The sequence below is a fragment of the Trachypithecus francoisi genome, unplaced genomic scaffold (genome assembly GCF_009764315.1).
Source record: "Trachypithecus francoisi isolate TF-2019V2 unplaced genomic scaffold, Tfra_2.0 Lachesis_group10, whole genome shotgun sequence".
Classification (NCBI taxonomy): Eukaryota; Metazoa; Chordata; class Mammalia; order Primates; family Cercopithecidae; genus Trachypithecus; species Trachypithecus francoisi.
Window position 1 is genome coordinate 43,117,114 of NW_022681455.1, and position 522,179 is coordinate 43,639,292.

Genomic DNA, 522,179 nt, shown 5'->3' on the forward strand with positions numbered 1-522,179 from the left:
CTTGAGTTCAGAGTTCAAGACCAGCCTGGCCAACATGGTGAAACCCTGTCTCTACTAAAAATACAAAAATTAGCCGGGTGTGGTGGCAGGTGCCTGTATCCCAGCTACTCGGGAGGCTGAGGCACAAGAATCACTTGAACCTGGGAGGTAGAGGTTGCAGTGAGCCGAGATCACACCATTGCACTCCAGCCTGGGCGATACAGCAAGACTCAGTCTCAAAAAAAAAAAAAAAAAAAAGAAAAAAAAAAGAAAGAAAAAAAAGAAAAAGAAAGTAGAATGGGAATGGTGGTTGCTAGGGTACAGACTTTCATTTTTGCAAGATGAATTCTAGAGATAGATGATGGTGATGGTTGCACAGCAGTATGAATGTCCACCAAAATGTATACTTACAAATGGTTAGGATGGCCAGGTACAGAAACATGCCCCTGTAGTCCCAGCTACTCTGTAGTCTGAGGCCGTGAGTTTGATAATCACATCAGTGAATAGACACTGCACTCCAGTCCAGGCAAAATAGCAAAATCCTGTCTCTTTTTTTTTTTTTTTTTCTTTTTGAGCCAGAGTCTCGCTCTTTCACCCGGACTGGAGTGCAATGGCACCATCTCGGCTCACTGCAACCTCTGCCTCACGGGTTCAAGTGATTCTCCTGCCTCAGCCTCCTGAGTAGCTGGGATTACAGGTGTGCACCACCATGCCTGGCTAATTTTTGTATTTTTTAGTAGAGACGGAGTTTCTCCATGTTGGTCAGGCTGGTCTCAAATTCCTGACCTTGTGATCCACCCACCTCAGCTTCCCAAAGTGCTGGGATTACAGGTATGAGCCACCGTGCCCAACCAGAAAAAAATAATTTTTTTTTTTTTTTTTTTTTGAGACGGAGTCTCACTCTGTCGCCCAGGCTGGAGTGCAGTGGCCGGATCTCAGCTCACTGCAAGCTCCGCCTCCCGGGTTTACGCCATTCTCCTGCCTCAGCCTCCCGAGTAGCTGGGACTACAGGCGCCCGCCACCTCGCCCGGCTAGTTTTTTGTATTTTTTAGTAGAGACGGGGTTTCACCGTGTTAGCCAGGATGGTCTTGATCTCCTGACCTAGTGATCCACCCGTCTCGGCCTCCCAAAGTGCTGGGATTAAAGGCTTGAGCCATCGCGCCTGGCCAAAAAAATATTTTTTTAATAGTTGAACAACAAACCACAAAATTACAGAGGACTTTAGCCAATAATTTTAAGGAAATAAATGTAAACCTGGGGGGGCTGGGTGTTGTGGCTCAAGTCTGATCCCAGCACTTTGGGAGGTCAAGGCAGGCAGATCATTTGAGCTCAGGAGTTCTAGACCAGCCTGGGCAACATGGTAAAATCCCATCTCTATAAAAAATACAAAAAATTAGCCAGGTGGTGGTGCACACCTGTGGTCTTAGCTACTGGAGAGGTTAATTTGGGGGTGAGGCAGGAGGATCACTTGAGCCAGGGAGGTGGAGGTTGCAGTGAGCCGTGATTGTACCACGGCACTCCAGTCTGGGTGACAGAGCAAGGCCCTGTAGCCGGGCGCAGTGATTCACCCCTGTAATCTCAGTACTTTAGGAGGCCAAGGCAAGCAGATCAAGAGGTCAAGAGATCGAGACCATCCTGGCCCATCTCTACTAAAAATACAAAAATTATCTGGGGGTGGTAGTGCACGACTGTAGTCCCAGCTACTCGGGAGGCTGAGGCAGGAAAATCGCTTGAACCCGGGAGGCAGAGGTTGCAGTGAGCCGAGACTGCACCACTGCACTCCAGCCTGGTGACAGAGCGAGACTCCATCTCAAAAAAAAAAAAAGTAAATTTGGAAAAACTTTTATGAACAAAGATGGCCATTGCCCCAAACTGGAAACCCCAATGTCTAACAATAGAGGAATGGCTGCTGTAACAGAATGTCTGAGAAAAAACAAAAAAGGAGACTGGGCACAGTGGCTAATGCCTGTCATGCCAGAACTTTGAAGGGTGGATCACTTGAGCTCCAGAGTTCGAGACCAGCCTGGCAATATGGCAAAACCCAGTCTCTACAAAAAATGCAAAAATTTAGCTGGGTGTGGTGGCACGTGCCAGTGGTCCCAGCTACTTGGGAGAGTGAGGCCAGAGGATTACTTGGGACTGGGAGGCGGAGATTGCATTGAGGTGAGATCATGCCACTGTACTCCGGCCTGGGTGATAGATCCAGACGGTCTCCAAAAACATCCAAAAGGCTGAGGTGGGAGGATTGCTTGAGCCCAGGAGTTCAACACTGTAAGTGAGCTATGACTGCCTCACTGCACTCCAGCCTGGTGACAGAGCAAGAGCCTGTCTCTTAAAAAAAAAAAAAAAAAAAAAGTTAAAATGGTATAATCAATGCCAGGCATGTGGCTCACACCCGTAATCCCAGAACTTTGGGAGGCCACAGCAGGAGAATCGCTTGAGCCCAGAAGTACGAAATGAACATAGGCAACAAAGCAAGACTCCATCTCTACAAAAAATAAAAATAAAAATAAATTGGCTGGGTGTGGTAGCGCATGCCTGTGGTTTTAGCTACTCAGGAGGCTAACGAAGGAGGATCACTTGAACCCAGAAGCTCAAGACTACAGTGAGCTATGATTGTACCGCTGCATTCTAGCCTGGGCAACAAAGAAAGAACCCCATCTCTAAAAAAAAATAAATAAATAAATAAAAAGGAGGGTTGTAACAACATGGCAAAAAGTTTACTGGGCATCTTTTTTATTTTTTTATTTTTTTGAGATGGAATCTCGCTCTGTCACCCAGGCTGGAGTGTAGTGGCGTGATCTTGGCTCACTGCAAGCTCTGCCTCCCGGGTTCACACCATTCTCCTGCCTCAGCCTCCCGAGTAGCTGGGACTACAGGTGCCCGCCACCACGCCCGGCTAATTTTGTTTGTATTTTTAGTAGAGACGGGGTTTCAACATGTTAGCCAGGATGGTCTCGATCTCCTGACCTCATGATCCACCCGCCTCGGCCTCCCAAAGTGCTGGGATTACAGGCGTGAGCCACCGCACCTGGCCCTGGGCATCTTTTTGCCTATAATAAAGCCAACCATCTAAAAACAGTTCAAGCCCTGGCTCTGGTACCTGTCAGCTGTGTGGCCCTGGGCGGGTCCCTCACTCTCTGTAAGCCTCAGTTGCCTCACCTGTGAAATGTATCTCACAGTGGTTGAGTGGATCAAGTGAAGGGCTGTATGTCAAGCCCCTGTCAAGCCACCTGGTACTCTGTGTCCTATGGATGGTAGCTGCCCTGAAGCAGGGCTTTGCAGACTGAAGTGCTCTCTCTTCAGAGGAAGTGCAGGTGTCCATCTCCTGGTGTGGGAGAGGCACCCTGTGCTCCCTGGCCCATGAGACAGGATTGGGTTTGGGGGGCCAGGGCAGGAGGAGGGGCCTGTCACCAGGGGAAACGGCTCATGGTGGAGCAGCTGAGGTGCAGCTGGGCCTGTGGCCTAGAAGGCAGTCTTGTGGGTGCCTCCTCCCCCAGCCACAACTCAGGTCTGCAGCTGGGTCCTGCCTCCTTCCGAGTGGGCCATGGCTGGGACATGGCTGCTATTTCTCCTGGCCCTTGGGTGTCCAACCCTACCCACAGGTGAGCCCCATCTTTGCATTCCTCTCTGTTCCTCCTCAGTCTGCCCAAGCCCATTCCCTCACTCTGGACCTCCCTGGGTATTGATGGGCTGCAGGGAGGCAGGACAAGAGCCATTTAGGGACCTCTGGGGAGGGTCTCACCCACTGTACTCTTCCTCCCAGCCACCTTGCTCTGGGGCTCCCACGTCTTCCTGCCCTGGAGCCCACAGTGTTGGTAGGGAGGCTGCACCTCTTAGAGGTATAGAGAAATGAGAACAAACTGGATGGGCATCCATAGAAGGTGGGGTTAGGGTAACCAGGGTGTGTGATGTGATATGCAATGATGGGATATGGGAAACAGTGTGAGGTCCTGTCCTGTCCTTCTTGCCCTCAGGGTGCCTGCCCTAGTTCAATAGGACTCAGGGTGTCCCAGGTTCACTCCCAGCTTGCCCTTATCAATGGGCTCAGGGTAGGTCCCAAGGCCTCTTCCCAGGGTATTTACCCCCACCCTCCCATGATCAAGGCTGGAGCCAAAGGACTCATGTCTTGAGGGGAAAATTCCAGCTTCATCTAGAAGCATGTGCATGTGTGCATGTGTGTGGTGAGGGAAGGTCCATGATTTTTGAGTCGGGGGGGTCTCCTTGATCTAAAGCTGGCCCCAAGTATCTCACAGGCACTCCTTCATTAGGGAGATAAACCACACCTATGTGGAACACAGGGTGCCCATGGCAGGAGGCCTGAGCTCGGGAAGGAAGTAACCAGGGTAAGCAGGAACAATCCTGGGAGGCTTCATGGAAGAAATGGAAGCAGAACTCAACTTGGGGAATGTCTCTATCTATGTAACTGAAAAGGCTCTGGAGGTTTTTTCTGGTTTTTGTTTTTGTTTTTTTTGAGACAGAGTCTCACACTGTTGCCCAGGCTGGAGTGCAATGGTGCGATCTTGGCTCACGGCAACCTCTGCCTCCTGGGTTCAAACGATTCTCCTGCCTCAGCCTCCTGAGTAGCTGGGATTACAGGTGCCCACCACCACACCCAGCTAATTTTTTGTATTTTTAGTAGAGATGGGGTTTCACTATGTTGGCCAGGCTGGTCTTGAACTCCTGACCTCATGATCTGCCCACCTTGGCCCCCCAAAGTTCTGGGATTATAGGCATGAGCCACCGTGCCCAGCCCATTATATTATTCTTATTATTATTTGCTTTTTTTTTTTTTTTTAAAGACAGAATTCACTCTGTTGCCCAGACTGGAGTGCAGTGGCACGATCTCAACTCACTGCATCCTCTGCCTCCCAGGTTCAAGCAGTTCTCCTGCCTCAACTTCCCAAGTAGCTGGGATTACAGCCACCCGCCACTCTGCCCAGCTAGTTTTTGTATTTTTAGTGGAGACAGGGGTTCACCATGTTGGCCAGGCTGGTCCCGAACTCCAGACTTCAAGTGATTCACCTGACTCAGCCTCCCAAAGTGCTGGGATTACAGGCATGAGCCACTAAGCCCAACCTAACCCCATAATATTGATGAGACCACTGGGACTCAGAAGAAATCTTCCTTCAACCTAAATAAATAAATAAATAATGAAAACAAAACAAAACAAACAAAAAGACTCAGAAAATTGGCTGGGCACAGTGGCTTACGCCTGTAATCCCAGCAATTTGGGAGGCCAAGGCGGGCAGATCACTTGAGGTCAGGAGTTTGAGACAAGCCTGGCTAACATGGTGAAACACCATCTCTACGAAAAATACAAAAATTAGCTGGGCATGGTGGCAGGTGCCTGTAATCCAGCTACTCAGGAGTCTGAGGCAGGAGAAATGCCTGAACCCAGGAGGAGGAGGTTGCACTGAGCCAAGATCCTGCCACTGCACTCCAGGCTAGGTGACAGAAATAGAATCAGACTCAAAAAAAGAAAGAAAGAGAAAGAGAGAGAGAGAGAGAGGAAAGAGAGAAAGAGAGAAAGAGAGAAAGGAAGGAAAAGACTGGGCACGGTGGCTCACGCCTGCAAGCCTAGCACTTTGGGAGACTGAGGCAGGTGGATCACGAGGTCAGGAGTTCAAGACCAGCCTGGCCAAGATGGTGAAACCCCGTCTCTACTAAAAATACAAAAATTAGCCAGGCGTGGTGGTAGGCACCTGTAATCCCAGCTACCCAGGAGAATCACTTGAACCCCAGCGGGCAGAGGTTGCAGTGAGCCGAGATCCTGCCACTGCACTCCAGCCTGGGCAACAGAGTGGGGCTCCATCTAAAAAAATAAAAATAAAAAATAAATACAAAAAAAGGCCAGGCGTGGTGGCTCATGCCTGTAATCCCAGCACTTTGGGAGGCCGAGGCGGGTGGATCACGAGGTCAGGAGATCGAGACCATCCTGGCTAACATGGTGAAAACCCTCTCTACTAAAAATACAAAAAATTGGCTGGGCTCAATGACTCATGCCTGTAATCCCAGCACTTTAGGAGGCTGAGGCGGGTGGATCGCCTAAGGTCAGGAGTTAAAGACCAGCCTGGCCAACATGGTGAAACTCCATCTCTACTAAAAATACAAACAATTAGCCGGGCACAGTGAGGGGCACCTGTAATCCCAGCTACTCAGGAGGCTGAGGCAGGAGAATCACTTGTATCCGGGAGCCAGAGGTTGCAGTGAGCCACATTTGCCACGCCATTGCATTCCAGTCTGGGCAACAAGAGTGAAATTCTGTCTCAAAAAAAAAAATACAAAAAATTAGCTGGGCATGGTGGCACATGCCTGTAGTCCCAGCTACTCAGAAGACTGAGACAGGAGAATCAGTTGAACCCAGAAGGGGAGGTTGCAGTGAGCCAAGATCATGCCATTGCACTCCAGCCCAGGCGACAGAGTGAGACTCCATCTCAAAAAATAATACTAATAATATAATAATAATAATAATAAAAGACTCAGAAAATTAAGTGAATGAGTCAGGAGTCACACTTAGCTCTGTCTGAAGCTATGTCCTAGATGGTCCACTATGTCACATGGCAAAATCTTAGTCACCCTTCAAGGTGAGATGGTTCATGGGATTTGGAGTCACAGAGATCTGAGTTCAAATCCTGACTGGACAACTTACCATTTATGTGTTAGTAGGATAATTTTTTGTTTGGTTTTGTTTTGTTTTTGAGACGGAGTCTCACTCAGTCGCCCAGGCTGGAGTGCAGTGGTGCGATCTCGGCTCACCGCAAGCTCTGCCTCCTGGGTTCATGCTGTTCTCCTGCCTCAGCCTTCCAAGTAGCTGGGACTACCGGTGCCCGCCACCATGCCCGGCTAATTTTTTGTATTTTTAGTAGAGACGGGGTTTCACTGTGTTAGCCAGGATGGTCTCGATCTCCTGACCTCATGAACCACTGGCCTATTTTTTTTTTTTTTTTTTGAGACGGAGTCTCGCTCTGTCACCCAGGCTGGAGTGCAGTGGCCAGATCTCAGCTCACTGCAAGCTCCACCTCCCGGGTTTACACCATTCTCCTGCCTCAGCCTCCCAAGTAGCTGGGACTATAGGCGCCCGCCACCTCGCCCGGCTAGTTTTTTGTATTTTTAGTAGAGATGGGGTTTCACCGTGTTAGCCAGGATGGTCTCGATCTCCTGACCTAGTGATCCGCCCGTCTCATCCTCCCAAAGTGCTGGGATTACAGGCTTGAGCCACCGCACCCGGCCTTTTTTTTTTTTTTTTAAATTTTTTGAGACAGAGCCTTGCTGTGTCGCCAGGCTGGAGTGCAGTGGCGTGATCTCGGCTCACTGCAACCTCTGCCTCCCGGGTTCAAGCAATTCTCCTGCCTCAGCCTCCTGCAACCTCTGCCTCCCAGGTTCAAGCAATTCTTCTGCCTCAGCCTCCTGAGTAGCTGGGATTACAGGCGCGTGCCACCACACCTGGCTAATTTTTTGTATTTTAGTAGAGACAGGGTTTCACCATGTTAGCCAGGATGGTCTCGATCTCCTGACCTTGTGATCCGCCTGCCTCAGCCTCCCAAAGTGCTGGGAATAAAGGTGTGAGCCACCACGACTACTCTAGGCTAACTATTTGGCTTCTAAGAAATCTTTCCTGAGGACCCTTTACCCCTACATCCTCACAAGATTCTCTGGCCTCCTTCCCTGCACTCTGGGACATTTCTTAAGTCTGGCTATACCTAATTCACAAAAAACTCCAGGCTGGGCAAAGTGGCTCATGCCTATAATCTCAGCACTTTGGGAGGCCCAGGCGTGAGGATCTCTTGTGCCCTGAAGTTCAAGACCAGCTAAGACAACATAGTGAAACCCTATTTCTACAAAAAATAAAAAATAAATTAGCCAGGTATGGTGGCACCTGCCTGTAGTCCCTGCTACTGGGAAGGCTGAGGTAGGAGGATCACCTCAATCCATGAGGTCAAAGCCTCAGTGAGCCATGATCATGCCATTACACTCCGGCCTAGGCGACAGGGTGACACGGTCTCAAAAAAAAAGAAAAAAAAATTGCAATGTTCAAAAATAACATTCTGGGCCAGGCGCGGTGGCTCATGTCTATAATCCCAGCACTTTGGGAGGCTGAGGTGGGAGGATCATTTGAGGTCAGTAGTTAGAGACCAGCCTGGTCAACATGGTGAAACCTTATCTCTACAAAAACTACAAAAGAAATCAGCCAGACCTGGTGGTGCACACCCATAATCCAAGTTACTTGGGAGGCTGAAGCAGGAGAATTTCTTGAACCCCAGAAGTGGAGACTGCAGTGAGCTGAGATTGTGATACTGCACTCCAGCCTGGGTAAGAGAGTGAGACTCCATCTCAAAAAAAAATAATAATAATAAATAAAATTCTGTTACATATTAAGTGAGCCATCTTTGCTGAAAAGAATAAGATTGCAGCCTGGGCCTAGTGACTCATGTCTGTAATCCCAGCACTTTGGGAGGCCGAGGCGGGAGGACAGCTTGAGCCTAGGAGTTTGAGACCAGCCCGGGCAACAAAGGGAGACCCACGTCTCTACAAGTATGGTAAAAATTAGCCGGGTGTTGTGGCACGTGCCTGTAGTCCCAGCTACTTGGGAGGCCAGGAGGCCGAGACTCCAGTGAACTATTACCACACCACTGCAGTCCAGCCTGGATGACAGAGCTAAACCCTGTCTCAAAATAATAATAATAATGATAATAAAAGATTGTAGGAAATAGGGATTATTTTGGAAAATATAGGAAAAATGTTTGTAGTACCCATATGACTTAGTTCTTAAGACTGTGAAATAATACACCTATACTTCAAATGGGTCAATTGTCTGGTATGTGGACTATATCCAAACAAAGCTTTTTTTTTTTTTTTTCACTCTGTCACCCAGGCTGGAGTGCAGTGACATGATCTCAGCTCACTGCAACTTTTGCCCGGGTTCAAGCAATTTTTGTGACTCAGTCTCCAGAGTAGCTGGGACTACAGGCGTATGCCACCACGCGCAGCTAATGTTTTTGTATTTTTAGTAGAGATGGGGTTTCACCATGTTGGCCAGGGTGTTCTCAAACTCCTGACCTAAGGTAATCCACCCGCCTCAGCCCCGCAAAGTGCTGGAATTACAAGTGTAAGCCACCACACCCAGCCTTTTTTTTTTTTTTTTTGAGACTGAATCTTGTGCTGTTGCCCAGGCTGGAGTGCAGCGGGATGATCTCAGCTCACTGCAACCTCCGCCTCCTGGGTTTAAGCAACTCTCCTGCCTCAGCCTCCCAAGTAGCTGGGACTACGGGTGCACACCACCACAACTGACTAATTTTTGTATTTTTGGTAGAGATGGGGTTCCACCATGTTGGCCAGGCTGGTCTCAAACTCCTAACCTTAGGTGATCGGCCTGCCTCAGCCTCCCAAAGTGCTAGGATTACAGGTGTGAGCCACCGCGCCCAGCCAACAAAGCTTTTTTTTTTTTTTTTTTTTTTTTGAGACAGAGTCTTGCTCTGTCGCCAGGCTGGAGTGCAGTGGTGTGATCTAGGCTCACTACAACTTCCCTGGTTCAAGCAATTCTGCCTCAGCCTCCCAAGTAGCTGAGATTACAGGCATGCGCCACACGCCCAGCTAATTTTGTATTTTTTTTTTTTTTTTTTTTTTTGAGGCGGAGTCTCGCTCTGTCGCCGGACTGGAGTGCAGTGGCCAGATCTCAGCTCACTGCAAGCTCCACCTCCCGGGTTTACGCCATTCTCCTGCCTCAGCCTCCCGAGTAGCTGGGACTACAGGCGCCCGCCACCTCGCCCAGCTAGTTTTTGTATTTTTAGTAGAGACGGGGTTTCACCGTGTTAGCCAGGATGGTCTCGATCTCCTGACCTCGTGATCCGCCCATCTCGGCCTCCCAAAGTGCTGGGATTACAGGCTTGAGCCACCGCGCCCGGCCTAATTTTGTATTTTTAGTAGAGATGGAGTTTCACCATGTTGGCCAGTATTGTCTCGATCTCCTGACCTTGTGATCTGCCTGCCTCGGCCTCCCAAAATGCTAGGATTACAGGCTTGAGCCACCGCGCCCGGCCAACAAAGCTTTTTTTTATTATTATTATTATTATTTTTTTTTTTTTTTTTTATTATTATTATTTTTTTTTTTTTTTTTTTTTTTTTTTTTTTTGAGGCGGAGTCTCGCTCTGTCGCCCGGACTGGAGTGCAGTGGCCAGATCTCAGCTCACTGCAAGCTCCGCCTCCCGGGTTTACGCCATTCTCCTGCCTCAGCCTCCCGAGTAGCTGGGACTACAGGCGCCCGCCACCTCGCCCGGCTAGTTTTTGTATTTTTAGTAGAGACGGGGTTTCACCGTGTTAGCCAGGATGGTCTCGATCTCCTGACCTCGTGATCCGCCCGTCTCGGCCTCCCAAAGTGCTGGGATTACAGGCTTGAGCCACCGCGCCCGGCCTATTATTATTATTTTTAAAAAGGCTGGGTGTGGTGCCTCATGCCTGTAATCCTAGCACTTTGGGAGGTCGAGGTGGGCGGATCACCTGAGGTCAGGAGTCCGAGACCAGCCTGACCAACATGGAGAAACCCAATCTCTACTAAAAACATAAAAATAAAAACTAGCTGGGGTGGTGGCGTGGGACCTTGGGAGGCTGAGGCAGAAGAATAGCTTGAACCCAGGAGGTGGAGGTTGCAGTGAGCTGAGATTGTGCCACTGCACTCCAGCCTGGGAGGCAGAGCGAGACTCCGTCTCAAAAAACAGACAAACAAACAAAAAAACTACAGGCTACAGAAAAAGGCTGAGAATAAAAGAAAAAACACCCATGCACACTCCACCTAGATTAACAAATGTTTAACATTTTTCCATGTTTAAATCAGACTTTTAAAAAAAGAAACAAAAAGTTACAGATATATTTGAGGCCCCTTCTAATCTCATTCCAGGTCCTGTTTCCTTCCCTTCCTCACCAGAGGCTGCCACAGCAGGGTATTACAAGTATTTGTTTGCACATTTACTGTCTTTCCCATGGAACTGAGTTCCTTGAGAGCAGGAACGATGACTTATCCAATGTTGTATCTCTAGTTCCTGGCACAGAAGGGGGCTCGGATATCATAGACAAGTGGATGGAAGGAGAGGCGGGTGAATGGATAGACAGATACATAGATGAAAGGTAGAAAGAATAGATGGAGGTGGCCGGGCGCAGTAGCTCACTCTTGTAATCCCAGCACTTTGGGAGGCTGAGGCAGGTAGATCACAAGGTCAGGAGATCGAGACCATCCTGGTTAACACAGTGAAACCCCGTCTCTACTAAAAAAAAAAAAAAAAAAAAATTAGCCAGGCGGGCGCAGTGGCGGGTGCCTATAGTCCCAGCTACTCGGGAGACTGAGGCAGGAGAATAGTGTAAACCTGGGATGCAGAGCTTGCAGTGAGCCGAGATCATGCCACTGCACTCTAGCCTGGGCAACAGAGCGAAACTCTGTCTCAAAAAAAAAAAAGAAAAAGAAGGAATACATGGAGGATAGATGGCTGATAGAAGAAAGGATGGATAAATAGGTGAGTGAATGAAAGGATGGGCAGATGGAGGGAAGGAAGGGTGGCTTGATGGGAAAATGCAAGGAGGGAGGAATGGATGAGTGGCTAGAAGGACAGGTAGATGGATGGTGGATGGATGGATAGACGGAAAGACAGAAATGTAGAACCCTAGCCTACAACACAATGCTGGCCTGGGAAGCCACAAGCTGGTCTAGCACCCACAGGTGCATGCTCTCTTGCAGGTGTGGGTGGCACACCCTTTCCTTCTCTGGCCCCACCAATCAGGCTCCTGGTGGATGGAAAACAGCAGATGGTGGTGGTCTGCCTGGTCCTTGATGTTGCACCCCCTGGCCTTGACAGCCCCATCTGGTTCTCAGCCGGCAACGGTAGTGCACTGGATGCCTTCACCTATGGCCCTTCGCCAGCAACGGATGGCACCTGGACCAGCTTGGCCCATCTCTCCCTGCCCTCTGAGGAGCTGGCATCCTGGGAGCCTTTGGTCTGCCACACTGGGCCCGGGGCTGAGGGCCACAGCAGGAGTACACAACCCCTGCAGCTGTCAGGTGGGGATGGAGCCTGGGCCCTTGCAGATGCTCCCTGTCCCCTTCCACACACCAGGGTATGGTTGGAGGGAGGGCAGGCTCCAGGCTGCAAAGGCATGAAGGGTGTCCAAGTGCAGAGCCTCCAGGTGAGGTGACACTTGGCTCAGGGGAGAGTGGCCTCAGGGCCATGAATTCTGGGATTTGCAACTGCAATATCTTTTTGAAATCCAGGCTCTGCAGCACGGCTTCCAAAGATAAAAATGCCTCCTTCCACCTAGAATTCATTATACACACATAGACATATCACCCTGTGTACATGACACCCTGTAAGGACCAAACTAATTAACAAATCACTACCAGTTATTGAGCATTGACTCTGTTCTAGGCAGTGTTCTATACACTTCACATTTATGAGACAGATCATATAATTCCCTCAATTTAACAGGCATGGGGAGGCTAAGTAACATGTCTAAAGCCAGTGATTTTTGTTTCCCCCTCCATTGTATTTTGAAACAGCAATTATTATCACTGACCAGATGACTTACTTCCTCTCTGGGGATTATCTCAGTTTTGTCATCTGCCAAATGGAAATGTTTGTTAACTAAGTACCCTGACTTCCAAAGAATGCCATGAAGACGGTCAGTTCCTTATCTGAGAGTGCCGGGCACCCCAGCCTCCCCAGGGCACAGAACAGGGAACAGTGCAAAGTGAGGGAGGTTTGGGCCCTCAGAGGACTTGCAGCAAATGGGCTCAGGGTTTCTGCTGCTGGCTCACTTGTCCATTTACCCCAATGCCTTGACACCCACGCTGTGCCAGGGCCTGGGCATAGCACTAGGGATGGCCTCCAAAGTGCATGGCCCATCCCCAAAGGCTCACTCCCTTCTCCTTGGACAACAGGAGAGGCTTCTACAGCCAGGACCTGCCCCTGGGAGCCTCTCAGGGGTGAGTACTCTGGGCAAGGGGTGGGGAATAAGAGGCTGGGACCAGGACCTTGGGCCTGGGGGGTGGGGCATTCAGCTCTGGCCTAATGGGTCTTACACAGGAGGTCAGTAGGTGTCCCATGTAGAGGCCGTCATGCTAGGTTGGGGCACTGGCTAGCATGGGCCTCAGTCTACCTAGGATAAGATGGGGGTGAATCCTTTGACCTTAGCCTAATTCCTGGACATTAGTTGAGAAGCACAGGTGACAGCTAATAGAGGGGTCTTTGGAGTCCTCCTTGGGCAGCCCAGGCAGGGGGTCTCAGCATTATAGGCCATGTAAATGGGAGGCTGTCTGGGGTGATGGAAAGAGCACTGGATGGACAGTCATGAAGTTGGGCTGTGGTCCAACTCTGCTTCCTGACCAAATAGAGAATTTGGAAGCTGGCACGGTGGCTCACGCCTGTAATCCCAGCACTTTGGGAGGCCGAGGTGGGTGGATCACAAGGTCAGGAGTTTGAGACCAGCCTGGCCAACATGGTGAAACCCTGTCTCTACTAAAAATACAAAAATTAGCCAAGCGTGGTAGCACACGCCTGTAGTCCCAGCTACTCGGGAGGGTGAGGTAGGAGAATCACTTGAACCCAAGAGGTGGAGGTTGCAGTGAGCTGAGATCGGGCCACTGCACTCCAGCCTGGGTGACAGAGTGAGACTCCATCTCAAAAAAAAAAAAAAGAATTTTGAGCTACTCTCTGCATCAGATGCTAAGTCCTGCCTGGCCCCCACCCTTACCCCCATGATTGTTAGGGAATAAAATAAAATGAAGGCCAGGAAGGTATTTATTATTACCAGTAAGAACGGAGGCTAGACACCGGGATGGACTTTCCCTGGAGGAGGGGGTCAAGGGGACGGGCAATGGCAAGGGCAGAGGACAAGGCCCTCTCCTCCGTGGACGTTCTCTCCTGGGGTGGGGGGCTGCGGGCTCCTGCGGGCTCCTGAGTGGTTCCTCCTCGCAGGAATGCCAGGCGGGGTGCTGTGGCTGGGGGTGCTGCGGCTGCTGCTCTTCAAGCTGCTGCTGTTTGACCTGCTCCTGACCTGCAGCCGCCTGCGCCACCCCGCGGGCCCACCGCCTTCCCCCGCAGCCGCCAGCCGCCTGCGAGCCCTCGGCTCCCACCGACTGTACCTGGCCACGGAGACTGGGGGACGAGAGGCCACCAGCTCACCCAGGCCCCAGCCTCGGGACCATGGCTGGAGTGACACCCCTCTGGGTCGGAAGCCTGGGAGCCCAGTCTGGGAGGAGGGGTCTTACCTCAGCAGATACCCCACCTGCCCAGCACAGGCCTGGTGCTCAAGATCTGACCTCAGGATTCCTTCCTCGAGTCTTGGAGTATTTTTTGCATGTGACCTGCCTCCTCCTCGGCAGGCTGGAGCTGCCTGAGGGCAGGGCTCTACCTCCCCCAGGCCACCCCTCCACCCCCCAGAATGGTGATCCACCCAGTTACCATTTAGGGGGTATTTAGGGAGCAGATGACTGAGAACATTAAAAAAGAACTTAAATGACATAGCAAATGAGAAATGTTTGAATTCATGTCTATCCTGGGAGGAGGGAATTTGGCAGTTAGAAGTAGGAGAAATCCAGGAAGGTTCCCTTGAGGAAGAGGGCTTCCTGAGAGAGAACTTGGGAACTACAGAGTGGGGCTGGTGGTTGGGAAGGCAGCTGTCCCATGGCTGTCTCCTCGCCCCACAGCAAGCAGGGAGGCCCCCTCTTCTTCTCACCCTGGCCCAACCTCTGTGTGAGATCAGGGCAGAGAGCCCAGGAAACCAGGAAGGTGGATGCTGGGTTGATGTGAACTCTTGTACAGACTCGACAGAGGTGAACAGGGCCAGGGTTTCCGGGGAACAGGATCGTTTTCAATGCCAAGAGTATGAGGTATTAATTCCAAACTTACAGTTTATTAATCAATTAAGAGTCATTATTCATTTGATAAATATTCTTTGAGCATCAACCCTAAGCCAGGTACTAAAGAGGCTTGGCTTTTTTGGTTTGGTTGTTTCCTAAAGAAGATTCTTACATTGATTGAGTATGAGGCTTCCACAGTAAAGCATAACATGTGTGTCCCCTGCTTGCCCAGTGCTGGCAGGAAATGCAGCCTTTCCCAAGGGTTGTCTGCTAGTAATCACTCCAAGAGACTCTGGGTGCTCTCATGTGAATCCACCTGTCCCTTGGGCCCCATAGGATAGTCTGCTGGATCAACCTTAGTCTTCCTTCCCCCAGGGAGGGGATGGGGAAATATGCCCCAGCACCCCAACACATGGTTTCAAGGACACCCTCAGGTTCCCTGAGCCTCTGTGCTCTCTCAGCTACTGTTCCATAAAAACTCTCACTGCCTCCTCCACTGCTCATCTCTCGCCAGCCTGAAAGGAGATTCTCCCACTTGCTTTGGGGATTCTTGGGTGGTGGTGGCTGGGGGTGGGAGGGTCACACAGCTTCTAGGGATGAATCTGTCCACCATCCCCACAAGGCATATTCCTTCCCTGACACACAGACTGAGAGAGGGGGTGGGCAGGGGCCAAGGAGGGGCCCAGCTATAACCTCAGACTTTCTCTGGCCACTATCCCTTCCCAGCTATCCAGCCAGATGCTGAGCCCAGGCCTCTCAATCTCCACTGTCAGGCTGGCTTAATCTTATTTCCCAGGAGGGCTTCTTAGCTGAGGTGAATCAAGGGCCATGACCAAGCTCTGAGCCTATCCAAGTTTGTATTGTATTTTAGTTTATTTTTTAAGACAGGGTCTAACTCTGTTCCTCAGGCTGGAGTGCAGTGGTGCAATCTCGACTCACTGCAATCTCTGCCTCCCGGATTCCAGCAATTCTCCCACCTCAGCCTCTCGAGTAGCTGGGACTACAGGCACGTGCTGCCATGCCTGGCTCATTTTTGTATTTTTTGGCAGAGACAGCGTTTCATCATGTTGGCCAGGCTGGTCTTGAACTTCTGACCTCAAGTGATCTGCCTGCCTCAGCCTTCTGAAGTGCTGGGATTACGAGTGTGAGCCACTGTGCCCAGCTTGAGCCTACCCAAGTCTTATCAAGCCTAGAAAACATGGAGGACCTCAGGATGGTGTCCTGATCTTGTACACTGCGGAATGCCACATGCCACAGCCTCCGCCTATCCAAAGTGCCTTGTTACCAACACAGTTGTTTTGGACAAGAAAAAGAGTTCAGAAAGTGACAAGGCCTGGGCCTCAGTGCTCTGAAGTCTTCATAAACTAGCATAAATATCCACCCTCTAGGAAGGAAACAAGAAGCTATCAGGGAACAGGGTTTTATGGCCAAGTTGCCAACAACTTCCCAGAGAAGCAACTTTGGTCTCTACAAGGACACTGAGTTCAGGGGCAGCCTGAAGAAGACCTCAAAACCAAGAGTGCTCCTCTTTATTTTTATTTATTTATTGTTTGTTTTGAGACGGAGTCTCGCTCTGTAGCCCAGGCTGGAGTGCAGTGGCACAATATTGGCTCACTGCAAGCTCCGCCTCTTGGGTTCACACCATTCTCCTGCCTCAGCCTCCTGAGTAGCTGGGACTACAGGCGCCCACCACCACGCCCGCCTAATTTTTGTATTTTGTTTAGTAGAGACGGGGTTTCACCGTGTTAGCCAGGATGGTCTTGATCTCACCTCATGATCCGCCCGCCTCGGCCTCCCAAGTGCTGGGATTATAGGCGTGAGCCACCGTGCCTGGCCTATTTTTATTTTTTGGGATGGAGTCTCGCTCTGTCACTGGACTGGAGTGCAGTGGCACGATCTCAGCTCACTGCAACCTCCGCCTCCAGGGTTCAAGCGATTCTCCCACCTCAGCTTCCCAAGTAACTGGGACTACAGGTGCCCACCAACACAGCTAATTTTTTTATATTTTTAGTAGAGAGGGGGTTTCATCATATAGGCCAGGCTGGTCTCCAATTCCTGACCTTGTGATCCACCTGCCTTGGCCTCCCTAAGTGCTGGGATTACAGGCATGAACCACCATGCCCGGCCTTTATTATTTTTGAGACAGTCTCACCCTGTCGCCCAGGCTGGAGTACAATGGCGTGATCGTGGCTCACTGCAACCTCCGCCTCCCAGGTTCAAGTAATTCTTTTGCCTCCGCCTCCTGAGTAGCTGGGATTATAGGCAGGCGCCACTACGCCCGGCTAATTTTTTGTATCTTTAGTAGGGAGGGGGTTTCAGCATCTTGGCCAGGGTGGTCTTGAACTCCTGACCTCATGATCCGCCTGCCTTGGCCTCCCAAAGTACTGGAATTATAGGCATGAGCCACCGAGCCCGGCCTCCTCTTTTTTATTTTGATTTATTTATTTATTTTTGTGATGGGGGTCTCGCTGTGTTGACCAGGCTGGTCTCGAACTCCAGGCCTCAAGCAGTTCTCCCATCTTGGCCTCCCAAAGTGCTGAGATTACAGACGTAAGCCACGGCACCTGGGCTTTTTTTTCTTCTTCTTTTTTGAGACAGGGTCTCACTCTGTTGCCCAGACTGGTCTCCAACTCCTGGGCTCAAGTGATCCTCCTGCCTGGGCCTTCCAAAGTGCTGGAATTACAGGCGTGAGCCATTAAGAGTTCCTCTTAATGACACAGCCGATGGGAGATTTACTGAGTATCTCCCTGTGCCAGGCACCCTGTTGTTGCTGAGGAAGCGGAAGGGAGAGACAATTGTTAATCGGCCAAATTCCTGCCTTCTGAGAGGGCAGAATCAAGAAATAAATAATAGGGCAGTAAAAGGGGCTGGGATTACATACAAAAAGAAAATTAATGCCATAACTTTTTACAGTCTGCTCGATAAGTTGTAATTCTATTAACCTATTTGAGCTTCCCAACAACAGGCAAGCTCACACAGCAGCTAGGAGAATCACTGTGTCATACAAATAGAAACAGGCTCAGAGAGGAAGTCATTTGTTCTAGATCTTGAAGGCTGGGGACAGTCTGAGTCGTCCTGCTCCCACGCTAAGCGCCTACAAGAGTGCCTTGCTATAACAACCACAACACCAATAATAATAACATTTAAAAACAGGTGTTCAGTAAGGACTTGCGGCATTAGGAACCCAGGAGGGAAGTGACGTTCGAGGAGGCGGAGAAAGCCGCGAAGCCGGCCTTCCCCACATCTTCCAGCACCTGTGCGCCTGAATGCGTCCCACTCAGGCCCAGACACAGGGTTCTTCTCCCCGGGTCCTGGTCCTGCATCCTCTCCCAGAGCCTCCGTCAGGGGGTGGGAAAGGACGTTGCCATAGGTCGCTGAGGGCACCATCTGCTCTCTTACTGGCCAAGGCCGTAAAAAGGTAGTCCTCCCATTCGTTAGGGGGCAAACCCCAGAAAGTCTATTGGCTGCGCCGTCCGCGAGCTTTGGTCTGCTTTGAAGGCCGGCTGCGGCTGCGAGAGGAGGGCGGGCGGGAGGCTCGCTGTTGTCGTGGTTACGCGGAGGCACGTGTGCAGCCCCGGAAGCGGCGCGGGGAAGCTGCTCCGCGCGCGCCGCGGGAGGAGGTGCCGCCGTGTCCGTTGGGGTCGGGCCCAGCTGGGCCATGGAGTTGTTGCCTGAGCCCGCGTCCCGCTGTCTTCTGCTTCTTCCCTTGCTGCTGCTGCTTCTGCTGCTGCCTGCCCCGGAGCTGGGCCCGAGCCAGGCCGGAGCTGAGGAGAACGACTGGGTTCGTCTGCCCAGCAAATGCGAAGGTGAGGAGGCGGGGCCCGTGGGGCGTATCCTGCCGGAGGGGCGGGCTCCAGAGGCGGCCCTTGCGGAGCAGCATCGGGGGCTGCAAGGTTCCGAGCTCTGCAGGGTCTCTTAGTTCGTTGAATATACTGTGCGCTGGAACGCCGCGGCGGACGAGAGGTCTGGTTCCGGTACCCCTGGAGTTCACACATTGGTAGAAACAAGCAATGATAATTCAGAGTAGGAGATGCCATGATAGGGGAGGTACAGAGCTTCCTTTTAGGGGCCGGGCGAGGAGCATCTGGTCTAGCCTGGAGTGGGGGAGGGGGTGGGCGAAGGCTGTGTGCAGAGGGGAGTCAGAGAAGGCTTCATACAGGAAGCACGAAGAGGCATTAGGAGTTAGCCAGGTGAAGAGAAGTGGAAAGAGAGGGGCTCACTCAGAGGAAACTACAGAGGCAGAGGCCTGCCGGCTGAGAAGCCAAGAACGAGTTTGAGGAACTGAAAAGCTCCAGATGACTCGTCTTGGGGGAAAAGAACCTAAGACTTTCCCGTTTGTGCCCTCACTGTAACCCAATCTGTGTAGTTGTCTGTTGCACCCACTAACAGCTCCTCGAAGGCAGAGACTTTGTCTTAGATACGCATTCACACAGTATCCGGTAGGCACTCAATAAATGTTTTGAGAATACAGAAGATTAAGTGGAGTACTGTGGGGGTGTGAGGAGGAGGATCTGGGTCTGAGGGGTCCTTTGGGGGAACAGTAGAGCCTATGGGGAACTTGAAAGAAGATTTTAGGAGTATGGAGAAAAGGTGAGTCCCAAGGACGTAGGCGTTGAGGAACTACAGAGAGAGAGGGAGCTACCAGCGAGCCAGCTATAAAGGACCTATTTCTTTTTCCTCCCCTGCGTCCATCAGTTTTCTCCGCAGACCCTACAGTCATGCCTGCCTTCCCATCCCCGTAACCCTAGGGCCGCCAGAAAGTTGGCTGTGAATCTCTCATCTGAATTGAAAGCCTACATCAGGCCAGATGTTCCCTAAACACTGGAAAGTGGGTTTGGGGTAAGTTTGGGACACATAATCCTTCCATTAGAGAGATTAAAAGGCGATGCTTTAGAGATAAGCTGACTTCACTGGTGGGGCACCGAGTATGAGTTCAAGCCTGTGCCTTCCCTCTTTCTTTTCTTTCTTTCTTTGTTCTTTTCTTTTCTTTTTTTTTTTCTTGTGAGACGGCGTATTGCTCTGTTTCCCAGGCTGGAATGCAGTGGTGTGATCTCGGCTCACTGCGACCTCTGCCTCCCAAGTTCAAACGATTTTCCTGTCTCAGCCTCCTGAGTAGCTGGGATTACAGGCGCATGCCACCATGCGCAGCTAATTTTTGTATTTTTAGTAGAGATGAGGTTTCACCATATTGGCTGGTCTCGAACTCCTGACCTCAAGTGATCAGCCCGCTTTGGGTTCCCAAAGTGCTGGGTTTACAGGCGTGAGCTTCTGCTTCTGGCCGCCCTTTCACTCTTCCTCTAGTCCTGATAACCTTTTTGTGTGTGTGGGGGGGGGGATGAGTTTCACTCTTGTTGCCCAGGCTGGTGTGCAATGGCGCGATCTTGGCTCACCAGATCCTCTGGTGATCCGCCCGCCTCAGCCTCCCAACGTTTTGGGATTACAGGCATTAGCCACCGCACCCGGCCTTTTTTGTTTTTTGTTTTTTGAGACGGAGTCTCGATCTGTCGCCCAGGCTGGAGTGCAGTGATGCGATCTGGACTCACTGCAACCTCCGCCTCCTGAGTTCACTCCATTCTCCTGCCGAGTAGCTGGGACTACAGGCATGTGCCACCACACCCACCTAATTTTTGTATTTTTAGTAGAGACAGGGTTTCACCAGGTTAGCCAGGATGGTCTCGATCTCCTGACCTCGTGATCCGCCCACCTCGGCTCCAAAGTGCTGGGATTACAGGTGTGAGCCACTGCGCCCGGCCTTTTTTTTTTTTGAGATGGAGTCTTGCTCTGTTGCCCAGTCTGGAGTGCAGTGGTGCGACCTTGGCTCACTGCAACCTCTGTCTCCGGGTTCAAGGATTCTTCTACCTCAGCCTCCCGAGTAGGTGGGACTACAGGTGTGTGCCACCACTCCTGGCTATTTTTGGTAGAGACGGATTTTCACCATGTTGGCCAGGCTGGTCTCGAATTCCTGACCTCGGGTGACCCGCCCACCTCAGCCTCCCAAAATGCTGGAATTACAGGCTTGAGCCACTGCGCCCAGCCCTGCTGATAGCTTTTCAGGGTTTCACTTCCTCTTTTCTTTGTTTTCTGTCTCCTTCTTCTTCTTCTTCCTCTTCCTCTTCTTCTTCTTCTTCTTCTTCCTCTTCCTCTTCTTCTTCTTCTTCCTCCTCTTCTTCTTCTTCTTCTTCTTCTTCTTATTATTATTATTATTATTTTTGAGACGGAGTCTTGCTCTGTTGCCCAGGCTGGAATTATTATTATTTTTGAGACGGAGTCTTGCTCTGTTGCCCAGGCTGGAGTGCAGTGGCGCAACCTAGGCTCGCTGCAACCTTTGCCTCGAGGATTCAAGCGATTCTCCTCCCTCAACCTCCTGAGTAGCTGGGATTACAGGCACCTGCCATCATGCCCGGTAATTTTTTTTTTTTTTTTTTTTTTTTTGAGACAGAGTCTCGCTCTGTGGCCCAGACTGGAGTGCAGTGAAAAGAGTCTCGCTCTGTTGCCCAGGCTGGAGTGCAGTGGTCGGCTCACTGCAGGCTCCGCCTCCTGAGTTCAGGCTATTCTCCTGCCTCAGCTGGGACTACAGTAGCTGGGACTACAGGCGCCCACCACCACGCCTGGCTAATTTTTTTGTATTTTTAGTAGAGATGGGGTTTCACCATGTTAGCCAGGATGGTCTCGATCTCCTGATCTTGTGATCTGCCCGTCTCAGCCTCCCAAAGTGCTGGGATTATAGGCGTGAGCCATCACACCCGGCCATTCCCGGATAATTTTTGTATTTTTGTAGAGATGGAGTTTCACCATGTTGGCCAGGTTGGTCTTGAACTCCTGACCTCAGGTGATCCTCCCGCCTCAACCTTCCAAAGTGCTGGGATTACAGGCATGAGCCACCACACTCGGCCTGTATTCTGTCTTATTCTGATAGCAAAGAGCCCATGCTGTCCCTCTTATTATTCTGATAACCTAAGAAGCTCACATTTATTCTCCTTAGGCAACGTTCACGGACTCACAGAAGCATAGAGATGCCCAAGATCATAGAGATCATTCTAGCCTAAACTCATTTAGTAACTGGTGAAGATTAATTGAAAAGGGATTTGCAGTTACAGAATGGCTTGGCAAACTCCAACCATTAGGTTCATCTTAATATTGTATTTGTTTGTATTTATTATTATTACACCTTTGTTATTAAATGCTGACTGTGTCTAGCCCACCAAGCCTGCCTCCTGGCTCAGTAGCCTGAGTAGAACAGGCCTCGGCACAGAGGAAGGAGAACCTGCCCGGAAAAAAAGAGTGGGTGGATGTCAGTGAGGGTCTGGGGTCTGTGCCATGAGTCTCCTCCGAGTCTGATTCTGGGTGGGATCCCCAGAGGAGGTCTTAAAGAGGTAATGTTTGGAAGAGCTGGAAAGCAAAGTTGTGTTTGATGGGTATAAGAGAGAAAGGATGTTCCAAACCTCCCCTTTCCCCACTCCTGGGGAGGGCGTGGGAGGAGGGACAAGTGGTGCCAGAAAAATGATGCGCCTGTGCAGAGTACGGGACAGAAGAGGGGAGGGAGCCCAGACGGTCCTGGATGGAGAGCTGGGGAGGTGGGACATCCCCAATTCATTGCAGACTTGAAGATCACCAGCTTATTACTTGGAATTTTTATGTGTTGCAAATTCTCCAAGCCATCGATGAATTTCACCAAGCAGGCCTCCGGGGGATGTATTTATTCTTGTGGTAAATTGGTATTCTACCAGACTGTGTTGTCAGTGTTAAAACTGCTGATGGCATTTAGCCTGCAGACTGGTATTCCATTCAGAGGCATCAGAAGACGGTCTCTATCAACAAGATTTATCAAGCATCCAACATATATCAAGTCACAGGCTAAGGAAATACAGAAAAAAATCTATACATAATGCACATTTTGGGGACCCTTGTGGTCTTTGTGGAGAGACACATGAAATGACCAAGGGTCCTTAGGGATGGATCCTGCAGAGGCCCAGAGTGAAATCTAGAGCAATTGGCATTAATGCAGAATGGCTTCCTGGGGGAGAGGCTTATAATGTGAGGTGGGCACGATGGGCAGAGAAGCCCTTAGAAGGGATTAAATATTTTCCTAGGGCTTCAGGCACTTCACACCCTTGGTGGTAGCACTGTAGCACTCCTTACACAGTGGTAGTTATTTGTCTACACCTTTATCTGTTCCATTAGACTGAGTATCTGGAAGGGAGGGGACCTTGTTTTCATCTCTGTATCCCCAGGCTGACACATAGGAGTTGCCTAATACCTGTTTGAGGAAGGGTAAGAGGAAATGAGAAAATAAATGTGCGGAGACAGTAGGAACAAGAGCTCTCTGGAGGTCATGGAGCAAATTAACTTGGTAGAAATAGAGAGCTGATGTTGGAACACATATGAAATCAAGTAATATAACAACTATAAAAGACGTTTTGGGGACAGTTAAGGAAATCTGAATATGAACTACTGGGTGACATTGGAATTGTTAATTTTCCAAGTGTCATAATTGTTCTTTGGTTATGTAGGAGAAGGTCCTTGCTTTCAGGAGATACATGATGATATATTTACGGCAAAAGGTCATGTTTGCCACTTACTCTCAAGATGGTGTAGCAAAAATAATGTATATATTGTTGAGATATTATATATTGGAGACAGAATGTGGCAAACTATTAACAACTGTTGAATACAAGTGGAAGGTATTCATTGTGTTCTTTCAGCTTTTCTGTATGTATGCAATTTTAGAAAGTAAAATGATAGGCCCTGGCGTGGTGGCTCATGCCTGTAATCCCAGCAGTTTGCAAGGCCGAGGTGGGTGGATCGCTTGAGGTCAGGAGTTCGAGACCAGCCTACCCAACAAGATGAAACCCTGTCTCTACTAAAAGTACAAAATTAGCCGGGCATGATGGTGCATGCCTGTAATCCCAGCTACTTGGGAGGCTGAGGCAGGAGAATCGCTTGAACCCAAGAGCTGAGATCTCACCATTGTACTCTAGCCTGGGCAACAAGAGCAAAACTCCATCTCGAAAAAAAAGGGATACGAAGAACAATTGCTTAAGGGCAGGATTTGCAGTAAGTACATGCTCTGACACAAGAAACAGTAGATAAAATAGAAATCCTAGAGGCATTCCTAGAACTGGGGTTAATCAGAAGTCAACATGGCATATTAGCATCCAAGATGGAGTTGCTTTAGCCTCCACAGGTTCTAACTCCTTCCCTGCCTTGAGTGTTGATTTTGGTCCTCCAGTCTAGGAAAGGATGCCCACCTGGATCTGTTTTGCTGGGAGCTGGCCTCCCATTAGACTCATGTGCACTCAGTGGGCTGTGCTACCTCCCTCCCCTAGTGTGTAAATATGTTGCTGTGGAGCTGAAGTCAGCCTTTGAGGAAACCGGCAAGACGAAGGAGGTGATTGGCACGGGCTATGGCATCCTGGACCAGAAGGCCTCTGGAGTCAAATACACCAAGTCGTAAGTGAATGGGGACTCACTGGCCTGGCCTGCATTGCTGCTAGAGGCTTCAGAGGCTTGGAGTTCCCTTCTCCTAACTAGGCAAACCCCCTACAGGGGCATCAGTTGTAACCAATACCTGAGTTTGCCCACTGGTTTTGTCCCCAACTAATTGGATGACCTGCAAAAATCTCTTAACTTCTTTATGCTTCAGCAGATTTCTCATCTCTAAAAGCAAGACTATTGGACTATATCATTGATTCTCAGACGCTTGGATTTCACAGACCATTTCAAGTTTTTTTTTGAGCCAGAGTTTCACTCTTGTTGCCCAGGCTGGAGTGCAATGTCATGATCTTGGCTCACCACAACCTCTGCCCCCCAGGTTCAACAGATTTTCCTGCCTCAGCCTCCCAAGTAGCTGGGATTACTGGCATGTGCCACCACACCCAGCTAATTTTCTGTATTTTTTTAGTAGAGATGGAGTTTCACCATGTTGGTCAGGCTGGTCTCAAACTCGATCTCAGATGATCCGCCTGCCTCGGCCTCCCAAAGTGCTGGGATTACAGGTGTGAGCCACCACACCCGGCCGCAGTGCAATTTTTTAAAAACGTTAGTAATGGGATTACCAACTTTTTTTTTTGCCAAGTATAAATATATTTTTTAAAGACCCAATTCTGGGCCGGGCACGGTGGCTCAAGCCTGTAATCCCAGCACTTTGGGAGGCCGAGGCGGGCGGATCACGAGGTCAGGAGATCGAGACCATCCTGGCTAACACGGTGAAAACCCGTCTCTACTAAAACATACAAAAAACTAGCCGGGCGAGGTGGCGGGCGCCTGTAGTCCCAGCTACTGGGGAGGCTGAGGCAGGAGAATGGCGTGAACCCAGGAGGCGGAGCTTGCAGTGAGCTGAGATCCGGCCACTGCACTCCAGCCTGGGCGACAGAGCGAGACTCTGTCTCAAAAAAAAAAAAAAAAAAAAAAAAACCAATTCTGTCAGCTGTGATCATCCCTTCAAAGAGAATATTTTACCATCAAAATTTAATATATTTTGCTTTATCAAAAGATCTAAATACTGAATCATTTAGCTTTATAAAAAATTCCTTCCCTTAGAGCTGTTAAAATTTTGTCTCTCTGGTCTGTATTCCAGCATTTCAGATCCCCCAGACCAGATAACCTATCTTCCTTCCAGTTCTGACTCACTTCCCGTTGGTGAGATGTGCAGGTGTTGGGGCACAGGGCTGGAGGGACAGACCACTAACCCACTGGGGCTAGGAGGGGAACTCAGTTCCTCTCGTCCTGCTATCTTGGCAGGGACTTGCGGTTAATTGAAGTCACTGAGACCATTTGCAAGAGGCTCCTGGATTATAGCCTGCACAAGGAGAGGACCGGCAGCAACCGATTTGCCAAGGTTGGATTTGGGATTGTCCTTCCTCTGCTCTGGGGCCAGGCTGCATGTATCTTAGTGTGTCTGCTGGTGTGAGTGTGATTTGAAGATCACCACCGGGAGCTTCCCTCCTTGCCTCTTCCCATTCTTTGATTACCATTTGCCCTCCTCCCCTCCTGAGTGGCCTGACTTTTCAGGCACATGCATGAGGGTCTAGGCCTGTCCATGAGGGTCCTGCTTCAATCTCAGACACAGGCAGAAATGCTCCACAGTTGCTGCCCTCATGGGAACCTAAAGACACTAGAGAGGGAGAACTTAGCAAGATCCAGGATGTGCAGAAAGGTGGAGGTTTAGGCGCGGTATCAGAGGACACCTGGGGTGAGTGACTGCCCAGTCCCATCTCGGGGCCCACACAGCACCTCCCACAACCCCACTGGGGTGCCTGTGTGACATCCCATGTACTCAGTATGTGCACGAGTGCTTCTCTCTCTGGAGAATGAGCTGCTTACAACAAGACCCATACTGCTTCCTCTCTACATCTTCAGTGCCTGGCACAGGGTAAGATAGTTGCCACCCACATTTTTCTTTTCTTTCTTTTCTTTTTTTTGAGACGGAGTCTGGCTGTCACCCAGGCTGGAGTACAGTGGCCGGATCTCAGCTCACTGCAAGCTCCGCCTCCCGGGTTCACGCCATTCTCCTGCCTCAGCCTCCCGAGTAGCTGGGACTACAGGCGCCGGCCACCACGCCCGGCTAGTTTTTGTATTTTTTAATAGAGACGGGGTTTCACCGTGTTAGCCAGGATGGTCTCGATCTCCTGACCTCGTGATCCGCCCGTCTCGGCCTCCCAAAGTGCTGGGATTACAGGCTTGAGCCACCGCGCCCGGCCAGCCACCCACATTTTTCTACCTAAGTTTCTTTCTAGCAAAGGATACCATTCATAAACTCCTGGGATACCTAAGGGTATAGTCTCAAGCAGCAGAAATTTGTATGAATTTTGCACTCTACTCAGTAATAAATCTGTGTTTGCTTTAATAAAAAGTGTTTTTAAGTATTATTTTTCATAGCCAAAAGTGAGAAACAATCTAACTCCACCAATAGGGGATTAAATACGTTGATCTGGCCGTTTGATGAACTAGTATGCGGCTGGAAACAAAGAATGGGGAGGCTCTTTAGGAACTGAATTAAATTGATCTTCAAGGTTTTTATGTGTTTTGGAGACAGTATTACTCTGTTGCCCAACCTGGAGTGCAGGATCTCAGCTCATTGCAGCCTCCACCTTCCAGATTCAAGCGATTCTCCCACCACAGCCTCCTGAGTAGTTGGGTACTACCCACCACCACGCCCAGCTAATTTTTGTATTTTTAGTAGAGACGGGATTTCACCATGCTGGCCGGGCAGGTCTCAAACTCTTGACCTCAGGTGATCAGCCCACCTTGGCCTCTCAAAGTGCTGGGATTACAGGCGTGAGCCACCATGCCCAGCCCTTCAAGGTATAAGTAAAAAGGGCAAGTGCAAAATAGTGTGTAGCTACACCACTGTTAGTGTAAAAAGGGGCTGGGGGGAGGATATATTTAGATGTTGGTATTTGTATGAGTTATCTCTGGGAAAATAGAGGAAATGGATAGTATGTTTTATTTTTGGATAAGACCTAGGTAGCTAACAGAGATAGTTTTCACAGAATAAAGGGTCTACCTGCCCTGGCTGTGCCTTTTTCCCATTGAGAAAAGACACAACCCAGGAAGAATGGAACAGCAGGTCTGGATCTGTGGGAGTGTGTCCAGCCATAGTGAGGGGAAAGAGCTAAGACAAACCTATTTCCTGGAAAAGCATGCATAAAGCCGAAAGGCCTGAGGGCAGCCACAGGTCTTTTTGAAAGGATGAGGTGTCCAGAGGCAGGTCAAGGGGTATATGTGCAGGGGTTGTGGGAAGCAGGCCTAAAAGAGGGGAGAGGAAGGTCAGGTCAAGGATGAGACCAGGTGCAATGGCTCACACCTGTAATCCCAGCACTTTGGGAGGCTGAGGCGAGTGGAACACTTGAGGCCAGGAGTTCGAGACCAACATGACAAAACCTCATCTCTACAAAAATTAGCTAGGCGTGGAGGCTGAGGCAGGAAAATCGCTTGAACCTGGGAGGCAGAGGTTGCAGTGAGCTGAGACACTCCAACCTGGGTGACAGAGTGAGACTCCTTCTCAAAAAAAAAAAAAAAAGGATGAGGATCCTTAGAGGGCATTGGGCATTGATCTTACAGCTGAGTTCGTAGGCACCACTGGGACAGGAGGGTAGAGGGGAAAGAAGGGAGCTCCACCTCCCATGTCTGGTCGCTTCTTCCAGGGCATGTCAGAGACCTTTGAGACATTACACAACCTGGTACACAAAGGGGTCAAGGTGGTGATGGACATCCCCTATGAGCTGTGGAACGAGACTTCTGCAGAGGTGGCTGACCTCAAGAAGCAGGTACAGGCCCTTCAGCCCTTGGAAGGGTTGCTGTGCCCAGTGAGGGGCCGGTGGGGATTGGGTCTGCTCTGAGGAAGGCCACCCAGGCCAGGGTGGCTTTGGTCAGGTCATTTCACCTCTCTGGCCTCAGTTTCCTTAGGTGAACCACTGCCACTGCCTACCTTGCAGTGGGTTGCGAGGCTTAGCTGAGCTCCTCTAGGAGTGAGTAAGGTGCTGGGGCTTTGCCAACATGAGGTGTTATGATTAACAGTGCGACGTGCTGGTGGAAGAGTTTGAGGAAGTGATCGAGGACTGGTACAGGAACCACCAGGAGGAAGACCTGACTGAATTCCTCTGCGCCAACCACGTGCTGAAGGGAAAAGACACCAGTGAGTTTGGGAAAGGAAGGGCAGGTTCGCTCTGGATGATTTGTTTGCTCTCCCTCAGGGGCGGTGGGTAGGAGGAGAAACAGAGGGCACCAGAGGGCATTGTAGGATCTCTGCCCTCGGAAGGCTTGCTTGGCAAGACATGGTGGAAGTAAGAGTCACTGAAACCAGGTGCAGAATGATGAGCAGACAAGTCAGATGCCCCCAGAGGGTCCTGGTGGCCACAGCGAGAGGCAGGGGGCAGGGATGCTGATGTCAAGCACAGTCCCAGTTGCTACTCCTACGGCTCCCTGCTCATTGCTCCTCACCCAGCACCCCAGCCCTGAGGCACTTCTGTTGAGGGTCTCTCTCCTCCACACCCTAGGTTGCCTGGCAGAGCAGTGGTCCGGCAAGAAGGGAGACACAGCTTCCCTGGGAGGGAAGAAGTCCAAGAAGAAGAGCAGCAGGGCCAAGGCAGCAGGCGGCAGGAGTAGCAGCAGCAAACAAAGGAAGGAGCTGGGTGGCCTTGAGGGAGACCTCAGCCCCGAGGAGGATGAGGGCATCCAGAAGGCATCCCCTCTAACACACAGCCCCCCTGATGAGCTCTGAGCCCACCCAGCATCCTCTGTGCTGAGACCTCTGATTTTGACGCTGAGGAGTCGGGGGCATGGTTCTGGCAGGCCAGGATGGCCCCGCAGGCTTCAGGCCCTCCTTGCCTTGGCTGTGCCGTCTTCTTCCAAGGAAAGACACAAGCCCCAGGAAGAACTCAAGCGCCGCCATGGGTAGCCTACGCCGGCCTTTCCTGTCCCCATATGTTTCTCTCCTGACCCGGGGTTCAGGCAGGCCTTGTGGTTTCAGGACTGCAAGGACTCCAGTATGAACTCAGGAGGGGCAGGTGTCAGAACCGGGCACCAGGACTGGAGCCCTTCTGGAGCCCAAGCTCACCTCACCTCAATCCTCCCCCACAGGGAACTGAGACAGCAGCCCCCCATGGCTACTGTCTGCTCATCCCTCCTGTGGACACCTTGCACTCTGCCTGGCCCTCCCCAGGGCCCAAAGAGTAAAAATGTTCTGATTCTGATTTCTGAGTCCTCTACAGCCCTCGGAGGTGCCCTGGAGCCTCGTGTTCTTTCCTGCCCCTTGACTTCCAGCCCGTCGGACTGAGGAGTGGGAGGCTAAACCCACCCACTCTCGGGAGCAGCAAGTGCGGGGAAGGCCCAGGGTTGTCTTGGGGTGAGGGAAGGCTTGGGCATAGGATGAGGCCCAGGGCAGTGCACTGACCTTACGCTGCTCCGTTGTGTCCTGGGCGCCTGGTTGCCCTTCTTCCCTCCCTCTGTCCTACTGCTGCTCTTCCCAAGGCCTCCCATTTGTTGTGTAAAGTGCAGTGTTTGCCCAGCCAGCTCCCGCCCCTGCTCCCACTTCCACCTGGCCCTGCCTGTTGGTTTTGAACCTTGTTCTCTGATGACCACACTTGATCACTCTGATGTTCCTAGCTGTCGTACCTGGAGTGCAATTGAGAGGACACCAGGCTCCCAACACTACCTGGTCACACCATGTTCCTCAGGGCTGGGGGAGGAGCAGGGATGCTGGCCTCTAGGGAGAAGGGTTGGGAAGCTCAGGCACCTCCCAGTTTGTCCTGAAGGCAGGGATCAGGGCAGTTGGTACAGTATTGATGACAATTGTATGTATTCACAGTGCTTTAACTTTTACCACACTCTTGTGAGGTGTGCTGTTAGCCTCATTGTGTAGAGGAGAAAACAGGCTAGAATCAAGTGATATGCTTAGAGTCAGGGTCCTGCTGTTAAGGAGTGGTATAGCTGGGATGTAGACACTGGTGTTCAGATTGAAAATCCATGGTACTTCCACTCGTCACACCTGTCAGGGCCTCTTGCCCCAACCCCTGGCACTGACAGTATGAGTCATATTGAACTGGTTTGGTTTCTTGGTCTTAACCTGTCACCACCACCAAGAGTTTTTTTTTGGACACGGAATCTCACTCTGTTGCCCAGGCTGGAGTGCAGTGGTGCGATCTTGGCTCACTTCAACGTCGGCCTCCTGGGTTCAAGCAATTTTTTGCCTTAGCCTTCCAAGTAGCTGGGATTACAGGCACCTGCCACCATGCCTGGCTAATTTTTTGTATTTTTAGTAGAGATGGGGTTTCACCATCTTGGCCAGGATAGTCTTGAACTCCTGACCTTGTGATCCACCCACCTCAGCTTCCCAAAGTGTTGGGATTACAGGCAGGAGCCACTGCACCTGGCCTAACCACCACCAAGATTCTTAAAAGGCAAATAGGAAGCAGCTGTGGCTTCTTGGAAGGAAAGAATGACAGCAAGTTGCTGTGCTCGCACCAGATGTCCTGTGAGCACCCACACTGCAACTCTACCTCACACTTCCAAGCCGGGCCCAGTGGGTAGGAGGGATACACTGCTGAAGCCTCCCTGCGTCCAGTGCAGCGGCTTTGGGGGCCAAACTAGGAGTGAGGGGACCCCTCATTGCCTGGTCTCAGCCTCTCCCCCTCCATCAGGTTAGGGCAGCCAAGGCCATAGAGTGGAGCAGAATGGAATCTGTCTCTCCTTTGGCTATTGAGGATGACGCCAGGTCCTGGGAAAATGATACTGTCGTGTTCCAGTTCGCACCTCTGTGTCTCCAGGACTGATGTTCCCCTTGATAAAGGGGCTGGTGAGCAGTGAGATTCCATTCCAGATGCAGGTCTTGTCCTGGACTTTGAGCCTAGAAGATGGCTGGGGGTGAGGTGGGGGGGCTGGCACCCAGGGCAGGGATCTGTTTGCTGCCCCCTGAACTGTCTAGGATTTGGTGGCCGGTCTCTGATTCCATTCTATCACTAACAGCACTTAGGGGCCTGGCTTGTATCCCTAGAGCTTCATTGATTGTTTTTTTGTTTTGTTTTGGGTCTTTTTTTTTTTTTGAGACGGAGTCTCGTTCTGTCGCCCAGGCTGGAATGCAGTGGCCGGATCTCAGCTCACTGCAAGCTCCGCCTCCTGGGTTCACGCCATTCTCCTGCCTCAGCCTCCGGAGTAGCTGGGACTACAGGCGCCCGCCACCTCGCCCGGCTAGTTTTTTGTATGTTTTAGTAGAGACGGGTTTTCACCATGTTAGCCAGGATGGTCTCGATCTCCTGACCTTGTGATCCGCCCGTCTCGGCCTCCCAAAGTGCTGGGATTACAGGCTTGAGCCACCGTGCCTGGCCGTTTTGGGTCTTTTTTTTTTTGAGACAGTCTCACTCTGTTGCTCATGCTGGAGTGCAGTGTCACAGTCTCGGCTCACTGCAACCTCCGCTTCTTGGGTTCAAGTGATTCTCTGCTTCAGCCTCCCAGATAGCTGGAATTACAGGCGCCCACCACCACACTCAGCTAATTTTTGTATTTTCAGGAGAGATGGGGTTTCGCCATGTTGGCCAGGCTGGTGTCTAACTCCTGACCTCAAGTGATCCACCCTCCTTGACCTCCCAAAGTGCTGGGATTACAGGCATGAACTACTATGCCTGGCCCTTCCCCCCACCTTTCTTTTTTGGAACAGGGTCTCCCTTTGTCGACAGGCTGGAGTGCAGTGGTGTGATCATGACTCACTGCAGCCTCAACCTCCCAGGCTCAAGTGATCCTCCTGAATAGTTGGGACCATAGGTATGCACCACTGTACCTGGCTAATTTTAAAATTTTTATTTTTTGTATACCAGGTGTGGAGGCTCACACCCATAATCCCAGCACTTTGGGAGATGAAGGCTGGAGCTGGAGGATCGCTTGAACCCAGGAGTTCAAGACTAACTGAGGCAACATAGTGAGACTTTGTCTAAAAAAGAAAAAATTATTTAAATACTTTTTTTTTTGTTTGCAACAGAGTCTCACTCTATCACTCAGGCTGGAGTGCACTGGCACAATCGTGGCTCACTGCAACTTCTCCCTCCCGGGTTCAGGTGATTCTCCTGCCTCAGCCTCCCAAGTAGCTGGGATTACAGGCACACACAACCATGCCTGGCTAATTTTTGTATTTTTTTTATTCTTTTTTTTTTTTTTTTTTTTTTTTTGAGACGGAGTCTCGCTCTGCCGCCCAGGCTGGAGTGCTGTGGCCAGATCTCAGCTCACTGCAAGCTCCGCCTCCCGGGTTCACGCCATTCTCCTGCCTCAGCCTCCCGAGTAGCTGGGACTATAGGCGCCCGCCACCGCGCCCGGCTAATTTTTTTGTATTTTTTAATAGAGACGGGGTTTCACCGTGTTAGCCAGGATGGTCTCGATCTTCTGACCTCGTGATCCGCCCGTCTCGGTCTCCCAAAGTGCTGGGATTACAGGCTTGAGCTACCGCGCCCGGCCAATTTTTGTATTTATTAAATAGAGACAGGCTTTCACCATAATGGCCAGGCTGATCTTGAACTCCTTACCTCAAATGATCCACCCACCTTGGCCTCCCAAAGTGCTAGGATTACAGGTATGAACCTCTGTACCCAGCCAATAATTTTTAAAATTTAATTTTTGGGCCTGGTGTGGTTCCAGCCTCTTATTCGGGAGGCTGAGGCAGGAGAATTGCTTGAATCCAGAAGGCGGAGGTTGCAGTGAGCTGAGATCGCACCATTGCACTCCAGCCTGGGCGACAGAGACTCCATTCCCCCCGACCAAAAAAAAAAAAAAAATGTTTAGCAACAGGATTTCCACATGTTGGCCAGGCTGGTCTTAAACTCCTGGACTCAAGCAATTCTCCCATTGTGCTTGTGATTGTAGACGTGAGCCACCGTGCCTGGCCTCGCTGATTTTTAAAGTAGAACAAGGTAAAGATCTAACCCCTGAGCCAGGTGCAGTGGCTCATGGCTGTAATCCCAGCACTTTGGGAGGCCAAGGTGGGCGCATCACCTGAGGTCAGGAGTTCGAGACCAGCCTGACCAATATCGAGAAATCCTGTCTCTACTAAAAATATAAAATTAGCTGGGCATGGTGGTACATGCCTGTGATACCAGCTACTTGGGTGGCTGAGGCAGGAGAATTGCTTGAACCCGGGAGGTGGAGGTTGCAGTGAGCCAAGATCACACCACTGCACTCCAGCCTGGGTAACAGAGGGACACTCCATCTCAAAACAAAACAAAACAAAACAAAACTCTTTACTGAGGTGTTGGCCCAGTGGCCCAATCCCTGACCCAGACTTGAGGGCAGGCAGTATTGTCACTGCTTTGCTCTTTGATCTGTGTTAACTGTATGATGAGTCACTTCCTTGCCTCCCAAAGGCCAGGCTTGTTGCACACTCACTAGCTCTTCACCCAGCCCACCCGGCAGCAGCTTATTCTGGCCCTGCCTAGAAAGGCAGAATGCAGGAAACCTGACTTTCCAGGGTTTTTTCTTTCTGCTGTTTTTCTTTTTTTTTTTTTTTTTTTTGGAGTCTGAGTCTGCTCTGTCGCCCAGGCTGGAGTGCAGTGGCACAATCTCGGCTTACTGCAAGCTCCACCTCCCAGGTTCACGCCGTTCTCCTGCCTCAGCCTCCAGAGTAGCTGGGACTACCAGTGCCTGCCACCACACCTGGATAATTTTTTGTTTTTTTTGTTTTGTTTTGTTTTGTTTTTTGTACAGATGGGGTTTCACCGTGTTAGCCAGGATGGTTTCGATCTCCTGACCTTGGGATCTGCCCGCCTCAGCCTCCCAAAGTGCTAGGATTACAGGCGTGAGCCACTATGCCCAGCTTTTTTTTTTTTTCTTCGAGACAGGGTCACCCTCTGTTGCCCAGGCTGGAACATTGTGGCATGATCATGACTCAATGCAACTTCAACCTCCCAGACTCAAGCGATCCTCCCACCTCAGCCTCCTGACTAGCTGGGACTACAGGTACAGAGGCGCATGCTGCCATGTGCAGCTAAGTTTTTCTGGGTCTTTTTCTTTATTTTTTTGAGATGGAGTCTCACTCTGTCACCCAGACTGGAGTGCAGTGGCGCAATCTTGGCTCACTGCAACCTTCACCTCCCAGGTTCAAGTAATTCTGTCTCAGCCTCCCGAGTAGCTGGGACTACAGGTGCGTGCCACCACGCCTGGCTAATTTTTGTTTATTTAGTAGACAGGGTTTCACCATATTGGTCAGGCTGGTCTCAAACTCCTGACCCCAGGTAATCCACCTGCCTTGGCCTCCCAAAGTGCTGAGATTACAGGCATGAGCCACCATGCCCAGACTATTTTTTCTGTTTTTTGTTTTGTTTTCTTTTTCTTTTTTGTAGAGATGGGGTTTTGCTATGTTGCCCAGGCTGGTCTCACACTCCTGGGCTCAAGCAGTCCTCCCACTTCGGCCTCCCAAGGTTTTGGAATTACAGGCATGTGGCTTTTCTCCCCACCACACAAGCCTTTTCGAACTTGGGTGTTGCCTCCCACTTTCCTATACCCCTTCCCATCCATGGCTTGTTTTTGTTTTGATTCAGAACAGGTAGAAATTAATTTACCTGATATCCAGAAATTCATACAGATGAATTTCTACCTGTTCTGAATCAAAACACAAGCCATGTGCAGTGCATGCCTGTAGTCCCAGCTACTTGGAAGGTGGCTTGAGAGGATCACTTGAGTCCAGGAGTTCCAGTCCAGCCTGAGCAACACAGAGCCTCATCTCTAGAAAGCGAATAAAACACCAAAACAACCAGGATTTCCCATTCACATTCCCCTTAAGTGTGGAGACTTACACTGATCACATCACTGCACTCCAGCCTGGGTAAAAGACTGAGACCCTGTCTCAAGAAACAAAACGAAACAAAAAACCTGCCTGTAATAAAGTGTGAAATTGTAAAAAGAACCTCCCTCTGTTTTGAAAAGTGTTCTATTTGTATAAATGTATAGGGCACAGGTATAATCAGGTAAGGGTACTGCCTGCGCTCAAGGTAACCTGATTTCAGTCCTCCTATCAGAAGCCTCATTAGAACACAATTCTGAACTCAACTCACCTGGACATGAGAGTCGCCTAGAACACTTGCTAAACATACAGATGTCTGGGCCTACCTCAGACTTGCTGGGTTGAGAACTGGGAGTCTGCATGCTTAGCAAACATCTCTCATGGTCCTTAAGAAAAGGCAGCTAGAACTCACTTCACCAAGATAAACCCAGGGTGTTGTCCTAAGAGGGGGAAGGACTTCAATGAATTTACATTGAGTCAAGGTCTTGTCCTCAGAAACATAAACAGCAGAATGGCTCCATTTCTGTTGGAGACTTCCATCAACTAGAACCACGAGGACTGATGGACAGACCACAAGGCCAGTTTTTTCCAGTTCAATGATTAAAAGAACCACAAATGACCGAACATGGCGGTTCACGCCTGTAATCCCAGCCCTTTGGGAGCCCAAGTCGGATGGATCATGAGATACAGGAGTTCGAGACCAGCCTGGCCAATATGGTAAAACCCTGTCTCTAAAGATACAAAAACTTAGCTGGGCATGGTGGCGCATGCCTGTAATCCCAACTACTCAGGAGACTGAGGCAGAAGAATGACTCGAACCTGGGAAGCAGAGGTTGCAGTGAACCGAGATCATGCTGTTGCACTCCAGCCTGGGCAACAGGCAAGACTCTGTCTGGAAAAAAAACAAAAAAAATAGGCTCAGATAGTAAAATCTCAGGAGTGCTGCAGCAGGGCTTCTGTATTCATTTGAAAGGGCAGGTCCTAGGAGGCAGGGTCCTCTCCTTACTTGGAGACTGCTAGGTGGAATTTCCATAGATCTTTATGCAAGTTAGGAAAAGGTGCTCTTCACAACTTTAACTTCCATCTGTCAGAAAATTGTTTTGCCAGGTGTAGGGGCTCACACCTGTAATCCCATCTCTTTGGGAGGTTGAGGCGGGTGGATCACCTGAGGTCAGGAGTTCGAGACCAACCTGGCCAACTTGGTGAAACCTCATCTTTACTAAACTACAAAAATTAGTCTGGTGTGGTGGCATGCGTCCGTAATCCCAGCTACTTGGGAGGCTGAGGCAGGGGAATTGCTTGGACCTCCTGCCACTGCATTCCAGCCTGGGTGACAGTGAGACTCCGTCTACAAAAAAAAAAAGAAAAAAAGAAAATTGTTTTAATTACCTTTGTTAGAATAAGACACTTGACTGAATGCGTGCCAGAAAATTATCTCATAAATCTGCAAACCCATGAGGTTTGTCCTGTGAATGGGAGCCCAACACTCCCCTCTAGTGTGGAGACTTACGCTGTCCAGATGTTGACTGCAGCCCTGCATCACTGTAGTTCCAAGTATGAACAAAATTCCCCTTATTTTTTGATCTTGAAAGAAAAGCGCATTTTTTATAACAGATATATGGGTCCACGCTAAGTCACCTGTTTCAGTGAGATGGACCCTACTGCCAGCTCTGGTAATAGCAACATGTATTAGCACCAGCTGCCCTAATTGGAAAAGACTGCCCCAAAAAGAAAAAAAAAAAAGACATTAAAAAGCCAGATTGGCCGAGCACGGTGGCTCATGCCTGTAATCCCAGCACTTTGGGAGGCTGAGGCGGGTGGATCAGAGTAAGAGTCTTACTTTATTGCGCAGGCTGGAGTGCAGTGGCGCGTTCTCGGCTCACTGCAAGCTCTGCCTCCCAGGTTTATGCCATTCTCCTGCCTCAGCCACCCAAGTAGCTGGGACTTCAGGCACATGCCACCACACCCGGCTAATTTTTTGTATTTTTAGTAGAGACGGGGTTTCACTGTGTTAGCCAGGATGGTCTCGATCTCCTGACCTCATGATCCGCCTGCCTCAGCCTCCCAAAGTGCTGGGATTACAGGCATGAGTCACCGCACCCGGCCTCTATAGCTTTAATGTAAGATTATACTATATAATACGCATACAAGGTACGTGTTACTTACTGGCCGGGTGTGGTAGCTCACCCCTGTAATCCCAGTACTTTGGGAGGCTAGGCGGGCAGATCACCTGAGGTCAGGAGTTCAAGACCAGCCTGGCCAACATGGTGAAACCCCATCTCTACTGAAAATACAAAAATTAGCCTATGTGGTGATGCACGCCTGTAATCCCAGCTACTTGGGATGCTGAGGCATGAGAATTGCTTGAACCTGGGAGGCAGAGGCTGCAGTAAGCCAAGATCACACCACTGCACTCCAGCCTGGGCAACAGAGTGAGACTTGGTCTGTCTCTCAAAAAAAAAGAGATGTATTATCAATTTTATGTTATAGGTAAGGGTTCTGGTCCGTGGTAGGTTCTTAGTAATCGAATTTTTGGGGAGTCAAAAGTTATACATCGGGGCCGGGCACAGTGGGTCATGCCTGTAATCCCAGCGTTTTGAAAGCCTGAGGCATGCAGATTTCTTGAACTCAGGAGTTTGAGACCAGCCTGGGCAACATGGCAAAACCCCATCTCTACAAAAAAATAGAAAAATTAGCCAGGCACGGTGGTGCATTCCCGTGGTCTCAGCTACTTGGGAGGTTGAGGTGGGAGGATCACTTGAGCACAGGAGGTGGAGGTTTCAGTCAGCTGAGATCATGCTGTTGCACCCCTAGCCTGGTTAGCACAGCAAGACCCGATCTCAAAAAAAAAAAAGTTACACATGGATTTCCAACTGTGTGGGGAGTTGGGGCCTCTAACCCCCAAGTTGTTCAAGGGTCACCTGGACTCACCAGCCCAGTCTTGGTGTTTTAGATGTGATGGTGTGTGCTACATAACCTGTTTCAATAAACAATGCTTAGCCTGTTATCAGGGCCTGAAATAGCATATCATTTTTATGTTGAATAATAATAGCTCAGTGAACCAATCTGTGTGTACTGAAGAGATCTTACTGGAGGTTAGCACTCCTTAAAACCGCCTTTTTTTTTTTTTTTTGAGATGGAGTCTCGCTCTGTCACTTAGGCTACAGTGTAGTGGCATGATCTCAGCTCTCTGCAACCTCCGCCTCCTGAGTAGCTGGGACCTATGGGCACACACCACTATGCCTGGCTAATTTTTGTACTTTTTATTAGAGATGGGATTTCACCATATCAACCAGGCTGGTCTCGAACTCCTGACCTCGTGATCCACCCGCCTCAGCCTCCCAAAGTGCTGGGATTGCAGGCATGAGCCACCGCACCTGGCTAAAACCACTTTTAACAGCCGGGTAGAGTAGCTCACGTCTGTAATCCCAATGGTTTGGGACCAGCCTGGGCAGCATAGTGAGACCTCATCTCTATAAAAATAATAATAAAAAAAATTAGCCACGTGTGATCCCAGCTACTCAGGAGGCTGAGGTGGAAGGATCACTTGAGCCTGGGAGGTCGAGGCTGCAGTGAGCACCTGTGATCACACCACTGCACTCGAGCCTGTTTTTTTTTTTTTGAGACGGAGTCTCGCTCTGTCGCCCAGGCTGGAGTGCAGTGGCGCACGGTCTCTGCTCACTGCAAGTTCTGCCTCCCGGGTTCATGCCATTCTCCTGCCTCAGCCTCCCAAGTAGCTGGGACTACAGGTGCCTGCCACCATGCCCAGCTAATTTTTTGTATTTTTTTAAGTAGAGACGGGGTTTCACCATGTTAGCCAGGATGGTCTCAATCTCCTGACCTCGTGATCCACCTGCCTCGGCCTACCAAAGTGCTGGGATTACAGGCGTGAGCCTGTTTTTTGAGACCCTGTTTCAAAAAACGAAACAAAACCCTTTTGTGTGTGTGTGTATGTGTGAAGGAGTCTTGCTCTGTCGCCCAGGCTGGAGTGCAGTGGTGCGATCTCAGCTCACTGCAAGCTCCACCTCCTGAGTTCACGCCATTCTCCTGCCTCAGCCTCCTGAGTAGCTGGGACTACAGGCACCCGCCATCACACCTGGCTAATTTTTTTGTATTTTTAGTAGAGACGGATTTCACCGTGTTAGGCAGGATGATCTCCATCTCCTAACCTCGTGATCCGCTCTCTGAAACCTCCGCCTCCCGAGTAGCTGGGACCTACAGGCACACACCACCATGCCTGGCTAATTTTTGTATTTTTTAGTAGAGATGGGGTTTCACCATATTGGCCAGGCTGGTCTCGAATGCCTGACCTCGTGATCCACCTGCCTCAGCCTCCCAAAGTGCTGGGATTACAGGTGTGAGCCGCTGCGCCCAGCCAAACTCTGCTTTTAATAAAGTGTGAAATGGTGAAAATAACCTCTTTTTTTTTTTAAGTTTTCTATTTGTATGAATGTATAGGGTACAAGTATCATTTTGTTACATGCATAGATTGTGTAGTGGTGAATTCAGGGCTTTTGGGGAGAACCTCTCTTCTTACATATCAGTAGAGTACTCACTGGTAACACTACACTTAATAGTAATGTCACCACCATGATTAGTGTTACGACCCACTGATATAGAGACTGTTTCACACTTAACTAACAGAACTTTCTTGAAAGTCTAGAAAAGGACCCGCTATGATAATTCTGCTAGGAAATCCAAGTGGGCGGGTGGGTCTGCTAGAGCCTCTCCTCAAGTGTGTCAGTGTTCAGTCTGGGGTAGCTCCAATCAGCAGAGAAGAGTTTTATGCAGTGGTTTGGACTAGAGTTTGGAATTTGGCAGTCATCATTGGAAAAATGAATTTCTACCTGTTCTGAATCAAAACAAAAACAAGCCATGTGCAGTGCACACCTGTAGTCCCAGCTACTTGGGAGGTGACTTGAGAGGATCACTTGAGCCCAGGAGTTCCAGTCCAACCTGAGTAACACAGTGAGACCCTCATCTCTAAAAAGCAAATAAAAATAACACCAAAACAGGCAGGGCACGGTGGCTCACGCCTGTAATCCCAGCACTTCGGGAGGCTGAGACGGGTGGATCACGAGGTCAGGAGATTGAGACCATCCTGGCTAACATGGTGAAACCCCGTCTCTACTAAAAATACAAAAAGTTAGCCGGGTGTGGTGGCAGGCGCCTGTAGTCCCAGCTACTCGGGAGGCTGAGGCAGGAGAATCACCTGAACCTGGGAGGTGGAGCTTGCAGGGAGCCGAGAACGCACCACTGCACTCCAGCCTGGGCAACAGAGTGAGACTCTGTCTTTAAAAAAAACACCAAAACAACCAGGATGTCTCCCATTTGCAGTTATTGTATCTACATAGTTCACAATTGCAGGATTTTAATGTGTCCTCAAGTAGGACTTGGAATTTGTCCAGTTATAGCCACATTCCCAAGATGAAGTCTTTTTGCAAACATGTCACACGTTTGCGAATGAAGAATTTAGTCTTTTCAGCCAATTCCAAATAATGTGTCCGTATTTTAAATGTTCTTATTTTCTTTTCTTTCTTTTTTTTTTTTTTTTGAGACGGAGTCTCACTCTGTCGCCCAGGGAAGTGCAGTGGCGTGATCTCAGCTCACTGCAACCTCCACCTCCCAGGTTCAAGTGATTCTCCTGCCTCAGCTTCCCGAGGAGCTGAGATTCCAGGTGTGTGCCACCACACCCGGCTAATTTTTGTATTTTTAGTACAGACAGGATTTCACCATGTTGACCAGGCTGGACCTATTCTTATTTTCAATGAAGTCAAACAGTAAATTGATTTATATTCTGTGATCTTTTCCGTGGCCCAGGGCCTCAGATTTGGGTCATCTACAATTTACAGAGAGATGGCCAGGCATGGTGGTCATGCCTGTAATCCCAGCACTTTGGGAAACTGAGGCAGGTGGATTGCTTGAGCCCAGGAGTTTGAGACCAGCCTGGATAACAAAGTGAGACTATGTCACTATAAAAATAAAATAAAATTTATGGAGACGAATTAAGTAAAATAAAAAGGAGTTTTAATATATTTTAGTGGTCAGGACATGGACACTTTATAGATGAAGGATTGTAATTATTTGGTACATTTTGGCAATAATTAAAGAAGATACAATGATATAATTAGATACAATATTCTACCTAGTGAAATATCAACGAATAATGTGTAAACAAGAGTTCAAACAGGCCAGGGGAGGTGGTTTATGCCTGTAATCCAGGCACTTTGGGAGGCTGCGGCAAGAGGATCGCTGAGCCCAGGAGTTTGAGACAGGCCTGGGCAACATAGTGAGACCCCATCTCTACCAAAAAAAAAAATAGCCAGGTATGGTGATGCACCCCCATAATGGCAGCTACTCGGGAGGCTGAGGTGGGAAGATTGCTTGAACCTGCAAGTTCAAGGCTGAAGTGAGCTGTGATCACACCATTGTGTTCCAGCCTAGGTGACAAAGCAAGACCTTGTTTAAAAGAAAAAAAATTAAATTCAAAAAAGAGTGACCCTATTACCTCCTTCAGCATTCCTTTCCCACACAAAACAAATGGAAAAGAAAGTAATAATAAAGGGAAAAATAATAAATTGACATAAGCCACTTAACGTTTCAAATATTGTATATATAGCCAATTCATTTGTAGACAGTGACAATTATTCCCATATCATCTTGGTTATTATTCCAATTTAATATCACTCTTCATTCTCCAGACTTTTTTTCTTTCTCTTTCTTTTCTTTTTTTTTTTTTTTTGAGACAGAGTCTCACTCTGTCATCCAGGCTGGAGTGCAATGGTATGATCTTGGCTCACTGCAACTTCTGTCTCCCAGGTTCAAAGAAGTTGGCTCACTGCAACTTCTGTCTCCCAGGTTCAAGCAGTTTTCCTGCCTCAGTCTCCTGAGTAGCTGGGATTACAGGTACATGCCATCACACTTGGCTAATTTTTGTTTTTTAGTAGAGATGGGGTTTCACCATGTTGGTCAGGCTGGTCTCGAACTCCTGACCTCATGATCTGCCCGCCTCGGCCTCCCAAAGTGCTGGGATTACAGGTGTGAGCCACCGCACCCCCCTTTTTTTTTTTTTTTTTTGAGACAGAGTCTCCCTCAGTCATCCAGGCTGGAGTGCAATGGCAAAATCTTGGTTCACTGCAACCTCTGCCTCCTGTGTTCAAGCAATTCTCCTGCCTCAGCTTCCCGAGTAGCAGGGATTACAGGCGCCTGCCGCCATGCCCAGCTAATTTTTGTCTTTTCAGTAGAGACAGGGTTTCCCCATGTTGGCCAGGCTGGTCTCCAACTCCTGACCTCAAATGATCCGCCTGCCTCGGCCCCCAAAAGTGCTGGGATTACAGGTGTGAGCCACCACACCAGACCAAGAATGCATTTTTTTTTTTTTTTTTTGAGGCGGAGTCTCGCTCTGTCACCCAGGCTGGAGTACTGTGGCCGGATCTCAGCTCACTGCAAGCTCCGCCTGCTGGGTTCACGCCATTCTCCTGCCTCAGCCTCCGGAGTAGCTGGGACTACAGGCGCCCGCCACCTCGCCCGGCTAGTTTTTTGTATTTTTTAGTAGAGACGGGGTTTCACCGGGTTAGCCAGGATGGTCTCGATCTCCTGACCTTGTGATCCGCCCGTCTCGGCCTCCCAAAGTGCTGGGATTACAGGCTTGAGCCACTGCGCCCGGCCAAGAATGCATTTTTAAGGCCAGGCGAGGTGGCTCAAACCTGTAATCCTAGCACTTTGGGAAGCCGAGGCAGGCAGATCATGAGGTCAGGAGTTGGAGACTAGCCTGGCCAACATGGTGAAACCCCATCTCTACTAAAAATACAAAAAAAATTAGCAGGGTGTGTTGGTGCGTGCCTGTAATCCCAGCTATTTAGGAGGCTGAGGCAGGAGAATCACTTGACGGAAACTCACTCTGTCGCCCAGGCTGCGGGGCAGTGGCTTGATCTTGGCTAACTGCAATCTCTGCTGCCTCAGTTCAAGCGATTCTCGTGCCTCACCCCTACAAGTAGCTGGGACTATAGGCGTATGCCACCATGCCCAGCTAATTTTTTTTGTATTTTTAGTAGAGATGGGGCTTTGCCATGTTGGCCAGGGTGATCTGGAACTCCTGATCTCAAGTGATCTGCACCCCTTGGCCTCCCAAAGTGCTGGGATTACAGGTATGAGCCACCACGCCCAGACAAGATAATTTAACATGAGATTAAAAAAAAAAAAGAAAAAAATCTAAGGGTAGTGGAATGAATTTTCCCCAGAATATTCTGTAAAATAAAGAGTGGGTTTACTTGTAATTCTCCAATTCAGGCTTTTAAAATTATTTTTTTAATTATTTATTTATTTATTATTATTATTTTTTGAGATGGAGTCTCACTCTGTCGCCCAGGCTGGAGTGCAGTGGCCGGATCTCAGCTCACTGCAAGCTCCGCCTCCTGGGTTTATGCCATTCTCCTGCCTCAGTCTCCCGAGTAGCTGGGACTACAGGCACCTGCCACCTCGCCCGGCTAGTTTTTTGTATTTTTTAGTAGAGACAAGGTTTCACCGTGTTAGCCAGGATGGTCTCGATCTCCTGACCTCGTGATCCGCCCGTCTTGGCCTCCCAAAGTGCTGAGATTACAGGCTTGAGCCACCGCGCCCGGCCTTTTTTTTTTTTTTTTTGAGACAAAGTCTCACTCTGTCACCTAGGCTGGAGTGCAGTGGCACAATCTCAGCTCACTGCACCCTCTGCTTCCCAGGTTCAAGCAATTCTCCCTGCCTTAGCCTTCTGAATAGCTAGGATTACAGGCACCTGCTACCACGCCCAGCTAATTTTTGTATATTTTAGTAGAGATGATGTTTTGCCATGTTGGCCAGGCTGGTCTCGAACTCCTGACCTCAGGTGATCCGTTGCCTTAGCCTCCCAAAATGCTGGGATTACAGGCATGAGCCACCATGCCCGGCCCCAATCCAGGCTTTCTAAACCTGTTGCCAAAAATGCATCTGTAGGATCAGAGTGAGCCCAAGGTTTCATTACTTCGGCATGGACAGCCCCATTCAAGGCAGTCTGTGTGCTAAAAATAAACAGTTAAGAATGATTACACGTCTTTGGGGTTCCTCCAGCTCTGAGATTCTATAGACAATAAAAGGTTAGTGGAGAGGAGGCTCCTTTGTTCTAAATTCCCTAATTCACTTTCTGAAGCCAGAACAAAGATGCGCAGGGTACGGAGAGGTTGGGTGACATCTACCTGAATCCACTTTCTGTCCAGAGTCTGATCTTTGGGAGAGAAATCTGGGAGGGGAAACCGTCTCCTCTGGTGAACATGCACTAACCAAACCAAACAATGAATTTATGATGTGATGGTGAGCCACAGAATAGCAAGGACACGGCCAGGTGTGATGGCTCACGCCAGTAATCCTAGCACTTTGGGAGGCCAAGGTGGGCAGATCACCTGAGGTCGGGAGTTTGAGACCAGCCTGACCAACATGGTGAAACCCCAAGGTGAAACCCTGGGCTCACTCTGTACAGATACAAAAAAATTAGCTGGTAAAAAGATTAAAAAAAAAAAAAAATTAGCTGGGCATGGTGGTGCATGCCTATAATCCCAGCTACTCGGGAGGCTGAGGCAGGAGAATCGCTTGAACCCGGGAGGTGGAGTTTGCAGTAAGCCAAGATTGTGCCATTGCACTCCAGCCTGGGTAACAAGAGCAAAACTCCATCTCAAAAAAAAAAAAAGACAAAAAAGAAAAAAGAATAGCAAGGACACCAAGTACCCCCATTCCCGGTCCTGGGCTGTGTCCATGTGTTAACGGTGGAAGGTGTCCAGGTTCTTGGCATCCTGAACAAACAATTGGACAAAATAAACAAATCAAGGAAGGAATGAAGGGTTTTATTGAAAATGAGCCTGGTGCGATGGCTCATGCCTGTGATCCCAGCACTTTGGGAGGCTGAGGCAGGCGAATCATGAGGTCAGGAGATCCAGACCATCCTGACTGATGCGGTGAATCGCCGTCTCTACTAAAAATACAAACAATTAGTTAGGCATGGTGGCAGGTGCCTGTAGATCCAGCTACTCTGGAGACTGAGGCAGGAGAATGGCGTGAACCTAGGAGATGGAGGTTGCAGTGAACCAGGATCGCGCCACTGCACTCCAGCCTGGCCACAGAGCGAGACTCCATCTCAAAAAAAAAAAAAAAGACAGTGAAAGTACACTCCACAGTATGGGAGCCAGCATGAGCAAAGGGGCTCAAAAGCCCTGTTACAGAATTTTTGTGAGTTTAAATACCCTCTACTTGGGGAACACCCTATGTAAATGAAGAGGATGAAGTAAGGTTACAATTACAAAGTTATTTTGTTTTTTGTTTTTTGTTTTTTTTTGAGACGGAGTCTCGCTCTGTCGCCCAGGCTGGAGTGCAGTGGCCGGATCTCAGCTCACTGCAAGCTCCGCCTCCTGGGTTCACGCCATTCTCCTGCCTCAGCCTCCCGAGTAGCTGGGACTACAGGCGCCCACCACCTCGCCCGGCTAATTGTTTTGTATTTTTAGTAGAGACGGGGTTTCACCGTGTTAGCCAGGATGGTCTCGATCTCCTGACCTCATGATCCGCCCGTCTCAGCCTCCCAAAGTGCTGGGATTACAGGCTTGAGCCACCGCGCCCGGCCCAATTACAAAGTTATTAACGATGTATGCCCTAGGGAGCGGATATTTCCTGTTACAGCTGAAGTGTGAATTGGCCTTATGTTCCCTGCCTCCAGACCCTATTTTCCTGCCTCATCTGCCCCCTGAGATGTGATCTCCATAAATCTTTATGGGAGGCAGAGGGACACATGGTCTTTTTTCTGTAACTGCTTCATGCTGGCTTTGGGGACGGTCCCTACCTATTGGGGATCATGGAACTCTCACCCTGCTCTGTCTAGTGGAGGCAGGGTAGCTTTTTGATGGCTAGGAGTGGTGTCTTCACCTGGAACTGGCTGGAACCTTTGTTGCATGATCAGCTGAAGCTTGATGGTCTCTAGGCAAGAGGAAATGAATTTGGTTAAAACATTTAATGGGAACTGCAGGGGGTGGATACCTATGCTGTTAGAAATATTTGTTATATCGACTAGGCGCAGTGGCTCATGCCTATAATCCCAGCACTTTGGGAGGCCGAGGCGGGCGGATCACGAGGTCAGGAGTTCAAGATCAGCCCGGCCAACATGGTGAAACCCTGTCTCTACTAAATACAAAAAAATTAGCGGGGTGTGGTGGTGCACACCTGTAATCCCAGCTACTCAGGAGGCTGAGGCAGAAGAATTGCTCCAACCTGGGAGGTGGAGGTTACAGTGAGCTGAGATTGCGCCACTACACTCCAGCCTAGGGTCGAGGGAGTGAGACTCGTCTCAGAAAAAAAAAAAAAAAAAAAAAAGAAAGAAATGTTTGTCATAGAGATTTGCAGGAGAGAAAAAACTAAACCGGGTCTGTTTTAGAATCTATGTGTTTCCTTAAAGTCCTAGCATGAGCGACTCCATTTTGGTTTGGTTTGTTGGGGCCTAGTGCATGAGCCTAGTCCAAAACAATGGCCTCCCATAATTTTGTTTAAAAAATCCCCCCTTTTTGGTTAGGCTGTCGTTTAGGTGAGAGTGTGACCAAAACTTGGGGCCTTAGCGCCACTCTCAGTTACCATCATTTTGGGTTTCCGATCTCAGCACATCAATTATAGGTTACGGTGTCCTCATGGTTGTACATTTTTTTAGCTTCTGTTATTCCAGTTGAAGAAAGACCATTTGACATTCTAGAGATGGCTGCATGCAAGCATTTAAAACCTTTGAGAGAATACAGCACACCAGGGAGACTATTATTCTGACTATTGGGAGGATGATGCCAAGAGTTTGGAGTATGCTTCTTACCCAGGTTCCCCATAAACCAAACCACCTAAAATCACATAGATCAAAGAATGAGCTAGATAAAGAGTTTACTCATGGCCAGGCATGGTGGCTCACGCCTGTAATCCCAGCAGTTTGGGAGGCCAAGGCAGGCAGATTACCTGAGGTTGGGAGTTCAAGATCAGCCTGACCAACATGGAGAATGTTGGTCTACTAAAAATGCAAAATTAGCCAGGCGTGGTGGTGCATGCGTGTAGTCCCAGCTACTTGGGAGGCTAAGGCAGGAGAATTGCTTGAACCCGGGAGGCAGAGGTTGCGGTGAGCCGAGATGGTGCCATTGCACTCCAGCCTGGAGAACAAGAGCGAAACTCCATCTAAAAAAAAAAAGTTGGCCGGGCGCGGTGGCTCAAGCCTGTAATCCCAGCACTTTGGGAGGCCGAGACGGGCGGATCACGAGGTCAGGAGATCGAGACCATCCTGGCTAACACTGTGAAACCCCGTCTCTACTAAAAAATAGAAAAAACTAGCTGGGCGAGGTGGCGGGCGCCTGTAGTCCCAGCTACTGGGAGGCTGAGGCAGGAGAATGGCGGTAAACCCGGGAGGCGGAGCTTGCAGTGAGCTGAGATCCGGCCACTGCACTCCAGCCCGGGTGACAGAGGGAGACTCCGTCTCAAAAAAAAAAAAAAAAAGTTTACTCACTTGACTAAGCAGTCTCTCTGTTAATTCCGTACCACTGAATTTCTATAATCTTCAGGTGATATATTTCTCCATAGGCCACAAGTGCCAGCAGCTACACAGATACTTCTCTGTTTAGCCAATTCTATCATAACTTTCACAAGAGAATTTAAAGTCTATTGTGTAACTTGTAGCCTTTACAGTAGAATTTGCTATAGAACCCATCATAAGGGATACTTTTTTTTTGATACCAAGTCTCGCTCTGTGGCACGGGCTGGAGTGTGCAGTGGCACAATCTTGGCTCACTGCAACCTCTGCCTCCAGGGTTCAAGCGACTCTCATGCCTCAGCCTCCCGAGTAACTGGGATTACAGGCGCGCCACCACACCCAGCTAATTTTTTTATTTTTTATTTATTTATTTTATTTTATTTTATTTTTTATTTTTTTTTTTGAGACGGAGTCTCGCTCTGCCGCCCAGGTTGGAGTGCAGTGGCCGGATCTCAGCTCACTGCAAGCTCCGCCTCCCAGGTTCACGCCATTCTCCTGTCTCAGCCTCCCGAGTAGCTGGGACTACAGGCTCCCGCCACCTCGCCTGGCTAGTTTTTGTATTTTTAGTAGAGACGGGGTTTCACTGTGTTAGCCAGGATGGTCTCGATCTCCTGACCTCGTGATCCGCCCGTCTTGGCCTCCCAAAGTGCTGGGATTACAGGCTTGAGCCACCGCGCCCGGCTTTTATTTATTTATTTTTTAGTAGAGATGGGGTTTCACCACGTTGGCCAGCTGGTCTCAACCTCCTGACCTCAGGTGATCCGCTTGCCTCGGCCTCCCAAAGTGCTGGGATTACAGGCATGAACCACCATGCCCATGCCCGGCCTCACTAAAGTTTTTTTACCTGAACTGGGCCTTCATTTTTTATCTATTAAAGTATAAGGTTATCCACCTATAAAGTTGTCTCCAAACTCCTTCACAAATAAAAGTACACCCCATTAGTGCACATAACAGATGCCTTTTCCACTTTTATTGTTCAGAGGCATAAGCAAGAAAAAATGTTGAAAGCTAAGAGTTTTATGACAGAAGTCTTAATCTGTGCATTTGGGAAAAGCTTTTCTTTTTTTTTTTTTTTTTGAGGCAGAGTCTCGCTCTGTCGCCCGGACTGGAGTGCAGTGGCCGGATCTCAGCTCACTGCAAGCTCCGCCTCCCGGGTTTACGCCATTCTCCTGCCTCAGTCTCCCGAGTAGCTGGGACTACAGGCGCCCGCCACCTCGCCTGGCTAGTTTTTGTATTTTTAGTAGAGACAGGGTTTCACTGTGTTAGCCAGGATGGTCTCGATCTCCTGACCTCGTGATCCGCCCGTCTCGGCCTCCCAAAGTGCTGGGATTACAGGCTTGAGCCACCACGCCCGGCCGGGAAAAGCTTTTCACATCAAAGATGCCATCGTCTGCCAGGCGCAGTGGCTTACACCTGTGATCCCAGCACTCTGGGAGGCTGAGGTGAGCGGATCACCTGAAATCCGGAGTTAGACACCAGCTTGGCCAACATGGTGAAACCCCGTCTCTACTAAAAATATAAAAATTAGTCAGGTGTGGTGGTGAGCACCTGTATACTTGGGAGGCTGAGGCAGGAGAATCGCTATTGTAAAAGGTAGAGGTTCCTCTTCAAAGACTTTCCTCCCCATCTAATGAGGAATAAATAGTAACTTCTCTTAGAAGCAAAATTTATTCAAAGACCTGTAGTAACATTCTTAAATATCTGCTAGCCGTAATAAAGAATCAATGTAGGCCGGGCACGGTGGCTCAAGCCTGTAATCCCAGCACTTTGGGAGGCCGAGACGGGCGGATCACGAGGTCCGGAGATCGAGACCATCCTGGCTAACATGGTGAAACCCCGTCTCTACTAAAAAATACAAAAAAACTAGCCGGGTGAGGTGGTGGGCGCCTGTAGTCCCAGTTACTCGGGAGGCTGAGGCAGGAGAATGGCAGAAACCCAGGAGGCGGAGCTTGCAGTGAGCTGAGATCTGGCCACTGCAGTCCAGCCTGGGAGACAGAGCTAGACTCCATCTCAAAAAAAAAAAAAAAAAAAAAAAGATTCAATGTACTTTATGTTGTTAGCTCCCACAATTCAGCCTAAATATTTACCCTGGCATGCTTATACTGGTACAAGCAAGCATTAGGTCATAGCCTGTTTCTCTTCCTTATATGAAGGTGTTTTTACCTTTCTCAGCATTCCACAAGTTACATCCTCCTTCCTTTGTTCTCCTCTGCCTTTGCCTCTTTAAAAAAAGTTCTAAGTTGCTAGCCAATCGGGACAAATACAGAATGTGAGGTCCCGTTCCAGCCAGTGGAAACCGGACACAGCAGTAAGGTGGACGCGTCAGGTATAAATGACCCTGTCTCCTTTGTTTGGTGTACTCTCATGGCAAAACTGCTGGCAAGGGTACCCTTTCTGCAGAAAGTAAAAATGGCCTTGCTGAGGGAATTAAATTTAAGTTCAAGTGCTATTTCTTTACAGCACTGGGAAACAAGCATTTATTTATTTATTTATTTTTTGAGACAGAGTCTCGCTCTGTTGCCCAGGCTGAAGTGCAGTGGTGTGATCCCGCTCACTGCAAGCTGCGCCTCCTGGGTTCGTGCCATTCTCCTGCCTCAGCCTCCCCAGTAGCTGTGATAACAGGCGCGCACCACCATGCCTGGCTAATTTTTTTTTTTTTTTTTTTTTTTTTTTTAGTAGAGACAGGGTTTGACCATGTTAGCCAGGATGGTCTCAATCTCCTGACCTCATGATCTGCCTGCCTCAGCCTCCCAAAGTGTTGGGATCACAGGCGTGAGCCATCCCGCCCGGCCAACTTTTTTTTTTTTTTTGAGACGGAGTTTCATTCTTGTTGCCCAGGCTGGAGTGCAATGGCACGATCTCGGTTCACCGCAACCTCTGCCTCTCGGGTTCAAGCGATTCTCTTGCCTCAGCCTCCTGAGTAGCTAGGATTACAGGTAGGCGCCACCACGCCCAGGTAATTTTTTGCATTTTTAGTAGAGACAGGGTTTCTTCATGTTGGTCAGGCTGGTCTGGAACTCCTGACTTCAGGTGATCTGCCTGCCTCGGCCTCCCAAAGTGCTGGGATTACAGGCATGAGTCACCACGCCCGGCCTCTGGGGAACAAGCATTTCTAACAACTTGAACCCAGGAGGCGGACGTTGCAGTGAGCCGAGATGGCACCACTCACTCCAGCCTGGGTGACAGAGGGAGACTTCATCTCAAAAAACAAAAACTAAACCGTATGTAAAACAAACATTGGTTTGGTCCAGAAAGATGGGACAACTGGAAGTGAGGAGGCTTGGGAGCTTTCAGATCACAGGTGGGAGACAAACAGTTGCATTCTTCTGAGTTTCTGATTAGTCTCTCCAAAGGGAGCAATCAGATATGCATTTATCTCAATGGAGGCAGGCAACTCCAAGCTCTCAACTTGAATTAACACTGACATTTTAAAATATCTAGCAAGGACAAACATAAAATTTAGACAAAACCTATGCTGACAAATCTGAAGGCCTTTTAATTTTTATTCCCCCAATAATTTTAAAGCTGGCTAGTTTAGTAAAGTTATACTTAAGTGAACTTGAAAATTATTTAGACATATTTACTTAATTTATGAGCCCGCTTTTTTTTTTTTTGAGACAGGAGTCTTGCTCTCTCACCCAGGCTGGCATGTAATGGCACGACCTCGGCTCACTGCAACATCTGCCTCCTGAGTTCAAGCGATTCTCCTGCCTCAGCCTTCCGGGTAGTTGGGATTACAGGTGCCCACCACTATGCCTGGCTAATTTTTGTATTCTTAGTAGAGACAGGGTTTCGCCACGTTGGTCAGGCTGGTCTCGAACTCCTGACCTCATGAGCCTTCCGCCTCGGCCTCCCAAAGTGCTGGGATTACAGGTGTGAGCCACCACGCCTGGCCGAGCCCTCTTTTACTTATAAGTCAATTTGGTAGACACAACATATAACAGTAAGTGTATATATAAGTAAATACATCTAGACACATATACACACACATAAACGAAGATCTGGAATGTTAGCCATGACATGGCAGTACAAGCTTGACAGTTTTACTTTGCCCTAATGGATAATCCAAGGGAAGGCTGTGAACCAAAATTTCAGGTAAAGCAGTCTTCATGGCAGTTTTATTTTTATTTATTTTATTTATTTATTTATTTGAGACGGAGTCTCGCTCTGTCGCCCAGGCTGGAGTGCAGTGGCGGGATCTCAGCTCACTGCAAGCTCCGCCTCCCAGGTTTACGCCATTCTCCTGCCTCAGCCTCCCGTGTAGCTGGGACTACAGGCACCCGCCACCGTGCCCGGCTAGTTTTTTGTATTTTTTAGTAGAGACGGGGTTTCACCGGGTTAGCCAGGATGGTCTCGATCTCCTGGCCTTGTGATCCGCCTGTCTTGGCCTCCCAAAGTGCTGGGATTACAGGCTTGAGCCACCATGCCCGGCCTTATTTATTTATTTATTGAGACAGAGTTTCTCTCTTGTTGCCCAGGGTGGAGTGCAATAGCGCAATCTTGGCTCATCGCAACCTCCACCTCCCAGGTTCAAGCGATTCTCCTGCCTCAGCCTCCCAAGTAGCTGGGATTACAGGCATGCATCACCACACCCAGCTAATTTTGTATTTTTAGTAGAGACAGGGTTTCCCCATGTTGGTCAGGCTGGTCTTGAACTCCTGACCTCAGGTGATCTGCCCGCCCCCAACCTCCCAGTGTTGGGATTACAGGCGTGAGCCACTGTGCCTGGCCAAAGCAGTTTGATTTTATTTTTATTATTATTTTTGAGACAGAGTCTTGCTGTGTCACCCAAGCTGGAGGGCAGTGACACATGATCTTGGCTCACTGCAACCTCTGCCACCCAGGTTCAAGCAATTCTCCTGATTCAGCCTCCCGAGTAGCTAGGATTACAGGCGCGTGCCATCATGCCTGGCTAATTTTTGTATTTTTAGTAGAGACAGGGTTTCAGCATCTTGGCCAGGCTGGTCTTGAACTCCTGACCTCGTGATCCACCTGTCTTGGCCTCCCAAAGTGCTGGACAGTTTGATTTTTAAAGGCTAAACCTCCCCAGGCTCCAAGGATCACTGGCGCCAAACAGTACCAAAGGAGAGCATCACCCGTTAACGAGGCTCCCTGCTTAGAACAGTAGCACAAAAGCCTGGATGCATGCAACATCATCCCACTTTCCCAGTAGACAATAAACTTTAGATTCTAAATGATCAGGGGGCCAAGCAGCATAGCAACTGTGACAGAAAATTCTAAGGAGGGTTTAACACTAGACCTCAAAACCCCTGCCAAGGGCATCCCCTTTGGCGAGTTTGAGGTCCCACGGAGCAGGACCAACAGAGCGTCCTCCTGGGAGGTCCAATATTAGAGTTCTAGGTGTCTCTGGTGTTACTTAGGTGGGCACTGGTGCCACTTTGCATGCGTTCCCTCCAGAGCCTGCTATGAACTTTATAAGAATAGCCATGAAGTGTAGTAAGAGCTGGATGCGGGTGGGCCTTTTTGTTCCTTAGCCAGTAGAGTATGTAAGGGAAGAATTTAGCATAAGAAAAGAAGGTTTAAATCCCCGAAACAAGTGTGAGTTTGCTCCGACCTGCACTGCAGGTAGGAATCAGGTACCAAGTGTTGAAATAATTAAAAAAAAAAAAAAAGTCCTTACCCCTTCAGGGCAGGGCGATTATTCCCATTTGTTCCTAGGCCTTCAGGCAATACCGGAGAGTGACCCCAGCCAATTGCCCTCAATTTCCAAGGTGCTACTAGGAAATAGCCGCTGTAAAACAGAAAAAGAGAGGAAAAAAATGAAAAAGACCCAGATTCCTTAAGCGAACTGGGCAGTGGCAATCAGGCTTCTCCACATGGAAACCCCCGTTTCACTGGCCATGGCCAGAAACCTGCAGTTGCAGGCTGGGCGCGGTGGCTCACACCTGTCATCCCAGCACTTTGGGAGGCTGAGGTGGGTGGATCGCGAGGTCAGGAGTTTGAGACCAGCCTGACCAGCATGGTGAAACCCGTCTCTACTAAAAATACAAAAATTTGCCGGGTGTGGTGGCACATGCCTATAATCCCAGCTACTCAGGAGACTGAGGCAGGAGAATCGCTTGAACCCGGGAGGCAGAGGTTGCAGTGGGCCGAGATCATGCCACTGCACTCCAGCCTGGGCAACAGAGTGAGATCTCATCTCAAAAAAAAAAAAAAAAAGCCGGGCACAGTGGCTCACACCTGTCATCCCTGCACTTTGGGAGGCTGAGGCGGGCAGATCACCAGGTCAGCAGTTCGAGACCGTCCTGACCAACATGGTGAAACCCCATCTCTACTAACAATACAAAAATTAGCCGGGCGTGATGGCATGCACCTGTAGTCCCAGCTACTCAGGAGGCTGAGGCAGGAGAATCGCTTGAATCCGGGAGGCAGAGGTTGCAGTGAGCGGAGATTGTGCCACAGCACTCCAGCCTGGTGACAGGGCGAGACTCCGTCTCAAAACAAAAAAAAAAAACAAAAAAAACCTGCAGTTGCTTCCATGTTTAGGCGCTGCCTACCAAAGGTCCCAAGTTGGAAAGGAAGGAGGGGAGAGAGAGAGAGAGAGAAAGTGTGAGAGTGCCCCTGTAATTGAGCAGAAAGGAAAGGGAGAAAAATGAATCCCAAACTTTTGGGCTTACCTCTTTCCCCTGGCTGGCTTGCCAAAATATGTTAATGATGGAGGGTGTCCAGGTTCTTGGCATCTTGAACAAACAATTGGACAAAATGCACAAACAAAGCAAGAAAAGAATGAAGGATTTCATTGAAAATGAAAGTACACTCCTAAGTAAGCGATTATGAGCATAAGGGCTCGAATGCCGTGTTACAGAGTTTTTGTGAGTTTAAATACCCTCCTCTTGGGGTACGCCCTATGTAAATGAAGAGGATGAAGTAAAGTCACAATTACAAAGTTATTAATGGTGGGCGTACACCGATGGAGAGGATATTTCCATTATAACTGAAGTGTGAATTGGCCTTATGTTCCCTGCCTCCAGACGCTATTTTCCTGCCTCATGTGAAAGCAGAGGGTTTTTTTTTTTTTTTTTTGAGATGGAGTCTTGCTCTGTCACCAGGCTGGAGTGCAGTGGTGCGCTCGGCTCACTGCACCCTCCGCCTTCCCGGGTTCAAGCGATTCTCTTGGCTCAGCCTCCTGAGTAGCTGGGACTACAGGCGCGTGCCACCATGGCCCGGCTAATTTTTTTGTATTTTTAGTAGAGATGGGGTTTCATCGTGTTAGCCAGGACGGTCTCGAACTGCTGACCTCAGGTGATCCACCCGCCTTGGCCTCCCAAAGCGCTGGGATTACAGGCGTGAGCCACCGCGCCCGGCCAGCAGAGGGTCTTAGAAGGGTTCTCAGTGATCCAGAAATTGGAAGCAAAGCCCAACTTACACCTTAGGAAGCTCAGGGAAAAGCTTGATGGTCACCTACACGACAGAGGCACATTGGCCTCCAGGTGGGCGGGGAGCATTCTTCCAGCCCCGGCTCCGCCCCGGGCTTGGGTGGACAGACCAGCTTTATCTCCAGAGACTTCCCCTGTCTTCCCTGCATCGGCTGGCTAGACCCACACTCTTCGGCTGCACATTCTTTGTTTAGATCTGCTGATGCCTTCCTTCACTGGGAACGGTCCAGTCCTGCCCGCCTGGCACTCAGCTCTGTGGATCTGAGGTTTTACTTCCTCTCTTTCCAACTGCGGGGGGTGGGGATGGAGTGGCAATCTCATTGCTCCCTCCTCTCCTGGCCCCTCTTGCCTTCTCCTGGAGACCCAGGTTAAGTGGGCAGAGGATTCCGAGGGTCCTCTCCTGCCGTGGGATTGCATAGAGTGCTGGGTCCGCAGGCTGGCTAAAAGGACCTAGCCCAGGATTGCGAGGCAGTGCCCTCCCCGCAGCTGTACAGCCTCCGGCGCCCGACGGGCAAAGCCCAGCAGGGGCGTGTCCGCGCGCTTACCTGCCATTGGCCAGGTGGGGCCGTCGGCCGCCTGAAGTGCCTGTGCTATAAGTGCGGAGCGGGTGACTGCGGAGCCAGGCGCGGCGCAGGATGGTGGACAGCGTATACCGGACCCGCTCCCTGGGGGTGGCAGCCGAAGGGCTCCCGGACCAGTACGCGGACGGGGAGGCGGCGCGCGTGTGGCAGCTGTACATCGGGAACACCCGCAGCCGCACCGCCGAGTACAAGGCATGGCTGCTCGGGCTGCTGCGACAGCACAGCTGCCAGCGGGTGCTCGACGTGGCCTGTGGCACTGGGTAAGCCCAGGAGGGGGCCAGGGGCGTTGCATGAGATCGGGGTCCGGCTCAGCCTGTACCGCGCCGACGCAGAACCACAGGACCAGGCACGTCGGGGCGGCCTTTGCCAGCCTGGAATGGGTGGGACACCAGGGCCAGGAGCAGGTAGCTGCCCGGCAGAACAGGCACTGCGAGTGCCCCCTGAGGCCAAGGGTCGGGGCAGGGGTGCTCAGGGAGAGGCCACGGAGAAGGGAGACTGAGTGTGAGTGAGGGTGTGGGCAGAAAAGTGAGCGTCCCTGAGGCTGTGGAGCCAGGGCCACGGACAGACTCCAAATATTCCTCCTGTGATGGCCTTGGGCAGTGTTAACAGTTAACATTGCTCAACATTTGTACCTGCCAAGCCAGTGCCAGGAGCTTTTGATACATCAGTTTTTTAAACCCTCACAAAGCCCCATGAGGTTAAGCAGTGATATTCTCTCATTTACTACTGGGGAAGTAAGGGCTCAGCAAAGTAAAAGTCCCTCATACACCATCCAGTGAAGAGGAGCTAACAGGCCTGGGTTGGTTAAGGTCTGTCCTGTGCTCTAAACCACCATGTTCTGCTGCCTCTTGTGCACACCTATTTTAACTTCGAGGAGCCTCAGCTTGTCTGTCTCTCAAATGGGAATAACACTATTTACCTCTCAGGATTGCTATGAGAATTACTGCGTATTTGTAGAGTGCCTAGCTCTGAAGAGGTGCCTTAAAAAAAAAAAAAAAAATTGCCTCGTGGTGATAGGAAATAGATTTGTGAGGTCAGTGGAGAGGGCCTGGGGAGAGGAGGCAGAGGAATAGACTCTGAGAAGTGGAGACAAAAGTGTCTGGCACAGGGTCTCCTGGCCCTCCCAGGCTCCCCTGACTGCCCCTCTCTGTCTCTCTCCACTGGCCCTGCCCAGGGTGGACTCCATTATGCTGGTGGAAGAGGGCTTCAGTGTGACAAGTGTGGATGCCAGTGACAAGATGCTGAAGTATGCGCTTAAGGAGCGCTGGAACCGGCGGCACGAGCCTGCCTTCGACAAGTGGGGTATGCAGGTCTAGCCAGGCCCCCCCAGCTCAGTCACCGGGAACATTGTTCGTTCTGCCTGGGGCTCCTTTAAGTGGGGGCGGGGGTGGAGTGTTGTGTTTTCCTCGGGGAGACAGCAAAATTACTGTAATTTATCTGAAAAGCAAGGCTTAAGCTCCAGAATGAGACACTGGGTGTGAAGAGCTGGTTTTAACTGTGTTTGTGGCATCTTGTCCCTCCCCCTCAAAGAAAAACTCATAAGCACAGAGCCCTCCTTCCAAACCAGGGTTCCTCCTCCCTTGATCCCTCTTCTCTCCTCCCCCTAACCGAACGGGTAGTTTGTGTGTCTTAAGAAGAAACCCAGGCAGGACTGCACTTGGTGGAGGTGGCTGCTACTGGTACCATGGTGCCTCCCTGATTCCTCTTTCCCTTCCTGGCCCCCAGTCATTGAAGAAGCCAACTGGATGACTCTAGACAAAGATGTGCCCCAGTCAGCAGAGGGTGGCTTTGATGCTGTCATCTGCCTTGGAAACAGTTTCGCTCACTTGCCAGACTGCAAAGGTGAGAGAGGGTGTGGCCTTGAGCATGGCCCCCACCTTGAGTTGTACCCCCTTCCACAGACCTCTGGGCACCTGCTCTCCTGCAAAGCAGACTCTCTGCCTCTCTCTGCTTTGGCTCTGGCACCCCTGGGGAGGGGAGAGATGGGAGGGAGACTGGTGCTGGGGGCCCTGAGCAGATGGAGCCTTTCTGCCCCTGCCTGGTGCTCAGGGGACCAGAGTGAGCACCGGCTGGCGCTGAAAAACATTGCGAGCATGGTGCGAGCAGGGGGCCTGCTGGTCATTGATCACCGCAACTACGACCACATCCTCAGCACAGGCTGTGCACCCCCAGGGAAGAATATCTACTATAAGGTGGGGCCCTCTGGGGGTGGGGGTAGGGTGGAGGGAGGGTCCAGTGGCCCCAAGGTAGGTTACAGAGGCTAATGCAGCCTGCCCCACCACCTACAGAGTGACTTGACCAAGGACATCACAACATCAGTGCTGATAGTGAACAACAAGGCCCACATGGTGACCCTGGACTATACAGTGCAGGTGCCGGGGGCTGGCCAGGATGGCTCTCCTGGCTTGAGGTACCACTTGGCTCAGTGGGGGTGAGGCGGTAGTTGGGGAAGCTGAGGTCACCAGTCCTCATGGTTGCTGGCGGCTCTGTTACAGTAAGTTCCGGCTCTCCTACTACCCACACTGTCTGGCATCCTTCACGGAGTTGCTCCAAGCAGCCTTCCGGGGCAAGTGCCAGCACAGCGTCCTGGGCGACTTCAAGCCTTACAAGCCAGGCCAAGCCTACGTTCCCTGCTACTTCATCCACGTGCTCAAGAGGACAGACTGAGTGTGACCTCAGCTCCCACAAGCCTCCGCCCAGGCACTGCTAGGCTCTGTCTGGAAGATGGGGACCAGCAGCCAGCCCCACACCAGGGCCAGCCTCTAGAGCAGACTACAGCTGGGGTGCAGGGATGTGGGTTCCGCAGATGGAAGGGTAAACAATATAGTCTGTGCTTTTTTCAGTTCCTGCATGTCTTGTGTTTATGTCAGAAGGATCAGACTCCCACGATGCCCACCCCCACCGGCCCTCCCCCAGGGCTTACTCCTCCCACAACCCTGCTCTTTCCCATTCCAACCTTTCATGCCACAACACCAGTAGGGGGAGGGACACGTTTTATTTTCAGCCACAGAACTAGCCCTCTCAGGGCCCAATCCCCAGAACCTAAGGCCCTGGCCCTCCTCCTGAGCAGATGGGCCTTCCTCTTAAAGCCGGCCTGGAAGAAGGGGCAAGTAGGCAGGAGATGTCTCTCGAGCTCTTGCTGCTGTCCCAATGCCACTTTGCACCCCGGGATCTCCTGGAGGGAGGTGGCCTCCAGGTGGGTTGGCAGTAGCCTGAGGAGGAGCCCTTCCCTCCCAGATCTCTCTGTGGGCTATTGAGGTACCTGCAGCCATGCTGAGCGGGATCCCAGACCCTGGGGGGCTCCTAGCAGGCAGCAAACTTGTGCTGGATGCCCTTGTACCGGAGCAGCTCCTGCTCACTGACTGATGGTTGTAGCCGGGCGGCAGCCTGCAGCAGGTCCTCCATGGTGAGCATCAGTGCTGAGCTCCCTGGCTCCAGCCCTGGAGATGACAAGGTGGGAGGTGAGGCCAGATTCCCCATCCCGGCTGGGGAACAGAGGCTGTGGTCTATGCCCAGGCAGGGGAGAGCCCTGGGATGGTGCCTTCCTGCTCAGGGTCTCCTAGATGTCAATGATCTTCCCTCTGAAATCCAGGACTAGGTTTGTCTCCCACTCGTTTTCTTTTCCTTAAACATTTTTTTTTTTTTTTTTTGAGATGAGGTCTCTCTCTGTTGCCCAGGCTGGCCTCAAACTCCTGGGCTCAAGCGACCCTCCCACCTCAGCTTCTCAAGTAGCTGGGACTCAGGTGCACCCAGCTCCCCACTGGCTTTCTGGTTGACCTCTCAGGCCGGCAAGTGGCTCACCTTCCTCCAGGTCATGAACCCTGCGTTTGAGGGCAGCTGTCATGGCATCAGAGCAGAGAGAGTACAGGTCTGCACCTGTCAGCTGGGGAGGGCAGCAATCTAGCACGTTTACCAGGCTCACAGATGGCTCTAGCTTGAATCTGTTGTGGGATATGGGAAGAAACAGAGTTGGCATCACCTCCTCCCTCAAAAGCCAGTGCTGACCAGCTCATTCTGCATGTTGCATGCATCCCCTAAGGATCCCAATGCACAAGCCCTTTGCAGTCTTCTTTTAACAGGGCATACTTGCGTGTGATGGCACTCAGAACGCGTAGCTGGGAGGCCCGGTCCTCGTTTGCTCCCACAAACACCAGCTTGTCAAATCTTTAGGGAGACAGGCAGGTGTAAGTTTCAGGGAGCCCAGCCATGAGGGGTGGAGGCACAGAATGAGGGTGGAGGTAAGCAGTACAAGGGGACCACCTGCCAGGCCGCAGAAGGGCAGGGTCCAGGAGATCTGGTCTGTTGGTGGCTCCAATCACAAACACATCCTGAGTGCTGTGCAGCCCATCCAGCTCGGCAAGGAGCTGAGACACCACCCTGGAGAGAAGGGAGCAAGGGCAAGAGTCCTTGGTGTCCCCCTTAGACTCTGCCCCTGCCTGTGGTACCTCTCCTTACAGGCAGTCTCATCAGGGCCCTCCACTCAGCTGTGCCCAGTGTACCCCTCCAGGTAGGCCCCCATTCTCCTCAGTGGCCCCTGCCCAATTTCGTGGTCCCTTTCAGCTTCCGTTATATTATCTCAGAACTGAAACAGCAGGAACTTCTATCTCTGGACTCTTGAAGACTGCTGTGAGCTTTCTTATATCCTTCCCACCCTGGATCCCCCAGCCTCCATTTCCACTCAGACCCCCACCTGTCCATCACTCCTCCAGAATCTCCACTTCGCCCCCGGCTTGGGGCCAAAGAGTCCAGTTCATCAAAGAAGATAATGCATGGAGCTGCAGCCCTGGCCCTGGCAAACACTGAAGAGAGATTGGGGCCCATAGGAGGGCGAAGCTCGACTTGCAGGGGGTTGAAGTTAGGTGAGAGCAGGGAGGGAAACTGGGGTCTGATAATATAGCACTGGCACCCCAGGTACTACACCCAGCTGGGCAAGAACCTGACTTGTGGAAAGGAGGACTAGGAATGACCATGAGTAGCCTGGCAGTGGGGGTGGCTTGGGGGCCATCAGGATTTGGGAAGCATGGGAAGCCCTGCCCCTCCCTGCTCACTCACCTTCCCGCACATTCTCCTCACTTTGGCCCACATACATGTTAATGAGCTCTGGCCCCTTCACGCTGAGTGAGAGGATGTAAGAAGGTGAGACCCGTCAGATGCACATACACACAACTGACCTCTCAGGCAGCCCCTCCTGCTCCCCAGCATGCTGTAGCCCCTGATCCACCCGCCAGCCCTTCCAGGCCCCCTGGCCACCTGAGGAAGGTAAGGCTGCACTCAGTGGCTACTGCCTTGGCCAGGAGGGTCTTGCCGGTGCCAGGGGGCCCATGGAGCAGAAGGCCTGAGCGTCTCAGGCCCAGGCTCAGTAGCTCAGGGTGCTCCAGGGGGAGCTGAATGGTCTCCAGGATCTCCTTCTTCACCTCCTGCAGCCCACCTACATCATGCCAGGACACTGAGGGGATCTAGGAGATGGAAAGTGTGTGGTTGGGATATGCTCTTGGAGGGGCTCCTGTCCCACCTCCAGGGACTTGGTCTCCACCTTGGGGGCTCCAACAGCCTGGGAGTGAGCTGTCTGTTGTAGCTCCAGTGCCTGCCCAAAGTCCTCAGCCAGGAGGGGAAAGCCAGCAGCACACAGCTCCCCCTCATCCTCCTCAGTCAAGCCACCTGCCAAACTGCAAAGAAGAACACAGGGAGGCCTCTTCCCCATTAACATCCCATTCCCTTCCTCACCACCCACCCATCTACATCCATTTCCTCTTTCCGCCTTTCCTGTGCCCAACTCCTCTTACCCTAAGTTCTTGATCCTGGTGCAGGCTGCCCGGCTGCTGTGGGTCAGAAGAGCATAGAGATCCCCTACCACAAAGCCCTAGGGAACCACAGGAAAGGACACATGAGCAGGGCACAGTAGGTAGGAACCTTCAGGGACCATCCCCCAGTTGGAGCAGAGGCCCTCTGTTGATGCCTTAGGTTTTTTTTTGAGATGGAGTTTTGCTCTTGTTGCTCAGGCTGGAGTGCAATGGCGAGATCTCGGCTCACCACAACCTCCACCTGGGTTCAAGTGATTCTCCCGTCTCAGTCTCCCGAGTAGCTGGGATTATAGGCATGTGCCACCACTCCTGGCTAATTTTGTAGTTTTAGTAGAGACAGGGTTTCTCCATGTTGGCCAGGCTGGTCTCGAACTCTCAACCTCAGGTGAGCTGCCCACCTCGGCCTCCCAAAGTGCTAGGATTACAGGCGTGAGCCACGGCGCCCAGCCTGGGTTTTCTACTCTCACTCACAAGGCAACAGGACTGAGTTCTTGTAACAAAAGCCAGGGATCTCCTAGGGAGGGCCAGTACTCTGCCTTGATACTCACTGCACACCGCCTTGCTAGCTGTGCCAAGTTCACCTCCTGGCCCAGGGGAAGGTGGGCAGTGAGGGCCCGCAGGATGCTGAGCCGCTGCCCCTCTGATAGAGCAGGCACCTCCAGCTCATGAGGAAATGCTGTCTGCACATCAGCAGGCAAGTCTTGGGCCCGGCTTGTGGTGGCCACAACCATGAGGGGAGGGCAACTGCAGACAGAGGAGTGGGCACTGAGGGTAAGAATGTGGTTGACAGCTCCTGTGGACTGCCTTGTCCCAAAGTCAGCACAGAAGGGCAGGGAAGTAAGGTGGGTGCTAGGATGGGGCAGGGAGATGAGCACCTACCCCAGTTCCTAGATGGGGGAACTGTGTTTCCCCATCACATTGAGGGCAAGGCTTTTTCTTTAACCAAGTGTTCCCCAATAAATGCTAGACCACAGACTCCTCCCTCTGGATCCCTCTAAGACACTGAGCTCAGGGCTGTATAGAGGGCAGCCAAATGGGTGGGAGATGACTGAGAAGTCACTGAGGGGTAAGAGAAGGGAGGAATGAAAGGCTGAAAAGTAGGAGGGCTGCTCCACCCATCCCCGTTTTTTTTCTTTTTTCTTTTTTTTAAGACTGAGTCTTGCTCTTGTCGCCCAGGCTGGAGTGCAATGGTGCGATTTTGGCTCACTGCAACCTCCGCCTCCTGGGCTCAAGCGATTCCCCTGCCTCAGTCTCCCAAGTAGTTTGGATTATAGGCGCCTGCCACCACGCCCTGCTAATTTTTGTATTTTTTGTGTGTGCGTGTGAAGGAGTCTCACTCTGTTGTCCAGGCTGAAGCGCAGTGGCGTGATCTCGGCTCACTGCAAGCTCCGCCTCCTGGGTTCATGCCATTCTCCTGCCTCAGCCTCCCAGTAGCTGGGACTATAGGTGCCTGCCACCACGCCTGGCTAATTTTTTTTTTTTGTATTTTTAGTAGAGATAGGGTTTCACCATGTTAGCCAGGTTGGTCTTGATCTCCTGACCTCGTGATCCGCCTGCCCTGGCCTCCCAAAGTGCTGGGATTACAGGCGTGAGCCACGGCACCCGACTTAATTTTTGTGTTTTTAGTAGAGACAGGGTTTCATCATGTTGGCCAGGTTGGTCTCGAACTTCTGACCTCAGGTGATCCACCCACCTTGGCCTCCCAAAGTGCTGGGATTATAGGCATGAGCCACCACGTCTGGCCGGCCTCCTCGTTTTGACAGGTCCAGCTCTGTATAAATACCTGTTGAGGGGGTCCTCATCAAGGAGGAGGTGACGCAGCGCAGCCACCACACGGGCATCCTCACCCAGCCCATCGCGGTCCCGGCCCAGAAGGTCCACGGCTGTGAGCAACAGCACTGCAGGCCGGCAGCGGCGGGCCCGGGAGAAGATGGCCTGCAGTTTTGTCTCCACAGCCCCACTACTGTCTGCGCAGAGGCTGGAGCAGGGCACCTGGGGAGGGGATCCCAATGGGTCTGCGAGCAAGGGGCAGGCATGACAAGGGCAGGAGAATAAGGGGAGGAGGAGTCGGAAGATGTTGGCCATCTTTTTCTCTGGAGGGCAGGGATGGGGAAGATACCCTGGCCAAGTCCTACCTCTTTTTTACCCTATCCTATTCCCTGGACTGTCCACCAATATCTTGCAACCCCCTCCTTCTTGAAAGTACTTCTCTGTAGCTGAGCATCATGGGACTATGCCTGACCCACTGGGCTGAAGTGTTAGGGTCTGTGAGTAGACAGAGGAGGGAGGGGAGAGGAAGCAGCAGAGAAGGAGAACATGAGCTAGGGAGGGGAAGTAGTTGGGATTCTACTCTCCAGAGACCCTCACCTTCAGTAAATGGAGCCCAAGTTGACTACAAGCAGCAGCAACTACTGTGGTCTTCCCACAGCCTGGGGGGCCCCGTAGAAGGACACTGCTAGTTCCTGTCAGCAGGGCACCCCTGCAACCAGAGAACAGACATTCATCTCCTTCATTTTGCCCAAACTTTAGAGTTCCCAGTAACACAGGGTCCCTTGAATCTATAAAGCAGATACCCTGTTTTTCTCTCGAGCCTCCCCTACCCCAGGCCAGGGCTGTCGCCATTAGTGAGGCTGCGTCTCCCATACCACCTATGGTGCTCTGGCTGGGGCATCCAGCATATCCAACAGCCAAAGACGAATTAATTCCCTTTGGCATTGCTGTGCTGCCAATAAAACCTCAACTGTTATGACTGGTCTGAATGGTACTGAGAGGCATTGTGGTGGCATTGGCAGCGGGGCGGGGGGGTCTGCGTCCACACCTGGGTCACTGGTATGGGGAGTTGTGTCCTTCAGGCATTGGCGGGGGGGGTCTACGTCCACGCCTGGGCCACTGGTATGGGGAGTTGTGTCCTTCAGGGCCAGGGCAGTAAAGTCCAGGATTGCTAGTGAGCTCCCCAAGGGGAAGGGCAGTTTCAGAAACAGATGCCCCTGCTGGAGATTCTTCCTCCACAGCCAGTCCTGGAGGACAGAGGTTATCCCAGGAAAGGAGCGTGGGAATTGGCTTACAGAAAGGACTGGGCTGGTGGCCTGGTCTGGACATACTGGTTTGAGGAAGGTCCTCCCAATCCCACTCTGTCCAGTTCATTAGGAACTACCCATTTGGCTGCTGCTCCTCCAGGGATGTTCTAGCCAGGCTTTTCTCACACCCTGGGGTGATGACCTCACTCACCCTGGCTGGAGGCGAGGCTTCAGGACAGCACAGAGTTCAGACACCAAGGCCTCCAAGCCTGGAGGAGACAAACTGCTCCGGAGAGTGGATTTCTCTGAAGGGAGCCATGGAACAGAGCTCAGGGTAGAACCCACCTGTGAAAGGCAGGAAAAAGCTTTCGTTTCTAAAAATTGTTTCTACCCCCTGTGCTGGTCTACACCCATCCCTGGGGCCTCACCATGTACAAGGAGGTATGGGTTGTGTCGGCCAAGTAGGCGCTGGCTGGCCCATCTGGAGCTTCCCCAGCTGTTTTCTTCACTTTAAAAAACATTTCCCGCCACCTGCAGGAAAAAGGCCCAATGAACCCCAGACACAGAGTCCAAAAACGTCCCCTCCTCAAGGACAAGGTTTCTCAATCACGGAGGACAAACAAGAGCACCACAAGTGCGTGTCCTGAGTCATAGTGGGGAAAAGGAATGCAGATGGACTTTCTCATCTTCCTGACAGACCATACACACGTTGAGGGCAAGAGCTATGCCTGTCCCTCTGCATCCCCCATGACAGCCATGAGAGCTCTGAGGGGGTGTGTTTCTCCAGGCATGTGGCCTACCCACCCACACCAATGGGAGAAGCTGCTGCTGCACTAAGCAGTGGATCATCTGATTATTTCCACTGGCTTCAGTCTCCCCCTCAAACATACAGCCACCCAGGCCCCAAAAACCCCAGGGGGAAGGGTCTCTTGGCTCTTATTCAATAATCCACAAAACCTCATTGCAGGTAGAGTCCTTAATAATGCCATCTGATGAATAACGGTTCTGTATTCTGGCTGCACATTAGAATTATCTGTGTAACTTTAAAAACTAAACATTTCTCACATATTATGTGATTCCATTCAGTAGAACAGCAGTTGCCATTGGCTAGGAGGGAAGCTATAGGGAATGACTGGTAATGGGTGCAGAGTTTCTTTTTAAGGTGTTGAAAATGTTCTGGAATTAAACAGTGATGTTTGTTGGTTTTACAACCTTATGAATTAAAAAACTGAATTATATACTTTATTTATTTTCTCTTTTTTGAGATGGAGTCTCGCTCTGTCGCCCAGGCTGGAGGGCAGTGGCCGGATCTCGGCTCACTGCAAGCTCTGCCTCCCGGGTTTGCGCCATTCTCCTGCCTCAGCCTCCCGAGTAGTTGGGACTACAGGTGTCCGCCACCTCGCCTGGCTAGTTTTTTGTATTTTTTTTTTTTTAGTAGAGACGGGGTTTCACTGTGTTAGCCAGGATGGTCTCGATCTCCTGACCTCGTGATCCACCCGTCTCGGGCTCCCAAAGTACTGGGATTACAGGCTTGAGCCACCGCGCCCGGCCTGAATTATGTACTTTAAAAGTATGGCATTACGGTGTGTGAATTTTATCTGTTTTTAAAATTAACCTTTCTCCTTCCTTTGTGAAGAAAAAAAGCACAGGCTCCAGCCTCACCCTGATTCTGCTCCAAGAGATCTGGGGTGGGGCTTAGGCACCTGTATTTTTTGAAAGCTTCCCCAGCAATTCTGATGCAAAACCAGGGCTGTGCAGTCGTTGGCGAGTATCATAGTGAGTTAGGGTTATTCAGCCTACTAACAGGGAAGAGGATGGGTAGCAGGAACAGCTACTAACCCAATTTTCCAGATAAAGAAATGATGAACTACTTCCCTCTTTAATCCTCGGGCAGCAAGGCAACGACAGAGCCAGGCTATACCTAGTCCTCTTTAAGATCCAATCAGGCTGCAAATTCCTCTGCTCACACTGCCCCACAGTCTCTAAGCTGCTCTCTCTAGCAGCAAAGGGGTGTGACAGTACAGCAAGGTAGAGGGGGAAGCATACCAGGTTAGTATTATGAAACTCTTCTAAGTACTATAGTAAACCTAGAACATCAGGAAGCCTGAATCTGCCTATAATTAATTATAAATAGATGACAGTGGGCCTCTAACCTAGGATCTCGATCAAGTTCAACAGCTGAGTCATAGTGTATATGACTCACCATGGAAGCCCTGCATAGGAATGAGATGGGGGACAGCACCGTGGCGTAGGGAAACACTACCTTCTTCAGTGGAGGGTGGTTGGACCACCTCAGTGAATAGAAAAGCTAGAGCTCTGGAACCTATGTGGACACTGCTAAGGAACACTGGGCTGTGCTCCAGCCAGCCAGATAGGTGATAGTGGAGCTGGCTCCCATGCAGCCTGGTTTGGGGAAGTGGAGCACCAGGAACAGGATGGAGAGGCTACACCACCAACAGTGGAATTCCTTTGCAGGGCTCACAGGAACTTCTGCAGGGCTTCCCTTCTCAAGCCCAGTGCAGCTTAAAATGCTCACCTGTATCTGTCCTTGGACCCATTGGGCCACTCACTCCAACCTTGCTTTCCTCGGGGGGGAAAGAACTATGTGCTCAGCACTCAGGAGGAAAGCAGGGTTCTACAGAGTTGAGACAATAGAGAACTGGATTGCCAGCCTGTCTCATGAGGTTCTAGTGCCTATTTTCCTTTGAAAGTACAAAGAGTGGGCATTCTGTAGTTTTCCTACTGAAAGCTAGCTCAAAGACGTTTGCTAAATTTAAGACAGGAGATAGAGGTGGGAAGTGACTGCTAAGTGCCAGCCTGGCATTTTCCACCAGACTCGTTGTGTACTTAATCTGGAAAACCTTGAAGAGGTAACCCCTAAATGGGGTTACACGGGGCACCACCACCCTGAGATTGGGGGTACTGAGCAGTGGCCAGAACCAAGCACTGGATATTGACCAGGGATGAATCAGGCACTCCAGACAAGGACTCTCTCTCCTGGCAGAGGACCCAGGCTGGCTATGCCACAGACCTTGGACATGAAGGCTGTTATGCATGGGTTACTGCATCTATCAGTTGTGCTCTCCTTCTAGTAAATTGCTACAGGAAATGAGTTCAGAATACAGGGAATGCTGGGATACAGGGCTATACATTTTCCTCCCTATGCATAAGGCTAAAGCAGTGTCTCAATTCTTTGCCTCAACATTTTACATGGAACCTCTGTGGTCAGAGTCAACAGGAGGAGAAAAGCTGGATTCCTTATTTTGGGTTCTTGGCTCGGTTATGCTCTATTTCTCATTATCTGTTGATAGGAAAGGGTAGCCCTCTCAAAAACAATAGAAATCCCTCTTTCCCGTTTTCAGAGATAGGATTGAGAAGTAGCTTGTGCACACTCCATAGTTAAGGCAGAAATCAGAGCCTGTATATCCTTATGTTGAGATATGGATGGTATGGCCCAAGTCTTGGTCCAAACAACACCAAGGCTGAGAATGGAAAGGAAGGAATCCCGTCTTGGTCTAGGCCATTAAACTCTTCTTTAAAAGAAAAAAAAAATAAATAAAAATTTAAAATTTTTACCTATTTATTTTTTGAGATGGTCTTGCTGTATTACCCAGGCTGGAGTTCAGTGACACGATCTGGGCTCACTGCAAACTCCGCCTCCCAGGTTCAAGTGATTCTCCTGCTTCAGCCTCCTGAGTAGCTGGGATTACAGATGTTCACCATCACACCCAGCTAATTTTTGTATTTTTAGTAGAGACAGGGTTTCACCATGTTGGCCAGGCTGGTCTTGAACTCCTGACCTCAAGTGATCTGCCCACCTCAGCATCCCAAAGTGTTTACAGGTGTGAGCCACCACGCCTGGCCTAAACTCTTCTTAGTGCTTTGCTTTACATAGGGCCACCAGTCAGTTTGAGGATAAACACCTCCCAAAGCCAGCAGTGAGGGTTCTTTTTGTTTGCTTGTTTTTTGAGACACTGTCTAGCTATATTGCCCAGCTTCCCGAGTAGCTGGGATTACAAGTATGCACCACCATGCCTGACCGGTTCTTAACCTTTCTTCAGTCATACACTTGTTTGGGAACTGAAGGACTGGTGAATTTTCTCTCCAAAAAAATGTACACAGGCTGGGGGTGAGTTGCTCACAACTGTAATCTCAGCACTTTGGGAGGCCAGGGCAGGCAGATCACTTGAGCTCAAGAGTGCGAGACCAGCCTGGGCAACGTGGCGAAACCCTATCTCTACTAAAAATACAAAAACCAATAGCTGGTCGTGATGACGCGAACCTGTAGTCCCAGCTACTATGGCAGGGGCAGTGCTGAGGTGGGAGGATCACTTGAGCCATGGAGGTAGAGGCTGCAGTGAGCTGTGTTTGTACCACTAAACTCCAGCCTGGGTGACAGAGCAAGATCCTGTTACACACACACACACATACACACAGTACATGACAACAAAATCCTCTTGGGCACAAATTACATATGATTTGCAGGGAAGGGATTGTAGAATCCATGCAACCAGGTTACAAATCCCAGCTATAGGACAGAAGGCAGCTGCATACCTGGGCAGTTTCTCTGGACTTCCTTCCAGGATCTCTACTTGCCCAATTGTTGGCACACACAGAACATCCCCTTCCTGGACTACCCTGCAACACAGCAGTGGCCCTGGTCAGGTCACAATGGGAGTAATGAGCATGTGTTCATTACCACATGCCCACCCCCAACATGCAGACTACTTCTTGAATCTACTGCCCACCCAGAGATCCCACGCAGTTCTCCAAGGAACAAGTCAGACTTAGGATGAGCTAGGGGAAATGTTGGAGAGACTAGAAAGGGGGATCAGAGACAGATGAGAGGCAGAGCAGGATCCTGGCTCTTTTGGAGCCCTCTTTGATCAAAAGTGTCTCTGTCTGGAATGTCCAAATTAACCTCATGGTTCAGAAATTAACCTCATGGTTCACATTTCTCTTCTGTGGTCTCCCTAATATACCAAGAGGCACCTACCACAATCTGTCTAAAATGTGGCTTCTTTTTTTTTTTGAGATGGAGTCTCACTCTGTTACCCAAGCTAGAGTGCAGTGGCGCAATCTCGCTCACTGCAAGCTCTGCCTCCTGGGTTCACGCCATTCTCCTGCCTCAGCCTCCTGAGTAGCTGGGACTACAGGGGCCCGCCACCATGCCCCGCTAATTTTAGTTTTGTATTTTTAGTAGAGACGGGGTTTCACCATGTTAGCTAGGATGGTCTCAGTCTCCTGACCTCATGATCTGACCGCCTTGGCCTCCCAAAGTGCCGGGATTACAGGCGTAAGCCACAGTGCCTGGCCACAAATGTGGCTTCTTTTAACCAGGGCCTCTGGGGTACCTGATTCTAAGGCATGGGATAGGAGGAATGTGATGAGGGTGAGATGCTATCCTCCTTAAAAAGTTAGGTAGCTAACCTGGGTATCTGAAAGTGCCGGTAAAGAACACCGTCATAATTTCCATTAGTGCTGTAGTGGGGAGAAGACACAATTTCGATGTGTAACTCTCTGGCAAATGGAGGCCCAGGCAGCAATGAGCAGCTTCCTTTGTCTTCAGGGGCGATGGCGCCTTCCAAGTACCTCTATTAGAGAAATAACCGCCACGTTATAACCTTCTCCTAAGGGGGCAGGCTCTAACCTGTCTCTTAGCAGTCAACATGTCTATTTCCATCCTGTCTTTCCCATAACCACAAGGCTTGTGGAAGGTGGCGCCAGAGGTAGCAGACCTGAAAACCTCTCCCTCTGATGGGTACCAGGAAGAGAATGTCACCTCCTATCCCCACTCTGGCTCCAAAAAATTTTCTCGGTAAAGATAACCTTTCTGTGACACCTTTAACTTGGCCCAGAGCCTGTGAAATGGTAAAGACATTTATTCCCACAAGACCTATGAGTGACACCAGGCACCCACTGGGATTAACATTAAGTGGTCATTAGTGGGGAACCTCTGAATTCAGGCTGTGGGAAAAGCTGAAAGGGTTGGTTCAGTGGTTGGTTGGTTCAATGAGCTCTACTCTTGAGTACTCCAGTAGTTTTTCCTCCATTCAGGAGGAAACCTACATCCACTCCCTTTCACATGTATCTTATATCTCTACCTGACATCCCATAGTATTAACTGGCTGCTCTAGTATTGCCCAGTAGAACTCTCTACAATGGAATGGTCTATATCTGCATGTGCTATTGAGCACTTGAAATGTGGCTAAAAAGATAAAACAAAACAAAACAAACAAACAAAAACAAAGAAATGCAGCTAAAGCAACTAAAAACCTGGATTTTAGTTTAGTTTTTTTTTTTTTTGAGACTTAGTCTTGCTTTGTTGCCCATGATGAAGTGTAGTGGCACTGTCTCGGCTCACTGCAACCTCTGCCTCCTGGGTTCAAATGATTCTCCTTGTGCCTCAGCCTCCTGAGTAGCTGGGACTATAGGCGTTTATGCCACCATGCCGGGCTAAATTTTGTGGGTTTTTTTTTTTTTGAAATGGAGTCTCGCTTGTCATCCAGGTTGGAGTGCAGTGGCATGATCTCGGCTCACTGCAACCTCCACCTCCCGGGTTCAAAGGATTCTCCTGCCTCAGCCTCCCGAGTAGCTGGGACTACAGGCATGTGCCACCACACTTGGTTAAATTTTTTTTTTTTATTTTTAGTAGAGACAGGGTTTCACTGTGTTAGCCAGGATGGTCTCGATCTCCTGACCTTGTGATCTACCTGCCTCGGCCTCCCAAAGTGCTGGGATTTAATTTTTGTATTTTTTTAAATAGAGATGGGGTTTTGCCATGTTGGCCTGGCTTACTTTATTTAGTTTTAGCTAATTTAAATTTAAAAAGCCACAAAGTGGCTGGTGGCTTCCATATTGGACAGCACCATCTAAACCATATATCTAGGTCCTTAATTGAACACTACTATATTTGTCCCCCTAAACTCAACTTTCATTTTTTCTTTTTTTGAGACAGAGTCTTGCTCTGTCACCCAGGCTGGAGTGCAGTGGTGTGATCTGGGTTCACTGCAACCTCCACCTCCCAGGTTCAAGCAATTCTCCTGTTTCAGCCTCCCCAGTAGTTGGGTTTACTGGTGTGCACCACCATACTGGGCTGATTTTTGTATTTTTAGTAGAGACAATGTTTCACCATGTTGGCCAGGCTGGTCTGGAACTCCTGACCTCAAGTGATCTGCCTTGGCTCAGCCTCCCAAAGTGCTAGGATAACAGGCATGAGCCACTGCACTTGGCCTTCTTTTTTTTCACACAACGAAGGTTTATTTTTTTGTCACTTTTATGTCTGTTATGGTGAACTGGTGCCTCTTTACTCAGTAACCTATGGAAATGGAACAACTATTATCTGTTCTACAGCTTTCTTCTTGAAGTAAAGGCAGAAACCAGAAACTTCCCTTGGATGTATTTAATAAAATATTAAAATTAAATACCAGGCACCAAAGATAATAAAGACTCCTTTCCTTCAAGGTATTTACAATATATAATTGGGGATTAGACAGATTATGTAATCATAACAAGATAGAATAAAATAAATGCCATAAAAAAGATAGAAAATGCTATAGGAGGAAGTGCTAAATTTGTGACTGCGAGATCATGAAAGGCTTTGTGACAAAGGTGTCATCTTTAGATGGCTCTTGAGGGAAAGGAGGGTAGGATTTTAACAGATGAGGCTAGAATAATAGGAAACAATTTGAAGTCAAGGATAAGCATGAGCAAAAGCACAGAGACATCATCTTCCATATCATAAAGCACAATACCCAATACATTGTAGCAATTCGATAAACTAATTAGATTGAGTAGATTAACATACACACCTGAAACCTCACTTTTTTTTTCTTTTGACACATAATTTTCGCTCTGTCGTCCAGGCTGGAGTGCAGTGGTGTGATCTGGGCTCACTGCAACCTCCACCTCCCAGGTTCAAACAATTCTCCTGCCTCAGCCTCCCAAGTAGCTGGGATTACAGGCATGCACCACCACACCCAAACCTGACCTTTCACTTGAATGAATGAAAGCCTTTCGTATGCCCCACTACATTATGGAGGCTTATGATATTTTGATTATAGAAAATGCATAAATAGGCCGGGTGCAGTGGCTCACACCTGTAATCCCAACACTTTGAGTGGATCACCTGAGGTCAGGAGTTCCAGACCAGCCTGACCAATACGGTGAAACCCCGTCTCTACTAAAACTTACAAAAATTAGCCAGCGTCGTGGCGCGAGCCAGTAGTCCCAGCTACTCGGGAGGCTGAGGCAGGAGAATCGCTTGAACCCGGGAGGCGGAGGTTGCAGTGAGCCGAGATCGCCGTCACTGCACTCCAGCCTGGGCGACAGAGCAAGACTCCATCTCAAAAAAAAAAAAGAAAGAAAAGAAAGAAAAAGAAAATAGATAAATGAGGCTAAGAAACATTATTATCATTATTATTATTATTTTTGAGACGGAGTTTCACTCTTACTGCCCAGGCTGGAGTGCAATGGCGCGATTTCGGCTCACCGCAACCTCCGCCTCCCGGGTTCAAGTGATTCTCCTGCCTCAGCCTCCTGAGTAGCTGGGATTAGACGCATGCGCCACCACGCCCGGCTAATTATATATTTTTTATAGAGACGGGGTTTCTCCATGTTGGTCAGGCTGGTTTCGAACTCCTGACATCAAGTGATCCGCTGGCCTCGGCCTTCCAAAGTGCTGGGATTACAAGCGTGAGCCACCGCGCCTAGCTAGAAACATTATGTTCAAAGTCCGGGATAATATGGAGCACGAGTCCTAAATGCTACGGCTCTAGTCTTCCAATTTACCTAAGACACAGAAGAGGGTATAAGGCAGAGGAAGCACTCTTGACCTCAGTCCTTTATCCTACCTGAATTCTGAGCTCTCCCACTTCCAGGGGGTCACAGCCAAGATTAAAAGCCAAAGTGGCAGGGACGAGCGCCAGTCCGTCAGCGAGGGGCTCTCCCAGCTGCCCAGAGCCGGGTCCCAGTCTATCAGAGAGGTCCCAGCGAGGTTCTAGGACCTGCACCCTGGCCAAATGCGGCCGTGAAGTGTTCGATGGCTCTCCGGCCCGGGCCACCCACACCCATTCGCCCTGGAAGAGGCCAAGGCCACGGAGACAGCTCCGGCTCACCCCTAGTGAATCTCCAGTCCCTCCCAGAACTCCCTGGAGTCGCCGGACTGTGCCAGAAACCGCAAAGGAGGACACCACGGGCGGGGGTGGGGGCCGACTGCTGTCCCCAGACTCTGGGCACAGTCTGGCCCGCCCGCGGAGCTCAGTCACAGCCAGCCGAGTCCCTGGGCCCAGCAGCCCTTGCAACGCCGGCCGCGTCTCCAGCACCCGCGGTCCGGGCACTGGGAGGGTCTCTCCACGCCTCACCAGCAGCGGCCCGACTCGAGGTCCGAGCCCAGGCCCCAGCGAGGTGCCAAGCAGTGCCCAGCCTAGCGCCGGGGGCCGCCGCACCGGCCGCGCCCGCACCCAGGCCCCGGAGCCCAGTGCCAGGAGCCGCAGCAGCGCGCGGCTAACAAGGAGCTGCGGGGGCCCGGGACCCTGCTCTTCGGTGCCCGCGCCCGGCCCCTCCAGGGCTGCCACCAGCAGCGCCGGCCCTGCCGGGCTCTCCCCTGCAGGCCTCAGGGCCAGCACTAGGCCCAGCCCCGCCGCCGGCCACGGGCCCCCGGGCGGCAGCAGCACTGCCAACGGGGGTGTCTCGGTCGGAAAGGGATCCAGGACCCGCAAGACAGCCAGCGCCATGGTGAAAGGAGACCAACGAGGAGGGTGAAGGAGCGCGGCTTCCGGACCCAGCGAGCTAGACCACTAGTGTGCGCGAGCGCCGCTTCCGCTTCCGTCAGGGGAGGCCGGAGGAAAAGGGGAGGGGTGTCGGGTGCCGCGGGCTTGTTCTGAGAGGGTAAGCTGCGCCCGGAGACGGATTGGTCTGCGTCGTGCCTCGATGGCAGTAACGTTCATCACTGCTGTTGCGTAGCGTTTACGCATGCGCCCTTTGAACCTGTGCTTAAGGAATTTATCTTTGCCTTCTACGGAAGTAATGTAACTATCTTAACTATCTTTCCCTGTAGCATGAACGTAACAGTTTATTGACTAATAAATGAACAGTCAGCATGCTCGGTATGACTGGGCCTAGTGCTGGGAGCTCTAGGTGAAATATTTCGGAAGGAGTCCGCCCCTCTGCGGAACTCCTGCAGCTTCCCCTGTGGAACTGTGAGCACTGAGGTTTGAGGGTTGCAGGAAAGATTGCAGGAGGGAGTAGCAGTATTAGAAAACTGTCTCACGCCTGCTTATAGGTGTATAGTGGCTGCTGAGTGAATTACTAGATGTGATTCATACAGCCCTGGAGTGCTTGGTGCCACCACACATGTTCCAGCACATCTGGCACAAAACCCATGTTCCAGGACTTCTTGCCCTGTTCATTGTTCTTTTTGTTTCACTTCCACCAAACTTGAAGACAAAGCAGCTTCCTTTCTTCACCTCCCAAATCCTTGCAGATTGGAAACCCATTCACTTTTTATCGTAGAGCGGGGCAGGCAGCAGAGCAGGCAGAAGGAAAGTTGAGCTTCTGTCAGCACGGCACCAACAGTCGACTTCCTGCCTGTTCTGTTATATAGATTCCATCCTTCTCTTCACCTACACTGTTCTGTACAAGACACTCAGCTAGTGGTAGGCCACATTTCCTTTTTTATGGAGATAGGGGCCTACTCTGTCACCCAGGTTGGAGTGCAGTGGCACGATCACTGTTCATTGCAGCCTTCACCGTCCCAGGCTCAAGTGATCTCCCACCTCAGCCTCCCCAGTAGCTGTAGCTGGGACCACAGGCACACGCCACCATGTCCAGTTAATTTTTTTTTTCTCTTTTTTCTTTTTTGAGACGGAGTTTTGGTCTTGTTGCCCAGGCCAGAGTGCAATGGCACGATCTCAGCTCACTGCAATCTCAGCTTCCCAGGTTCAAAGAATCTCCTGCCCCAGCCTCCCAAGTAGCTGAGATTACAGGTGTGTGCCACCACACACCTGTAATTTTGTATTTTGTGTGCCAGCTAATTTTGTATTTTCAGTAGAGATGGGGTTTCACCATGTTTGTCAGGCTGGTCTCGAACTCCTGGCTTCAAGTGAGCTACCTGCTTAGGTCTCCCAAAGTGTTGGGATTACAGGCATGAGCCACTGCGCCTGGACTAATTTTTAATTTTTTTTTGAGACAGTTTCTCTGTGTTGCCCAGTCTGGTCTCGAATTCCTGGTCTGAGGAGATCCTCAGGCCTCAGCCTCCCAAAGTGCTGGGATTACAGGCATAAGCCATCATGTCCAACTACATTTCCAATAATTAACAATTATTTTCACTTACAATAAACGAATTGGATGGTGGCAATTTCCATTTTCTAGAGCTTACATTCTCTTTCAGCTACTGCTCAGCTTTCTTTATCACTCCTTTCTTCTTGAGGCAGTCTTCTATTTTGTACATTATACATTCCTGAAAATTTGAAAGCCAAATATATGAAAGCTATTAGATTTGCATAAGGGGCTGGGTGAAGTGGCTCATGGCTGTAATCCCAGCACTTTGGGAGGCCAAGGTGGGTGGACTGCTTGAGGCCAGGAGTTTGAGACCAGCCTGTCCAACATGGTGAAACCTCATCTCCACTAAAAGTACAAAAATTAGCTGGGTGTGGTGGTGTGTGCCTGTAGTCCCAGCTACTTGGGAGGCTGAGGCAGGAGAATGGTGTGAACCCAGGAGGCGGAGCTTGCGGTGAGCTGAGATCACACCACTGCACTCCAGCCTGGGAGACAGAGTGAGACTCCGTCTCAAAAAAAAAATTTTTTTTTTAGAGTGCAGTGGCACGATCTTGGCTCACCACAACCTCTTGCCCCCGGGTTCACACTGTTCTCCTGCCTCAGCCTCCTGAGTAGCTGGGACTACAGGCGCCTGCCACCACGCCCGGCTAATTTTTTGTATTTTTAGTAAAGACAGGGTTTCATCGTGTTAGCCAGGATGGTCTCAATCTCCTGACCTTGTGATCTGCCCGCCTCAGCCTCCCAAAGTGGTGGGATTATAGGCATGAGCCACTGCGCCTGGTCAATATAACAAACATTTCTTTCTTTTTTTTTTTTTTTTTTTTTGAGACGGAGTCTGGCTCTGTCGCCCGGCTGGAGTGGGGTGGCCGGATCTCAGCTCACTGCAAGCTCCGCCTCCCAGGTTCACGCCATTCTCCTGCCTCAGCCTCCCGAGTAGCTGGGACTACAGGCGCCCGCCTGGTCGCCCGGCTAGTTTTTTGTATTCTTTAGTAGAGACGGGGTTTCACCGTATTAGCCAGGATGGTCTCGATCTCCTGACCTTGTGATCCGCCCGTCTCGGCCTCCCAAAGTGCTGGGATTACAGGCTTGAGACACCGCGCCCGGCCCTATAACAAACATTTCTAACAGCATAGGTATCCACCCCCTGCAGTTCCCATTAAATGTTTTAACCAAATTCATTTCCTCTTGCCTAGAGACCATCAAGCTTCAGCTGATCATGCAACAAAGGTTCCAGCCAGTTCCAGGTGAAGACACCACCCCTGGCCATCAAAAAGCTACCCTGCCTCCACTAGACAGAGCAGGGTGAGAGTTCCATGATCCCCAATAGGTAGGGACCGTCCCCAAAGCCAGCATGAAGCAGTTACAGAAAAAAGACCATGTGTCCCTCTGTCTCCCATAAAGATTTATGGAGATCACATCTCAGGGGGCAGATGAGGCAGGAAAATAGGGTCTGGAGGCAGGGAACATAAGGCCAGTTCACACTTAAGCTGTAACAGGAAATATCCTCTCCCTAGGGCATACATCATTAATAACTTTGTAATTGTAACTTTACTTCATCTTCTTCATTTACATAGGGCGTTCCCCAAGTAGAGGGTATTTAAACTCACAAAAATTCTGTAACAGGGCCTTTGAGCCCCTATGCTCATGCTCACTCCCATACTGTGGAGTGTACTTTCATTCTCTCTCTTTTTTTTTTTTTTGAGATGCATTCTTGCTCTGTCGCCCAGTCTGGAGTGCAGTGGCGTGATCTCGGCTCACCGCAACCTCCACTGCCTCCTGGGTTCATGCCATTCTCCTGCCTCAGCCTCCCGAGTAGCTGGGACTACAGATGCCTGTCACCGTGCCTGGCTAATTTTTTGTATTTTTAGTAGAGACAGGGTTTCACTGTGTTAGCCAGGATGGTCTCAATCTCCTGACCTCGTGATCCGCCCGCCTCGGCCTCCTGAAGTGCTGGGATTACAGGCATGAGCCACCGCGCCCAGCAGAAATGTACATGTTTTAAGGTCTGTCTTCCTTCCTTCCCTCCCTCCCTCCCTCCTTCCTTCTTTCCTTCCTTCCTTCCTTCCTTCCTTCCTTCCTTCCTTCCTTCTTTTCTTTTTCTTTCTCTCTCTCTCTCCTTCCTTCCTTTCTTCCTTCCTCCCTTCCTCCCTTCCTTCTTTCACTCAAGCAATCCTCCTGCCTCAGCCTCCCAAGTAGCTGGGACTGCAAGCTTGCACCACTGCTCCTGGCTCTGTCCTAAGGTATTTGTATCCCCAGAGAGACAAGAAAAAAAAATATATATATATGTATATATATGTATCTGTTTGTAAATATATCTATATTTATATATGTTTTGAGTCCACGGTGGAGTGCAGTGGTGCGATATCGGCTCACTGCAACCTCCGTCTCCCAGGTTCAAGAGAGTCTCCTGCCTCAGCCTCCCGAGTAGCTGGGATTACAGGCGCCTGCCACTACACCCGGCTAATTTTTCATATTTTTAGTGGAGACAGGGTTTCACCATGTTAGCCAGGATGGTCTCAATCTCCTGACCTCATGATCCACCCGCCTCAGCCTCCCAAAGTGCTGGGATTACAGGCGTGAGCCACCTTGCCCAGCCAAGAAAGTGTTTTTTAAATGTTTAATTATAGTTCCTGGAGGTACCTCCAGTCCTAAACATGAAATTGTTCAGCCTCACATCTACAAAATAGCATGCAAGAGGTTGGGCGTGGTGGCTCAAACCTGTAATGCTAGCACTTTGGCAGGCCGAGGTGGGCAGAACATAAGGTCAAGAGAATGAGACCATCCTGGCCAACATGGTGAAACCCCATCCCTACTGAAAATAGAAAAATTAGCTGGGTGTGGTGGCGTGTGCCTGTAGTCCCAGCTACTCAGGAGGCTGAGGCAGGAGAATTGCTTGGACTTGGGAGGCAGAGGTTGCAGTGAGCCGAGATTGCGCCACTGTACTCCAGCCTGGCAACAGAGCAAGACTCCATCTCAAAAAAATAAATAATATAAATAAATAAAATAGCATGCAGGAATGTACTAACCAGGAACCATGGCTTGTGTCTATAATCCCAGCTATTGGAAGGCTGAGGCAGAGGATCACTTGAACCCAAGAATTCGAGGCTATGATTGTGCCTCTGCACTTCAAGTGGGTGACAGAGCAAGACCTTGTCTCTTAAAACATATAACATTAAAAGAAAAATAAACTAAATAAAGAATGTTCTAGGTACCTAGATTCACATGGATGAAAGCTCCCATTTTGTAGTGCTACTATATGTGGCTTGGTCCCCTACCTCCCAGAGGAACCAAGGGCTGGATAGATGGTGCATGGGCCTAAAGAGGGTATGCCTGCTTTACACAGTAGCAGGCAAGCTCTAGGCCTCAGGACTATCATGCTCCTTGAGGCCTTGGAGATGGATAAAAACATCCGTTATCTTGCCTGGATCAGCACTCATACAGACACAAATACCTGTCCACAAATAAATGTCTTTTCCTCCCAAGCTTTTCTCCCAGCAGATAACAGCTGGCATGTAGTCCACTGTGTGTTACCCTGAAATCGTCATTAGTCACCGAAAGCCAAATACTATTTCTGTAAGACTGCCAGGATCCTGGCCGGGCGCGGTGGCTCAAGCCTGTAATCCCAGCACTTTGGGAGGCCGAGACGGGCGGATCACGAGGTCAGGAGATCGAGACCATCCTGGCTAACACTGTGAAACCCCCGTCTCTACTAAAAAAATACAAAAAATTAGCCGGGCGAGATGGCGGGCGCCTGTAGTCCCAGCTACTCGGGAGGCTGAGGCGAGAGAATGGCGTAAAGCCGGGAGGCGGAGCTTGCAGTGAGCTGAGATCCGGCCACTGCACTCCAGCCTGGGCGACAGAGCGAGACTCCGTCTCAAAAAAAAAAAAAAAAAAAAAGATTGCCAGGACCCTACATTTGCCATCTTCACTTCCTCACCTCTTGATGCTCACTCTTCCACTCACTAAAAACGTTCTTCTACTCTCTGAAAAAATCACCCATAATCTTCTAATTGCAGAATCAAGGTGATGCTGTTCCATCTTTCTCTGACATTACTGACCAATTGTCTTTTATTTCCTTTGCCATTATGACACCAGTTTTCCTCCTACAACTCTGACCACTTCCAGAAATCATCCTCAACTCCTCCCTTTCCGTTACCATCCCCCCCGCACAATCCAATGAATCACCATATCCTGTTGATTCTACACATTTTCGTGCTCCATCCTCTCTTCTCCATCCCCATGGCCACTGTCTTGTAACACTGCTCTCCTGGGTAAGGGACACAGGTTTTGTTTTTTTTTTTAGATGGAGTCTTGCTCTGTCGCCCAGGCTGGAATGCAATGGTGCAATCTCGGCTCACTGCAAAATCCACCTCCTGGGTTCAATCGATTATCCTACCCAGTCTCCCGAGTAGCTGGGATTACAGGCACCCATCATCATGCCCGGCTAATTTTTGTATTTTTGTAGAGACGGGGTTTTGCCATGTTGGCCAGGCTGGTCCTGAACTCCTGACCTCAGATGATCCGCCCACCTCAGTCTCCCAAAGTGCTGGGATTACAGGCACGAGCCACCGCGCATGGTCTTTTTTTTTTTTTTTAAGACTATTATATTTTGTTTTATATAGAATTTTAAAAATTTGTTTTTTGTACATGAATAAATTCTTTCGTGATTTATGAGATTTTGATGCAGCCAGCTCCCAAGCAGTGTACACTGTACCCAATGTATAGTATTTTTTTTTTTGAGATGGAGTTTTATTCTTGTCGTCCAGGCTGGAGTGCAACGGCATTATCTTGGCTCACTGCAACCTCTGCCTTCCAGATTCAAGTGATTCTCTTGCCTCAGCCTCCCAAGTAGCTGAGATTACAGGGATTTGCCACCACACCCAGCTAATTTGTATTTTTAGTAGAGATGGGGTTTCGCCATGTTGGTCAGGCTGGTCTTGAACTCCTGACCTCATGTGATCTGCCTGTCTCAGCCTCCCAAAGTTCTGGGATTACAGGCGTGAGCCATCGCACCTGGCCCCAGTGTGTAGTCTTTTATCCCTCATTCCCCTGCCATTTTTCCCTCTGAGTCCGCAAAGTCCATTGTATCATTTTTTTTTTTTTTTTGAGACGGCGTCTCGCTCTGTGCCCAGGCTGGAGTGCAGTGGAACGATCTCCACTCACTGCAAGCTCCACCTCCCAGGTTCACACCATTCTCCTGCCTCAGCCTCCCGTATAGCTGGGACAACAGGCGCCCACCACCACGCCCGGCTAATTTTTGTATTTTTAGTAGAGACGGGGTTTCACCGTGTTAGCCAGGGTGGTCTCGATCTCCTGACCTTGTGATCCGCCCGTCTTGGCCTCCCAAAGTGCTGGGATTACAGGCGTGAGCCACCGCGCCCGGCCCATTGTATCAGTCTTATGCCTTTGCATCACAGGTTTATTCTTCTCTTTTTTTTTGGAGATGGAGTCTCGTTCTGTCGCCAGGATGGAGTGCAGTGGCACGATCTCGGCTCACTGCAACCTCCACCCACCAGGTTCAAGCGATTCTCCTGCCTCAGCCTCCCGAGTAGCTGGGACTACAGGCGCGCACCACCATGCCAGCTAATTTTTGTATTTTTCTTAGAGACGAGGTTTCACCATGCTGGCTGGGATGGCCTCGATTTCTTGACCTCGTGATCTGCCCATCTTGGCCTCCCAACGTGCTGGGATTACAGGCGTGAGCCACCACACCCTGCCTAATTTTTGTATTTTTACTAGAAATGGGGTTTTACTACATTGGTCAGGCTGGTCTCAAACTCCTGACCTCGTGATCTGCCCACCTCGGCCTCCCAAAGTGCTGGGATTACAGGTGTGAGCCACCGCACTTGGCCACAGGCTTATTCTTTTTGTCGTCATTGTTGTTGTTTTGAGACAGTCTTCCTCTGTCGCCCAGGCTGGAGTGCAGTGGTATGATCTCGGCTCACTGCAACCTCTGTCTCCCGGGTTCAAGTGATTCTCCTGCTGCAGCCTCCCAAATAGCTGGGATTACAGGCGTGCACCACCACACCCAGCTAATTTTTGTATTTTTAATAGAGACAGAGTTTCACCATGTTGGCCAGGCTGGTCTCGAACCTCTGACCTCAGGTGATCCACCTGCCTCAGCCTCTCAAAGTGTTGGGATTACAGTACAGGCGTGAGACACCGTGCCTGCCTGGCTTACATTCTCTCTTAATTCTTTGTTTATACACGTCTGTGATCCACCAGACTGCGAACTCTTTGTAGGCATAAACTGAGTCTTATCCATTAGAACATTGACTTGAGCAGGGTGGCAAGTAAGGGATGGATTTCCTGGGACACAACAATGAAGTTGCTTTTCCACTGTGTTCCAACTGCTCAAATCTAGCTGTTCCCCAATCCCAGTACACTTGCAGTAGGAACGGGGACCCTCTTCCTAAAGTTACACCAAGCCAGGGATTCTCATCTCATTTCGACCAGGTCCTAGCCCTGCCAGGCTTCCCCTTTGCTCCTCTGCAACTCCTGTCTAGGGAGGCGGGTGTCTAGGAAGGTCCTTGGGAGCTCCCTCCATCAATTTTGCATCCGCAATTAGCATTACTTTACCCCAGTGAAGAAAGGTGCCCTCCGTATTAGGGCTTCCTTCCTCCAATTCCGACTATACAGGGTGGCATAGTGGGCAAAGTGTGAGAGCCCCTTTAGAAGGAAAGAGCAGGGCTCCAAGCGCCGCGAAGAATGGCCGAGGCCGACGCACAGCAGACGCTGGAGTGCAGCAGTCCTAGCCAAGCTTGGGTTTCCCTTATCCCCGCCTCTTTCGCTAAGCTCGACCCACTTTAGGGAGGGACCACCCACTTCAGCCAATTCTGGAAGCCGAACCCTGGCGGTTTGTACTATTTCTTTCCAATAAGAAAAAAAGGAAGCAGCTTGGCTCCAATGACCAATCCGAGGAGGCGGCGCCTGGTTGTCAGGCAGTTTTGTAGGAGTTCGGGCCAATTGGAGGCGCAGGCACTGCTCGACCCGGGCGCTGCGCGCAGGCGGTGGCGAAGAGACGCCGAGCGGGCCGAGTGCGGCCGAGCAAAGCCGGAGCCGGAGCGGGGCCGCAGGAGACGGGCCGGGTCCGGACGGGCCGAGATGCCCTATAAACTGAAAAAGGAGAAGGTGAGCGTGGCCCTTTTTACCGCACCACCGCCTTGGAGCCTGCGCGGAGCTCTGGGAGGGGCCGGAGCCAGGCCCGGGACAGCCCCAGACTGACCCTCCCGTCCGGCCCCCGCAGGACTCCTGGGGCCAGCCCTACGCCCCCGCGACTGGCAGCACCCCCAGCTTGTGCCGCAGCTAGGACAGCTCCCCCACCTTGCCCGGAGAGACTCCCCCCACATACACCTCCCTCCCTTCTTCCCTTCTCTTACCCCCGGCCCAGGGTAACCTCCTTCTTCCAGATCTGCCCCATTCCCAGGTCACTGTCCTGCTTTTTCTGTCCCCCCATCACCCTTGGCCCCGATCCCCCATCGGTTTGGGCAGCCCCTCATCTGAAACTGCACCTTCCTCCAGAATTGCCCCCTCCCCCCGCCCTGAGCAGCCCCTTTCCTCTTCCTACCCGCCTGGGACAGCCGCCCCACAGTCCCCTACGGCCCCTTCTCTTTCCATGCCAAGCCCCTGACCTAGAACAGCGCTGCTTTCTCTCTCCTCCACCCAAATCTGGCCTAGGCCCCTCCCTCTAGTTCTTCCTTCACACACAAACTTGTAAGCAGGACTGAGCCCTTCTGTTGATGGAACCTTACAACGACGGTGCTGGAAGGGACCTCTGAGCGCATGCAGTGCAATCCCTAATGGTACAGATGAGGAGACTGAGGCCCCGACAGGGCAAGGGACTTGTCCAAGGTCACACAGCCTTCTGGAGGCCCAGCTGCAATATCAGGTCTCCTGACTTAAAGGCCTCTTTTGTATCAAAGCCCTCCTAACTGGCTCCCAGGTGCATCCTAGACCAGTTACCTTTCCAAATCTGAGTAGGCTCCACACCCTTATTCCTAATCCTAGGATAACCTTTGCATTTTTCCTTTTTTTTTTTTTCTTTTTGCACTGGTGCTGAATTTCTGCCTTTCCTGAGCTACACCATCTTCAAATTGGGAATTTGCCCTCACTGTCAGATTATTGTTTCTTCTTAGCCTGCAGGCCAGCCACCCCTGAACACCCATGTTTTTGTCATGATGTCCTGACACAGGCCATTTCTTTCTTTCTTTCTTTTTTTCTTTTTTGAGATGGAATTTCACTTTTGTTGCCCAGGCTGGAGTGCAATGGTGCGATCTCGGCTCACCACAACCTCTGCCTCCCAGCTTCAAGGGATTCTCCTGCCTCAGCCTCCCAAGTAGCTGGAATTACAGGCATGCGCCACCACACCCCGCTAATTTTCTATTTTTAGTAGAGATGGGGCTTCTCCATGTTGGTCAGGCTGGTCTTGAACTCCTGACCTCAGTGGATCTGCCCGCCTTGGCCTGCCAAAGTGCTGGGATTACAGATGTGAACCCACAGGGCAGTTCTTAATGTTGCCTTCTTTCACCTTCTTCTACCTTGGTGCTGCCTTCCCCTGTTCCTCATCTGTGCCTTTTTCTACTCTCTTTTTCCTGCTGTTGCTGAGGTCTGACTCAGAGGTGTGGTTCCTTTGAGGTACAGACTCACACAAAGGATGCTAGGATACCAGTTCCAGCCTCCCCCAGCTTCTCCTCTCCTGGGGCTGGCCCTTTTTGGTGGGGGCTGGCTCTGGCCTGGTGTTCTGGCCACCTGCTTGATGACCCCAGAGGTATATTGCTTTCATTTGCCCTCTGATTGGCTGGGTTACTGGGCTGCCATCTCTGACCTTTTCTTTTTTTCTTTCTTTTTTTTTTTTTTTGAGACGGAGTCTTGCTCTGTCGCCCGGGCTGGAGTGCAGTGGCTGGATCTCAGCTCACTGCAAGCTCCGCCTCCTGGGTTCACACCATTCTCCTGCTTCAGCCTCTGGAGTAGCTGGGACTATAGGCGCCCGCCACCTTGCCCGGCTAGTTTTTTGTATTTTTAGTAGAGACGGGGTTTCACCATGTTAGCCAGGATGGTCTCGATCTCCTGACCTCGTGATCCGCCCGTCTCGGCCTCCCAAAGTGCTGAGATTACAGGCTTGAGCCACCGCACCCGGCCTGACCTTTTCAATCATACTTTTTCTCCTGGGGTTGTTCTGTATTTGCCAGGCAGCTCTGATTCTGGGTTGTCCCCTTAACCTTTCAGGGCCTGAGGTTCTAAGTACAGGGTTGGTGATGGTGTACTACATGGTGAGCCTCCTGGGGGTAGTGAGCTGGACAGGGTTGTGTGCCCCACCCAGGCCCTGTCCTTGGGGAGTGGGCGTGTGGAGGTGGTTTGGGTAGCTCAGTTGTAGACAATGCACACAGAAATCAAGCACACCAGGGGCTAAGGGAAATGGAATTCGGGGAAAGCTGGTGAGGTCCCCACCCATTTGTAATTTTTAATCTGTTGGACTAGATACTGTCCCATCCCCAGAAAGCAATAGCCTACTAGACTGTGAAGAAGAAGACGAATTCCCAATGAGACTTGCTAGGACCATGGGTGTAAGCGTTTGGTTGGGAAAGGGTGTTGGAAGGATTGGGGTGCATGGAGCCAGGCATAACTCTCACCTCCCTATAAGGTTTTTCTGCTCTTGATTTTCAGCTGCATTTGGCCTTCTTCAATGGTTGGCAGGCTCTGAGGGGGGTTGACAGTGTGACTGAGGTTTGCCTGGATGGCTGTGGGTGGAGGATCTTTAATGCTCTTCTGTGACCTGTCTCCTCTCTCCTGGCCATCTTTTACAGCTTCCTCTCTAAAGCCTTTCTGAGCCCTCAGTCAGGAGTGAACTCTCCTTTCTTTTCTGGATTTGCAGAGCACTTAGTAGGCCACGTACGGTCCTTTTGTGTTTGGCCTTGGATGGGAATTAATTGTGGACAAGCCTTTTCTTCCTCCTTGAGATAATAACTAAGTTTCATTTTGTTTGGCAACTCCTTTTGACACAGTCAGTAGGTGCTTAGTGGATAGGTGCTAAGATTATCTCTTGGAGGGATTCGCATCTCTTCCCTTCCTTCATGTTCTCCTCTGGGACTTACCTCTTTTATTTTCCTGAGTAGGGTGCCCCTGCCCCCTCTGACTTTTTTCTTGTTCATCATAATAGTAGTAACATTGACCAGCACTACGGTTTTCATGTGCCTTAACACTGTGCTGAGGGAAGAGGTTTCTAATATTGTCATCATCTAATAGATGAGGAAACTCTCTCTGAGATGAGGCTCGGAGAGGCTAGTTAACTTGTCTGTGATTATATAGCTAGTAAGAGTTGGGCCCAAAACACAGGGCTAGGTCCAAACATGTTCGTATTTTCTTTTTTTTTTGAGATGGAGTCTGGCTCTGTCACTCAGACTGGAGTGCAGTGGCGCGATCTCGGCTCACTGCAAACTCCGCCTCCCGGGTTCATGCCATTCTCCTGCCTCAGCCTCCTGAGTAGCTGGGACTGCAGGTGCCCGCCACCACGCCCGGCTAATTTTTTGTATTTTTAGTAGAGACAGGGTTTCACCATGTTGGTCAATATGGTCTTGATCTCCTGACCTCGTGATCTGCCTGCCTCGGCCTCCCAAAGTGCTGGGATTATAGGCGTGAGCCACCGCACCTGGCCTATTTTTTTTTTTTTTGAGACAGAGTCTCACTCTGTTTGTTGCCCAGGCTGGAGTGCAGTGGCGCGGTCTCGGCTCACTGCAGCCTCCGCCTCCTGGGTTCAAGCAATTCTCTGCCTCAGCCTCCCAAGCAGCTGAGATTACAGGCACCCGCCACCATGCCTGGCTAATTTTTTTTGTATTTTTAGTAGAGACGGGGTTTCGCCATCTTGGCCAGGGTGGTGTTGAACTCCTGACCTCGTGATCCACCCACCTCGGCCTCTCAAAGTGCTGGGATTACAGGCGTGAGCCACTGCGCCCGGCCCAAACATGTTCTTTTAACCTCTGTTCTACACAGCGCTTGATGGCTGAGCTGGGCTGAAGTATGTGTGCTGCACCTGTTCTGCAGGAGCCAGGGAGCAAGGGTGGTGGGCCTGGTTCCTCCACGCCCACTCACACCCACACACTAAGGCAGCTGGATCTCTCTTAGGCGCATTCTTTGAAAGATACGTCTGAGGCATCATGCTGAGTGCTGTAGGGTGAGTGGAGGGGTACACAAAAGAATAAGCAGCTTATAATCTAATAGAGAGATCAGAGATGTGTGAAGATGGGTCAGCTTTGTCCAAGGGGTTCATGTCTGGGGTGTGTGCAGACACCTCAATGTTATGTCCTGCCTGCACCCTGCCCCCAGCCTATTTCTCTCCACCCCATGCTCTCAGCCACTGTCAAGGGTCAGTGTGGCCAGCTGGGTTAGTATACAGCAGGAGCGTGCTCAGCCCAGAGAAGGAACCCCTTCCCCCTACTGCATCAAGCTGCTCTACACCACACCTTTCTTCCTCCCTGCCTCCAAGAAGCCTTCCCCCTACTCCAGCCCACACAGAGCTCTCTTCTCCCTGAAATCCTTTTGCCCCCATAGTCACAATAACTTGATTTAACACTTCTCACTGAAGGGGCTTGGCTGCTATTGAATTGCACAATCTCAGAGCTGGAAGTGATTTCCAAGATCCTCCTGTCCTCATTAAAGGCTTGAATTTCTTTTGCAACATGCCTTACAGGAGGTCACCCAGCCCCTGCTTGAATGTTCTCAGGGGTTGGGGAGCTTTTGGCTTCACTAGGTGGCCAGTTTTAGTGCCATTGCTCCATGATAAAATTCTTGTTTGGAACTTCAGCCCGACTTGCAACTTCAGCCCTTTGCTCTCATGCCTTTGGTCCATATGGACAAGTTGCATCCAAGGCAGCCCTTCATTTGTTTAAGATCCATCTTGCTTCTCCATCCCTCATGACTCCTCCCTTCCATTGTTAACTATCCCAGTTCCTGCAGCTGTTGGTCTTGGGATATGCCTTTGAATCCACTCCCAGTATGGGTCGCATTTCCCTCTAAGAAAAACTAGGATTTGTCATGGCCCCTCCCAAGCCTGATGCTCATGACTGAACCAGATCCTCCAGGATAGCCCTGTCAGTGCCAAGCAGTTTGCACAGGTCTGTTAACAGGATGGAAGGTCACGTGAGCTGCACATGGATGATTTGTGTTGAGCTTGCAGTCAGACCTAAATCCCCAAGTCTTCTTCACATTTTCCCCATCCTGTCCCTGTGCAGTTGCTTTTTTTGGCTCGAAGCATAGGAAGAGATGCTGGGCAGGCCAGGGCTCTGAGCCAGCTGCCAGGTTCCCAAAGGAGACTTCAGACTAGTGCTCACTCTTTGTAACAGTTCAGGTTTTACCCCCATCCCTGTCTCAGTGCTTGTCAACTGAGGTGCTCTTGGCATTTTGGGTGGGACAGTTCTGTACCTGTTAGCATTCCTGGACCTTACTGATTAAATGCCGAGTAGCACCCTGTTGTCTGTGTGCTATTTGTGACATCCAAAAATTGCCTCCCAGTCTTTCCAGGTGGCTGTGAGGGGAGAGTGGTAACTCCCTGCACTCCAGCATGAAAGCCTCCGGCACCCCTTTGACCATGTTAGCCAGAAGCCAGTGAGCAACTGTTCCCTGATGCTTTTTCCTTAAGCCTCCTCACTCTGGTTCTGACCTGAGCAAAGGCCCTCCCAGACCCAACCTCTGCACCAGCCTGATGAGGTGAAAGATGAAGGAGCATTCTCATGCTGAATTAGTGTGTGTTTGGGGTAACTTCCTAACCAGATTCTAAATTCTTGGAGGGGCTGAATCTCCTTCTGTGTAGATCCCTCCACCCACCCCAGCTTGGCACAAGTTAGGTTCTAACTGAACCTGGACAGAGGATATTTGCAACAAAGATCTAAGGGAGCCAGATAAGACTTTTCCCTTCCCCTGGCATCTGCTAACTCTACCTTCATCTTCTCCTTTCAGGAGCCCCCCAAGGTTGCCAAGTGCACAGCCAAGCCTAGCAGCTCGGGCAAGGATGGTGGAGGCGAGAACACTGAGGAGGTAATTAATGTAGGCGTAGCCTTACATGTAGGTGCCACCTGCAACTCCATGATGGCTAGTGGGGTAGGGGATCCCAGGGGGTGAGGCGGAAGGGAAGGCTTCCATATCCTGGGAGGAACCTGGACAGCCCATCCAGACTGCCCTCAGGCAGGATTTCCCTTTGGTTGGTATAGACCAAATACATTCTCTAGTTCTTCAGACTCCCCAGAGATTCCTATGAAAGTTGTTTCTCTGCTTACCAACTTGGAATGTTGAGAATTCCTTTTTCTTAGGGCAAAAAGCTAGAGGTTCTGGGATCCTGGGCAGAAGGGGGAAAGTCCACAGACACTTGATGGGGTAACAAGTGACTTCAGCATGACTCCGGGTGGGGCAGGAGATTGGGAGGGGCTGGTGTCCCTGAGTTGGGCCCAGCTGGGCCCACTGTCCTTGGTCCCAATTGAATGTGAGCATGACTAAAAGACAGTCCTGAGCAGAGGTCAGCGCAGCTTAGCAATCTCGGGCTATAAAGCAATAAACAGCAAGCCGAGAGAGCACTAGAAGAGGGAGAGACTTAAGGAAGTATACAGTATATCCATGAAAGTTTGCGAGCGTGCACAATGGGATGCTTTGGATGGTGAATGATTCTGTGAACATATACAGCGAGCATCCACCACATCCTACCTGGAAATTGGTGATTGGTGCTTTCTCTGCTTTCTCCCTCCTGCTCTAAACTGTTCAGAGGATGGAGGAGAACTGGAAACAGAGCTCTCTAGTTATGGACAGCTCTTACGGTTTTTTGGGAGAAGAGATTGATGAGCATATGTTTGGGGTTAACTATGCGTTTAGATGTTTCTTAGTACTTCTGCTGATAGGTCACCTCTAGAGAGGCACAAGCAGTTTTCACACCTCATTTTAGGCCTCATTTAAGTAATCAGAAGCAGAGTAGATTTTCCCCATTTTATAGACATGGAAGTTGAGGACCACAGAAGAGGAATTATTCTTTCTTCTCCACTTATGTAGTATTCTACTTTTTTTTTTTTTTTTGAGATGGAGTCTCTCTCTTGTTGCCCAGGCTGGAGTGCAATGGTACGATCTCAGCTCGCTGCAACCTCCACCTCCCAGGTTCAAGCAATTCTCCTGCCTCAGCCTCCTGAGTAGCTGGGATTACAGTCATGTGCCACAATGCCTGGCTAATTTTTTGTATTTTTAGTAGAGACAGGGTTTCACCATGTTGGCCAGGCTGGTCTTGACCTCCTGACCTCAGGTGATCCACCCGCCTCAGCCTCCCAAAGTGCTGGGATTACAGGTGTGGTCCATTGTGCCCAGCCCTTATGCAGTATTCTAAATGTCTCTTTAATAATCCTTATCACTCAGCTCTGTGACCATTTGTTCCCATCTGTGTCTCTCAGACTGTGAACTCCAAGGGAAGGAGCTACGTTATTCTGCATTGCTTCTTTCCTATCTCTGTGTACTTGTGCAATTGGTTCATAGTAAATGCTTCTGGGAAGACACACTCTGGGCTCAATATCCCTTTCAGGAATGATGACATTTGTGGGACCCACAGGGAAGGTGGTTGGAAGCTGGTAACTTGACATTGAGAGCAGCAAGAAACAGGATTGTCTAAGTCATGAAAATCCTGGGAGAAGAAGGAAAATGTAATGGGGAGTTCCCACCTTTTGCCTAACTAGCTCCTACTTCTTTAGTTCTTAGATGGGATGTTGTTTCCTTAAAGCAGCCTTTTTTGACCACCCACGCCTATCCCTTGCGAGGGCTCCTGTTAGTTACTCTTTTGGCCCTCAGTGCCTGGTAGCACCGGTAGCACCTAACCACGACTGTAATGAAGTAATTCCTTGTGAATTCATTGTTTTATTGGCTGTCTCTTGTGTTAGCTAGCACAGGAGCTCCATGAGGCTCTTATTCACTCCTGAAGGGCCTGACACAGCAGAAGCACCTAGCATTTGAATGCATTAGTGAGTGAATGAGTGAACCAGTGAATGAACAGATGCACCAATTTCAAATAAGAGCTGGAAAGGACCTTAGGGTCTAACATTATCAGTTCATAGATGGGAAAATGAAGCCTGAACAGGTTAAGGAGTATGCTGAGATCAGCTGCTATGATTTATTCACTGCCTTTTAAACAAATATGCCCAAGACAATGGGTCTATTTCAAGCAATCTAGGAAAGGAGGGTGTTGAGTTCACCTTGGGCTGTTTGATGAAATGCTGCTCAGGGTTCACAGATATGAGACGGCAGTAAGAATTATCCATGATTTTCTAGACATGTACTCATGTCTGGGATGGCAGGGGTATGCTGGAAAAGTTCGAGCTAGGATGTGAGGCTGTGGTCTTCAAAAGCTGTTTGGCACAGTCTTTCCCTTGCCCTTTTCTTGTCCGAAAGTTTGGGCTCTCCTAGCCAGTTTTGCTCTGTCAGGCATTTGCCAGAGCCTTTCTAATTGATCTAATAGTTATAGCAGCTAATGTTTATTTTATAGAGCAGTTACTTTGTGTTAGTTTTCTAGGGCAGCCATAATAAACTACTACAAATAAGCCAGGCACACTGGCTCACACCTGTAATCCTAATGCTTTGGGAAGCTGAGATGGGAGAATTGCTTGAGGGCAGGAGTTTGACACCAGCCTAGGCAACATACAGAGACCTTGTCTCTACAAAAAAATAAAAAATAAAAAATTAGCCGGGTATGGGGGTATGTGTACCTGTACTTCCAGCCACACAGGAGGCTGAGGTGGAGGATTGCTTGAGTCCAGGAGTTCAAGGCTGCAGTGGGCAATGATCGTACCACCCTGCACTCCAGCCTGGGTGACAGAATGAGACCCTGTCTCAAGGAAACAAAACAAAAATTACTACAAATTGGGTGGCTTAAAACAATAGAAATAGGCCAGGTCCAATGGCTCACACCTGTAATCCCAGCACTTTGGGAGGCTGAGGCAGGCGGATCACCTGAGGTCAGGAGTTCGAGAGCAGCCTGACCAACATAGTAAAACCCTGTCTCTACTAAAAATACAAAAATTGGACTGGGCATGGTGGCTTACGCCTGTAATCCCAGCACTTTAGGAGGCTGAGGCGGGTGGATCACCTGAGGTCAGGAGTTCGAGACCAGCCTGACCAACATAGTAATCCCAGCTACTCAGGAGGCTGAGGCAGGAGAATCGCTTGAACCCAGGAGCCAGAGGATGCAGTAAGCCGATGTTGCACCATTGCACTTCAGAGTGGGCAACAAGAGCAAAACTCCATCTCAAAAAAAAAAAAAAAATTAGCCGGTGTGATGGTGGCATACTTGTTATCCCAGCTACTGGGGAAGCTGAGACTGGAGAATTGCTTGAACCCAGGAGGTGGAGGCTGCAGTGAGTGGAGATCGTGCCATTGCACTCCAGCCTTGGCGACAAGAGTGAAACTCCGTCTCAAAAAACGAACAAACAAAAAAACAAATATATTCTCTCTCAGCTCTGGAGGCCAAAAGTTGTAAAATTAGTGTCGGCAGGGCCATGTCCTTCTGAGGTTCTAAGGAAGAGTCTGTTCCACATCCCTCTCCTAGATTCCGGTGGCTTTTGACCATCTGTGGCATTCCTCGTAGATGCATCACTTTAATCTCGCCTCTGTGTTCACACAGCATTCTCCTCCATGTGTCTCTGTCTCTGTCCAAATTTTCCTCTTGTAAGGACACCAGTCATATTGGACTTAGGTTTCACCCCAATCTAGTATGATCTCATTTTAACTTGATTACATCTGCAAAGACCCTGTTTCCAAGTGAGGTCACATTCACAGATTCTAGGTGGACATGAATTTGGTAGGGGAAGGGGGTAAGGGACAGAATACTGTGCAACACTATGTACCAGGCACCGTGCTAAGTACTTTGCATGCATTTTTTTTTTTTTTTTGAGACGGAGTCTTGCTCTGTTGCCCAGGCTGGAGTGCAGTGGCTGGATCTCAGCTCACTGCAAGTTCCGCCTCCCAGGTTCATGCCATTCTCCTGCCTCAGCCTCCCGAGCAGCTGGGATTACAGGCGCCCGCCACCATGCCCGGCTACTTTTTTTGCATTTTTTTTAGTAGAGACGGTGTTTCACCGTGTTAGCCAGGATGGTCTCGATCTCCTGACCTCGTGATCCGCCCGTCTCGGCCTCCCAAAGTGCTGGGATTACAGGCTTGAGCCACCGCGCCCGGCCGCATGCATTGTCTCATTTAACCTTCACAATACTCCCCTGAGATCCCTTTATTATTATTATTCCCATTTTACAGATGAAATTGAGGCTTAGAAATGTTAACTGGGCACAGTGGCTCATGCTTGTAATCCCAGCACTTTGGGAGGCCGAAGAGAATGGATCACCTGAGGTCAGGAGTTGGAGACTAGCCTGGCCAACATGGTGAAACGCTCTCTCTACTCAAAATACAAAAATTACCCAGGTGTGGTCCAGCTACTCAGGAGGCTGAGGCAGGAGAATTGCTTGAACCTGGGAGGTGGAGGTTGCAGTGAGCCGAGATTGTGCCACTGCACTCCAGCTTGGAGGAGAGAGCAAGACTGTGTCTCAAAAAAAAAAAAAGGAAATGTTAAGTAGCTTTTATTCAGCCAGTAAGGCAGTAAGGCAGAGCTGGAATTCAACCCAGGTCTGTGTGACTCTGGAGTCTCTTGTGGTCTTTAATGAAGTGATACTGCTAGCTCTAAGATTCTAGAAATAAATCCTAGAAGGGAAAGGAGCCTTGGGAGATCAGATGAGATACTGTTGACCTGCCTCTGCAGGTAAGGGTCTTTCCTGATCTGTCCTTGGATAAAAAAATTCAATGTCCTCATGCCTGTAATCCCAGCACTTTGGGAGGCTGAGGCGGGCGGATCACCTGAGGTTGGGAGTTCGAGACCAGCCTGGCCAACATGGTGAAACCCCATCTCTACTAATAATACAAAAATTAGCCAGGCGTGGTGGTGCACACCTGTAATTCCAGCCTGTAATCTCAGCTACTAGGGAGGCTGAGGCATGAGAATTGCTTGAACCCGGGAGATGGAGGTTGCAGTGAGCCAAGATCACGCCATTGCACTCCAGCCTGGGCAACAAGAGCAAAACTCCATCTCAAAAAAAAAAAAAAAAAAAAAAAAAAATTTAGTGTCATAGACTTCTGTATGTGCTGAGCCCTGTCCTGAGTCTGGAGGAGGGACAGAGGGAGGAATAAATTTTCCCCCACTTCAGCCTGTCCTCTCTGAGGCCAGAGTTGTTACTCGAAAAACCTTCTTGGTCTTATCAGTCCTCTACTTAAAAACCTGTTTTGGCATCTCACTGCTTACAAGTTAAAATCCAAACTCACTAGCATGGCACCCTCAACCCCTCTGAGCTGGTCCCACTCTTCTTCTAGCGTCAGTCCTGGCTTCGTGTCCCACCGAACTTCCCATATTTTTATTTATTTATTTATTTATTTTGGAGATAGGATCTCACTGTGTTCCCCAGGCTGGAGTACAGTGGTACAGTCATGGCTCACTGCAGCCTCAACCTCTTGGGCTCAAGGGATCTTTTCGCCTCAGCCCCCTGAGTAGCTGGGACTGCAGGCACGAGCCACTGTGCTCAGCTACATTTTGTATTTTTTGTAGAAATAGATTCTTACTGTGTTGCCAAGGCTGGTCTCGAACTCCTGGAGCGAAACAATCCTCCTGCCTTGGCCTCTGAAAGTGCTGGGATTACAGGTGTGAGCTACTATGCCCTGCCCAACTTCCTGTCTTCTGATATGACAACCCCTTTATGACTCAGGATGCTCGCAGCTGCAGTTCCACTGGCCTGGACTGCTTTATTTCTCCTGTGTCTTTTTTTGCCTCTTAAACTCATGTTTATTCTTTTCTTTTTTTTTGAGATGGAGTCTTACTCTGTTGCCTAGGCTGGAGTGCAGTGGCGTGATCTCGGCTCACTGCAACCCCCGCCTCCCAGGTTCAAGCGATTCTCCTGCCTCAGCCTCCCAAGTAGCTGGGACTACAGGCACACGCCACCATGCCCAACTAAGTTTTCTATTTTTTTTTTTTTTTTTTTTTTTTTAGTAGAGATGAAGTTTCACCATGTTGGCCAGGATAGTCTCGATCACTTGACCTCATGATCCGCCTGCCTCGGCCTCCCAAAGTGCTGGGATTACAGGCGTGAGCCACTGTACCTGGCCATTTAAACTCATGTTTATTTTTTATGAGCCAAAAAAGAAAAAAATAATAAAAACCAAATCAAAAGCCACCTCTTCAGGGATATCTTCCCTAATTCTTCCAGGCAGAGTTTGCAGCTCAAACTCTGTTCTCAGCCCTCTCTGTTCTTGCATTTTCTTTGTTCAGTTAGCTGCATTTGTGTCTGTCCTGCCTAGTGGACTGTGAGCTCTTTGATGGCAAGGGCCATGTCTTAGTCACCTTTAAAATTTTTTTTTATGGTATAGAATTTGCATATAAACGTTGAATCTTTAATGCTTAGCATGATGTTCAGTTAGTAATTGAAGGAAGGAAAGAATTAAGCAACACTAGATGGAGCTCTAGATGTCACCACTGGAGAGAAGGCCTCTGTGATTTTTGGGATTTTAAACTAAAATGATCTTCATTTATTAGGCCAGTTAATTTATTATGCAAAAGAAATATAACATTTAATCTTTGCAGTTTTTCTGTTAATTGTATGTTTCATCTTTCTCTTATATTAAATACTTTCTATAGTGCTTAAATTATATTTCTATCTCTTTATTTTTTATTTATTTATTTTTGAGACAGACTCTTGCTTTGTTGCCCAGGCTGGAGTGTCTCGGCTCACTGCAACCTCTGCCTCCCGGGTTCAAGTGATTTTCGTGTCTCAGCCTCCTGAGTAGCTGGGATTACAGGCGCCCACCACCATGCCTGGCTAAATTTTGTATTTTTATTTATTTTATTTTTGTTTATTTATTTTTTGAGACAGAGTTTCACTGTTGTTGCCCAGGCTGGAATGCAATGGCGTGACCTCAGCTCACTGCAACCTCCGCCTCCTGGGTTGAAGTGATTTTCCTCCCTCAGCCTCCTGAGTAGCTGGTATTACAGGCATGCACCACCACGTCTGGCTAATTTTGTATTTTCAGTAGAGATGGGGTTTCTCCATGTTGGTCAGACTCATCTTGAACTCCTGATCTCCGGTAATCTGCCCGTCTCAGCCTCCCAAAGTGCTGGGATTATAGGTGTGGGCCACCATGCCCAGCCGTTATTATTTTTATTTTTATTTTATTTTTTGAGATGGAGTTCTGCTCTTGTCGCTCAGGCTGGAGTACAATGGCGCGATCTCAGCTCACTGCAATATCCACCTCCCGGGTTCAAGCAATTCTCCTGCCTCAACCTCCCAAGTAGCTGAGGTTACAGGCGCCCACCACCATGCCCGACTAATTTTTATACTTTTAGTAGAGACAGGGTTTCACCATGTTGGCTAGGCTGGTCTCCAACTCTTGACCTCCGGTGATCTGCTCCCCTCAGCCTCCAAAACTGCTGGGATTATAAGGGTGAGCCACCATGCCCAGCCAACTTTTGTATTTTTAGTAGAGATGGGGTTTCGCCATATTGGCCAGGCTGGTCTTGAACTGGCCTCAAGTGATCTGCTGCCTTGGCCTCCCAAAGTGCTGGGATTACAGACATAAGCCACCATGCCGGGCCCCTATCTCTTTATTTATATTTGAATATTTGGGTTTAAATTTTTTTTTTTGAGATTTTTTTTTGGGGGGATTACAGACTTGAGCTACTGTGCCCAGCCTGGGTTTAAATTATTAATGGTAGCTGTGTTCGGAATAGGTTGGACCAGGATAGGTTCAGAGTAGGCACGTTGAGTTGGAATTTTCTGAGTATGAGTGTGGTGTGGAAATTCACAGCGCCACTTGATTGCTCTCCAGCAATCCTGTTGAGAGTTTGGAAGTGAAAGCAGTAGTACTTCAGGCAGAAGAGATGGCCTCTATGGAGTCCCAGAAGTGAGGGCCAGATATGGTGTCTCACACCTGTAATCCCAGCACTTTGGGAGGCTAAGGCAGGTGGATTGCTTGAGCTCCAGAGTTTGAGACCAGCCTAGGCAACGTGGTGAAACCCCCATCTCTACAAAAACTACAAAAAATAAGGCCAGGCACAGTGGCTCACGCCTGTAATCCCAGCACTTTGGGAGGCTGAGGCGGGCAGATCACTTGAGGTCAGGAGTTCAAGACCAGCCTGGCCAACATGGTGAAACCCTGTCTATACTGAAAATACAAAAATTAGCCAGGCCTGATGGTGCACGCCTGTAATTCCAGCTACTCAGGCGGCTCAGGCAGGTGAATTGTTTGAGCCTGGGAGGCGGAGGTTGCAGTGAGCAGAGGTCGCACCACTGCATTCCAGCCTGGGTGACAGAGCGAGACCCTGTCTCAAAATAAAATAATAAAATAAAATAAGATAAGATAAGATAAAATAAAATAATCCCACAAGTGAAACTGGGCAGGACAAAGTAGTGAGTAGAGGATAGATTGGCCAAGTTGCCTTTGGTCAGTGTCCACCCCTGCTTTGATGGCTGCAGAAGCTTCTCAGGGGACTCACTTGCCTTCTACCTCCAACCCAGGTGAATGGAGAAGTTAGAGGCTGGAGCTTTTAGGAGAAGTGGTTGAATGCCCATGAGTAGGTGACATATCCCCCACCTCCCTCTAACATGCATGTTTCCTAGTGAAGGGTGAATAGACAGCGGATACCTCATCAGGGCTTGGCAGCCAGGGGTTTTGCTGGCAGGAGCAGCTGTCTCTCAGATGCTTCTTGTGTCTGGATCTTGGGAGCCAATGGTCCTCATAAACCAGGGCAGCTCAGTGGGGTAGGGGGCAGGGCAGAGTAAGCCCACTCAGCTGCTCTCCAGCCACTCCAGCCACTCCAGCCTTCAATAATGTAATACTAGTGTAGAAAGACCTTAGATATCAGCTCATTGGGTGGGTTTCGTTTTGTTTGTTTTGTTTTGTTTTTTTCTGAGATGGAGTCTTATTCTGTTGCCCAGGCTGGACTGCAGTGGTGCGATCTCAGCTCACTGCAACCTCTGTCTTCCAGGTTCAAGTGATTCTCCCACCTCAGCCTCCTGAGTAGCTGGGATTACAGGCCCCCACCATCACGCCTGGCTAACTTTTTGTATTTTTAGTAGAGATAGGGTTTTGCCATGTTGGCCAGGCTGGTCTCCTGACCTCAGGTGATCTGTCCGCCTCAGCCTCCCAAAGAGCTGGGATTGCAGGCATGAGCCACCATGCCCGGCCATTGGTGGGGCATAAAACCCTCTGTTCTCTCTAACCTTTACCGGAATAATGGTTGGGAAACCACTGATCTAGTCCTGCCACCTCTTTTTTTTTTTGAGATGGAGTCTTGCTCTGTCGCCCAGGGTAGAGTGCAGTGGCGTGATCTCGGCTCACTGCAACCTCTGCCTCCCAGGTTCAAATGATTCTCCTGCCTCAGCCTCCTGAATAGCTGGGATTACAGGTGCCCACTACCACACCCAGCTAATTTTTGTATTTTTAGTAGAGATGGGGTTTCACCATGTTGGCCAGGCAGGTCTCGACCTCCTGACCTCGTGATCTAGCCACTTTGGCCTCCCAAAGTGCTGAGATTATAGGCGTGAGCCACCGCGTCTGGCCACCTCTTTTTTTTTTTTTTTTTTGAGATAGGGTCTTGCTGTGAATCCCAGGCTGCAGTGCAGTAGTATGATTTTGGCTCACTGCATCCTCTGCCTCCCGGGTTCAAGCAATTCTCCCATCTCAGTCTCCTGAGTAGCTAGGGCTACAGGCGTGCACCACCACACCCAGCTAATTGTTTTTTTGCATTTTTAGTAGAGTCAGAGTTTCACCATGTTGGTCAGGCTGGTCTTGAACTCCTGACCTCAAGTGATCCACCTGCCTTGGCCTCCCAAAGTGCTAGGATTACAGACATGAGCCACCGTGCCTGGCTATCTTCTTGTTAGCAGAAAAAATTGAGGCCTTCCTTTTCCCTTTCTGGGAAGAATGCCTCTCTCTGGCTGCCTCCTCAGTGTGAGGTTTGTGGAAGTGCAGGTTGTCTGCATCTTGCCTGGAAGGATGGAGTTTTGTCGTCAGGTTGGCACTGAGCCCCTCACCCTAGTATCACTGATGTTTCTCCCTCCAGACTCTGCTCCTAATGCTGTATAGCACCCTGTTCTAAGGATTCCTGAGTTGGGGCAGGAGAGGAAGAGCCTGTGGGGAGGAGCCTGGGCAGGAATTGAAAGCTTTGGCTCCTGGTCAACCAACCAACCAAACCTTCATTCAATTCCTATTAGGTGTCAGTGCTGGGGGCACCCACAGGTGTACAAATAGGGTCCTGGCTTTCAAAGGACTTGCCATCTAGTTAGGAGAATGACATATGAAGAGACTAAGAGGTGTCACTAGGGGGTGAGCAGTCACAGAGCCAATGGAACAGACAAGTGGTATCAAAAGGAGGGGGTGATACCCAAGGGCTGGAAAGATCTGAGAAGACTTTTTGGAAGAAGGTAGGACTTAAACGGAGTCTTGGAAGATGCAGTGATTTTCTTTTTTTTTTTGAGACGGAGTCTCGCTCTGTTGCCCAGGCTGGAGTGCAGTGGCCGGATCTCAGCTCACTGCAAGCTCTGCCTCCCGGGTTTATGCCATTCTCCCGCCTCAGCCTCCCGAGCAGCTGGGACTACAGGCGCCCGCCACCTCGCCCGGCTAGTTTTTTGTATTTTTTTAGTAGAGATGGGGTTTCACCGTGTTAGCCAGGATGGTCTCGATCTCCTGACCTCGTGATCCGCCCGTCTCGGCCTCCCAAAGTGCTGGGATTACAGGCTTGAGCCACCGCGCCCGGCCAATGCAGTGATTTTCTACGTCCCCCATTTTCTTTCTTTTTTCTTTTCTTTTTTTTTTTTGAGACAGAATTTCACTCTTGTTACCCAGGGTGGAGTGTAATGGCGCGATCTCGGCTCACCGCCAAGATCAAGCAATTCTCCTGCCTCAGCCTCCTGAGTAGCTGGGATTACAGGCATGCACCACCTCACCCGGCTAACTTTGTATTTTTAGTTGAGATGGGGTTTCTGCATGTTGGTCAGGCTGGTCTTGAACTCCCAACCTCAGGTGATCCGCCTGCTTTAGCCTCACAAAGTGCTGGGATTGCAAGCATGAGCCACTGTGCCCGGCCGGGGTTCCCATTTTTAAACAAGGATAATGGACTCAATGGAACATTTGAGTTGTGCTAGCATAGGAAGGAGATTCCAGGCTGCATTCCTAAAACCTGGGTATGGGAAATAATAGTAATAGTAGTGGTGGTAGTAGAAGGTACCTCTTATAAAATGCTTCTTTAGGGCCGGGCACGGTGGCTCACACCTGTAATCCCAGCACTTTGGGAGGCCGAGGAGGGCAGATCACGAGGTCAGGAGATCAAGATCAGCCTCACTAACATGGTGAAACTCTGTCTCTACTAAAAATATGAAAAAAAATTAGCCGGGCATGGTGGCGCGCGCCTGTAATCCCAGCTACTCCAGAGGCTGAGGCAGGAGAATTGCTTGAACCCGGGAGGCGGAGGTTGCAGTGAGCCGAGATTGTGCCACTGCACTCTGGCCTGGGCAACAGAGCCAGACTCTGTCTCAAAAAAAAAAAAAGCTTCTTTAGTGCCAGAAACTCTGTCCTTACTATAGTGCTATAAGGTAGGTACGGTTCATCTCTGTCCTTACTATAGTGCTATAAGGTAGGTATGGTTGTCATCCCATTTTATAGATGAGAAAACTGAGGCACAGGCTCTCTGGATATTACTCAGCTAATAAGTGGCAGAGTGAGGATTGAACCCAGGCAGGCAGTCTGGCCCAAGGTGTTATTGAGCACCAAGCTCCACAGATAACGGTTTGGTTGTTTTTTTTTTTTTTTTTGAGATGGAGTCTCACTCTGTCGCCCAGGCTGGAGTGCAGTGGCCGGATCTCAGCTCACTGCAAGCTCCACCTCCCGGGTTTACGCCATTCCCCTGCCTCAGCCTCCCGAGTAGCTGGGACTACAGGCGCCCGCCACCTCGCCCGGCTAGTTTTTTGTATTTTTAGTAGAGATGAGGTTTCACCATGTTAGCCAGGATGTTCTCGATCTCCTGACCTCGTGATCCGCCCGTCTCAGCCTCCCAAAGTGCTGGGATTACTTTTTTTTTTTTTTTTATTCAGAGCCTCACCTGTCACCCAGGCTGGGGTGCAATGGTGTGATCTCAACTCACTGCAACCTCTGCCTCCTGAGTTCAAGCGATTCTCCTGCCCCAGCCTCCCGAGTAGCTGAGATTACAGGCATGTGCCACCACACCCAGCTAATTTTTTGTATCTTTAGTAGAGACAGGGTTTCATCATGTTGGCCAGGCTGTTCTCAAACTCCTGACCTCGTATTCCGCCCGCCTCTGCCTCTTAAAGTGCTGGGATTACAGATGTGAGCCACCACACCTGGCCTAGTTGTTCTGAAGGCAGGGAAATGGAGGCCCGAAGCAGGGGAGAGTCTGGATACACACCAAGTGCTGGCCCCCAACCTGCTTTTCTCCTACTACCACTCTCTCCCACCCCAAGGTGTGACTCATCTGCCATATGTAGAAAGGGAGACCAAAGACTCCAGATGCCTTGCCATGTCCAACACATGGGACCCAGAGGCTGGACCCAGTGCTCCTCTCCTGTTCTCTCATCCCTAGATAGGTGACAAGTACATATCATTGTTTTTTTTTGTTTTTTTTGTTTTTATTTTTTTGAGACGGAGTCTCGCTCTATCTCCCGGGCTGGAGTGCAGTGCCGGATCTCAGGTCACTGCAAGCTCCACTCCGGGTTACGCCATTCTCCTGCCTCAGCCTCCAGAGTAGCTGGGACTACAGGCGCCCGCCACCTCCGCTAGTTTTTTGTATTTTTTTTTTTTTTTTTTTTTTTTTTGAGACGGAGTATCGCTGTGTCGCCCAGGCTGGAGTGCAGTGGCGCGATCTCGGCTCACTGCAAGCTCCGCCTCCGGGTTTCTGCATTCTCCCGCCTCAGCCTCCGAGTAGCTGGGAATACAGGCGCCCGCCACCGCGCCCGGCTAGTTTTTGTATTTTTAGTAGAGACGGGGTTTCACGTTAGCCAGGAGGGTCTCGATCTCCTGACCTCGTGATCCACCGCCTCGGCCTCCCAAAGGCTGGGATACAGGCTTGAGCCACCGCGCCCGGCCAGTTTTTGTATTTTTTAGTAGAGACGGGGTTTCACGTTTAGCCAGGATGGTCTCTATCTCCTGACCTCGTGATCCGCCCGTCTCGGCCTCCCAAAGTGCTGGGATTACAGGCTTGAGCCACCGCGCCCGGCCCATATCATTGTTTTTATAAAAAATTCAGAGGATGTTGGCCGGGCGCGGTGGCTCAAGCCTGTAATCCCAGCACTTTGGGAGGCCGAGACGGGTGGATCACGAGGTCAGGAGATCGAGACCATCCTGGGCTACACGGTGAAACCCCGTCTCTATTAAAAAATACAAAAAACTAGCCGGGCGAGATGGCGGGCGCCTGTAGTCCCAGCTACTCGGGAGGCTGAGGCAGGAGAATGGCATAAACCTGGGAGGTGGAGCTTGCAGTGAGCCGATATCGCACCACTGCACTTCAGCCTGGGCGACAGAGCGAGACTCCGTCTCAAAAAAAAAAAAAAAAAAAAAATTCAGAGGATGCAATTAATAACATTTCTGTCTTCCTCCCCTACCCCATCCCAGAGGATTTCAAGTTCTTCTATTAGGCCAAGAGGTCACCTTTCCCTTTCCCTATGGTGGGGGCGCCCAGCTGGACATGGCCTCTGCCTGGTCCTATGTAGTCTCTGGTTGGGGGCAAGGGCTGTCCTGTGGCTTAGCTTCTCTCCTCTCCCAACAGGGGGCTGCCTGGACAGTCCAGGAGTACCTGTGGGCAGACAGCCCTGCAAATACTTACGTTTAGAATTCTGAAAATGGAATTCATGGGGCTGTAACACCTGTGTCTGGGAGCTGTACCTTTAAAAAGGGATAGTTTTTAGGCTAGCCATGGTGGCTCACACCTGTAATCCCAACACTTTGGGAGGCCGAGGCAGGTGGATTAGTTGAGGTCAGGAGTTCAAGAATAGCCTGGCCAACGAGGAGAAACCCCATCTCTACAAAAAATACAAAAAGTAGTTGGCATGGTTGCGGGTGCCTATAATCCCAGCTACTCGGGAGACTAAGACAGGAGAATTACTTGAACCTTGGAGGTGCAGTTTGCAGTGAGCCAACATTGTGCCATTGCACTCCAGCCTGGATGACAGAGCGAGATTCTATCTCAAAAATAAATAAATACGGCCGGGCGCGGTGGCTCAAGCCTGTAATCCCAGCACTTTGGGAGGCCGAGACGGGCGGATCACGAGGTCAGGAGATCGAGACCATCCTGGCTAACACGGTGAAACCCCGTCTCTACTAAAAAAATACAAAATTAGCCGGGCGAGATGGCGGGCGCCTGTAGTCCCAGCTACTCGGGAGGCTGAGGCGAGAGAATGGCGTAAACCCGGGAGGCGGAGCTTGCAGTGAGCTGAGATCCGGCCACTGCACTCCAGCCTGGGCGACAGAGCGAGACTCCGTCTCAAAAAAAAAAAAAAAAAAAAAAAAAAAAAAAAAAAAATAAATAAATACATAAAATAAAAAGGATAGCTTTTAAAAATTAGCAGCATTTCTCCCATTATAAAAGCAGTATCATAGTACACAATGGAAGTAAGGCAGAAAAAAAGCAGTGTCAACTTGTAGAAAATTTAGAAATGCAGAAGTAATCTAATTCTACTACAGGAGATAGTCATTAACACAGTAGTGGACTTGGGCTTGTTCTTACCTTTTCTGAACCTCGTTTTTCGTTCTGTGCATGTGTTTTAATGTGAGTGAGCTCATTTTGCGTATCTAGTTTTGTACTGTATTTATTTTTTGATGTATTTATTTATTTATTTTTTGATACGGAGTCTCGCTGTCTCCCAGGCTGGAGTGCAGTGGCGCGATCTCGGCTCACTGCAAGCTCCGCCTCTGAGGTTCACGCCACTCTCCTGCCTCAGCCTCCCGAGTAGCTGGGACTACAGGCGTCCACCACCATGCCCGGCTAATTTTTTGTATTTTTAGTAGAGACAGGGTTTCACCATGTTAGCCAGGATGGTCTCGATCTCCTGACCTGGTGATCTGCCCGCCTCAGCCTCCCAAAGTGCTGGGATTACAGGCGTGAGCCACTGCACCTGGCCTATGTATTTATTTTTTGAAGACAGAGTCTCGCTCTGTCGCCCAGGCTGGAGCTGGAGTGCAGTGGTGTGAGCTTAGCTCACTGCAACGTCCGCCTCCTGGGTTCAAGCAATTCTCTTGCCTCAGGCTTCCAAGTAGCTGGGTCTACAGGCACCCACCGCCACGCCTACCTAATTTTTTGTACTTTAGGAGAGACGGGGTTTCACTGTGTTGCCCAGGCTGGTCTCAAACTCCTGAGGTCGGGCAATCCACCTGCCTTGGCCTCCCAAAGTGCTGGGATTACAGGCGTTAGCCACCACGCCCGGCTTTGTACTGTCATTATTATTATTATTATTTTTTTTTTTTGAGACGGAGTCTCGCTCTGCCGCCGAGGCTGGAGTGCAGTGGCCGTATCTCAGCTCACTGCAAGCTCCGCCTCCCGGGTTTACGCCATTCTCCTGCCTCAGCCTCCCGAGTAGCTGGGACTACAGGCGCCCGCCACCTCGCCCGGCTAGTTTTTTGTATTTTTTAGTAGAGACGAGGTTTCACGGTGTTAGCCAGGATGGTCTCGATCTCCTGACCTCATGATCCGCCCGTCTCGGCCTCCCAAAGTGCTGGGATTACAGGCTTGAGCCACCGCGCCCGGCCTGTACTGTCATTATTTAAGTTAGCATAGGAAGCAATTTTCTGTCATTATGTAGTTTTAGGCCTTTTGTTTTATTTCCAAATTTTATAAGTATGATAACACATTCATTGTTCAGAAAGTCAGATAGTACTACTATTGGGGTTGGAATGCAACTCTTAGCTCTTTCCTCATTAGATTCCTTTAGATTTTCACGTTACATTATTTTCCTACTTTAGATTCCTTTAGATTTTCTTTTTTTTTTTTTTTTTTTTGAGATGAAGTCTCGCTCTGTCGCCCAGGCTGGAGTGCAGTGCAGTGCAGTGGCCGGATCTCAGCTCACTGCAAGCTCCGCCTCCCGGGTTCATGCCATTCTCCTGCCTCAGCCTCCCGAGTAGCTGGGACTACAGGCGCCCACCACCTCGCCCGGCTAGCTTTTTGTATTTTTTTTTTAGTAGAGACGGGGTTTCACCGTGTTAGCCAGGATGGTCTTGATCTCCTGACCTCGTGATCCGCCCGTCTCGGCCTCCCAAAGTGCTGGAATTACAGGCTTGAGCCACTGTGCCCAGCCACTAGATTCTCACATTAGATTATTTTCCTACTTTTTTTTTGAGATTTAGATGTTATCTATTGACTTTCTACCATGGAAAATAAGTCCTCATCATTCTTATGCCTTTCTGCAGACATTTCCCTTCCTCCAAAAATACCACCATTTTGAGCAAATTACTATGAATATGAAAATATTTTTTACAATGAAACGATGTATTACATAGTTTTTTCTTTTCTTTCTTTTTTTTTTTTTTGGAGACAGAGTCTCACTCACTCTGTCACCCAGGCTGGAGTGAAATGGCGCAATCTTGGCTCACTGCAACCTCCACCCGCCAGGTTCAAGCAGTTCTCCTGTCTCAGCCTCCCGAGTAGCTGAGATTACAGGCACCCACCACCACACCCAGCTAATTTTGTATTTTTAGTAAGACATAGGTTTCACCTTGTTGGCCTGGCTGGTCTGGAACTCCTGACCTCAAGTGATACACCCACCTTGGCCACCCAAAGTGCTGGGATTATAGACGTAAGCTACTGCACCTGGCCATAGTTTTCATAAATACAATATTAACTCCTGATATTACATTTGTTCATTTTCTGTTATAAATGAGGTTGTTAAACGTATTTGTATACAAAGCTTTTTTTTTTTTGGCCTGGCTACCTCTGCCTCCTCCAAAGCTTTTTTTTTTTTTTAATTTATGATTTTTATTAAGCTAAATTTCTAATAGTAAAGTACTAAGACATGGGAATGAATTTCTTTCTTTTACCTGTTTAAATTTGAAAATTTTTATTTTTAGAGACAGGGTGTTGTTTTGTTGTTCAGGCTGGAGTGCAGTTGGTGCGATCATAGCTCACGGCAGACTTGAACTCCTGGGGGCAAAAGGGATCCTCCAGCCTTGAGTGGCTGGAAATGCAGGCATGTGCCACCACACCTGGTGCTGCAGCTGCAGCATTAAAAATTATCTTTAATTATTTTAAAGATAATTTTTTTATCTTTAAAAAAATTTTTTGTAGATATGGGGTCTTGCTATGTTGCTCAGGCTGGTTTCAAACTTCTGGCTTCAAGTGATCCTCCTGCCTTGGCTTCCCAAAGTGTTGGGATTACAGGCGTGAGCCACCATGCCTGGCCTTTCTTTTACTTTTTTTTTGAGACGAAGTCTCGCTCTTGTCCCCCAGCCTGGAGTGCAATGGCATGATCTCGGCTCACTACAACCTCCACCTCTCGGGTTCAAGTGATTCTTCTGCCTCAGCCTCCCGAGTAGCTGGGATTACAGGCGCCTGCCACCACGCCCGGCTAATTTTTTTGTATTTTTAGTAGAGATGGGGTTTCAACATGTTGGCCAGGCTGGTCTTGAACCCCTGACCTCAGGTGATCCACCCGCCTTGGCCTCCCAAGTGCTGGAATTACAGGCTTGAGCCACTGTGCCCAGCCACTAGATTCTCACATTAGATTATTTTCCTACTTTTTTTTTGAGATTTAGATGTTATCTATTGACTTTCTACCATGGAAAATAAGTCCTCATCATTCTTATGCCTTTCTGCAGACATTTCCCTTCCTCCAAAAATACCACCATTTTGAGCAAATTACTATGAATATGAAAATATTTTTTACAATGAAACGATGTATTACATAGTTTTTTCTTTTCTTTCTTTTTTTTTTTTTTGGAGACAGAGTCTCACTCACTCTGTCACCCAGGCTGGAGTGAAATGGCGCAATCTTGGCTCACTGCAACCTCCACCCGCCAGGTTCAAGCAGTTCTCCTGTCTCAGCCTCCCGAGTAGCTGAGATTACAGGCACCCACCACCACACCCAGCTAATTTTGTATTTTTAGTAAGACATAGGGTTTCACCTTGTTGGCCTGGCTGGTCTGGAACTCCTGACCTCAAGTGATACACCCACCTTGGCCACCCAAAGTGCTGGGATTATAGACGTAAGCTACTGCACCTGGCCCATAGTTTTCATAAATACAATATTAACTCCTGATATTACATTTGTTCATTTTCTGTTATAAATGAGGTTGTTAAACGTATTTGTATACAAAGCTTTTTTTTTTTTTGGCCTGGCTACCTCTGCCTCCTCCAAAGCTTTTTTTTTTTTTAATTTATGATTTTTATTAAGCTAAATTTCTAATAGTAAAGTACTAAGACATGGGAATGAATTTCTTTCTTTTACCTGTTTAAATTTGAAAATTTTTATTTTTAGAGACAGGGTGTTGTTTTGTTGTTCAGGCTGGAGTGCAGTTGGTGCGATCATAGCTCACGGCAGACTTGAACTCCTGGGGGCAAAAGGGATCCTCCAGCCTTGAGTGGCTGGAAATGCAGGCATGTGCCACCACACCTGGTGCTGCAGCTGCAGCATTAAAAATTATCTTTAATTATTTTAAAGATAATTTTTTTATCTTTAAAAAAATTTTTTGTAGATATGGGGTCTTGCTATGTTGCTCAGGCTGGTTTCAAACTTCTGGCTTCAAGTGATCCTCCTGCCTTGGCTTCCCAAAGTGTTGGGATTACAGGCGTGAGCCACCATGCCTGGCCTTTCTTTTACTTTTTTTTTGAGACGAAGTCTCGCTCTTGTCCCCCAGCCTGGAGTGCAATGGCATGATCTCGGCTCACTACAACCTCCACCTCTCGGGTTCAAGTGATTCTTCTGCCTCAGCCTCCCGAGTAGCTGGGATTACAGGCGCCTGCCACCACGCCCGGCTAATTTTTTTGTATTTTTAGTAGAGATGGGGTTTCAACATGTTGGCCAGGCTGGTCTTGAACCCCTGACCTCAGGTGATCCACCCGCCTTGGCCTCCCAAAGTGCTGGGATTACAGGTGTGAGCCACCACATCTGTGATTGAAGACTGTCACACATTCAGTAAAGGATCTTAAGTATACTGCTCAATAAATTTTAGGTATATATCTGCCATGCACCACCTTGCAGGTCCAGTCAAGATGCAGGATGTTTACATTACTCAGAAGGCTCCTCATGTCTCTTCTTATTCCTCATATGTCTTCTTAGCAATACCCACCCCGTTTCCCCTGGCAACATAATCACTTTTCTGACTTCTGTCACCATCAATCCATCAGTTAGCTTTACCTGTTCATGAACTGGAATGAACGTTTTGAAGGCTCTTGATGCACAGGCAGTGGGCATCTCTTTGGGAGATGTGACTTCTTGACTGCTCCCTGCCAGGGTTACAGCACAGTTATCTCTGTAACCCTGGCCTTAGCTCCTTCAGGGCAGGAGACAGCTGCTCACTGCCCAGGCCTGTGCAGGCATAAACAGACTGGGGGATGGCCAGGCCCAGGGTGGGAGGCATATCTTGGGAAGTGGATTTCAACAGGTGACTTGTTTGACCAGGCCCAGCCGCAGCCCCAGCCCCAGCCCCAGCCCCAAGCCCAGTCTCAGCCACCATCGTCCAACAAGCGTCCCAGCAATAGCACGCCGCCCCCCACGCAGCTCAGCAAAATCAAGTACTCAGGGGGGCCCCAGATTGTCAAGAAGGAGCGACGGCAAAGCTCCTCCCGCTTCAACCTCAGCAAGAATCGAGAGCTGCAGAAGCTTCCTGCCCTGAAAGGTACTCGGCAACTGGTCACAGGGGTTGTTGTACCAGGTCTAGGGGGCATTGGGAGTTGGTGGAATGGAAGTTTTGGGGTATTTGGGGGGGAAGAGTTCCAGAGAATGTGGGAAGGGGTTGCCAGGGAGCAGGCAGGATGGTGGCAGGGTGGGTTAAGGGAAAGCCCTTGAAGGCAAGCAGGGCATCACAGTGAAGAAATGCAGAGGAGAACCTGACTGCTGGGGCCCCCACAGATTCGCCAACCCAGGAACGGGAGGAGCTGTTTATCCAGAAGCTACGCCAGTGCTGTGTCCTCTTTGACTTCGTGTCAGACCCACTCAGTGACCTCAAATTCAAGGAGGTGAAGCGGGCAGGACTCAACGAGATGGTGGAGTACATCACCCATAGCCGTGATGTTGTCACTGAGGCCATTTACCCTGAGGCTGTCACCATGGTGGGCACAGGGAAAGGACACGGGGAACTGGCAGGGGCCCTGGAGAAGCCCAGGTGGAGCTCTAACTGACCCTACCCCTCAGTTTTCAGTGAATCTCTTCCGGACGCTGCCACCTTCATCGAATCCCACAGGGGCTGAGTTTGACCCAGAAGAAGATGAGCCCACGCTGGAAGCTGCTTGGCCACATCTCCAGGTACCAGGGCAAGGGGGGCAGGTTGGCCCTGGCTGCAGGGAGTGGGGCAGTTGGAGTCCTGCACGTCCTTGGGAACATCCCCTTAGTGGCGTGCCTTTTCCCCTATAGCTCGTGTATGAGTTCTTCTTACGTTTCCTTGAGTCTCCTGATTTCCAGCCAAACATAGCCAAGAAGTACATCGACCAGAAGTTTGTACTTGCTGTGAGTCCCTGAGTTCCTGTCCTTGCCCTCTCTTTCCATTCCATGCCCCACTCATCTGTCTCCCAGTGGCTCTTCCCCCTTATGCTGAATATATTGGGTTTCATCCATGTCTGGTATGAGGAGGCTATAAAGGGTTAAAAAACAAACAAACAAACAAACAAACCAAAAAACCCTACTCTGGCCTTAAGAAACTAACAGCGGCCGGGCGCGGTGGCTCAAGCCTGTAATCCCAGCACTTTGGGAGGCCGAGACGGGCGGATCACGAGGTCAGGAGATCAAGACCATCCTGGCTAACACAGTGAAACCCCGTCTCTACTAAAAAATACAAAAAAACTAGCCGGGCGAGGTGGCGGGCGCCTGTAGTCCCAGCTACTCGGGAGGCTGAGGCAGGAGAATGGCGTGAACCTGGGAGGCGGAGCTTGCAGTGAGCAGAGATCCGGCCACTGCACTCCAGCCTGGGCGGCAGAGCAAGACTCCGTCTCAAAAAAAAAAAAAAAAAAAAAGAAACTAACAGCATAATGGTAGGAAACAAAAGCAACAGAGTACCTCTCTCCAGTCAATACTGAGGCATCACTTTGGTAGTCTCAGTACAAATACAATAGAATCACTCTGCTTTCTAAGACTTGCTGGCCCCCATTCCAGGGCACCTCTGCACTTCCCCTGGCAGGACCTATGTCACCGGGGCCCCACCTTCCCTGGCTGCCGCCTCACTGGCTGCTTTCCCTCCCTCATGCCCCTAGCTCCTAGACCTATTTGACAGTGAGGATCCTCGAGAGCGGGACTTCCTCAAGACCATTTTGCACCGCATCTATGGCAAGTTTTTGGGGCTCCGGGCTTATATCCGTAGGCAAATCAACCACATCTTCTACAGGTGAGGCCAGGAGCCCAGGCTTAGGAGCAAAGCATTCTGCTACTGAGGTGGGGTGGGAGCAGGGAGGTGGGGGGACTGTGCAGAATGCTGGAGGGACATCAGGGGTTGTCAGGAGCCATTTTTCTTCCCTCAGGTTCATCTATGAGACAGAGCATCACAACGGGATTGCTGAGCTCCTGGAGATCCTGGGCAGGTGAGAGGCTGGTTGGGGGCACAGATGCCTGAAAAAGGTTGGGAGGATTGGTACACTGAACTTGGATCTGACCCTTTGGTCCTAACAAATGTCCCTTAATTCCTAGCATCATCAATGGCTTTGCCCTGCCCCTTAAAGAAGAGCACAAGATGTTCCTCATCCGTGTCCTGCTTCCCCTTCACAAGGTCAAGTCCCTGAGTGTCTACCACCCTCAGGTGAGCTGCCTTCCTCCTGATAATGTCCAACTCAGGCAGCAGAGAAAAGAGTGGGCAGGAAGGTGTTCTAGCTGGGATAGGGGAAGCACAGGGAGCAGGTGGGATAATTCCTTCCCTCCACCTCCCCTTCCCTTCTGGGATCTTGCTTCTATCACTGACTTCTCTGAGAACTTCTAGGACCTACACCTCACCTCCCTTCTACCTCACACTTTTGCAGCTGGCATACTGTGTGGTACAATTCCTGGAGAAGGAGAGCAGTCTGACTGAGCCGGTAATTCCCCTTCCGGGCCCCAAGGCCCACCTCTTACTGTCGTCAGCATCACTTGCCAGTCTGTACCTACTGGGGGTAGCATAAGGGGGTGCTCAGGAGGGCTGTGACCCGACTGGTAACATGGTTTCCTCTCTGAAGGGGAAGTGAAACCTATATACACCTAGGAAACAGATCTAAGGCAAAGAAACGGGCAGCTGGCTGAGATTACCCAAACTGTGCCCACCAGGCTGGGGGAGAGAGCAGGTGGGAAAACTTCCTGGAGACCTAGGCAGGTGCAAAGAATTTTCATCCCCATGCCCTCCTTGTCTCCTAGGTAATTGTGGGACTTCTCAAGTTTTGGCCTAAGACCCACAGCCCCAAGGAGGTGATGTTCTTGAATGAGCTGGAGGAGATTCTGGACGTCATTGAACCTTCTGAGTTCAGCAAAGTGATGGAACCCCTCTTCCGCCAGCTGGCCAAGTGTGTCTCTAGCCCCCATTTCCAGGTGAGACTCCAACCCAGCACATCCCAACCCCTGCCAGAAACTGAGGTCTTGAGTGAAACGGGCAGCACCCACCGAGTCCGCCTCTTTCCACCAGGTGGCAGAGCGTGCTCTCTATTACTGGAACAATGAATACATCATGAGCCTGATAAGTGACAATGCTGCCAGAGTCCTCCCCATCATGTTCCCTGCACTCTACAGGAACTCCAAGAGCCACTGGAACAAGTAAGGCGCTGGGGTGGGGCTGGGTGGTGGAGATCCAGTTTGGGAAACTTTGAGGGTATGGAAGAACTAAAGAGCCAGGGGTCTCACCTGGTCACCCAGCAAGTGGGGCTGATGTCCCCTACATATTGATAGGACCTTGAGGGGCTGACTGGAGCAAAAAAAAGCCTGTGCGCCAAGATCTCTGTGATACCAAACAGCAGGGCAGCGGCCTGTGTTATACCACTCCTTGGGGTCAGCTCTTATGCAGCTCCTATCACAGCTTTGGAGATGTAATTCTATGCAGTGAGAAGCTGATGTGACCCTCTTTGAGAGTATGTGTAAAGAATCCCAGGGTTTTAGGCCAGGCACGGTGGCTCACGCCTGTAATCCCAGCACTTTGGGAGGCTGGCGAGGTGGGTGGATCACGAGGTAAGGAGTTTGAGACCAGCCTGCCCAACATAGTGAAACTCCCATCTCTACTAAAAATATAAAAATTAGCTGGACGTAGTGGCAGATGCCTGTAGTCCCAGTTACTTGGGAAACTGAGGCAAGAGAATCACTTGAACCTGGGAGGTGGAGGTTGCAGTGAGCCAAGATCATGCCATTGCACTCCAGCCTGGGCAACAGAGTGAGATTCCATCTTAAAAAAAAAAAAATAAGAAACTCTCAGGGTTTTGAAAAGACTTTTCTGCTAAAAGCAAGCACACTGTGGTGCAGATGCAGTCCGTCATGCTGCATCTACATGCCCATCATGCTGCTGGGAGGCCATTAGTGTGGGTTAGAGAGTGGGAAAGGATGGGAGGTAGGCAGGGGTGAGGGAAGGATGGGGTGAAGAGCATGGGGTGAGGGAAGGATGGACACGTGGACCAATATTTGTGAAGACCATGAAATGCCAGTCTCAAACCAGGTGATGTGGCCAGAGCTCTCTTCTGATACTGCATAGAGGTTTGTAAACTGGATGTAGTAAAGGACAAAGCTCTTAGCAGAGATAACCCTGTGAGAGAACAAATTGAGTTCCTCGCACTAAGGGCAGGCTCTGGCCTCCTACTCATTTTTCTTCCTGGTGGTAGGACAATCCATGGACTGATCTACAATGCCCTGAAGCTGTTTATGGAAATGAATCAGAAGCTGTTTGATGACTGCACACAACAATACAAGGCAGAGAAGCAGAAGTGAGTATCTCTCTCCCCAGGAGACTTTCATCTTCTACCACCAGCTCACTGTGTTTCTCTCAAGCCCAAACCCAATCCTACTTTTGCTCCTCAGGGGCCGGTTCCGAATGAAGGAAAGGGAAGAGATGTGGCAAAAAATTGAGGAGCTGGCCCGGCTTAATCCCCAGGTGAGGTTTTCCTGCCACTGCTGTGAACTGAGGGGCCAGCCCATCTTGAGCTGGGGGAGTTTCTTAGGGGAGGAATATGGGGCACACAGGCCTCCAAGCCTCTGAAGTGGCTCTCACCACTTGTCCATGTCTCCTCTCACTCAGTATCCCATGTTCCGAGCTCCTCCACCACTGCCCCCTGTGTACTCGATGGAAACAGAGACCCCCACAGCTGAGGACATCCAGCTTCTGAAGAGGACTGTGGAGACTGAGGCTGTGCAGGTGGGAGGGCAATGTAGCGGGGTGGAGTAGAAATAATAGTTCTGGAAGGGAGAGGAGATGGAAACAGCAGAGCCAAAGAACAAGGGGAAGAAACAATAGAATTCACTGGGAATTGGTCACCGTTCCTCTCCTTGTCCCTATTCACACACAGATGCTAAAAGACATCAAGAAGGAGAAGGTGCTGCTGCGGAGGAAGTCAGAGCTGCCCCAGGACGTGTACACCATCAAGGCACTGGAGGCGCACAAGCGGGCGGAAGAGTTTCTAACTGCCAGCCAGGAGGCTCTCTGACCCCTCACATTCCTACCACAGGGCCACAGCCCACTCAGCCCCTGGACACTGCCCAGGCCCTCCACACTCTGCTCCCTACTGGCTGACTTGGGGGAAGGCAGCGCCTCTCTAGCTACTCCAGGGAGGGGGATGCGGGCACTTGAAGCAGGGACACCCACAGAGTGGTCCCTCTTCTCCCCAAAAGGTGTTCATGCCTCCCTGTGGCTAGTACAGGCTGAGCACTAAGATGCTTAGTGCTCAGACAACCTGGGGATGCCTGTCCCCTACCTGCTCCTCACCCACAGCTACCTGAGGCTGCTCTGAGAAGTACACACAGGAATACATATGCTCCTCTATTGTTCCCTTCATCCTCATTTGAACGCCAGGTGTCTCCCCTCCTCTCTCTCCCCTGCAGAGGCATGTAGGGAACAGCGGAGATTATTCTCACCAAAGTTATGTCAAGCCCCATTGGCCCCTGGAGTAGCTGGAGGGAAGCCAACTCCCTGCAGCACAAACAGGCCCCCCAGCCCCAGCCATGTGCTGGCAGATAGGGTTGTATTATTTTTTCTTACCCCATGCCTGACCAAGGGAGGTCAGAAGGAGAAAAGTATAGGCTGTGGACAATAACTGATGAATATAGGGCCCAGATGGACCAAGTGGGGCCAGGGAGGGATGAACAAACACCCTACCCCATGCCCTGTCTTTGGTGAGCAGCAGCCCTGGGGTCACAGACATGGAAGGGACCACCTGGGGCTGACTGCTTTTCTGTGCTGTTGGTTCCCAAAACTATAAAGAAGGAAGCAGGGAGCGGTGCCCCAAGCATGGCTCCTGCCAACACCTATTTATTTCCTTGTTTGTGCTATGCTAGGCAGGCCTTCTCTTGTCCCTTGTAGGTACCTTGGAGGGGCCAGGGGCTGAGGAGGGCTGGACCCAGGTTCCAGGGGCGCAGGCAGTGCGGATTCTGGCTGTGTACATAGGGTGCTTTATTCTCCACAGAGTGATACATGCTAAGGTGGGTTGGGCTTGGGCCGATGTCCCCATATGTACAGAACTGAATAAAGTGGGTCTCTGAGAAGTCTGATGTGCCTTGATGTGGAAAGGGAGATGGGGAAGATGGAAATGGACGTTACAACCAGGGATGTGTTCAGTCCTGTGCTGGTTCTGGCCTGGAATGTAGGAAGATAAGGCAGCTCTCACTGTGGTCACTTCCAAGCAGGGGATGCCTGCCGGGCTTGGAGGGCTTTCTGTACCACATCTTCCCACTGGGCATCCGATATCTCCCGAGCCCAGGCAGGAACCCCTGGCGCAGGCAGGCTTACTCCAGCCATCGTCCTTTTCACCAGCTCTACATGTTCTGAAATCAGAGCCAGAGGCCAGTAAGGTATAGAAATAATGGGACCAGCTCCCCTCCCCAATCCCTGAATCAACCCAGAGCCCTTGGGCTGGTAGGGTCACCAAATCCATCTTGTTACTTCAAGGCAAGCCTGCCCATCCCCAAAGCTAGCAGAAGAGCATTTCACTTGGACTCTGAAGTCTATAAAATCTTAGTTTACAAACTATCTTTTTAGGATAGGGTCTTCCTCTGAAACTTCCTTCTACTGACTCATGCCAGTTCATTTCCTTAGTAATTATTCCAGAATGAAAGAATGATCTTTTACCTGGGTCCATGGGAATAGAGCTGTGGTTGTTCAACGCTGTAGCTCCCTCCTCATCTTCATCTTCACTCTCTAATGGTGGGTCTGGCAAATGAAGCCCCAGAGCCTGCAGAGCCAGAGAAGACTGTTTGGGGCCAGGCTTTCAGGGAGCCCAGCTTCACCTGTTGAGGAACCGTCCCTCCTCCATCCTACCTGGATTCGATCCTGGATGTCAGCAACTACATCTCCATCCCCCACTGGTGCCAGTTCCACCTCCTCTTGTTCAGGATCTTGGTTCAGGGGCTGGTAGGAGTAGCCAGCTGGGCCCGATCCCGTTTCCTCCTGCTCTTCCTCAGGCTCCTCACTGCTCCAATCCCCAGTGCCTTCTGAAGGGCCCTGATGTGGTCCCAGTTCCTCAGTCTGATTGGGGAAGATACGCTCAGGGCCCATGGTGTCTCCCCCTAGAACTACTGTTGCCATCCGGGCAGGGGCTGCAAGAACAGGGAGGCGGTAGGACAAGGACTGGATGAAACCAGGCCCATGTTCATTCTCTCATCATGTCTTTGTGGTCTCCTGTGTGCAGAAGAACCAGCTCCTCCCCGAGGCTCCTGCATCCTCCACCCCTCCGCCCCGCTTCCAGCCTCTCGTTCCTCCCCCTAAGTCGGGGCTCTTATCTTGAACCAGGCCCCACCCGCCTTGCTCCGCCACTTCCTAATTAAACGCCCAACCGGAGGCCCTGCCACCTCCTAAAAGACACCCCTTCCAGAACCCCGGCTCCCCCGCCACGCCTCCCCCGCGACTTGGGAACTCTGGGTCATCAGAGTCCCCTAAACAAGGCGTACCCGCCCCCTTCTCCCCTCTCCTAGAGGTCCCCCTCTGTACCGCCTGACAGATGCCCTTCAGGACCCATGGGCTCCCCTCAAATGGCCCCAGCTACAGCGTCCCCCACCCGCCCCCATGCGAATCCCAGCGCCGGTGCTTCCGCGCGCCTCACCCGCTCAGAGCCCGTGGCCTCCACTTCCGGCGGGGCAGGACGTGCAGAAGTTCCTAGTCCTCCAGCCCCGCCCCATGCCCATGATTGACACTGGCGAGGACGAGGAGTGCGTCCCTTGCCCCGCCTCCGTCATGCCCAGCCCAGAAAACAAAGGACTGCATTTCCCAGTGGCCTCCTCGGTCTTGACACATATTTACACATGGGCAGAATCTCTCCTACGCCCCTGCCCACTCCTTAGCCCTCTCGTCCCTCAGGAAACGTGTGGACTACAAGTCCCGGAATGCCTCGGGGACTTAGCTACGACTGCACGTGCGCGCACAGCTGCCCGCCGGAAGAATCGAGCTTGGCTGTGTTTATCTCGTTGGGGACTAAGGCGTCGGTTGGCGCGCAACGGGTTCTAGGCTGCAGGCAGCGCGAGGACCCGCGGCCCCGCCCCGGCTCGGCCTGGCAGGTAGCCTGGGATGGGTGGAAGGGCAAGGAAGAATTAGGGGGCTGAGGACGCGCTCTCTAGAGCTGGAGTGGCGGGGGAGGGGCCTGAGAGTGATGAGGTGGGGGTGGGGAGGGAGCTGGGGGATGATGGGAAAGGAGAGTGTTAATGGGGAAAGCGGGTCTAGAGGAGGATGGCCAGGAGATGGGTAGGAGAGACCTGGTGTCTGGAGGAAGCAATGAAGGAAATGGGAAGGAAGACTGGGCTATGAAAACAGGGAAGCTAAGCATAGTGGAAGGGGAGGGGTGAGTGGCGTAGTGGGCTAGAGGAGGCCGGAATGTCTGGAAGAAGACAGGGATAGAGTCAAATGCAGGGAGGGATATCCGTGGTCCGGGCATGTTAATTTTTCTTTCCTTAGTGGAGGTGGGAAAATGGAGGGCTGTTGGGTGGAGCTTGGAATGGTAGGAGAAGGAAAAATGAGAAAACTGCAAAGCTCTCACGAGATCGAGAAGGGCGAGAAATGGGGAATAAAAAGTGCAAGAGACCAGGCAGGTAGATACATTAAGGGAATAGAAGAAGCTTGAAAATGCTTGGTGGTGATGGAGGATTGGGGAGACCCAGGGATAAGAGAAGCCCCTGAGAGCCTGGGGGCTTGTTCTCCTTGAATTTGAGTTTTTCTTATGGCAGAGAAACTAAAAATTTTTTCTCCACCTTTGGCTGGAATTACTTATCTCTTCTCCTGTGCATATTTTACTTTACCTTGACATATCTGAAGGGAAGAATAGAGGATATAAGGAAGGATGGAAGACTTCCATTCTTAAGCCCATCGACCTCCTAACAATTTCCACAAGCCCAGACCCAAGATATTTTGGAGAGCGGGAGTAATGAAGTGAGAGTAGCTTCCTGCTGGGGCTATTTCAGGATGGGCCCCATGGCTATTTAAAGCTTGGGGTGTGGAGTTGGGGGAGGTTGGGTGGGTGGGACTAGCAAGCCAGCTGAAAGCCATGTCTCTTTCCTGCAAGGGGCCTCCCTTATTAGAGCTGTTTTTGTGCCTGAGGTTTTGCCTGGCCCTTTCCTCTGCCAGGGCTTCTTAAACAGGGAGCAGATGATGATCCACCCAAACTCAGGAGATGCCTGCCAGCAAAAGCGTTGTCAGTTGCAAGGATTTGCCTGAAAAAAAACTCAGATGTACCCAGGTGTACCTGCCACTAGGTTCACTGGTTGTGTTTGAGAGACCATGACCAGCTGGGCGCTGTCGCTCATGCCTGTAATCCCAGCACTTTGGGAGACCAAGGCGGGCAGATCACCTGAAGTCAGGAGTTTGAGACCAGCCTGGCCAACATGATGAAACCCCGTCTCTACTAAAAATACAGAAATTAGCCGGGTGTGGTGGCAGTCGCCTGTAATCCCAGCTACTCAGGAGACTGAGGCAGGAGAATCCCTTGAACCCGGAAGGTGGAGGTTGCAGTGAGTCAAGATTGCGCCATTGCACTCCAGCCGAGGGACAAGAGTGATCCTTCTGTCTTAAAAAAAAAAGAGACCATAACCTCTCATGCTCAATCTTTCTCTTGTCCTGCCCAAGGGCATTTTTTGCCTCCCTTCCCCTTTTTCTTTTCTTTTCTTTTTTTTTTTTTGAGACAGAATCTCACTCTGTCGCCAGGCTGGAGTGCAGTGGTGCAATCTGGGCTCACTCCAACCTTCGCCTCCCAAGTTCAAGCAATTCTGCCTCAGCCTCCTGAGTAGCTGGGACTACAGGCGCACGCCACCATGCCCAACTAATTCTTGTATTTTTAGTGGAGCCAGGTTTCACTATGTTGGCCAGGATGGTCTCCATCTCTTGACCTCGTGATCCACCTGCCTCGGTCTCAAGGTGCTGGGATTACAGGCGTGAGCCACCGTGCCCAGCCCCTTCCACTTTCCATTGCACAGTCCCACCTCTATCCGCCTTTCAGGAACCCAAGTTGTGGAAGAACTTCTTCCCTCTTTTCTACTGGAAATGACTTGTTCTCTACCACAGTAGCAGGGATGGGAAAGTGGCAGGAGGAGAAAACCCCTCCCTCTATCCCCATCCCCCAAGCCTAAGCATACACATACCTTTCTGGCTTAAGTCCTGGCAGCATACCAGGCACAGCTGTCAAAGGAACTCCTTGTGCCTGTGGGGGTCCCTGGGTGACCCCAATGACAACAACTCAGCTTGACAAGAGCTCCCTGTGAGGGGCTAACCAACCACGGTAACATGGAGGTCCCTTCCTGGATCAGTCCTACCCTATCTTGGGTAGGGGGATTGTTCTACTCTAAAAGCCTGAAAGCTTTTCTGCTTTGAGGCACTCATGCTGCCAGCTTTCGATGGACTGTCTGAGGCTGCCTGGGCTATTAATAGCTGTGAGTATTTTGAGATCCCTTTCCCCACCTTAAAGAACACAGATTCTTAGAGAGGTGGCAGTAAGCAGAGCAGAGACAAGAGAATATACCATTTGGGAAGGGGCTTCAAGTTTGTGCCAAGCCAGGGACAGAGTGGAGCCTCCATGAGTAGGTGGTGACCATGATCAGCAGATTCTGAGCTGGCAATCAAGTGGGGGTGGCCCCACCCTTCACTGTTGGAGAACACTGGGCCAGGGCTAGCTCCCTGACCTCGGCAGCTCCCTTGGGGCAGGGCCAGCCACCTGAGCTGTGACTAGTGTCCCTGTGGAGGGGTAGTGTGGGAGGGCCACCAGGGTGACACTTGGAGGCAAAGGCTGGTTCTGGGCAGAGTCACAGTGAGCTGGGCAGAAGCCTTGCCTGAGGATCCTGTGGCCCCAATTTGTATGCAGGTAGCAGAGGCAGCAGGCCGTGCCGGGGGGGCATGTTGCTGTAACCAGTGGTCCAGGGGATGTTACGGTGGACAGTGCACCTGGAGGGCGGGCCCCGCAGGGTGAACCATGCTGCAGTGGCTGTTGGGCATCGGGTATACTCCTTCGGGGGTTACTGCTCTGGTGAAGACTATGAGACGCTGCGTCAGATAGATGTGCACATTTTCAATGCAGGTAAGCCAATGCTGGGGCTGTCCCTGAGTCCCCACATCAAGGTGGGAAACGGGCTGCTGATGAGGTTTGGCTGTGGTCTCTGGCACCAAGGGGATTGGGGAGGAACATCTGGTTTGGGAAAGGTGGACAGCTTGGAGGGAAGCTCCCAGGGCTGAGCAGAGCTGTGCCCACAGTGTCCTTGCGTTGGACAAAGCTGCCCCCGGTGAAGTCTGCCATCCGTGGGCAAGCTCCTGTCGTACCCTACATGCGCTATGGACACTCAACCGTCCTCATCGACGACACGGTCCTCCTTTGGGGCGGGCGGAATGACACCGAAGGGGCCTGCAATGTGCTGTATGCCTTTGACGTCAGTGAGTATGGATCTCAGAGAGGCTATGTCCTTCTAGATGTTGCCTCAGTTGCCTGAGAAAGGTTTGGGTTGGGGGTCTTGGGGAGTAGAGTACCCCAGAGCTCAGGAGGGAGTGTCATAGATGGTGCTTAGTTGAGCCATTTTCTCATCTCCTTCAGATACTCACAAGTGGTTCACACCCCGAGTGTCAGGGACAGTTCCTGGGGCCCGGGATGGACATTCCGCCTGTGTCCTAGGCAAGATCATGTACATTTTCGGGGGCTACGAGCAGCAGGTAGGTCTGGGAATAAACTAAGAGGTTTAGGGTGGGACTGAGAAGGAGGGTAAGGGCAATTTTGGATGGTGAAATGGGAGGCTTTGGCTTGTTTGCAGGTTTTGAGGGGAAGGATGGAGGGTCAGAGAGTGACTGTTGGCTCCCTCTTTTCTTCCTCCTTTTCTCTTCCTACTCAGGCGGACTGCTTTTCCAATGACATTCACAAGCTAGATACCAGCACCATGACATGGACTCTTATCTGTACAAAGGTCTGCTCTTTCTTTTTTCTCCCAAATCCCCACCCTCCGTTGAAGAAATGATAGGAAGCTCAGTCAGAGCAGATCCTCTTCCAGCCTTTGTTCTGACCCCTCCACCATCTCTCTGCCTCTGCCCAGGGCAACCCTGCACGCTGGAGGGACTTCCACTCAGCCACAATGCTGGGAAGTCACATGTATGTCTTTGGGGGCCGTGCCGACCGCTTTGGGCCATTCCATTCCAACAATGAGATTTACTGCAACCGCATTCGAGTCTTTGACACCAGAACTGAGGCTTGGCTGGACTGTCCCCCGACTCCAGTGCTGCCTGAGGGGCGCCGGAGCCACTCGGCCTGTGAGTATTTGTTACTTCCCTGTGGAGTTCCCTTCCTGCCCGCTTCACACTCTTGATGTTTTCTCTGTCCTTCCAGTTGGCTACAATGGGGAGCTGTACATCTTTGGTGGCTATAATGCAAGGCTGAACCGGCACTTCCATGACCTCTGGAAGTTTAATCCTGGTAAAGAGCACTGCGTTTAGGGCAGGAACAAGGAGCAATTGAGGTGGGAGGAAAATAAAAGAATCCTGAGGAGGTGAGGGATGGGGGTGGGGAAGATACCTGGACTAGGCAGGTATTGAACTTCCATATAAATTTCTCTTCAGTGTCCTTTACCTGGAAAAAGATTGAACCGAAGGGGAAGGGGCCATGTCCCCGCCGGCGCCAGTGCTGCTGTATTGTTGGTGACAAGATTGTCCTCTTTGGGGGTACCAGGTTAGAAAGAGAGAGGGAAGGGCTCAGGGAAGTGACCAATGGGAGAGTGGGAGGTATTTGAAAAGGGGGTCTCATGGGTTGTTTTTGTCCTACTTTCATCTCTCTTTTGATCCTGACAGTCCATCTCCTGAGGAAGGCCTGGGAGATGAATTTGACCTCATAGATCATTCTGACTTACACATTTTGGACTTTAGTAAGTATAGTTATTCCTGAATTGCTCCTGCCATCAAGGTACCTGTCTTTGGGTGGTGATATCCAGGACTGGACCCTTTCCTCACCTTTGACCATCTCTTTTCCATAACTTCTCCCTTAAAGGCCCTAGTCTGAAGACTCTGTGCAAACTGGCCGTGATTCAATATAACCTAGACCAGTCTTGTTTGCCTCATGACATCAGGTACAGTGAGTGGTTGGAAGGGAGGGATTGGGTGAGCGTGAGTGAGCAGCACAGGTGTGACCTGATTAGCTTGGTCTCAGAATGGAGGAGACAGACATTATTGTTCTGCTGGAGATGTAGTGTACTTGTGCGAAATGAGATGGAAGGAGGTGAATTGGCAGCCATCATGTAAAACTGTCAGCAGAATAAATTATATGGAAAAAAAAATCCAGCTCAGCAGCATCACTTTCTGAGACCTAAGCTTATAGAGTTATTTTTGTGAACATGCTGAGAAATGATTAAATCTTAGAACCTAGCTGCAAAGACAAGTTTAGGAGCCTCTGGATCACATTGGTTCCAGAAGATCTGGCTGCTTCCCTTTGAATTTCAGTCTTAGGTTCCAATTAACCACCAGATGTTACTTTATGTATAATTTTTCAGGTTCAAATTAACCACCAGATGTTACTTTGTATATAATTTTTCCTGTCTGGGTCATTCTGAGATAGTTCCTCTCTTAGTATCAGTTCAGTTTAACTCTTGCTGGCTGGGCATGTGCCTCACACCTGTAATCCCATCACTTTGGGAGGTTGAGGTGGGCGAATCACTTGAGGTCAGGAGGTCGAGACCAGCCTGGCCAACATGGTGAAGCCCTGTCTCTACTAAAAATACAAAAATTAGCTGGGTGTGGTGGCAGCCACCAGTAGTCCCAGCTACTTGGGAGGTTGAGGCAAGAGAATTGCTTGAACCTGGGAGGCGGGGGTTGCAGTGAGTCGAGATTGTGTCACTGCATCACTGCACTCCAGCCTGGGTGACAAAACGAGACTCTCAAAAAAAAAATAATAATAATATGGTCTAATGGGTGGGGAAGGCCTCAGGAAGGGTAGGAGTGCTGAGTCAGAGCCTTAAAAGGATGGGAGTTGAGAGCAAAAATGGTTATTTCTGGTGGGGGTGAGGCATTCCTGGTGAGGGTAAGGTGGAGGGGCTGTCTGGTTGGCTCTAAGCAAAGCAGGAAAGGCAGGTTGGGATGTTGACTGACATGTTTACACAGATCTCAGGTGCCTGGACACTAGAATATACATATATATATATAAACATAAACCGGAAATCCATATGAGCTTGGAGGGAGAGGAGTGGGTGGTGTTGGATTTGGTGGTGGGTGGGTTCTGATTGTTAAAACCTAATAGGGCTGTTAAATAAGAGGTGGCTGTGGGTGGTTGAGCTTTAGGAAGTTGGAGGGACTGGTGTGTTTATAGCTTGGTTCAAGCATCCCTGGGCTTGGGCTGAGGGCCCCCTCTTCTTTCTGTCTGTTGTTGTTGGCCTTCCAGGTGGGAGCTGAATGCCATGACCACCAACAGCAATATCAGTCGCCCCATCGTCTCCTCCCATGGGTAGGAGGAAGTTTCTGCCACCTCCCCTCCTGAGCCTGCTGTCATCTTCACTGCCCCTGCCCATCTGTCACCCACCTGCTCCTTTGACCCCTGGACTTGGTATACCTCCATGTGGAGTTGTTGGGCGAGAGGTGTTCTCTGTGCTGTGAATTCAGTGGGGAGCTGTAGCGGGGTGGGGGCCAGGTTCCTCCCCCCTTGGGCCGAGGGCCCCTTCCCCTTGGTGCTCTGTCCCCATCCACTTCCTTTCAGCTGCTCCTGGGCCTCAGCTCTGCCCAGGGCCAGCCAGGTTCTGTTGGGAAGGGAAGGGAATGGGGAGAAGGGAGAAGCAAGCAGTGTCTGAGCCTCAGGAGCTTCCCCCTCCCCCTTTGCCTATCCCATCCCCCTGCTTGAGCCTTGAGCCTTGACTGGGAGCTGAAAGGAGTTGCAGCTGTTGGCATGAGACCTCCTTCTCCCCGTCTTGGGGAGGCGGGGACCAGCAGATAATCCCATCCTTCCTTGAGCTGTCGCTGTACCCTGAAGCTCAGCCAGCTCAGATTTTATAAAAATTAATTAAAACCTCCAAACGTGTCGTGTTTTTGTGGAATACGGTGGAGAGGGCTGGAATTTGCAGTGGGGGCAGGGTGCTGAGGACAAGCACCCTGAGGTTCTGGCTTCTCAGCCAAGGGTATTAGGAAACCAAATACCACCAAGGCCTGGCCCAAGCTTCTCGGGCGTGGAACCCAGCGCCCTGCGACTCGGGCAGAAGGTTGCGACAATCTTTCCAGAGTGGGCTATCCTTTGGGCCGGCTCCCTGGCTGCCGGCCGCGCAGTCTATTTTCTGCCTATTCGTCACTGGGAACGCCGGAAGAGGCGGGGAAAGGGGGGGGGCGGAGGCTGCCGTGGACGGAAGCGGCGCCTTTTGTCTTCCGAGCGCTACTGCCAGCTGATGCCGGGAGCTAACCGTCGCGCCGGGGCCGGCGCCAGGGCCCGACGTCCCCGCGGGGCCCGGGACCGCGAGGAGGACAGCGGGGGCCTGGAGCCTGGGGTCGCGGCCTCCGACCTATTGAGGGGTGAGGGCACGGGGCGGGGCGGGCTTGGGAGGGGAAGGGGATTCCCGGGGCGGGGGGGGGGGGCCCGAGCCTGCAGAGACCGTGCCAGTAAGACTGCCAAGTTCTCTGAGAGGCCGACGCTACGCTAAGGGCGCCCCCGGTGCAGTGGAAAGTGGGGGTGAGAGGAATTGCTTCCGGGATTAGAACATCCTGAGAAGTTTCTTCACGGCAGGATGAGAGTTTTCGGCAATGGGGAACGTATGTGCAATAGTATGGAGGCAGGAAAAGGCATGGATGGCAGCTGAAGGCTTAGTAGGTCAGAATTCAGCAGATTCCGTAGACTTTGCTTTTTAAATTTTTTATATTTTTTACTTTTTTGCGACAAAGTCTTGCCCTGTCGCCCAGGCTGGAGTGTAGTTGCACCATGACGGCTCACTGCGGCCTCGAACTCCCGGGCCCAAGAGATCCTCCTACCTCAGCCTCCCGAGTAGCTGGGACTACAGGCGCGTCACTACGCCTGGATGGATAGTTTTATTTATTTATTTAATGTAGAGACAAGGTCTCACCATGTTACCAGGTGCCAGGGCTGGTCTCCAATTCCTGGGCTCAAGTGATCCACCCCCCTCAGCCTCCCAAGGATTACAGGCATGAACTACTGTGCCCAGCAAATGCTGCAGGCTTTTTGTTAAGGCACAGTTCTAGCTGCTGGAGATACAGTTGTGAATAAAGTAGTCAAACACTCCTGTCCTGGCCAGGTGTGGTGGACGAGCACACCTGTAATCCCAGCACGAGGGGAGACTGAAGCAGGAGGATCGCTTGAGCCCAGGAGTTCAAGACCAGCCTGGGCAACATCATGAGACCCCCTTTTCTACTAAAAATAAAAAAAAATTAGCCAGGGTGGTGGCCCACGTCTGTATTCCTAGCCACTGAGGCGGCTAAGGCATGAGAATAGTTTGAGCCCAGGAGGTCGAGGCTGCAGTGAGCAATGATAGGCCACTGCACTTCAGCCTGGGCAACAGAGCAAGACCTTTTTTCAAAGTAAATAAAATTTAAGTCCGGGCATGGCTCATGCCTGTAATCCCAGCACTGTGGGAGGCCGAGGTGGGTGGATCACAAGGTCAGAAGACCGAGACCATCTGGGCCAACATGGTGAAACCTGTCTCTATTAAAAATATAATAATCAGCTGGGCTTGGTGGTGCACCTTAGTCCCAGCTACTCAGGAGGCTGAGGCAGAAGAATCGCTTGCACCTGGGAGGTGGAGGTTGCAGTGAGCTGAGATAGCATCACTGCACTCCAGCCTGGTGACAGAGTGAGACTCCGGCTCAAAATGAATAACATTTGAGGCAGACAAGTAAATTATTACATTAAAAGGCAATAAAACACTGAATTGTAGACTTTAAAGAACTAGATTTTGTGGAATATGAATTATAGCTCAATTTTTTTTAAGGTGATAGAGGATATGGAGAAAAAAGCTGAGGAGAGGTTGCAATTTTTTTTTTCCAAGATAGAGTCTCGCTCTGTCGCCCAGGCTGGAGTGCAGTGACATGATATTGGCTCACTGTACCCTCCACCTCCCAGGTTCAAGCTCTTCTCCTGCCTCAGCCTCCCAAGTAGCTGGGATTATAGGCACCTGCCATCATGCCCGGCTAATTTTTGTATTTTTGTAGAGACGGGGTTTCACCATGTTGGCCAGGCTGGTCTTGAACTCCTGACCTCAGGTGATTGATCGGCCTTGGCCTCCCAGAGTGTGGGGATTACAAGCGTGAGCCACTGCACCTGGGCGAGGGGTTGCAGTTTTAAATAACTTAGAGAAGACCTCTTTGGGAAGGTGATTTGAATAAAGGCTTGAAGGAGCTGAGGGAGGAGCTGTACCTAGGTACAGCTTCTGGGGGAAGTATACCAAGCAGAGCAACATGTGCAGAGGAACTGAGGTGGGAACACACTGCTAGGAGACACGTTGAGAGGAGTGAGAAGGAGATGAGTAGATGAACTTAGAGACATGACAGGGGCCAGGTCACTTGGAGGCTTCCAGGCCATTATTAAGGTACATGGCTTTTACTGTGAGCAAAATGGAAGCCACTGGGGACTCTTGCCTATAGGAGTAACATGATTTGAAGTTTATGTGTGGGAGTGATAAGATCTGATTTTATTTTCAATGCCTCTCTCAGGCTGAATTGGGGCGCATAGCTTTGAGAGGAGTGAGACTGGGGGGTTGGGAGACTAGGAGGCTAGAGCACTGATTGAGGTGAGAGATGCTGAGCGTATGGACCAGGACACTGGCAATGGTAACTGAGCAAGGGAGGCAGAGGCTCTTCTGGAGAAACCTGTGAATGAGTAAAAGAGAGTGGAAAAAGAAGGGACTATGGTTGGTCCACCTTTGACCTTACATATACACCTTCCTTAGCAAGATGAGGCCGCAAGTTGCTGAAAAAGTTGGAGAGTTAGGTGTCAGTTTAACACTATTACAGCCTCTACTGCCTAGGACTTGTAATAATGATTGGTCTGATGTGGTATTAGAAAGGATTAGCTAGTCAAGGAATGGGGATGGGAAGATGTCTTTTCTGCAATGGGACATACTGAGCTGAGTTTTATGTCCCTCCCCACTTCCACAGGCACATCTAACATGTCATTTGAGGAACTGTTGGAATTGCAGAGCCAAGTGGGGACTAAGACGTACAAACAATTGGTAGCTGGAAACAGCCCTAAGAAACAAGGTTTTAGACCACCTATCCAAAATGCATGTGTTGCAGATAAGCACAGGTAAGCAAGGCTTGCCCTAGAAGTTGGAAGATAACTGGGACCTTGAATAGGTGTATGTTGTCTTGGGTGACAAGTGGAAAGCCTTTGACCAACACTGGAGTCCTTTTGACTTGGCCTTTAATTTCTCCATAGGCCTCTGGAAATGTCAGCCAAGATCCGAGTACCATTTTTACGTCAGGTTGTTCCCATCAGTAAAAAGGTAAGGAAGAAGGCCAGGCACGGTGGCTCATGCCTGTAATCCCAGCACTTTGGGAGGCCAAGGTGGGCAGATCACAAGGTCAGGAGTTCCAAGACCAGCATGACCAACATGGTAAAACCCCGTCTCTACTAAAAATACAAAAATTAGCTGGGCATAATGCTGTGCGCCTGTAGTCCCAGCTGCTTGGAAAGTTGAGGCACAAGAATCGCTTGAACCTGGGAGGTGGAGGTTGCAGTGAGCCAGGATCATGCCACTGCCCTAAACCCTGGGGGACAGAATGAGACTCTGTCTCAAAAAATAAAAATAAAAAAAAAGAGGCCGGGCGCGTTGGCTCACGCCTGTAATCCCAGCACGTTGGGAGGCTGAGGCGGGCAGATCACGAGGTCAGGAGATTGAGACCATCCTAGCTAACACAATGAAACCCTCGTCTCTACTAAAAATACAAAAAACCTAGCCGCGCGCGGTGGCTGGTGCCTGTAGTCGCCGCTACTCGGGAGGCCGAGGCAGGAGAATGGCGTGCACACAGGAGGCAGAGGTTGTAGTGAGCCGAGATCACGCCACTGCACTCCAGCCGGGGCGACAGCGTCTCAAAAAACAAAAAACAAAAAACAACAAAAAAAAGAAAGATGAGGAAGAGACAGGAAGCACTTTTTCTCAGTGAAAGGAGATTGAACAGTTGTGTATTATATTCTCTCTGTTCTCTCCAAAGGTAGCCCGGGACCCTCGCTTTGATGATCTGTCAGGGGAATATAATCCTGAGGTGTTTGACAAAACATATCAATTCTTGAATGACATCCGAGCGAAAGAGAAAGAGGTACACAGCTTGAGACTGGTTTCTGGGGAATTTTGTGGGGTGGAAAACGAGGGCACAGGTTAGACAGTTGGGCAGGGGGAGCGGCAAGTATAGTGGTGGGCAGATTTAACTTTCTCCAATTCAGTTCATATTCAAATCCTGGCTCATAAGTTTACTAGCTGTGTGACTATTGGCATGTTACTTAATCTCTCTATGCTTTAGTTTTCTAATCATAAAAAATAAAAGAATTACTGTCTCGGAGGCCAGGTGTGGTGGCTCAGCCTGTAAGTAATCCCAGCACTTGGGGAGACTGAGATGAGCAGATCATTTGAGGCCAGCAGTTCAAGACCAGCCTGGCCAACATGGTGAAACCCCGTCTCTAGTAAAAATACAAAAATTAGCCAAGTGTGGTGTTGCATGCCTATAGTCCCAGCTACTCCAGAGGCTGAGGCATGAGAATTGCTTGTGCCCTGGAGACAGAGGTTGCAATGAGGCAACCAACCTGGGTGACAGGGCAAGACTGTCTCCAAACAAACAAAGAAACAGACAAACAAATAGTTACTGTCTTGGTGTTATCAGGTTAATATATGTGAACTGGCCGGGTGCGGTGGCTCATGCCTGTAATCCCAGCACTTTGGGAGGCTGAGGCAGGCTTATCACGAGGTCAGGAGATTGAGACCATCCTGGCCAACATGGTAAAATTAGTCTCTACTAAAATACAAAAGGAGGAGATTGAGACTATCCTGGCCAACAAGGTGAAATTTAATCTCTACTAAAATACAAAAAAAAATTAGCTGGGCGTGGTGGCGTGTGCCTGTAGTCCCAGCTACTCAAGAGGCTGAGGCAGGGGAATTGCTTGTACCCAGGAGGCGGAGGTTGCAGTGAGCCGAGATCGAACCACTGCACTCCAGCCTGGTGACAAAGCAAGAGTCCGTCTCAAAAAAAAAAATATGTGGGGCCAGGTGCGGTGGCTCAAGCCTGTAATCCCAGCACTTTGGGAGGCCGAGACAGGCGGATCACGAGGTCAGGAGATCGAGACCATCCTGGCGAACACGGTGAAACCCCATCTCTACTAAAAAAATACAAGAAACTAGCCGGACGAGGTGGCGGGCGGCTGTAGTCCCAGCTACTCGGGAGGCTGAGGCAGGAGAATGGCATGAACCCGGGAGGCGGAGCTTGCAGTGAGCCGAGATCACGCCACTGCACTCCAGCCTGGGCGACAGAGCGAGACTCTGTCTCAAAAAAAAAAAAAAAAGTGTGTGTGTATACATATATTTATATATATACACACACATATATGTGAACTTCTTAGGATAGTGCTTTACCTAAAATTTCAGCTAACATTTGCAGAATGCTAACCATGATATTCATTTTCCAATGTGGAGCTTGTGAAAAAACAGTTGAAGAAGCACCATTCAGGAAAGGAGCATGAGAAACTGCAGCAACTGCTTCAGCGAATGGTGAGTGGGTAATAATTGTGGCGGGTAATGAAAGCAATTAAAGGTGGGGAGATATTCACAGTCCCTCCTATTCACCCATCTCATCTTTGCTCCTTAGGAGCAGCAAGAAATGGCACAGCAGGAACGAAAGCAACAGCAAGAGCTGCACCTGGCCCTGAAGCAAGAACGTCGGGCTCAGGCCCAGCAGGGCCATCGGCCATACTTCCTGAAGAAATGTGAGTTGTGCACAACTGTTGCTAACAGGGACGGGTGTGGGGCCCATGGTGGTAGAGTCCTGTGTTGGGGTGTCCCTGAGCCCCTTTAAGGAAGGCATGAAGGCTGGATCCCATGGTAACTTGGAGGAAAGTAGAAATAGTAGGGAGTTGTTGTTTGTAACTGGTCTTGTATCCCTAATTAGATCATGGCAGGGATTGTCACCTTGATCTCTTGGTCTACACTCCCCACTTCCCAACCCCCCCCCCACACACAGTGAATTTTCTCTCTCAGTCTACACTACACGCACACACACACACACACAGTTTTATCTTTTGGTCTACACACACACAATCAGTTTTATCTCTTGGTCTACACCACACACACACACAGAGTCAGTTTAATCTCTTGGTCTACACTACACACACACACACACACACACACACACGCTGGGCCAGGCACATAGGTATTCATAGTTGGTTGAATTGAGTAGGACTGAGATCATATAAATAGTCATCAGTTGGGCTGGGCACAGTGGCTCACATCTATAATCCCAGCACTTTGGGAGGCCAATGTGAGTGGGTCACGAGGTCAGGAGTTCGAGACCAGCCTGGGGGCCAACATGGTGAAACCCCAACTCTACTAAAGATACAAAAAAATTAGCTGGGCGTGGTGGTGCGCACCTATAATCCAGCTACTCAGGAGGCTGAGGCAGGAGAATCACTTGAGCCTGGGAGGCGGAGGTTGCAGAGCCTAGATTGCACCATTGTACTCCAGCCTGGGCAACAGGGCAAGACTCCGTCTCACAAAAAATTAATAAAAAAAAAAAAAAAAGTCGGCCGGGCGCAGTGACTCACGCCTGTAATCCCAGCACTTTGGGAGGCCAAGGTGGGCGGATCACACGGTCAGGAGATTGAGACCATCCTGGCTAACATGGTGAAACCCTGTCTTTACTAAAAAATACAAAAAATTAGCTGGGTGTGGTGGCGGGCGCCTGTAGTCCCAGCTACTCGGCAGGCTGAGGCAGGAGAATGGCGTGAACCCGGGAGGCGGAGCTTGCAGTGAGCCGAGATTGCACTACTGCACTCTAGTTTGGGCAACAGAGTGAGACTCTGTCTCAAAAAATAATAATAATAAATAATAAATAAAATAAAAGTCACCAGTTGGGCCAGGCGCAGTGCCTCACGCCTGTAATCCCAGCACTTTGGGAGGCTGAGGGTGGATCACGAGGTCAGGAGTTCAAGACCAGCCTGGCAAACATGGTGAAACCCTGTCTCTACTAAAAATACAAAAATTAGCTAGGTATGGTGCCGTGCATTTGTAATCCCAGCTACTCAGGAGGCTGAGGCAGGAGAATCGCTTGAACCTGGGAGGCGGAGGTTGCAGTGAGCTGAAATCGTGCCACAGCACTCTAGCCTGGGCAACAGAGCAAGACTCCGTCTCAAAAAAAAAAAAAAAAGTCACCTGTTGGCCAGGCACAGTGGCTCACGCCTGTAATCCCAGCACTTTGGGAGGCCAAGGAGGGTGGATCACCTAAGGTCAGGAGTTCAAGACCAGCCTGGCCAACATGGCGTAACTCCGTGTCTACTAAAAATGCAGAAAAATTAGCTGGATGTGGTGGTGCATGCCTGTAATCCCAGCTACTCCGGAGGCTGAGGCAGGAGAATCACTTGAACCCAGAAGACAGAGGTTGCAGTGAGCTGAGATTGTGTCACTGCACTCCAGCCTGGGTGACAGAGCAGGACTCCATCTCAAAAAAAAGATAAAGGGGCACCAGTGAGCTTTAAAGAACTCATGTATCCCAGCATAATGGCTTGGAGTTACTGACCTGGTTTGGGAAAGAATAGGGGCTTCCTTCTTTGCTCACCACCTTTCATTCTGCCTGTCATTTAGCTGAGCAGCGCCAGTTGGCACTAGCTGAGAAGTTCAAGGAGCTGAAACGCAGCAAGAAATTGGAGAACTTCTTGAGTCGAAAGAGGCGACGAAATGCAGGCAAGGACAGGAGACATCTCCCTTTGAGCAAAGAGTAAGAAGGAACTATCCTCTGCTCTGCCACTGTCCTAGGGACACATGAATCTGTGAGGACAGATTTGGCCACGGCTGGTTTCCATTCAAGGGCAAGGATCATAGCTGCCCTTGAATCTCATTGCCTCAGAGAAGACTAGAGGGCTCTTGGACTATCCCTAGGGCTACACAAGAATAATAGTTCAGCCTTCTGCCATGCCACACAGCCTCAGCTTGGATCTGGTTCATTGTGTCCTTGTGTTCTTTTCTCATCTTTGCCTTAAACCAGGGATTCTGATACCGAAGAAGAGGGGTCAATGAAGACCATGGAGTCTGTTCATGACTCCCAGGGCTGAGAAATTATGTAGGAGCCACTTCATAAACATTCTCTTTACTCATCTTTTTATTGTTTTTTTGTGGCCTTTTTGTGTGTGTTTTTTTTCCCCCCCGAAACAGAGTCTGCTCTGTCACCCAGGCTAGAGTGCAGTGGTGCAATCTTGGCTTACTGCAACCTCCACCTCCCAGGTTCAAGTGATGGTTGTGCCTCAGCCTCCCTGGTGGCGTGTGCCTGTCAATCCCAGCTACTCTGGAGGCTGAGGCAGGAGAATCACTTGAACCTGGGAGGCAGAGGTTGCAGTGAGCCGAGATCGCGCCACTACACTCCAGCCTGGGCAAAAAGAGTGAAACCACCCCCCCACCAAAAAAAAAAGTCTCAAGTAGATAGTGTCTCCAGGGACTTGGCAGAAGCAAATGTAATCCTTTCTTGAGGATTGTTCTTTAAACCCAGGCCTCAAGGAATTCTTTCAGTTAAAATTTCAAGGAATATGAGCTTACAGTTAAAGCACACAAGGAAAGAAACCACCATGAGCAAGAGTCATTAGGAACAAAGGGCAGCAGGATCAAACTGGCAAAAATTAAAATTGAGAACTATAAAATAAAAAATACAAAATGTCTTATGTTTAAAGAAAAAGTGTGACAAGTTAATGTCAAAAGGTACTAAACTGGTGTGATTAAAAAGTAAAACTTAAGGCTGGGTGCGGTGGCTCACGCCTGTAATCCCAGCACTTTGGGAGGCCACAGCGGGCAGATCACGAGGTCAGGAGATGGAGACCATCCTGGCTAACACGGTGAAACCCCGTCTCTACTAAAAACACAAAAAATTAGCTGGGCATGGTGGCGAGTGCCTGTAGTCCCAGCTACTCAGGAGGCTGAGGTGGGAGAATGGCGTGAACCTGGGAGGCGGAGCTTGCAGAGAGCCAAGATAGTGCCACTGCACTGCAGCCTGGGTGACAGAGCGAGATTCCGTCTCAAAAAAAAAAAAAAAAAGTAAAACTTAAAGCCTTTTAAAAATGAAAAGCAGGGCTGGGCACGGTGGCTCACGCCTGTAATCCCAGCACTTTGGGAGGCCGAGGCAGGTGGATCACCTGAGGTCGGGAGTCCTAGACCAGCCTGGCCAGCATGGTGAAACCTCATCTCTACTAAAAATACAAACAATTAGCCGGGTGTGGTGGTGCATGCCTGTAATCCCAGCTACTCGGGAGGCTGAGGCAGGAGAATTGCTTGAACCCAGGAGGTGGAGGTTGCGGTGAGCTGAGATCGCATCACTGCACTGCAGCCTGGGCAACAAGAGTGCAACTCCGCCTCAAAAAAAGAAAAAAAGAAGAAAAGTACACTACGGGAAGTTAGAAACTATATGGTTAAGCAGCAGATTAGACTTCTTCCTAAAGGGAGAATGAACTGGAAATAGGTCTGAAGTTACACAGAGGGAGCACTGACATACAGAGAAATGGAAACTAAGGAAAAGCGGTTAAAAAACATGGAAGAGGCTCGGCGCAGTTGCTGACACCTGTAATCCCAGCTTTTTGGGAGGCATAGGGAGGATCCCTTGAGGTCTGCATTTGGGGACCAGCCTGGGCAACATAAGGAGACTTTGTCTCTACAAAAAAAATTAAAAATCAGACATGTGACACACGCCTATAGTCCTAGCTCCTCTGGAGGCTGAGGCTGGAGGATTGCTTGAGCCCAGGAACGGGAGGTTGCAGTGACCTGTGGTGGCATCACTGCACTCCAGCCTGGGTGACAGAGCAAGATCCTGTCTATAAAACATAACAAAATGGAAGATAAAACAAATATGAGATTTGACACAATCAGAATTTCAAGAAAATTAAGAGGCTGGACATTTTCTAGAATTTTTTTGAGACAGGGTCTCCCTCTCGCCCAGGCTGGAGTGCAGTGGCACGATCTTGGCTCACTGCAACCTCCACCTCCCAGGTTCAAGCTATTCTTCTGCCTCAACTCCCTGAGCAGCTGGGATTTCAGGTGTATGCCACCACACCTGGCTAATTTTTGTATTTTTGTAGGGAAGGGGTTTCACCGTGTTGTTGGCCAGGCTGGTCTCAAACTCCTGACATCAAGTAATCCACCTGCCTAGGCATCCCAAAGTGATAGGTTTACAGGTGTGAGCCACTGCACCCGGCCAAGATTTTTGTTTGTTTGTTTTTAAGGCTAGATAAATCATAGGCTATGGAACATTTGAAAGTCTATCCAGCCTGGGCAACATGGTGAAACCCCATCTCTACAAAGAATACTCAGGCGGCTGAGGCAGGAGGATCACTTGAGCCTGGGAGGTCAAGGCTGCAGTGAGCCATGATTGTGCCACTGCACTCCAACCTGGGCGACAGAGTGAGACCCTTTCTTAAATAATGCCTATCTTAAAAGCTCTATGCCCCCAGTTAGGAGACTGAGGTGGGACAATCCCTTGAGGCTAGGAGTTCAAAGCTGTAGTATGCAGTGATTGTGCTTGTGAACAGCCACTGCACTGCAGCCTAGGTAACACAGTGAGATCCTGTATCTAAAAAAAGGCAGCTCTTGGGCCAGGCCTGGTGGCTCACACCTGTAATCCCAGCACTTTGGGAGGCCGAGGAGGGCGGATCACAAGGTCAGGAGATCAAGATCATCTTGGCTAACACGGTGAAACCCCATCTGTACTAAAAATACAAAAAATTAGCCAGGCATGGTGGCACACGCCTGTAGTCCCAGCTACTCAGGAGGCTGAGTTAGGAGAATTGCTTGAACCTGGGAGGTGGAGGCTGCAGTGAGCCGAGATCGCGCCACCGCACTCCAGTTTGGGCAGCAGAGTGAGACTCCATCTCAAAAAAAAAAAAAAAAAGGTAGCTCTAATGAAAAGGAATAGAAGTAGAATCGGAAGTTAGGACATCTATTGCTTAATGCTTCTGGGATGGGGAAGATGTAGTTCTGGTGATAGAAACGGAAGCTGCAGCATAATGGAAGATGGAGAATCTGCTCTCCTGGTGATTGTAACCCTAGGGATGTAGCTACTGGGACAGGGGGAAGTGAGGGACCCAGTGCTGCAGGGTCCCTGTTGTCACATATGTCAATCCTATTTTAAAGTCAAAGAATGGATTCTGGCTGATAAAGCCTATCAGAATCACGGTGTTGATGTGAAGGTGTCACACTGCCACCAAAATGTGTTCTCTGCTTTCTCTCTCGCTTCCCTCTGATTAGCTAAGTCTTGGTCATATGGCTTTACAGCACTGGGAATACCAGGATCTGGTCTTTTATAGGGTAGGAGGTGGGCCCTATCTTCTGTGTAGATTTGTCGTGGGGAGTTTCCCAAGCATGGGAAATGGGCTCAGATGATGTGGTTATAAAATGTGAATGTTCACTAAAAGGCAGTCAGTGTTGGCTACCCTAAGCCTTCAAACTGCTGCTTTTCCCCTTCAACAAGGACCAAGGGGAGATACTGGAAAGCTCTGAGCTTCAGCTGTTGGTTTTTGGTTTTCGTTTTTGGTAATAGTTTTATTGAGATATAGTTCACTTAACTACACAGTTTACCCATTTAAAGTATACAGTGTTTTTTAGTATATTTACAGAACCTATTACCACAATTTTGGAACATTTTTGACCCCCCCCCAAAAAAAAACCCGTATATCCTTTAGCAGTCATCCTCAATCTCCTCAGCCCTAGGCAACCACTCATCTACTTTCTGTCTTTATAAATTTGCCTATTTGGGACATTTCATATAAATGGAATCTGTATGTGGTCTTTGCTTGGTTTTGTTTTTGGGGAGGTAGGGGCTGACTACTTAGTCTTGACCAGCCAAGGTCCCAACCCAGCTGTAGAAATATGAGGAGTCACGGCTGTGAGGATGGCCTCACAATGGGCTCAGGGTAATCAACTTCTGTCCCCTGAGTTTATCTTAGAAATGAGGCCAACTGTCTGCCCTCTAGAATGGATGGCTCTGAGGGAGAGAAAGGTTCACTTCCTTCCTGATGCTGGTGACAGAAGGCTGGACTGTGCCTGAAGTCAAAGCTTCTCACCTGGATTTGGGCAAATCAAGGAGTCCCGAGTCTTGGGGTAGGGTGAGATGTGTGCTGAGGAGGGCAACACAGGAAGTGCACTGCAGATGGCGACATGCAGGGTTTCAAGACCAAAGCTGGTGTGTTCTTCCCTTAAGAATTGCTGTAGGCCGACTGTGGTGGCTCACGCCTGTAATCCCAGCACTTTGGGAGGCCGAGGTGGGTGGATCACCTGAGGTCGGGAGTTCGAAACCAGCCTGACCAACATGGAGAAACCCCGTCTCTACTAAAAATACAAAATTAGCTGGGCGTGGTGGCACATGCCTGTAATCCCAGCTACTTGGGAGGCTGAGGCAGGAGAATTGCTTGAACCCCAGAGGTAGAGGTTGTAGTGAGCCGAGGTCGTGCCATTGCACTCCAGCCTGGGCAACAAGAGTGAAACTCCATCTGGGGAAAAAAAAAAAAAAAAAAAAGGCCAGGTGCAGTTGCTCATGTCTGTAATGCCAGCACTTTGGGAGGCCAGGGTGGCTGGATCACCTGAGGTCAGGAGTTTGAGACCAGCCTGACCAATATGGTAAAACCCTGTCTCTACTAAAAATACAAAAATTAGCTGGGTGTGGTGGCAGGCGCCTGTAATCCCAGCTACTCGGGAGGCGGAGGCAGGAGAAAAGCTTGAACCTGGGAGGCAGAGGTTGCAGTGAGCCGAGGTCATGCCACTGCACTCCTCCAGCCTGGGCGACAGAGCAAGACGCTGTCAAAAAAAAAAAAAAAAAAAAAAAAGAATTGCTGGAGACTTTTTCCATTGCAGATGAGCAGGAAGGTACCCCATGGGAAACCGGCAAAGTGACTGAATAGGATGCCCAGGGGCTGATGAGGGCAGTAAGTTCAAGGCATAGCCTACAGCTCAGCCCAGGGAGGAGGCCTCCGGACAGTAGTAGAATGGGGCTATAGTGCAAGTAAGTCCTATCATCTGCCCCTACATGCACTGCATGCTGGCCTGACTACTGAACCCCACCACAGGAAGCTTCTTTGAGTTTCTGGTGGAGAAGGATAAGCTCATAAAAAGCAGGAAAGTCCAGAGAAGGGCAAAAAGCTCTGGCACTTGAGAGCGAGCTCAAGAATACTGGGCCTGGGCCAATAAAAGGCTATAATCTCTAGTACCAAGGTGAAGAGGCACTAAGTGACAAGCTGCAGCACCCGCAGTGTGCCTGGGCCCACTGTGGCCCAGCCTGCTGCTGCTGCCTGTCTGGACTCTGCCCCAAAGGGCAGCTGTTGCTCAGCAGGCTGGCCCCTGCTGTGAGAGCCAACACCATGAGAACAATACTGCAAAGCAAGCACTAGGGGGCCCCTCTGCCTTCTGTATTATGGCTTCATCCTGAGCAGCCTGACTCCCACAAGCCATGGCCTTTTTTCCCCCTAGGCTCCAGATCTCAGTCCTGGGGGCACTCAGTTCTGTCTGCCTTCTGTGCCCTCCTTTACCACCTGACTCTCATCCCCCTTCCTCCTCCTTCCATAGCTTTTTCTGTCACCTCTGGGCTACAAGCCTTGGGATGCCTGGGTCATCCCTCCTTTCCTCCTCCCCAGTAGTCCTGCCAAGACACAGAGCTGCACCTTTGGCACGGGATCCCCTGGCCTGACCTGAGCTGCCCTGCTTCAGCAGGGGTGGTGCCAATGGAGCCAATCATAGTAGCACAAGCAAACCTCCCCAGCAGTGGCAGGATAGAGGCTCACCTATGGGGGTAGTTAGGGGTGGGAGTTTTTGCCTTTTCTAAAATAGAGACAGGGTCTCTGTTGCCTAGGCAGGAGTGCAGTGGGTATTCACAGGCATAATCCCACTACTGATCAATCAGCATGGGAGTTTTGAGCTGCTCTCTCTGACCTGGGCCAGTTCACCCCTCCTTCTTTTTTTGGAGACAGAGTCTCGCTCTGTTGCCAGGCTGGAGTGCAGTGGAGCAATCTCAGCTCACTGCAACCTCTGCCTCCCGGGTTCAAGTGATTCTCCTGCCTCAGCCTCTCAAGTAGCTGGGCCTACAGGCGTGCGCCACCATGCCCAGCTAATTTTTGTATTTTTAGTAGAGATGGGGTTTCACCATGCTGGCCAGGATGGTCTCAATTTCTTGACCTCATGATCTGCCCATCTCAGCCTCCCAAAGTGCTGGGATTCCAGACGTGAGCCACCATGCCTGGCCGCCAGTTCACCCCTTCTTAGGCAACCTGGTCCCCTGCTCCTGGGAGTTCACCATATTGTTGCTGAACTTGGTGCAGATACCCGAATGGCAGAGCACACTGCAGCCCAGAACTCCTGGGCTCAAGCGATTCTTCTACCTCAGCCTCCCGAGTAGCTGGGACTAAAGGTGCATATAGCGCTGTGCCCGCAGGGGTAGGAGTTTTTCTTTCTTTCTTTCTTTCTTTTTCTTGTTCTTCCAAATCCCTCATTTTGAGAATCAAGGGGTAAGGAGTTTGATGACAGCGTGTGCATCTCTGCAGGGACACAGAAGGGGTGGAGGCAAAGGAGTGGAAGAAAGGGGCAAAACGGAGGAGCTTGTGAAAGTAAGAACTGTGCTAGAACTTTCTGAGCCTACACCATCAGATGGAATACGCACTCAGGTTGCTGGGTGCCTGCAGTGGCCACAGGGGTCACTGACCTCACCTTCATCATGTCAGTCTTAGGGAAGGCACCAAGGAACCACATTCACTGCTGGGAGTGGTAGCCAAAATAGGGACTCACTGGCAATGCCTTTATTCACCATGTCAAATGCTTCCATACCTGTTACTTGTCGGAGTCCTACAGTGACTGGGCTCGTTCCACAAACGAGGAGAACGAAGCCCTGCTCGATAATCTGCCTAAGTTACAAACCATCTGGTGAGTGGCCAAGTTGGGCTTGGATCTCCAGCCTGCCAGATGAAAGCACTTCTGACCACACACCCTCTGAGAAGGGGCTGAGTGCCATCATCCTGCCTGGTCCCCTCAATCTCTCTGCCTAGAGGGGGTGCTAAATCGCACCTGACTCCCTCTGCCTTTCTCCCAGTCTACCATCCTCACCCTAACAAGACCCTTGGCATACCATGCAATAGACTCAGTGCCAAAGGCTCCTTCCTCACCAGCCGGGAAAGCCCCCACCACCTCCCCACTCAAATCTCTAGCAGTTGCCAAACACACGTCATATAATCAAACTCTCGGGTTTTATTTCTGTAAAAGCTCCAGCTCTATCTTCCCCTGACCCCAAGTCCAGGGCTACCGGAAGGTAGAGAAGCTCTGGGTGGCAGTGCAGGAGGCATAGGGCACACCCCGGGAGCGAATCTGCAGGGTATGGAAGGTGAGGGGTGGGTTGGGGCCTGAGGAGCCTGGGTTCAGGGACTCGGTGTGAGGCTCCATGACAGTCACAGGAACTGCATAGGACAGCACCTGCGGCCGGTCATCATGGCGTCTCAGCGTGCCCTTGCCCAGGAGGTGCAGGATGCAGGAGAGGACGTCAGTGCTGCTGCAGGCAGACCCCCTACCAAGGCTGCTGACCAAACCCCTGGGAGGACATGGGCCCTTCTGCCAAGCCTCCAGCACCTGGTGTGGGGGAGGAAGGGAGAAGCGGTAGGTTAGAGGCAGCTGACCCCTCCTTGCTTGAGCTTCCACTCCAACCACAGGCTGCTAGGACAGGATGCCCCAAGGACACCAGGTGCATCCCGACTTCACTCCTCACACTCCTACAGGCTACATAGTGAACCACGTGCTTCACCACATGTGGACCTACCTTGTTCTGTAGACTGCTCCCCCAACCCCAGCAAAGATCCATCACCCACTGTGCCCACCCCTGCCTACCAGACAGACAAGCTGGTCAATGTGCAGCCCCTCATCCCCATGGGCCTTGAGGATTCGGACGATGAGGCAGTTCAGAAGATTCCGTCTCTTCTCCAAGTTCCGGCCCTCTTCACCCTCAGCTTGCAGGTACGTCTGAGGTGGGATGAGCCGCACAATGTCCCATCTTGACCTGGGTTCCTTGCTGCCATCTCGAATCTTGAGGACCCCTGAAATAAACACCAATCACTCACTCAGTGGAGAGCCCACGAGAAGCCTGGCCCTGCCTCAGAGCAGAGGCCCCTCTGGCCCTAAGTGCATACCTCCTGGTATATCCTTTTGCTCATGAAGGTCCAGGGGGCCTCTTGAAGAGGTGAGGGGCCCAATCGCCTCATTAAGCATGTCTGCGGAGAGCCCTGAGAGCGCCAGCAGACTCTCTACAGAGACCGCCTTCAGAGAACAGATGGGAGACATTCAGGGCCTCCCCAAGGAGTGGAGAGAAGAGGATGGAGGGAAGAAGCAGAGGGAGTCAAGGTTTCAGGAAGAGAGGCACGGGACAAAGTGGGAGACAGGAGAGAGGTGCAGCGGGGCTGGACCACCTTCAGGTCGTTGAGATACAGCAGTAGCCACATCTGCACGGTGGACACATGCAGGGTCTGGTTCCCAAACTGCAGCTCAGCCCAGCCCAGCCACGTCCACTGCAGTCGCCTCTGTGAGCCTCGCTCGAGGGCAGGGTGACTCTGACCTGGTGATGTATCAGGAAGGGGGAGGGAGACAAAGAGCAGGGGAAAGGAGGGAGTTAGTGTTGGAGGGAGGGTGCATGCTGGTCAAGCTCTGTTGATCTCTACAGGGCGTGTGACCCCAGCATTTATGGACACTGGGGCTCCTGGTCTGAGCTTCCAGATCTTGGCCTTCTCTGGGCCTGCCTCCATGGCGAGCCTCCGGTATCTGAGAGCTATCCTGTGCCTAGCCTGGTGCTAGGCAGGTTCTCATCAGTGCCTTCGAGGATTGCCCCATGTGTTTTTAGGGAGACAAAACCATGAAGGGAGGAAGGACTGGGGCTCTTATCAAGCTGGAATATTGTGACAGGAAACAATGTCTCCCCTATTAGGGGGCTCCCTGACCACAGGTCTGAGCCTCTTCCCCCTCCTGTGTTGCTGCCAGCTCAGGGATCAGCCCCCAGTGGGGAGTTTAGGATGACAGGTGACTGACCAGGAAGGAGCCAGACACTCCTTCCTGGTGGCCTCAGGTGCCTCCTGCCTCCATCCTCCCCGTCACCCACAAAGAGATTCCCAGGTCTTATTTTAAAACAGAAAAGACAATGATCTGGGGATCAGGTATCTAACAGCACCTGCCACCCTCAGCCACCAAGCTCCTGCCCTTTCTTCTCAAAACCACTGTCTTTCCCATGGCCTAGGGAATTCTTATCCCTAAAGACTATCTCTCCTTGAATCTATAAAAACAAAAATTAAAAATTTAAATTAAAAGACCAACTCTTTTTTTTTTCTTTTTGAGATGGAGTCTCACTGTCACCCAGGCTAGAGTGTAGTGGCATGATCTTGGCTCACTGCAACCTCCTCTTGTGGGTTGAAGTGATTCTCCTGCCTCAGCCTCCCGAGTAGCTGGGACTACAGGCATGCACCACCACACCCAGCTAATTTTTGTATTTTTAGCAGAGACGAGGTTTCACCATGTTGGCCAGGCTGGTCTCGAACTCCTGACCTCAAGTGATCCACCCACCTCGGCCTCCCAAAGTGTTAGGATTACAGGCGTGAGCCCTGTGCCCAGCTACAGATCATCTCTTTTCACATCAAGCCTCCCAACATCAGGGTCTGCCCCCAACCCCAGGTCCTTTCCTAGCAGCCTACCCTCTCCCCAGTCCCCAGTCCCCTCTGCCTGGCTACTCACTCTTGTTGTAGAAGTTGGAGTATCTGTTCAAAGTGCCCCTCAGGTAGGAGGGCAGGCAGGTTCTGGGGTTCAATGTGTGGCAGATTGAGGCAACAGGCCAGCAGTGTCGGGACAGGACAAGCACAGACACTTCTGGCATTGCCCCTTCATAGTAGAGGTCCTCATTCTCCTCCTCTTCCTCCTCTCCCTCTGTCACATCCACCGCTGCTGCTGCCCCAGCTCCCTCTTCCTTCTCGCTCTTGTACTCCTTGCCACTGGCCCCATGGCCTACCTGAAGGAGCACAGGGTTCCCAGATGCCATGGCCTCCTCTAGTCTGCTCCACGCCTGTCTTCCCCCTACCCTCTCATTTGCTCATCCCTTCCAAGGCACTCACCTCTATTTTCTTCTCTTTATCCTCCAGCTTTAGGAGTTCCTGATCCAGCCGCTGGAGCTGGTAGACGTGGAACTGGCGCTGCAGCTCCTTAGAGGTGCTCAGGCTCTGCAACATCTGCTGGGGGAGGCGGTTGGGGAAGCAGGGACCAATCTGCTCCAGCACGGCCCCCTCCAGCCAGCTCGAGACCACGCCCAGGAGACGGTCTGCCATGTAGTGCCTACAGTGCATGCAGCCGGGGCCAAGCTTCAGTGTGGGCACCAGTGTGGCCCAGCTTCCCACTCCAAGGCTCCAGCCTGGCTCTATCCCAGACTTCCAGGCCCACGAGCTGGCTCTTCCACCATCATCCTGCCTCCCGCCAGCTCCCGCTCCCTAGGTCCACACTCACTGGTAATAATGCTCAAAGGTAGTGGCTATCTCCAGGCCGGAGAAAATCAGGACAGCTTGCAGGCACTGCTGCAGCTGTGCCAGCCTCTCCATTTCCTGGGCTCCACCGATCCGGCTGCCCTGGATCTGCTGGTCAATGTGCCGGGCGAACTGCTCACTCACCTGAGCAATGGCAGAGCACAGGAAAGCCATGAATAAGCAAGCAGAGCAGGTGAGTGGGGAGGAGGGATGAGGGTCTGGAAAGTAGATATGAATGCTGGCAGCTTCCTAAGGTGGTTGATGCTTTCATACAACTATTATATACGATCATTAACCATTGTACAAATTAGCAATATTAACAATTATGGAAAGTGTCTTTTCATATTGTGTCTAAAAATTCAAACTAATAATAATCATTCAAAATGAGAAAATAAGGCCAGGCGCAGTTCACGCCTGTAATTCCAGCACTTTGGGAGGCCGAGACAGGCAGATGGCTTGAGCCCAGGAGTTGGAGACCAGCCTGGGCAACATGGCAAAACCTCGTTTCTACTAAAAATACAAAAAAAGTTAGCTGGGCATGGTGGCACATGCCTATGGTCCCAGCTACCCAGGAGGCTGAGAGGACCACCTGAGCCCAAGAGGTTGAAGCTGCAGTGAGCTGTGACTGCACCACTGCACCCCAGTCTGGGAGAGAGTAAGGCCCTGTCAAGAAAGAAGGAAAGAAAGAAAAGAAAGAGAGAGAGGGAGAGAAAAAAAAAGAAAGGAGAGAGAAAAAAAGAGGGAAGGGAAGGGAAAGGGAAGGGAAAAGAGTGGTGGCTCACGCCTGTAATCTCAGCACTTTGGGAGGCCAAGGTGGGTAGATCATGAGGTCAGGAGTTCGAGACCAGCCTGACCAACGTGGTGAAACTCTTGTCTCTATTAAAAATACAAAAATTGGCCAGGCTAATTTTTATGGTGGCCTGCACCTATAATCCCAGTTACTTGGGAGGCCGAGGCAGAAGAATTGCTTAAACCCGGGAAGCGGAGGTTGTGCTGAGCCGAGATTGAGCCTAGTTACTGATAAACTAGGACTGGAGGCTACACAAGGACACTCATGCTCCTGATGCTCTTTACCCTGCTTTCCAGGGTGCTTCTTGCATTTTAGTTCATCAATTGTGGTTTTTGTTTTGTTTTGTTTTTGAGATGAGTCTAGCTCTGTCACCCAAGCTGGAGTGCAGTGGTGTAATCTCAGCTCACTGCAACCGCCACCTCCTGGGTTCAAATGATTCTCCTGCCTCAGCCTCCCAAGGAGCTGGGACTACAGGCATGTGCCACCATGCCTGGCTAATTTTTGTAATTTTAGTAGAGATGGGGTTTGGCCATGTTGGCCAGGCTGGCCTCAAACTCCTGATCTCAGGTAATCTGCCTGCCTCAGCCTCCCAAAGTGCTGGGATTACAAGTGTAAGCTGCCACACCTGGCCACTATTTATTTTTTAAACTTTTTTTTTTTTTTGAGACCAAGTCTTGCTCTGTCACCCAAGCTGGAGTGCAGTGGCATGATCTTGGCTCACTGCAACCTCCGCCTCCCAGGTTCAAGCGATTCTCCTGTCTTGCCCTCCTGAGTAGCTGGGACTTCAGGCGTGTGCCACCACACCCAGCTGATTTTTTTAATTTTTAGTAGAGACGGGGTTTCACCATGTTAGCCAGGAGGGTCTTGATCTCCTGACCTCGGGATCCACCCACCTTGGCCTCCCAAAGTGCTGGGATTACAGGCATGAGCCACCACGCCCAGCCAATTTTTTAAACTTCTTATAACATGGCTATATATTAACATATGTTCATCATAGAATAGGAATGGAAGGGTGGGTCATTTGGAGGAGGCGAGGAAGGAAGAGTTTGTAGGAAGAGACCCAAGGATGAGGCAAGGGTGGAGGCTTACATGGGCAGCTTTGAGAAAAGGGAGCTTCAGCAAGGCTCCCGCACAGCCATTCTGCAGCGCCAGCAAGAAGGCTGCCCGCGGCCCAAACAGTTCAGAGCTCGAGTTCTGCAGAATATTAAATTGCTCACAGTAGCGTGGCACAAAGTCATCATCCCTCCAGGATGAGGTCAGAAAATTGTTCATCTGGAAGGAAGGGGCAGGAGCATGAAGACACAACCCAACATGCCACCATTATGGTGTCCCCTCTCTCCCCTAGGCCTGCTCCTGCCCACCTGCTTCTCCACCACGGCTTGCCAACAGCGCGTCAGGTTTCTCATGATGCTGCTTGGGAGGCCCCGGGTAGCCAAGGAGCTCCAGTCGTGGCTTCTGTTTCTGCCCTCTGTGGAGATCAAGAAAGTGGCAGAGGCAAGGAGTGGGCAGCCCCTCCACTCCAGTCGCTATCCAAGGGGGTGCCCTGAGGCCTTTCCTGACATGCTGCCACCCAAAGTGATGTTCATGGATGGGAGGTGACACAAACCTGGAAGATGAACAGGCTGAGCCCATAGGGAGGGGAAGGATGGGGATGGACAGAAGCCTGTGGTGTACACGTGGGGCCCAGGAAAATGCTCCTGACTAGAGCTCTCCACCTGAATCCCCACTACTCACTGGGCCGAGGAGTGGCCGCCACAGGAGGGGGTGCCTCACAGGGCTCGACATGCACCAGCAGGTGAGTGAGTCGGCGCACCCGTGAGAAGAAAGCTGGGCCGCGGTTCTGGGGGTTGAAGACAGCTTCCTGACACTCCAGGTACTGTTCCAGCAGCCAACCCAGGGGGCTAATGCCATCCTCATCTAGAGGGTGAGAAAAACAAACCAAGGCACAGCCATGTCTGCAGGGAAGTGGGAGAGGTTGGGCTGAACAGCAGTGTGGAGATAGAGCAATTGGACGAAATGATACAAGGGAGGAGCCAGGTAGGGTGGTTTATGCCTGTAATCCCAGCACTTTGGGAGGTTGAAATGAGAGGACTGCTTGAGGCCAGGAGTTTGAGCCCAGCCTGGTCAACATAGCAGGACCCCATCTTTAAAAATAATAAATAAACAGGCTGGGCGCAGTGGCTCACGCCTGTAATCCCAGCACTTTGGGAGGCCGACGTGGGCGGATCACAAGGTCAGGAGATCAAGACCATTCTGGCTAACATGGTGAAACCCCGTCTCTACTAAAAATACAAAAATAAGCCAGGTGTGGTGGCGGGTGCCTGTAGTCCCAGCTACTTGGGAGGCTGAGGCCGGAGAATGGCATGAACCTGGGAGGAGGAGTTTGCAGTGAGCCAAGATCACACCACTGCACTCCAGCCTGGGCGACAGAGTGAGACTCCGTCTCAAAAAACTAATAATAATAAAAAATAATAAACATTAAAAAAAATAGAAAAGGCCAGGCGCGGTGGCACATGCCTATAATCCCAGCACTTTGGGAGGCTGAGGTGGGCGGATCACCTGAGGTCAGGAGTTCAAGATCAGCCTGACAACATGGAGAAACTCCATCGCTACTAAAAAATATAAAATTAGTTAGGTGTGGGTCGGATGCGGTGGCTCACGCCTGTAATCCCAGCACTTTGTGAGACTGAGGCGGGTGGATCACCGGAGGTTGGGGGTTCAAGACCAGCCTGACCAACATGGAGAAACCCCATCTCTACTAAAAATACAAAATTAGCCGGGCGTGGTGGCCCATGCCTGTAATCCCAGCTACTCAGGAGGCTGACGAAGGAGAATTGCTTAACCCTGGAGGTGGAGGTTGCAGTGAACCGAGATTGCGCCATTGCACTCCAGCCTAGGCAATAAGAGCGAAACTCTGTCTCAAAAAAATAAAAACAAAATAAAAATAAAATAAGCCAGGCATGGTGGCACATGCCTGTAATCCCAGCTACTCAGGAGGCTGAGGCAAAAGAATTGCTTGAACCCCGGAGGCAGAGGTTACGGTGAGCTGAGATCGCGCCATTGTACTCCAGCCTGGGCAACAAGAGCGAAACTCCGTCTCAAAAAAAAAAAAAAGGCCGGGCGCGGTGGCTCAAGCCTGTAATCCCAGCACTTTGGGAGGCCGAGACGGGCGGATCACGAGGTCAGGAGATCGAGACCATCCTGGCTAACACGGTGAAACCCCGTCTCTACTAAAAAATACAAAAAAATTAGCCGGGCGAGGTGGCGAGCGCCTGTAGTCCCAGCTACTCGGGAGGCTGAGGCAGGAGAATGGCGTGAACCCGGGAGGCGGAGCTTGCAGTGAGCTGAGATCTGGCCACAGTACTCCAGCCTGGGCGGCAGAGCGAGACTCCGTCTCAAAAAAAAAAAAAAAAAAAAAAAAAAAAAAAAAAAAAAAAAAGATATGAAAAGAATGATACAAGGGAGTGGGTAACAAGGTACCTTCTGTACTTATGGTGTCAGCTGACACTTGAGAGACATAGGAAAGGGGGCAGCCCCTGGGCTATGAGAAGACGGCACTGGGATTACAAATGCAGGTGCCAAAAGGGCCAGAACATAATCCAGGTGGTTCTAGGGTAGAGCAAGAAGGAGCTAATTAGTGGAGCCAAGCCCTGAGATATTAATGGGTCCAGGTGTCAGGATGGTTACCAGGGGAGGTGATGTTCTGCACCACGGGGCTGACCAGGGCCTCCCAGCAGGTCTTGCCCAGAGCTTGGGCAGCCTCGTCGTCAGGGAGGAAGCGGTCAGCAAAATTCTGCTCCTGGCGCAGGGCCCCGTTCAATCTGGGGGTGAGAATGGAGGAGGAAGGTGTCAGAGGCTTGAGGTATGTGTTATCTCAGTGTCCACCCTGCCTAAGACTGCCAGTTAACCCCCAGCACCCAAACTGAAGGCCCTCCTGGTACTTCAAAACTGCCCTGTGCTAACTGGTATATCCTATTCCCAGCCCACTGAAGAAATTTCTTCTCTTTATCCTTTTACCCCTCCCATAGCTCAGAACACTCCAGCCCCCTCCCCATGCATATTAAACCTCCATTTCACAGCTTCCATGGACCCCTGCCTGCCAGCTATTTGCAATAGCCTTACCTTTCCCACAGACACAAGCATACACGCACACTCTCACACACCTAGAACTCAGGTGCAGGAGGCTCCTGCGGTCCTCTGCCATGTCCTGGCTCCAGGCCTGCGCCCGAACCATGTAGAAGAGGCGTGTGTGACGACAGAGTTGCTCCCGGAACACTGGCCAGAACGTAGGCTTGGGGCCTAGGATCTCTAACCCCCGAATACGCGTATCAATGCCACCCTGAAACACACACAGGACTATCTTCACTCGCCCCACACCCTCCTTGGGATGTGCTGGGGTCAGCTATGCCCTCGAGCCTCACACCTGGAGCTGCTTGAGACCCAGGCTGGTCCTCTGGCTCAAGATCTGCCCGTTTATGGGGCTCAGAGCCCCCTACCCAGGGCCACACCCCACATCCCTAGCCCCACCTGCTGGCAGCGCTTTATGCGGATCTGGATGATGGGCCAGAAGCGGGTCAGGTTCTCCAGGAGGATCACCCGGCTGGCAGAGGGCATCACATTCACCTGGCAGGGGGGCAGAGAAGGCTGTCACCTCCACACGTGCAGATGGGAGTGCTGAGCCAAGCTGGCTCTAGGCTCCAGTCCCCTCACTGTTTCCCTCCCTTCCCCAGCCCTGGGATGTGTAGGGTCCTGAAAAAGCTATCCTCATTGTCCACCCTCACTGTTTGGGGCCGGGTGGCACAAGCACAGGGATAAAGGACACTACTTTCTGTGGGGCTCAAGACAGGTGGGAGTAGAAAAAAGTAGGATAGGGCCAGATCGAAGCAAGAGGGAAGATCCTGTGAGGGGTGGGGTAATGGCTAATGGCCCTGGGGCCCTACCGAGTTGAGTTCCGTGTGAAGAGAGCTAGTGCTATCACCCCCACACACCACCACTCGGGCCGGCATGTAGCTTGAGTCCTCGCTAGCCACAAGCAGAGTCAGTTGCCTGGGAGTGGGGAGGAAAAACCATTTGGAACTTGCAGACAGGGCCCATGGCCAAGTCCAGGGGGGTGGTGCTTCCCCAAAAACAAACACAGGGGCGTCACAGGAAAGTGCAGGTGTGTGGCAAAGCACATGCGTGGGAGCGTTACCTGATGAGGACGCCCTGGTGCATGTGCAGGGTGATGTAGTGGGAGCCGGCACTGCCGTTGGACTCCCAGTAGGTCTTGGGGTTGTGGTCTGTCAGCTTGCTGGCCCGGTGCGGGTTGGAGGAGACCTCCACCTTCTCCCAGCACTTGTCCTCCTTCACTTCCACACTGGAGCCTGGGGGTAAGTGGGAATGGGTAGTGGTCACAGCCAGGTAGGGTGTAGAGGGGAAACAAATATAGGTGTGGGGAGATGGAGCAATAGGGCAACAGGCACGAACCCTGGCATAGGTATCTGAGGAACACATCAAAGAAAGGGATGTTGATGGATCGGTGGGTTCGTCTGTGGTCTTCAATCTGGCCCAGCACCATCTGCAGCCGGAACATCAGAGAGAAGGGGCACAGGGGCAGGAGGAACACGGAGAGACACACGGAAACACGGATGAAGGAAAGACCAAGCAGCAGTGGGACTTCCTCTACAGCACCAGCAGAGCAGGCCCAGATGGGGAAGAGGGGCAGGGAAACAAATGTCCCAGGGTCACTAGAGTCACCTGTTGTTCCCAGCCATGGGAACACAGCCCTTAGCCGCCACTGCTTGGGTTTCATATTCTGATGCTGCTCTGAGCCCACAAGCTCCCCTTCCTCCTGACCTGGATGCAGCCTCCCAGGATGTTGGTGATGAGTTTGCGGTAGAGGTGGGCATGCTTCTCACACTTGAACACCATGTCCCGCAGCTCCTGAGCCAGCTCCAGCTTTCCCAGGTGCTTTTCCAGGGCCTTGGAAATGGCGTCTCTTGCTCCCAGCTGATTCAGCACCACGGCATAGTCCCTGCTCACTGAGGTCAGGCGGTGCAGGAAGAAAATCAGTTCCTGGAGCACCTGGGTGGGTACATAAAGGAGGAGATGAATGACAGGGCGAGGGCTGCAAGGGCATCTGCAGTAGCAGGTACCCACTGTATACTGGGTGCTGGGAGTGCTACAGTGAGCAAGGCAGAGTGAGGAAGTGAAAAGACAGGGATGGGGAGACACAAGAGCCAGGTGGTTAGAGAACCGAAAACAAACCAAAATGGAAAAGGGCACAAGATGCCTTGCTACTCTAGGGTTCTAGGCTGCTGATTATATGGACAAAAACTGCAGAGAGCATCCCTGGGTTCTTTCATCCAGGCCCCACTGTCCCAAAAAACAGTTGTAGGGCTGTATTTTGAGATGTTCAGGCACAGACACCTGTATGGCTGGGAAGGGACTGACAGGGACTGGGTTTGTGCGTATACCCAATGAGCCTGCCTTAGAAAGTAAATTCTGCATAACAGCCAAAAATACAGCCACACTGCAAACACCTACTGTCACCATGACCCTAGTTCTCTGAGCCCTTCTGAAGCCTTCTGTGCCCAGGACTTCTCTGTAGCTCTTGCAGGGGACTCTGGTATGTAATAGGCCCTCTGCGTCCTTCATCCCCCTTTCTTCCACAGGACCAGCCAAAAATGGAGCTATTGACGCTCTTAATGTTCTATGTAATAATATCTCCATATCCTTTTGTGTAAAAAAGAGAGTGGCAAGATCACACATTTGGGTTTGCTTATATTTGCATACGGGAACATGGGAATGATACATAAATTAATACAAGTAATTACCAGTAAGGGGTGTGTGGGGGACACTGGGAGAACAGGGATTTGGGTGAGAGCAAGAATTCTCAGTGTATACCTTGTTAGAGCGTTTTGATTTGTGAACCATGTGAATGTATTACCTATTTAAAAAAAATAAAATTCAATTTTAAAAGCAAAACTCAAACTAAGAGCCCAAAGGCTCTATCACACCCTCCAGAGCCTTGCCCAGTGGGTGTGCCTTGCCAGTGGCTGCCTTTATCCTCTCCCCCAGCCTCTCCCCAGAGCAAGGCAGGGGTACCTCTCGATCAGTGTTTGGGGACCGCAGGCAGGCCATGCAGGCATCCACGGCCTCGTGCCAGGGGAGCAGCAGTGCCTCAGGGAAGTCTACCAGCTGCTTCAGGATTCTGGGGGCAGAGAAATGTGCAGCCAGCCTCATAGACCCCCTTTGCCCTCAGAGATCCCACCTGTCACCACGCTCTTACCTCAGCACAGTCAGGTGCAGGGCCCTGTTAGTGTCTCGAGTGTCCAGGCTCTGCATCAGTGCCAGGAAGGGCTGGGGCTGCCGCTGCAGCTGCAGCAGGAGTGGCTTGACCTTGTTCTCCTGCGTCCCCTCTGAGCTGAGGGCTTGCTCTAGATCCAGGAGGATTTTCCCAGCTGGACCATAATCCTCCACGAGATGCTGCAGGGGAGTGTTGGGACTCTGAGATGGGGGTTCTTTTGCTACAGGAAGAGGAGAGTCACAGGAATTGGCCATTGTTAGTAATGTGAAGGCTCAGAAATAGATTCATAACTCTCAATCTTTTCCTCTAATTTCTCCTAAAAATGTTTTAAATTTTTTAACCACCCCCCGCAAAAGTTAGGTTTGGGGATCTAATCTCTTAATGTGCTTGTAAGACAGTTTTATGACAAATTATATATATATATATATATATTTTTTTTGAGATGGAGTCTCGCTCTGTCGCCTGGGCTGCAGTGCAGTGGCCGGATCTCAGCTCACTGCAAGCTCCGCCTCCCGGGTTTACGCCATTCTCCTGCCTCAGCCTCCCGAGTAGCTGGGACTACAGGCGCCCGCCACCTCGCCTGGCTAGTTTTTTGTATTTTTTAGTAGAGAAGGGGTTTCACCGTGTTAGCCAGGATGGTCTCGATCTCCTGACCTCGTGATCCGCCCGTCTCGGCCTCCCAAAGTGCTGGGATTACAGGCTTGAGCCACCGCGCCCGGCCTATTTTTTTTTTTGAGATGGAGTCTCGCTCTGTCGCCCAGGCTGGAGTGCAGTGGTACCATCTCAGCTCACTGCAACCTCTGCCTCCTGGGTTCACACCATTCTCCTGCCTCAGCCTCCCAAGTAGCTGGGACTACAGGCGCCCACCACCACGCCCGGCTATTTTTTTTTTTTGTATTTTTAGTAGAGACGAGATTTCACCATGCTAGGCAGGATGGTCTCAATCTCCTGACCTTATGATCCGCCCACCTAGCCCTCCCAAAGAGCTGGGATTACAGGTGTGAGCCACCGCACCTGGCCTTTCTATTCTTAAAATAGCAAAGTAGCTTCATCTGCAAACAGGAGAGCACTTCCCTTTATTTCAAAGCATGCAGTATGTTTCTCTACAAGAAAAAAAGCTAAATGTGGAGGCTTTTATAAGTCTTCAAAATTATCTTGCAATTTTCTAACTTTACATCCTCCTTCATTCTTTGAGGGAACACAGTGCCCGCTTCTCCATTTGTTGCTTCTCTCTAAGTTGCAGATTCTAAGGTGGCATCACTTCCAGAAAGGATTGCATAAAAATCAGCACAGACATCTCTCCTGTGCTAATGCCCTGAAGGTGTGTCGGCTCAGCTGCCGTGTCTGGCACCCACCTTCCACTTTGGCTGCATCTTCTGAGTCCTTAACCTGGGCCTGAGCTTGCAGGAGGACATCTTGTTGGGCTTCTAGAAGGGATGGGTAGGCTGGGTGCCCTGCTAGGGCTTCAGGCCCATACTTCTTGTAGACACGGCAGTTGATCAGGTCCCTAAGGGCACTGTCATTGAGTCGCTGTGGCAGAGTCAGCAGCAAGTCCTGGGCCAATTCTATGGGCACGGCCAGTTCAGCTAGGATCTCATCATCCAGAATCTGCCATCAAGGAGAAGCTCTCATTGCAGACAGCCCTGCCGGCACAGAGGCCCCAGGGAGCACTTGGTAGGGGTGGGGCTCTCTCTGCACACATACCCTCCATCCTGATCTTCTCACGGCTGGCAGCTGGCTCCTCCCAAACAACTCCCACCTCTGAAAATTCCAGACCCCTCCTCTGCAGCCCCTTCCACTCTCTGACCTCCACTTTTCATCCTGAGCCTTTCAAATGCTCTATACAGTCCAGCCCTTGCAATAGAGTCCTCCAACCTCTGAGTGCCTCCAGGCTGGCTCTACCTCCCCATCTAGGTTCTCCTGGAGGATCTGGAGAACCTCCTGATGGTCAGGTCCATCCAGCTTCTTGATGAAGAAGAGGAGTTCCCACCACTCAGCCAGGGTCAGGTGTTCACACTCCTCAGTGTCCTCATCCTCAGGCAGCACATAAGGCACAGCATAGAGTTCCGTCATGGGCCTCCAGCGCCAGGCGGGCAGGGCTGTGGAAATGGGCCGAGGGGCACAGGGATGTCACTAGCAACTGAGCAGGACCACCGTTACTCTTCTCAGAGCTGACCCTTGCTTCCTCCCTGAGCTCACCTCTACCCAGGACTCTACTGGCCACCGCCCCTTGGTATTCATCAGCCTCAACCATGTCCTCAATGTCTTCCTCAAAGCCCAAGATCTCCAGCATGTGCCAGTGCACCCAATAGGTGCGGCCTGTTAACTCCCACAATACCTGGAGGATAGGGAAAGAAAGAGAGGGAAGGGGAAGGGAGGACTCACTAATGACTGGCTGTGGCCCAGTACTGAGGACTTATAGCCCTCAGGGTGACCACCTGGCCAGGTTTTAGAAAAACCTTCATATAACAAAACAGCAGCATATGAAGAATACACACACACACACACACACACACACACACACACACACACAAAGGATGCCCTCTCCTTTGGGGGATGGGCCTGTCTCTCCTCTCACCCTATCTTTCATGGCTTATGCCCCCACACTTCCTTCTGGCCTCTACCACTCCATCTCCCTGACCCTGACCTTTGGAGGAGTCTGGCTATATCAGTTTCTTCCTGAGTGTGAGTCTTCTTGACTTTACAGCCTCCTAAACCCAGATTTTTCCAGCTCTCAGAATGGTCCTCCTCTCAACTACTGACTCTTTTTCACCATCCCAATCTTATAGAAAGCTTTCTCTTTGGGTGGCCTGCTGGAGCCCCTCTGTATGGAAGTCCCAACTCTGCCCCACCCCAATAGACCCCTAACAGTGTCCCACCATCATATGCCACTCACCTGCACAGGAGGCACGCCGTTGTTGCTCTGCCGAAATTCACCCTCATCCCCAGCACTGATCTCCTCATAATCATCCAGCATCCGCACTCGCATCCCCGGCTGCAGTGTGTCCCGCACATACAAGGCATAGGTATTGCCACTTGCGAACTCAGAACGAGGGCGAAAACGTCTTGACCTCCTGAAGGAGGGCTGAGCCTGGGCAGTGGGGAGCCCTGGGCTCACATCTGCCAGCTGAGGCTGGAAGATGGAACCGGGGGACCGTGCTGAGCTCCTTGGTCTGTCTGTGGCCTGGTCCCAGCGCATGGCTTGCACCAGCTCCGAGATCAGGGTGCCCATGGCCATACTGAACTCCAGCTCCAGTTGACCCCTCTTCCCACTGAACTCCTCAGGAGCAGAGGTGTTCTGGGCTCCTGGCTCTGCAGCACTGTTGTTCAGCTGATCCAGGAGCGAGGTGACATGCAAATACCGCTTCACCAGGGAGAAGAGCACCCTTCCTGGGACCTGTGGGATACAACCTTTGGCCTACATCCACCTTGTCCCAGTTTAAGACCCTCTCTCCATACCATCCTCTGTAGATAGGTGCAAAGGCCTGGTCCCTAGATCTTGTTCACAAGCTCCCCCCACCTTACACCCCCAAAGGTTACCTGTGGTAGGTGAATGCCCTCGAAAGACATGGGATGTTCAGAGAGCGTGGCCTGTGCAAACAGTGCTAGCAGAGCACAGCGGCTGTCAAAATCCAGGTGTTTCTCAATGGCTTCTTGTTGGCTCAGTGACAGAAGGATTTGAGTCCGGGTCCCTGTAACCCACATCCCAATTGGTAACTTCTCCCTAATCTCACCCTTCCTAGAAATCTTAGACTCTCTATTCTTTCAATCCAATCCTTTTGCCACCACACAATGGGAAAGAACTGATTTGCTTCAAAAGCTAAAATTTGCTAACTTATACACATACATACACGTACATAAACACCATCTACAATAGTCTAAACTGTAAATTCTTCCTTTGCATAAAAAGCAACTAATTAATATGAGGTTATTGAAGATACTCTTTCCTCTTTTGGCAGATAACCCCAACCCTCACTCCCATTCCCACCTCCTTTTCTTCCAACTCTAAGAGAAGGACAACAGAATCATTTACGTACTGATGAGATCAGAGGCTCCTGCCATAGTGTCCTGTGAGTCCCTGAGCCGACCCAGCCCTTCTGCTTTCCCTTCCTCCCCACACTGCCCCTCACCAGCATCATGGGAGGACAGGGCTTGTATCATCTGGCCTGCGCTCCAGCGAATCTGATAATCGGGACTACTCAACATGTGCATGAGCAAGTCCAGGACCCTTGGGTCCTTGAATACCCCAGTGAGGGGCTCGATGCTGGCATAGGCGCTGAGCACGTGGACAGTGTGAAGTAGAGGAGCAGGAGGGATGGTGCCCACACACTCCTCCAGCTGCCGAAGGGCTCTCTGAATGAGGGACTTCACATCGGTTTCCATCTCCTCCAGCACAGATTTGTCCAGGGCCCCAACCTCCCCTGCAGACTCCTGGGAGGGCCCGATGACCTGGCCATCCTCGCCCAGCATCTTGTGGCAGTTGGCATAGATCTCATCCTTGGACATCCACAGCAGGATGTGCTCAGCCTTGCAGTCCACTTGGCCAGAGCCCCTGTCCCCCTCATCGCAACGCCGCAGGATGAGCCAACGGATCTGGTACTCAGGATGCCCATCATGGCCCACTCGCTGGCGGATCAGCTCATCAGGATAGGCATGCAAGCCAGGCCCCAGGGGCACCCTGAATTCCCTGTAGCGGAGTTCCCCCACCATCCTGGCACCTGGAGCACACAAGGAAAACAAAACAGACAAGCTAGAGTAAGGAGAAGTCAGAAAATCAAAGACATCCAGGAGGTGGGGAAGCAAATGGCAACAGCTGTCAGGCGGGATAGCCAGGCCCAGGAGTTGCATGCTGCATGCTGAGTTGGGGCAGGCCTAAGCAGAGAACACTGGGGTGTTTTGTTGTGAAAGAACACAAAATTTGGGGGCTAAAAGGAAGGTCCCCAAGACCCTGCGGCCTGCAGTGGGTTGGTTTGGAACAGTGGGCAGACTAGTGGGGGCAGGCAGGGCAGCCTTGGAGTTACAAGTGAATCCCAAGGCCTTGGAACAGGCAGCTACCCTGGGGGTATGTGAAGCCCAGAGGGGTATGTTTGGGAGGGAGATCGTGAGTGTGTGTGGAAAGGGGTGCTGTCTCTAAGGATTGGAGCATGGGAGTGTGAGACCCAAGTTAAGAGTCCCGAGATCGCAGAGTTAAGAGGCTTGAGAACTGGTGGTGGAGTGGAAGGGTAAGGCGCGATGGACTGGGAGGAGGCACTGGTGGGTTGGAGGTGCCTCTGACTGGAGCAACCGGAGCAACTGGAACAAAAGGGCTGGTGGGGGCGCCGCGAGACCCAGGGCAGGGTGCACAGACAAGGTAGGTGAGGGGCGCGAGGCTTGGGGGACCGAGGTTGGAGACCCGAGAAGCCAGGGGCGCGCGGTAAAGTGGGGGAGGGGGGATTAGGCCCCATAAACTAGAACCCCGAGGCACGGTAGGATGGGGAACCGAGGTTGGGTGCGCGCGAGGCTTGATGGGCAAGTGGGCAGGGGAGGAGGAGCAAGGGGCCGCGGCGGGGCTCTGGCCACCTCAGAAGTCCACCGGGGTCCTGGCGCGAGGCCTGTCCTTCACAGAGCAAGGGACGCGGCACAGATGCTGGCGGCGACTCGGGCCCCACCTGGGCCCCGCGAGGGGGTCGAGACGGAGAGACGGGAAGGGGCGTGCCTCTGCGGAACACAGCGGCACCCGCCTTGGTCGGCAGCCACTGGGGCAGGGTGGAGCCTGGTCCCTGCCAGCGGCTCCCCCAGCCAAAAGCCACGGCTCATTTCCGCCGGACCCAGCGGAAAGCTAGGGGCCCTGGGAAAGGGCCGGGGAGGAGCCGCGGGTGCCACCTTGGCGACGCAGCACCTCCTTCTCTGCACCGCCCTTTCCTCTTCCTTTTGTCCTCCCTCCTGCGGAAGTGCCCTCCCCGTTTCCCAGTCACAACTGGAAAAGGCCTTGGACGTCATTTATTTCCATCCCCGGCTCCATTACCTGTAAGGGCATTGTGGGGGGGACAGACCCAATGTCCTGTACTTTCTTTTCCTCCCACACTTTTTACTTCTTTTCCCCGCGTTCAGTCTGTACCATCCCCTCCCGCAAAAAACCAGTAACAGATTAAAACAGGAGGGGGAGGCATTTTATTAGAGTATAGGGATATTAGCTTTGGGCAGCAGCAGAAGGCAGCTTCAGGTAACTCTTCATAGGGGGTAATGGCCGAATCTTTCGGCCAGCCCAGCCCCCCTTGCGGTGCCATCGCCCACTGTTAGGCCTCTTGCCCAGCCAGCGGTTGCGACCTGCCTTGCCAATGACCCGTTTGTTATGATCAACGTTGGATACTCGGCCTACTGTTGCTACGCACGTTTCCAGCACCTGACAGAGAAAACAGATGGAGATTCTGTACAATGTGGGGGAAAGAGCTTGACAATGTTGACAGCAAAACCCTTGGGGGGCTTCTTAGACTCAAGGAGAGAAGAGAGAGGAGAAAGGAAAAGCACGAGATGGTTGAAGCTAAGTGAAGGTCCTACAATAGGAACTAGGTAGTTGAAAACAAAGAGCTGGGCGCAAGGACTCACGCCGGTAATCCCAGCACTTTGGGAGGCCGAGGCTGGAGGATCACTTGAGCTCAGAAGTTCGAGACCAGCCTGGGCAACATAATGAGACCCCCCATCTCTACAAAAATAAAAAATATTAGCCAGGACCAGGTGCAGTGGGTCACACCTGTAATTCCAGCACTTCGGGAGCCTAGGCAGGCAAGTCGCTTGAGCTCAGGAGTTTGAGACCAGCCTGGCCAACATGGTGATACCTTGCCTCTACAAAAATACGAAAATTAGCCTGGTAGAGTGGTGTGTGCCTGTAGTCCCAGGTACTTGGGGGGCTGAGGCAGAAATGCTTGAACCCAGGAGTTTGAGGCTGCAGTGAGCTGATTGTGCCACTGCACTCAAGCAATAGAGACCCTGTCTCCAAAAAAATTAGGGCCAGGTGCGGTGCCTCACTCCTGTAATCTCAGCACTTTGGGAGGCCAAGGCAGGCGGATTACGAGGTAAGGAGTTCGAGACCAGCCTGGCCAACGTGGTGAAACCCCGTCTCTACTAAAACACAAAAATTAGCCAGCTGTGGTGGTGCATGCCTGCAATCCCAGCTACTCAGGAGGCTGAGACAGGAGAACTGCTAGAACCTCGGAGGTGGAGGTTGCAGTAAGCCAAGATCGTGCCACTGCACTCCAGCCTGGGCGACAGAGCAAGACTCTGTCTCGAAAAAAAAAAAAATTAATTATGGTGCCAATCCGACAAAGCACACCTAAGTCATGTGGCAGAAAAGGACAGCCTCAGCTCAAGGCAGTTCCTTGCATCATAAAACACCTGGGACTTACCCCAGGCAGGAAAGTTATATTCCAAAAATTCCTCCTTTGCTGATCCCTCCCAGCCATACCCATACACACCTGCATCTGCCTCTTAGAGGGCAGCTGGATAATGGCTGTGCCATTCACCTTCCGCAGTAGCACACCACACGTCCCTGGGGAAAGAAGCCGATTTGCCACCCTCCACAAAACAGGGGTGCAGAGGGATTTACACAGGGGCCACACCCCACATGCTGCCCTTGCTTTGCTCTTTAGGAGCAGATACACAAAGAAGGATGCATGCTACATTTTAGGTCAAAACACATGCATATCTTCATCCTCATGTTTCTTGTTTTTTCCTTAATTTTCTCTGCCAGTACCAGATGTGGAACCATGGGTTCAGACTCTCCTTGCCTTTCCAAACTATAGTACCCAGGCAACTCCTTTCCCCATACCTGCAGCTCGGATATATTGGGCACCCCGGCCTGGCTCACTTTCCACGTTGTTGATGAGGGTCCCCACAGGCAGAGCCCCAAGAGGATGCGCATCCCCTTCCCGAGCAGCAACTAAAAGACAGGATTTCATTAGCTCTAGAACCTTTGCTGCCTCCAGCCCACACATTTGGTAGCCATCTCTCACCTGCCATTCTGCCTATGTGGTTAGAGTTCAAGACTGTATCTCCAGCCTGCATGTTTTCTGTGGCGATGATCCAGCGTTTCCGGCTGCCCCCAGCAACCAGAGCTATGTCTGCTGACCTGATCAGGGTGAGGGACAGGTAAGCAGACCATCCTAGGCAGCCCCATATCTCCTGAGAAGCTATGCAGTTATTCAGACCATTCCATCATCATCCCACATCCCAAACTTGCCTACAGGGATCATAGCGGACTTGGATAACCTTCTCCTCAAAGGGTCCTGACTTGGTCTCCTCAGGCCGGAAACGCAGAAAATCAATCATGCGATAACGTTGCTTGTGGCCCCCACCAATACCATGTACCCGGATTCGGCCTGTGGTTTAGGACAGTTGGGGGATATGATTCAGGTGAGAGTAGTTCAGTTTCCAGCACTGGGACCTGGCCCTTTCTCTGCCAGAGAGCACTGCTTACAGAGAATGATCAAAATTTGTACAGCACACTGGAGTAAGGAGGGTCAACACCAACATGAAGCTAAGTGAAAAAACATTATATGATGACTGAAATTGTATAAAACTTCCAGATAAAATATTTTCAAATTACTGAAATCAGTAAGTTTACTGAGAGTCATGTAAATCATACTCAAATAATTTCAACTGTTATTTTTTGTGCATGTGACAGGGTATCACTCTGTTGCCCAGGCTGGATTCTGACCTCAAGTGATCCTCCCGCCTTGGCCTTCTAAAGTGTTGGGATTAAAGGCAGGAGCAACCATACCCGGCCTGTTATAAATATACACATTTTTTGAGACGAGTCTTGCTCTGTCACCCAGGCTGGAATACAATGGCGTGATCTCGGCTCACTGCAACCTCCACCTCCTGGGTTCAAGTGATTCTCCTGCCTCAGCCTCCTGAGTAGCTGGGATTACAGGTGCCTGCCACTACACCTGGTTAATCTTTTTTTTTTCCAGTCAGAGTCTTGCTCTGCTGCCCAGGCTAGAGTGCAATGGCGCAATCCTGGCTCACTGCAGCCTCCACCTCCCAGACTCAAGTGATTCTCATGCCTCAGCCTCCTAAGTAGCTGGGATTACAGGACTGTACCACTACACCTGGCTAATTTTTATATTTTTAGTAGAGATGGGGTTTCACCATGTTGGTCGGGCTGGTCTTGAATTCCTGGCCTCAAGTGATCTGCCTGCCTTGGACTCTCAAAGTGTTGGGATTATAGGTGTGAGCCACTGCACCTGGCCAATTTTTATAGTTTTAGTAGAGACGGGGTTTTGCCATGTTGGCCAGCCTGGTCTCAAACTTGTGATCTCAGGTGATCTGTCCACCTCAGCCTCCCTAAGTGCTGGGATTACAGGCGTGAGCCACCTTACCCAGTCTGTTATAAATTTTTGAAGGGTGTGAAGGAAAATGTCATGGCACATCCTGTGTATGGCCCATTTTCTTCAATTACCCAAATTATCTTTAGAAGTACAGACCAATTACCTTTTGCTTTGTATTTTACTCTCTGGTTCCTGTGCACATACTACATGCAAAAGGAGCCAAATAAGTGCTTTTTAATTACATTCCTCTGCCTTACAAGGTACAAGTGTGTCAATATACAGATCTAGGGTCTTAACATGTTTTTCCCTTTGATTGCTTAAATCCCCTTGTCCTTGCTCCCACCTGTGTGGTCTCGGCCCCCAGACTTCCTCATCTTCACCGGTGCAATGGTGTACTTGGTACGACTCTTCCAGGACACAAAGTTGGCATTAAGGGCCACAGAAGTAAGGATTGGGCGGCAGGGGAACAACATCAAGGCAGAGGGCTGTTGGAGGAGGGCATTGTTCATCATCTGGGGATAAAAAGACAACTCTTTTATTTGAAAGCTAATTGAAGGCAAAGCATCAGAGAACCAAGTCAGAGGGCACTGATCAATTTTAGCTTGTAGCCCACTTCCTCCTGGATGTATCCCAAACCAGCTATCCAAAAACTCCACTCTTCACAGCTTGCCCAATAATGTTCTCCCCATGATCATCTCCTTCCAAATTTGGCCCAGAACTCTCCATCTCCAGGAATCTGTTTTTACCTAAACAATTCCCTTCTCCATAGCTGGTAACTTCCATACATCCATGTATCACCATCAGTGCCAATTCCTTTTGCCCTCTGCATTATGTTGCTGGGAATTATTCACATACGAATGGAGGGGAGGGGTCATTTCACTCTTGTTCCTTGCTGTATTCCCAGCATTTCAGAGTAGGTTGATTTGGATTTGAATTTTAAACATGCATCTGTCAAACTCTACCATAAGCAGCTTGAGAGCTCCATAGGAGCAAGACTTACTTCTCTTTTGCGTGACTCACCAGTCACCCACCCACTAGGACCTCAAGATACCTTCCTCTGAGACCACTGTTCTTTGTATCTTGCCCTGCATTCTCTAATATCAGCAGTAACTCATCCTTGTAGGTATCATATCATAATGGTTAAGAGCACTGGCTCTGAAAGACAGACTGCTTAGCTCTGATAGTTGTGTGTGTGACCTTGGACTCCTTATCATTTTCCTCATCTATAAAATGGGAATAGTAACTGCCTTATAGAGTATTTGAAAGGAGTTCATTTATTTGAAACGTCTATTACCTATACCTGGTTTATCATAGGCACTCGATAAACGTTAGTTATTACCGAAACCTGTACAACCAGTGATCTGTAAAGCACTTTCACCTTAAGTATCTCGTCTGAAGAATTTCGCCCTATGAGATAGCAACACTTGTGGAGGAAAAAGCTGAAGCTGAGTGTGCCTTATTCAAGGTCACGGACCTGCGTGACTCCTGACCAGCCTTGCAACCCCGGCCTCGCATCCCCGCAGACCCCATCTCCGGTAGCCCGAATGGAAGCAGCCTTCTTCCCGGGTAAGGTGGATTACCTGGGCGGCGGGGAACAGACTCGGGGCAGGGGCGGCGACGGTCGGGGGCGCCAGGCTCAGAGAGCGCAGAGCGCGGGTCAGTGCCCACAGGGCCATCCGGCTATCCAGGGCTCAGCACGCCACCCTTACTTTTAGCCAAGCTGCTCGGCGCTCCTAGATGACGTCGACTGTCCGGCGCCGTCGCTCCGCAAAACGTAAACGGAGGCGGGCAGAAAACTGGAGCCCAAGCAGGATACATACCTCCTTTCCTACCTGAACGCGGTGAGAGCCAATCCGCGAGCAGCTCTAATGTCCCGTGACTAGGAAACAGGCCCCGCCCCCAGACCCGTCAAAACAATTGCCTCGAGCGGCAGCCATCATGGATTTAAAGGGGCAGTACCGGCAAGAGCGGCAGCCAGACCGGCAGATTGCAGGTGAGTCTTTGAGGGTACCTCTGAGGCTGAAGGTTAAGGTCTCTGCCATCTCTTATTCTCGCACTCCCAAAAAGATAAACAAACCCCCTCCAACCAACCTTACAAAACTCCAGGCTCAAAAACTCCGCCCTTCGCGATTCTTCCCCGCCCCTCGGCGTCCAGACAGATAGCCGGCCTGCCCCGCCCCCTGCGCCACCAACTGTTTCAGTGACCTCGGGGTCGTTAGGCTTCCAGGTCCTCGCTGGAGCTGCGGACCTCGGTCGTCCATCCACACCTCTCCCCTACCGCCCCCGCCCATCTCACTCTCCTGGGCCCCAGGGCAGGTCGACAGCCCGAGGCACTCCTTTACTGCGTTTCCAGGCCCAGGAGACCCTCCTTGCGACCCGGCAGCCGTTCAGGAGACCTCCCATTCTTCCCTGCATCATCGGGCATTAGGGGGGCACCCTACGGTGATACCTCTCAGAGCCTTTTGTAGGTGACCGTGACAGAGACAAAGCCATTGAAGTGACTGGGTGTGGAGTGACCAAGTGTTCCTCCCTCCCCTTTCCCAGACACGCCTCTTGCTGTAGGTCTCTGATTAATTCTCTCTCTCTCATATTCCTGGGAGACAGTAGCTCCCCAGGCCTGCGATGAGGGAGGCTGGCTTGGGGAAGGAGAAGGGAATTGGGCGTCTTTAAAGACCTGTAGGCAGAGGGAGTGAGGGAGGGAGGCTGTTTGTCCTGGGTGGGGCTCTGTCCCAGGTCCTCTGGGTAGCTGTGAAGTGGTGAGAGAAGGGGTGGGAACGCTGGACTTCTGGACTTTGGGCAGGGCAGATCCTTCTGATTCTCTGGCTGCTGAACAGTTTCTTCCAGGCTCCGGCCTGAGTGCCACAGCCAGGGCCTCTGCTCTGTACACAGGTAAGAAGACTTCAAAGATGAGAAACAAGACCCTTCTGAGGAAGTGGGAACACAGTCTGGGTCCTGGGGGGTGGGAAGTATGGGTTGAAGGTAAGTGGGAAAAGATGTGGGACTGACCAGGTTTGGAGATGCTGGGCTTAGGTCTGCTGGTGATGCAGCCTGAAGACCTTGAGCTTTCTGGGACCCTCTAATGTGGATCCTGCAAGGAAGGCTCCTGTTTTCTTCTTTTCCCTTTCTTCCCTGATTTAACTTTGCATAGATTCCTTCTCTTTTTTCTAGATCCCTGCATTATTTTCTACATAACTCTCACTTTAGCCCTGTGCCCTTTGAAGCTCTCCCACAGATCCTCTGTGATCTCCATAGTGCTGTCTCTCATCCCTGGATAACTTTTCCTAACTCAGGCTCTAACTGCTTTTCTGTTCTCTTCCTAAGTCCTGAATCCTTATGCTAGTTCTAAGCACCTTTGCTCCTACTATAGTCTTTCTTTTTTTAAGTCAATTCATCTCCCTCTCACTTTGCCCACAACCTTAACTTTGAGTTTAGTGGTCTGGGCTCCCTGCCTGCTGGTCACTGTCTCTCCAACTAAGCCACAGGGTCACTCTTACTTTTGTCCCTTCACTTGGATTCCCACCACCCTCTGAGAAAGTTCTCAGCTTCTCTGTCTCATCTTTACGCCAGTCAAACTCTGTTGTTCCTCCCTAGACCGGGCAAGGTCCCCCAGGCCAGGATGTCAGGCCTGGTGTTGGGGCAGCGGGATGAGCCTGCAGGCCAGCGGCTCAGCCAAGAGGAGATCCTGGGGAGCACACGGCTGGTCAGCCAAGGGCTAGAGGCCCTGCACAGTGAACACCAGGCCGTGCTGCAAAGCCTGTCCCAGACCATTGAGTGTCTGCAGCAGGGAGGCCATGAGGAAGGGCTGGTGCATGAGAAGGCCCGGCAGCTTCGCCGTTCTATGGAAAACATTGAGCTCGGGCTAAGTGAGGCCCAGGTGAGAAGGCAAAGGTGGTGCCAAGTGGTCCAGGGTGGATGGAGGAGCAGGTACCTGATTGAAGGTTTGGGGTTGCTTGGGATCACCTCACTCTAGACGTTTGCATCCATTCATTAAATATGTATTAAGTCACTATTGTGTGCCAGAATGCTTTTGGTCACTGAAGAAATACATCATTGAACAAAATTGTAAAAATCTTTGCCATCTTGGAGCTTACCTTCTAGCTGGGGAAGACAGACAATACCTAAATAAATAATGATTCGGTATGCCAGAATGATAATTGCGAAGGATAAAAGGACCAAAATAAAGCAGGGAAGGAAACTAGGGACTGTGGAGAGAGGGTATAATTTTAGATAGGGTGGTCAAAAAAGGTCACCTTTTTTTGAAAAGGTGACATTTTGGCAAAGATGTGAAGGTGAGGGGAATGAGTCATGCCTATTAAACAGGGGAAGGGCATCCTAATCAGAGAGAGCAGCAAGTGCAGAGACTTTGAACGAAAGTCTGCCTGGTGAGGTCAGTGAACAGCAAGGGGCCAGTATGGCTGCAGTAGAGTGAATGAGGGGAGGGAGATGGATCAAGTGGAACTTGTAGGCCATCCCGAGGACTTTTATTTTACTTTTTTTTTTGAGATGGAGTCTTGCACTGTTGCCCAGGCTGGAATGTAGTGGCACCATCCTGGCTCACTGCAACCTCTGTCTGCCAGGTTCAAGTGATTCTCCTGCCTCAGCCTCCCGAGTAGCTGGGACTACAGGCGTGCACCACCACACCCAGCTAATTTTTGTATTTTTAGTAGAGATGGTGTTTCACCATGTTGGCCAGGCTGGTTTTGAACTCCTGACCTCATGATCCACCCGCCTTGGCCTCCCAAAATGCTGGGATTACAGGCGTGAGCCACTGTGCCTGACCCTGATTTTACTTTGAGTGAGATGGAAACTATTGGAATGTTTTTAGAAGAGGAGTGATGTGGTCTAACTTGGCATCATCTGGTTGCTGGGTTACGAATAGACAGTAGGAGAACAAGGGCAGCAACAAGGAGGCCAGTGAGGAAGTTATTGTAGTAATTTGGGTAGGAATTGATAGTGGCTTGGCCCAGGGTGATGGCAGTGGAGGTGATGGGAAATTGGATTCAGAGTGTTTTGAAGGTAGTGCCACTGCTACACCCCCACCTTCTGGCTTCTTTGTGCCCCTGCCAGTCTTGCTACGTCCCAGTAGGCTCCCCTTCCACCTGTTCCTGAATACTCCCACCCAGAATCTGGAGCTCAGGGGATGTGTCCATCTAGGTGATGCTGGCTCTAGCCAGCCACCTGAGCACAGTGGAGTCGGAGAAACAGAAGCTGCGGGCTCAGGTGCGGCGGTTATGCCAGGAGAACCAGTGGCTGCGGGATGAGCTGGCTGGCACCCAGCAGCGGCTACAGCGCAGTGAACAGGCTGTGGCTCAGCTGGAGGAGGAAAAGAAGCACCTGGAGTTCCTGGGGCAGCTGCGACAGTATGATGAAGATGGACACGCCACGGTGAGTGTACGCAGGCAAGACTGGCTAATGGGTGGGCAGCCAGGAGTTACCACAGACATGGGGGAAATTGCCCCATCATCCTCAGGGTCCATCAGCTCTACCCAAACTGCTCTCACCTGAAAGAATTCCTTTTTCAGCCCTGACACCAACTCCAGGTGACAGCAAGGGGAAAAACTATATTCAGCTAATTCAGTCAACATGTAATGAGATGCCTCCTATGTACTAGGCATTGTGCACTGCACTGGTGAGTGGGGCACACAGAGTTCCTGCTCTCACAATTACAAGCTTGTGAGGGAGATAGACAAGCACCTGGACAATTCCAATCCAGAATCCTGTGTGCTACAGTTAGGGAAAGCATAGCCCGGTTGAGCATGACCCTCCTAAAATTTGCTTTCAAAATGTGTGAATTTTTTTTTTTTTTTTTTTTTTTTTTTGAGATGGAGTTTCATACTCCAGCCTAGGCTGGAGTGCAATGGTGCAATCTTGGGTCACGGCAGCCACCGCCTCTCAGGTGCAAGCAATTCTCCTGCCTCAGCCTCCCGAGCAGCTGGAATTGCAGGCGCCTGCCACCACACCTGGCTAATTTTTGTATTTTTACTAGAGGTGGGGTTTCACCATGGTTTTGAACTCCTGACCTCAGGTTATCTGCCCGCCTGGGCCTCCCAAAGTGCTGGGATTACAGGTGTGAGCTACCATGCCCGACCCAAAATGTGTGATATTTAACCCTCATTCAACAGAGTGCAGTGATGCCATCTTAGCTCACTACAACCTCCGCCTCTGGCGTTCAAGCAATTCTCATGCCTTAGCCACCCAAGCAGCTGGGATTACAGGTGTCTGCCACCACACCCAGCTAGTTTTTGTATTTTTAGTAGAGATGGAGAGTTTTGCCATGTTGGCCAGGCTGGTCTCAAACTCCTAACCTCAAGTGATCTGCCTGCCTCAGCCTCCCAAAATGCTGGGATTACAGGTGTGACTGACTCACCATGCCTGGCTGAGAGTGTGTTTTCTTCAGATGTATCTGTAGGGAACAAGTCTTATCCATGAGAACACATATGTGACAAAATACAAAGCAGCAAGTGCTCAGTGCTGGATGAGTGGTTCAGTCAGTGTGGGAAGAATTTCACGGAGATATGTCTCAGAGCTGGAATGGTCTAAGAAGAATTCATAGAGGAAGCAGGGAGCCTGGGCAACATAGTGAGACCCCATCTCCACAAAAAATTAAAAAATTAGCCCTAGGCCGGGCACGGTGGCTCAAGCCTATAATCCCAGCACTTTGGGAGGCCGAGACGGGCGGATCACGAGGTCAGGAGATCGAGACCATCCTGGCTAAAACAGTGAAACCCCGTCTCTACTAAAAAAATGCAAAAAACTAGCCGGGCGAGGTGGCGGGCGCCTGTAGTCCCAACTACTTGGGAGGCTGAGGCAGGAGAATGGCGTGAACCCAGGAGGCGGAGCTTGCAGTGAGCTGAGATCCGGCCACTGCACTCCAGCCTGGGCGACAGAGCGAGACTCCATCTCAACAACAACAAAAAATAAATAAATAAAAAATTAGCCCGATGTGGTTGTGTGTACCTGTAGCCTCAGCTATTCGGGAGGCTGAGGTGGGAGGATCGCTTGAGCCCAGGAGGTAGAAGCTGCAGTGAGCTGTGATTGTACCACTGCATTCTAGCCTGGGTTATTGCCAGACCAGAGACTCTGTCTCAAAAAACTAACAAAAAAATTGAGGAAGCAGGATACAGGGATGGGTAGGATATAGGTTGGATTTCTCATGTCAGTGGGTTAGGATCCATCCCATTTGAGATGGATTTTGAAATTTCATGATGAGGAACAGGAAGGAGCTTTTTAGACTGGAGTGCAGGGTGTCATTGATAAGGCTTACAGCCTGGAAAAGCTGGTCTCTCTCAGGGAAAGTGAGCAGATGGATTGCACAGGACACATTGGTGAAGCTGGGTAGGAAGGTTGGTGTTTGGATGAGGCTGCAATTCCTGATGGGGAAAAGCAGATTTTCCTAGTGCAGAATAGGTTAGACGGTGAGGGAGGGTTATGCAGTAAGTCCAGAAATGAGCTGTGCAGATGATGGGCACCAGGCTGAGCTAGGCACTTTTTGGGTACATGTCAATAAGATCGGACATACTCCCTTCCCTCAGGAGAGACAGGACAGACATATAATCAACATAAACACACAGAGATCAGCATAGGGCCATAATTACAAGAGTTAAGGCGAGATTGAGGGTGGTTAGAAAGGAAACTTTTTTTTTCTTTTTTTTTTCTTTTGTTTTGAGACGGAGTTTCGCTCTTGTTGCCCAGGCTGGAGTGCAATGGCGCGATCTTGGCTCACCGCAACCTCTGCCTCCCAGGTTCAAGCGATTCTCCTGCCTCAGCCTCAGGAGTAGCTGGGATTACAGACATGCGCTACCACTCCCAGCTAATTTTGTATTTTTAGTACAGATGGGGTTTCTCCATGTTGGTCAGGATGGTCTTGAACTCCTGACCTCAGGTGATCCGCCCACCTCGGCCTTCCAAAGTGCTGGAATTACAGGCGTTAGCCACCACACCTGGCCAGGAAGGAAACTTTCTGTATGAGAAGGAGGGGGAAGTTTTGAGATTTTGTCCAAAGCATCTCTGGCTGTTACAAACAAGAGGCCTGGGCTTGGCTGGGCCACTTGCTAGCCTTTCCGGGGCAGAGACAGGAACAACAGTCTTCTCCTATGCCCCATCTGTCTGTGATTTCATGGCTTAGAGGGGTCACTGAGGAGGCTACTAGGTAGGGGTATCTTGGCCCTTAATGTTGCTTCTTCCCTTCCAGGAGGAGAAAGAAGGCGATGCCACCAAGGATTCCCTGGATGACCTCTTCCCTAATGAGGAGGAAGAGGACCCCAGCAATGGCTGTGAGTCTGCCTCTGGAATGGGATGGTGAAAAGGGGGCAGCAGGAGGCTGGCCCTAGCTGTGGCCCACCCTGTACATAGGACACTCACCATCTAGAAATAGGTTATCCACTTTTTCTGGAGACAGGGCAGGGGCTGGGCTAGTACTTCGATTTCCTCAGCCTCCCCATTGAACAAACATGTATTAAACACTGAGTATGTGCCAGGTACTGTGCTAGGCACTAGGAGTACTGAGATGGAAATGGCATAGGTCTCGCCAGTAAGGAGTTCACAGTCTAGTGGGAGAATAAACCTGAGATGGGGAGACCATGAGCCCCTCAAGGGAAAGAACCAGGTTTTTTTTTGTTTTGTTTTGAGACAGAGTCTCACTCTGTCTCCTAGGCTGGAGTGCAGTGGGCCAATCTCGGCTCTCTATAACCTCCGCCTCCTGGATTCAAGTGATTCTCCTGCCTCAGCCTCCCGAGTAGCTGAAACTATAGGCGTCCACCACCACGCCCGGCTAATTTTTGTATTTTTAGTAGAGACAGGGTTTCACCATATTGGCCAGGCTGGTCTCGAACTCCTGACCTCGTGATTCACCTGCCTTGGCCTCCCAAAGTGCTGGGATTACAGGCGTGAGCCACTGCACCTGGCCAGAGCCAGGTCTTTCTTACCTTTGTACTCCTGGGACATCCCTTGGTTCATATTTATTAAATAAATGTTTGTTGAATGAATGAATTACTGGGTGAATAACTGAGGTTGTGATGGGCACAGGTCAAGGGAGTGGATAAAAGAATAGTGCTTGAGGCAGGTCTAATATTGAGAGCCCATGTTGGGGCAGGCATAGGTATGGAACAAGACGTGCAATGGGGAGTGGAAGGGCAGACAGCAAAGGGGAGAGGAAGAGTCCTTTGTTTATTTTCTGTGATGGTTTAGTGTCCCGTGGTCAAGGTACTGCAGCAGCTCAGCAGGGTGGATATGAGATCCCAGCAAGGTTGCGGACGTTGCACAACCTGGTGATCCAGTACGCAGCCCAAGGTCGCTATGAGGTGGCTGTGCCACTCTGTAAGCAGGCACTGGAGGACCTGGAGCGCACATCAGGCCGTGGCCACCCTGATGTTGCCACCATGCTCAACATCCTTGCTTTGGTGTATCGGTGAGGACTTCCCTCCTCCAGTGCCCAGATCTTCCCCCACATTCCCACTTTGGTCCTCCTTTGGCTTTCATTTTTCGTCTTCACAGGGTAACTCTCCTCCCTGTTGGGCCTCCCAGATACACCCCACTCGGGTGCTTCTTAATGTGCCAGAACTCTCAGTTTTCCCATATCTAAGCATTTGCTCATTCTTTGGGATCACTATTCCTCTAATCTCTTTTAAGGAGTGCTCTCTCCCTCTCTTCCCCCTGCCCTCTCACTTCCTATAACTTGTGGCTTCCTCTTGCGATGGCAGTGCCCTGCATTCTGGTATGAGTATGTCAGTGAAGCCCCCTTATTGTCCACACCAGGCTTCCTGTCTCCTCATGGAGGTCCCCAGTCCTTAAATGTACTCAGTCCTCCCAAAGGGAAGGAGGGAAGAAGAAGGCTTGCAGACAGAGTTCAGGGTAACTCCTGTCACTTTTGTCTTGTTCCAGGGACCAGAATAAGTATAAGGAAGCTGCCCACCTGCTGAATGATGCCCTCAGCATCCGGGAGAGCACCCTGGGCCCCGACCATCCTGCTGTCAGTATTCCTTGCCCTCCCTGCCCCACACCCCACACCCCACACCCCGCACCCCACACCATTGCTGTTTTGGCCTCTCTTAGCTCATCCATCTGCTGCCCTCAGTCCACTCACTAAGGGTGCTGAGAAAGGAGGAGTAAGAAGTCCTTTCTTCCAGGCACTGTCCAGTGATCCTAGTGCTTAATTCTCTGAGACTCAGTGACTCCTTTTTATAATGAATATTTTGCTTGAACTTAATTCATAGATAAGTCATAGGTAAATCCACATATGATTTCTGCAAAAGTTAATATGCTACTTTAGTAAATACAAAAGAAAAACAAGAAAAGTAATTTATAAGAACAATATATACAATGTAATATAATAAGATAAAAATACAAAACAACAGTAACTGTATTGAGTACAACTTTGTTAAAAGAAATAGCAAAGTGGCCTGGGCGTGGTGGCTCACGCCAGTAATCCCAACACTTTGGGAGGCTGAGGCAGGTAGATCACAGGGTCAGGAGTTTGAGACCTGCCTGACCAACATGGTGAAACCCCATCTCTACTAAAAGTACAAAAATTAGTCGGGTGTGGTGCCACATGCCTGTAAGCACAGCTACTTGGGTGGCTGAGGCAGGGGAATCACCCAGGAGGTGAAGGTTGCAGTGAGCTGAGATCTCGCCATTGCACTCCAGCCTGGGCAACAGGGCGAGACCCCATCTCAAAAAAAAAAAAAAAAAATTGCAAAGTGGTCTCATATATAATGAATGATTCTGGATTTAGAAGACCAGTAAGCCATTCCATACGAGAAGTACTAGAAAAATGAGACAGCGGCTGGGTTCAGTGGCTCATGTCATGCATGTGATCCCAGCACTTTGGGAGGCCAAGGCGGGAGATCACTTGAGGCCAGGTGTGGGAGACTAACCTGGGCAACATAGCGAGACCCTGTCTCTACAAAAATTTAAAAATTTACTGGGCACAGTGGCGTGCACCTGTAGTCCCAGCTAGTTGGGAGTCTAGGGTGGAAGGATCGCTTGAGCTCAGGAGTTTGAGGTTACAGTGAGCTATGATCATGCCACTGCACTCCAGTCTGTATAGCAGAGTGAGCACCTGTCTCTTAAAAAAATGAAAATATAGGTGGACACTTTATTAAAGTACAGTATTATAAGAAATCACAAGGGTTGGGCACGGTGGCTCACGCCTGTAATCCCAGCACTTTGGGAGGCCAAGGTAGGCGAATCACGAGGTCAGGAGTTCAAGACCATCTTGACATGGTGAAACCCCGTCTCTACTAAAAATACAAAAATTAGCTGGGCGTGGTGGCGGGCGCTTGTAATCCCAGCTACTCAGGAGGCTGAGGCAGGAGAATCTCTTGAAACCAGAAGGCGGAGGTTGCAGTGAGGGGAGATCGAGATTGAGATCGTGCCACTGTACTCCAGCCTGGGCAACAAGAGTGAAACTCTGTCTCCAAAAAAAAAAAAAAAATGACCAGATTTATTTGTACATAAGAGAAAAAGACTGGGCACGGTGGCTCATGCCTGTAATTCCAGCACTTTGGGAGGCCAAGGCAGGTGGATCACCTGAGGTCAGGAGTTTCAGACCAGCCTGACCAACATGTTGAAACCCTGTGTCTACTAAAAAATATATATAAAATTGGCCGGGCATGGTGGCATATGCCTGTAATCCCAACTATTTGGAGGCTGAGGCAGGAGAATCATTTGAATCCAGGGGGTGGAGGTTGCAGTGAGCCAAGATCACACCATTGCACTCCAGCCTGGGCAACAGAGCAAGACTCCGTCTCAACAAAATAAAAAGTGGCCCAGTGCTGTGGCTCACTCCTGTAATTCCGGCACTTTGGGAGACCAAGGTGGTCAAATCATCTGAGGTCAGGAGTTTGAAACCAGCCTGACCAACAAGGTGAAACCCTTTCTCTACTAATAATACAAAAATTAGCCAGGTGTGGCGGCGTGCACCTGTAGTCCCAGCTACTCGGGAGGCTGAGACAGGAGAATTGCTTGAACCTAGGAGGCTGAGGTTGCAGTGAGCCAAGATCATACCACTGCACTTCAGCCTGGGTGATGGGGCGAGACTTTTTCTCAAAATAAATAAATAAATAAATAAGTACAAATAAATGAAAGAGAGAAACAACCTTAAGTAGGGATATCGGCCGGGCGCAGTGGCTCATGCCTATAATCCCAGCACTTTTTGGGAGGCCGAGTTGGGTGGATTACAAGGTCAGGAGATCGAGACCATCCTAGCTAACACGGTGAAACCCCGTCTCTACCAAAAATGCAAAAACTTAGCCAGGTGTGGCGGCTTGTGCCTGTAGTCCCAACTACTTGGGAGGCTGAGGCAGGAGAATAGTGTGAACCCGGGAGGCGGAGCTTGCAGTGAGCCGAGATTGCACCACTGCACCCCAGCCTGGGCGACAGAGCAAGGCTCTGTCTCCAAAAAAAAAAAAAAGAAAAAAAAAAGGTCAGGATATCACACCAAAGCAAATGATAGAGTTGTCAATGTACAGAAAATGAAAAATGAAAAATTTTTTTTTGTTTTGTTTTTTGAGACAGTCTCACGGTATCACCCAGCCTAGAGTGCGGTGGTACAATCTCGGTTCACTGCAACCTCTGCTTCCCAGGCTCAAGTGATCCTCCTGCCTTAGCCTCCCAAGTAGCTGGGATTACAGGTGCATGCTACCACACCAGGCTAATTTTTGTATTTTTAGTAAAGATGGGTTTTCACCATGTTGGCCAGGCTGCTCGTGAACTCCTGACCTCAAGTGATCCACCTACCTCGGCCTTCCAAAGTGCTGGGATTATAAGTGTGAGCCACAGCACTCAGCTGAAAAGTTATTTATTTTTTGTTGAGATGGAATTTCACTCTTGTTGCCAGGTTAGAGTGCAACATGGCACGATCTTGGCTTACTACAACCTCCACCTCCCGGGTTCAAGCAATTCTCCTGCTTCAGCCTCCCCAGTAGCTGGGATTACAGATATGTGCTACCATGTCTGGCTAATTTTGTATTTTTAGTAGAGACAAGGTTTCTCCATGTTGGTCAGGCTAGTCTCGAACTCTTGACCTCGGGTGATCTGCCCTCTTCGGCCTCCCAAAGTGCTGGGATTACAGGCATGAGCCACTGCGTCCAGCCAAAAAGTTATTTTTGAACATGATCTGTGTGAAAATAATTCCCTATGGTATGACATATGATAGGCAGGGATGATGTATCTCAGAAATCATCCTCCTATCTTGATATCCCATCAGATATCAATGTTTACATTTAGTGTTCGGATGTCTGGCAGGACATTCAAAAGTTGGCAGAGCTATCTTACACATGCAGAACATCTATAGCGTTCTTGTCTCCTCAAAGGTAATCATCATGGCAACCAAAAAAAAGAAAAAAAAACAACAAAAAAAACCACCTCCAGAAATTTCTTAAAATCCCCTAGAGGGCGATATTATCCCTTAGCCTCAGAGCCATCCTGTTCAGCAATTTCCCCTCCCTTCAGCCCCTGGCTCCAGGGTAGTAGAGTCTTTGTCTCTTAGAGTTGTGCAGTGATTGTGGGACCCTGCTGGGAGGTGGGGAACCTCAGATTCCCATATGTCATTTGCAACCCAAATGTCTGATGGGGACTGGCCTGTCTTCATAGGTGGCTGCCACACTCAACAATTTGGCTGTGCTCTATGGCAAAAGGGGCAAATACAAGGAGGCAGAGCCTCTGTGCCAGCGGGCACTGGAGATTCGAGAAAAGGTACCCATGCCCTCTCTCCCTTCTTCCCTTGTTGCTGTGACCCTTCTCTACATGGATCCTCTGGTCTAACACTCCTCCTTCACTTTTTTTTTCTCACCCCCATCTCTGCCTTGTTCTCTCTTCCTTCATTCCCATTCCTCTGCTTTCCACATGTGTGTGCCTACATGCAAGCAGACACGTGTGCTTGTGCACACACACGTAATCATAGCCATTTATCCACTCCTTTGTTCCCTTTCAGGTCCTGGGCACTAATCACCCAGATGTGGCAAAGCAGCTAAACAATCTGGCCCTCTTGTGCCAAAACCAGGGCAAGTATGAGGCGGTGGAACGCTACTACCAGCGAGCACTGGCCATCTACGAGGGGCAGCTGGGGCCAGACAACCCTAATGTAGCCCGGACCAAGAACAACCTGGTATGGGAGGAGGGGACAAAGTAGGTGGAATGAACGGGAAGTAGAGGCCACCTGGGTCCTAGAGTTAGGAAGCATCACAATCTGGCACACTGCTCTCATCAAGTTTGTGCCCATTTCTGGGGCTGCCTTTGCGGATGAATGATCTGCTTCGTTCCGGTTATAGAAGCTCCACAGCTTCTTGAGAGTGAGCTGGGAATACCCTTGACCCTGCACCTGGAGAAGGAGGTGTGAGAAAGATCTCTGGGGAAAGTCACAGAGACACCGAGAAGTGGAACTCCCTGAGCCTGGTGAAGACATTGTCTGGAAAAAAAAAAAAAAAAAAAAAAGACCTTGCCTCCCTCCATGTTTTGTTCCTGTATTTTTGCCTTTCTGTCTTCTAGGCTTCCTGTTACCTGAAACAGGGCAAATATGCTGAGGCTGAGACACTATACAAAGAGATCTTGACCCGTGCCCATGTGCAGGAGTTTGGGTCTGTGGATGGTGAGTGGTGAGGGCTTGGGGAAGGGGCTGTGGGAAAGAAAAGAAATGCAGACCAAAGGTCGGGGGTTAGGCCACAGTGGTTCCCAGGGGGAGCCAGACCCCTTCAGTCCAGCCTTTCAGCCTCTGGGTCCTGGCTCTCCAACACTGTCTAGCTCCGATCTCTAACCTCCCCACCCCGTGTATCACCCCCAGATGACCACAAGCCCATCTGGATGCATGCAGAGGAGCGGGAGGAAATGAGCAAAGTGAGTGGGGGGAAGGGGGGCCAGCCTGGGGAGCTCAAGGTTACCAGGGTCTCTGTCTTACTCCTTCCATTAGCCCAACTTGCACTTCCCGCCCCAGCACCAGCCCCAGATGCATGGTGTCCTCCGCAGCCCAGCCTGCACCCTAGCCCCATGCCACCATGCATCCCAGCATCTCTGTATTCTTATCTTTGGCTCTCCCTGCCCTTCTCTCTGGCCTCTCTGTCCTGCAGAGCCGGCACCATGAGGGTGGCACACCCTATGCTGAGTATGGAGGCTGGTACAAGGCCTGCAAAGTGAGCAGGTGAGCTGCCAGTGAAAAGCCAGCTTGGCCTCCGATGCCTTCCATCCAGGCTCCCAGCCTCCCAGCCCTTTTCCCTTCCTCCCGTAGACTTTCCCTCAGCTTTAGCTCTGTTCCTTCTCCTATTTTCTTATTTTTTTTCCTCTTGTCTTGCTTGGAAGACAAATGTTTTCTTTTCTGAACCCATTCTCTCTTCCTTCTCTGGTCTGTTTCTCACCACAGCCCCACAGTGAACACTACTCTGAGAAACCTGGGAGCTCTGTATAGGCGCCAGGGAAAGCTGGAGGCCGCTGAGACCCTGGAGGAATGTGCCCAGCGGTCCCGGAGACAGGTCAGAAGCCCAGAGGGGAAGGAGGTCCTTGAGGGAAGGGCCCCGGGGATGAGAGACTGCTGAGGTTTCTTGGGAGTCTCCTAAGAATAAGCGGAAAGGCTGATGAGGCCAGGAGGGAGAGGAAAGTGAGGCAGTGTTGTGATTGTGGTTGTTTTTAAGCATGTTCTTACCCCCTACCTGCACTTTGTGGTCAGGACTCTAATTTCAAGATTCACTAAATGGGGATATGAAGGAGAAACCCTGCCCTTTCATAAGGAGGGGCCTGGGTGGTGTGGGTGAAAGGAGTGAGGTGGGGGAGAGCCTAAGTCAAGAATTTCTCAGATTGTGGGTCTCAATAGTAGGTTGTGAAATCAATTCAGTGTGGGCCGTGGGGCTAAAAACATATCCGGATCTATATATAGCAATGCATTGCGAATAGAAAAGGTGAGTATTGTTCCAGTAGGTATATACTGAGACATCACAAGGAAAAATGTTTTCCTTGCAGTGGCTGATGGTGAAAAAAATTTGAAAGCCCCATCCTGAGGAGTTAAGGAGTAGGAAGTCCCAGGTCCTTCCTTTTCCTTCCAGGGCACTGACCCTATCAGCCAGACCAAGGTGGCAGAGCTGCTTGGGGAGAGTGATGGTAGAAGGACCTCCCAGGAGGGCCCTGGGGACAGTGTGAAATTCGAGGGAGGTGAAGATGCTTCTGTGGCTGTGGAATGGTCCGGGGTGAGTCTGATCATTGCCTTTTCATCTCTCCTGCCCACTCCTGCTGGTGGTGGTGAGAGGCTCTTGGCTATGCTGTCCCAGTCTAGGTAGTGTATCCCTTCAGGGGTATCTCTGGGAGCAAGCTTTTGACAGGACTTTTATTTCCAGTCACTGGGCCTTGGGAGTGGGGGATGTGTGCAGAATAAATGCTAGGACTAGACTCAGAAACCCATCTGTGTGGGATCCCTGTAGCTTTCATTGCTCACCCCTTTCTGCCAGGATGGCAGTGGGACCCTGCAGAGGAGTGGCTCTCTGGGCAAGATCCGAGATGTGCTCCGCAGAAGCAGTGAACTCCTGGTGAGGAAGCTCCAGGGGACTGAGCCTCGGCCCTCCAGGTACACATGGAAGTCAAGATATGGTAAAGTGGCTGGGTGCTGTGGCTCAAGCCTGTAATCCCAGCACTTTGGGAGGCCGAGGCGGGTGGATCACCGGAGGTCAGGAGTTCGAGACCAGCCTGGTCAACAAGGTGAAACCTCATCTCTCCTAAAAATACAAAAATTAGCCGGGCGTGATGGTGGGTACCTGTAATCTCAGCTACTTGGGAGGCTGAGGCAGAAGAATTGCTGGAACCTGGGAGGTGGAGGTTGCAGTGAGCTGAGATCGTGCCATTGTACTCCATCCCAGGCGACAAAAGTGAAACTCTGTCTCAAAAAAAAGAAAAGAAAAGAAAAAAAAGATATGGTAAAGCAGGCAAGTAAAGTAAGCCCTTGCCTCCAACTCCTCTTGGCCTCTGATCTCTGGAGAGGTATCTTGGAGAGAAACAGGGAGGAAGTCAATGGGACAGCCATGGAGAGAGAGGTTGGGTAGAATGGGTGCCCCAATGTGGGGGATGAAGGTAGCTGAGATACTGGTTCCTGATGCAGATAAGAGAAGTTGGGGGAGGGGATGGAGGGGAGGCAGTGATTTGATTTTGTGTGGCAGTGCTCAAGAGGCCCACAGCTTTAAGGCCACTCAAGAGGAAGAGAGGAGGCCTCAGTTCTTCCATTTTCCATTGTAGCAGCAACATGAAGCGAGCAGCCTCCTTGAACTATCTGAACCAACCTAGTGCAGCACCCCTCCAGGTGAGAGCAGTGCTTGTGAGCATATTGGTGGGTGATGAAAAAAGAACAGCCAGTGAGCAAGCCCAGTAGAGTAAGGGAAGAGGGGAGAGGAGTCATCTGGGATAATGATGAGCCAGGGGATTGCAGTTATTAAGGAATCAGGCAGATAGCTTGTGGTGAGTGATGACCACCAAGGGACAGTTTCAGGCCAGACATAGTAGCAAATAAGTTAATAAGGAGGGAAATAGGAATATTCTTTAAACTGGTACTTTGGAATTATGAATAATTTAAGAATTATTTGGAGATACTAATTTTTTCATCCTGCAGCTACCTTCATAGTAGATGAGAATGGAAAAAGAAAAGTATTAAATAATCCCCATCTGAGAAAACAGTAATGATATTTTAATGGCAAATGACTTCTTATATCAACACACTCAAAGTATACGCCAGTATTCATGTGGTTCTTCCAGGTAGCTTTTCCACCAGATTGTGGCCTTCTGGAAAACCCTAGCAGAGGCTAAACAAAGTCCCAGGTCCAGAGATAGACTGGTCCAGAGATAGATGTGATCCTAGGTCCAGAGATACACTGTGGCCATGGGATGGATGGACTCCAGGAGACAGTCTTTGGGAGGCTGAGGTCCCTGAGCTGATGGGGTAGTGTTGTCTGTTTCAGGTCTCCCGGGGCCTCAGTGCCAGCACCATGGACCTCTCTTCAAGCAGCTGACATTCAACCCGGTCCCCAGGTCTGCTGGGTCCCCCCACCTCCATAGCCCTCACAGCATTCCCCATTGCTCCTGGCTCTTCCCCACCCCTAGGTGGGACAGTGAAGGGGAGCAGTTTAACCAGAAGATTGCTGCTGCCCTTAGGGTTTCAGCTCCCTCCTCAGGAATCCCTCTTAGGAAGGACCCTCTCCGCACCCTGTGGTCCTCTAGAGTAGCTAGCTCTGAGGCCCCCAGGGTGGGTACAAAGCAGGTATGGCCCTCAGAGATGCAGCCTGCTGCTGGCTTTTCAGTCAGAGGGTTGGGGGCTGGCCAGCCAAGCCGCCTTGCCCTGGCCGCTCTTATTCCCTCCCTCTGCTGTCTCACTTCAGGTCCATGTATTTCACTTTTCTTAAATAAAAGAAATCAGGTAACGTTTCTGCGACTTGAGTCCTGATTGAAGAGGGTATGAAGCAGGGCTTGTGTTGGGGCCCTTCACAGAGGGTGAGGTGCAGTGATGGATGGGGCAGCTGGAGTGTTGATTCTTGGATCTCTCTTCTCTTCCTCCCCTTGTTTGTATCATCTCCAGCAGGGCCTGTAGGAAGGCATCTGGGGGATGGGGAAGAAGGAGGCCCACAACCCAAGGAGAAGGTGCTGTGGACTGGGTTGTCAGGGACATGTGGTGGCCATGTGGCAGGACCCTGGAGTCCTGGCGCCACTTCTCCTGGCTGTGAGGCCCTCTGTGGCTGCCATTCGTTCTCCCAGCTGCTTGGGGGAAGGGAGGACTAAGCAGGCCTGGGGGGCCTTCCGGAGCCAGAGGGGAGACAAGGCACTATCCATCCCCTCTCAGCATATCTTGGAGGCCTGAGCAGCAGCTGGGGCCCATCTTCTTCTAAAGCTTGACTCCTCCTGACCCGCCTCCTACACCCCTTGCTGCTTTCACAACAAAGAAAGAATGTGGGGGTGGTGGCGTGGGGGGTGGGGGGTGCCTGGAACAAGGGTTGTGCTGGGCCTCCCCACAGCTGGAGACTTGGCCATACCCTGACACAGCCCAGACTGCCTGGAGATGGACTTGGGATGAATTTGTCAGTTTAGCAGCCTTCAGCCTGGCTTTCAGAGCCCAGCGTGTTTCTACCTTTGGGTTCAGATTGGTCTAGAGCCAAACCAGACCCCAGTCATGCACCCTTCAGCCCCTCTCCGGGCTACACAGCATCTTCAGGTTACTCTGCTGGGGGACATTAAGGACACCGTGCTGTTCTGGGTCTGCCTGTAAGATTTTGGGTTGCTGAAAAGTGGGTGGGGCCCACCTCTTCCGCTACCCCCACCTGGAGAATTCTGGGGGAACTGTTGGCCACAGCCTCCAGGTATGCACAGAATGGACCATTCTCCCCAGGGTCCACGGCATCTCACAAGTCACTTAGGTTCTCCCGGATCCCTGCAGAGTCGGTGGTAGGTACAGCAAATACTCCCCTACCCCTCTCAGGTCCCCTGCGCTCTCCTGAGCCTTGCTCTCTCTGTTCTCCATCCCTCTCCAGACCCCTCCCCCTACTGAGCTCCTCCCCGCATCGGCGAGGAGGGGGCGTCGAGGGGGCGGGGCGTTGTGCGGGGGCCGGAGGGGAGGGGGCGTCGTGGGGCGGGGCTTGGCGGCGGCAGCGGCGGCGGCGCGCGAGGACTCCGAGGTACCGGGAGCGCGCGGCTCCGGCTCGGGACGCCTCGGGGTCGGGCTCCGGCTGCGGCTGCTGCTGCGGCGCCCGCGCTCCGGTGCGCTCCGTCTCCTGTGCCCGCCGCGGAGCGCAGTCTGCGCACCCGCTGTGCGCCCTCAGCTCCTTTTCCTGAGCCCGCCGCGATGGGAGCTACGCGGGGATCCCCGGCCAGACCCCGCCGGTTGCCTCTGCTCAGCGTCCTGCTGCTGCCGCTGCTGGGCGGTGAGTCCCCGAGAGCTGAGGGCACAGAGCTTGGGAAGCGCGGGAGTGCCCGTGGGCAAAAAGCTGCACCTGGGGAGGTGGGTTTGGGCGGCTCTGGAGTGGTGGAGAGGCTCGCTGGGGGTGCAGGCTCGCGGCGGAAGGGCGCAAGGAACCCGGGGGCCGGGAGGCTGACGAAGCCTCCAGGGACTCGGTCAGGTCCCCCTCCCACCCGCGCCGCGGGGACGCATTTCCAGCCTCACTGAGTTTTTGTGGTCTGAGCCGAGAGTTTGCTCGAGAACTGCCGAGAGTTGCCGGCTCTCGGGCCCAGATGGGGAGTTTCTTGTCGGGGGAGAAAAGACCACCCGCACCCCCCGTGGGGGTGCGATGGGGAAAAGGGAGTCCCCCACCCCACCCGGCAGGGTCAGCCCAGGTAAGAGTGGCCGGTTTGGGGCCCGATGCCGGACAGACCTGCGGCGCGCAAAGCGCGGAGCTTTGTTACCTACGCTGATCCGACGCTCCCGGCTTCCCTCCTCCAAGTTCCTGGGCAAAGCTGGGACCCCAGATGGCCCTGCGGGTGAGGGCGGAAGAAGGGAAGAATTAGGGGCCGCCCCATGGCCTCTAGTTACTGGTCTGGAACCCTGCGCCCTCTCCGTGCCAGGGCCGAATCCGGGGATCCGAGGGTCCCAGGCTGTTGCGGTGACTAATGTGTAAAGGCCGCTGCCAAAATCGGGCATGGCCTGGCTGCAAAGGTACGGACGGGGTTTGTTCTGCTCCTTCCTGGATTTCCATCCTGGCTGTCCTCACAGAGGAAAGGAAATCTTTCTAAGGCAGAAAAGCAAAAATAACTCATTCTGGCTTTTCTTGGGGGGCCTTAGTATTTTAACGAGGGTGTGGCCCTCATCACCAGGCAGACAGCACCGCCCCCCCCCTCAACTCCCGCAGCTTTTATTTCCTGGCTTGGTCACACCTAAGAGTCACCACTGAGGTGTCGAAGTGCCTTACAGGAAAGCATCAAGCCACCCGCACATCCCAAACAGCCCAGACTGGAAATAAAGCCCCCCAGCCTCCAAAACACTCTTTGGTGGTCCTCGAAGCAGCTTTCTCTTGGGGAGCTCTGTCCAGAAGACCTGTCCTAGGTGATCACTTCCCACGTCCTTTGAAGGTGGCAATGGGAAAGGCATGGGTAGGGAACTGCCTTTCTAATACCTTTCTGGCCTGCCAGCTGTGGAGGGGTTTTGGTGCTGGTGGAATCAACATCTTCCCTGCCCCTAGTTGTAAAACGAGAGGTGAATGTAACCCAGGAAAGAGAGTAAGCTCCAGGGATTTGGAGGAGGTGTTTGGAGTTGCCCCGTGTTTCTTGTGATGTGTTTGGTAGTTATTGCTCGTGGCAGAATCCACATCTGCTCCCAGAGGAAGTATGGAACTTTTTTGCACAGCCAGGATGGGGGCCCAGCCATCTGGGCGAGCAGCCCGAGCTCACAGGCCTCCTGGCTCTCCTGGTTGGGTTTTGGTGTGTGGGTCTGCCCAATGAGGCTGCCTTCACTGCTGCTGTTCAGAGTTCTGGAGTCAAGGGGAGTTTCTGGTGAAGATGGGGCTCTTGCTCAACAAATGCTAAATTCCTAAATTCCTTTCATGAGAAGATGACTCTGATGTTAATTGACTTAATCTGGTGACTAGTGTTTAGTGTGTGCGTGTGGAGCGGGGGGATCCTGTTGGGGGAAGTTAGGGCAGGCTGAGGGCTTAGGACAGGAGGTCTGTAGTCTCCTTAGGGGTGGGGGGATGTCTTGTGCTCTACAAAGGAACATTTTAATGAGAGCCTTAAATCAGTTCCACCAAATGTGCCTTGTTGTGGAACCTGTCCATGTGCTGTAAACAATTTCAGCAGAGGCCGAGGCGCCTGTTGTCTTCTAGTGAAATCCTGGGACTCAACCCACCCCCAGACGCATGACTTAAGGGGGCAACGATTTTTTTAATAGATCACAGTAGATTTTTCCATCTCATTGTTTAACTGTATAATTAACTGGAGTTGTAGTGAGATCCCACTGTTAATAAGGCTGGAGTAAGGAACCTAGGCTGGCTGGCTAGGTTTGTGGATTAGAGCATTTTAAAGTCTGGGTAATTATGCCATAAATGGCTGAGATACTTTCTTTTTTTTTTTTTTTTTTTTTGAGACAGAGTCTCGCTCTGTCGCCCAGGCTGGAGTGCAGTGGCCGGATCTCAGCTCACTGCAAGCTCCGCCTCCCAGGTTTACGCCATTCTCCTGCCTCAGCCTCCCGAATGGCTGGGACTACAGGTGCCCGCCACCTCACCCAGCTAGTTTTTTGTATTTTTTAGTAGTGACGGGGTTTCACCGTGTTCGCCAGGATGATCTCGATCTCCTGACCTCGTGATCCGCCCGTCTCAGCCTCCCAAAGTGCTGGGATTACAGGCTTGAGCCACCGCTCCCGGCCAGCTGCTGAGATACTTTCTGCACTTTAAGATGCTGTTGTAATAAATATGGAGGAGGAAGAGGAGGAGGAGGAGGAGGAGGAGGCTTGATGTTTGAAACTTGGGATTCTAAACCAACCTCTTGGACAGTCAGATGTGGTCACTTCCTCATCCTGGTTCCCCTCCCCCTCCCTGGTTTCTTTCCTCCAGGCTCTTGTTTCTTTGGGGAAATTGAGTCGTCATGTTCTGGGATAGGCTGTCTGCAGATTCCTCAAGGCTCTGCAGCCTGTAATTCAGGCCTAGGAGTTGCTTTTATTAGTGATGGCTTTTCTCAGCTGTTGGGAAGTATGGTGGCAGGGTGAGGGTGCTCCTCATGTCATTTGTCAAATGATATACTCAGACTCCTGGTGTTCAGAGCAGCATTGAGTGGTGGACGGAGCTCAAGCAATGGATATAAAGTATGGTCCTTCCTTGGCATCTGCAGGGAATTGGAAAAGGACTCCCTGAGAATGACAAAATCCAAGGGTGCGGCCAGGCGCGGTGGCTCACTCCTGTAATCCCAGCACTTTGGGAGGCCGAGGCAGGCGGATCATGAGGTCAGGAGATCAAGACCATCCTGGCTAACACGGTGAAACCCCTTCTCTACTAAAAATACAAAAAATTAGCCAGGCGAGGTGGCGGGCGCCTGTAGTCCCAGCTGCTTGGGAGGCTGAGGCAGGAGAATGGCGTGAACCCGGGAGGCGGAGCTTGCAGTGAGCAAAGATTGCACCACTGCACTCCAGCCTGGAGGACAGAATAAGACTCTGTCTCAAAAAAAAAAAAAAAAAAAAATTCTGTAAATTACGTGTAGTACCTAGTACAGTGGAAATGCTATGTAAATAACTGTTATATTTTTAATTTGTATTCTTTTTAATTTTTGTATTGTTTTTAATTTTTTTATCTTCCCCCAATGTTTTTGATCCTCTGTTGAGGGATGTGGAGCTCAGGGATAAGGAGTGTATCTGGCAAAGCAGCAACTCAGACTCATTGGCAGGCCCTGTGGCCCTGGACAAACCTCTTAGCTTCTCAACCTCTTCTATAAAGAGCTTCCTAGGCTGGGCGCGGTGGCTCAAGCCTGTAATCCCAGCACTTTGGGAGGCCGAGACAGGCGAATCACGAGGTCAGGATATCGAGACCATCCTGGCTAACCCGGTGAAACCCCGTCTCTACTAAAAAATACAAAAAAAAAAACTAGCCGGGCATGGTGGTGGGCGCCTGTAGTCCCAGCTACTCGGGAGGCTGAGGCAGGAGAATGGTGTGAACCCGGGAGGCGGAGCTTGCCGTGAGCTGAAATTCGGCCACTGCACTCCAGCCTGGGCGACAGAGCAAGACTCCGTCTCAAAAAAAAAAAAAAAAAAAGGGCTTCCTAGAGTTGTGCTGAGGATTAAATAGAATGAGGTAGTCCGGCTGCAGTGGCTCACGTCTGTAATCCCAGCACTTTGGGAGGCCAAGGTAGGCGGATAACCTGATGTCAGGAGTTCAAGACCAGCCTGGTCAACATGGTAAAACCCCATCTCTACTAAAAATACAAAAATTAGCTGGGTATGGTGGCACACACCTCTAATCCCATCTACTCAGGAGGCTGAGGCAGGAGAATGGTGTGAACCCGGGAGGCGGAAGTTGCAGTGAGCCAAGATTGTGCCACTGCACTCCAGCTTGGGCGACAGAGCTAGAGTCCACTCAAAAAAAAAAAAAAACAAAACAAAACAAAAAAACCATGTACACACCCCCCCCCCCCCCCCCCCACACACACCCCTTTCTTGGTTTTCCCTCTGTGGTGTGCTTCAAAGATTCTTTCAGCTTTATAGTCATTCCCAACAATGGACATTTTACCTACTGGAACCCTCCATGCCAGTCCAGCTGGACTATTTGCCATCTCCTAACACATATCTGATTTTCTCTGACCTTTCTTTCCTTCGGGCCAGTCCCTGGGTGTACATTGCCTTCTCCTGTCTCTCTGTTGCCCAGCCCCACTGCCTCTTCTTCCCTGAAGCTGTCCTATCTCTCCTGCCAGAAAGTAGACACCGGTAGAACTTCTGGACTGTCATTCTTGTGACACCATCCATATTTTTGCCCCTGTTGGGTTTTGTTTTAATTTACTGAAGGGCTCCCCCATAGAGTTTAGTACAGTACTTACTTATAACGGGTTTTTATGTAGGGTTTTTTTTTTGTTTTTTGTTTTTTGAGATGGAGTTTTCCTGTGTCTCCCAGGCTGTAGTGCATTGGCTCAATCTTGGTTCACTGCAGCCTCTACCTCCCGGGTTCAAGTGATTCTCCTACCTCAGCCTCTTGAGTACCTGGGATTACAGGCATGCGCCACTGCACCCAGCTAATTTTTGTATTTTTAGTAGAGACAGGGTTTCACTATGTTGGCCAAGCTGGTCTCAAACTCCTGACCTCAGGTGATCTGCCCACCTCGGCCTCCCAAAGTGCTGGGATTACAGGCGTGAGCCACTGCACCCAGCTGATATAACAGGTCCTCATGTAGGTTTATTTCAGGATTTTTTTTTTTTTTTTTTTTTTGAGACGGAGTCTCGCTCTGTCACCCAGGCTGGAGTGCAGTGGCCAGATCTCAGCTCACTGCAAGCTCCGCCTCCTGGGTTCACGCCATTCTCCTGCCTCAGCCTCCCGAGTAGCTGGGACTACAGGCACCGCCACCTCGCCCGGCTAGTTTTTTGTATTTTTAGTAGAGACGGGGTTTCACCGTGTTAGCCAGGGTGGTCTCGATCTCCTGACCTCGGGATCCACCCGTCTCGGCCTCTCAAAGTGCTGGGATTACAGGCTTGAGCCACCGCGCCCGGCCGTAGGTTTATTTCAAAAGTGAATGAACCATTTGGGTGCAGGGCAGAATGATCAAGGGTGGGGTTAAATAACCCCTTGCATCCTAGGCATTGGGAGTCTTTTGCACCCTCCCCAGCTTCTTTGGGTTGGGGTTGCCTGTTCCTCCTTGTGCCTTCTCTATGGTGACCAAATTAAGGATCAGATCTTCCTTACCTGATCCTGGGCTGACTGGTTTTGGTGGTGGCTTTTCTGAGTTTTGATGTGGTGGGGCTTCTAGCTTTCTGCGAGTTCTGTGCGTGGGCAAGCACCGCTACATATGAAGCTGATTGCAGCTTAAAAACTGGTGCTAAAGTTGCTTCCTCAGAGAACTGTGTAGGGGCCTAGAGTATCTATAACTGCGCTACTCAAAGTAACACCCAGGGCCACATGGCATCAGCATTCCTGAGAGCATGAATCAGAATCGCAATCTGCAGTTTTTTTTTGTTTTTTGTTTTTTGTTTTGAGGTGGACTCTCGTTCTCATTCTGTTGCCCAGGCTGGAATGCAGTGGCACGATCTTGGCTCCCTGCAACCTCTGCCTCCCGGGTTCAGATTCTCCTGCCTTAGCCTCCTGAGTAGCTGGGATTACAGGCACGCACCACCACGCCCAGCTAATTTTTTTTTTGTATTTTTAATGGAGACAGGGTTTCACCATGTTGGTCAGGCTGGTCTCGAACTCCTGACCTTGTGATCCGCCCACCTCGGCCTCCCAAAGTGCTGAGATTACTGGGATTATAGGCGTGAGCCACCATACCCTGCCGCAATCTGCATTTTAACAAGATCATCAGGTGACTCTGTACCCCAGAGTTCCAGAAGTCCTGGCCTAGGCTTCCTTCTTTATACAGAATCTCAAGGCACAGAGCTTTCCTGTTGCAACAGTATAAATTGGGAGCTGAGATCCTGCACAGTATTTGAAGATTTGCTTTAAATAACTTACTTCATGTGAACACTCCTTGGGGTGATGTGCACGCTTAAAAATTACCTCCTTTGGGTTTGACTTGAATTAGACTTTGTCAAGAAATTTCTCCATTAAATGTGTGACTCTAGAAAGTCTGCAATATTCAGCCTGATGTTTAGCTCCTCTCAAAACCTCAGCTTTTCCTAGAGGAAAATACGACTGATTTTATAACGAAAGTAAGTGGAGAAACTGGATTTGTTAGGCAGAAATTTGGTTGACAGACAACTTTTCAGGAACACATTTGGTTCATAAAGGGAGGCATGTCTCCGCTGGGCTTTGACAGTTGTAGTGTTGTTAGTCTTTGGAGCATTTCATATTCTGGAGTGAGGGGGTTTGTGTGAGTCTGTGTTTAAGCCAATGCAGCTTCTGTGAGACTCGTCTGGGACAGAGGTTGGCCGGTTCAGACTCTAATATTGGAGCCAAAAGCAGTTTGGGGCCAAGGATTCAGTCTTTGGTGTTTTCCTGATGGAAGAAAGGGTCATTAAACAGGGTTGGGTGTCCTTGGCCTGCGTCCCTCAACCTCCTGCTCTCCCTAACCTCAGTAGATGCCTCTCTGCTGCTGTGCCTGAGCACTACCCCTGGCCAGAGCCACATGGTGGGGTTACAGACTCAGGGCCACAGTTGCTGGTGCTGGCCCTCACCTTGCCCTGGAGCTGCCGCCTGCTCCTCTCCTCGATTCCTGCTCTGGCCCCCATCTGCCTGGCCCTTTTTCTGAGGGTGTGAAAGTACTGCCATTGTAGCTGGTTAGAGTCCTATGTTGGAATTCTCTGAGTTCACTACTGAGCCCCCTGGCGCTTTGGTGGAACTGGCCCGAGAGCTGCCACAGCTAATCAGCGGTTTGAGGAAGCCCTCTGTAGTATGTCACTTTTTCCATCCTCTTTTCTTCTCTGCATTTAGGCCATTTCCCTCCCAGTAATGTTACACAAACAGCAGTGGGGCAGGGAGGAAGCTTGGTTCGAAGGGCTGGCACGCACACAGGCGCCTTTCCCCTCTCCTTACTTGGTTTGACATTGCTAAACTCTCATTTGCTGTGTGCATTAACTGGGGTATGTGTTGAGTGAAGGCTCAGGTGACTAGAACGTCATCCACCAGGTGTCCTGCAGATCCCAAGCCCGTGTTAGAAGTGTAAGCCTTGATAAGTGGGATATGCACGCACAGGTTTGGGTGTGTGTGTAATTTCTGAAGACAAGGTCCCGAGTCATGGGGTAGGGATTGTAAGTCATATGTTAGGAAGGTATAGATACGTATTTCTCAAAGATATAGAGTGGAGAGTATAGTGAGAGGGCAGGTCACCAAAGTACTGAAGAAAATTTTAGTTTCCTGGGCCTTACTGCAGACCTGCCCATCAGAATTATTGAGGGAGAGGCCAGAAAATGCATTTTATTTATTTGTTAGATTATGTTGTTGTTTTTGAATAGCCAATCCAGTTACATAGGTCAGATTTCTAAAGGAAACTGCATTTTAATTTTTATTCATTTATTTTTGAGACAGGGTCTCACTCTGTCACCCAGGTTGGAGTGCAGTGGTGCAATCACAGCTCACTGCAGCCTTGTCCTGTTGGGCTCAAGTGATTCTCCCACCTCTGCCTCCCAAGTAGCTGGGATCACAGGTGCATGCCACCGTACCTGGCTAGTTTTTTACATTTATTTTTTATTTTTAGTAGAGACGAGGTCTTGCTGTGTTGCCCAGGCTGGTGTTGAACTCCTGGGCTCGAGCAATCCTCCTGCCTCTGCCTGCCAAGGTGTTGGGATTACAGGTGTAAGCCACCACGCCCAGCGTGGAAACTGCATTTATAGAGCTTCCTGGAGATTCTTACCTACGCTTAAGTGTGAGAACCATTGAGTAGCCACAAGGAGAATTTGTCAGTCTGAAGTGGAGGTGTGGTGTTGAGAAAAAGGGTGGTATTAATAGTGGGGGGCTTAGGAGGGAGTTCATTCAAAGTGCTTGAGTGTCTTCTATGGGTGAAGCTGTCTGAGGAGGCATGGGACAAAGGAGGAAGACAAGATGCAGAAACGTAAATCAGATGAAGTATGAGAGACACCATTTGGTAAAGTGCTAAGTAGAATAGAAGTCCATTCCAGAATGTGTGGGATGGTAAGTCTGAGATGTAGGAGCAAATGGGGGTGGGAGGGCTTTAGAGAGGAGAGAGGACCCGACCTTGCTGAACAGATGTAGTCAGTGATGGCCTCAGAATGATGTAAAGTCATCGGACCAGGATTCTGAAAACTTGGGTGGTTCTGTCCTACTATCACACAGCAGCCATAAGTGATGAAGTAAGAGAAGAGACATCTATAGACCCGTGACACCAGTTTTTCTGTATTCTGGTCCTGGATCCATTGCTGCATACCCACATGACCCTGAGCTGGTTAGTTAACCTTTCCGAGCCTCAGTTTCCTCATTAGCACAATGCAAGTGATGCTTTTGCCTGCTGGTCCCTGTGAAGCTGTGATATAATGCTCTTCAGCTGTGGAAATGGGTGACCCTGGGAAGCAGCGCCTCTGGCTAGCCCTGGTGGTTCTTCCCAGAGACTGTCCTGGCCAGCTGTTTCCTTTTGAGGGGTCAGCCTTTTTTCTTTTCTTTTCTTTTCTTTTTTTTTCCTCCCCTCCCCTCCCCTCCCCTCCCCTCCCCTCCCCTCCCCTCCCCTCCCCTCCCCTCCCCTCGCCTCCCCTCCCCTCCCCTCCCCTCGTCCTCTCTGTCACCCAGGCTGGAATGCAGTGGCATGATCTTGGCTCACTGCAACCTCTGCCTCCTGGGTTCACGCCATTCTCCTGCCTCAGCCTCCTCAGTAGCTGGGATTACAGGTGCCCGCCACCACACCCGGCTAATTTTTGTATTTTCAGTAGAGATGAAGTTTCACCATATTGGTCAGGCTGGTCTTGAATTTCTGACTTTGTGATCCGCCTGCCTTGCCCTCCCAAAGTGCTGGGATTACAGGCATAAGCCACTGTGCCCAGCCAGAGGTGTCAGCCTTTCTTTCCAGCCCTCTGACTCTAGAATGGTTTGCCGAAGGCTCGACAAAGTGCCTCTTGACTAGCAGCCTTAGACATGGTTTTCTCATTTGGGCCAGATGCAGTGTGGCTCATGCCTGTAATCCCAGCACTTTGGGAAGCTGAGGCATGCGAATCACCTAAGGTCAGGAGTTTTGGTCGAGACCATCCTGACCAAAATAGAGAAATCCCGTCTCTACTAAAAATACAAAATTTGCCAGGCATGCCCGTAATCCCAGCTACTTGGGAGGCCGAGGCAGGAGAATGACTCAAACCTGGGAGGCTGAGGTTGTGGTAAGCTGAGATTGCACCATTGCACTCCAGCCTAGGCAACAAGAGCGAAACTCTGTCTCAAAAAAAAAAAAAAAAAGAAAAAAAGAAGAAAAAAAAATACCCCTTTCTCCAGGTAGATGCAGTCCTGCACCAGGGTTCAGGCAGTATTTCAGTGTTGGTTCTTTGGTCAGACATCTTGAGCAGAGCACAACCTGTACAGTCAAAGGTGGCTGTTCCATTGGCATGAAGACCTTGCAATTAGTGGCTCTTTGTTTCCCAGCCGATGGACCAAGATGATTTTGATGCCTCTGTTCTAATGTCGTGTTTCAAGTGAGCCCTCTTCACTACTGTTCTGCCTCCGATGGTGGTGGGATGGTGCAATCCTGCCTGTAACATACGATAGGAGAAGCCCATGAGGGTGTGGCCCCATTACTGTACCCACTGCACATTGTGTATCTGTGGCTGCTGAAGTCTTGGCCTATTTCTGGGCCCCTTTCCCTGTGAGAGGATTTTGCTGTCTTGCCGATACAGGCTGCTAGCCTTACGTAATAATTGGTGTGGAAGGCTGGCTGAGTCCTTAGGAAGAGTGGGCTGCAGAGTTTATTTCACATTTTATTAAGGAGCTTTCAGTTTTCCTTTCTCCTGTTTCCTCTCTCCCTGGGGACACTAGGGTCTCCAGGTAAAGTTGTGTGGGCATTCCTGATTTAGAGGAATTCCTGCAAGAGAAGTGGTAGGACCTCAGTCCCAAAGGCGGGTCTTGGGTCTTGCTAAGCTCCAGCGCTGGGTGTCCTGGTGCTGTTCATACCTCTTGAACCTGAGGAGGCACCAGGAGGAGCACTAGGCTCAGTGTTAGAAGACATGGACTCTCCTTCCACATTTGCCTGCAACTGCTTGTGTGACCATGGGCAAGTCCTATCCTCCTCTCCAGGCTTCAACTTCAGAACAGAAGACCTTGGAGGGCCCTTGCTGAGGCTCACTCAGTGTGGCACCTCCAGCCCTATTTCTGCTACACCTTACAGGCTCTCTTTACCCTGGGTTTAGGGAGAGCACTTTAATCTAAGGGCTGCTTTTTATTCTGGAGGCTCTAGTGCGTGGGCACAGATGTGTTTAGACTTGACCAACTGGTGATGTGGGTATTAGGGTATAATTCTCTGGGTGCAAAGGGTGCTGTAAAGATTTAGGAGGGAGAGCATTTGACAGGGAAAGAAACTGAGGCACAAAAGCACAATCTGCCCAGCACTACAGAGCTGGTGAGGAACAGGGCTGAAGCCAGTGTGGTGGTTCACACCTGTAATCCTAGCACTTTGGGAGGCCAAGGCGGGAGGATTGCTTGAGCCCAGGAATTTCAGACTAGCCTGGGGAACGTAGTGAGACCCCATCTCTACGGAAAAGAAAATAAAAGAAAAATTAGACAGCAGTGGTGGCACATGCCTGTGATCCCAGCTACTTGGGAGGCTGAGGTGGGAGGATCACTTGAACCTGGGGGGTCAAGGCTCCAGTGAGCCAAGATTGCACCACTGCACTCCAGCCTGGGCAACAGAGAGAGACCCTTTCTCAAAAACCAGAGAGAGCTGAGACCAGAGTGCCAGTCCCTCCTGTGCCTTCACTTAGAGTCCTTGTATGTCCAGGTGTTACTGTGCTGCACACATGGCCAAGTGCAGTGGCTCACACCTGTAATCCCAGCACTTTGGGAGGCCAAGGCAGGTGGATCATGAGATCAGGAGTTCGAGATCAGCCTGACCAACGTGATGAAACCCCATCTCCACTAAAAACACAAAATTAGCCGGCTGTGGTGGTGCATGCCTGTAATCCTAGCTACTCGGGAGGCTGAGGCAGGAGAATGGCTTGAGCCTGGGAGGCAGAGGTTGCAGTGAACTGAGATCATGCTACTGCATTCCAACCTGGGTGAGAGTGAGATGCCATCTCAAAAAAATAAATAAATAAAAAGAGTTATGGTGAAACTATATATAGTCTAAAAGGCTAGGACACTGTGCCTAAATCCCAATGGCTTGAGCTTTTCTCATGAACCCATGAATTCTTAGCCTCCTCCTCCTGGTGGTGCTGGAAGGTCACAGGCAGTTGCAGGCCCTGGCTTGTAGGTGCATTCCAGACCATTGCTTCTTGCTGGGAGTTGTACGCTGAGCAGTGCTGTGGTGGAGACCACGTAGGAGGTCATAGAGTCATCCCCATAGTGGTTAATAGAGTTTGCCACCTCATACTACTTTTGTGTAGGTAGATGTGCCCACGCTTGGTGCTCCAGGCCCTGCCCCATGGTAGGGGCCTAATGATGTAGATTTCCCTTTAATTTCTGACTTTGGAGTCAAGTCTTTTAACCCTCAGGAGTGTTCAGGCGAGGTTGAGTCATGACCTTGACATTCTGAGAGATGCCACTTTTCTTGTGCCAGGTGTATCTCTCTTTGGCTGAACCGTTGACCGCTCTTGGTGATTCTGCTGAGTTTGTTCTTCTGCTTCTGAGGTTCTCAGATTCCAGTGTGGGAACCTACGTTCTATCACGAGAGGATGCAAAGGTGATATGATTCCATTGTAGCTCATCTGTTTACAAAGCTGGGCTGTTTGCCACCTAGAAGAAGAGGGAGAAGGCTCCGTCAGGCCAACAGATCCTTAGAGAGTGCTAGGATGGCATTTGAGATCCAAACCTAATTTTCAGCTACCTGAAAAACAAAACAAATCACAAAGAAAACATTGTCTTACAACCTCAGGGGGAAGAAAAAAGGAAATGCTATCGATCTCTTATAGTTCTAGCACAAAGAACAAAGCATTCTATCAGTTTAGTTCCTTTAGCAGATTAAACCAGTTGTTAAACTGACCAGTTAAAAAAATGCCCAGCAACACGCAGCTTTTCTGCCCATGATCTGAGCTCCTCCTCTACCCCAGGGATCCAGGCCTCTTACAGGAGGAGTACTGAGGGGAGGGGGCTAGGCTGGGTCCTGGAACAGCCCTGGAGACCTGCAGGAAGGGCTCTCTCTCTTTCTTGCCTATCCCCCCTCCCCTTTAGCAAAACTTCTTAGAACAAAAGGCTGTTATTTAGTAAACACCTGCACCCTGTTTTGATGAAGTGTCCTGAGCTGTGCGGTAGACTGGGAAGAACAAGGTGGGGACCTTGTCCTTTGTTTCTGCCTGTGTAAGAGGCTGGGGTGCTCTCAGCGGCTGTGCAGCCTCCTGTGCCTTTCCTTACCCTCTACGTTTGTCTGAAGGGCCTTTGAACATGGCTCGAGAGATCCTGCGGAAGCCACCAAGCCAACTTGCTTTGTCTCCAGACAGCAATTTTAGGCGAGTCTCTACTTGGGCCTTTCCAAGAGAGTCGCTTTTCCAGGCGCTGCACAGCTGCTGCTGGTGACCCAGAAAGGGGTAGGAGAGCATGGGCCCAGCCTAGCCTTGGTGCGGGTGGCACCCCTCTCTGCCCCTTCCCACTTCTCCTGGATCAAAGGAGCCTCCTCAGGGAGCAGGAAAATACCTCTCCCAATAGCCCCACCAGTGAGTAAACAGCTGGGGCCTCTTGCAGCTTTTGAAGCATGGTGCTTCAGGCCTGGAGGAATGCAGAACATTTCATTTTAGGGGTGGACTTAGGTTTCCACCGCTGTCGGTATTTGCAAATTTGAAACAAATGCCCTCATTTAGCAGCAGGCAGGCTGGGCAGTAAACTGGGGCTGTTTAAGGGCGTTTATGATGGTCACAGGTATTTGTGGAGAGAGGGACCCCAGCAGGTTTGGGAAAAGATAGAGGGTTTATGGTTAGGTGGGTTGTACAAAGACCCTAGCCAGGTCTCTGGTGGAGGTGGTTGTTAGGTGGACTTTGTCATAAAAAGCTTTGCCGCCTCCTGGTCCCCCAGGAAGTATCTCCTTCTGGCAGACAAAGGGGTTTGGGATGGTGTTTATCCTCAGGGTCTGATGCTCAAGGCCTTGTCCCTCCCGCTTGGTTGCCAAAGTATCAGATTTCCAATGAACCCTTCCTTCTCCTACTCCCAGGACTTGAAAGGCTCGTTAAATGTGCTTTATATATAACAAGTTGGCTGAGAGGTTCCCCCCTCACTTCCAGCCAGTTTTGCAAGGAAGGAGCTAGGGAAACCTGTTTTCTTTTTGTTGTTGTTTCTGAAAGTAGGATCTGTGAAGGTGCACTTGAAGAAAGACCCTGATTTTAGGGATCAGCCAAGTCAGGGTTATTTGCCTCTGATGGGTCAGCGTAACCAATAAGGATTTGTCTGAAGCCTGGCTGCGTCCTCTTTGCTCCTTGCTTCCCAGGGAAATTCAGAAATCTGTTCAGGAACTGACTTTGGCTCCACAACTTACTGGCTGAGAGACCTTAGTTTACTTCATTTCTCTGAGCCTCGGTTTCTTCCTGTTTTTTTTTTTTTTTTTTGGAGATGGAGTCTCACTCTGTCGCCCAAGCTGGAGTGAAGTGACGCGATCTTGGTTCACTGCAATCTCTGCCTCCCAGGTTCAAGCAACCCTCCTGGCTCATCTTCCCAAATAGCTAGAACTACAGACCCATGCCGCCATGCCTGGCTAATTTTTGTGTATTTTGTTTTAGTAGAAACGGGGTTTCACCATGTTGGCCAGGCTGATCTCGAACTTCCAACTTCAGGTGATCAGCCTGCCTCGGCCTCTCAAAGTGTTGGGATTACAGGCGTGAGCCACTGTGCCCAGCCGGTTTCCTCTTTTTTTCTTTTTTTTTGAGACGGAGTCTCGCTCGTTGCCCAGGCTGGAGTGCAGTGCAGTGGCGTGATCTCGGCTCACTGCAACCTCTGCCTCCCAGGTTCTCGCCATTCTCCTGCCTCAGACTCCCGAGTAGCTGGGACTACAGGCGCCCGCCACCATGCCCGGCTAATTTTTTATATTTTTATAGAGACGGGGTTTCACCGTGTTAGCCAGGATGGTCTCGATCTCCTGACCTCGTGATGTGCCCGCCTCAGCCTCCCAAAGTGCTGGGTTTACAGGCGTGAGCCACCGCGCCTGGCCCAGTTTCCTCTTTTGTAAGATAGGGATAATAATACCAGCCTCGTTAGAGTTCTTGCAAGAGTTGAGTGAGATGGTACTGCATTTCATTAACTCTTAGATGTTTTTTCTTTTCACATTTGCACATCTTTGAAATTGGGGGCCGGGCGCGGTGGCTCAAGCCTGTAATCCCAGCACTTTGGGAGGCCGAGACGGGCGGATCACGAGGTCAGGAGATCGAGACCATCCTGGCGAACACGGTGAAACCCCGTCTCTACTAAAAATACAAAAACTAGCCGGGCGAGGCGGCGGGCGCCTGTAGTCCCAGCTACTCGGAGGCTGAGGCAGGAGAATGGCGTAACCCGGGAGGCGGAGCTTGCAGTGAGCTGAGATCCGGCCACTGCACTCCAGTCCGGGCGACAGAGCGAGACTCCGCCTCAAAAAAAAAAAAAAAAAAAAAAAAAAAAAAAAAAAAAAAAAAAAAAAAAAAAGAATTGGGATGTAACTTATAATTAATTATAGTAGTCACCCCTGATCCGTGGTTTCATTTTCTGTGGTTTCAGCTACCCATGGTCAAAATATATTAAATGGAAAATTCCAGAAGTAAACAGCTTACAAGTTTTAAGTTTTATGCCATTTGGAGTAGCATGATAAAATCTCTCGATATCCCACTCCATCCCGCCCAGGACATGAATCATCCCTTTGTCCAGTTTATCGAATGTCAGGGTATCAGAGTGCTTGTGTTGAAGTAACTCTTTTTTAAATGTATTTTATTTTTGAGATAGAGTCCTGCTCTGTGGCCCAGGCTGGAGTGCAGTGGCGCGATCTCAGCTCACTCCAACCTCCACCTCTCGGGTTCAAGGGATTCTCCTGCCTCAGCCCCCTGAGTAGCGGATATTACAGGCACGTGTCACCACGCCCAGCTAATTTTTGTAGTTTTAGTAGTGATGGGGTTTCACCATGTTGGTCAGGCTGATCTTGAACTCCTGACCTCGTGATCCACCCACCTCGGCCTCCCAAAGTGCTGGGATTTAAGGCGTGAGCCACCGTGGCCAGCCTAATGTGCCTAATTTATTTATTAATCTTTGGAGATATGATCTTGCTCTGTTGCCCAGGCTGGAACGCAGTGGTGCAGTCATGGCTCACTGCAACCTCAAGACCTCCTGGGCTCAAGCGATCCTCCCACCTCAGCCTCCCAAGTAGCTGGGACTGCAGGTATGTGCCATCACGCCCGGCTAAATTTTTGTAGAGATAAGATCTTGCTCTGTTGCCCAGGCTGATCTTGAACTCCTAGACTCAAGCAATCCTTCTACTACCTCAGCCTCCCAAAGTGCTGGGATTACAGATGTCAAGTGCTTAATGTATAAATGAAATTTTACTGTAAGTATGTATATATAGGCAAAAAACATACCATTTGGGGGTTGTTACTATCTAAGGTTTCAGGCATCCACTGGGGGATCATAGAACATATCCCCCCAGGACTGGGGGGACTACTGTATATAACATTATGTCTTAGTTCAACTAGTACCACTTTGTCCTCTTGGTGCACATAAATAATGGAGCATCTTCTAAATTCAGTATATGTGAAGGACTTAGTCTGTGATCTTGCAAATGCTCAGTAAAAGATGACTATAACGGTGATGGTTATCTGTGGAGGTTATAACTGTGATGGTTATCTGTGGAGGTTATAACTGTGATGATTATCTGTGGTGGTTATAGCTGTGATGGTTATCTGTGATGGTTATAACTGTGATGCTTATCTGTGATGGTTATAACTGTAATTTACAGGCCTAGTGTTGCTTCCTATCTACCAGTAACTTTCAATAAAACCCATTTTCTTTTTAGTCTGGCATGTAAATTACAAATGATGCTTAAGGCATAAAGCATCATGCTAAGTATTGCGTGCATGTGTGTATGTTAGTGGCGGGTGGCTGGTGACTTTAAGTCTTCATAAGGCAAGAGATGTTTACAAGAGGAGGTAGGTATCCCTCAGAAGGCACACAGTCTGTCTATTATGGAAAGAATACAGTGACTCTCTGATGACAGGTTCTCCTTTTTTTTTTGAGGTGGAGTTTCATTCTTGTTGCCCAGGCTGGAGTGCAATGGCGCAATCTCGGCTTACTGCAACCTCCACCTCCCGGGTTCAAGCGATTCTCCTGCCTCAGTTTCTAGAGTAGCTGGGATTACAGGCGCCCACCACCACGCCTGGCTAATTCAGTCTCCAATTTGAAAGGCTGAGCTGGGAGACACTGGAGGTTTACTCCAGGAATGGATTGCTGGTAGGTGAATCAAGACAGAATCTGAAGAGAGTGATTAACAAGACAAGGGTACAGAGAAGACCAAAGAGAGGCACACAGTAAATGTCAGGAGCTCAGAGGATGGAGACCTGGCTTAGGCAGGCAGGAGACGGACAGGAGATGGTAGCGTTTTCTTCCCCAGCAGCACACTTGTGTGGGGCTGATTCTAACTTTGTGGAGACAACTGGTTGCCATCCATTCTACTTTGTGCTACCCAAGCATTACTGAATGCCACTGTCACTGGTAGAGGGTCATGACTGCAAGTGTCCAGGTTCTTGGTGTTTTGAACAAAGAATTGGACAAAACCCCCAGCAAAGCAAAGAAAGAATGAAGCAACAGAAGAACGAAAGCAGGGATGTATTGAAAATGAAAGTACACTCCACAGTGTGGGAGCAGACCCAAGGAGTGGCTTAAGGGCTGGGATGCAGAATCTTCCTGGACCCAAATACCCCCTAAAAATTTCCTACTGGCCACTTCATGCAAAGGTCATGCTCCTGTGCAAACATCTGATTGGTTGGAAAAAGCAACCAGTCAGTGGCTAGGGTGAAGTTACAAAGTTACACTTCTATGCAAAGGAAGACTGAGCCAGCATGTCAGTCTGATTGGTTGTGGACAGCAACCATTCAGAGGCTGGAGTGAAGTTACAAAGTTGCAAATGAGGACAGGATCTGCACTCAGTATGATTGGCTGCAGACAGCCAATTTCCTATCTGCCTGGCAGAAAGGTTGAAAGCGAATAGTAGCCTCTGTGTTACTTAGGCCTGCAAAGTCAGGGCTTTCATTTTAATTTAGTTGGAGGACATGAGTGTGAAACAGCCTTAGGTTCCCTTCCTGCAGACCCTATTCTCCTGCTTCACCACCTTTCCCCCTTCAGGCATGTTGTAGCTTCCCAAAGGCCAAGAAATTCTTTGTTTGGTTGAGTTCTAGTTCATTTGATGGTGGGGTGGATTGGTTATGGGGTTTATATGGTGGATGAAAAGAGAAAGATGTGTCCCTTTTGTATGAATATCAAAAGCAAAATTGTTTTTTTAAAACAGATTGCTGGCCAGGCCATGGTGGCTCATGCCTGTAGTCCCAGCACTTTGGGAGGCCAAGGCAGGCGGGATCACCTGAGGTTGGGAGTTCCAGACTAGTCTAACCAACATGGAGAAACCCAGTCTCTACTTAAAAAAAAAAAAAAAATTAGCCAGTTGTGGTGGTGGATGCCTGTAATCCCAGCTACTCGAGAGGCTAAGGCAGGAGAATCGCTTGAAACTGGGAGGCGGACGTTGCGGTGAGGCAAGATTGTGCCATTGCACTCCAGCCTGGGCAACAAGAATGAAACTCTGTCTTAAAAAAACAACAAAACAAAACAAAACCCAGTAGATTGCTGTGGAGATGTGTGTGTCAAGCCTTCTACCTGTTCACTTCTGTAGCCTTAAGCACTTTACCACATAGGGGTTTCGGAAAGCATTCTTCCTGCGTGGTCACTGAGGCCCAGGAAGGAAAGGGGTCCATTAATGGAAGGCAAGAACTTAAGAGTCCCAGGGGCTAGGAGACTCAGCCCCTCGATTAAGGAATGCTCTTTTCTGCTTCGGTTGGCTTTCTATGAGAGTGTTTTGAATAATAAGATATTATATAATAGATGGTGTGCCTTAACTGATGGGGAAGAATGGCATTGAAATGTTCTTCCTGATTGTTTTAAGAAAATTGCAGTGCTCTTTTTCCGAAAGATGGATGTACAGCTAAGGGCATTTTTGATGCAATATAACTTATTTTTGGAGGCCCTCTAAGATACAATGAGAAACTTTTTTCTGTTGGGGAGACTGATCTTGTCTTCTCTGTCCTGTGAGGGTTGAAAGGGGCCAAGTCAGCCCCTTTGTAAACCAAGTCAACAAATATTTCAAAGCCCTTTTTATGTCTAAGGCAGCTAGGCAGATATGTGTGGGCTCTCAATAGTCCTGAGTTTAGCCAGTTGCCTAGTTTGGGTCTAATGCCCTCTGATTCCATGTTTGCATCCACGACCAAGAAAGCCTAGAGAGAGCCTGCATGGACCTCTGTGGGTCTCCCGCCAGCAGCTGGTGAAGACGTGGCAGCTGAATTAACAGCTGCCTGTTCTGGGCCAGGGCTGCTATCTCAAGCCCCGGGGAGAGGTGTTGATCAGGCTGACAGGGCAAGAAATCCCCCTGAGCCTCAGGTTGGAAAGAAATTAGTTAAAAGTTGCTCTTAGACTCCTGAAAAATTGCTTTCAGTTTTTGCTGCCAAAAGAGAACTTCAAAAACAGGGTGTAAATTGGGTTCTTTACACTGTCTCTGTTTTTGTCACTTCCTTGCAGTTGGTGAAGGAGGGCTGGGATCCAAGCGAGCTTTGCGAGCTTTGCGGGTTCTCTTTCTGAGTTCCTCTGGAACCTGGCCTCAGGTGAAGGGGAGGTGGGGGTGGGTGGTGATCGGACAAGCCTTTGAGGTGCCTGGGACCAAGCCCCATTCCTTAGATCAAATAAATACCTTTTGTTTTTCCTGCTCACACTTTCCTCTGCCCTGGAGCCAGAGTCATAAAGAGGTGGAATTGTGAAGGTCTGCACCTGGTCGCTAGTGTGGTGGGTGGGATGGAGATCTTCCCTTGTGCTCTGCACTTCCTGCCTTTTGCTGCTGCTGCCCTGGGTGTGCAGGGGTCTGCCTGGGCTAGCCTAGGCACCTGCGGCTCTGCTGGGCCAGCCTGCCTGCCTGTCCGGTAGGGCCCTGCCTGAGCTGGGCTGTCAGCAAGCTGGTGAAACCGGCTGCACAAAGACGGATTTCGCTTCAGGCTAAGTGTTTTGTTGCTGAATCATTTGCATTCATTAAAAGTAGTGAGGGGTAAGTGATATTTAAGGCAACATGACCAGTTTGCTGGAGGCTTGGAGGCCACTGCCTTAGAACCTCATTAAGAATTCTTGGGACCTTGGAGAGCAAGGGAGCAGCTCATTCAAAGCTTGCTTAACTTTTGACTGCCTTGGGCATAGGCCAGCTACTAAAATATGAAAAATGTTTGCCCAGCAGCCCCCAGAGCTTGGCCAGACTGCCCTGGCCAAAGAAAACACACACTTACAATTCATTATTTAGCTCCTCCTGTGCGCTTGCTTGCATTTCTTCCTCTCCAGGGACCTTGCTGAGTTGGGGGCACCGGGTTGGGTAGGGGCAGGAAGGCCCCTGCATCTTTTAAGGGGAAGCTAAGCCTGAAGCCAGTACTGTCTATACTCCCTCACCCCATCCTGCCCCCACTTCCCTGGTTTATTTCAGCAGTGCCCTGCTGGTGGACTTCAGGTTTGTTTCGGAGGGTTTCCTATTTTAAACAATACCACCGCAAATATCCTTGTATCTGTCTTTGCCCTTGTGCTTGTATATCTGTAGGGCAAATTCCTGGAAGTGGAGTTGCTCTGTCAAAGGATATGAACGTGTCAAAATTACATACACGATTTTGTATTTGTTATTTTTGTGGAGAGGGAGATTATAGCTTTCATCAGATTCTTAACAGGTTTATGACCAAAAAAGTTTCTGAATCACTGTTCTGCAGTGGGCCTGTGAAATTCACACAGAATAATCTATAAAAATGGGTAAACATGGTTCAAATGTGGGGTATTGCTGGGATGATCAGATAATTTGTCATCCAAACATCCCCACCTCCATGATTACTAATTATGCCAAGATGGCCAGATAACCCAGGGTTGTTCAGGTAACTGGCAGTGTGGAAGCCCAGTGCCCACTGGAGATTTTTTTTTTAATGTTAGAATTAATGTTTTATTGTCACGCAAATGGCAACTGGGTTTATGTCTTCATATTTTATATTTTTGTAAATTAAAAAAATTACAAGTTTTTTTTTTTTTTTTTTTGAGGCGGAGTCTCGCTCTGTCGCCCGGACTGGAGTGCAGTGGCCGGATCTCAGCTCACTGCAAGCTCCGCCTCCCGGGTTTTAAATAGCCAATAGCTGGTTATGTTTTCAGAAAACATGAGTAGACTAATTCATTAATGGTGGCGTCAAGCTTTTCCTTATTGGCTCCAGAAAATTCACCCACCTTTTGTCCCTTCTTAAAAAACTGGAATGTTGGCATGCATTTGACTTCACACTCTGAAGCAACATCCTGACAGTCATCCACATCTACTTCAAGGAATACCACGTTGGAATACTTTTCAGAGAGGGAATGAAAGGCTTGATCATTTTGCAAGGCCCACACCATGTGGCTGAGAAGTCAACTACTACAAGTTTATCGCCTGCGGTGTTCAAGGCTTCCTGAAAAGCAGCCTTGCTCTCGATCTGCTTCACCATCTTTGCTGCTGGGGTCTGACGAACGGCTGTAAGGACCGATGGAAACGGATCCAAAGCACCAGACCGAGCTTCCCCACTGGAGATTTTATCCCTGATCTTTGAGACTGTGTCTGTTCTCTGTTCATCAGTTAGCGCTGATTATCTGCTGCTTTCTATTTTCTATTTTATCAGGTATGTTCTTTTTGTGGCCTGCAACTTGATGATAAGGTTGATCCAGTGGGTCAAAGTCTTGTCCTCAGTTTTCCCACACAGCCTAACCCTGCCTCAGCTGCCCAGTGGTAGCTCAAGACGTTTTTGGATTCCGGAGACCAGAATTCAGTTGAACTTTTCTGAACTCTGTTTCTTCATCTGTAGAATGGAAATGGTAATATCTGCCTCATGGGTTATGGTGAGGGTCTAGTGAGGTGTGTGTTGCAAGGTTTGCTGTCCTGGGAGGTGAACTTGAGAGACACTCAGCATGAGCCCCCAACTCCTCCTCAATATGGACTTGGGGGCCCTTAAGGCACTGCTTGCTGCCTAGATTTGTTTATTCCTCTTCTCCATTGATTAGTATGCCCTTCACTGCTCTCAAATGCATTCCCTCTCCTTTAGTCTCCTAGTTCTGGGCTTAGTTCACATCCTGTCATTTCTCTCTTGGAATGCTGCTGGAAAAAAGAAGCAAACTTTTTTTTTTTTTGAGACAGAGTCTCACTCTGTCACCTAAGCTGGAGTGTAGTGGTGCAATTTCAGCTCACTGCAACCTCCTTCTCCTGGGTTCAAGCAATTCTCCTGCCTCAGCCTCCCAAGTAGCTGGGTTTACAGGCGCCTACCACCACGCCTGGCTAATTTTTGCATTTTTAGTCGAGATGGGGTTTTGCCATGTTGTCCAGGCTGGTCTCGAACTCCTGACCTCAGGTGATCCAGCCGCCTCAGTCTCCCAAAGTGTTAGGATTACAGGAGTGAGCCACTGCATCCTGCCAAGTCAATATTTTTAAAAGTAGTAAACAGTATGCTACTAGAATTAAAAAGCAAGAAATAATCTTTGCAGATCATAAGAGGTGAAGAAACTAAATGAAATCATATTTACAACAAAGGAAGCAGCATTGTAGTACTAAAATGTGAAACAGATAAAAGCAAAGACAGATATATCAGTCATGATGATAAATTTCAGTGGAATAAGCCTCCAACTGAAATGGAGTTTAGATTGAATAAGAAAGTTTCATGTTCTTTACATGATACAAACCTATAATAATGGCAAAGTTTGTTTTATTTTTTCTAACTTTAGGCCAGTGGATTAATTTATTTTCATTTATTTCAGTCTCGTTTTTTAGGAAATAATTTAAGATTATTAATTTTCTTTTGAATATAACTTTGAAGTTAATAAATTTGAAATTAAAAATATAAAATAGATAAATCATTTAGGATCCAGTACTTAAAAAAAAAAGAAAAAAAAAAGACATGATTTTGGCATTTCTAATGTAGACAAATAAGAGGACAATAGGCAAAACAAAGAAAAAAAAGCTTTAATTTCATTCATAGCTTCACAACTATTTTTCCTTTTTTTTTTTTTTTTTTTTTTTGAGATAGTGTCTCACTCTGTCACCCAGGCTGGAGTGCAGTGGTGCAATCATGGCTCATTGCAGCCTCGACTTCCCAGACTCAAGCAGTCCTCCCACCTCAGCCCCCTGAGTAGCTGGGACTACAGGCACACACCACCATGCCTGGCTAATTAAAAAAAACTTTTTTATAGAGTCAGGGTATCGCTGTGTTGCCCAGGCTGGTCTCAAATTCCTGAACTCAAGCAGTCTGCGCAAAGTAATGGGATTACAGCCATGAGCCACTGCTTCTGGCCCACAGCTATTTCTTGAGTACATTCTAGGTACCCAGTAGGTACTAGGGATATAGATAGAGCGGGAAACGGGATGGACAATTCACTGTCCCCAGAGAGCTTACCATTTAACAGAGAGGGCTACCATTTAAGGAAGTGTTTACTAATAGTTAGAATTGTGATCATTGTGATAGGAAAATATTTTAATATTTGTCAGGGGTTACCATGTTTGGTGCTATGCTAATACATCTGTGCCAGGGGAATATAATGACTAAAATTTATTAAAGAATCTGGTTGGTTGGGCTGGGCGCAGTGGCTCATGCCTGTAATCCCAGCACTTTGGGAGGCGGAGGGGGGTGGATCACGAGGTCAGGAGATAGAGACGATCCTGACTAACATGATGAAACCCTGTTTCTACTAAAAATATAAAAAATTAGCTGGGCGTAGTGGCGACGCCTGTAGTCCCAGCTACTCGGGAGGCTGAGGCAGGAGAATGGCGTGAACCCGGGAGGCGGAGCTTGCAGTGAGCCCAGATCGCGCCCTTGTAATCCCAGCACTTTGGAAGGCCGAGGTGGGCAGATCACTTGAGTCCAGGAGTTCGAGACCAGCTTGTGAGCCTCCATCTCTCTTTTTTTTTTGAAATGGAGTTTCACTCTTGTTGTCCAGGCTGGAGTGCAGTGGCACGATTCTCCTGCCTCAGCCTCCCAGGTATCTGGGATTACAGGCATGTGCCACCACGCTTGGCTAGTTTTTTGTATTTTTAGTAGAGATTTAGGGATTACAGGTGTGAGTTACCACACCTGGCCTGAGACCCCGTCTCTTAGAAAAAAAAATCATGTCCGGGCGCGGTGACTCAGGCCTGTAATCCCAGCACTTTGGGAGGCTGAGGCAGGCGGATCACGAGGTCAGGAGATCAAGACCATCCTGGTTAACACGGTGAAACCTCGTCTCTACTAAAAATACGAAAAATTAGCCGGGCGTGGTGGCGGGCGCCTGTAGTCCCAGCTACTCGGGAGGCTGAGGCAGGAGAATGGCGTGAACCCGGGAGGCGGAGCTTGCAGTGAGCCAAGATCGTGCCACTTTGCACTCCGGCCTGGGCGACAGAGCGAGACTCCATCTCAAAAAAATTATTAGAGGATTTTTTAAAAGATGGTAGACATTACTACTTGTGACTGTTTTTCTTAGTCATATTTGAAAAAGTAGAAAATTGAATTATAATTTGATTTTTTTCAAAGACGTCTGTTAAATCTGTTTTGATTTTATATGCATTTTTGTTCTTTATAGTTTAATACTGATTTTTTGGGGAATACAGCTGAAGTTCCCAAATACTTTATAGGAGTTTATGAAATATCTTTTTTTTTTTTTTTTTTTTTGAGATGGAGTCTCGCTCTGTCGCCCAGGCTGGAGTGCAGTGGCAGGATCTCAGCTCACTGCAAGCTCCGCCTCCCGAGTTCACGCCATTCTCCTGCCTCAGCTTCCCAAGTAGCTAGGACTACAGGTGCCCGCCACCTCGCCCGGCTAGTTTATATTTTTTAGTAGAGACAGGGTTTCACCGTGTTAGCCAGGATGGTTTTGATCTTGTGACCTCGTGATCTGCCCGCCTCGGCCTCCCAAAGTGCTGGGATTACAGGCTTGAGCCACCGCGCCCGGCCTGAAATATCTTTAATTTGGCCGTGTCCAATTTATATACTTTCCAAAATACTGCAGATTATTATACAAGATCACGGGGGAAATCCAATATTCAGAGTACTCTACAAATTTGTGTGTATGTGTTTGTGTGGTTACCAGAGAACTACCAAAAACCAACTGCTTTTTAAATCCTGCTGCATAGTTCAAGTGTCTTGTCCTGACCAATCTAATGAGTTGATTAACTGGTCCTTAATACTTAACTAAATAAAAAACTAAGCAGATGTGAAAAAAAAAAAAAAAATAGAATGACTGGATAGACCAGTAACTCTTAAAAACGACTGAAAGCTAGTTGTATCAAATAGTTTTGAGGGGAAATTTTGAAAAATGTTGAAGAAGTAGAGCCTGTAAATGCTTTGTAGAGACTGTCACAGAGCCAAGGAACAGATGGACAACAGCCTGTGTGTGTCACAAAGTTGATATAGCCTTGTTCTCAAATGCTGACAGTGCAGAAAGGAAAACCACACTACTTAGAAACGTTGGTGTAAAAGTCTAATATAGAATACTCAAATTAAATCTAACACTATGATAAAGGATAATGTACCATAAAGAAGTAAAGGATGTATTCCCAAAAATGCATGGATGGCTTACCCTTTATAATTCATCAACATAAGATGTCAGAGGTGGCTGGGCATGGTGGTTAATGCCTGTAATCCCAGCACTTTGGGAGGCCGAGGTGGGCAGATCATCTGAGTTCAGGAGTTTGAGAACCAGCCCAGCCAACATGGTGAGACCCCTTTTGTACTAAAAAAAAATACAGAGCGCCACTCGACCCTCTGTGTCGTGGATTGATTGGTGTGCTTGCCTCCAACTCTGGAGGTGGGTGGTTCGAGCCATTCTGGGGAGCATCTCTTGGCCAATCCCAGCATTTTGGGAGGCTGAGGTGGGCGGATCACCTGAGGTCAAGAGTTTGAGACCAGCCTGACCAATATGGTGAAAGCCCGTCTCTACTGAAAATACAAAAATTAGCCGGGTGTGGTGGCAGGCGCCTGTAGTCCCAGCTACTTGGGAGGCTCAGACAGGAGAATTGCTTGAACCCAGGAGATGGAGGTTGCAGTGAGCCAAGACCGTGCCACCGCACTCCAGCCTGGGTGAAAGAGCAAGACTCTTGTCTCCAAAAAAAAAAAAAAATTAGCCGGTTGTGTTGGCGGGTCCCTGTAATTCCAGCTACTTGGGAGGCTGAGGTGGGAGAATTGCTTAAACCCAGGAAGTGGAGGTTGCGGTGACTTGAGATCCCACCACTGCATTCCAGCCTGGGCAACAGAGCAAGACTTTGTTCCTCCTACTACCAAAAAAAAAAAAAAAACTCAGAGGTGTCACACAATTCTCTCAAGAGAGGCAAAAATGACACTAGATACAAATTAACGTCCGTTTCTGATTAAAAAAAAAAAGCATAGCTGTCATTATACTTAAAAATGAAATGCAATGCTATTTGCATTAAAGAAGTCACTAAATGGCCAGGCGCGGTGGCTCAAGCCTGTAATCCCAGCACTTTGGGAGGCCGAGAGGGGCGGATCACGAGGCCAGGAGTTCGAGACCATCCTGGTGAACACGGTGAAACCCCGTCTCTATTAAAAAATACAAAAACTAGCCGGGCGAGGTGGCGGCGCCTATAGTCCCAGCTACTCGGGAGGCTGAGGCAGGAGAATGGCGGGAACCCAGGAGGCAGAGCTTGCAGTGAGCTGAGATCCAGCCACTGCACTCCAGCCTGGGCAACAGAGCAAGACTCCGTCTCAAAAAAAAAAAAAAAGAAGTCACTAAATTAAAATAATAAAGTCACTACTATTTATTATTCTTTTAGCTGAAATAATGCTATAAGAAAGAATATAGCCAGGTGGTGTGCACCCATAGTCCCAGCTAGTTGGGAGGCTGAGGTGGGAGGATTGCAGCCTGGACAACTGAGCAAGACCTGTCACTCACAGGAAAAAAAAGACTAAAACTCTAAATAAAGTTAATATTTTTGCAGAGGTACCTTTTTTACATGGGAAACCCGATTATCAACTGAAAAACTACTATAATCAGTGAGAGAACAGAGTCATTTGGGCAAATACAAAACCTACACAAAACCCAGAAGGTTTGCTACTTATCAGCAAGTAATCATTTAGAAAATACAACAGGAACATTTATCCATTCACAGAATCAATAAAAATAAAAACAAAAATGCTCAGGCATAAACCATTATAATGGAAATTGTATTGACAGCATCAGTAAATACCCTTCTGCCTTCTGAGTTTAAAACCAGTCGAAGGAGGTGAAAGGGAGGGAGAAAAGCAGACAGACAGACCAGGAATTGGATGAGCAAGCAACAAGGCTTTAATCTGAAGTGGATAAATGTCTTATTCATCCTTGAATTAGGCAGACTTACTCCCTTGTCATAGCAGTTCTGGAATATCAACAGGTGTGTGTGTGTGTTGTGTGTGTGTGTAGCTACCTATAAAAAATGTGTGCTTCCTGCAGGTGGAGCAGAACCCCTACTCCCAAGTGAAAGGAGGAAGGGTTGGGGTCAAATATGTCCAATCAGACATCCCCCTCCTTGGGGCTGATGGAAGGAGGTGGAGTGAGGCTGGGAGTGGTGCTTCAGTTATGTCCCCCTTTACCTGGACTGGGGAGGAGTTGTTCTTCCTTAAAACTTCCTTTGTTCTCTGAACTCACAGTGCCCAGTGCCTTTGAAGGCACTGGGCGCCTGGGGGCATGACTCTTCCCTCCAGGGAAGGGGCACAGCTGTCTGGCAGCTATTCCTGCTTCTACCTTCACTAACCACTTCACTATTCTGCTCCCACCTTCACTATTCCTTTGGTGAATCCTTCTAGGACACCTGGAGAACAGAGTAGATTTTCCCTAGAAGGCTCTCAAATAGATCAAAATAGGACAGTATTTAAATTAATTTTGAGGCAAGTCTGCACCCAGGGGTGAAAATTCTCACTCCCATCTGTTTTCTCAAATCATGTGCAAACACTTTTTCTTCTTCAGTGAAGTAGCGATTATGAACAGGAACTTTCACTGTCTTGTTCACTGCTGTGTTCTTAGTACTTAGAGCAGTGCCTGGTACATATAAGTCATTCAGTAATTTAATGACCATTCTGGAGGAGGGAGGGTGAGTGCCACATGTAATCCAGAAAATCAGATCTTATATTTCTGATCTTATTAATTACAAAATAATAATGTAACAGTAAATAAGGAAAATAAGGCAACAAAGTTGAACATAAAATGGACAATAAGAAATTTAGGACAATAAAATATCTCATGTGTTCCCCAAGTACCAATTTAAATTGAAATCTTGGTTGGGGGTGGGGAAGAAATTTAACCAGTTAAAAATGAAAAATTGCTTTATCTTCTTAAGGAGAAACAATGCTAATTAAAACAAAGTTTTTAATTATTATTTATTTATTTATGAGATGGAGTCTTGCTCTGTCACCCAGGCTGGAGTACAGTGGCATAAGCTGGGCCCACTGTAACCTCTGCCTCCCGGGAGGGAGTAATTCTCCTGCCTCAGCCTCCCAGGAAGCTGGGATTACAGGCACATGCCACCACGCCTGGCTAATTTTTGTGTTTTTAGCAGAGATGGGATTTCACCATGTTGGCCCAGGCCGGTCTTGAACTCCTGACCTGAAGTGATCCGCCTACCTCAGCCTCCCAAAGTGCTGGGATTACAGGTGTCAGCCTCCATGCCCAGCCACAAAGTATTATTTTATGTCTGTCAGGTTGACAAAGATATTAAGTATCAGTGTTGGTTAAGAAAGCATAAATTAGCACAACTTTTTTTTTTTTGAGACGGAGACTCGCTCTGTCACCCAGGCTGGAGTGCTGCAGTGGCGTGATCTCCGCTCACTGCAAGCTCCGCCTCCTGAGTTCACATCACTCTCCTGCCTCAGCCTCTCCAGTAGCTGAGATTACAGGCACTTGCTACCATGCCCAGCTAATTTTTGTATTTTTAGTAGAGATGGGCTTCACCGTGTTAGCCAGGATGGTCTCGATCTCCTGATCTCACGATCAGCCCGCCTCGGCCTCCCAAAGTGAACATTTTTTTTTAGACGGAGTCTCACTCTGTCGCCAAGGCTGAAGTGCAGTGGTGCAGTCTCGGCTCACTGCAACCTCCACCTCTCGGATTCAAGTGATTTTCCTGCCTTAGCCTCCCAAGTAGCTGGGATTATAGGCACCCACCACCACACCTGGCTAATTTTTGTATTTTTAGTAGAGAGGGGATTTCACCATATTGGCCAGGCTCGTCTTGAACTCCTGATCTCGTGATCTGCCCGTCATGGCCTCCCAAAGTGCTGGGATTACAGTTGTGAGCTACCACACCCAACCTGCACGACTTTTCTGAAGAACAATTTGTCGCTTGTCTTTTTTTTTTTTTTGAGACTCACTGTGTCGCCCAGGCTGGAGTGCAGTAGTTCGATCTCGGCTCCCTGCAACCTCCGCCTCCCAAGTTCAAGCGATTTTCCTGCCTTAGCCTCCCGAGTAGCTAGGAGTACAGGCGCCACCACGCCCAGCTAATTTTTTGTGTTTTTAGTAGAGGCGGGGTTTCACTGTGTTAGCCAGGATGGTCTTGATCTCCTGACCTCATGATCCACCCGCTTCAGCCTCCCAAAGTGCTGGGATTACAGGCATGAGCCACCGCGCCTGGCCCATTTTTTTTTTTTTTTTAAACTTATCTGGAGATAATGTCATTTGTCAAAAATTTGAAATTATATTCTCTTTGTTCCCATTCTCTTTGGAAGTCATCCTATAGAAACCCTCTCATTATCAATGTGCGTAGATGCCTGTACAGAGAATAAGAATATTCTTTGTAATGGTAAAAAAAAAAAAAAAAAAAAAAAAGGAAAACCATCTGAATGCCCATTACTAGGGTATTGGATAGATTATGGGTAATTGATACAGTGAAATAATACACAGTGGTTGAAGTGAATGAGGTAGAATTATATGAACAGACATGGAAAGACATCTGTGGTTAACTGTATAGCAAAAAAAAAAAAAAAAGCAACTTGCAGAATATCAGATATTAGAGGGTGAATTGTGCCCTCCCAAAATATATGTTGAAGTCCTAAGCCTCAGTACCTGTGAATATGACTTTATTTGGAATTAGGGTCTTTGTAGATATAACCAAGGTAAGATTAATTCATTAAGGTGAATGACGAATCCTATATGACTGCTGGCGCCCAGTGAAGAGAAGAGGCCTAGAGACAGAGGTACACTATAAGAAGACGGCTTGTGATGGCGAAGGCTGAGGTTGGAGTGATGCAGCTACAAGCCAAGGAGCACCAGGGATTGCTGCCAGCCACCAGGAGCAAGGACAGAAGCGTGTGCCCTCCAGAAGGAGCTGACCTCACCAACACTTTGATTTTGCACTTTGGCCTCCAGAGCTGTGAGAGGATAAATTTCTGTTATTTTAAGCCACCCAGTTGCGATAATTTGTTATGGCAGCCCTGGGAAACTAACAGAGCAGGTATGGCATTATCCCATAGCCATGACTTCTGTGACTGTGCCTGCCATTCTCTCCATGACAAAGAGCTTCTTCAGTCCATTTCCTACCCTAGCAACCACCTCCTTGGAAACAGGGACTCATTGTGGTTGTGATTTTTTTTGTTGGGGGACAGCCTGAGCAGGGTGGGTTTATATTTCACCTCCTTTGCCTCCTTGCCCCAAAGTGGTGTTCTAATGGCCTCTTGCTGTACTTCCTTCTCCTCCTCCTCTTAATTCTGAGCATCCTGAATTACTCAGAGTTTCCTGATCATGCCTGGTCTTTGTGCTTCTGACTTGCTCTATTTGCCAAGTCCCATTCCCTTTTTTGTTTGTTTGTATATTTGTTTTTTGAGGTAGGGTCTTGCTCGATTACCTAGGCTGGAGTGTCCTGGCACAATCACAGCTCACTGCAGCCTTGACCTCCTGGGCTCAAGGGATCCTCCTGCCTCAGCCTCCCAGGCGGCTGGGACTACAGGCTTGCACCACCATGCCTAGATAATGGAGTGTTACTGTGTTGCCCAGGCTGGTCTCGAACTCCTGGCCTCAAGTGATCTCTCTGCCTCAGCCTCCCAAAGTGCTGAGATTATAGCAGGCATGAGCCATCACACTCGCCCCTTTTCTTCATAAAACCTTATGTTGAAGACCCTTCCAAGATTCCTCCCTGACTTATATTTTATTTTTTTTTATTTTTATTTTTTGAGATGGAGTCTTGCTCTGTCACCCAGGCTGGAGTGCAGTGGTGTGATATCGACTCATGGCCACCTCGGCCTCCCAAGTAACTGGGATTACAGATGTGGCGCCCGGCTAATTTTTTGTATTTTTAGTGCAGATGGGATTTCACCATGTTGGCCAGGCTGGTGTTGAACTCCTGACCTCAAGTGATCTCCCCACCTTGGCCTCCCAAAGCGCTGGGATTACAGTTGTGAGCTACCACGCCCAGCCTCTTCCCTGAGTTTTTGTTTTTTGAGACAGAGTCGTGCTCTGTTGCCTAGTCTGGAGTGCAGTGGCATGATCTCAGCTCACTGCAACCTCCACCTCCTTTCCCAAGCGATTCTCCTGCCTCAGCCTGCTGAGTAGCTGGGACTATAGGTGTGCACCACCATGCCTGGCTAATTTACGTATTTTTAGTAGAGGTGGGTTTTCATTATGTGGGCCAGACTGGTCTCAAACTCCTGACCTCAAGGTGATCTGCTGTCCTCGACCTCCCAAAGCACTGGAATTACAGGTGTGAGCCACCTTGCCCGGCCTCCCTAACTTTTTAATCCCCTGACTTTGACTTGGATGCTTCTGTTTTGTGTCCTTTGCACCCACCCATCATCCTGTGTGATAATACATTATTGTAAAGCCTAGGGGTTAGATAGACTTTCTTCAGGCCAGAGGACCTGAGATTTGAAGCCTGCATTTGTTACTCATCAGCTATGTGATGTTTAGCAAATTGCTTTACCTTTCTTTGCCTCCATTTCCTCATCTGCATAATGGGGAGCATAGTACCTACCCCACCGGATGGGCATTAGCATTATGACAAGTTAATATGGTTAAGTGTTTGGAACAGTGATAGTAAGTGGTCAGTAAGTGATAGCTATTACTTTAATTATATGTTTACTTGCCTGACTCTCCCACTAAACTGAGACACTTAAAAGCAGTAATTGTGTGTTTCTCTCTCTGTCCCCAGTGTCTTATGAAGTATTTGGCACATGGTAGGCTCTAAGTAAATGATTGTTGAATTAATAATGATAATTAATATAATTGCCTACCAGGATCCCATATTGGGCTTTGACCCTCAGCTGGTTCCACATCATGTTGGGATAATGCTACCAAATTATGTGGCTCAGTAAAATCACCACAAATCAACCAGTATTTCCTGAGCACCTCTCATGGGCAAGGCACCTGCCATGGAGGAGACCAAGTGTGAGATCTGCACCTGTCCTCAGGAATCTTAGAATCTAGTGGTGAAGACACAGTTGTAAGCACATGAAATGTTAAATAGCAGTATTAGGGTTTTAACAGTTATTTACGGGAGTAATAGAAGATACAGAGAATGTGTGTTCACGATTATTATTTCAGTTGGTGGCACATTGTTATCTAACTTCTGTCTTGTTTTCCAATTTGTTCTAGAAAGCTGCTTGAATTTTTTTTTTTTTTTTTTTGAGACAGAGTCTCGCTCTTGTTGCCTAGGCTGGAGTGCAGTGGCACAATCTCGACTCACTGCAACCTTCACCTCCCAGGTTCAAGTGATTCTCCTGCCTCAGCCTCCTGAGTAGCTGGGACTACAGGTGCCTGCCACCATGCCAGACTAATTTTTGTATCTTTAGTAGAGACAGGGTTTCCCCACGATGGCCAGGCTGGTCACAAACTCCTGACCTCAGGTGATCCGCCTGCCTTGGGCTCCCAAAGTGCTAGGATTCTAGGCATGAACCACTGTGCCCAGACTTGTTAACTTTTCAATAATGGATTAGATGTAGAGGCTTCATCAAGTTCAGATTTGTTTTTTGTTTTTTTTTTCCCCTTCATGTGTATTTCCCTCAGTAGATACAATATCTGGTTGTCTCTTTGGAATGAGAAGCCATCACTAATCATTGCTAGATCTGTTATTTCATTAGGGAGTTGTAAAATGGTGGTATTCTGTTTATTAGCTGGAAACTTCTATAAACACAAATCTCCCCTCATTAATTGTTTGGTTACCCAGAGATATAGCTGTTCAAGAAAGGGAAGAATAAATGCTTGATTCTTTACCTGTTTTCGAAGTAATGAATTGGTTTTCGAACATTCTTCAAAGGTGGCCAGTGATAGACTTTGGGTGTTTTGTGTTAAGCATCATTGTGCACTTATGAATTTTAAACCTATTTGATGTGTTTTAGTCCATGTGGTTCTTACCCTTACAGATGCTTAAATGGTCCTATCATTGGCTGATGGGAGCCTCTTTAAGCTGAGCCTGAACCTTTTTATTTATTTTATTTTTTTAAAGACATAGGGTCTTGCTAGCCGGGCGAGGTGGCGGGCGCCTGTAGTCCCAGCTACTCGGGAGGCTGAGGCAGGAGAATGGCGTAAACCCGGGAGGCGGAGCTTGCAGTGAGCTGAGATCCGGCCACTGCACTCCAGTCTGGGCGACAGAGCGAGACTCCGTCTCAACAACAACAACAAAAAAAGACATAGGGTCTTGCTATGTTGCCCAAGCCGAACTTGAACTCCTGGGCTCAAGCAATCCTCCCACCTGAACCATTCAAGTAGCTGGGACTACAGGAGCATGGCACCATACCCAGCAGGCCTTGAATCTTTTTTTTTTCTCCTGGACCTTTTGATGAGACCTGCTAGTCTTTGCTTGTTTCCTTGTATGATAAGATGGAGTTCTAGGCTTCTCTTGTGCATTTCCTGTCCCAAAACTGGAATCAGCCAATTCTGTAAGGAGAAAGGACATAAATTTTTTAGAACATTAGTACAATATTACTAAACCATTTTCCAGAAGGGAATTATTATAATTTATATTCCCTCCAGCAAAGTAGAAGGACTATTTTCTCCATATGCTCACCAGCGTTGAGTGTTATTTTTAAAATCTTGGCCTTCATTTGATGGGTAGAAGAACTTGTTCTAATTTACATTTCTTAGATTACCAGTGCATTGGAGTATTTTCTTTTCGTTTCTTTTTTTTTTTTTTTTTTTGAGACAGAGTCTTGCTGTATCGCCCAGGCTGGAGTGCAGTGGCTTGATTTTGGCTCACTGCAACCTCCATCTCCTGGGTTCAAGTGATTCTCCTGCCTCAGTCTCCTGACTAGCTGGGATTACAGGCACGCACCACCATGCTCAGCTAATTTTCTGTTTCAGACCTGCTACCTCTGCTACCATGTGAATTTTCTTTTTGCAACAAGCCTATGAGGCCAGTACTGTTATTAGCATCTTTCATTTTATTTCTTTTGAGACGGATCTCGCTCTGTCACACAGGCTGGGATGCAGTGGCACGATCATTGCCCACTGCAGCCTCAATCTGATCTCCTGGTCTCAAGTGATACTCCCACCTCAGCCTCCTGAGTAGCTGGGACCACAGGTGCATACCACCATGCCCAGTTAATTCTTTTTTTTTTTTTTTTTTAACTTTTCAGTAGAGATGAGGTCTTACTGTGTTGCCCAGCCTGGTCTTGAACTTCTGAGCTCAAACAGTCCTCCCACCTTGGCCTCCCAAAGTGCTGGGATTGCAGGCGTGAGCCACTGTGCCTGGCCTATTAGCACCATTTTATAGATACAAAAATGAAAGCATGGAAAGGATAAACAGCTTGTCCAAGGTCATACTCTTGGTAAGTGACGGAGTGTATTTGAATATAGGTAGTCAGACTCCAGTCTCTGAACTTTTAACCTCATCTCCACCCTGCATCTACACTGTATGCCAGCGCCTTACAGTTCCAGAGGCATTTCATCCTTGTAGAGGCCCTGCAGGATAGAGAGCAGGTGTTGCTGCTAGCCAGATTGATTTATTGATTTATTTATTTATTTAGAGACGTAGTTTCCCTTTGTCACCCAGGCTGGAGTACAGTGGCGTGATCTCAGCTCACTGCAACCTCCGCCTCCCAGGTTCAAGTGATTCTCCTGCCTCAGCCTCCCAAGTGGCTGGGACTACTTGGGAGTGTCTCTTTGTCTGTGTCTCTGCATGTTGATCTCTTACCTCCTCCATCTGTCTGCCAGGGCCTGGGTCTCACACTGTCTATCTCTCTCTCTCTGTCACTCTCCCCTTCTCTCTCTTTGTCACTCTCCCCTTCTCTCTCTCAATTTCTTCTGTTCCCTTACCACCACACCTGGCTAATTTTTGTATTTTTAGTAGAGATGGGGTTTTACCATGTTGGCCAGGCTGTTCTCGAACTCCTGACCTCAGGTTATCTGCCCACCTCAGCCTCCCAAAGTGCTGGGATTACAGGTGTGAGCCACTGCACCCGGCCCCATTTTAGATTCGGGAAAACCAAGGCCTAGACAACAAGATGACTTGCTCAGAGCCAAGTCTAGGATGCAGGTCTTTCTGCCTTTGGTGGCTGGCATCAAAGTCAAATTCTTTGAGCCTTTTTTTTTTTTTTTTTTTTTTTTTAAGAATGGGGTCTCAGTCAGTGGCACAATCATAGCTCACTGTAATCTTGAATTCCTGGGCCTATGTGATCCTCTTGCCTCAGCCTCCCCGTAGCTGGGACTATAGGCATGTGCCACTACACATAGCTAGTTGTTTTTTTTTTTTTTTTTTTTTTTTTTTTTTTTTGAGACGGAGTTCGCTCTGTCGCCCAGGCTGGAGTGCAGTGGCCGGATCTCAGCTCACTGCAAGCTCCGCCTCCCGGGTTTACGCCATTCTCCTGCCTCAGCCTCCCGAGTAGCTGGGACTACAGCGCCCGCCACCTCGCCCGGCTAGTTTTCTGTATTTTTTTTAGTAGAACGGGGTTTCACCGTGTTAGCCAGGGTGGTCTTGATCTCCTGACCTCGTGATCCGCCCGTCTCGGCCTCCCAAAGTGCTGGGATTACAGGCTTGAGCCACCGCGCCGGCCTTTTTTTTTTTTTTAGAGGCAGGGTTTTGCTATGCTGCTTAGACTGGTCTTGAATTCCTGAGCTCCTCCCATCTCAGCCTCCCAAAGTGCTCTTTGATACTCTTCAGAACAGTATTGTCCCTAGACAGATACAAACAGGGTATTTTCCTGTGCTGGGTATGGTGGCTCACACCTGTAATCCCAGCACTTTGGGAGGCTGAGGCGAATGGATTCCTTGAGGCCAGGAGTTTGAGTTCGAGCCTAACCAACATGGTGAAACCCCATCTTTACTAAAAATACAAAAATTAGCCAGATGTGGTGGCGCTTGCCTGTAGTCCCAGCTACTGGGGAGCCTGAGGCAGGAGAATCACTTGAGCCCAGGAGGTGGAGGTTGCCGTGAGCCAAGATCACACCTCTGCGCTCCAGCCTGGGTGACAGAGTGGTACTCCAGCGCAAAAAAAAAAAAAGTGTTTTTCTTTTCCCTCTTCCCTCTGGGGTCTGGTGAACACAAGGGTTTTACCTAAGACTTTTCTGGGCACAGTTATTTCTTTCTGGCCCTAGGGAGGGCCAGAAGAAGGGCCCTCTTGGAGCTGGGTATGTGCCTGCCTTTGGGATCTCACAGTCAGAGAGGCCTGGCCCTTTCTGGAAGCTGAGTGCTTTGCCCTTGCTTAAGGAGCAGCAACTTAAGCTCCAAAAGCAGCAGGACTGCTGGGTCAGGGATTCTGGAAAAGTTGGATGGAAACTGCTCTGCTGTTGTCTCATTTCTGGCCTAATGGCTCAGACCATTTTAGATGTCAGGAAGTGTAACAGTACGGTGCATTTATTGATGAATAATGGATGAGCCCAGGGAAGGTACTGTACTCTTCCTGGTGAATTATTTACCAGGAGCCTCTAATTTGAGGGCTCTCCATTATAAAGGGTCTGAATCTGGTGTATATATAGAGCCTCCACCCCTCTCTTTCACTCCCTCCCACCTTCCACCAACAGACAAGCTGTAACCTTCAGGATCTAGTGTTACCCTGGGCAGCCCTGAGGCCTGTGGCCCGGGACTCAGTCTGGAGTCCCTGCGGCTGCTGGGGACTCCCTGGTGGGAGGGGGTGGGCAGGGCCCCTGCTACTGGAAACAGAAGAGACCTGCCAGGGGCAGCTGGGGTAAATGTGGGGCTGGGGCCTGCCCTGCAGGCATGGGGAGCGCTGTGCATGCACGCGTGCGTGTGTGTCACATGTGCTGCTATTTCTTGTCCCTTTGTCTCTGTCTCTCTATGATTCTATGTTACTTGATCTCTGTCTCTCAGTTTCTCTCTGTCTGTGTCTCTGCATGTTGATCTCTCACCACCTCCATCTGTCTGCCAGGGCCTGGGTCTCACATTGTCTGTCTGTCTGTGTCTCTCTCTCTCTCTCTCTGTCAGTCTCCCCTTCTCTGTCTCTCTCAATTTCTTCTGTTCCCTTATCTCATCTCCCTGTCTCCCTCTGTTTCTCCCTCTGTCTGTCTCCTGTCTGTCTCTGTGTGACTTTGGAGGTCCATAAGAGGCACCCCCTGGAATGGGGGCACAGCCAGTTCCTGACTTGAGTGAAGCCAGATCTCAGTGCCTTCCGGACCTTGACTGAAAGATCAAGGGAGTAAGCATGAAATAAACTTGAGGTTTTTTGTCATTTTTTTGGCTATTCAGTTCAGTGATTGCATCAGCCACCCCTAGGAGCCCTTTTCTCAGCCGTCCGTGTGTGCTTTATGCTTTATGTTTCCCCTTGAAGTGGGTTGTCCTTAAGCTTTTGGCATCTGGTGATGAGTTGCAAGATTTTTGGTGCTTTTAAAAATAACTTATTTGGGAGGCCTAGGCAGGCAGATTGCCTGAGGTCAGGAGTTCGAGACCAGCCTGACCAACATGGTGAAACCTTGTCTCGACTAAAAATACAAAAAAATTAGCAGGGCGTGGTGGCGCATGCCTGTAATCCCAGCTACTCAGGAGGCTGAGGCAGGAGAATCACTTGAACCTGGGAGGCGGAGGTTGCAGTGAGCCGAGATCTCGCCGTTGCACTCCAGCCTGGGCAACAAGAGCTAGACTTTGTCTCAGAACAAAACAAAACAAAAACACTTTACAAGGAGTTGCTTCTGTCCTTTATTCATCAGTTTGTATTTTTTTCATCTATTGTTACTGATTAGAAGATTAAAATATTTATTTTATGTCTTTAGCCAGAATACTTTTTCTAAACAGCTGATTTTTTAAAAAGTATGACTCTTTTTTGGTTATTTTCCTTAAAAATAAAGGACCAATCATTAGTAATGTAGTTAAGAGATTAAGATTAATGCATTAAAATATGCGTTAATATTTAAAATATAAACATATTAGGAAGTTTATATTTTAAGCAGTAAAATGGAGTTTGCAAGGAGTCTAGGAAGTATCTGGGAATATCTGATGGTTTGACCGTAACCGAGCAGGTGGCCTGTCCCCGTCCCCCGACACCCCCAGGGCTCACCTAATAACACTGGCTTGACTCCACTACCTGTGAGTAATATTTGAGCAACAACCTTGGTTGCAGCTGATGGCTCCTGCAAGATCTCTTCTCCTCATCTCTGGTGCATTGTTATCTCAACATTTTCCCAGCCACAGAGATGGCTGTGAGGAGAGCTTATGATGGGAGGAGCAGGTCTGCCTTCAGAAAGGGGCAGTGGGGGCCGGGTGTGGTGGCTCACACCTATAATCCCAGCACTTTGGGAGGCCGAGATGGGTGGATTGCTTGAGGTCAGAAGTTCAAGACCAGCCACAGCCAACATGGAAAAACCCTGTTTGTACCAAAAATACAAAAATTAGCTGGGCGCCGTTGGGGGTGTCAGCTACTTGGGAGGCTGAGGTGGGAGAATTGCTTGAGCCCAGGAGGCGGAGGTTGCAGTGAGCCAAGATTGTGCCACTGCACTCCAACCTGGCTGACAGAGAGATACTCCATCTCAAAAAAAAAAAAAAAAAAAAAAAAATGAAGGGGGCAGTGGGCCCTATGCAAAATCCCGCTCCCATGCCCCTCTCCCATGGACCTGGGTCCAGGAGTGTTCCCTTGCCCCTCCAAGCTCGTGGCTCTTCTAAGCACCCTCCAGCCCCCTCCCTCAGTCTGGAGCCTTCTCTTTGTGTCCCAGGTTGGGCCTAAAGTCTAGTCTTATAGGCCTGAGTGGAGCAACCCCCTTGTAAGAACCCCTCCCCAGAAAGAAGAGTTGGTTTCCAGAAACAGCTGTTACCCAGACAGGTGGAGACACTGTGTTCCCCAAAGGAAGGGTAGCAGGAGGGGTCTTTGAGAGAGGGTCTGTGGCTCTGCTCCCGGCCAGCTGGCCAGTCGTGAGAAGGGATGACCAGGCTGCCCAGGGGCATGTTCGCCTCCTGCACATGTGCTAACATTGCCTCATGTCCCCGCAGCCCGCTGCCACAGGCCCTGGGCGGCTCGTGCTTTCCACATCACAACATAGCAAAGTGATTTCCTCACATTCCCCACTCTTGTCTGCTCCGGGAAGTGGTTTGCAGAACGCTTCTAAATATAAAAGTATGAGACTGATTCTTTCTCTTATCCCTTTGAAACCAGCCGAGGTCCAGCCTCTAGTCACTTTTTGGGCTTGAGTGGAGAAGGAAGAAGGCCAGGAAAAGCTGGTTTTGTGTGTGTGTGTGTGTGTGCGTGCATATGTATACATGTGCATGTGACCAGGTTCTGAGGATACCCAGAGGAGTGGTGGAAACAGACGAGGGTGAGTAGATGATAGAGGCCAGGGCTGGGTGCTAGGGCATGCAGAGAAGAGGCTGTAGACTTCAACTATGTTTTTATTTGTTTGTAATTATGTATTTATTTATTTTTTGAGACTGAGCCTCGCTGTATCGCCCAGGCTGGAGTGCAGTGGTGCGACCTTGGCTCACTGCAACCTTCGCCTCCCGGGTTCAAGCGATTCTCCTGCCTCAGCCTCCTGAGTAGCTGGGATTATAGGTGCCCAACACTACACCTGGCTAATTTTTGTATTTTTAGTAGAGACGGGATTTCACCATGTTGTCCAGGCTGGTCTTAAACTCCTGAACTGAGGTGATCTGCCCACTTCAGCCTCCCAAAGTGCTGGGATTACTGTCAGGCGTGAGCCACTGCACCTGCCCTAGACTTCAACTGTGGACAGCTCTGTTCTGTCACCTGTTTAAAAGAGCATTCATTTGCATCTCCCCCAAAAAGCTCAATACGTAAATCTACTGGGGAGAAGAGCAGGATGTAGGAGAAGGCCACAGAGAAGGATCCTCAAAACATAGTGCTGAGTATGAACAATGAGTAGGGAGCAGGTGAGAGATCTTGCAGGACTGTTAACATGAGTAAGTTCCACCTGCCGGTGGAACACCAGTTGCATTTTACAAGAGCACATGCAAACAAAAGGACTCATGTGAAACACAATAGATTGGTTGTGGAGGGAATGCGGGTACCAGGGAATTAATGAGTGAAATGAGAAGCAGCCAGTGCGGCATCACAGAAAGAAGGCAGACTTGGGAGTCAGACAGACCCAGGGGCGGCTCCTGAGCCTGCCATTTACTGGGGCATCCTTGACTCCAGTTTCCTTGTCTTTAAAATGAGGCTGATGGTGTTGAGGGTTCTCTGGATCAGAAATGTGTCCTCTAGGCCAGACGCGGTGGTTCACGCCAGTCCCAGTCTTCACCAGGTGGGAGGCAGAGCACTTTGGGAGCCCAAGGCGGGCAGATCACCTGAGGTCAGGAGTTTGGGACCAGCCAACATGGTGAAACCCTGTCTCTACTAAAAATACAAAAAATTAGCCAGGCTTGGTGGCGGGCGCCTGTAATCCCAGCTACTGAGGCGGCTGAGGCAGGAGAGTTGCTTGAACCTGGGAGGCGGAGGTTGCAGTGAGCCAAGATCATGCCATTGCACTCCAGCCTGGGCAACAAGAGCAAAACTCCATAAAAAAAAAAAAAAAAAAAAGATAAGAAAAGAAAGAAATGTGTCCTCTATCAGTCAGAATCCTATGAATTAAAAAAAGAAGAAGAAAAAGCAGTGTGTCTGTACACAGGCTCTGGCAAGAAGCAGGCAGTCAGAGGAACCAGGGCAGCCAGAAGCAGGTGGTCAGATGGACCTTTTTTTTTTTTGAGGATGGAACTGTTTCTCTCTGTGATTCAGTACAGTAGTCACCAGCCACCTATGGCCCCTGAGCACTGGACGTGTGGCTAGTGTTACCGAGGAAATGAATTTTCAATTTTATTTTATTTAAATTAAATTTAGGCTGGGCACATTGGCTCATGCCTGTAATCCCAGTACTTTGGGAGGCCGAGGTGGGTGAATCACCTGAGGTCGGGAGTTCCAGACCAGTCTGGCCAACATGGTGAAACCCCGTCTCTACTAAAAATATAAAAATTAGCTGGGTGTGGTGGCGAGCACCTGTAATCCCAGCCACTTGGGGTTGAGGCAGGAGAATCGCTTGAACTCAGGAGGCAGAGGTTGCAGTGAGCTGAGATTGTGCCACTGTATAATCTGCCTGGGCGACAGAGTGAGACTGTCTTGAAAAAATAAATAAATAAATAAATAAATTTAAATAGCCTCATGTCACTAGGGCTATCATATTGGACAGAGCGGGTTTAAGGAATATTTTAACTTTCTCTCTCTCTCTCTCTCTCTCTCTCTCTCTCTCTATATATATATATATATATTTTTTTTTTTTTTTTTTGGAGACAGGGTCTTGCTCTGTCATCCAGGCTGCAGTGACGTGATCTTGGCTCACTGCAACCTCCACCTCCCGGGTTCCAGCCATCCTCTCACTTCCGCCTCCCAAGTAGCTGGGACGACAGGTGGGTGCCACCACATTTGGCTTATTTTTTGTAGAGATGGGGTTTCATCATGTTGCCCAGGCTGGTCTCGAACTCCTGGGCTCAAGCGATCCTTCTCTCTCGGCTTCCCAAAGTGTTGAGATTACAGGTATGAGCCACCACAACCAGGCTATTTTAACTTCTTAGAAGCCAGAGAAGATTTTCCTTACTGTATGGGATTGAGGCCACCTATCCCCAAGGGTAGGGTGGATGAGTCAGGGTTGGGTGCAGGCAGGGTGTAAAGGGCATCCTCCCCACCACCAGGAATTTGGGGTGAACTGCCATGGCCACTCTGGTCAGGTCTGCAGGCTGTGCTTCTCAGCCTGGATTATTGGTGTCCCAGGCAGGAGACAGAGATGGGTGAAAAAGGATCGTAAATTGGAATTTATCAGAGTTTTCTGAGCCTGTTTTGAAAATTAATAATTAAACTATGGCCACAGCCAGTCCAAGGTAGTGGTCCTGGCCTGTCTAGTTCACCCCCTGCCTCTGTGGGAAGGACCCTGGGAAGCTGGCTCCCAGGCTCCACCCTGGCACCGTTCTCCATGGTGGACTCTGAGGGATCCTGCACATTGGAACCCCTGGGAGTCAGAGACCTGGGAGCACTCTGGGTCTGAACCCCTCCAATGAATGGCTGTGGAGCCCACAGCAAATCTCTTCCATCTTCCCTGGGTGATCAGGGGCTGGACTCCTTGTCCTCTTGGATCACTGGGAGCACTGGCTGAGCACCACAGAGGTCTTCCTGAGGCTGAGCTCATGGCATATTTCCCCGTCTCCTGTTCCAGCAGCCCTGTTGCCTCCCCTGGGATGTATATTATTTCTGCAGGCTCCTCACTGGCATCTTCAGGAGACAGCTGGCTGCTGTCTGTCTCTCTCCTCTCGGGGCCAAGGATGGATTTGGGGCCAGATCCGTTCCCAGGCATGGAGGGTGCTGAGAACTTGTGGTTCCCCTTGGCAATTCTGTTCCAGGTCCTCCTCCCTGCATTCACCTTTGGAAGGGATCTCCTTAGTCCGAGGGCTTTTGAATCTTGGGTTTCACAGTTCCTTAGAATTTCTGGGGTTTTTAACTTTCTTGAAAAATAGGCAGACTTTTGTGCATCTATACTTAATGTGAATTTCATTTAAATACCATAGGGAGGGACTGTAGGCTGATAAAGCATTACTAAAATTGGTTTCAAGGCTACCATTTTCCAAGTGAGAAAACTGAGACTCAGAGAGTAAAATTAAGTTGGCCAAGATGGATAAATGTAGATGTAGGACAATATTTCAGGTCAGATGAACACTTGAGTGACTTCATTCCCCCACACATGCTCTCAGGGTATTTACTGCATGTCCCAGGCACCAGAGGGGCACAGATGTCTCACACTGGGCACAAATGTCTACCCTTCCCTCCAGCTTACTAGCTTGGGGGATAAAGCTCTCAGTCACAGCAGAGGCAAGAGTGTCAGGGTATCCCAGGCAATGAGATTTCAGTGCAAGTGTGTGGCCAAGGAAGGAGATGGCAAAGACAGGTCTCCTGGGGAGGCTGCGCAGGATTGAGCCGAGGAACAGGGCAGCTCATCAGAATGATGCTGAATCCCTGTTTGCAGCCCCCAGGTGCCTCAGATCCCACACACCTGCTGTTTGTTAGGTCACTCTTAATCCCTCCCAGGCCTGGTGCTGCGTTTACTAAGTGGGCTCTGAGGCTTGGCTGTGCGGATGGTGGGGGAGATTCTGGGGAATGGGCCCCCGTTTCTGTAACTACTTCTGCGATTCATTGCAGCCAGTCCAGCGTTAGGTCTTGGTGACTGTTCAGTTGCATGCTTTCATTTCTGTACTTTTACAGATAGGATTGCCTGGGAGGAAGTGGTGATTGGCCAGGGTCACCCTGATTAGTGACTGTATCAAACCAGAACCCAGGTTTCCCTAACATATGTTCCTTTCATCTCATCGCTCCACCTCACTCCAGCTGCGTTTTTCGTTCATTGCTACTTCCTAAGAGACTCCACAGCCATTTAAGGGTCACTAAGGGCAAGAGGCATGTACGGGGTACAACCTTCCACCCCCAGAAGAAAACAGGCAGGGGCCAGGGGCTGATGGTGACCCCTGGCTGGGGAGCACCTTACGCCATGTGCCACGTTTCTGGCCTTTTTTTTTTTTTTTTTTTTTTTTTGAGTATGTTGCTCAGTCCGAACTCCTGGCCTCAAGGGATCCTCTTGCCCCATCCTCCCAAGCTGCTGGGATTACAGGCGCTGTGCCTGACTCAGCTGGCTGGCATTTTTGTCTCTCCATGCTTGGATACCACCACATGATGCCGGACCCAAGGCCTTACTCCTGCCGTTAGAGGTTAATCTGCCCCCTCCAGGGCCTCCTGGGAGTGGGACAGGCAAGTCTGAGTTTCGGTTTTCATCCGAGATCTAAGAGCTGGCCTGCTAAATTGTTTCTGCCCCAGTCCTTGGTGATCCTGTTCTGTTTCTCTAATCTGGATGTGGGAACCTCTCCAGATACTGATATTAAGTCCCAGGATAGGAAAACTCAGCAGGGTCCTTGGCTGTGCTCCCTCTTGCCCTGCTTAGGGCAAGGGCCGGGATGGATTTTGGAGGGCTGCTGTTGGTGAACCTGGGGCCTTTTATAGACCCTGGGAAGACAGAAGTGAAGCAGAATTTTGTGCTCTGCAGCTTACTGGGTCTTGGAATCAGCTTGTCCATCTTCAGCGACCTCTGAACCCTTATGCTCTGGGCCCACCATCAGACAGTCTGGATTGCTTGCACTGAAACCGCATACAGTGTACTGGTAGTAGTCGGGGGAGACATTCTAAATCCTCAGAGTCACAAATACCCCGGCAACATTTTGTGTTTCTGCCAATGTGAGTGAAAGGGAGATGACTGAACTTACTGTTCATTCAAGTGACATTCCTGCAGTGATTGAGACTGTTCTTCAAAACATTACAAATGTGGCCAGGCGTGGTGGTGGCTCATACCTGTAATCCCAGCACTTTGGGAGGCTGAGGCAGGAGGATCACTTCAGCCCAGGAGTTCAGTACCAGCCTGGGCAACCTAGCGGGACCCCAATTCTGCAAAAGAAATTTGAAAATTAGCTGGGCATGGTGGCACATGCCTGTGGCCCCAGCTGCTCAGGAGCTGAGGTGGGAGAATTACTTGGGCCTGGGAGGTTGAGGCTGCAGTGAGCCGTGATTGCACCACTGCATTTCAGTGTGGGGTGACAGAGTGAGACCCTATTTCAAAAAGGAAAAAAATGGGCCACACACCTTTGGGGTGGCTCAAGAGCAGTCAAGGGTATCAGTCAGATCTTCAAGGTATGAGGTCTGTGGTACAGTGCACTGGGCCCTGGGGGAGGATTAGGTAAGCTATTCTGGGGTTGGGGAGGCATCCTGGGCCCTCTGGTTTGGCCTTCAGAGTTTCCAAGTGGTGGGGACGTGAGAGAAAGTTTGTCCTCTGTGGGTCAGGGAGCCCCGGGGCTGCTCCTCCCCTGGAACACTTATGCTTCTCAGGTTGAGGGCTGCTTCTCCTGGCCTGTGGCCTGGCACTGTCTCCCTACACTAGGAAGCTGGCAGACGTCTCCCTTGGGGGGTCTATGTATGCCCTACAGGAGCCACCCACCTTGGCCTGGACTCTAGGGGCCATCTGGCATTCAGGATATCCCCTACAGGGACGTGGGCTGTGGAGCCAGGGACTGAATCTTTTTTTTTTGAGATGCATCTTGCTCTATCACCCAGGCTGGAGTTCAGTGGCATGATCTCAGCTCATTGCAACCTCTGTCTCCCTGGTTCAAGCGATTCTCCTGCCTCAGCCTCCCAAGTAGCTGGGATTACAGGCATGCGCGACCATGCCCAGCTAATTTTTAGTAGAGATGAGGTTTCACCATGTTGGCCAGGCTGGTCTCGAACTCCTGACCTTGGGTGATCCACCTGCCTTGGCCTCCCAAAATGTTGGGATTACAGGCTAGAGCCACCGCACCCGGCCAAAGGACTGAGTCTTTAGTGTGGTGCTGGTGTGGAAGAGTCAGACACGTGTATGGCTAGTTGACTTTGGATGTGGGAGATCCTGCAATTACTCACAGAGTCATGCTCCACCATGCAAAATCCCCATGCCTCTGTGGAGCACACTCCTGGAGGACTTCTGGGCTGGTAGCATCAAGCTCCTTACTCAGCCAGAGTCTTTCTATCTCACCCTTGTCCTGAGACATGTGAAGGATGGCATTTTCTTTCACCGTGTTGGCCAAGCTCAAACTCCTGATCTCGTGACCCGCCCTCCTTGGCCTCCCAAAATGCTGGGATTGCAGGCGTGAGTCACCGTGCCCGGCCAGATGGCATTTTCTTTAATGAGAGAGAGAAGTTGATTGATAGAATCGAACAGTGATGTGTGGCAGATTCTGGAGCCTATATAGGTCCTGGGGGTGTTTTTCCTAAACCAGGAGTTCTAGCTCCTGAGAGATGGGTAGCTGAGTGGCCCAGATGGATCCTTGGATTGAAGCAGCCAAAATTACTTAAGAGTGGGAGTGCTTAGGAAAAACTTCCTGCTGCTCTCTGCTCTCTGTAACAATTGTGTTTACACATATGTATGTGTATACACACACACATATACACACATGGGCCGGCTGGGCCCGAGCCCAGAGAGCAACATGGAGGGTGGGCACTAGACCAGATGCTGGCGGGGGTGGGGGTGGAGGGCAGGCGCAGGAGACGCAGGCAAAGTGAGTGTCTGCATATAGATGGCTGTTAGGGAGCCAAGGAAATGGCTTGGAAAATGTCCTTATTGGGTGTTTGCAGCTCCGGCTTTGCTGGGGTCGGCGCCTGGTGTGGGCAGATGGCCCTGCCTGCCTGTCGTTGCTGAGGGCTTCTTGCCTGCTGAGCCCGGTGCGGCAGGCTCCTACCGGGGAAGCAGCACCCTCTGTGTTTTGTGCCGTGTGTGGGCTTTGCGAATGTGAACCTGTTAGCCCTCACTCAGGCGGGATGGTGGGGCCCACTCTCCCCATTTCACGGCAAAGAAGAAGCGTGCAGAGGCCACAGTAAGGTAGCGTCACTAGTGAGCAGTGGAGGCAGGGCTGTTTGTCAGCAGCAAAGCTGCACATGGAGCTGGCTGCCTCCGGGGTCACGTGGCCTGCATCTCCATGGGGGCTTGTGTGCAGTGGAGGGGGTTGCATGGCATAGCCTGGTGGCGAAAGAGGAGGTAGCCTTGGGAAGCCCAGGACCTTTCCCAGACCACAGTTCTGGGGGCATACTCGGGTCAAGGGGAGGGGACAGGAATGTGCTGGTGACTACATTACCTTGAGGCAAGTACCACCTCCATCCCGAAATGCCTGCCTTCTTCTCTGTCATTGCTATCCTCCATTTCTTGTTATTAGCAAAGCTTCTGACAAAGCAAAAGTAGAGTCCCTTGCGTCCCAGCTCCTTTCTTGGAGTCTGACCTTTCTGCCAGGGCTTCTTTGTCTGCTTACCCAAAACAAAACAGCAGACCAAAGCCGGGCACAGTGTGGCTCATGCCTGTAAGCCCAGCACTTTGGAGGCCGAGGTGGGAGGATCGCTTGAGCCTTGTAGGTCAAGGCTGCAGTCAGCCGTGATTGCACCACTGTACACCAGCCTGGGCAACAGAGTGAGACCCTATCTCAAAAATAGCCCAACAACAAACAGCAGACCAACGTCCCCTCCTGCAAGCTGGGCAGATGGCCAGGCTAGGCACACCACAGACTGTCTTCTGAGCAAACATGGGTGCCACAGTACTGGGCTAACCTGAATAAGGAGCCTTATGGTTGAGGTGCTTATAGCAGGGGCCAGGGGCTTCAAGCAGGCCTGGGAGCTGCATTTTCTGCCTTTTGAAACATCTGCCAGGCGGGGTGGCTCACACCTGTAATCCTAGCACTTTGGGAGCCGAGGTGGGCGGATCACCTGAGGTCGGGAGTTGGAGACCAGCCTGACCAACATGGAGAAACCCAGTCTCTACTAAAAATACAAAATTAGCTGGGCGTGGTGGCGCATGCCTGTAATCCCAGCTAGTCGGGAGGCTGAGGCAGGAGAATCGCTTGAACCCGGGAAGCAGAGGTTGCCATGAGCTGAGATCATGCCATTGTACTGCAGCCTGGGCAACAAGAATGAAAACTCTGTCCCCCTCCACCCCCCCCCCCAAAAAAAAAGAAAAGAAAAAAGAAACATCTAAAGTCTGTCCCAGCCAAGCACTAACCAGGACCTGCTGTGAGCTGACGTCAGGACAGAGGCCCCCTCGGGGCTGGCTTTGATGTTTCCCAGGCCCAGTCATTGGGGCGCAGGGGGCTCTGAGTGGCAGTCTGGGAATGCAGCATCTCTCACCACAGCTATGGAGCAGCCCAGTCCCAGCCCCAGGAGTGAGTGGGTGCTAGAGGCTGAGCTGGGGGTGGCCAAGGCTGAGCTGGGGTCTCTGAGTCACGCTGTCTCTTCTCCCAGCTTGGGTTTCTATGGTAGGTGGTCTGTGGTTCCTGCAAACCCAGGTCCCCTTCCCCTCTATCCCACCCACCACCTGCTTATTCCCTTTAGACTTCTCTGCTGTGGCAGCTCCTCCCCTGTCCAGGGTCTGGGAGTGGTCCTGGCACTTGGCAAATGGAGAGCTTTCTAATCTTCTTAGAAGTTGAGTCCTTGAACAGGAAGGGTGATCATAAGAATATTAACAGTAGCTGCCATTTACTGAAGGTGAACCCTTTGCAAGGCACTTCATGTGTTTCCAGGTTTACAACTCATGACAGCCTTGTGAGAGAGGCAGAGGAAGCTGAGACACAGTCTGTGTTACTTATCCAAGGTGTCAGATACACTGAATGTAACAGGTCAGGATCTGAGCCCAGCCTGTCTGATCCCAGCCCCTTAACTGCTACTGCATGTGGGTGAGACTCCTGGCTCCCCACCATGTCTGCAGGAACTGAGCGGGGAAGGTGGGGACTTGTCCACACTTCGAGGGCAGATGATCTCTCTTTGGTCTTTGACAAGCCTCCTGGAATTCTGAGTCAAAGGTCCTAGGATTTTGGGCAGGGCGCCGTGACTCACGTCTGTAATCCCAGCACTTTAGGAGGCCAAGGTGGGTGGATCACTTGCGGTCAGGAGTTCAAGACTAGCCTGGCCAACATGGTGAAACCCTGTCTCCACAAAAAATACAAAAATTAGCCAGGCGTGGTGACGCGTACCTGTAATCTCAGCTACTTGGGAGGCTAAGGCATGAAAATCGCTGAATCCAGGAGGTGGAGGTTGCAGTGAGCCAAAATTGCGCCACTGCACTCCAGCCTGGGTAGCAGAGAAAGTAAGACTCCGTCTCAAAAAAAAAAAAAAAAGTCCTAGGATTTTGGTGAGTCACATTTGCAGAGGCCCACTGGGGACTCAGTCTGATTCTGCTCATCTGCGTCATGAGAGGTGCTTCAGAAGTACTCTGTGCATCAGTTCTTGCCCCACACTTCCTTTGAGGTCACTTCAGTTCAGGCAGTGCTTGCTGGGTGCCTTTGTGTGCCTGGCATTGTCTGCAAGAGGTGTGTCCACTTCACTACCTTGCAGTGGGGAATGTGACTCCTCATTGTAGGATCAGATGCTTCCAGGGTTGTTTCTGAGTCTCTGGGCGGAGCTGGGAAGAGCACAGAGTTGGCTGCTGAGCTGCTTCCAGCTCCATGACTGGGTTTTGTGTCAGGAGATGCGGGCTGGCACCTATGAGCTCGTTGGGAGATGGACCGACACCAGGGGCAGCCCTTCATCTGGACCCAGGATGGGGGATCCTGGAATTGTCTTGACACTGACTTTATGAGAAGACTGATTCTCATCCCGTAAAGAACAGAACCCCATCTCCGGGGACTTGGATTAGTTTCCAGTGGTTTGGGAAGGGATGGAAAAGACCCCGTTAGTACCTTTCTGCACTTGCCCAGCCAGTTTGACTCAAGGCAGAGCCTGCTGCTTCGTGTAGCAGTTCCAGGTGGCCCGTTTCTTCTTCTGGGGGGTGGGATCGGGGAGTCCTCTTCTGTGTTCAAGGCCCAGTGGCTCCAGGCCTCTGCAAGGCACCCACGCGGGCTAAGAACAAAGCCCAGTGTGTTGCTCCTGCCGCCGCTGTAACCATGCCACCCACCTGCCTAGCTCTGCCCTCCGCCTCCCTAAACCCATCTGCCATGCAGTGTAGGCTTCTTCCTCTTTCCTTTGTTCCCACTGACTGCGGTTCCACCTTTGGTTGCAGGGACCTCGTGGCCAGAGCTGAACTATAATAGTACAGGAAGGGGAATGGCTTCAAGTGGAACTCTGGAACCACAGAGAAGCTGACCTTGGCCACAGATGGATTCTTAGGGATAAAGAACAAGACATGGGGCCGGGCGCGGTGGCTCACACCTGTAATCCCAGCACTTTGGGAGGCCAAGGCGGGCGGATCACGAGGTCAGGAGATTGAGACCGTCCTGGCTAACACGGTGAAACCCTGTCTCTACTAAAAATACAAAAAACTAGCCGGGCGTGGTGGCGGGTGCCTGTAGTCCCAGCTACTTGGGAGGCTGAGGCAGGAGAATGGCGTGAACCCGGGAGGCGAAGCTTGCAGTGAGCCAAGATCTCGCCACTGCACTCCCACCTGGCTGACAGAGCGAGACTCAGTCTCAAAAAAAAAAAGAACAGGACACAGGATAGCTTGTCTTTGGCAGCAGCCCAGGTTTCTAGAGAATACTGGCTTCTCCAGTGATGGGGTGGGTTTTTTCAAAGAAGCGTCTGGGGAACGTTGGGCTGCAGAGCATTTGTGGGTGAGATTCAAAGCATCCCGTCTGGCCATCTCTGATGTTGGCACCATCAAGGGGCGTGAATGAAGCCATCTTTCCAGGGTGCTGTTTGGGTCATGATTTAACTTTACTAAACCTCCTGATTCTGGATTAGGGGAAAGTGACCTGCAATGTCCCCTGGCTCCTCAGCCTGGCATCAAAACCTTCTGTGTTCTGACCCTGCAGGCCCAGGCTCTCTTTTGCTGGGAAGCCTCCCTGTGCAGCCAGCCCTCAGGGATCCCTTCTTCCTTCGTGCTCCAGAGTCACTACTGCCTGCCCACCCCATTCATTTGGCATTTATGTGACTGTAACTGTGTTCTGTGTGCCCCTCTAGTCTTGAGACCTTTTGAGGAGAGGCTACTGTGGCTCATGCCTGTAATCCTAGCACTTTGGGAAGCTGAGGTGGGCAGATCACCTGAGGTCAGGGGTTCAAGACCAGCCTGGCCAACATAGTGAAACCCTGTCTTTACTAAAAATACAAAAATTAGCCGGGTATGGTGGCTCATGCCTGTATTCCCAGCTACCCGGGAGACTGAGGCAGAAGAATCACTTGAACCCAGGAGGTGGAGGTTGCAGTGAGCTGAGATCGCCCTACCACATTCCAGCCTGGGTGACGAGTGAAAAAAGAAAAAGAAATCTCAAAAAGAAAAAGAAAAATTTTTCAGGGGACTCTTGCAATTGTGGCATCATGATCTTTCACACCTGGACTTATTAGATGCCTCCTGTGTACACAGCCCCTTTCCTCCTATGTACAGGGTGGCCTGTGTTAGGACAGAGGCTAGCTCCCCCTGACCCTGCCTCTCCTCTGTCCCCATCTACAGGTACCCAGGCAGCCATCGTCTTCATCAAGCAGCCGTCCTCCCAGGATGCACTGCAGGGGCGCCGGGCACTGCTTCGCTGTGAGGTCGAGGCTCCGGGCCTGGTACATGTGTACTGGCTGCTCGATGGGGCACCTGTCCAGGACACGGAACGGCGTTTCACCCAGGGCAGTAGCCTGAGCTTTGCAGCTGTGGACCGGCTGCAGGACTCTGGCACCTTCCAGTGTGTGGCTCGGGATGATGTCACTGGAGAAGAAGCCCGCAGTGCCAATGCCTCCTTCAACATCAAATGTGAGAGCCAGGGGGGCTGTGCCCAGTCTGCTTGTCAGACCCTCAACGACTGAAGCCTGGAGGACCCCTCCCTTCCTTCAGCTTCTCCCATTTCCAGTTAAATGGGGCAGGCAGAATGCATTTATCATCAGCCCTTTTTGCTCATGTGGATAAGAGGAAATTAAAAGTTACATTTTTCCAAAAATTTTTTCCTTCAAGTCTGGGGCCCATTTATCTGTTGCATGCTTGTGCAAATGGAAAGGGTGGCTGAGCCCTTGGCCAAGTGTCAGACTTGACCTGCCAGGGACCAGGCAGGCACTTAGTATCTGGTACCTGTAGCCCCAGCCTCAGCCTCCAGGGCTTCCTTGTGTCTGTTGGCACAGAGCCTCGAGGTTCCACGGCTTCCTGCTTGTCCTCCTTGCCCTCTGCCTTCCTGCCCTTGCCCTGCTCTGCCCCTCACTGCAACCATGGCCTCTGCTACAGGGATTGAGGCAGGTCCTGTGGTCCTGAAGCATCCAGCCTCAGAAGCTGAGATCCAGCCACAGACCCAGGTCACACTGCGTTGTCACATTGATGGGCACCCTCGGTAAGGAGTCAAGGAAGTGGGGATGGGAGAGGGTTATTCCGGACAGGGATGTCTCCCCAAATCCTGGACTCTATGCAGATGTTACCTCGCTCCATTCTGTGACCACTCCTTCCATCACCACAGTGTTCTTCACCCCGCCTCCCCCGAGATATTGCCCTACACCGGCCCCTGGTGACCTGAAGAGTGGGCACAATGTGTGTAGAGCTGAGAGATCTAATCTCAACTTGATGCTGTCCCTGAATCAGAATTACTGTGTGCCCTTATGCAAGTTCCTTCCCCTCCCCAGTGCCCATTTCTCCATGTATAAACTGAAAGGTCTAGCCCTGACTCTCTGATTCTGTATCCTCTCCACTGGCCAGTGAGTACCCCTGCCCCGCACTGCTGACTGTGTCTGCCCTGCAGGCCCACCTACCAGTGGTTCCGAGATGGGACTCCCCTTTCTGATGGTCAGAGCAACAACACAGTCAGCAGCAAGGAGCGGAACCTGATGCTCTGGCCAGCTGGTCCTGAGCATAGTGGGCTCTATTCCTGCTGTGCCCACAATGCTTTTGGCCAGGCCTGCAGCAGCCAGAACTTCACCTTGAGCATTGCTGGTGAGCCTAGGTTGGGGGCGGAAGGGATGAGGTAAGTACAGGAGGGCCTCACCACCCAGCCTGCCTGCTCCCCCGTCTTTCCCTCTCCAGATGAAAGCTTTGCCAGGGTGGTGCTGGCACCCCAGGACGTGATAGTAGCAAGGAATGAGGAGGCCATGTTCCATTGCCAGTTCTCAGCCCAGCCACCCCCGAGCCTGCAGTGGCTCTTTGAGGATGAGACTCCCATCACTAACCGCAGTCGGTAAGGCATCTGGCCGGGAGCATTCCAGTATCATGTACCACACACATGCGTTCTCCAGAAGGGGGTGCGGTTCGTATCACAGACATCACAGATTTGTACATGTATTATTTCAAATTTCCAACAGACACAGTTGAATGTTTTGCTTTTATAAGATGAGTCTAACACAGGGAAGAGTCTCTGGAAAGAGCTGTTTTCCAGTTTGCACAAAGGCCCTCTGAGCTAGTGGTGGTTCTACTTCTCTCTCCCCACTGCCCACATGGGTCGTCTGGGATGGAAGGGTAGAGACCCTAGGGATGAGAGAGACACAAGAGACCTGGTAGTCAGGTGGTCACAGTCTAGATAGCATGATCCAGTATGACAAAGACATCACACACACACACACACACTTTTTGGAGGAAGCAAACACCTCTAGAAGGTTCCAGCCCCACTGCAGGGACTTCTGTTCTTGCCTGGACCCTAGGAGAGCATAGAACACCTTTGTAGTATCAGACATGACCACGGTCCTTGGGGATGTGGCTTCCTAGGCTAGGGACTTGGATGCCACTTGGCTTCAGCCCTGAGGACATCATCAGTAGCCTGCCTGGTATGGCTGAGGGGTATCTGACTCTGGAGCTGGGTGCCCTATCAGCATGGCCCTACAGGATGGTGGCTCCCCTGTCTTGACAGTTGCACATGGTGGTTACTTTGTGTATTAGACCATTTTAATGCTGCTGATAAAGACATACCCAAGACTGGGCAATTTACAAAAGAAAGAGGTTTAATTGGACTTGCAGTTCCACATGGCTGGGCAAGCCTCACAATCTTGGCAGAAGGCAAGGAAGACCAAGTCATGTCTTACATGGATGGCAGCAGGCAAAGGAGAGAGAGCTTGTGCAGGGGAACGCCTCTTTTTAAAACCATCAGATCTCGTGAGACTTACTCACTATCATGAGAACAGCACGGGAAAGACTTACCCCCATGATTCAATTACCTCCCACTGGGTCCCTCCCACAACACGTGGGAATTATGGGAGCTACAATTTAAGATGAGATTTGAGTGGGGACACAGCCAAACCATATCACTCTGTCTCTCACCTGCATTGTCATTTGCCTCATCGCTTCCCGAGCTGATCTCTTGTAGTTGGAACACACACCTGCACGTACACCTGAGCAAGTGTATGCAGGCACACACACCAGTGTGGAGTGTCAACTTCCTTCTCTCTGCCCTGTTCCTGGTTGATTCCTTACTACATTTCCAACTTTTGCAGGAAAGGGGTTCTCTTGCATTCCTTTCTAGAAGTAGGCCTATTGGCCACTTTCTCCAAATTGCACTCTCCCCTCTGCAGCCCCCCACACCTTCGCAGAGCCACAGTATTTGCCAACGGGTCTCTGCTGCTGACCCAGGTCCGGCCACGCAATGCAGGAGTCTACCGCTGCATCGGCCAGGGGCAGAGGGGCCCACCTGTCATCCTGGAGGCCACACTTCATCTAGCAGGTGAGTCTCTGGGTCTGGGGTGCTGACGTGGGGACTGCCTTTAACATTTTTGGCACATAGAGATTTAGGCTCCTGTTTTTACTCAGCAGCTTGGAGGGCAGAGGAAGAAGCAGATGCTGGGGGTAGGAGGAGGATATGCAGAGGGCTTCAGGGGAGGGTTTGTGCTGGAAAAGGGCCTAGGCTTGCTGTGGGAGAACATCATGTACCCTGAGACCCACAGTAATCGGGCCATTCCTCCCACTTATATCCTTGCAGAGATTGAAGACATGCCTCTAATTGAGCCACGGGTGTTTACAGCGGGCAGCGAGGAGCGTGTTACCTGCCTTCCCCCCAAGGGTCTGCCAGAGCCCAGTGTGTGGTGGGAGCACGCAGGAGTCCGACTGCCCACCCATGGCAGGGTCTACCAGAAGGGCCACGAACTGGTGTTGGCCAGTATTGCTGAAAGTGATGCTGGTGTCTACACCTGCCACGCGGCCAACCTGGCTGGTCAGCGGAGACAGGATGTCAACATCACTGTGGCCAGTGAGCACCTTTGCTCTGAAGGTCAAGGAGAGGTGGAGGGGAACGCAGGTCTGGGTGTGACGGACAGAGGCTTCCCTGGTGCTCACCTGAGGCCCTCTCGGTTCTGGGCCCTGCAGGCTTGGAAATCAGTTCACCACTGGGAGTCGGAGTAGACAGTAGAGAGCCAGGCACAGGGGTTAGGGTGGGTGCTCCGGAGGAAATAGTGACAGTCCTCACAGAAAAATGGTCCTCTAGGTGCAGAGGAAAGAGCAATGGACTAGGAGTCTAGAGACCTGGGTCCCACTGTGCTCCCAACTCACAGAGTGATGATGGTAGCAAATCACCCACCTTACTGGGGTTCAGTCTCCTCATCCATAAAATGGAGCCAGTAATCTACCTACCCCGCAAGGTGATTGAAAAGGCCAAATGAAGTAGATGAAAATGATTTTTCTTTTTCTTTTTCTTTTTTGGGAGGTAATGTTGGACAAAATTATAGGTGATTTTAAATTTGTTTTAGTTTGTTATGCTTTCCAAATTTCTCTACTAAACATATTACTTATGGAAAAAAGGGGGAGAAAAGCAAGAAATATGAATGAAAGTACACATGATAAACCCTTTATGTCCGGCTGGGCGTGGTGGCTCATGCTTGTAATCCCAGCACTTTGGGAGGCCGAGGCAGGCGGATCACAAGGTCGGGAGTTTGAGACCAGCCTGACCAACATGGTGAAACCCCATGTCTACTAAAAATATAAAAATTAGCCAGGCGTAGTGGTGCGTGCCTGTAATCCCAGCTACTCAGGAGGCTGAGGGAGGAGAATCGCTTGGACCCAGAAGGCAGAGGTTGCAGTGAGCCAAGATCGCGCCACTGCACTCCAGCCTGGGCAACAGAGTGAGATTCCATCTCAGAACAAAACAAACAAAAAAAACCCTTATATCCTTGCTACAGGCATAGGGATTTGTTTACTTATTTATTTATGCCATGCGTTGTTCCAAACCTTTTGTGGTAGTTTAAAAGGATAACAAAATAAAAATTACAGTATTCACACAGAGACACACACACATACAAACTATTTTGCAATCTGCTTCTTCCACTTATCTTTATATTACTATTATCTTTCTGAGTGGGTAACTTTGCAAAAAGATTTGAATATGAAAGTGGCTTTGTAAATGTGAAGTTGTGATGCTAGTGTTCCCATTAGGATACTGAAATCTTAGAAGACATGCGCCCACACTCAGGCAGTGATTTGGGTGGGAATCACAGCACACATGTTAACAGGTGCTCAGGGCACTCACAGTGCAGGTGCAAAGGCAAGATGCACAGTCAAGCCTTCCTCCAGTTGAGGTCTGAGAATCACCTGCTTTCATTAGGGATACTTTTTTCTTTTTTTGTCTTTTCTTATTTGAGAGGGAGTCTCGCTCTGTCCCCCAGGCTGGAGTGTAGTGGTGTGATCTTGGCTCACTGCAACCTCCGCCTCCCAGGTTCAAGCGATTCTCATGCCTCAGCCTCCCAAGTAGCTGGGTTTAAAGGTGTGTGCCACCATACCCGACTAATTTTTGTATGTTTAGTAGAGGCAGTGTTTTACCCTGTTGGCCAGGCTGGTCTCAAACTCCTGACCTCAAGTGATCCACCTGCCTTGGCCTCCCAAAGTGCTGGAATTACAGGTGTGAGCTGCTGCGCCTGGCCTCATTAGGAATACTTTTTAAAACGCAGGCCAGGTGCAGTGGTTCACACCTATAATCCCAGGCTTTGGGAGGCTGAGATGGGAAGATCTCTTGAGCCCAGAAGTTTGAGACCAGGCTGGACAAGATAGTGAGACCTTGTGTCTACAGAAATTTAAAAACTTAGCTAGGTATGATGGTACACACCTATAGTCCCAACTATTTGGGAGGCTGAGGCTGGAGGATAAGCTCGGGAGCTGGAGATTCCAGTGAGCTCTGATCACAGTACTGTACTGGAGCCTGGATGACAGCAAGACTGTCTCCAAAAAAATGTCTAGGACATTGCTGGAGCCTTGAAAAAAAAGAAAAACATGCAGAATTCGGGGCCCCACTCCACAGCTCCCAACCCAGACTCTAGGGGTGGGACCCAGGCAGGTGTGTATTTAACAAGTGCTCTGGGTGATACTTCATGTGTGCTCAAGTTTGGGAACTACTGGCTTTAACCAGTCATTCCACAGATGCTAACTGAAGCTGACACTGACTGAGCCACGCCAGTGGCCCTTGCTATGTTCTGAGAAGGAGGCCTGTGGCATTTGAGAGTGTGTGATGCAAACAGGGCCAGATCAGGTGCTGGGTGTTAGAGGGTAGATCCCAGAGGATGGAGAACTCTGGGAATGCAGTCAGTCAATAGAGATTTGTCAAGCACCTTCCTTGTGCTAGATCTGTTCCCAGTACTGGATGCAACTGTGAACAAAGCAGGCAGAAGCCCCTCTCCTTGTGGAGTTCATATTCTAGTAGGGGTGACAAAGCCAGTAAGAAAAACTATCAAATGAACAAATATAATTTTAGGTGCCAGCAGAACAAGGGAGAAAAATAAAATAGGGCAAGTGATAGAGAAAGGGCAGGGCCAGAGGGAGTTTAGGGAAGACTTCTGTAAAAGGTGCATTTGAGCTGGTATTTAAATTAAGAAGGGAGCCAGCCATGTGATAGGCCCTGAGATGGAGATGGCCTTGTATGTTGGAGGAACAGTTGTCGCCTGTGTGGCTTGAGTTGAATAAACGATGGTGAGAGGGGTTGAAGTTGCCTGAGAGGTGGAAACTGGATTACCTAGGTCTTGTAAAAACCTAGTAAGTGTAATCCCAGCACTTTGGGAGGCCGAGACGGGCGGATCACGAGGTCAGGAGATCGAGACCATCCTGGCTAACACGGTGAAACCCCGTCTCTACTAAAAAATATACAAAAAATTAGCCGGGCGAGATGGCGGGCGCCTGTAGTCCCAGCTACTCGGGAGGCTGAGGCGAGAGAATGGCGTAAACCCGGGAGGCGGAGCTTGCAGTGAGCTGAGATCCGGCCACTGCACTCCAGCCTGGGCGACAGAGCGAGACTCCGTCTCAAAAAAAAAAAAAAAAAAAAACCTAGTAAGGACTTTGGCTTCGTCATCAGTTATCCATTGCTACATAGCAAACCACTTCAAACTGTGGTGGCACTTTGGGAGGCCAAGGCAGGTGGGTTACTTGAGGTCAGGAGTTTGAGACCAGCCTGGCCAACATGGTGAAACCCCCGTCTCTACTAAAAATACAAAAATGGTTGAGCGCAGTGGCTCACGCCTTGTATTCCCAGCACTTTGGGAGGCCAGGGCGGGTGGATCACAAGGTCAGGAATTTCAGACCAGCCTGAGCAACATGCTGAAACCCCATCTCTACTAAAAATACAAAAATTAGCCGGACGTGGTGGAGGCGGAGGTTGCAGTGAGCCGAGATCGCACCACTGTGCCCCAGTCTGGGTGACAGAGTGAGACTCTGTCTAAAAATAAAATAAGAAATAAAAAACCCCACAAAAATTAGCCAGGCATGGTGGCACATGCCTGTAATCCCAGCTACTTGGGAGACTGAGGCAGGAGAATCGCTTGAACCCAGGCGATGGAGGTTGCAGTGAGCCGAGATTGCACCACTGCACTCCAGCCTGGACGACAGAGCAAGACTCTGTCTCAAACAAAACCAAAACCGTAGTGACTTGAAACAACAAACAACAGCCATTGATATGCTTATGATTCTCTGGACAGGTTCAGGTGGGCCTGCTCGTCCACCTGGTGTGCTATCAGGTGTGCACATGTTTGTGGTGAGCTGGCTGGTCCCTGGTGGCCTCACTCACCTGTCTGGCAGTTGACCGGGGGTATTGACCAGGGTGCCTTAGTTCTCCTCACATGGCATCTCCCGTAGGCTAGCCCAGGCTTCCTCACCTGGTGACTGGGTTCCGAGAGGGCAAAAGTGGAAGCTGCAACACTACCACTGTGTTCTGTTGGACAAGGGGAGTCACAGGTCACCCAGGTTCCAGGGACTAGAAAAATATACTGTGACCTAGTGCAGTGGTTCACGCTGCAATCCCAGTACTTCAGGAGGTGAAAATGGAAGGGTTGCTTGAGCCTAGGAGTTTGAGACCAGCCTGGGCAACATGGCCAGACCCCTACTAAAAAAAAAAAAAAATTGGCTGGGCATGTGGTACGTGCCAGTGGTCCTAGCCACTTGGGAGACTGAGGTGAGGGTTGCTTGAACCTGGGAGGCTGAGGCCACAGTAAGCCATAATGGCATGACCGCACGCCAGCCTGGGTAACAGGTGAGACCCTGTCTCACACACACACAAATAAATGAACTCCACCTCTTGATGGGAAAGTGTCAACATCACATTGCAAAGAGATGAAAGGGATGAGAGAATTGTTTATAACTATCATTGCAAACAGCCTACCACACCACATTGGATGGGAAGACCTTGCAGGGTTTTGAGTGGAAGACTGATTTTTCAGAAGATCACTCTGGCTGTTTTGAGATTCGGATGTTAGGACCGAGAGTATAAACAAGGAGACCCATTAGTAGATGACTGTAATAGTCTAGGGGAGATAACTGAAAGGAGCTTGAACAGAGGCAGTAGCGGTGGGGGTGAGGTGGTCAAATTCAGGATATATTTAGGAGCCCCACTAGATAGGGTTTGTGTAGAATGAGTGTGATGGGGGTGGGGTATAGAGAGAAGACAAGGCTAGCTTTTTGGCTTTCTTAATTGACTGGATAGTTCTATTGACTGAGATAGGGAAAATGAGTGAGCAGGTTTTGGGGGAAGTCAGGTGCTCCCTTTAGCACACGTAAAGTTTGAGATGCCTGTTGGATATCCAGTTGGAAATGCCAGTAGGCAATTGGATTTACAGGAATCAGGATGTAATTTTGGGAACCAACCATTCATACTGTATTGAAGGTTGTGGACTGGATGAGTGAATGTGACTAAAACAGAACAGATTTCTGAGGACTGCACCTTGGCATTTTATGGTATAATAAGAAGAACAAGGGGCCGGGCGTGGTGGCTCACGCCTGTAATCCCAGCACTTTGGGAGGCCAAGATGGGTGGATCGCGAGGTCAGGAGACCGAGACCATCCTGGCTAACACGGTGAAACCCCGTCTATAAAAATACAAAAAATTAGCCGGGTGTGGTGGTAGGCTCCTGTAGTCCCAGTTACTCGGGAGGCTGAGGCAGCAGAATGGCGTGAACCCGGGAGGCGGAGTTTGCAGTGAGCCAAGATCGTGCCACTGCACTCCTGCCTGGGTGACAGAGCAAGACTGTCTCAAAAAAAAAAAAAAAAAAGATAGAACATGAGTTTTGGAGTCACACAGACGAGAGTTTTAAATTCTATCACTATTGGGTATTAGCACATCACCATTACTACTTCTTCTTCTTCTTCTTTTTTTTTAATTTGAGACAGAGTCTCACTCTTTTGCCCAGACTGGAGTGCAGTGGTGTGATCTCAGTTCACTATGTTGGCCAGTCTGGTTTTGAACTCCTGACCTCAAATGATCTGCCCCCCTTGGCCTCCCAAAGTGTTGGGATTACAGGCGTGAGCCACTGTACCCAGCCACTATTACTTCTTTGAATATCTGTTTTCTTAGCTGTAAAATGGGTGTTGGAATACATATCTTGGGTTTTTTTTTGTTTTTTTAGAGATGGGGGTCTCACTCTGTTGCCCAGGCTAGAGTGCAGTGTCTCATAGCAACCCTCCCGCCTCCGCCTCCCAAAGTGCTGGGATTATAGGTGTGAGCCACCGTTCCCTGCCTACCATGGGGATTTATAACTAAGATAATGTTAACTAAGTTAATTAATGTGACAATTAACTAAGATAATGTTCAAAAGATGTTGGTGGCCGGGCGTGGTGGCTCACGCCTATAATCTTAGCACTTTGGGAGGCCAAGGAGGGAGGACTGCTTGAGACCAGGAGTTTGAGACCAGCCTGGGCAGCATAGCAAGACCTCATCACTACAGAAAATACAAAAATTAGCCAAGTATTGTGGTGCATACCTGTGGTCCCAGCTATTTGGGAGGCTGAGGTGGGAAAATCACTTGAGCTTATGAGTTTGAGACTGTAGTGAGCCATAACTGTGTCACTGTACTCCAACCTGGGTGACAGAGTGAGAACCTGTCTTAAAAGAAAAAAACAAACAAAAAAAAGGTGCTGGCACCTGGGTCTTCCTTAAAGGGAAACTCCTGCCATCTGAGTAGCATGGGGCTTCTGAACTCAGGGCCTAGAATGGTAGTAGAATTTCTTGGAGTTGGGTCCTTTGGTTTTGGAGACCTGTGAAGCAGCCTTCACTGCTTCCTTCCTGTCCGTCTAGCTGTGCCCACCTGGCTGAAGAAGCCCCAAGACAGCCAGCTGGAGGAGGGCAAACCCGGCTACTTGCATTGCCTGACCCAGGCCACACCAAAACCCACAGTTGTCTGGTACAGAAACCAGATGCTCATCTCGGAGGTGAGAAAGAAGAATGTTACTATTGGATGGGCGGGGCCTTCCCTCCACCTGCCCTCTTCTGTGCTCACCTCCATAGCACTCTTTCCCTGGAGGTGGCCTCCAGGGAGAGGTGGATGTGGGTTCAGGCTCTGAGGCCTCTCACCTGTGCTGCAGGACTCACGGTTCGAGGTCTTCAAGAATGGGACCTTGCGCATCAACAACGTGGAGGTGTACGACGGGACATGGTACCGTTGTGTGAGCAGCACCCCAGCTGGCAGCATCGAGGCGCAAGCCCGTGTCCAAGTGCTGGGTGAGCCAGCATGTCTTGGGGGAGCACCCTTCCCGGCTAGGCAGGAGAGGAAAGGGGAGGGAGCAGCAGGCCTGGCCACAGCCTCTCCAGCAGCCCCAATTCCTCCTCTTTCCACCCACCCTCTGCTGAAACAGAAAAGCTCAAGTTCACACCACCACCCCAGCCGCAGCAGTGCATGGAGTTTGACAAGGAGGCCACGGTGCCTTGCTCAGCCACAGGCCGAGAGAAGCCCACTATTAAGTGGGAACGGGCAGGTGGGTACAGTGCCGGCATAGGGTGGGGACAGGCAGGGCAGTCCACTGATCAGATGCATACCTGAGGGCCAGCTGGGTGCCCCGCACTGTGCCCAGAAATGTGGAGATGAGACAAGCAATGCAGGGCTGATGTATAGTTGAGTTAGGAAGGAAAAAGCCAGATACAGAAGAGGTCAGATTACAGCCTTGGACAACATGGAAGATGACTCAAGGCAACAAGTGATTGGATTGGTCCAGACAATGCTATAAAGTCCTCCCTTCTCCCTTTCCAAAATCGTTTATCTTTTCCAACATAAAAGTTACATGGAGGCCGAGCACAGTGGCTCATGCCTGTAATCCCAACACTTTGGGAAGCCGAGGTGGGTGGCTCACTTGAGGCCAGGAATTTGAGGCCAGCCTCAAACTGGTCTCAAACATGGTGAAACCCCATCTCTACTAAAAATGCAGAAGTTAGCCAGGTGTGGTGGCACAAGCTTGCAATCCCAGCTACTCAGGAGGCTGAAGCAGGATAATCGCTTGAACCCAGGAGGCAGAGGCTGCAGTGGGCCGAGATCATGCCATTGCACTAGAGTCTGGGTGACAGAGTGAGACTCTGACTCAAAAAAGAAAAAAAAAGAAAAAAAAGTTACATGGGCTCCTTTAGAAAATACTGGGAGAGGCTGGGTGTGGTGGCTCACGCCTGTAATCCCAGCACTTTGGGAAGCTGAGGTGGGTGGATCATGAGGTCATGAGATCGAGACCATCCTGGCTAACACGGTGAAACCTCGTCTCTACTAAAAATACAAAAAATTGGCTGGATGCGGTGGCTCACGCCTGTAATCCCAGCATTTTGGGAGGCCGAGGTGGGCGGATCACGAGGTCAGGAGATCGAGACCATCCTGGCAAACACGGTGAAACCTCGTCTCTATTAAAAATACAAAAAATTAGCCGGGTGTGGTGGCGGGCGCCTGTAGTCCCAGCTACTCGGGAGGCTGAGGCAGGAGAATGGCGTGAACCCAGGAGGCGGAGCTTGCAGTGAGCCAAGATCACGCCACTGCACTCTAGCCTGGGCGACAGAGCGAGACTCTGTCTCAAAAAAAAAAAAAAAAAAAAACAAAAAATTAGCCAGGGGTGGTGGCACGTGCCTGTAGTCCCAGCTACTCGGGAGGCTGAGGCAGGAGAATTGTTTGAACCTAGGAGGTGGAGGTTGCAGTGAGCCGAGATTGTGCCACTGCACTCCAACCTGGGTGACAGAGCAAGACTCCGTCTCAAAAAAAAAACAAAATATTACTTGGTAGAAAAAATGCACAATCCTGCCATTTATCGTCTTTGGGTATATGTCTTCTTTTTCTGTGTGTATGTTTTTCTTTTTTTACCTAGCAGTTTTATTGTATATATAGTTTCAGTTATTAAATTTACATGATTGGCCAAGTGTGGTAGCTCACACCTGTAATCCTAGCACTTTGGGAGGCTGAGGTGGGAGGATTGCTTGAGCCCAGGAGTTCAAGACCAACCTGGGCAATATAGGGAGACCCTGTCTCTACAAATAATTAAAAAATTAGTCACGCATGGTGGTGCGTGCCTGTAGACATGCTTATTGTAGAAGTAGACAATACAGATAACTACGTAGTTTTTAAAAATATTTTTTAAAAGTATTTATTTTTATAACTGTAATTTTATACCCTTTTTTACTTACCATTGTCAAGCATTTCCCCACATCTTTATACACTCTTCATGAATATTTGTTTTGATGATCCTAATAATATTTCAATGATTGGATTCACTGTAATTTACTTAACTGTTCCTTAAACGTTGGAGATTTGGGTTGTTAACCACCCACCTACCCACCTCCTTTTTTTTCATTACTGCAATAAACATCTTTTTTTTCTTTTCTTTTTTTTTTTTTTTTGAGACGGAGTCTTGCTCTGTCGCCCAGGCTGGAATGCAGTGGCCGGATCTCAGCTCACTGCAAGCTCTGCCTCCCGGGTTTACGCCATTCTCCTGCCTCAGCCTCCCGAGTAGCTGGGACTACAGGCGCCCGCCACCTCCCCCGGCTAGTTTTTTTGTTTTTTTTTAGTAGAGACAGGGTTTCACCGTGTTAGCCAGGATAGTCTCGATCTCCTGACCTCGTGATCCGCCTGTCTCGGCCTCCCAAAGTGCTGGGATTACAGGCTTGAGCCACCGCGCCCAGCCTGCAATAAACATCTTTAAGCCAAAGTTTTTTTCTGGATTTAGGTTTATTTCCTTTGGGAAAGATTCCCAGAATTGGAATAATTACGCATGAAAGGGGGTATGAACATTTTTATAGCCCTTGATGTGAGTTGCCAAATTGTTTTTTAAAAGGTTGGACCAATTTTGACATTTCCACCTAGAGTGAGAGAGTAGAGTTGTAGATTTTGAGGAGGAAGTAGGCTCCCTCTGCTCAGGTCTGGGGGAACTTTCTGGGAGAGGTGAGGCTCAAAATGGATCTACAGCCTGGGATGGCAAAGAGTGGGAATGGGCTCTAGGAGGGAGAAATGACAGGCAGCGGGGTAGGAACAGAGCCAATCTGGGCCCAGAGTCTGGTTTGGCAGAAGTGAAATGTCACACAGGGCAATAGGAGGAAGAGGTGAGACTGAAGAATTGGAAGAGGGGTAAATAACGGGGGGCTTCTAACACCTGGCTGAGGAGTTTGGACTTTGCCTGTGGGTGGTCAGGAGCGATGGTGTGTTTTGGAGTCGAGGTGAGGGACTGAAGGCATTGTCAGCCATCTGTGTAACCCTGATCCTTTCCATAATTTCCCTTTGTTACTCCTGCAGATGGGAGCAGCCTCCCAGAGTGGGTGACAGACAACGCTGGGACCCTGCATTTTGCCCGGGTGACTCGAGATGACGCTGGCAACTACACTTGCATTGCCTCCAATGGGCCGCAGGGCCAGATTCGTGCCCATGTCCAGCTCACTGTGGCAGGTGCAACCGTGGCAGGGCCCTTGGGCTGGGAGGGCCCTTTGGGGTAGCACCATGTACCCTGCCAGCCCCTTGGCTCACCCCTCCCTGCCCCTCGCTGGTCTCTTTCCTTCCAGTTTTTATCACCTTCAAAGTAGAGCCAGAGCGCACGACTGTGTACCAGGGCCACACAGCCCTGCTGCAGTGTGAGGCCCAGGGGGACCCTAAGCCACTGATTCAGTGGAAGGGCAAGGACCGCATCCTGGACCCCACCAAGCTGGGACCCAGGTAGGGCCGCCTCCCTCCCATACCCGCCCCTCCTCTCCTGCAGTGCCCACTCCCTGCGAGCTGGCCAGCGCTGTGGCTTCTCCCCTGGCAGGATGCACATCTTCCAGAATGGCTCCCTGGTGATCCACGACGTGGCCCCTGAGGACTCAGGCCGCTACACCTGCATTGCAGGCAACAGCTGCAACATCAAGCACACGGAGGCCCCCCTCTATGTCGTGGGTATGGGCTGGGGAGGGGTGTCCTGCACAGGAAGTGGTGGACCCAGACATTTGTCACCTTGTACTCAGTCAGCCCCTGTGTACAGAACATGACACAGAAGCCATTTTTGTGGCAGAGGAGGGGATTCGGCTGTCTCACCATGCCACTGCACAGTCTTAGAGTCCTTGCTCAGAGCCGGGCTGTCGTTTATTTAACATCCCATGGTCGGTGGGTGTGTGTGTGTGTTGCAGGGGAGGGTGTTCTCTTCCTACAATGCTGCCTCCCAGGTTCCTGCAGCAGCCACACATATCTCTGGGTGGCTGGGGAGGAAGACCAGGTCAGAATGCAGTAGGACAAGGTTCTTTTCTCCAGGAGGCCCAGAGAGAATGATGGGTCCAGTGAAAGGCCCAGCACTTAACTCTGTGCCCCTGGGAGACTTATTTCTCCTCTGGGGACTTGTTTCTGCATCCACAGGTGAAGGTGGTTTAAATGAGAAGCTCTTAAACTTTCTTGGTTTGGCAGCAGTTATTTTTCTAGACAAAGTATAATGTGAAAGTTTAAATGGATGAAAATGAAGTGAGGAGGCCCCTTGGTGGGAGCCACTGGGGTGTGTGTGGCAGTGGGGGGATCCTGCATGGTCTCTCTCCCTTCATTCCCCCAATGCCTCTTGAGACCCCTCGGTGGGGGCCATTGAAAGGTCCCTAGACCAGCAGATCCCTTCTACAGATCTATCTGTTCATTGAAAAACCTGCTCTGTGCCAGGCAGTGCCTGGAATTCTAAACCTGAAGCTCCCAAATGTTGTTCTCTGGGGCCTGGCTCACATTATCAAGTCCCTTGGGAAGCTTCTTTTTTTTTTTGAGACGGAGTCTCGCTCTGTCGCCCAGGCTGAAGTGAAGTGCAGTGGCGTGATCTCAGCTCACTGCAAGCTCCGCCTCTCAGGTTCACGCCATTCTCCTGCCTCAGTCTCCCGAGTAGCTGGGACTACAGGCGCCCGCCACCACGCCCGGCTAATTTTTTGTATTTTTTAGTAGAGACGGGGTTTCACTGTGTTAGCCAGGATGGTCTCGATCTCCTGACCTCGTGATCCCCCTGCCTCGGCCTCCCAAAGTGCTGGGATTACAGGCTTGAGCCACCGCGCCCGGCCGGGAAGCTTCTTAACAAATAGCGTTGGGTTTGTGGTGGCTCCCTGACAGGCGTGCGTTATCTATGTCACCTGCCTTGACTTGCGATGCAGAACCAGCTTGGGAACCCCTGGCCTCATCTCCTTCAGAGTCTTCCTTTGACCTCAGTGGGGCATGAGGACCTGCTGGCCCTTGTTAAAGCCAGTGAAGGTGGTGACCCTCCCAGGCCATCTGTTAAGTTGTCCTGTTGATGGGGTTGGGAGGAGTTAGTGGAGAAGCAGGGCTTGTTTTGCTTAGCAGCGCCCCCAGACCCATCTGTGTGTCTCTCAGACAAGCCTGTGCCAGAGGAGTCGGAGGGCCCTGGCAGCCCTCCCCCCTACAAGATGATCCAGACCATTGGGCTGTCGGTGGGTGCCGCTGTGGCCTACATCATCGCCGTGCTGGGTCTCATGTTCTACTGCAAGAAGCGCTGCAAAGCCAAGCGGCTGCAGAAGCAGCCCGAGGGCGAGGAGCCAGAGATGGAATGTCTCAACGGTGAGAGGCCCTGGAGGGGGAGGTGGTACCCGTGTGTAGGAGCTGAGCGCCCTCCCGCGGCCACGGAGGGGAGAGCGCCAGCCCTCAGGAAACCTAGCCGCTGTTGCTGGATCTTGGAGGTGGGGCTGCCACACCCCTAGTGGGAAGCCTGGAGTTGGCTGATTCCCAGGGCCTCGGCTTCTGAGCAACCTGGCTTGAGACTTCTTCATTGGAGCCCCTGGGACCAGCTTCCTGTGATTCCCTGCTGTTTCCTCCTCCCAGCAGGAAACCACAGATATCATTAGTATACGGATACATGTTGCTGTTGCACGTCTTGTTTCCCCCCATGAGTCTAAGAGTTCCCCCAAGGGCAGTCTTTCCGTTTACTTCCCTTCTCCTATCCCCACTTCCCTGGACTGGGAGCTCCCTGAGGTCATTACTGGGTCTCTCCTATCAGCTCAGATGTTCAGGAGCGGGGGTTGGGTCTCCATTTTTGTGATTTTCCCTTTGTTCCTGTTTAGGACTTTGCCCAGTAGGAGGCCCCATGAAAGCAACAATCCTTATGTGTAGCTATAGTGTTCAGGGACCAGTGATTCAGATTAGATGTCTGCAGTTGGCTCCATCTCAGAGGTTGTAATCAGCTGCATCACTAAGGGGTCATACCCTAGGGGATGCCCATACCTCCCCCACTCAGCCCCAGCCCCATCATTTTATCATTTGGGCTTGCCCCTTCATGTGGAGTACCGTAATTGGACCCAAGTTGGCAAGAGTGGAAGACCAGGGGACGGAACAGAAATCCCCGTGGTGGCCAGAGTGTCAGGTCTCATCGTGACGCTCCTGTCTTCCTTCTTCCCAGGCGGGCCTTTGCAAAATGGGCAGCCCTCAGCAGAGATCCAAGAGGAAGTGGCTTTGACCAGCTTGGGCTCCGGCCCCGCAGCCACCAACAAACGCCACAGCACAAGTGATAAGATGCACTTCCCACGTTCCAGCCTGCAGCCCATCACCACGCTGGGTATGTCGCCTTGACTACAGCTGCCCCTGCCTAACTGCAAGTCACCAGCTGTGTCTTGAGGCTGGGTACAGGCTAGTTTTCCGAAGTCCCTGAAACCTAGAATGTTAGAGGTAGACGGAAGTGTAGATAGAGATCTAGCCCAGTGTGGCCCCAGAGCCTGTTATTCACTGCCTTTCGTACAGATTTTGTCATTCCTGTGTACTACCTGTAGTATTATTTACTTGATGTTTTATTTAAATTGACTCTTTAAAAAAACAGACAACAACAGAAAAGCTAAGTTACCTTTGATGTAGGAAAAAATATGAGAAATCATGGGTTTGTTGTAGTTAAGTTTTTTCCTAGCATACATTAAGACATGTTTACCATGAGCCACCAAAAATTCTCATGCGAATCACCCTTTGGAAAATGCTGAATATTAGTCCAACCCTTTTATTTTGCTGCTGGAGACACTGAAGCCTTCGGAGGGAGGGGGTCACAGCAGAACCGGGTCTCCTGCCCAGCCCAGGTGGGTGAGTCCCCACTGTAGTAGAGGCTATGACCCTCCCCCAGGTCAGGAGCTGCCTCTGCCTGGGTGAAGGTGGTTGGCTGACTCAGACTGTACCCACAGGAAAGAGTGAGTTTGGGGAGGTATTCCTGGCAAAGGCTCAGGGCTTGGAGGAGGGAGTGGCGGAGACCCTGGTACTTGTGAAGAGCCTGCAGAGCAAGGACGAGCAGCAGCAGCTGGACTTCCGGAGGGAGTTGGAGATGTTTGGGAAGCTGAACCATGCCAACGTGGTGCGGCTCCTGGGGCTCTGCCGGGAGGCTGAGCCCCATTACATGGTGCTGGAATATGTGGACCTGGTATGCTGTTGGCAGGGGACGCGGGGGTCTCGGGTAGGGAGGGCAGTGTCCTACAAAGGTGGGAGTCGGGCTGGAGCACCGTGAAAACCTTGTCTTGTCTGGTCTCAGCCGAGACCTCGCCTGCCTGCTGTTACACCTTGCCCACCTTGCGATGCTCAGCTTCCGCCTTCCCTGCTCTTGGATGCCTGCATTCCCTTTATCAGCACCCAGTCTTTCCATCTGTATCTCGGGGGAGGGGTTGGTCCTAAATTCTTCTGGGACTTCTCACTGTCACACTGCAGGGATGCCTTCCAGGTCATCTTCTCTGACTCCTGTTTTCTTTGGTTTGTTATTTTTTCCTCCCCAAAAGCTTGTCCCCACTTGAGAATAAATATATCAGAACCCACTTTCCTTCCCTCCTTCCTAGCACCACTTGTGACATGAGTGTTACCCCAGCCACCAGTCTTCTCCTCTCCACTCAGGGCATCGTTCCCAGAGCTGCTCCTTCCTCTTCATTCCCCAGCTGGTCCTGGCCCTCGCCCCATGGTCCTCAAACTGCTGCTTGTCAAATCCCTAGCTCTGGGGCAAAAGCAGGCAGGAGTCCTATCAATCTTTCCATTAACAAGTACTTATGCAGCTGGGCACAGTGGTTCACACTTGTAATCCCAGCACTTTGGGAAGCTGAGGCAGGGGCATCACTTGAGATCAGGAGTCCGAGACCAGCCTGGTCAACATAGCAAGACTCTGTCTCTACAAAAAGTTAAAAACAAACAAACAAGTACTTATGAATACTTTATGTATGTTTCTGCTGCTGGTGTTCTCCTCTGTTTGTTTCTATTCAATTGTAAAGCTCTAGAGGACAGGGGTTTCCTCTCCGGAATATTTGAGGACAGAGGGTAGGGGACTGTTTTCCTCTTGGCTCACTGAAGATAGGGGCTCTGCTGCCCCCACCTGTCTGGAGGTTCCCCTTGGGGTAAAAATGCCAATTCTCCTCTCTTTCTGACTGAGAGAGCCTCTAGGAGGCGTCTCCTATATATTTTTAAAGTTCTGTACTCCCAGTGAACTTTCCCCAGGAAAGGGGCCCAGGCTAGCTTAGGCCTTCTCACTGCCTCCCCAGGCAGGAATTCTGCGAGCACCTGCTTTGTCTGAGGCTTTACAGCCAATGGCTCTGCGCTGACCTGAGCGTGATGCCTGGCTTTTCCCTTAGGGAGACCTCAAGCAGTTCCTGAGGATTTCCAAGAGCAAGGATGAAAAATTGAAGTCACAGCCCCTCAGCACCAAGCAGAAGGTGAGGACGGAGTGAGGGAGGGAGGGAGAGGGTGCCCAGGGAGCAACAGAGGCACCATTTATTGAGGGCTCTCTATGGGCCAGGCCCTATGGTAAGAACTTCACATGTGTTACCGTAATTATCATGGTAGTCCTCTGAAATATATACTACTATCCCCATTTTGTGGATGAAGACATTGAGGCTTATGAGGTTGTATGACCTGTCCCAGGTCATGTATCCTGGAAGTGGCTTTGCATTGCCATGCTGGCTTCACGGAGAAGAGCTACCCTCGGACCTTGCCCCTGGGAAGGAGCTTGCATTGGAGCAGGATGCCTGCCCATCCGCAGTGAGCTCTGAGCTGGAGAAGCAGCAAGCAGTCTGAGTGCAGGGGCCTGCTGGGCTAGGTGTGGGCCTGAGCTTGTTTCTTCAGCTCTGAGTGGAGAAGACTCTTCTGTGAATGGGCTGCCTGCCTGGGTTTCCCCCTCTGTGGTTTGCATCTTGCCCTCTCCCTTGGGTTGTAGCTGCCCAGGCTTTCCTTCTAGTTTTCCTCCTGCCTTCTGTGCAGAGATTGTTCTGGGCACAGAGCCCTGGCTGGGGCCCCTGTGGTGAAGCAGACCTCGGTTGAAATAGTGAAGAAGGGAAAACTTGCCTGCTACCCCCTGCCGCCTCAGTCCATACCTTCCCAGTGCCCGGGGCTTGCTATGGCCCAGCCCCTTCTTCCTTCCCTCAGGTTCTTCTTGTCCACAGCCGCCTCCTCTCCCCTCTGAAATGGATCTACTTCCTTCCATGTGACTGGGGAGTCTGCTTCCAAGCTGGCAGTGAAGTGACCTCATAAACCAAATCAGAGCTCGGGGCAGGGTAGGCAGAAGGCTCTGCCCTTTCTCCCAGGGGACCATTCCTTGCCTGCTAGGCTGTCCCAGGTCACCAACTCTAGAGGCAAAACAGAAAGGCATGGCTGGCTGATGAGTCAGGTGAATGGGACCCTGGCTGCCCCCAGTCTCTCTGGGGAAGCAGCTCTGTGCCCTTCAGGCTGGCCCCCTCTTATTACATGTGAATTTACTAAGACCCAGACAGGACAAGTGACCTGGCCTCCTGACACCACACCCCTACTTCCGTCCCCATGAAGCTGCAGGAACTGTGTATAGTGGCTATAGAGGAGAAGCCACAGGATGGGACTTGCTACACCAGCTAAGTGAGATTTCAGGACTGAAGAGCTCACAAATTAGGACACTCACAGAGCCAGTGAATCCTCACAGAGCCAGGTGTGGACCCAAGGGCCCTTGGAAATGCAAAATTAAAACAGGCATCAGCGGCCGGGCCCGGTGGCTCAAGCCTGTAATCCCAGCACTTTGGGAGGCCGAGACGGGCAGATCACGAGGTCAGGAGATCGAGACCATCCTGGCTAACACGGTGAAACCCCGTCTCTACTAAAAAATACAAAACACTAGCCGGGCGAGGTGGCGGGCGCCTGTAGTCCCAGCTACTCGGGAGGCTGAGGCAGGAGAATGGCGTAAACCCGGGAGGCGGAGCTTGCAGTGAGCTGAGATCCGGCCACAGCACTCCAGCCTGGGCGACAGAGCGAGACTCCGTCTCAAAAAAAAAAAAAAAAACAGGCATCAGCTAGGTGCGGTGGGAGGCTAAGGCAGGAGGATTGCTTCAGCTCAGGAGTTTGAGACCAACCTGGGCAACATAGCAAGACCCTGTCTCTACAACAGATAAAAAGTTAACCGGGCACGGGGGCGTGCTTGTAGTCCCAGCTACTTGCGAGGCTGAGGAGGAAGAATTACTGGAGCCCAGGAGCTTGAGGCTGTGGTGAGCCATGATTGCAGCACTGCACTCCAGCCTGGGCAACAGAGCACGATCCTATCTCAAAGAAGAAAAAAAAAATGGACAGGCATCTTGCCCTTGGGGCACTTATGATCTAGCGGAGAGATTAGGTACATGAGTATGACCTGTGCCTTACAGACATGAGGTAAAACAGAAAGCAAGTGGGAGGCATTAAGAGATGTTGAAGACACCCATGTCCTTCAGGTGGACAGATGGTTGTGGTTAACAAAGAAGTTTTCCTAGTAGAGAAAACCATTTAAGTTTAGTCTGCAAGGACAGGAAGTAGTTGAATGGCAGGAAGGGGATGGCTTCAGGAGTCAGGGGAGTCAAGGTGGGATTCTCTGGCTGGGATGAGACATAGGCTTACAGGAAGTCAGTTACCTTTCTCATGTGATCTAAGGCACTCTATTTGACTGCAAATCATCACCATCTTTGCTAAACATCTTTTTCACACTTTTTTTTGGTCATAGTGTCTTAAATATGATGAGGAGCTTTAATAAGTTGGGTTCTACACTCTCCAAGGACAATACTCTGCATTACATAGAGAGGATGCTTTAAAAAAAAAAAAAAAAAAAAAAGGGCACAGTGGCTCACGCCTGTAATCCCAGCACTTTGGGAGGCCGAGGCAGGTGGATCACGAGGTCAGGAGTTCAAGACCAGCCTGGCCAACATGGTGAAACTCCATCTCTACTAAAAATACAAAAATTAGCCAGGCATGGTGGCAGGTGCCTGTAATCTGAGCTACTTGGGAGGCTGAGACAGGAGAATCACTTGAACCCGGGAGGCGAAGGTTGCAGTGAGCCAAGATCGTGCCATTGCACTCTAGCCTGGGAGACAAGAGCGAGACTTTGTCTCAAAAAAAAAGAAAAATGCAGGCCAGGCATGGTGGCTCATACGTGTAATCCCAGCACTTCGGGAGGCCGAGGCGGGCAGATCACTCGAGGCCAGGAGTTCGAGACCAGCCTGGCCAACATGGGAAACCCCATCCCTACTAAAAGTACAAAAAGTACCTGTGCATGGTGTCACGTGCATGTAATTCCAGCTACTCGGGAGGCTGAAGCAGGAGAATAGCTTGAGCCTGGGTGGCGGAGGTTGCAGTGAGCTGAGATCTTGCCACTGTACTCCAGCCTGGGCAACAGGAATCAAGCCTTGTCTCAAAAAAAAAAAAAAAAGTAGATTTCTGGACCATGACTCAGAAGGAGGGAATGAGAGTATTTAAGAGTGAGGTCTGAAGACCTGAATTTTTCAAACAAGCTCTCCAGCTGATTCCTAAGCTCATTAAATTTCAAGGAGCCCTGGTGGAGACTAGTAGCTTTGAAATGCTTTTTGATTATAATCCCTTTTAGGAAATGCATTTTAAGATGGTACGGTAGTATATGCCTGTAATCCCAGCTACTTGGAAGGCTGAGGCTGGAGGATCCCTTGGGCCCAGGAGTTTGAGGCCAGCCTGAGTGACATAGCAAGACCTGCATCACTTAACAATAACAAAAAAGGAACACATTTTACTCATGATCTAGTATGCAGGCTCATGTAACTAAAATTAAACTTTCACAACATTGTGTTTGATGTGCTTGATGTTTTCTTTTTTTCTTTTCTTTTCTTTTCTTTTTTTTTTTTTGAGACAGAGTCTTGCTCTGTTGCCCAGGCTGGAGTGCAGTGGTGAGATCTCGGCTCACTGCAAGCTCTGCCTCCCGGGTTTATGCCATTCTCCTGCCTCAGCCTCCTGAGTAACTGGGACTACAGGTGCCTGCCACCACGCTCGGCTAACTTTTTGTTTTTTAATAGAGACGGGATTTCATCATGTTAGCCAGGATGGTCTCGATCTCCTGACCTCGTGGTCCGCCCACCTCGGCCTCCCAAAGTGCTGGGATTACAGGCGTGAGCCACCGCGCCCGGCCAACACTTGATGTTTTCTATCCTGTCCTCTTTCTATTTATTTTTATTTTTTTTGTAGATATGGGGGTCTTGCCGTGTTGCCCAGGCTGGTCTTGAACTCCTGGGTTCAAGTAATCTTCCTGCCTCAGCCACCCAAAGTGCTGGGATTGCACGCATGAGCCACCGTGCCCGGCCTCTTTTCTATCCTTTTTTTTTTTTTCCCCCAATCCACTATTCGAGACTCATGCAGGTCTCGATCAGCAGTTTGAAAAGCACTGCTTTTGGGGATTCCATGAAAATGAAAATTCTTGGGGAAGATGAACTAAAACTTGTAGGTACTTTATTGTGCTAATTATGTAGTGAGCTGCTCTGTCACTTCATACTCCTAGGACCTAGAACGGAAGGGGAAAAACTTAAGTATTCTAGGGAGGTGGAATGGTAGGCAGGGTGTTCCCTGGCCAGCTAAAGTTGGAACCAAAGTGCCATATTGGGTGTGAGTGGGCTGAGGGGGGCCTCAGGAGGATTTTAAGAGAGCAGTGAGGTAGTGATAGAAATCAAAGACGTGGGTCCTGGGTGTTGGCATAATGGTAGGTAATGCCGTCTAGAGTAGCTGATAAGATGATGTCAGAGAGCTGTAATTTGTAATTGCTCTGCGGATCACCTGTGCATTAATGACGCGATGAAAAGCAGGATCAGCTTAGCACACCTGGTGGACCACGCTTTATGCAGTCAGTTGCCATGGCAGGAAACAGAAGGCCTCTTGTGAGAAGATCTCAGTAGCATCACAGTGGGTTAGCCAGAACATGGGCAAACCCCTGGGGTGTTAAAATTGGAAAGGAAGGGGTGGGTCTGATCCTTACCAAAGAATGGGTCTTTTATAACAATATTTGAGAATTAATCCAGTGGCTATCTGATGGCATCTTGCCCAGCGTTAAGGAAACACCTAATTGGCTTGTGCCCTTGCTTAGCCAGTATTTCCGGAAGCACCACCTCTCTGGAAAGATAGCAAGTCAGTTACCATGCCAAGTCCACCCTCTTCTGTTTACCCTGACTAGCAGCAGATTGTTTAGCTTGTGAGCCAGATCAGAGAGAGCAGGCTGAGGGGACTCACAAGTCTGATGAAGGCACGTTACCAAAACCTTTGCCTGCCACTTACAGAGAATCAAGCAAGGTTGGACAATGCCCTGGGATTTTGAAACCTGAAGTGGAGTTGTCTCTGTTCATGATGGCTGCTGAAGCGGCCCAGCCCCTTTACCACCAGTGCACGTGGGGCATTCTGAGGACGGTGCTCCAGGGGTTATTTTAGGGATGTAGACTCAGCTTTTTTTTTGAGACGTAGTCTTGCTCTGTCACCCAGCCTGGGGTGCAGTGGTACAATCTCGGCTCACTGCAGCCTCCGCCTCCCAAGTTCAAGCAATTCTCCTGCCTCAGCCTCCTGAGTAGCTGGGACTACAGAAGCCCACTACCATACCGGACTAATTTTTGTATTTTTAGTAGAGACAGGGTTTCACTATAATGGCCAGGCTGATCTTGAACTCCTGACCTTGTGATTCACCCACCTTGGCCTCCCAGAGTGCTGGGATTACAGGTGTGAGCCACTGCACCCGGCCAGACTCTGCTTTTCATGGAGACCCCAGTGTACTTCCCAGAGAGGCCCAGTAATCCTGGCAGGCCATCCACCCGCCATCTTCTTCTATTTTTTTTTTTTAAGACAGAATCTTGCTCTGTTGCCCAGGCTGGAGTGCAATGGCGCGATCTCGGCTCACTGCAAGCTCCACCTCCTGGGTTCACGCCATTCTCCTGCCTCAGCCTCCCGAGTAGCTGGGACTACAGGTGCCCACCACCACGCCCAGCTAATTTTTTTGTATTTTTAGTAGAGATGGGGTTCCACTGTGTTAGCAAAGATGGTCTCAATCTCCTGTCCTTGTGATCCGCCTGCCTAGGCCTCCCGAAGTGCTGGGATTACAGGGGTGAGCCACCGTGCCCAACACCCCCCCTTTTTTATTTTGAGGCAGAGTCTCCCTCTGTCGCCCAGGTTGAAGTGCAGTGGCGTGATCTCAGCTCACTGCAAGCTGCACCTCCCGGGTTCATGCCATTCTCCTGCCTCAGCCTCTTGAGTAGCTGGGACTACAGGCACCCACCACCACGCCCAGCTAGCTTTTTGTATTTTTTTTTTTTTAGTAGGGACGGGGTTTCACCATGTTAGCCAGGATGGTCTCGATCTCCTGACCTTATGATCTGCCCACCTCAGCCTCCCAAAGTGCTGGGATTACAGACGAGACCCACTGCTCCCAGCCCACCTGCCCTCTTCTTTAAACTTCCTCACTGGTTACACGTTTAGTTGAAAGCTATCCTGAGATTTTGTGTCTTCACTGTTGATAAAGAAATGTACCAAAAGTAGCCAGGCACAGTGGCTCAGGCCTATAATCCCAGCACTTTAGGAGGCCGAGGCAGGCAGATCATTTAAGGTCAGTTGGAGACCAGCCTGACCAACATGGTGAAACCCTGTCTCTACTAAAAATACAAAAATTAGCCAGGCATGGTGGCACGTGCCTGTAGTCCTGCTGCTTGGGAGGCTGAGGCACAAGAATTGCTTGAACTTGAGAGGCGGCAGTTGCAGTGAACCGAGACTGTGCCACTACACTCCCGCCTGGGCGACAGAGTGAGACTCCGTCTGGATGAGGTTTTTCCCAACTCTAATTACGTCATTCATTTAGCACCTCTGCATTAATGCGCTGCCTGTTAGAGCCTCAGGCAGCACTGATCAGGATGATGATGGGAATGTACCATATCTGTGCTGGTCAGTACAGTTGTCACTAGCTTCATATAGCAACTGTACACTTGGAATTTGGCTAGAGCAGCAGAAGAACTGAATTTTTTTTTTATTTTATTTTGTTTTGTTTATTTTTTAGAGACAGAGTCTTACCCTGTCGACCAGGTTGGAGTGCAGTGGCAGGACCTCGGCTTACTGCAGCCTCCACCTCCCAGGTTCAAATGATTCTCCTGCCTTCGGCCCCCTGAGTAGCTGGGATTACAGGTGCGTGCCACCATACCTGGCTATTTTTTGTAATTTTAGTAGAGATGGGGTTTCACCACGTTGGCCAGGCTGGTCTCGAACTCCTGACCTCAAGTGATCCACCTGCCTTGACCTCCCAAAGTGCTGGGATTATGGGCATGAGCCACCACACCCCGCCTGAATTTATTTCATTTTATTTCATTTCATTTATTTATTTATTTTGAGATGGAGTCTCGCTCTGTTGCCCAGGCTGGAGTGCATTGGCGCGATTTCAGCTCACTGCAAGCTCCGCCTTCCACGTTCATGCTATTCTCCTGCCTCAGCCTCCTGAGTAGCTGGGACTACAGGTGCCCACCACCACGCCCAGATAATTTTTTTGTATTTTTAGTAGAGATGGGGTTTCACCGTATGTTAGGCAAGATGGTCTCAATCTCCTGACCTCATGATCCACCCCTCTTGGCCTCCCAAAGTGCTGGGATTACAGGCGTGAGCCACTGACTTGGCCTGTATTTTATTTTTTAAGACAGGGTCTCATTCCGTCACCGAGGCTGGAATGCAGTGGTGCAGTCATGGCTCACTGCCGCCTCGACCTCAGGGGCCCAAGTGATCCTCTCACTTCAGCCTCCCGAGTAGCTGAGACTACAGGCACCCACCACCACACCTGTCTAATTTTTAAATTTTTTGTGGAGATGGGGTCTCACTATGTTGTCCAGGCTTGTCTCAAACTCCTAGGCTTAATCAATCCTCCCACATCAGCTTCTCAAACCGCTGGAATTACAGGCCAGCATGAGCTATTACGCCAACCAGAATTGAATTTTAAACATTACTGAGTTTTAATTAACTTAAAGCCAGGCGCAGTGCCTCATACCTGTAATCCCAGCACTTTGGGAGGCCAAGGGGGAAGGATTGCTTGGGCCGGGAGTTTGAGACCAGCCTAGGCAACAAAGTGAGACTGTCTCTAAAAAATAAAAATAGGCTGGGTATGGTGGCTGATGCCTGTAATCCAGCACTTTGGGAGGCCGAGGCAGGGGGATCACTTAAGGGCAGTTCAAGACCAGCCTGGCCAAAATGGTGAAACCCCATCTCTACTAAAAATAAAAAAATTAGCTGTGCATGGTAGTGGGTACCTGTAATTCCAGGAGGATCACTGGAACCCGGGAGGTGGAGGTTGCAGTGAGCCTAGATAGTGGCACTGCACTCCATCCTGAGTGACAGAGTGAGACTCAGTCTCTAAATAAATAAATAAACAAATAAAATTAGCCAGGCATGGTGGTGTATGCCAATAGTTCCAGCTACTATGGAGGCTGAGGTGGGAGGATCACTTGAGCCTGGGAGGTTGAAGATGCAGTGAACTGTGATTGCACTACTGCACTCCAGCCTAGGCAATAGACACCCTGTCTCTCAAAACACAAAAACAAAAAAGTTTTAAATAAATTTAAATAGCCATGTGGGGATAGTGGCTACTGCATAGGACCGCACAGATTTAGACTTTTTTTTTTTTTGAGACGGAGTCTTGCTCTGTCGCCCAGGCTGGAGTACAGTGGCTGGATCTCAGCTCACTGCAGCTCCGCCTCCTGGGTTTACGCCATTCTTCTGCCTCAGCCTCCCGAGTAGCTGGGACTACAGGCGTCCACCACCTCGCCTGGCTAATTTTTTTTTATTTTTTAGTAGAGACGGGGTTTCACCGGGTTAGCCAGGATGGTCTCGATCTCCTGACCTCGTGATCTGCCCGTCTTGGCCTCCCAAAGTGCTGGGATTACAGGCTTGAGCCACCGCGCCCGGTGACTTTTTTTTTTTTTTAACTTTAAAGCTTTGTTTTTAAAAACTTTTTGATTGGAACCTGTATTAGCAAAAAGTACATTTTGCATCACCACCCAGTACACACATATGTGTATATTTTTATTTTTTATTTTATTTATTTTATTTTTTTAAGATGGAGTCTTGCTCTTTTGCCCAGGCTGGAGTGCAGTGGTGCAATCTCGGTTCACTGCAACCTCCGCCTCCCGGGTTCAAGCAATTCTCCTGCCTCAGCCTCCTGAGTAGCTGGGATTACAGGCGCCCGCCACCACGCCAAGCTAATTTTTGTATTTTTAGTAGAGATGGGGTTTCACCATGTTGGTCAGGCTGGTCTCGAACTCCTGACCTCGTGATCCACCCACCTCGGCCTCCCAAAGTGCTGGGATTACAGACGTGAGCCACCATGCCCAGCCCTATATTTTTAAGATGAAAACATTTCATGAATGATGTTCTTATTGTGATGCACTCTATTTTCTATTCCCTTTTTTTTTTCTTTAATGGTGGCTAAGATTCCCTAATTTGGTTTCATGACATACAGATTGTGACCATAGTTAGCAAACCACCAGTGGAGGCAGTGGGGCCCACAGGGCTGTCACTGGCCAGTGCCCAAGAAAACCGAGAAGAGATGTCTTTGGAGTGTCCCCTCGTAGCATTTGGGCTTGGCACCTCTGCTGGCCTTCTTGTGACCTCTGGGAGCCAGGCAGGAAAAGCTGCTCTGAGCTAGCCAGGGATGCTGTAGGGCCAGCTCAGTAGCCAGCAGTCCCACCTCTGTGCCAACTGGTGGGCAGACAGTCCATCAGCAGTGATGTGACCCAGAGATGCGGCTGCAGTGGTAGGGAAGTGCCAGGCTTTGGCACTAGCCTCGCCATGGGCCCCTCGAAGAAGCCAGGGCTGAGCCCTGCCTCACAGAGCACATGTGGGGAGAGGCAGCCGGCCTTGTGTGCCCACAAGGCCGGTGCCCACCAAATGGCCCTTCCCCTTCTCTGTGAATGGGTGGTTTCTTATTTGCACTAAGTGACCTGGCTGCAGCCCCCCATCAAGAGCCCTGCTTCGGCCAGCCCTGTTATAGTCCACCAGCACCCATTGTATATGGCACGTAGTAGATACTCAATTTTTTTAAAAAAAGAGATAGGATCTCAGTGTTGCCCAGGCTGGCTTTGAACTCCTGGGCTCAAGCAATTCTCCCACCTCACCCTCTTGAGTAGCTGGGACTGCAGGTGCCTGGCTTCAATTTATATTTGTCAGTGCATTCATATATACTTTTGAAATGTTAATGTGGCCGGGTGCGGTGGCTCACGCCTGTAATCCCAGCACTTTGGGAGGCCGAGGCAGGTGTATCACGAGGTTAGGAGTTCAAGAGCATCCTGGCCAACATGGTGAAACCTCATTTCTACTAGAAAAAATACAAAAATTAGCTGGGCGTGGTAGTACGTGCCTGTAATCCAAGCTACTCGAGAAGCTGAGGCAGGAGAATCGCTTGAACCTGGGACGGGGAGGGTACAGTGAGCCAAGATCACACCACTGCACTCCAGCCTGGCAATAGAGCAACACTCCATCAAAAAAAAAAAAAAAGTTATTGTAGTTTAGTTAACGTTTCATGTATAGTGCATAATATATTCACATTGGCTCAAAATTCAGCAAAGAGTATTAGTTAATGAAAAAGCTCCCCAACTCTCTTACACTTTGGAAAAGAGTTGGGCATTATTTTGTATAGCTAGAGATATTCATATTCTAGACTTCCTCTTAGGTCTCTTAGAGAAACTCATACATGTGTACACTTATAAAAGTGTTCATAATAGCACTGTTCTGAATAGCCCCGAACTGGAAACAACTCATTGGCATTAGAATTAAAGTCTGAGGCCGGGTGCGGTGGCTCACGCCTGTAATCCCAGCACTTTGGGAGGCTGAGGCAGCCTGATCACTTGAGGTCAGGAGTTCAAGACCAGCCTGACCAACATGGTGAAACCTTGTCTCTACTAAAAATACAAAAATTAGCTGGGTGTCTTGGTGGGCACCTGTAATCCCAGCTGCTTGGAAGGCTGAGGCATGAGAGTCACTGGAACCTGGGAGGCGGAGGTTGCAGTGAGCTGAGATCATGCCACTGCACTCCAGCCTGGGCGACAGAGTGAGAACCTGTCTCAAAAAAAAAAAAAAAAAAAAACAGCAGGGCATGGTGATGGACACCTGTAGTCCTAGCTACTTGGAACGCTGAGGTTGGAGGACTGCTTGAGCTCAGGAGTTTAGAGGCTACAGTGAGCTGTGATCGTGTGACTGCACTCTAGCCTGGGTGACAAGCGAGACCCCATCACTTGAAAATAAAAAATATCAGCTATGATTTCTGCCCGCTCATTTTTCACTGGACAGATCGTTGCTATGTGTGTGTCCCTAGGCCCATGTGGCACTCACTTAATCTGGCACTTGCTGTGTGTTAGCATGGTGTCAGACACTTTAATTTGCTTAATTCAGTCTTCTAACAACCCAGGAAGGTAGGTAGGTTATTATCCCCATTTTACAGAGAAGGAAGATGCGGCTATTGTGTTTCTGGGCTTCCTACACAGAACACCAATAGCGTTGAAACCCTACCAAGGGTTGTGTTGAGGGTGGTCAGCTTGACGCCTAGTCCTGGGCTGCTCTAACAGGCCCCTTTATCTCTCCAGGTGGCCCTGTGCACCCAGGTAGCCCTGGGCATGGAGCACCTGTCCAACAACCGCTTTGTGCATAAGGACTTGGCTGCACGTAACTGTCTGGTCAGCGCCCAGAGACAAGTGAAGGTGTCTGCTCTGGGCCTCAGCAAGGATGTGTACAACAGGTAGAAGGGCATGCGTGGGGTGGGGGCTCCCCATTCTTTCCCAGAGGGTGAGGGGCAGAGGACAGATAGTTTGGGGTGGTGGTGGGAAAGGGTTTAGTCCCTGCTTAGTCCAAAGCTGGAGGGCCTGGGATAGGAAAGAGCTCTCTCATCCTTTTTCCAAGGGTGCAGCAGGGTGTCCCACCCAGTGCACTCCCTTGGTGGTTGTAAAATATCTCTAGTGATTAAATAAATAAGTAAATAAATAAATATTTTTTTAAAAATAGGCAAATATGATAAGGATTTATATGGCTCCCTCTGTAACTTCCTGAATTCAGTCATTATTATTTCGAAGTCTGAGACTTATGCCTCAGCCCCCCTGCCAGAGCTTGCTCTAGACAGCCTATGTGGGCTCTGCAGCACTGCCGGGAACATCCCCCTGGTTCCAGGTCACCCCCATTTGTCTGACTATAGCTGTAGTGAGGATTGGTTTATCACTAATAAAGCTCTTTCCATTTAACGGTTTTTAGTTTTTACATTTTTACAACCAATATAGAAAGTATGTATGACTATTAACTTTTCTGTTAACATTTAGGCAAAGTTTGATTCTTAATGGAATTTTTTAACCATCAAACCCCATGTGGTTACCTCCAGATTTTGTCTAGTGTACTCCCATGCTCAGCATACATGTGACCAATTTCTTGGTGTCTGTGTGTAGAAGGGCTGGGCCCTGGCTTGGGGATGAGTTCCAGATGGGGGGATGAGGCTGCAGTGCCAGGCCACGCTCCCCACCCCACCTCACCCCTGGGTTGCTTCTCTCCTGCAGTGAGTACTACCACTTCCGCCAGGCCTGGGTGCCGCTGCGCTGGATGTCCCCTGAGGCCATCCTGGAGGGTGACTTCTCTACCAAGTCTGATGTCTGGGCCTTCGGTGTGCTGATGTGGGAAGTGTTTACACATGGAGAGATGCCCCATGGTGGGCAGGCAGATGATGAAGTGCTGGCAGGTAGGCAGCCACACTGCTAGGGGATGATTCCAGATGGGCCCCAGATGGAGCCTGCTCAGGGCCCCAGGGTCGGTTCCACCTACCTCCCCTCTCAGGGCTGCTACTGAACAGGCACACAGATATGACCACTCTGGTTGTTAAAATACTGCAATACTTTTTTTTTTTTTTGAAACGGAGTGTTGCCGTGTCGCCCAGGCTAGAGTGCAGTGGCGTGATCTCCGCTCACTGAAACTTCCGCCTCCTGGGTTCAAGCAATTTTCCTGCCCCAGACTCCCTAGTAGCTGGGATTACAGGCACGCGCCTCCATGCCCAGCTAATTTTTGTATTTTTAATAGAGACAGGGGTGCTTCACCATGTTGGTCAGGCTGGTCTCAAACTCCTGACCTCGTGGTCCACCCGCCTCTGCCTCCCAAAGTGCTGGGATTACAGGCGTGAGCCATCATACCTGGCCAGAAATACTGTAATACTTCTATATTGTTGGTAGATAGCCTTTGCCCCCAGTGCCCACTCCAGCCACTCTGATGCCTGTCCGCCGACCCACTTCAGCTCCTGTGCGTGGACCCCATCTTACCAGCCGGAGTGAGCGGGGCCAAGGGAGTCATCTTTTTCCGTTGCGAGTACCAACCTACTACTGGCCAGCATTGCCTCAGAGGCATCCTTGGGTGGCTGCTTGTATGAACTGCAAGCTCCACAAAGTGTTGAACAAGTTGTTGAATGTTTTGTCCAACGCTTCACCTGCTGTCTTCCCTATAGATCTGCAGGCTGGGAAGGCTAGACTTCCTCAGCCTGAGGGCTGCCCTTCCAAGCTCTATCGGCTGATGCAGCGCTGCTGGGCCCTCAGCCCCAAGGACCGGCCCTCCTTCAGCGAGATTGCCAGCACCCTGGGAGACAGCCCCGTGGACAGCAAGCCGTGAGGAGGGAGCCCGGCGGGCTGTGCCTCAGGATGGCATGGGCAGGGGAGGGCATCTCTAAAGGGGAGCTCACAGCATGATGGGCAAGATCCCTGTCCTGGGCCCTGAGGCTCCTGCCCTAGTGCAACAGGCATTGCTGAGGTCTGAGCAGGGCCTGGCCTTTCCTCCTCTTCCTCACCCTTATCCTTTGGGAGGCTGACTTGGACCCAAACTGGGCAACTAGGGCTTTGAGCTGGGCAGTTTTCCCTGCCACCTCTTCCCCTATCAGGGACAGTGTGGGTGTCACAGGTAACCCCAATTTCTGGCCTTCAACTACTGCCCTTAACCAGGTCCAACTCTGCCACTCATCTGCCAACTTTGCCTGGGGAGGGCTAGGCTTGGGATGAGCTGGGTTTGGGGGGAGTTCCTTAATATTCTCAAGTTCTGGGCACACAGGGTTAATGAGTCTCTTGGCCCATGGGTCCCACTTGGGGGTCTAGACCAGGACTGGAGAGGACACAGCAAGTGAGTCCTCCCCACTGTGGGCTTGTGCACACCGACCCAGACCCATGTCTTCCCCACCCTTCTTCCTTTCCTCATCCTAAGTGCCTGGCAGATGAAGGAGTTTTCAGGAGCTTTTGACACTATATAACCCGCCCTTTTTGTATGCACCACGGGCGGCTTTTATATGTAATTGCAGCGTGGGGTGGGTGGGCATGGGAGGTAGGGTGGGCCCTGGAGGAGATGAGGAGGATGGGCCACCCTTACCCCACACTTTTATTGTTGTTGTTTTTTGTTTGTTTTGGTTTTGTTGTTTTGTTTTTGTTTTTGTTTTTACACTCGCTGCTCTCAATAAAGAAGCCTTTTTTACAACCTGTTTCTGAGATTCATTTTCTGCTCTTGCTCATGAAAATGTTCCTTCTTCCCCCACTGATCAGAAAGGGCCGTGTGGGGGCCGGGTGCGGTGGCTCATGCCTGTAATCCCAGCACTTTGGGAGGCTGACGCTAGTGGATCACCTGACGTCAGGAGTTCGAGACCAGCCTGGCCAAAAAGGCGAAACCCCTGTCTCTACTGAAAATACAAAAAAGCTGGGCATGGTGGCAGGCGCCTGTAATCCCAGCTACTTGGGAGGCTGAGGCAGGAGAATTGCAAGGCAGGAGAATCGCTTGAACCCAGGAGGCATAGGCTGCATTGAGCCGAGATCACACCACTGCAGTCCAGCCTGAGAGACAGAGCGAGACTCTATCTCAAAAAAAAAAAAAAGAAAAAGAAAAAAAAAAAGGGCCGTGTGCCTTCATGGAGTCTGGTGGGCCTTGGACAGGATGAACCGGTGGATACTGGTTCTTCTCTCCAGTTTGCAGGGCAGGTGAACATACAGGCATGAAGGAGGCAAGATCACCTGTTGTCTGTACAACTCTATGCAGCCCTCTGACTGTCACCTAGACGGGCCTAATTCTTGAGCTCAGATGGGGAGGGTATAAGTGTGAAGGGGAGCAAGTTAGAGTAGGATTGGAGAAGGAGTTAGTGACAGACTCAGGTCTTTGAGTCCTTTCAAGACCCTAGGAGGGAAGTGAAGCAGGTAGAACTAAGCAGAGAAATGGTGCTTAATGCCTGGATCTTGTGTCATCATTTATCCTCTGCCTCATTCCAGTAACTTCAACCTGGTTCACCATCCAAAAGAAACGAGTCCTGAACTCCAAAACTGCTCTAGTTCCTTTACTCCTCACCAAACTTCTGAATAATAAAAATAACAGCAGGCCGGACACGGTGGTTCACACCTGCAATCTTAACACTTCGGGAGACTGAGGCAGGAGGATTACTTGGACCCAGGAGTTTGAGACCAGCCTGGCCAACATAGTGAGACCCTGTCTCTACAAAAAATTTAAAAATTAGCCAGGTGTGGTGGCATGAACTTGTAGTCATAACTACTGAGGAGGCTGAGGCAGGAGGATCACTTGAGCCCAGGAGTTTGAGGTGGCAGTGAGCTATGATCACAACACTGCACTCCAGCCTGGGTGATCAAGTGATATCCTGTCTCAAAAAAATAAAAATGAAAACAGGCTGGCCGGGCGCAGTGGCTCACGCCTGTAATCCCAGCACTTTGGGACCCAAGGTGGGTGTATTACGAGGTCAAGAGTTTGAGACCAGCCTGGCCAATATGGTGAAACCCTATCTACTAAAAATACAAAAGTCTGGGCATGGTGGTGCACACCTGTAGTGCCAGCTGCTTGGGAGGCTGAGGCAGGAGAATTGGTTGAACCCGGGAGGTGAAGGTTGCAGTGAGCCAAGATTGCACCATTGCACTCTAGCCTGGGTGACAGAGCAAGACTGTCTCAAATAATATAATAACAGGCCACAGGCACAGTGGCTCATGCCTATAATCTCAGCACTTTAAAAGGCTGAGGTGACAGAAATGCCTGGGCAACATGGCTAGACTCCATCTCTACAAAAAATTTTTTTTGTTGTTTTGTTTTGTTTTTTCAGACAGAGTCTTGCTCTGTCGCCCAGGCTGGAGTGCAGTGGTACCATCTCCGCTCACTGCAAGCTCCGCCTCCCGGGTTTACACCATTCTCCTGCCTCAGCCTCCCAAGTAGCTGGGACTACAAGCGCCCGCCACCGCGCCCAGCTAGTTTTTTGTATTTTTTTTTTTTTAGTAGAGACGGGGTTTCACCATGTTAGCCAGGATGGTCTCGATCTCCTGACCTCGTGATCCGCCCGTCTCGGCCTCCGAAAGTGCTGGGATTACAGGCTTGAGCCACCGCGCCCGGCCAACAAAAAATTTTTTAATTAGCTGGGTGTGGGGCCGGGCGCAGTGGCTCACACCTGTAATCCCAGCACTTACGAGGTCAAGAGATAGAGACCATCCTGGCCAACATGGTCTCTACTAAAAATATATATATATATAATTTAGCTGGGCATGGTGCATGCATCTGTATTCCCAGCTACTCAGGAGGCTGAGGCAGGAGAATCGCTTGAACCTGGGAGGTGGAGGTTACAATGAGCCAAGATCATGCCACTGTACTCCAGCCTGGCGACAGAGTGAGATTCCATCTCAAAAATAAAATAAAATAAAATTTAAAAAAATAGCTGCATGTAGTGGAGTATGCCCATGGTCTCAGCTATTCTGGAGGCTGAAGAGGGAGGATCTCTTGAACCCAGGAGGTTCACACCACTGCACTCCAGGCTGGGTGACAGAGCGAGACCCTGTCTCAAAAGAAAAAAAAAGGGGCCGGGCGCGGTGGCTCAAGCCTGTAATCCCAGCACTTTGGGAGGCCGAGACGGGCGGATCACGAGGTCAGGAGATCGAGACCATCCTGGCTAACACGGTGAAACCCCGTCTCTACTAAAAATACAAAAAACTAGCCGGGCGAGGTGGCGGGCGCCTGTAGTCCCAGCTACTCAGGAGGCTGAGGCGGGAGAATGGCGAGAACCCGGGAGGCGGAGCTTGCAGTGAGCTGAGATCCGGCCACTGCACTCCAGCCTGGGCAACAGAGCAAGACTCCGTCTCAAAAAAAAAAAAAAGAAAAAAAAGAAAAAAGAAAAACTAATGTTTTTGAAGACTTGCTCTGCACTAGTCACTTAATATGCCTTATCTCATTTAATCTCTGCCAACTACTCTGTCAACCAGATAAGATTATTTCCATTTCACAGATTAGGAAACTGAGTCTCAAGGGAAGTCAGGTAGTTTGCCCATGGTTACACAGCTTAGTAAGTGAGCCATAGTCGCCAGTATACACCATGCATTGCATCCTTCAGATGTGTTGAAGTGGGGAAATTTTTTCTGGTGCAGTATTTTTCAAACTCTGGGTTGCAACCAGCATTAAAAAAGAAAAAAAGGGGGAAAAAGAAACATAATAGGCATATCAGAGTACATTGTATACTTTAAGGGGAATTGTTGTTTTACAAAATTTTGTTGTATTTGCTGCATATATGTATATATTGGATAGTGTGTTAGTTAACTGTTGGGTGGTGATACTGCATAGTAATCCCCAAATCTTACTAGCTGACAAGATATTTTTTTCTGACTCATGTATCTGCAGGTTGGTGAGGGTTGGCTGATTTTGGCTGTGCTTGGTGCCAGGCTGGAGGTCTGGCTTAGGTCTAGTCTGCTGGCACCCAGAGCATGTTCTTATGCAGTGGCAGAGTGCAAGAGGTCAAGCCAAACCATGCAAGCACATTTCAAACCACAAGTCTGAGCTGGCACCATGGCATGTGCCTGTAGTCCCAGCTACTTGGGAGGCTGAGGCAGGACGTTCGCTTTAAGCCCATGAGTTTGAGGCTGTAGTGTGCAATGATTGTGCCTGTGAATAGCCACTACACTCCAACATGGGCAAAATAGTCAGAACCCATCTCTGAAACACACACACACACACACACACACACACACACACACACGTCTTAACATTTTATTAGCCAAAGCAAGTCACAGTAAAACCCAACATCAACACCAGTAGGACATGCTGCAAAGTCACACAGCAAGGATGTTGACGTATAATTCCAACAGAAGGTGTGAAGAGTTGGAAGCAATAATCTAATTGACCACAGGTTGCAATATAAAAATGATTTCTGACTGGGTTGCATGCAGAAATATTTGAAAGGCACTGCTCTGGAAAGTCATTAATTACTAAATCCTCTTCTAACTCTTGTTCTTCCTTGAGCAGTCCATAGCGGCTAACGTTGTTGGCCACACCTTCCTCTTCAGAGACTCTCCTCCCTCTCCCTTTTTTTTTTTTTTTTGAGACGGAGTCTCTCTCTGTCACTCAGCAGGCTGGAGTGCATTGGCGCGATCTGGGCTCACTGCAAGCTCCGCCTCCTGGGTTCACGCCTTTCTCCTGCCTCAGCCTTCCGAGTAGCTGGTGCTACAGTCGCCCGCCACCACGTCCGGCTAAGTTTTCGTATTTTTAGTTTAGGGGTTTCACCGTATTAGCCAGGATGGTCTCAGTCTCCTGACCTCATGATCCACCCGCCTCGGCCTCCCAAACTTGGGATTACAGGCGTGAGCCACCGCACCCCGCGCTCCCTCACTTTTTTACACTGTCAGCAGTTTCTCTGGCCAGTCCTTCTCCAGCCCTGGCTGAGGCTTCTTTTCTTTCTTCCCTCCCCTCCCCTCCCCTCCCCTCCCCTCCCCTCCCCTCCCCTTTTCTCCCCTCCTCTCCCCTCCCCTTTTCTCCCCTCCCCTCCCCTCCCCTCCCCTCCCCTTTTCTTCCCTCCCCTCCCCTCCCCTCCCCTTCCCATTCCCCTTTCCTTTCTTTGACAGAGTCTTGCTCTGTCGCCCAGGCTGGAGTGCAGTCGCGAGATCTCCACTCACTGCAAGCTCCGCCTCCCAGGTTCACGCCGTTCTCCTGCCTCAGCCTCCCGAGTAGCTGGGACTATAGGCGCCCGCCACCACCCCCCCCCCAATTATTTGTACTTTTAGTAGAGACGGGGTTTCACCGTGTTAGCCAGGATGGTTTCGATCTCCTGACCTCGTGATCCGCCCGCCTCGGCCTCCCAAAGTGCTGGGATTACAGGCGTGAGCCACCGCGCCCTGCCTAAGGCTTCTTTTTTTTCTCTTGCCATGGCTATTCTCCTGAGACTGTTATTGCCCTTCCTTTCCCTCCCTCCCTCCCTCCTCCCTCCCTCCTTCCTTCCCTCCCTCCCTCCCTCCTTCCTTCCCTCTTTCTTTTTTTTCCTTTTTTTTTTTTTTTTTTTGAGATAGGGTCTCCCTCTGTCACCCAGGCTGGAGTATAGTGGTAGATCATGGCTCACTCCATTCTCAACCCAACAGGTTCAAGGGTCCTCCCACCTCAGCTTCCAAGTAGCTGGGACTACAGGCGCCTACCACCAAGCCCAGCTAATTTTTGTATTTTTCATAGAGATGGGGTTTCACCATGTTGCCCAGGCTGGTCTCAAATTCCTGAGCTCAAGTGATCCGCGTGCCTCAGCCTCCCAAAGTGCTGGGATTACAGGCATGAGCCACCACACCTAGCCTATTTTTGCTTAATTTTATTATTATTATTATTATTATTATTATTATTATTATTATTATTTTAAGAGGGTGTCTTGCTCTGTCCCCCAGGCTGGAGTGCAATGGCTTGATTTCGGCTCACTGCAACCTCCACCTCCTGAGCTCAAGCGATTCTCCTGCCTCAGCCTCCCTAGAAGCTGGGATTACAGGTGCCTGCCACCACACCCAGCTAATTTTTTTTTGTATTTTCAGTAGAGACAGGGTTTCACCATATTGGCCAGGGTGGTCTCAAACTCCTGACCTCAAGCGATCCACCCGCCTTGACCTCCCAAAGTGCTGGGATTACAGGCATGAGCCATCGCGCCCAACCTATTTTTGCTTAATTTTAAAAGAAAAATATAAAAGTCATGTTGATGGTCAAAGAAGTCACATGGTACAAACTTATATAAAGCAAAAAAACACACCCCTGTCCTCCCAAACCTTACTCTCCATAGGTAAGCACTATTAGTGTTTGGTGTGTGGCTTTCCAGACTTTTCCTGGGCACAATGACTCATAAATTATTTTCCATTACTTCTAATGCTGCCATCACAATTGGTACCCTCTTTGCCTCTGTGCAAAATGATAAATCCCTGGGTAAAGATTAATTCCAAATGAAAACAGATTTAGGATATTTTGATAGTATTTTTTTTTCTTTTTTTGGGACAGGGTCTTATTCTCATCCAGATTGAGTGCAGTCATGCCATCGCGGCTCACTGCAGTCTGGGCTCAAGCGATCTTCCTGTCTCAGCCTCCTTAGTAGCTAGGACTACAGATGTGTGCCACCGTGCCCCAGCATTTTTTTTTTTTTTTTTTTTTGAGATGGAGTTTCACTCCTTCGCCCAGGCTGGAGTGAAGTGGCATGATCTTGGCTCATTGCAATCTCTGCCCCCCAGATTCAAGTGATTCTCCTGTGTCTCAGACTGCTGAGTAGCTGGGATTATAGGCATGCACCAACAGGCCCGCCTAATTTTTATATTTTTAGTAGAGATGGGGTTTTGCCATGTTGGCCAAGCTGGTCTTGAACTCCTGACCTCAGATGATCCACCCACCTAGGCCTCCCAAAGTGCTAGGATTACAGGCAGGCATGAGCCACCTTGCCTGGCTGCGTTTTTTTGTCTGTTTGTTTGTTTTTAAAGAGATGGATTTTCAGTATGTTGCCCAGGCTGTTCTCAAACTCCTGGCCTCCAGTGATCCTCCCAGTTTGACCTCGAAAAGTGCTGGGATTATAGGTGTGAATCACTGTACCCAGCCATGACAGTAATTTTTAAAAGCAATCCTTAATTTTTGTTTTGTTATTAGTTGGGTGATAAAAATCAGAAGAAAGAGGCCGGGCGCGGTGGCTCACGCCTGTAATCCCAGCACTTTGGGAGGCCGAGACGGGCGGATCACAAGGTCAGGAGATCGAGACCATGGTGAAACCCCGTCTCTACTAAAAATACAAAAAATTAGCCGGGCGCGGTGGCGGGCGCCTGTAGTCCCAGCTACTCAGGAGGCTGAGGCAGGAGAATGGCGTGAACCCGGGAGGCGGAGCTTGTAGTGAGCCGAGATCGCGCCACTGCACTCCAGCCTGGGCGACGGAGCAAGACTCCGTCTCAAAAAAAAAAAAAAAAAACACAGAAAGAAAGGTTCGGGTGGAATCTGTGTGGTGTGAGAGATCTGGCTGAAATTCCCATGCACTTCCAGAGTCCCTTCATGGTCTGGGGTGGACATGAGCTCCCATCTGTTGTAAGGGGCTACTCTGATCAGGCCTTTTTGGAGGAACATTTCAACTTCACATTTCAGAGCAGCCAGGTGGGAGCTTACCTGGGCTCAATAGGCTGCATGGGGTCTATGGTAAAGTGGAGAGCAGATGCCTCTTTTGTGGCTGTCATCAGCTCCAGGTTATAGTGCTCCAGTGGGTACCTAGGCCCAGTGTTACCAAAAATTCTGATTTTTTTTGAGAGAGGTCAGATATTCAGATTTTCTTTCTTTCTTTTTTTTTTTTTGATAAGGAGTCTCACTCTGTAGCCCAGGCTGGAGTGCAGTGGCCCCATCTCGGCTTACTGCAACCTCTGCCTCCTAGGTTGAGCCTCGGCCTGTCATGTAACTGGGATTACAGGTGTGTGCCACTATGCCTGGCTAATTTTTTGTTTTTGTTTTTTTTTTAGTAGAGATGGCTTTTCTCCATGTTGGCCAGGCTGGTCTTGAACTCCTGACCTCAAGTGATTCACCCGCCTCAGCCTCCCAAAGTGCTGGGATTACAGGTGTGAGCCACCACACCCAGCCAGATATTCAGATTTTTATGTAAACTCTCATGATTTTTAAATGTTACAAGGTCCAAGGCCGGGCGCGGTGGCTCAAGCCTGTAATCCCAGCACTTTGGGAGGCCGAGACGGGCGGATCACAAGGTCAGGAGATCGAGACCATCCTGGCTAACACGGTGAAACCCCGTCTCTACTAAAAATACAAAAACTAGCCGGGCGAGATGGCGGGCGCCTGTAGTCCCAGCTACTCGGGAGGCTGAGGCAGGAGAATGGCGTAAACCCGGGAGGCGGAGCTTGCAGTGAGCTGAGATCTGGCCACTGCACTCCAGCCCGGGCGACAGAGCGAGACTCCGCCTCAAAAAAAAAAAAAAAAAAAAATGTTACAAGGTCCAAATAAAACACCTCTATGAGACAGTTTTTGATTTTGACTTTATCCCTAGCAATACTTTTGGCTCTGGAACCTGCAGTAATCTGATAGTGTGGGTATCGGTCTCATCCTGACTCCCTGTGGTGACAAAGGACATGAAGATGGGTCATCCCAAGCGGACAGAGAAGCTGTGACACTAACACTGGTGTGCAATGACCCAGGAGTTGGGAGAAGTTGGAGAGAGGGCAGCCTATTTGGAGGGAAGCTAAGGACTGCATTCTTCCCAGACACGCTCCCCTAGAGATGTGGCAGAGAGCAGTTGTCCCTGCTGAGGGATGTCACCCCTGCATGTGTCTAAACTAGGGGACTCAAATGAAAAGCTCTTTAGAGGGCAGGTGGGAATGAAATCCCAGGGCTTTGGCTGTAATATTACGGTGCTTAGACAAAACATGACCCCAGGCATCATTTGTGGTCCCTAAAACCCTTCTGGAACCTATTTATCTGTTTGACCTGTTCTTCCTCTTGGGCTAACACGTTCCATATGTTTAAGTACCTGTTGTAAAGAGTAAATTAGTGGGGGGAGGGGTGACCTCTTTAAAACTATTGGGGGCTGGGCGCAGTGGCTCAGGCCTTTAATCCCAGCACTTTGGGTGGCCGAGAATCGCTTGAGCCCAGAAGTTTGAGACCAGCCTGGGCAACACAGGGAGACCTCATCTCTATATGACAAAAAATACACACTATATTTTATTCACTATACACACTATATTTTACTGATCCCTTGCACATATTTTATTTCAGTATTTCTCAAAGTTTTTGGATTGTGACTTGCAGTAAGAAATGCAGTTGATATTGTCATCCATTACACACATACACTGAATTATAAGAAACTGACAATATCCCACCTTCTTGACCTATAAAATGGCAATTTTGTAGGGTTCAACCTATACATAATGCAACTAAACATTTTATGTAACAATATTTGCCCTTGCTTTTTGTGATACTCATTAATTTATTATTTTAAATGTTGATTGTAGTATACTGAATTGATATCACTACCACTACCAGTAATGACTAGGTTACAATCAACTGCTTTATTTGATCTTCATAATTTTTCAGGCAGGAATAATCACTCACTCCCAACCCCTTAAACATGCCAAGATGCTTTATCCCTAGGATGAGGCAACTTACTCCAGGTAACTCCTATTGCCTAACCACTGACCAATTACTCTGCCCTTTAGTCTTTTTTTTTTTTTTTCAGAGTCCATGAGGCATTTTATTTGTAAATATATGTATTACATCCCTAGAAAAAGAATCCCAGGATTTTCCCTCCTGTGTGTTTTCGTCTAGCTTCTTCATGGTCCATGATGCCAGCTGAGGTTGTCAGTACAATGAAACCAAACTGGCGGGATGGAAGCAGATTATTCTGCCATTTTTCTAGATCTTTGAGTTGCACATCAAATCTGGGGCTGATCACTCCACACTTGTTTAGCCTGCCTGTGAGGTTCACAGCAATTTTCCCAGCTCTGTGATCATCAATGATTTCAAATTCGCCAATGTAACCATGCTTCATCATCGCAGTGAGAAACCGGACGATGACTTTGGAGCACGGCCTAATAAGCACCTGGCGTTTGCCTCTCTTTTCGGCATTGTTGGTGCCCTTGAGAGCATCAGCCAGGACATTCATGCGCACCATTGTGGCGGTGCGGAAAGATGGCGGAAAACCTTTAGTCTTTATCTCATTAAATCTGCATTAAGAATTTCATGGGATAGGCCAGGCATGGTGGCTCACACCTGTAATCCCAGCACTTTGGGAGGCCGAGGTGGGTGGATCACTTGAGGTCAGCAGTTCGAGACCAGCCTGGACAACAGGGCGAAACCCCATTTCTACTAAAAATACAAAATAGCCGGGTGTGGTGGCGGGCACCTGTAATCTCAGCTATTTGGGAAGCTGAGGCAGCAGAAGAATCGCTTGAACTGGGGAGGCAGAAGTTGCAGTGAGTCGAGATCATGCCAGTGCACTCCAGCCTGGGCGACAGAGTGAGACTCTGTCTCAAAAAAGAAAAAAAGAAAAAAAGAATCTCATGGAATGGATAGCAACATTGATGAATATTGCGTTTGGAGAGATCAGATCACTTGTCACTTGTTTCCAGGCACAGGGCTTACCAAGAAGCAGATTCCAGATTTAAATAATTCAGTAACAGCAAAGTCCATGCTATTTTCACTGCTTTGGAGAAAAGATCCAGACCCAGAGCTTGAACCTTGCTTTGCAGCACCCCAGTTCTATTCTTTAAGTAACTTTTTTTCTGCCAGGCACGGTGGTTCATGCCTATAATCCCGGCACTTTGGGAAGCTGAGGGTGAAGGATACCTTGATGACAGGAGTTCGAGACCAGTCTGGGCAACATGGCAAAACCCCACCTCTACAAAAAATACAGAAATTAGGCCAGAGTGGTGGCGCGCACCTGTAGTCCCAGCTGCGTGAGAGGCGGAGGTGGGAGAATCGCTTGAACCCGGGAGGCAGAGGTTGCAATGAGCTCAGATCACACCACTGCCCTCCAGGTTGGGCGATTGAGCGATACCCTGTCTGAAACTTTTTTTTTTTCTTTCTCCAACGGGCTTTCCAGAGAAGGGTGTGTAGGTGCGTGTGTGTGCGTGAGCGTGCTTGCTTGCTTAAACTTTCTGTCCGGCCACAATTTCCCGTCTTTGCACTGGCTGTAGGGTGGGCTTTATCCTCGGGACGCCCCCCTCCCCCAGCCCAGCCTGCAGCTGAAAGTCTTCAACGATCTCCGTCTCTCCTCCCTGCCCGCCTCGGGACTGGGAGGCCGATCTCTGTCTCTCGCCCTCCCCTCCGCCCGCCTTTTCCAGATGTATGTCTGCCAAAGACCCCCCAGTGCAGAGGATGATGAATGAGGACCCGCGAGCCAGTCTGGTGGGAAAGTGTCGTCGCCTACAAAAGCAAGGGAAAGGGAGGGAAAGTTGGGGGGAGGGGAAAAGTTAGAGCTGAGCGGCTGGGGTGCTACGAGTCTGGACACCGGGGATCCAAGCTCCCTCCGCTCAGCCAATAACTGTGCCTCCCTTAGGCGTGAGGAAATGCTCCAATCAATCCCTGCACTCTTCCCTTGGAATTTGGGCTGTATTTTTTAAATTTACTGCAAACCCCACAATCTACCCAGGGGTTTCCCCAGTGTTTGTCTCCAGCGGTCCCGGTGCCCATTTCCTAGTGCTGCTCCCTCTCTTCCGCAAGACTGCGCTCCAGTCCCAGGCTGCTTCTCCGCGGGTGCCTCCCAAACCGTTCTATCATTCTCGGGTTCAGGGAGGCGGAGTCGCGCCTGCTCTCCGATCCCTTTAAGAGGCGTCGGCTCCACCCCTCTCGGAGTCGCGGTCTGACGCGAGAGGACAGGAACGAGTTCGGTATGTCTATGCAAATAAGCGCCCCCCTGCGGGCCAATGGGGAGCGGAGGTGCCGGAACCATGGACCAATGGGGCGGGGGCGCTGGGGCTCACCATATAAGGAGCGGCCTCGCCATAAAAGGAAACATTGTATCTCTTTATATGGGGGGAAGGGTCGGGGGATCCCTCCGCCGCCAGCGCGTGGTCCCGGCCCCCTCCACCCGCCGTCTCGGCCGCGGCCAGCAGCCCCTGCCCCCCGGGGGACGCTGACGGCCGCCGGGCGCGCCGCCCTAGCAGACGGACAGGGGGCGCTGCGCGCGGCCTGGGGCAACCCGGGCCACAGGGGCAGGAAAGTGAGGGCCCAGGTCGGCCCGGGCGTGCAGGGGCCCCGGGTTCGCAGCGGCGGCCGCGGCAGCGATAGCGGCACTAGCAGCAGCGGGAGTGCCGGGTTGAGCCGGGAAGCCGATGGCGGCGGCGGCTGCGGCTCCGATTCCTCGCTGACTGCCCGTCCGCCCTCCTGCATCGAGCGCCATGTTACCGAGCCAAGCTGGAGCCGCGGCGGCTCTGGGCCGGGGCTCGGCCCTGGGGGGCAGCCTGAACCGGACCCCGACGGGGCGGCCGGGCAGCGGCGGCGGGACTCGTGGGGCTAACGGGGGCCGGGTCCCTGGGAATGGCGCGGGGCTCGGGCCCGGCCGCCTGGAGCGGGAGGCTGCGGCAGCGGCGGCAACCACCCCGGCGCCCACCGCTGGGGCCCTCTACAGCGGCAGCGAGGGCGACTCGGAGTCGGGCGAGGAGGAGGAGCTGGGCGCCGAGCGGCGCGGCATGAAGCGGAGCCTGAGCGAGATGGAGATCGGTATGGTGGTCGGTGGGCCCGAGGCGTCGGCGGCGGCCACCGGGGGCTACGGGCCGGTGAGCGGCGCGGTGAGCGGGGCCAAGCCGGGTAAGAAGACCCGGGGCCGCGTGAAGATCAAGATGGAGTTCATCGACAACAAACTGCGGCGCTACACGACCTTCAGCAAGAGGAAGACGGGCATCATGAAGAAGGTACCAAGCCGGCGGGCTGCCTGGCCCCGGGGCCCGGGAAGGGTGGGGATGCGCAAGGGGAGCCCGGGAGGACGGCAGAGCCGAGGCGGAGGTGAGAGGCGGCGAGTCCGCAGGAGGTGTGTGGGAGGGGATGGCTCCTGCCCGGGGAGGGCCGAAGGGGAGGGGCCGCCGGGGAAATGTGGGGAGAGGGGAGATCCCGCGAACGCCCGGAACCTTGGGGAAAGGCGCAGAGGTGGGAGTGACCGGCGCGAGAGAGGAAGAGGGCCCTTGCTGAGTGGAGGTTTGAAGAGCGGTCATGGGAGGCTGCGAGGCTGCCGGGGAGGTGGATAATGAGAAGCCGGGATCAGTAGGTCCAGTGCACTCCGGTGTTCGGAGGAGGGCGCCGGAAAAGCAGGGAGCAAACGAGAAGGTATGGAGGTGAGGAGGCTGGAGCTGCATGACAACAATGAGCGAGCATGTGTGGGAGGAAATGGGCACCACGAGAGTAGTGCTGGTTGGAAGGACAGGCAGGGTTAGGGACCAGGTAAGGGAGCGGGGCAGGAGAACTGGTGCTGCCCTGAGCAGCAGGAACCTAGTCCCTCGCCGGCCGTGAGTGTTCCATGGCATCCGCTGGGAACCACATGCTCCTGGCAGGACCCGCTGCAGAATCTCCTGCCGTTAGGACAAGTGGGGTTTCCAGCCCTAGGGAGAATCTATGCATGGATGGGGTTTGGGGGAAATCAGGGAGGCTTGCAGAGGTACCTAGGAATTCCTCTTCTGCCAGCCAGTGAAAAGTGGTGAGGAAAGGAGTGATTTTGGGGTGTAGATGATAAGGGAAGGGATAAAAGCAGAAGAATTGGGAGACAAGGAGCTGGATCCTTGGGAACACTGGCTGGTGTTTATTTCTGTCCCATGTAGAAACCGGAGCTGCTTCCAAGGTGGTTGGTAGAACTTTGTTGGGAGAGTATGGTATCTGTGGGGCCATCCTGGAAGGTCCCCTTCCTGGGCTCATGGCAGGATGTTTAGTGCTAATCTAGGTCTCGTCTCCCCTCACTCCAGACACTGTTGTATCAGTGTCCCTTGTCACTTGATCATCAGTGGAGAAGGTTGTGGGGGGAGGTAATTAATGAAGGAAAATTCTCTTCTCCCCTTCCATAACCTTCTTCCCAAGACAAAGTAAAAAGGGCAGTAAAGTATTACAGGACAACAGGAGAAACTAGGCTATGGCAACAAGTTGGAGCCTGTGCAGTTTCTGGAAAGAAACATGGGACAGTTGGAGTTGAAGTGGTCCCTTATCACTAATGTACAAATTCCAATGTGATAGGTAGGGATCCATCCTGGTCCCTGTGACAGTGAGAATGGTTGAGGCTCCGGGACTTTCCAGGCACTAAGCTGCATCGGGGAGCAGCTATAGCTGAGTCCTTCCATATCCCCTGAGGTTATATGTTCCATCACTGGGGGGCTGTTACTGTTTGCTTGGGGTATCTTCACGTCAATGGGGATGCTCTTCAAAGGAGGAGCATTGGTAGTTTTGCTGCTTCCAGAGATCCTGATAGGACACCCTGCCCCCAGAGTCACTAGAGACGAAGGTCATTATGGGAATGGGGGAATGACATCACTGTATAATTCTTTTTCCAACTTCTCAAAGAAGGCAGAGATAAAAAGTTTGCTGACCTGCCCATCTCCGTCCTCACCCCTCAGGCCTATGAGCTGTCTACGCTGACAGGGACACAGGTGCTGTTGCTGGTGGCCAGTGAGACAGGCCATGTGTATACCTTTGCCACACGAAAACTGCAGCCCATGATCACCAGTGAGACCGGCAAGGCACTGATTCAGACCTGCCTCAACTCTCCAGACTCTCCACCCCGGTCAGACCCCACAACAGACCAGAGAATGAGTGCCACTGGCTTTGAAGAGACAGATCTCACCTACCAGGTGTCGGAGTCTGACAGCAGTGGGGAGACGAAGGTGTGTTTGGGTTGCCTATGTGAGAGGAGGGAAGGGAGGGGGGTCCCTCTCTCTTTCTGGCCCAGGACAGGTGGATAGGTACCCACTGATGTGGAGTGGATCCGGATTAACGACCCTTGTCCTAGGGGACAGGTGTCCATCCTCACTTTCCTGATAGAAGACCGGCCCCCTAGATAAGCGGGCGGCCTCCGTGCCCATATAAGGCCGGCTCGGGCTCCACGCCGGCCTCCCGCCCGCAGCCCGCCTGCCTGGCAGGGCCTTTGCATTCCTCCCGCCAGCTGTCTCCCCGCTAGGGGCGGGGGTGTAGCTTAGCCCGGCCCTCTGGGCTGGGTCGCCAGGGAGTAGAAAGGGAGCACTCCGGTCCCGGGGTTCTGAGAACCCAGCACTCTTAGCAGGCGGGCTGGTTGACTGGACCGGGGACTACCTTACAAGCCAGCCTCCTGCCCCTTCAGGGTGTTCGGGGCCTGGGCAGTTAGAGAACGCATTTGCCTGCTGCTAGGGATGCCTGCGCTGTTACTCCTCCCCCTTCCTTTTCCCGGTAAGGAGAGGGGGTGGGGCTTCCTCCCGTGCTGTCTGGGGAGCTCCACCTTCCGGGTGGCACTTAACTGACTGGCCAATGGGAGGAAGCGGTACTGTTTGCCTTAGCAACGCCTCCGCCAATCAAGGGTCTTGGGCCCAGCTGCTTAGCAAACGTCTCGTGCTGACCCACCCCCCAGCCTTTGAGCTTCTGGTTGACTCAGTTCGGGTCTGGGCTTGGTGGCTTGTTTCTCAGTTTCCTCCTTCCCCTTCTAAGAAGGAAGTCTTCCTGAGGAGAGAGTCAGTGCTGTAGGCTCCCCGCTCTCTTAGTGGCATATCATCTGTAATAATTTTTAAACTTTTATAACAGTAGGGCTCATTTATTCCCAGCAAATTTTGTTGGATGAGTACATTCTTTTGGTAGTTTACATCTTGGGTGTTTGACATACAATGTGTCATTGCCAGACCCTCAAGATCTCTCTCAAACTCTAAGTTCCCTGAGAAACTCTCAGTTCATATCTCAGAAGCCTGACAAATTAGAACTGGAAGAACTCTTAAAGAAAACATAGCAGCCCAGCCCCCTTATGCTTATAGAAGAAGAAAACCGAGGTTCAGAAAAGGGGAGTGGTTACTTCAGGGTCACTTAGATAGTCATTACCAGAGCTAGGAACAGACTTTGGTGTCCTGACTCCCCAGCCAATGGGATTAGCACAGTCCACTGGAGCAGAGGACTCAGGGGATTATAATGATGAAAATGATAATCATCATCATAAGAGCAATACATATTTATTATTTTTTTTATGTGCCAGGTACTGTTTTCTAAGTGATTTACGTATGCTAACCTACTTAATCCTTACAGCAACCTAAGGGGTAGGTATTATTCTCCTTTTACCGATAGAAAACTGTAGCTGAGTATATCAATAACTTACCCAAGAGTCAGGCATCAGGTAAATGTGGCGTTGGGATTTGAACCCAAGCTCACTGGTTTCAGTCTGGGTTCTCAGTCCACACAAAACTTCTGCAAAGGCAGGATCTGGTAGAGGCTCATTGCTTCATCTTTACTCTGGGTATAGGACACACTGAAGCCGGCGTTCACAGTCACCAACCTGCCGGGTACAACCTCTACCATCCAAACAGCACCTAGCACCTCTACCACCATGCAAGTCAGCAGCGGCCCCTCCTTTCCCATCACCAACTACCTGGCACCAGTGTCTGCTAGTGTCAGCCCCAGTGCTGTCAGCAGTGCCAATGGGACTGTGCTGAAGAGTACAGGCAGTGGCCCTGTCTCCTCTGGGGGCCTTATGCAGCTGCCTACCAGCTTCACCCTAATGCCTGGTGAGTCACGAGGGGAAGGGAGAGATTCGTCCTCTCTGGGGCAAATCAAGCATGCTAAGAATGTGTTTAGGGCTGGCACCAAGAGAACCTCTTTCCCTGCTCAGAAGGAAGGTGAATAGGGGCCAGAGCCTGAGAGAAGCCTCTTATGTCCCGTTGGCAGGCATACCTCTGCCCACTGAGACCCCTGCTGTCCTTGTCAGTAAGTTTCAACCATGTATTCTGGCCCTGTCTAGTTACCCCAGCCCCGTGCCCCTGTTGCCACAGGGCAGTAGACGTTTCCCCACTTCCTGCCTTGACTGGAAGGCAGATCATGTCCTTGATGGGTTATTGCTAGCTCTTGGGTCAACTGAAGAAAAGAGAGGCAAGGCCCAGGGCAGGAGGAGGAGGGATGATGGGCAAGAGCAGAGTGTGGAAGCCCCCAGAGGGGAGATTCGGGCATGAAGGGCCTCTTTGGCTTCCAGGAAAGATAGTGATGGGAGTTGGGGACCAGTGTGCCAGACCCTGGGACTGGGGTGTCCATGGGTACTTGGAGGTGGCAATTGGGTGGGACAGAGCACAAATAAGACTCTGTGTTTCACAGGTGGGGCAGTGGCCCAGCAGGTCCCAGTGCAGGCCATTCAAGTGCACCAGGCCCCACAGCAGGCGTCTCCCTCCCGTGACAGCAGCACAGACCTCACGCAGACCTCCTCCAGCGGGACAGGTATAGCTCGCAGCCCTGTCACCCTCCCTCCCTGCCTTCCCCCACGTGGCCTAGCAGTAGGTGCCCAACAGTAACCCTCCTATAACTAAAGTCAAGGGATTTCTTAAAGTGGAGATTGAGGCTTTTGGCCTAATAATTATGGGAAAGTCAGGTGAGGATGACTGAGTTTTGAATCCCGCCCTGCAGTGGGCTGTGGATTCCAGGAGAAAGTTAGGGACCATTGATGCTACCTTCTCATTCAGATGAGGAGCCTGAGGCCTAGAAATAAGAAGTTACTTGCTCAAAGACACGTTTACTTAATTATCAGGAAGGACTTAGAGAGCAGTTTTCTCTTTGTGTTAGGGTCTTATAGGTTTTGAGTAGCCACAGTTACCCTCAGGTATCTCTAGACATTTCAGAAATGATGAGATACTCTGAAAATAAGATTAATTTTAAGTTCTTATTATTTATAACCTTATTACTCAAAGTGTGGCCTGTGGACTGGGAACACCAGCATTACCTGGGAGCTTGTTGGAAATAAAGAATATTGAGTCTTACCCCAAACCTACGGAATCAGAGTCTGTGTTTTTTTCTTTTTTTTTTTTGAGACAGAGTCTCGCTCTGTCGCCCAGGCTGGAGTGCAGTGGCGCGATCTTGGCTCACCACAAGCTCTGCATCCCGGGTTCATGCCATTCTCCTGCCTCAGCGTTCCGAGAGCTGGGACTTAAAGGCGGCCGCCACCATGCCCAGCTAATTTGTTTATATTTTTGGTCGAAACGGGGTTTCACTGTGTTAGCCAGGATGGTCTCGATCTCCTGACCTCATGATCCGCCTGCCTCGGCCTTTCAGAGTGCTGGGATTACAGGTGTGAGCCACCGTGCCTGGCCCAGGGTCTGTGTTTTAACAAGATTCCTATAAAATGCACATTAACATTTGAGAAGTGCTTGTTTGAAAGATGAATTTGTTAGCTGTGCATTAAGAAGGAAGGAGAATGAAAACAAATAAGAAATAAGATGTTAGAGTTCCCTAAAAGGGGAGTATCTGAGTTTTCTGAGAGTAGGTCAGTCATAATCTTTGTTTTTCCCAAGATTTGGGACTTAGAGAATTCAGCAGATAGACAGTTGAATAGTACAATGTGATAGGATACAATTAAAGATTGATGCTGTCGTGTTCAAGAAAAAATAGGCTTTTCTTAGTTGATGATGGAGCAGAGGACTAGTTGTGTCTAGCTTCTGACCTGGGAAATGGCAAGAGGGCTCTGGGGGCCTGGAATTCCTAGGGACGGAATGGGAGATATCAGTAGGGACCAGTGCCGAGCTGACACATGTCTGTGTTTGCCAGTGACGCTGCCCGCCACCATCATGACGTCATCCGTGCCCACAACTGTGGGTGGCCACATGATGTACCCTAGCCCGCATGCGGTGATGTATGCCCCCACCTCAGGCCTGGGTGATGGCAGTCTCACCGTGCTGAATGCCTTCTCCCAGGCACCATCCACCATGCAGGTGTCCCACAGCCAGGTCCAGGAGCCAGGTGAGTAGAGGAACAGGGCTAAGGAGGACCGTTTCCTTCCTTATACACACACACATGCACACACACGCGTATGCACTGATGCCTACAGATATTTCTACCCAAATACAACACAGATTTGGATGCTCACATACACATTTGGACACTTGAACAACTCACACCCACATGCACCCTCAGACACACTGGCACCCTTTCCCTTGGGCTCTTACATCTGAGACTCCCCCGGTCACCTGTGCATTTGTCACCACTCCTCTAATATCTGGAAGTTTCAACAAACAATTTGAGTATCTCCTGTGGTTTTCCAATGTAGGTGGCGTCCCCCAGGTGTTCCTGACAGCATCATCTGGGACAGTGCAGATCCCTGTTTCAGCAGTTCAGCTCCACCAGGTAGGCAGGGATATCTTTCACCCCATCCCAGATAGCCACTTCTTTGTCTTGACCTTGGGGGATCCTGTTACCAGTTCATCAAAGCCAAAATCCCTAGCCTGGAAGCCCGTCTGCTTTTCTGCTCAGGCCTGTGGTTGGCAGGCAGGGAAGCCAGGGGAGCCTGAGCTGGCTGGCCAGTGCCTGCCTCTCCTCATTCACCCCCTTCCCTCCAGATGGCTGTGATAGGGCAGCAGGCCGGGAGCAGCAGCAACCTCACCGAGCTACAGGTGGTGAACCTGGACACCGCCCACAGCACCAAGAGTGAATGATCCGCCCGCCGCCCTGGACAGATGGCCCAAGGGATGGCACCACTTATTTATTGTTGCCTTTTCACGTTTTCTTTACACACACGTTGACGGGCCGTAGGAGGGAGGCGGGGAGGAGGAACGGGCAGCCACAGGACTGAGCCCTCTCACTCCAGCCAAAGAAATGGGCCTGCCTGCCTCCACCCGTCCTCCCTCAGCCTCCCCTTCTTCCCGCCCCACCTCCCATTTCTGTTGCTGGAGGGGCCGTCCTCCTTCCTGGGACCCCCTCGCCAGCTTGGCTCGATGTTTGCCATGAGTATTAGCTTACCCAATGGGACCGTGCCCTGCCTCCCCACACACAGGCCTTCTGTGGGGCTGGGCACTGTGTCCTCCTCTGAGGAAGCATTTGGGGCCCTCTTGCCAGCCTCCTTGCTGACCCCAGGTCAGCCCTGTGTCTGCCACAGGCTGGGTCAAAAGAGCCCTGCCCCTGCCCCTCAGGAGGCCAGCTGGGGAGACAGGGGCTTCTTCCCTCACACTGCTGCCCTCTGCCCCTTCAGTTCCTGAGTAGCTGGGCCTGTGCACTGGGCAGGTTCCTGGGGCTGCCTGCCCTGCCTTGCCGCTCCCCTTGGACCTCCAGGGGATCCTGGGTTGGAGGGAACCACCAGTGTTCCCTTCTTCCCCTTGTCTTCCCCCCTCTCCTCCCAGCTGCTTTACTTAAAGTTGATTTTGAACTTTTTATTTGAGGAGACGAAGTGAAAACAAATCTATAAATATATATTTTTAAAATATTTAACTTTTTTTTATGGCGTTTTTCTCGTCCCCCTCACTGCCCAAACTCCCCTTCCCTGGGGAGCCCAAGGGCTCCCCAGAACTGGCTGGGCCCCTGGGGACAGAGCCACCCCACGAGCTCGGGGTCCACCAGTGTGTGGGGGAGATTCTGGGTCTGCCCAGTCCTGGGTTGTTTCCAGGAGAAAGCCGGGGGAGGGGCCCTCAGGCCATGCCCCAACGGGGTGGGGAGAGTGACCCACAGCTCTGGGCCTCTTTTTGCCCTTTAGGGCTGTTGCTAGGGAGAGGGAAGAGGGAGACCAAATGTCGGGGTGGGGGTGGGAGGGTGTCAGGCGGAGGCAACTGACTTCATTTGTGCCACACACATGGGCATTGCAGCCTTGCGCTGTCCCAGGCCTGCAGCTGCCTGGGGCCCAAGTTGCAGTGAGCAGGGTGGGGTCTGGGAGGGGGTGAGAGGCAGGAATGGGGGTCAGAAGAAGTGGGAGCAGCTCTTGGGCTGAATGCAGCCAAAGGGGAGCCAGAAATGGGCAGCTCTCCCAGGGAGTGAGCAGCTACTGTAACTTTTTAAAATTAAGACAAAAAGCCTTGAAGAAAATGAATTTATTTTTCTAAGTGTAACCTCAGTATTTATGTAATTTGTACAGGGGCCATGCCCCACCCCCCTCCTCCCCCTTTGGGGTAGACCTTGAGGGTGGGCCAGCATGGGGGGAGGGTCTTTTACCCTGTGTCAGAGCCTACCTTCACCACCTATATCCAGAAAGGGAGCTTTTTCAGAAATGGGGCAGCAGAAGGGTGAAATTTTCTTAACCCCAAGACTGCCTTCAGTAGGAACAAGCTGGCTTCTGTGATTAGGTGAAGGGATGGGGGAAGATTTTACGCACAGCCTAGTTATCAAGGGGATGATTTGCCGACATGTTTGAGAACCCCCTAATCTCTAACCCTCATTGCTGTCTTGCCCCAGTTTGGGGTGCCAAGATGGAAGTCACCTTTCTGGGCTTTCTCCTGGAGATAGCTGGGGCTTATGGGTGGCTTTCAAGGCTGGGGCATGGCAAATCAGGGGCCAGAGAGCAGGGGAGCTTGGGACTCAGGTCTGTAACTGCCCAGCCCCTTTTCTCTGCTCTTGTTTCACTCCACCACCACTCACTCACTCCCTACTCCCCCACCCATGGGAGGAGACCTTTGATGAATTCTTCCTCTCCTTTCCACAAAAGACAGACCCCGTGAGTGAATCAGGCAAAGTGCTTATAATGTGTGTTGTGTGAGCGTGGCCTTGGGAGGACATACGTGTGTCAGGGATGAGTTGAGGTGGCATTTTTATTATGTGCAGCGACCCTTGGTGTTTCCCTTCCTCGGTGGCTCTGGGGTATGTGTGTGTGTGTGTGTGTGTGTGTGCCTGAGTGTGTGTGCGTGAATGTGAGTGTGTATGTCAGTGGTTTCTACTTCCCCTGGGGTGCTGACCCAGGAATAGTGGACATGGTCACAGTCCTATGTACAGAGCTTTCTTTTGTATTAAAAAAAAAAAATACTCTTTCAATAAATGTATCATTTTTGTGCACAGACTGTGGGGTCTTTGGCTCTGTTTTTCTACTTAGGGAGGGACGGGGGTATGAACGCGAGGTAAACTCCTAAAATTGCTGCTCTGAGTAGCGATCCTGGCTGCTTGATGAGAACGGTAATGCTAAGGTGTGCTTTGGCAGTTTAATTCTATACGATTTAATTTAAGGAATGTTTTGCGGGGGGCCGCGGACCTTCTCCCTGTGCGTGGTTTTGCTAGGTGTTAAGGCCAACGCAGAGGAGCAATTACAATTAACAGGAAAAGTGACACAACTAATCCAAAGCATTGCTGAAGGGTTTGGGAAACTCATGGGCACGTGACCTACTGAAAAGTCAAAAAGGACAGCCTTAAGGTGGGAGTGTAGGTTACTATGTTTCGTCAGCATGATCGCTGTGATGGGAGAGGGAGGATTAGGAGAGCTGACTGTGAAGAGGAGGGGGCTTCTTCCTGCTGCTGAGAGAGGAGCAACGTGACCTCGATCCCGGGCTCCGCCGGGAGCGCGCCCCCACGACCCTCTCCCCATGCAGCCGCCGCGGTAGCACGCATGCTCCACTCGCGCGCTGTTCCGCCACGCTCGGCGTGGGCCGCGGTGGGACCCGTAGGTGCCTGGCCGTGCGTGCAGTCGCCGTGTGACCCGGAAGGGAGCTCTGAAGAGGCGGGGCCAGGACGGCGGGACCGGCCGCTGGGTCCCAGCGAGGGCTGAGCCGGGCGGTGGGAGGTGAGAGGAGAGTTCTGCGCCGACCCGGTCCCTCCCCTTCTCCTGTCTCCTCCCCGGTTCTTTAGCCACTGTCCATGGGGCTGACGAAGGGAACGAGGTCTTGCTCTCTGAGATTCACTGGATCTTTTCAGCTTCTTTGGGCCGCGCCCCCAAACATCCTCCCCCCTCCCCCCAAACCTGTTCCCTCTGCAGTGCTGGCCTCCTCCACCTCCCCACGGCTCTGCAAGCTTGGGCTTGACCTTGCTGTCTGCTGGTCTCATCCCTGCTGGTCTCATCCCAGACCTCACCCCCACACCTCAGTTTATTGTTGCTCTCCTAGGCCCACGTTACATCCCCCCACCTCCTCCTATCCGATTGTTTTACTTCCCCCTGCTGCTAATCAGTTGCCCACTGGCACATCGCTGGTTACCATCCAGGCTTGCCCCCCATCCTAAGTGGATCCCTACTTCCATTGAGGTCCACATCCTTCTTTCTCCCTCCTCTTCACTTCTACTCTAATCTTCTGTCCCTGTACCCCAACATGACCCCTGCCCTGACCACCTATATCTTCATCTGGGTTTACCTTCTTCCATTCTTATTCTCACTATTCCCTGTTGCTCCTGTACTGCTTCATACCACTCATATCTTTCCTAATCATTCCACTCCCATTTATAATCGGTCTTAATAACTTTGCATTTATTTGATGACTCCCCTACCTTCTCCATCTAAGAATAATAATAGATTATGTTTACTGAACACTCATTATGTGCTAGATGCTATTCCAAGTGCTTTACATACGTGATCTTATTAAATTCATGAAGTAACTGTGAATATTACTGCCATCTTGCAGAAGAGGAAACAAGCTCAGAGGATAAGTAACTTGTTCCAAACTATGTAGACAGTGAGACAAAGAGCCAGAATTCAGAGTCACATTTATCTGACACTAAAATCTCTGAATATTGCTTCTCTCCTGACCCCATTTCCTACCTTTAACCCAATGATTGCCATCTTTATCTTATCTACCTGACTTACTTAGATCCTTACCATACCTACAGCATAAGTGCAGGGTGGGACCTGGTCATCTTTCCCATAATTTTATCTGGTCCCTAGGGCCCTCCCCCTTTCACAAGACTCGAATACACTTTTCCTATCCAGTCATTTACCCCAGCATCCCAGCCTTTTGTCATCTCCATTCTCTATATCTGCCATGGCCCACCTTTTACATCCACCTTGCAGCTTTACTCTGTCATTTATGCTCCTTGTCGTGCCCCTCCGCTGTCCTACTTTTCCTCACATGTTCTGACCCCACTGCCTCTCATGTTGCTGTGCTTCCTATCCATCTATGTCATCCTTCTAAGTCCTAATCTGTAACCCTCGGCTACCCTGCTATCCTGCCTAAACTGTCTTGCTTAACTGTCACTGTTTATTGTTACCTTGCCTATTATTATTCTCATTATCTTTTTGTAAACTCCCCGTCCTCCCTTCCTTTCTTCCTTTCTTTTTTGACAGAATCTCGCTCTGTTGCCCAGGCTGGAATGCAGTGGTGCGGTCTTGGCTCATTGCAACCTCCGCCTCCTGGGTTCAAGTGATTCTCCTGCCTCAACCTCCTGAGTAGCTGGGACTACAGGCATATGCCACCACACCCGGCTAGTTTTTGTATTTTTAGTAGAGACAGGGTTTCACTGTGTTGACCAGGCTGGTCTTGAACTCCTGACCTCGTGATCTGCCCACCTTGGCCTCCCAAAGTGCTGGGATTATAGGCGTGAGCCACTGGGCCCAGCCAACTCTTCCATTTCTTAAATCTCTTCATCCCCTCACTGTCTTCACTCCATTCTCCTTCTGTTATAAATCCCAAAGTATGTTCAGCTATTTATTCCATCCTATTTTTTGCCTTTTCTGTTTGGCCTCCTAAATTCTACCATGCAGCCTACCGATCACCACCCACCTTCTCTGTGTCTCAAGATTCCACCCCCTCTGTATTTTTTTTTTATTTTCTCATACAGCCTTATCGTTCTCCGTATGTATCCCAGGAGGTCAGGATGGTCGGGGAACGGCATGCTGGGGACCTCATGGTGCCTTTAGGGCCTCGGCTGCAGGCATATCCTGAAGAACTCATTCGACAGAGGCCTGGGCATGATGGGCATCCTGAATACCTGATCCGATGGAGTGTTCTGAAGTGTGGGGAAGTGGGCAAAGTGGGTGTGGAAGAAGGCAAAGCAGAGCACATCCTCATGTGGCTGTCAGCTCCTGAGGTCTACGCCAACTGCCCTGGGCTGTTAGGTGAGCGGGCACTATCTAAGGGACCTCAGCACGAACCAGCTGGGGTTTCAGGAAGCTTTCCTCGAGATCCAGGAGGCCTGGATGAAGTGGCAATGGGAGAGATGGAGGCTGATGTGCAGGCGCTGGTACGCAGGGCAGCCAGGCAGCTGGCAGAAAGTGGAACCCCAAGCCTCACGGCTGCTGTGCTCCACACCATCCACGTGCTCAGTGCCTACGCCAGCATCGGGCCCCTCACTGGTGTCTTCAGGGAGACAGGAGCCCTGGACCTGCTCATGCACATGTTGTGCAATCCTGAGCCTCAGATCCGCCGGAGTGCAGGCAAAATGCTGCAGGCTCTGGCAGCCCACGATGCTGGTAAGAGACAGCCAGGGAAGAAGGAAAGCAATGGAGAAAATGGGGCCACAGGGAGTAAGAACAGAAAGAGGAGAGATTTCCTAGCTCTGTAAGAACACCTAGTATTTGGTGAATATCAATTTGATGCAAAAGAAAAATACAGATTCATAGGCTATTTCAGGTATATAAAGAGGCTAAAATGATAGCCTCTGGCTTATCTGTTCATTCTCAGTGCATTGACCAGAGAAGAGAATAGGATTTATCTGTATTTTTGAAACTGGATTGAGATTTATTAGTTGGTTTTGAAATCAGTTTGGTGGGTTACAACCAACATTTTTAAAAAACTTAAGTCATTAGTGTGTAGCACTTAGTAGGGGTAAATTTTGTAGCATAAAATATGTTTCAGTTATATGTATGTATGTTTGTAACAGGTTACCATGTAAAACATATTTCTTGCTGTGAGTCTTAGTAACAAAGTTTGAAAGCCTCTGGGATAGGAGATAGAATCTAGGAAAGGCAGGGAGAAAGTACTGGGGATTGAGGAGAAGATATGGATTGGGTATGGATTACAGGGAGTCGGGCTCACGTCCTTCTGTCACTGAGCCAGCAAGATGGCATCGAGCAGCACATGGATTTTGACAGTCGCTATACATTGCTGGAGCTGTTTGCAGAAACCACATCCTCTGAAGAACACTGCATGGCCTTTGAGGGCATTCATCTGCCTCAGGTACACTACCAGCTGTAGGGAAATGCGGTATACAAGGACTGAAGCATTATTTCTGAAAACGTGGTTCAGGACTGAATGTTAGCACCAGAGCCACCTGGGAACTTGTTAACATGAAGGTTCATGTCCTCCCTCTCAGCCCCTCTCCATTCAGAATTTCTGAGATGAGAACCCAGGAATCTGTGTTTTAAGACACTCCCTGTGCCTTTCTTACACAAATCAAAGTTGGAGAACTACAGGCCTGAGGAGAAGGCCTTTATATTTTTCAGTAGAGGAGGATACTGGGGGGAAAGGGAGAAGCTAAAGCCAGGAAGAGATGAACCTGTCCCAAGTATTGTGTCTTACAGATCCCAGGAAAGCTGCTCTTCTCCTTGGTGAAGCGCTACCTTTGTGTCACCTCCCTCCTGGATCAGCTGAATAACAGTCCAGAGCTGGGAGCTGGAGACCAAAGCTCCCCATGTGCCACAAGAGAGAAAAGCCGGGGACAGCGGGAGCTGGAGTTCAGCATGGCTGTGGGCAACCTCATCTCTGAGCTTGTGCGGAGCATGGGCTGGGCCCGGAACCTCAGCGAACAGGGCATGTCACCTCCCCGGCCAACCCGGTCCATCTTTCAGCCCTACATTTCAGACCCCAGCCTTTTGCTCCCCACCATTGTCACCACCCCCAGAAGACAAGGGTGGGTCTTCCGCCAGCGCTCTGAATTCTCCAGCCGTAGTGGCTATGGAGAATATGTGCAGCAGACGCTGCAGCCGGGGATGCGAGTGCGGATGCTGGATGATTATGAGGAGATCAGTGCTGGGGACGAGGGCGAGTTCCGGCAGAGCAACAACGGCATTCCCCCTGTGCAGGTGAGCAGCACATGGTGGTGAGACACTGTTGGGAGTTTATTTGGGGTGGGGTATAGCTGGGACTTCATATAGCGGACTCCTGCAGGCCACCCAAGAAGAAACCCCCTTGGGGAATTGGAATGATACAAGGGGGTTGGCATTTGCGGGGGGTGCATTTGGAGGGCTGAGAAAATCTGGCAGGGGTGTGGGGTGTGGGTGGACTGTACGTTCATGGGAGACTCACCCAGGAAGCAGAACTGATAAATGGAGATACCTCCCCACCACCACCAGTGGAAGAGGCTAGGAAGGAATGTGGAAGCAGAGAACATCATGGTTAAGAAAAGAGGCAGGGCCCACTCCTGATAAGGGAAGGAAGCGTTTTGCTATATGGGGGTTTTTCCAGGCTTAGCCAGCTGTGTATGTGAGGGTGCGCCCCAAATCTATGCTTGGGCATGTCCTTTCAAGCCTTCACAGGCCAAGGCTCAGATGGTTGAGCCTTCTCTATTCTGCCCTCTTTCTTCCTCCCTCATACCAGGTTTTCTGGCAGTCGACAGGCCGCACTTACTGGGTGCACTGGCACATGCTGGAGATCCTGGGCCCTGAGGAAGCCACTGAGGATAAGGCTTCAGCAGCTGTGGAGAAGGGGGCAGGGGCTACTGTGTTGGGCACAGGTGAGCCTAAGAGGGGACATGGATAGCATGTCTCTGAACAGAGGAGTAGTGACGGGGATGAAGCCACTTCTGACCAGGAGCTGTCCTAGGGGTCCAGAAATGGACCCCATTCCTGAGGGGTGCTGATCCCCACCATGCCTGTGTCCTCAGCATTTCCCTCCTGGGACTGGAATCCTATGGATGGGCTCTACCCTTTGCCGTACCTCCAGCCCGAACCTCAGAAGAATGAGAGAGTGGGATATCTGACCCAGGCTGAATGGTGGGAGCTGCTTTTCTTTATCAAAAAGTTGGACTTGTGTGAGCAGCAGCCAATTTTCCAGAATCTTTGGAAGAACGTGGATGAGGTATTATAGGCCTGAGATACCTGGGGATTTTCTAGTAGGGTTAGAGGTGGGATTCTCTAGAGGGAGTTTCAGATAGGGGATACCACTAGGGGGAGGCTGGAGCTAGAGGTTAGAGTTAGGAGAAGTCCTGCTGAGGGGCGGAGGCAAGTGCTGTGAGGGTTTAGTATGTAGAAGGTGTGGGGGCGTGGTGGGGAGTGATCACCCTTCCCGTTACTGACCCCAAGACCTTTGTGTCTGCTTATCTCTTAAACGTATACCCCTTCTGTTGACAGACCCTGGGTGAAAAGGCCCTAGGTGAGATCTCTGTGTCCGTGGAGATGGCCGAGAGTCTGCTGCAGGTTCTCAGTAGTCGATTTGAGGGCAGCACTCTCAATGACCTGCTCAACTCCCAGATCTACACCAAGTATGGGCTGCTGTCTGATGAACCAAGCAGCTCGTCTACTTCACAAAATCACTCCTGTACCCCAGATCCAGAAGAGGAGTCCAAGTCGGAGGCCAACTTCTCAGAGGAAGAGACTGAGTCCCCCAAAGCAAAGACCGAGGCCCCTAAGACAGAGGCCGAGCCCACCAAGACAAGGACTGAGCCCCCCATGGCACAGAGTGATTCGCAGCTGTTTAACCAGCTTCTGGTGACTGAGGGGATGACCCTGCCCACTGAGATGAAGGAGTCAGCCAGTGGTGAGTCAGGCTCTGGGAGGAAGCAATTAGAACAGGTCCTGGGTGGTCTCAGTAGAAGAAATGGATAGTCAGGATTGAAGGAAAGCCATGGAAGAAGGTCATTTTTGCAGGGGAAAATGCCTTGGAACCATGTGTCCATCTTCTTCCTTTTGACCTTGATTGTATTTAATTAACCAGCGCTCCCTTCAGTATCTCTGGAAAAGGAGGGTCCTTTTTCTGTGGTGTCTTCATTTCCTTTGTTTGATCATTGGATCCCTGACACAGAATTGGAAAACTATGCAAGCTGTAGTAGCCGATAATGTATTTAAATATTGGTAGGGTAACCGGGCTTGACTTTAAAGACTTCTAACTTCAAGGTGCCACAGTTCTTTTAGCCATTGCCTTTTCCCACCAATTTCAGAAATGGCCAGAGCCTTGCGGGGTCCCGGTCCTCGCAGCTCCCTGGATCAACATGTGGCAGCGGTCGTGGCCACTGTGCAGATATCCAGCTTGGACACAAACCTGCAGCTTTCAGGGCTCTGTGCCCTCTCTCAGGCTGTGGAGGAGGTCACTGAGCGGGACCACCCTCTGGTCCGTCCTGACAGATCACTGAGGTTAGCATATTGGGGAGGGAAGAGGTTTTGGTTGAAGCTGTAGGCAAAGGATGGTGGTAGAGGGGAAGGAGCTTTGAGATCACGAATTAGAAAAGCTGGGGATGAGGGAAGGCTCAGCCTCAGGAGCAGCTGAGCAGGAAGGTTGGATGTTTTAATGGCTCGTATTCTTGGAGCACTTCTGTTATGCCAGGCACTATGCTAGTATTTTTTTTTTTTTTTGAAACGGAGTCTCGCTCTGTCACCCAGGCTGGAATGCAGTGGCCGGATCTCAGCTCACTGCAAGCTCCGCCTCCTGGGTTTACACCATTCTCCTGCCTTAGCCTCCCGAGTAGCTGGGACTACAGGCACCCACCATCTCGCCCAGCTAGTTTTTTGTATTTTTTAATAGAGACGGGGTTTCACCATGTTAGCCAGGATGGTCTCAATCTCCTGACCTCGTGATCCGCCTGTCTCAGCCTCCCAAAGTGCTGGGATTACAGGCTTGAGCCACTGTGCCCAGCCAATGCTAGTATTTTACATGCATTCTCTCATTAAATCCACCTAACATCTGAGGAAGCGTTGGTAATATTTATCCTACTGTGTGTGTGAGGAAACTGAAGCTTAGAGAATGTAAGTAACTTGCTTAGAGTTTTACAGATAGCAGAGCCAGGATTCAAACCTAGGTCTTTTTGGCTCTAGAACTGGAGTTTTTTCTCTTTCTTTTTCTTTTTTTTCTGTCCTTACTTACTTTTTTTTTTTTTTTTAACACATTAGACCTTAAAACCTACTTTATTTTAAAAGTTTTTTCTACTTTTATTTTATTTATTTATTTATTTATTTATTTATTTTTGAGACGGAGTCTTGCTATGTCGTCAAGCTGGAGTGCAGTGGTGCGATCTTGGCTCGCTGCAACCTCTGCCTCCTGGGTTCAAGGGATTCTCCCGTCTCAGCCTCCTGAGTAGCTGGGGTTACAGGCACGTGCCACCATGCCCAGCTAATTTTTGTACTTTTAGTAGAGACGGGGTTTCACCATGTTGGCCAGGATGGTCTCAATCTCCTGACCTCATCATCTGCCCGCCTCGGCCTCCCAAAGTGTTGGGATTACAGGCGTGAGCCACCACGTCCAGCCCTCTACTTTTAAATTATACAAATAACACGCGATGTATTCTCATTTTATTTATTTATTTATTTATTTATATTTATTTACTTGTTTTTGAGACAGAGTCTCACTCTGTCACCCAGGCTAGAGTGCAATAGTGTGATCTTGGTTCACTGCAACCTTTGCCTCCTGGGTTCAAGCAGTTCTTATGTCTCAGCCTCCCAAGTAGCTGGGATTACAGGTGCCCGCCACCATGCCTAGCTAATTTTTGTATTTTAGTAGAGACGAGGTTTAACCATGTTGGCCAGGCTGGTCTCGAACTCCTGACCTCAGATGATCCAGCCTCCCAAAGTGCTGGGATTACAGGTGTGAGCCACCATGCCCAGCTGGATTCTCGTTTTAAAAGATCTGAAGAATGTAAAAGAACATAGGAAGGCCGAAGTCCTTTCTCACCACTGTTATCAATCTACTATATCCTATAGATTTGCATTTGTAATTGTGTGTTTGCAAATAGAGCATTTTCTGAGTCTGTGCTTTAGTCTATGTAATCACATTCTACATGTTTCTACAACTTTTTTTTTTGTCACCACTCAGTGCCTTAGAGGGCTTTTCATATCAGTCTGCGTGGAGCTGCCTCATTATGTTTACTGCTGCATAGGACCCTGCAGTGTGGTTATCTCCAATTTCAAGTGCAGTGTTCTAACGGGTCTATTTTTCCTTAACATCTGCCAACACTGAATATTGTCTTCTTTTTTAATCTGTCTAACTGGCAGCATTTTAAATGATCGGTATCTCTTTGTTTTAGTTACCTAGTTCTGGTAAAGTTAGGCATATTTGCATACATTTGTTCTGTTTTTTTTTTTCTTTTTTTTTTTTTTTTTTTTGAGGCAGAGTCTCGCTCTGTCGCCCGGACTGGAGTGCAGTGGCCAGATCTCAGCTCACTGCAAGCTCCGCCTCCCGGGTTTACACCATTCTCCTGCCTCAGCCTCCCGAGTAGCTGGGACTACAGGCGCCGGCCACCTCGCCCGGCTAGTTTTTGTATTTTTAGTAGAGACGGGGTTTCACCGTGTTAGCCGGGATGGTCTCGATCTCCTGACCTCGTGATCCGCCCGTCTCGGCCTCCCAAAGTGCTGGGATTACAGGCTTGAGCCACCGCGCCCGGCCTTTTTTTTTTTTCTATAAATATTCTGTTCTTTTTTTTTTTTTTTTTTTTTTTGAGACGGAGTCTCGCTCTGTTACCCAGGCTAGAGTGCAGTGGCCGGATCTCAGCTCACTGCAAACTCCACCTCCTGGGTTTACGCCATTCTCCTGCCTCAGCCTCCTGAGTAGCTGGGACTACAGGCGCCCGCCACCTCGCCTGGCTAGTTTTTTGTATTTTTTTTAGTAGAGACGGGGTTTCACCGTGTTCACCAGGATGGTCTTGATCTCCTGACCTCGTGATCTGCCCGTCTCAGCCTCCCAAAGTGCTGGGATTACAGGCTTGAGCCACTGCGCTCGGCCAAATATTCTGTTCTTATCCTTTGCCTACTTTTTAATTAGATCTTTGCCTTTTTTAATGTATTTATAGGAATCTTGGTTATACCTTTGTTATTTATGTTGCAGATATTTTGCTTGTCTTTTTAAAAATCATATTAGCTTTATTTTGTGGTTATAGAATAATACATACAGTAAAAAAGTTAGAAAATTATTAAAATAAAAATTATCTGATCATATTCAAGTGAGATTGACAGAAAAAACATCTGAAAGCCATTAAAGCAGAGACAAACACTGTTAACATGTGGGTAAACATCCTTACATATTTCTATATCTATTCATATATATTACTCATGTATATTATCTAGTATATAAGAAATCATGGCCATGGAAGGGGATATGTATTTAAAGCCTATTTCATTCACACTGCTGTCATTATAAAACTTCTTAGAAAAGATAGATTAAAAGCAGAACTTTCTCAGTACCTTTATTTGCCTTCTTTCCCAGAAGTTCTCCTTCTGTGTTTTTTCCCCTCATAGTTCCCAAGCCATCTCCTCAGTTGGCATCGCTGTCACTGTTAAGCAACAGTCAATACCTGCTATTTTCTCTCCTGACCCTCACCCTGATCTAGGGACTCGAGAGGCACTTCTTCCTCTTCTCTTAGATCAGCATTGCCACTGGCCCCTTTGTCTAGCTCCTGCGCTTGTCTCATAATTTTGTGTATAGTGTTTTCTTCATCATGCTAGAGTTTCAGACTGTTTGTAGCTACATTTTTCAGCTTTTTTATGGCTTCTAGATTTTGTGTCCTACTTAAAAAGATCTATTCTGTTCCAGGATTATAAAAATATTTCCCTATATTTTCCAAAAATGGCCATGATTTTGTATTTTTAAAATTCATTTAAAAATTCATTTGCAGTTTATTTTTGCAAATGTTGTGAAGTAGAGCTCCAGCTTCAGTGTTTTCATATGGATAGCCAGGTATCTCTAAATTGCATTGTGTGTGTGTGTTTGTGTGTTTTGTTTTGTTTTTTTTAGAGACAGGGTCTCAGTCTATTGACGAGGCTGGAGTGCAGTAGCAAGATCACATAGCTCACACAGCCTCAAACTTTTAGCCTCTAGCAAACCTCCTTCCTTATCCTCCCAAGTAGCTAGGACTACAGGAATGAGCCACCACACCCAGCTAATTTTTTTTTTTTTTTGTAGTGATGGAGTCTCACTATATTGCCCAGGCTGGTTTCAAACTCTTGGCCTCAAGCAATCCTCCCACCTCAGTCAACATTACATTTTGTTTAATTAACTATTTTGAGACAGAGTCTTGCTTTGTCACCCAGACCGGAGTGCAGCAGTGCAATTCTCGACTCACTGCAACCTCCGCCTCCTGGGTTCGAGCGATTCTCCTGCCTCAGCCTCCTGAATAGCTGGGATTATAGGCCCACACCACCATGCCTGGCTAAATTTTGTATTTTTAGTAGAGACGGGGTTTCACCATGTTGGCCAGGTTGGTCTCGAACTCCTGGCCTCAAATGATCCACCTACCTCAGCTTCCCAAAGTGCTGGGATTACAGGTGTGTGTCACTGTGCCCACACAACATTATATTTTAAGTGGTTCTTCCTTTTTTTTTACTGGCTTGTATACCACCCTTATCTCTCTTCTCATCTATTGATCTATTTAGCTACCCTATATCAGTTCCAGGGTTGCAGTTATTACAAGTTTATATTTATATTTTGATAATAATAGGCAAGTCTACCACTTTTTTTTTTTTTTTTTTTGAGGTTGACAGGTCTCGCTCTGTCAACCAGGCTGGAGTACAGTGACATGATCACAGCTTGCTGCTGCCTCGACCTCCTAGGCTCAGGTGATCCTCCCACCTCAGCCTCACAAGTAGCTGAGACTACAGGCACAGGCCACTATGCCAGATAATTTTTTGTAGAGATGGAGTTTTGCCATGTTGCACATGGTAAAAGCCATGGGCTCAAGCGATTTGCCCACCTCAGCCTCCCAAAGTGCTGGGAGTACAGGCATGAGCTCCTGCGCCTGGCTACCACTATTTTTTTCTGAACATTTCCAAGGCCTGGATCTGCCTGTCACGGTGTTTTTAAAAACCTTTTAGGCCAGCACTTTGGGAGGCCAAGGCAAGTAGACTGCTTGAGGCCAGGAGTTCAAGACCAATCTGGCCAACATAGCGAAACCCCGTCTCTACTGAAAAACAATACAAAAAATTAGCAGGATGTGGTAACACGCACCTGTAGTCCCAGCTACTCGAGAGGCTGAGGCTTGAGAATCACTTGAACCTGGGAGGTGGAGGTTGCAGTGAGCTGAAATTGCGCCACTGCACTCCAGCCTGGCAACAGAGCAAGACTCCATCTCAAAAACAGACAAACAAAACCACCTTTCAGGCATTTTGATTAGCATCACATTGAATTTATAGATTTATTTGAAAAGATGAGCCAGAGTTTGTAAACATTTTTTCTACTGCCTCCTTCATTAGTTGAGGAGCCACAGGCAGTTTGGCTGCAGAGGGGAGGGGATTGGGGTGAGACTGAAGCAAGGAGAGCACGTTTGGGTGGGGCAGAGAGGATGGACTAGCTCTTGGTGGATGGGATTGGTCAGGGAGTCCGATGGTGCCATGGCTGGGAGGTCAGGCAAGACTCCTTGGGATGGGGAGCCCCAATGTCTCTTCTCTTGTCAGAGAGAAGCTAGTGAAGATGCTGGTGGAGCTGCTGACCAACCAGGTGGGAGAGAAGATGGTGGTGGTGCAGGCCCTGCGCCTCCTTTACCTGCTCATGACCAAGCACGAGTGGCGGCCGCTCTTTGCCAGGGAGGGTGGCATCTATGCTGTACTGGTCTGCATGCAAGAATATAAGACTTCTGTCTTGGTGCAGCAGGCTGGGCTGGCGGTGAGTACATTGGGCCTGGTGGGTGAGAACAATGGGCAAGACAGGCAGATTGGGGACTACTGATCTTGAGGAGATACTTTAGTGCTTCAGACCAGTGAGTAGGCTTTGGAATGGAAAGATGGAGATGGATTTAAGAGTTTAATCCGGACATTCTTGGGGATTGAGTGTTTGGAAAAAGGAAAAAGGGAGTTTTGGAGTTATTTTTGGTGGAGACAGGATCTTGCTATGTTGCCCAGACTAATCTTGAACTCCTGGGCTCAAGTGATCCTCCCACCTCAGCCTCCCAAAGTGCTGAGATTATAGGCATGAGCCACTGTGCCAGGCCAGGAGGTTTTTTGTTTGTTTGTGACGGGGTCTCTCTCTGTTGCCTAGGCTGGAGTGCAGTGGTGCTGTCTCGGCTCACTACAACCTCCACCTCCTGGGTTCAAGTGATTCTCTTGCCTCAGCCTCCTGGGATTACAGGCATGAGCCACCATGCCCGGCCGAGGCCAGGGTTAAGAATGACTCCCAGGTGTAAAATTAAGCAGCAGGGTTGCATGAAGTGGCCATTTACTGAGAGAGAATGTGGCAGGAGGAGGAGATATGGCGAGAACGTCAGGAGTTGAGTTTTCAGGTAGGTTGAGTGTTCCTGCCTTTTTAGTTGTGATTAGGTATCTGGTTAAAAACTAATTTTCTAGATGTGACCAAAAAGTTTTTTTTTTTTTTTTTACCTCTTTTATCCAAGTGGCACCCTTACGTAGAAAATACTCTGTTACTAGATTTGGGTAAAACAAAGCCAGCATTGCCATTGCCCAGAGAATCGGGAAGGAAGGCCCTTATCCAGAGTAGCTTACAGAACAATTGGCTTACTGGTTACTCTAGACAGAAGTGCTAGCTGGTAGGGTGGTGCAGGCAGAAGGGCTCTGTATAGCCTGAGGGTTCCTGAGGGAGACAGGCAGGCTTTGGCCAGAGCAGTTCTGAGAATGTATTCCAGTAGTATAATGGCAGCAGCATGAATGGGAGCACGTGTCCTCTTAGAGCAGGCTGTCCTGGGAGAGGCCAGGAGGCTCCCTTCCATTACCTTCCCTCCTGTTCCCTCTCCTCCTGTCCCCTCCCCTCCTGTCCCCTCTCCTCCTGTCTCCTCCCCTCCCCTCCTCCTCTCTCTCTCTTCCTTCCTTCTTCCCTCCCTCCCTCCCTCCCTCCCTTTCTTCCTTCCTTCCTTTCTTCCTTTCCTTCTTTTTTTTTTTTTATGGAGTCTTGCTCTGTCGCCCAGGCTAGAGTGCAGTGGTGCGATCTCAGCTCACTGCAACCTCTGCCTCCCGGGTTCAAGCGATTCTCCCACCTCAGCCTCCTGAGCGCGTGTCACCATGCCCAGCTTAATTTTTTGTATTTTTAGTAGAGACGGGGTTTCACCATGTTGGCCAGGATGTCTGACTCTCCTGAGCTCGTGATCCTCCCACCTCGGTCTCCCAAAGTGCTGGGATTACAGGTGTGAGCCACCATGTCCAGCCTGGGGGGTACTTTTCTTTATGGTACCAAGAGCAGCCAGGCATTCATAGTCTAGACCATCCTGCTCAGAGAATTCCCTGATCCTCTCAAATTACATGACCAAAACATAGCAATTACCATCCACTATAGATCATGGCAAAAAAATAAAAATAAAAATGGCTGGGCATGGTGGCTCACGCCTGTAATTCCAGCACTTTGGGAGACCAAGGTGGGTGGAACACCTGAGGTCAGGAGTTCAAGACCAGCCTGGCCAACATGGTGAAACCCTGTCTCTACTAAAAATACAAAATTAGCCGGGCATGGTGGTGCATGCCTGTAATTCCAGCTACTTGGGAGGCTGAGGCAGGAGAATCTCTTGAACCCAGGACGGGGAGTTTGCTGTGACCTGAGATTGTGCCATTGCACTCCAGCCTGGGTGACAGAGTGAGACTTCATCTCCAAAAAAGTCTTGCCCTGAAATAAAATTACATCATCTTGTTAATAACTTAAAGTCTACAGAACTCAGCTAACTGGGGGAGGGTGGTGTAACTACAGGGAGAAAGCTTCATTGAGAAGTAGAAGTTGCTTGGAGGGTCCAGGCCTTACAAGAGGGATTGTCCTGAGAATTATTTCTAGCCCAGTCCATCTGTCGTGGATTTCTTGTAGAGAATCAACCCTTTCACCAGGAGAGACAATTTGCACTCTGATTGTGCAGTATCTATTTTAATTTAATTTTTCTCTATAGTCCCAGCAAACAGGTTTACACATTACAATAATTTTTCCTATAATGCCAACCACTGCCTGTGAGACAACCAAGAAGTCTTGTCTAGAAGGGCTGGATACTGGCTAAGGCCAGGAGACACAGGTTTTGGAGACTTGGCATATAGGTGGTAATGGAAGCAATGGGAATGGACCTGGTTGCCTCAGTGTGGGTGAGTGCAGAGTCCAGAGAAAGGGGACAAGGAACCTCAGTTCCTTGGGGCAAAGGAACACCAGAGAGGTAGGAGAAATGCCAGGAGGATGTGAAGTCATGGAGCTCAAGGGAAGAGAGATTTTGCAAAGGAAGAAGTGCAAGAGAGATGGGAGACAACTGTGAGAAGCCCCTGAAGACAACTAGATGCTGGGAGGGGCACCATCCTGAGGGGAAGATACAGGAGGGGTGGCTGTCCCACTCCGGTAGCCTTGGTGCTGTGAGCCTGGGGGCCGAGAGGAGTGGAAGGCTGATTTTACCATCCAGTCTCAGGGTTTTTTGTTGTTTAGTTTCTTTTTTCTTTTCCTTCCTCCCTGCCTCCTTCCCGCTCTTTGTGGTATTTGATATCCCATCACTACCTCTTCCATTTCTGTCTCCTATTCTACCTATTTACAAACAGCTCAGGTGCCCCAAAGCTTGAGGTCTAGAATGAGGCCTCCCTTTCCTCATGGTGGCTCTGTCCCCTCCTCACTCTGCTCTCACATCCCCCTCACAGGCACTGAAGATGCTGGCCATCGCCAGCTCCTCGGAGATCCCCACTTTTGTTACTGGTCGAGATTCTATCCACTCTTTGTTTGATGCTCAGATGACCAGAGAGATCTTCGCCAGCATTGACTCTGCTACACGCCCGGGCTCTGAGAGCCTGCTCCTCACTGTCCCTGCAGCCGTGATCCTGATGCTGAACACTGAGGGGTCAGGGCATTACCCTCCCAACTCCAGGCTCCTGCTTAGTCCCAAACCCTGCTACTCCTGTGCTCCAGGCTCATGTTCTCCACAGAAATTCCCCTCATGTTGTCACCTCCGGATTAAGCAATTGTTGTTGGAAGAGAACCCAAGTGGATTGGGGATAGGGAGATTCCCAGAGAGGGCAGAGACCAGAGATGCACTGACCTCCCTTTATGGGTTTGGGAGGAGTGGCCTGAGGTCAGGGGATCAGATGTCCTGGCTCAGAGGGCCCACTGGAGCCCTTTGCTCCCTAGCTGCCCAGCCCTCTGTGCTTGCTTTGCTACTTCCATTGCATTCATGGTCTCTAAGGTTCTTCCTGGTCACCTTCCTCCTCCCAGGTGCTCTTCTGCAGCGAGAAATGGCTTGCTCCTGCTCAACCTGCTTTTGTGCAACCACCACACTCTGGGAGACCAGATTATAACCAGAGAGCTAAGAGACACGTTGTTTAGGCACTCAGGGATAGCACCGGGGACAGAACCTATGCCTACCACACGCACCATCCTCATGATGCTTCTCAATCGCTACTCAGAGCCGCCGGGCAGCCCTGAGCATGCAGGTATCATTGTGGAGGGGTGGTTTTGCAGAGGAATCACACAGTGCCAGCCAGTGACCATGAAGGCTAAGGTTTACATATCAGCTCCTTACTGGAAAGATACAAGGAAACTTCAGGAAATGAGTGAGCATTGTGGTGCTCAAGTTAGGTCTTAAGTAGAATTTCCCGACCAAGAAGAGGGAGACTGTGGAATATGTACAAGGAAATGGCTGTTGCCCAGGCTGAAGTACAGTGGCATGATCTCAGCTCACTGCAGCCTCTGCCTCCCGGGTTCAAGGAATTATCCTGCCTCAGCCTCCTGAGTAGCTGGGATTACAGGCGCATGCCACCACGCCTGGCTAATTTTTGTGTATTTAGTAGAGACACGGTTTCACCGTGTTGGTCAGGCTGGTCTCGAACTCCTGACCTCGTGATCTGCCCACCTTGGCCTCCCAAAGTGCTGGAATTACAGGCGTGAGCCACCTTGCCTGGCCCAAGTTTAACTTTCTCTTCACAGAATAGGGAGGCCTTCTTAAGAGGAATTATAATTTATGGTACAGAACGCTTGTGCCTGGAAACATTAAATATTGATACTGGGAAAGAAACCCTTTGTGATTGAAAAACAAGTGAAAACCTAGAAGTATGGAGGGATATTGAAATAGGAAATATGTGGCCGGGTGCAATAGCTCACGCCTTTAATCCCAGCACTTTGGGAGGCTGAGGCAGGCAGATCACTTGAGGTCAGAAGTTTGAGACCAGCCTGACCAATATGGTGAAACCCCGTCCCTACTAAAAATACAAAAATTACCCAGGCATGGTGGTGGGTGCCTGTAATCCCAGCTACTCGGGAGGCTGAGGCAGGAGAATCGCTTTGAGTGCAGGAGGTGGAGGTCACAGTGAGCTGAGATCACGCCACTGCATTCCAGCCTGGGTGACGGAGCGACACTCCATTTCCAAAAAAGAAAAAAGAAAAATAGGAAATATGTATGTATCTCTTAGTCTGTGTACCTAAAGCCACCATGCAGGTAATACAGGCATGTCATCATCTTAGTTAATATTTACTATAGCTGACATTTAATAATACAACTATAAGAGATTTAAAATGTCTTGTGTTTAACTTGACAATGCTTGCTCTACTAGTTTATTTTCAAATGTGATTAGGTTTGTATTTGGGATCAGGAAAGAAAGTCTCCCATAGTTTGGTTAAAAACTGTAGACATCCTCAATATAGAAGGAAAATTTTGGGGTGATTTTCTGGACCTTCCCAGTTCTCAGTTTGGCAAACTGTTAAGACTCTTCATCCACATTTTTCCCTCCGGTGTGTCTGGCTGCAGCTCTAGAGACCCCCATCATCCAGGGTCAGGATGGGTCCCCTGAGCTACTGATTCGATCCCTGGTTGGGGGCCCATCTGCAGAACTACTCCTGGACTTGGAGCGTGTGCTGTGCCGTGAGGGCAGCCCCGGGGGTGCCGTGAGGCCCCTCCTCAAGCGCCTCCAGCAGGAGACCCAGCCTTTCCTCCTGTTGCTGCGGACTCTGGATGCTCCGGGGCCCAACAAGACTCTGCTGCTGTCTGTGCTGAGGTGAGAGGCCTGTTGAGGCACCATGCATTAGGACGAGGGAAACTGGCAGACTTCAGGGACTTTACTTGTTTCTTTTCTTTTCTTTTCTTTTCTTTTTGAGACGGAGTTTCACTCTTGTTGCCCAGGCTGGAGTGCAATGGCGCGATCTCAGCACACTGCAACCTCCGCCTCCCAGGTTCAAGCGATTCTCCTGCCTCAGCCTCCCGAGTAGCTGAGATTACAGGCATGCGCCACCATGCCCAGCTACTCTTGTATTTTTAGTAGAGATGGGGTTTCTCCATTTTGGTCAGGCTGGTCTCAAACTCCTGACCTCAGGTGATCTGTCCGCCTCAGCCTCCCAAAGTGCTGGGATTATAGGCGTGAGCCACTGCGCCTGGCCTGACTTTACTCGTTTCTATCCGCTCACCAGGGTCATAACCCGACTGCTGGATTTCCCTGAGGCAATGGTCCTCCCTTGGCACGAGGTCTTGGAACCCTGCCTCAACTGCCTGAGTGGCCCTAGCAGTGACTTTGAGGTACTAGAACCCTGGCAAGGGGAAGGGAGGGATGGGCAGCATCTGGGGCACCAACTTCCTTGTGAGGCTCTGAAGGGCACAGCAGGGACTTTCTGAATGGATCTTGGGGCACTGGGATGGTTGTAGGAAGAGGAAGGGTAATGTAATCTAAGAGTCTCCAGAACTGGGATCTTTGAAGTATAAACCTTTTAGATGATTTTAGATTTGGATTTGAGATTCTGGACTAAGGAGAAGCCCACATTCACCAATCCAAACAGCTTTCCTCCCTTCAGGGTTTGTGCATTGGAGAGCAAGGCTCAGGCACCAGGGTTAACATAGCTTGGCCCGGCAAGAAGCAGCCTGGAAAGCTATGCCGAAGCTCTGTTCTGCCAACTCACTCTGGAGTCCCAGCACTCCTCTGTTTAACTCCACCCTGACTTTGGCACTCTTGTTTCCCGGGGCATTAGCATGTCTCCGCAATCTCAGCCACAACACTTCCTTTACTGAACCCTCTCCTCAATCCTTACATATCCTACCTCTTGTTTCCTGTAAATTAATCTATGTGGCTCTGGACTCAGATTGTTCAGGAGCTGACCTGCTTCCTACATCGCCTGGCCTTGATGCATAAGGACTATGCTGTGGTGCTGTGTTGCCTGGGAGCAAAAGAGGTCCTCTCCAAAGTCCTGGACAAGCACTCAGCTCAGCTGCTGCTGGGCTGTGAGCTTCGGGACCTGGTGACAGAGTGTGAGAAGTACGCACAGCTCTATAGCAACCTCACCTCTAGCATCCTGGCTGGCTGCATTCAGGTGAGGAGTGGCTGTGGGTATGCAGCTGAGAGAATGCAAGTCAGAAGCAGGGGAAGGGGATTCACTGTGTTCCTCTTTGGTATCCGTGTTTGGCACAGGTTGTAGCAAATCTGGGGCACTTTTTTCCTAACCTTGACTCCACATGGTTCTGTCAAAATGTGGGGAGAGAGGAGTTGAGTGTACCATTGACCCTTTACTTTTTCTGTCGACCTGTTTCTGGGTGTTTCTCTGTGTTCCTCCCTCTCCCCTTCCTCATTCTCCCTGATGTTCCGGCTGCAGATGGTGCTGGGCCAGATTGAAGACCACAGACGAACCCACCAACCCATCAATATCCCCTTCTTTGATGTGTTCCTCAGGCATCTCTGCCAGGGTTAGTGCCCTCATCTGCTTTCTCCTGGCTCCCATCCAGTGTCTGTTCTCCCCTTCCCTTCCTGCTCCCTAGACCTTTTCCTTTTCCCTCTCTCAACTAACCTGGCTGTGACCGCCACCCCTTCCCACTTGCCCCCAGGCTCCAGTGTGGAAGTGAAGGAGGACAAGTGCTGGGAGAAGGTGGAGGTGTCCTCCAACCCGCACCGGGCCAGCAAGCTGACGGACCACAACCCCAAGACCTACTGGGAGTCCAACGGCAGCACCGGCTCCCACTACATCACCCTGCACATGCACCGTGGTGTTCTTGTTAGGTGTGAACACACATATATGAATGTTCTGCTGTGCCCCAGGATACTTCCCCAAAGCACCCAGATACACACAACCCCAGCTATAATCCACATGCCTGAGGGACACACTCAAACCTATTTTGTGCAGTGAACACAAAGACACATTGGCCTGCCTTTGCTGCGCTGAGTATAGACTTCCCCTCACTCCTGGAATCTGGTGACCTGTACCCCAACAGGTACAGATGGCACTGCCCTGTGCTTAGTGTTGAGGGAGATCAACAGCTCACTTGTCCATTTCTCCTGTGGGCATTTGTTTAATGCCAGGCATTTGTGTCAGGCACTGTGCAATGGTCTGGAAATAGACCCTTATAGAAATAGAAATAGACCCTTATAGAAATAAGATATGGTACCTACATTCCAGCTGGGGAGCTACACTAGAAAATCAAGTAAGAGCACAGAGTAAGAAAAAGCATTGCTGTCTACATGTGGACCTGAGACGGACAGGCATCAGAGCAGACTTCCTTCTGGAAGGAGGGGGTGACTGAACTGGGTTTTGACATTGAAATTAGGTAGATAAAGAGGGGGCAATATTCTAGGCACAAGGACAGCATATGTGCAAAATGGAAGTAAGAAACTGTATTTGGAAGGACTTTAGTAATCATGTTTGGCTGCAGTGAAAACTATAAGTGGCAGAAGATACAGGCCAGAAAAGTAGGCAAAGGCAGATCACAAAGTGTTTTGTGAGCTAAGCAGTTTGAACTTTATTCCAAAACTTGGAGAGCCATTAGAAGATTTTAAGAAGGGAAGAGAGAAAACTAGATTTTTTTTCTTTCTCTTTTTCTTTTTTTGAGACAGAGTCTTGCTCTGTGGCCCAGGCTGCAGTGCAGTGGCACAATCTCGACTCACTGCAAGCTCCGCCTCCCGGGTTCACGCCATTCTCCTGCCTCAACCTCCCGAGTAGCTGGGACTACAGGTGCCCGCCACCACACCTGGCTAATTTTTTGTATTTTTCATAGAGACGGAGTTTCACTGTGTTAGCCAGGATGGTTTCAGTCTCCCCACCTCGTGATTTGCCGTCTCGGCCTCCCAGAGTGCTGAGATTACAGGCGTGAGCCACCACGCCCGGCCGAAAACTAGATTTTTTTATGGAGAAAGCTCACTCTGGCAATTATGGGAGTTTGGGTTGGAGGTCAGAAGAAAGAGATGGAAGGTTTATGCAGTGGTCTAGTAGAGAAAGGATCCATGTGTTCAGTTAGACAGCAGGAGTGGGAATGGACTGGGAAATCCTCAGAGGTGGAGTCCACAAAGCTTGCCTTTGGGTGAGGGAAGCCATGAGAAGGTGAAGGCCACAGTGACAGTATTCTAGTTGAGTACGGGGTACACGGAAGTTTTATTTCCCAGGGGAGAAATAGGAAGCGGGACAAGTTTATGTGGACAGATGATCATTTGGGCATGTTGACTTTGAGGCGCCTATGGGACATGACATGGAAATACCTGTTGGGGACACAGCATGAAAGCTCAGGAGAGTGGTCTGGGATAGAGATGTGGATTTGGAGTCCTCTGTATTAATTTTCAGTTGAAACTGTGGGTTTCAATTAAGTCACTTTGGCGGAATATAAAGGGAAGAGCAGAGGGTCTTGTGGGGACAGCTGCGTCAGGAGCCAGCAGAGAAACAGGAGCCCAAGAAAGAAGTGGTGGCTTGAAATAGTTTTGAACTAAAACCAGGGCTCTGGCCTTTCTCTTTCTTTCTTTTGATTTTTATTTTGTAGAGGTGGGATCTTGCAGTATTGCCCAGATTGATCTTAAACTCCTAGCCTCAAGCAGTCCTCCCACCTCAGCCTTCCAAAATGGTGGGATTACAGGTGTGAGCCACCATGTCCAGAGGCCAAGCTTTGACTGTTTCCTTTCTTCTTTCCCAGGCAGCTCACTTTGTTGGTGGCCAGTGAGGACTCAAGCTACATGCCAGCCAGGGTGGTGGTGTTTGGGGGTGACAGCACCAGCTGCATCAGCACTGAGCTCAACACGGTGGGAACCCCCTTCACCTTGCTCCACATCCTTCTTTTTGTCCCAGTGCCTGTGGGAAGGACCTAGTCCCTGGGGAATGGTGACATCCCTTCCTCCTGGGAAGGCATTGCCTTGTAAGCAGTGAGAGTGGGATTAGGGATGCAGAGCCATGTCCATCCCTGGGCTCTGCAGGAGGAGTGAAGGGCACATACCATGACCAACTTGGTTACTGTCAACAGTTTTTCCAACCCTGTTTCTGGAGGTGACAGCTCTCTCCTTTCCCTCTTCTCCCTTGCCCTGCCAGGTGAATGTGATGCCCTCTGCCAGCCGGGTGATCCTCCTGGAGAATCTGAACCGCTTCTGGCCTATCATCCAGATCCGCATAAAGCGCTGCCAGCAGGTGGTGCCAGGGCGTCAGCCGGGGCTGAGGAGAAGGAGGTGGCACAGGGTCTTCAGAGTGGCTGCGTTCTCTAACATCTAGAGGCCAGGGCTTGAGCCAAGGTTTCTCCTTGATCTGCTTGGGAGATGGCCCAGGGACCTGTTGAGTCCCAGAGATGTGGGGATGTTCTGAGAAGTTCTAGGGAGCTCAGGGCAGGAGGCTTGGCTTTGGTAGTACTTAGTGGCTCAAGCGGCTTAGGTGACAGATAAGTCTGTGCATGTTCCAGGGCGGCATTGACACCCGGGTTCGGGGTGTGGAGGTCCTGGGCCCTAAGCCCACATTCTGGCCACTGTTCCGGGAGCAGCTGTGTCGCCGAACATGTCTCTTCTACACAATTCGGGCACAAGCCTGGAGCCGGGACATAGCAGAGGACCGCCGGCGCCTCCTCCAGCTCTGTCCCAGGTGGGTAGGGCCTGAGGAGGGAAGATGGGTAAGGGAACAGGGCACTAAGAAGTAGGAGGGATGCTTCTGTGGGAGTCTGGAAGGGAAAGCTGCAGCCAGGACATGAGGGGGAAGGTGAACATAGGTGAGAAGTTTGTGTTGATTGGGACAAGTTGGGTCAGGGACCAAACGGGTGATTGGGAGCTGATCTGCACTTGAATGGAGGCCTCTGGGAAATCAGTGCCTTTAATCCTCCACCGTGCACTGTTTGTTCCCAGACTGAACAGGGTTTTACGCCATGAGCAGAATTTTGCTGACCGCTTCCTCCCTGATGATGAGGCCGCCCAAGCACTGGGCAAGACCTGCTGGGAGGCCCTGGTCAGCCCCCTGGTGCAGAACATCACCTCTCCCGGTAACCATGCTGACACCTGGCCCCACTAACCAGTTCCTTGTCCTTATTCCCAGTGATCACCTGAGTTAATGCTCTTGGTTCTTTTGGTTCCTGTCTTTGTCCCTGAAGGCCTGTCACCTCAATGTTCCTCTCTCCTTCCTGCCCCAGGCACTGCTCCCTGAGACTCTGGTATTTGAATCTTCCCCACTACCCCATCCCCGCCCTGTTACCATCTCCCCTGACTCCAGCTGAAGCAAACCTTGGTGAGGGGAGGACTAGGGCCCCACTACCCCTCAAGCCTTTTTGTACAATTGATCTTTCTCCCTCCTCTGCCCTGGGCTGTCTGTTCTCCCATCTCCCATAGAGACCCGTTCCTGACCTGTCTTCTTTCAGATGCGGAAGGTGTGAGTGCCCTGGGATGGCTGCTGGATCAGTACTTAGAACAGAGAGAGAGCTCTCAGAACCCCCTGAGTCGAACAGCGTCCTTTGCTTCTCGAGTTCGTCGCCTTTGCCACTTGCTGGTGCATGTGGAGCCTCCTCCTGGGCCTTCTCCTGAGCCATCCACTCGGCCCTGTAAGTCCCAACCGTGGCCAATGGAGCTTAGACTGCGGGCAGTGGTGTATCTGGCTCCCTTCTCCCTGGATCTTACTCTTGCTGCTTTGCTACCAGCCTTTCCAGGCCCCTGAGACTTCCTGGCCTTTCCAGGAAATCACTACCCAAGACCGGTGTACTCACCCAGAGGCTGAGATGAAACCCCTTCCTTCTCCCTCTGTCTCTACAGTCAGCAAGAACAGTAAGGGTCGGGACCGGAGCCCGGCGCCTTTGCCAGTGCTTCCAAGCAGCAGCCTGAGGAACATAACCCAATGCTGGCTGAGCGTGGTGCAGGAGCAGGTGGGCAGAAGCAAGCAGAAGTCTGCGGAGGGGAGGGGCTGCTCCTTTTATGTCATTTCTTGCCTTTCTCCTCAGGTCGGCAGATTCCTGGCTGCAGCTTGGGGGGCCCCAGACTTTGTGCCTCGTTACTGTAAACTCTATGAGCACTTGCAGAGAGCAGGCTCCGAGCTGTTTGGGCCTCGGGCAGCCTTCACGCTGGCTCTGCGCAGTGGCTTCTCTGGCGCCTTGCTGCAGCAGTCCTTCCTTACTGCTGCTCACGTGAGTCCCACCAGCTCCCCACAGGGCTATAAGCTCATGTTCCAAGTTCACTGCTTTCTGCTCTGCCCTTTCACCTCCTTTCGCTCCCCAGTCTCCTCCACTCCCTCGTTCATGGTTTGCCCATGCCCTTTCCACTGCCCCCAGATGAGTGAGCAGTTTGCCAGGTACATTGACCAGCAGATCCAGGGTGGCCTGATTGGTGGAGCCCCTGGAGTGGAAATGCTGGGGCAGCTTCAGCGGCACTTGGAACCCATTATGGTCCTTTCTGGTCTGGAACTGGCCACAACTTTTGAGCACTTCTATCAGTGAGTGCAGGTCTGGAGGGGTAGGGGATGGGAGGCCTAGATCTAGAGAGTGGACAGATTTGAGTCTTATAGGGGAGATGAGAAAAGAGGCTGTGCAGAGGAGAGATAAAGATGTAGATGGCTGGCCAGGCGCGGTGGCTCACGTGTGTAATCCCAGCACTCTGGGAGGCCGAGGTGGGCACATCACCTGAGGTCAGGAGTTCAAGATCAGCCTGACCAACATAGTGAAACCCTGTCTCTACTAAAAGTACAAAAATTAGCCAGGAGTGGTGGCGTGGTGGCAGGCACCTGTAATCCCAGCTACTTGGGAGGGTGAGGCAGGTGAATTGCTTGAACCTGGGAGTTGGAGGTTGCAGTGAGCCAAGACTGCGTCATTGCATTTCAGCCTGGGTGACAAGAGCGAGACTCCGTCTCAAAAAAAAAAAAAAAAGAAAAAAGTGGAGGTGGTCATGCATTGGTGGAAAGGGAGTGGGAGAGAAGAGGTGAGGTAGGGTGTGTGACCCAGGCAGAGGGACAGAGGGACCTACATTCTCAAGGGGGAGGCTGGGCCACACTGGCACCCACACTGAGGCTTGGCCCGGGCTGTGTGTGCTGCAGGCATTACATGGCGGACCGTCTCCTGAGCTTTGGCTCGAGCTGGCTGGAGGGGGCCGTGCTGGAGGAGATTGGCCTCTGTTTTCCCAACCGTCTCCCCCAGCTGATGCTGCAGAGCCTGAGTACCTCTGAGGAGCTGCAGCGCCAGTTCCACCTCTTCCAGCTCCAGCGGCTCGACAAGTTGTTCTTGGAGCAGGAAGACGAGGAGGAAAAGAGACTAGAGGAAGAGGAGGTAAGAGCAGGGAGAATAGGAGAGTGAGAGAAGACAAGACCAAAGAAGGGAGCCCAAGGGCCCTTGAAATCCTTCTGTCCTTCAGGAGGAAGAGGAGGAGGAGGAAGCTGAGAAAGAATTATTTATTGAAGATCCAAGTCCAGCCATTTCTATACTGGTCCTGTCACCACGCTGCTGGCCGGTCTCCCCACTCTGCTACCTGTACCATCCCAGAAAGTGCCTTCCCACAGAATTCTGTGATGCCCTTGACCGTTTCTCCAGTTTCTACAGCCAGAGTGAGGAACTAGGGAGAGGAAATTGGAGATCGGGGTGAGACTGGGGGTGGCAAGAGAGGAAGAGGAGAGGACCTTTGGACAGGATATAGATATGAAGAAAAATATCAGCTCCTACAGAGGGATGAGAAAGCATGGGTTGTAGTTTCATTAATTTCTGCTCTCATCAGTTCCTTTGACTTTCTATGAATTTGTTCTGTTTTCTTTTTCTAACGTTGATTTTTAGTCTTTTCAGACTTTTTTCCAAATAAAAGTATTTAAGACTTCATTTCCCCTCAATACTGCTTTAGTGGCATCCTATAAAGTTTTAAAAGATTTTTTTTTTTTTTCTGAGATGAAGTCTCACTCTGTCACCCAGACTGGAGTGCAGTGGTGTGATCTTGGCTCACTGCAGCCTCTGCCTCCTGGGTTCAAGCGATTCTCCTGTCTCAGCCTCCCGAGTAGCTGGGACTACAGGCGTGTACCACCACACCCGGCTATTTGTGTATTTTTAGTAGAGACGGGGTTTCACCATGTTAGCCAGGCTGCTCTCGAACTCCTGACATCAGGTGATCTACCCACCTCGGTGAGCCACTGTGCCTGGCCAAAAAGATTTTTCAGATTGGGATATAACTAGTATTCAGTAAAGTGCACAAATCTTAATTATAAGGCTTCATGAATTATTATATTAATATACACCCATATATCTATCTCCCTCACACCCCCATCAAGATACAGAACATTTCCAGCATCATGGAAGGCTCTCTCCTTCATGCCCCCTTTCCGGTCAATGTCTTCTTCCAGGAGAAATCATTATTTTTAACCTTTATCACCATAGATTTGTGCCTGTATTTGAACATCATGTAAATGGAATCATACAGTATTCTGCTGTGTCTGATGTCTTTCACGAAACATACTGTCCGTGGGAGTGATCCAAGTTGTCAGGGGTATCATTCGTTTATTCATTTCTTTTGCTGAGTCATATTCCATTGTATGGATGTATTTACCCTTTCTGCTATTGATGGACATTTGGGATGTTCCATAAGTTTTTATTATGTATTATTTTTATTATTGTTTAGTTCTAAGAATTTTTAAATTTCTAAATTTTTCTTTATTTTGTTTTTCAGAAGAATATATTTTTAATTTCCAAACAAGTTTTTCTTCAGTTATTTTTTTGTTTTATATTTCTACCCTCATTCCCCTGTGGCCAAAGGGCATGGTTTCTATGATTCTGAATCTTTGCAGTTTATTGAGGCTTCTTTATAGCCTAGTAGATGGTCATATTTTACCTGTTTCATGTGTGATTAAGAAGAATGTGTATTCTTAACTGGATTCTACATATTTCGCCAAATTGACCTTGTTAATTGTTTTGTTTACATCTTCTGTAAAGTTAGTAGTTTTTGTCTACTTGATCTACTACTGAGAGAGGTGTGCTAAAATTACCACTATGATGGTGAATTTTTCAAAATTGCTAATCATACTGGTTTTACTGTATATATATTTTTTGGCTATTTTGTTAGAAGGTTAAAATAGTTTAACAGTGCCATCCAGTAGAACTTTCTACAATGATGGAAAAATTATTTTCTGCACTATTCAGTATGATAGAATGGAAATTAAGTACTTGGAATGTGGCTAATATAACTGAGGAACTAAATAATTTCATTTAATTGTAATCAATTTATTATTTTATTTTATTTTAATTTTTTTGAGACAGAGAGAGTCTCGCTGTCTCACCCAGGCTGGAATACAATGGCTTGATCTTGGCTCGCTGCAACCTCCGCCTCCTGGATTCAAGCGATTCTCCTACCTCACTCAGCCTCCTGATTAGCTGGGATTACAGGTGTGCACCACTACGCCCGGCTAATTTTTGTATTTTTAGTAGAGACAAGGTTTCACCATGTTGGCCAGACTACTCTCGAACTCCTGGCCTCAGGTGATCCAGCTGCCTTGGCCTCCCAAATTGCTGGGATTACAGGCATGAGCCACCGCGCTCAGTCATAATCAGCTTAAATTTAAATAGTTACATGTGGCTAATGGCTACTATGATGGACCATGCAGGTTTAGAAATTCCAGAGTCAATGAAACATTATTATGAAGTGACTTTCTTTCTAATAAAGCTTTTTCTCTAGAAGTCTGTTTTTTTCTGGTATTAATAGTATACCAACTTTCTTTGGTTGTTGTCTTTCCAGTTTATCTTTTTCTATCTTTAGCTTTTTGTTTTTGCATGGAGAGAAGTTCTTAATCTCTTGCGTACCTTTTTTTAAAATTGTGGTAAAATATAACTAGCATAATATTTGCCATTTTAACCATTCAAAGTATGCAATTTGTCCTTTTACTTGTATTTTTTGAGAGGGGGTATCACTCTGTCACCCAGGCTGGAGTGCAGTGTGACGATCTCGGGTGGCTCACTGCAGCCTCCATCTCCCAGGCTCAAGCGATTCTCCCACCTCAGTCTCCCAAGTAGCTGGGACTATAGCTGTGCACCACCACTCCCAGCTAATTTTTGTATTTTTTGTAGAAACATAGTTTTGCCGTGTTGGCCAGGCTGATCTCGAACTCCTGGACTCAAGCGATCCTCCCGCCTCAGCCTCCCAAAGTGCTGGGATTACAGGTGTGAGCCACCGTAGCTGGCTTCCTTAAACTTTTTAATAATGAAAGTTAGATCTAGAGGTTTCATCAGGTTCAGATTTTTTTTTCTTCGTGTATATTTCTGTGTATACTGCACCTGGCTTATTCCTTTACTTGAAAAAATTTCTTTGGAAATAATTTCAAATTTACAGAAAAATTACAAGAATAATACAAAGAATACCTACATACTCTTTATCCAAGTTTACCTTTTGTTAACATTTTGTTAACATTTGCTTTTACCATTTGCCCTTTGTTTATGTATATGTGTGTATATATGTATGTATAGAGAGACTTATTTTTCTGAACCTTTGAGAATAAATTGCGTATATGCTGGCCCTTTGCCCCTAAGTACTTTAGTACATATTTCCTAAGAATAAAGGTCTTCTCTTATATAACCACAGTTCATTTATCAATTTCAAAAATTTAACTCTGGTATAAGTATTGTGATCTATATTCCATATTCTTTTTTTTTTTTTTTTTTTTTTTGAGACGGAGTCTTACTCTGTCCCCCAGGCTGGAGTGCAGTAGTGCTATCTCAGCTCACTGCAACCTTCGCCTCCCAAGTTCAAGTGATTCTGCTGCCTCAGGCTCCTGAGTAGCTGGGATTACAGGCACCCACCACCACGCCTGGCTAATTTTTGTGCTTTTAGTAGAGACGGGGTTTCACCATGTTGGCCAGGCTGGTCTCAAACTCCTGCCTCAGCCTCCCAAAGTGCTGGGATTACAGACATGAGCCACCGCGCCCAGCCTCCATATTCTAATTTTTCTTTTCTTTTCTTTTCTTTTTTTTTTTGGAGACAGAGTATCACTCTGTAGCCCAGGCTGGAGTGCAGTGGTGTGATCTCAGCTAACTGCAAGCTCCACCTCCCAGGTTCATGCCATTCTCCCACCTCAGCCTCCCAAGTAGCTGGGACTACAGGTGCCCGCCACCACACCCGGCTAATTTTGTTTCTGTATTTTTGGTAGAGATAGGGTTTTCACCATGTTAGGATGGTCTTGATCTCCTGACCTCGTGATCTGCCCGCCTCGGCCTCCCAAAGTGCTGGGATTACAGGTGTGAGCCACCGCGCCCGGCCATTCTAATTGTTTCAACTGACCCATCATGTCTTCTATGACTTCATTTTTTTGTCCAGGACAGGATCAGTCTAGGATCACCTGTTACATTTAGTTGGCATGTCTCTTTAGTCTCCTTTAGTCTGGACTAGTTCCCCATCCCCCATCCTTTGCCTTTTATGACACTGACATTTCTGGAGAATATGGTCCTTTTACTTTTTTTTTGTTTGTTTGTTTGTTTTGTTTTGAGACAGAGCCTTGCTCTGTCGCCCAGATTGGAGTGCAATGGCACGATCCCAGCTTATTGCAACCTCTGCCTCCCAGGTTCAAGTGATTCTTCTGCCTCAGCCTCCAGAGCAACTGGGACCACAGGCGCACGCCACCACGCATGGCTAATTTTTTTGTATTTTTAGTAGAGACAAGGTTTCACCATATTGGCCAGGCTGTTCTTGAACTCCTGACCTCGTGATCTGCCTGTCTTGGCCTCCCAAAGTGCTGGGATTACAGGCATGAGCCACCGTGTCCGTCCCCTTTTATATTTTTTATTTTATTTATTTATTTATTTTGAGATGGAGTCTTGCTCTGTTGCCCAGGCTGGAGTACAATGGTGTAATCTCAGCTCACTGCAACCTCCGCCTCCCGGGCTCAAGCAATTCTCCTGCCTCAGCCTCCTGAGTAGCTGGGATTATAGGTGCCCACTACCACACCCGGATAATTTTTGTATTTTTAGTAGAGATGGAGTTTCACCATATTGGCCAGTCTGGTCTCGAACTCCTGACCTTGTGAACTGCCCACCTTGGGCTCCCAAAGTCTGGGACTACAGGCGTGAGCCACCATTCCTGGCCTACTTTTTAAAAATGGTTCCTCATTTTAAGTTGGTATATTTCTTCATGATTAGATTCAGGTTATACATTCCCAGGCAAAATACTAAGTATGCGGCAGGCATGTTCTCAAGGCTTTACACCCTGAAGCACACAGTTTTCATCTGCCCCTTCTTTATGATGTTAATTTTGTCAACCTGGCCAAGAGGTTGTTTGCTTTCTCCACTCATATAGTTACTATTTTTTCTCCTTGCTACAATTAATAAGCGGTCTGTCAGGGAAGATACTTTAAAATCATGCCAGTATTCTATTTTTGTTAGAATTTCCCCTGGGATTGTTTTGCTTTTAACTTTGCCATACCCTTTGTGTTTTAGGCACACGTCTTATAAAAACCTAGAATTTGTTTTTTGTTCAACCTGACAATCTCTTTTTAAGATGTCAATTTTAGCCCATTATGAGTAACAAATTCATAATAAATTCATAAATAATAAACTCATAATGAATTCATATATTATTCATTAATTAATTGGCTGTTTCTAACTTCTTATTTTGTGTTTTTGTTTACTCTTCTTATATTTAAAGAAGAATAAATTGAACACCTATGTACATATGATTCTACCCTGGGTTTTTGTGCTGTCTTTTTTCTTTCTTCTTTTGGATTGATTGATTGTTTTTAAAAAATTTATTTTTTGTCTATATCAGTTTTAGAACTTAGGCATTCTGTTTTTATAATTGAATACCCTTGTATTTTTAACCTGTATCCTTGATTAGCTAATATCACTTCCTACCTTTCTGAACAATAAAAGGATCTTAGAAAATCTTAACTCCAGCTCTAATTCCCATATTACTTATTACTGTTGTTCCATATCTTAGAATTATCTTTTTTTAACCTCCAACATTGTCATTATTATGATTTATTCAGGGATATTTACAATTGCCACCATGCCAATTGCTTTAGCCACCATTTCCTTTGCCTCTTGGTCCTTCTTCTTTGTAAAATACATCTGCTAGAAGTGCCTTCAGGCCGGCCATGGTGGCCGATGCCTGTAATCACAGCACTTTGGGAGGCTGAGGCAGGCAGATCACCTAAGGTCAGGAGTTTGAGACCAGCCTGGCCAAGATGGCAAAACCCTGTCTCTACTCAAAATACAAAAATTAGCCAGGCATGGTGGCACACGCCTGTGATCCCAGCCACTCGGGAGACTGAGGCAGGAGAATTGCTTGAACCTGGGAGGCGGAGGTTGCAGTGAGCCGAGATCATGTCACTGCACTCCAGTCTGGGGGACAGAGTGAAACTCCGTCTCAAAAAAAAAAAAAAAAAGTGTCTTCATTGAGGAGTTTGGTGGAAAACCCTACCAGTTTTTTTTGTCTGAGAAGGGTTATTTTCACCCTCATTTAAAAAGTCTTTTTATTATAAATTTCAAGCATATACAAATGTAGACAGACTAAACTCCAACATATATCAGCTCATGGCCAATCTTGCTTCAATCTGTACTCCCATCTATTCACCCCCAAAATTTAAAAGATAAGTGCTCTTTCTTTAAAAAAAAAAAAAAAGGATACTACAATTATCAAATATTTAGAAATTTGCAATTTGTATCAAGTATACAGTCATTGCTCATATTTCCCTGATTGCCTTGGAGTTTTTTGGTTAGTTATTCTGTTTAGTGAGGATCCCAACAAGGTCCATGCATTGCATTTGGTTGCATTATCTTACATCTCCCTTACTCTATAGGTTTCCACCTCCTGTTTTATCCTCCTTGCAGTTATTTCTGGAGGAAAGTGGGTTATTCACTCACAGGCTGGATTTTCCTGATTGCATTCACGTGGTGTCTTCAAGCATATTCCTCTGTCTCCTTTATTTCCTGAAAACTGATTTGTAGGTGTAGAGGCTTATTCAGATTTGGGTTTGATTTCTCGGGCAAGAACGCTTCAGTGGTGGTATGTGTCCTTCCACCAGGAGGCAGGTTCAGCCTGTCTCCCTTTGTGATGTTGAGACGAATCAACAGATTTCAGTGTGTCAGTCATGTCTATACATTACATGTAATTTTCCATCAGCTTTTCACCAGGCAGGCATTTCTACCATTGCTTAGGTCTGTCATTTCATTAGGGGTTATGAAATAGTTATATCTAGTTCTGTCATTCCTTCTTCATGTATTAGCTGGAATGCTTTCAAGAGAAACTTCCTTTCACCAACTGTTTATTTACCCTGAAGTCCAGTTTATACAGGAAAGGCTTGATTGTTTCCTCTTCCAATTATTTTTAACTAGTTTTAAAAATAATGTGTTGGTTCTCTAGTATGTTTTAAATATAACCCATGGGATCTTTTAAAAATATATCATTATGAACTCATAGATTTTTAAATATTTTGTGTGGTTCCATCACACATTGCAGATTTTTTTTTTTTTTTTTTGATGCTCAAATTGTCCCGTCTTTGGTCAGAGAACATCTCTCAGGTAGGCTCCTGATCCCTTTAATACTCCCCCTTTGACAGCTTCCTTGCTTTCCAGTAGGAACAGATGTCTCAGGCTCACCTTGCCTGAGCTGTGAAACAGAAGGAGGAAGAGATCCAGCTCAGTGGGTCTTTAAAACTGTGAGCTCCTTGAGGGCAAAATGCAAGTGCTTTCTCTCTGGTGTTTTTGCATGGAACCTGCCTGGCTCAGGGCTAGGCTCTGGGTCTAGAGATGGGCTCCTAGTTACCTGTGGCTCACCAGGGAGGCAGGCGCAGAGAAGGCTGAGATCTGAAAGCTTGACAAGGTATCTGTCTGTCTGAAAATGCTGGGACCCTCCTCCCCGCAGGGACTAGTAGGAGCAAAGCTTGATACCTCAACCCCTAAACCCCTCGTTTCGCCCATTCTGTGTCTCCACTCTTCTCCTTGACACTTGCCTAGGTCAGAACCATCCAATCCTGGACATGGGACCACATCGGCGACTGCAGTGGACGTGGCTGGGCCGGGCTGAGCTGCAGTTTGGGAACCAGACACTGCATGTGTCCACCGTGCAGATGTGGCTGCTGCTGAATTTCAATCATACAGAGGTGCTTCAGCCCTTAGCCTCTCTCTGTCTTCTCTGCCACCTTGTCTGTCACTGTTCTCCTCCTAAACTCTGTTTCTCCTTTCATCCTTCCTCCCTTCTTCTTTTCTTTCCTTTGACTCCTGACTGGGCATTTCTCCTCATCAGGAGGTGTCAGTAGAGACCTTGCTGAAGGATTCTGCCCTCTCCCCAGAGCTGCTGCTCCAGGCACTCGTGCCCCTCACCTCGGGGAATGGCCCTTTGACCCTGCATGAGGGCCAGGACTTTCCACACAGGGGTAGGTCACTGGGGACCGGGCTGAGCCTCTGCTGCTGGTCGGGGGGTCGCCCTCAGGATGGAGGGACTGTAGTAGGGGTGAGAATGGGGTCATCTTAGTCCCCATTCATGTGTCCCTCTGCCTCCTCCGGTACCTGACCGGGAGTGGGTTCCAGGTGTGCTGCGGCTTCATGAGCCTGGGCCCCAGTGCAGTGGGGAGGCCCTGTGGCTGATACCTCCCCAGGCGTACCTGAACGTAGAGAAGGATGAGGGCCGAACCCTGGAACAGAAGAGGAATCTCTTGAGCTGTCTTCTTGTTCGTATTCTCAAAGCCCATGGGGAAAAGGGCCTCCACATTGATCAGCTGGTTTGTCTGGTAGGCAGAGAGGGGACCGTGAAGTTGGGGGAGGGAGGGAGTCATGCTTGGGATTGGGGATGAACACAGTGAACTCTTTCCATGTAAGACTTCTGTAGGGTGATATTTCCATCTGGGTTTTCTGTGCCTGACAGAGCAGATAGGAGGTAAAGATAAGGCATGAATGTTTACCATGCGCCAGGCCCTATTCTAAGAGTTTGCATGATTAAGTCATTTAATCCAGCCAGGCACAGTGGCTCATATCTGTAATCCCAGCACTTTGGGAGGCCAAGGCGGGCGGATCACTTGAGGCCAGGAGTTTGAGACCAGCTTGGCCAACAAGACGAAACTGTGTGTCTACCAAAAATACAAAAAGTAGCTGGGCATGGTGGCACATGCCTGTAATCCCAGCTACTTGGGAGGCCAAGGCATGAGAATCGCTTGAATCCAGGAGGTGGAGGTTACAGTGAGCCAAGATTGTGCCACTGTACTCCAGCCTGGGCAACAGAGCAAGACTCTGTCTCAAAAAGAAAAAAAGTCATCATTTAATCCTCAACAATCCTATAAATGTTATTTTATTTCATTTGACAGATAAGAACAGTGAAGTATGAGAAACTTAGTAGTGGCCAGGCGCTGTGGCTTACGCCTGTAATCCTAGCACTTTGGGAGGCTAAGGTGGGTGGATCACTTGAGGTCAGGAATTCGTGACCAGTCTGGCCAACATGGTGAAACCCCATCTCTACTAAAAATACAAAAATTAGCTGGGTATGGTGGTGCACACCTGTAGTCCCAGCTGCTTGGGAGGCTGAGGCAGGAGAATCCAGGAGGCAGAGGTTGCAGTGAGAGATGGTGCCACTGCACTCCAGCCTGGGCAACAGAACGAGACTCTATTGGAAAAAAAAGAGAGAGAGAGAGAGAGAGAAACTTAGTAACTAATCTACAATCACACAGCTAGTAAGTGGCAGAGCTGCCAGATACCATGGCTCATGCGGGAGGATCACTTGAGTCCAGAGTTTGAGGGTACAGTGAGCTGTGATCATGCCACTGCACCCTGGCCTGGGTGACACAGCAAGATTGTCTCTTAAAAAAAAAAGAGGGGGAGGAATAAGTGGCAGAGCTGGGCATTGAGCCCAGCAGCTTGCTTCCTAGGTAAAAGTGGCCTTATTGTTTCTTTCCTCCTATCCAGGTGCTGGAGGCCTGGCAGAAGGGTCCAAATCCTCCTGGAACCCTGGGCCACACCGTTGCTGGGGGCGTGGCCTGTACCAGTACAGATGTCCTCTCTTGCATCCTGCACCTCTTAGGCCAGGGCTACGTGAAACGGCGTGATGACCGGCCCCAGATCCTGATGTATGCTGCTCCAGAGCCCATGGGGCCCTGCCGGGGTCAGGCAGATGTCCCTTTTTGTGGCAGCCAGAGCAAAACCTCCAAGCCTAGGTAGCCACCCCCCCTGACCCCTTGCAGTGAGGTGGGAGAGGTTGTCATGCCAAAACCAAGATCCCTTGTGGAGAAACACTTCCCTTCTTTCTTTGTCTAATCCCCTTTTCCCCATCCCTGTTATTTCCCTAACTTTGATAGTTTTTATTGGCCCTCCCAGCACCACCACCCCTTTCCAATTGGGACCTGCAAATATGTATTGATTGCTAACTATGTACTCTACTCAGTTAAATATACAAACTTTCAGGAAGTTTGTTCTACAGAGGAATTTGCCATAGGATTTCACTAATCAGCCAGCACCCCTAAAGCTTTTTAATGTTCTTTGGAAGCTGTTATGGCCCTGCTTTTTGTATCCTGCTGTTTGCATCATGTGTAAAGTGAATTATCTCGAGTAATCTTTCTCAAACCTCAACAAGGAGCTAGTGTTAAAATGCAGATTTAACAGCAGAGCTCTCTGTGATGCCTGTGCTGCTGGTCCACAGACCACACTTGAGCAGTAAGGATGGAGATTGCTGTTCTCACTACAGGTGCTGCCACCATTTGGGGTGAGACCTACAGTGGGACTGTCCCATCAGCTATTGGTCTTTTAGCACCCTGACCCCTAGATACCTATTTTTCCCCAGTCATTGCAACAGCCAGCCCCACCCTGACATTTATAAGTGCGTCTGTGGAGGACCTACTCTGACGGTTGGTTTGGGTGGTTATCCTGAGGCTGGTTAGGCAAGCGAGCAAGTATGCTCAAGTAGGGAGCTGGGGGCCAGGTGGGTTCAGTTAGTAGGCTGGATAACAGTGCAGGAATACTGACTTCTGTTTCTTCTCTCCCCACAAGCCCAGAAGCTGTGGCTACCCTGGCATCTCTACAGTTGCCTGCAGGCCGCACCATGAGCCCCCAGGAAGTAGAAGGGTTGATGAAGCAGACGGTGTGTCAGGTGCAGGAGACTCTGAACTTAGAGCCAGATGTCGCTCAGCACCTTTTGGCTCATTCCCACTGGGGTGCCGAACAGCTGCTACAGAGCTACAGTGAGGACCCTGAGCCATTGCTGCTGGCAGCTGGGCTGTGCGTACCCCAGGTCCAGGCTGTACCCACACGGCCTGACCACTGCCCTGTCTGCGTGAGCCCTTTGGGGTGTGACGACGACTTGCCCTCTCTCTGCTGCATGCACTATTGCTGTAAGGTGAGGCCCCGCCAGCATTGCTCCTGCCCCTGGCTTTCTGCCCTACCCTAACAAAATTCCTTGGGAATTCTTGGGTTCTAGCCCAGCACTGCCATTTTCATCACCGGGGCAATAGCGGATTTAGTCTCTTAGTCCCTCTTAAACTAGTTTTGTCATCTGTAAGTGGTACCACCTGCCTTGACACTCTAAAGGGTGGTGGTTAGGATCTAGCGATATGTATCAATGGTTCTGCAGCTCAGCTTCATATTATAATCACTGGAAGCTTTTATAAGTCTTAATGCCCAGACAATACCTCAGACTCATTGAACCAGAATCTCTGGAGGTGAGAAATCTGGAGGAAGTTTTAAAGCATCCTCATGGGATTCCCATTATCGGCCAAGTTAGAACTAAAAGATATATGTGTAAAATAGATGTCAAGGCACTTTGTGAAGTGTTTGCAAAAGTGTTAGTAGATTGGTGATAACTCTAGTTTGTGGTTGCCCTTATCACCATTTAAGTCCCCTCATCTCAGCGCACTATCACTACTTTTATCATATACTCTCACTTAATACAAAATTAATTTTTTTAAAATGGGCCTTGTGAGGTAGTGTGCACACCTGTAATCACCTTACTTTGGGAGGCCGATGTGGGCAGATTGCTTGAGCTCAGGAGTTTGAGACCAGCCTGGGTAACCCGGCAAGACCTCGTCTTTACAAAAAACACAAAAATAAGCTGGGCATGGTGGTGCACACCTATAGTCTCAGCTATTCGGGAGGCTGAGGTGGAGGATCACCTGAGCCTAGGAGGTGGAGGCTATAGTGAGCCAATATCTCATCACTGCACTTCAGTCTGGAGGACAGAGTGAGACCCTACCATAGGGTCTTCTTGCTGTATAGGCTTGCTTCTATACAGCGGACACAGAGAAGCTTGCAGATGGGGAGTGAGTCATCTTCAAAAGTAAAAAAAAGTGGGGCTGAGGTACAGAGAATGTGGAGCACTGAGTGCCTCACAGCTCTTTAGAACTGGTGCCAAGCCCAAACACATCAGTTTTGCAGGAGGGGCACTCCTGGTTGCCATGAATTCCAGCTGCTTCTCCCAACAGCGTTTCCCCAGTAGTGGGTGATAGACGTGTCTGCATGTGCTGGTGTGCACGTGCATGCGTGTGTGTGTGTGTGTGTGTGTGTATTTTTCTCTTTCCCTTTGGTTCTGCTTCTGGCTCCTCCTCTCACATAGTTGCTTATGCTCCCTTTTCCCAAGGTTCTTAATTATTTCCTTTACACTTCCATTTTTTCATTCAACAAATATTTCTCATGGACTTACGTGCATAGCACTGGGTGCTAAATGAGGTATTGAAAAAAATCCCAGCAAGAAATGACCAGAGAGCTAATAATATTGATGGGAGCTCATTCTGAGCCAGGCATTGTGCTGTTTACATGCATTATTTTACTTAATTCTCATACTAGTTATATGAGGTAGGTATTTTTGTTACTGCCATTTTTCATGACAGAGGGAGACACTTGGAGGTGAAGTAATTTGCCAAAGGTCAGGATTTGAATTTTGGCAGTCTCAAGCAATCCTCCTGTCTTGATCTCCCAAAGTGCTGGAATTACAGGCATACGCCACCACACCCAGCCTGACAGTGGATTTTATTTTATGAGAAGCCATAGTGGGTTTAAGCAGAATAGTGATATGATCTGGTTTATATTTATATTTATTATATTTATTTATTTATTTATATTTTATTATTATGTTTTGAGATGGAGTCTCACTCTGTCACCCAAGCTAGCATGCAGGGGTGTGATCTCAGCTCACTGCAACCTCCACCTCCTAGGTTCAAGCGATTCTTCTGCCTCAGCCTCCTGAGTAGCTGGGACTATAGGTGCCTGCCACCACACCCGGCTAATTTTTTGTATTTTTAGTAAAGACGGGGTTTCACAGTGTTAGCCAGGATGGTCTCGATCTCCTGACCTTGTGATTCACCCGCCTCGGCCTCCCAAAGTGCTGGGATTACAGGCGTGAGCCACTGCGCCTGGCCCTACAGTTTTTAAAAGATTGCTTCTGCCATTATATGGAGAAAAGGCTTGGATGGAGCAAGAGTGGAAGCAGAGATGCCCATTTGCTGACTGTCGTACTAGAGGCAAGAGATGGTGGTAGTTTGGACTAGGGGCAGTGGCGATGAGAGAGGGCAGATTGGGACACATTTGGAAGTGGAGCTGATGGGATTTGGTGGGGTTAGATGTAGGGGCTTCAGAGAGGGGAATCAAGGATGGTTCCTGTGCTTTTGACCTGAGCATCTGGGTGGATGGCATGTGTCATCTTTACTCTGTTGTGGCCCTGTGAAGTTTGAGCTGCTTGTTGGACACCTGTGTGGAACTGGCAGGTAGACAGTAGATTTTTGAATTTGGAATGAAGTAGAGAGGCCTGGCAGGCCTTAACCAAGGAGAAAGAAGCAGACCCAGGGTACCAAGCCTGTAGAGATATCGAGGTGGGGGGTCGCAGGAGTTTGAGACCAGCCTAGACAACATAGCAAGACCCCGTCGCTACAAAAAATAGAAAAAAAATGTACCCAGGCATGGTGGTGCACACCTATAGTCCTACCTGCTCAGAAGGCTGAGGTGGGAGGATTGCTTGAGTCCAGGAGATTGAGGCTGAGCCATGATTGTGCCACTATCCTCCAGTGTGGGTGACAAAGCAAGACCCTGTCTAAAAAGAGAGAGAGAGAGACAGACAGACAGACAGACAGACAGACAAGGGGCCTGAAAACCAGGCAGATGAACAGGCTGATTGAAAAGCCCCTGCTGAGGAGGAGCCCGTGCAGCACTGGTCATAGCTGAGCGGCACAACAGCAATGCAAGAGAAGCAGCAGGACAGCTCCCAGGGTGAGCCCCACCACTTGGGCTGGACAATAGTCATGAGAGCAGCTGGGGGTCCCCAGACTGAGATGCCAGGTCAGAGGGGGATCCTGAGGCACCAGTGTGCCTATAAGAGTAGGGTCTGAATTCAGAGAAAATTTTCCCTGTTCTATCTCAAAAATGCAAGAATTTGCATTCAATTTCCCAGCCTTGTCTGGGTTTGTTTCAATGCAGAAAGGGTTTTGTTTACTTTGGTCTGGTACTTTGAGTAAAAACGATCTAGTCAGGTGCTTCACATTTATGCTGCAGCTTTGATATGACGGACACACGGTCTCCTGAGGGTTTAGACCCATCATTTTGGAAAGCATGGCCATAGGCAGTGTGAGAGGCAGGGGTCGTTCGTGGAGTATTGTAGGAGGCTCAGACGGCTGTGACGGCTGCTCGTGCATAGACCAAATGGATGGTGTGGGAAGAGACCGGGAGAGGAGACCATGGATCAGAACAGGCTCTCACAGTGGTTTAGGGATGAGGGGATAATGGCCTGATTTAGCATGGGCGGGGGAGTGACATGGGAGCAAAAGAACGATAGGAAGTTTCCGACACTGGTGACGAGGGGGACGGTGGTGCAAGTTGCTCAGGGTTTGGGGGAAACGCAATGGGCAAGTCAGTTTTGTAGAGAAGAGTCTGGGTCTGTCGGAGGCATGAGTCGGAGACAGGAGCATCCAGACAGTTATTGGAGATAAGCCACTGGAGTTGGGAGGAGAGACCAGAGCCGTGTGGTCAGCCACCCAGGCGACCCATTTCCCAGGCTCCTTTCTCTCAGACCTTCCTGCTCTCTGCATATCTTTCTTAGAATTTGAATCATTCTCCTTTTTCTTGATTATTTCTACCCATTCCCTCCTTGTCCATCCCAACAGTAATTATGATTAGGCAAATACACAGCCTACCCCATCCTCAAAGACAACTGTAATTTGGGCCAGTCTCAGTGAAGCCGGAGAGAGGAGTCAGCATTGTTTGATGTAGAGGCAGGCTTGTCTCTGGGCTTCCACGTGGTAGTGGAGGGGAAGGGAAGGAGGGACGCTAGCTTAGTTCCCAGGACACTCCCCCTGTGCTGCTCCCACACTGTCTCTGAGCAGCCCCTCCTTTTGTCCCTCCCAGTCTTGCTGGAATGAGTACCTGACAACTCGGATCGAGCAGAACCTTGTTTTGAATTGCACCTGCCCCATTGCCGACTGCCCCGCCCAGCCCACCGGAGCCTTCATTCGTGCCATCGTCTCCTCGCCAGAGGTCATCTCCAAGGTATCCTCTCTCGTCTGAGAGAGGCTCCAGTGCAGAGCCAAAGGAGTGTGCCCCAGGGAGTAGACCAAGCTACGGGGTCTGGGGGCCTGGAGGTGTGGCATCCTGGAGAGCCATACCCTCACCTTATGGCACCTGCGTCTCCACAGTATGAGAAGGCGCTCCTGCGTAGCTATGTGGAGAGCTGCTCCAACCTGACCTGGTGCACCAACCCCCAGGGCTGCGACCGCATCCTGTGCCGCCAGGGACTGGGCTGTGGGACCACCTGCTCCAAGTGTGGCTGGGCCTCTTGCTTCAACTGTAGCTTCCCTGAGGTGGGAGCCCCACACTGGCCCTGACCCTGAGCAAGGATTCACACTCCTTCCCTGCTTAATACCCCCTCCCTGCCACACACACAGACTGTGACTTGTCCTTCCTCAGCCTCTGCCACCCAGTTGAGCCATGTTCCTCTTCCTGGAGCCCTCCAAATGTGACCTGTGCCTGCTCCCCCCTCTCCTGTGCACACCAGCCGTGCTGTCCTCAGGACTTAGCTGTGTCCCTACCACGCCCTCTTGCCCTAGGCACACTACCCTGCTAGCTGTGGCCACATGTCTCAGTGGGTTGATGATGGCGGCTACTATGACGGCATGAGCGTGGAGGCACAGAGCAAGCACCTGGCCAAGCTCATCTCCAAGCGCTGTCCCAGCTGTCAGGCTCCCATCGAGAAGAACGAGGGGTGCCTGCAGTAAGAAGGGGGGTACTGTGGGGATCCAGAGGGCAAGGGGAAGGGAGGAAACCTGGCAGAAGGAGGGAGGAACAGGCTTAGTGTAAAGCTCAGCAAAAGAGGGCGGTTCCTCAGCCGCCCCTCACGTGGCAGCCTCCACGGTGGCTTCCTGGATCTTAATGTTCCTTTTCTCACTTGTAAGTCCACACTGACTGGGGGAATTCAAAAGCAGGGGTGCATTCAGCAGGGCTGGGTATGACTAAGGAGACTTATCAGGGCAGGAGCAGAGGCCACAGCATCAGCAGCGGTGCATCCGGGCCCTTGGCATTCCTGGCACGCCCCTGCCCAGAGGCAGGAGTCCCTGACCAGCCAGCTTCCTCCATAGCATGACCTGTGCCAGATGTAACCATGGATTCTGCTGGCGCTGCCTCAAGTCCTGGAAGCCAAATCACAAAGACTATTACAACTGCTCTGCCATGGTAAGGCGCTGGGCACTGGGGGAGGGCAGAGACCCAGAGCCGTCGGGGAGGGGTGCTGTTACCAGGTCCTGGGCAGACCAGGCTCCGTGCACAGTGCAGTGTTCTGGCTGTTGGGACAGAGGCTCAGTGCAGGGAAGACAGCCACCTGGGCCTGCAGATGCTGGAAAGTCTGTTCACAGGGAACTTCAGCTCCAGAACAGGACTTCTCATACCGAGGTGGCTACAGAAAGGCTGGGGAGGGCCAGACACTCACAGGAGGCAGCAGGGCAGAGCAGGAAAGAGTAGGGACCCTGCAGTCAGAGCCTGGCTCTGCTGCTTAGCATGTGGCTTTGAGCAAGTTCATTGGCTTCTCCAAACCTCAACAGCCTCTGCAAAAGGGGTGAATAATATGACCTACCCCACACAGTCTTGAGGACTGAATGAAGATAACCAGGGGAGGTGTAGAAAGGCCTCCATGAATGTTGGCTTTTCCACTTATTAACTCCTTCCTGTCCAAACAAAACACCCAATAGCCCACTCAACATATCCTTGCTAGGTAAGCAAGGCAGCTCGCCAGGAGAAGCGGTTTCAGGACTATAACGAGAGGTGCACTTTCCATCACCAGGCGCGGGTGAGCCGGGAGGAAACAGCGGGTAGATGCCTGCAGAAGCAGGGTGGGGTGGCGGGGTGGAGGGGGGTGGGCTGAAGGTCTGACCAGGCAGGTGGTGCTGCGCCACCTGTGCTGGTGCTGATACACCTTCCTCCACACAGGAATTTGCTGTGAACTTGCGGAACCGGGTGTCTGCCATCCATGAAGTGCCCCCGCCCAGATCCTTTACCTTCCTCAATGATGCCTGCCAGGGACTGGAGCAGGCTCGGAAGGTGGTAGTGGGTAGGGGAGGAGAGCAGGGGAGGGGTGTGCCAAAGGGGTCTGGGGAGCCTGGCTGCTTTCATCAGACTTGCCTGGATGAAGGGAATGAGGAGAGGGCAGGCGGGAGAGCTGACGGGAGCCCTTGCAGGTGCTGGCCTATGCCTGCGTGTACAGCTTCTACAGCCAGGACGCAGAGTACATGGACGTGGTGGAGCAGCAGACGGAGAACCTGGAGTTGCACACCAATGCCCTGCAGATCCTCCTCGGTGAGCTGCCCCTGCTGGCCAGGCCCTCCTCCTGCGTCCTCCCCTCTGCTGCACAGCCCAGCCCCTCCCAAACAGGTCAAGCCCTAGCCCCACCTTCCCTCTTTCCTCTTCCTCTTCATTCTTCATGGCCTTCTCACTGCCTGGCTGTTCAAGTTCAGGTCGAAAGCCTACATTGTAAGGTGCCCAAGGGGCAGATGTTTGCGGATGTTTCTTGGTTTCTGGTCTCTACCCTGCTCCCCTAGGGAGCTTCATGAGAATGTCTAGAGCTGCACCTAGCGCTTGGTAGATGTTCCATAGGTGTTTGTTGGAGGAAAGAATGGATGAGAATGAGAAGGGAGGGAGCCTCTGTGCCTGCCCCCTCTGCAGAGGAGACCCTGCTGCGGTGCAGAGACCTGGCCTCCTCCCTGCGACTCCTGCGGGCTGACTGCCTCAGCACGGGCATGGAGCTGCTCCGACGGATCCAGGAGAGGCTGCTTGCCATCCTGCAGCATTCCGCCCAGGTACTCCCTGGCCCAGACCCCTTCTGCTCCTGCGTTCTGCGGGGGTTGTGGTCCTCCTGTCCCAGCACAGCCCCTGCCCTGGGGTGAGTCCAGAAGGAAAGGCAGCAAAGCGGGTGAATGGATGTTAGGAGACCTGGGTGCACATCCTGGCTCCTGGGCCAACCTGCCTGATGCTGCTGGACCCTATCACTTCACCTCCTGGGGATTCCTACAACATAAAGGAGTTGGCTAGCCCACATCAAGGGTATTTGGTCAGGTGCCTATCAGAATCACTTGGGGAACTTTTCCAGACTATACTTCCCAGATATAGATGTGAAATCCTAGGAGTGGGCCTCAGGGGATTGGGGTCACTGGAGCAAGGGCTCTCCCAGGCTCTCTCCAGCTCTAATGCACTGATACTGAGTCTAAACTGAATCCCGTCCTCGGGTTGCTTACTGACTAGTAAGTCACGTGGGCAGAAAAGACATACATAGATTCTGTAAGCTCTTTAAGCACAGGGTGGTGTGCCTCACCCTGGTACCCCGTATCTCTGGAGACCATCCATGAGTGAACTCACAAAGGCAGTGGTGCATGAAGTGCTGTGCTTGGAGGGGAGCAGTCCTAGCAGGAGCCTGGCCCTCACAGAGCATCCGTGGAAGGAATGCTGGGTCCAAAGGCCCCATGCGCTCCACCTCCTACTTCCCAAATCCTTCTGTCTGCTCACCAGGATTTCCGGGTTGGTCTTCAGAGTCCATCAGCAGAGGCCTGGGAGACAAAAGGACCCAATGTGCCCGGCAGTCAGTAAGTGGGGTGGGCAGAGCCACGGAGGAGGCAGTGGGACATGGCAGCCTCCTCTGGGCTGAGTGTGGTGGCTTTCCCTAGGCCCCAGGCCTCCTCAGGGCCAGAGGTGGAAGAAGAGGAGGAAGACGATGAGGATGATGTGCCCGAGTGGCAGCAGGATGAGTTTGATGAGGAGCTGGACAATGACAGCTTCTCCTACGATGAGTCTGAGAACCTGGATCAAGAGACTTTCTTCTTTGGTGATGAGGAGGAGGATGAAGATGAGGCCTATGACTGAGGGGCAAATGCAGGAAACACCTAGAGCCACCCCAGAGTCACGGGGCTGCGGGGCAGGAGCTGCCCGTTTGTCATGGGGAGGGATTCCCAGCGTCTGCAGTGCCTCTTTCTGTTTATTGAATAAAGGCCTCTTTCTCACACACGTCTCGGAGCAGGCTGACAGCTTCACCGGGGGGCCAATCAGTTGCCACTGCCCTGGCCCCATATCCACCCACACCCCTAATCTTGACTGTTTCCTTTAGACCTCCGGACTCTTCTATCCTCTGAGAAGGCTCAGAGCAGACTCATCTGACCTAAGCTGATAAAGGGAAGTGAAGGTTGGCATGGAAAGGGCCAGGTGCAGCCCCAGCCCAGTTCAGAGGAGACAGAGGGGGGTGGCCACCCCCAGGAGCAACCTTCCTCCCAGCTCTTTTTTTTTTTTTTTTTTTGTTCTGAAATGGAGTTTTGCTTTTCTCCCCCAGGCTGGAGTGCAATGGCGTGATCTCGGCTCACTGCAGCCTCCGCCTCCCGGGTTCAAGCGATTCTCCTGCCTCAGCCTCCTGAGTAGCTGGGATTACAGCCATGCATCACCATGCCCATCTAATTTTTGTATTTTTAGTAGAGATGGGGTTTCCCATGTTGGCCAGGCTGGTCTCAAACTCTTGAGCTCAGGTGATCCGCCCGCCTCAGCCTCTCAAAGTGCTGGGATTACAGGTGTGAGCCACTGCGCCCAGCCTTTCCTCCCAACTCTTGGCTCACTGCAAGCTCCACCTCATGGGTTCACGCCATTCTCCTGCCTCAGCCTCCCGAATAGCTGGGACTACAGGCACCCGCCACCACGCCTGGCTAATTTTTTGCCAGGGGTTTTATCATGTTAGCCAGGATGGTCTCGATCTCCTGACCTTGTGATCCGCCCACCTCAGCCTCCCAAAGTACTAGGATCACAGGCGTGAGCCACTGCACCCGACCCTCCTCCCAATTCTTAAGTGTTCCTGGGGAGAAAGGGGCTTGAGGGCATTAGGAGTTGTCCTCCTCTTGGCCTAGAGATTTCTAAAGCATCTATCTTGAAGTGAAGTGTGGCAGGACTCAGACAGAAAGTTAGGATTTTAACTGTACCTTTTAATTTGCTCCTGGGGCTAAGAGGAAGGAGTGGTACTAGAGCAGTGTCTGAGAACAGAAGAATTTAAGAAAGTGAGATTAAGTCAAGTGGGTGGGTCAGGGGAGGCAGCCACCTGCCCTGGAGGATCAGCCTCGAAGTATCGATCCAGCAGCGCCTCCACCTCTCCCTCCTCATAGTCCCACACCTGGAACCGAGAGCCATCAGCTGCTCCCCGGATCATGGCCGAAAGCACTGGAAAGGGCAGGGAAAGGTGGAGCTGCCTCCCATCCCCACCCTCACAGCTCCCTTCTCCCTTCCCTGTTGAGGGAGGCTCGGTGCTCAGAGCCCACCAGGGAAGGAGCTGAGGGCTGGGTCCACAGAAAGCCAGGAGGGAGGCTTGGGGTGCTTACCACGGCCAGACTGCGGGCGGAACAGGCATAGGATCCGCTTGTTGAAGGCCACAGCCCGGCCCAGCTCATAGCCTACACCCAGGGATGGCTGTGTCACTTCTGCCACGACCACTGGGAAGAAAGATGAGAGGAAGCCTCAGCATTGGGGGCACTTGGGCTTCATAAGGAAGATGGCGATGTGGCTGTGGTGAGGAGGGAACTCTGGGAGTCCCTTCTAGGTGTGGAGGCTGGGATGTCCAGGGGAACCCAACACTCCAGAGGAGTTAGGTGCTGGAAGGAGGGAGCGCCACTCACCGTCCGCCTGCTGCAGCCACACCAGGTCCCGTTCATGGATGAGCCTGTCACCCCCAGCAGCCTCTTCCCCTGTGTTGAGGGAAAGCTGGTCAGGGACATGCCTCATGCTGGCTCCTCGTAACTCCTATGCCCTTGCATGTCCATACCCACCCTGCTTAGGGAGGGCGGGAGCCTTGTGCTGGATGACCTGACCCAACGTGACGATCTCGTCAAAGCAGCGAGGAAATGGAATAGCCACAAAAAGAAAAATTCAGTCCTGTGCAAGGTGGGATGTGTGTGATTAGGGCCAAATGAGAACATGGGCAGCACATGAGAATGATTAGGGAAAGGTGCATGGGCACTTAGCCAAAAGTAGGAGAGGCATCCTGGGCCCAGAGGGTAGGGATCTCGGGTCCTAGTTTGATTAAATCTTATCTTCCAGGACAGTGAGGCTCAGCCCACTACATCAGGTTAGGACCACTGGGGAGCTTGTTAGAAGTACAGATTCCAGGGCTGGGCATGGTGGCTTATGCCTGCAATCCCAGCACTTTGGGAGGCTGAGGCGGGTGGATCACTTGAGGTCAGGAGTTCAAGACCAGCCTGGTCAACATGGTGAAACCCCGTCTCTACTAAACATACAAAAATTAGCTGGGCATGGTGGTGCACACCTGTAATCCCAGCAACTCGGGAGGCTGAAGCAGGAGAATCATTTGAACCCAGGAGGCGGAGGTTGCAGTGAGCCGAGATTACACCACTGCACTCCAGCCTGGGCAAAGAGCAAAACTCTGTCTCAAAAAAAAAAAAAAAAAAAAAGTACAGATTCGGGCCGGGTACAGTGGCTCCCGGCACTTTGGGACGCTAAAGCGGTAGGCTCACAAGGTCAGGAGTTCGAGACCAGTCTGGCCAACATGGTGAAACCCCATCTCTACTAAAAATTAAAAAATTAGCCAGGCATGGTGGCAGGCACCTGTAATACCAGCTACTTGGGAGGCTGAGGCAGGATAATTGCTTGAACCTGAGAGGTGGAGGTTGCAGGGAGCGGAGATCACTCCATTGCACTCCAGCCTAGGCGACAGAGCAAGACTGTTGTCTTGGGCGGGGGGAAGAAAGTACAGATTCGAAGGCTTTATCCCAGATGATCAGAACCTGCATTTTTAACAGGCTCCCTCAGATAACACTAAAGACCTGGAGAGCCACCAGGCAGTCTGGATATACCATGAACTAATGAGCTATAAGCTTCAGGGTCCTCCACTTGCACAGGCCCTTTCCAAACCATCAGCAACTTTGTATTGTGATTTTTGTCTTTTTAAAGAGATCTCCCAGAACTGCATGAGGTCCCACAAATTGTGGGTCTGCTCTTGGGTAGGGTAAGTGGAAACCACTTAAGGTTTTCTTAGCAGAAGCACAAGCATTCAAGATACAATTTTCAAACTGGGAGGATCTGCAAGATTCCAGACCAGTACATCAAAGCATGCTTTAGAGAAATCCAGCCAGACTCAGTGGCTCATGTCTGTAATCCCAACACTTTGGGAGGCCAAGGCAGGCAGATCACTTGGGCTCAGGAGTTCAAGACCAGCCTGGCCAACATGGCAAAATCCTGTCCCTATAAAAATACAGAAATTAACCAGGTGTGGTGGCGCACACCTGTAGTCCCAGCTACTTGGGAGGCTGAGGTGGGAGGATCACTCAAGCCTGGGAGGCAGAGGTTGGCAGTGAGCTGTGATTTTGCCACTGCACTCCAGCATGGGTAATGGAACAAGACTGTTTCCAAATAAATAAATAAATGGAAAAAAGGAAAAAGAAAAACCCAGCAGCCAGGAGCAGAACACAATAACAGCCTGAAAGAGAACATGAGGCCAGTGTGGGGGCTCACACCTATAGTGCCAGCACTTTGGGAGGCCCAAGGCAGGAGGATCGCTTGAGGCTAGGTCAGGACCAGACTGGGTAACATAGTGAGACTCCCGATCTCTACAGAAAAATTTTGAAAATTAGCCAGGCATGGTGTCGTGCCCCTGCAGCCCTTGCTAATAGGAGGCTGAGGCTGGAGGATCGTGAGCCTAGGAGGCCGAGGCTGCAGTGAGCTATGATCACACCACTGCACTCCAGCCTGGGCAACAGAGTGAGATTCCGTCTCAAAAACAAAACAAAACAAATAAAAACTTGGTGGGGAGGCAGGAGGATACCTTTCGTGTTGGGTGGTGGAAAAGATTCCAGGGGGTGAGGTGGGAACTGAGCCCAGGCAAAGCAGCCCAATCCACCTTCTTTCTGTTGCACCCTACAAACGCTCTGAAAGCAGCTTAAGACAGAGTTCTCCAAGAAGGGACCAAAGGTCAAGATAATGCTGAGAGTGCGTCACACCTGCAGGCTTGCTGGGACCCACGCAGTCCGAGCCCCGGCCAGTTTCCTTCTCGGACTGGGGCGCTGGATGGAGCACCGGGGTAGGAGGGCGGGCTCCTGGCGCCGGGAGCGCAGCTGCCGGTGTATCAGGCCGGGACCCCGCCAGCCCAGCCGGGCTCCCGCCACGTCCCCGCAGCCCGCGTCCCCAGGGCCTTACCGCGCGCGCCCAGCTCGGCGGCCGCCACGTGTTCGGTGAGCACTGTCCCGAATCGCCGCAGCCGAGACACGATCCGCTCGTACAGCGTCCTGTCCTCGCGTCCGCCGCGAATGCTCCCGCAGAAGTACAGGGCCGGGCGGCCAGACTCCCCCAGCTCCCCGCTCTTGCTGCGCCCCCGCACCCTGGCAGCAGCCATTTCCCAGCCGCCCGCGCTCTCCCGCGCCAGGGGGCGCTAGCCCGCAGCCACATGACCCCGCCCGGCCCAGCGCAGAGACCGGCTGCTGAGTCCACACCTGTGGAATGGGGAAGACGAACTGGGAGGATCCAACTGGGACCCTGTCGGGAACACACCCTTCCCGGACTTGACGTTGGGATGCCTAACACGCACCTTAACTTGACCTTGTCCAAGCAGAACTTCCCCACCTCACCCGCTTCTGCTCCCTGCCTCCCCGCCGTCTTTCCCAGTTGCATCCTCCCAGCTGCTCAGGCCCAAGACCCTCGGAGTCATCTGGATCATTCCCTTTCTCTCAAACTCTGCGTCCTATCCATTGGCAACTCGTGTGGATTCCTCCTTCCAAATCTGAAATCTCACGACCACCTACAGGGCCACTACCCTGGTCGAAGCCTCCTCCCGGCTCTCCACCGCCTCCTAACAGGTCTCCCCATGTCCCGAGCTGCCCAACGTCAGACAGAACCAGGTCCACCCACCTTTGTGTCTACCCATAAGGTCGGGTTTTTATTGATGCTATTTCAATCACAAAAGTTAGGCGCCACATGGCGTTCCCAAGAAGGCAGTTCTCCTTAGGACCACCTGTTCACTTGGTAGTCAGAGCCGTGGGCATGCAGGCTGGAGCCACTCCACAGGTCAGACTGTCTTGCAAACCACACATAGTATTATATATAAGGATATAAGGATATAAATGTTACAGATGAAAATTTCACATCAAACACGGGAACATTTAACATCAAGAGAAAAGGGGTTAACGAACCAGTCCAAGGAGAGTGTTATGGACAGAGTCCTGGCCTGATGGGGATAGTCGTCAAGGGCTTGCAAGGAAGAGTCCTTGATTTGAGCAGAGCCTTCAGAGGCAGACACCAGGTGCTGGTCACGAGTGATAGCAAGACTCAGTCTGTTAAGGTGGCCTTGTCTAGCTGCTGAAGTCCTGCTCATTTTATGGCCCTTGAGTCCTCTGATGAGGACTTATAGTAAAGGGCGATGCCCTTATCAGGTTGGGTGTTGTCTCCATTGGTTAGGCGAACATCTGGACCCTGTTGGCTTGATGCCTTTTGAAATGTAAGATGGAGTTTTTAAAAAACTTTATTTATTTATTATTTTTTGGGACAAGGTGCCTGTCGCCCACACTGGAGTGCAGAGGCATGATCATTGCTTACTGCAGCCTCACGATCATTGCCACTGCAGCCTCAAACTTGTGGGTTCAAGGAATCCTCCCACCTCAGCTTCCTCAGTAGCTAGGACTACAGGCACATGCCACCATGCTGAGCTAATTAAAAAAAAAAAAAAAAAACTGGCTGAGCACTGTGGCTCACGCCTATAATCTCAGCACTTTGGGAGGCCGAGGTGGGCAGATCACGAGGTCAGGAGATCAAAACCATCCTGGCTAATACAGTGAAACCCCATCTCTACTAAAAGTACAAAAAATTAGCTGAGCATGATGACACACACCTGTAGTCCCAGCTACTCCAGAGGCTGAGGCTGGAGAATTGCTTCAACCCGGGAGGCAGAGGTTGCAGTGAGCCGAGATCACACCACTGCACTCCAGCCTGGGCAACAGAGTGAGACTCCATCTCAAAAAAAAAAAAAAAAAAAAAAAAAAAAACTGTAGAGATGAGATCTCACTATGTTTCCAGGACTGGTCTCAAAACTCCTAGGCCCAAACAATCCCCCACCTCAGCCTCCCAAAGTGCTGAGATTACAGGCATGAGCGAATGCGCCCAGTGATGGGGTCTTTTTTAAGATGGACTTACTTATGTCAAGGGTTCTCTATACACCTCCCTTACCCCTTCCCTGCTACAGTCTGCTCTCCACTCAGCAGCTAGAGTGATGCAGGTCAAGACCTTCCTCTGCTCAAAACTCTCCAATGGTTCCCATCTCACTTGGGGTAAAAACTGAAAACCCCACAGTGGCTCACAAGGCTCCAGATGATCCTGTCACCCTCTTACCTCCCTAACTCCAGTTCCTATTATTTTCATTCACTTCTCTGCCACCTCACCGGCTTCCTGGCTGTTCCTTAAGCATGGCAGCCATGACCTTGCCTCAGAGTCTTTGCATTTGCTGTTCCCTCTGCCCGGAACCCTGTTCGCCCAGGTAGCTTCCTGGCTCACTCCTCATTTCCTTCAAGTCTTTGTTGACACTTCACCTTCCCTGACCACCCTATTCAATATGGCAGCCCTCCATCCCCCAGTACTCTCTATCACCCTTCCCTACCTTGCCTTTTCTCCTTCTCATGCACCATATAACTTATTAATTATGTTGCATGTTTTTCTATACCCAGTAGAAGGTTGCTCACTGCTGTATTCCTGCATTCTTTCTCTTTCTCTTCTTTCTTTCTTTCCTTCTTTCTTCTTCCTTCCTTCCTTTCCTTCTTCCTTTCTTTCCTTTTTCTTTCTTTCTTTTTCTTTCTTTCTTTTCCTTCCTTCCTCTCTCTCTCTTCCTTTCCCTCCCTCCCTCTCTCTCTTTTCTTTCTTTCTTTTTCTTCTTTCTTTCTCTTTCTTCCTCCCTCCCTCCCTCCCTTCTTCCTTCCTTCTTTCTTTCTTTCTTTCTTTTTTTTTTTTTTTGAGGCGGAGTCTCGCTCTGTCGCCCAGACTGGAGTGCAGTGGCGCAATCTCGGCTCACTGCAAGCTCCGCCTCCCGGGTTCACGCCATTCTCCTGCCTCAGCCTCCCGAGTAGCTGGGACTACAGGCGCCCGCCACCTCGCCCGGCTAGTTTTTTGTGTTTTTTAGTAGAGACGGGGTTTCACCATGCTAGCCAGGATGGTCTTGATCTCCTGACCTCGTGATCCGCCCGTCTCGGCCTCCCAAAGTGCTGGGATTACAGGCTTGAGCCACCGCGCCCGGCCTCTTTCTTTCTTTCTTTCTTCTTTCTTTCTTTCTTTTTCTTTCTTTCTTTCTTTCTTTCTTTCTTTCTTTCTTTCTTTCTCTTCTTTCTTCTTCCTTCCTTCCTTCCTTCCTTCCTTCCTTCCTTCCTCCTTCCTTCCTTCCTTCTTTCTTCTCTTTCTTTCTTTTCTTCTTTCCTTATCTTTATTAAGAGATGGTGTCTTGCTCTATCATCCCGGCTTGAGTGCAGTGTCATGGTCACAGCTCACTGCAGCCTCAAACTCTTGGGCTCAAGCAATGCTCCCTTCTCATCCTCCTGAATAGCTGGGACTACAGGCGAGTGCCACCATGCCTGGCTAATTTTTTGTAGAAATGGGGTCTCACTATGTTGCCCAGGCTTATCTTAAACTCCTGGGCTCACGTGATCCTCCCACCTCAGCCTCCCAAAGTACTGGGATTACAGGTGTGAGTCACTGTGCCTAGCCTATCCCCAGTTTCTAGAACTATGCCTGGCACATAAGAAACATTTATTAAATGTTTGTTGAATGAATGAGTGGTTTAAATGAGAGGATGAATTTCACAGCACTTCGTAGTCTGCTCAGTCCTGTAGTAAGCAGGTTGATAGAGGCAGTGTATTCAGGGAGACAGACAAGTACTCACTGTTCACCAATACTGATTTCACCCTCGTTTTATTACGATAATCACAAATATATGACAAAACCTTCAAATGGAACGAGATAGTATGCAGTGGAAAGAAAGTCCTGAGACCCCAGTCCCACTCCCCAGAGGAAAGCTCCATCAGTGTTTTCTTCCGTAGTCTTCCTGAAAGATAACTATTAAAGTACTGAAGTATGCCATTGCAGAGAAGATGCAGCAATATGTGTATTTTTAATGCTAAGATACAAAGGGGAGACAGAGATTTCAGAGTATTTCTGCCCACTGCTCTGCTGGGCCCAGCTATGTATACACAGACCATGGGGCAAACATGAAGACATAGCTAGCTGCACACCTGTCCCTCCCCCACCGGGTGCCCCCTCTCAGGCACACGCAAACATGCATACACAGATTAGGAAGGAGGCCTCAGGTGCCAGCAGACTTGACAGGCAACCTCCCCAACACTCCTTATCCTCACTCACACCTTCCCTCCAGTTCCCCCCAAAGACAAGGAACACACATGCACAGACACACACACACACACACACACACCATCTTGTTTCTGCCTCTGTATCTTTTTTTTTGAGAAAGAGAGTTTCACTCTTGTTGCCCAGGCTGGAGTACAGTGGCGCGATCTCGGCTCACAGCAACCTCCGCCTCCTGGGTTCAAGCAATTCTCCTGCCTCAGCCTCCGAGTAGCTGGGATTACAGGCATGTGCCACCACGCCCGGCTAATTTTTGTATTTTTAGTAGAGACGGGGTTTCACCCAAAGTGCTGGGATTACAGGCATAAGCCACTGTGCCTGGCCCCAGGAGGCCAGTCTCAATTCCGTTACTATCTCTGTGACCTTGGTCAGGTCCCTTAAACTCTCCAAGTCTGTTTCCTCATTTATGAAATTGGTAAGAAATGTTATCCTGCCTTACTCACCTGGTTTGAGCATGGTGAAGTGAAGTATGTGAAGGCACATTAGAAAATATAGGCTAGGTGCGGTGGCTCACACCTGTAATTCCAGCACTTTGGGAGGCCAAGGCAGGTGGAGTGAGTGAGATAGTGCTACTGCACTCCAGCCTGGGCGACAACAGCGAAACTCGTCTGAAAAAAGAAAGAAAAAAGAAAACACAAAGTACTCGGGGTTTTTAGGGCGGTGAAATTACCCTGTATGATCCTATAATGGTGGGTACATGTCATTATATATTTATCCAAACCTATAGAGTGTACAACATGAAGAGTGAACCCTAATGTAGTCTATGGACTTTGTGTGATAATGATGGTCAATGTAGGTTCATCAGTCGTAACAAATGTACCACTTCAGTGGGGATGTTGATAATGGCGGAGGCTGTGCATTTGTGGAAGCAGAGGTGTGTGGGAACTCTCTGTACCTTCTGCTCAGTATTGCTGTGAACCTAAAACTGCTCTAAAAAATAAAGTCCATTTTAAAATAAAGTGCTATACAAATGTAAGTCATTGTTCAATTAAACAAAAATTATTTTATTATGGAAAATGTCAAATTTGTATGCTGATACAGAGAATAGCAAAAGACTGCATATCGTATGATTCTATTTGACATGTCTAGAAAAGGCATGTTTGGTGAGACAGAAAGCAGACAACTTGTTGCCTAAGGCTGGGGGTGGGAGCAGGAATTGCCTGCAGGGGGCACGAGAAAACGTTCTGGGAGTGACAGAAACGTTCTTTTTATTTTTTTGAGACAGGGTTTCACTCTGCCACCCAGGCTAGAGTGCAGTGGCACCATCATGGCATCACAGCTCACTACAGCCTCCACCCCTCAAGTGATCCTCCCATCTCAGCCTCCGAAGTAGCTGGGACTACAGGCAGATGCCACCACACCTGGCCAAGTTTTGTTGGCAGGCTTGGGTGCTTCTATGAGTTTGCCCATTGTACATCCTTCACATGAGTTGAATTCAGGCAGTATTTGTCCTTCTGTGACAGGCTTATTTCCCTATAATGCCCTCCAGGCTCATTCATGTCTGATTTCAAAATATATTATTAAGCTACAGTAGGCCGGGCACTGTGGCTCATGCCTATAATCACAGCACTTTGGGAGGCTGAGGTGGGAGGATTGATTGAGCCCAGCAGTTTGAAACCAGCATGGGCAACAAGGAAGACTCCACCCCTACAAAAAATTTAAAAAATTAGCCAGATGTGGTGGCACTACGTGTGTTTGTGTGTGTGTGTGTGTGTATAATGGAATATTAAAGTCTTTAAAAAGAAGGAAATCCTGCCATTTGCAACAGTAAAACTGTTCTTAACAAAGCAAAATATAAAGTAGAGAAAATAGTATAAGATTTAATAATTGTCAGTTTATGGCCAGTCTTGTTTCATCTGTATTCATACTAAATTTCCTCACTGTACTATTTTGATGCAAATTTCAGATTACATTTTTCATTTATACATTTTTTTTTTTTTTTTTTTGAGACGGAGTCTCTCTCTGTCGCCCAGGCTGGAGTGCAGTGGCCAGATCTCAGCTCACTGCAAACTCCACCTCCCGGGTTCACGCTATTCTCCTGCCTCAGCCTCCCGAGTAGCTGGGACTACAGGCGCCCGCCACCTCGCCCGGCTAGTTTTTTTGTATGTTTTAGTAGAGACGGGGTTTCACCGGGTTAGCCAGGATGGTCTCCATCTCCTGACCTCGTGATCCACCCGTCTCGGCCTCCCAAAGTGCTGGGATTACAGGCTTGAGCCACTGCGCCCGGCCTATAAATATTTTTATATATATCTGTAAAAGATAACTCTTTTTTACTAAAAATGTAACCAAGGCTGGGCATGGTGGCTCATGCCTGTAATCCCTAGCACTGTGGGAGGATTGCTTGAGGCCAAGAGTTGAAGACCAAACTGGCCATCATAGTGAGACCCCGTCTTATTAAAAAAAGGAACTAAAATATTATTATCATATCCTAGCTAAAAAATTTAACAACATTTTATTAATATCATCAAATATTCCATTCGTGTTCAAGTTTCTTGTCTTACAAACTTTGTAATTTATGTGTTTAAAATCAAGATCCACATATTATGATTGGTTGACATGCCTTTTAAATCTATTTTAATATATACATTTCCCCCGTATATTCTCTCTTTCTTTCTCTCATCCTGCAGTTTCCTTCAGTCTGAAGTTTGCCAATTATATCCCTGTGATGTCACTGAATATGTTCCTCTATATTCCTTATTTCCTGTACATTGGAGTTGGATGCAGAGACTTAATCAGATTCAGGTTGAATTTGGCTATTTCACAAGGGGTGTTGTATAATCCTAATATGGGCACTTAGTGTCTGGATGTCTCTCTGGTTTTTTTTTTTTTTTTTTTTTTTGAGACGGAGTCTCACTCTGTCGCCCAGGCTGGAGTGCAGTGGCCGGATCTCAGTTCATTGCAAGCTCTGCCTCCCGGGCTTACACCATTCTCCTGCCTCAGCCTCCCGAGTAGCAGGGACTACAAGCGCCCGCCACCTCGCCCGGCTAGTTTTTTATATTTTTTAGTAGAGACGGGGTTTCACCGGGTTAGCCAGGATGGTCTCGATCTCCTGACCTTGTGATCCGCCTGTCTCGGCCTCCCAAAGTGCTGGGATTACAGGCTTGAGCCACCGCGCCCGGCCATCTCTCTGTTTTGATGTGAGCAACCATTGATACTCAATGCCCAGATGTATTTATCATTTATCATTCATTCATTCATGCAGAGGCGTACCAATAAAAGTATACTTTCATTATAAAATCAAACCCAGCTACAGAAAACCACCTAAACAAATGAATTATTATAAGACAAACACTCTTGTGATTCCCACCCATCTCATCTCAAAATAGATCTTCAACTACCCAGAAGTAGTTTCCATGTGCACCATCCCAAACAGCCCCCTTACTCCCTCCAGAAGTAACCACTGCTCTTACTTTTATAGTGAGGACAAAAAGGAAGGACATAATTAAACTTCCTTATGTTTCATTATGGTTTTATCACCCAAATGTGCATTTTTAGACAGTATAGTTTAACCTTACCTATTTTTATTTATCTTTTAAGTCCCTTTTATTTATTTTTTTGAGACAGGATCTTGCTCTGTCACACTGGCATGCAGTGGCATGATCATGGCTCACTGTAGCCTCGACCTCCTAGGCTCAAGCGATCCTCTCACCTCAGCTTCCTGAGTAGCTGGGGCCACAGGAGCACGCCACCACACCTGGCTAATTTTTGTTAAATTTATTTTTATTTTCCAGAGAGAGGAGGTCTCACTAGGTTGCCCAGGCTTGTCTGGAACTCCTGGGCTCAAGCAATCCTCCTGCCTTAGCCTCCCAAAATGCTGGGATTACGGGCATGAGCCACTGTGCCCAGCCTTAAATTCCTTTTAATGTACAGGTTGGGGACACATTTTAAAAGCATTTATTTTGTGTGAGACATTCAATGGGCACTAACAGAGCTACAAAAAGGAGTAAAGGAGAGTATCTGAGACTTTAGACTCCATTTGGCTTTGGGAGGAGCCAGCCTTAGCTCAAGAATAGGAGAAATCAGGTCAACGCCATGCAGTAATGTGCAAAGGGCTTTAGTGACTTAAGGAAGGCAGAAATCAAGCATCTGGAGGAGCTCTTCCAGTCTATCCTCACACTCCTGCCATGTAACACACAGATCAAATTTCTTCTTCTGGCCAAGAAGTAGCAAGACCTAGATTTACTCTCCCATCTTTAACAACTAAAAAACTGGACAGAATATATGAATATAGAGCAATAATGTTTGAACATTGGCCATTAGGCAGCACAGAACAATACTGTAATCCCTGAAAGACGGAAAACAAAGTAGACGAGCTTTACATTTGCCCCAGCTTATTGCCTGCGAGGTTACCAGGCTGCAGGATGGAGGAACCCAGGCTGAGCCTGGCTGTCTCTTTGATCGAGGAGATAGAGCTGGGAGTCCAGGGAGGCCAAGGCCTCTAGTTTGCAGGAGAGAGTACAGGACAGGAGAGAGAGTGCTGGAGAGGTTCAGAGGGTTTTATGAATAGAGAGCTGAGGACTGATCAGCACATGTGTATGAGGGAACTGTCTGTGGTGGGGAAAAACATCTGAAAGCAGCAGAGTGAACAATTTTGAGCTCACACAGGGATGGAACTAGTGCCTGTTCCTACTGGCTCATATGGAAAATTCATAGGGCTTTGCCTTAGTGGTGAAAAAAATTAGGTTTTGTCTTAGCGTCAGATAAATATTAGCCCTAGACTGGAGGCTGCTCTGATCTAACCTAATAAAACTTAAAAGTAAACTTTGAAAGGATCAAACTGGTTTCTCTTTTTTCTTTTTCTTTTCTTTTTTTTTTTTGAGACGGAGTCTCATTCTGTTGCCCAGGCTGGAGTGCAGTTGTGCAATCTCGACTCGCCATTCTCCTGCCTCAGCCTCCCCAGTAACTGGGACTACAGGCGCCCACCACCATGCCTGGCTAATTTTTTGCATTTTTAATAGAGAGGGGGTTTCACCGTGTTAGCCAGGATGGTCTCGATCTCCTGACCTCGTCCTCCCACAGTGCTGGGATTACAGGCATGAGCCACCGCGCCCAGCCCAAACTGGTTTTTCTTCTCTCTCTCCCTCTCTCTCTCTTTCTCTGTTTCTCTCTGTCTATCTCTCTGCTTCTTTTCTTTTTCTGAGACAGCGTTTTGCTCGTTCACCCAGGTTGGAGTACAGTGGCATGATCATGGCTCACTGCAGCATTGACATCCTGGACTCAAGCGATCCTCCTGCCTCAGCCTCCCAAGTAGCTGGGACCACAGATGCATGCTACCACGCCTGGCTAAGTTTTGATTTTTTTTTTTTTTTTCTGTGGAGACAGGGTCTCTCCATGTTGCCCAGGCTGGTCTTGAGCTCCTGGGCTCAAGCAATCCTCCTTCATTTGCCTCCCAAAATGTTGAGATTCACAGGCATAAACCACAATGCCCAGCCTGTTTTTTTACTTCTTAAAAATTAACTGCAATCCAGAACAAAGCTGAATCATATTCACTGAAATATAAAAATATACAAGACTCAGCAAGGTAAAATTCACAGTATTTGGCATCCAGTAAAAAATTACTAGACATGGAAAGAAGCAGAAAATATGACCCATAGTAGGAATAAAAATCTGTTGAAACGAATCCAGAAATTGTTTAGATAGAATTAGTAGAAAAGTGTATTAAAGCAGTCATTATAATTATTCCATATGTTTAAGAATTTAGAAGAAAAAACTGAGTAGAGATATGGAAGATTTTAAAAGACCCAGATCGAACTTACAGAATTATAAACAACAGTGAAAAATACATTGGATGGAATTAATACTAGATTAGATGCTATAAGAGAAAAGATTAATGAACTTGAATACATCAGCAATAGAAATTATCCAAAATGAAACACAGCAGGAAAAAAGTCTGGGAAAAAGTAAAGCATCAGTGGGTTGTGGGACAAGTTCAAATGGCCTAATATACAGGGTAATTGGAGTCCCTGAAGGAAAGGGGAGGGCAGAAAAAATATTTAAGAAAATAATGGCTGAAAAATTTCCTAATTTGATGAAAACTATAAATGCACAGATATGAGAATGTCAACAAACCCAAGCACAAGAAACATGAATAAAACTATGTAAAAAAGACACATCATAATCAAATAGCTTAAACAGCTAAATCCAGTGACAAAGAGAAAATCTTAAAAGAAACCAGAGGCCTTGGTCTGGGCGTGGTGGTTCATGCCTATAATCCCAGCACTTTGGGAGGCTGAGGCAGGCAGATCATTTGAGGTCAGGAGTTTGAGATCAGCTTGACCAACATGGTGAAACCCTGTCTTTACTAAAAATACAAAAAAATAGCTGGGTGTGGTGGTGCACGCCTGTAATCTCAGCTACCTGGGAAGCTGAGACAGGAGAATCACTTGAACCTAGATAGTGCCACTGCACTCCAGCAGTCTGGGTGACAAAGCGAGACTCCGTCTCAAAAGACAAAACAAAACAAATTAAAAAAATAGACACATAAAAGGCATAGATTTCATGCAAAGGAACAGAGATAGGATAATTGCAAATTTCTCATCAGAAAAAAATGCAAGTTAGAAGACAATAGAGCAACATTTTTAAAGTACTGAAAACCAAAACGAAAAAGAAACTAGAATTCTAACCCAACACTTAGATCGGACCATGTCTCATCTTTGCTCAAAATTCCTCAGTGGTCCCCTATCTGAAAATCAGGCTCCCCAGGACACTGCCTCTGAGACAGAGATGATCACGCAGTAAGTTTATTGGGACGTGCTCTCGTGATCAACCTCTGTGGAGGACTGAAGAAGGCAAGGTTGCGTGGAAGGGGGAGTTGAGCTCTGATGTAGTCTCAATAGAAACCTCAGCTGTCCCTATTAGTTTTGAAAATGGGATGTCCCTTAGGAGGTGTCCCCAGTTGAAGTAAGGGGGCCAGGCCTTTATACTCATCGATTGGATGTGGGATGTCCCAGGAAGGGGGCATGATCTTGAATGAGGCAGCTCCCTTGGCCAAAGGCAATTCCCAGAGAACAGGTCAGCTGAAAGCAGTCAGCCTTCAACATCTCATATCTGGGAGAATACGCACCTAGATTCTGAAGGGAGATCTGAATGGCTCTCCACAGTATCCACTACACTTCCAAAAACCAAATGAGTAAAATCTAATCTTAGCACTGCACACAAGATCCTTCATGATCTTGCACACGCCCGCCCCAGCCTCATCTCATGCTGTCTTCTCAGCCTGGAAGTCTCTTTCATCCTCTGCCCTGGCCCCACTTCTCTGTTGGCAAACTTCTACTAATTCTACTAATTCTTCAAATTACAGCTGAATGTGCCTCCTCCAAGAAGCCTTCCCTGATTACTCTTGCAGGCCCAATGATCCTTCCTCCCAACATGGTGATTAGAACCATGGACTCCAGGGCCAGGGATTGAATTCCAGCTCTGCCACTTGCTAGCTGTGTAACCGAATGCATATTACCTAACCTCTCTGTATCTTAGTTTCCTCTTCTATAAAACAAGGGATAACAATAGTCCTCTTACCTTATAGGGTTGTCATCAGGATTAAATTAATTAACATATGTAAAGTCAGAGTAGTGTCTGGCAGAAGTAAATAACTGATGCAATTGTTGCTGTTGTTGTTGTTATTATTGAGACAGAGTCTCGCTCTGTCATCCAGGCTGGCACGCGGTAGCATAATCACGACTCACTGCAGTGTTGACCTCCTGGGCTCAAGAAATCCTTCCCCCTCAGCCTCCTGAGTAGCTGGAACTGTAGGTGCACACCACCACACCCAGCTAATTTTTAATTTTTTTGTACACATGAGGTCTCACTATGTTGCCCAGGCTGGTCTTGAACTCCCGGACTCAAGCGATCCTGTTGCCTTGGTATCCCAAAGTGTTGGGATTATAGGCATGAGCCATTGCACCTGGCCCATTGTTGTTGTTGTTATTATTATTGAAGTTGCTCTGTATGCATTTGTTGAAGGCATTAAGGAAGGAAGGAACTGGCTGGGCACAATGGCTCCTGCCTGTAATCCCAGCACTTTGGGAGGCCAAGGTGGGCAGATGGCTTTGAGCTCAGGAATTCAAGACCAGCCTGGGGAATATGGTAAAACCCCATCCCTACAAAAAATACAAAAATTAGCCGGGAATAGCGGCTCACACCTGCAGTCTCAAGTACTTGGGAGACTGAGGCTGGAGAATCACTTGAGTCTAGGAAGCAGAGGTTGCAATGAACTGAGACTGTGCCACTGTACTCCAGCCTGGGCAGCAGAATGAGACCCTGTCACAAAAAAAAAAAAAAAGAGGGAGAAACTGAAAGAGACAGGTGGCATGCAGAGTTTGTTGTTCAAGGAATGTTGGATTGTTGAGTTGTTGAGTAATCCAACATGTCAGAAGGGGAGTAATGGCCTTATGGGTCCATGTTGGGAAGGTGTTTTGATGTTACAGTAAAGAGTATGCATCTTATTTGGTAAGCAGTAAAAACCAATGGCAGAGTTTGTCCACAAATGAAAGAAAGGGCCAAAGAAAGAGAGACACAGATTGAGCCAAAAGATAAAGTATATAGGTGGTGAGGTGAGAATTACACATGACAGGTGGTGGGTGAGTGTGTGGGATGGTCCCAGAAGAGGTGGGTGATAGGCACGTATGGGAGGATGGGTACAGGAGAGGGGGATGAGTTTAGAGGAAGGAGATATAAACACGTAGAGGATGGAGTGGGGAATCAGGCGACACTGATGGGTCAGGTGAGGAATTTTAGAGACATACTGGGAGTGGGGAAGATAAAGGGTGATGGAGACAGGTGAGTTTTATGGGAGCAGGTAAGGAGTGATGGGGCTGTGCTGGGAGATGGAGTCAAGTGAGTGGCAGAGAGCGGTAAGGAGAACTGAGAGCTGGAGCGGGACAGCCCGAGAATCCCAGGGCTGGAGGAGAGCGGAGCGGGGCCGGCGGAACGTGATGTCAGAGGAGGAGCGGTGATGTCAGAGCGGGCAGCGGGCCGTGATGTCAGGGCTGGTGCTGATGCTGGCGGCGCAGTGCATTGTGGGCAGCTCCCCGCTCCGCCGCTGCCGCCGCCGTCGCCCTAGGAGGATCGGGGCCGGGCCGGGCCGGGATGGTCCGGGTCGGAAGGCCGCCGCCGCCGCCGCCGCCGGAGGGAGCGGGTCGCCCAACGCCGCACTGAGCCGCCCCCGCCCCGCCCCGGCCCCGGGGGATGCGCCGCCCCGAGCCGCTGCCTCCACCGCCGCCGCAGCCACAGCCGCAGCGGGCACAGAGCAGGTGAGGCGGGGCGGGGCGGGACGGGGTCGGGGCGGGGGCTCCTTAGTGGGCTCAGGGGGCTCCGCCTGGCTCTCCTCCCAGCGCAGCCTTCTTGGGCTCCCCTCCGCGCTGCTGTCGCCGCCCGCTGGGCTGGGACGCTGGCCTACACCGCCTGGGCCGCGCCGAGGCCTGGAGCCGCTCCCTGTCCCCAGCACACAGACCTCCCTCCGCAACCCATCCTCCAGGCACTTTGCTCCTCCCCACTCACCTCCGTCCCCTGTCCCCATGACTTCACCCCTGGCTCTCTTGTCACCCCTGACGAGTCATTCGGCTGTCTCCGTAACCTCCCTCCCTGTCCTCAGTCCCTCCATGCCTCCCACCTGTCTTCTTACCTACTTCCTCACCCCCTCAACTGTGCCCAGAAATCCCTCCCATGGTCCTATCTCTTCTTTGCCTGTCATCATTATCTCTCACCAGTCTCTATCCTACCCACCCCCCTCCTCTAATCCTGTTGCTCCTCATCCCTGACATTCCCCTCTGCCTCCCTCCACACCTCTTTCACCTGTCCCCATCACCTCTCGCTGGTCTCCATCACCTCTCCTTACCTGGGCTCCCAGATTCCCACACACACCTGCTGACACCTTGCAGAGTTACACATCAACACTTGTATCCACAGGCCATGATGAGTTCCCACCACTTCCACGTACCCCTATGTACCATCACTGGCCCCACATGCTCCTACTTGCACTCTCTGACAGATATTCATACAAACTGCACAAGCCCTCGCCTTCACCATGCGCCCATGCTACCATGCGCACATAGGGGCCTGAGGCGGCAGTAACGGGGCAACCAAGTGTGGAGTGTTTGTATTATCCAACCCAGTCTCTGCTGAGCGTAGTCCTCACACACAGAGAGAAGGATAGTGGAGAGGGAGAGGCAGGTAACCCTCATTTATCTTCCTGGCTCCACTCTTCCTTCTCTTGCCTCATCTGTTTCTTTTTGGTTTGCTCATCTATAAAATGGGAGCAGGACACAAATTTTCCTTATCAACCTAAGAGATCCACTGTCCCAGGACTGGAAAGCCCACCAGAGTTCACCCAGTTCAACTTCTGAAGGCTCCCTCCCACCAGTTCAATTGCTTCTTCAGTCTTGTCCTCAACCTGTCTCCTCCACCTTTATTCCAGAAGCCCCATCCCTACCTCTCCCTTCATCCTGCCATTGCCCTCACTGCCCTTCAAATTCCTGATGCCCCATATCCCACTTTGGCAGAAGGAGGGAAGTCCTGATGCTCTGAAGTTGTAAGGATTAGAGGAAACAGCTCAGCTTAGTCATTTGAAGAAAGAGAAAAGGAGTGGCAGCATCCCTCCTCATGAAGATCCCTTCTCCATATGTCCACAGTGGCACATCGTGAATTGGAAGGTGGTTTCCACACCTCCACGTACCACCCTGTCCCCTGTGGCAGGATGTCTAGATGCAGGAGCCCTGGGAAGTTATTTCATCCCAAGGAAAGGGGGGTTTATGTAGTTTCTACCCCATCTATAGATCTCTTTAGCCACCTTTCTCCCCCCACCCACAACCCCCAAACCCCAGCCTAAGTAACTTCCCTCTTTCTCTATTTGTGACTCTCCAGGGTCATCGTGAGGGCACAGTAGTGTGCTTCTAAAAAGTGTGAGGGAAAGAGAAGAGGAAAATATCCTGGTTCCAAATTCTGTCCTGGGTTGGCAGAGATCTCAGAAAGTCATGTCTTCTGGCCCCTTGCCTACACACATGCACATCACACACAGACAGACACACAGATACATGTAGAAAAGCAGACAGACACACAGAAAAGATAGACAAAGAAAGACACACAAAGGCACATACACACACAGAAGGATACATGCACAGATACACACACAGACATATGCACATGCATACATGGGCATTTCTCCAGTAACATCTGCCTGGCTCTCCCAACCCCTGCCATTGGGAAACTCTCCCTGATATCCAACTTCTACCTGTACTAATTCGAGGAGAGCTGTGTTCTTTCTTGTTGATTCCTAAGCAGACACAGAAAGGTGTGGTCAGAGGCTCTCTCACCCCATGCCCACCCAGACCTGCTGTTCCCTTTCACTCCTCCTGCTTTCTGCTAGGCCCCTCCCATTTTCCTGCCCTCCCCAATTCAGCCCACCTCTGTCCCTCTGGAGTGGCCACAAGGCTGCTGTCCATCTGACATCCATGTCTTGAGTCTGTCACCTGTGTTCACCTCATCTCTCATATCCTGACCTCCCAACCCCATGGCTGTGTCAGTGGGTTCAGCTCACCCTGAGAAAGGTGTATGCCTCTCAGCACCTGCATCCCCCTCAGTTAACACCACCCTCAAAGGGCTTTAGTGCCTTCCCTCATTTTCTTGATTACCACATCTCTCAGGGCTGATTAGCAGGTCATGTTGGTGTCGGTGTCCCATGGGTCACCCCTTGGGTGGCAGGTCTTCCCTTTTCACTAAGCCTCCGTTGCACAGCTCCATGGACATTTTGTGACACAGGGACTTCCCTAAGGGGGAGCCAAGGCCCAGGCCTCCCCTACAAGGGAGAGGATTCCAGTCTGGTATGCTCCGTTGGTCAGCAAGTCTTCCTGGCATCAGTTAGCATATCTCTCTTTCCCTTCGGCCTGTTCACTGTCATTTTCCTCTTCTTCATTGGTCAACATGTGTGTCCTGTTGCTGATTTTAACCATCTCCAGTTCGTAGTCTGTACCTCCCTTGCACTGGCCTTTATACAATCTTTCCCCTGGTAACTCCTGGAGCATCTGTCCAGTGGGACCAGGAAGAATGCGGGGCAGGAGTGGAGCTCCTCTCCTCCATTATCTGCCAGGTGGTCCTGGGTCTGCAGCCCGCCCTCACAGCCCCTCCGCACTCCCCTAGGTAGATGGCCCCCTCAGGGCAGGCCCTGCGGACACCCCTCCCTCTGGCTGGCGGATGCAGTGCCTAGCGGCAGCCCTTAAGGACGAAACCAACATGAGTGGGGGAGGGGAGCAGGCCGACATCCTGCCGGCCAACTACGTGGTCAAGGATCGCTGGAAGGTGGTGAGTGAGTGACCCGGCGGGGCAGAGGGAGGGTAGCGGGGAGGGAGGCGAGGATCTGAAGACTTGTTAAAACCAGTGCCCTCCGCTCCCCTACCCTAAGAGGGAGGTGCCTCTAAGCTCATTTGCATACTGCTTGCAGGTCATTATTTTTGCCACCACATGTGGACAATAGCTTTCTCCTAGTGCCCTCTCTTCAGCCCCGCCCTCTATCACCCCTCTCCCCGCTAGGTCACGTTGGTCAGGCGAAGCCTGGAACAACTCCTGGTTGGATGCAGGAGCTGCAGAGGCCGGTGTGGGGAGGAGGAAGAGCGGTGGGGGAGGGAGCTTTTTCTCTGACGGACCTTGGAGAAGGGCAGTGGACGAGCATGTGTCCCTCCGCTTCCGCAGAGGACGGAAAGGCTTGTGTTTAGGGAAAGGCCCTGCAGGCTGCTCCCGCCGCACCCGCACTCCATCTTCTCCATCCAGCCTCCTCCCCTCGGCGGGTCCTGCGGCAGGTGCAGCACGGCGAGACTCCATCTCCCGGCGTGCCCTGCTCCTCCAGCCCAGGGCTTCGGGCTGCTGGGCCTGCTGGGAGTTGTAGTGTCAGCCTCCTCCGGAACCGGGCCTGCCTGGGAGGGGGCGCGTGAGAGCTGGAGGAATGATAGCGTTTGGGGAGGGAGACCTACTGTAATTCACCCACCCGTTTTCCGTCACTTAATAGCGCTCTGGTGTCCTCTTATTGTGGGAGCAGGATAATGTGGGGCGAACTGTGGGCGGCAGTGTGGGGGAACCCGTGTGTGAGCCTGTGGGACTGCACCGGAGTGGGAAGCCAGGAGGAGGGGAGGGAGAACAACAGAGGTCAGGTACACTCCGAGTCGTGTGTATGTGCGTGTGTGTGTGTGCGTGTGTGCTTGCGAGTGTGCGCGCCCGCGTGCTTTAGTGGAGGGAGGCTCAGCTCACGGGAGTGCGGGGTTGGAGAGGAGGGTGAGGCCCGGGTGCAGGCGGGTCTCCACGGCAACAGCCATCGGCCGTGCAGGTCCCCTAGAAGCCTAGAAAAAGGCAACGGTGGCGGCGTTTTCAGAGATGTCTCTGGGACTGGGGGTTGGGAGTGGAAGGGGTGAAGAGGAGGAGACTTCTAGGGGTCCTCAAGGGATGAGGAAATGGGCTGTTTCTGTCCCGAGGGGGGACTTCTTGAGAGGGAGAGTACAGAAATGGGGGAGGAAGAGCCAGGGAGGTAATAAAAGGAACAAGGATCTGGCAAAGAGAGGAGTGTTCCTCCGAGACCTCGGGGCCTCTGGCACTCGAGCTTAGTTTCTGGCGGATTGGAGGTAGAATGACATTTACACCGAAGTGATGAGGGAAGGACAGTTTTTACACGCATGTGAGTTTAGGCTAGAACTTTTTTGTGATTTCTGAGGGAAGGCGTGGAAGATGAGTGGGGAGCGAAATGGAGCGGGTAGCTGGGGGGAGGGCAAGCATATCGACCTCTCCTCACCGCCGACCCCCGCCCCTGGAGAGTTAGAGAGGGTGAGGGGCTACATGCCTCCCTTCAACCTGTTCGCGGAGAGGATGGCACTGAGGTGGGAGGCAGAGCTCAAGAACCAAGGCAAACTGCCCATAGATCTCGGTGGCCAGGAGAAAATGGGGGTCAGTGGCACTAGATGTGGCATTTAAAAATAAATACAGGGACCAGGCATGGTGGCCCACACCTGTAATCCCAGCACTTTGGGAGGCCGAGGTGGGAGGATCACTTGCGGTCACGAGTTTGAGACCAGGCTGGCCAACATGGTGAAACCTCATCTCTACTAAAAATACAAAAATTAGCCGGGCCGGCCGGGCGCGGTGGCTCAAGCCTGTAATCCCAGCACTTTGGGAGGCCGAGACGGGCGGATCACAAGGTCAGGAGATCGAGACCATCCTGGCTAACACAGTGAAACCTCGTCTCTATTAAAAATACAAAAAACTAGCCAGGCGAGGTGGCGGGCGCCTGTAGTCCCAGCTACTTGGGAGGCTGAGGCAGGAGAATGGCGTGAACCCGGGAGGCAGAGCTTGCAGTGAGCTGAGATCTGGCCACTGTACTCCAGCCCGGGCGACAGAGCCAGACTCCGTCTCAAAAAAAAAAAAAAAAAAATTAGCCGGGCCAGGCGGCGGGAGCCTGTAATCCCAGCTACCCGGGAGGCTGAGGCAGGAGAATCACTTGAACCTGGGAGGCAGAGGTTGCAGTGAGCTGAGATCATGCCATTGTACTCCAGCCTGGGCGACAGAGCGAGACTCTGCCTCTAAATAAATAAATAAATAAATACATCCTCAATACTTGGCAGGCTGAAGCAGGAGGATCGCTTGAGCCCAGAAGTTCAAATCCAGCTTGGTTAACCTGTCTCTAAAAACATAAAATAAAATAATAACATTTTATTCATCTTGAGGGGTGCTTCGCAGAATCAGAATAGCAAACAATAATAGTAATAATGACTTAGTATTTGCTTTGAGCATTCACTGTTTTCAGGCACTGTGCAAAATGCCTTATGTGCATTGTCTCAAGAACTTACCAAGTAGATTTGTATTCCCATTTATTAATCCCATTTCACAGGTGTGGAAACTGAGGAAATTGCTTAGCTAATTTGCCAAGTCTCCATGACTAGGTCTGTCTGACAAGAATCAGCCCATCTAAGAATCAGGACCACTGAACCGAAGAAACCTTTGTGACCAATTCTAGTCCAACTCTCTTCATTTTACAGAGGAGGAAGAGTGGAGGCTCAGAGAGTTTATGAAACTCACCCCAGGCCACCCAGAGCTGCCCAGGAAACCAGGTCTCCTTCCTCCCGAGGACCAATGCTGATCCTATTGTGTCATATTTCTCCTCTAGTTTAGGGAGGTCCTTCAGCAGGGCCTGGGATCATGTAAAATTTAGCAGGAGTGAAGAAAAAGGAGATTGAGAGAATATTCCTATTACTGGACTGTGGGCAGGGCCACATTGTGACTTTCTTGGACCCCTTCCTCCATAAGAAAGTACTTAAAATTGTATTTTATGACTGCATTGGTATAAAGATGAATATATTAATATTATATACTAGATTGTTCTCTTTGACCTAAAGGTTCATTTTTTTCCCCTGATGATTTTTTATTTTATTTTATTTTTTTGAGACAGGGTCTCACTCTGTCTTGAGTGTAGTGATGAGATCTCAGCTCACTGCAACCTCTGCCTCCCAGATTCAAGCAATTCTTATGCCTCAGCCTCTTGAGTAGTTGGGATTACAGACACCCACCACCACACCTGTCTAATTTTTGTATTTTTAGTAGAGACGGGGTTTCCCCATGTTGGCCAGGCTGGTCTCAAACTCCTGACCTCAAGTGATCCACCCTTCTCATCCTCCTAAAGTACTGGGATTACAGGCGTGAGGCACCATACCCAGCCTCCTTTATGATTTTAAAAGAAATTAAAACATTTTCATGGACCCCCTAGAGTTATCAGGGGCCTAGTCACTGTGTCTCATGTATAAGTCTGCCCTAGCTGTGGTGAAAAGGAGAAGGGATGTTGGTGGAGTGGGTGGTGAAGACACCCAGTTCCCTGTCTTATGGAAGTTCCATAATGGGTGGGGGGTGGGTGGGGAAGGAGGGGAGTAAAGAAGGAGAAACAGGCTCTGCTGGGAAACGAAGGTGGTAGAGAAATACCCCAGGGCACCCTGGGAAATTGGGAAGTAGGTGTCATAAATGTCTTGGCTGTGCCGAGCCTTCCTGACTTATCTCTAGCAATGATTTCGGAGCCCGGCAGATCTGGGCTTGAATCTCAGCACTCACACTTTTAATGTTGATGGGTCCGCAGTTTCTGTAACATTATGGATTCTGCAACATTACGGATTCTGCATTTGATTGCCTGGGTTTAAATGAAACCTGGCATTGCTTTTTTTTTGAGATGGAGTTTCTCTCTTGTTGCACAGGCTGGAGTGCAATGGTGCGATCTTGGCTCACTGCAGCCTCCGCCTCCCAGGTTCAAGCGATTCTTCTGCCTCAGCTTCCCAGGTAGCTGGGATTACAGGTGCCCACCACCACGCCCCGCTAGTGTTTTGTAGTTTTAGATAGAGATGGGGTTTCGCCATGTTGGCCAGGCTGGGCTCAAACTCCTGGCCTCAGGTGATCCACCCGCTTCAGCCTCCCAAAGTGTTGAGATTACAGGCATGAGCCACCGCACTTGGACCTGCCTTTGCTATTAACTAGCAGTGTGACGTGGGAAAAGGTATTGCACTTCCCGTGCCTTGGTTTTCCTTCTGTGCAAAATGGGGAATCACATGACCTTCATCACCTGTGTTGCCAGGAGCCTTTGGGGATTAACTGAGATGACATCTGTGAGAAAAAGATGTGGTTGTCCCCTCCCCTTTGCCCTTTCCTCTGTTCTCACACAAACAAACCATAAAGGAATCTAGAAGATACTTGCATCTCCCCAGAGTTTAAAGTACCCCAGAGGCAGACAAGCTGTTGTTTCCCGTGAGTCTGGGTCTGTGCCCTCCTGGCTCTGAAATCCTGCCTTTAAATTTCATCTCCAGGAGAAAGGAACTCTGGTTTCTCACTGTTCTTCCTCCTTCCTCTTTCCCTGTCTCCTTCCCAGACACAAGCACCTTGAAGTTCCCACCCAGCATTCTGCTTCTTTTCCAAATCTTCCCTTCCTGCTCCTGTCTCTTTCTGGAGTGAGTTCAGTGGTAACCTGGGAACTCCCAGCCCTCCAGCTCTGCCTGGTCGGTCTTCCTCCCTCCATTCCTCAGTGTCAACGACCACTAAACAATCACAAGGCATCTGAGGGCTGAACAGATGTTTGGGGCAGGTTCAGAGATGCAGGAGGCTGAGCGGCCAGAGTCTGCAGGTTGATCAGAGTTATAAGCCAGCAGGACAGAATGAGGGTTTGGGAAGGTGCACAGAGCGGACAGGCCCCCATTGAGGCAGCTCCCCGAGGGGGTGAGCATCAAGCTCTCCATCCTTCTTTCTTTTTTTTTTCAGTGGACCTCCTCTGAGGTCATGTACATCTTTCTTAAACCAAACCAGTCTCAGCTTGGAAATCAGCACCTTCTCCCTGCTCCCCATGCCTGCCAGCAGATCCCTCACCCTCCAGGACCCCCGGGCCTCTGAGCTGAAATGATTTTGAGACCCTCCCCAGAACTCAGCTTTGCTCGGCTCCCTGCCAGCTCTTCCTTCACTTTATTGTGGTTCTCCTCCCCGCCTTTCTCATGCCTGCTTTGGGAGGCTGGAGTGGGAGGCCAAGAGGGTCAGACTGTTGCTCCATTCCCTCTAGGCCCCGGTCCCACCACGCTCCCACAGTACCCCCTGCCCTGGAGAAGAGGCTCATTCTGGTTGTGGGCATCTGACCTAGGGAGTGATGTGAGCTTCCGCAGTGAGCATGGGCCACGAACACCCTTTGTTGAATCCCCTTGCCCAAATACTCTCTCCTTCTTATGACTCTCGGGGGGCTGCCAACCCCAGGAAGTGCCTGCTTCCCCAGGTAATCAATCCGCCCTGAGGATGGGAGGTCCTGGAATTGGTTTTCCTTCTGGATAGGGGTTGCTCAGTCTACACAGGGGATGGGGGAATATAATATTTGTTGTCCTTCTAGAGAAGAAAAGGTCAAGGGCAGTCCAGGGTCCCCTCAGAATCCTACATTAGGCTTTCTCCATATCTATATGGGGTCACAGGTCTCTTACCCTTTCCTACTACCCACTCTGACATCTGGCCCTGTGTGTGTGTGTGTGTGTGTTTGCTCAGGAGCTGAGGTGTCTGTCCCAGGGCACTAGGAGAGGAGCTGGGGTGCTGATGGGGTGGGGCAAAGAAGAGAGACATGAGGTTCTCCCCTTCAAAGATACCCCCTTCTGGCCGGGCATGGTGGCTCATGCCTGTAATCCCAGCGCTTTGGGAGGCCAAGGCGGCTGGATCACCTGAGGTCAGGAGTTTGACACCAGCCTGGCCAACATGGTGAAACCCCGTCTCTACTGAAAATATAAAAAATTAGGACGGCGTGGTGGCAGGCACCTGTGGTCCCAGCTTCTCAGGAGACTTGGGCATGAGAATTGCTTGAACACGGGAGGCAGAGGTTGCAGTGAGCCGAGATTGCACCACTGCACTCCAGCCTGGGCAACAAAGTGAGACTCCATCTCAAAAAAAAAGAAGAAAAAAGATACCCCGCTTCCCCACCAATGAAGGATGCAACTCAGCAGCGGGTGGGATGAGGAGCTGTTCAGACTGATCCCTGAACACCCTATCCCCTCATCTTCATAGCTGAAAAAGATCGGGGGCGGGGGCTTTGGTGAGATCTACGAGGCCATGGACCTGCTGACCAGGGAGAATGTGGCCCTCAAGGTGGAGTCAGCCCAGCAGCCCAAGCAGGTCCTCAAGATGGAGGTGGCTGTGCTGAAGAAGCTGCAAGGTTCGGACCTTGGGCAGGGGAATGGGAGGGAAGAGATGATGAAGGCAGGGGCTAAGAGAGGCGATGAGATCAGAAGCTGGGGTGAGGGAGGAGATGTGGTGTGGTAGAGGGAAGAGGGGATGGAGCCAGGAGCTAAGGGGGAGGTGATGGAGCCAGAGTCTAAGAGAGATGGGACCGGGGTCTAAGAGAGTGATGGAGCAGAAGGCCGGGTTGGTGATCAAAGAAGTGATGAAGCTGGAGTCTAGGAGACATGATGAGGCTAGGGCCAGGGAGGTGGCAAGAGAGGCACTCACAGGGCCAGGAATCAAGAGGGACCAGGAATCAAGAGTGCACTAGGAACCCATCTTAGAGTTGGAAGTGAGGAAGAAAGAGTAACAGCTGGAAGATCTGTGTCTTTGCCCCTCAGGGAAGGACCATGTGTGCAGGTTCATTGGCTGTGGCAGGAACGAGAAGTTTAACTATGTAGTGATGCAGCTTCAGGTGAGTCCCCGTGGCCCATCCTCCCTCCCCTCTCTAAGAGCTTGGGCTGTGACTCCAGGGTAGGAGAAAGGAAGGGAGACTGTGGCCCTGGGAGAGGGGAGTGGGCACGACCCTTTGGGGGTGTGACTGGGAAGACTATCACAATGGCGGTGTCTGGGATGGCAGCTGAGGGTGAGTCTACCCCCCACCTCCACCCCGATGCAGGGCCGCAACCTGGCCGACCTGCGCCGCAGCCAGCCGCGAGGCACCTTCACGCTGAGCACCACGTTGCGGCTGGGCAAGCAGATCTTGGAGTCCATCGAGGCCATCCACTCTGTGGGCTTCCTGCATCGTGACATCAAGCCTGTGAGCACTGCCCCAACACACCTCTCTGTTCCCTCCTCCAGAACACACCCCCAACTCTCTCCCTGGGTCTCCTGGTTTCTCCTCTGCAACCATGGTTGGGACTTGTGATGGGACAGCCTCTTCTCCCCAAGCCCCTCCTGCTCTCCTTCCCAGGCCCCATCTCTTCCTCTCCCCTGCTTCCCAGGAGCATGCACCCCTGCCTGCCCCTCGGCCATGCCCAGGCCTCTCCTCTGTTCTTCCCTTCTGTTCCTTATCCCTTGCCCCTGACCTGAGAGTCCTGGAACCTAGGAAGGTGAAGGGGGCTGGAAAAGGATGGAGGGATCGAGGGAAGGGGACTGAGGGGCTGCGACTTGGCAAGGAGTTCCAAGTAGCTGATTTTGTGGCATCTTGAATCTTTGTGCTAGGAAAAATCTCCTACTTAAAGAGATGAAAACTGAGGCCCAGAAAGGTTAGTTGAATGGCGCAAGGTCACCCAGCAGGCCTGCTGCCTTGGGCAGCCACACCAGTTACACCAAATCACACTGCCCTGCTGGGGAGTCCCAAAAATGTGGAGCCGGGCAGACTTGGCTGAGTCACCACTTGCTGTGTGATCTCAGAGATGCTCCCCAAGCCCTTTGACCTTCAGTTTCCTCATCTCTATAATGGGGATGATCACACCCACCCCTCAGATGAGAGGCTGTGACCTGGTGCACACATGTGAATACTGACATTTCCTTGCGGGCGAGTGAATGTGGGGCTGAAGGTCCTTCACCAGCTGCAGAGCTGTTTCTTGGTACCCCTTGAGGTTGCCCAGCTGGCGTTGGGCCCCCCAGGGCTCACAGCTGCTGTCTCCCCTAGTCAAACTTTGCCATGGGCAGGCTGCCCTCCACCTACAGGAAGTGCTATATGCTGGACTTCGGGCTGGCCCGGCAGTACACCAACACCACGGGGGATGTGCGGCCCGTGAGTACCGTCGGGGCGGGGAGGACAGTGGAGGACTCCCCCTTACTCCCAGATCTGGGGACCCTTCACCCACTTTTCTTGCGCCTGCCTAAGCTGGCCTGGCCTTGTGTTCAGTGTCAGCACCACCCAGCTCTGGGGTCCACACTCGGCCTGTCCCCTCTCTCTGTTAGCCTGTACTCTTGGGGGATGCCACATCCATACCTTGTGATTTTCCTGCCCCCTCTGGGCAGGGAGCAGGGTCAGCAGGCGGGTTTAGGACTGGAAGGTCAGAGAGCAAGCCCGCCTCGTCAGCCAGGGAAGGTGGTCAGGGTGAGGAGTTAGACTTGGCAGCAGGGTTGAGAGGTGGCTGAGATGAGGGCATAGTGGGTGACGTTCTTGGTGGTCTCCCTTCTGCAGCCTCGGAATGTGGCCGGGTTTCGAGGAACTGTTCGCTATGCCTCGGTCAATGCCCACAAGAACCGGGTGAGTGGCAAAGACCGGGCTGCGGGATGTGGAGGTGGGAGGGGCAAGGTCGGGGTGCAGTGTGCTGATGGGGAGGGGTGGGGAGAGGAGAGTGGGGCAGGGGCTGCAATCTGCCACCCCAGCGACCCTGGGTTGGAGAAAGGCCCCTCTGTGGCAGACTCAGCATCCCCTTCTTCATTTGTTTCGGGAACCCCATCCTCTCTGTTCTCACTACAGACCCCTGTCGAGTGAGGAAGCACACGCGGTAGTTTTGGCTATGGGACTCGTGTGTGTGTTGGAGGGTTGGGGACGGAGCTGTGGCCTCAGGGAGACCCCAGTTCTGTCCTTAGAGGACTGGGTGTCAGGCCTCCCTGACAGATGCCCCTCAGAGAAGGGTCAGCCATCCATTCCCAGGGAAGGACCTGAGAGCTGCAGGTGACTCCCTCCCCCCACCTCCAGGAGATGGGCCGCCACGATGACCTGTGGTCCCTATTCTACATGCTGGTGGAGTTTGCGGTGGGCCAGCTGCCCTGGAGGAAGATCAAGGACAAGGTGAGCCCCAGGCAGCTGGGTCTGAAGTGGCAGAAGGGGTTTGGGGGCAGCTGGGGCTCCATCTCCCCGTGGCCTCTTGCCTCTAGGAGCAGGTAGGGATGATCAAGGAGAAGTATGAGCACCGGATGCTGCTGAAGCACATGCCGTCAGAGTTCCACCTCTTCCTGGACCACATTGCCAGCCTCGACTACTTTACCAAGCCCGACTACCAGGTGGGAGCCTGCTACCCTGCCCCTGCTCCCTAGACACCACTCTGTAGGTGACTGCCCCCAGCAGACCTCGCTCCTACTGAGGTTCCACAGCTCCACCTTGTCCCCAAGCCTCTCCCCCGGTCTTCTAATTGCATTAAAGGCATGGATGCTCTTGTAAACTAGTCACAGCCAAGATTTATCAAGAGCTTACCCTGTTCTCAGTGCTTTTCATGTATTAACTCATTTAAGCTTCCAAGCAAGCCTTTGATGATAATGAATGCTCCTTATATTTTTATTCCAGCTCTCTCTCTCTCTCTTTTTTTTTGGGGGGGGGGGACAGAGTCTTGCTCTGTCACCCAGGCTGGAGTGTGGTGGCGCGACCTCTGCTCACTGCAGCCTCCACCGCCCAGGTTCAAGCAATTCTCCTGCCTCAGCCTCCCGAATAGCTGAGACTATAGGCATGTGCCACCACGCCCGGCTAATTTTTGTAGTTTTAGTTGAGACGGGGTTTTACCATGTTGGTCAGGTGAACTCGAGCTCCTGACCTTGTGATCCACTTGCGTCAGCCCCGCAAGGTGCTGGGATTACAGGCGTGAGCCACTGTGTCCAGCCCCAGCTCTTAACAATTAATGAAGCTGGCTGGTGCGGTGGTTCACACCTGTAATCCCAGCACTTTGGGAGACCGAGGCTGGCGGGTCACTTGAGATCAGCGGTTCAAGACCAGCCTGGCCAACGTGGTGAAACCCTGTTTCTACTAAAAATACAAAAATTAGCCAGGCGAGATGGTGGGTACCTGTAATGCCAGCTACTCAGTACGCTGAGGTATAAGAATTGCTTGAACTTGGGAGGTGGAGGTTGCAGTGAGCTAAGATTAAACCACAGCACTCCCGCCTGGGTGACAGAGCAAGACTCCATCTCAAACAAACAAACAAATAAACAAAAACAATTAATGAAGCCAAATGCTTTTAAGTACTTTACGTGACAACTCTGCGGGAGGCAAGTGGGATGATCATGCCCATTTCATAGATGAGGGAACTGAGGCCTAATATTGTGGTTAGGAGCAGGGCTGGGCTCAGGCACATCTTCTGACTCCGAGTCCAGTGCTCTTTCCAAGCCTCCATCACCACACCCCATGGGACCCATTGACCCTGATCAGAGAATGGGGAAAACATCAGCAGTGTTCTGCCTGGGATCCACTATGTACCAGGCACGCTGCTGCGCACTGTGGGAGCAGAGACAGCCTCAGACACACAGGACGCACTCAATCAAGCGGGTCCTGTCAGCAGAGAGAACCTGCCCTGTGCTCTGGAGACAGCCAAGCCAGAAGTGGAGTGTTCTGGGGACTTCAGAGGGTCTATAGCTGTCTGCCACCTCCTGAACCCAGAGCCTCACAGAGATGCCCCCTGATCTTGGCTTAGCCTCATGGGATCCCCAAGGCCACACAGCTGCAAGCACCCCCCAGGCTGGGGCCCTGTGCTGGCTGCAAGGGATGCAGAGTTGACAGATAGGCATGTGGACAATTCAAACGGATGCACTGTGCCCTGTAGGGCAGCTGTATGGTGGACAGAATATACGGTGAAGAGAAGGGAAGCTGCAGAGAGGAGAGGATGAGTGGGAGAGGCGCCCCAGCAGAGGGGCAGTCTGCGTAGAGGCAGCACCCATGCGTGGGTTTGGAAACTCCCAGTGGTTTAGGGTTGCCGACATGGTGGAAATGGCAGAGGAGGTTTGGAGATGGTAACCAGGCGACAGATCTCAGAGGGTTCATGTCCAGTCAGTGGGGCTTAATCCAAGATGATAATTTGCATGTTGATTTGCATATCATGTGCATGTTTTCATTTAAAATCAATGTACCCTTCTCCTCCCAATGCCCCCTCCCGGGCCATTCCTGTCCTGGAAGGTTCCTGTCTTCCCCCTATGATCCCAGCAATTGCCCCTTCCTCCTGGCTAGCCCCCGGATCACCTCTTTGTCCTCCCACCACCCTCACCCCCTGCAGTTGATCATGTCGGTGTTTGAGAACAGCATGAAGGAACGGGGCATTGCTGAGAATGAGGCCTTTGACTGGGAGAAGGCAGGCACCGATGCCCTCCTGTCCACGAGCACCTCTACCCCACCCCAGCAGAACACCCGGCAGACGGCAGCCATGTTTGGGTGAGTCTCAGGAAGGGGAGCCACCAGCCACTGCCTGGAGCTGTTACCTAAGAGGGCAGGTGGTCCTCTCCTCTCCTCTCTTCCTACCTGGACTCGCTTGGCTGTCTTTCCTATCCTTAGTGGAGTTCGGGACTTCGGGAAACTCTGCCACATCTCCACCCTCAATCTGATCATAGAGTGGGCGTCTTCCTCAGTGGGTCCCTGGGGGAGCAGGAAACCCCAAGTGAAATTACCTGAGGCCCACAGTTTATCTCTTTCTTATCATGCATATGCATGAATTTAACGGCCGTGTCTTGAGGCCATACACCTGAAAGTTACACCTCCTTTCCTCAAAGCACTCTCAGCTGAGTCTGGGATATTTGAAATCGATGGGTCAGCAATTTCAGAACCATGTAACAGGCACAAAGACACAGGTGGTCCAGGGAGGAGCTGGAGTTAGAAGGGGCTCTCCACCCAGCCCCAGGAGCGAGCCAAGGAGAGAAGTGGGCAGGGGCTTCAGGGGACACGTTTAGGGAGGAGACTTAACAGGACGTGGTAGCACATTACAGTGCCCAGACATTGCTTAAAGAACTCTAAAGTTTAATCATCAAAGAAGATTAAATTTTAAAAAATTTAAGTGTATATTCAGGGCAATTTCCATCTATAATCCCAGACTGCAAAATAGTAATAAAAGAAAACTAATTTTAAAAGGAACTCCAAAGTGATTCTCCTTTTTAGACCCATTCCTGGGTCTAAAGGAGGAAGCCGGACAGTGAATGCCAATGGAAATCTGGCAGGTTCTTGAATGACAGCAGGATCCACTAAGCTAACAGAGCTAGATGGCGACATCTCCTTGCGGCCCCTGCCAACTTGAGGGTGGTCTGGTCTCAGAGGCTTTGTGGGCCAGCAATGGTGATGGGTCTAGGGACACTCTTACCCCTGATGGGACTGCCTCTGTGCCCGCTCCTAGGGGTGGTCTCCAGGTCTGTGCTGGTAGAAGAGGGCCATGGGAGGAGAGGACACCCCTATCAGCCTTGCCCATGGCTCCCTCCTGTCCTCTCCAGGGTGGTCAATGTGACGCCGGTGCCCGGGGACCTGCTCCGGGAGAACACCGAGGATGTGCTACAGGGAGAGCACCTGAGTGACCAGGAGAATGCACCCCCAATTCTGCCCGGGAGGCCCTCTGAGGGGCTGGGCCCCAGTCCCCACCTTGTCCCCCACCCCGGGGGTCCTGAGGCTGAAGTCTGGGAGGAGACAGATGTCAACCGGAACAAACTCCGGATCAACATTGGCAAAGTAACTGCAGCCAGGGCGAAGGGCGTGGGTGGCCTTTTCTCTTACCCCGATTCCCAGCCTTGGGTCCCTGCCCTGTTCCTCCTGAGCACCCTGTCCCCAACCATCTGCCTGCTTGTCCTGCCTCTGTTTCCCGGTCCCTTCCCGCCCTAGCCTCCCTGCGTCTCCCATCATCATCATCCTCTGTCTCCTTTACCCTGAGGAGACCATTCGCCCACAGCTGCCTCATCAACCCCAGCTCATGACACTCCCCTCTCCTGCAGAGCCCCTGTGTGGAGGAGGAACAGAGCCGAGGCATGGGGGTCCCCAGCTCCCCAGTGCGTGCACCCCCAGACTCCCCCACAACCCCAGTCCGTTCTCTGCGCTACCGGAGGGTGAACAGCCCTGAGTCAGAGAGGCTGTCCACGGCGGATGGGCGAGTGGAGCTACCTGAGAGGAGGTGGGTCTGGGACCAGGGGCATGGTTGGGGCCCAAGGCCCCCTCCACCTTCACATGGCTGGTCTGGAGGAAAAGTCAGATGTGTGGCGGAGGTGGGCAGACCCTGGGAAGTGCTGAGAGGGTTATGCGTGGGCCTGGGGTCAGACTCAGTTGGGGCCAGAGACAGGGCCTGGGAAAGCCAGTAGGGGATCCAGAGAGGTCCCAGCTCATGTCAGGAAAGGGAATTGGGGGAGTACAGGCTGCAGGAGGGACAGGCTGGGTGCCTGGGCCCAGGAAGGGTGAGGGGTGAGTTGGTTGGTAGGTGTGTGTGCTTCCAGAACCTCTTCTCCTAGAGACTAATTATAGATGCTTCCAGTGCAGCCGAGGTAGACTGTCTTCAGCTTTGGGGGGAGAGGGCCTGGGAATTGCTGGAAGAGAGGGCAGGGCAAGTTTTGGGGGTTAGGGCTGAGGGATCTGAAGTCACAGAGGGGAGGGGACCAGCGGGAACCTAGTTGGGGAAAAGGAGCGTTTAGAAGCTAGGTGAGCCTTTGGGAGGGGAAGGTGGGAGGGTGGGAGAGTGATCTGTTGACCCCAGATGGTGGGTGGACAACACGGGCCAGGGCCGGTCCCCACCTGTGCTGGTGGTGGGTGGGACAACATCAGGTGGGGAGGCCGCTGAGGGATGTTTCCACCTTCCCCTGGCCTCTGAGTGGGACTTCACTCTGCAGTAGGACTGGGGCCTTCTCTGCACCAGAAAAGGGGTCTCTTCCAAAGACCTGGTCCTGGGGATAAGAGGGGTATCCTTTCTGGCATCCACTCCATGTATCTCCTTGTGAGCAAACTCAGTCCTTACACACTCATACAGGTTGGCTTACCTGGGACTGAAGACCACCCTTTTCGTCTGTGGTAGCCTGGAGTCCCTCTCCCTGGAGACGGAGAAACGAGGAAAGGCAGTTTGGGAAGGGATATAAATGGAGAAGAGAGGTGGGAAATACCTTGAATGAGACAGTCCTGAAGGGCTGCCTGCTTTTAGGGAACAAGAAGCAAATTGGTTTGGCTCACAGTGAACCCCAATTGCAGGGATGGTAGGGAAAGTTGAGGGCTGAACAGGATATCATAGATAGCAGAGGGTCTGGATGGGCTCTGGGGCTCTGGGGCTCTGGGGCACTTGGGAGCAGGAGACAGTACAAAGCAGTTGGGATTCGGATTTCCCACCCCACTGCCTCCTGTCTCCAACCCTCCGTCTGAGCTCCCACTACGCACACACATGCAAATACACGCGCGCGCGCGCACACACACACACACAAGCACCACTAGCCCTGAGCCCTCTTTGGCACCCTTTCTCCCCTTTATGTCCATCAAAACAAACTGTGCCTCAGAAAGGAAATGATATCAGCCATTTACATGAGAGCATGAATATAAGACCCTAGGTGGCCTCTCTCAGGGATGTTTTATTTAAGTCTTTATTAACAAGTCAATAAAAATATTGTGCACAGTCAGATTGGGCAGGTCCCATGTAGGCTGGGGCAGGAGTATTTTGAGAAAGCCCCACAGGCGGTTCTGATCTGCACCCTGCCTCTGCAGCTGAAGAGCCATTGAACCATAGGCTCGATGCTGGGGGAGAATGAAAGTCAGCCCCCTGCCCACAGCCTGAACATGAGGCAGTGGCACAAACCCAAGATAGGTTAGGCCTCCGTGGTGGTTCTCAGTGGGGTACCCTGGCATTTGGGAGAGGGCAATTCTTCCTTGTGTAGCATCCCCCCACACACTATTGTACAACCAGAAATATCCTCCTCTTGGGGCTGGCATGGCCCCAAGTTGAGAAGCTCTGAAAGTAATGTGAGATTCACAGCACAGTTCAAGATAACGAGGCCGGGCACAGTGGCTCACGCTTGTAATCCCAGCACTTTGGGAGGCCGAGGCAGGTGGATCACCTGAGGTCAGGAGTTTGAGACCAGCCTGGCCAAAATGGTGAAACCCCGTCTCTACTAAAAATACAAAAATTAGCAGGGTGTGGTGGTGTGCTCCTATAAGCCCAGCTACTCAGGAGGCTGAGGCAGGAGAATCGCTTGAACCTGGGAGGTGGAGGTTACAGTGAGCCAAGATCATGCTACTGTACTATACTCCAGTCTGGGTGACAGAGATTCCGTCTCAAAAAAAAAAAAAAAAAAGATAACAACAGAAGAGATGTCCCAAGACAGGATCAATGCCCTTGGGGTAAATTGATGGGACCCAGGCCCTTGCCCGGCAGGGCTCACAGTCTCTTGGGGAGACAGATTGTGAAGAGACATGAGGTTCACCCTGTGATGAGAGAGAGATACAAAGCACTAATCCTTGCAGGATGGGAAAGGCAGGCTACCTGCCCAAGGCAACAGCCAACCTGTATCAGACAGCAAAGGGTAGAAGGACAGGCTGTGTATGGGGAGAGGTCCTGTGGGGAGAGGCCACGTTCGGGGTGGGCCGTAAGGGTGGAATCTAAGATGGGGCTGGCAAGGGAAATGGGGAGACAGCCATAGTCAGGCTGTGAGAGGCCTTGAGTATAAACCAAGGAGTGTGGACTTTGTTGTTGGGGCTGGGGAGTCACTGGAGTTTGTTGAGCTGGGACTAACAAGGCCATCTTGGGAGCGATGAAACCAGCCAGGCAGGCCTGGAGGGTGGTGGCAGAAGAGGCTGGAAAGCCCTCTGTAAACTCAAGGGCCAGTTGGGTGTGTTTGCCTGGAAGCAGCAGGAAGTAACCACTGGTTGTGAGCACTGCAGAGGCAAGAACAAAGCTTGCCTGAGGAAGATTAGCTTCCCTAGGGTGGCCCAGGAGGGAACATTCCTTGCACAGAAACCCGAGTTTATTTTCTGCTTGTTTGTATTCCTGGAGCACGGTAAGCATTCAAAAACATTTGTTGAATGACTGAATGAATGAATGAATGAATGAACTAACAAACGAACTAACAAAGCCTTGATAGGAAGTGAGGTTGGAGGGTGACAACGTAGAGGTAACTGGCCTGGCCCAGGGTGGGAGGGGTACTGCGGTCAGGTTTCGGGAGTCACACGCCACCCTGCCACTGGCATGGGGTCCTTGGGGGTCCAGTGGGGCTGGGCATTGAGCCCCATGAGGGGTGGCTTTGCAGGTCACGGATGGATCTGCCTGGCTCGCCCTCGCGCCAGGCCTGCTCCTCTCAGCCAGCCCAGATGCTGTCAGTGGACACAGGCCACGCTGACCGGCAGGCCAGCGGCCGCATGGACGTGTCAGCCTCTGTGGAGCAGGAGGCCCTAAGCAATGCCTTCCGCTCGGTGCCGCTGGCTGAGGAGGAGGACTTCGACAGCAAAGAGTGGGTCATCATTGACAAGGAGACGGAGCTCAAGGACTTCCCTCCGGGGGCTGAGCCCAGCACGTCGGGCACCACGGACGAGGAGCCGGAGGAGCTGCGGCCACTGCCCGAGGAGGGCGAAGAGCGGCGGCGGCTGGGGGCAGAGCCCACCGTCCGGCCCCGGGGATGCAGCATGCAGGTGCTGACCGAGGAGGACCTGCAGCATTTGCCACCCCAGCCCCTGCCACCCCAGCTGAGCCAGGCTGATGGCCGTTCCGAGACGTCACAGCCCCCCACGCCTGGCAGCCCTTCCCACTCACCCCTGCACTCGGGACCCCGCCCTCGACGGAGAGAGTCGGACCCCACAGGCCCGCAGAGGCAGGTAAGGTTGGGCTTGTACCCCACTCCCCATCTCCAGATGCCCAGAGTCCTGGTGTGTAGGCCTGGGGTGCTCCACACGTGCTGGCACTACTGACCAGTAACCCAGTCACAGGGCCGTGATGGAGGTAGACAGGCTTAAGGGTCTGAAACCATGTTTGGGGGCAGGCAAGGCTCCCCAGAAGAAGTGCCCTCTCAGTTCTGAGTTGAGTCTGGCACTATGAGCAACTAAGCCAAGTGACAAGGCGGGAGAAAGTCCTCGCAGGCCACGGGTACAGTGTTTTGCACAGGCCGGGAGGGGGCGATCTGAGAGCACTGAGCTGATGGCACACTGCAGCAGCCAAGGCTGCGAGGTCAGCCCTGGGCCCCGCCACAGACGGCCTTCAGGGCTACGCTAACGGGGGCGGGGGGTGCTTGATGCTGCAGGTTTGGTGAGCCACTGAAGGCTTTTAAAAAGGAGTGCAACATGATTACATTGGTACTGTTGAATGATCCTTGGGCTGCTGTGTGGAAGATGGATTGAAATGGCATGAAACGAGATGCAGGCAGGCCACGTGGCAGACAGTGGCAAGCGAGTGCCCCGGTGGCTTGGGCTGGGGTGGGGCTGTGGATGCGGGGCAAGGTGGATAGTGCTAAGGGTGTTGGGGATAGGCCAAGAGGGCTGTGATGGAGCGGCGGCCAGGGCGCCTCGTGTCTCGGCTGATACGCTGAGTGGTTTTGAAGGGAGTGAGAATTTGGATTTAAATACAATGAATTGATCAGTGCAGTGACTCACGCCTGTAATCCCAGCACTTTGGGAGGCCGAGGTGGGTGGGTCACGAGGTCAGGAGATCGAGACCATCCTGGCTAACATGGTGAAACCCCGTCTCTACTAAAACTACAAAAAACTAGCTGGGTGAGGTGGCGGGCGCCTGTAGTCCCAGCTACTCGGGAGGCTGAGGCAGGAGAATGGCGTGAACCCGGGAGGCGGAGCTTGCAGTGAGCCGATATCGTGCCAATGCACTCCAGCCTGGGCGACAGAACGAGACTCCATCTCACAAACAAAAAACAAAAAACAAAGAAAAACAGTAAAATAAAATAAAAAAAAAATACAATGACCTCATGGAATCTAAGGGATGTCCATGTGTAGGTACCTGAGGCTCAGGAGAGGGATTGCAGCGGGAAATACAGATTTCGGGGTTTGGGAAACCATGGGAATGGGTGATGCTACCCAAGAGGACTGTACAGGGTGTGGAACCCAAAAGTGAGGGTGGAAGCTGAGAGGTGCTCACATCTAGGGGGAATGAGAGGAGAAGGAGCTCTGCATGATGAGTGAGAGGGGAGGTCGGAGCATGGGAGGAACATGGGGGAGAAGGTCCCCGAAATCAGGGCAGGAGATGTCTGGAGGGCAGCGGGGAGGAGTGGAAGGGGTTTCCATGATCAGGGCAGGTTTCATCGAGGAGGTGAGCTCTGAGAGCCAGGTGGATGGCCATGGGGAGAAGTGGAGCCAAGGCAAGAGAGACTATAGTTGAGCACAGGGACAGGTGTGTTGGGTGCCCTGGAAGGGCCCAGTCTGGCTGCAATGGCACCTCCTTGTGTAGGAGAACTGAGGAACAAGGCTGAAAGGGCAGGGAGGGGCCAGATGATGGCCAAATTGCAAAATGTCTCATGCTATTTGGGTTTTCTTCTTCTGACCAGGACAGGGTGTCAGAATAGGCAGAGAGCCACTGGCCTGGCCAGGCTTCGCTGTGTGGGACAGAGGCTGATCTCTGACCTGGGAAATGGAGGAAAACTCTAGCACTGTGTGCCAAATGGGGTCCATGAACCTGCAGAGGGGCTGGAGAGAGTCATGGAGGGGATGCCGGAAGGGGCTCAGGGGCTGTGCCGCGTTCCACATAGTGGTCCCACGTTGGGGGCGTACACTCTAGGTGGCTCTGGGAGGTGCCCAGGTGTTGGGCCAGGGGCCAGTTCTACCACTTGCTCAGATCGGGAGGCCTTGCTTGGGACCACGTGGGTGCCCTGGGAAAAGCAGCTGTGGGCACGATTGCATTCAGACCCCATCCTATCTAGAAGTCCCTTCTAAAAGAGAGGACCTCCGAGCTGTGGTCCTGGGGAATATGCATCCCGGCCTTGCCTGGACACTGGAAACTGGGGGCTCAAAAAGTGGGGCCCGTGAGTCCTCACCCAGAGAGGCCCTAGCTGGCCTGAGTTGGAGGCACAGCCCTGGCAGACCTGGCAGTCACGTGGGCTGGCACCACTGTGTTGTAACTAGCCATTGATCCCACCACGCCCAGCACCAGTCAGCAGGAGAGGGAGCAAAATGTGTTTGGGGTCCTTGCTCCACTCCCATTCATTCGTCCACACTCACTGAGCATTTACTGTGTGCCATGTACCACAGGCATCAGAGGCGACTTGCACAATAGGTTGTACCCGCAGAAAGTGCAGAGTCTAGGGAGGGTGACAGACAGTGTCAAGAGAGAGAGCCCGAATTAAAGTCAGGAGACCGAGGTCTGGACCTGGCTCTGCCCTTCCCTTCCCAGTGACTGAGGCCCAGTCAGTGTCTCTTTCTGGGTCTCCAGGTGAGGGAGCTGAGGTTCTTCTGAGGTTCATCTGTAAAGTTTTTCTTACCTGCAGATTCCTACGTGTGTCCTGGGAGTCATCCTCACTTTGGGGAATTCTGGCCAAGAGGGTGGGGAGAGAGAGATTTGATGGGATGGTGGGAACAGGCCGATTCTATAATCAGTCAGTCTTGGGCTTGGGTCCTGCTTGTGACAGGGACAGGCACTACCTGTGTCAGCAAGAGATGAGCTGTGTGTGTCTTTGGGCGTGAGGTGTTTGTGGGTCTCAAGTTCCCCACAGTGTACAGAATCGAGGTTGGTTAGCATTCTGTCCCTGCGCATGTGCGTTTGTGTCAGTGGAGCTCGAGCCGTGCACTGGTGGATGGATGTGTCCATACGTATGTGCCTGCAGGTGGGTGCACACGTTACTGCATTTGTGTAGAATATGCAGCAGGTCTGCAAGTGTGTACAGAACCACAGATGCCTAGAATGTCAAACCATTTCTATTGATGATAACAATTGGAGTAATAATTCTAATAATAACAACCATAGTTAGCACTGTCCTAAGCACTTTCATGTTTATATGTATATTCCTCACAACAACACTATGAATAGAGAATCTTGATTTTAAAAGTAAGAAAACTAAGACTCATAGAAGCAAAGTTTTTAGCCCAGCTGGTGAGCACCAGCTGGTAAGTGTTAGCACCGGAACTTGAACCCAGGCAGCTCGTTCCAAGATCTGAGCTCTGAGCCATTCCGTCTGAGGTGTGTGAAGTTTTTTTTTTTTTTTGAGACGGAGTTTCGCTCTTGTTGCCCAGGCTGGAGTGCAATGGAGTGATCTCGGCTCACCACAACCTCCGCCTCCCAAGTTCAAGCAATTCTCCTGCCTCAGCCTCCCGAGTAGCTGGGATTACAGGCATGCACCACCACCACACCCGGCTAATTTTGTATTTTTAGTAGAGACGGAGTTTCTCCATGTTGAGGCTGGTCTCGAACTCCTGACCTCAGGTGATCCACCCGCCTCGGCCTCCCAAAGTGCTGGGATTACAGGCATGAGCCATTGCGCCTGGCCTGAGGTCTGTGAGTTTAACAGAAAACATACAGGCCAGAGAGAGCAGATGGTTTGTGCAGGATCAGAGAGAGCCTGGAGCGCGCGCGCGTGTGTGTGTGTGTGTGTGTGTGTGTTGTGTGCATACCCACTGTCTGGGCCACGTCAGCAGGTGTGCCTGTAGGCATGTCAGTGTGCAGGGCAGCCTCTGTGTGTGTCTCTGGATGAACATATGGGGTATAACATGTTTTGCCAAGTACTTCAGGACAGCGGAGTGAAGCAGAGATCTTCCTTTATCAAGGCTAGAGGAGCAGGGAGAAATGGACCGGCCTATTTTTTTCTTCTGTCTTTGGGCTGGCCTGAAGGAAGTGGTGAGCCCAGCCGGGGCCTATGGCAGGACCTCCCAAATCTGGCTGCATCCTAGAATCACAGTTTTTGGGACTCTTCACCCACAGGCGGAGATTATGCGGCTTAGGGCAGGCAAGAAATCTCTGATGGGGGCCGGGCGCGGTGGCTCAAGCCTGTAATCCCAGCACTTTGGGAGGCCGAGACGGGCGGATCACTAGGTCAGGAAATCGAGACCATCCTGGCTAATACGGTGAAACCCCGTCTCTACTTAAAAATACAAAAAACTAGCCGGGCGACGAGGCGGGCGCCTGTAGTCCCAGCTACTCGGGAGGCTGAGGCAGGAGAATGGCGTAAACCCAGGAGGCGGAGCTTGCAGTGAGCTGAGATCCGGCCACTGCACTCCAGTTATCTCTGATGAATTCCCTCTTCCCCGCCACGTTTTTAGAGGAGCCCTCTCTAGACCTAGCTCAATTTTCTCAGTGCCTGATGTGTGAACTTCCTCATAACACCAATCATTTAAACTATGAGCACCTACAACTCTGTCACCTGCACATGTGGGGAACGGGGAGGGAAACTGTGAAAGCAGGCACAATTGGGGCTATTTAAAAGTATCTATTGTTCTTTGGTGATGGTGTGTGTGTGTGTGTGTGTGTGTGTGTTTTCCACACACCTGGCTTTCTTCTCAAGGAAATTTAAGGTGCAAATTAGGAGTGGCGGGAAAAGCTAGGGCAAGGGTGAAGCAGGCTAGCAAGTGTGTGATTTGGGGGAGGGCTGTTTGCCTGCCTTTATCTTTTGTCTCTGGCTGGTAGCACAGCAGGTCAGCAAGCCCTGAGTACACAGACACTGCCCGGCAGGCACCAAAGCATTTCCCTGCCACGTGCTGGACAGTGTGCTAGGGTCTGGGGGACAAAGATGAATAAAGCTGCCCAATCCTGCCCTTTTGGAGCTCAAGGTCATAAGCGGTAGGGTGGAGATGCAAAGGTCTAGAAAGATGTTTACAATCCAGGTCCATCAGGGAGGTAACAGAGCACTCTTATCTGCTAGAAGCTGGGAGCTCGCAGGGGAGGGAGCTGGAGTGGTCTCACACAGGTGGTATTTCAACTGGTGTGAAGACAAGCAGGTGGCCACAAGTGGTGCCCAGTCTGAAGGGCAAGAGCACTCTGGGATTCAATGCCATCGTATGAAAATCTGCCTGGCAGCTTAACAAACTCTGGCTGGAATGTTAAGCCACCCACATGTGCTGTGAGAGGGGGTTTTGGGCAACAGTGGTGCCTCTGTTCCTTGGTCTCTCTGGGTGGGCCTTAGACCCCTAAACTTTAGTGCAGATGGGACTAGCTCAGAAGGATCCTAGACTCGGCCAAAAAGAAGATGAAAGGGAAAGCAAGGTGGGAGCAAAGCCAGTCCTATTAGAATGTTCTCCCTCTTCCCTACTCTGCTAGAGGCTCCATGCCAAGTCCCTTGTGCCCCCACTTGACAGCAGCAAGGGATCCTGGAGCTGAGTGTCCCAGGACCCTCCTTCCTGGAGGAGCTGGTCCAGTCAGTCCTTGTTGCCGCTGTAAAAGCTATTTCAACTGGCCTCAGTCTCAGGAAGAGAGGGTCAGGCTGGGAGAGGTCTGGTAGCACTCTGGGCGCCATTTCTACCCCCACATATCTGGGACACATCCACTTCACTCGGAGGGCATGGGGACACAGGGCAGGATTCTTCCTGAAGGAGATGAGGCAGCAGCTCTGCCCAGCCTCGGACACAGGCTGCCTGGTGGCTCAGCCTTTGAGGGGGCAGGGGAAAAGCCACTTTCAAGAAAATACTTCAGTTTGCCCCTCCTCCTACGAGTCCATCCCTTCCCTCATTTGGAAGAGTGATTTAAAATTAGATACTAAAATGGCTCCGTGAAGAGTGCAGCATTTACTCTATGGCGGGTGCTGTTCCAAGTGCTGCATCTTATAACATTGAATCCTCACGACCACCCTTTGAGGTGAGCACCATTATGACCCCCATTTTACAGAGGAGGAAGCTGAGGCTCAGAGAGGTGCAGTAACTTGCTCAGATTTTAAGTGTTGGAGTTGGGATTCAAACAGAGTAATTGGTCTCTAGAGTCCCACCTTATGCCGCATTGTCACCCAGATCCCAACACTTCCCTGTGATGGGACGGGGGTACCAAGGCGGAGGGAGTACAGGGAACGTTTCTGAGACCTAATGAGTAGCACAGAATCTAGCTGGGGACACAGGCAGCAAGCACACAGCTGTCAACACATGGCAAGGAACTCTCTCAGAGCACAGAGCCACCTTCCCAAGAGAAACGGTTCCCCAGTCCAGAACAACCCTGAGCTAGGTAGTACTAAGCCGGGAAGGCTTCTCGGAAGAGGTGAGTGACCATGGTCTCCTTGCAGAGACCATAGTGTGATAAGTTCCAGAGAGGAGGAGGAGGGGGAAGGGCGTTGGAGGCCAGAGCCTAGATTCTGACCTTGGGGCAGGTGGTTTGCACCCTCCTCCACCCTGCCTGACCCCGCCCACTTGCCCGGGACGCCGGCGCCGCAGGGGCTGTGAGCGGTGGGTGGCCCCGGAGACGGAGCTGTCGAGTCTGTGCCTGACACCTCTTTTCCCTCCACTCTCTTGGTCTCTTTCAGTTGGAGGAGGACAGACTCTCGGGGCACTCCCTCCCGCGGTACAGCCCCCTGCGACGACTGGCGTCCTCCGTGTTCTCCTCCTCCACGCTGGAGACGGAGCATTACCCTCACCCCGGCGGCGGCGGCTCCTCGGGCTCCTCCGGTTCCCTCATTCAGCGCAGCCGCTCGGCCGAGAGCAGCCCTGTGCGGGCGCCCCACCGGCGCCACGCGCCCCTCGCTGCTGGCAACCACAGACTCATGCCCTCGGTGCTCCGCATCTCGCGGTCCCAGCTGCAGCAGGTGTGGGCCCGGTTCACCCACAAGACCTAGGCTGGGCCCCCCCCCTCCTGGAGGGGGCAGGTGGGGGGGGTGGGGAGCAGGCAGAGACCATGGTTCCTTCCCAGGACGCAATAATCACACACTCACACCCCATCCCACCCCATCATGCAATACAGCCCCCCCTAGAACGTTGGCCCAAGGTACTGTAATACTCCCACCCCAAGCAGAGTCTTCGTCCCACCCCCCCATCAGCTCCCTTTGTAGGTGCCAGCCAAATGGTGCAGGGAGGGGTGGGGCTGGTGGTACAGTTTCCAGGACAGGGCAGGGGCGCTCAGCTGGAGCCACTGGTGGGTCCGGAGTCCAGTGGAAAGTAAGGTATCAGGGAGATGAGGCCTGCAGGGCCAGAGGCACTCTGGCATAGGCTTTGTTCTGTTTAATTTGTGATCTCTTGGCATGGCTGGGTCTGATCCACCCCGAGGGGCTGGCAGGAGACCAAGACCCTCCTTGCGTGGTGTGTGTGTGTGTGTGTGTGTGTGTGCGCGGCCCTGTGTATGGGATGGAGACCAGGGCAGCCAGGTTTGCAATGTGGTGGGGAGTGTTTCAATGCTCAGCGATGGGGGGAGGCAGCCCTGTGACCTAGCGAGACTTTCCCAGGCCACTGTCATTGAGGACAGAGTTCCTTCCTCACACATCTTACCCCAGGAAGGCTCAGTCCATGGTAGGCTGCCCCTCCCCGAAGACACCTGTGCCATCACTCCCTGGTAGGACTGGATGTCTGTCCTCGGCTCCTTAGGAACTGAGGATGGATGAGAGGGACCTGGGATCCACCTCTCAAAGCAGGCTAGAACTGAGCAGCGAGGAGACCCAGCTTAGAAGCAGTGGCAGCAAAGGTGGTTGTTAAGGATGAGGCGAGAAACCATGTATGTGCTTGTCAGCAAAACCAGTGTCTCAGGACAAATCCCAGGTGGGAGCAGCCCCACCTCTGCCCTTCTCAGAGGGTGACTCCTTCCTGTAGGTGCTCGGTGAGTCCCCAAGGGTGGTAGTGAAGACACAACAGAAGAGAGGCAGGTTGGATAGGGATCCGGACACTTGGGAGTGGGGAAGTGTCAGGATGTCAGCTTGCTCATGCCTCTTCTGCCCATTTCTCAGCCCCCAACCGTCATTGCAGGGAGCCCAAGGTTCCCTTTATTCATCCTGCCCATGTCAGCCAGCACCTTTGCTTCCCTGGTGAATGGGGTAGTAGCGAAGTGGGTGCCAGAAAGGGCAGTGCCTGTATGGGGAGGGGAGGAAGCCCGAAGATTTGCAAAATGTTTATTTCAGTGAGACTGTGTGTCTGTATGTTTGCTTGTGTGCATGCACGTACACTTGTGCATAACAGTGTGCTTATGAATGAGCGTTTGTGCATGTGGAAGGGTTGCCATGGATGAATGCTCAGGCTGTGCACTGTGTAATTCCAGGAAGTGCCATTTATGCAGAACTCAATGTGACTGGCATGTGCCCAAGTTGCACAGTGCTGTATGAGTGTGTGTATGCATGTGTATGTTAGGGAGCCAGAAAGATGTCTATGCAGTCATTGGTGGTTTCCTATGTACCTTCTCTCATCCCAGCTTCACTCTTCTACCCCTCTCTCCCCATAACTTCTGCTTGGCCCATCAATTCCCCAGATGTCTCTGGTTAGAGTAGAGACCTCAGGGCCCTGGCCCCAGCCGGGGGGTGCTGTAAGTGTGGTGGGCAGTGCCCTGGAGCCAAACTGTCCACATAGAGGACCACCATTGTGGTATGACTCATCCACACCATCCACATAAGCCACTCCATAGCCACACACTCCTTTCCCCAAAATCTTTCTTTGTAAGTCATTTTATTTATTTGTTTGTTTGTTTGTTTGTTTGTTTGTTTATTTATTTTTGAGGCTGTCTGGGCCAAGAGCACCTTCTCCATCTGGCAACAAAAGCCAGATTTGGGTTCTAATACTTGTGCCCCACCCCCACCCCTATCTTAGCTGCTCACTTTTGAATCTCCCCAAACCCAAGCCTCTGTTGCCCTCCAGGCTGTTTTGGATGGCTTTGCACCCTGCTCAGGCAGTAGGCAGGAGAGGGTCAAGGTAGACCCTTTGAGAAAGGACAGAAAACAAAAAGCACAAAGGTGCGGGGGTGAGGCTGAACAGTGGCCCCACTCCCCTCCTGCTGGCACTGCCTCCCCCAGCCCCATCCTCTTGCCCTCCTCCCATCCACCCCAGGTAGTGGCAGGAGGTGAAGTGAAAGGAGCCTGCCCGCCATCTGCTCCGTAAGTCAGTAGCAATGTGGGCAGGGACCCCCACCCCCCCAATCTGGGGTTGGATGAAACCAAGCACTCTGTGATCCAGCATTCCCTTCTAGAGAGTTCCACTACCCAACCCTGAGCACTGCTCCATCTCAGTGACCCTGAGGTACTCTAAGATCCCAAAGTGCCTTGTGATATATCAAAGATGATGGCACTGGCTTCAGCCTCGTTTTAGCATTAGGTACGTATTACTGTTTCCAACACCTTTGGAAGTGGGAGATCCTGCAGCATTGAGAAGGTGGCTGAGTTTTCAAATAGACACCCCCCACCTCAGAACTGACACCTGTGGGAGAGGGTGTGTCCTTTAAAGCAAGGCCATGGTTCAAAGCATGTTGTCCTTTAGGGAGACATCTTTTTGTATATCCTCCATGGTGGAGGGGAGAGTGTTTTGTAAGCCATAAAGCTCTGAGCTAACAGGTGATCTTAATAATATTATTATCTTTTCTGGGTAGCTCTGACTCTTGGAAATTGTTAAGGTCATCTAAGCCACTTGTGTTGGATCAAGTTCACATGAAGCACAGCAGAGTTTCACATGGTTTGGGTCGAGTTGCCAGTCTCCGGTTCCCAGGCTAGGTGGGGATGCTGTGAGCCTGCAATATTGTCACTCTTGTTTTCTGAAGCATTTCCCAAGAGGAGGCCAGAATGTTTCAAGATTGATACCCTGCTTGGGGAAAGTGCGTAGCCTCCTCAGGGTCAGCTTTGAAAAGAGACAGCTGTCTTTGTTGTATTTTGAAAGTGGTGTTTTCGCACTTGATAGTCTCACTCTGCATTTAGTGGTGGCTTACAATTATTTGTGATTTTATTTAACAGCCACTGGCACACAGTGCTTATTATGTGCCAGGCAGTGATCTAAGCACTTTACAACATTAACTCATTTAAACCTCATAATAGTTTATGAGGTAGATCCCAGTATTATCTGCATTTAACAAATTAATCAGAATATTTTATTTACCAGAACATATAAAAAACCCACCCATGCCGAATAATTGGAGGTCATGTTTGACAGGAGTTTGTGAAACATCTTGGTCTGTGTGTACTGGTTGATTGATTGTCCTTTGCGATGGGCTCCCTGCTCAGTCTATAGAGAAGAGGGGAGTTGTCAGCAAGCCATATTTTCCTTCCTTTCCCATTCCCACCTTGCCATGGGGTGGCATCCAGATGGGAGTCACTCCAGAGTACTGGAGTTGGTTGAAATGGCTGAACCCTGTCTCTCCAGAGACCTCCAACCCCTCAATCCCACATGGCCCCAAGCAGCCCACAGCAGCTCTGGGGATCAGGTGGGCAGAGGAGGAGTTAGTGTGAGAAAGCAGGGGCTCCAAAACCTGACCTCAGTGGGACTGGCGAGGTCCTAGGGGTCAGGCTGACAGATGGGAAGACACTGGCATCTGTGGGCACCTAATGGGTGTCACCAACTCACACATCAACAAGAGCCAAACAGTGTCAGGGAAGTGGCAGGTTCAGGGACTGTGGTAAACAGGGGAACTCCCACACCCCTACCGTCCTCTGCTCCACCAATTGTTGCCACTATCTTCTAATTTTTATTTGAAATCTCCCAATTTTTAATTGTTGGCATCTAATTTTAAAAAGAAAAATCACTGTATGAACCAAGCCAAAATGGTTTACAGGCAGAGGTGACCTAAACTCATTTTGCAACCACTGTGAGCCTGAGGACTTCCCGCACCACCCTCTGTCCAGGGCTGCAGCACTCAAAGGTGACAGCCTTCTGATCCAGGAACTTGAACCTGGCCAGTGGGGATGTGAGGTGTGTGCTGTGTGTATGCATGTGGTGTGCATAAGTGCCTGAATGAGTGCGGGGGCCAGTGGACCTTTTTGTGGTGAGTGGGGGCCTCCTGGTGGGACTAGTATTTTCTCCATGGGAGAGGGACCCCGTGTCTGTGACAAATGCGCTAGTAAAGTTTCGATAACTTAATATACATCCCGCACACACTCAAGGCAGCGTGGGTCACAGCAATAGCCACTGAACAGTCTCATCCCAACCGCTAACATCCTGAACCCCGTGATATCCCTTTGCATTTCCAGTTTTGGGGAAAACAGACACAGCCCTCCCTGCCCCGTGGGTAGGGGATGGTGGCACCTCTGAGCCATGCTGGTCCCAGGACCCCTGGACTCGGACTTGCTCTCTCTTCTGCCCTGCCTAGTTCCCTTTTTCTGGGGAGGGGTGGTGCTGTCTTGCTCAGGCAGTGGTGGGGGAGTCTTGGGCCCCTGGGTAGGCAGAAGGAGCTGTGTAAATGTATCTATATGGAGTGGGCAGTGGAAGGGACCATACTTGGGGAGGGTGTGGCTCTGACCCGGGGTGGGGGTAACTCCAGTTGTGTGTGGCGAGCTTGGAAAATGCTGTATCCTCTGCTGTCCTTGGGTTGATGTGGTACTTAGGGATGGAAGTGTAGATCCCTCAGGAGGGCCTGAGACCCATCCCACCCTACCCCAAACTCCACTTAGACCTGGGACACATTCAACTCAAGGGTCAGGAACCAGCCCACCCTCCATACAGTCAGCCCCTGAAAATGTCAAGCATCCTTCTCCCTAAGGGAGAGGCTCCAGGTCTGAGGGCCACACCCCTCCGATAGCCCTCTGGTTCCCCACACGCCATCCAGTGGGCGTCAGGGCCCAGGAGGCCCTGAGCCTGAGTGCCCGCTTCCTCCAAATGAGGGGTGGGGAAGGGGTGGAGAGGAGAGGGAAATGGAGTCCACAGAACTCCTTCCTAGAACCTTTCTAGACTCTCCTCCACTCGGCTCCACCTTTAGTCCCACCACGCACCCTCCCTCCCTGCACAGGCTGTGGGGGTGCGGGCAGTGGGGTCCACATGGCCAATCATTAACCGGCCCTCACACACTCACACTCACACAGCCACACACACATACTTTCCCTCCGTAGCTGCGCGCACTTCGCCCACTCTCCGGACCCTGCACTAGCAGCCCTGGCCCGGAGCGCACAAGGACTGCGCAGCCGGACCCCCGCAGGCCCCAAACCAGGGCCCTAGTCCACCCGCCCGCCCCCGCGGCCAGCGCCACGAATGTACGGCCCGCCCCACACAGCGCCCCGCACCCCCCGCCGGACTTCGGCCCCGCCGCGCTCCCGCCCAGCCCTGCAGCCGAGGCTTCCCCTGGGTTCGCGCCCCCCACCGCCCCCGCCGCCCCCGCCGCCCCCGCCTTCGCGCCCGTTTTCGTTTGCTTTTCCGTGCTGCTGGCTGGCGGCCGCTGGGTCCCTGGCCCCGGGGCGTGGGCGGGCTGGAGTGGGGCTCCCCTCAGTACTGCCAGGCGGATGGGGGCGGGGGGAGGCGTTCAGCTAGGTCTCCAGGCTCGGAGGGCCCCGTCGCCCTACCCCCTGACTCCCGTTACCTCATAGCCCATCAAGTTGCCCCCTACCCCTTCCCCAATAATTGGCCTTGCAATTGGATGCCAAAGAGCCCAGAGTTGAGGGGGAGCAGAGCTTTGAGCCCAGGTCTCTCAGAGCAACCCAACAGCCCCCTTTTTGCCCACGCCCCAGTCCGCGTCCCCTGCCCCATCCCACCACTGAGGGCCCTGGGGGCCCCCAAACATGCCCCCCCATTTCCAGCTCTTCCCACACCCCCACCCCCGAAAATAAAACTCAGGGACCAACATCTGCTTCCTTTGCACTTGCTCCGTCGACCCCGCCCCCCGCTCGGAGGGGCTTCCGTGGGGGAGGGAACGGGGCTCCGGGCCCTCAGAGTTCTCAGTGTCTAGCGAGGAGAGGGGCTGGCCCCTGCCCCCCGATAATTGGGACTGGTGGGAGAGAGAAACTCAGCACCGGGGCCTGGCGGAGCCCCTTCCTGCGTCCGGAGACGCTTTCTAATTGCGGGGGTGGGGGCGGAGTAGGGGAGGGATAGGAAGAGGATTAGCGAGAGGACCCTCGCGGAGGTCCTGAGTCCCAGTCGGTTTATTCCTGAGCCTTCCCCTCCCATCGTAAGTCCTTCCCTCGACCCTCCCTTTTGTACTGCAATAATACTGTATTATACGCTTGCACTATTCCCCGACCCTGGCCAGTGGAAGCATGCACGAAAAACTCAAAACCACACACTCACACACACACACACACACACACACGCACACGAAGACGGGACGCTTTTTTTCTTCCTCTCTCTCCGGGGTGCGTCCTCCTTAGTGTACATAGCGGCGTCGGGGGGTGGCCCCAGGCCCGGGTAGAAAAGCATGCACTGAGACCCCCGCCCCTAGACTGCGAGTACTGTACAAATCCAACACTTGAAACCGACACGCACACGCGCGGCGCCGCCACGGGGGTGGGACACGGACACGCACCCACGCGCACACGGCCGCGCACGGGCGGGGAGGGGGCGCCCCACCTCACGCGTCGCTGTGCGAGGGATCTTGTGCCTTTTTAAGTCCCTGTATGTTAATGCAGACAATCCGGAGAGCTTGTGTACTACCAAATCCTGATTAAAGACGCCTTCCAGGAACCTGAGCCTCCGCCTGCTTTCTTTCACCCTCCCACTTCTTTTCCCAACTCTCAGTGTAGACCCTGGCTCTGAGGTCGCCCGCCTGGGCAGAGGGCAGGGGCTAGTCTGTTGCTGACTCTGGGACTGAGGGGTGGGCAAGTTCCAAGTCAGTGGATGAGCTTCGTCCACACCTTAGCCAGGCAGCTGGGTGAGGAGGGCACTCCAGAGGTTTGGGCCTAGTTGGACTTGAGTCACCCTCGCCCTGCTGGCAGTCTCCTTTCACTGAACAGGTCGGGAGGGAAGGGGTGAGTGGACTCTGGTCTCTGGGGCTCAACTCCAAATTGCCAGCTTCTGAGTGGGGATAGTGGGTGTGTAGAAGTAGGGGGCTGGACCCACCAGGCCCAGGGATCAGTTCTCTATGGGATCAGGATTTTGAGACCAAGCGTCTGGTGGGACTAGAAAGCTAGGATGCCAGAGGCCTGTGAGAGGACACTGCACTGAGGAGCCTCCCCTGGCCCTCTGCTACGATAGGCGATCTGAGAAATACGGGAGATGCAGCCCTGGCCTTGGGGGGTGCCAGGGTGGGAGTGGTCCGCCAAGGAGGGACACTGGAGCATGGACTGTGAGAGCCTGGGGTTGGGGGTGCAGGGATGGAATGTGGGTTGAAGGAGAACTCAGTCAGCGGGAGGGCTGGGCCACTAAGACGGAAATAATGGCAGACTTCTGAGACTGGAGAGAGAGGGGAAAGGTGAGGAGGACAATGTAAAAGAGGAAGGCCGCCATGCCTCCACCCCACCCCCGCACACTGGCAAACAGGAAGGCAAAGGGGCAAGCTCCAGCTGCATTCCCAAAGCCCCGGGGCATTTAGAAGACGCCCCCAACTGTCAGCTCCTCGCCCTGGGGCAGGCAAGGGTGGGTTTTGGACACAGAGATGTGGGGTCAAGTGTGTGCAGTTCTGCATAGACCTAGGGTAGGTGGCCATGTTCCCGGGTCATCTTACCCCTTCTGCCACCTTCCCCTTCTGCAGCACTCCTGGGTGTGGGGTGAAGTGGAGGGAGGGCTCTTGGCCTGTCAGAGACGTTGGGAGAGTGATGACGCAGACAGACAAATGCAGGTAGGGTCTGGGAAAGGCGGTGCTGAGTGCGGAGCTGACAGAGGTGATGCAGGCACATCTCACCTCCTCGCAGGTGGAGCGGGGGCGTGGGGGGTGCTTCTTCCCTAGTGGAGGAGAGGGGGTGGGAGGCGTGCATGAGGCAGTTTCTGAGAGAGGAGAAGGAACTGCTGTGAGAGGCACAAGCCCCCTACTTCAGCATGGGAGGAGTGGGGAGCCAGGGCTCACCCTCCTGTTTCCGCCACACTTCGCCTCCCAGCCCCGCATCTTCGACTTCGGGACCGTGGGCTGGGGTGCAGTGCTGAAGTCTGGAGCTGGCTGGGGTCCAGACAGGAGTGGCTCCATGCACCCTGTGTGGGGATTAAGGATGGGCTATGTAGAGCCCCATCTCCAGTGTTGGTGTCAGAGAAGTTTCCCCAAGGGCATGAGAGCCCAGTTTTGTTGGTGGCAATTGAAGATCAGAGTCTGGTCCATCCTCTCCCTTCACTTTTCCTCCTGACTGGAGTAAACATGGACTTGGGCTGGGCTCTGGAGCTGGTGAGGCCTAGCCCTCTAGACAGGGCACAGTGGGTGGAGGGGCAGGGCTGGGACTTCCATTCTCTCTGAGGGTATCGGTTTGATTGACCTGTCCTCCTCCTCTCCCCACAGCCCAACCCTTACCACATATATGCCTTTGGCTGAACTCTGAATCACTAAGGAGCTTTAAAACAGCCAGATTTCTGGGCCTCAACTCTGACCTACAGAATCTGGGGGTAGGACCCAGGACTGTGCATTTTTAAAAAGCAACTCTGGACAATGCTGTGCCAAGCCAGTCCTGGGAACCACAATAAGCAGATGAGAATCATAAAGCTTGCTGCCCTGAGAAGGAAGCAAGAAGGTGTGAACTTTGTCAGACAGCTAAAGGGCCAGGCACACTGAAGGTGTCTGTGGATCACTGACTGAGTGAATGAACTCAAGATCAAACGGGCAAATGGATGAATAATTCACTGGGCATCCAGGAGAGGCAGGGAGAGGGTTAGGCTACTCTCTGAGGAGGGAGGAATTTGAGCCCAGGCTCTGCCCCTCCCCAGCACACAGCCAGGTGGGGGAAAGGCAGAGGGACTTTGGAACTGAAAAGCCAGCATGCCTAGGTTGGTGTGGGGGTGGCGGTTATCCTTAGAGCAAAGTTGTCCTCACCCTGAGATTCAGGGCTCTTCCTCCCAAAAGGCAGAGGGTTCCAGGTATCCCCACATGGGACTGAGTGGGAGACACTGGAAAGAGTTTTGGGTCCTGGGCCACCCTGGTGGATGTGCTTCATAACCTGGACCAATGCCCAAATCCATGCCCTTCTCTGTGCCTCAGTTTCCCAGTCTGATTTTATGACTGATCATTGATTTCCAGTTCTCATTCCTCCTCTCTCCCAGGTAACAGGAAGGGAGGGCTTTGAGGCAGAAGAAAGGGTTCCACCTACAACCATCCAATGTGAGCACCGCGCGCGCGCGCGCGCGCGTGTGTGTGTGTGTGTGTGTGTGTGTGTGTGTGTTGCGGGGGCATCCCATCCTCTCCATGGGGCCTTTACAGAGAGATCCAGGACCTGGCCAGAGAGCAAAGGAAAGGGTGTCTCTAACCAAGGTGCCAGGGATTAGAGAGGGACAATAGGCAAAGGTTCTGTGGAGAATGGGAGGCCTGGTGGAGTTAAAGGCCATCTCTACTGGGCAGGATGTGTCTGGTGCCAGTTGGGTGAGTTCAGAGGTGGTTGGGAGAGAGACATGCTCAGAGCTCTCTGTCTGTCTGCCTGTCCCTGACTCTCAGTGCCAACACCCACCCACCCCATGGTCCCCACTCACCCGGGAGCTTACAGCAGCCTCTCCACCTCTACCCAGCCATTTTCTCTAGCCGTAACATTGGTGACTGGCAAAATGTCCCAGCACAAGGCCTGGCACAGAGTTAGTGCTTCGTGTTTGCTAAATGAGTGAATGGATTAATAAGAACGAATATTGTGTAGAAAAAGTACATTCGGCCAGGCGCGGTGGCTCACGCCTGTAATCCCAGCACTTTGGGAGGCCGAGGCGGGCGGATCACGAGGTCAGGAGATCAAGACCATCCTGGCTAACTCGGTGAAACCCCGTCTCTACTAAAAATACAAAAAAATCAGCCGGGCGTGGTGGTGGGCGCCTGTAGTCCCAGCTACTCGGGAGGCTGAGGCAGGAGAATAGCGTGAACCCGGGAGGCGGAGCTTGCAGTGAGCAGAGATCGTGCCACTGTGCTCCAGCCTGGGTGACAGAGCGAGACTCCGTGTCAAAAAAAAAAAAAAAAAAAAAAAAGTATATTATTCTAGACACTTCCAGCCTATATGTGGAGGGGACAAAGTTTTTGTTTTTGTTGTTGTTGTTTTTGTGTTTTTTGAGACAGTGTCGCTCTGTTGCCCAGGCTGGAGTGCAGTGGTGCGATCACAGCTCACTGCAGTTTTGATCTCCTCAGCCTCCCGAGTAGCTGGGACCACAGGCGTGCACAACCATGCCCAGCTAATTTTTGTATTTTTAGTGGAAACAGGATTTTACCATGTTCCCCAGGCTGAGGAGACTCTAGCAACCCTGTTTGAGCCAGGTAGGGAGCTTTCTGAGAAAGCTTTCTAAGAAAACTTTCTAACTAAGAAGAGTTTTCTAAGAAAGTTCCCTACCTGGGCCGGGCGCGGTGGCTCAAGCCTGTAATCCCAGCACTTTGGGAGGCCGAGACGGGCGGATCACAAGGTCAGGAGATCGAGACCATCCTGGCGAACACAGTGAAACCCCGTCTCTACTAAAAATACAAAAAACTAGCCGGGCGAGGTGGCGGGCGCCTGTAGTCCCAGCTACTTGGGAGGCTGAGCCAGGAGAATGGCCTGAACCCAGGAGGCGGAGCTTGCAGTGAGCTGAGATCCGGCCACTGTACTCCAGCCTGGGCGACAGAGCGAGACTCCGTCTCAAAAAAAAAAAAAAAAAAAAAAAGAAAGTTCCCTACCTGGCCCAAACAGGGTTGCTGGTGTCCTATTGGAATCTGAAGCTATATTCTTGCATCACCTCCACCAAACCCTCACTGATGGTCTGATTACAGGAGAGATCATGGCAGTTGGGAAGGGGAGCAGCCACAGCCCTGGACAGACCCTCAGCCTTGGAGGTCTCTGCCTTTCTCTCCACCTGGCTTTGTGCTATTTGCATGGAGGCTTCGGCTGGCAGAGCCCCCTCCTTCTCCACACCCTATCCCCCATAGGTGTGGCATCCAGGCTTTTCTGCCAATGACCTTCAAACCAAAGTGAGCAGAGCAGGAGGTGGGAGGTGAGGTGGGGAGAGAGCTAACATTTACTGAGCAACTGCTATATGCCTTTGCTTATATGACCTCATTTATGATCACAACATTTGTGGAATGTGCATATCCCCACTTAGTTTCCTGATATAGAGAAAATAAGGACAATCTCTATCTCATTCATACTTGATCCACAGATTCTTAGACTATAACATGGTGACCAAGACAAGAGACATTCAAAGACCAGTTCTTGAAGGAGTGAATGAGGAAGCCCTCAGGGATCTCTGTGTAACAGGAGAGAGAACCCTATAAATACATGCATGTAGAACAACAGCTGGGAGATTCTCTCATGGAAAGATGTGAAAAACAAGTAGAAAAGGGAGAGTAAGTAAATCTGCTTGGTGGGTGGACAGGAACGTTGACAGGAAGGCTTTGTCTCTCCTTTGCTAAGACCAGGAGCTGCTTGAGCTGGTCTTGAAGGAAGGGTAGCAAGTTATCATGTGCAGAGAGGGGGTGAGAGGGACCCCCGGGTGAAGGAAACTGCCTGGGCTAAGTGTGAGCTGGAAGATGCACTTAGGAACTTCTGGAAGCATCGGAATGGGTGAAGTGTAGGCAGGGGCAGGGGACCGAGGGTGTTGCAGTAAGTGAGGCCACAGCAGCAGGTGGGAGCAGGTCATAGGGTTGGGTGGGGGATTCATGCGCCAAGTCAAAGATCTGAACTGTCTTAGGCCAGGCGCGGTGGCTCACACCTGTAATCCCAGCACCCTGGGAGGCCGAAGCAGGTGATCACCTGAGGTCAGTAGCTTGAGACCAGCCTGGCCAACATGGCAAAACCCTCTCTGTACTAAGAATACAAAAAAAATCAGCCAGGCGTGGTGGAGGGCACCTGTAATCCCAGCTACTGGGGAGGCTGAGGCAGGAGACTCACTTGAACCCAGGAGGCAGAGGTTGCAGTGAGCCCAGTGAGCCGAGATCAAGCCACTTGCACTCCAGCCTGGGTGACAGAGCCGGACTCCGTATCAAAAAAAAAAAAAAAGAAAGAAAAAAAAAAATCTGAACTGTCTCCTAAGGACTGTGGCAGCCATAGCAGATTTGAAGCAGAGAGAGATGGAATCAGATTAAGTTTCTGGAAGATCACTCAGGCAGATGTATAAAGGATGGATGGCAGTACAGGATGGAGAGAGCAGGCCGGTGGCTGGGGAACCACAGAGAGGGCAAGGCTGTGCTTGTGGGCCTGGGGTAGCAGACACAGAAAGGTTTAAGAAGGATGCTTGGCAGGACTCCTTGGCAGCGTGGATGGGCAGGAAAGGGGGGTGGGCAGGAAAGTGGGGAGGCAGGATATCCCCAGGGCTTCTGGTCTGGATGGGCTGTGTTCTGCTAGCTCAGGAAGACAGAAACCCAGCGTGTTAGAAAACGCTAGCAAACTGCTGGACACCATCAGCACCGTCCCACCATGGAACAAAGCTGTGTCAGCCCTAATGGGCCCAGGGCATTGCGGGTGCCTGGGGATGTCTGTGTATGGAACAGGGTGGATGCAGCTAGAGCAAAGGAAACACAGCAGCCCAGGTCCTGACCAGGTGGTCAGACCTTTCTAGTCTGGAAGGAAGGAGGCTAAGGGGGACATGGCAAGAGCCTAGAAAACCAAGGACTGGTTTGGCCATCACATTGCCAAAGGCTCTGCACAAAACTTTGAAGAGGAAAACCGAATGGCGCTTAAGTATACCTGTCAAGGGCTGGACAAATTCCTGGCTGAGAGGATGGACTGGAGGTCCAGGGGCCCAGCCTGCACTTTTAAGGGTAGAGGACAGCCACGCCTTTGCCCTTGTCCAGCACAGGATCTGGTGGCCCTGGGCAGCCAGCTCTCTGGCCACAGAGAAACTGCACACCCGGAGGTGGTACTGAGGGCATCTAGGAGCCAGCCTGGCACAGCCCATCCAGGAAGTGGTGCAGACACCTGCCACCCATCTCTGGGCCTGGCTTTCTCATCTGTAAAAGGAAGGGCTGAGCTGCGTGGTGGTTGTGGTTCCTTTCAGTTTTCATTTTTTGTTATTGTCGCTGACTCGGGTGCAGGATGCACATGGCGATGAGAGGGGCTGGGGACATGGAGAGGCTGGGAGGCAGAAAGGCCCCCAGGATCAGGACCTGGGACTTCAGGGGACCTAGAGCATGGACAGTCATTCGTCAGAGGTTTGCTGAGCACTCACTAGGTGCCAGAGACCATTCTAGGCCCTGAGGACAGAGCAGTGAACAAGACAGACCCAGTGCCTGTGCTTACCTTTATGGAGCTCACACTCTGGTAGATGACTCAGGCCTGTGAGTCTCCTAGCTTGTGGGTGCAGTTGAAGTCTTCCTGGGTCCAGGAGGGTGGGTGACCTCAGAGGGTCCCTGTGTGTGCCCCTTGCAGGTGTTCTCCATGGCGCCCCCATTTGAGGTGAATGGCCTCCCACGAGCTGTGCCTCTGAGTCTGCCCTACCAGGACTTCAAGAGGGACCTCTCCGATTACCGAGAACGGGCGCGGTTGCTCAACAGGGTCCGGAGGGTGGGCTTCTCGCACATGCTGCTCACCACCCCCCAGGTCCCGCTGTCTCCTGTTCAGCCTCAGGCTAATGGGAAGGAGGAAGAGGAGGAGGAGGAAGATGAGGAAGAGGAAGAAGAGGATGAGGAAGAAGAAGAGGAGGAAGAGGAAGAGGAGGAGGAAGAAGAGGAGGAGGAGGAGGAGGAAGAGGAGGAAGAGGCTGTGGCGGCAGTTGCCTTGGGGGAGGTGCTGGGGCCTCACAGTGGCTCCAGCAGTGAGGGGAGTGAGAGGAGCACCGACAGGAGCCAGGAGGGCGCCCCGTCCACGTTGCTGGCAGACGATCAAAAGGAGTCCAGGGGCCGGGCTTCCATGGCTGATGGGGACCTGGAGCCTGAGGAGGGTTCCAAAACGCTGGTGCTCGTCTCTCCTGGCGACATGAAGAAGTCGCCCGTCACTGCCGAACTGGCCCCTGACCCTGACCTGGGCACCCTGGCTGCCCTCACTCCTCAGCATGAGCGGCCCCAGCCCACGGGCAGCCAGCTGGACGTATCTGAGCCAGGCACCCTCTCCTCTGTCCTCAAGTCTGAGCCCAAACCCCCAGGGCCTGGGGCAGGGCCGGGGACCGGGACAGTGACCACAGGGGCCGGGGGCGTGGCAGTCACCTCCTCACCCTTCACCAAAGTTGAGAGGACCTTTGTGCACATTGCGGAGAAAACCCACCTCAATGTCATGTCTTCCAGTGGACAAGCCTTGCGGCCTGAGGAGTTCAGCACTGGGGGCGAGCTGGGTCTGGAGCTGGCCTCTGATGGGGGCACTGTGGAGGAGGGGGCCCCAGCGCCCCTGGAGAACGGCCTCGCCCTGTCAGGGCTGAATGGGGCCGAGATAGAGGGCTGTGCCCTGTCTGGGCCCCCTGGGGAAACCCCCTCAGAGATGGCCACAAACTCACTGCTTAATGGCCAGGCCCTTGCAGACGGGCCAGCCCCGGTGTCCCCGCTGGAGCCCAGCCCTGAGAAAGTGGCCACCATCTCCCCCAGACACCATGCTATGCCAGGCTCTCGCCCCAGGAGCCGTATCCCCGTCCTGCTATCTGAGGAGGACACGGGCTCAGAGCCCTCAGGCTCACTGTCGGCCAAAGAGCGGTGGAGCAAGCGGGCCCGGCCGCAGCAGGACCTGGCGCGGCTGGTGATGGAGAAGAGGCAGGGCCGCCTGCTGTTCCGGCTGGCCTCAGGGGCCTCGTCCTCCTCCAGTGAGGAGCAGCGCCGTGCCTCTGAGACCCTCTCAGGCACGGGCTCCGAGGAGGACACGCCCGCCTCTGAGCCAGCAGCGTACTTGCCCAGGAAGGCCGGGCGGGCAGCCACCACCCGGAGCCGGATTCCCCGTCCCATTGGCCTCCGCATGCCCGTGCCTGCTGCAGCCCAGCAGCTCCCCAGCAGATCCCACGGCGCGGCCCCAGCATCAGACACAGCCATCACCAGCAGGTGAGAAACCGCTGCCAGCCCCAGGGTGGGCAGAGGGTGGCCACAGGCCTCCACCAGCAGGGGCTTCTCCAGAACCAAGGTCAGGGGCTATGGAAGATCAGGAGGGACCCTCAGCAACACCTCTGGTCCAGTACCTCCCAACTGTGCTCTGCCTCACTCTGATTGGGTTCCAGCCCTGTCACTGGGCTCAGGGGAATGGCTTCAGTAAGCATGTGTGGAGAGGGTGCCAGAGAGACCAGGCTTAGGACAAGCTGATGGGAGCCAGTGGGTCCACACACAGCCTCTGGTACGCCATGGGGCATTGGAAGCGAAAGGATAAAGCCCAGTGCTTTGACTCCTTGGGAGAAAACATTATTTCATATTAATATAAACATAGGTATATTCTAGATTAGAACGTAAAATCCATGAGAATTTTAAAGATGAAATGAGGACCCCAAAGAAAGCCAGCAGCAGGCTCTTCCAGCAGCAGCCTGGGAGCGTGTGGCCCCTCAAGGTCCTGCCCTAGAGGACAGAATGCCAGGCCTCAGTTTACCCATCTGTGCCATGGTCTCAGTCTCAGCTCTGAGGATGCAGGACTCCAGTGCTCAGTGCCCAGGAGGATTCTGAAATATTTCTCCTTGTTTTGTTTCTTTGCCCTCTTCTTTTCTCCTGCCTTCTGCTCTCAAGCAGGCTCCAGCTGCAGACTCCCCCAGGGTCGGCCACTGCTGCTGACCTCCGCCCCAAACAACCTCCTGGCCGCGGCCTGGGCCCAGGGCGAGCCCAAGCCGGAGCCAGGCCCCCAGTCCCGCGCAGCCCGGGCCTCCCCACGTCCACGTCCGCCGCGCGCAATGCCAGCGCGTCCCCCCGGAGCCAGTCCCTGTCCCGCAGAGGGAGTCCCTCCCCCTCGCACCAGGCCCGGCCCGGGGTCCCCCCGCCCCGAGGCGTCCCGTCGGCCCGGGCCCAGCCTGATGGCACCCCCTCCCCCGGGGGCTCCAAGAAAGGACCCAGAGGGAAACTCCAGGCTCAGCGCGCAACAACCAAAGGCCGGGCAGGAGGCGCGGAGGGCCGGGCTGGGGCCAGATAATGACGCCCGCGGCTCTCCGCGGTCCCCCACCCTCACCCCGGCCCCCCACCCGCAGCCGGTCACACTGGAGCAGCTCCCAGCACAGCCTTACGCGCCTGACGCGCGCCACCCTTGGCCCCAGCTTTCCGCCTGCACCCGCGAGGACGCACGGGAGCACACGCGGCGCCCCGCCAGCCCTCAGGGCCGGTGGGGGACGCGGCACCGCGCCGCAGGGAGGGTCTGCCTCCCCTTCCTCGCCCTGTGTCCTCTCATCCTCCTGCCGCCCAGTCAGGCCGGCCAGCCTCACATCAGTCTCTCCGCCCCGGGGAAGGCTCAGCCACTTTTCATCGAGGACTCCACTTCTGGGGATGCCCGGTTCGTTCGCCCACCAGGCCTAGGCTGCTCTCCATGCTCCCCCAGCAACCTCTGCCTACACCTCCTGTGGCGCTTTGCCCTCCTCTGACCCCTTTCCAGCCAAAGTCCCCTTACCCCTTCAGAGAAGTAGCCTCAAATTCCAGAAGTAGAGGCTCCAGCCTCCCCCCGAGGGTCCAGCCCCACAGTCTTCTGGGAGCCATTGTTGCCAGGGACTACCAGGCTGGGGTTGGGGACCCAGGGGATATCGGTCTACTCAGGTGTGAGGGGGCAGGTCTGACCTGCCCCAAAGTTGACTCCATCCTGGACAACTCGGTGGGAGGCAGTGGGCAAGTGATCTTGGAGATAGGTGGGCAGGTGATTCTATGGGCAGGGGATGTGCTCCCCTGCACCTCTGGGGTGCAGAAACCTCTTGCCTCCTAAATTTGGGTGGAGCCTCTGTGGGAACTATAGGAAGTATGTGGGCTGCCTTCGCGGGCAACTATTTCCCAGTGGGATGTTGGAGGGGGCTTTAACAAAGTTTTACTCCCTCCCCTGTTCCCCGATCTAGTGCTCAGGACCCCTCACCATCAGGAATTCCTTCCTGTCATCTAACCTCAGTCCTGTCTACTGCAGTTCCAGCCAACCTGCTCTTTCCTGAGTTCAATGCAGGTGGAAAGTGGCTGGTTACCATCTTTGCGCTGGCCCTTTGGAGATTCGGGGACTCAGTTCCGGTGGGGTCACCCTCCCTGTCCTCCCTTCTGTGGGAGGGAGGGAGGGCTGGCTCAGGCATCATCTCCCGCAATGGGCAGAGAGAGCAGAGACAGGTCGACCAACAGACAGCTGGCCCCTGGAGGCAGAAAGGCCCTGCTAACTTCCAGATTGTATGCTTGAGTGATGGGTCCCCAGCGCAAGCCCACTCTTCCCTCAGCTCACCCTTCAGCCTGTTCCTTCTTGCCCCGACCCCAGCCCGTGCAGCCGCTCTACTCCAGGAATGGATGTGGGGACTCTTCCTGGGTTCTGGCTCCTGCATAGCTCACCCCACCTCATCATGAGCCTCAACTGCCTACATCTGGGGCAAGCAGCACACCGGCTGCAGATGGGACAGCCAGCCCTGCCTATCTGGACAGGCCCCTGCAGCCTCTGTCCCCTGGCCTAGCCTCTCTGTCCTTCCCTGAATCACAGAGAGCAAGCCAAGACATCCAGGGAAAGAGGAAGAAAGGCCTTAGTGTGCCCCAGCGGTCTGGCTGCATCCAGCCACCATCACCCAGAAGGATGCCCATGAGGCAGCTGACCCTGAAAGCAGCCTCCCCCTCATGGAGAGTCAGCAGCTTGGGCAGCCACTTTCAGGCCGCGGTGGTGGCTTCTCTGCAGACCAGCCGAGGGGAGGACTCCTGGGTGGACAGTCTTTGATGTCCACCCTACGCTGATGCAGAAGCTCCCAGAACACTCAGGAAACTTCTCCGGACAGAGCCCTCCTTGTCAACTTGAGGCCCTCCCACGGCCCTCTACTGTCCTCTGGGTCCAGCAGAGGGGGTGGAGGAGGGACCACTGCCTCCCACCTAGAGCTTCTCCGAATGACAATCAGCTCGTGCCAGGTGGGGACCAGGGCATGACTCCTGGTGCCCAGGCCCTGGGCCTGCTCCTTGCCACCAACCGAACCGTGAATGTAGGGCCCCCAGCCTCACCTCTGCCCCAGGACCAACAACACCCTGGTTTGGAGCTGGGAGGAAGAGGGGGACCTGAGAGAGCCCCAGGTCCATTCTACCCCCAGCTTCACTCAGCACTGGAGCTGGCAGAGACGCAAAACCCAGTCTTCCCTTGGGATTCCGAACCACCCTAGGGCTCCCAACTGACCTCAGGCATCTGAGTCACTGAATGTCACCAGGTGAGGTGGGAGAGGGAAAGTGGGCCAGTGGGGAGGGGGTCACCTAGGGGACTGCCTCTGTGCCTCTCCCCAGGAAGGATCCAGGGCAGAGGAAGCCACATCTCCCGGTGTCCCCAACCCCAGCTGCAGCCTCTTCCCCCTGAGCATTCATTCTCTCCACCAGGCCTCCAGGTCCTGAGCCCTTCCTCTGTAAAAGTGTCACACCACCTCCCTCAGCACTTCCCCATCAGAACAACCTATGTCACTGACTCAGATGCAGGGTCTGCTCACATGCCTTCCCTCCCCAGCCGCACCGTGCACGAAGGGGGCACAGGAGAAGAGGGGGGCTGTGCCCCAGGCTCCCCATTTCCCAGCTCCTCACAGGGGCCTGGTTTGCTCAGTCTTCTCAACTCCAGGGACTAGCCCTGGTGGGCATGGGGTGGGAGCAGGAAGTTGCCCTTCCCCTCCCTCGGGAAGCCACCTAAGAATGTTTACATGCCAAACAGAATGTAACACCCCTCCCCAAGCCCTTCCCAGTCACTGCATGGCCTCTGCCCATCCTGCACCTGTCCACCCCACCCCAACACCCTGGAAGCCACTGTCAATGATTAGATCGGGTCTTGGAAGGGAAGTAGCCATCACACCATTAAAAAGCCTGTGGACCTTTTTCTGTTGGCCTGGACTCTTCTTCCCTGCGGGAGGGCAGGCAAAACCCAGTTCCTGGGGCCGGGGCTGGGCAGGAAAGTGGAGCACAGGTTGGTGGGCAAGTGCAGAGGTACTGTCCTGGAGGCAGGGGAGGAAATGAAAGCTCAGGACAGACATAGGTAACTTGCTCAGGGTCACAGAGGAGGAAGGGGACTGTCCTGCTGTCCTTCTGACTGCAAAGCGTACACTCTCACAGCCCTCTGGATGCTTCTCCTGAGGGCCAGAGACTGAGTCTGGCTTTGTGTAGAGAGGCCAGGAGGAAGAATTTTTTAAATTATTTGTGCAAATTGATGGAGTACATGAGAAATTCTGTTACATGTATATAATGTGTAGTGACCAAGCCAGGATGTTTACAGCATCCATTACCCAAGTACAATACATTTTGGTTAAATAGAGTCACCTTACTCTGCTTTTGAACAATGAATTTATTCCTTCTATCTAACTGTATGTTTATACCCTTTATTTTTATTTATTTATTTATTTTTTGAGAGGGAGTCTTGCTCTGTTGCCCAGGCAGGGGTTCAGTGGTGTGATCTCAGCTCACTGTAACCTCCGCCTCCCAGGTTCAGGTGATTCTTGTGCTTCAGCCTCCCAAGTAGCTGGGATTACAGATGTGCGCCACCATGCCCAGCTAATTTTTGTATTTTTACTAGAGACAGGGTTTCGACATGTTGGCCAGACTAGTCTCGAACTCCTGACCTCATGTGATTGGCCCGCCTCAACCTCCCAAAGTGTTGGGATTACAGGGGTGAGTCACCACACCCTGCCTGTACCCTTTAATTCACTTCTCTTCCTCCTTGTCACTCTCGAGGAAGAATTTTCATTACCGCAAAGTTAACAAAAGTGAGAGTGTGTGGAAAACCACGCAGTGTAGCAGCTCACAGGCAACGTTATTATTATGAAAACATCTATCAAAATCACAAATGAGCATAGCTTGTGTCCCAGCTTCTCTACTTTAGAACTGCATCCTATGGATGTACTTGTACACTTGCAAAATTACATGTGTCCAAAATTATTCACTGCAGTCTTCTTTGTATGGCTCCAGAAAGCCTCATCTGCACTTGTGAAACCCAGAAAGTTCTGAAAACTGGGATTTCTCCCATTAGATTGGCACATACTCCCTTATTATAAAAAAAAAAAACTGACAAGACCATTTATAATGTTTCTTAATTCCACTTATCAACCATATTTGCAATGGAAACATTAACATATTTGATGATGGGGTAGGTCCCATTATTTTATTTTATTATTTTTTATTTTTTTGAGACGGAGTTTTGTTCTTGTTGCCCAGGCTGGACTGCAGTGGTGCGGACTCAGCTCACTACTACCTCTGCCTCCTAGGTTCAAGCTATTCTCCTGCCTCAGCCTCCCCAGTAGCTAGGGTTACAGGTGCCTGCCACCACGCCCAGCTAATTTTTGTATTTTTAGTAGAGACGGGGTTTCACCATTTTGGCCAGGCTGATCTTGAACTCCTGACCTCAGGTGATCTGCCTGCCTCGGCCTCCCAAAGTGCTGGGATTACAGACTTGAGCCACCGTGCCCAGCCCACCATTAGGGTATTTTATAATATATGGAATATGTGCTAAATTGCCTTTCTGAATATATATATATATATTCAGACCCTTGAACAACACAGGGGTTAGGGGCACCGAGCCCCTTGCTGTTGAAAATCTGCATAAAATTTTTGATTCCCCCAAGACTTCATCAGTAGCCTACGTTGACCAGAAGCCTTACCAATAATAAACAGTCAATTAACACATATTTTATATGTTTTATATATATTATATACTGTATTCTTACAATAAGGTGAGCTAAAGAAAAGAAAATGTTATTTAAAAAACCATGAGGAAGAGAAACTATATTATTAAGTGGAAGTGGATCATCATAAAGGTCTTCATCCTCACTGTCTTCACATTGAGAAGGCTGAGGAGGAGGAGAAGAGGAGGGGTTGGTCTTGCTGTCTCAGGGGTGGCAGAGGCGGCAGGGGGGGAGCGGGAGAGGCAGGCACAAAACTTGTGACTTTTATTGAGAAAAATCAGTTTATAAGCAGACCAGTGCAGTTCAAACCCATGTTGTTCAAAGGTCAACCATACATGTATGTACTTCTGATCCCAACAGTTTGGATAAGAGACTATGGACCTATAAAAGTTCAGAAGAAATCTAAATTCCCAACTGGGGCTGCTCAGTAGAGCATGGCCCACCCATAAAATGGGGCCCCCACCACGGGGTGATGTGAGACTCTAAGATGGAGGAGGCTAGCTGAGTGCTGTGGTGTATCTGTAGTCTAGCCACTTGGGAGGCTGAGGTAGGAGGATTGTTTAAGCCCAGGAGATTGAGTCCAACCTGGGGAACATAGTGAGACCTCTTTCTCTAAAAAAATAAATGAGGAGTTGTCTCTTTGTATAGTATATACTTATGGACCAGTCTCCAAGACCAAGAATAAGAAAAAGAAGCATACATATAATGTACAATTTTGTATCTGGAAAGGAGGTGAAATGAGTGAGAGGTGTCTGGCCGCCGTGGGGCAGGAGAGCTGGGCAGAAAGGAAGCTTTGCTCTAGTGTACATACTGTAGGAGTCTGTGAATTTTGAACCCTAGGTTCACTAGGTGTAAATCTTTCACTTCGTCAATATATAAACAACTTTGGTTCCAGGCCAGGCTCCTGGCTTTGCCTGAGATCCAAGGGAAAAAGGCCCATGCTCGCAAAGTCCTGCTGTCCCTCCAAGAAGGCCACTCCCTGGCATTAGAGAAACATCATGGCTCCTGGGACACTCTTTCCATTGGCGTGGATGCCAGCATGCTCTAGGCCCTGATTCATCAGCCTTCAGTGGAATCTCCATGTGATTTCACCTTCCTTCTTGTTTAAACTGTCAAAAGCAGGACATACTCATGGTAAAAAGGCAAATGCTAAAGGCTTATAAAATAAAAGCCCCCTCCCTATCCACGAAGCTGACCACATAGAGGTAACTCTTGCAAATGGCTTTGGTGTGTACCATTTCAGACCTTCCTTTTCCTATTTGTAATTAATAGCTCTCTTTCTGTCTATATATACGTATTTATTATAAATAAAAAGAAGAACATATTATACCTACTATTCTGAAACATGTTTTGTTTTGTTTTGTTTTTTGTTTGTTTTTGTTTTTGAGACAGGGTCTCACTCTGTCACCCGGGCTGGAGTGCAGCAGCACAATCATGGCTCACTGCAGCCTCGACGCCCCTCCCCAGCCCTGGGCTCAGGTGGTCCTCCCTTCATATGTATGTATATATATGATGTTTTGGTGACTATCTTCTTTCACTCAGCATGTTTTCAAAGTACTGCCATATTGTAGCATTTATCAGTACTTCATTCCTTTTTATTGCCAAATAATATTTTACTATATGGACATACCACATTTTGTCCATTTGTCAGTTGACGGACTTTGGGTTGTTTCTGCTTTAGACTATGATGAGTAATGCTGCTATGAACATTTGTGTACAAGTTTTTGTGTGGATGTATGCATTCACTTCTCTTGGGTATATACCTAGAAGTGGAATTGCTGCTGCTGGATCCTATGGTAAAGATATGTTTAACATTTTGAATAATTACCAAACTTTTCCAAAATTGCTACATCATTTTACACTTCCACCAGCAATGATGAGAATCCTTGTGTTCTTTTTAAAGGCTACTCATATTCCATGGCATGAATGTTCCATAATCTATTTAACCAGCTCCATATTGATTTTTCATTACCTTTCTGACTTTTCACTATTTTCACTATTTCAAATAGTGCTAAACTTGGCGCTAGAACTTCTTGGCTCCAACCTATCTTACTTCTTCAAGTCTAATTCTAGGAGAAACCCCCCAAATAATTAAATAGATAAAAATGGTACCTTATTGTATTTTTAAATTTTCTCGATTATTGAGATTGAATGAATGAATGTCATGGATTATTCATTCATTATTTATTTAATCCATCTTTCATTCATCCAACCCATTAATTTAACTAATTCTGCAGACTATTGCTGAGCCCAACATGTGCTAGAGGCTATGCCAGACATTGGGCACTGACCAGGCATTGAGACAAAGCACAGCATGCCCTCAAGGAGGTGGCTGGGGCTGGGTGTGATGGTATGCGCCGGCAGTCCTAGCTGCTTAGGAGGCTGAGCAGGAGGATCACCTGAGCCCAGGAGTTTGATGCTGTACTGAGCTATGATCATGCCACTGTACTCCAGCCTGGGTGACAGAGCAAGACCCTGTCTCTAAAAAAAAAAAAAAACAGTGATTGGAAATTAACTTTCATTTTACATGTGGCATGTGCCTGGATACATAGGGAGGAACCCCCAGCCCAGACTGAGAGCTTCAAGGAAGACCCCCAGAGAGAGATGTGCCTCTTGGACTGGATTTTGGAGGACAAACAAACAGGAGCTGGTCAGATAGAGGAGAGGACATTCCCGGGGGACAGGGGAGCAGCGTGGGCAAAGTGTGGGGGGCGAGACTGCATGGAGTTCAGTGTGGGGAGTCACAGGCATAAATCGTGGACTGGAAGAGAGGAGTGACAAGGGAGCAGGGCCAGGCTTGGAGCCAGGGCGGGCTGTGCCAAGGAACAGGGCTTTAAGGCATTGCAGAGACACTCTGCCTACCTTCTGCCCCCAGGAGCCTGAGACTTGTCAGGCACATTCATTTCCCGAGGCCCAGCTTGGCTGTCAGGGACTACCTGATGCTCTGCATGTGGGGCCTCCCTGGTTCCTGGCAGACCTTCTCCCTGTTCCCCCACAGAAAGACATTTCTTTGTCCCATGGTCAAAGAGAGGTGTGAGGGAAGGGGCACAGAGAAATACATGGCTTGAGCAAGGTTGCTCTGTCAGGAGCTAGATGGGAGCCACAGACCAGGGACATTTAGATGAGCTTTTGCTGATAGAGAGGGGCCCCTCAGAAAGGAGACAGGGGTGGGAATGTGGAGGGTCTTGTGTCTCTGATCACCAGATGCTGGGGCCTGCTGAAATTTTCCCATGGCTACTGATGAGTCAAGGACAGGACAAGAGATGAGGCCAACCCAAGGCTAAAGGACTTAGAACCATCTTTCTAAGTCCTCAGGAGTTTCAGGAGCCTGCTTATTGCCCAAGGTGATGAGGTGATATGGAAGGAGAGTGTCTGCATGGCCATGGGTTAGAGGTAATATGACGTAAGCCCATTTTCAGCAACTCCAGGTGGCATCTTCTGCATTTCTCCTCACCTTTCAACCGGAATGGTGTAACACCATCCACTATTACCACCACCAATTTTACCACAGTCCGCACCTCTGTGTTCATTATCCACCATTACTAGCTTCATCTTCACTCAGATCATAGACATTCTTCTTCCAAACTATACCATCACCACCACTAGGCTTTGAAGACATAATGATAAACAAAAGACAAGGTCCTTGCTGTCAGGGAGCTTACACAGCATCATCACCTCCTTCACCATCACCACCACATCAGCAACATCATCATTACCACCATCATTACCACCATCACCACCTCACCACCATCATTACCACCATCACTACATCACCCCCACCATCATTACCACCATCACCACATCACCAACATCATTACCATCACCACATCCCCACCACCATCATTATCACCATCACATCCCCATCACCATCATTACCACCATCGTCATTACTATCATCACATCCCCACCACCATCATTACCACCATCACCACATCCCCACCACCATCATTACCACCATCACATCATCACCACCATCATTACCACCATCATCACATCCCCAACACCATCATGATGGCCATCACCACACCACCACCATCATTGACACCATCACCACATCACCACCACCATTACCACCATCACCACATCACCACCACCATTACCACCATCACATCACCACCACCATCATTACCATCACCACATCACCACCAGCATCATTACCACCATCACATCACCACCAGCATCATTACCACCATCACATCACCACCAGCATCATTACCACCATCACATCACCACCATCATCATTACCACCATCACATCACCACCATCACATCACCACCACCATCATTACCACCATCACCATATCACCACCATAATTACCACCACCATCACCACATCACCAACATCATTACCACCATCACCACATCACCACCACCATTACCACCATCATTACTACATCACATCACCAACATCATCATTACCACCATCACCACATCCCCACCATCATTACCACCATCACCATATTACCACCATCATTACCACCATCATCACATCCCCAACACCATCATGACGACTATCACCACATCACCACCACCATTACCACCATCACCATATCACCACCACCATCATTACCATCACCACATCACCACCAGCATCATTACCACCATCACCACATCACCACCAGCATCATTACCACCATCACCACATCACCACCAGCATCATTACCACCATCACATCACCACCATCACATCACCACCACCATCATTGCCACCATCACCATATCACCACCATCATTACCACCACCATCATTACCACCATCACCACATCACCACCAGCATCATTACCACCATCACATCACCACCACCATCATTACCACTATCACCATATCACCGCCATCATTACCACCACCATCATTACCACCATCACCACATCACCAACACCATTACCACCATCACCACATCACCACCACCATTACCACCATCATTACTACCATCACATCACCAACATCATCATTACCACCATCACATCCCCACCATCATTACCACCATCACCATATTACCACCATCATTACCACCATCATCACATCCCCAACACCATCATGACGACCATCATCACATCACCACCACCATTACCACCATCACCACATCACCACCACCATCATTACCACCATCACCACATCACCACCACCATCATTACCATCACCACATCACCACCAGCATCATTACCACCATCACATCACCACCAGCATCATTACCACCATCACATCACCACCACCATTACCACCACCATCATTACCACCATCACCACATCACCAACACCATTACCACCATCACCACATCACCACCACCATTACCACCATCATTACTACCATCACATCACCAACATCATCATTACCACCATCACCACATCCCCACCATCATTACCACCATCATCACATCCCCAACACCATCATGATGACCATCACCACATCACCACCACCATTACCACCATCACCACACCACCACCACCATTACCCTCACATCACCACCACCATCTTTACCACCCTCACATCACCACCACCATCATTACCACCATCATCATTATCACCATCAGCATTACAACCATCACGACATAACCACCATTACCACCAACGCATCACCACCATCATCATCACCATCACATCACCACCAGCATCATTACCACCATCAACACATCACCACCACCATCATTACCACCATCACCACACCACCACCACCATTACCCTCACATCACCACCACCATCTTTACCACCCTCACATCACCACCACCATCTTTACCACCCTCACATCACCACCACCATTACCACCATCACATCACCACCACACCACCATTATCACCATCACCACATCATCACCATCAGCATTACAACCATCACCACATAACCACCATCATTACCACCATCAACACTCACCACCATCATCATCATCACCATCACCACATCACCACCAGCATCATTACCACCATCAACACATCACCACCATCATCATTATCACCATCACATCACCACCACCACCATTACCACCATCACCACCACCATCATTACCACCATCACATCACCACCACCATCATTACCACCATCACATCATCACCACCATCACCAGATCACTGCCACCAGCATTACCACATCTGTCACATAATCCTCATCAGCACCACTACCCTCATGACCACATCACTACTACCAGTGGCCCTGGCCCCATCCTCTCATCTCTACTTCAATCACCCCGTCACCATCACTTCCATCACCAGGATCCCCACCCTCCCTTACTATTATACCATCCATCACCATACTTACCACTGCAATTGATTTTGTCATTGCCACCATCAACAGTGTAGGAAATTATTACATGGGTTGCAGCAATGGTTAATGGTCACTGAAGCCCCAGTTAAGATGGGTAGGTCATCTGAGGTCACTCAGTGGGGAGGGAGCAAAATAGTAAAAGGCCTAAAGTGTAAGAATTCCCTATTGCAAGCAATCTCAAATTGGTTATTCCAAGAATGTATTTTTTTCCCGAACCCTCCAATATTTCTAGTAATAATTCCAATTAAGGAGTTATTTTTTCTTTTTCTTTTTTTTTGAGTCAAAATTTTATTCTTTTTTTTTTTTTTTTTTTTTTTGAGACGGAGTCTTGCTCTGCCACCCAGGCTGGAGTGCAGTGGCCGGATCTCAGCTCACTGCAAGCTCCGCCTCCCGGGTTTATGCCATTCTCCTGCCTCAGCCTCCCGAGTAGCTGGGACTACAGGCGCCCGCCTCGTCGCCCGGCTAGTTTTTTGTATTTTTAAGTAGAGACAGGGTTTCACCGTATTAGCCAGGATGGTCTCGATCTCCTGACCTCGTGATCCGCCTGTCTCGGCCTCCCAAAGTGCTGGGATTACAGGCTTGAGCCACCGCACCCGGCCTATTCTTATACTGTACGCAGGCTGGAGTACAGTGGTGCCATCTCAGCTCATTGCAACCTCCACCTCCTGGGTTCAAGCGATTCTCCTACCTCAACCTCCCGAGTAGCTGGGATTACAGGCATGAGCCACCATGCCTGGCTAATTTTTGTATTTTCAGTAGATTCGGGGTTTCACCATGTTGGCCAGGCTGGTCTCGAACTCCTGACCTCCAGTGATCCACCCACCTTGGCCTCCCAAAGTGCTGGGATTACAGGCATGAGCCACCATGCCTGGCCAGGAGTTGTTATTTTTCCATTGCACAAGGCTCCTCTCCATCCAGTTGGGTATAAATGAAGGTCTCTACCTTGGCCTCTGAGCTCAGGTTAGAAGTCCCAGGTTGGAGGGGTAGGGGATGGTTAAAATACAATCAAAATCAGCTCTTAACTGGTGATTCGGAGTTGATCTATCTATCCTCTGGTTAGACTCAGCATTTCATACCTGCCTGTCCAGCTCCATCATCAGCCATCATGGTCACTGTCACCATCATTCTTCAATGACATTAGAGACGAGAGCTTCCATATGGGGTAGGGCCAGGGAATAAGATGGAGCCAGAGGTAAAATTAATGCCAAATTACTCTCTGTGGAAAGAGGCTGCAGATTTATTTATTTTTTATTTTTTGAGACAGAGTTCTGCTCCTGTTGCCCAGGCTGGAGTGCAGTCACACGATCTCAGCTCACTACAACCTCTGCCTCCCAGGTTCAAGTGATTCTCTTGCCTCAGCCTCCTGAGTAGCTGAGATTACAGGCGCTTGCCCCCATGTCCAGCTAATTTTTTGCATTTTTGGTAGAGACGGGGTTTTGCCATGTTGGCCAGGCTGGTATCAAACTCCTGACCTCAGGTGACCCACCCGCCTTGGCCTCCCAAAGTGCTGGGATTACAGGCATGAGCCACTGTGTCTGGCCGGGGCTGCAGATTTAGATTTGAGTTTCCTAGGAGCCAATGTCAAGAGGGAGAGGTAACCACTGTATGATTATCAGCTATTTCTGATATTAAAGCAGGAAAGAAATTCCCATTGTGAAAACTAAGGGGTCACAGCCAATGGCTGAGGTTGGCCTTGTTAGCTGTCCTCTCTGGCTGTGGAAAAACTTCAGAATATTACCCTGTGGAGCCACTGGATGGGACATGGAGATGGGGGGACCACAAAACTTACCTCTCAGGAGCTGCAAAGTGTTACGGTACTGTTTACATTTTATATTAATAATATGATTACATAGTACTAAATGAGGGAAGAACCAACAGTGTGAGGTTACATGTGAGTGAGGATGAGAGGGGTGGAGGTATCTCCCCTTGAGCTGGTGTTCAGGGAGGCCTGGGCATTCACTTGGCGAATGAGGAGGAGGCCACATTGCCCAAGGGACCACACTAAGGCATGACATGCCAATGAGCTGGTGTGTGCAGAGAACTAGAGGGAAGGGGGCATGTTGGAGAGGGGTGAGGGGTGGACTGGGGGAGAGAATCTGGTCCTAGGGAAGTCATAAGGGCCAAGCGAAGGAGCTGGACTTTCCCCTTCAGGCAGTAGAATCTGGTGAAGGTTTTTAAACAGGGATATGACCCTCTTAGATCTGTGTTTAAATGTTCACTGTGGCCAGTGTGTCGAGAATGGGTTGAAAGGGGTGAGACTGGAGACAGGGAGGGTTAGCTTATTTTAACCCTCCTGTAAGCTCCCTAAGGGTAAGGACTGTGTCTGAGGCATCTATGTACCCTTCAGAATGGCGAGGATGCACTAGAGACTCAAACGTCTCTTCTTATTGTCACCCCGTCACTGCCACCACCATTAGCTGCCTCTTGCTTCACTCCATGGCTGTCAGCACCCCCATTAACACATGCCACGCCATCGATTTAGCTCCTTTCCCAGAGCTTTCTCAGGGAGCCCAGCCTGGAGCAGACTGGGACATCACCAGCTCAGCAGCTTGGGTCAAAAGTGAGATTCCTGGTCTGGAGTCAGGGGACCCGGTCTGTTCTTCAGCTCTGCTGCTGAGTCATTGTGTGACCCCAGCAGGTCCCCACCCTGTCTTTAGTTTTCTGACCTGTTCAAAGTAGGAGCTGGATTAAACTAGTGGGTCTGCCAGCCAAGTGTTTGGAGAATCAGATGAGAATAAACCAGACATTGCTGGTCTCTGCTGTACTTTTTCTGCAGGGACCATGATTGAGAATTGAATGGGAGGGTCAGATTGAACATTGAGTCTTAGGTATTGCATGTGCCTATGACAAGACCTTGGTAACGCCCCCTCCCCCATTCCCTACCCCTCCAAAAGGTAATCTTAGGCATTGCAGGTACCTATGGCAAGACCTTGGCAATGCACCCCCTGCCATTCCCTATCCCTCCAAAAGGTAATTTAGGAAGCTGCTGGAAATAGGGGAATGGGACAGGCAGTTGGAACCGTATGTACGGGGAGAGTCCCTGAGTGAAGTGGGAATGGGACGAGCGTGGGACTCTCAGAGGGATCAAGTTGCCCAGTGTGGTCACAGGTGTGTCTCAGGCCAGGGCATCAGCTCCCAGCGGGGGAGAGGGATGCGAGGAGGCCTCATGGCTCAGCAGAAAGAAACCTGGTTAGGATCCAGCTTTCAGCTCTGAATCCTGGGCTGTCGGCCAGGCCATGGCTGTAGCTGCAAATAGGCAAGGCTGATCTAAGGTCTCATAGGACAAAGGGCACCCTGGGAGAGCTAGCCCCAGGCCCCAGGGGCCTCCTCTTCTTAGGGATCTTGGGAGCTCTGCTGACCAAGGGGGTAGGGGCTCACCTCCTATGCCGTCACTCAGTTACCTCATCATGGTAGCCTTGGTCCTTGAACACTAATGGGTAAGCCCCAGAGCCATGAGCCAGTGACCTCTGAATGGATGGCTTCCCCTTCCCCCAGGCACCAGGCAAGACAGGTAGGGGTCCCTGGAGATCTGGTGGCTGGGGAGGGCCCAGTCCTGGGCCAGCCCCTGAGGGCTGGATTCTGGCTGCAGGCTCTCCACTCAGTCCATCCACTCCCGCCTCCAGAGTCCAAGGGTCTATGTGGTGGGCAGTTTGAGCTGGCTGGATACTAGAGGGAGGCTGCACCTGAAACGGTTGGTGGGTGAGCAGCATGGGTTTTGAGGAGCTGCTGGAGCAGGTGGGCGGCTTTGGGCCCTTCCAACTGCGGAATGTGGCACTGCTGGCCCTGCCCCGAGTGCTGCTACCACTGCATTTCCTCCTGCCCATCTTCCTGGCTGCCGTGCCTGCCCACCGATGTGCCCTGCCGGGTGCCCCTGCCAACTTCAGCCATCAGGATGCGTGGCCGGAGGCCTACATTCCCCGGGAGCCCGATGGCATGCTTAGCTCCTGCCTCCGCTTTGCCTACCCCCAGGCTCTCCCCAACACCACGTTGGGGGAAGAAAGGCAGAGCCATGGGGAGCTGGAGGATGAACCTGCCACAGTGCCCTGCTCTCAGGGCTGGGAGTACGACCACTCAGAGTTCTCCTCTACCATTGCAACTGAGGTACTTAAACCCAGAAGCTGAGAGACATGTGAGAGGGATAGGCCTGCCATTGCCTTGGGTGGTTACTGTATAGGCATTAGATGTATTACTTTACCTCGCAAAGTCTCAGCTTACCAATCTGTAGATGGGAGCTATGACTATAAGGCACTTTTAGTTCATGGCTTGTAGTAACAGGCTCCTACACAAGAACTGTTATCATCATCATTAATTGGGAGGTGATTAAGGCAGGGAAAGGCTAAAGTGGCTTCACAGAATTGGGACAAAGAGCTGAGAAGGTGATTTCTGCAGCAAGAGGTGGAGAAACAAGAGGCCTTCTTTTCTCCCTTCCTCTTTTCCAGTCCCAGGTCGGTATTTACATAATCCATCTGGAGGTGGAATGTCGGTGGAGGCAGAGTCTCCCTGGGAGGCAGTAGGTCAAGGCCTTCCTTGGGAAGAAGCTGAGGCTGCAGGACTGGGGAGGGACAAACTTTCCTATTCCCCAAGCTGGCATGAATCGCTGGGAGGTTTATTATCTGGCACCGAGGTACCAGAACGGCAGAGCTTGCCTCAGAAGGCTCCAGGGTCTGGAGAGGAGGAGCTGGCGCCTGCTGGAGAGGGCTGATGTTCACAGCAGGTCCCTTTCTGCCTGTCCTTGCAGTGGGATCTGGTGTGTGAGCAGAAAGGCCTGAACAGAGCTGCATCCACTTTCTTCTTCGCCGGTGTGCTGGTGGGGGCTGTGGCCTTTGGATATCTGTCTGACAGGTGGGGTGAGGCACTGGGCCAATAAGAAACCGGCTGGGGGAACTTCCCCCCACTAGCTGGGGTATGAGCCTAGTCTACTATGTCTTAGAGCCTCCTTCCACAGGGAACTGATCCTGCATGACCCCTTTGCAGGTTTGGGCGGAGGCGTCTGCTGCTGGTGGCCTACGTGAGTACCCTGGTGCTGGGCCTGGCATCTGCAGCCTCCGTCAGCTATGTAATGTTCGCCATCACCCGCACCCTCACTGGCTCAGCCTTGGCTGGTTTTACCATCATCGTGATGCCACTGGGTGAGGCAGGCAAGAAACAGGCAGGACCTAGAGGGCTGGAAGAAGGCAGTTGTCAGAGTGAGACTGAGCCCATCTGGTCCTCACTAACCAACTTCCTGTCTCCTGCCCTGGGCCAGAGCTGGAGTGGCTGGATGTGGAGCACCGCACCGTGGCCGGAGTCCTGAGCAGCACCTTCTGGACAGGGGGCGTGATGCTGCTGGCACTGGTTGGGTACCTGATACGGGACTGGCGATGGCTTCTGCTAGCTGTCACCCTGCCTTGTGCCCCAGGCATCCTCAGCCTCTGGTGAGGACTGCAGGCAGCTGAGGAGCGGGAGATACAGGAAGTCAAAGATGAGATTAATCAGAGCCTGAGATTTGAAGATAGAGACTGAGAGATGAAGTGAAAGAGAAACAGAATAAGTGACCAAGAGACAGAAAGAGACAGAGAAAAAGAGACAGAGAGACAGAGATCAACAGAAAGAAGATGGCAAGGAACAGTGAGAAACAGAGAACAAGATAGATACAGAGAGACAAAGACAGAGCCAAACATAAATTGAGGCTGGCATCTTGCAGAGTTGGGGATAGGGGCAGGGCCAGCATGGGGGTGGGGAGTTCAGGCAGGAGAGTGGGAGGACAGGCAGGATGAGCACTACATTGCCTCCCAAAGATGACTTGACCCTGGGTGACCCTTCTGGATATGTCTACATGTCTGTTCCTCCTTCATCCTATTCCCTCCTGCCACCCATGGGAGAAGTGAGTGGCTGGTGCTGGGAGCTGGTTTTGAGGGTAAGGCCAATTCAGTTGAGTAAGGGACTCCCAGGCTATGGAGGACCTGGGCCTGGGCAAGGAAGTGTGGGAAGAGGTGTTTTATTGTCTTTATTATTATTATTTTTTTTTTGAGATAAGGTCTTGCTGTGTCGCTGGAGTACAGTGGCACAATCACAGCTCACTGAAGTCGCAACCTCCCAGGCTCAAGTGATTCTCCTGCATTAGCCTGAGTAGCTGGGACTACAGGCATGTGCCACCACATCCGGCTAATATTTATTTTTTGATATTTTGTAGAGACAGAGTCTTGCCATGATGCCCAGACTGATCTTGAACTCCTGAGCTCAAACCCACCCTCCTGCCTTGACCTCCAAAAGTGTTGGGATTACAAGCATGGGCTATTGCACCCAGCCCAGAGGTGGCTTTTAAATTGGGCACTGAAAGATGAATAAAAGCTCGTCAAGTGTGGAGGGCTTGGGGAGGGGCTGATGTTCCAGGCTGAGAAGACTACATGAGCAAGACCCTGGAAGTTGAGAGCCTGTAGTATGTCCAGGAACATGTGGCTTAGGGTCATGACTTTCTGGCTGAAGGGCCTCCTGCCTATTCCTAGGTGGGTGCCTGAGTCTGCACGCTGGCTTCTGACTCAGGGCCGTGTGAAAGAGGCCCACAGGTACCTGCTCCACTGTGCCAGGCTCAATGGGCGGCCAGTGTGTGAGGACAGCCTCAGCCAGGAGGTGAGGGTGAATGTGTTTGTGAGCATGCATGTATGTGTGGGGGGGGTGGGCTGTGTCAAGTGTCCCCTCCCACAGCCCACCATATATGGCAGGAAAAGCCCCTGGGCCCCCATGGAGAGTTCCGAACTCTTTAGGATGTCCTACCTGGCTCTGGTGGGCCACATCCATCATTTGAGACCTACTCTTCTCAGCTGCCATGTGCATCTCCACCCCTACCACTGCATATGGGAGGAATAGAGGGGTGGGGGGAGAGTACTGTATCCCATTGAGATCACATAGCCAACTCTGATATTACAACCTCACCTCCTTCCCTACCAGGCTGTGAGCAAAGTGGCTGCCGAGGAACGGGTGGTCCGAAGACCTTCATACCTAGACCTGTTTCGCACGCCACGGCTCCGACACATCTCACTGTGCTGCGTGGTGGTGTGGTGAGGAGGCTGGTGTGGGTGTGGTGGGAGGGAGGAGCAAACTCCAGGCTGGTGCTGAGCGTGAGAAAGGCTCTGAGGGACAAGTAGAGTGTCACGGTGGACGGCAGGAGGATAAGCCTCGGTGGGCGATCTGCCCGGGGAAGTCAGAAAATGAAGCAGGCAGCAGAGGCACATGGGTTCAAGTTCAGACTCCCACTTCCTTACTTGGAAAGGAATGGATCACTTAGCCACTCAGAGCCCCAGTGTCCCTTCTGTAAAACGGACTGTTGTCAGTTCCATGTCAGGGTTGCTGTGAAAATTAGGGTAAAGGTGCTTTGACCACTGGCGCCTGCTGCACACTCGGAGGGCATTATGGATGTCAGGGAAGGTCCTGGTGGGGGGAGGGGGGTCACGGAGATGAGGGGGGTCACAAGAGAGGCCAAAGAGGGATGGGAAGGAGGGTCCCCCGAGTGGCACTGCGACTCCTTTCAGGTTCGGAGTGAACTTCTCCTATTACGGCCTGAGTCTGGATGTGTCAGGCCTGGAGCTGAACGTGTATCAGACGCAGCTGTTGTTTGGGGCCGTGGAACTGCCCTTCAAGTTGCTGGTCTACCTGTCGGTGCGCCACGCAGGACGCCGCCTCACACAAGCCGGGACACTGCTGGGCACGGCTCTGGCGCTTGGCACTAGACTTCTAGTGTCCTCCGGTGAGCCCAGTCCCATAGGTTCTGCCCACCCCAGAAGCTGGGCCAGGAACCCTGCCCACTCCCCGGAGACCTACTTCCTGGCCAAGAATCCACTCCTCCCCCCAGCTCCCCACTCTTACCCAGTGAGCTCAGACTCTCTGCCACTTAAGTTCGGCCCACTCTGGAGACTCTGCACCCTATCCAGAACACCCCTGGCTCTCCTCCAAGGCCCTCTCACTATCTGAACCCGCTTCCCTCCAGACATGAAGTCCTGGAGCACCGTCCTGGCAGTGATGGGGAAAGGTTTTTCTGAAGCTGCCTTCACCACTGCCTACCTGTTCACTTCGGAGTTGTACCCTACGGTGCTCAGGTAAGGAAACCTGTAACCAACCTGGGGTATGGGGCTTGTTAGTCACGTCTTAACCAACACTTCTACATACACACGCCACAGCCTGGTCTCTCTCAGTCCTTTTTTTTTTTTTTTTTTTTTGGTAGAGATGGGGTCTTGTTATATTACCCAGACTGGTCTCAAACTCCTGGCCTCAAGCGATCCTCCCGCCTCAGCCTCCAAAAGTGCTGGTATTACAGGCACTATTAAAGGCATGAGCCACTGCAACCAGCCTCTCACTCATTCTTTACGCTACACCCAGAATACAGAACTAATCAGGGCCCTCTGTGTTTGCCCTAGTCTTGGAGAAGGCAGGGCATCTTATCTTCTATACTATGTGACCCTAAGCCACGTCAGTCATCCTCTCTGGGTCTCCTTAAGAAAACAGCCCCAAGGCTGGGTGCTGTGGCTCACGCCTGTAATCCCAGCATTTTGGAAGGCCAAGGCAGGCGGATCACTGAAGGTCAGGAGTTCGAGACCAGCCTGACCAACATGGTGAAACCCCATCCCTGCTAAAAATACAAAATTAGCTGGGTGCGGTGGCGCATGCCTGTAATCCTAGCTATTTGGGAGGCTGAGGCAGGAGAATCGCTTGAACCTGGGAGACAGAGGTTGCAGTGAGCCGAGATCATGCCATTGCACTCCAGCCTGGGTGAGAAACTCTGTCTCAAATAAACACATAAATTTAAAAAAATTAAAATAAATAATAATAATAAAAAGAAAACAGCCCCAAGAAGCCCCATTCTGCCCACCCCCATCCCATTCACCCCTGGAAGGCAGGTGATCTGGACATGGCAGGGCCCGTACAAAGTACTGACCTTCTTCCTTCCACATCACTCTTTCCTTATCCCAGTCTGGTGGCTTGTCTTCTCTTTCAGTGGTACCTGGTTGGTACTCTGTCAGAATGGGGGCCCTGTCCTCTGGTGGGTGCTGGCTTGGGGTTTCCTGGCCTGAAGGTGGGTGGGAAAACCAACTGAACGAAGTCCTAGATTTCTGAGCTATATGGGGAGAAGGCAGTATCAGGGCCTGCCAACCCTGGAGAGAAGCCCTGTGGGGCATGACTCCAGGTAGGTGTGAACACTGTCTGCCTCCCTCATCCTCTTTCTCTGAACAGACAGACAGGGATGGGGCTCACTGCACTGGTGGGCCGGCTGGGGGGCTCTTTGGCCCCACTGGCGGCCTTGCTGGATGGAATGTGGCTGTCACTGCCCAAGCTTGCTTATGGGGGGATCGCCCTGCTGGCTGCCGGCACCGCCCTCCTGCTGCCAGAGACGAGGCAGGCACAGCTGCCAGAGACCATCCAGGACGTGGAGAGAAAGAGGTGTGTGCACAGGACTGTGTCTGTGTACGTGTGGGCACATTCTTATGGATGCAGGTGCTCAGATACCTAACACTTTAGGATTCAGACAGGAAAATATATCTGCATTTATGTACTTGGTGCATGTATGTGAGTGTGCACAGGTGAGTGTTTCAGGGTGCATGATTGGGGGTATGTAAACTGCAAGCATAAATGTGTACATGAGTCCATATGCGTGTATGAACACAAATACATAAGGCTGTTCAGGAAGACGTGTATGTGTGCACACTCAAGTATGTCTACACATCAGGGGTGTGTACAAGCATGTGTGTGAGTCACTTGTACAGGGATTTGTATAACAGAAACTAGAGAGAGCCCTGGGACAGCCCTGATGGGGCAGGCTGGGTGGTAGGCTCGGGGATTAAATCCCACCATTGCTCACGACTCCTTCCTCCCTAGTGCCCCAACCAGTCTTCAGGAGGAAGAGATGCCCATGAAGCAGGTCCAGAACTAAGTGGGAGCGGAGGCAGGCCCTCCACAGAAGCTCTGCAGCAGGGGCTGGGAGAGCAGAAGGGCAGGCCCTGCAACTCAGGCTGGGAGTATCGAACCCTCTGCCTAGGGCTGGAGTTGCCGCCAGTACCCCCTCCCTGTGCTCCTCCAACCTTGATTATTTGGCTTCTAGGAACAGTTGACTTCCCAGAATGCAGTGACTGCTGGGCACTCCTCTCATGGCTGGGGAGGATTCTGTAAATAAAGGTGCCCCTTGGGTTGGGGCAGTGGTGAAGAGCTGTGGGAAGAGCCCTGGATAGGAAGCCACCAAGTCTGCCCTCAGCTCTGATAACACCTTCACCATTAACTTGCTGTGTGACCTTGGGCATGTGGCTTTCCCTTTCTGGGCCTCAGTCTGTTCATCTCCCAAATGGATAATGAAGCCTCTTGGCAGGTTCTACCATAGGATCTGTTGCCATGCTCAAATGAGTTACTGAATAAGGTGCTTCTGCTTCTTCTAGAGATGGTGCTAAAGAAAGGACTAGCATATGAGACTTCTGGTACCAATGGGGCTAGTGGGCATGCTGTCTCCTGTGTGGTGCTAGGACTGCCAATGCCAGGCCCAAGGGACAAAAAGAACATAGCTTTTTGTTCTCATGGCTGGCCCTGCTACCTCCGAGGCACCCTGCAGGGCAATGCATGTCATCCCAACCCCCACACTCCCCATCCTCCAACCCACTGGTCTCATGCCCAAAGAAGAGTTGAAGGCATGGGAGCCAACATTTTATTGGAGAAGCCAGAGAGGCAGAAATTCAATAAACACAAGTTTTATGACTACCTTGAAGCTCTAGAATGTGCTGGGGAAAGGGGTTGTGATGGCCAGGAGGAGGCCATCACATGTACTCCCATAAAATGTGCTGTTCACTAACCAGATAGAAATGGGAAAGGGAAAAATTGGCAGAGAAAGTCTAGACTCTCTGGCCTACCATGGAACCTAGGCCCAGGTCCCCACGATCCCACCATCCCCAACCCCCATGGGACTGGAGATTTTTGTAGCTCCCATTGGATCATGAGGGGCATGATGGGAGGCCTGAGTTAGGGTGACCTTTTCTGTGAGCGTCTCATTGGAATTTTATCTTCACTGGGTCATAGATGTAGCAGCCCACATTGCCAATGTTCACACCTGAGAGAGAGAGCCCTATCACCAAAGGCCTTGGGTCTGTAGTGCAGGGTTCAGGGCTGGAGGGAACTGGGGTAGGGGGCAGGGTATGCTTAACCACGGGGGAAGTTGTCCACACATCCCCACAGACCATGTACATGCCATAGTTTAGGCCCAGTGTCTGGGATGGGGCTGCCCACCTTTGGGGCCAAACAGGTAGCCGTAGCAGGGGACGTGGCAGTAGGGGACTCCGTCATGCTGAGACACAGAGAGAAAGAGAGCAGCCTCAGCCTGGTTCTCTTCCCATTTCCAGCCTCCTCCCAACATAACCACTCATTCCTGCCCTGCTCACCTCGGCATGACTCCCAGCAGTCAGGGTCTTGCGGCAACGCTGGCACCTCAGACAGGGTCGGTGCCAATTTCTGCCTAATGACATCACCTCTCAGCTGGTGGTGGAGAGAAGTGGTAGTGCTTCCATTCTAGGTAGGGGTAGAGTAGGGAGACCCACCTGCCTTGGATCACCTCCCTGCCCCTTGCTGCCCACCCTGTATCCCCCTCCCCAAGCTTTCCACTATCACTTACCAAAATAGACAGGCTCCCCACAACCAGGGCACAGTGAGGTCTCTCCAGTGAATGTCTTCATATGGGGAGGGCCTTTAAGGGGAAGAGGCCCTGGGTAGGTCTGAGGTGGAGATGCCCACCAGCACCTGCCTGCATATGGCACTGTCCTCTTCCAAAAGCCATGCTCATTCCAGAGTGCCCAACCCAGGCACCCAAGAGTCTGTCTTCTATAGGCCCAGAACTGAGCCCCCTTTGACTCCACCTCCTGCCCCATCCCTATGTGTATTAGGGACTACCTGCTTCCTTGTCATCCTCCCAGGGGCTCAGGTACACACCATCCCAACCCTGCTAGCAACTCAATCCTCAGGAAACTTGAGCTGATACAGGAGCTGGCCAGGGCATGGGTGTCAGGTGTTGGGGAGCATAGCGTCACTGCCTACTTCAGGGAATGGAGGGAAGGAACAGGGACCAGAGGAGAAAAGTTGAAGAATGTGAGAGGCTGGCCTTAGCCCAATGACTCCTCTCCTGTAGGTTATTCCTTCCACGGCCCTGACCTGGGATAGACCTAAGTTCCTGGCCAGCTTTGCTTCTGACTAGCTTTGTGAATGGACAAGGTCATTTGCCCTGTCTGGATCTCACTTTCCTCACCTATAAAATGCGAGGATGCAAGGAGAGGGGATAATGCTATCTGCCCAATTAACTTTTTTTTTTTTTTTTTTTTTTTTTTGAGATGGATTCTTGCTCTGTTGGCTAGGCTGGAGTGCAATGGCGTGACCTCGACTCACTGCAACCTCCGCCTCCGGGGTTCAAATGATTCTCCTGCCTCAGCCTCCCGAGTAGCTGGGATTACAGGCACCAGCCACCATGCCCAGCTAATTTTTGTATTTTTAGTAGAGACAGGATTTCACCATGCTGGCCAGGCTGGTCTCAAACCCCTGACCTCATGATCCGCCTGCCTTGGCCTCCCAACAATTAACATCTTAACTCAGCAGCTGACATAAGGGAATAGAAAGAAAGAAAGAAAGAAAGAAAAAAAAAAAAAAGCGGGGGGTAGATAGAGATGACTTTGCCAAGAACGAAGTTGTGAGAATGTGAAGCAGAGGGCTTGGTAGGAGATTGCCACCTGGCCCACCCTCCGCTCGAGCTTGGGGAAGGCTCAGGAGGAGGACTGGGAGGAGCTGAGCGCAGCCTTACTTACTTTTCTTGCCTTGGGGGAGGCCAGTCCTTGGCCTGGGAGGGCTGAAGCTGCTGGGGCTGAGAGGAGTGGTGCTGCCAGGGCTGGAAGTGGGGGCGTTGTACAAGTAGGAGCCCACACCACCAATGTTCACCCCTGAAGAGAGAATAGTGGAGGTCAGGCTTGAGCCCTCAGCTCCCAGCCACAAGGAGGGTTCTGCTGACCCCTGGCCCCTTTCAGGCTGGTACTTACCCCTGGGTCCAAAGAGAGCCCCATAGCATGGCTTGTGGCAGTATGGCCTTCCATTGTGCTGGGCACAAGCAGAGGGAAGTGGGTTACTCAGGGCCAGCGGGAGCCATGCCCTACAGGCCTTTCCTCCAGACAGGCTACCAGGTGTGTCTGTCCACTGGCTAAGTCTGGTGGGCCTAGGAGGGGTGGGGGATGGGCTGGCATGACAGTATTTCCACTGTGGTCAAGGGAGGAAGAGCAAGAGCAGCTCAGGAGGTGATGCTGCTTCCCACCCATCCTGACTCCCAAAGCCATGGGATCCACAGTTACAACCCCAGTTCCCAAAATCCTGGCTGGTGTAGGGTCCACCAGGTGGGTAGCCTTGGGGTTGGTTACTGAGGTTCTCTTTGGCAGGCCTCCAGGGCTGAAGTTGGGGGTTGGTGCCTGGCGGGTAGGAGGCAGTGATGTAAACAGGGCAGTACTCCCTGGCCAGGCCTTACCTCTGCATGCCCGCCAGGAGACAGGACGCTGTGACAGCGCTCACATTTCAGGCAGAAGCGGTGCCAGTTCTTGCCCAGGGAGCTCACCTTCTCAGCTGTGGAGGACAAAGTGGAACCGAGCTGCGAGGAGCCTGTCCAAGTTTGGGGCCCCTCCTGTCCCCCTTCAGCACTCTAGGGAATCAGGTTGGCCTGCCCTGCTCCCTGGAGAGGAGTGTCTCCAGGAGGCCAGCTCCATCCCGCTCCGGTTTCACACTCCCCACAGAGCTCTCGGCGGAAGGGAGAAGACCCGAGTGGGTGCAGGTGGTGCGCAGACTACCAGCCGCTGCAAGTGAAAAGGGGTTTCTGGGACCATAGTCTAGCCAGCCCTCGCGTCCTCAGGGACGCGGCTCCCATTCGCCCCATCTTCGCCCCCTCTGCAGCCCGGGCCTCACCGAAGAAAACCGGTTGCTGGCAACGCGGACAGGTCCAGCTCATAGTTCCGCTCCAGGCAGCGCACAGGGCACACAGTAGGTACGCCACCGCGACTCATTCCGCCCCCTCCGCTGGCTCCACCCACGGCTCAGCTTTGAGCCTCCCTGGGCTGAATCCGCTGTTCCTCGGCGCACGTTGGCTACCAAAAATTTAGAACCACTCTACCTGGGAGACATACGGCTATTTCGCTGTTACTTAAAAGAGCATTAAAGCCTTGCTCAGACCTACGGGGAGGAGAGAGGATCTTGAAGCCGAGTGGACTCCAGACTGGGAAGGCAAATGTGCAACGAAGACACCTGGACAGGGGGCACTATTAGTTTCTGGAGCGGTAAGGACAGGAAAAATGTCCACGGTACAGACACCGTTAAAACACTCTCGCCAAAGCGAGGGAGGAGGCATTCTTTGATATGCTTTAATTCCACCTTGGCAATATAGCAAGTGGTTGAAAGCAACAAAATCTGGAGCCCATCTCTGGTATCCTACTCTTTGGCTTCAGGCAAATTACTTACCCTCCCTCTCTGCCTCCATTTTCTCATCTGTGCAGTAAGTATGATAACAGTCTGTACCTCATAGGATTGTTATGAGAGTTAAACAGGTTAATACATGTAGCGTGTCCAAACAGCGCCTGGCATATAAACGCTATAACAGCTATAGCTATCACTATGATGGATCCCTTAATGAACTCAAGACTCAGTTTGGAAGTCTCAAAACATGGTCTGTATACAGTCGTTTGCTCCTAAAGCTGTAAGGCGGCTGGGCACAGTGGCTGACACCTGTAATCCCAGCACTTTGGGAGGCCGCGGTGGGAGGATCACCTGAGGTCAGGAGTCCAAGACCAGCCTGGCCAACATGGCGAAACCTCTTCTCTACTAAAAATACAAAAATTAGCCGGGCATGGTAGCACATGCCTGTAATCTCAGCTACTGGAGAGGCTGAGGCAGGAGAATCGCATGAACCGGGAGGTGTGCAGGTTGCAGTGAGCAAGATCGCACCACTGTACTCCAGCCTGGGGGGACAAGAGCGAGATTCCATCTCAAAATAAATAAATAAATAATAATGAACACCAACTACACATTGCTAATCTGGTTTGCTTTAAAATTTTTAAATATTTGTCTTTTTAATGAATGTGTTTATTTCAGGCAGGGTGTCTGTTGCCCAGGCTGGAATGTAGTGGTGCATCATAGCTCACTGCAGCCTCCAACTCGCCGGCTCAAGCGATCCTCTCACCTTAGCCTCTGGAGTAGCTGGGACTACAGACTCATGCCACCACACCTGGCTAATTTTTGTATTTTTTTGTAGAGATGGGGTTTTGCCATGTTGCCCAGGCTGGTCTCGAATTTCTGGGTTCAAGCGATCCACCTGCCTGGGCCTCCCTAAGCGCTGGGATTACAGGTATGAGCCACCATGCCCAGATAAATATTTGTTAAAAGTAGTTCAATAGTGCTTCAAAGAATATTTCAAGAAATTTAAATCCACAGAATGAAAGAAAATATCTGCAGATCTGATAAGGATCTAGTAACTAGATTATATAAATAACTTATAATGCAATAACAAAAAGACAACCCAATTAAAAGTGAGCAAAATATTTGAATAGATGTTTTTCTAGAGAAATACAAATGGTCAATAAGCACATGAAGAGATGCTGAACATCAGTAGTCATTAGGGAAATGCAAATCTGGACCACAATAAGATACTTTTTTACACCTACTAGGATGGCTATAATTACAAAGACAAATGTTGGCAAGAATATGGCAAAATTGGATCCCTCATACATTGTTGGTGGCAACATAAAATGTTGTGTCCAAATTGGAAAATAGTCTGGCAGTTCCACAAAAAGTTAAACATAGAGTTACCATATGACCCAGTAATTCCACTTCTAGGTATATACCCAAGAGAAATGAAAACATATGTCTACACAAAAACTTGTACATGAATGTTCATAGCAGTACTATTTACAACAGTCAAAAGGTAGAAACAGCCCAAAAGTTCATCAACTGATAACGGATAAACAAAATGTAGTATATCCATATGATAGAATATTGCTCAGCTGTAAAAAAGAATGTATGTTACAACACAGGTAAACCATAAAAACATTAAGAAAAGCAAGACACAAGAGGCCACATATCATATGATTCAATTCATATGAAGTATTTAGGTAAATCCTGTTTCTGCATTGTCTCCATCAATACTTTTTACTTACAACACTTATTTTATTATCCTTAAGTTCTAAGAGTGGAAGCCTTTTACACTGTAACAAACTTTTCTACGCCTTCTCATTATTTGTTTCTTGTTTTAGGGAATATTTCAAGATCCTTAGTTTTAGCTTCCGCTGAATTTTCCTGTCATGTTTCTGCCTGTCATTTCTTGTTTTTTCTTTTTGGAGACAGAGTCTCGCTCTGATGTTCAGGCTGGAGTGCAGTGGCGCATTCTCGACTCACTGCAACCTGTCTCCTGGGTTCAAGTAATTCCCCTGCCTCAGCCTCCCGATTAACTGGGACTACAGGTGCATGCCACTACGCCCGGCTAATTTTTGTATTTTTAGAAGAGACAGGGTTTCACCATGTTGGCCAGGCTGGTCTCGAACTCTTCCTGACCTCAAGTGATCCATGTGCCTCAGCCTCCCAAAGTGCTGGGATTACAGGTGTGAGCCACCACGCCTGGCCTAAAAATTACTTTAAAAAGAAATAAGGCCAGAAGCCATGGTTCACACCTGTAATCCCAGCACTTTGGGAGGCTGAGGCGGGTGGAGCACTTGAGGTCAGGGGTTCGAGACCAGCCTGGCCAACATGGTGAAACCTCCGTCTCTACTAAAAATACAAAAATTAGCTCAGGCATGGTGGTGTACACCTGTAGTCCCAGCTACTCGGGAGACTGAGGCACAAGAATTGCTTGAACCTGGGCAGAAGTTGCAGTGAGCTGAGATCACACCATTGCACTCCAGCCTGGGCAACAGAGTGAGACTCGGTCTCAAAAAATTATAATTTTTAGTTTTTGTGGTTATATAGTAGGTGTATTTATGGGTTATATGGGATTTGTTGTTGTTGTTGTTGTTGTTAGATGGAGTTTTGCTCTCATTGCCCAGGCTGCAGTGCAATGGCATGATCTCAACTCATGGCAACCTCTGCCTCCCGGGTTCAAGCGATTCTCCTGCCTCAGACTCCCAAATAGCTGGGATTACACTACTACTATTACACATGTACCACCACGCCCAGCTAATTTTGTATTTTTAGTAGAGATGGGGTTTCTACATGTTGGTCCAGCTGGTCTTGAACTCCTGACCTCAGGTGATCCTCCCACCTTGGCCTCCCAAAGTGTTGGGATTACAGGCATGAGCCATCGCACCAGACCTATATGGGATATTTTGATAGGGGCATACATACAATGTGTAATAATTACAGCAGGGTAAATGAGATATCTATCACCTCAAGAATTTATCCTTTCTGTTATAAACAATCCAATCATACTATTTAAAAATACGCTATTAAATTATTATGGAGTAGTCATCCTGTTTTGCTATCAAATGAATCAAGTCTTATTCATTCTTTCTATTTTATTGTACCTATCAACCAACCCGACCCCCACCAACTACCCTTCACAGCTTCTGGCAACCATCATTCTACTTTCTATCTCCATGAGTTCAATTGTTTTTTCAGCTCCCACAAATAAGTGAAAACATGCAGTTTGTTTCTGTCTCTGGCTTCTTCAATAAAATGTTGGCTCCCATGCCTTCAACTCTTCTTTGGGCATGAGACCAGTGGGTTGAAGGATGGGGACTGGTTTATTTCACTTAACATAATGACCTCCAATTCCATCCACATTATTGCAAATGACAGGATCTAATTTTTTTTTTATGGCTGAATAGTGCTGCATTGTGTATGTATACCACATTTTCTTTATGCATTCATCTGTTGATGGACACTTGGGTTCTTACAAATCTTGTCTATTATGAATAGTGCTGCAATACACATGAGAGTGCAGATATCTTTTTTTTTTGAGACAGGGTCTCACTCTGTTGCCCAGGCTGAGTGCAGTGGTGCAATCACAGCTGACTACAGCCTCGACCTCCGGGGCTCAAGTAATCCTCCCACCTCAGCCTCCCGAGTAGCTGGGACTACAGGCACATGCCACCACACCTGGCTAATTTTTTATTTTTAGTAGAGACGAGGTCTCACCATGTTGTCCAGGCTCAGGTATCTCTTGGATACACTAATTTTTTGGCTTTTTTTTTTCTTTTTTTCTGAGATGGAGTCTCATTCTGTCACCCTGGGTGGAGTGCAGTGGTACAATCTTGGCTCACTGCAACCTCCGCCTCCTGGGTTCAAGCAATCCTCCTGCTTCAGCCTCCCGAGTACCTGGAATTACAGGTGCACACCACCACGCCATTAATTTTTTTGTATTTTTAGTAGAGATGGGGTTTTCACCATGTTGGGCAGGCTGGTCTTGAACTCCTGATCTCAGGTGATCTGCCCACCTCAGCCTCCCAAAGTGCTGGGATTACAGGTCTGAGCCACAGCACCCAGCCCACTAATTTCTTTTCTTTTGAATATATACCGAGTAGTGAGATTGCTACATCGTATATTGCTACACTCTATTTTTAGATTTTGAGGAACCTCTAAAGTCTTCTCCATTGTGGCTGTACTAATTTACATTCCCATCAACAGTGTATGAGCATTCCTTTTTTTCCACATCCTTGCCAGCATTTGTTATTGCCTGTCTTTTGGATAAAAGCCATTTAAACTTGGGTGAGATGTTATCTGTTTTGATTTGCATTTCTGTGATGATCAATTATGTTGATGATCTTTTCATATACCTGTTTGCCACTTGTGTATCTTCGAGTCATTAATTTCTTCTTGGAGGAAGAAGCTACAGGTTTACTGCCTTTTACTCCCTATGGCTCTCAGAGAGAAGGACCCACTTTAGGAGGTTGGGAGGACTGCATTGGTATATTTATTCTTAGATATGCTGCCTCCTCAAGGAAGGCTAATTTCATCTTCCCAGGTTCTCAGAACTTCCATGATACATCAAATAATCCTTTTCCAAGGTTCCCTAGCAATTTCTGTCTTGGATTACCTTGTGTGCTTGCCTCACCTGCCTGGGCAGGTCATCTTTACCCCAGCATCTAGCATAAGGCCCAACACAAAGAAACAAACCTTGGTGTGTGAGTCCCATGTTGCTTTCACATAGCTTGCAATGAGTCAGTGGGGAAAATGCTTTACTGCTCCTAACATCTTGTAGGGCCTTTATTGTATGGCCTAATCTCACAATATGCTTCATCTCTTCTATTTCAGTGCTTAGGAAAGACTAGTTGAGGCTCCACCCTTCCAAACACTGGCACTATGCATTTGCAGGTACAGCAAATTATGGTAGTCCACGTTTCTTCCTGGCCTGGTTGTCATTATTGACTAGAACAGAGGCTATGTAAAGAATAACAGGGAAAATTAACATTTCTTGTGGGAATGCATTTGAGTTACTGACAGTGGATGTTTTGAAGAATAGTTGGTGTAACTAAAGGCTCTAAAATGATGTTTTAATAACTACTACAAATGGGTAAGTCCACCTCAAAGGAGGTATTACTCAATTGTTCAGGCGCAGTTTGTGTCATCTCCCATTAGAGGCAGGCCTCTTTCTCACAAAGATGACTGTTCCCTTAGTGCCCGCCCTGCCTTTTTCCTGCATAGACCTCTCTGTCACGGTATCTGTAACATTGTATGACACTTGTTTACTTGTTTGACTTTGACAGAATTGATGGATAATTATCTGTGTATCTTTAACACTGAGTACAGTGTAGGTATAATCAGTAAATGATAGCTATTATTATTAAAATCTCCCACTAACTTTTTACTTCATGTTTTTAAGCTCTATTATTAGGTACATAAATGTTTCAGGATTGTGTTTGCTTGATGAATTGACCGTTTGATTAGTGTTGTTAGAAAAGCTGAAGAAACAAGCTTTTCCATTCTAGGTGAGTAAGTGGTCCCGTAGAGATAATGACTACTAGTCCCTGGAAGGCTGTTATGTTACATGGAAAAGGCATTAGGGGTACTACCAAGACCCCTGGAGGGAGAATACAGGAAAGCAGATTTGGATTAGGTCCCCTCCAAAACCCTTTTTAATAGAGCCCAAACACAGAGTGGCTGCTTCAGACAGTGGTGAGCTTCCTGTTTCTGGACACGAGTAATACTGGACAATAAACCAACTGATCCTCAGTGTTACAGAAGGGATCCAAATATCATATGCAGATAGAACTTTAAAGTCTCTTCATGATTTAACAATTATGATTCTGTGATTCCTTTCCCAAAGAGGAGCTTGAAACTTGTGTTAGAAAGAGGGCATTACTAGAGCTGATGAAGGGTAGAAATGTTAAATTCCCAATTGTATAAAAAAGAAAGTGGGCCGGGCGTGGTGGCTCAAGCCTGTAATCCCAGCACTTTGGGAGGCCGAGACGGGCGGATCACGAGGTCAGGAGATCGAGACCATCCTGGTTAACACGGTGAAACCCCGTCTCTACTAAATACTACAAAAAACTAGCCGGGCAAGGTGGCGGGCGCCTGTAGTCCCAGCTACTCAGAGGCTGAGGCAGGAGAAGGGCGTAAACCCGGGAGGCGGAGCTTGCAGTGAGCTGAGAACTAGCCACTGCACTCTAGCCCGGGCGACAGAGCGAGACTCCGTCTCAAAAATAAATAAATAAATAAATAAAAATAAAATAAAAAAATAAAAAAATAAAAAAGAAAGTGGCTTGGTAAGGTTAAGAAATTAGTAAAACATTGGCCGGGCACGGTGGCTCAAGCCTGTAATCCCAGCACTTTGGGAGGCCAAGACGGGCAGACCACGAGGTCAGGAGATCGAGACCATCCTGGCTAACACAGTGAAACCCTGTCTCTACTAAAAAATACAAAAAACTAGCCGGGCAAGGTGGCGGGCGTCTGTAGTCCCAGCTACTTGGGAGGCTGAGGCAGGAGAATGGCATAAACCCGGGAGGCGGAGCTTGCAGTGAGCTGAGATCTGGCCACTGCACTCTAGCCTGGGTAACAGAGCGAGACTCTGTCTCAAAAAAATAAAATAAAAATAAAATAAAATAAAAATAAAGAAATTAGTAAAACATTTGGCCAGGTGTGGTGGCTCACGCCTATAATCCCAGCAATTTGGGAGGCCGAGGTGGGAGCATCACCTGAGGTTAGGAGTTCGAGACCAGACTGTCCACCATGGTGAAACCCTGTCTCTACTAAAAATGCAAAAAACTTAGCTGTGCATGGTGGTGCATGCCTGTAATCCCAGCTACTCAGGAGGCTGAGGCACGAGAATTGCTTGAACCTGAGAGGCAGAGGTTGCAGTGAGCTGAGATCGTACCACTGTAGTCCAGCCTGGACGACAGAGCAAGACTCAGTCTCAAAAAAAAAAAAAAAGAAAAAAGAAATTTGTAAAACATTATACAGACCCAAGCATTCTGACTCTTGAGCTCATACTCTTTCCACTCTATGCCCCCCTAAGCATGGTTTTTGCTAAGTTGCCCATGAGTTTCAGCCTGAAAGGATACTACACTTGTCTGCACAGCACCTCCATACCTGAAGATAAGAGGGCCTATCCAGGAAAATAATGGGTTGAGATGCAAGGGGCAGGGAAATGTCATTAAAACCTTTTTGTGATTTCTCAGTATCCTCAAGACAGGACCCTCCACTTTTCCAGTCTTCTAGCCATTTCTCCTGTTGCATCGACCCCTCCAACCACATTAAATGAGCTTCTTGAGCCTGTTAAGTTCCATTCTGCCTCAGGGCCTTTGCAAAGCCATCTTTTCTGAGAACTCACTTCCCCAGTATCTTCACCTCATCAATTTCTGCCTAACCTCAGCTCCCCCTCAACTACTCCATACCAGGTTATTGACCCCAAGCACTGTTTCTATACCACCATCCTCTCCTGGAGGGTAGAGGGGGCCCAAACTATGATAGCTATGTTTTCCCTGAGTGTTGAACCAAATGAGAAATAAAAGACAAACCGAGATCCTTCATTATCATTATTACTATTTTGAGACAGTCTCACTCTGCTGCCCAGGCTGGAGTGCCATGGCATGATCTCAGCTCACTGCAACCTCTGCCTCCCAGGTTCAAGTAATTCTCCTGCCTCAGCCTCCCTAGTAGCTGGGATTACTGGAGCATGCCACCATGCCCAGCTAATTTTTGTAGTTTTAGTAGAGACGAGGTTTCACTAAGTTGGCCAGGCTGGTCTTGGACTCCTGACCTCAAGTGATCCACTCACCTTGGCCTCTCAAAGTGCTGGGATTACAGACATGAGCCACCGCCCAGCCCATCATCTTTATTATTGATAAAGGACAGGCTGTAGTTTAGAAAGTGAAATAAATATGGTAACTTCCTGCCTACCTCCTCCACTCCAATCTGGGCTTTGTCTGCCCTCTTAGTCTGTGAGCTCCGTGAGAGCAGGAACCAGGCTGCTTTGCCAACCATTGCATATATTTCCAGTGCCTTGCTCAAATCTCTGGCACATAGTGCTTAACAAATATTTGCTGGTGAATGAATGTTACATGTTATATACAAGTCTCCCTGAGTGTGATAGATGAGTGCTAGTGAGAGATGTGGGAATAAGGGGGGACTGGTAGAGGTTGAGAGTTGGTAACAATGAGTGTCCTGGAGTGAAGGAAGTTCAGCTGCCTAGGAATAAGGTCTCAGGAATTTGTTTCCTTTTTTTCTTCAAGAGACAGGATCTTGCTCTGTCGCCCAGGTTGGAGTACAGGTCACAGCTCACCAGTAACCTGGAACTCCTGGGCTCAAGCAATCCTCCCATCAGCCTCCTAAGTAGCCAGGACTGCAGTCATGTGCCACCATACCCAATTTTTTATTTTTTGTAGAGATGGGGTTCCACTATGTTGCCCAGGCTAGTCTTGAACTCCTGGCCTGAAAAGATCCTCCTGCCTTGGCCTCCCAAAGTGCTGGGATTACAAATGTGAGTCACTGTGCCCAGCCAGGAGTTTTGTTTCTTAATATACATGAGGATCAACATGTATGATATAAAACAGAAAATATAACTTAAACTGATCCTGATTATAAATAGTAGGTAACTAATGAAGTAAATAGAGAACTGAGAATTTGCTTTTGGTAACAAACAAGTCCCACCAATTATAGTCATTCATAAGAACTTACTAATTAAGCTTAATTAGCATGTGGCACAATTCTATCATTAAATATGTGGCAAATAAGAGAATGTGGAGAAGTGTTATGTAAACTACAAAGCAACCTTATAAATAAGGCTGCTGCTATTATGTGTCAGGTGAGCTTTGCAGTGAATTTCATTACAACGACAAACTCCACCCATTTATGTCTTTGTAGGCTTGTTCAAGTACATGGTCATATGCCTGTGACTTTTTTTTTTTTTTTGAGACAGAGTCATACCCTGTCACCCAGGCTGGAGTGCAATGGCGTGATCATGGCTCACTGCAACCTCTGCCTCCCGGGTTCAATCAATTCTCCTGCCTCAGCCTCCCAAGTAGCTGGGATTATAGGCATGTGCCACAACGCCTGGCTAATTTTTTTTATCTTTAGTAGAGATGGAGTTTCACTTTGTTGGCTAGGCTGGTCTCTAACTCCTGATCTTGTGATCTGCCCGCCTTGGCCTTCCAAAGTGCTGGGATTACAGGCGTGAGCCACTGTGCCCGGCCATGCCTGTGATTTTTAAGGCATTACCCACAACTTTGTTCTTAGGTAACTCTTTTGAAAGGAAAATCACTCAGTTCTGGTAAGTTAATGAAAAATCAGTCTTATTTCTTTAGTTGTGTTTCTTAATCCTTATTACCCATAAACCTTTTGCTTTCTCATTGCATCTTCTGCATATTTGCTCCAACTAGAAAGCTTTACTTTCTGTAGTTTATATTACTTTTTAAAAAAGGAAACACACACAAAACAAAAAAAAGGCTGAATTTGGTTTCTCAAAACATACTAATCCCCCCACCCACAGATAATTGCTGTTGTATAGTTATAAACATCATTTATGGCTCTAGCAAGAGTCTGTTTAATTATTTTTCCCTCATTTTCCAGCATCATCTTGCCATTACATGAAACTGTTGAGAGTACTCTGTATAAAGCTAATAGTAGTTAGCTGCTTAGGGATATTGAGTAGGCTACATTTTGTGATTCAGTGGTATCAACTAGACTAATTCAGAACCAAGACTGCAGGAAAGGATCCCCTAACCCTTTGCCATGGCTGCCTTCAACCTATGTTTGTGAAGAAATCAGTAACAGCTTTAAACGATGGTTTTCCATGCAAAGATGGATTTGGCTTTTCAAGTATTACTTAAAAATGTGTATTTCATCTTAAAGTATATAAAAATAACTATCTACAAATAATTTGCAGCATGAAAAATGTATCCATATGCTGGAAACTGAGGAGAAGAAGAATGAAGTGAAACTTGGTAGTCAGCTTGCTTATAAATCTGTTTAGATGGTGACAATGCTCCATGAAGTTGATGTAAAGTCCTAGTAACTTCCTCATCTGCATACTAAGGTCTGGAGGGTAATTTGTAAATAATATACAAACATAGTCCTTACAAGTCATGAGACTATGTTAATGCTACGTTAATGAGGCTAAAACAGTTTAATCTTGTGATTTAGACAAATGCAAATGCTTACCTTTCTATAGAGTCTTTCATTTCCTCTATGAAGCTCAAGGTCACAGAATCAGGAGTCAAATTCCACCCTCTTCCCAAATCCAAAATGATTGGGCTTTTCTTCTTTTCTCCTGGGCTTTTGGAACAGGCAGAGCTATAAAGCCGTTATTCGTAATTTCTACCCTCCTATTACCCATCCCCACCAAAAAGAAGGCAGCATCTTAGTGAAGACAAGACCTGAACACCAATCTTTTGATAAAAAGCCACAAACAGAAAGTCTACAAAGAAGGCACTGAACCTTTGTAGCTTTATATTTTTATTTTCTACTTTGAAGCATTTCCTTTGAAGAACCTCATCTCTCCCTATTCCATGTTAATTCAGATTTGTCTATGTGGTTTAATAAAGCAGACCCTGCCTTCTTATGGTGAGCTTGTGACCTGGACCTGGTCCGAGTACTTCACCCATCTGACCATAGTAATTGTTCAGGTATAGAAATGTGGCTCAAATCAGACTAATCATAATCTTCCCTGAGACTCTGGTATTATGAGAAAGGATATACTCTCAATTTCTAGATAGAAGCCTATAAGGACCAGGCAGCTTGAAACTGAAGGAGCTATCTTGCCTCTGAGTAGAGAGACTTCTGAAAATAAGGCCAAGCAGAGCAGAAGGACTGGGGAAGAGAGAATCCAGATGACATCTCTGACCTTCTGGATGTGGCTCTCAGTTTCCTGGATACCAACCCATAAATCACCGCTCCCATCATTTTTCTTAAGTTTATTTGCATTAGGTTTCTTTTTTCTTCTTCCTAACCACTAGACAATATGGAAAGTATTAGGTTTCTGACACAACCACAAGGGTCCTAATTAACAAAATACATATCTTTATACAATAGAAATGCTTCTTGCATATAAGAATTATATCGAGGCTGGGTGTGGTGGCTTGCACCTGTAATCTCAACACTTTGGGAGGCCAAAGTGGGTGGATCACCTGAGGTCAGGAGTTTGAGACCAGCTTAGCCAACATGGCGAAATCCTGTCTCTACTAAAAATAATAATAATAATAATAATAACTGGGCATGGTGGCAGGTGCCTGTAATCCAAGCTACTTGGGAGGTTGAGGCAGGAGAATCACTTGACCTGGGAGGTGGAAGTTGCAGTGAGCCAAGATCACACCATTGCGTTCCAGCCTAGGCGACAGAGCGAGACTCCATCTCAAAAAAAAAAAAAAAATTATATCTGGCCAGCACTGTGGCTCATGCCTATAATCCCAGCATTTTGGAAAGCCAAGGTAGGTGGATTGCTTGAGCCCAGGAGTTCAAGACTAGCCTAGGCAATATGGTGAAACCCTGTCTCCGCAAAAAACAAAAATTAGCCAGGTGTGGTGGCACACACCTGTAGTCCCAGCTACTTAGGCGGCTGAGGTAGGAGGACTGCTTGAGTCCAGGAGATTGAGGCTGCAGTGAGCTGTGATCATGCCACTGCACTCCAGCCTGGGCAACAGAACAAGACCCTGTCTCAAAACAAAATAAAACAAGAATTATATCATCTTGTGTAAAGTTACAATATTGTAGGTAGTTTTACATACATATTTTCTTAATGCATGATTTAAAAGATAACATGGTGGGGAAAAAAGGGCTGGAAAATAAAGGCTGGAAAAAAAACTACTGGAAAATTGAGGAAAAAGCAAGTTATGATATATAGAAAACAAATAAAATGGCAGAAGTCCTTTCTCATCAGTAATCACTTTAAACGTAAATCAATTAAACTCACCAAATGCTATGATCTCAATGTTTTTGTGTGACCCCCCCAAAATTCATAATTATGAACTAGTTCATAATTATGTTAAAACTTAATCCCCAATGTAACAACATTTAGAGATAGGGCCTTTAGAAGGTGGTTAGACTATGAGGGCAGAGGCCTCATGAATGTGATTAGTGCCTTTATAAAAGAGGCCAGGGAACCTGTTTGCCCCTTCTGTCATGTGAGGTTACTGTGAAAAGACTTTCATTATGAGGAAGAAGGTTCTCACCAGACACCAAATTTGTAAGCACCTTGATCCTGGACTTCCCAGCCTTTGGAATTGTGAGCAGTAAATTTCTGTTGTTTTTAAATTACCCAATCTAAGCTATTTTGTCAGAGTAAACTGAATGGACTAAAACATCAGTTAAAAGACAGAAATTGGCAGAATGGATAAGAAAAAACATGATCCAACTATATGCTGTATGTAAGGGACTTATTTTATTTTACTTTATTCTTCTTAAAATTTTGTTTACAGTTCCTTTCTTACCTGAAGGCGACGCATTTTAGATCCAAAGATACACAGGTTGAAAGTAAAAGAATGAAACAGTAATCAAAAGAGAGTTGAGATAGCTATACTGACACCAGATAAAATAGACTTTAAGTCAAAAAAATTTGTTAAAAGAGGCTGAATATAGTGGCTCATGCCTGTAATTCCAGCACTTTGGGAAGCTGAGGAAGAAGGATCACTTGAGGCCAGGAGTTCAAGACCAGCCTGGGCAACACAGTGAGACCCCCATTTCTACAAAATAATTTTAAAATAATTATCTGGGTGCCATGGCATGAGCCTATAGTCACAGTTACTTGGAGGCTGAAGTGGGAGGATTGCTTGAGCCCAGGAACTCAAGGCTGCAGTGAGCTATGATCTTGCCATTGCATTCATGCCTACCCAAACAACAGAGCAAGACCCTGTTTCTAAAAAAAAAAAAACCTGTAATCCCAGCACTTTGGGAGGCCGAGACGGGTGGATCACGAGGTCAGGAGATCGAGACCATCCTGGCTAACACGGTGAAACCCCGTCTCTACTAAAAAAAAAAATACAAAAAACTAGCCGGGCGCGGTGGCGGGCGCCTGTAGTCCCAGCTACTCTCGGGAGGCTGAGGCAGGAGAATGGTGTGAACCCGGGAGGCAGAGCTTGCAGTGAGCTGAGATCCGGCCACTGCACTCAAGCCTGGGCGACAGAGCGAGCCTCCGTCTGAAAAAAAAAATTAAAAAGTTGTTACAAGAGACAAAGAAAGTTATTATATATTGATAAAAGGTCAACTGATCAAGAAGAAATATAGCAGCTGTAAACATACATGCATCAGACAACAGAAGCCCAACATACATGTAGCAAGCACTGACAAAACTGACGGGAGAGAAATACGGTTGTCCTTCTGTACATGCAGGGGATTGGTTCCAGGACCCCTGTTGGATAACAAACTCTGCAAGTACTCAAATCCCTTATATGAAGTGGTATACTATTTGCATATAACCTACACATATCCTCCTATATACTTTAAATAATCTCTAGATTACTTATAATACCTAATAAAATGTAAATGCTATGTAAATAGTTGGTATACTATAATTGTTTTTATTTGTATTTTTTAATTGTTGTATTATTATTTTTATTTTAACTTTTTCAAATATTTTTGATCCATGGTTGGTTGAATCTGTGGATGTGGAATCCATGGTTATAGAGAGCTGACCATAGACAGTTCTACAATAATAGTTGGAGACTCCAGTACGACACTTCAATAGTAAATAGAACATCTAGACAGAAGTTTGATAAGAAAACAGAAGACTTTAAAACAACACTAAACCAAGTAGACCTAACAGACATATAAAACACTTTACCCAACAATAGCAGAATGTGCACTTTTTTCAAGTGTATGAAACATTCTCCAGGACAGATCATGTGTTAGGCCATAAAGCAAGTGTGGCTACAAAACAATACATTAGAAAAATACCTAAATCATACAAGTATCTTCACCAACCACAATGCAATGAAGCTAGAAATCAATAACAAGGAAAACTGAGAAGTTCACAAACATATAGAAATTAAACAACACAGGGTCTTGCTCTGTCACCCAGGCTGGAGTGCGGTAGAATAATCATAGCTCACTGCACCCTGAACTCCTGGGATCAAGCGATCCTCCCACCTCAGCCTCCTGAGTAGCTAGGACTACAAGGCTCAAGCCACCACAGCCAGCTAACTTTTTCATTTTTATCTTTTGGCAGAGATGAAGTTTTGCTTTGTTGCCTGAAATGATCTCAAACTCCTGGCCTCAAGCAATCTGCCCACTGCAGCCTCCCAAAATGCTGGGATTACACTGTAAACCATTACAAGCATGAGCCACTACACCTGGATAAACAATACATTCTTAAAACAATCAGGGAGTCAACTCATAAAGAAAAGTATAAAACACTTTAAGATGAATAAAAACAAAACCACAATACTTCAAAACTTATGGGATACTGTTAAAACTGTGCTGAGAGAAATTGTAGCTATAAACACTTACTTTATTAAAAGATTTCCAATCTGGCCAGGTGCAGTGGCTCACGCCTGTAATCCCAGCACTTTGGGAGGCCAAGGCGGGCAGATCCACCTGAAGGCAGGAGTTCGAGACCAGCCTGACCAACATGGTAAAACCCCGTCTCCACTAAAAATACAAAAATTAGCCAGACATGGTGGCACATGCCTGTAATCCCAGCTACTCAGGAGGTTGAGGCATGAGAATCACTTGAACCCAGGAGGTGGAAGTTGCAGTGAGCTGAGATCATGCCTCTGCACTCCAGTCAGGGTGAAAGAGTAAGACTCTGTCTTAAAAAAAAAAAAAAAGATCTCCAATCAACAACCAAATACTACACCTTGAGGAACTGAAAAAATAAATGTAAATTAAATGAGAAACTAGCAGGAGGAAGGAAACAGAAACACTTAAGAGCCGAGATAAAGAAAATAAAGAATAGAAAAATAATAGAGGCCAGGCACAGTGGCTCACGCCTGTAATCCCAGCACTTTGGGAGGCTGAGACAGGCAGATCACCTGAGGTCGGAAGTTCGAGACCAGCCTGGCCAAAATGGCGAAACCCGGTCTCTACTAAAATATAAAAAAGAAGCCAGGTGTGGTGGCCTGCACCTGTAATCCCAGCTATTCAGGAGGCTGAGGCAGGAGAATTGCTTGAACCTGGGAGGCAGAGGTTGCAGTGAGCTGAGATTACACCACTCACTCCAGCCTGGGTAACAGAGCAAGACTCCATCTCTCAAAAAAAAAAGGAAAAGAAAATCAATCAATATAATATACCACATTAATAAAAGAAAAAGGCCAGGTGTGGTGGCTCAAGCCTGTAATCCCAGCACTTTGGGAGGCCGAGACGGGCGGATCACGAGGTCAGGAGTTCGAGACCATCCTGGCTAACACAGTGAAACCCCGTCTCCACTAAAAAATACAAAAAGCTAGCCGGGCGAGGTGGCTGGTGCCTGTAGTCCCAGCTACTCGGGAGGCTGAGGCAGGAGAATGGCGGAAACCCAGGAGGCGGAGCTTGCAGTGAGCTGAGATCTGGCCACTGTACTCCAGCCCGGGCGACAGAGCGAGACTCCGTCTCTAAATAAATAAATAAATAAATAAAAGAAAAAACTCCACATATCATCTCAATTGACACAGAAAAAATATTTGATAAAATCCAACACCCTTTCATAATAAAAATTCTCAAGACACTAGGAATAGAAGGGAACTCCTTCAACATGATAAAGGGCGTCTATGAAAAACCTACAGCTAACTTCATACTTGGACTAAAGTTTTCCCCTTATGATCAGCAATAAGACAAGGATGCTACTTTCACCACTGCTATTTAACATTTTATTGGAAGTTCTAGCTGGAGCAATTAGGCAAGAAAAAAAAAAAAGTAAAACTATCTCTACTGTAAGATGACATGATTCTATGCATATAAAAATCCCAGGGTGGGTGTGGTGGCTCACACCTGTAATCCCAGCACTTGGGGAGGCTAAGGCAGGAGAACTGCTCTAGCCCAGGAGTCTGAGACCAGCCTGAGCAGTATAGTGGTCTCTATAAAATTTTAAAATTAGCCAGGTGTGGTGGTCTGCAATCTGTGGTCCCAGCTGCTTGGGGGACTGAGGTGGGAAGATTGCTTGAGCCTAGGCTGAGCGTATAGTGAGCCATGATCTCACCACTGTACTCCATTCTGGGTGACAGAGCAAGACTCTGTCTCAAATAAGTAAATAAATAAATAAAATATAATAAAAAATAAAATTCCCAAAGAATCTATACACACACAAAATCTACTAGAACAAATAAATGAATTCAGCAAAGTTTCAGGGTACAAGTCAATGCATGAAAATCAGTTGTGTTTTTATACACCTGCAATGAATACTTTGAGAAGAAATTAAGAAACCAATTACATTTACAACAGCATATAAAATAATAAAATACTTAGTATTCGATTTAGCCATGGAGGTGAAAGACATACAAAAACTACAAAATAGGCCGAGCACGGTGATTCATGCCTGTAATCCCAGCACTTTGGGAGGCTACGGCAGGCAGATCACGAAGTCAGGAGATCAAGACCATCCTGGCTAACATGGTGAAAACCCGTCTCTACTAAAAATATAAAAAAATTAGCCTGGCATGGTGGCGGGCACCTGTGGTCCCAGCTACTCAGGAGGCTGAGACAGGAGAATGGCGTGAACCTGGGAGGTGGAGCTTGCAGTGAGCCGAGATCGCACCATTGCACTCCAGCCTGGGCAACAGAGCAAGACTCCGTCTCGAAAAAAAAAAAAAAAAAAAACTACAAAATACTGCTGAAAGTGATTAAAGATGACCTAAATAAATGGAAAAGTATCCCATGTGTAGGCATCAGAATACTTGATATCAAGATGATAATATTCAAAGCAATCTACAGATTCAATGCATTCCCTATCACAATTCCAAGGCTTTTTTGCAGAAATGGAAAAGCTGATCCTCAAATTCACATGAAATTGCAACAGGGCCCAAAGAGTCAAAATAATCTTCAAAAAGAACAAGATTGGTGGACTCCTTCTTCTCAATTTCAAAACATACTACAAAGCTACAGTAACCAAAACAGTATGGGACTGGCATAAGGCAACACATATTAAAAAAATGGAGTAGAATGATGAGTTCAGAAATAAACCCATACATCTATGGCCAACTGATTTTCACTAAGGGTGCCATGATTAATGGGCGAATAAACAGTCTTTTCAATAAATGGTGCTGGGACAACCAAATATTCATGTGCAACAAATGGAGTTGGATCCCTCATACCGTATATAAAAATTAGCTCAAAATGGATCAAAAACCTAAACATAAGAGCTAAAACTGTAAAACTCTTAGAAGAAAACAAAAGGGTAAGTATTTAACACCTTGGATTTGGCAATCAAAGGACATCATGAAACTGAAAAGACAACCTAGAGAATAGTTGTAAGTCATGTATCTGATAAAGACCTAGTATGTAGAATATATAAAGAATCCTTACAATTCTACAACAGAAAGACAAACATTCCAATTTTAAAATAGGTAAAGGACTTGAATAAATATTTCTGCAAAGAAGATATAAAAATGGCCAATAAGGCCAGGCACAGTGGCTCACGCCTATAATCCCAGCACTTTGGGAGGCCAAAGAAGATGGATCACTTGAGGTCAGGAGTTCAAGACCAGCCTGGCCAACATGGCAAAACTCCATCTCTTCTAAAAACACAAATATTAGCTGGGCATGGTGGCCCACGCCTGTAATCCCAGCTACTACAGAGGCTGAGGCAGGAGAATCACTTGAACCCAGGAGGCGAAGGCTGCAGTGAGCTGAGACTGTGCCACTGCACTCCAGTCTGGGTGAGATTGGTTGTCTCAAAAAAAAGGCCAATAAGTACATGAAAAGATGTTCACTGCTGGGAGCGGTGGCTCACACCTGAAATCACAGCACTTTGGGAGGCCGAGCAGAAGGATCGCTTGAGCCCAGGAGTTTAAGACCAGCCTAGGCAACATTGCAAGACCCCGTCTCTACAAAAAATAAAAAATTAGCTGGGTGTGGTGGTGTGTGCCTTTAGTCCCAGCTACTCAGGAGGCTAAGGTGGGAGGATCACTGGAGCCCAGGAGGTTGATGCTGCAGTGAACTGTGTTCCCATGACTACATGCCAGCCAGGGCAACAGAGCAAGACCCTGTCTCAAAAACAACAACAACAAAAGAGATGCTCAGTATCGCTGTCATAAGGAAAATGTAAATTGAAACCACAATGAGATACTAGGATGGTTATATTTTAAAAAGGGGAATAACAAGTGTTATGGAGAAACTGTACAATCTGTAGGGATGTAAAATGATTCTGGTGCTATGGAAAACTGTTTGGCAATTCCTCAAAAAATTAAATATAGAATAACCATATGACCCAGCAATTTTACTTCTAGTAAATACCTGAAAGAATAAAAAAACAGGTACTCAAATACTTACACATGAAATGTTCATAGCAGCATTATTCAAAATAGCCAAAAGGTGGAAACAACTCAAATGTTCATCAGCAAATGAATGGATAAACAAATTGTGATATATACCTATAATGGAGTATTATTCAGCTATAAAACGGAATAAAACACTGATACATACAACATGGATGAATCTCAAAAACATTATGCTAAGTGAAAAAATAGTAATACAAAAATACAGACAAAAGGTCACACATTGTATGATTTTATTTATATAAAATGTCCAGAATAAGTAAATCCATAGAGATCGAAAACAGATTGGTGACTGCCAGGGGCTGCAGGTAGGTAGGAATGGGGACTAACTGCTTAAGGGAAATAGGGTTTTATTTTGGGTGATGAAAATTTCACCTCGACTCTTTTTAAAAAAGCACCAGAAATTGTTGTAACAGTCAGATTACTGGTTACATTTTGGGGAAGTGGTAACTGGAAGATAACATGAGAGGAGTTCTGGGGTGTTGGTCGTATTTTATTTTTTGATCTGGGTATTGGTTACCTAGGTCTATTCACTCTGTGAAATTGTTAAGCTTAACACTTGTAATGTGTGTTTTTTTTTTTTTTTTTAGATAGGGTTTTACTATCACCCAGGCCAGAGTGCAGTGGTGCAATCATGGCTCACTGTAGCCTCCACCTTGTGGCCTCAAGCGATCCTCCCACCTCAGCCTCCTGAGTAGCTGGGACTAAAGGCAGCTGCTCCCATGCCTAGCTAATTTTTTTAGTTTTTGTAGAGACAGGGTCTTGTTATTTGCCCAGGCTGGTCTTGAACTCCTGGACACAAGTGATCCTCCCGCCTTGGCCTCCTAAAGTGTTGGGATTACAGGCATGAGCCACTGTGCCCAGCCTGTTTTTAAAATATGAACATTGTACTTTAATATAAAAGTTTACTTAGAAAAAAGTTAAATGGGGTCAGGCACAGTGGCTCACCCTGTAATCCCAGCACTCTGGGAGGCTGAGGCACGTGGATCATCTGATGTCAGGAGTTTGAGACCAGCCTGGCCAACATGGTGAAACCCTGTCACTACTAAAAATACAAAAATTAGCTGGGCATGGTGGCAGGCACCTGAAATCTCAGCTACTCGGGAAGCTGAGGCAGGAGAATTGCTGGAACCCAGGAAGCAGAGGTTGCAGTGAACTGAGATCGTGCCATTGCACTCCAGGTTGGGCAACAACAGCAAGACTCTATCTCAAAAAAAAAAAGAAAAAAAGTTAAACGGTTACCATATGACTATATATTCCTAGTTATGTACCCTAGGGAACTTGAAAACATATATTTACACAAAAACTTGCATATGAATGTTCATAGATTATTCATAATAGGCAAAATATGAAAATAGCCCAAATGTCCAACAATTGGTAGACAAAACATGGCACATCCATACAGTGGAATAATTAGCCATAAAATACAACAAAATAGTGATACATGGTATAACATGGATGAACTTGGACAACATTATGCTAAGTGAAAGAAGCCAGACACAAAAGAAATTTATTGTATGACTCCATTTATATTAAATGCTCAAAACAGGCAAAGCCGTAGAGACAGAAAGGAGACTGGTGATTGCCAGTGGCTTAGGAGTAGGGGTAACTGGGAGTATCTGCTAATGGGTATGTGTTTTTTTAGAGGATGAAGGAAATGTTCTGGAATTAGTGGTGACAGTTGTACGACACTGAAGATATTAAAAATCACAGAACTATACGCTTGAAAACGGTGAATCTGGCCAGGCACAGTGGCTCATGCCACTAATCATATCACTTTGGGAGGCTAAGGTGGAAGGATCACTTGAGCCCAGGAGGTGGAGGCTGCCGTGTGCCATAATTGCGGCATTGAACTTCAGCCTGGACGAGAGAGTAAGATAAAAATAATAAAGGTGTCTCAAAAAAATAAAGGTGAATTTTATGTTATGTGAAATTCAAATATTAACTGTAATTCAATAAAAAGGATCTTAAATATTTCATCATTCATAATACATGTGAGTTCTCTTTCCCCTGTCTATATTTCCTTTACAATCAGCCACCATCGAAAAGTTGAGGAAGCCTACGGCTCTCAGGAGCAGTCCTTTGAGCTTGGGTAGGGGCACTTAGAATGGTCCAACATTTGACATACTATCGTAGGCTTTCCTAAAATACAGCCTCTAACAAAACTAGGCTGTCCCAAACCCCTGGTAACATAATTGTTTACCTTTATACCAAGAAGGTTGGGAGAGCACCAAATTCTGCATGTGGTGTGTGCCCAGGCCGACTTCAAGGGGTTTGTACTGTGAGACATGAAGTTCTTATGAGATTGTGCAAAACAGAAAGACATGTCAGCAGGGCCTATGTTGGTTCCATGTGTGTTAAATGTGTTCATGACAAGATCAAGCGTGCTTTCCTTATCAAAGAGCAGAAAATCGTGAAAGTGTTGAAGAGTCAGAAAGCTAAATAAAAATGAAGCTTTTTGAATAATAATAATAGAAAAAAGAAGTCCAAAAGGAAAAACAGTATTCTAAAAAACATTCCCTTTCCCTCACCTATCTCCCAGATCAGTGCAACTGAGACACCATTGGAGAACTGAGGTCTAAGCAGCAAAGCAGGGGATGGAGGTAGGGCTGTGAGTCATAGTTTGTATGAAAGCTTGTGACCAACATCTTTGTCTCTGAACAGAGGAATGTGACAGTTGATGAGAAACAGATCTTAGGCTGGAACAAAGGAGAGAAAGTGGTGGTGACAACGTGTTGGCAGCCCTGGCACCAGGTTGCTTTCCATTGCTTCATCCACCAGGTCATGCCTCAGGAATAAGTAATCCTTAACTAATATATCAGCAGCATGAGGCCCTGAGGTACTTTTTGCCCTTTATTGACTTCTTATTCCACTGATGGCTTTGCTTATATCATGAACAGTCCCGAAAGTTACTAAAACCAAAGATTATTTGGGCAGTAAACTAGACCTCCAGGACTCTAAAAGTGCCTGGATTTACAAATCAAAAACAAAACCAGCCAGGCATGGTGGCTCACGCCTGTAATCCGAGCACTCTGGGAGGCCGAGGTGGGCGGATCACTTGAGGTCAGAAGTTCATGACCAGCTTGGCCAACATGGTGAAACCCTGTCTCTACTAAAAATACAAAAATTAGCCAGGCATGGTGGCACACGTCTGTAATCCCAGCTACTCGGGAGGCTGAGGCAGGAGAATTGTTTGAACCTGGGAGGCAGAGGTTGCAGTGAGCCAAGATGGTGCCACTGCACTCCAGCCTGGGTGACAGAGTGAAATTCTGTCTCAGCCTCCCAAATAGCTGGGATTATAGGCATGTGCCACCACACCCAGCTAATTTTTGTATTTTCAGTAGAGACAGGGTTTCACCATGTTGGCCAGGCTGGTCTCGAACTCCTGACCTCAGGTGATCTGGCCCCCCTTGGCCTCCCAAAGTGCTGGGATTAGAGGCATGAGCCACCGCACCTAGCCCATTTTTAATTTTTTTTAAATTTATTTTTGAGACAGGGTCTTGTTCTGTTGCTCAGGCTGGAGTACAATGGTGCAATCACAGTTCCCTGCAGCTTCAACCTCCAGGGTTCAAAACGATCCTCCCACCTCAGCCTCCTGAGTAGCTGGGACTACAGGCATGGACTACCATGCCGGGCTAATTTATATTTTGTAGAGACAGGGTCTCACTATGTTGCCTGGCTGGTCTTGAACTCCTGGGCTCAACTGATCTGCTGACCTCAGCCTCTCAAAGTGCTGGGATTATAGGTGTGAGCTACTATGCCCAGTCCCTATTGGGATTTTGTTTTTTATTTTTTCAAGATGGAGTCTTGCTCTGTCGCCCAGGCTGGAGTATAGTGGCTTGATCTTGGCTCACTGCGACCTCTGCCTCCCAGTTTCAAGCAGTTCTCCTGCCTCAGCCTCCTGAGTAGTTGGGATTACAGGTATGCGCCACCACATCTGGCTAATTTTTGTATTTTTAGCAGAGATGGGGTTTTACCATGTTGGCCAGGCTGGTCTCAAACTCTGGTCTCAGACTCCTGGTCTCAAAGCGTTCCACCTGCCTCAGCCTCCCAAAGTGCTGGGATTACAGGCATGAGCCACCATGTCTGGTCCCCTACTGGCATTTTAAATGAGCAGAGAGTAAGGGGTTTCCTTGGTGTTTTGAAATGATGCTTGCCTGCTACTGTGCACCAGAGATTTCAGTGTGTGTGGGACAAGTACAAGACTGAGTTAAAAACTGATGGACAGCTGCCCTGAAGTCTGATACTGAAGGATCAAACATATCCTTTGTGATTGTCCCCGCTTCATTGAGTCTCCTTTGCTTACTCATACCCCAATCCTCTAAGGACATACCCAATTTTACTTTGTCTTTGTATGGACCAATAAAAGAGGCTAGAACCAAGATAAGAGATGTTCTACTTAGAGGCACATTAGAGTCCAGGGCCCAGGAAGAATATGAACACCTGAACTCTATAGCTTTAATGTAAGTATCATGGCACAAAATGAGAGATGGGACTTCAGGAATAATTTATTCAATACTAAATGAGGTGAGGAGTGGCAAGTCTAAAATACATACCCTCTTTGTACATTCTAATCTTGTTTATCCTCTGCAAGTACAACAATATACATATTCACTCACCCAACTCACCATTTCCTGGAAGCTAAAATGACAGGATCTTCTCTACAACTTATCCCCACTCCCAGCAGCCATACCTACCTTCTGGAAGTCATATCCTTCAGGTGATTGTCTAATGGCCACAAGGGCACCCATCATTTCCGTGGCCTCCGTGGTTTCTATCCCTGCCTTTCTGGGGGCAGAAATGTCTGCTGCGGTCCTTCCTTTTGGAAATCTGAAGACTTTTGGAATTGGCCCTGAAAAGAAAGGAAGATAAGAGGGTGAGAGTCGTAACAATGTGATCAATAGTCATCCTTAGGAAGGTGGTTACAGGAAGGCTTGGTGGAAGCTTAGCAGGGGCAGAGTATCAGAGAGATGAAAGAAAATAATATCTTAATATGGTTGATTTTATCTCTGCTATCTTTCTCCACATTCTCTACCTTTTGTTCTCCCCGTTATGTAACTCTGCCTCTGTTTTCACCCTGTTCATTCACTTCCCTTAAACATACTCATTTCCCTTATTTTCTACAAAATTCCTTTCTTGCCTGATCCTCCACAAATGGAACCAAAGTCTATAAATCTTTAAATCATTGCATCCAGATTTGTTATCTTCTGTCCTTTTGCATGTGACAAATATTTTGTTATCTTTTGTGTACCTGTATCACTTTGTAAAACAGGTATCTTGAGTTATATCATTTAATGTCCAACTGCTTGTACAACATTAACGAATACGAACAACCAGGTCCACAGAGGTTGGGGAAAGAATGGGAAGAGAGAGAGGAAGGAGGAAATAATGGTAAGACATTCTCGAAGAAAGCATGTTGCCCAGCATTGGCGGGAATAGGAGAATTTAGGAAGTCTTGAGGGAAAAGCAGCAGGACCTATTTGTAACGATGGAAAACAGACAAGAGGTGTGAAGGAAAACAGGGATGCACTGAGTAGGAGACACACGACTTAAAAAAAATAATTTTAATACGGAAAAGTATACAGAGGGGTAAAAAAAAAAAACTGGTCTATAATTCCACAGCACTGGATAACCCTTACTACATATTATTTTATACATATATATGTGTGCATGTGTACATATTTTGTTTTTATATTTTACATAAAATCATTTTCATGGTCACAATGTTGAAACAAAACAGAAGATACAAAATAAAAAGTGATAGCATTCCTTTTCCCTCTCCCAAAGGCAACCTTTTTTGGTTACGATTTAGTTTTGATGAGATGACAAGAGGATGCTGGAGATCATAAAGCGCTGAATTACTTCTTCAACCAAATCAGAGGGGTTTGGGGGTTGACTGACTTCAACATGTTTATGAAGTCTGGCTGGGAGAAAAAGGGGGCCATCTGAAAACTGGATCCCCAAAACCTTTTTTTTTTTTTTTTTTTTTGCTAATCGTAAGGTCAATTTAACTCCTTCTCATCCTCAGTTTCTCTTCTAGGAGCTGCAGAAGCAGTGTTCCCATCATGGCCTGGCACCACTATTCCAGAATGCTGTTGAAGTGAGGGAACCACTGGCAACCTTGACATGCCTCACTGATAAAAGTGCTTTGTATACAAAGACCCAGGACAGAAGCAAGAGGACAGCTGGCTTCTAGAGTGCTAAACACTCAGAAAATACAATAGGCAATTTATAGTTTTTACCGACTTATAATTTGCTAATTTATCACAATTTGTTAATAAAAACAGCTACTATTACCACACTGATTCTTTCAATGAATTTTTATTGAGCACCTGCTATATGCCAGACAACTGTGCACTGTGAATACAATGATTAAAAAACAGTAAACAAAAGCAGACTTCTTGCTTTGGGGAGTTTATGATGTACTTAAGGGGAGCATATATTAATCAAAGAAACATAAATGTAAAATTACAACCATGTTAAGTGCTACAACATAAACATACATGTTTTATATGTATTCTTCTGAAAGTGTATATGGGTTGAGGGCAAATCAGAAGAGTTGTGATTTTTAGAAGATTTTCATTATAAATTCAACTTCGTGGCTTATCAATGAATATTGTATACATAACTTAGTTAAAAATTACATAAACATTATTGCAATTTTAAACTCTAAAGAAGAGATGGGCTCACAAAACTATTTCCATTTGTCCATGTTCTCACATAAATTGTTAATAAATAAAGACTTTGTTTAGGTTCTTATCCTAGATTTGGTATGTAAGCTTTGTTAAGGTGATAACCAAGGTTTAGGGATATATATTAATATATTAACAAAGCATATATATATACACACACACACACACATATATATATGAAACTACCTCACTTATTTCTGTTACAGGCTACATCCTCTCTGAACCCTCCTCCAACTTTTAAAATTACACTTCATGTTCCTATTGGATGTATGTGTCCTGTATGTCCAACTCCCCATCCCATTCTTCCTTCGTTCCTGAACCTGGCAGACCGATAAATGGACTATGTGCTGGCATGCTCTGCTACCAAAATATTAACTTTCTGACTTTTTTGAAAGATGAAGTGTCACGGGTGAAGTAAGAATACTTAACTATATTATTCAGCAATATTAGTAGACAGTATTATGTGCCCTGTGAATATAATACAGTTTGTAAAGCAGAACGCCCCTATTTGCAAGGCCAAGGGGAATTTTTAGGGGGTTATTTGTACACCTTAGGTAAAATTAGGTATTTGCCTAAATTTAAATGTAATTGCTGATCATCTGCTCTCACAATTGAGGATGTCTGATAAAAGTTGTTCCTGATGTTTGTAAAATTTAAAACATAGTTATATTACACCATAAGCTGCTTTTAAAATTCAGGGCCCATTTCTTCCATGTGCCTAAGTCTACTAAGTTGAAAGTTTATTCAGTACTGTGATGGTAGAGAACAACAACAAAAAAATATGCTCTATCTCCAGCTACTGGGTTAAGAATTCTGTCCTTCCTTTCACCTGTCTTCTCTGGATAGGTTCCAAAGATAGATCCCACTAACCAAAAGGAAGGAGGCAGCAACACTTCCTGCCCAGAATACCCTAAAAGTTCTCCCTCTGCTGGTTCAAGGAAGATATAAAGAATGCCACTCCCGCAACTCTTTTAAGTGGGCATTATTTTTGAAAAACCTGCAAATTTAGATGCCTTTGGTGTAAATCCTGAAGTTATCCAGAGAATACAAGAAGAGTTACTACCAAAGCTTAGGCTCAAAGTACTCCAGCCCTAGCTACCTGAACTAGTTCTGCCCTTCCTACAATAAATTTTGCCTCTTTTCTCTTCTCACTCCTTTCAAGTGGCCCCCTCCTAACCTAGAGAGTAAGATTCCAATGCCCTCTGAGGGAGTAAGGTTAGGATTGGGATCTCCTCCTGACTCTTTCCCTAAAACCACTAGTACTGCCCTAAAGAGAAGTGGAACTAAGTGAACAGGACTGAAAATCAGCACAAATTGGCATTAAAAATTATGTTCCCTGAATTCCTATAGATAACCTGCTAGAACAGGGAGGGAGTAGTTCTCTGGGAAAACAAATCCCCCTGAAGCTCACTTGGGTTTAAACTCTTCTAAATGGCACCTTTTCAGTTAGTCTATGGTTTCCAAGCAAGAAAACTGCATGAACTCAGGCTTTGTCCTAAAAACCAGGGCTAGAAAGGTGACACGGGCAGGATACCCTGATCCTGTACATATTGGTGCTAGGATAAAGATAACGATCCTTATCTCAAAGGAAACAACACAAAACAACTCTGTGACACAGTACGGTAAACTAACTTGTCTAAAATCACAGCAAGGTAAATGACTGAGGCATAGTCAAGGATCTAGCTCTCCCAAATCTGTGCCATTTCCATAACATGATTAAGAGAGGCCAGAATGACTTCTAAGTTGACATTAAGAAAAATTAAAAATCCTTCTCAAAGTTGATCTAGGGATTTTATAGCTCTGTACATAAGGAAACAGGAAAAAAAATGGGGGGACAGCAAATATAGATCAGTAATTTTGTATTATCTTTCAGGAACAGGTGGGTAAATAAGACTCTGAAGGCCCTGTTGAGTCAGGTTATAAACTGCTGACAACAGGGCTATCAAGAGGAAACTGGGACAGAGATAGAAAATCTGAGGACTGAGCTCCCTTATTCCCAAGAGCAGGAACCTGATTGTCCTAGGGGAGCTCAGTTCCCAGAAGAATCTATGAAGAGTCAACACAAAGGTATACAAAAAGCTTCACAATAGGAAGATGCCAATACCAGACAACTGTTACCTACTCACTACCCATCCAGGCTGTGCTGGGGCAGACTATATGTCCTAACATTGTGGCATGAAGTAGTTTTTTTTTTTTTTTTTTTTTTTTGAGGCTGAGTCTCGCTCTGTCGCCCGGACTGGAGTGCAGTGGCCAGATCTCAGCTCACTGCAAGCTCCGCCTCCTGGGTTTCCGCCATTCTCCTGCCTCAGCCTCCCAAGTAGCTGGGACTACAGGTGCCCGCCACCTCGCCCGGCTAGTTTTTGTATTTTTAGTAGAGACGGGGTTTCACCGTATTAGCCAGGATGGTCTCGATCTCCTGACCTCGTGATCCGCCCGTCTCGGCCTCCCAAAGTGCTGGGATTACAGGCTTGAGCCACCGCGCCCGGCCGGCATGAAGTAGTTCTGACAAGTGGGGAAAGCATGGTTGGGGGTGTGGTAGACAATAAGGCAGCAGGGATTCACTGTTCTAGTTTTCCTTTGAAGTTCAAATGTGTGTGATTTCAAAACAAAAATCCAGAAGGAAACATGAGATTAATGCATTTATTCCAAGTAATTAACACATTAAAAATAAAGTTAAACTTGTCCAAGCCAACTCAAAAATTCTTTAATCTTTTTAACAAAATATACAACCCAAAACATCATACTATGGTGGAAATAAATTGGTGGTAGAGGAAAGGATACATATGGGTTTGTGGAACAGGGAATGAGTTCAATCTCAAGACAAGTTTCAGAGATCTTCTACCCCTTCACAACAGAAATGGCTGCTAAACAATTTCATACAAAGTGTTATTGGATCACAATACAATGAACAAAGGCCGTTTCAAAATTAAAAGTGATCTCTAAAGCATATCTGCTCCTGGCAATGAACCATGAATAAGCCTTACCGATTTGTTGTCTTCTAAAAGCCTGCCTGCCAGATATTCTTCCATGTTTATTTCCACACAGGTTTGTGGGTTAGCAGGACAATGCATCTCAAGAAAGGTAACAGAGTAAGGGAAGTACAGGAGTTGACATGCCAATAAGGGGTGTAAAGAGTAAACAAAAGAGCTACTCACGCTGCATTTCAAACAATGTTAAGGCAGGCCCATCCAAATGAAAGCCTAAGAGATGAACAATTCTTCCAAGTTTTCCATTTCAGCAAGCTTTCTGGTGTTTTTCCCAGAGATGCATCAACTGCCCAGGAAGTTGGGTAGGAATACAACACAGCAATTGGAGAGGTCAGTTGCCTCCATCCTCCCCCACATTTCAGAAATGGCAGAGTCAAAGCCAAAATACAATCAAAGCACACTATGTGGTGAGCCAGTTAGACATTTGATTTTAATGACAAAGTGGGAGAAAATAAATTGGCCAAAAAAATTAACAGAAAATACATTTTTACAGATATATATATAGAAGTTGTTATCGATTTGTCTGGTGTTTTAAGGGGAAAGGGAAAAGGAAAGGAGGTAAATTTTTTAGCTTCCATTAATATTTACTGTAAGATGCTGACTGCATCTCTTAGTGTAGGTTCCAGATGAGATAGCAAACTAGTCCTGGATCATCTGGGCATCTGATTTCTAGAAGCCAATTTGATTCGTTCACAAGTAGCTCTAGGTATTTATTCTTAGTTGTGAACACTGGATTCTGAGTGGTCCTGGATGGCACCAACTGTAGCTTCCTGTTCAGGCATTTCCTGAGGGACCATATTGTCTTCAACTACCTGCTCCTTTGGAGGGGATCTTGACACTGGAGCTTTAACCAAATTCAGAGGGTCGGCACTGTCATCATCTACTTGCAGAATTGCCACCTTTGTGATGGATGCATTCGATACTTCTAGCTGTAATGGCCCCAACTCCAAGGAACTACACTTAGAAGGGTCACCTGGCTCAGAGAGTAGAGAACATAGTTTATCTTTTTGAACTCCAGAGGTCCGTGTGACAAAGTCAACAAGGTCTGGAAGGCAAGGAGATGGCCCAAGGCCTACAGAATTAATTGTTTTTAATTCCAATCTGAGTGACTCTTGTTTGTCTAATTGGGAAGATTCTTGTATTTCCTCAGGCATCATTCCTCCTGCTAACAGGTCAAGGGCCTGGTGTGTTCCCTCTAGGCCCCCCAAGCCATGGTCAACATTTTCTTTAAGTCCAGTTTTCAAAATGTTAGGAGAAGGGATCCTAACACTCCTGGGATTAGATGAGTTTCGTTCACCCTCTGTCTCAAAGTCAAGCACCAAGGTTTTGGGAGAATCTAACGGAAACCCAGAAAAAGATGGGATTGGTTCAAAGTCAGTGGGAGTGGAGGAATTACACCCTACAGGTGATACAGAATTTTCTTCACACACTGTCTGAGACAAGGCAGTTGGGGATCTATGTGCTGGGCTTACCCGAGTACTGCAGAGATCAACAGGCATATCCCCCAGATTCCCCAGGGCAGTAAGCTCCTCTACCTTTAAGTCTGTAGCTTTAAAGTCTTCTAGGGCCTTGCTTTCTATTGTCACTGTTAACTCTGGATGGACATCTTGTAGCTCCAGTGCTTCTGCTTTTGGTTTCTCTGGGCTCTCCCAGGTCTCTGGCCTCTTCTTGTTTTCATCCCAAACAGCCAACTCATAGATCTTTTTAACTTGAAAGTCTTTTGATCTTTCTCTCTTGAGTTTGAGGCTTCTGTACCTAGAAGTTCTAGAAGCTGATTCTGGAGCTGAATTTCCTAGCCCTTCCTCACTAACAACTGAAACTCCTTGCTCTTGTGGACTACCTGCTAAACACACAGCTGATCTGGGTGGGGACTGAAGCAGCAACTCTGGGGCAGAAATTTTCACAGGTGTATCTTGTGGATTGAGTAAAGACCTAGCTTCTGATAAAAATGAGTCTAATTTTGCTTTTGTGAAAGAGCAAGCCTGTGGACTCAATTTTATCACTACTTTACTTGGAGTTTCACTTCCTGTCATCAATTTATTGGACTGTTCAGCCTCTTTGTCAATCATTAGCAAGTTGGGCTGTTTTACTTCTCCCTCCCACATGTATCTGTTCCCATGGTTCAAATTAGAATCTTCTATGCTGTGGGGTCCAATGCTGGTACTCGTTCCCTCATCAACTATCCCTTCAGACAGCTCTTTCACCCTTCCTTTTAGTTCAGTGTTTGTCTCTATCTCACTTCCTCTACAATCCTCAGATTTACGGAGCTCTTGGCTTTCCTTATCCTGGTTAGCAGATTCTCTGAGGTGGATTTCTACCAACTTCTGAGATTCTTTGCGCTGTTTATCTAACAGCTGAGGAGGTGGTTCTACACCAGGTGGTCCTGGCTCTCCCAGGTCAAGCTCACTCTTTTTCTCTGGAGATATATCCCTACAAGTGTCACTCTGGAAGGAACTAGAGGTCCATAGGGCCAACGTGTCTGTCTTTGGGGTAACTGTTTCATAAGGCCTGCTTTGGCACAACCTTGTCAGAGGCTGTAGGAAGCCATAGGTGCTGCCTGTGCTTTTTGGGTCTACATGTTCTACAACTGACCATTTCCCTAGGGCCACCAGAGTTTTTGCAACGGGCTTTTCAGAGTTGCTAACTATAGGAGCAGTGACCAAACCCTCATCTTGATGCAACTCCTCTTGGGATGCACTGCTGTTCAAAGGATAAGTAGAAGAGGTGTCTGAACTTTTGGTTCTAGAGAGGTTGCTATTTTCCCCATTGGCCAATGGACCACCACTTAGCTTAGTCTCAGAGGTACCCTTAGTCTCAGGGCCCCCCTTTCCACCACTACTATAGAATATGTCATACAGGTCCTTAGCATTGGCAGTGGCTAAGCATGAATTTCGCTTCTCTAATTTTTTGGCTTGTTCACTGAACACACTTGAGAGGGGTGGTGGAGGACGTACTAACACAGAGAACAGGGTCTGGTCTCGGTCACTCTCACTCACCCCAGGAGCGGTCTCATCAGAAGGAATGGCAGCTGGCTGTGCTGAGGCCATGATGGCTACAGGCAACACTGGGTTCAAAATGTTAGGACCCAGGAAGCCAGGGCTGAGAGTCTGAGATACAATTGGGTTTGATTTTACTGGAGCCAAGATAGCATTTGCTTGACCAGGAGATGGGGCAGCTGGATGAGGTATAATGGGGGGTGGTGGAGGCGGTGGAGGTGGGGGTGGTGGTGGTGGTAGTATTTGTTCAGGTAAATGAGATGGCTCATTCTTTTCAGCCAACACCACTTTTTCCTCTGGAGACCCTTTTAGAATCACCTCTTCCCCTCCAAATGCTTTGGAGATGATGTCTGGAGGTAAGAAGAGATCAGCTGAAGATTCTTTAACCACTGGCAGAGGTTTAGCAGTGGTTCCAGAGGACTTAATAGACAGAAAGGTGTTAAGAGGAGCTGGCTTGCTCATTGTGGCTGAACATGACTTGCGGAGTACTGTGGATGGGATAGGCAGGTTGGGTCGGATCTTAGTCTGTGTTGAAGTTGTCACAACAGGCATCCAAGGGCTGGTATGTGCAACAACAGTTTTCCCAGAGAGCTTGATTTTGATGGGCTTTGCCTTCCCAGCTTCAGCTTTGCCATCCTCTTTGTCCTTACTACTTTCTACAATCTCTTCTTTAGAAATACTTGGGGTCACCACTGAACTTTTCTCCTCTTCTTTTTCTGGCTTCTTCCAGCTGAATTTCCCGAAAGAAGATGATGTTGGTGATTCCTTCTTTACCTCTTCTTTTAACTGGAGTTTGATGCCAGTGTTCCTTTTGTTTTCAGCTTTTTCAGGAGAGTTCCTACCCTCAGAGAGTTGGTCTTCTAATTTCTCAGAGACCTTGTCATCCTCCTTTACTTCTTTCACAGCCTTTGCCTTTTTTTCTTTCTTCTCCTCCTTTGGTTTCTCACTAAGTTTGCGCTTTAGCTCACTCTGCCGTCGCCGTTCTGTCTCTAGGACCACAGCCAAGCCAGCTTGGCGGTCCAGATTCCGCCGCTCCTCATATAATGGGTTTTCATCCACATATTTCTGCGAAGAAAAAAGATAAAGGCTCAAAAACTGGTGAAAACACGAGAGAAAAAAATCTTGGCCCTGCCACTGTTAGAATTCATTCAGTAGAAATCCCCAGAATAATCTTTCTCAAGGACATACGGGATGCTATCTGCTGAGCATCTCCCACTAGGATTGAGGAGAACTTAAAAGGTTATATGGAATTTGAAGTATCAGTGGCTTTTTCTGGCTCGGAAGCCATTTGACAAAGTCAAAATAATTACTTCAGAAAAGTTGGAAACTCCACAGCCTACTACAAAGACCAACCTTGTATTTCTCATTGTGTTGGTGACCCTTCACATGTTGCTCCCCAGAAATTGGATCCCCCAAAAATTCCTCACAGAGCTGGCAATAAAATCCACTGATGGGAACCAGAAATTCAGAGCCTGGAAGAAGTAGAAAAAAGTCAAGGAAATAAGTCGATTCCACCCAGAATGTCAGCAACCAATGGAAATCCCACCACCGCTTTGCAGTAAAATAGTTACAGTATAGAGGGCCTTACCCACTGTGAAGTCAGAAGCAGTATTTAGATGAATCCCAATGGCACAGTCTTTCCAACCTAAGGCTTGAACTACAGTTCTCTAATTCTTCTACCTCTTGGGAACATTAACTGGTTAATTTAGGAGTTTCCTGTGCCAGATTAATTCCTGTTGCTGAGTCTCCTCAAACCCTAACTAGCACTAAGCATCTCAGGAGATATAAAAACTATACTCCCAAAGAGTCCATTACCATTTTATGAGGATCTCTCATGTTGGTATTAATTACTGAGGAATCTCTCTTCCGTAGATCTCAAGGACATAGCAGCAGCACCGGCTACTTGTGAAGGTAAGAAATTGAAAAGTTTATGGGCCGGGCACGGTGGCTCATGCCTGTAATCCCAGCACTTTGGGAGGCAGAGGTGGGCGGATCACGAGGTCAAGAGATCGAGACCATCCTGGCTAACACAGTGAAACCCCGTCTCTACTAAAAATATAAAAAATACAAGACATGGTGGCAGGTGCCTGTAGTCCCAGCTACTCGGGAGGCTGAGGCAGGAGAATGGGGTGAATCTGGGAGGCAGGGCTTGCAGTGAGCAGAGGTTGCACCACTGCACTCCAGCCTGGGCAACAGAGCGAGACTCCATCTCAGAAAAAAAAAAAGAAAGAAATTGAAAAGTTTAAAGACAAAGGAAGGTTCTGCTTCTCCATTTACCGCTTAATAACAATGACTCAAAATATTGTATAGTTCTTAGTTGAAAAGGCAGTTAAATTACTGCATCTCCTATCCTTTTTAACCTGGATTCCAAATAAGTAAGATTTTGGGCCCATAAGCCAATGACAAAGACAGTTCTATTTTAAGTGACATGTCTATGTTTAACATCTGTTAGTAGTAGATTTTTGGTCATGTGGGCAGAGATCATGGTCTTATAGATCTCTTTATAGTTTCAGGACCTAGTACACTGTTTTGTACACAGAAGGCATTCTTATGGCTTTGTTAAAAGGAATGGCTGTCTCATGCTATGCTGCTTCCTAGCACATTAGCTCAGGACACCTCTTCCTCAACTGAATGTAAGGAAACCACAAAGGAGGCAAAGAGGAAACATACCTTTTGCAGGAACAGTTATCTTGTCAGTGCGCTTTATGGCATCTTGCTTGGCCTCACTCTGGGTCTTTGAAGCCCAAGGTCTGTTGTAGGGATCCAGTGTCTATTTGTAAGAGGCAGAGGTGCTCACACAACAGCACTAAAAGCTCAATGACCCACTTTTCTCTTTTTTTTCCCCCATAATAAGATCAGGGGACCAGAAGCCCCCAGCTACCCACCCCCACCCCCTCTGCCAACTGTTTAAATGGAAATCACCTGTGGAAAAGGTAAACACATGTTAGACCAAGTACCAGAGAAAGGTAAAATGAAACAAAAAAATCAGGTACTCAAGGAATCAAAAGAGGCAGAAACCTCACTTACACTTGTCATGGTGTTTAGTTACAGCCAAGTCCCCTGGACTGAGCCCTGGGAATGGTGTCTCCTTTGTTGGTGTCTCTTGGCTCTTCAGATTGGGGCTCCTGCCCATTATGAGAATGTTTCCTTTTCCAGCTTTGCAATGCAGATAGGGGTATAGAAGTTTGAAGAGAGTGAGGGTGGGAGTGAAAATAACAGAGAGTAGGATACCTACCTGTGTGTGCTTCTTATTGTGCATATGAGTGAAGAAGTCAAACATGGTCCCACAGATGGTGTTGCAGTCTTTGCACCAGTGATTGCCGGCATCATAATACTCATAAGCAGCGGTGGGCTGATCCAACTGCTTAGTGGCTGACTGGGGGCTTTCCACAGGCTTGGGGCTCTTAGTACGAAACTTCTCATTGTTTACTTTTGATTCCTAGAGGGCAAAAACTGTACTTACAAGGAATTCAAGGCAATCTAGACTTGTCTTCTCTTTGAAATAGTAAGTGGCCATAATAATAGAAATAGGGCCATATGACCCTATTTCCAATGTTTAAAGCTGCACAAGTTGGGGGGAACCCTAACAGAAACATGTCTCTAAGACACAGAACTATTTGATTTCATAGTGCTATTACAGCATAAAAAGTAAGTCATAATGGCAATATATTTACTTACATATCCTAAAATATCTCTAGAAGAACAGCCAAGGTTGTGGAAACATTGGCTGCCTCTGGGGAAAGGAAGTGGAGAACAAGGATGGGTAGTAGTCTCTTTACTGTATACCCTTTAGTAAATGTTGAATGTGTTACCTGTGCAACTAAATAGTTAAATTTGAAAATCATGACGACTAGGGAGGGAAGAAAAACCAAAACGGAAAAGGTAATTGACAGGCTAAGTAAAGCAAATGCAGAAAATAGGTAATAGTGAACGCATCACATGCATCCTGGTATGAAAAACTGGAGAGAAGTGTTGGTGTACATAGATAAAGCAGACTATACAACTATACATAGATAAATAAGGTCATCTATGTAGAATGACTTAAAGGAATCTGGGAAAAACATTCCTAACTGCCTAAAATACCACTTTTAGAATTTAACACCTTTAGAGGCCAGGTGCAGTGGCTCACGCCTGAAAGCACATCACTTTGGGAGGTCGAGGTGGGTGGATCACTTGAGGCCAGAAGTTCAAGACAGGCCTGGCCAACATGGTGAAACCCCATCTCTATTAAAAACAGAAAAATTACCCGGGCATGGGGGTGTGCACCTGTAGTCCCAGCTACTCGGGAGGTTGAGGCACGAGAATCACTTGAACTCGGGAGGCGGAGGTTGCAGTAAGGTAAGATTGTGCCACTGCATTCTAGCCTCAGCAACAAGTGAGACCCTGTCTCCAAAAAAAAAAAATTTTTAACACCTTTGAGTAACATGTATCTTTCTTTTTAAATATATCAACCCCTTAATATTAAAATGATCAACAGTAAATATTTAATATAAATTAATTTATTACCAAGTTGGAACAAGGCACTCAGGAAATGAGAATTCTGGTTAATGTTCAGGAGTAAAGCACAGGAAAAAAAGATAATTTTTGCAACTCAGAGGCTAGCTATGAATGGGGTTCTATAGTACACAAGATGAAGGAGCTGGGCACCTAGAATATTGGCTCGTTCAGGGAAAAAGGTAGGATAGGAGGAAAGGGAAACAACTGGGGCTTCAAAGATACTCTTTCCCTACCTGAATCCTATTCAAGAATCACTAAAGAGATCACATCAGACAGGTAGGGGATGGGAGAGTTCATACACTCCTGGTGGGAGTATTAACTGGCACCATCTTCTAGAATATAATCTAGGAATACATTACATACCTCAAAATACTGTATACCCTTTAACCCAGCAATTTACTCCTTGATATTTATCCTATGGAAAGTATCATGTCAAACAACAGGTGATTTGATTGGTTAAATTTCGCTTAACCATGCAACAAAAACAACAAAAAATAAGGTTGTTAAAAATGGTATTATAGAAGTGTATTTACTGACATGGAAAGATGTTCATGATATACTGAGAAAACTAATACACTTGAATAATCAACGAAGATATGTAAATAGGCATAGAGCGTTGGATATCACTTTATCCAAAATACTTTCTCTAACCACTCTATACTCCTTATCCTGCTTTCTTTTTTTAGGCACTTATCATTACCTAACATGGACTTATTTATTGTCTGTCTTCTGCTATTTAATGAGAATATGAACCTTGTCTATACTGTTCAGTGTGATATTTCCCATATCTAGACCAGTTCCTGACACTTTATTGGTGACTAATACATATTTGTTAAGTGAATGAATGGAAAGAATTAATACCTTGGTGTATGTATTTGGAATAACATACACCAAGGTATTAATAATATCATACACCAAGGTATTAATAACAGTGGTCCTGGCTGGGCCCAGTGGCTCATGCCTGTAATGCCAGCACTTTGGGAGGCTGAGGTAGGCAGATCACTTGAGCTTAGGAGTTCGGGACCAGCCTTGGAAACATGGCGAAACCTCAACTCTACAAAAATAGCCAAGTGTGGTGGTGGTGAGCACCTGTAGTCCCAGCTACTGGGGAGCCTGAGGTGGGAAGAATGCTTAGACCCGAGAGTTGGAGGCTGCAGTGAGCCATGATCGTGTCACTGCACTCAACCTGGGTGACAGAGTGAGACCCTGTGTCAAAAAAAAAAAAAAAAGTAATAATAATAGTTGTTTCTAGTAGATGAAATTACAAGTTTGTGTGTGCTTTTCTGAAATGAACAGAAAGGGAAAGAAAACTTCAAACCAACTACACGTTTTAAAGAGAGGTAAAGAAATATGAAGGATAGGTAGGTAAGGTTGTGGACATAATATTCCTTACTGCTGAGATGAAAACTGAATTGTAACATATCCCTGTTAGTTTCAGAGACCATGAAGACTCACCCAAATCAAGATGATAGATTATCTCATGGGGTTGGTATATGAATAGAAATCCAATGTATAAGTCAATTACAAAGGACCAGAGCTTTTAAATTCTTCTCCCATTAAAGGCCCTACCTAGACTCAAGACCCACGTATAAAAGACTAGTCCTACCTGGTTGAGAAAGAAAATTCTCCTAGGAAGACATGGAAAAAAATAGAGCTTGGGTGATAATACAGAATATATTCTCTTTCCTACCTCTCAACATTAACTGAGGATGTACTATGTGCTAGACATATTGTATGCCATGGGAAACACAAAGATAAAGATTCCTCTTTTATCCTCTCAGGCCAGGTGGGGTAGCTCACACCTGTAATACAAGCACTTTGGGAGGCTGAGGCAGGAGGATCATCACTTGAGCCTAGGAGTTCAAGACCAGCTGGGGATGGGCACAGTGGCTCATGCCTGTAATCCCAGCACTTCAGGAGGCTGGGGCAGGTGGATTACCTGAGGTCAGGAGTTCGAGACCAGCCTGGCCAGGATGGTGAAACTCCATCTCTACTAAAAATACAAAAATTAGCTGGGTGTGGTGGTACACACCTGTAATGTCAGCTACTTGGGAAGCTGAGGCAGGAGAATTGCCTGGGAGACAGGGGATGCAGTGAGCCAAGATCACGCCACTGTACTCCAGCCTGGCCAACAGAACAAGACTCTGTCTAAAAAAAAAAAAAAAAAATGGCCGGGCAGGGTGGCTCATGCCTGTAATCCTAGCACTTTGGGAGGCCAGATCACAAGATCAGGAGTTTAAGACTAGCATGGCCAATATTGTGAAACCTGGCCTCTACTAAAAACACAAAAATTAGCCAGGGGTGGTGGCACATGCCTGTAATCTCAGCTACTTGGGAGGCGGAGGCAGGAGAATCTCTTGAACCTGGGAGGCGGAGATTGCAGGTTCAACCAAGGTTGAGCCAAGATTGTACCACTGCACTCCAGTCTGGGTGACAGAGCAAGACTCCGTCTCAAAAAGAAGACCAGCCTGGGCAATATAGCAAGATCCCATCTTCAACAACAAAAAAAGAAGCTCTCATTTAGTGGAGACAGACGTAAGAAGAGTCTTTAAACAAGACAACAAAATAAATTTTACAAAGAAACAAATTACAGAGTGCTAAAGAAGGCTGACTAGATCTGAGTGGAATTCTGGAAATTCTTCATGGAGGAGGTGGTATCCAAATTGGGCTTTAATGGGTGAGTGGGGGTGGGAGAAAGATTATTCCAAGCTAATAGGATTATTAATGCAAAACCAGAGAGGTGTAATACCAGATATTGCACACCTGGAAAACTACACTTTGAGGTGACGCAGTGTAAGATGTAATATAATGTTTCCTGAGCAGTATTCATTACTATGTGCCAGGCCTTGGGCTATGTATTGGGAACCATATTGAACAATGACACATATAAAGTCCCTGGAACTTTTGAACCTTAAAAGCAAAGTTGCGGAACACATATAATTATATAATCAGATCTGTCATAAATGCTAAGAAGGAAAATTACAAGGTATTATGGGAGTGTATATCAGGCAAATTTAACAGTCTAGGGAATCACAGAAGGAAATCAGGGAAGTAATTTAAGATCCAATCTAAAGGACGAATTGGAGTTAGAAGAGTAGATAAGGAAAGAGTTCCATTTGCATGGTAAAGAAAGGGAACAGAAAATGTGAGGTCATGAGAGGAGATGATACATTTGAGGAATGAAATGGTTAGTAATGCAACTACAGTCAGCAAGAGGGAAAGAGGCATGAAATGAGGTTGAGGAAGCAGGCAAGGGATTGAGTATCATGATCACTGGCTAGCTATATGTGCAAAAAGAGTTAACATAGCAACATAAGCAAAAACTGATGTGGCTTGGACTTGACTGTCAATGGAAATGGTAAGCTGGATGGAATCGAGATTTACTCTGGAGAGGGACCTGACAGAATCTGTAACTGTGTATGGAGCAGTTAGGGAGAGAAGAGCACTAAGACTTTTAAGTTGTTGTCATGAAAACTGTTGGACAGTGTGCCATGCATTGAGAATGGATAACAATGGAGGAAGAAAAAGTTGGAAGGAGGTTGAGCACTACCATTAATTTAGTTTAGGACATGCTCAATTTCAAGTGCCTATGAGACAATGAAGTGGAAATGGTGAGTTAGGTTGTTACACTCAGAAGACGCATTTGACTAGAACATAAAACTTGCATTTCTCACATGGCATTTTAGCATAGGACTGGATGAAATGGCCTAGAAAGAAAGAGCAAATTCTGGAGAACTGGGCAAGGACTAAGCCCTGAGAAACTCAAAAATTTAAAGATTATGTATGAGAGACAGCAAAGGACACTAAGCAGGAGCATCCAATGTACTAGGAGGAAAAGAAGTGTGACAGAAGCCAAGGGAAAAGAGTTATTTGTAGGAGAAAGTGATTCTCAGCCTCAAATGCTGCTCATTTGAGAAGTAAAACGTATCTACTGACTTTGGCAACATAGTAGTGACCTAGACATGAATATAGTTGCCAAACATTAACCCCGCAAAAGGGTACATACAAGTTGTGAGAAAATCAGAAGCCAGACAGGAGTGGGTTAAGGAGTAAATGCTGGAACAAGAATACAGAAGGTCCTGAACACTAAGGATTTGAGATTCTTTGTGGGCAACAAGGAACTGCTGAAATTTGGAAGAGGAGTACCATGCTCTTATCTATACTGTAAGAAAATAATTAACAAGAGTAAGAACAGTTTGAAAACCTAAGTTAAGAAAATGGTTAGAAAACTTCCATAGGAGTCTAAGGGGAAAAAAAAAAAAGATGACAGAAATGGAAAAGCTGAGTTGTTACCTTGTTGGAGGAGGAATTTGAGAACGATGACACTTTTTCTGGGCTCTTGGATTTTTCTGCTTTCCCCGGCTTCTCTGTAGGCTCTTTACTATCACTTAAAGACTTCTGGGATTTATCAAAGATGTTAATTCCCAAGATCTGAGCTACTTTGTCCAGTTCAGATTGCTTCTTTTCTGCCTCTTCTGCCTCTTGCCGTAGCTCTGCGATGTCCTTCATAATGTTATCCTGAAGCCGACTCACCTCCACCAGGAGCGGATCTTTGTGGCCATCCTTCTCCCTTCGTTTCTTGCGCAGCATTTCTCCTGAGTAGTCAAATGTCAACAAAAAGAAGCACAGGGAAAATAAGATGAGTCGTTTCTCATTTACAAGTAGTAATTTGTCAGGGCTTTATGGTTACAAAATCTTTGCCCACAGAAGTTTCTAAGGGTGGCCAGGCGCAGTGACTCATGCCTGTAATCCCAGCACTTTGGGAGGCTGAGGAGGGTAATTGCTTGAGTTCAGGTGCTTGAGATCAGCCTCACTAACATGGTGGAACCCCGTCTATATTGAAAATACAAAAACTTAGCCAGGTGTGGTGGTGGGCACCTGTAATTCTAGTTACTCAGGAGGCTGAGGCAGGAGAAGTGCTTAAACTCAGGAGGTGGAGGTTGCAGTGAGCCAAGATCACACCATTGCACTCCAGCCTGGGTGATAGTGACAGACTCCATCTCAAAAAACAATTTTTTCTTTCTAAGAGCAAGTAAGACTCTCCTTCCACATGGGCTGGTGTAAGTGAAGCTTCTATGAAGGTAAAGGATGGGTTATGACATTATCTTTTGTGTAAAGGTTATAAGGTAAGGATCTATGGATAGGCTTCAGGGGCTCCAGGAACTCCCATAACAGTATATATAATTTTGTGTGTGTCTCTCAAAAACATTAATAAGTGTTGTAACTATGAATCTAGCAGTTGTCCTCTCTTCAGAGAGCTGAAGAATTATTTAGAGGGTAATATATTTGACTTTATCTGATCTAAGGACACTTTAACAATTTCTTCAATGAGTTTTAGGTTTTGCCTCTGGTTTATCTTTTTTTTTTTTTTTTTTGGTAGAGATGGGGTTTTGCCATGTCACCCAGGCTGGTCTTAAACTCCTGAGCTCAAAGTGATCTGCCTGCTTCAGCCTCTCAAAGTGCTGGAATTACAGGTGTGAGCCACCACACCCTGCTGGCTTATTTAATGTTATCTCCTATTCTAAACTGCAGATCCTCTGGTGTTAATCCTCACAGGATAAAAAACTCAATTTCTCATCCCTAAACAGTCCAAACCCAGACAGAAGCAATTACATCTTCTCCTATTCTCTGTTCTTTCATACTATCAGTATTTAGAAGCCTTGTTATGTTCTTTTCCTCACGGTGTATGTGAATTCCTAAAAGCATAAACAAATGTAATAAAAAGGAAGGCATCAGGGAACATTTTTGTGTGTGTGCGTGCCTAATTTAAGGAAAGACCAGGCACTGCTGCTCATGCTTGTAATCCCAGTGCTTTGGGAGTCCAAAATTCGAGGTTACAGTGAGCTATGACAGCACCACTGCACTCCAGCCTGGGCAACAGAATGAGACCTTGTCTCTTAAAAAAAAAAAAAAAAAAAAGCTGGGCCTGGTGGCTCACACCTATAATCCTAGCACTTTGGGAGGCCGAGGAGGGCGGATCACCTGAGGTCAGAAGTTCGAGACCAACCTGGCCAACATGGTGAAACCCCGTCTCTACTAAAAATACAAAAATTAGCCGGGCATGGTGGCACGCGCCTGTAATCCCAGCTACTTGGGAGGTTGAGGCAAGAGAATTACTTGAACCTGGAAGGCGAAGGTTGCAGTAAGCTGAGATTGTGCCACTGCACTCTAGCCTGGGCAACAGAGCAAGGCTCCATCTCAAAAAAAAAAAAAAAAACAAAAACAGAAAGTACTCAAAAATGATGAAGACATATTGAAAGGACACAGGAACTAACTCACAAGGGGTCTCATTGGCCAGATTTGGAACAATGTGTGCATGAAAATAAATAATGATAATAAAACATTATAACGTATCAAACGAAGAATCCATGAATTCATACTCATATAAACGGATAAACAAATGGCAGTGAGGGTTAGGAAGTTCCCTCTTATAGTAGAAAGCCAATAAAGGTAGAAGGAATGAGGAAACTTGAAAAATCACTATTTGATACCATCATAGGCCAGGCACAGTGGCTCATGCCTGTAATCCTAGCACTTTGGGAGGCCGCAGAGCTCAGGAGTTTGAGACCAGCCTTGGAAACATGGCAAAACCTTGTCTCTAGCCAAAAAAAAAAAAAAAATTAGCCAGGCGTGATGGCTCGTGCCTATGGTCTCAGTTACTCAGGAGGATCACCTGAGCCAGCTGCAGTGAGCTGAGATTGTGCCACTGCCACTGTACTTCAGCCTGGGTGACACAGCGAAACCCTGTTTCAAAAATTTTTTAAAATAACTATTATCATAATATCTGGCTCAGGCAAGACTCATGAGTGGATGCTAAAACCAGTGGGTGAAAGTTTGAGGAATAACTGAATATTTACAAGGTCTCAAAGTATCTCCTCTATAAAATACATATTAATTTAAAAAGATAAAACAGTAACTTTATAGTGGAGAAATCTGGCAGACACCACTTTAACCAAATAATTAAAGTTAACGTTACCAGTAATGGGATAAATCAACATCTGATACAAACTGAGCATCAATTCTGTGATAGTCTTGCCAAAAATGAATAACCTGAATTTAATCATAAGGAAACAGACAAATAAAAAATTAAGGGATATTCTACAAAATATGTGACCTCTTATTTTCCAGAATGTTAATGTTATGGAATACAAAGACTCAGATTAAAGAAGAGTATAAGAACATGAAAACTGAATGTGATAAATAATCTTGCACTTTCTTTCGCTATAAAGGGCATTAATGGGACAATGTGAAATATGAGTAAGATTGGTAGACTGGATAATAGTATTGTATCACCGCTAATATCCTCATTTTGATAAGTGTATTAAGGGTATGTACCTTCTTTGTTGTTAGGAAATACTTAAGTATTTAGGAGTAAAAGAACATCACATCTACAAGTTACTTTAAAAAGCTCAGAAAAGGCCAGTGCAGTGACTCACGCCTATAATCTCAGCACTCTGGGAGGCCAAGGCAGCAGGAATGCTTGAGGCCAGGAGTTTGAGACCAGCCTGGACAAAACAGTGAAACTCCATCTCTACTAAAACTACAAAAATTAGCCAGATGTGGTGGCACATACTTGTAATCCCAGCTACTTGGGAGGCTGAGGATTGAGAATCACTTGAATCCAGGAGGCAGAGGTTGCAGTGAGCCAAGATTGCGCCACTGCACTCCAGCCTGGGCAACAGAGTGAGACTCTTTTTCAAAAAAAAAAAAAAAGTTCAGGAAAAATTACACACACACACACACATTGAGAGAGAGAAAAAAAGATAGAGCAAGTGTATTAAAATGTTAATAATCTGGCAGGGTGTGGTGGCTCATGCCTGTAATCCTAGCACTTTGGGAGGCCGAGGCAGGTGGATCACCTGAGGTGATGAGTTCGAGACCAGCCTGGCCAACATGGCGAAACCCCATCTTTACTAAAAATATGAAAAAAATTAGCTGGGCATGGTGGTAGGTGCCTGTAATTCCAGCCACTTGGGAGGCTGAGGCAGGAGAATCACTTGAACTTGGGGGACAGAGGTTGCAGTGAGTCGAAACCACGCCACTTCACTCCAGCCTCGGCAAAAGAGCAAAACTTCGTCTCAAATCATCATCATTATCATTATCATCATCATCATCATCATTATCATCACCTGGGAGAAGAGTACCTGAGAATTCTTCGCACTATTATTGCAACATTTTTGTAAGTTTAATTATGTCAAAAAAAAAAAATTTTTTTTAATGAGGTTTCAGGTTACTGAACCTGTGTGAGAGTAACAAATTTGGGTCTCCTACATAAGTTATTACAAAAAGGCAATCACGCAAAGCAGCTGATACCTTGTTGTTTATGAAGCCGCTCTAACTCGGTCCTAAGATAGTACATCTTCTTCTGGCGGGCTTCCCGGTCATTCTTTAGTTTTTCCCTCTCTTCAATAACCTGCAAAATACAAAATGGTAAGAGAGTCCATCTCCTCCAACATTCCCTTTTCTATTTCTCTCTTCCAGAAGCCTTCATGCTAGACATTATCTGAATGTAAAGATCCAAATGCCTGCACACAGGCTCTGACCTTACAGTCAAAGTGATATTTCGTTAGAAGTTCCAGAATAGAACTGTCCATCTTTTCAAAAACTATACTGTCCAGAAACGTTGTTTTTTTGTTTGTTTTTTTGCAGCAAGCATCTAGGGCACTGATAGCAACTATTAGATAGTGGTTCTAAGTTCCAAAGGGAACCATATATATGTTATATATAGAACCATAAAGGAACTATATATGTTATGAGTAAGGGACATATTTCATATTATTTATTTATTTTCACTGCTCCTTGCAAAGCAGGGATAACCCATAGGCAGTGTGCCCAGAGTAGCATGTTGTTTAAACCTCACAACATTTTCTCTATTTTGTAGTCAGAAAACTGAGGTTGGCCGGGCGCGGTGGCTTACGCCTGTAATCCCAGCACTTTGGGAGGCCGAGACGGGTGGATCATGAGGTCAGGAGATCAAGACCATCCTGGCGAACACGGTGAAACCCCATCTCCACTAAAAAAAAAAAATACAAAAAATCAGCCGTGCGTGGTGGCGGGCGCCTGTAGTCCCAGCTACTCAGGAGGCTGAGGCAGGAGAATGGCGTGAACCCGGGAGGCAGAGCTTGCAGTGAGCCGAGATCGCGCCACTGTACTCCAGCCTGGGTGACAGAGTGAGACTCCGTCTCAAAAAAAAAAAAAAGAAAACTGAGGTTGTACAAGATTAAGCAGAATACTCAAAGTCACACATTAAGTGTAGATTTACAATCCAGGTATATCTGCCCTAAAGCCATGATCTTTCAACTATACTACTACCTAATGGAAAAAAGCAAATATGGCTTGTCTATACTATACCAGCATATAATAGGCTGATATGTGTCTATAACAGACCTAGGTATTATCAGCACCCTGACTTAAGGACTAGATTTATAAAAGGAAAGAGAAAGTGTATGACCTCCAAACACTGTCTCTGAAGTTTTAAGTTTTGTCTATATTGAACCTATTTCCCTTTCTCAAAAGACTTTTTAGTAAAACTAAAGACTGAAGTTAAGTTTCTACTGAAGTGTTTTTTGTCGTCCCAATAATTGGCTAACACTTTTTAACTGCAAAAAACTGAGACTGGCCCTCTATTTTTTTTTCTTCAGGTCTTAACTTTTTTTTTTTTTTTTTGAGACGGAATCTTGCTCTGTTGCCCAGGCTGGTGTGCAGTGGCATGATCTCGGCTCACTGCAACCTCCACCTCCTGGGTTCAAGCAATTCTCCTGCCACAGTCTCCTGAGTAGCTGGGACTCCAGGCGTGTGCCACCACACCCGGCTAATTTTTTGTATTTTTAGTAGAGACGGGGTTTCACTGTGTTAGCCAGGATGGTCTCGATCTCCTGACCTCGTGATCTGCCCACCTCAGCCTCCCAAAGTGCTGGGATTACAGGCATGAGCCACCACGCATGGCCAGATCTTAACTTTTATGAGCAAACCAAATTATACACATTACATTTTTATGTTTCTAAACAAGTACCTTTACAATTAATAGTAAGTATTAACTCTTCCACTCAAAATTCTTCTATTAAGTATTCCTTATCTTGATGTAGTTTTCACCTACTGCTCTAAATTATCAGAATTATTAGAATTATATCTTTACCCCAGTCACTGCTTTCTTCCCACAGCCTGGGAACCCAATGAACCTGGATAATATAAAAAATGATTTTAGAGACCAGGCACGGTGCTCATGCCTGTGATCCCAGCACTCCGAGTGAGGCTGGCAGGGGAGGATCACTTGAGCCCAGGAGTTCAAGATCAGCCTGGGCAACACTGAGAAGACCCCATCTCTATATAAAATATATGTACACATACACACACACACACATAATTTTTTAAATAAATAACATGTCAAAAATGTTACTGTTACTCCTGGGCTCTAAGATAAACCAGAACAAGCAAAGTATATTTGTTGGTTTGCTTCAATTATCAAGCAACAACTAATTACTAGCTTTAACTCACATAATCACTACAGGATAAGAATATAGAATTCACTGGGATCAAACAGGCTTACTGATTCTCCTTCACCAAACCCAATTTTGGTTCCCCACTCCACTATGAAATCATATTGAAGACTTCAAGGCTCCCAGTTCCTATCTACAGTGTTTGAAGACCATTAATTTGGATGGAACTAAACTTAAAAAAGAGAAGTCTGGGCCGGGCACAGTGGCTCAAGCCTGTAATTCCAGCACTTTGGGAGGCTGAGGCGGGCGGATCACAAGGTCAGGAGATCAAGACTATCCTGACTAACACGGTGAAACCCCGTCTCTACTAAAAATACAAAAAAATTAGCCGGGTGTGGTGGTGGACACCTGCTAGTCCCAGCTACTCGGGAGGCTGAGGCAGGAGAATGACGTGAACCCAAGAGGCGGAGCTTGCAGTGAGAGATCGCGCCACTGCACTCCAGCCTGGGGGACAGAGTAAGACTCTGTCTCAAAAAAAAAAAAAAAAAGAGAAGTCTGGCAATCACAATACGACCCAAGGCCAGACTTTTGTTTAGTCCTAATAAAACATTTGTGGGCCAGGCACGGTGGCTCACGTCTGTAACCCCAGCACTTTGGGAGGCCAAGGCAGGTGGATCACAAGGTCAGGAGATCAAGACCATCCTGGCCAATATGGCGAAATCCCCTCTCTACTAAAAATACAAAAATTAGCCAGGCGTGGTGGCGGGTGCCTGTATTCCCAGCTACTCGGGAGGCTGAGGCAGGAGAATGGCGTGAACCCGGGAGGCGGAGGTTGCAGTGAGATGAGATCACGCCACTGTACTCCAGCCTGGGAGACAGAGTGAGACCCGTCTTTAAAAAAAAAAAAGTGTGAAAAACTGAGGAACAATATACATTTCTCAGGGTGATGACGGCAGCCTCCAAAGGACTTCAAGTGAAAGAGCCTTACAAATTTTCAACCCCCTCTAAAAAACATATACAAATGTATGATAAAGTAGAAAACTAAGGCACAGGATGCCCAAAGCTAATATTCACCTTCTGCTTCTGGGAAGCACGGTTCTTCTCATCAGAGATCTTCTCTGGATTATATCTTATGAGTGACGGAATGGACACCTGAACAGGCACTTGGGCCATAGCAATTGAGCCTCGCACAGACTCTTTCTGCTTAGGCTTATCAGGAGTCACAGTGGGGATCACACGCAGATTGGGACGGCTACGAGTAGCTTGTTTGGTTATTGGCATTATCCTGTGTGGTTCAGGTACAGGGTGGTTTGATGGTTGAGAGGTGGGATACATGGGCCATCTTGAGGCTGCATATGCCATGTAATGCCTATAGGCATCAAAGGAGGCAGGGGGAATAGCAGGTCCCTGGTAATTTGGAGGTATCCGAGCTGCAGCAAACTGAGAGGCCCTTGGCATGTGAAACTGAGATAAAGCAGCAGTGTGTGGAAGTCTAATTGGGGCAGATGGGGCTGATGGCAACATGCACCTGACTGCAACAGATGACTGAAACCCACTACCAACCACCTCTGGTCCTGAAATATGACCCACTGGATGGTCAGACTTTAGGAATGGAGGGCTATTTTTTGTGAGCAGGTAAGGATCCACAGGAGAAGGTGGGTGGGGATGGGACACCTCTGGAGAGTGGGTATTGCTATGATGTGCCTCCCTGCTCTCTAGTCTGTGGGGATCTGAGGAACGTCGATCAGCTGAGAAGCAGTGGTCAACTGAGGAACAGCGGTCAGCTGAGAAGCGGTGGTCAACTGAGGAACAGCGGTCAGCTGAAAAGTATTGGTCAACTGAGGAACGGCGGTCAGCTGAGGACCGTAATGATGGCTTCTTGCCATGAAGTCGTTCCTGGGTGCGTGCAGCCAATTGACTAATCTCCGCTACTCCAATATCCAGCCCTATTGTCTTGAGCAAGTCATGGATCTTGGCATATTCTGGATTGGTCTCTTCTAGTGATTCTAGCTTTACAGCTGGAGCTGAAGACGGCAGGGAGCTTGCCTTCTGCCTCGTAACTTCACTCTCAGAGCTCCCAAGGGGCTTTGGTAGAGATTCTGCCTTTAAATCCTCTTCTTCATCCCCATAGAGAAATTTCTCCTCATCTTCAATGTCAGGAAAGCTACGTCGCCTTTTTTCCTGTGTACTAGTAGAATCAGCCAACATGCTCAGAATGCGGGAAAAACCACTGCCATCCTGGCTAGCTCTCTCATGGGGCAGCAGGAAGTCTGTGTGTCGCTCAGGTCCCTCGGCCTTCAAATCCAAATTATCCTTGTGGCATAGAAAACTTCCAAATTTTTCTCTGAGAGGACTGTTGTCTTTGGGAATCCCAGGAAGAGGACCCCATTGGTAGAGGTTGCCCTGAGGTTCCTTCAAGGCAGTCTCTACCATAGTCCCCTTGTTTTCAATCTCTGAGGCAAAAGCAGCAATAGCACCACTTAGTGGAAGGGATGGGTGCCCAGAGTAGAGAGGGTGATCTTGGCTGGAGCTGGTACTGCTGGAAAAACTCTCAAGCTGCAAAGACAAACACAACTGATTTAGTCTTATGCAGAATCTCAGAATATTAGTAACTGAGATAAATTACTTAAATACTTTGGTCTTCCTGAATTAACAGGTGAAATATAAGTATGGATAAAAGGGAGGACGAATACCCTTAGCCAGATTCAAAATGTGAGTCACCTTATCTCCACATTTCTGCTGTTAAGAAGGAGAAACAGGAAGTGAGGCAAACTGGATGGAATCCTCACCTTTATCTATGCGTTAAAAGGAATTTGAATTCAAAAGAATTTTAGAGATCCCCTAGCTTGTTTTCTTTTCTATGGATCCCCAAAAGAAAAAAAAAAAAAAAAAAGAGAGCTGCTTTGGCTGAAGTGGGGTCATGAAACTCTGGAACACTAATTCATCAGCATTCCCTTACTTGCGAACCTCTTCAGAAGCCTTTATCTCCTAAGAGGACAGCTAAAAACTAGTGGTCTTTCCACTAGTGGTCGGTCTCACCATCCTTTCACAGGTGAGGGAAAAATATCAAGGCTCAGAATGGTGAGGTGACTTGTCTAAAAATCACAGTAAGTTGGTGGCAGAAGAGGGTCCAAAATCAGAATCACCTGATTTCTAGTTCAGTGTCCTACAACTCATACATCTTGTCTTCTCTCTAAAGAGAGATGAGAAAATTGAGGTCACCTCCTCCCTTTGCCCTTCAAGCTTCATTTCCAACAAACCCATATTCAAAGATTGCCAAAGGATAATCCAATTTAAGGAAAAAAACTTATAGTAGATACTCTCCAAAATATCTATTTATTAATATAAAGCCTAATATACAGCAATATAACCCTCTACTGATGCATTAAAAGGCCTACAGTTTCGTTTGGAGAGTCCTAGAAGGTGTAGCTCACAGTCCTAGAAGGTATAGCTCACAATGTTGGTCCAGCATATATTACAAAGACACTATTAGAAACATAGCCCACAGGAAAGTAAACAGGCATTAAGATATTTAGAGAGACTAGCAAGACGCCCTACAAGAAAAGCAGCACGCCCTACAAGAAATGCAGCAGAGACCTGCATGGAAGGCTCCATTATGTCCACCTCAATCCGCTTCTTCAAAATGGACTTCTTGGGCATCACAGATACTTCTTCAGGCCGATGCAAAGAATATCCTGGCTCCGATGCTGTTAGGACACCTGACAATCCAGGGATGGAACAGCCAGTACCACCACCATCAACTCCAACCAGCTCCTGACTCAAGCTCCTACTTCGCTCCTCCTCTTCCTCTCGCTTTCGTCTGGCAAGATCCAGTTCTCGAAACTCAGGGTCGAGAAACCTAGGACTTGGGCTTCGTCTACGCTGTCGATAGTTGCGAGTTCCTGATGTAAAACTTGGGTGATCTCCTCCCATGCTGTTAATCTTCACTGTGTCATCATAACGGGGTCTTTTGGCCTCCCGGTTCCTTTCTTCAGATCGTATAGAGTAGCCTTTAAGTTTTTCTCGATTCCGTTCTGTTCCCCGCAAAAGCTCATCATGACAACTGATATGGGGACTATAATCAGATCGATGCAGAAAAGTTTCTTTTGTTCGGTAGTCCTCATCCAGTTGTCCCAAGAAGGGACTGAGAGGCCCTTCCTCCTGGGAAATATATCGCTCAAGACCCCGAGAACACTGGGAGCTTCGAGTGAAGACAGAATCATCAGTCAGGTCATCCCTGAGGAAAAAGAGAAGCATCACTGAACAAATGGACTTTGTCAAGGGGGCTATAAAATGCTTAAGGCAAAAGCCTATTATCATGAAGTCCAATAACATTTCCTCTCCCTTTCCCTGGGGTGCAAGCAGCTTTGGCCTCTAACCAAGAGTTAATATTACCAATATATCTAGACAGGGTTCTTGGGTAATATCTTTGACTAGACTTGGGGCATGCAAAACATCATGCAAGTTACACAACTCCACACAAGCTAAATTCTAGTTCTTTGCTATTGAAAGTGTAGTGCGGACCAAAGAGCATTAGCATTACCTGGGAACTATTTAGAAATACAGCTTCTCAAAGCTCCACCCCAAGCAGATCTGAACTAGAATATGCATTTTAACAAGATCTCAAGGTGATTTTTTTTGTACTTTAAAGTTTGAGAAACACCAGTCCAGATCAATGGGATTTTTTTATTTTGTTTTGTTTTGTTTTGTTTTGAGACAGAGTCTCGCTCTGTCGCCCAGGCTGGAGTGCAGTGGCGTGATCTTGGCTCACTGCAACCTCCACCTCCCTGGTCCAAGCGATTCTTGTGCCTCAGCCTCCTAAGTAGCTGGGATTACAGGTATGCACTACCACGCCGGCTGATTTTTTTGCATTTTTTTCGTAGAGATGGGGTTTCACATGTTGGCCAGGCTGGTCTCGAACTCCTGACCTCAGGTGATCTGCCCGCCTCAGCCTCCCAAAGTGCTGGGATTACAGGTGTAAGCCTCTGCACGTGGCTCAGAACAATGGTTTTAAAGCTGTGTTCCAGAGGTTGTAAAGAGTGCTCAAGAGCTACCAAAAGAAAGGAGGTACTAAAAAAGCAGAACCAGCAGGGCTCTGGACCTTCTACCCCAGTTAAATCATACTATATCCAACTTTAAGTCTGTATATTAAGGTTCTAACAATTCAATTGGAAAAAAAAGTTTCACTATAGGGTAACTTTTTAAAAAAACGATTATTCTAATTAGCATGATTTTCTCATAAGTTTTAGAAAGTTCTCCAATGCTTTGCCTCGATGGTTCACATATTAAAAACCAAAAAACTCTCTCACAGCCTGTTTTGTCACCCTCTTTGCCTTCTCTGGATATCTACAAAAACTCTGTTATTCTCAGGCTTATAAACAAGAAAGTGATGGTTTGGTTCACCATACATTTTTATTTCATTAAATACAAAGGTCTCAGACCTTTGAGGCATGAGGTAAAAATCCAGGATGGGACATCTATTCTTTTAGCTAAGAACTCTATACCACACCCAATAGTCCTAACCTTCTCGGGGGCTATGGCTATGACACAAAATGACAGTTTCTGATTTAAATCATAGAAATAAAGATCCTCTAGCACTTTATGTATGAAATTTCTAAATAATCTGAATAGAAAATAAAAGTTCTTACATGTCACTCACATTCCAGAGTGAATTATCAACTAGAGGATGGTAACTATTAGTGTCTTCTGCAGTTTCTAGTAGCTACTTTTGTTTTTTGTGAGTTTCTAGAAATGACTTTTCCTAGTTTTTTTAGTAGTTGCTTTCCCATCTCTGAGACTATGCCAGCAGAACCTCAAAACATTGCCTTTTCTTATTCACCAGCCTGCCTTTGTTCAAAGTTGTAGACCTAGGAATAAATTTATGAAAGGTTATCAAGGACAAACTTTATTTACCTTCTCTAACAAGAATGCCACCTGTGGGGATCCAGGTTTCTGCTACCCACCTTCTTCCCAAGAATTTGGGAAATGTTGAGGTTTCAATGTAGTATGAAATAGGAATAAATGGGAATAAACCAAGGATGATTTCTGAAATCAAACTGGGGTAAAAATTTTTCTCTATAGGTCTGTCAGCCATAAACACACCTATTTCCAGAGAGGAATGTTCATGAGTTGAGTCACTCCATTGTCAAAACACCATTTACCACACAAGAAGTCTCTATCATATTAGTATAGGGAAAGAAAACATAAGCTCGATGAGGAGTGGCAAGTTCATTCACACTCCGACATTCAGCTTCCCCACTAGAACTATTACATGTCACCATGAAATGGAATACTAGCCCAAGATCTAATCCAGTACTATCAAGAAGCTATAAATGAGATGGCTCTCAAAAAGCCTCCGTACAGACTTGGAATCTCCAGTAGAATGAGACAGAAAAAAGGCATAAAAACAGTTTTCTTAATAAAGCTATCACATATATGTAGGCATAAATCAGGATGCTTATTAGAAGCTCATGTCCTCCTTCCCCAGAACTCCAAAAGGATATGAGAAGAGAACTGGCTGTAGTAAGAGTGAGCCCTAAAAAGAGTACAATCTCCTATACCCTGAAAGAGTCCAGTGATGGACACTCCCTGAAAGCCTTGGTTAAGAGTTCAACTGTTTTCTAAAATAAGGTCTATCTATTTAAAAAACTGATTGCTGGAGTTGGGTAATGAGGACATGGCGGTTCACTATACTATTCTACATTTTTGTGTTTACAAATCTCTGTTAAACAAGTTTTTAAAAAATGTATATATGTCCATATAAAAACTTTTATATCGATGTTCAGAGCAGCATTAATCATAATTGCTAAAAGTGAAAAGAATCCAAATGTTATCCATTCATTCACCACTGATGAATGGATAAACAAAACGTGGTATACCCATACAATAAAATATTATCAACGATAAAAAGGAATGCTACAAACACGGATGAACCTTAAAAAAAATATCCTAAGTGAAAGAAGCCAGTCACAAAAGATCACATATTATATGATTCTATTTATATGAAATGTCCAGCATACGCAAATCTGTAGAGACAGAAAGTACATTAGTGATTGCCCATGGCTGGGGGTAGGGCGGAGGGAGTAATGGCTGAAGGCACAGAGCTTCTTTCTGGTACAATAAAAATGTTCTAAAATTTACTGTAGTGAGGGATGCACAACTCTGAATATACCAAAAATCACTGTACACTTTAAATGGGTGAATTATATAGTATACAAATTGTATCTCAATAAAGCTGTTAAAAAATGTATATATATTTTAAAAGGTCCTTCAGAGCCTAAACTCTCTATTCTTTTCTGTTGATGAGACCCAAAAATGCCCCGAGAAAGCTGTTTGCTTCTATTCCCTAAAGTAAATCAGAGGGGAAAAAAATCCTACTCCTTCAATCTATCAGAATAAGGACAAGGAATTAGGAGATAAGCTGGGCACAGTGGCTCACATCTATAATCTTAGCACTTTGAGAGGCCAAGGCAGGAGGATTGCTTGAGGTCAGGAGACTAGCCTGGACAACATAGATAGACCCCCAATTTCTAAAAATTTCTTTTTTAATTCACCAGGTATGGCAGTGTAGCCCACAGTCCTAGCTACTCTGAAGACTGAGCTGGGAGGACCACTTGAGCCCAGGAGTTTGAGGTTACAGTGAACTATGATCACGCCACTGCACTCCAGGCTGGGCAACAGAGCGAGACATTGTCTTTTAAAAAGATAATGATTTTTTAAAAATAAACAGCTCCATGAATGGAACTTTAAATGTGCAAATTACTTTGATGAACAGGAGAAATCAACCTGACATCCACAGGTCTTTAGAAGCCAAGTGTTTTAGAATTTTTCACATTACCTGTTCATGTTCCCTTTTGAGAAGAATTACAGTCCTACATATAGGGCTGCTAAGGTGAAGAGACACTAAAACCCAACTTCGCTATCATCCAAACCTGATATAAAACTTAACAGATTCAATAAAGGAAGAGAAAGAATACTAGAGTCTCAGAAAAAAAACAAATAAATAAACATCTGGCCAGGCATGGTGGCTCACGACTGCAATCCCATCACTTTGGGAGGCTGAGGCAGGAGGATCACATGAGCTCAGGAGTTTGAAACCAGCCTAGGCAACACAGTGAGAACCCCATCTCTACAAAAATAAAGGTAGTGTGTGCCTGTATTCCTAGCTACTTGGGAGGCTGAGGCAGAAGAATCACTTGAACCCAGGAGTTAGAGGCTACCCTAAGCTATGATCATGTCACTGCACTTCAGCCTGGGTGACAGAGTGAGACCCTGTCTCTTAAAAATAAATTTAAAAGGGGTTGGGCACAGTGGCTCATAACTGTAATCCCAGCACTTTGGGAGACCGAGGTCGGTGGATCACGAAGTCAGCGGATCACAAGGTCAGGAGTTCGAGAACAGCCTGGCCAACACAGTGAAACCGCATCTTTACTAAAAATACAAAAAATTAGCCAGGTGTGGTGGCCCGCACCTGTAATCCTAGCTACTCAGGAGGCTGAGGCAGGAGAATTGCTAGAACCCGGGAGGTGGAGGCTGCAGTGAGCTGAGATTGTACCATTGCACTCCAGCCGGGCAACAGTGCAAGACTCTGTCTCAAAAAATAAATTAATAAATAATTTTTTAAAAACTAAACATCTACATACACTTTTTCTTTTTTTTTTCTGAGACAGAGTCTTGCTCTGTGCAGTGGTGCAATCTGGGCTCACTGCAAACTCTGCCTCCCAGGTTCAACCTTCTCCTGCCTCAGCCTCTGGAGTAGCTAGGAGTACAGGCATGCACCACCACTGGGTAATTTTTGTATTTTTGGTAGAGACAGGGACTCACCATATTGGCCAGGCTGGTCTTGAACTCCTGACTTCAAGTGATTAGCCCACCTCAGCCTCCTAAGTGCTGGGATTACAGGTGTGAGCCACTGCGCCAGGCCCAAACATCTACATACAAAGGATATAAATGGCCTGTATCATTGGTTGAAGACTAGACTCATTGTCAGGAGACATCCTGAGTATGCCAATGGTCCTGTGGCCTGGTTTTAATGGACAGTAATTATCCACACAAACCATACTGAATAAAAGGGAAAGAAGAGAAATGTGTAGGGGGCAACAGTATTTTTTAAATGGCTTTGTATCTCTGCTTAGAACCTCAATCTCACTTTCTCTAAAGTAGACCCGTGTCTCTGAAACACATGATTCTAGAAAGAAGACTGCTGCCCCAAACCCCCTAAGAGGAAAACTTTTAATTTTTGTAATTTAAAAATACAATTAGTTATCTGAAGCACATATGCATAACAAAGTTTATGCAAAGGGGAAGTGACATCCTAGGCCTAAGAAGAGGAACTGCTGAAACTAACTCAAAACCTCAGCAAAGAATGAAGACAATCATACTACGTACCACCTACCCAGACTACCTACTCAATCATTTCCCAAAACAGAAGCAGCCAGAAGGGCAAGGGCTACTGCTTCAATTAAGTAATACAGTCCCATATCTTGAGGCCCTTTAGAAGCTTCAATGTTATATGACATAAGACTATTCTGCCTTGCTTCTTCTATGAGAAAACACCAAATGGCGGATGATGTCAGTGGGAGGGTTGGGGTGGGTGCAGAGGCCCAGGGGCCCTGGGATGGGGAACCGTGGTGGCTTCCGCGGAGGGGCCGGGGTTGCAGCCGTGGATGGGGCTGAGGCTGCGGAGCTCATGGAGGCAAGGCCAAAGATAAGGAGTGGATGCCTGTCACCAAGCTGAGCTGCTTGGTCAAGGACATAAAGATCAAGTCCCTGGAGAACTATCTATTCTCCCTGCCCATCAAGGAATCTGAGATCACTGACTTTTTCCTGGGGGTCTTTCTCAAGGATGAGGTGTTGAAGATTATGCCAGTGCAGAAGCAGATCAACACTGGCCAGTGCACCAGGTTCAAGGCATTTATTGCCATCAGGGACTACAATGGCCACATTGGTCTGGGCGTTAAGTGCTCCAAGGAGGTGGCCACTGCCATACGTGGGGCCATCATCCTGGCCAAGCTCTCTATTCTCCCTGTGCACAGAGGCTACTGGGGGAACAAGATCCATAAGCCCCACATTGTCCCTTGCAAGGTGACAGGCCACTGCGGCTCTGTGCTGGTGCGCCTCATCCCTGCGCCCAAGGGCACTGGCATCGTCTTAGCCCGTGTCCAAGAAGCTGCTCATGATGGCTGGTATCGATGACTGCTACACCTCAGCCAGGGGCTGCACTGCCACGCTGGGTGGCTTTGCCAAGGCCACCTTTGATCCCATCTCTAAGACCTACAGCTACCTGACCCCCGACCTCTGGAAAGAGACTGGATTCCCTATCAGGAATTCACTGACCACCTCATCAAGACACACACCAGAGTCTCTGTGCAGAGGACCCAGGCTCCAGCTGTGGCTACAACATAGGGTTTTTTTTTTTTTTTTTTTTTTTTTAAAGAGACGGAGTCTCGCTTTGTCGCCCAAACTGGAGTGCAGTGGCCGGATCTCAGCTCACTGCCAGCTCCGCCTTTCGGGTTTACGCCATTCTCCTGCCTCAGCCTCCCGAGTAGCTGGGACTACAGGCGCCCGCCACCTCGCCCGGCTAGTTTTTTGTATTTTTTAGTAGAGACGGGGTTTCACCTGGTTAGCCAGGATGGTCTCGATCTCCTGACCTTGTGATCCGCCCGTCTCGGCCTCCCAAAGTGCTGGGATTACAGGCTTGAGCCACTGCGCCCAGCCCAACATAGGGTTTTTATATAAGAAATATAAAGTGAATTAGGCCTGGGGAAAAAAAAAAAGACTGTTCTGCCTTGCTTCACTGCATCCACAGCCAATGGAACTTTGAAGTATTACCAACGGCAAAACTGGTCCTCTGACTTCCTGCCCAGCTCTCCCCCACCCGCCTAGATATGCTCTGTTCAACACTGCAAGTGACAGTCTCAGTTTGAAACTACATTACATTGATTTATTGCTACTGCTACTCATTTGTCAAAACTCCCAACGTGCTGGGCAGAGACCATAACAGTCAAGGTCTCAGCTCTGAGAAAGAGTGCTTTCCTGAACTTCCATCCATACTTTGATTTTTGTGAGCTGAAAAACACCTGATGTGATTATTTACATTCTATATATGGTTAAGTTTCTAGCACCTGAAGTCTATATCCAACTCTCTTGGGTGTATCTACCCTTCCTCAGCACTCAATAGTTGTAAAATGATAACTGAACTTAAACATTTTTGAAGGTCTCTAGCTTTTTATTAATATTTTATCTACTTCACATCACATACACACATATATTAGACATGAACTTATCTAAACCCTTTCTGAATCTATGTTTCAGCCTGGATAAGCTAAAAAATAACACCATTTTAAAAAGACTTCCCATTTTGTCCAGAACTTTTCTTTGGAAAGGGACCTCTCATAGTTTCACTGTTTTTGAATCTATACCATCTCAACTGTTCTTGGTTTGGAGGACTCTGATTATGTCCCCTCAGCCTCTTCTTTCTAGTCAGACTAGGATGACCTTTTTAAAGTCTTTTTTTCTATACAATTTATTCAGCAACAGAGTCTATACATCATTATACTCTTCCCACTTAGAAATTCTATCCCAATGTTATATTTTGTACTAGGCACGTGGTATAGGAAATAACTTTAGAGCTGGCACCATCCTTTCAAATATATCATTCAGAAAACAGCAACATTTCGGCCTTCAAGTACTAGTATAGTATGTACTGCCGTAGGTGATGCCTACCTGTCCATGTCTTCCAGATTATCCACTGGTGACCCCAGCCGATCACTAAGCCGTCGCCGTTCTGGTGTGCTAACACAGAAGTGGTCATTGCCAACAGTGATCCTTAAGCTCTTCTCCAAAGAGTCAGAACGCAGACCAGGAGAGCGTCTCTACAAAAGTAAAAGATAATATGGTTAGTCAATAGGGTCAAGACATCCCTGTATCCAAAAACATTCTCCTCCCTAGTTACAAAGTTAGCCAGGCATGGTGGCTCATGCCTGTAAACCCAACACTTAGGGAGGCTGAGATGTATTGGCCCAAGCAAGAATGTGAGACCAGTCTGGGCAACACAGACTCCATCTCAATTTAAAAAGTTTAAAATTAGCCAGGTGTGGGGTGCACACCACACCCGTGGTCCCAACTACTCAGGTGGCTGAGGTGGGAGGATAGCTTAAGCTTGGGAGGTCAGGGCTGCAGTGAGCCATGACTGCACCACTGCACTCCAGCCTGGGCAATGAGCAGGACCTTGTCTCAAAAACAAAAAACAAAAAACCACCCTGCAAAGTTGGGGTTCAACAAAGTGAGAAATGGTTATGGTAAGACACTATTCCAAAAATAAAGCACTTTCTAATAATTATTTTCTTAGAGAGAATAGCCCATACCTCTAACTCTCCTAAACAGTGACCTCTCATTCTTACTGGGCATGGGAAAAGAGAAGTGAATAAAGTCTCTGCTCTCAGAACCTACATATTTCTAGTGAAGGAGGGAAGCCAAAAAGAAGTTTAAAAAAAAAAAAAAAAAGTACTTCTGGTAAGTGCTATAAAGTCATTAAAATATGATATCATAAAAGGAGTTACTTCAGATAGGATGGTTAGAAAACGTTTTTCTCAGGTGATAACCTGAGGCCTGAATGATGACATGTCAGCCGTGCAAAGAACAGGTAGAAGGATGTTTCAGGCAAAGGAAAGAATCACCTCAGTATTGAGCTTGGTGTATTTTAAGTAACAGAAAAGCGGCCAGTGTGGCTGCAGCAAAGTGACAGAAGAGGAAAAGATAGGCAGAAACCACGGTTGGGAAATTTGGATTTTATCCTTAGTGCAATTAAGTTACAGGAGGGTTTTACACAGGATAGTGATATCATCTGACTACATTTCTCCTCCAGATGCTTGCACAGCACACCCTCACCTCCTTCAGATCTTTATTCAAAAATCACCTTCCCAGAAGGCCTTCCCTGACTACTCTATCAAAAATTTTACCTCCCTGGGCCAGGCATGGTAGCTCATGCCTGTAATCCCAACATTTTGGGAGGCTGAGGCAGGAGAATCACTTGAAGCCAGGAGTTTGAGACCAGCCTGGGCAACACAGTGAAATCCCTCCCCACACCAAAAAATTTTTTAAAAATAAAATCAGCTGGGATGTGGTACATGCCTGTAGTCCCAGCTACTCAAGAGGCTGAGGTGGGAGGATCGTTTGAGTATGGGAGTATGAGACTGCAGTGAGGTATGATCACACCACTACACTCCAGCATGGGTGACAGAGCATGACTCTATTAAACACACACACACACACACACACACACACACACACACACACACAAACTGTAACTCCCTTCTCTGCTTTTAGTACTTCTTTTTTTCCTTTTTTTGAGACGGAGTCTCGCTCTGTCGCCCTCAGTCTGGAGTGCAGTGGCGGGATCTCAACTCACTGCAAGCTCCGCCTCCCGGGTTCATGCCATTCTCCTGCCTCAGCCTCCCAAGTAGCTGGGACTACAGGTGCCCGCCACACACCCGGCTAATTTTTGTATTTTTAGTAGAGATGGGGTTTCACCGTGTTAGCCAGGATGGTCTCGATCTCCTGACCTCGTGATCCGCCCGCCTCGGTCTCCCGAAGTCCTGGGATTACAGGCGTGAGCCATGGCGCCCGGACCTATTTTAGTACTTCTTAGTCCTTCTTAGTACTTAATTACATTTAACATACCATGGCGTTTCTAACTTCATCTTATTATCCAACTCTCCCTGCTACAATACTAACTCTATAAGGATACGAGTTTTTGCCTGGTTTGTACTTTGTTGTATCCCCAGGGCAGTCCAGAACAGTGCCTAATGCAAAGTAGATGCTCAATAAATACATGTCAATGTATAAAGTGAGGGCTTAAAAATCATTTTGATTTCTGGGTACCCTCCAGAATAAACTGGAGGGTAGCAAGAGCGGAGCGTAAAGCAGCCAAATACAACAATCCATGCAAGAAGTAATAGGGCTTAGAACAGAGTGATGGCAGGAGGGCAGTTTTGGGGATGTATTCTAGAGGTAAGGCTAATGGGTTAGACAGATGAGGTAATCTGACAAATTAGATGTGGGAACAAGGGAGATAATGACTGTTTCTGATGTAAGCAATGGATGATGCTATTTACTCAGACAGAAAAGACCAGAGCAAATACATTGTGCATTGGAGAAGAAAAGGAGGTTGTGGAAACAAGCATTCTGTTCTTGCTTCCTCTGTAGTGACTGCCACCCACACTGGCACTGCTCAACTGAATATCTTAACATAGTGACAAAACAATTAACCTGACCAAAGTACTCACAGTACTTACATACATGTTAGAGAGCCACTCAAAAAAGCAGAACTTTGTTACTAAGTTGAAAAAAAGAGGCCGGACGCGGTGGCTCAAGCCTGTAATCCCAGCACTTTGGGAGGCCGAGACGGGCGGATCACAAGGTCAGGAGATCGAGACCATCCTGGCTAACACGGTGAAACCCCGTCTCTACTAAAAAAAATACAAAAAACTAGCAGGCGAGGTGGCGGGCGCCTGTAGTCCCAGCTACTCGGGAGGCTGAGGCAGGAGAATGGCGTAAACTCGGGAGGCGGAGCTTGCAGTGAGCTGAGATCCAGCCACTGCACTCCAGCCTGGGCGACAGAGCGAGACTCCGTCTCAAAAAAAAAAAAGAAAGAAAGAAAAAGAAAAAAAAAAGAAAAAAAGAGGCCGGGCATGGTGGCGGGCACCTGTAATCCCAGCTACTTGGGAAGCTGAGGTGGGAGAACTGATTGAACCCGGGAGGCGGAGGTTACAGTGAGCTGAGATCGCGCCATTGCACTCCAGCCTGGGCAACAGAGTGAGACTCTTTCTCAAATAATAATAAAAAGATTGAAGAACTAAAAATAAAACAAATTCCCAAACACCAGACTCTACCTAGAGGATCTCTTGGGGTGGTGGTTATGGTTAAAGGTCAACACTATTTCTAAAACTAAACTTAATCTCATGCTCCGTTCCTCTAGCAGTGAAACATAGCGGTTCAAATCACGGGTTTGAGGAACCAGGAGGATCTGAGTTGAATCACATCTCCACCACTTAGCCGCGTCACCTTAGTCGAGTTACTTGAATCTCTCTGGGTTGGTTCCTCGGCTGTACAACAAGGAATATTAACGGCCTCACTTCAAAGAGTTGTGAGGGTTAAAAGAATGTGTAAAGTGAAAGGCTAGGCATAATTGCTGGCACAGAACTTGATGAAGAGTTAGTGGCTATGGCAATGACTGTGGTCCTGCACACTTCATTCCGAAGAAGCAGCTCCAATTCATTTAAGCTAACAGTTTACACTCTAGACGTAAAGCCTGGTAGGGTTCAAGTGTCCCAAGTGTCCCTAACTCGCCACAAAAACTGACATTTCGGCTTTTTTCCCCTAAGATCCAGGGAGGCAGCTCAGGTTTAAGGGGATGAAAACAACGGAACCCCGAGGACACGTCAACTCTACAAAAAGTACCAAGGCACACGGTTTGGACGAAATGCCCCTCGCCTTGGCAAACTTTCCACACCTCACCCGGCGTGAGAGAACCAGCCTATTCCTAAGGAACGGAGCGCGCACTCCCGACCAGGCGCCCGTGCGCTCCCGAGCCCGTTATTGTGTCAACGCTCCCGGGTCTGACAGAAGCCTCCAGGCTCGGCATCCCCAAGGGAGTTGGCCGGAGGCTTCGCGCTTAAGACCCTGGTCTGGAGGCCCCGGGCGTTTCTGGAAACGGGAATTCCGGGCGAGGGGGCTGGGAGATGGAGGGAGTCCTGGACGAGGGGTGGGATTACCCGGCTGCCGCTGTCGCCTGGATGGTCTCCGCGGCCGTCCCGGGCATAGTCGGCGCGAGACTCCCCTCGGCTGCTGCCTCTGAAGCCGGCCGGGCCCGGCGGGAAGAGTCGTCGGCCCCGCGGTGGCGACGGGGAGCCGCGACGGGCCCGAGGCGGGGACGGGGAGACGCGACGACCCCGTGGCGGGGACGGCGAGGCGCGGCGGCCGCGGTGCCCTGAGGGCGAGCGGGGTCGGCGAGCCGGGGTCCGCGACGAGGAGCCGGAGGGCGGAGGCGGCGGTGAGCTGCGGCGAGCCGGGCCTGAAGAGGAGCCAGAGCTGCGGCCGCTGCGCGGGCCGCCCCCTCCGTCGTCTTTAGGCCGGTGGGAAGAGACGGAGGAGCGAGCGCTGCTGCGGTACATGGTTCTCGCAGCGGCGGCCACGGCGACAGCGCTGACCCAGGGGCGCCCTAGACGCAGGCCCTGAGCGCGCCACCGCAGCTGCAGCCGCCGCCACCTCGGCCGCTGCGCGCTGCCTCAGCCGCGGGAGCAGCCCCCTCCCCTCGGCCCCGCGTCGCCCCGGGGGCCTGGCCGAGCGCGCCCCCGCGGCTGGCGGTTGGAGGGCGCGAGCACGCGTCCGACACACCCCCCCCCCCCGCCTCCGGGGTTCCCCGCTCCTCCACTCAGGGAGCGGCCGCAGGAACCAAGAAAAGTGGGGAGGAGCACAGACGCCGGTGCGAGGCTGAGCGAGGGGAGGGGAAGCGAAGCGCGCGCCCTGAGCGCTGCACGCCCCGCCTCCGAATCCTCAAGATGGCGGCCGCCGAGCCACCCACTTCCCCCTCCCCCGACGGCCACGTGACCCCCGGGGCCTCCGCGCGGGGTGGGCGGGGAGGAAGGAAGGGCTTCCCTGGAGAGGAGCCTGGTTTTCCGGGATGGTCCAGGCCTCGGGACTTAGGGGTTTGGAGACTGTGCGGAGGTCCTCGCTCTTTCCTGTTGCCCCTCAGGCCTCTTAATTTAGGGATGGACACGAAATGGTTTAAAACCATTCGTGAGAATATAAGCGGGCCTGAAAACGTTAGCTGTGTCGGAGGTTACGGACCCGGCAGGAGCTCCCACGGAAGTCCTGGCCCCCCTGCGGAAGCAGCACGACCCGCATTAGTTTACTTTCCAGTTTGCCTAATTTTCTGGAGGTTGAAATTGAGGATGGGAAAGTACAAGTGGAGGTGGTGGACTAGAATCAAACCCAAAATAGACTTTGTCAGGCCTCTGAGCCCAAGCTAAGCCGTCGTATCCCCTGTGAGCTGCACGTATACATCCAGATGGCCTGAGGCAACTGAAGATCCACAAAAGAAGTGAAAATAGCCTTTTTTTTTTTTTTTTTTTTTTTTTTTGAGACGGAGTCTCGCTCTGTCGCCCAGGCTGGAGTGCAGTGGCCGGATCTCAGCTCACTGCAAGCTCCGCCTCCCGGGTTTACGCCATTCTCTCGCCTCAGCCTCCCGAGTAGCTGGGACTACAAGCGCCCGCCATCTCGCCCGGCTAATTTTTTGTATTTTTTTAGTAGAGACGGGGTTTCACCGTGTTAGCCAGGATGGTCTCGATCTCCTGACCTCGTGATCCGCCCGTCTCGGCCTCCCAAAGTGCTGGGATTACAGGCTTGAGCCACCGCGCCCGGCCAAAAATAGCCTTAACTGATGACATTCCACTATTATGATTTGCTCCTGCCCCACCCTGACAGGATATATTCTCCCCCTCACCCTTAAGAAGGTGCTTTGTAATATTCTCCCCACCCCCTTAAGAAGGTACTTTGTACGCCTATCCCAAACCTGTAAAAACTAATGATAATCCCCTTTGCCCTTTGCCGACTTCTTTTTCGGACTCAACCCGCCTGCACCCAGGTGAGATAAACAGCCTGGTTGTTCACATAAAGCCTGTTTGGTGAACTCTTCACACTGACACGCGTGACATTAGTAAGTTTTCGAGCTGTTTTCTGACTAAAGTACTTGTGGTCATGGTGGAGGTCCCTCACTACCAGGGGCCCACATCATGACAGACTGGAGGCCTGGCGAGTTTTTGTAAGAGATTCAGGCATGCCCCCTCCCCTGGCCTAAGTCCAGTGGGCCAGGCGGGAAGGGTCACGCCTATAATCCCACCATTTTGGGAGGCCGAGGCAGGAGGATTGCTTGAGCCTGGGAGTTCAATACCAGCCTGGGCAACGTAGAAGGACCCCCATTTCTAAAAAAAAAAAAATTTGCCGGGTGTGGTGGCACGTTCCTGTACCCCAGCTGCTTGGCAGGTTGAGGCTGCAGTGAGCTGTCATCATGCCGCTGCACTCCAGCCTGGGTGACAGAGTGAGACCCTCTCTCAAAAAATACATCTCTCTATATATCTATATATTTATAGATATATATATCCATTTCCATACGTTCTTATAATGGCATATACTCAGTAAAATGTATAAAATGTTTACTAGTTGACTTTACTTTCACCCAGCTTCACATTTTATATAATTCATATAAAATAAGAAATGGCCGGGCGCGGTGGCTCAAGCCTGTAATCCCAGCACTTTGGGAGGCCGAGACGGGCGGATCACGAGGTCAGGAGATCGAGACCATCCTGACTAACACCGTGAAACCCCGTCTCTACTAAAAAAAATACAAAAAACTAGCCGGGCGAGGTGGCGGGCGCCTGTAGTCCCAGCTACTCGGGAGGCTGAGGCAGGAGAATGGCGGAAACCCGGGAGGCGGAGCTTGCAGTGAGCTGAGATCCGGCCACTGCACTCCAGCCTGGGCGGCAGAGCGAGACTCCGTCTCAAAAAAAAAAAAAATATATATATATATATATTATATATATATAATTCATATAAAATAAGAAACCAATAACTTATTTTAATGGAAAAAATAATAAAAATATGCCAGAGGTGTATGCCCTGTCTTTATTAGAGTATATATGGATTTTGGTTACCCATACTTTTGGTAGGACTTAATAAATGTGAAGAAAATGTAAATCAGTGTGTATAGATAGTTGGAGTCAATAAATTTTAAATCATATTTGTTATAGTCTGTATCAACTTTTCCTCCTCGACCCGTTTCTAATACTGAGTATTTTTATCAAAGGAGCTGGGGTGTTTCAAGACGGGGAGACATGGTGTATAATCAGAAAACTCTTCTGCTTCCCCTTCACACTTGCTGTATGCATAGTTCTGTGTCCTGCATGAAATCTCTTGCAGATCCTTTCACTTTTCAATTATTTTTCAGTCATGACAGTAGTCATATTGCAGTAGAAAATCTATAGCACAGAACAAAACTTTAAACTTTATTCAGGCTAAAGGTTCTCCCCTACCCCTGCTCTTCCCTGCTTCATACTTGAAACTTGCTATATTAAAAGTGGTATGGTAGGTTTCTCCACATCCCTGCCTTTGCTCCTCAAAGTTTACTCCTCCTCTCCTACTGGCTAGCTGCTATTTCTGACCCCTTCCTCCCAGGAGGAGAAGGGATTGGAGGGAAAGAACACAGACGTTCCTGGTTAGTGCAGGATGCTGTTATCTTCCAAAATTGGTTCCCTATGGACAAGGAGGAATCACAAATGTTGGCTTTTCTCTCTTATGCACCTTTGTGGGCTTTTTTAGAACTCTCTTGCTGGGAGTTAGGCAGTGGTCCTCCTCTGGTTCACTGTCTATGACTCCCCTCCCCCCAGTCTTTGGCCTTCTGGGGGAGGCTTACCCCATGTGAAACTTATTCCCCTGGCAGGCGTCCCTTTCCTCTCTGGTTATCTCTCATGGGACAGATCCCTTTTAAATGACTCCAAGTTGGTTAACTTGTAGGTCCACTTGGCTCACAGGATAACTCATGCATCTTTACCTCAGTGGCGAGGGCAATGCAGCTCACTCCCAATGGCACCCACCTTATTCACCATCCCAGCACAGTTAGCCAGCATCTTACTTTTGGACTTCCCCCAGATAGGGGTTAAGACACTATCCCTATGGATCTCCAAACTCCAGGAGACACAAGCTAAACATTCTAAGAGGTTCTAGTGGAAGCCTTCATCTCACTTGGCTTCAGGCAAGGGGACAAACCCATCTCCCTACCTAGAGTGGCAGGAGAGGAAATACAGAGCCCACAGGTAACTCTCCAACACAATCCTCATTCTCTTATATAGACTGAGTGTGGATAATTAGTAATGCTGGCAGAGTAGTTCATATTCCATCATCATCCTTTAAGATGGGGGAATGGGAGTACCTGGCATCTGTTGTATTGCCTTCTGCTTTTGAGGCCTTTGCTGAAACTCCAGAGACAATAGGAAGAACCCAATTAACATACTATCACTATTGTCATCAATTCAAGAAATTTTTATGAGACTTCTGATGAAGATGATGAAATGTGTAAAGGCTTTCAAATACACACACACACATACCACCCCATAGCAGACATATAGCAATGACATATAAAACCTTAAAAGAGAAAAGTAAGGAGACCTAAGCTGTATGCTATGGACTGAATTGTGTCTCCCCCTACCCCCGGCCCCTACTCCAAATTCATTTGTTAAAGCCCTAACCCCCAATGTGATGCTATTTGGAGAAGACTCCTTTGGGAGGTAATTAGGGTCAGATGAGGTCATGAAGGTAGGGCCCCCATGATGATAGTGGCTTTACAAAGAGAGAAAGAGACACCCATGCCCTCTCTCTGCTGTGCAAGCACACAGTGAGAAGGCAGTGTCTACAGACCAGGAAGAGAGCACTCACCAGGAACTAAATTGGCTAGCACCTTGGTCTTGGACATTCCAGCCTCTAGAGCTGTGAGAAATAAGCACCTGTTGTTGAAGCCACCCAGCCTTATGGTATTTTGTTACAGCAGCTCAAGACAGCTAATACACTCTGAAATGAGATAACCCCCTCCCCGTGGACCTCATGGGCTTTGAAATGAGTCTAGAATCAAGGGTAGCAGTTAGAGATTTGGCTCCTGTGAGATAATGGAGATGTAAGTGCTTCTCAGGAGGTAGAGGACCTGGGACAGATTTTCAGCTTAAAGCCAAGGACACGACTGTCCCTACATGCAAGCTGAACGAAATTACTGCCAACCTTCTGCTTGGGGCTACAGTTTCATGGGAATGTGCCATGTGGGTGGGAAAATAAAAATATTGACAGTCTTTAAACAAGAGCTGAGCCTAGGCACTCCCTGCTCAGTGACTGGAATGGTAATATCCTAGTATTACCAATATTACCTATACACCAGTAATAACCAATTAGAAAATACGATTCTGAAGCCAGCCACAGTGGCTTATGCCTGTTAATCCCAGCACTCTGGGAGGCTGAAGCAGGCAGATCACCTGAGGTCAGGAGTTCGAGACCAGCCTGGTCAACATGGCAAAACCCCATTTCTACTGAAAATAAAAAAATTAGCTGGGCATGGTGGCGGGTGCCTGTAATCCCAGCTACTCAGGAGGCTGAGGCAGGAGAATAGCTTGAACCCAGGAGGCGGAGTTTTCAGTGAGCTGAGATCACACCACTACACTCCAGCCTGGGTGACAGAAGGAGACTCTATCAAAAAAAAAAAAGAAAGAGAAAGAGAATATGAGTCTGACCAGGCACGGTGACTCACACCTATAATCCCAACACTGTGAGAGGCCAAGGCAGGTGGATCACCTGAGGTCAGGAGTTCGAGACCAACCTGGTCAACACAGTGAAACTCTGTCTCTACTAAAAATACAAAAATTAGCCAGGCATGGTAGTCTGGCTTCCCTAGCACACCTGTAGTCCCAGCTACTCAGGAGGCTGAGGCAGGAGAATCACTTGAACCCAGGAGGAGGAGGTTGCAGTGAGTCAAGATCATGCCACTGCACTCCAGCCTGGGTGACACAGTGAGACTCCATCTCAAAAAAAGAAAAGAAAATATGATTTTTCTGCTGGACACAGTGGCAGGTACCTATAATCCCAGTTACTCAGGAGACTAAGGCAGGAGTTTTCACCTAAGCCCAGGAGCCCGAGTTTAGCCTGGACAACAAAGCAAGACCCTGTCTCTGGAAAAGGAAAAAGAGAGAAAATATGATTTTCTGTTAAACATGGTGGATTCTATCATGCATGTATCACTATTACATCCATAACCTCCACTAATATGACAGTAAAGAGTTCTGTCTTTTTTCGGCCAGGCGTGGTGGCTCACGCCTGTAATCTCAGCACTTTGGGAGACTGAGGCGGGCAGATCACGAGGTCAGGAGATCGAGACCTTACTGGCTAACACGGTGAAACCCATCTCTACTAAAAATACAAAAAGAAATTAGTCAGGTGTGGTGGTGGGCACCTGTAGACCCAGTTACTCGGGAGGCTGAGGCAGGAGAATGGCGTGAACTCGGGAGGCAGAGCTTGCAGTGAACCGAGATCCCACCACTGCACTCCAGCCTGGGCAATAGAGCAAGACTCTGTCTCAAAATAAAATAAAATAAAAGAGTTCTGTCTTTTTAAAGGTATAATCTCATGTGCAATCAGCAAGTGTAAGGGTGATAATTCCCCCATGGGATGGTATTTCGATCAATGAAAGGCAGGAGCCAATTAATAATTTTTCCCCACTTCTTCCCCTATCTCACTTATCCCAAGATGTCTTTGAGATAGTTTGTTTATTGCAAACACAGTCCCCAGATTGAACAATCGTTTAATTTAGTGATGTCCAGGTCGATGAAAGATGCCTATGTTGGCTGTAGTTCCTTCCCGGCTTCATTCCCCTTGTCCCTCACACCTGCTCCCTGGACTCCCTAGTAGTAAAGTCAGGCTCTAGTTTCTGGGGAACCTAGACTTAATGCAACTAATAAGAAAAAGATCAATATATTTGATTTCATTAAAATTAAGAATTCCTGGCCGGGCACAGTGGCTCAAGCCTGTAATCCTAGCACTTTGGGAGGCCGAGGTGGATGGATCACAAGGAGAGCCTGGCCAGCATGGCAAAACCCCATCTCTACTAAAAATACAAAAATTAGCCAGACATGGTGGTGCCCACCTGTAATCCCAGCTACTCGGGAGGCTGAGGCAGGAGAATCATTGGAACTCAGGAGACAGAGGTTGCAGTGAGCTGAGATTGCACCACTGCACTCCAGCCCAGGCGACAGAGCAAGACTCTGTCTTAAAAAAAAAAAAAAAAAATTAAGAACATCCATTTATCAAAAGACACCATTAAGAGAATGGAGTGCGGAAAGAAAGACCCTCTATCAAAGTTGTATGCCACACATAAGAAGGACTCATAAAACAATATATAAGCAATAGCTTTAAAGTAATAAAAGACAGATACCCCAAGAGTACAAAATACTTGAGAAGTTACACTGTTGCCAGACACGGTGGCTCATGCCTGTAATCCCAGCACTTTGGGAGGCCTAGGTGAGTGGATCACTTGAGGTCAGGAGTTCGAGACCAGCCTGGTCAATGTGGTGAAACCCTGTCTCTACTAAAAATAGAAAAATTAGCTGGGCCTGGTAGTGTGTGCCTGTAGTCCCAGCTACTCCAGAGGCTGAGGCAGAAGAATCTCTTGAACCCGGGAGGCAGAGGTTGCAGTGAACCGAGATCGTGCCACTGCACTCCAGCCTGGGCAACAGCGTGAGACTCTGTCTCAAAAAAAAAAAATAGCTTTGGCCAGGCGCAGTGGCTCATGTCTGTAATCCCAGCATTTTGGGAGGCCGAGACGGGTGGATCACTTGAGGTTAGGAGTTCGAGACCAGCCTGACCAATATGGTGAAACCACATCTGTACTAAAAACTACCAAAAAATTGGCCAGGCGTGTTGGTGGGTGCCTGTAATCCCAGCTACTCAGGAGGCTAAGGCAGGAGAATCCCTTGAACCCGGGAGGTGGAGATAGCAGTGAGCCGAGATGGTGCCACTGCACTCCAGCCTCAGCAACAAAACAAGACTCCATCTCAAAAAAAAAAAGAAGAAGTGCTCAAAAGAGGATATTCAAATGATTACTAAATATATGAAACCTCAATCGTGAAAATGTAAATTAAAACCGTAACAAAATAGGACTTCACAACATAATTCACATTGCAGATATTGGTGAGGATGTAGAACAAGGGACACTCTTCTACACTGTGTAAATCAGTGCCACCACTCTGGAAAACAGGTTGGCATTTCTACTAAAGTTGAAAATGACTACACAGTTCTGTTCCTAAGTATACATCCTACAGAAATGCATACAAGGTATACCAGCAGTTATGTACAAGAATGTTCACAGCAGCTTTCTCTGTAATTGCCAAATACCAGAAAAAGTCCACATATTCTTCAATAGTAAAATGAATAAATTTGGGGATGTTTATACAATGGCATACTATTCAGCATTGAAAATTAACAGACTGCTTCACTCAACAACATAAATGAATCTGAAAAACATAATGTTGAGTTAAAGAAAATAGAGGCAAAACAATACATATTGCATAATTCCATTTACATACTGCTTTTTTTGGCTTTTGTTCTGTTTTGAGACAGGGTCTCTCTCTGTCACCCAGGCTCGAGTGATGTGGCCCAATCATAGTTCACTGCAGCCTCAAACTCTTTGACTCAAAGGATCCTCCTGCCTCAACCTCCAAGTAGATAGGACTACAGGCATGTGTTATCATGCTCAGATAATTTTTTTTCTTTCTTTTTTTTTTTTTTCGAGACATGGTTAACTATGTTGCCTAGACTGGTGTTGAATTCCTGGCCTCAAGCAGTCCTCCTGCCTCAGCCTCCCGAAGTGCTCCAATTACCACCATGATTGTCAAACTAAACTACAATGAATAGGAGCACATTCTTAGTGGTAAACCACTATAAAGAAAATGAAGCTAAAAACCATAAAAATCAGCATGGTGGTCACCCTGAGGATGGAAGGGAGGGCATTGTAATTAGACAGAACAACGGGAGGAGCTTCTGGGGTATTGAGACTGTTCCATAAATTAATCCAGGTGGTTGTTTTTCCACAGATACTAGCTTTTTTTCAGTTAGCTGTACATTTATTTATTTATTTAGAGATGGAGTCTCTCTCTGTAGCTCAGGCTGGAGTGCAATGGCACGATCTCGGCTCACTGCAACCTCTGCCTCCTGGGTTCAAGTGATTCTCCTGCCTCACCCTCTCGAGTAGCTGGGATTACAGGCATGCGCCACCACACCTGGCTAATTTTTGTAGTTTTAGTAGAGACAGGGTTTCAACATGTTGGCCAGGCTGGTCTTGAACTCCTGACCTCAGGTGATCCGCCCACCTTGGCCTCCCAAAGTGCTAGGATTGCAGGCATGAGTCACCACAGCCGTTCTGTACATTTATTTTTATACACTTTTATGTATATATGTAATTTTCCACAATTAGAAGAGCTAGAGACAGAAGACAAACCTGTATCCTAAGAAACGTGAAGCTTGAATACACTATCTGTGTGCTAACAAGCAATTTATTTCTCAGATATGCTAGTCAGCCTCCAAAATGGCCCCCAGTGATCCCTGTCTCTTGGTATTCACTCCCTGGTATTCTCCCATATTGTACATGGGCTAGTCTGTGTGACCAATAGAATATGACAGATGTGATCATGTATCATGTCCAAGATTAGGTTATTAAAGCCATTGTGGCTTCCATTTTGAGCACACTTTCTCTCTCTGGGATCATATGCTTTTGGGGGCAAACACCTGCCATGTTGAACAACCCTATGGAAAATCCCATGTAGTAAGAAACTGAGGTATCCTGACAACAGAAGCAAGGAATTGAGGCCTCCAGTCAACAGCCATGAGAGTGAGTCATCTCACAAGCAGATCCTCAAGTATATCAAGCCTTCAGATGACTGTGGCCCCAGCCACCATCTTGAGAGCATCTTCATGAGAAGACCCTGATCCAGGACCACCTAGCAAATCACTTCCATAGTCCTCATCCTCAGAAATTGTGAGATAAAAATGCTTGTTTTAGGCTGCCAACCTGGGAGTAATTTGCTATGCAGATAGCTAATACAAAACCCTAGAGAATAAAAATTGCTTTTGGTATAGCCTCTACCTTTATTCTATGAGGCACTAATAACCCTTTTTTACCTTGAATTTGGAGAAACCCTGAATACAGGCAATTAATCCATATGTGGATGTTTTACATCCAAATGCTTTTTGTCTGGTCCCCCAGATCACTGTGGTTTCTATTTTATAACTAGTACATACTATATACTAATATATAGTATTATATTACTATAATAATAAGGTATTATAATCATAATACCATAATCACACAAAACACAAATGTACATCCTACCAGCTTATTAAAAAAAACAAATAAATACTGGCCAGGCACAATGGCTCATGCCTTTAATCCCAACACTTTGGGAGGCTGAGGCAGGAGGATCGCTTGAGCTCAGGAGTTTGAGACTAGCCTGGGCAATATAACAAAACTCCATCTCTACTAAACAACAACAACAACAACAAAATAGCCAGGTGTGGTGGTGCATGCCTGTAGTCATAGCTACTCAGGAGGCTGAGGCAGGATCACTTGAGCCCAGGAGTTCAAGGTTGCAGCGAGATATGATAGCACCACTGGGCAACAGTGAGATATACAGCCTGGGCAACAGTGAGACCCTGTCTCAAAAAAAAATAACAAATAAAATGAAATAAAAATAAATCTAACAACAATATTATTAATTATGATAATATTTTTATGTTTAAGCATTTTGATAGAAATGTTCAAGTGTTTTGAAGGAAAGGTCCTGGGTGATCTGAGACATGTATTAAGATCTGCCATGGTCAGAGAGATTAGGCGAGACTTCCCCGAGAAACGATATTTGAGCTGAGATCTGAAAATAAGTAGGAGGTAGTAGAGCGTAAAGCCTGGTAGGCAGAGGGACACCTAACCTAGTACTTCCTAACAGTTACCCTTTTCACTGTCCTTGCCTTCTGTTTACACCAGCCACTTACCCAGTCCCCACCTGTTCTCACCCTAGGGTAGACAAGAATCATTTCTTGACATACCTATAAACATTACTGGTGTAAGGTTTAGAAAGCTCAGCTGTACACAAAGCCCTGTGGTGGGAGAATCCACGGTGATCTGGTTGGCCAGACAGAAGGCCAGTGCGACCAGAGGGCAGAAGGAAAGGAGAATAGTGAGAAATGAAGCTGAAGAGATACGCAGAGGTTGACCACGTCCAGCATATTAAATATTATAAACATTAATCTGCGTTCATGCCTGTGTGCGCACTATACTTGACCAAACTGTTTAGCCCTGTTGGAATTTTTTTTTTTAACAGGTTGTAGCTCACTGCAGTCTCGAACTCCTGGACTCAAGCAATCTTCCCACCTCAGCTTCCTGAGTAGTTGGGACTATAGGCATGCATCACCACACTCAGCTAATTTTTTTATTTTTTGTAGAGACAAGAGTTTTGCCATGTTGCCCAGGCTGGTTATTTTTAAATTTTTATTTATTTATTTTTGAGACAGGATCTCACTCTGTTGCCTAGGCTGGACTGCAGTGATGCGATCTCGGCTCACTGCAACCTCTGCCTCCTGGGTTCAAGCAATCCTCCCACCCTCAGCCTCCCAAGTAGCTGGGACTACAGGCATATGCCACTATGCCTGGCTAATTTTAAAATGTTGTACAGACAGGGTCTCCCTATATTGCCTGGGCTGGTGTCGAACTCCTGGGCTCCATCCATCCGCCTGCTTCAGCCTCACAAAGTGCTAGGATTACAGGTGTGGGCCACCGAGCCTGGCCCAGGCTGGTTATCCTTTAAGTCCAAGATTGATGGGGTGCAACTGGCTCAGATGATGTGATTGCTGGTACATATACAAACAAACTCCACCTTTGTGTAGGAAACATTTGGCCAGAAGAGGGACAGTGAGTCCTCCAGAAAGACAGATGTGATGCTCAACTCACTCAAGAGTTCTCATCTAGAATTGTGGTCCATTATTTGTAGATTGCCAGATAAAATATTGTATTTTTATTCACTAAATCTGGCAATCCTACCCATTAGGATTTTGAAAACCCACTTTTCTGTCCAGGAAAATATTACTGACCTACTTGCTGTGCTGCCTGCTTGTGCTGACATCTGTATCCCTTAAATAAACTCAGTTGGATTGACTTAGTAGTGATTGCAGCTTCTTTTTTCAACAGTACTAGCCTACTATTACAGAGGTTGTATAAAAATTATTAATAAAATAAAAACGCAATAGATCAAAAAAAGGAATCAGCTGGGCAAGGTGGGTCACGCCTATAATCCCAGCACTTTGGGAGGCCAAGATGTGAGGATCACTTGAGCCCAGGAGTTTGAGACCAGTCTGGGCAACACAGCAAGACTCCATCTCTACAAAAAATACAAAACTTAGCCAGAAGTGGTGGCTTGTATATGTGTAAACCAAATTAATTACTTTGGGAAGGCTCTAAAATTATGAGTGATTAGTTTCTCTTGTTTTGAAATAAACTTAGGCCTAGCGTATAACTTTACTTAGAATTAAGGGCCAGGTGTGGTAACTTACACCTATAATCCTATGGCTATGAGAGGCCAAGGCAGAAGGATTGCTTGAGGCCAGGAGTTTGAGACCAGCCTGGGCAACATAGTGAAACCCTGTCTCTACAAAAATAAAAATAAAAAAAATTAGCCAGTCGTAGTTGCTCAGTCCTGCAGTCCCAGCCACTCAGGAGGATTGCTTGAGCCCAGGAGTTTGAGGCTGCAGTGAGCTGTGATTGTGCCACTGCACTTCAGCCTGGTGAACAGAGTGAAACTCTGTCTCTAAAAAATAAAAATAAATAAATGAACGGGAGAAAAGATGAGATGAGAATGTACAGGGGATGATGACAACATTTTGGAAGCCAGAAAACAGATGGTGTTAGGTAACTAACAGCAAAGCAGACAAAGTTGAAACTTAGGCATGCAGGTGGGTAGCCCAGAAGGAACCAAAATGGCTCATACACAGAACTCTGACCCTCTTAGACACCCCAGAGACCTTTGAAGGTGGGTTTGGGTGTGGTGCTGAAACGTAGAATTGGGCTGAAAGTTGGTACGAGGAGCAGTTGGATCCTTCAGTCTCGTCATCTAGCCCATGAAGCAGATGACTGCCCCTTCCCTCCCTTGGTGGAAGTACAGATTTCGTGTTTAGTACTGTATCAGTACTATTACTCGCCAAAAGAAAAAAAAAAGGCACAGAAATCTATCTGAATTGTTTAAAACCCTAATAATTGTAGCTGTCAGGCACTCTGTTAGGTTCTAGTCTATAAAGATGAATAAAACATGGTCCTTATCTTTGAGAAGTTCACAGGTTTTTTTTAATGTAGCTTTCAAGATACTCATAAAAACAAAAGCATATCATGAGGCATTGCATCCCTCTGTACAATGTCATAGACAGGAGTTCAGTATACGGAGACTTCTTTGAGGACTGGGTGGTCAAAGAAGATTACACTCCTTTGTGTAAAAACTACATTTCGATGTTCTGGTGATTCCCAAGGCAGTAAGGAGCCAATTTGGCTTGAATGCTGATTTTTAGAAGGGAATAGGCAAAGATATATTTGGAAAGGTAACTTGGTATTAACCTGGTAAGAAACATGGATTTCAGAGTAAGGTGTCTGGCTTTTACTCTGTCATTGGAGGTTTTTGCATAAGATGACAGAATAAAGTGATCTACCCTTTCTGTGTTTTAGGAAGACGAAAATGGCAGGTGCTAAGAGACAGAGGAAAGGGTAAGACAGGCTAGGACACGGTATCAGTCAGGGTTTCCAGCTGCAAGCAAGAAAAATGAATCCTGGCTAACATAAGCAGAAAGTAAAGTTATTGAAATTAAATTGTACAGTTCACAGTATTGATGGAAAATCTATAAAGAACAAGGCTTAGAAAATCCCTCCTACTGCCTGTTATCCGCATATATCCTTCTTCCCATACTCACTCTTGCAAAAAAAAGAAATTTCCTGTCCAGCACACTTTAGACATCCCTTATACAAATGAAAATCACTTACTGCCTCCCTCAAAATAGCCTCAGATTTTAGCAGTCACTACATCCAGTTCCAAGCCCAGGGAGTCATGTTGATGCCTACTCCTAGTTCTGCCCAGTCTTGTCTTGATATCTTTGTAGACTAGCTTGTAATGTTATCAATCACCACATCATTTATTTTTTTTGAGATGGAGTTTTGCTCTGTCACCCAGGCTGAAGTGTAGTGGCTCAATCTCAGCTCACTGCAAGCTCTACCTCCCAGGTGGAAGCAATTCTTATGCCTCAGCCTCACGAGTAGCCAGGACTACAGGCATGCACCACCACACTTGGTTAATTTTTGTATTTTTTTTTTTTTTTTTTTTAGTAGAAACGGGATTTCACCATGTTGGCTAGGCTGGTCTCAAATGCTTGACCTCAAGTGATCTGTCTGCCTCGGCTTCCAAAGTTCTGGGATTACAGGCATGAGCCACTGTGCCTGGCCAACACATCATTTATTGAAAAAAAAAAAAAGAGAGAGAAAAAAGGGAAATCAATTAAGATATACGAATATATTTAGGAAAAATCAGGGAAAGAAATATGGAAGGAGGCTACCATTCTCATTTCCACAACTAATCACAACACTGTAGGTATTTATGATGTCTGCCCTCTCTACTAGTTCCATGGTCTCTGCCTTTAGGCAGAACCTCAGCTGGTCAGTATATGACCCAAATCTCATTTCTGAGAGATCCAAGCCTTTGGTGGTCCTGCCTATTCAAGGGGTTAAAGAAGTCTTTCGTTAACTTTTAGTTCTGAACATGGTTTCATGAGGATGCACCCCAGGGGATCCCCTCTGTCCCATCAATATGCCTCTTGACCCCAGTGTGTAAACTACAATTTTATTTCTTCACAAAAATCAGGATTAATGACTCAATACCATAGCTTCTTTTTTCCCCATTGATCTACTGCAGTGAGGAACCCAAAATGGCCAGTGGCCATCTCACCCTAAATGGTTGTTCCTACTGGTGGAATATTTCTCACCAGCAGAGCTCAGAGTTGATGTAGTGGGGGAGAATAATAGTTTCCGAAGATGTCCACATCTTAATTCTCAAAACCTGTGAATATGTTACATGACAAGAGAGAATTAAGGTTGCAGATGGAATTAAGGTTGCTAATTAGCTGGCCCGAAGATGGGAAAATGATCCTCTATTATCTAAGTGGGCCCAATGTAATTACCAGTGGTTACCTTCTAAAAGAAACAGGGAGGCAGGAGAGTCAGTACTGGAGCACTGCACCATGGGGAAGATTCAACCAGCCATTGCTGGCTTTGAAAAGGGCGCCATGAGCCAAGAAATGTGGGCAACCTCCAGAAGTTGAAAAAGCCAAGGGAACAGGCAAGATTTGTCACCTAGGGCCTCCAAAAGTAACACAGCCCTGTCCACACCTAAATTTTAGCCCAGTGAGACCCATTTTGGACTTCTGCACTCCAGAGCTCTAAGATAATAAATACGTGTTGTTTTTACCCTCCAAGTTTGTAGGAATTTGTTATGGATACAAGTGTATTTTTTTTTTTCTTTTTGAGAAAGGGTCCCACTCTGTTGACCGGGCTGGCATGATCATGGCTCACTGCAGCCTCAACCTCCCGGGCTCAAGCGATCCTCCCACCTCTCAGCCTCCTGAGTAGCTGGGACTACAGGTGTGTGCCACCACACCCTGCTAATTTTTCGTACTTTTTGTTGGGACTGGGTTTTGTCATGTTCCCCAGGCTGGTCTTGAACTCCTGGGCCCAAGAGATTCCCTTGCCTTAGCCTCCCAAAGTGCCGGGGTCACAGGTGTGAGCTACCATGCCCAGCCACAAGTGTAATTGTAACAGGTACCACCTCACCTATATATCTCATCCCCACCCTTGTATATTTTTGGGTGTGAGTGAAATGTTCCACATAGTTGGTCACTATTTCAGAGCTTATGTCACATTCTGTAGGATACCACTCTAATCTTTTTTCTTTTCTTTCTTTCTTTGAGACAGAGTTTTGCTCTTGTCACCTAGGCTGGAGTGCAATGGTGTGATCACGGCTCACTGCAACCTCCGCCTCCTGGGTTCAAGCAATTCTTCTGCCTCAGCCTCCCGAGTAGCTGGGATTACAGGCATGTGCCAACCACGCTCAGCTAATTTCGTATCTTTTTTTTTTTTTTTTTTTTTTTGAGACGGAGTCTCGCTCTGTCGCCCGGGCTGGAGCGCAGTGGTGCGATTTCGGCTCACGGCAAGCTCTGCCCCCGGGTTCACGCCATTCTCCTGCCTCAACCTCCCATGTAGCTGGGACTACAGGCGCCCGCCACCATGCCCCACTAATTTTTGTGTGTGTGTGTATTTATAGTAGAGACGGGATTTCACCATGTTAGCCAGGATGGTCTCGATCTCCTGACATTGTGATCCTCCCGTCTCGGCCTCCCAAAGTGCTGGGATTACAGGCGTGAGCCACCGTGCCCGGCCTAATTTTGATTTTTAGTAGAGATGGGGTTTCACCATGTTGATCTGGCTGGTCTCGAACTCCTGACCTCAAGTGATCCACCTGCCTTGGCCTCCTAAAGTGCTGGGATTATAGGCATGAGCCACCGTACCTGGCTGATACCACTATAATCTTATGAGATGTTGTCTCCAGTTGGTAAAATAACTAAGACCTCAATAAGCCTATTCTGTAAGACTAGCTGGAATATACAATAAAACTAAATAAGCAATCCCAGAAGAGTTGAATTGTGTAGCCAACTGTCTTACTTCTTCCACTGTAAAAGTACTCCCTTGGCCAAAAGCATCAATGTGTGGGATGTCATGCTGAATGCCTTATAAGTCATTCAGTAAGTTTCTGGATGGTGCTGGCAAAAATACGGTGAGTAGGAAAAATATAGAGAAATTTAAAGTAAGTTTCTTCTACAATGAAGATAAATTACTGCCCTGTCCATGAAGGAAGAGGTCCAAATTGGCAGTAGCCAGGTCAGTCTTAGTGTGAGAAAGTCCACGTCATTGAGCCTTTACACTCAACATGCATTGCCTCCATCAGTGGTCCCATGGTCACTTTGTTCACAAGCTCATACAGCAAGCTCTGGTGTAACTAGGGGAAAGGGCGGATACCATCCACAGAGCAGGTCATCTTATCTACATGATTGTTGATACCCTCTTCTACTCAAAAGGCACAAGTGTTCTCATTATGGTAGATTAGTTTTCTCAACATACATTCTAAACTCCTTAGACTGGTTTTCTCAACATACATTCTAAACTCCTTCATACCTTTCTATACTGAGAGTCTAGAAAGATAAAAGCTGTATGTCTCAGATCCCATTACAGTTATGGTTCCAGATGTAATTGAGATTTTGCCAATCAGGTATGTTTCCATGAGACTTGAATGTGAAACCCAATTAACTGAGTGATGTGGAGAGAGAGGCAGGATATGAAGTATTCACTTTGCTGCTGTGAATCATGACAGAGGAAGTATGGTTCTGTGGTTACCAATGTGCTGATTTGCTGGTTTCCTGCAGTGGAAGCCATATGCTTACCCAAGCGTAGCAGAATCAGTGAGATTCTGGTGTGGGGAGTGCTCCTACAAGCTCCACCTAAAGCTTCTTCCTCTACCCCTTACAAATATTGTGTAAGCCACCTAATCCCTGGTAATAATACCCTTCTCCCTTAAATTAAGTGGAGTGGTATCTGTGGTCTGCAACTGAATCATGACAGATACTGTCACATTTGGGAATCATTTTAAGAAGTTCTTCCACATTGTACTTCTCCAACTTCCTTTTAATATAACTTCTAACTCCCTAATCGTCTAGCCAAACCATTAACCTCAGACTAAGAATCAGTGTAGACTCTTTTATTTTTTTTTGAGACGGAGTCTCGCTCTGTCACCCAGGCTGGAGGGCAGTGGCGCGATCTTGGCTCACTGCAAGCTCTGCCTCTCTGGTTCATGCAGCTGGTACTACAGGGCGTGCCGCCACGCCTGACTAATGTTTTTTGGGTTTTTTTTTTTTGTATTTTTTAGTAGAGACGGGGTTTCACTGTGCTAGGCAGGATGGTCTCGATCTCTTGACCTCATGATCCACCCGCCTAAGCCTCCAAAGTGCTGGGATTACAGGCATGAGTCACTGGGCCCGGCCAAATCAGTGTAGACTCTTAACCTCTTTCTCCTTCTGGGAAAACTAGTCAGGTAGTTGTATTTCTTGAAGTCCTGACTATCCCCAGTGTCCTTCAGGGTCACCCTTGATTGGGGGCCACAGTATCACAGCAGCCCATTTCTTTCTAATGCCAGCACATCAGGTGAAGACAGCTACAAACTAATCATGACTTTATTCGATGCAGTCTGGTAACAAGACCTGTTTCATTGGTTATAGTGGTAGATGAAATAGCAATGCAGCAGAAGTAGTGGTGTGGGTGCTAGGAGCCATTTGTGTTTTCAGGATCTGCTCTAGTCTCATTTTGTATATGTCATTTCTACTTGGTAATGGATCCATGTCCTAGGTATGAACCAGCTTCATACCTAGGAAGACCAGATAATAGCCAGTTCATGATCATGCTGTGATCATGCTGTGTCCATGGTGCAGCAGCAAGCTGAGAGCTGATTCTCAAAGAGAGAATATTTACCTGCCAAAAGGCATGCCCAGGGGGCCTCTGTTGTGATTCTCCTATCAGGATGTGCCGTAGATGATAAAGTATCTCAGTCTGCCACAAACACTTTGAACATTATAAGGATCACAAAGACTAAGTTGCACTGCAGACTGGACCAGCTGGAGAACCTCTTCTTCCTCTGATTTTCACTCAAATATGGCTTCATTTCAAGTGACCAGATAAGGAGGTCAGAGCAGTAACCCAAATATGATCAACATTGTCTCTAAATTTACTTAAGTGATGCGACTCTTTTGGTTTAGGGGTAGGTAGCACAATTAAAGTAACTTGTCCTTCATTTTGAAGGGAGCGCCTGTATGCAAGATCACTAAACACCAAGAAATATCAGTGAAGTGAAAACCCTTTGTACTTGAGCCTCTCTAACTTCTGGTATACATATATTTCCTAAAGCATGTAAGATACTTGCTATTTTTTACTCCATATGCCCTATTAGTTTGATGTCATGAGTTCAGTGGGCTAGCAAGATATCTTGTGGGATGGTAAGATGGTCAAGATCCCTATGTGCTAACTTGTGGCAGTCAGAAAGTTCATGTGACCATGAGACAGTGTAGATTGATGTGTGTTATATCTGTTGTTTTCTGCTATTAAGCCAAAGAAAAAGACTTCACTGGATTAATGTCTTTTTTAATTGCATTTATTTATTTATTTATTTTACCTTCTTGCCCTGATCAATGTCTTGTTTGTATTTCTTACTTTTCTCTCTCTCTCTCTTTCTTTCTCCTTCTTCTCTTTTTTTTTTTTTTTTTGAGACGGAGTCTCGCTCTGTCGCCCAGGCTGGAGTGCAGTGGCCGGATCTCAGCTCACTGCAAGCTCCGCCTCCCGGTTTTACGGCATTCTCCTGCCTCAGCCTCCCAAGTAACTGGGACTACAGGCGCCCGCCACCTCACCCGGCTAGTTTTTTTGTATTTTTTTTTTTTTTTAGTAGAGACGGGGTTTCACCGTGTTAGCCAGGATGCTCTCGATCTTCTGACCTCGTGATCCACCTGTCTCGGCCTCCCAAAGTGCTGGGATTACAGGCTTGAGCCACCGTGCCCGGCCTTCTTTTCTTTTTTTCAGAGATGGGGGCTGGGCGTGGTGGCTCATGCCTGTAATCCCAGCACTTTGGGAGGCCGAGGCAGGTGGATCACCTGAGGTCAGGAGTTCAAGACCAGCCTGGCCAATATGGTGAAACCCCATCTGTACTAAAAATATAAAAATTAGCTGGGCATGGTGGCAGGCACCTGTAATTTTAGCTACTTGGGAGGCTGAGGCAGGAGAATTGCTTGAACTCGGGAGGTGGAGGTTGCAGTGAGCTGAGATCGAGCCACTGCACTCCAGCCTGGGCAACAGAGTGAGACTCCATCTCAAAAAAGAGAGAGAGAGAGAGATGGGGTATTCTATGTTGCCCAGACTGGTCTCAAACTCCTGGGCTCAAGTGATCCTCCCACCTCAGCCTCCTGAAATGCTGGGATTACAAGTGTGAGCCACCATGTGTGGCATCCCTTACTTTTCACTAACACTCTCTCAAAATAGATGTAACCATTCTTCTGACTTCTAATATCCTTGATCAGTTTTTCTGATTCTTGAACTTCATATACCAACAGTGTGTAAGCACTATACCTGCTCCGGATTCTTGCCAAATATTGGTATTGTCAGGTTTTCTTTTTAATGTAAGCCTTTCTAGTAGATGTAGTACTTACTGTTCTGTGTTTTCTTAGATTTAATTCTGTATTTGTCTGTTTGGTGTCCATTAATCATAGGGCCAAACTGCCAGCCAAAATTGTTTACATGTCCCCTGGATCCAGCTTTCACAAGCACACAAAAATCCTCCAACAAATCCTGACATAGGAAACTGTGTTTTCTTTTTTTTTTTTGAGATGGAGTCTCGCTCTGTTGCCCAGGCTGGAGTGCAATGGCCGGATCTCAGCTCACTGCAAGCTCCGCCTCCCGGATTTATGCCATTCTCCTGCCTCAGCCTCCGGGTAGCTGGGACTACAGGTGCCCGCCACGGCGCCCGGCTAGTTTTTTGTATTTTTTTAGTAGAGAAGGGGTTTCACCATGTTAGCCAGGATGGTCTCGATCTCCTGACCTCATGATCCGCCCGTCTCGGCCTCCCAAAGTGCTGGGATTACAGGCTTGAGCCACCTCGCCTGGCCGAAAACTGTGTTTTCTTAGCAGATGTGATTGTATAGTTTTGTAACCTCACTACTATTATAAATGTAAACCATTCTCATGCTTTTTCACCTCTGGAGGGAGCTTCTTTCACAATTATTCTCATTCTTTGTCAGCAGTTTAAATAAGGCCAGACTTAATCTCTTTTTGAAAATAAAAGATCTAGCTGAGTTAGGGGTCTTTATGTTTTCCATCATGCCAATCATTCTCTTCTCATTTGAGGAGACAGTATGAATACTATAAGTATTCAGAAACATAGAAATACTGGGCCGGGTGCAGTGGCTCACGCCTGTAATCCCAGCACCTTGGGAGGCCAAGGTAGGTGGATCAGGTCAGGAGTTCGAGACCAGCTTGACCAACACGGTGAAACCCTATCTCTACTAAAAATACAAAAACTTAGCCCACATGGTGGTGCCCACCTGTAGTCCCAGCTTCTCAGGAGGCTGAGACAGGAGAACTGCTTGAACCTGGGAGCTGCAGGTTACAGTGAGCCGAGATCATGCCACTCCACTCCAACCTGGATAAGAGAGTGAGAATCTATCTCAAAAAAAGAAAACAAAAGAAAAAGAAACATAGAAATATTGATTAGCACACTATTATTAGGGCAATAAAAATAAATCAAATAATCAGTAAGAAAAGTAATAAGAACAATAGGTTTATTTGCTGGGCATAGTGGCTCACACCTGTAATCCCAGCACTTTGGGAAGCCAAGATAGGCGGATCATTTGAAGCCAGGAGTTTGAGACCAGCCTGACCAACACAGTGAAACCCCATCTCTACTAAAAATACAAAAATTAGCCAGGCATGGTGGTGCCTGCCTGTAATCCCAGCTACTCAGGTGGCTGAGGCCCGAGAATCTCTTGAACCTGAGAGGCAGAGGTTGCAGTGAGCTGAGACTGCGCCACTGCACTCCATCCTGGGTGACAGAGTGAGACCCCGTCTCACAACAAACAAACAAAGAAACAAACAAATAAAAAAGCACAGTAGGTTTATTTTGAAAGTAATTTTCCCAGGACAAGAGTTTTACATGACCTCCTTTTCAAAGTATACTTCCAATGAATTCACATTAATAGAAAACAGAGTACAGAGTAAATTGATAATTATGAATAGTCAGCAAGTCTCCATTTTGCACAAATGGAAATGGAGAAAACAAGATTGATATTTTCCTAAATGTTTTCAATTTAACACTGCATCAAATCAGAGTCTTGGAATTCATTTTACAATGTGAAAGGATATTTCTCTCTGTGTTGCTTCAAGGAAGAGGGAACATTTTCATTTCCTTTGTAGACACGTTTTTGTTAACTTTTGACACTTGCTTTTTTACGGCCAGCCTCTGAAATGTCATTAGGTAGCATTAAATCGTAAATTCAAGCCTTTAGATCCCAGTTTAACTGGCTGAAATGAAGAAAGAGATGGAAGGCTTTTATTTAATAGAGAACATGGTCAGGCATGATGGCTTATGCCTGTAATTCTAGCACTTTGGGAGGCCAAGGTGGGAGGATTACTTGAGCCCAAAAGTTCAAGACCAGCCTGGGCAACATGGTGAGATTCTGTCTTTACAGAAAAATTTAAACATTAGCCTGGCATGATGGCACATGTCTATGGTCCCAGATACTTGAGAGGCTGAGGCAGTGGGGATTGCTTGAGTCCAGGAGGTAGAGGCTGTAGTGAGCTATGATTGCACCCAGGCACTCCAACCTGGATGACAGAAAGAGACTCTGTCGCAAAAAAAAGAAAAAAAAAAAAGAACAAGAACATATAGCAGGATCTTCCATATTAATCTTCCCCATTAGTAAATCTCTTCTTCATCTTTTTATTGATTTCCTTGAGATATGCAGAAATCTTATCTCAAAAATTATGTGTGTATATCTATGCCATGGACTACTGCTCAGCAACAAAAGGGAATGAACCACTGAAACGTGCAACAATGCGGATGAATTTCTAAAACACTGTGCTGAGGGAAAGAAGTTAGGCACAAGGATCTATCCTGTATGATTCCATTTATATGAAACTCCAGGCTGGGTGCAGTGGCTCATGCCTGTAATCCCAGCATTTGGGGAGGCCAACCTGAAGAACGGCTTGAGGCCAAGAGTTTGAGATCAGCCTGGGCAACATAGTGAGACACCTTCTCTACAATAACAAAATAGGCTAGGCACAGTGGCTCATGCCTGTAATCCCAGAACTTTGGGAGGCTGAGGTGGGCAGATCACCTGAAGTTGGGAGTTCAAGACCAGCCTGACCAACATGGAGAAACCCCATCTCTACTAAAAATACAAAATTAGCTGGGTGTGGTGGTGCATGCCTGTAATCCCAGCTACTTGGGAGGCTGAGGCAGGAGAATCACTTGAACCCAGGAGATGGAGGTTGCGGTGAGCCGAGATCACACCATTGCACTCCAGTTTGGGCAATAAGAGCAAAACTCCATCTCAAATAAATAAATAAATAATAAAATAAAAATAAATAAATAAGAAATTCCAGACTTGGCGCAGTGTCTCACACCTGCAATCCCAGCACTTTGGGAGGCCAAGGTGGACAGGTCACTTGAGTCCAGGAGTTCAAGACCAGCCTAGGCAATGTGGCGAAACTCCATCTCTACAAAAAAGGCAAAAAAATTAGCCGAGTGTGGTGGTGCATGCCTGTGGTCCCAGCTATTTGGGAGGCTGAGGTGGGAGGATCACCTGAGCCTGGGAGGCAGAGGTTGCAGTGAGCCGAGATCATGCCACTGCACTCCAACCTGGGCGACAGAGTGAGACCAAAAGAAAGAAAGACATTTCAGAAAAGGCAGAAGTCATATACAATAATATTATAGCAGATAATAGTTGCCTGGAACTGGAGGTAAAGTAGGGAATTGACTACCAAGGGGCATAAGGAGACCTTTTGGGATGATAGAATGTTCTATGGATTGCTTGTGGTGGTTAGTTACATGGGTCTATACATTGAACTATACATTTAATTGGTGAATTTTTATATGTAAATTATACCTTAATAAATTTATTTAAAACAAAAGAAATAGAAGAGATTTTTAAAATTCTAAGAAATTCAACTTATATTTCTGGTAACATGGTGAAGTAGGTTTCAGGTTTGAACCTTCCCACTCAAAACAACTAAAATGCTGGTTATAATAGAGGAAAATATCTCCTTGAATGCATGTATGAGTTAGGAAGAAAGTGAAGAATGTTCAGACAAGAAGCTGCATAAAGGCAGAAAACCAGAGAGACAGACCACTGGAGCAGTTTTCACTTCTAGAGGATTGCCAAACCAGGTGAACTGGAGCACTGGATTTTGAGACCCCTGGATCAAAGCCAAGGTCTTCCCAAAGTAGGGATTCTAAAATAAGGCACCCCTAATAAAGCTAACACCCTAAAGGACTATACCCATTGTATACATGTTAATTAGAAATAACCCTATCCTAACAATTTGAAGTCCTTTCTCCAAAGAAGACCTACAAATGGCCACTAAACACATGAAAGATGCTCAATAAACATCATTAGTCATTAAAGAAATGCAAATCAAAGCCATAAGCTCGTCACTCCACTAAGATGGCTAAAATTAAAAAGACACAAACAAGTGTTGGTCAGGATGTAGCAAAATGAGAGCCTTCATACATTGCTGGTGGGAGTGTAAAATGGTGCAGCCACTTTAGTAAATAGTTTGGCAGTTCCAGATTACATGTTAAATACAGAGTTACTACCAGAGGGGCCAAACATGTGATTAGAGGGTTGGAACTTTCAGCCCCACACACTGACATGGGGGAGGTGGGCAGAGGGACCGGAGATTGAGCTCTATAAAAAATCTTGAACAATGACATTTGATATAAGCTTCCAGGTTGGTGAACACAATCAGGTTCTGGGAGGCTGATGTCCCCAGAGAGGACATAAAAGCATTACTCACCCCGCCCCCACCATCTTGCTCTATGCATCACTTCCATTTGGCTGTTCCTGAGTATCACTTATACTAAATCATCAATAGGAAGTAAAGTGCTTTGCTGAGTTCTGTGAGTCTTCTAGCGAATTATCAAACCTAAGGGGCAGGGAGGTCATGGCTACACCTGACTTTTGTAGCCAAGTCAATCCGACCTGTGGGTATCCTGGGGATCCAGTATTTGTGACTGGCATCTGAAGTGGGGGCAATATTGTGGGACTGAGCTCTTAACCTGTGGGTTCTGCACTAACTCCAGCAGTTAGTGTCAGAATTGAATTGAATTGTTGGGTGCCCAACCAGTGTGAGAGAATCAGAGGGTTGGAAAATTGGTGTTGAAAATGACCATGTATTTGGTGTTAGGGAGGAAACAACCCTTCACATATGAGTAAAAAAATAAATTGCTGGCCGGGCACGGTGGCTCACCCCTGTAACCCCAGCACTTTGGGAGGCCGAGGTGGGTGGATCACAAGGTCAGGAGATCAAGACCATCCTGACTAACATGGTGAAACCCTGTCTCTACTAAAAATACAAAAATTAGCTGGGCATGGTGGCATGAGCCTGTAGTCCCAGCTGCTGGGGAGGCTGAGGCAGGAGAATGGTGTGAACCTGGGAGGTGGAGCTTGCAGTGAGCCGAGATTGTGCCACTGCACTCCAGCCTGGGTGACAGAGTGAGACTCTGTCTCAATAAATAAATAAATAAATAAATAAATAAATATTGTTGGATATTGTTCTAGGAATCTTATACAGCTGTTAAAACTTAAAATGGCAGCTACATCTTGGTTGTGATAAGTGCATTTTTCTTTTGTAATTTTGAAGAATCAGACTCAAACACTTTTAAGAGAATAGCAAACTTTACCGCCTCTTAAATTTATCCCAGCAACTAACTACTCCTTCCTTCCTTCTTTCCTTCCTCCATACCTCCCTCCCTTCCTCCCTCTCTTTCTTCCTCCCTCCCTCCCTCCCTTTCTTTCTTTCTTCCTTCCTTCCTTCTCTTCCTCCCTCTCTTTCTTCCTCCCTCCCTCCCTCCCTCCCTTTCTTCCTTCCTTCCTTCCTTTTCTCCCTCCCTTCCTCTCTTTCTTCCTTCCTCCCTCCCTCCCTCCCTCCCTTCCTTCCTTCCTTCTTTCCTTCTTTTCTTCCTTCCTTCCTTCTTTCCTCCTGAAGGAAAAATGTATACAGTGGTCCATTTCCAAGATGAAGTGCCTTGAATCAGCTTCGGTCAGCAAACTGCAGAAGAAACAGGACATTCTAGGCCCCTGCTTGGATAGCAACACCTGCTTGTTGGCTTCTGCCCCCAACCCCCTTAGTTGTCTTCACCTAAACCAAAGAAGTTTTATTCTTTTTTTTTTTTTTTTTTGAGACGGAGTCTCACTCTGTCACTCAGGCTCTCAGGCTGGTGTGTAGTGCCGCGATCTCGGCTCACTGCAAGCTCTGCCTCCCGGGTTCATGCCATTCTCCTGCCTCAGCCTCCCGAGTAACTGGGTCTACAGGCGCCCGCCCCCACATCCAGCAATTTTTTTGTATTTTTAGTAGAGATGGGGTTTCACCATGTTAGCCAGGATGGTCTCGATCTCCTGACCTCATGATCCGCCCGCCTTGGCCTCCCAAAGTGCTGGGATTACATGCGTGAGCCACTGCGCCCGGCCAGAAGTTTTGTTCTAAGATAAAAGTTCACTAGCTCACTTTGTCTGTTCTTATCAGCCTGTCCAGCTACCTAGGTCATTAAGTCAAACCTTTAAAGAGCCCTTGAACTAACTAGGATTGCAATGCATTGTGGGCTGCAATAAAATGCAGCAAGACAACCCCCTCCCAAAAAAAACACCTAAAGCCATACCCAACAATCACAGGCAACCTCCGGGAAGATTGTGACCCCATAGTACTCAGTCTGTGAGGAACCGGGGGAGGGAGCTGTGCACTAGGGGTTAAATTGCTTGTTAAAACTGTACTCGTGGGACGCTGAGGCAGGAGAATCGCTTGAACCCAGGAGGTGGAAGTTGCAGTGAGCCAAGATTGTGCCACTGCACTCCAGCCTGGGTGACAGAGCAAGACTCTGTCTCAAGAAAAACAAAACAAAACAAAAAAAAAACTGTACTGGGTGTGTCCTGCCTATCAGACACCCGATCTTGCAAGACCATCATTAAAAGTCTCACTTTTGCTGTTCTCCAAGTCTCCAAGTCCATTCTTTGGGTTTGGAAGGGTGAGTCTGTTTCTCACAATCTGGTGGCCATACGGGGATCTCTGTGCCTGCATGGAAAGGGGAGACATGCCCCACTTGATTTATGTGAACTGCTCTGTCTGGATGTCCCGGCTCCCCACAGAAGCCACAGACAAACCGTGATACAGGAGATAACAAAAGTGACACAGGGAGAAAAGCAGGCACCGCGGCAACCAGACAACCTCATGCACAAGCCTCAGTGGGAAAACGGGACTGTAAGTACTCTCTTGGTGGTGGGGCATTTTCAGAGGTCTCGGGATGTGTAAGAAACCTCTAGTAAGGGGGACTGAGTATACAGGGAAAAGTTCAGACACAAAGACTAACTGAAAATGGGAAACAGGAAATCTAGGCCTAGGGAACAAAGGAAAGAGGGAACTAGAAACACCTCCTATGACATTCTCCCAGATAGTCCTTTGGGGAGAATATTGCAGGTTTGAAAGGATAATCCTCAAACCAGGGACAAGAAAAAGCAAAAGATGATAAAGTATTGCTGTTTTATCTGGCCCAAAGAGCCCATTCATCAGTCTTGGGTCTTTTGGCCTAAGCTTGGCTCAGATGCGGATTGGGTGTGCCAAGCTTTAATTCTGTATGTAAATGATGAAACCCCATCCTCACAAGAGGAGATGGGTTATGCTCTTTGTTGGATTAGTGAATAACCCCATATTCCCTCTTAAAGAGAAAAAAAAGAGCATAGTAAAGAGCCCTCACCCAACGAAAAGCCCTGGGGTTCCATACATCTCACAAAGTAGAGGACAGGGAGATCGGGGCAACAGAAAGACTGGAGGAAGAGGAATCTGGGGGTCATGAAGGAGCTAAACCCAGTGCTCCCTTAAATCCTTATCCAAACTTAAGGAAAGAAGTAGAACAATGTAAGAAGGACGACGAGGCCGGGCGCGGTGGCTCAAGCCTGTAATCCCAGCACTTTGGGAGGCCGAGACGGGCGGATCACGAGGTCAGGAGATCGAGACCATCCTGGCTAACACGGTGAAACCCCGTCTCTACTAAAAACTACAAAAAACTAGCCAGGTGACGTGGCGGCGCCTGTAGTCCCAGCTACCCGGGAGGCTGAGGCAGGAGAATGGCGTGAACCCGGGAGATGGAGCTTGCAGTGAGCTGAGATCCGGCCACAGCACTCCAGCCTGGGTGACAGAGCGAGACTCCGTCTCAAAAAAAAAAAAAAAAAAAAAAAAAAAGAAGGACGACGAGAATTTCCCCATTTCTTCTAAACCGTGGATGTCTAATATGTACCGTCTTAGAGAATTCCTTGTGGGACAGGGAGAAGTTGGATTTGTGAGTATGCCTCTAACAAGTACTGAGGTTATACATTTTAAAAAGGAAATGAGGCCACTCTTGGAAGATCCCCTCAGTTTAGCAGAGCAGCTAGATCAATTTTTAGGACCCAATTTTTATACTTGGGCTGAGATGATGTCAATCATGAATATATTCCGTTTACTGGGGAAGACAGGGGAATGATTAGAAGGGCAGCCATAACCATTTGGGAGAGACAGCATCCTCCTGGGCAAGGAGTCCTGCTAGCTGAGCAGAAATTCCCAAAAGCAAATCCCAGATAGGATAACAATAACCCCAGAGATCAGGCCCAAATGCAGGACCTAACGGAATGAATAATTATAGGGATTAAAAAGTCCATTCATAGAACACAAAATGTCTCGAAAGCATTTGAGATCCAACAAGAAAAAGAGGAGACCCCCTCGGCATTTCTGCAGAGGCTCAGGGATCATATGAGAAATCCAGAGGATCCAGTAGGGCAAGGCTTTTTAAAGATTAATTTTGTGACTAAAAGCTGGGCTGATAGTCTTAAGAAACCATAAAAGATTGATGGATGGAATGAAAAACCAATTAAGCAATAACTGAGGGAAACTCAGAAGGTTTTTGTAAAAAGAAAGGGAGATAAGGGAGGAGACCACCCCTCATATTGTCTTATTCCCAATTTCTGCCTCCAAAGAAAGAAGAAGTAAAAACTGAAAGGCAGAAATGAATTCCACAGGCTGACAGCCCAGGCTGTGCCCTGGGCCTGGTAGTTAAAGACTGACCCCTGACCTAACCAGTTATGTTATCTATAGATTCCAGACATTGTATGGAAGAGCATTGTAAAAATCCCTGTCCTGTTCTCTTTCATTCTGATTACCAACTGGTGCATTCATCCCCCAGTCACGTACCCCCTGCTTGCTCAATCGATCACGACCCTCTCACATGGACCGCCCTTAAAGTTGTGAGCTCTTAAAAGGGACAAGAATTGCTCACTTGGGGAGCTTGGCTCTTGAGACAGGAGTCTTGCCAATGCTCCCGGCTGAATAAACTCCTTCCTTCTTTAACTCGGTGTCTGAGGAGTTTTGTCTGTGGCTCGTCCTGCTACATTTCTTGGTTCCCTGACTGGGAAGCGAGGTGATTGGTGGAGAGTCGAGGCAGCTCCTTAGTCGGTTTAAGCCTGACCTGTGGAACATCCCTGCGGGCGACTCTGACCAGCCCAAGCAAGGCGGATCCTGAGAGCACTCCCAGGTAGGCATTTGCCCCGGTGGAATGCCTCGCCAGAGCAGTGTGTGGCAGGCCCCATGGAGGATCAACGCAGTGGCTGAACACCAGGAAGGAACTGGTACTTGGAGTTCGGACTTCTGAAACTTGGTAAGATTAGTCTTGAGAACTTGCCCGCTCCATTTGAGCGAAAATGTGGCCTGATCACCCCTGGCGTGCCTTTATCGGCACTTTGGTTTGGTTTTGGTTTTGGTTTTGACTTGGTTTTGTGTCCGGAATTGGTGGGTTCTTGGTCTCACTGACTTCAAGAATGAAGCTGCGGACCCTCGCAGTGAGTGTTACAGTTCTTAAAGATGGTGTGTCTGGAGTTTGTTCCTTCAGACGTTCAGATGTGTCTGGAGCTTCTTCCTTCTGGTGGGTTCATGGTCTCGCCATCAGGAGTGAAGCTGAAGACCTTCATGGTGAGTGTTACAGCCCTTAAAGGCAGCTCATCTGGAGTTGTTCATTCTTCCCAGTGGGTTCATGGTCTCGTTGGCTTCAGGAGTGAAGCTGCAGCCCCGGTTTCTGCCTGTGCCTCTCCCTCCACACCTCCCCACAAGCAGAGAGAGGAGGCTCCAGCCTCAGCCAGTCCAGAGAGGGGCTCCCACAGTGCCGTGGAAGGCTGAAGGGCTCCTCAAGTGCCGCCAGAGTGGACGCTGAGGCCGAGGAGGTGCTGAGAGTGAGGGCTGCTAGCACATTGTCACCTCTCAGTTTGAATTGCTTGACAGAGCTGGTCTTGGGAATTTGCCCACTCTGTCTGAGTAGAAGCATGGCCTGATCACCCATGGCATGCCTTTATCAGCACTTTGGTTTTGGTTTTGACTTGGTTTAAATTGCTTAAGGGCTGGTCTTAGGAATTTGCCTACTCCATTTGAGTGGAAGCGTGGCCTGATCACCCATCATGTGCCTGTACTGGCACTTTGGTCTTTGTTTTTGACTTGACTTGGATTGCTTGATGCTTTGGTTTTGGTTTTGACCTGGCTTGGATTTCTAGATACTCTGATTTTGGTTTTGATTTTGGTTTGGTGTAAACCACAAGTGTGTGTGTGCCCTTTTTACCCGTTCTTTGTTTTGTGGTGTGTGTGTGGTGTAAGTGTAGTGTTTTCTCTCGAAGAAGCATGGGTCAGGCACAAATAAGCCCACCTTACTAGGAACTATGTTGAAAAATTTCAAGAAAGGATTTAAGGGAGACTATGGAGTACTATGACACCAGGAAAACTTAAAACTTTGTATAAAATAGACTGGCCAGCATTAGAGGTGGGTTGGCCATCAGAAGGAAGCCTGGACAGGTCCCTTGTTTCAAAGGTATGGCACAAGGTAACCTGTAAAGCCAGGGCACCCAGACCAGTTTCCGTATATAGACTCTTGGTTACAGCTGGTTTTAGATCTCTCCACAGTGGTTGACAGAACTGCAGCATAAGTGAGGCAGAGATAGAGAGAGACAGAGAAGAGAGAAAGGAAGAGGCAGAGGCAAAAGGGAAGTCAAAGAGAGGGAGACAAAGTCAAAGAGAGAAAGAAAGAGAGAAAGAGAGATATATGCAAGTAATTAAGAAAAAAAGTGTACCCTATTCCTTTAAAAGCCAAAGTAAATTTAAAACGTGTAATTGATAATTGAAGGTATTCTCTGTAACCCTATAACACTCCAATACCACTTTGTTGTCAGTGTAAACAAGGGCATATCCGAAAGCACTGATGCCTTCCTATCAAAAATCCTTAACCCAGTAACCCGAGATGGGCCTAAATGCATTCAATCTGTAGCAGCAACTGCTTTACTAACAGAAAAAAGTTAAAAAAAAAAAAAAAAATTAGAGGAAACCTCATTGTGAGCACACCTCACTAATTCAGTTCAGAACTATCCCAAATCCAAAAAGCAAAAAAGTAGCTTACTAACTCAAAAATATTAAAGTATGAGGGTATTCTGTTAGAAAAAAAAGAAGGAAAAAAGGGGGGGCAGAATTTATATAAAAAGAGTATTATATGGTAAATTCTTGTCCTGAAATAAATTAACTGGTTGTTTAAAGAAAGAAATACTTGTAATAAGTCAGAAAGTTAAAAGCATGTCGAAGAATTGTCTGCAAAAGTCGTGAAAGAGAAAAATGTTATAAAAATTTTATGCAAGAAATGTGTAATTTAAAAGTAACTAGGACTCCTGAATGTAAAACTAAAAAAAAAAAAAAAACAAAAACAAAAAACAGCTTATGTGCAAGGTGTATAAGAAAAGTAAAATATACCTTTGATGAAAGAATTATAAGGAGGCATAAGAATATAAATTTTTACCTACATTAAAAGGTTAAAAATATGTATATTTTGTTTTAAAGGTTTAATCAAGTTTTAAAATATTAATCGGAAAGAAAATTCTGTGTGTAAACATTGGCTAAAGTTAAAGAGGTATTATCCAATTTTTCTGTAAACTGGACATTAAAATAAAAGCATAGCAGGTTTTTCTTAAAGCACCAACCTGCTCTTTAGCAAAAATTATAAAAGGCTAAAAAGACCCTGTAAAATCTTACCTTATGGTCAAACATTAAAAATTAGACAAATATGGCCGGGCGCGGTGGCTCAAGCCTGTAATCCCAGCACTTTGGGAGGCCGAGACGGGCGGATCACGAGGTCAGGAGATTGAGACCATCCTGGCTAACACGGTGAAACCCCGTCTCTACTAAAAATACAAAAACTAGCCGGGCGAGATGGCGGGTGCCTGTAGTCCCAGCTACTCGGGAGGCTGAGGCAGGAGAATGGCGTAAACCCGGGAGGCGGAGCTTGCAGTGAGCTGAGATCCGGCCACTGCACTCCAGTCCGGGCAACAGAGCGAGACTCCGCCTCAAAAAAAAAAAAAAAAAAAAAAAAAAAAAAAATTAGACAAATATGTCTACAAGGTTTTATTAAAATTAGGTTTAACATTAACACACTAATAGAAAGGTAAAATTTAGCTTATCTGGTATAAAAATCATACAAAAAGCATTATTAAATATAAAATAGTATTTGGTTTTCTTTGGTTTAAAAACTAATAAAAATAGGTGCTAAAGGAAATTTCTCAGTAAAAAGGCACTAAGGACTATAAAGTCTACTGCCAAGGTCCCCACATTTAAAACAAAAGGTCAATTTCTTAAAAATTTATACTTGGTTTATCTTCCACTTTCCTTTCCCTCAAAAACTGAAAGTCTTTTAGCACATGTACCACCCCTAGAATTTCCAGTAAACCAGCACCAGCCTGAAGATCACTTTCTCATCGAAAGGTGTAAAGAATAAAAACTCGAGCCAGCCTGGGAAGGACCCTACCTTGTGCTGCTAACCACCAAGGCTGCTGTTCATACAGCAAAAAGGATGGACTCATCACACCTGAGTAAAGAAAGCACCACCCCTTCCAGAGTCATGGGCCATAGTCCCAGGGGAAAACCCTACTAAACTAATGCTAAGAAAAATTTGACTCTTTTCATCTATTCTATTACTCTTTCTTCTCTCCTCGTGCTATTGCTAACCATCTAGTTATTAACATAACCAAGTCAATTTCGCCTCAAACTATTGCATTTAATGCTTGCCCTGTTAAACCCTGTGGAGACTTGCCAAGTCAAAGACAGCTTTCTACTTCAGAAAAGTACTTCTGTCCCTCCTGACTCTCCTCAGACTGGGCATTAGTAAACTAGGACCATTTAATCTGGGGAGATTTTGATAAAGACCCCAGTGCCAACCAGGAGTCTTGCCCCCCAATGTAAAGCTTTTATGCCGTAGTTGGTCCAACATTCTGTGGACCACTAAAGAGCAAGGATGGACTGCCCCAACCGGTTTTTGTAATTTCCTAAAATCATATATTCATTTTACTAGAGGATCATAGAAGTTAAAGACTTAAAACAAACTTTAGCAATTAAGACAGAATACCAAGATGCAAATGCCTGGTTAAAATGAATCAAATATTCCATCTGCACGTTAAACAAAAGCAATTGTTATGCTTGTGCACATGGCAGGCCAGAGGCCCAGATTGTCCCCCTTCCACTAAGGTGGTCCCCCAGTCGACCAGGTATAGGCTGCATGGTAGCTCTTTTCCAGGATTCTACAGCCTGAAGTTGTAAGTCATGCCAAGCTCTCTCTGCTGTATCCCAAAGTCTGGCACCCTGCGGGTCAGCCCCCAAGGGCCATCCAGCTTCTGTCTCCCAACACTAAGTTCACTTCGTGTCTCTCACGACAGGGAAGAAACTTAGCATTCCTTGGAGACCTGAAGGGATGCAATGAGCTTAAGAATTTTCAAGAGCTTATCAATCAGTCAGCCCTTGTTCATCCCTGAGCGGATGTGTGGTGGTATTGTGGTGGACCTTTACTGGGCACTCTGCCAAATAACTAGAGTGGCACTTGTGCTTTAGTCCATTTGGCTATCCCTTTCACCCTGGCATTTCATCAACCAGAGGGAGAAAAAATAAGACATCATAAAGCTAGAGAAGCCCCTTATGGGTCTTTCAACTCTCACATCCATTTAGATGCAATTGGAGCCCCACAAGGAACACCAGATCAATTTAAAGCTTGAAATCAAACAGCTACAGGATTTAAGTCAATATTTTAGTGGGTGACAGTTAATAAAAATGTACATTAGATAAACTACATCTATTACAACCAACAGCAACAAGCTTTTCATGAGTTAAATGAAAACTCATGTTGGCCCCAGCCCTGGGGCTACCTGATCTGACAAAACCCTTTATACCTTATGTGTCAGAAAGAGAAAAAATGGCAGAGTTTTAATCCAGACTGTAGAGCCCTGGCCAAGGCCAGTGGCCTATCTCTCAAAACAACTAGACAGGGTTTCCAAAGGCTGGCCCCCATGTCTAAGGGCCCTGGCAGCAACCAGCCCTGTTAGCACAAGAAGCAGATAAGCTAACTCTTAGGCAAAACCTAAACATAAAGTCCCCCCATGGTGTGGTGACTTTAACAAATACCAAAGGACATCATTAGTCAACGAATGCTAAACTAACTAGATACCAAAGCTTGCTCTGTGAAAATCCCCGCATAACCATTGAAGTTTACGATACCCTAAACCCCATCACCTTGCTCCCATTATCAGAGGGCCCAGTAGACCATAACTGTGTAGAGGTATTAGACTCAGTTTATTCTAGTGGGCCCAACCCCTGAGACCACCCTTAAACATCAGTAGCCTGGGAGCTGTACGTGGATGGGAGGAGCTTGGCCAACTCCTGCAAAGTGACTCTGAAGAAGACGACAAGCCCTGGCCCAGTCACACCCAGAAGCTGACTGGTCCATGCATGGCCAAAGCATGAGGAAACTCATGGCGGGACTCATTTTCCTTAAAATTTGGACTTGTACGGTAAGGACATCAACCTACCTTCCTCCGACTGAGGGCTGTTCCCAGTGTATACATCAAGTCACTGAGGTAGGACAAAAGGTTGCTACGTTCCTATTATTTTACGGTTATTATAAGTGTACTGGAACTCTAAAAAGAATGTATTTGTATAATGTTATTCTATACAAGGTATGTAGCCCAAGAAATGACCAACCTGATGTATGTTATGACCCATCTAAGCCTCCCATGACCACAGTTTTTAAAATAAAAGTAAGAACTGAAGACTGGTGGGAACTCATAAACAATACAAGTAAAGTGTTAGCCAAAACAGAAAAAAAAGAGGTACCCAAACAAGTCACCTTAAAATTTGATGCTGTGCTGTCACTAATAAGTTAAACATAGGATGTGGTTCTCTTAATTAGGAAAGAGGCTATATGGCAGAAAATAAGTATATTTATCATGAATTAGGACTGTGTGAAAATAAATGTAGATACTGGTCTTCTGTCATTTAGGCTACTTGAATAAAAAAATGAAAAGAATCCTGTCCACCTTCAGCAAAGAAAAAGTGGCCCTTCCTGTACCAGTGGTCAGTGTAACCCCTTAGAACTAGTAATAACCAACCCCCTTAATCCTTGCGAGAAAAAAGGGGAATATGTAACCCTAAAAACTGATGGAGCTGGATCTTCAAGTAAGTATCGTGGTTTGAGAAAAAGTTTATAAACACTCTCCTGAGCTAGTATTTCAAACCTTCTATGATAAACTAAATGTGCCAGTACCAGAAATTCCAGGATAAACAAGAAATTTGTTTTTGCAATTAGCCAAGCATGTAGCCCAGTCTCTCAATGTCACTTCATGTTATGTATGTGGAGGAACTGTAATACGAGATCAATGGCCATAGAAAGCCCAAGAATTAGTACCTACAGACCCAGTTCCTGATGAATTCCCGGCCCAAAAGAATCACCCTGATCACTTCTAGGTCCTAAAAGCCTCAATCATTAGACAATACTGTATAGCCAAGAGTGGCGAAGGACTTCACCCTTCCTATAGGAAGACTGCGTGGTGGAGTTCAAACCACACAGAGAAAAATCCATTCAGTAATTTACAAAGTTGCAGACCATTTAGGCCCACCCAGAATCCCACTGGGACTGGACGGCCCCCACTGGGCTACACTGGATATGTGGACATAGAGCCTACACTAAGCTGCCTGACCAGTAGACAGGCAGTTGTGTTATTTGCACTATTAAACCATCTTTCTTCCTACTGCCCATAAAAACAGGCGAAATCCTGGGCTTCCCTGTCTGCTTCCCGCAAAAAGCGAGGCATAGCCATAGATAATTAAAAAGATGATAAACGGCCTCCTGCAAAAAATTATACAATACTATCAGCCGGCCACTTGGGCACAAGATGGTTCATGGGGATACCGGACCCCCATTTACATGCTCAACCAAATCATATGGTTGCAAGCTGTCTTGGAAGTCATCACTAATAAAACTGGTAAAACCTTGACTGTTCCGGCCCGGCAAGAAACTCAGATGAGAAATGCTCTCTATCAAAATAGATTGACTCTCAACTACTTGCTAGCAGCTGAAAGAGAAGTCTGTAAAAAATTTAACCTTACCAATTGCTGCCTGCACATAGATGATCAGGGGCAAGTAGTTGAAGATATAGTTAAGGACATGATGAAACTGGCACATGTGCCTGTACAAGTGTGGCATAGATTTGATCCTGAGACCATGTTTGAAAATGGTTCCCAGTACTAGGAGGATTTAAAACTCTTATAATAAAAATTATAGTAGTAACAGGAACCTGCTTACTGATCCCTTATTTACTACCTGTACTCATTCAAATAGTAAAAGCTTTCATCGCTACTCTAGTTCACCAGAATGCTTCAGCACAAGTGTACTACATAAATCACTATCGATCTGTCATGCAAAAAGACATAGGTAGTGAAAATGAAGGTGAGAACTCCCACTAATAAAATGAGCAAGAGTCTCAAAGAGGGGGAATAAGGGAGGAGACCACCCCTCATATTGTCTTATGCCCAATTTCTGCCTCCAAAGAAAAAAGAAGTAAAAACTAAAAGTCAGAAATGAAATCCACAGGCTGACAGCCCAGCGCCGTGCCCTGGGCCTGGTAGTTAAAGATCGACCCCTGACCTAACTGGTTATGTTATCTATAGATTCCAGACATTGTATGGAAGAGCACTGTACAAATCCCTGTCCTGTTCTGTTTCATTCTGATTACCGACCGGTGCATGCATCCCCCAGTCACGTACCCCCTGCTTGCTCAGTCAATCACTACCCTCTCATGCAGACCCCCTTAGAGTTGTGAGCCCTTAAAAGGGAAAGAAATTGCTCGCTCGGGGGAGGTCAGCTCTTGAGACAGGAGTTTTGCTGATGTTCCTGGCCGAATAAACTCCTTCCATCTTTAACTCGGTGTCTGAGGAGTTTTGTCTACAGTTCGTCCTGCTACAGAGAAAGAGAAAAAGAAAGAAAGAAAATCGGAAAGAGAAAGGGGAGGAAACGGCAAATATAGAGGGCCAGAGAGAGAGAGAAAGAGTTAAGCTGCTGACCCTGAAGGCAAGGGAGAGCCGGCCACGCAGCTGTGTGTGTGGGAGCCACCAGACTAAGCAGCTGAGACAGGGTGAACTGTGTAAGACACTATGCAGGTGCGCTGGTGCCCAGAGAAAAAGAAGAGAGTCAGAGCTGTTCATCTTTGCAGACAGAAAATGGGGAGCCAGGACACAGCACGGCTCAGCTAGTGCCCAGAGAGAGAAAGAGGAAGAAACTGAGTATGAGGGAGAAAGGAAACTGGGGATGACACAGACAGAGAGATACAAGAAGAAAAATGAGCAAGAAAGAAAGAGAAAGAGATCAGAGATCAAAGAAAGACACAGAAGGTGAGACTGGGGAGACAAATAATGTAAAAGGAAGAAAGAGTACAAGAAGAAGTGAGAGGATACAGAGAGGTTGGCAGGGCTGGGGGAAAGTTATAGAGGTTCAAGCAACAAGGAGGTACAGGGAAAGGGTACAGTGTGGCCACTGAGAAGGGACAGAGCCCAGGAACTGGGCGATGCAAGTGAGAAAGGGATGTGAAGGAGAGTTTAGGATCGGGCTGCTTGAGGAGTAATGGGTTGCCTACAACAAAGACCAGATGGCAGGCCGGGCATGGTGGCTCACACCTGTAATCCCAGCACTTTGGGAGGCCAAGGCCGGCAGATCATGAGGTCAAGAGATCGAGACCATCCTGGCCAACGTGGTGAAACCTCATCTCTTCCAAAAATACAAAAATTAGCTGGGCGTGGTGGCATGTGCCTGTAGTCCCAGCTACTCGGGAGGCTGAGGCAGAAGAATCGCTTGAACCCAGGAGGCAGAGGTTGCAGTGAGCCCAGATGTTGCCACTGCACTCCATTCCAGCCTGGTGACAGAGCGAGACTCCATCGGAAAAAAACAAACAAACAGATGACTGTTTGTCAGGAGGTGATAGAGAGGATTCAGATTATGGAAGGGTAAATGGATGAGATGACCATTAAGGTTTTGCTGTTGTCCACCAGGGGCAGCTGTCAGTAAGTCTGCAGAAGGGCTGGCAGGCTACATAAGAAAGATCAGAACTACGGTTGTAAACTCAAAGGACTACAGGGCCAGCAAAAGATGAGAAGGAGGGCTGCAGGGCTGGGTGGGGACTGTGGCTAATTGAAGAGGGCACACCCTGTTAAAGGGACCTCAGTGCTCGGCTGTTTCTACAGTGCTGGCCCTGTGTTGCCAAATTGTCTGTTTTCTCAGAGGCCAGAATTCTGACTTTTTACGTGAAATAGGATTTTTAAATGCTGGGGATCAGTTCGAAAAACTTAAAAACCCAATATAGGCGAGAAAGGATGCCAGTTTGCAATCCCTGAAGCAGAGAGAGCTCATGCTGGGGAGAAGTCTGCCAAGATGCTTTGAGGTGGGATGTATGAAAGTTCTGTTTCTGGCTGGCTGTGGTGGCTCACACCTGTAATCCCAGCACTTTGGGAATCCGAGGTGGGTGATCACTTGAGGTCAGGAGAACATCCTGGCCAATATGGTGAAACCTTGTCTCTACTAAAAATACAAAAATTGGCCGGGCGCGGTGGCTCAAGCCTGTAATCCCAGCACTTTGGGAGGCCGAGACGGGCGGATCACGAAGTCAGGAGATCGAGACCATCCTGGCTAACATGGTGAAACCCCGTCTCTACTAAAAAAAATACAAAAAACTAGCCGGGCGAGGTGGCAGGCGCCTGTAGTCCCAGCCACTCGGGAGGCTGAGGCAGGAGAATGGTGTAAACCCAGGAGGCGGAGCTTGCAGTGAGCTGAGGTCCGGCCACTGCACTCCAGCCTGGGCGACAGAGCGAGACTCCGTCTCAAAAAAAAAAAAAAAAAAAAAAAATTAGCTGGGCGTGGCAGCACGTGCCTGTAATCCCAGCTACTCGGGAGGCTGAGGCAGGAGAATCGCTTGAACCAGGGAGGCAGAGGTTGCAGTGAGTTGAGATCGCACCACTGCACTCCAGCCTGGCAACAAAGCCAGACTCCGTCTCAAAGAAAAAAAGAAAAGAAAAGAAAAAGAAAGAAAATTTTGTTTCCCAGAGCCAGGCTGGGCCGGGGGAGGATCCTTGCAGCTGAGGAGGAGAAAAAGCCACTGAGTCCCCTCCCAGAGTGGGACAAACTGGAGACCCTTTGCAGTTGCTGGGTCACTAGCAGGGGTGGCATCGAATAAAAACAGTGCAGCTCTTGGTCTGCCAGCGAGACTGATGGTGCCTTCGAAGCAAAGAAAGAGGAAGGGAGGCCAGAGCCAGGGATGCCTTTGCCCATGAGAGTGCCTGTCAAGGAAGGCGCCACAGGTTGGCAGCTCTTCAAACCAGCAGCTCTTGGCCCAGAGCCAGATCCAGCAGGCCCTGGCCAAAGGCACCCTGGGAGGCCAGCTGGTCAGTCCTTTGCCTCCCCAAGTTCCTCCTGGGATCAATGGGCCTTGGGGAGGTGCCTAACCTAACTCCAGCCAGTTTTTCATGGAAAGGAGAGGAGAATAAGAAGCCATCATAGAATATCAAACTAAAGTTAGATCAGACCTTAAAGAAACATGATGGAATAAGGCTGTTTGTCAATGGGTCGTCCCGAGTGATAGATGGTAAAAGACACAACAGCTATGCTGTCATTAATGGAAACAAACAATCCTAAGGTAGATTACCCAAAGCTGGTCAACCCAAACCTGTGAATTATATGCTCTTAACCAGGCCCTAAAGCTCCTAGAAGGCCAAGAAGGCACTATATACTAATTCCAAATATGCCTATGGAGTAATACACACCTCTGAAAAAATCTGGACAAAGCAGGGGCTAATAAATAGTACTAGAAAGAACTAGTATGTGGAGAACTGGTCAAACAAGTTTTTAAAAGCCTCCTGCTTCCAGCAGAGACAGCCATAGTTCATGTAAATGGCCCTCAGAAAGGAAACACTACAGAAGCTGTAGGGAACAGGCTTGCAGATGAAGCTGCTAAGCAAGCCTCCCTGTAGGAAGAAGTTAGACTGTTTAGCCCAATACCAGATATCCCTAAGGTGGTATTAAGACCCCAGTTTTCTAAAGAGGAGGAGGAAGAACTGGGCAAGATAGGAGCCACTCAAACTAAGGATGGAAGGTGGGTGCTCCCTAATGGAAGAGAAATGATAAACAAACCCCTTATGAGACAACTAATGTCCATACTGCCTAAGGGAAGTCACTGGGGTCCCCAGGCCATGTGTGATGCAATACTCAAAAATTATGGGTGTATAGGGGCTTACACCCTTGCTAAACAGGTGTGTGGGGGTTGTGTAACCTGCCAAAAAATAAACAAAAAGGTAGTTGGAAAACAGTACCAGAGGAAGACCTCCTGGGTTAAGACCATTACAAAGCATTCCTGTATTTAGGCAGAACTACTGACCTTCCTACTACGGAAACCAAAGATCAATTTTTAAGAAATTATAGCTTGTAATCCCAGCACTTTGGGAGGCCGAAGCGGGAGGATCATGAGGTCAGGAGATCGAGACCATCCTGGCTAACATGGTGAAACCCCATCTCTACTAAAAATACAAAAAAAAAAAAAAATTAGCTGGGCGTGATGGAGGGTACCTGTAGTCCCAGCCACTTGGGAGGTTGAGGCAGGAGAATGGCGTGAACCCGGGAGGTAGAGCTTGCAGTGAGCTGAGATTGTGCCACTTCACTCCAGCCTGGATGACAGAGCGAGACTCCATCTCAAAAAAAAAAAAAAAAAAGAAAAAGAAATTATATACTGTCCATATCCTCCACCCTATTGTCCCTTAGGTTAAAAGACTTCTTTTTTTTTTTTTTTTTGAGACGGAGTCTCGCTCTGTCACCCAGGCTGGAGTGCAGTGGCCAGATCTCAGCTCACTGCAAGCTCCGCCTCCTGGGTTCATGCCATTCTCCTGCCTCAGCCTCCCAGGTAGCTGGGACTACAGGCGCCGCCACCTCGCCCAGCTAGTTTTTTGTAGTTTTTAGTAGAGACGGGGTTTCACCGTGTTAGCCAGGATGGTCTCGATCTCCTGACCTCGCGATCCGCCCGTCTCGGCCTCCCAAAGTGCTGGGATTACAGGCTTGAGCCACCGCACCCGGCTGGTTAAAAAGACTTCTAACTCAAACCCTGCCTCTTGAATTCACAGGTCACCACTTCCAGCATGGCAATTAAAGAAGACAATCTCCACCCAAGCTTCCTATCAAGTGCTCCTGATCACTGAGACAGCTGTAGGAACAGCTGAACGGGGGTGGACACATACCCTCGGATCAAGAGACTGGTAAAAGAAACCCCAGAAGGAAAGGGAAAAGGTGAATGGGAAGTGTATAGATCAGCTAAGGAACCCTTAAAGCTAACTCTAAGAAAAACTTAAGGAAACTATAAGCAGGCTCCATCACTGGGGGTGGATATGGTTAGGATTAATCCTAACACAAGGGTTGAAAGGAGACCTACATATTGAATAGGGCCCAGTATTGGGGTGAAAAGTAGGGAATATCCAAACTAATAGTCAACATAACCAAGACCGCCACCCTGCCCCAAACTATAAAATGTAATACCTGCCAAGTCTTACTTTGAGGGAATTTAGGGAACCACAGACAGTTGTCACAAGCAGACAAAGATCTATGTCCCAAAACAGACCGTTATTGGGCCCTCTCAGAAAAGCCCTGTGCTAGCTGGAATCAGGTCTGGTGGACCACTCAGTATCAAAGCTGGGTGAGTCATTCTTCCAAAAACAAACCCTTATAGAATGAAATACATTTGTGTAAGGGCGCTACGCCACCTAACTGTAGAAATTTAGAATGCAATCCTATATTAATTACCATAAACAATCCAGCTACTCTAGACCAAGAACCTTGGAGGTATGTATTAGAAATAGATATCTCAGGAAGCAATCCCGTGGAACAGTTTACTCTTAGGCTAGTCACCAACTCCACCCTGAGCCCACCCAGGATTACTATAACTCCTGGTCCCAGTACCTCCTTTAATCCACCAGACAATAACTCTAAGAGAATAAAAATAATTAAGGTAACTGACTTGAGGCAGACTTTAGAAATTGAGACTGAATATGGGAATGTAAATGCCTGGGTTGAATGGGTCAAATTTTTGGTACTAGCTCTTTTTTTTTTTTTTTTTTTTTGCGATGGAGTCTCGCTTTGTTGCCAGGCTGGAGTGCAGTGGCACGATCTCAGCTCACTGCAACCAACGCCTCCTGGGTTCAAGCAATTCTCCTGCCTCAGCCTCCTGAGTAGCTGGGACTACTCAACTACTCGCACGCTGCCATGCCCTGTTAATTTTTTTTTTTTGTATTTTAGTAGAGATGGGGTTTCACCATGTTGCCCAGGCTGGTCTCAAACTCCTGAATCAGGCAATCCACCTGCCTTGGCCTCCCAAAGTGCTAAGATTACAGGATTGAGCCACCGCACCCAGCCAGTACTAGCTCTTAATAAGACCAACTGTTACGCATGCTCTGCTGGGCAGCCTCAGGCACAGGTGGCTCCATTTCCCTAGGATGGGATACCAATCCCGACGGAATGTGTTGCATGTTGGCTCTATACCAGGACACGAATGCATGGGGAAAAAAGACTTACAAAAGTCTATCATTGCTGTTTCCCGCCTTGCAGAGATCAGACCCTAGAGCAATTCCCTCGTTCTCCAAAGGGAATATGAACCACTCCTCTTGCCTCTCTAGACAGGGGGCAGAGTTCAGCAAGTCCGTGGGAAAACTCTCAGCTTGTACCTACATCCTAAACGTTACTGGTGAGTCAAATAAAGGCAATTACTCAACATTTCATATACCCCAGGCTGATGTCTGGTGATATTTTGGGAAGAGAAACCTCCCTAACCTGTTACTGTCTACTGGAACTTGTGCTTTAGTTCAAGTGGCCATTCCCTTCACTCTGGCATTCCATAAGATTCCCGAGAATCCACATGGCCACTGAAGTTGGAGAGATCTAACAAATTATTTTAATCGCAGCACTTATATTAACTCAGTAGGAGTCCCTAGAGGAGTACCTAATAAATTTAAGAACCAAAGGACACAAAAATAAATGTGAAAATGGGACCAATAGGAGTAAAAAGAAAAAGAGGAGGGAATTGAAGGAAATAATGCATACACTGGTCCATTTCCAAGACAAAGTGCTTTGAATTGGCTTAGGTCAGCAAACTACAGAAGAAACCGGATATACTAGGCCCCTGCTTGGATAGCTAATGCCTGCTTGTTGGCCTCCCCACCCGCCTGAGTTGCCTTTGCCTGAACCAAAGAAGTTTAGTCTAAGATAAAAATTTACTAGTCTGCAAATAGCTCATTTTGTCTGTTTTTATCAGTCTGTCCAGCTACTTAGGTCGTAAGTCAAACACTTAAAGAGGAACATCCAGGAAGACTGTGACCCTATTGTACTCAGCCTATGAGGAACTGGGAGAGAGACCTGTGCCCGAGGGGATAAATTGCTTGTTGAAACTGTGTTGGGTGTATCTGCCTATCAGACACCCAATCTTGTAAGACTGTCATCAAAAGTCTCACTTTCACTGTTTTCTGGGTCTCTGAGTCCATTCTTTGGGTTTGGATGGGTGAGTTTGTTTCTCACACTTCTTCCTTTCTTCTTTCTTTCTATTGCCCAGGTCAGAGTGCAGTGGTATGCTCATGGCTCACTGCAGCCTCAACCTCCTGGACTCATGTAGTCCTCCCACCTCAGCCTCCTGAAGTGCTGGGATTATAGGCATGCACCACTGCACTTGGCCTAATTCTGGCAACTTTCTACTTCCCTTCCCTACATAGGTGGAAGCACAGCCAAATCATATCATGGAATGAGTGATGAATTGATGACACTGGATTGTGTCTTCGTGATGATTAATAGAGGCAAATGTCCCCAATAGTTTTGAGGGATTCCTCCATGTCTTTACTTTGGTTTCCTCCATAATTTCCTATGATTGGCTTCTACCTCCACCCTTGACTAAAATTGCTCTTGGTAAGGTCACAGAGCACCCCTTTCCATCCAAATACAAAGACCACTTCTACTCGCCCTAGAACTCTCCAAAGCACTTAGCACCTTACCTCTCCCTCCTCAAAAACTCCTCCCAGGCTTCCTCAAGGCTCTTTCCACTGCCCTGGGCCACTCCTTGATCTCTTGTCTAACCATCGCTCTTCCTTTTCCTGCCCTCTAGCTTTGGCCAACTGCAGTAGACATTTCTTTTTTGGGAGATGGGGGTGGAAGCTGCTCAGCACATGACAATTTCCCACTTTAAGAATCTTACAGGCCGGGCGCGGTGGCTCACACCTGTAATCCCAGCACTTTGGGAGACCGAGGCGTGTGGATCACCTGAGGTCAGGAGTTCGAGACCAGCCTGGCCAACATGGCGAAACCCCGTCTCTACTAAATACATAAAAACATTAGCTGCTCATGGTGGCGGGCGCCTGTAATCCCAGCTACTTCCAGGAGGCTGAGGCAGGAGAATCGCTTGAACCCGGGAGGCGGAGGTTGCAGTGAGCCAAGATCACGCCATTGCACTCCAGCCTGGGCAGGAAGAGTGAAACTCTGTTTCAGAAAAAAAAAAAAGAAATGTGGTGAAACCCAATCTCTATTAAAAACACAAAAAATTAGCCAGGCAGGGTAACACGCACCTGTAATCCCAACTATTTAGGAGGCTGAGGCTGAGACATGAAATTCACTTTAACCCAGGAGGCAGAGATTGCAATGAGCCAAGATCACACGACTGCACTCCAGCCTGAGTGACAGATCGAGACTCTGTCTCAAAAACACAAACAAAAAAGACCCCAAGAATCTTATATGAAGCAGATCCTACTTATCACTAGAGATGCTGAAAACACCAGATCCGTGCTTTCCCAGACTCCTTTGCGGCCAGAGCTGGCACTGTCCTAGGCTGGGCCAATCAGATGCAGCTATCCTAGGCTTTGACTCTGGAGTTACTGACGAAAATAAGCAGAGTTAAGGGAAGGGTGTTCCTGGTGTTAGCAACTTCCAATTTTCATGCAGCTCTAGCAGCAGTGCCAAGCTCAGTTCCCTGGCCTAATGGTGTCAGTGATGTGAGATGTGGCATATAGTGGACAGCAGAATCTTCACCAAACACTGTTTTTTGGAGTGGTTTGGTTATGGTTATTATCTGTTTAGGCTCTGAGCCTGAGCCTGGTTCTCCAGGTTTCCCAGTGTTTCTGTGAACTGCTCAGTAGCTTAAATTATTCAGAATCTATTTCCGTTGCTTGCAACTGAGAACTGACAAATATAGCATTTCAGAAAGCTGTCCTCAATTCTCTTTCCCTATACCACCTAAAATCACACCAATCTCTATATTTTCTAAACTTCTATTGCATTATTAAAGAATCCATGCAATTTAGCGCTTTATCATTTACTATCTTATACTTTTTCATTTTCATGTTTATTTACAGTCCCTGTTATATCTGTAAATGATGTCTCTCCAACAATACCATGAATCATGAAAGAAATTAAAATGTCATATCAGGCTGGGTGGGGTAGCTCACGCTTGTAATACCAGCATTTTGGGAGGTCAAGGCGGGCAGATCACTTGAGGTCAGGAGTTTGAGACCAACCTGGCCAACATGGTGAAATCCTGTCTCTACTAAAAATACAAAAAATAAGCTGGGCCTGGTGGCAGGCACCTGTACTTCCAGCTGCTTGGGAGGCTGGGGCAGAAGAATCACTTGAACCTGGGAGGCAGAGGTTGCAGTCAG

General features: G+C 49.3%; 20 protein-coding genes, 1 long non-coding RNA gene and 2 pseudogenes across 57 annotated transcripts; 14 read left to right on the forward strand and 9 right to left on the reverse strand.

The window, feature by feature from the left end:
* Window positions 1-2,952: 2,952 nt before the first annotated feature.
* PTCRA (pre T cell antigen receptor alpha) lies at window positions 2,953-14,490 on the forward strand. The gene is made up of 4 exons (XM_033217194.1): window positions 2,953-3,584; window positions 11,705-12,025; window positions 12,902-12,946; window positions 13,938-14,490. Exons 1-4 carry the CDS (start codon window positions 3,527-3,529, stop codon window positions 14,357-14,359), a joined length of 846 nt encoding a protein of 281 aa, XP_033073085.1. The 5' UTR covers window positions 2,953-3,526; the 3' UTR covers window positions 14,360-14,490.
* Window positions 14,491-18,038: 3,548 nt separating this feature from the next.
* Window positions 18,039-29,521, forward strand: CNPY3 (canopy FGF signaling regulator 3). 5 transcript variants are annotated; one of them, XR_004438735.1, is made up of 7 exons: window positions 18,039-18,627; window positions 24,148-24,271; window positions 25,398-25,459; window positions 25,562-25,658; window positions 27,967-28,089; window positions 28,340-28,457; window positions 28,819-29,521. XR_004438735.1 is itself a non-coding variant. In XM_033217221.1 (6 exons), the coding sequence occupies exons 1-6, from the start codon at window positions 18,480-18,482 to the stop codon at window positions 29,040-29,042; spliced, it is 834 nt and encodes a 277-aa protein (XP_033073112.1). In that variant the 5' UTR covers window positions 18,039-18,479; the 3' UTR covers window positions 29,043-29,514. The 5 variants fall into 5 exon arrangements, 1 of the variants encoding a protein (XP_033073112.1); XR_004438734.1 differs by having other exon boundaries at window positions 25,398-25,658; window positions 28,819-29,514; XR_004438736.1 differs by lacking the exons at window positions 28,340-28,457; window positions 28,819-29,521 and adding an exon at window positions 25,884-26,192.
* Window positions 29,522-54,939: 25,418 nt separating this feature from the next.
* On the forward strand, window positions 54,940-58,448 carry GNMT (glycine N-methyltransferase). 2 transcript variants are annotated; one of them, XM_033217217.1, is made up of 6 exons: window positions 54,970-55,857; window positions 56,772-56,899; window positions 57,323-57,439; window positions 57,647-57,789; window positions 57,886-58,007; window positions 58,093-58,448. In XM_033217217.1, the coding sequence occupies exons 1-6, from the start codon at window positions 55,652-55,654 to the stop codon at window positions 58,262-58,264; spliced, it is 888 nt and encodes a 295-aa protein (XP_033073108.1). In that variant the 5' UTR covers window positions 54,970-55,651; the 3' UTR covers window positions 58,265-58,448. The 2 variants fall into 2 exon arrangements, with proteins under 2 accessions (XP_033073107.1, XP_033073108.1); XM_033217216.1 differs by having other exon boundaries at window positions 54,940-55,857; window positions 57,323-57,789; window positions 58,093-58,442.
* Window positions 58,449-58,573: 125 nt separating this feature from the next.
* On the reverse strand, window positions 58,574-74,415 carry PEX6 (peroxisomal biogenesis factor 6). 3 transcript variants are annotated; one of them, XM_033217207.1, is made up of 18 exons: window positions 73,268-74,415; window positions 69,846-70,009; window positions 68,970-69,053; window positions 64,844-64,946; window positions 64,627-64,760; window positions 63,766-63,877; window positions 63,182-63,390; window positions 61,947-62,142; window positions 61,381-61,457; window positions 61,131-61,263; window positions 60,848-61,053; window positions 60,650-60,711; window positions 60,288-60,396; window positions 59,858-59,974; window positions 59,684-59,761; window positions 59,399-59,538; window positions 58,860-59,037; window positions 58,574-58,772 (listed from the first exon to the last, which is right to left on the reverse strand). In XM_033217207.1, the coding sequence occupies exons 1-17, from the start codon at window positions 74,147-74,149 to the stop codon at window positions 58,901-58,903; spliced, it is 2,943 nt and encodes a 980-aa protein (XP_033073098.1). In that variant the 5' UTR covers window positions 74,150-74,415; the 3' UTR covers window positions 58,574-58,772; window positions 58,860-58,900. The 3 variants fall into 3 exon arrangements, with proteins under 3 accessions (XP_033073098.1, XP_033073097.1, XP_033073099.1); XM_033217206.1 differs by having other exon boundaries at window positions 58,574-59,037; XM_033217208.1 differs by lacking the exon at window positions 68,970-69,053 and having other exon boundaries at window positions 58,574-59,037.
* Window positions 74,416-76,885: 2,470 nt separating this feature from the next.
* Window positions 76,886-114,565, forward strand: PPP2R5D (protein phosphatase 2 regulatory subunit B'delta). The gene is made up of 17 exons (XM_033217209.1): window positions 76,886-76,936; window positions 82,574-82,823; window positions 88,641-88,718; window positions 108,344-108,560; window positions 108,794-108,993; window positions 109,076-109,186; window positions 109,295-109,387; window positions 110,128-110,258; window positions 110,392-110,451; window positions 110,558-110,666; window positions 110,884-110,937; window positions 111,251-111,421; window positions 111,516-111,643; window positions 112,693-112,794; window positions 112,889-112,961; window positions 113,106-113,222; window positions 113,374-114,565. The coding sequence occupies exons 2-17, from the start codon at window positions 82,599-82,601 to the stop codon at window positions 113,509-113,511; spliced, it is 2,007 nt and encodes a 668-aa protein (XP_033073100.1). The 5' UTR covers window positions 76,886-76,936; window positions 82,574-82,598; the 3' UTR covers window positions 113,512-114,565.
* On the reverse strand, window positions 114,453-116,242 carry MEA1 (male-enhanced antigen 1). Of its 3 annotated transcripts, none has more exons than XM_033217224.1 (4): window positions 116,119-116,242; window positions 115,338-115,615; window positions 115,149-115,251; window positions 114,453-114,844 (listed from the first exon to the last, which is right to left on the reverse strand). In XM_033217224.1, exons 2-4 carry the CDS (start codon window positions 115,602-115,604, stop codon window positions 114,693-114,695), a joined length of 522 nt encoding a protein of 173 aa, XP_033073115.1. In that variant the 5' UTR covers window positions 115,605-115,615; window positions 116,119-116,242; the 3' UTR covers window positions 114,453-114,692. The 3 variants fall into 3 exon arrangements, with proteins under 3 accessions (XP_033073115.1, XP_033073114.1, XP_033073116.1); XM_033217223.1 differs by having other exon boundaries at window positions 116,007-116,166; XM_033217225.1 differs by lacking the exon at window positions 116,119-116,242 and adding an exon at window positions 115,967-115,991.
* Window positions 116,243-116,282: 40 nt separating this feature from the next.
* Window positions 116,283-123,518, forward strand: KLHDC3 (kelch domain containing 3). 2 transcript variants are annotated; one of them, XM_033217215.1, is made up of 11 exons: window positions 116,283-116,569; window positions 119,356-119,568; window positions 119,742-119,918; window positions 120,076-120,191; window positions 120,368-120,439; window positions 120,566-120,779; window positions 120,856-120,942; window positions 121,086-121,194; window positions 121,314-121,387; window positions 121,510-121,588; window positions 122,893-123,518. In XM_033217215.1, the coding sequence occupies exons 2-11, from the start codon at window positions 119,415-119,417 to the stop codon at window positions 122,957-122,959; spliced, it is 1,149 nt and encodes a 382-aa protein (XP_033073106.1). In that variant the 5' UTR covers window positions 116,283-116,569; window positions 119,356-119,414; the 3' UTR covers window positions 122,960-123,518. The 2 variants fall into 2 exon arrangements, with proteins under 2 accessions (XP_033073106.1, XP_033073105.1); XM_033217214.1 differs by lacking the exon at window positions 122,893-123,518 and having other exon boundaries at window positions 121,510-121,785.
* A 304-nt stretch (window positions 123,519-123,822) lies between these two features.
* On the forward strand, window positions 123,823-131,796 carry RRP36 (ribosomal RNA processing 36). The gene is made up of 7 exons (XM_033217222.1): window positions 123,823-124,004; window positions 126,597-126,744; window positions 126,877-126,943; window positions 127,653-127,757; window positions 129,122-129,196; window positions 129,294-129,411; window positions 131,282-131,796. The coding sequence occupies exons 1-7, from the start codon at window positions 123,881-123,883 to the stop codon at window positions 131,416-131,418; spliced, it is 774 nt and encodes a 257-aa protein (XP_033073113.1). The 5' UTR covers window positions 123,823-123,880; the 3' UTR covers window positions 131,419-131,796.
* Window positions 131,797-137,797: 6,001 nt separating this feature from the next.
* Window positions 137,798-144,455, forward strand: LOC117087250. Its single transcript, XR_004438738.1, has 3 exons — window positions 137,798-138,574; window positions 139,529-142,378; window positions 144,321-144,455. It is a non-coding gene; the product is annotated as an uncharacterized LOC117087250 (long non-coding RNA).
* CUL7 (cullin 7) lies at window positions 138,876-156,180 on the reverse strand. Of its 7 annotated transcripts, none has more exons than XM_033217195.1 (26): window positions 155,912-156,180; window positions 154,301-154,981; window positions 153,804-153,955; window positions 153,160-153,660; window positions 152,463-152,601; window positions 152,139-152,362; window positions 151,619-151,871; window positions 150,246-150,483; window positions 150,062-150,167; window positions 148,811-149,038; window positions 148,442-148,532; window positions 148,167-148,338; window positions 147,916-148,021; window positions 147,503-147,598; window positions 147,139-147,314; window positions 146,663-146,796; window positions 144,710-144,892; window positions 144,337-144,443; window positions 144,065-144,247; window positions 142,169-142,329; window positions 141,784-142,000; window positions 141,410-141,680; window positions 140,101-140,246; window positions 139,825-139,951; window positions 139,526-139,731; window positions 138,876-139,270 (listed from the first exon to the last, which is right to left on the reverse strand). In XM_033217195.1, exons 1-26 carry the CDS (start codon window positions 156,057-156,059, stop codon window positions 138,947-138,949), a joined length of 5,370 nt encoding a protein of 1,789 aa, XP_033073086.1. In that variant the 5' UTR covers window positions 156,060-156,180; the 3' UTR covers window positions 138,876-138,946. The 7 variants fall into 7 exon arrangements, with proteins under 7 accessions (XP_033073086.1, XP_033073090.1, XP_033073088.1 ...); XM_033217199.1 differs by having other exon boundaries at window positions 155,823-156,179; XM_033217197.1 differs by having other exon boundaries at window positions 154,394-154,981; window positions 155,912-156,177.
* A 210-nt stretch (window positions 156,181-156,390) lies between these two features.
* Window positions 156,391-162,110, reverse strand: MRPL2 (mitochondrial ribosomal protein L2). Of its 3 annotated transcripts, none has more exons than XM_033217219.1 (7): window positions 162,018-162,110; window positions 159,912-160,080; window positions 158,479-158,617; window positions 158,252-158,367; window positions 158,068-158,178; window positions 157,715-157,788; window positions 156,391-156,645 (listed from the first exon to the last, which is right to left on the reverse strand). In XM_033217219.1, exons 2-7 carry the CDS (start codon window positions 160,078-160,080, stop codon window positions 156,433-156,435), a joined length of 822 nt encoding a protein of 273 aa, XP_033073110.1. In that variant the 5' UTR covers window positions 162,018-162,110; the 3' UTR covers window positions 156,391-156,432. The 3 variants fall into 3 exon arrangements, with proteins under 3 accessions (XP_033073110.1, XP_033073111.1, XP_033073109.1); XM_033217220.1 differs by lacking the exon at window positions 162,018-162,110 and adding an exon at window positions 161,389-161,524; XM_033217218.1 differs by lacking the exon at window positions 162,018-162,110 and adding an exon at window positions 161,149-161,359.
* Window positions 161,446-177,951, forward strand: KLC4 (kinesin light chain 4). Of its 4 annotated transcripts, none has more exons than XM_033217210.1 (16): window positions 161,446-161,561; window positions 163,160-163,442; window positions 164,723-164,953; window positions 167,760-167,841; window positions 168,755-168,974; window positions 169,448-169,535; window positions 173,159-173,260; window positions 173,499-173,672; window positions 174,053-174,152; window positions 174,345-174,397; window positions 174,628-174,698; window positions 174,918-175,026; window positions 175,594-175,734; window positions 175,993-176,108; window positions 176,771-176,834; window positions 177,487-177,951. In XM_033217210.1, exons 2-16 carry the CDS (start codon window positions 163,185-163,187, stop codon window positions 177,535-177,537), a joined length of 1,860 nt encoding a protein of 619 aa, XP_033073101.1. In that variant the 5' UTR covers window positions 161,446-161,561; window positions 163,160-163,184; the 3' UTR covers window positions 177,538-177,951. The 4 variants fall into 4 exon arrangements, with proteins under 4 accessions (XP_033073101.1, XP_033073104.1, XP_033073103.1 ...); XM_033217213.1 differs by lacking the exon at window positions 161,446-161,561 and adding an exon at window positions 161,596-162,032; XM_033217212.1 differs by lacking the exon at window positions 161,446-161,561 and adding an exon at window positions 162,034-162,126.
* Window positions 177,952-179,148: 1,197 nt separating this feature from the next.
* Window positions 179,149-263,092, forward strand: PTK7 (protein tyrosine kinase 7 (inactive)). 4 transcript variants are annotated; one of them, XM_033217202.1, is made up of 20 exons: window positions 179,149-179,436; window positions 230,256-230,543; window positions 231,006-231,108; window positions 231,511-231,701; window positions 231,792-231,942; window positions 233,267-233,415; window positions 233,671-233,937; window positions 240,226-240,359; window positions 240,513-240,648; window positions 240,783-240,902; window positions 243,680-243,829; window positions 243,943-244,093; window positions 244,185-244,312; window positions 245,744-245,947; window positions 246,783-246,938; window positions 247,546-247,778; window positions 248,965-249,045; window positions 260,197-260,348; window positions 261,151-261,329; window positions 262,083-263,092. In XM_033217202.1, the coding sequence occupies exons 1-20, from the start codon at window positions 179,358-179,360 to the stop codon at window positions 262,241-262,243; spliced, it is 3,213 nt and encodes a 1,070-aa protein (XP_033073093.1). In that variant the 5' UTR covers window positions 179,149-179,357; the 3' UTR covers window positions 262,244-263,092. The 4 variants fall into 4 exon arrangements, with proteins under 4 accessions (XP_033073093.1, XP_033073096.1, XP_033073095.1 ...); XM_033217204.1 differs by lacking the exon at window positions 179,149-179,436 and adding an exon at window positions 179,544-179,845 and having other exon boundaries at window positions 262,083-262,724; XM_033217203.1 differs by lacking the exon at window positions 179,149-179,436 and adding an exon at window positions 218,534-218,612 and having other exon boundaries at window positions 262,083-262,724.
* Window positions 200,101-200,538, reverse strand: LOC117087249 (annotated as a pseudogene).
* An 8,983-nt stretch (window positions 263,093-272,075) lies between the features above and the next one.
* On the reverse strand, window positions 272,076-272,549 carry LOC117087251 (40S ribosomal protein S15a-like). Its single transcript, XM_033217227.1, has one exon. The coding sequence runs from the start codon at window positions 272,508-272,510 to the stop codon at window positions 272,118-272,120; it is 393 nt and encodes a 130-aa protein (XP_033073118.1). The 5' UTR covers window positions 272,511-272,549; the 3' UTR covers window positions 272,076-272,117.
* Window positions 272,550-274,169: 1,620 nt separating this feature from the next.
* On the forward strand, window positions 274,170-284,273 carry SRF (serum response factor). Of its 2 annotated transcripts, none has more exons than XM_033217228.1 (7): window positions 274,170-275,250; window positions 276,931-277,197; window positions 278,787-279,048; window positions 279,629-279,748; window positions 281,069-281,260; window positions 281,568-281,644; window positions 281,857-284,273. In XM_033217228.1, the coding sequence occupies exons 1-7, from the start codon at window positions 274,738-274,740 to the stop codon at window positions 281,950-281,952; spliced, it is 1,527 nt and encodes a 508-aa protein (XP_033073119.1). In that variant the 5' UTR covers window positions 274,170-274,737; the 3' UTR covers window positions 281,953-284,273. The 2 variants fall into 2 exon arrangements, with proteins under 2 accessions (XP_033073119.1, XP_033073120.1); XM_033217229.1 differs by lacking the exon at window positions 274,170-275,250 and adding an exon at window positions 275,466-275,659 and having other exon boundaries at window positions 281,857-282,624.
* Window positions 284,274-284,877: 604 nt separating this feature from the next.
* On the forward strand, window positions 284,878-328,721 carry CUL9 (cullin 9). 8 transcript variants are annotated; one of them, XR_004438739.1, is made up of 41 exons: window positions 284,878-284,987; window positions 286,997-287,600; window positions 288,152-288,306; window positions 288,651-289,151; window positions 289,666-289,801; window positions 289,952-290,145; window positions 290,418-290,823; window positions 291,224-291,416; window positions 296,658-296,865; window positions 299,799-299,995; window positions 300,367-300,584; window positions 301,895-302,141; window positions 302,551-302,656; window positions 303,214-303,441; window positions 303,721-303,811; window positions 303,950-304,121; window positions 306,017-306,122; window positions 306,406-306,501; window positions 306,767-306,942; window positions 307,200-307,333; window positions 307,706-307,885; window positions 308,094-308,203; window positions 308,279-308,461; window positions 308,606-308,766; window positions 309,364-309,592; window positions 309,678-309,867; window positions 317,237-317,382; window positions 317,526-317,655; window positions 317,810-318,009; window positions 319,175-319,422; window positions 320,252-320,597; window positions 324,587-324,727; window positions 324,874-325,038; window positions 325,285-325,448; window positions 325,813-325,906; window positions 326,442-326,516; window positions 326,657-326,767; window positions 326,905-327,022; window positions 327,309-327,522; window positions 328,229-328,302; window positions 328,384-328,720. XR_004438739.1 is itself a non-coding variant. In XM_033217230.1 (41 exons), exons 2-41 carry the CDS (start codon window positions 287,006-287,008, stop codon window positions 328,577-328,579), a joined length of 7,554 nt encoding a protein of 2,517 aa, XP_033073121.1. In that variant the 5' UTR covers window positions 284,878-284,987; window positions 286,997-287,005; the 3' UTR covers window positions 328,580-328,721. The 8 variants fall into 8 exon arrangements, 5 of the variants coding, with proteins under 5 accessions (XP_033073121.1, XP_033073123.1, XP_033073122.1 ...); XM_033217230.1 differs by having other exon boundaries at window positions 327,389-327,522; window positions 328,384-328,721; XM_033217232.1 differs by having other exon boundaries at window positions 319,175-319,335; window positions 327,389-327,522; window positions 328,384-328,721.
* A 934-nt stretch (window positions 328,722-329,655) lies between these two features.
* Window positions 329,656-333,135, reverse strand: DNPH1 (2'-deoxynucleoside 5'-phosphate N-hydrolase 1). Its single transcript, XM_033217235.1, has 4 exons — window positions 332,894-333,135; window positions 330,361-330,429; window positions 330,067-330,177; window positions 329,656-329,908 (listed from the first exon to the last, which is right to left on the reverse strand). The coding sequence occupies exons 1-4, from the start codon at window positions 333,087-333,089 to the stop codon at window positions 329,760-329,762; spliced, it is 525 nt and encodes a 174-aa protein (XP_033073126.1). The 5' UTR covers window positions 333,090-333,135; the 3' UTR covers window positions 329,656-329,759.
* Window positions 333,136-346,104: 12,969 nt separating this feature from the next.
* Window positions 346,105-392,091, forward strand: TTBK1 (tau tubulin kinase 1). Of its 2 annotated transcripts, none has more exons than XM_033217237.1 (15): window positions 346,105-346,335; window positions 349,217-349,378; window positions 355,613-355,760; window positions 356,167-356,240; window positions 356,445-356,585; window positions 357,423-357,527; window positions 357,924-357,989; window positions 358,428-358,520; window positions 358,607-358,732; window positions 360,706-360,860; window positions 361,904-362,135; window positions 362,396-362,571; window positions 365,672-366,233; window positions 386,576-388,164; window positions 388,834-392,091. In XM_033217237.1, the coding sequence occupies exons 2-15, from the start codon at window positions 349,271-349,273 to the stop codon at window positions 389,225-389,227; spliced, it is 3,969 nt and encodes a 1,322-aa protein (XP_033073128.1). In that variant the 5' UTR covers window positions 346,105-346,335; window positions 349,217-349,270; the 3' UTR covers window positions 389,228-392,091. The 2 variants fall into 2 exon arrangements, with proteins under 2 accessions (XP_033073128.1, XP_033073127.1); XM_033217236.1 differs by having other exon boundaries at window positions 346,130-346,335; window positions 388,831-392,091.
* An 11,657-nt stretch (window positions 392,092-403,748) lies between these two features.
* SLC22A7 (solute carrier family 22 member 7) lies at window positions 403,749-410,383 on the forward strand. Of its 4 annotated transcripts, none has more exons than XM_033217241.1 (11): window positions 403,749-404,241; window positions 404,580-404,585; window positions 404,879-404,982; window positions 405,115-405,269; window positions 405,386-405,554; window positions 406,626-406,749; window positions 407,068-407,177; window positions 407,649-407,863; window positions 408,104-408,212; window positions 409,345-409,551; window positions 409,987-410,383. In XM_033217241.1, exons 1-11 carry the CDS (start codon window positions 403,849-403,851, stop codon window positions 410,039-410,041), a joined length of 1,647 nt encoding a protein of 548 aa, XP_033073132.1. In that variant the 5' UTR covers window positions 403,749-403,848; the 3' UTR covers window positions 410,042-410,383. The 4 variants fall into 4 exon arrangements, with proteins under 4 accessions (XP_033073132.1, XP_033073133.1, XP_033073131.1 ...); XM_033217243.1 differs by having other exon boundaries at window positions 403,780-404,241; window positions 404,580-404,764; XM_033217242.1 differs by lacking the exon at window positions 404,580-404,585 and having other exon boundaries at window positions 403,750-404,241.
* A 516-nt stretch (window positions 410,384-410,899) lies between these two features.
* On the reverse strand, window positions 410,900-424,869 carry CRIP3 (cysteine rich protein 3). Its single transcript, XM_033217244.1, is given in 9 exon segments — window positions 410,900-411,199; window positions 411,376-411,433; window positions 411,528-411,621; window positions 411,754-411,829; window positions 412,935-413,066; window positions 413,163-413,220; window positions 413,639-413,733; window positions 419,260-419,523; window positions 424,741-424,869. Coding segments are annotated over 8 exon segments (699 nt in total). The 5' UTR covers window positions 419,384-419,523; window positions 424,741-424,869; the 3' UTR covers window positions 410,900-411,137.
* A 10,215-nt stretch (window positions 424,870-435,084) lies between these two features.
* LOC117087259 lies at window positions 435,085-436,027 on the forward strand (annotated as a pseudogene).
* A 6,268-nt stretch (window positions 436,028-442,295) lies between these two features.
* Window positions 442,296-477,062, reverse strand: ZNF318 (zinc finger protein 318). Its single transcript, XM_033217239.1, has 10 exons — window positions 476,359-477,062; window positions 472,310-472,458; window positions 464,183-464,822; window positions 461,660-463,141; window positions 458,463-458,562; window positions 454,443-454,744; window positions 448,888-449,091; window positions 448,323-448,422; window positions 447,006-447,124; window positions 442,296-446,717 (listed from the first exon to the last, which is right to left on the reverse strand). The coding sequence occupies exons 1-10, from the start codon at window positions 476,755-476,757 to the stop codon at window positions 443,373-443,375; spliced, it is 6,840 nt and encodes a 2,279-aa protein (XP_033073130.1). The 5' UTR covers window positions 476,758-477,062; the 3' UTR covers window positions 442,296-443,372.
* Between the last annotated feature and the right edge of the window lie 45,117 nt (window positions 477,063-522,179).

Bases quoted from the DNA above. Each gene is read 5' to 3' on its own strand.
- CUL9 (XM_033217230.1), top strand. From the start codon at position 287,006: ATGGTCGGGGAACGGCATGCTGGGGACCTCATGGTGCCTTTAGGGCCT. The intron at 288,307-288,650 runs GTACACTACCAG...TGTGTCTTACAG, and splicing joins AGGGCATTCATCTGCCTCAG to ATCCCAGGAAAGCTGCTCTT. The intron at 317,383-317,525 runs GTGCTTCAGCCC...TCTCCTCATCAG, and splicing joins TGAATTTCAATCATACAGAG to GAGGTGTCAGTAGAGACCTT.
- KLC4 (XM_033217210.1), top strand. From the start codon at position 163,185: ATGTCAGGCCTGGTGTTGGGGCAGCGGGATGAGCCTGCAGGCCAGCGG. The intron at 168,975-169,447 runs GTGAGGACTTCC...GTCTTGTTCCAG, and splicing joins ATCCTTGCTTTGGTGTATCG to GGACCAGAATAAGTATAAGG. The intron at 175,027-175,593 runs GTCAGAAGCCCA...TTTTCCTTCCAG, and splicing joins CCCAGCGGTCCCGGAGACAG to GGCACTGACCCTATCAGCCA.
- LOC117087251 (XM_033217227.1), bottom strand. From the start codon at position 272,510: ATGGTGCGCATGAATGTCCTGGCTGATGCTCTCAAGGGCACCAACAAT.
- SRF (XM_033217228.1), top strand. From the start codon at position 274,738: ATGTTACCGAGCCAAGCTGGAGCCGCGGCGGCTCTGGGCCGGGGCTCG. The intron at 275,251-276,930 runs GTACCAAGCCGG...CTCACCCCTCAG, and splicing joins AGACGGGCATCATGAAGAAG to GCCTATGAGCTGTCTACGCT. The intron at 281,645-281,856 runs GTAGGCAGGGAT...CCTTCCCTCCAG, and splicing joins CAGCAGTTCAGCTCCACCAG to ATGGCTGTGATAGGGCAGCA.
- TTBK1 (XM_033217236.1), top strand. From the start codon at position 349,271: ATGCAGTGCCTAGCGGCAGCCCTTAAGGACGAAACCAACATGAGTGGG. The intron at 355,761-356,166 runs GTTCGGACCTTG...TTTGCCCCTCAG, and splicing joins TGTGCTGAAGAAGCTGCAAG to GGAAGGACCATGTGTGCAGG. The intron at 362,136-362,395 runs GTAACTGCAGCC...CCTCTCCTGCAG, and splicing joins TCCGGATCAACATTGGCAAA to AGCCCCTGTGTGGAGGAGGA.
- RRP36 (XM_033217222.1), top strand. From the start codon at position 123,881: ATGCCGGGAGCTAACCGTCGCGCCGGGGCCGGCGCCAGGGCCCGACGT. The intron at 126,944-127,652 runs GTAAGGAAGAAG...TTCTCTCCAAAG, and splicing joins TTGTTCCCATCAGTAAAAAG to GTAGCCCGGGACCCTCGCTT. The intron at 129,197-129,293 runs GTGAGTGGGTAA...TTTGCTCCTTAG, and splicing joins AGCAACTGCTTCAGCGAATG to GAGCAGCAAGAAATGGCACA.
- SLC22A7 (XM_033217240.1), top strand. From the start codon at position 403,849: ATGGGTTTTGAGGAGCTGCTGGAGCAGGTGGGCGGCTTTGGGCCCTTC. The intron at 405,270-405,385 runs GTGAGGCAGGCA...GCCCTGGGCCAG, and splicing joins CATCATCGTGATGCCACTGG to AGCTGGAGTGGCTGGATGTG. The intron at 407,864-408,103 runs GTGAGCCCAGTC...GCTTCCCTCCAG, and splicing joins TAGACTTCTAGTGTCCTCCG to ACATGAAGTCCTGGAGCACC.
- PTCRA (XM_033217194.1), top strand. From the start codon at position 3,527: ATGGCTGGGACATGGCTGCTATTTCTCCTGGCCCTTGGGTGTCCAACC. The intron at 3,585-11,704 runs GTGAGCCCCATC...GCTCTCTTGCAG, and splicing joins GTGTCCAACCCTACCCACAG to GTGTGGGTGGCACACCCTTT. The intron at 12,947-13,937 runs GTGAGTACTCTG...TCCTCCTCGCAG, and splicing joins CCCCTGGGAGCCTCTCAGGG to GAATGCCAGGCGGGGTGCTG.
- CNPY3 (XM_033217221.1), top strand. From the start codon at position 18,480: ATGGAGTTGTTGCCTGAGCCCGCGTCCCGCTGTCTTCTGCTTCTTCCC. The intron at 25,659-27,966 runs GTTGGATTTGGG...CGCTTCTTCCAG, and splicing joins GCAGCAACCGATTTGCCAAG to GGCATGTCAGAGACCTTTGA. The intron at 28,458-28,818 runs GTGAGTTTGGGA...TCCACACCCTAG, and splicing joins GCTGAAGGGAAAAGACACCA to GTTGCCTGGCAGAGCAGTGG.
- PTK7 (XM_033217202.1), top strand. From the start codon at position 179,358: ATGGGAGCTACGCGGGGATCCCCGGCCAGACCCCGCCGGTTGCCTCTG. The intron at 230,544-231,005 runs GTGAGAGCCAGG...CCTCTGCTACAG, and splicing joins TGCCTCCTTCAACATCAAAT to GGATTGAGGCAGGTCCTGTG. The intron at 231,109-231,510 runs GTAAGGAGTCAA...TCTGCCCTGCAG, and splicing joins CACATTGATGGGCACCCTCG to GCCCACCTACCAGTGGTTCC.
- MRPL2 (XM_033217218.1), bottom strand. From the start codon at position 161,244: ATGGCCCTGTGGGCACTGACCCGCGCTCTGCGCTCTCTGAGCCTGGCG. The intron at 158,179-158,251 runs GTGAGAGATGGC...CCTGTCTTTTAG, and splicing joins CCACATAGGCAGAATGGCAG to TTGCTGCTCGGGAAGGGGAT. The intron at 157,789-158,067 runs GTATGGGGAAAG...TTCTTTCCCCAG, and splicing joins CCAATATATCCGAGCTGCAG to GGACGTGTGGTGTGCTACTG.
- MEA1 (XM_033217223.1), bottom strand. From the start codon at position 116,034: ATGGGTCCTGAAGGGCATCTGTCAGGCG. The intron at 115,252-115,337 runs GTAGGATGGAGG...CTGGCTCTGCAG, and splicing joins ACATCCAGGATCGAATCCAG to GCTCTGGGGCTTCATTTGCC. The intron at 114,845-115,148 runs GTAAAAGATCAT...CTCTGATTTCAG, and splicing joins CTCTATTCCCATGGACCCAG to AACATGTAGAGCTGGTGAAA.
- KLHDC3 (XM_033217214.1), top strand. From the start codon at position 119,415: ATGTTACGGTGGACAGTGCACCTGGAGGGCGGGCCCCGCAGGGTGAAC. The intron at 120,440-120,565 runs GTCTGCTCTTTC...GCCTCTGCCCAG, and splicing joins GGACTCTTATCTGTACAAAG to GGCAACCCTGCACGCTGGAG. The intron at 121,195-121,313 runs GTTAGAAAGAGA...TGATCCTGACAG, and splicing joins GTCCTCTTTGGGGGTACCAG to TCCATCTCCTGAGGAAGGCC.
- CUL7 (XM_033217195.1), bottom strand. From the start codon at position 156,059: ATGAGCCGTGGCTTTTGGCTGGGGGAGCCGCTGGCAGGGACCAGGCTC. The intron at 151,872-152,138 runs GTTGGAGGACTC...CCTTGATGGCAG, and splicing joins CAGCCTGGAGGCACTCAGAG to ATTCTGGATGATGAGATCCT. The intron at 139,271-139,525 runs GTAGGCAGGGGT...CCCCCACACCAG, and splicing joins TTGACCAGCTTGTCTGTCTG to GTGCTGGAGGCTTGGCAGAA.
- GNMT (XM_033217216.1), top strand. From the start codon at position 55,652: ATGGTGGACAGCGTATACCGGACCCGCTCCCTGGGGGTGGCAGCCGAA. The intron at 56,900-57,322 runs GTATGCAGGTCT...CCTGGCCCCCAG, and splicing joins GCCTGCCTTCGACAAGTGGG to TCATTGAAGAAGCCAACTGG. The intron at 58,008-58,092 runs GTACCACTTGGC...GCTCTGTTACAG, and splicing joins GATGGCTCTCCTGGCTTGAG to TAAGTTCCGGCTCTCCTACT.
- ZNF318 (XM_033217239.1), bottom strand. From the start codon at position 476,757: ATGTACCGCAGCAGCGCTCGCTCCTCCGTCTCTTCCCACCGGCCTAAA. The intron at 458,563-461,659 runs GTGAATATTAGC...TGTATTTTGCAG, and splicing joins GTGCTTCCCAGAAGCAGAAG to GTTATTGAAGAGAGGGAAAA. The intron at 446,718-447,005 runs GTTGGTCTTTGT...TTTTCTTCGCAG, and splicing joins AACACAATGAGAAATACAAG to AAATATGTGGATGAAAACCC.
- PEX6 (XM_033217207.1), bottom strand. From the start codon at position 74,149: ATGGCGCTGGCTGTCTTGCGGGTCCTGGATCCCTTTCCGACCGAGACA. The intron at 63,391-63,765 runs GTGAGGGTCTCT...TCCCCTCCCCAG, and splicing joins TTGGGCTCCATTTACTGAAG to GTGCCCTGCTCCAGCCTCTG. The intron at 60,712-60,847 runs GTGGCCAGGGGG...CCTCTCACTCAG, and splicing joins TGCAGCCTTACCTTCCTCAG to CGTGAAGGGGCCAGAGCTCA.
- PPP2R5D (XM_033217209.1), top strand. From the start codon at position 82,599: ATGACCAATCCGAGGAGGCGGCGCCTGGTTGTCAGGCAGTTTTGTAGG. The intron at 110,667-110,883 runs GTGAGCTGCCTT...ACACTTTTGCAG, and splicing joins TGAGTGTCTACCACCCTCAG to CTGGCATACTGTGTGGTACA. The intron at 112,962-113,105 runs GTGAGGTTTTCC...CCTCTCACTCAG, and splicing joins TGGCCCGGCTTAATCCCCAG to TATCCCATGTTCCGAGCTCC.
- DNPH1 (XM_033217235.1), bottom strand. From the start codon at position 333,089: ATGGCTGCTGCCAGGGTGCGGGGGCGCAGCAAGAGCGGGGAGCTGGGG. The intron at 330,178-330,360 runs GTGAGTGGCGCT...CTTTCTTCCCAG, and splicing joins GTGGCTGCAGCAGGCGGACG to TGGTCGTGGCAGAAGTGACA. The intron at 329,909-330,066 runs GTAAGCACCCCA...TGCCCTTTCCAG, and splicing joins CCGCCCGCAGTCTGGCCGTG to TGCTTTCGGCCATGATCCGG.